General features: G+C 46.1%; 1 protein-coding gene across 2 annotated transcripts; it reads left to right on the top strand.

The window, feature by feature from the left end:
• Window positions 1–124,558: 124,558 nt before the first annotated feature.
• Window positions 124,559–403,116, top strand: LATS1 (large tumor suppressor kinase 1). 2 transcript variants are annotated; one of them, XM_078648633.1, is made up of 8 exons: window positions 124,559–124,693; window positions 128,468–128,965; window positions 191,030–191,171; window positions 212,259–213,784; window positions 265,470–266,052; window positions 267,126–267,308; window positions 355,678–355,784; window positions 401,446–403,116. In XM_078648633.1, exons 2-8 carry the CDS (start codon window positions 128,615–128,617, stop codon window positions 401,959–401,961), a joined length of 3,408 nt encoding a protein of 1,135 aa, XP_078504759.1. In that variant the 5' UTR covers window positions 124,559–124,693; window positions 128,468–128,614; the 3' UTR covers window positions 401,962–403,116. The 2 variants fall into 2 exon arrangements, with proteins under 2 accessions (XP_078504759.1, XP_078504760.1); XM_078648634.1 differs by lacking the exon at window positions 124,559–124,693 and adding an exon at window positions 125,595–125,734.
• Window positions 403,117–460,773: the final 57,657 nt, after the last annotated feature.

Below are 460,773 nucleotides of genomic sequence, written 5' to 3'. Positions count from 1 at the left end.
TCACGGTAGAGGAGGGCACTGCATCACGCACAGGAGGACCAGCATCACACCCGCTGTATCTGTAGGGCACCTCTGTCCGGAACAGCCCTCCTGTCGCTGAGCTTACACTGCCATCGACGGGCTCTACGGGGACCCCAGCCCGTCAGAAACAGCCTGGCAGGGTTCCCTGTACAGGCTTTTCAGGGAACCCCCGGCCGGGACAGGTTGCGCAGAGGGACTTCCGCAACCCTACCCCTGTCTAAAAGACAGCGGCAGTCACCATGAAGGCAGCTGTGGACATTAAACCAACGTTAACCATCATCAAGACAGAAAGACTTGATCTCGAGCCATGCCCATGCTCCCCCGGTAAGTACGTTGGACTCGACCACTTTAACGGTATCATGCCAGAGGCAGGATTTGACAGACGGTCCCAGGGTCTGTGGGCAATGGCAGGCTCCGATTGGCATTGTTTAGCTCGGAGTCCAACGCGGGTTCTGAATGGCATTGCCAAGCTCAAGACTAAGCGGCAATCTGGAGTGTAAGGCTCTGTTAATACAAGACTCTAACCAATTGGCATCTTTATGTTCTGTAGCCAGTAGGAGATCTGATGTGCACAGTAAGGTAGTCTCTGATTGCCATTGTCGACGAGCTTTAAGGTCAACATCAATATGTAATGTGCTGCGTCGGGCCCTTTGGTCACTGGTAGGGCCTGATTGGCTCTGTAATGTGCTGGGGGGGAGCCAGTGTCAGGGCACAGAATATAATAGACATTGCCAGAGTTTTAAGTCACAGACAGGCTCAGATCAGATTGGGGGGGTTACCAGCAATCTATAATGGGCACTGTCAGGCTCTAGGGCTAACAACAGCCCCCTATGGGCAGGGGCAGGCTCAGAGGCCAAAACCACTTTTAGTGGGCAGGGTCGCTCCGAGGCCAGTGCTGGTCGCAGATGAGTAGTCTCATGCTCTGGGCGCTGCCAGGATCTGTGGTTATTGGCTGCCACTAATGGTCAGTACCAGATTCTGAGGCCAGTGGCAGTGTTTATTGGCACATTTCCGCTATGATGACCGGATCTGGTTGTAATGTTCAGCATATGAGCTAGAGGCATGTTTTGCTGGTCAGTTTCGAGCATTAATGGCCAGTGGGGAGAACTGCACATCACTTGAAAGCAAGACCAGCGACGGGTGTGACGGGTGCTGTCATGTTCACATGACTGTGACGGACACTGGTGTCCTCTTCCTGGCTATTATGTCAATAACTGGCCCTGTTGATCAGTTTCAGATTCTGCAACAAGTGGCAGTACCTGGCACATGTTTCCGCGTGGTTAGTTGCAATCTGTATGTTTCCTAGGCTGCACAACTACTTTCGAACTTAGTTGGACACTTTTAGGTTCTGATGGGTGTAGTTGCATTCAGACTCTTATATTCCTTCCCAGCTTTGAGTCTCTCGTCATTTAACACACTTTGTTGCCCTTGGTCTGGTAGGCTGGCTCCAAAGGTCTCTTGCAGCCTCTGGGGCCAGTAACAACAGCTGCCACTTCTAGGTTCTAACGATCACTTCCAGATCTGCACCCTTTCAGGCTGCTCAGCTAGTTGCAGACTCCGATGGCCTCTCTCAGGTCCCTGGACCAGCTTCTGGCTCAGCCTATCAAGAGCTGTTCGTCATTTGCATGTCATGGTGAATTCCTGACCCAATGGTAATTTTTCACTTTAAGTTTCACAGGCTCCCGCTGCTGATCTGACGCTGGCCGGGGAGGGGTGAGGTGGGGGTGGGGGTGGGGTTGGAGCTGGGAGCCGTTACTGGGTTTCATCACACCCCCTCCGCCTCCAGCAGTCCTTTTATTTTCCCTCTTCCTTGCATTTTTCACTGTTGCCTCATATTTTTGCAGCTGCAGGTTGTGCAGAGCTCGCTCTTGTGGTTTAGGGAAAAAGCATTCTGGTGAGGCCTTAAGATTTCACAAACATCGGACTATCTGATGTGGCAACGCTGAATCACATCACTCAGCTACGAGACTCAGATCCACTTTGTTTTCTAAAGAAGGCTCAAGTCCAGCTGAGAAAAGCCTGGCGAGAGATGGCAATTATTGGTTTCTTTCTTAGTTTTTTCCATGTCATTATTTCTTTGCTCTAACCGCTCTCTTCTGACATCTAGTTTGCTTCGAGAGAGGGTTTTCTGCTGTTTGAGCTCCAGATATTTATTGTGCTTGCATTATTGTCCCCTTTCGGAAACAACACTTGCATTTTAAAGTATTTTTCTCCACACAAAAGGCAAGACGATAGCTGGGAGAACTGGCCTTGGGCAACAGTGTTAGTCTAGTGTGGTCCCATACAGTGCCATGAGAGTATGCTTTTTAATTTCTTGGCCTCAGATGGGATTTTTAATTGTGCGATATCCTCCTTTTTGGAGTTGTGTGGGTGTGTTTTTTTTAATCTATTGTGTCCTCCAAGATACGTCTTTAGGCGTGTAAGGTTTATGGAGTGCTTCTTCAAATTTCTGATGTCATCCCAACTGTTTCTTCAGGTGTGTTATGTTCTCTCAAGTGTTTTATGGGTATTATGTCTACTGGAGTACTGAGTCAGATGCAACATCTCATTTAAGATGGCACTTCCGTTTTGTGATGTTGTATTGAAGTTTTTGGGTTTCACCTGCCGAAGGCTGCGCTCTGCGCAGCTTTTCGGCGCAGGTGAAATCCTTTGTTGACAATAAGGACTTCGGGAACGTCCCCCGGCTCTTAAATGGAGGCTAGCCATTGAGTGCCGGATCTGTCCGTCAAGGCCGGACCAGATTCGGGGGCGTTCCCGAGATTTTTTCCCAGGGCGGAGTTACGTTTTTTCCCGTTCCCTCCCCTTTCACTGAAAGTCTGTCCATTCCCGCCCCATCCGTGTGCCTTTCCGCCCCCCCCTCGCTGTCCTGTGCACGTTTCCCGCCGTCTGTCCTCTCCCGCCCCCTCCCGCCGTCCGTGTCCTCTCCCGCCCCCTCCCGCCGTCCGTGTCCTCTCCCGCCCCCTCCCGCCGTCCGTGTCCTCTCCCGCCCCCTCCCGCAGTCCGTGTCCTGCACCGGCTCTGAGTCACTGTGTTGTGCACCGAAATATGGATGCCGGCATGGAGAAGGAGTGCAGCGCCCTCGGGGGGCTCTTCCCGACCATCATCAGCGACATGAAGGTAGGAGAGGCTCCTGCGCGCATCGAGAGGGGTCGGTGGGGGGAAGGGCGCCTCTCCAGGGACGGGATGCAGGGAAGTTCTCTTTGGAAGTGGCCCGCTCCGTGTCTGCACTTCCCCACACACACTGCGGCATAGGGCCTCTTAGCAAAGGTCCCTTCTTGATGCGGGGCCCGTGGGCGGTGTGGTTTAGAGGGAGTCTGCCCTCGGTGGGTGGTAGTTAGTCCCTCCTCCTGACTCCTGCTCGGGCAGTGCGTGCCTGTGTTTTCCTCCCGGCCTCGTTCGCTCAGGTCTGTATTTTCTACTGTTGCTACTGCAGCGTTTGCTGTGTAACAACAACATAGCGACTAGACTTCTCCTCCGCCGCTGCGCTTCCTCGTGCCGGGAAGACGCGCTGCAGAGCCTAGAACAGCTTTTATGGCATAGACCCCTCCTCCGGTGCCTGCCTGGACCAGAGGTCCTAATCCTTTCTCCCCCTCACCCCTCTGACCCCCAGTGTTGTCTCGGCTATAACTGGGCCCCGGAAACAGACCGGGTGGCCAGAGAGCAGAACAGTCTCTCCCGAGCTCTCTGCGAGACAACGGGGTAGCATGTGTGTAGTCTGTGTCCCCTTCACAGACTGCTTGACAGCAGACATAATCATTTATTGAGTGGGGAGATATGACGCCCGAATGACAGCCCAGCCTTCACCTCTGTCGAAACACTCCAGTCAGACACACAAACAGGCAGCCACATAATTACGTCTTAGAGGTATGCACACCGACAACACACAGACTGGCACACCGACAATGAGACACTCAGTCTAGTGTGCATACACTCACAGACTCAGGCAGACACACATCAAGAGTCGCTGACTAGCAGACCGTAAACAAACACACACAGCCATGATGCCACACAGACACAAACAAGCAGCCTCAGCCAGTCAAACTCACAAAGAATGGCACACACATTCAAGCACGCAGGCATATAACCACAGACACACTAACACACCATTAGACAGTTATGGAGATATGCGCATTCATACAGGAACGCAAATCAAGCATACTTACAGACACACACCAGCACTCACAGGCACACATAAATGCACTGTCAGTAAGACACTTCACAGACACACACATAAACACGGTCAGACACTAAGAGGAAACCACAGGCACATGTGCGCAGTGGTAGTCAAACAGAAGCGCATACCCGCGTGCACAGCAGCAAGCAAACATGCACACATCCAGCAGGACCTCCACAGTCACACTTACACCTCTCACCCTGCTCACACACATACTTGCGCGCACACAATGTAGACCTCAAAGTGGTGGGAACAATAATCTTTCTTGGGCACAAAATATGAACTGCACCTCTTGCAATTTGGTGGCACATTTTTTAAACAAAAATCACAGTTGCTACTTGCATCTGCCAGGGTGCTATAAACGTCCCTGCACTGCTTTCAGTTCTGCCCCAAACACATCACTGCGAACGTGCGGTGCAGGCTACAGCCAAAGTCCATACAGACCATCGCACAGTCAAAGACAAAGAATCAGTGCGAAGTCAGCGCCTCATCTCCGGTTACAGGGGCACAGGCATTGTAATAGAGGCGAGGCTGTACTTAATAACTTTAGAGCTGGGTCGATAGACGGGTAAATGGCTCAGTAGATAAGCAAACAAATGGGCTAAGGAGAAGGATGGACAGATAGATGGTGTAAGTCAAACAAGAAGGCTGGGTAGACAGATTGACTGACGAATGGGACATACAGGTATAGAGACCGTGTAAACAGAGAAACTGTTTTGTGAAAGGCAGCCATTAAATCGTTCAGCCCACTCTCCTGTACCACTCCAGATATATACTGCATTAAGACATGTGATTCACGGTGTATATATAGTGTGGCATAACTAGAGATCGATAATGTGATAAGAATTTCTTCTCAGGGACATTGAGACGATAGGAAGTCATTCGAAAGAAACTAAGTGAACATTACAGTTTAGGGTGCTAGTGATTATCAATACGACTTAATATACTGAGCTCCAACTTTAGGGTTTTCTGGGTTTTCCCAACCCTGACAGCGCCTAGTTTGCACTCTCAGCCCAGGCAGACGTTGTGTGTTGCTTATTCTATCCTGTAGTTCCCACACGTTCGATTGTTCCTTAGTTCCTTTACCAGGTGCACAGACATTGGTCCATAGAAATTGTCTTCAAATCTTATATTTTAAGTAATATGACCACAGAAAGCATTGATTCTATATTAAAAACACAGCTTTGAACCATACCATTTCCCGCTAAAAGGCAATATGTCTCTCCATGTGTTCCCATACCTGGCGTGTCACGTAGTTTGATGCTTACTTCCCTCCATATTGAAAAACGGTAGATGTTTCAGCACCCAGGCTAATATGCTGCATTCCTAAATACATATAACGTCCCAAAGGTGAAACCGATGCATTGCAAATGCTGGTTAATGTTTGGGGCTTTCCACAATTAAGCCTTCAAAGCTTTTTTCTTCCTTAAACTATCCAGGTCAAATTTGCAGCTTTTTCCTCTTGCTTTTTGGGGATTCAAAATGTACCCAGGGTTTGTGGACTACCCTGGAGGGGAACCAAGCACAGAGGCAAGGTATTGGAAAATTTTGTCTTTTGTACTTTTATTTTTGTGCTGTGCAAGAAAGCATAATTTTTTTCTGAAAATGACATCAGCAAAAGGTTTACTGTGCTGAGATCACCATCTTCCCAGTTTTTAGAAATCGGCAGTAAACAATTTTTTTTAAACCACAATTTTTACATTTTTGTGAGAAGCAGTGGAGTTGTCCTGGCATTTGTAGTGCCTGCTTACTTGATGTATGTCGTGGTAACAGGTGTGAGTCAGAAAATCTATACATTTCTGAAAAGTAGACACAATTCTGAACTCAGCCAGGGGTAATTTGTGCACATGGTTTGCGGGATTTCACAGAGGAACAAATCATTGAAAAACAAAAACTAACGAAAATAAGAAGGAAACATTAGAAATGGGTGGTGACGTTTTCATATATAATTGTTTGCCTCCCAGGCCGATTTACAAACTTAATACACACTTATGTCAGACAGACCTTTCTGAATGCAGCGGTATATAGTGTTTGTTGGTTGTGGAACACCACAGCAGACAACAGAGTTGGAGAGGTATATGATGTTTGTTGGTTCTGGAACATCAGAGCAAACAACTGAGCAGCAACTTCTAATGATATTTCATTGTGCACCAGCCACTCATGTGGTAAAATGTAATTAATGAAAAATGGGTATGTAGGAAAGCTCTGCATTTTGTAAATGTGCCCAAGATACTGAGTTTTGGAATAGTGGTTATTTGTACAACTCTAAATGTGGGGGTTCCCATACTGTTGTGTGATTCAGTGGGGATATTGGCTAAATGTGTTAATTCTTGCACACTGGCTTACAATTAGAAGCCAGAAATGGAGAGCAGTTCAACTAATCTGCTATTCTGTATACCCATACTTCTCGTAATAAAGACAGAACTGCACTTATATGGGGGGGGGGGGGGGGTGGCTAATGTCCGCAGCATGATAAGTCCCATCAACGCAACATGGAAATGTAATTATTTCGGCATAAGTATTGGCCATGTGGTTTGTTACAGTATTTGGACCACAACTTGGAACCCTTCCAAGGAAACCCACCACACCAAGATATTTCTGAAAACTTGAAACCCGGGAAACTCCAGGGGTGTGATGGAGCAGGATTTCTTAAAAAGAAACCTGCTGGGGGAGGAGCTTGGCGGGCATCCGTGATGGCCGCGTGAGCACAGCGCTCTCCGGACCCCCGCCACTCCCGGCATGATATCCTGAACATATCCTGATTTCTTCCAAGGGTTAATGAAGAGGAACCTGGGCTGATCCTAATATTGTTTTTGGATTTCGAATTGGACCAGGGGCACCGAAGCTACGTCGACTCAAACTTTCGGGGCCCGCCTTGGTGGCGCGCCCGGGTCTTGGTGAGGCTCTGTTGCCGTGTCTGAGTTGAACAACAGCGGCAGGGGGACTCGACCCATGGGCCCCCCTCTTAACTTTCGGTTTCGATTCTGACTCAGACTGCGTCTTCCAACGGAGGTGTCTGGCCGGTGCTGAGTCCAGCGGCGCGAGGCTACAGTTGCACCTTTTGCCTGCTTCGTATCCTTCTGGGCCGGTTCACACCTCGACTTGCCCTCGCTGCTGACTTTTTTGGCTCCGGCGCCCTGTCTTCCTGCGGCCATTTTCACCAGGTCGCGTGGGTCCTTTGGGGACGCGGTCTCCACTATGACTGGCAGAGGGGACCAAGAGAGGCGAAAGACCAAGACGCCCCTTCGCGGGGGCCCGGTCCAGTCTAATATCATGGACCGGTACACACAATCGAAGGTGTCCCCCGGTGCCACCTTGCCTGGCCCGAGTGCAGTGGGGCACCCTTTGGAGGCTTCGGCGGAGCCGTCCCTGCAGGACATCATGGGCGCCATCTCTGGCATGAGAGAAACCATCGGCCAACAATATGAAGCTCTGGCCCACAAAATCGAATCTGTGGCTATCGATGTGAACCTGATTCGGGCCGACTTATCTAAAACCAATGAGAAGGTGAAGTCATTGGACCTCAAGTCATCTAGCCTCACGGCCGACGTCTCGGAGATGCAGACGGAGATCGGCAACCTCAGAAAGGTGAACGATTTCATGACTCAGCGCCTGGAGGATTTTGAAAACAGGGCACGGCGTTGTAACGTGCGTGTGATCGGTGTTCCGGAAAATCCTGATCCGCATTCTGTTGATCTCCTGGTTGAGGACTTGATACAAAACTACCTTTCTCCATCCGGATTGAGCAAATTCTTTGCGGTGGAACGTGCCCATCGTGTTCCGGGTGGCCAGGGCAAGCCGGGCGCCCCGCCGAGGCCCATTGTCGCAAAACTTTTTCATTATAGGGACCGAGACGCTATCCTGCAGGCCTCGAGAGTTAAGGGCCCGGTGGCCTTCGAAAATGCCACGGTGAACTTTTACCCGGACTTCTCACAGCTTGTGCAGAGACAGCGAATGGGCTTCCGTGGAGTTAAGAAGCGTCTTCGGGACCTGGGTCTGAGATACGCCATGCTTTTTCCTACCAGGCTACGAGTGGAGTACAATGAACGGACCCTTTTCTTTGATCGACCTGATTCGGTGAATGACTGGCTGGACTCTCTGCCGGACCGGCCTAATTTGACTGATCCCACCGAGCACCCGGGTGGTGCCGAGGGTGGCGTGGAGAGCTGAACTCGTTATCTGGGCCCCTGTTTCCGTATCATGTTATCTCTTCCTGGGTCTGTACTTGAGCGCATCCTTTTTCTATGTATTCTCTTCTCCCTTTCTTCTGTCGGGGTGGCGGGTGGGACAGAGCCTTTTCCTCCTCCGGGGTCTTTTTGTAGAACAGGGTTTTTTGGGCGACAGGCACACTGCATGTTGGGGTGGCTTCTTTGTCTACTGCAGGGGTGCAGGGTGGGGGGTATTTCCTTGGGTGTTGGGGGGTGGGTTGTTGGGGAGTTTGTAGTTTGTGTTTTGTTCTTTCAAGGCGATTCTATTTTGATAATTGTACTTTCAGTGTCATGCTCATTGGGGGAGGGTTCCTGCATTACTTCGTGGGATGGGGGGTAGCGGGTTGCGGTTTATTTCCTGGAACGTCAATGGTCTAGGGGATCGTATAAAGCGGGGGGTGGTGTTGCGATGCCTGCGACGTTTGTCTCCCGATATTGTCTTTCTGCAGGAGACGCACCTAGTGGGCAATACTTGTCACGCGATGAATAGGTGGGGCTATCGTCTTGTTGCGCACTCAGGGTTTACAACGGGTTCCAGGGGGGTGGGCATCCTGGTCCGGGCTTCCCTTCCCCTTGCGATAGATGATGTGATCCTTGATGATCGGGGGCGCTATGCCATCCTCGTGGGACGATATGAGGGCAAAACCCTTTCCCTGTTTACCATCTATGTGCCCCCCGGCTTGCAGACCTCTATCTACTCTGATTTGGGCCGAGTTCTGTTGGGCCTCCCTGATGGTGCTCTCTTTATGGCTGGTGACTTTAATTCTGTCCTCTCTGGTCTAAGTGATCGTTACCCCCCTAGGGATACTCCTTCGACCCAATTATGACTGGGTGGCTTTTTGGGTACTTTTGGTTTGGTGGACTGCTGGAGACTTATGCACCCCACTCAACTTCAATACACTTTCCACTCTGGGGCCCATGGGAGTTTGTCTAGAATAGATTACTTCCTCATGCCAGCTGAACAGTCATCGGCTGTCCGTGAGATTGGGCACCTCCCCCGGGGCATCTCGGACCATTCTCCGCTCTGGCTCGGTTTTGATGTGGGGGTGGAGGCGGCGGGCCGGGTGGCTCCTATCAACCCTTGGTACCTGACCTCCCCTGAGACCCGTGGTCAATTGGTTACGTCCTTGGACAACTACTTTCTGGAGAACGAGGGGTCTGTCTCTTCTGCGGTGTCCCTATGGGAGGCTTTTAAGACTGTGATTCGTGGGCAGGCCCTGTCTCTTATTGCTGAAACCAAAAAAGCAAGTAATCGGGAGGTGGTGGAGCTTGAAATGGAAATACTTGAGATGGAGGCTGACCTGGAATCGAGTGTCACTCGTGACAAACTCCATGCCCTGGGTCTGAAGCAATTGGCCTATAAGTCTCTGGTCACAGATGCGGCCAAAATGATGTTTAGAGAGCAACAGGGTCGTCTGTATGATGTTGGAGACAAAGCGGGGAAATTGCTTGCCTGGTTGGACAAGAGGGAGAGGGCGGATCGAGTGGTGCCTGTGATTCAGACTTTGAATGGTGTGAGAGTGACATACCCGGTTAAAATAGTGGAAGGTTTTGCGGACTATTTTCGTGCGGTTTACTCCCCAGTGTCGGAAAGGGATGAAGACGACTCTCGCCTCTTGCTGCGCGACATAGCTTTGCCATGCCTCCCCGATTTGGAGCGGTCCTTTATGGAGGCCCCGTTCTCTACGGACGAAATCGCGACTGCAATTCGCTCTCTCCGTTCGGGCAAGGCTTTGGGCCCGAACGGTTTGCCAATCGAGTTATACAAACTGCGTCCTGATAAGATTGCGCCCTATCTTCGAACAATGTTTTCGGAGTCCCGGGAGCGGGGTGTTCTCCCTTATGACCAGCGCCTGGCTACGATTGTGGTAATTCCTAAAGATGGTAAGCCCCGGGATCTTTGTTCGTCTTATAGACCCATCTCCCTGTTAAATATTGAGCCTAAGGTTCTTGCCAAACTCTTGGCTACTCGCCTCCTCACGGTCGTTAGTGACTTGATTCATCCGGACCAATCCGGATTTATCCCGCACCGTAACACAGCCCTTAATCTACGTCGCCTTCATGGAGCCATCGTGAGGGCGGGGCTTCTGACGGAGCCGGCCATTTTGGCCTCGTTGGACGCCTCGATGGCCTTCGACACGATAGAGTGGCCCTACCTTTGGGCGGCTCTTGAGAAGTTTGGTTTTGGCCCGGGGTTCATCGGATGGGTGAAGCTACTGTATACCGACCCCCTGGCACAGGTCGTGGTTAATGGTCGAGTGTCGGCTCCCTTTCCCCTTGGTAGGGGGACCAGACAGGGGTGCCCCTTGTCTCCACTACTTTTTGCTCTCGCATTAGAGCCGCTAGCTGCGTGGATTCGCTGGGAGCCTTCCCTCAAGGGTATACGTTGGTCCCCAGATTTTGAGGACCGTGTTTCGCTTTACGCGGACGACATTCTTCTTTATCTTACTTCCCCGCGTAAATCTTTGAATGTCTTATTTGACGTTCTCGCCTCGTTTGGTAAGAATTCTGGTTTGATTATAAACTGGGCTAAATCCTGTGTCTATGTTATTTCGGGTGACCTGCCCCCATTGCCGAATAGATTTCCCATCCAGGTTGTTCAGTCCGGTTTCAAATATTTGGTTTTTTTTATTACATTGGATTCGTCGCTCCGGTTTAAACGTAATCTCCTTCCTTCGCTTCATAGATTGCGGCTGGACGTGGCTCGCTGGCGTAAATTACCCTTGTCGCCGCTGGGCAGGGCTGCCCTTTCCAAGATGATGTCCTTACCGCGATTCCTTTACGCACTCCAGAATTCCTATGATGATATCCCCGCTACTTAGTTCCGAGAGGTCGAGAGTCTACAAAGGCAACTGATTTGGGACGGGCGCCCACGTATCGCACTTGCGAAGCTCACCATCCCTTGGTATGACGGGGGCATAGCACTTCCTGATATCAAGAGATATTATTGGGCTACTCAACTGTCTGCCATTAACCACTCGATGTACTCCCCGGGTCCGGATCCGGCCTTTGAAATGGACAGACTCCAACTGCCGGGTGGTAACTTTAATAGAGCGCTTTACTCTAGGTCGGCTGGGCTCCACCTTACGGGACCAACTAGGATTGCGGTTAGTGTGTGGCGCGCTGCGAATGTGAGCTTGGGGTGGGATGAACGAGTGACGCTGGCAACTCCGCTTTTTGCATCTGAGCGTCTGGGATGTCTTTGGACAACGAAAGGGTTTGACCGTTGGGACATGATTGGAATCTGTAGAGTGGGTGACGTGTGTGCGAATGGGGCGGTGAAGTCCTTCGAGGCCCTTCGAAATGATTATGACCTGAGTGATAGGGAATTTTTTAGATATTTGCAGGTCCGTCATGCCCTCACTTCTGTTCTGACTTCCGGTGCCGCCATCCCTGAGTCCTCCCCCCTCGAGGATCGTATCCTGGATGGCTATCTCCCTGATAGCACTATCTCCTTGATTTATAAGAAGCTGATTCACAATCGCGCTGACTTGCTCGTTCGACTTAGAGAAGCGTGGGTCGGCGACGGGCTGGAATTAGATGATGAGGATTGGCAATCGGCGTTATCCTCTCCGAAAGAGGTTGCCATTCCTGCCCGTCTCCGTCTGGTTCAACTCCAGATCCTCCACCGGGTGTATGTTACTGGTCCTCGTTTGGTTGCGATGGGTTTTTCCCCGGATGGCCTATGCAAGCGTGGATGTGGGATGAGTGCTACGTTCCTTCACATTATTTGGGAGTGTCCGAGGGTGGCTGCCTATTGGACTGCGGTGCTTGCGGTGATGGCTGACGTGACTGGAATTGCACTGGTGCCGGAGGCCCGGAGATGCTTGTTGAACGTGTGGGAACCTACCGACTGTTCGGTGGCCCAAACCAGATGGGCGACCCTGGGGTATATGGTTGCGAAGCGGGACATAGCGCAACTTTGGGGCTCCCACAGGCCCCCCACTGTCTCTGTGTGGGAAGAAAACATGGACTGGTCTATGTTCCGCGAAAAGACCGTCTACACAGCTAGGGGCAGACCTAGGGCATGGACGAAGATCTGGTGTCAGTGGAACGCCTATCGCGGAGATATTTGTGCTCCTCCCCTGGTGGAGGCCCCTGATGTTCCCTCATCACCCTAGTTTGATGTTCCTGAAATTTCATGTACTGTCCTTTGGCTTGATTGACTCCCCGCTGTCCCCCCGCCTTAACTTGTCCTACTGATTATGACTTCGTATTCCTGATTAGTGGGTTTCCCTCCCCTCCAGGGCTGACTCTCTGTGTATTACTCCTCCGCCTTGTTTTTTATGTTTGTCGTTTTGGTGTGTTTTAAAACAAGAAAATTGTCTTATCCTGTTCCATACTGTGGGCGACATTTTGTGTCCAGTTTGTGCCTGACCGCCGGAGTGGCGACCACTGTTTTATACCACATTATGCTTCGATCTTAGCGGCCAGCCCGTGCGGTTGTGGGCCCATCTCTGTACACATGATTTTGTTGCTCAATAAAAGTTTTTAACCAAAAAAAAAAAGAAACCTGCTCGAATGAGTACTCCCATAATACGTACTAACAGTAAGTAGTAATAGAAAACTAATATGCACCTTACTTAAACACAAGGGAAAGATGCTTTGTGCATGCGTGTACTAACGAGAAATAGTATATGAAAGAACTAAAACCGCATTAACATCGTGCCTTGAAAGAAACGAGAAAGAATGCATGACTAGGCCGCATGTGCATTTCGTAGTTTGCATCTTGCATTTTGCTTTGAAATAATAAATAATGCTGCTTTTCACTTGGCTATGCTAGGAAAAAACGCTAACCGGGATAGTGCAAGGGTGGGTGGTACACAGTGAAAAATACATTTTCATATAATTAATGAATGTTCAATTTCCATTTGCTATAGTGAGCTGGAAGAGACGCCAATTTTCTTAACTTATCCAAATAAGGGAGGGGCAGAATAGACTAGTGGAATCGATCTGTAAAAAGCACAATGAAGCGCTAAGCACAGTAGAAGTGTAGAAGGTGAAGGCCAATGCGATGATTGCCTGCCAAGTGATGTGCCTGACCGTGGGACAAAATGACTCCTTCCGCAGGCATTGCTTTAAACTATGTACAATTGTAATATGGCCAAAACAAACATGTGAACTGAACCAATATGAAATCATGGGAATGGGTGTAGAACAATGAATATGCCCAAACCTTGAATGAAGTCACCATGTTGTGACAGAACCACCTCCTAAACTCTTCAATCAACTGTCTAGTTTTGAGAATTGTTGCAACTGATGTGGGACGGACATGTAGGTTCTAGGATATAACTGGCGTGCCTTTAGGGGTGTGGTTAAGTTAGGCTGGCCACAGAGAGAGAGGGGGGAGATGCGTTGCTGTCTGTCGGTTTGCAGAGAGGCCTGGCTGTTCCTGTCTTGTCCCGTTCTTGTCCCTGTAGTCTTTGTTCCCTGACTCTATTTGGGAACCCCCTCCATCACCTTGGCCAGGGTAGTGGCTTTCTACAGACCTTTAGGTTTGTATTATTCTGACTCTCACTCGAACAATTACCTGCAATGTATATTATTCTCTGAACTTTTGTCTCTTCACCTATCCACTCCATCAAAGGTGCATTGAAATGTATTATTTAGATGAAACTATTGCCTCCATCTATCCCCTCTGTTAGGTGTATTTTGTTTCGCAATTTGATTTGCTAAAACTGTCTCTTAATCTATCCACGCCTTCATGTATAATGCCATTATTGTTCGAGCTTGTCTCTATCTGATATTGCTGATGTATTTCTCTCCCGTTGTGAGTTCATTGTTTGCACTTGTGACTGTAAGCATTTGAGCATTTTACCATTTAATTGAGGTAAAACTTTATTAACTATACCGAGAGTCTGTGATTATTTAGCTGACTGAATAATTAGATAGTATTATCATTACCATCAACTATTCAACTAATTGGTCCATCGACCAAATAGAAGAAAGTTGATGTATTAGCTAGATGAATATTTGAGGATATGTCCCATGAATAATAGAAGGAAAGAATTGAACGTATATAAATTGACCCAAGCGCATCAGGGATTTGGGTGTATGTGTATGGGCCATAGATCTGTGATATTATTGAGTATTGATCCCTGATTGGGTATTGGCCTTGCGCTGGATCAGTTTCTTGGTAGCAGAGAACCATTTAGCTATTGATTCGTTTGGTAATAATTGATTATTGAATATATGTTCTTAACATGAAAAGGTTAGTGTCCTGTTCTATGTTGTCTAGAAGTACAGGTACGTAGCTACCTGAGGAATCCCGGGAATTAAATTATCCTGAAATAGGCAGAAGAGTGTGGATATAGAAGTCCCACTGCAGAAGTTCTTTGTCTGTTTTAATAATACCGAAGCTACTGAGGGCTGTAGGTGTTATTTTTAGGGAAATTCGTATGCAAGTAGATGGTTTTAAATAGCGAAGGGTCAACTTCCGAAACTCTAGCCTTATCCCCAGGAGAGTAATAAGACCTCTATTCAAGCTAAAAGGTCCTCTTGTGAAATCTTGACCTTCTCCCTGGACGAGTAATGGGTCTTCCCGGAGCTTGTTTGAAGAGTAAAAGAGCGCTGGTCGTTATTAGGACTCGTAGTGAAGAAAACCTCTCGGAAAAGTGAAAACTACTCTTTATTTAGTTGAACAGACAAGGTAGCATTGTTTTTGTGTTACTAACAGAAATTTTGATTAAGAAAACATTGAAAAATATTGCCGTGATATTTTGTGAAGGGAGGGTCAGTAGAAGGAGTAATGCGTCAGAAAAAGCCACGCTGGCATTGGTCAGATAGCGGACGTGTACTGAGCTTTGGTTGGTTGGTTGGTGTGAGCCGTGCTAGTATTGGTTTAGACCGTGCTTACGTAGCAGTGCTCTGATTGGCTAGTATAGAATGAGTGCTGACAAACTTAGAATTACGGAAGGATTTCTTTGTTGGTTTGGTGAGGTACGTTAGCGTAAAAGATAAGAAAAATAAAGCTGCTAAAGAAAATAAAAGATTTTTTTCAATAAGGACAAAGCAATTGTGACTAGAGAGGGAATTCTGATTCCACCTCCAAAAACGCCTGCTGCTTATGATGTTGGAGCGAGGATGCCATACGAGTATGTAGTTTGAGAATTGGGTGAAGTATACCAAGGATGATGGTGTCGTAGCTTTTCCACAGCATGGTACGTTTAATGTAAGGATATTGCAGGATATGAGAAATCGAATGAATGTACTGGAACTAAATCCTAGACTGAAACAGTATGAAGCTTTAGAAGAATGAGAAGTTGAGGCATTTGAAAGAAATATAGAGGTAATAAAAGATACAGAAATTGGATGTTTGGATATCCTTTTGAAAGCAGAGAAGAAAAGATGGAGGAGAGCTGTGGTAACTGAAGGTTTGTACCCAGTTTTAGTTGCTGATGATTAGACAGGAGGAAAGTGTAAAGAGAAAAAAATATATAGAGGCTTCAAGTTTTAGAGATGACCTGAATAACTCAGAGGATGATGAGTTGGTAGAGGATATAATGACTAAAAGACCACCGCCAAATGAAGAAAATTCAGGGGTGGTAAGCCCAGTGCTCCACAAATGGGAAACTCATTGACTCCTCAAGTCCCCGAAATAGCTAGGGTAGTGCGAAAAAATGAAGCAAATATGTTGAATAAGGCAAGACTACAGCAGGTTCAGAAAATGAATGAGTTAAGTGTGAATGCTGAAGCATTAACAGTACCAGTGACAATTGGTCCCTGTAGGAGGGTGGATACTTGACTATGGTTACCCCAGATTTTTTGCCTTGTGTTTAGCTGGTTTTCGACTTAGTTGGCCTGGGACCCTGCTAATCAGGGCCCCAGGCTGTCTGCTCACTCTTTAAAATGGACTCTATGTACCCTAGGTGCATAACTAATTGGATATTGGGGTCTCCTTATCAGCCCCTGTACAGTGTACTATAGGTACCCAGGTCATAGGTGCATCCAAGGCCTACCAGGGGCTGCAGCATATCTTTTGCCACCCATAGCTGGCCATCCAAACTGACACAACTGGCTGATCACTCAGCTGGGGCAAGGTTGTGTAATCACACCTTGCGTAGATATAGTATACCTATATCTAAACCTATATCTGGACACATATACACCTATAAGTCACTCCTATGGCAGGCCATAACAATCCTGGAGGCAGAGTGCTTGGTTTTATGTGAGATGGTGCTCTAGCATGAGCTGAGCCTGTCTGCAGCTTTCGGAACCATGTCCTTATAGCTGTTCTGGGATATTGCCATACCATATACTCTTGAGTGCATTATAATCCTCGCGGTTATTGCTAACTTTGGTTTGGCTTTATCAAAACATGTCGTGTAAGGTGTCATACACTTTGGAATACTACCCCCTCGCCAGTTCTGGTGACGGGGGTAGCATTCCACCCTTCTAGATGGCTAAGACATGTGGGTAACAGTAAATGCGGTTAAAACTAACCAGAGCCTCAGCATAACAAAATGAATGCTGCTGCCACAGACACAAGTCTGGCCTCCTGCTGCTGACTGAAACTCTGGCAGCAGAGGCCTGGACAAAAGGTTTCCTGTCACAGGGAGGTGTTACACCACCCCAGACAGGAGATAGTGGATTGAGGCAGGCAGGGCGAGTGATACTAGACACTGCCTGGGGGGGTACATACTCCTTGTGCATAGCCCAGTTCAATCCGGTGCTGGGGCACTCCAGCCCCAGCTCTGGCGCGAAACTGGACAAAGGGAAAGAGTTGTAACCACCCCTTTCCTGGGTCCCACCCATAGGAGGGACCTAGCAGGTTATCCAGCCCCTTGATTTGGAATAAAGGTAGGAGCTGTGCCCATAGACTTTAAATAATCCTGACTGAAACTTGGATACAGAACTCTGGACCCTTCGACATCCCACTCGACGTGGAAGACTGAAGAATCTCACTTGTGGTCAAGGAGTGACCACACTGTGCAAACAGGCACCATCCAGCGCCCAACGGTTTGCTTTGTTGCAGCTCCAGCCGGAGCTCGAGCGACAGATCGACAAGAACCAGATTCCCAGACATCCAACAGCCCGATCCACAGCCACAGCAAAGCTGAGACCCGTGGAGGCGACATGAGACGTGGGACCGGCCATCTTGAAAAGACTGCGAAGTGCTGACCGAGCAGCTCCTGAGGCATCCTCGAAGCTGTGCATTGGGGTTTGAGAAGCCCCAGCTCGTGCACCGAAGATCACCCCTCCAGACTCACTGAGTGCTGCGTGGGGCCCTTTTGCATTTTCCCGCTCGACGCGTCTGTCCGGTCACTTGCCCGTTGGCTAGTGGCCTCTACGACGACGATTCTTTGAAACTACTCTGCTAGTCTGGTTGCTCCAGACTGGCCCTTGCTCCCCTGATAAGGAGCAACCTCACTGATCTTGCTGGTCCGAGTAAGAAGCGATCTTCAATTCCTGCGTGGGTTGCATTTGCCAAGGCCTGTTGACTCCGATCCGGAAGCCGACACCGCCGACAGCGAGAGCCTTCGTGGGACAGCTCGTGATCCACTCCTGGTCATCCTCGATGCCCCAGAGTCCACGTGGCAGCGGAGACAAGCTTCTCGACAACCACCTGATTGCGCCTGACATCGCCTGGTCTCTTCCTGGTTCCATCCTGGTCACTGGCTAGTGACCCAGACTCTGTCCCCTCTGCTTTCAGGTACTCTACATCTTCGATCCAACCGGACTCTTCTCTCCTGGCCGCCTGCAGCATCTTCATCTCCAAGCTCCATAGATCTCCACGACGAAACCCGACACACTTTGGCACCTATGCACCCGCTTCCTGTGGGTGAGGTAACGATACAACACTGGTGCTCCTGTAGTGGTTTACACCTCTAGTGTCCTAGTTTTAAGTGGCTAAGTTCTAGTCTAGTCGGAAGACTTCCAAAGCAGTAACTTTATAACTTTTACGCACCATTGACTTTGCATTGGTGCATGCGTGTGCTTTTAGCGCTGCACCCGAATCCCGCGGGCTACTCCCGTCCTAACTACAGTTAGTCCAGTGTAGTCCCAGCGATGCCCTAGGCCTTACCATTGTTCGTAAAGCGGTTCTTATACCACTTATTTAATATATTGTTTGAGTGGCCACCGGGCCTATTCATAATTGTGCAACTTTTGTATGTTTAACTGTGCTTTTGTTTAAACGCTTATGCCTCTGCACTCATAAAGAGTACAGAGGATTATTCTAGTAATAAATAAATATATTTTTATAATATATAACTTGTGTGGTGTCCTTTCATTTGATATTACAGGATTGCATATGGAAAATCAGCTGGCTTCACATGCCCTCTCGAGTTAAGCCTAAGACTGCTTAGTCCATGCTACCCTTAGGATAGCTTGTCTATAAGGTTGACTTTACAACCACCACAATAAGGGATTGTTTGGACTGATACAAGGTGCTCACTAGAATAGTGAACATCATATATCAGGCCAACTTCTCACAGTCCCATAGTGCCATTGTATGGGGAAAGACTGAATTTGTTGAAAGTGCATTCGTCGGCAGTTCCGAGAAGTAGTAGCTGGAGTGGAGTGGTGATGGTAATGAATGAGAATGGTCAAGATGAACAAAATACCACAATGTTAGATCTTCCGGTTTGTGAACTAATAAAGGAAACCCCTAAGAGCGGTGTACAATTAGACCGAAGGAAAATAGGGCCAAATGTCACTCCAATAGCAGGGAGGTCAGCCGGTCCATCACCAGAAGAATGGAATAATTGGATAAAGGAAATGACAAAGCCGAAACCACAACCACAGAGTATTGATGTAAGTCAATTGAAAGTAGATTTGGTAGCAATGATTATTGGCACAATAAGTCCAGACAGATTTGGGACTTAGCGAGATGATTAACTGTTTTTGTGTAAAAGCATTACTTGGAGAGCGAAGAATTTACATGAGAAGATATCAGAAGCTGCTAGTGAGTATGGAATAGACACAGAAGTCGAAGGTATTGTAAAAGTCATACATGTTGGCTTTTACTGATAAGGATTTAGAAAGTATGAATGCGCCTGGAAAGAGATTACAGATAAGAGTTGATGAACACCGTGAAGAAATGGGGAGATCTAGATCGATTGAAAAATAGATGGACGAGAAAGAAGGAAGAAGCAGCTAGTAAAGGATTATCCATGTTTCCGTTAAAGGAGACCGAGCAGGTTGAAAGGGCGTGTCCGATGAGAGAAGTACCAGGTGGCTGATATGTCCATGTCCCATGGTCAAGACTAGATATATTGTCTTTTACAAACAATTTCCCCAGATTAAGAGAGAAACCAGTTGAATGTTACAAACCGGTCGAGAGGTTTGTGAAAGTCTCGAAGGTTTTGCTGAAGGATTTAGATGGGTTGTTTGAGATTGTTGTTCCAGCAGATTTGTGGACAGAGTGTAAGATCACTGTTGACTGGCCAAAAGAGGAATATCCTAGGGACCTTAAAACAGGTGCACCGTCTGACGAGGTGATGAAAAAGTATAATCAGGTAATCACGTTTTTGAAGGGAAAAATGTCCCCATAGGAAACAGATTGGGTTAAAATTGACAGAACAACCCAAGAACCAAGAGAGTCAGTACATGCCTACTATGAAAGGTTGTTGCAGGTATTTAAACCGTATAGTAGATTTGAGAATATTGGAGACCAGGATATGGGACATTTTGTGTAATGTTTTGTGTTTGGGTTGAAACCAGAAATTAGTAATATGATTCAGCTGCATTTAATTTGCTGGCAAAGTAAGACAATCAATGAAATTACGAGGTATGCAAAGTATTGTAGTGATGACATTGAATCAAGACATAGACGGACTAGTGACAGCATAGACTATAGTGAGACAGGAAACATGATACAAAATTATTTTATTGAATTTTCATTGTAATAAAAAGCACAGTTATCATTTGGATATACATAGTTATTGTGTGCATGCCTTCATTATATATGTGACTTGTTGTCTACATATACAGACTACTGTTGTCAGATCCTATACAGTTTTTATAATGGTGTAACTAGAATTGGGATCTATACAAGGCTGATTTTAGAGATATTTATACATTAAAACATGGCTGAATATGTCAACTACGCGCGTTTCGGCTGGAGGCCTTCACCAGGGAGCCATGTAGATATCCAAGTGGACCTGTACATATTTAAAAGATATAAACAATAGTAGTGCTTGTCAATGTCCGTGAGAAATCCTAGATATATACATTTTCGAAAAAGTACAATACACATTTTATAGTGATACATTTATACAGTGTTAAGGCCTAAAGATAATAAATGCCTTAAAGAGAGCAAACAGCAAGAACCTGGCCTAATATTTACAATTATATACAGTAGGTTTTGTAACCAATTTTGGATTAATACATTTACTAGATAACAGAAACAGACACAGATATGCTGTTTATCTAACAAAGTAGGTTTGGCATATTTGACAGAGAGAGAAGTTGGGAAAAGAACTTAAATGGTAACGGAGAGAACTCTCAAAGTTAGCATAACTTGTAAGGGGTAGGGATAAAGACTAAGAGGGGATGGGCCCGTGAGATATGACAGAAAATATAACGGTGGGGGGAGGATACAAGACAGAAATAGCAAGGGAATGGATGAAATTAGTACCTGAACATGTGATTGGTGTTGGTTCTCACATAGATGGAGTAGAATTAGTTGGTACGGATGGAGGATGGTCTATCTTGACGATTTAAGCTATGGGTCAATGATAAATTAAATTAGTAAGGGGGCATATTTGTGAATGACACAAAGGGCGAGAGTGCAGACATTTTCAGTGGCAATGAAGACTATATACAGATCGCCAAAATAAATAAAGTACCTGTGCAGTGTATCGTTGGCCTGTGTTCTGCACTTCAGATTTCACATTTGGGAGTGGCCTCTGTTATTTAAACTATGAAGTAGAGAATAACCACTTTAGAGATTTTGATAAATTCTGCTAATGATGTCAGAGCTTGTAGGCAAGAGACTGAATTGAAATAATAATGATACCTGTGTGGGTGCTCTTGGTAGACCAGAGACTACACGCTGTGGGTGTTAAGTAGATGACAAATGAATGACCTATGTATCAGAATATACATATATATTAGGTGTGACAAGTTAAATTCAAAACAGGGAGAAACAGACACGATATTGTGAAACCACATAAGTACCTGATGCTTTGGTCTCGTATTTCTATGAGGAGGGGTCTGTTGGCGGCTCTGGTTGCATAAGCAATCTACATATTAGGACAGAGCATGAGGAAATTAGAGTATTTCCTGAAGGTTATTATGATCAGAACATCATTCACTTATACGGGGTCAGTTGTCTGTTTCTTCATTATTACCTGCGAAATGCGCCAACGAAGTATATTGGAGGGGGTCTAGGAGCTGCAGAACGAAACGCCGACGGTTGCCGTCCCGTTGTAGATAAAGCGTCGTCGCACTCGCAACGTTACTGCAGGAAGGCGCAAGGAAGGGAAAATATTTAATGGAGACTATTCTTATTGTAATATTATTCCCTACTCTAGGCTTGTTCGTTGTATTGTGCGTATTTACCTTCATTGCGTGTCAACGCGGTATTATGAGTGGGGTCTGTCGGCTTCACGGTGTCGGCCGATGATTGCCGTCCTCTTATCCGCAGTACGTGGATGCGAGGTATAACTGGAAGGGAGGAAAGGGACAACGGGGCCAAAGGTTGGTAATTGGCTGTGTCAGACAGGGCATGTCAAGCCACCCGTTCGTGAAACGTGCGTATATGCATTTCAGTTCTTACCTGGTAGTTTGTTTCCAGCGTGTTTCAATAGTGGGGTCCGGTCAGCGTTCGTCTGCAGGCGATCACGGGAGGGATAGATGCAATGGCGCCAACTGGATTTAAGCAGGGCAGGTCACTGTGAGTGGTCAATCCATGTGATTGTTTGGGGTGACATAACGGTAGAGAAAGGACTATGTTTGTGGAAGTCCTTATTCCTAGCGGTAAACTCGCCGCCATGTTGGAACGGTGGAGTGTATATTCAAAGGTATTAGAAGGTCGATGAATAAATATACCTATAGCTTTCAAATGCATGACTCCAAACGTGTTAACGTCAGAGAAATCACTGTCTGGATGTCTGCTTGGGTACGCGAGGTCCAACATGGCGGCGAGTTTACCGCTAGGAATAAGGACTTCCACAAACATAGTCCTTTCTCTACCGTTATGTCACCCCAAACAATCACATGGATTGACCACTCACAGTGACCTGCCCTGCTTAAATCCAGTTGGCGCCATTGCATCTATCCCTCCCGTGATCGCCTGCAGACGAACGCTGACCGGACCCCACTATTGAAACACGCTGGAAACAAACTACCAGGTAAGAACTGAAATGCATATACGCACGTTTCACGAACGGGTGGCTTGACATGCCCTGTCTGACACAGCCAATTACCAACCTTTGGCCCCGTTGTCCCTTTCCTCCCTTCCAGTTATACCTCGCATCCACGTACTGCGGATAAGAGGACGGCAATCATCGGCCGACACCGTGAAGCCGACAGACCCCACTCATAATACCGCGTTGACACGCAATGAAGGTAAATACGCACAATACAACGAACAAGCCTAGAGTAGGGAATAATATTACAATAAGAATAGTCTCCATTAAATATTTTCCCTTCCTTGCGCCTTCCTGCAGTAACGTTGCGAGTGCGACGACGCTTTATCTACAACGGGACGGCAACCGTCGGCGTTTCGTTCTGCAGCTCCTAGACCCCCTCCAATATACTTCGTTGGCGCATTTCGCAGGTAATAATGAAGAAACAGACAACTGACCCCGTATAAGTGAATGATGTTCTGATCATAATAACCTTCAGGAAATACTCTAATTTCCTCATGCTCTGTCCTAATATGTAGATTGCTTATGCAACCAGAGCCGCCAACAGACCCCTCCTCATAGAAATACGAGACCAAAGCATCAGGTACTTATGTGGTTTCACAATATCGTGTCTGTTTCTCCCTGTTTTGAATTTAACTTGTCACACCTAATATATATGTATATTCTGATACATAGGTCATTCATTTGTCATCTACTTAACACCCACAGCGTGTAGTCTCTGGTCTACCAAGAGCACCCACACAGGTATCATTATCATTTCAATTCAGTCTCTTGCCTACAAGCTCTGACATCATTAGCAGAATTTATCAAAATCTCTAAAGTGGTTATTCTCTACTTCATAGTTTAAATAACAGAGGCCACTCCCAAATGTGAAATCTGAAGTGCAGAACACAGGCCAACGATACACTGCACAGGTACTTTATTTATTTTGGCGATCTGTATATAGTCTTCATTGCCACTGAAAATGTCTGCACTCTCGCCCTTTGTGTCATTCACAAATATGCCCCCTTACTAATTTAATTTATCATTGACCCATAGCTTAAATCGTCAAGATAGACCATCCTCCATCCGTACCAACTAATTCTACTCCATCTATGTGAGAACCAACACCAATCACATGTTCAGGTACTAATTTCATCCATTCCCTTGCTATTTCTGTCTTGTATCCTCCCCCCACCGTTATATTTTCTGTCATATCTCACGGGCCCATCCCCTCTTAGTCTTTATCCCTACCCCTTACAAGTTATGCTAACTTTGAGAGTTCTCTCCGTTACCATTTAAGTTCTTTTCCCAACTTCTCTCTCTGTCAAATATGCCAAACCTACTTTGTTAGATAAACAGCATATCTGTGTCTGTTTCTGTTATCTAGTAAATGTATTAATCCAAAATTGGTTACAAAACCTACTGTATATAATTGTAAATATTAGGCCAGGTTCTTGCTGTTTGCTCTCTTTAAGGCATTTATTATCTTTAGGCCTTAACACTGTATAAATGTATCACTATAAAATGTGTATTGTACTTTTTCGAAAATGTATATATCTAGGATTTCTCACGGACATTGACAAGCACTACTATTGTTTATATCTTTTAAATATGTACAGGTCCACTTGGATATCTACATGGCTCCCTGATGAAGGCCTCCAGCCGAAACGCGCGTAGTTGACATATTCAGCCATGTTTTAATGTATAAATATCTCTAAAATCAGCCTTGTATAGATCCCAATTCTAGTTACACCATTATAAAAACTGTATAGGATCTGACAACAGTAGTCTGTATATGTAGACAACAAGTCACATATATAATGAAGGCATGCACACAATAACTATGTATATCCAAATGATAACTGTGCTTTTTATTACAATGAAAATTCAATAAAATAATTTTGTATCATGTTTCCTGTCTCACTATAGTCTATGCTGTCACTAGTCCGTCTATGTCCATGGTTTTCAAACACTAGTTCCTAATTTCTTTCTTTCAAACATTGTATTTATCCCGTATTAGGAACTCTAGTCGGGGATACCCCCTCTTCCTTACATACATTGAATCAAGACATAACAAGTTAAAGGAAATTATGTGGGTACAGGTGAAAGTGGCAGAGCAGCAAGAGGCAAATAATATTCCTCAAACTGGTATCCAGATGAAGGGACACAATCAAAATGGGTAGAATTCCAGTGGAGGTGGAGGTAGAGGTAAAATTAGCAGAGAGGAAGCCATGAAGAAATTTCCCTGTCATGTGTGCGGAAAGCATGAACATTGGACGAAGGAGTGTAGATCTGCTAAAAAGAATAATGGGGCAAATCCCATTTTAATTCCACAGATACTGAATGAGGTTGCTGTAAATCAAGAACAGCAGCAGCAGATAGTTACTTTAATGTAATGTAAGAGACATTTCTATCGCGCAACTTTCACTCCAAGGAGTATCTTGGCGCTCACACAACTCAGATGGAAGAGTTGGAGGGGAAAAGGATGTCCTGCATTCTACACCACAATTACACCAAGGTCCTACACATAGCATCGGGCAAAGAAAAGATCCAAGTTTTTAGTGCCTTCCTAAAAGAGGTTTCTTGGGAAAATTAGCGTAGAGAGGGGGGAAGCTTATTCCAAGCCTTGGCGCCCAATACAAAGCGGGATTTCCCACCTTTTGTAGCCAGCTTGAAACGAGGAAGAGTAAGTAGGTTCTGACTGGCAGACCTCAGGCAACGCGTCGGGTGATATCTTTTGAACCCGTTGCATATGTATTTTGGTCCTCGTTGGTGGAATGCCCTAAAGGTGATCAAAAGAATTTTAAACAAAATTCTTTTACCCATTGGCAGCCAATGAAGGGTGTTAAGTGCTGCTGAGGCTGAAGACCTACGAGGCCAACGCAGTACAAGGCGGGCCGCCGCATTTTGGACCATTTGTAGCTTGTGGAGAACGGTTTTATTAACTCCAGCATATAGTCCGTTACAATAGTCCAGCCTAGAACTTATTAAGGCTACTGCGGCTGTTTTCCTTGCCGATAACGGAAGCAGATCAAAAAACTTCCTCGGTGCTTTTATGATCTGGAAGCACATACCTGCTACTGCCACAGCTTGGGGTTTAAAAGATAATTGATCATCAAATTTGATGCCCAAGTTCCGGGCAGATTTAATTGTATTAGGAGGAGCTTCTGCCTCCGCTGGCCAACACATTTTTGGGGAAAACAAATTATGATTCCCTACTGGTAAAATTTCTGTTTTTACGGCGTTACACTTTAAATGGTTGTTGGTCATCCATTTAAAAATAGCTGCAAGACATTCCTTTAGATCTTCCTCGGCACCTAACTGCTCCCTGTTACTCAACAGTTACAGGTGCCGCAAGCTCCCATGCCAAATAATGTGAATGCTCAGGTGCAGAGGTACAGTGCCAACACTGGATTTCACAGAGGTGACCAATTTGGTTAGAATCAAGTGTGCAAATGGTTCAGCAATACTGGTTTCAATGCAATGGGAGTGATTCAGACTCATCTCAATGACGGTGCCTGAGGGCGGAGGAAGAGTGCATACTTGGTGCATCCTTGGCGGTCGATCAATCAAGTCCATTTGTTGATGGAAAGGTGGAAGGGAATATTACATTCTTAGTGGACACTAGTGCTACCTGTTCTACTGTGAGACCAGCAGAAATTCCAAACCTACCCCTCTTGGGAGAAACTATCCAAGTTGTATGAGTCTCGAATAAGCATATTGAACACCAGTCACAAATCCAATAGAAGTTCATATTGGAAACTTTAAAGACATGCATCGGTTTGTGGTATATGACTCGAGTCCAGTAAATCTTAGGTAGAGATGTTTTATGCAAAATGAACTGCACCATCTATTGTACGCCGGATGGTATTGCATTTCAGACACCTGACGAGGATGTCAAATTCAAGATGATGTTAGTGAAGCAAGGGACAGAAGTGGATGAGTTGTTTTCACTTCTCACAGAAAAGAACTTGCCTGAAGAGTTAAAAAGTGCAGTGAGATCGGATGCGTGGGATTTTTCTGGAAAGGAAATTGGCCAAATGACATATGTAGATCCAATTCAGGTAACAGTGAAGAGAGGGTGCTGTATATCCAAATACAACTCCATACAAAAGGAGTCCGGAAGTAATTGCAGGAGTTATTCCTGTTATTGACCAAATGATTGAACAGGGAATCCTAAAGGAAATAATGAGCAGTCCTTGTAATTCGCCTATTATAAGTATCAAAAAGCCCAATGGGAAATACAGAGTAGTGCAGGATTTGTGAAAGATTAATAAAATTATAGTACCCTGTTGTGCAGTAGTACCAAATCCAGCAGTGATACTTTACCAAATCCCCTGTGATGCTGAATGGTACAAAGTGATTGATTTGTGCCAAGCATTTTTCTCAATTCCTCTTGTTAGAAAGGCGACCCGGGGGAGGCAGAAGATGTCTGACTGACCACCCCTAGGTCCACCCCTCCGTCGAGAAGTAGCCGAGCGTTACCGAGAGGCCTCCTGAATGAGGGCCCTCTCCTAAGATCGTACAGCAGAGTAATCACAACACTACAAACGGACACCACACAGGAGGTCAAGCTCGCAAGCTTTTATAAGTAATAACGGTTGCGGGTTCTTGGCAGCATATACAGCTGGATCGAGGGATCCGTAAAGTCTCGGACAAGGAGGGTAAGGTAGCGGGACAGTCTTACTCTGGGCGGAGGAAGGGATACCCTCCGCACAGCTCTCAATCCTCGAGCTGGGGGGTTCCGAGAGGTTCGAGCCGCGGCGGCGCCAGCAGGCTAACAAGATGGTTCAGCAAGGTAGGCCACGGCAGCGCCAGCAGGCTCTCAGATGGTTCAGCAAGGTAGGCCGCGGCAGCGCCAGCAGGCTCTCAGATGGTTCAGCAAGGTAGGCCGCGGCAGCGCCAGCAGGCTCTCAGATGGTTCAGCAAGGTGGGCCGCGGCAGCGCCAGCAGGCTCTCAGATGGTTCAGCAAGGTGGGCCGCGGCAGCGCCAGCAGGCTCTCAGATGGTTTCACAAGGTAGGCCGCGGCAGCGCCAGCAGGCTCTCAGATGGTTCAGCAAGGTAGGCCGCGGCAGGCTTCGGGTTACAGGAAGGATGAGTTCGTCTGGTGTCGGCCGTGACCGCGTCAGCAGGGCTTCCAGTCCAGGATACAACTGGCGTCCTACTCCGGGGCTGGCCCAGATATAGGACGGAGGTCCTTTGATGTCCGGACCCTCGCGGCTGGGGGCCAGAGGGGCCGGGATGATGGTGTCCAGACACCCAGCAGGGGGGTGGAGCCAGCGCCCAGGGAGGCCGGAGGGCGATCGATACCAGGCGTCCGGGGATGGCTGGAGGGCCATCGAAACTCCTCTCCCTCCGGGATCTGTCGAGTGGCCACTCGACCACCTGGGTGGATCTTGGTGCCTCGATGTCTGGGCTTCGCTGGGGCCGAGGCCACGTGGCCGTGACGTGGTGGGCCCAAGATGGAGTTGGGCACGGCCTCGTGCTTAGGTCGTGATGGGCCTACGCTGGGGCCAGGCCGATGATTGGGATCCGGTGTTGGGGCGTGCAGGGTCGGGCAGAAGGGGCCGCCCGAGGTCCGGAGGAGGGCTGATGTCGTCCTGGGCCCGCCATGCGGGAGGGGTAGGACCACGCCATGAGGCCGGGTCCAACACCTCTTCATCCGGAAAGCCAGTATTTGTTTGTGTCCCGGTTCGGAAACAGTGTTTTGGTATGGTGCCAAATTCCTCAAGGATGCACAGCGAGTCCCTCAATCATTAACCAGATCTTGAAAAAATGTCTGGAGACTTTAGTCATGCCAGGAAATACAGTTTTGGTTCAGGATATTGAGGACCTGTTAGTGGCATCATAGACTCGAGAGGCATGTGTGACAGACACTGTTGCCCTATTGAACCATTTGGCAGAAGGACATAAGGCGTCCACAGCAAAATTACAATTCTGTAAACAAGAGGTCCAGTACCTGGGACACAAAATAGAGAAGGGGGTCAGAAAGGTGACCCCAGAAAGAAATAATGCGATCAAACAGATGCGTCCACCCAAAACTCTGAAAGAAGTGCGAATGTTCTTGGGAATGGTTGGATACTGTAGGCAGTGGGTCGGTTGTTTTTCACTGACAGCAAAACCTCTACAGAGGTTGACATGGAAAGATGTGAAAGTTCCGATTGATCTGGATGATGAAAGCATGGAAGCTTTTGCTAAATTGAGAAGCAGTCTATGTCGAGCACCTGCATTTAGAATACCGGATTATACAAAAGAGTCTGTGTTGTACTGCTACGAAAGAGATGGGTGTGCTCTTTCAGTCCTAACTCAGAAACATGGAATGGCACGACGTCCAGTGGCATATTTTTCTGCTACTTTGGATTCAGTGGCTGCAGCGTTACCAGGCTGTTTGAAAGCAGTAGCGGCCACTGTGCGAGTCTGAAACAAAGTGAAGTGATTGTGATGGGATATCCAAAGTGTATGTGCCACATTCTGTCGAGATCCTAAGTATGAGTGAGATTCTGGGTGCTGAAAATGTGACTGTGGTGAGGTGCACAACCGTGAACCCAGCAACCTTGTTGCGGAATTCTCGGTGTGAAGAAATGAGAGAGGATGCATATCATGATTGCTTGGATGTGACTGAACTGTGCACCAAGCCCAGGCCTTTAGAGGATATTCTTTCGGAAAACCAGACTGAGATATCAGTGGATGGGTCATGTCTAAGAAATGAGAAAGGTGAATAATACACTGCCTATGCTGTGTGCACCATAGCGGGAGTTCTTGAAGAATCCTGTTTGGAAGGGGTAAACTCCACTCAAATTGCTGAATTGATAGCTCTGATTATAGCATGCTAAATTGCCAAAAGCCTAAGGGTAACCATATTTATTAATAGCCAATTTGGGTTCGGGGTTGTCTATGATTTTGGACAGCTATGGATGCAAAGGCGATTTCGCACTTCAGGTTCCCCCATCTGTAACAGCAAAACTGTAAAATAATTATTGGATGCTTTACAATTTCCGAAAAAGAATTGCAGGGGTCAAATGTGTCGCACATAAATCAGGAGATGATTATGTGACAAAGGGCAACAGATACGACGACCAAATAGCGCGTTTCTGTGCACAGCGTTTAATGGCTTTAAACAGATCAATTGAAAGAGGAAATATCAAATGCCATCTTATGTTTACAACCACATTTGAAACTTGTGATGAAGTGAGGCAGATGCAGGAAGAAGCAAGTGATGAGGAAAAACAAATTTGGAGTAATAGTTTGTAGAGAGAGATCAGAGTACAAAGTGTGGATATATTTTGATGAAAGACCAGACTTACTAGATTCTCTACTTTCCCTTATGGCCAGGGTATAGCATGGAATTGCGCATATTGGAAGAGATGCAATGATCAGACTCTTCAAGCAGACATGGTATAACCCAATGTTCAGGGTCATTGCAGAGTGTCTGCCAGAGGTGCGTCATTTGTCAGAAACAATCCCGGTAGAGACAGTTGTTAGTTGGGGACGAATTGGAAGAGCAGGGGGACCATCTTGACTCCAATTGGACTTTATTGAACTTCCCCCATGTAATGGGCAGAAGTATGTGATAGTTGTCTGTTCTCTTGCTGGGTGGAAGCCTATCCGACGAGGAGAAACGTCAGCCTTACTGTCGCAAAGCTGCTTTTGAGAGAACTGATTCCTAGGTTTGGATTTCCAGTCACTTTAGAGACAGATAGGGGAAGACACTTCAACAATGAGATAATTCGGATAATTTGCGCAGCCTTACAAATTGAGCAGAAGCTGCATTGTGCCTATCAACCTGAACCATCTGGAGTAGTTGAGCAAATCAATGGCACTATAAAATCTAGGCTAGGAAAATTGTGTGCATCCACAACACTGAAATGGCCTGACTCTTTACTCCTTGTGTTGATGAGTCTTCGAAGCATTCCTGACAAAATGACGGATTGAGTCCACACAAGATTCTAATGGTAAGAGCAATGAGAAAAGTATTCATACCAGCAAACGAACTGATGAGTAGATCTGATGATCTAGTGCTTGATTATTGCAGAGGATTGGCTGATCTGGTGCGTTCTGTGTCTCATCAGGTTGGAGAAAACACCACTACAACACAGCCGAATAAAGTCCTGGTGAGTGGGTTCTCATCCAGAAACATGTGAGGAAATAGTGTTTAGAACTCAGGAGAAGCAGCCCTTACCAGGTGATACTGGTGACTAATACTGCTGTGAAGTGTGGTGGTTTGCCAAACTGGATTCATGCAAGCCATACCAGACGAGTCCACTTAAAAGGCAAGAAGAGCCGCGATGTATAAATCAAAGTCAAAGACCAGTGAAGCGCTCAGCCTAAGTCCCTAAGGTTTCATGTGTATTCAATTCAATTATGTGTCTGACTGATACCCAATGTGAAATCAGAACTCTAGCAACATTTTATCATTGTACTTCAATCAAATTATATTATGAAAAAGTTTTCAGTACATGATTAAAGAAAATTAAGTGGATTAACAAACAGTTACAAATCCAGTGTAATTACATTTCCTTTGTGTTTACACATAGTCTATAACATTTCCAACACAAACAAAAGCCCAATGCATTTCGGGTTCTTTAAAAACCCTTCTTCAGGGGTTAACTTTTGAAAGACGTGTGTTTCACATAATTGTAAATTTCAGTTCCTTCCGGTGGGCGCTACAACATAGAAGAGAAGGTACCAAATGATTATCATGGAGGTTACCAATTAGGTTGAAATGTTAGATACAATGAAGTTTTAGTAGGATTTGCACATGAACAGCGTAAAAAAAGTAAAAGAAAGTTGCCAATGTTTAAAGGAGATCATAAGAAAAGAAACGTAATCTTGATGCTGCACAACAACTGAAGCTCCTTGTGCCCTCAGACCACTTGAGTAAATAAGTGCTATACCTGTGCCAACTTTAAAAGGGTGCTAAGGGGGCTCTTATGCCCATAATTAACAGCGACGTGTGACTCAAACAATGTGTTTCCGCAGTCCTAGAGAGATTGAAAAACATGCTCACAGGGCTGAAATCAAACTGAGGAATCCTGATAAAATAGGAAAACCAATACATAAACCAATTTTTACCAAACTGCTTTGTGAAACATTACACACAAGTGTAAATCACCAGATCTCATTGGGCCACTTACCCGCTTACTTAAACGAGAACTCTTATCAAATTTGTCACATCAACAGACATGAGCGTGGGCACGGAAACCTGTGAGAAACATAAAGTCTTCAATGTTTGCCAGTTCCTCAATAAACAGCGATGTGTTAATAACACTGTTAGCCAGAGCTCACCTCGACCGCGTTCTCAGACCTTTATGCCCTGTAATATATAAAATATGAAAAAGTCCTCCGTAACTATTTATGCCAAATGCTCCTTAAAGCGTTCTGCATTAAAGCACCGCACCCCCTCGAGGTAAACACGCTTCACTGGGGTGCGATGCAGTCATCGCATCCCAGCTGCGGAAGATCAACATCTCATTTGAGACAGAGACATTTCCGGATAGCTAGAAACATGCCGAAATCAACGCCCTCCTCAAGAAGCCCAAGGCAGATCCCAAGGACCTCAAGAACTTCCGGCCCATCTCCCTGCTCCCGTTCCCGGCGAAGGTCGTCGAGAAATTCATCAACATGCAACTGGCCCACCACCTTGAAGACAACAACATCCTAGACCCTTCCCAGTCCGGATTCAGACGAACCCACAGCACCGAGACAGCCCTCATCGCCGCCACAGACTACATCGGATGCCAACTGGACAACGGCGAAACAGCCCTGATCCTCCTGGACCCGTCAGCCGCCTTCGACACGGTCTGCCACCGCACCCTAAAAACACGCCTCCAGGAAGCCGGAATCCAAGAGAAGGCCCTCGACTGGAACACGTCCTTCCTCTCCGGCAGAACCCAGAGAGTCCGCCTCCCACCCTCCCGATCTGAACCCACCAACATTATCTGCGGCGTCCCCCAAGGGTCATCCCTCAGCCCGACGCTGTTCAACATCTACATGGCCCCCCTTGCACAAGTGGCCCTCCAAAACGACCTCAACATCATCTCCTACGCCGACGACACCCAGCTCATCCTCTCCCTCACCAAGGACCTGCACACCGCCAAAAACAACCTCCACGAGGGATTGAAGGCCGTAGTCGACTGGATGAGAAGCAGCCGTCTGAAGCTGAACTCCGACAAAACCGAGGTCCTCATCCTCGGACCCACCCCCTCAGCTGGGACGACTCCTGGTGGCCGACCTCACTGGAAGCAGCACTGACACCCACCGACCACGCACGCAACCTAGGATTCATCCTCGACTCTTCCCGCTCCATGTCGAAGCAGGTCAGCGCCGTCTCCTCCTGCTACAACACCCTCCACATGCTTCGCAGGATCTACACGTGGATCCCAACCCAAACAGGAAGAACGGTGACACAGGCCCTCGTCAGCAGCAGACTGGACTACGGCAACGCACTCTATGCAGGAATCCCAGCAAAGCACCTGCGCCAGCTACAACGCATTCGAAACGCCTCCGCCCGACTGATCCTCAACATCCTCCGCCACAGCCACATCTCCCCCACCTGAGAGACCTACACTGTCTCCCAGTCGAGAAGAGGATCACCTTCAAGCTCCTCACCCACGCACACAAAGCTCTCCACAACGCTGGACCAGCCTACCTGAAAAACAGACTCAACTTCTACACACCAACCCGCCAGCTCCGTTCCGCCACCCTCTCCCTCGCCACCGTCCACCGCATCCAACGAACAACCTCCGGCGGCAGATCCTTCTCTTACCTCGCCGCCAAGACCTGGAACGCCCTTCCTACCCACCTTCGGCAAACCCAGGACCTACTTGCCTTCAGAAGACTCCTCAAGACCTGGCTCTTCAAGCAGTAGCGGCCCCCCAGCGTCTTGAGACCCTCGCGGGTGAGTAGTGCGCTCTATAAATTTTCTGATTGATTGATTGAAAGCGCCGCACCCCCTCGAGGTAAACACGCTATTTCCAGGACTCAACTAGGGTTTTCAAAACATGACCTCTAACTTCCATGTAACGCCACTCAAGCCCAAAGGCGCCATTAGCTGTACGTCGTCGCGTGAATGATTTAAACCTCGCGAAATGGTCTACATCGTTATGTGATCTAATTTAAACCAGCTTTATTGTTGGAAACAACAAATAAACCACTGAAGTCTACACGCGTGCCTATGATAATGCGAAAAGACCAAGTGTTCCACGAAAATCACTCATGTTTAAAGTAACCAATCTTTAATCCGAAGCCAAAACATAAAAAAGCTGTAGTAATATTAAACAACCCGGCAAAAAAACCTGTGTGAAAGAGCATGTAAGAAGTTAAAAAAAGCTAAACAAGCATTTATAGTGCAACGGTCTCGGCTTTGCCAAAGTTAGAGCTATTGGCATTGTAAATGACAACATTTTTATTTATGTGTTGGTTTTGAAAACAGATAAATAAATGGCATTATCATTTACAATGTCAATAGCTTAATCTCTCGCAAATCCGAGACCTATTGCATTTGCACACACCCACAGAGAGCCACACACACACAGAGCCCCCCCCACACACACACACAGAGCCCCCCCACACACACAGAGCCCCCCCACACACACAGAGCCCACCACACACACACACAGAGCCCACCACACACACACACAGAGCCCACCACACACACACACAGAGCCCACCACACACACACAGAGCCCACAACACACACACAGAGCCCACCACACACACAGAGCCCACCACACACAGAGCCCACCACACACACACACAGAGCCCACCACACACACACACACACAGAGCCCCCCCCACACACACAGCCATTTGTCAGTTACATAAAGGAGGAAATGATATCAAGTATGCGATTATGAATGTTAAACCTTGTCTCACCTATTTATATTCTAGTTTAGATGAGTTTATAAGTCGTTTCCGGAAAATAACTTTTTAGAAAATGGGATTCTTAGGTCACCCGATGTCAAATTCTGTGACCACGTAAAAACCAACGGATATGCGTGATGCAAAGGTTAAACCGACCTGAACCCAGTTTAGCTGGTCTGGGGTCGCCCGATTATCCCCTGCTGCCCCGTTGGCTGAGAAGGCGCTTTGATGGCCCCTTCAAACCTCTTCAGCACCTGAGACGTGCCCGCCCAGGTGCGCCCGGCGCCTCGAGGCTGAGTGACGGCTTCTGGCAGCTGACAGTCCTAGCAGGGAGTGCGGGGACCGCGGTGTGACCCCCGCAGTGGGCGCCAGTCTGGCTCAACCTGAGCCCTTTACAGCTGGCACCTTCACGTTGGCACACTCGGTGATATTAAAGAGCTCCTGGCGCTGCCGCGGCATCTTACTTTATTTGATGATGTGCCATAAAAATGTATGGGCAGATTAGTAAACGTATATTCTCTGGTGTTACAGAGACGCCTCCTTTAATGTCCCTGCTGCACTCGACATCCCCAAAGAAAGAATTGAATATCCCTCGTCTCCAGGAGCGTGGCTAGTATTTGGTGCAGCGGGTGCAGTGGCACCGGCACCCAATGAACCTGGGCAATGCTTTAGTTACTGCCCCAACTACAGTCAAAGGGAGCATTTTCCTTGCTTATTCCTTGGACCCCTGAGCAGACATCCCTGCTCCCCTAATGCTCGCCCCTCTCTGTCCATTTTATGTATAGCTCTGCAACCTCCGGCTAGTGTTACCCAAGTACTAAGTAAAGGCAGGAGTGAGTGGGTTAATGGGGAGGGAGACGCAGTCTAAGGACTGGTGACAACCATTGGCCATAGTTTCTTAACTTGGATGAGAAGATACACTTGTGGTTGTAGAGAAGCACCACATAAACAGGCAGCTGATCACCCATAGTGAGGGTGACGGTCAGCAAGCCCTGGTTTTTCAGGCCGCATTGCTAAGCATGCTGGGACTTGTAGTGTAGAAAACCGTGAGAAAATGCCTAAAAATGTAGAATCCAGCATCTGAGGCTTGGGGTGGCGAGAGGGACCCGGAGTGATACAAGCAATACTCCAAGCCCTTTGTTTGTCTCCTTGCTCGCCGGGACATCATGTTTCCAGTTTCTTACTCTTGCTTGACAGCCCAGTGGTTTATGGGGATTGTAGTCCGAGTTTGCTTGTATTGGCACTGTTGGTCAACAAGGGCTTTCTAAGCTCCACGCGCGAGAGTATTTTTTGTTTCTTTGCATTCTGGTCTTTATAGTTGTGGTTTTGTCATTTTAGAGAAACCATCGCCTGACCGAGGCACTCCGACAAGTTTGCGAGCTCTGTGCTGTCGACGAGGAGAGGGAGCTATTATATCATTTATACAGCGCTTTATACCACTTTTTTAGAGGTCGAAGTGCAAGACAAGGAGACCTATTTCAAGACAAATGTTGATGCTTTGTATTTGCCAGTTGACTTAGAGGCGGAGGGACGAATTCTTTCAGAGGCAGAAGTATAGAAAAGGAAAAAAAAAACTTTTTTGTTTTTAGCCCAACCCAGTTGTCTTCCGTGTGTCTTCAGCGGTGACGCTGCACGGCCTGGTGCTGCCTTTAATACTGTACCGCCGTCCCGTTAATGTACGCATTGCCGTCCATCTCACTAATACGTAGTTGGCCTTACGGGGGGTGGGGGTGGAGGCAACGTTAACAACCGGAAATTACCATTTTAGATTTCTAGATTAATGCACGCGTGATCTGCATAGTTTAGGCTCTACTCTTGTGATAATAACACGTGGCCTATTTTGGGGAGGAATAATTAGAGAGAACAAGGGTACCCCATTAGTAGAACCTGGGGTGAACGTATTTGTAAGAGTTACAATGGTTTTTAGTGGCCCCAAAGGGGTCCTGGGAAGGATACTTTGAATTATGAAATTAATTCATGAAATTAATTCAGGGAGAAGGTCTTGGCAAGGTACCATATAGGTAAATTTTATTAACATATTATGCAAAAATAATAATAGTTACTTCCTTTTACAGGTGCTCACATATGTGACAAAAAAGTGCTCAAAGTGACTTTAGTGAACAAATATTAAAAAACAGTTATATACAATTATATACAAAGATGTCACCACAAGGTTATTCCCACAAAAAATATATCCAATGAAAATAGGGAAGTTTTCCTTGAGTTTGTCGACGGCGTTTCGATCTAGAGTATTTTAGATCATCATCAGGACGTGAGCTTCCCTGAAATTATTAATAAAATTAATTTTAATCCTATGGTATTGCACAAGATTGAAAACCAAATTAATACTCCCAACGCTCTGAAGTTCAAGCAATTTTTCGGCATTATTTAACTAGGGTGAGCAGCCCTGAACTACACAAATTCATTTTAAAGGTGTAGTTGCCATTGAAAAACAAAGTTATTTGCGCGTTTTAAAATCAAACGAGTTTTCAAGCTATACAAAATCAATTTGCAATGGTGGGACTTGAATTAATCAAGTGCAGACTTGTTTACGCGCTTTTTAAGGCTCAAGCATGCTAGTGAACTCACTTAAGGAAGTTTCTCAACAGAAATTCAAAAGCGGAGGAGAAATTAATTCTGCCGGTATGATGAACCACACTATCTAAAATTTAAAGAAAGATAGTTTTAATAAAGGAATTCAAAATTGAAATTCATACAGTGGTATAGCCCAAGTGTAATCAGGATGGAGACTTACACGGTATCTGTACAATAGACGTCGGGGAATTGGTGAGATTAATACTATTTACACGTAAATTCTCCGTCTCCAGAGGGTCATCTATTTTGGGGAGGGGCCCATCGTCACCCTAACCGTCACGGAGCAAAATACTATTGTCTGCTAACAGCCTGTGGATCGACGATGCCTGCCTGTAACTGCAGAGACGAAAACGGCCTCTTGCAACAGGCCCATCACCAAACCACATCTCCAGAATGTATGCTAGTAGGAAAAGCTCCCTCACGGTAAAGGCCTCTTATCTTGGAGCCAACACTCGCCGCAGGCGGCGCGGGGAATCGGTGCACGGGATGGCAGCACTCCTCGTTAAACGTTCAAATAGGTCAGTATCAATACGATAATAATCGTGTCTTCGGGTGCCAGGGAAAGAGTCCCTTCCGGCCAGTGGGGGCTCAAAGTTTCAACTCAAGAATAAGGGGAGTGCAGGGGTCACCCGCACTACTTCCCAAGGCACACCTGGGGAGACGGAAGCTCCTTCAGCAAAATTCAAATGATTGTAATCAAGGTAGAGAAAACAAAGGAATGTCTCTTTTCATTTGTGCTCCATTTGAAGATATATTTATTAAATATGTCACATATTACATCATAGTGACTATGTTGAAGAATGGTATTCACGAATTATTTGTCAACAACGTCCAACTGTAATGATGGTGTCCCTATGCATTTCGGGACAAAGCCCTTCATCGGGGGACAATGAACAATCTGCAAGTGAAAGATATCATATCAGGAAGGGGAGCTATCGACCACCATGTTAAGTACATCAGTCAAAAAATGAATAGGTGGTCAAGACCAGTGAAGTAGTACTGAAAAGAAGTGTGAATGAAGATAACAAAACAGATAACAAAACAGCCAATTCAGTAATTAATCGTGTTTAACTGAAAAATGACTAAGGAGTCTAGAGCCGATGGTGTACCAAAGTTTGTGCAGGTTAAAGGAAAAAAATGTGATAAAGGGGGAGATAGTCAGGAAAACATTAACATGATGACGGAGGTCTGTAGTGAAACGACAAAAACATAAATCGTAGAGGTGGTGAAATAGGGATCACGTGACATTAAATAGGGGTGCAGGACGCGAGAGTAGTGTGAGCATCACCCGTGCCGAAAAATAAATCAAATGATGCTAACCTTTACATGAAGCGAACGCATGATCCAACTGAATCCTTCTCCAATATACTTAAAATCATATTGGATAAAGCTGTCTCGATGGGAACTATCACCGATAAAGATCACAAATATTTGACACAATCTCACCCCAAATGTCCCAGCATACATATGCTTCCTAAGATTCATAAAAATCTTAATCCGCCACCTTTCCGTCCCATCGTCTCGACAAACAATTCCATTCATGAACCGACAGGGAAGTTCATTGACCTATACCTTCAAAACATCGTTAAGACTATGTCCACTTATCTACGTGATACTACAGATTTTTTGAATCGACTTCAACAAGTGATCCTGGAGCCTGACACTTTATACACTCTAGTCACCATTGACGTATGTGCTCTATACACATCGATCCCACACAACAGGGGTATTGAAGCTATTGAATCTTTTCTGTTGAACCACCCGATCGATGATGATCTGAAAGTTCTGATACTTGAACTCATTCAATTCACACTGTACCACAGTTATTTTTCATGGAACAATGACTACTATCTACAACTCGTTGGTACTTCAATGGGCAATTACGCAGCTCCCAGCTACGCCAACCTTTTTATGCATCGCATGGAACTGGACCATATTTTGAGTAACAACAAATGGGCTAACAACATTTTGACCATGTGGCGATACATTGATGACATTTATTTAATTTGGATTGGTCAACCGAAGGAAATTTCTGACTTTCTAAAGTACATCAACAACCTTGACGATCATATCCAATTTACCCATACCATCAGTTCGAACAGTCTACCATTCCTGGATGTTCAGGTTACTCTACAGGATAATACACTTACGACAGACTTGTTCGTTAAAGCCACTGACAGAAACCATGCTCTTTGTTTCACCAGCTGTCACCCAACCTCATTGAAAACTTGTTGGACAGGCCCCATGAAGGGCTCGCTCCCTCCCCGCATGACAGGGCCCTGGTACCGGCCTTCCAGGTACTACCCGCAGAAGCAACCCCCAACCCGTCCCCCATGGGACGTCTGCTCCTGGGAATCCCTACGTCCCTGGCCTGGGCCACCGTCAGCACCCTTGCCCGGGCCAGCCGCCATCTTAGACACTGCGCCACGAGGCCGCGTGGCCTCAGCTCGACCCCAACCCCGGGCCTGGCCAGGCCCCGACATCCCGGCACCACCATCCACCCAGGAGGTGAATGGACCACTTGGCCGGTCAATGGGAGTAAGAAGTGTCGATGGCTCTCTCCCGCCAGGTGCCGATCACCCCAGCCTCCCCGGGCGCTGGCTCCACCCCCCTGCTGGTTGTCTGGACTCCCTCATCCCAGACCTCCCGACCTCCAAGAGCGAGGGTCCGGACATCAAAGAGTGCCAGACCTATAACTGAGGCAGCCCCAGAACAGGAAGGCAGTTGTATCCTGGAGTCGAGAGACACCGCGACGAACTCATCCTTGACGGACTGCTGGCGCTGCCGCAGCCCTGCCTTGTGAACTATTGTCCTGCCTGCTGGCGCTGCCGCGGCCTTCTGCAACCTTCATCTTCGTGGGACCGGCTGGCGCTGCCGCGGCCCGTTGTAACTTTCATCTTCGTGGGACCTGCTGGCGCTGCCGCGGCCCGTTGTAACATTCATCCTCGTTGGGACCTGCTGGCGCTGCCGCGGCCCGTTGCCACCTACGACCTCTTCGGGACCTGCTGCCGCGGTCTGACCCGTCCGAACACCGAGCTCGAGGATTGTGAGCTATCACCGTTCCACCGCCGTACCTACGGGTACCAAGACTGTCCCGCTACCCCCTTTTCCCTACTAGAGACTAGAGCTGAGAGGACCACCGGGTCCTGATCTCCTTGTATCATACTGCCTCATTTCAAGAACTGCCTATAAAAGGTATTAATCTGATCTTCGTGTGGTGTCCATCTGTGGGGGGGGAAGTTACCTGTCTGTGCGATCGCTGGAGACGGTCCTCACTGGAGGCCTCTCCCCTTGTGCTCGGCCGACCCTCCAGGTCCCCGTCTAACAAAACTCATTTACCCTACTCTCAGCTGTTAAGAGCCAAAAGAATTTGTTCTGAACCTGAGGCATACGATCTGTCTGAACAAAAGATACTACAAAGAAACAGAGATCGCAAATATCCCGAAACCTCGTTACAGACAGCCAAAACACGTGTCGCCGCCATGAAACGCCAAGACTTTCTGATCTCACACAGCAAATCTACCGGTGACCAAAGATCTGTCTTCGTGTCTAAATACTCCACTAGAAGCGGTATCATTAAGAACATTATTTTGAAAAATTGGGACATGATCCGTTATGAACCAGACTTCCAGGGTATTTTCAACCACAGACCACTGTTCGCTTACCAGAGAGCCAAAAACATCAAAAACATCTTGGAGACAGAAATTACAGACTCTTCTATGAGCTATTCTGGTACAAAACCTTGCTTGAACTGTAGCCACTGTCATAACATCATCAAAGGAAATACTATCAACCACCCATCATCTGGAAAAGTCATTAAACTTTTAACCAGTGCTACCTGCGATTCTAAGAATGTTGTTTACCTACTTAAATGTCCCTGCGGATTACCCTATGTAGGGAAAACCGAAAGAAAAATCAAAGTCCGTTTGACAGAACACAAGAGTACCATCAGAAACAAGACAACCAAAGCACCACTCGCGGCTCACTTTATTTCACATCACCACAACGTGAGCCAATTGAGGTTCCTGGTTTTGGAGATTGTACTGCTGAGATCAGGCATTGACAACAAAAAAAGACTCTTACAAAGAGAAACGGTTTGGATAAAGAGACTTGATGCCTGCCAACCGAGAGGTCTCAATGACAGGATTGAATATAGTTGTTTCCTTTAATTAATATGAAGTCTTACTTGCTGTAAATTCAATTTGTTTAACCTTTCTGACTCATTGTTTTCACCATCCTTTTCCAACTTTCCTTTTCCCAATCTTTCCCTTAGTGTGGTACCTTATATGTCCTTTCGTCTAGTCTAGAATCTTTTACACGTTGTCCTGATATTTCATACAATGTGTCATTGTTGATACCTAAGTTGTGAATATTTTGATTTACCTTACCCATTCTCTTAGCATTATTTTCGGTGTAACCTTTGTATTTCCCACTTTTTCTGCACTTTCCTTCTTCTTTCTTTTTTTCCCTTTGCCATTATGAACCACTTTATGCACTTGTCGCTTCATTGATTTTGTGGATTGCCATAAGTTTTTTCTTTTCTACCCACGTGCATCTTCTCTTTGTTTACTCACCTTCTTCTTCTCATAAGGTTTCTCACCCTGTTTAGTACTTCCTTTCACTTTTTCCTCTATGATCCCTATTATTGGGCATTCTATGTATTGATGACTGAACATTTGTGATGTTATATTCTCCCAAGATGGCCGCCGTTAGTTCGTCCCTCTGTTATGTTTATCTGTATATTTGCCTTTTGTGACCGTGTTTCTTAATGTGCTAATTTCACTTATTTTATTTGTACTGATGCTGGGTTTACACCTCAGTCCCCATTTTTTAAACTTTTACCATTAGTTTGTTTGTTTTACCATTCCAAAGCGCGATCTTTCCACACTATGGTCCATCTTCAGTTTTGGTTAGTTTTATTTACTTCCGTGTTCCCGCACGGAGTACTAACCCACCAGTTAGATCTGCTATGAGCTTTCTATGCACGGTATCCGGTAAGCTCTGTTTATCACATTTAGTTCTTTACTGTTTGACTGCATGGGTTTATTATGTGTAACGCGATCTGCCCACGGCATAGATTCTTTGTGCCTCGATCCTATTTGATTCATTTTTCGGCACGGGTGATGCTCACGCTACTCTCACGTCCTGCACCCCTATTTAATGTCACAGGATCCCTATTTCACCGCCTCTACGATTTATGTTTTTGTCGTTTCACACTACAGACCTCCATCATCATGTTAATGTTTTCCTGACTATCTCCCCCTTTATCACGTTTTTTTCCTTTAACCTGCACAAACTTTGGTACACCATCGGCTCTAGACTCCTTAGTCGTTTTTCAGTCAAACACGATTAATTACTGAATTGGCTGTTTTGTTCTCTTCATTCACACTTCTTTTCAGTACTACTTCACTGGTCTTGACCACCTATTCATTTTTTGACTGATGTACTTAACCTTGTGGTCGATAGCTCCCCTTCCTGATATGATATCTTTCACTTGCAGATTGTTAATTGGCCCCTGATGAAGGGCCTTGTCCCGAAATGCATAGGGACACCATCATTACAGTTGGACGTTGTTGACAAATAATTCTTGAATACCATTCTTCAACATAGTCACTATGATGTAATATGTGACATATTTAATAAATATATCTTCAAATGGATCACGAATGAAAAGAGACATTCCTTTGTTTTCTCTACCTTGATTACAATCATTTGAATTTTGCTGAAGGAGCTTCCGTCTCCCCAGGTGTGCCTTGGGAAGTAGTGCGGGTGACCCCTGCACTCCCCTTATTCTTGAGAACAAAAGCGCCGCCATTTTCGCGATTCGGGGGCGTGTTTTTAGCAGTGGAGTGACGGATGACGTCACGGCTTAAAAACTACAAAAAACACGCCCGAATCGCAAAACGTGCGTGGCTTGAACTGAGTGATGCCCCTCTCCTCCAATGGCTGGCCTCCGTTTAGGAAGCCAGCCAATGAAGAAGAGGGGCAGTTCAAGCCCCCATACAGCCAAAACAAAAAATCTCGAACTCCGCCCACTGCTTACGCAGTGCGACGCTAGTCCGAGACCTAAAAAACGTTATGTTGAAGCCTACAGTGGGTAGGCTCAAAAGAGTCAGAAGGGCATGTGCAAATCCTGTACACGATACAGACTAGTAAACATTTTATAAAAAGCACAACATTTCATATTGATCAGTTAGACCCGCAGGAATGGTTGTTCAGAGATATTTAATCCAAAAAGTCTCATCTCAAACAGACAACACTACAGGGGAAGTGGCATCAACATGAGTTCTGGAAATAGCGTCTTTACCGCGAGGGGGTGCGGCACTTTGAGGCATAACGCTTTAGGGAGCTTTTGGCATAAATAGTTATGGAGGACTTTTTCATATTTTATATATTACAGGGCATAAAGGTCTGAGAACGCGGTCGAGGTGAGCTCTGGCTAACAGTGTTATTAACACATCGCTGTTTATTGAGGAACCGGCAAACAGTGAAGGCTTTGTTTCTCACAGGTTTCCGTGGGCACGCTCATGTCTGTTGATGTGATGAATTTGATAAGAGTTATCGTTTAAGGAAGCGAGTAAGTGGCCCAACGAGATCTGGTGAGTTACACTCTTGTGTGAAATGTTTTACAAAGCAGTTTGGTAACGATTGGTTTATGTATTGGTTTTCCTATTTTATCAGGATTCCTCTGTTTGATTTCAGCCTTGTGAGTATGTTTTTCAGTCTCTCTAGGACTGCGGAAACACGTTGCTTGAGTCACACGTCACTGTTAATTATGGGCATAAGAGCCCCCTTAGCACCCTTTTAAAATTGGCACGGGTATAGCACTTATTTACTCAAGTGGTCTGAGGGGCACAAGGAGCTTCAGTTGTTGCGTAGCATCAAGATTACGCTCTTCTTTTTCCTTTATTGGGGTCACGTGCACTGTTTCTTTTCTTTGGATCTCCTTTAAACATTGGCAACTTTCTTTTACTTTTTTACGCTGTTCATGTGCAAATCCTACTAAAACTTCATTGTATCTTAAGATTTCAACCTAATTGGTAACCTCCATGATAATCATTTGGTACTTTCTTATGTGGTACCGCCCACCGGAAAGAACTGAAATTTACAATTATGTGAAACACACGTCTTTCAAAAATTAACCCCTGAAGAAGGTTTTTTTAAAGAACCCAAAATGCATTGGGCTTTTGTTTGTGTTGAAAATGTTATATATAGACTGTGTAAACACCAAAGGAAATGTAATTACAGTGGATTTGTAACTGTTTGTTATTCCACTTAATTTTCTTTAATCATGTACTGAAAACTTTTTCATAATATAATTTGATTGAAGCACAATGATAAAATGTTTCTAGAGTTCTGATTTCACATTGGGTATCAGTCAGACACATAATTGAATTGAATACACATGAAACCTTAGGGACTTAGGCTGAGCGCTTCGCAGACCTGAATGAACCCAGGCCTTGACAGTGTGTTATATTTTAAAGGGGTTCAGGCAGTATCCCCTAGCATGGCAGCTCGCCAATTTAGTTTACAATCATTCAACATCAAAAAAGTAGGTTGATTAGGTGTGAGGTGGAGAAGTGTGGCTCACTGGTTAGAGCAGGCAGACCCAGAAGCAGAGAACGGCCTGGGACCAGGGTTCAATTCCCGACGCGGCAGGGTCGTGGACCAGGGTCAGCGGACTCGATAATTCTCACTTCGGTGCCTTCTCGAATCACGGGTTCACACTCTGCAACTCTGGGCATTAAGCTTGCTTAATCTCCACAACGGCCCCCCCCCGCAGCAGGATGCCCGGCTTTCACCTGGGGGATACCTAGTACGGATTATCTCACTGGGAAAAGCCTGGATGGGTTCCCAAGGCAAGCGCTGAGATGCCTCTCGGTGATTCGAGCGCTATATAAGTAGCCTAAAAAAAAGTCTACCCCACTACAGAGCTATAAAAATAATCTAACATGTAATTTGCAGGTTGAAGAAAAGATTTTTATAGAAATGGTGGAAGATAGAAGAGAAAATTTCCAAAGAAAGGCTGCTGAACATCAGTCACGGGTACCACCGTGGGCTTTTAGAGAAGGAAATTATTAGAAGGGCGAAACATATACGCTGCAATGTCTCTGGGCTGGCAGAAAGGAAACATATGTTTGCTTAGAACAAAAACTAACTTTAACAATTATTTCATTGGTAGTAGTGAATGTGAGCATACTTTCCAAACTACAGGAGGTTGGGGATTGAAGGACGGAACTGATCCTGTCCTTCCAGGAGTCTATTATGTGTGTGGTAAAAAGGCCTACTACAGGTTGCCTGCACATTGGTATGGTAGTTGTTATTTTGCATTGGTTTTCCCTAAAGTCTACCACGTAGACCGAAGCAAAAACCAAATAAGTGAAATAAAACAAGGACTAACACGTAGCAAGAGAGCAAGTTTCGCAGAAATAGTAGGTGATATTTTTGGTGCACTGATACCCTCAGTTGGAGTCCTTCTGTATTCGCACAAAATTCGGAAGTAGTCCACAGTGGTTGATCGTTTATCGAACGATACTGCTGGTGGTTTCCTGATGATTGACACAGAAATGGTTGCAATCAGATCAATAGTTCTGCAAAATCGACTTGTCCTTGATATTTTATTGGCAAAAAAAGGTGGAGTCTGTGGAATGTTGAAATTTCAACATTACTGTACATATATACCTGATAAAAGTAAACGTATTGAGGGATATATAAAGAATAATACAAAATTACATGAAAATTTGACCCAACTGGAGGTTGCCGGTGTTTGGGAGAAACTTGGTAAGGATTTCTCCTCTGTAGGCAAGTGGTTTTCTACCTTTGGAAGTAGTATATCAGGAAAAATAATAATGCCAATTGTTTCAGTAGCCACAGTAGCCTTAGTGATGATAACATACCAATGTTGTAAGTGTAAAGGTGAAAGCGGAGTAGTAACAGAATAAAAGGATCAATGAAAAGCAAGAAAGAGAAAAAGAGATGAGAGAATTAGAAGACATGAAAGGAGGGTACTATTTTATGATGAAGGATTTAGACGAAAGTGCCATAAAAAGAGAGAAGAGTACTGAGTTTTAGATAAAGCAAGGTGGCACTCTGTATTGTAGGTATTTTATGATGGCTCCAGGAAGCCATCATAGGGGGGATTGATGGAGCAGGATTTCATAAAAAGAAACCTGCTCGAATTAATACCCCCATAATACATAGTAACAGTAAGTAGTAATAGAAAACTAACGTGCACCTTACATAAACACGAGGAAAAGATGTTTTGCGCATGCATGCGCCAACGAGAAATAATATATGAAAGACCTAAATCTGCATTTACATCGTGCCTTGAAAGAAACGAGAATTAATACAGGACTAGGCCGCATGTGCATTTCGTAGTTTACATGTTGCATTTTGCGTTGAAATAAATAATAATGCTTTTCGTTTAAAGCTATGCTAGGAAAAATGCTAACCAGGAATAGTGCAAGGGTGGGTGATGCACAGTGAAAAATACATTTTCATATAAATAATGAATGTTCATTTTCCATTTGCTATAGTTAGTTGGATGAGACTCCATTTTTCTTAACTTATCCGAATAAGGGAGTGGCAGAATAAATCAGTGGAATCGATCTGTCAAAAGCACACTGAAGTGCTGAGCACAGCAGAAGTGTAGGTGTTGAAGGTCAATGCGATGATTGCCTGCCAAATGATGCACCTGACTGTAAGACAAAAGGACTCTTTCCGCAGACATTGATTTAAACTATGTACAATTGGAACATGACCAAAAAAAGTGTGAACGGAACCAATATGAAATCATGGGAATGGGTGTAGAACAATGAATATGCTCAAACCTTGTATGAAGTCACCATGGTGTAACAGAACCATCTCCTAAACTCTCCAATCATCTGTCTAATTTTGAGAATTGTTGCAACTGATTTGGGATGGACATGTAGGTTTTAGGGTATAACTAGGGTGCCTTTAGAGGTGTGGTTAAGTTAGGCTGACTACAGAGAGAGGAGAGATGCGTCTCTGTCCGTCGGTTTGCAGAGAGGCCTGGTTGTTCCTGTCCTATCTCGTTCCTGGCCCTGTAGTCTTGTAGAAGTGAGATTCCTATCAGTCTCACTGGTGCAGGGATACCATTTAGTCTACGGGTTCCCAAAATGAGGATCAACACTGGAGTGGAAACAAAATACACGTTTATTTCACTCATGAGAGGAGTCCCATCACTCAGACACAGCAAGTGCCAGAGGGAGGGAAGTAACAAGTACAAGTTCAAACATGGCATTTATACTTTTCGGTGCCTTTTGAAACACATTGAAACCACTTCGTCATTGTTGCTTAATGCTTACACAACCCTTTTTGGCATTTTTACATAATGCGTACATGCTGAACTGTTGAATCCTGATAAACCGCTACCCACGTCATCTTTGTAGATAGGCAAAGGAGGTTACAGGCATTGGTGGGCTAACAGATTAGACATCTGTACACTTTGGCCTTTCAGCAGGGCAGGACTCCTTACTGTGGCACGCAAGTATTATCAGTACAACCAGCTTTCCAGTGAACATGTAACTTCCGACTTTATGAAAGTCCCCGCAGAAAGACAAAAATGGGGGCTGGTAGACAAAATGGAAGAGGAGTAGAGGCTATCTTAACAATACATGTTTTACCCTTCACAAGTCCCTGCTGTTAGACTCTACTAAATACATTTTGTAGAGAAGTGTGGCTCAATGGTTAGAGTGGCAGACCCTGATGCAGAGGTCTGGCCAGGGACCAGGGTTCAATTCCCGCCTCGGCGGGTCTCGGGCTCAATTTCCTCGGAACTGATAATTCTCGCCTTGGTGCCTATTCTAACCATGGGTCCAACGCTGCGACTCTGGGCAATAGCTTGCTTAATCTCCACAACGGCCCCAACAGCGCTGGGATGCCTGGCTTCACCTTGGGGGTGCCCAGGAGTGGGCATTTCACAGGGAAAAGCCAGGAAGGGTTCCACAGCGGTATGCGTAGAGCGCCAAGACACTCATGAGTATAAGTGCGCTTTACAAGTACGGATCATTTCATTTAATTTTGTCTAATTAAATAATAAAAAAATTATATTCCAGATACATAAAACTTCATGAGTGCATAAAAAAGAACCAATTAACAGACTTAGTGATATAATCACCAGGACCACCATATTCCTCCACTTCTAAATCTGATCCTTTTGCCTGTGGGTTACCATCATCTGGATAACATGCTATGTTTAGCTATTTATTAGGACCCCCTATATCAAAGGTAAAAATCTTACTAACGTGCTACCCATAAAACTCTAAACCAAGCGGTGCAAGAGCCATTGTGGAAGAATGGGAGTGGTATGAGAGGCCTTCTCCCTTTTTCCTGATGTGCAGGCAACAATCCACAAACCCGACAATCACAAATATTAGCAGTACTGTGTGTGTAATGCAACATTTGAATGTTCAGGTGTAGATGTTGGGCATACAAGTGTATGCATAGGAAAGTTCACATGTAGGAACCAAGCAATTACACAAATACTCATAACGCTAGATAAACTTGCTGCCAAATAAATGAATGTCCATTTATGTTTACTCTCTCGACGTGGGGAGTTGAATATCCGGGCGTTCTTCCTCCATGTTTAGCATCCAAATATCAACAATGTCTTTAACTGTATTGTCTCTTAAAAACGCTGCACAAAAATGTTCTTTTTTCAAAAATGTCTATAGTTTATGTCCAATGCATATATCAGCCAATTGAGGAATTTCAGAAAGAAAGCAAACATTTGAAACAATCAAACAGCATTTTCACCTCAATCAAAGTCCAAGCTAAAAAAACAAAATCGTTTAAGACCTGCAGTTCAATAAAACCGTAGTAATAAAAAAGAAAGTCAATATAGCAAGTATTCAAGAAAGATCGTCCACAAGTTCATCCCCTACAGCCTGAAGGATCGTTAAATAGATTGCTTTATTTTTCCGAGAAATATTTCTAGGCCAACTGGTGGAAAGTTCAGATTCTATTTCCAACCCTGGGCAGAACAAAGTAATGTACGCATGGATAGTATCAACAGTTTTTTGCACCACAAATCTTCTTTCCATTCAAAGATTATTTTCAGCTCTTGACAGTTCTCAGTTATTTATTTCAGCATTTCTTGACTTTTTGTTATCAGCTTGCCATCAGGTGGCTCATACAGTTCAAACTTTGCATTACACAGTTCATTCAATGTGGCATTCTGTATTTTGCTTCAATGCATTTTGACCACTCAGGTGCTGAGAAACTCTGACAGAGCCCCATCAATCCTTTGCACGTTTTCAATTCAAGCTTTTCACTTTTATTTTCACTTTGATCGGTTTCAGACGTTTCAGCTATGGGTGCAAATGATTTTTCAAGGGACCACTGCAGACATTTTGGATACACTTTCAACCAGCTTTTTTCTTCTTCCACTGGTAGGCCCACAGCACTCATTTTTCATTCAGAGGCTTCACCAGACTCATTCACCTCTTTGACACCGCTTTCATCTGTCACGTTTTGCTTTTACAGTGCAGTTTGCTTTAGTGCTGCTTCAAACTGTGTGTGTTCTCTTAAAGCTAGACTGACCTTCTGTTGGCTTTTGACCGCTGCTGGCATCTTTTCTTGAAGAGGAGCTGTTTTATCAGGGGGACACAGGACCATAGTGTGTGAGGCATACACGCAATTTATAAGACCACCACATTTCATAACAGTCTTTGCCAGGGTCATTTAAAACAGGCCTTACCATTTCACAGCATCTCTCAGATCATAGTTTTAGCCCCAACCATTATGCAGATCTTGTGTAGTCACTGCAATCTGGTGAGAAACTGCTGGCATCTTTTCTTGAAGAGGAGCTGTTTTATCAGGGGTACACAGGACCATAGTGTGTGAGGCATACACGCAATTTAGAAGGCCACCACATTTCATAACAGTCTTTGCCAGGGTCATTTAGAACAGGCCTTTCCATTTCACAGCATCTCTCAGATCATAGTTTTAGCCCCAACCATTATGCAGATCTTGTGTAGTCACTGCAATCTGGTGAGAAACTGCACGCTCCACATCAGCCAGACCTTCACAGCAATGGCTAGTCTTTTCATCTGTGATTTTCACAAGTGCATTTGCATGTACATATTCAAGCCACTTCAGTGATGCTCAAACACAGTCTTTTGCAAAGTGTAACTCTGTGCTGTCTTTGAGTTGCTTTACTGTGCTTGAAACTTCAGGCAGAGAGCTACAATCCAATCTTTGTCCAATCTGTGGTTCTGCACACATCATCATTGAGACCTCTTTATGATCTTATTTCAGACAAACTGGCAATCTATACCTGAGCATCAGTTTTTGCAATAACACATTTGCTACTATACAGTTGTCATTTTTCGCATAGTCTGTTCTGATACAACCTTATTGTTCTGCCTATAGAACATTTTCTGGTAACTCTTTTAGTTTTTTACAAGTGTCAGCATTAAATTAACAGTATCCTTTTCAAATGTACCTGTAAAAATGCAATTGAATGTATATGCTAACAGAACACAATATTGTATAACTGAATTAGCTTTTGTTTCTCCCAAGACAATAATGATACCAATTTTAGCAGGTATACTGCATGTTATGCTAAGGGCAATCAATTTTGAATTTTCGGCAGATGTAGCTACTGAAAGCCATGAAGCTTTGACAACATAATATCTAGGGACCACAGGGTGTGCTGCTTGTTATCTTTCAAACCTGGGCAATCTACAAAATCGACATTGTTGGGCTCAATCAGACGTTCATCCTTAAAGTCTAACCTTGGATAACCAACGCATAGATTCATGACACCTAGACATTCAGATTCAGTTTCATCACGAACAATTCCATTTGTTGGCTGTAAGCTCAATACATTTGAATTCAGACATTTCTTAGTCACAGTATTATCCCAAAACAACTTTACAAAGGAATGCATTATTTTCTCACTCTTTTTGTGACGGACCTTTACTTTAGCTACTAAATTAAGGCAGCTGGGCATTTCTGTGACAGGGTCAAGGGTCATTGGGAAATACGTCGCAGACCTTTGAACACATTCATGTTTATGAACAGGCACTGAGAGAGCGCAGCCCTCCCTCTCACTGCAAATTGGTGTATTTTCTTTTAAGTAAACTTGCACTCCTAGTGCCGGGCGGAACACTTTTTCTCTTTCAACTCTAGGAATGCTTTTGTGCAATTGTTGTCCAATGGAAGCGGATAAGACATATCCTTGTGTGTCAGCCTCAGTGAAGGCTTAGTGTTGGACCCGGCCTCGTGGCGTGGTCCTACCCCTCCCGCATGGCGGGCCCCGGACGACATCGGCCCTCCATCCAGCCCGGGTCGGCCTCGGGCACACCTCTGCACGACCTACAAACCACCAGATCCCCCACCCGGCGGCCCACAACCCCTGACACGGCACACTCGGGCCACCCCAGCATTACCGGTCCGGTGCCCCCCCCGGACCCTCATTCCAGGCCCGACGCCATCTTGGGCCCATCACGTCACAGACACGTGGTCCCGGCCCAGCCGCGGCCACGGCCCCAGCGAGCCGCCATCGAGGCACCAAGAGCCCTCCGGGTGGTAGAGTGGCCACTCAACCAGAGACAAGGAGAGGGGAGTTTCGATGGCTCTCCAACCGTCCCCGGATGTCTGGTTTCGATCGGCCTCCGGCCTCCCTGAGCGCTGGCTCCACCCCCTGCTGGGTGTCTGGACACCATCATCCCGGCCCCTCAGACCCCCAGGCGAGAGGGTCCGGACATCAAAGGACTCCAGACCTATATCTGGGCCAGCCCCGGAGTAGGACGGCAGTTGTATCCCGGAGTCGAGAAGCCCTGCTGACGCTGTCGCGGCTGACCCCGAGACAAACTCACCTTGCTGTTCTACTTGGAGCCTGCTGGCGCTGCCGCGGTCCACACTCGCTGAACCATCTTGGAACCTGCTGGCGCTGCCGCGGTCCACACTCGCTGAACCATCTTGGAACCTGCTGGCGCTGCCGCGGTCCACACTCGCTGAACCATCTTGGAACCTGCTGGCGCTGCCGCGGTCCACACTCGCTGAACCATCTTGGAACCTGCTGGCGCTGCCGCGGTCCACCCTCGCTGAACCATCTTGGAACCTGCTGGCGCTGCCGCGGTCCACCCTCGCTGAACCATCTTGGAACCTGCTGGCGCTGCCGCGGTCCACACTCGCTGAACCATCTTGGAGCCTGCTGGCGCTACCGCGGCCCAACCTTCCGGAACCCCCCAGCTCGAGGATTGAGAGCTGTGCGTAGGGTCTCCTTGCAACGGACCATCTATAAGACTGTCCCGCTACCTTGCCCCTTGTCACGAGACTTTCCAGATCTCGGGATCTGCTGTATATATTGAAACGATACTTATTGCCAGATAAAGATTGAAAACTCTATCTACGTGTGGTGTACATTTGTAGTGGTGTGGTTACTCTGCTGTACGATTCTAGGAGAGGGCCCTCACGTCGGAGGCCTCTCGACATCGCTCGGTCCCTTCTCTGAAGGAGGGGTAGACCTAGGGGTGGTCAGTCAGACACCTTCTGCCTCCCCCGGGTTCGTCTTCCTAACATTGGTGGCAGGCGCTGCGATCCGAGCCAACGCAAAATCGTACAGAGAGTGATCTACCCGCTACGACTGAAAAACACACAGAGACCATGACGACCCAAGGAACCAACCTACCTGCCGAATTCCAGAAAGAGAAGATAGAAGAATACAGCCACAAAGAACTAAAACAATTCTGTAAAGACATGGGTATCGCTACCACTGGCCTGAGCACAAAAGAGGACTTCAAATCGGCCCTACAAGCCTGGGTGGAAACCCAAGACAGACCACCCCAAGAGGAGAATAGCCCGAACGGGCAACAAGAAGCCAGCGCACCCCCGACGGGGGAAAGAACCGCAACACTAAACGCGGACCTCATCTATGAAGACGCTCGAGAACGAGAGCGCAACCGGCTACACGAATTGGAGCTTGCACGACTCCGGCTAGACGGAGAACTCCAGCTAGCGGAGAAAAAGATAGCCCTCGAGCAACTACGGCTGGAGGGGGATCTAGAAGAGAAACGGAGACAACGTGACCTCGAAGAAAAACGGCTAGCATATGAACACGAACGAGGCCTGAGAGAACTATAAATCAAAGCCAAGATCAACGAAGATAGCGCGGCCGGGGCCAAGACCTCGGCCCCTCCCGTGGACACCAAGGTTCACCTACCGAAAGATGTAGTCAAAGAATACTACAAGAACGATGATATCCAGCAATGGTTCAAAGCCTACGAGGTGGCCATGACCGCCCATCGGGTGCCCCTGAAGGATTGGGGCGCCGGACTGTGGGGAAAGTTTGTCAACGAAGGGAGGGACGCCCTGCTGGAACTCCCTGACAACGAAATGACCTCCTATGAACACATGAAAACGGCCCTACTCATGCGCTACGGACTCACCCCCGAAATGTACCGGCAGAGGTTCCGAGACTGTAAAAAAATCCCCGCTACCACTTGGGTGGAATATGTGAACTTTTTTAGCAGAGCCTTCGAGGGGCGGGTCAAAGGCAGTCAGGTCACTACCTACCAGTAGTTGGTCGACCTTATGTTATGGGAGCACCTCTCCAACAACTGCTTCATTGAACTACGACAGCACCTCCTCGACAGCAAGTTGACCGAGCCGCGAAAGCTAGCGGTCGAGGCAGATCGGTGGGCGAGCAACCGCGTCCACCGGAACACCACAGGAGAATACGGACGAGGGTCCCCGGGGAACCACCGGCCGCGAGGCGGCGGGTCTGGCATCAGCCGAGGCCGAGACCTCCCGCCGGGGTCTTCGGCCGCCTCCTCTACACCAGCCTCCAGCCCGAGGGGGGCCCATCCAGCCCGACCGGGGCCACGCCCCAACGTTACGTGCCACAGATGCCAGCGGCTGGGTCACTATGCCAATGATCCTCTCTGCCCCATGACCCAGCGGCCCGGCACCACCGCCCCCCCCGGTCGACAAATCCCTGCAGCCGCTCTGAGCGAAGAAAAGGATGAAGAAGAAGAGGTCCCTATGGAACCAGAAGAATGGGAGGCCGTGGCCATGTGCCTCGCCTCCCTGGGCGACAAAGACATGATCCCCCGAGACCAGATTCTGATCAACACCCAGAAGTACCGCCAGTGGGTCACCATCAACGGACGCCGGGCCGAGGCTCTCCGGGACACGGGGGCCAGCATAACCGCCGTCCGCTGCCATCTGGTGACCCCAGAACAAATCTTGCCCCACGTTCTGTGTGCGACCGGTCAGCGGACAATTCCGAGAGCCTGTGCCAGATGGCTTGCATCCCCTTCGAGTGGGGAGGAGTGTCCGGCATGCTGAAAGTCACCGTCCGAGACGATGCCCCGGTGGACTGCCTCCTAGGGAACGACCTGGAAAGTTCCCCCTGGGCGCAGATCGAGCGAAGAGAGCATCTGGGGATGCTAGGCCTTCCTGAATGGGTTTGCGTAACGACCCGATCCATGTCCACCCGGGACGCCGTCCCAACCGAAGACAATCTGCCCGAAGAACCAGAATGGCCGGCACCTCCGCCACCCGCCACTGCCACAGCCGAACCCGAACTGGGGCCGCAGGGCCCCAGCCATGAAGAACTTCCCGAGCTCGGGCCCCTTCCCGAACTAGCCCAGTGGCGCCAAGACGGGGGCCCCACCCGCGAACAGTTCCGTCAGGAACAAAAGACATGTCCTTCCCTTGAGGGACTCCAACAACAAGCCGCCACGCAAGCCACAGGAGACTCCTCGGGGTCCCACTGGATCTATTAGGACCAGGACATCCTGTACAGTGAACAAAAGATCGCCGAGCTGGGGGCCGGCCGAGTGCTAGTCGTCCCCCTCCCCTTCAGAGACTTTCTCTTAAAACTGGCACATGATGTGCCCCTCGCCGGGCACCTGGGGCAGGACAAAACCTACAGCCGCCTGGTGACCCACTTTTATTGGCCGAAGATGCGCAGCGATGTGTACAAGCACTGCCGAACCTGTCCGACCTGCCAAGCCAGCGGAAAGAGTGGGGGGAAAATCAAGGCCCCACTCCAACCATTTCCCGTGGTGACCACTCCCTTCGAGCGAGTAGGGATCGACATCGTGGGGCCCCTGGATCCTCCAACCTCTCAGGGGCACCGCTTCATCCTCGTCCTGGTGGACCATGCCACCCGCTACCCAGAAGCTATCCCCCTCCGGACTATCACAGCCCCCGTAGTGGGTCGGGCGGTAATGGGGATCTTCTCTAGAGTCGGCTTCCCCCGAGAGGTCGTAAGTGATCGGGGCACAAACTTTATATCGAAATATATGCGGTCCCTGTGGCAACAGTGCGGGTCGCGTATAAGTTCACCACCCCGTATCACCCTCAAGGGAATGGACTAGTGGAGCGATTTAATAGGACCCTGAAAGGAATGATCAAGGGCCTAGAAGAGCCCCTCCGGCGCAAATGGGACGTTCTGCTGCCATGCCTCCTGTTCGCCTACCGGGAGGTACCCCAGAAGTCCCTGGGGTTCAGCCCCTTTGAACTAATATATGGACACCCTGTGCGAGGCCCCCTCAGCCTGGTCAAGGAAGGCTGGGAGCTGGCCGCCTCCGATACTCCGCCCGATGTTTTCCGATACCTCTTGACTCTCCGCAACCAGACTCGGAAGTTCCGGGAACTGGCCGAAACCAACCTGAAGGCCAGTCAAGAGGAGATGAAGCGCTGGTATGATGAAAATGCCTCGTCCATTGAATTCGAGCCGGGCCAGCATGTCTGGGTCATGTCCCCGGTCGACCCCGGCGCCCTCCAGGACAAATGGACGGGGCCCTTCAAAGTGGTGGAGCGCAAGAGCCCCGTCACCTACCTAGTGGACATGGAGTCCCCCCGGAACCCCCTCCGGGTCCTACACGCCAACCGGCTCAAGCCCCACTTTGTCCGCACCGAACTGAGCCTGTTGCTGGCTACCGATGACGGAGCAGAGGACGACTCCGAGCCTCTACCAGACCTCCTGAGCACCTCCCAGAAAGATGGCTCCGTCGAGGGGGTCTCCCTCTCTCCCGCGCTGACACCCAAACAGCGCCAGGACTGCCAGAAACTGCTGGGTAAATTTGCGAACTTATTTTCCCTCACCCCCGGAGTCACCCAGTGGTGTGTTCACGACGTCGACACCGGGGACAGTCCGCCCGTGCGGCACCGAGCCTACCGAGTCCCCGACCGAGTCCGGGCCTGCATCCAAGCCGAAGTTTCCAAGATGCTAGCCCTAGGGGTAGTCGAACCCTCAGACAGTCCATGGGCCAGTCCCGTCGTCCTGGTCCCTAAAGCCGCCGCCCCCGGGGTGCCCCCGGAGCTGCGGTTCTGTGTCGACTACCGGGGACTGAATGCCGTCACCAGGACCGACGCCCATCCCATTCCCCGAGCGGATGAACTGATCGATCGCCTGGGAGCCGCCAGGTACCTCAGCACCTTCGACCTCACGGCCGGATACTGGCAAATCGGCCTCAAGCCAGGGGCACAAGAACGATCCGCTTTCTCGACCCCCGATGGCCACTTCCACTTCAACGTGATGCCCTTCGGCATGAAGAATGCTCCGGCCACCTTCCAGAGACTAGTGAATCGGGTGCTGGCAGGGCTGGAAGAGTTCAGTGCCGCCTATCTGGACGATATCGCGGTGTACAGCCTCTGTTGGAACGAGCATCTGACCCACCTCTGGGAGGTCCTGACGGCCCTCCAACGGGCCGGACTAACAATAAAAGCCAGCAAGTGCCAGATCGGTCAAGGGTCCGTGACCTATCTGGGACACCAAGTGGGGAGCGGCCAAGTGGCTCCCCTTCAACCCAAGATCGACGCCATCCAGGCCTGGGAGCCCCCCGTCACCCAGACCGCCGTCCGAGCCTTCCTGGGGCTCACTGGATACTATCGGCGGTTCATAAAGGACTATGGGAGCATTGTGGGGCCCCTCACAGAACTAACCTCCAAGAGACTACCCCCGAAGGTGCACTGGACCCCCGAGTGCCAAGTAGCCTTTGAGACACTAAAGACTGCCATGTGCACCGCCCCGGTGCTCCAGGCCCCCGACTACAGCCGAGAGTTCATCGTCCAAACGGACGCCTTGGAACACGGCATTGGGGCCGTACTCTCCCAAATGAACTCTGACGGAGTCGACCTTCCTGTGGCCTTCATCAGCCGGCGCCTGCTGGCCCGAGAACAACGATGGAGCACCATCGAGAGGGAAGCATTCGCCGTCGTATGGGCCCTAAAGAAGCTCCAGCCCTACCTCTTCGGCACCCACTTCCGAGTACAGACCGACCACCGGCCCCTGCGGTGGTTAATGCAGATGCGGGGCGAGAACCCGAAGTTGCTACGTTGGTCCATCTCCCTCCAAGGGATGAACTTCACCGTGGAGCATCGCCCTGGCAACGACCACGCCAACGCTGACGGCCTCTCCAGATTCTTCCGCCTTGGCGAGGAGAATCCCCAAGAAGATGGGTGACTCTCCCCTGCCTTCAGCTGGAAGGGACGTGTGTTGGACCCGGCCTCGTGGCGTGGTCCTACCCCTCCCGCATGGCGGGCCCCGGACGACATCGGCCCTCCATCCAGCCCGGGTCGGCCTTTGGCACACCTCTGCACGACCTACAAACCACCAGATCCGCCACCCGGCGGCCCACAACCACTGACACGGCACACTCGGGCCACCCCAGCATTACCGGTCCGGTGCCCCCCCCCGGACCCTCATTCCAGGCCCGACGCCATCTTGGGCCCATCACGTCACAGACACGTGGTCCCGGCCCAGCCGCGGCCACGGCCCCAGCGAGCCGCCATCGAGGCACCAAGAGCCCTCCGGGTGGTAGAGTGGCCACTCAACCAGAGACAAGGAGAGGGGAGTTTCGATGGCTCTCCAACCGTCCCCGGATGTCTGGTTTCGATCGGCCTCCGGCCTCCCTGAGCGCTGGCTCCACCCCCTGCTGGGTGTCTGGACACCATCATCCCGGCCCCTCGGACCCCCAGGCGAGAGGGTCCGGACATCAAAGGACTCCAGACCTATATCTGGGCCAGCCCCGGAGTAGGACGGCAGTTGTATCCCGGAGTCGAGAACCCCGAGACGAACTCACCTTGCTGTTCTACTTGGAGCCTGCTGGCGCTGCCGCGGTCCACACTCGCTGAACCATCTTGGAACCTGCTGGCGCTGCCGCGGTCCACACTCGCTGAACCATCTTGGAACCTGCTGGCGCTGCCGCGGTCCACACTCGCTGAACCATCTTGGAACCTGCTGGCGCTGCCGCGGTCCACACTCGCTGAACCATCTTGGAACCTGCTGGCGCTGCCGCGGTCCACCCTCGCTGAACCATCTTGGAACCTGCTGGCGCTGCCGCGGTCCACCCTCGCTGAACCATCTTGGAACCTGCTGGCGCTGCCGCGGTCCACACTCGCTGAACCATCTTGGAGCCTGCTGGCGCTACCGCGGCCCAACCTTCCGGAACCCCCCAGCTCGAGGATTGAGAGCTGTGCGTAGCGTCTCCTTGCAACCGACCATCTATAAGACTGTCCCGCTACCTTGCCCCTTGTCACGAGACTTTCCAGATCTCGGGATCTGCTGTATATATTGAAACGATACTTATTGCCAGATAAAGATTGAAAACTCTATCTACGTGTGGTGTACATTTGTAGTGGTGTGGTTACTCTACTGTACGATTCTAGGAGAGGGCCCTCACGTCGGAGGCCTCTCGACATCGCTCGGTCCCTTCTCTGAAGGAGGGGTAGACCTAGGGGTGGTCAGTCAGACACCTTCTGCCTCCCCCGGGTTCGCCTTCCTAACACTTAGCCACTAGGGAAAGGTTTGGAAACCACTCGCTAAAGCAGCCAACCATTTCCAAAAACATCCTGACTTCTTTCTGAATTTGAGGTTGATACATCTAGTGAATTATTTCCACTCTCTCTGGTGACATCTTTCTAGCTACTTTTCTAATTGTGTCCCAGACACTCATCTTCTTTTTGACAGTATTTCCGACTATTCTCATGCAATACCACTGTGACAAGAACTTGACAAAAATCAATAACAGTAAGCTATTCTTCAGCAAATGGAATGTGAACAAATATATTGGCTGGATTCAGTACCATAGGACAACCTAGAAGAGTTATACTTATACTCTCCTGCATCATTCTGTTGTTTTTATTTAGTTTCTGTGAACCTGTGATCAGAATGTTACATAGAATTCCGATCAATTCCATCAAAAATCCTCTAAGTTTATCTCCAATTATTAGTAAAATTTCTGCAACTGATGGTATTCTTGAAAACGTCATCTAGTTCTAATTTGAATAAGACATGTTCTGCATGTTTTATTAATCTGACATATTTCTCTGTGAACTCCCTTACTTCTGTGTTTATTATTTCTTTCAAATCATAATGTAATTTTTCAACTGTCATTTCTGCTATAGCTGTCTTATGTTGGGCCATTTTAAAATGTACATCCTCATCAGGAATCTGATAATTAACATCATCTACTTTCTGGTGCACACTACACTTCACAATAGCCACTCACTTTGGTGGTGTTAATACAGTCAGCACATTTTGAACTAACTCCATCCTGTCTCCACAATTGTATGCAGTGTGTGTTGCATGGGTAAGCGACCAGAACAGACACCAAGTCGGGGCAAAGAGGGTTTTATTGGTCTTAACTGAGTTTTTTGTCTTGTTGTCAGACTTTCAGGGAAATGTCCGCTTTGTAAAAAGGGCTCTGTTCTCTCCCGGTTTCTCTTCTTAATTGTTCCCTTCTAGACTGGCGGCAGCCTCACAAAGACTCCGGGTCCATGTGGCAGGAGACATAAAGAGAAGGAGAAAGAGAAGGAGACTGGTGTAAGTTTTCTTGTCCCACAAACTTAAAGTGCAAGGGAGGGTAGTGAGGGGACACCCGAACACACGTGATACACTCCTATTTGGATTCTGTTAGGTGCAGTGCTCAAATGGACGTGCCCCATAAAACAAGCAAAATAAAAAAAAATAACAAAAGAAGAAACGAGGACGCAGCTTCTAGAGCTACGGGGGCACACTGTCCCGCCTCCCCATCCAGTCCGCGAATCGCTTGCGTACCTGCACAAGCCAGCGTGGCTGGGCGGCGTGTGGGGTTGTTGGCCTCCTGGCTCCACCAGACTTCCTCGGGTCCCAGTTTCCGTGTCTTCTTTCCTGAAGGGTCCGACCTCTCCGAACAGCACCGGCTTTTCTCCTTCCGTCACGTCTCCCTCTGCGGTGTTGGGCACACCCCCTTCCGGGATTCCCTCTGACTTAAGGACGCATAGGAGGTGGCATCAAGGGGCGGAGTCACGTCCTTCAGGATTCCCCATTCGCAGACACTTCCCTCCAGCGAGTCGTCTAGGCAGGACAGACTTCTGGTATCAGTAGTCCAGGGGTCCTGTCGGGAATAAACGAGAGCTACAGAGGCGGATGTAGCGAGCCACCATTCCTCGTTGTCTGCGCATTTCTTCTTAGGTAAGCCTGTCATGTCACACAGTGGTAATAGCATAAGCTGCAGTTGTGGAGCCATTAGGTAGCTTAAAACAAGATCCATCTACATACAATTAAACCTGAGCATCAGGCAGGGGCATGTGAGTCAGGTCCACTCGACCCTTTGTTTGTTCTTCAGTGGTAAAATACAGCCATGTATATCACTAGGCTGTTCATAGGGCAATTGCAACAAAGTAGCTGGATTCAAGGTCAGGCAGTGTTTAAGTGTAATGTGTGGTGCTAACAAAGTGTTTAGTCTGATTCAATAATACATCAACTGAATGGGGAAAAATAAATGTAAAACTTACCGCCCGCTTTTAGTGAAGTCCCGAGACTCCCGCCGTTGCTGCGTTTGAATTCTTCTGGGCTCGTCAGGAAGGCTGCAGGGAGCCTCCCTCCCCTCCACTGCACCCTTGTGATTGGTTAGAGAACAGGGAGAGTGGGTGGTGTTTCTCGAGGGCAGGGGGGAGTGGCTTGCCCACTGTAGTTCATACTGACTGCTTGGGCGGCCTCAGGCTGCCCAAACATTCAGTATTAACAACAGTGGGCAAGCCACTCCCCCCTGCCCTCGAGAAACACCGCCCACTCCCAAACAGGAACTTCAGCTTTCTCGCCGTGCGAGAAGGCAGAAGCAAATGGTAGTTATTACGGTAATAACTCCCATTTGTTTCTGCCTTCTCGCACGGCGAGAATGCAGGGTGGCGGCACCCAAACGCCCCTATAGAGGAGCCGCCACTGTTCGCATTTTGATTTGCTGAAACTGATGTCTCTTAATCTATCCACTCCTTCATGCATAATGTTATTATTGTTTGAGTTTGTCTCTATCTGATATTGCTGATGTATTTCTCTCCCTTTGTAAGTTCATTGTTTGCACTTGTGACCATATGCATTTGAGCATTTTATCATTTAATTTGAGATAAAAGTTTATTAACTATATTGTGAGTATGTGATTATTTAGCTGACTGAATAATTGGATAGATAGTATTATCATTACCATCAACTAATTGGTCCATCAACCAAATAGAAGGAAAGTTGATGTATTAGCTAGATGAGTATTTGAGGATATATCACAAGAATAATAGAAGGAAAGAATTGAATTTATATAAATTGATCCCAGCGCATCAGGGATTTGGGTGAATGTGTATGGGTCATTGATCTGTGATATTGAGTATTGATTCCTGATTTGGTATTGGCCTTGCGCTGGATCAGTTGTGTGGATTGAGTGGATCCAACAATGTTTTATAAACCCCAGTATTTCCCTGCAAACCTCAAACTTTGACTAAAATCATGCAGGTTCATCATTTTTTTGTGAGGGAAAGTTCAATAATCTGTGGGGATCCACAAAACTCCTACCACCCAGTTTCCCACACTTCACCAGACAAAAACAGTACCCCACTTGTTTGGCTGAGCCTGTCACCCGCAAAATGAATGGATGAAAACTGTGACCCTATGGAGTCATATTGGTTTACACATAGTCCCTGGTTTAGTCCAATCTTGTCTCCGGTAATCGGCCCAGGCGGCATATCATCCACAGAGTACAGCAATCTTTCCAGTATGTATCTGGTAGTCCCATGTTACATTAACCCCCTATAGATGACCTCATGGGCATTATGATCTTAGGTTTGTCTTTAAGCATATATAATATTATATTCTCTCCATATATTTTGGTTCTTAGAGGCAATTAATACCATTTCATAGTATTATTCCTTAACGTTACACAATGCTTTTTCCTTCAACCAGTGGTCTTTGAAAGGTCTCTAGGATCTTTATGCCAGGTGATTGCCATCCGTTTTTATTTTTTACCAACAGCAATAAATGGTTTAATAATTTTCTTTTGGTTTGAGATTTTACCGTGCATCATTCTACAGTACCAACATTGGGTCATAAAACAATGGATTCCTATTATAGATGGAGTTTCAAAAATCTCACCCCAGAATCCTTGTACCTGCTGGCAAATCCACGCTAAGTACCTCAAGTCTGCAGATTAGGTCATGTTCCACACCTAGGGCTGGCCTTGGATATCTTTGAATTAATTTTGTGTAGGTGAGATGGGGTTAGATGTGATGGATTCATTTAAAATGAATCAGTTTACATGTGTAACAGTGATCTCTCTTGTGTGTGCTTATGTAGTGCTATTGCACATCATTGATCTCGGTGTTAAGGGCATCTTCCTGTTGTCTTTTCGGTTCTGTGGCATATGTATTACTTTCTGATAGTTATGTAGGGTGTACATTTTGGAAATAAATGTGAGTTTTATGTAGTGCAGCAGGGGAACCTGGTTTTTTTTTGTGTTGAAATTTTTTATTAAGAAAATTATAAATAAATTGCAAAGATAGATACAAATGCAGAGGAAAAAATGAAACATAATATAAATGAGGAAACCATACATTAATTAAGTATAATAAAGAAGGCATAAAACAATACATCCTCTGGAAGTCATAAGGCAGAAAATGGAAGTGAAAAAAGAGAAGAAAAGAGAGAAAGGGAAAAAGGAGAAAAAAAAAAAGAAAAAAAAAAAAAAAAAAAGAAGGGGGTGTGCCCCAGAGTGACAAACTGGTTATGAAGAGAAAAATGGGAGTAAGCAGAATGGTAAGAAACGGAAAAAAGATTTGTGGAAGAGAAATTAAGAAGGAGGAGGAGCCGTAGAAGAAGAAGTAGGGACAGGGTCATTATCCACTGTGGTCTCTAGGAATGGGGACCAAACTTGAAGAAAGATGGAAGCTTGGTCCTGTAGATTATAAATTATACGTTCATAAGAAGCTGTTTGTATCATTGCCACCAACCACTCCTCCTGGGAAGGAGGCAATGAAGACTTCCAATGACGCAGTATACAAATTTTCGCCGTGGCTAAAGCAGTATGGAGGAGACGGGTCTGTGGTTTAGTAAACTTTGAAAGGCCACGAAAGTCATGTAAAATTATATTCGCAGAGGTAAAGGGTAGGGATAGTGGCATAGAATGAGCCAAGGTATTTCGTACAAAGATCCAAAATGATCTGGTACAAGGGCACTCACATATGATGTGCGTTATATCACAACCGGAAGCAGAGCATCTCCAACACAAGGAATGGGAAAGTAGCTTGGCATGATGTAATTTGACCGGGGACCAATGCCATTCATGTAGAATTTTAAAAATACAAAATTTAAGACGAGCTTCTCGAACACCCTTATGCAAACCTTCCAAAATGAGATCCCATTGAGTATCTGAGCATGTTACAGAGAGGCGTGTTTGCCATTTTAATTGAAGGGTTTTTGAAAGGGGTTGTGAGAATAAAGGGTGTAGGAAAGTCTTATAAAGACCAGAGGTGACTCCCTTAAAAGTGCCCCATAAATTCAGATAAGATAAAATAGGAGAAGAGGATAATAGATCAGGTGGGGAACCTAGATGTTTTATGATAGCTTGTTGAAGATGAGAATATTTACAGGATTGCGTGGGTGGGAGGTGAAATTCCTCACTCAATTGGGGAAAAGATTTAAAATTATCACCATGAAACAGTTGTTCCAGGGAATGAATACCAGCTTCCTGCCACAAAGGCCAGGAGACAACGCGACCACGAATCCGAATAGCCGAGTTAGACCATATAGGAGCAGTAAAATGAAGCCGCGAGTTAGATTTGAGGAGACGGTGACTTCTTTGCCAAGACTTAAACATGGCAGATAAAATAGGATTTTTAGGGTCAAGAGAACTGGATCCCTTGCCATATAGAAGGGACAAACCAGTGCCAGAAGCCAATAAATGACGTTCAAGTGGAACCCATTGGGGGATGTCCTTAGATTTAGGTAAAAAGAAAGAGAGATGAGAAAGATGAAGAGCAAGGGAATAGTGCTCAATAGAGGGAAGACCTAAACCTCCATGCAATTGATGGGACTTTAACTTGGCAAAGGCGAGACGCGGTTTAGCTGCACCCCATATAAAAAATTTAATTTTTGAATCAATAGACCGAAGAGTAGCCAGAGGAATAGTCAAAGGGAGCATACCCAGAACATAAAGAAAACGCGGTAAGGTGACCATCTTAATCGCCTGAACCCGCCCCCAAAGGGATAAACCAAGGGCCTTCCATTTATCGAAGTCTCTTTGCATTTGCGCAATCAAGGGAGTGAGATTGTCAATGACAACGTTATCTAATCCTCTATTGAGAAGTATCCCCAAGTATTTAAGCCGAGAAGGTTGCCAGTGAAATGGAAAACCAGAGATAGCATCCTTTGTAGTGCCAAGGGACATAGGTAAGGCTTCGCTCTTGTCCCAGTTTATTTTATAACCGGAAAAAGAAGAAAATTCGTCAATGATATGGAGGAGAGCAGGGAGAGAGCGGGGAAGATTAGTAAGTGTAAGAAGAATATCGTCCGCATACAAATAAATCTTTGAGTGACCAATTGGAAGAGGAACGCCCACCACAGCAGCCGATTGACGAATTGTAGCAGCTAGAGGTTCCATAGCCAAAAGGAAAAGAAGAGGAGAAAGTGGACAACCTTGACGAGTACCCCGCCGAATGGGAAATGGAGTAGATAGAAAACCTCCACAATTAACTTGGGCAGATGGGCTATCATAGAGTAGTCGTACTTTAGCTATGAACTGGTCACCTAGTCCAAATTTCTGCATTATGGTAAAAAGGTATTCCCACTCAATACGGTCAAACGCTTTTTCAGCATCCAAAGAAAGAAGGAGGGCATCACTGGAAAGATGTTTAGCGGACCATAGGGCATGGGAGAGAGTACGTAAATGATTGCGGGAGGAACGACCAGGAACAAAACCTACTTGGGAGTTATGGATTAAAGAGGGCAAAACCTTGCGGAGTCTTGATGCTAGAATGCTGGCAAGAATTTTAACATCAGAATTTAAAAGAGATATAGGACGATAACTACTACACAACAGAGGATCCTTACCCGGTTTTGGTAAAACTGCAATGATGGCTTTATTAGAGATAGAACCAAGAGAGGACTCCTCCACGGCTTCCCCAAAGGCAGCATGAAGAGTATCAAGCATACTCTGACCAGTCCATTTAAAAAATTCAGGAGGAAAACCATCCTCTCCCGGAGCCTTATGGTACGGTAAGGCAGATATAGCTGAAGAAATTTCGTCCTTCGTAATAGGTCCCTCAAGTAGAGCCCTGCCATCATCGGAAAGCCGCGGAAGATGAACTTCATCCAAAAATGTTGACATCGCCATCATATCCACCTGAGTGCCTGGGGAATATAAAGAGCTATAAAAAGAAGCGAACTCCTCAACAATCTCTTGTGGCCGAGTAAGGATATCACCACCGCTTGATCTTATTGCTGGGATCGCCATAGCGGCCTCCCTTTGACGCAATTGTGCAGCCAATAAGCGACCAGCTTTTTCTCCTTGTTCATAGTGGCGGCCTTTCATTTTTTGTAAGGCGTATTCCGCCTTAGAAGTGAAAAGAGTATTAAGGGACATACGCGCCTGTTCCAGTAACTTCCGGTTTTGGAGAGATGGTTGCGAAATATATAATTGAGAGAGTCGGCGAATATCTTTTTCCAAATCAATTTGTGTGGCAGCGTTCTTTTTATTATAAAGGGCAGCGTCTCGCATAATTTGGCCTCTAATAGTTGCTTTAGCAGCTGCCCAAACCGTCCGTTTAGAAGAAACCGAATCGGCATTATCGAGAAGATAATCATGGAAGTGGGACTGCAAAAGAAGTTTACCCGCAGGCGTTTTATATTTGTTGATATTCAAACGCCACGATTTGCGCCCCGGACTCATAAGACCCAAATCCAGAGACAAAAGGACAGGTGAATGATCAGATATAGCCACTTCTAATATCCTGGAATCAGTAACTAGTCGGACTGAATTTTGCGAAAGAAGAAAGTAGTCAAGACGAGAGAACGTACCGTGGGTAGAAGAAAAAAACGTATATTCTTTGTCCTGTGGATGACTGAGTCTCCAGTGGTCAACAAGACCAGCGTCAGCAAGAATGTCACAGAAGACGGCTCTGTCTGAAGCGTTAATAGTGTCAATGCAACCTGTTCTGTCAAGAGCAGGATCCAGTGCCAGATTCCAATCACCACCAATGAGAAATTGAGAAGCATTTATTTCCGTAAGAAGGCGATTTAAACGAAGAAAAAATTGCTTTTTGGAACCAAGCGGGGCGTATACGGAACCAAGACAGAGAAAGGAATTGCCAATCTTCAATTTAACAAAAACATACCGACCTTCAGGATCCGACCATGACTTTAAGATTGTGAGAGGAAGTGACTTTCGAAAAAGGATGGCGACTCCGCATTTACGAACAGGGTTAGGGTTGGCAGGATCAGGTTTAGAGACTGAACTGTGAATGACTTTACCAACCCAGTCTCTGTTGAGCTTAGTAGACTCAATGTCATCCAAATGAGTCTCCTGCAATAGAGCAACATCCACATGTTTAGAATGTAAATAGGAAAGAACTTTTTTGCGTTTTATGTAATGAGTAAGGCCATGAACATTCCAAGAAACCACAGACAACGGATGGATAGAAGGCATGATGGTAGGATTGAGTTAACAAGAAGTGAGGAAGAACAGAGAGAAAAGAAGAGAAGAGATGTCACTCTGGGAGGAAAAAGGAGAAGAAAAGAAGGAAAAAGAAAAGGAAAGTAAATAAGAACAGTAGAAGAAAAGAGCAACCTAGACTGTAAACTGCGGGTCTGGGCGCACTTAGAGCAACACCAGAGGGAGCTGGACCCCCTTCGAGAAAGAAAGAATAGGGTTCTAAAGGATAAATGATAACATGAAATACATAAAGCATAAGAGAATAAGATATCATCATCCAAATCGGGATCAATCTTTGTATTTCCCTACAGGAGGCTGTCACGAAATATGATAAGAAGAGTAACCAACACATCAAAACCTCCCGTATTCTTAAGATGACATGAGAAGGACATGAGAAGAATGAATAAAAGTAAGAATAAAGCAAAAGGAAGATGTGAGACCAGAAGAGGAAAGTAGAACCTATTGAAGAAATATGTGAAATCGTACTTATCAGAGTAACGAAAATAAATAATACCCCATTTAACAACCAGTAAAACAACATTGGGAGGGAGATGCATTGAAAAAGGGAAATTGACATAAGTGGTACCAACTTCAAGGAGATGCTGCGATCAAATAAATACTCTGAGGAGTTCAATCATCTAATTCAAAAAGAAAACGTAAAAGAACAAGGAGGCATAAGCTACAATATAAAACAGAGAATGGGAATGATTACATCAGAAAGAGGAACACATCAGTAAAAGAGAACCTAGACGAGAATAGTATGACAAGAACAAAAAGAAAAGACATAGCTAATAAGAAGAAAACAGTAAAGGGAAACATACCAACATTGTCATTGAAAGGGAGGGAAAGAGAAAATAGATATAAGAAGAGATACCCTAAAGCCAGACAGCCGAGAAGAAACAGAAGAAAGATGGTCAAACACCGTTTGAATCAAGAAAACAGAAAAACAAAGAGACATCATAGAAAATTGGAGGAAGTAAGACATGAAAGACATGAAATGATTAGTAATAAGCATACCAACATGAACAACATTATTCTTATATTATATGATAAGCAGACCTGAAAGTAGTGAAATAAATGCCAACTGTATAGAACGAATTCTATTGCAGCATGCCGTAAGACCTCGGTGAGGTAAATAAGCAGTGAAAGCATCACGAACAAGAAACACTTAAAACAGAGAAAATAAAATTTCAATCAGTATCAGAGGGTGTTGTAAGAGGCGTTTGAATCAAGAAAACAGGAAAACAAAGAGACATCATAGAAAACCGGAGTCAGTAAGACATGAAACAATTGGTAATAAGTGTAACAACAGGAACAGCATCATATCTAGGAAAATGGACAGGAATAGAGGAAAATCCCTTGAGGGATGAGGGACATTCTTATATTATATGATAAGCAAACCTGAAAATAGTTAAATAACTGCCAACAGTAAATCACATAGTAATAGTAAATATAGAAGGGCAATAGAGCACTGAACCCTATATAAAACGCTAAAAAGAATGAATCCTATTGTAGCATACCATAAGACCTCGGTCAGGTAGATAAACAGTAAAAGCATCATGAACAATAAACACTAAAACATTGAAAAAATTCAATCAGCATCAGAAGGTGTTTTAAGAGGTGATCTAGACTTGTCCCTTTGCTGTGTGTTAGTGTGAGAGGAGACAGAGCGTAGAGCCGAATCTTTGCCATCCTGAGAACGAGGTAGACGAGTGGGATCTCTGCCACGTTGCTTAGATACAGGAGAGGAATATAATGAAGATGTTGGAAGATTCGTAGATGAGGACTTGGACTGAGCAGAGTGAGCAGAGGAAGGAGACTGTGTTTCCATATCGTCGGACCTGATATCATTCAGAAACTGTTGTAGTAGTGCAGGATCATAGAAGTCTTTGGACTCTCCATTCCTAGTGATACGAAAACGAGCAGGCTCAAATAAACCGTATTTGATGTCCATTTGACGTAGTTGGGGTCGCATGGAAAGAAACGCCTTCCGTCGTTCATTTGTTTCTCTAGAGAAGTCTGCAGCCATGTAGATGGTATGACCCTGGAACAGAAAGGAACCATGAGTGCGAGCCAATGATAGAACTTGTCTGGTTTGCTCATGGCGAAGGAAACAAGCAATGATTGGTCTAGGTCTTGCAGAAGGTCCAGGACGCGGTGGGCCCAATCTGTGAGCACGTTGGAGCTCAAGAGGAGGAGTAAAAGAAATTCCAGTTAGAGTGGGAAGAGCATCACAAAGAAAGGACTTCATATCTTGCTTTTCAATATTTTCTGGAAAGCCAAAAAAACGGATATTGTCCCTACGACTGCGATCTTCCAAATCGATGATCTTACTGTGTAGGAAAAGTAAGTCTTGATCGGAACCTTGAACCGAATCCAGACGACCCTCTATGTCCATTATTTTGGAGTCCATTACATTAATCCTGGAGTGAAAGGTAGTGAGCTCTGCCCTGATGGACTTAGTTTCTGTAGTCAAGGAAGTCATAGTAATGTCCAGACCTTCTAACCGCCGGTTGACCCCAGATAGTTCTTGTAAAATGCGTTGCATAGTGTCAGATAAGGATTTATCACTCTGAGGCAACGCAACTTGCGATGAAGGAGGTGACGTAGATCCATTACCTTTAGCTGCCACAGGACCGGATTGCTTTACCACTTCATTGAAAAGTGGTTGCTTAGGCCCACGGCCCCCATTTCTGTTGTTAGACATGTTCGCGCACCACTTCAATGATGGTCTACAGTAGCGAATGGAGGAAATATTGGGATATGAGGCAATGGTGAAGCCAGGAATGCACCAAATAGCAATGAGGCAACAGGGTGTACACAGCAAGAATAATAGCTAATACGAACAGCAGATAAGTAGCTCCTGCAATTGGAAAATTATAACCAAACCTGCGTACGTAAATTACCTCTTTAGCAAAGCATGTGAAAACAGTAAATGACTGCAGAGAAAAACAAAGCACATGAGCCCACAATAGAAAATAGTGACTGCAATTGAGAAATTAGCCGTCAACCTATTCCAACTGCGTTTCCCTGTAGTAATAGAACTGGTAAGGTACCATATTAGGGGAATAAGGCAGAGAACACAAATAGGAATAGCTGAGAAGGTCAAGTCAATCTGACACAAATAGCAGCTAAGCAAAAATGCAGAGATCAGGTGGTGAAAATGAGAGGGAAAAATAAACCAGTACTCTTGCACGTGAATCTGCCAGTTCCAGTATATCTGCCCTTGCAAATGATATTCACTTGTTACTGCCACATGAAACAATGTAATTATAGAAGTGATAATGCAGGCAATATTAATTTCCCCCCCCAATGCTGAGAAATTAGCTGGGCACAAGTGGGTATTAAATTATTAGCCATGGTGCCTCGAAAAAGAAGTATGCCAGTCAATTAGGTTGCATTTCAGTCTTTATGGTGATGCCTTTCACAGTTGCCCCTAATAAAGGGTAAAAAGCCAGAGCAGTGCTTATAATCCTATAGATAATCATTAAGTACTGTTAAGGCAGCAAGAACGTGCTGAAAGAAATTCCCTCGAAGAATATTACCAGGAATGCTGAGGGTAAACTTTTCCTAAATTATCCTGGAGAGGGCAGCATACATCACAAATACAGTACTATGGCAGGCAAAATGTATTTTCCCCCAGCTCAGAGCCCAATGTGAATCTGCCAGTACTGTTAATTTTTGTCCCTTCAAATGACAGTCACAGTTTACTTCCACTCAGCAAATAAATAGTAAAAGGAAAAATTCAGGTAATTTTCAGCTCTGCCAATACTGATATTACTGCTGTGCACAGTTACGGGGATAAACACACTTCCGTGTAAGAATAATTATGGCAGTCTTTCATTGTATCCTTCATTTCTGTCAGCAGGCATTCTCCAAATAACCTGCATTAAAACTATCCTGAAAGGAGCCTGAGGTGGGCGCTGCTCATTGGAAACCTGGGCATTGAAAAAGTCATCCTGCAACAGTACCGTCAGAGGAGGCGCGGCCCTGATGTGAAGGAGGTGCGGCCTTGTGGTAGCTGGAGCGCCGCCTCAGCTGAGGAGAGGCGCGGCCACGAAAGCGCGCGAATGCCGGGGCGTGCGCTGCTGAAGTAGGCCGCCTCACCGTCACTCCGCTGCCGCGAAAACGAGAGCTGCCATCTGGGAAAGAAGGACACCTTTGCAGTCCTCACAAGCTCTGGAGCCCTGCCAGCGCCAGAGAGACGACCCACTCGAGCAGGTGAGGCGGAGAAGCTCGTCAGGGGTCCGTCCCTCGGCGGAGCTCTATTAGCAGGCGGCCATCTCCCTGCGTGGCCAGACCACGCCCCCGGGGACCTGGTTTTAATGTATATGTCTATAAATATGAATTTATTATGTGCATCACACAAACAACCATATGCAGTGCATTGCACAGTCCACAGTCCTGGAAGGCACTTAGGGCCAGATGTAGGCAATCTCGATTTACCTACTCTTAAATACCGACGTAAAGGGCATGTAGGTAATTTCTCTTTTTAAATTACCGAATCGGTAAGATTCGGTAATTACCGAATCGGTATTTACCGATTCGGTAATTGACATTCATTCCTATGGGCCTGGAGGCCCATAGGAATGAATGTCAATTACCGAATCGGTAAATACCGATTCGGTAATTGGGGGAAACATTGAAGGGTGGCAGGGTGTCACTTTGACACCCTGTTGCACCCCTCAATCGTGTATGGGTGCACATGTTGCAGACATACATGCCCTAAGGGCATGTATGTCTGCAACATGGCAGCGTTTGAAAAGCAAAAAAAATGTTTTTTAAGGCTTTTCATTATTTACCACCAACTTCTAGTTGGTGGTAAATAACGAATTCTTAAAGCCCTGTAGCACTGATTACAGTGCTACCTACATCTCATAATACAGATGCGGTAATTTTACAGAATCGGTAATTTTACCGAATCTGTAAAATTACTGAATCTGTATTTTAGGTGGCACTACTTCTCAGTATCCAAATACCGGTCGGTAACGGCCGAAAATCGGTATTTTCAGCCGTTACCGACCGGTATTTGGATACCTACATCTGGCCCTTAGACTTATAAACTCAAATTCCAGAAACCAGTCTCCAAGTATGTAAGTTTCATTTATCTCCGTTTTTTGAGTGGATGACTTGGAGGAGAGTGTTAAGCCTGCCTCGCTGCCCCAGCTATGTTCCACATATTTATAGCTAACTCTATTGTAACCTTCCCCTTGATGCTGCCCACAGTCTAGTTAATGCTTCCTCCAAGTGTACATGCAGTGGCTTCTTGGGTGTCCTGTTTGAATGGGAAGACTCTTGCGCCTGGGCTACGAGATGGTAACACCCAGATCAGGTTCTTCACCACCTTCTTCGTGTGGTAATGCTAATATACAACTGATCCGAGCATACTGTGCAGCCCATACAGGTGATGCCGTTGGATGTAGTCTTTTGTTTTTTTTAAACAAAATTGCTTTAAGAGAGTTGTATGCTCCCAAAAGGTAAACTAGTCTTATAAGTACAACCGTCTTGATGATATCCTCAGCGTTTTTATTGGAGGCAACCCATCATATACCTGATGCTGTAGTCTTGTAAGTGCTATGCAGAGCTGCTTGTGGATTTGAAATCTACCCACCAAGTAAGCTGTAATTCTCACAACCCTCGTGCGTATTTCTTAATCTTCAGATACCCAACCTCAATCTTACCTGTACTTAGGGTGACCAACTGGCATAGGCGCAAATTCAGGACGGTGAGTGTAAAAATTCAGGACAAAGGGACAACATTCAGGACAAAAATTCAGAACAAAAGGTCAAAATTCAGGACAAAACTTCGGGACAAAAGGTACATTTTATAGACACGTCAGAGGAGGTCACACAATAGTATATAAGTAAGTAAATAGACAACCACCTAAGTACAAGTCAAAATAAGTTTATATTAGGTTGAGACAATTGTGCACTTCACGGTTTTTCAGTATGGCCACAGCTTGCTACTTTAGACGGTTCAAAATTTGCATCTCGCTACCAGCAGATACATTAGTCACCATACAATGGGCGCTTTTATTGTTGATCGAAAACTACTGGATACACAAGGAACTTTGCAGTGCCAGCCCCCAGTAACAGAACCGCTCCCTCCCACCCTTTCCAGCCTCCCAGGGAAACACCCGATGCCCGATCCGGCCAGTCCAGCCTTACTACCACCCTCCAATGGCCACCCTCCAATGGTGCTCCTCATCTTCACATAGACCGTCTCTCATCCTACAAATGTAATAGAAGCATTAATTGGAATTGTAGACTAAGCGAAAAAATGTGGGGTTATCTCAGGCTACAAATTAAACTTTGACAAAACTCAAACCTAAATGAACTATCAAATCAACCAACCAGTCACTGGGCAATGCAATTCAGCTGTGTACTTAGGGGTGAAAATCTCTTCTAAAACTAGTGAAATCAACAAATTAAACTATGACCCTCTACTTAAACACACTTCAACGGTTTTTAAAAAATGGCACAAAATTCCACTGAATATCTTGGGCCGAATTAATTTGATTAAAATGAATATTTTGCCCAAATTTTTATATCTTTTTCGTTCTATTCCCCTTCTAGTTAATAATATATTTTTTAGGAAACTGGAGGGAATCTGCAGCAGTTTTGTTTGGAGTTACAAAAATCCTAGGAGATCAATGTCGATACTAAAATTATCCCTAGAAAAAGGCAGATTGGAATTTCCGGACTTTAAGTCTTACTTTTATGCATCCTTTCTAGGACGGCTTAGGAGCTTACTAAATAAAAACGAAACTTATTTTTTTTTTTTATCAATTTATGTTAGGCACTAATTCATCTCAATTTCTAGCAAGAGTACAAGATCCTAATTTTTTCAAACGAGTCACATTTAAGATAGCAAGGGACGCGGTAGCGATTTTTAACCAGATCATGAAATTCTGTGATACTTCTTTCTTTCATGCAGATCTACCATTATGGGACAATCCAGGACTACCAGGTATTTTTAATGACAAAGCTGGGAGGGATTGGGCCATCTATCGGATTAAGACACTGGGAGACCTTTATGGCTCTGATGGTTTGCTTCAGTTCTCGACTTTACAATTGCTTTACAAGTTGCCAGGGGAAATGCTACTTAAATACATGCAAGTTAGGGACTACTTAATACTAAAAATGAAGCTGAATAAAATCACAAGCTCGGATATGTGGGGTTTCTTGTATAGTACAAAAAAGAAATCCTTAATTAGCTCTGGATACAAACTCTTAAGCCAACATAACGTGGATGATTGCCTGAGACTATCACAAAAATGGACTATAGAATTGGGAATAAATGTGACACCACAGAACATATCTAGTGCTTTTGTTAATATTAATAAAATAGTCCATTCTTCGAGCTTAAAGCTTCAACTATATAGGACAGTCAGCCAACTCTATCATACTCCGCTGAAAATTTCTAAATGGTCACAAAATAGCGATCGCACCAAATGCCCTAAATGCGATCTGGTGGCAGCAGATCTCATTCATATGATTTATTCGTGCCCTATGTTGGCTCCGTTCTGGCAAGAAATAGAAAATACCCTACTTCAAAAGCAACTGATTTGTTTCCCACTTACTGCACCTATGGTCTTACTTGCTTTAAATACGAGAAGTAATAACAATACTGGTTGGCTAAATATAGCGCTATCTTGTGCTAGACTGGTGGTAGCAAGAGCATGGATCTCACCGAACCCACCTTATAGGGCAGAATGGTTAACCTTAATCCATGAAATATACTCTATGGAAAAGGCTCTTGCTAAGAATAGTAGCCGAAAAGCAGTAGAAAAAATGGAAAGGATATGGGCTAATTTTGTATAAGTCCTATATGTTACAAGATGAATTGTTAGGGATTTTTGAACTTTGAAGATTGAATGCTGTTTGTCTACTTTGATTTCTTATATTTAGTCTTTTTGTCAGGCTGATGCGGTATTATGTGTAAGAATATTGTGGTACTTTGTATATTTGATCTTTCCCTGAAATCACTCTAAAATTTGTTTTTGATATGTTTTTTGTTTGACATGCTTACCAAATTAAAAGATTTAAAAAAAAAAAAAGACCGTCTCTCATGTGTACTTAATTTCTTTTATAGTGTTACTCATCCCAAGTATGTGAAGGACTGGACTATTTAAGGCCCAGCGGTGCCAGGGGACAACACCTAAAAACCTTTGTGGGATACCTGTTCTGGCGCACTAAAGACAGAGACACGGGAGACTTCCTTCGGCGTCAAAGATCAGAGTTTATTACTGCAGGGAAGCAAAAGTCACAGGAAGTACAACGGAGTGTAGGTTCTGAGAGTCTGCTTCAAATTGCATTTGTGGGTCGCTCTCTTTTATACAAGATTTTGTCATTGCACAATATGTAAGCAAAAGGTTACAGCTCAGTTCCCACAGTAAAATTCAAAAGGGTCGCTTTCATGTATTCAGAACCCCGGAACATAATTACATTAACATCACCAGTTCTAACTGTAAAAGCACATCTTCCCACCATTAGGTACATTCCACTTGAGTTGTAAATAGGCAAGAGAAAGAGACGAGAACAGCTGCAAGGAAGTCAGACAACAGGGAAGAGAGAGTGTGAGGATAATATTGGATGCGTAATCGTAGCTTAAAAGGGTTTGGTCCCAGCACGTGCGAGGCTGAAACAATAGACCGGCACGGCAGAATCACCTTCGAGCGGAGGCAACTGCCTTAGCAGTGTCCTCCCCCTAGTCATAAAAGACGCATGAAAGGAATATGCTTCTACCGTAAAGCTTGGGAACTAGAGGGTCACGATGCGGGCAGTTGCCTGTTCGCTGACTACGTGAGGGCAAGGAACAAAATGGATGCCGTATCTAAAATGGAACCCGAGGGTTCATTGGAGAAACCTGTAAATGAGACGAACTCTTCTGAGTAGCATGGCGAAACCGCGTACACTTACTAAACTCGTCATTTACGGTTCATAGATACCACACTCGTCCATATTCGGCGATGCCCAAAACGTCGTAACGATTTTCACGGAACCTCAGACGCTCCTTTTGCCCTCATGTAGGCAAGAACTAGTCGAAGTCGGAGTCAATCTCGATTCTCATCAGATCATTCAGATGTTGTTGGAACATAATTCTATCCATCAATGCCTCTTTGGTAACAGATGGCCTTCTTATACACGTTGTAGCACAAAGGCCACATAAGGCAGGACCACACTGTACACAAAGACAACATGTGAACAGAAACGTCACAACAACCCCTATAACCATCAGAATCTTCCAACCCCAAGTCGACATTAGACCCCAAAACCATCCTAGAAGCGTCCAATCTCCCTCGTCCACGTGTATGAACTCCGAGATTTTGTGCAACTTGGAGATGGCTTGATAAACCGTTGGAGCATTATCAGGTATGAATATGCAGCAGCTCGAATGGATGACCTTGCACACACCACCTCTATCTGCTAGAACAATGTCTAGAACCATACGGTTCTGTAACGTCATAAGCCTATCCGCTTGAACCTCTGCTGTCAGATTACCAAGGGCGCTTGCAGTTATGTTAGCAGTTGACTCTACTACACGAGTAAACTGTCTCAGATTTCTGCTATTGACCATAGGGCCCCAAAACGGTAGAAAACCCTTGAAGAAGTCTCCTGCTTCTTGACCGGAAGTATCCTCTTTACTAATGACACCTCTCACAACTCTGGTTTTGTGATAGTCGGCAGCAACAGTGAAAGTCGGGGGCAAGAGATTTGCAATATAGCAGGTACCTGAGAAGTCATGAGGTAACCACGTATATGCTCGGTCATAACATACAAAATAGGTACCCTTGGCAGTCAGAAAGACAGGGGAAGAGAGCATCGGTAGAACGTAAGTATCCACACAAGCACTCTTCCCAAGCTGGGCTCTTGGATTTCGGCCACGACCTTGCAGACAAAAGTGGCCTAGGTGAGGTACAATCCAGATTGGAGATGAGCTTTTAAGCTGCCTATCACCCGCTGATATACTATACTCAGCCTCACTAAGGTACTTATAGGCCTGCACTTCCTCCTCTGGGATAAGCGAAGCATCAAAAATGTCTCTATCTAGATCAGCAATCGCTGTCGCCAGAGACTTATGGTACGGGCCAGGACCAAAGCTTGCTGAGCGTGGCTCTCGATGGGGGTAGGAATCTAGTGCACTACGGAACATGATTTGGAATGCCCGAGCTGACCCTTGGGGGCTGTACGGAAGAACCAAATATGGGATACCCCTGTCCATGGTATGCGGCATTAGCCCACACACCCAACAGTTTGTAGTATTTACCACCAACTGATGCTGATGCAAAAGTTGCACAAAGGAATTGTTTCTAAATTCCGCACGTCTGACTTGTTCATGTTGAGGCAGTAGGTGAAAAGAATGTGGAGAAACAGTGGAGACGAAATTTAGATCATGAGAAGGAGAGGTAGGTAAGGCAGAAGGCAGTAATGATTGAAAACCAAAATATACTCCACCCACCAGCAGCATAGAAACAGTTAGGAACAACATGAAAACCTGTAATAAAAAACATTTTGTTCGAAATGTGCTGTACAATTTAGATCTTTGCGCCGTCTTTTCCTCTAGCTTCGACAGCTTGGAGAACTCCATCCTCTAACAACCGTCCGCAACGTTCTTGACGCACTTCGTTCTGAGTAGCGATTATCAATTCCCAGGAGTTCCCAGAAATCGACAAAAGAAATTGACCTAATGTCAATAACTGCTAAACAGAAAGAAGTACCCGCGCGGCCCTACGGCCAACCCAGATGGCGGGTTTTAATCAGTTAAATAATCAATTTTATATACGTCTCCTAGCTGTTCTGGAAAATAAATACATACATAATAAAATGTCCACAATGGTCAAGGCAAACTGTGAGGGGGTATTTTGAAATCAAAAATAATAAAAATGTATTCATCTTTATTGCGTGTACGAAGAAAGTATCGGTTTCTTCCGGGTCGAGTCTGGTCTTCAAACAGTGGATTGGATGGCGAAAAAGTGTTCGATTGTCCAGGCAATTGTTTAGTACTTGTATTCCCCAATGTTGAAGGAAGGGAAATTGTTTGAGAGGAATCAACAGGGGTGTCAGATAAAACTGAAGTGTTCCCTATGGGCTGAGCTTCGCTAAATGGGACAAAGCGCTGGGGAACGTCAGTTTCAGACGAGGAAAAACCTTTACGTATCCATGTGTCTGCCGGCAGAGGAAGCGGAACCTTCTTGGTGTGGGTGGCATGCACCCAGTGTTTTCGTCCCTCCAGCCGAACCGCCGTCCTCGTGGCTAGTAGCACCTGGAAGGGTCCCACAAATCTCGGCTCAAGGTGACGTTTTCGTCCGAAATTACGGGTGAGGACCCAGTCCCCTGGTTGGAGCCGATGACCAGGACCCTCTGTTTGTCACGGCAGAGCCTCAAAGACCTGTTGATGAATCAAACTCAATTTAGCAGTCAGATCATATAGATAATCAATCATCATTGGATATTCAAGTCTGTTAAACTCTTTAGGCCTCGGAACCCCCCAAATGTTCGCAGGGCGGCCGAACACAATCTCATAGGGGCTAAGCCCTACTCGAGAGTGTACAGTAGCCCTGGTCGATAAGAGAGCTAGAGGCAAAGCGTCGGGCCATGATAAACCAGTCGTTGCCTGGATTTTAGCAAGCTTCAATTTCAGGGTGCCAATATATCCTTCCACCAAACCTGCTGACTGAGGATGATTAGCACTATGAAATTTCTGGGATATTCCTAAACCACGACACACACTCTTCATCACACTTCCCACAAACTCACTTCCGTTGTCCGACCATACAATCCGAGGCATGCCGTACCTGGGGAAATACTCCTTGAGCAGAATTTTAGCTGTGGATAGGGCAGTATTATCCTTAAGAGGGTAAGCCTCAATCCATCTGGAGAATGCGCATACTACGACCAAAACATACTTCAAATTGTTGCATCTCTCCATATGGATGAAGTCCAATTGGATAACTTCGAAAGGACATGTAGGAGGGGCAAAATGACCAGGTAGAGTGGGGGTGCCCTTACCGGGATTATGCATCAAACATACCATGCAATTCTTAACCACTCTCTCTGCACATTTAGTAATCCCATCATTCTTCCATACAGGAGACAACAACTTGCATATGCCCTTCGAGTTAATATGTGCTGTGCCATGGGCCATTGTAACCACAGCAAGCACATATGCATCCGGTAACATCCATCTCTGTTTCTCTGACAAGTCAACCCAACATCCATTCTCGTTTAACTTTCTTATGCTTTCTTTCCACTGCGTCTTTTCCATTTCAGTAGCTTCACTCTGTATTTCCTTCACACTTTCAACCGTGTCCTCACACATGCTAGTCTCTGCTGGCCATCTTACTGAATTCGCAACGTACATTCGATTTGTCAGATCTCTAGCTGTCTCTTTAGCAGTTTCGTCTGCAAACGCATTACCATGACCAACATCATCTGTCACTTTTCGATGCGCACTACATTTAATTATGGCCACCTGCTTAGGCAATGTAAGTGCATCTAAAAGGTCATTCACAAGCTGTCCATGCTGAATCTTTGTACCACGCGACGTAAAAAATCCTCTCTCTCTCCACAATCGCCCAAAACTATGCGCCACACCAAAAGCATACTGACTGTCTGTAAACACATTCACCCGCTTTCCTCTAGACAACACACACGCTCTTGTCAAGGCAATCAATTCAGCTGCCTGAGCCGAATTCTGACTCAATCTCGCAGTTTCCACAATCGTACTCAACGTCACTACAGCATACGCAGTCGTCACATCACCATTCGGTAACTTAAAACAGGAACCGTCAACATACAAAGTACCATCGGGATCTATCAATGGAGTATCTTTTAGGTCAATACGACCCTTCGTTTCTTCTTCAGTTCTCAGATAACAGTCATGTGGTGCTACATCACTTGACTCCGTGTTGATCGGCAATAATGTTGCTGGATTCAACACATTACACCTTTTTATCCGTATGTGACTAGCCAGTAACGTCAGCTCATACCCAGACAACCTTGCGCTCGTCAAATGTTGAGTTTTCGTTCGGTTCAAGAGAGTGTCAACTGCATGCGGAACCATCACCGTGAGCATATTATCCATGACCAGACCCGCGGACTGTCGAATAGACGCCGCAGCTGCCGCTGTTGCTCTTAAACAACTCGGCAAAGCTCTAGCTACTGGGTCTAAGGTCGAAGAAAAATATGCGCAGGGACGCTGTTTGTCACCAAATTGTTGCGCCAGAACACTCAACGCACAACCATCCCTCTCGTGAACGTACAGTGTAAACGGCTTACTGTAATCAGGAGTGCCTAACACAGGAGCCGAACACAACGCATCACGTAATTCAGAAAAACCTTTTTGACACTCTTCAGTCCATGGCAAAGGAGTCGGAACATTCTTGCACGTGAGAGCTAACAATGGTTTCGCCAATAGTGAAAAATTTGGGATCCATTGTCTGCAGTATGACGTAATACCTAGAAAGGCACGTACATCTCTCTGAGTTTTTGGCACAGTCATTCGGGTAATCGCTGCAATTCTCTCTGGGGTCAACCTTCTCCCTTCTTTTGACAATAAGTGACCTAAGTAGGTTACTTCTTGGCAACAATATTGCAGCTTGGAAGGTGACACCTTGTGATGTAAGTCACATAAATGCCGCAACAACGATACTGTAGCAGTTCTACAAATATTTCACCTGCAAGACTTCTGATCGCTTCCATGGGAGGTGTATCCAAACTCTTTGGAAATGTGGAGGAACCACAGGATTAGCATTAGGATCACCTGGCATGTATACTGGCGGAACTTCTCTCATAGGATACTGACCGGGAGCCGCTTTCCAAGCTTCTAAGTCGTCATCATTAAATGACACACGAGAAGGCACTGTGGATCTAAAGGATAACAATCGCTCTAAGGCACGTCGTACATCGCCACCTACAATCCTACCGTTCGAAAATTGACTCTGAAGTTCAATCATATCGGGCGGTACGTTATCTAAATTGTCATTATACCATTGTTCCCTCAAAAAGTTACACATTTCTTCGAACACAAATCTCTGTGTAGGCTCATTAAACTGAGAAAACGTCTCGAAAACCATGCGTGGAGGGTAGTTAGCAGGATGTCTTATCCACCTATGTGCCATTGTCACTAACGTCTCTTTTTCCCTTCCACTAGGGATCTGACTCCGTCTTTGGGGAGTTTCAGAAGTATCGGATGGAAATAACTGACCAGAAAGCGGTGAATAAAGGGTAGCAACAGTGTTAGGGATACGATTACGAACAGAAGGAGAAAGAAGAGCAGGAGCCACAACGTTAGAAGTGAAGGCAGACACAGCAGAAGCAGGCACGATAGTCGGGGTGGCAGGGACAAGAGGCTGAGAAGGTACAGGCAAAGGAGCAGTAGGAATAGAGACAGGTGGTGGGACAAACGTAGGATTAACAACGGCCTGACCAGCAGCCGCCGGAACAACAGGAGGGACAACAGGAGGAACTACAGGAGGCACTACAGGGGCTGTAGCACCCTGTGCATAAGGAGGTGGCGATTTCATCAAATACGCTCACAGGGGATCCTCCTTTGAATCCTCTTTTTTCTTATCATGACTGGCTGGTAAAACCGGATAACATTTGTCTATCCTCATGTGATGCAGTCTAGTGGAAACTTCTATTTCTTTTTCTTCTTTATCTCGCTGACATTGTTGTACAACTTGCATTATCGGAACGATACCTTCTCTTCGATTCTTTTTAAGCTGTTTGATTTCTTTCTGTTTGGCCTCTTTACGCCATAACCGAAGGGAATCAAACATAGCTGGCCTAGCCTTCTTCTTAAATAATTTAGTTTCTAGATTATCTAAAATCTCCATTCCAAAACTTCCATGTGGTGGCCAACTAAGGACACCATCCTTTCTCGTATAACGGACCCAACAGTCATTATATATAATAGGGCCCACACCATGTCGGCTATAGAGCTCATATATCGGAGTTCCAACTGGAGGTATCGGACACGAGTCCTCCAACCGGGAATCCTTGTTGCAACATTTAAAGAAACCAAGAAAACCACTATGGCTAGGCATCGTGCACACTAACCTAGTATCAAACTTCAAGGGTTACCGAAGTACTGAATCTTCGTGAAAGACAAAACCCTCGGTTTTTGGCAATTGCAACTGTCAAATAACAACTAAGAACCAACAACTAAGAACCACAAATGCAATGGAACCATGCAAACAACAAAGCTTCAACAAGCTGAAACAACAACTAAGGACTGGGAGCGACCCACAAATACTTAACTGAGAGCTTCAATGGCGTCACCAGGAAGGCCCGTCTATCGTCTCGCTGTACGAAAGGTCTACGCCAGGCGTCGAAAACAGGTCGACAGTCAGGGCATCGGTCCGTCGCAGCCGTCAGGAGGCGGGAATCTTCGGGGGAAAAATCTTCGGACCACTTATTTCGACAACAGGATCGATGAAGCGGGGTGCACCTTTTCCTCGGAGATTTCACACGAAGTTCCTCACAATCGTCAGGCTTTGGACCGGTACCGCCGATGTCGCCCCGCGTTGGGCGCCAACTGAAGGACTGGACTATTTAAGGCCCAGCGGTGCCAGGGGACAACACCTAAAAACCTTCGTGGGATACCTGTTCTGGCGCACTAAAGACAGAGACACGGGAGACTTCCTTCGGCGTCAAAGATCAGAGTTTATTACTGCAGGGAAGCAAAAGTCACACGAAGTACAACGGAGTGTAGGTTCTGAGAGTCTGCTTCAAATTGCATTTGTGGGTCGCTCTCTTTTATACAAGATTTTGTCATTGCACAATATGTAAGCAAAAGGTTACAGCTCAGTTCCCACAGTAAAATTCAAAAGGGTCGCTTTCATGTATTCAGAACCCCGGAACATAATTACATTAACATCACCAGTTCCAACTGTAAAAGCACATCTTCCCACCATTAGGTACATTCCACTTGAGTTGTAAATAGGCAAGAGAAAGACGAGAACAGCTGCAAGGAAGTCAGACAACAGGGAAGAGAGAGTGTGAGGATAATATTGGATGCGTAATCGTAGCTTAAAAGGGTTTGGTCCCAGCATGTGCGAGGCTGAAACAATAGACCGGCACGGCAGAATCACCTTCGAGCGGAGGCAACTGCCTTAGCAGTGTCCTCCCCCTAGTCATAAAAGACGCATGAAAGGAATATGCTTCTACCGTAAAGCTTGGGAACTAGAGGGTCACGATGCAGGCAGTTGCCTGTTCGCTGACTACGTGAGGGCAAGGAACAAAATGGATGCCTTATCTAAAATGGAACCCGAGGGTTCATTGGAGAAACCTGTAAATGAGACGAACTCTTCTGAGTAGCATGGCGAAACCGCGTACACTTACTAAACTCGTCATTTACGGTTCATAGATACCACACTCGTTCATATTCGGCGATGCCCAAAACGTCGTAACGATTTTCACGGAACCTCATATGTAGGGCAGGTTGTCGGAGTTCGTTACATCTCACACACATTATATAGAGAAAATGACTCGTATTAACGTGAAAGTCGATGTATAGGAAATGTTATTAAGATAATGGGTGCTACAAGGTGTAATCATTCTTTTATCTATCATTCAGTCTTTCACCATTCATTCGGGCCTTCCATCTATGTGCCCATCCATATCCAAACCTTTTCAATCATTTGCAAACCTATCCATCATCTATCCTTCCATCCATCATTTCATTCATCCATCCCTCCATCCACCCTTTTACTCATCCATCCATTATTCATCTACACACCCTTTCACCCTGTCCATCCGTACAGTCATCCATCTACTCTTCCACCCATCCATCTATTCTCTCATCCATCCGGCCATTTACTCGTTCACCCATCCTTTCACTTACTCATCCATCCACCCAGTCACTTATTCTTCCACCCATTCACCCTTTGTCATTCATCCTCCCTTTCTCTCTCCATCCCCCTTTCACATGTCCATAGACCCACCCACTCATCCATCTATTCATCCATTCTTGAATCCATCTATTGATCCTATTACTCATCCATCCGCCCTTTCACTTCTTCACTCATCTATACATTCTTTTGTCCATCTACCCCCCTTTCACTCACTCATCAATCCTTACAATCCACCCTTTCACTCATCCGTCCATTCACCCATCAATTCATCAATCCATCCATCCTTTCACTCATCCATCCAACCATTCACTTGCCCATCATCTACCCTTTCACTCACCCATCCATCCTTTCACACACCCATCCACCCTTTTAACCATCCTTCCACCCATCTATTTACATTTTCTCTCATCCATACTTCCACTCATTTACTCATCCATCCTTTCTTTCATTATATATCCATTCACCCTTTCATTCATCCTTTCAGTAATGCATCCAGCCATTCACACATTGCTTCACTTATTTACTCACCCACCTTTTCACATTATGAGCAGAGTTGCAGACAGAAGAGGCCCATCAAGAACTTCACCTTGCTGTCGTTCCAAAAGCAAGAGGTGGGGTGGAGTGGGGGAGAGTTCACTATGCCCCTGCACATAGGCAGTCTGAAAACGTCGAAGTCATGAGTCATGCATGATGCTCAGTGCCAGGATATGACATGGTGTCGTTTCCAGGGCTTTAAGTGGTGGATAATAACTGGGGGGTCTTTCAAAGGGGGTGTTTGATGTAATTAAGGTTGTGGTTTAAAAACACCTAAGCTAAAAATCTATGCTTAGTATAGTATGCTGCCGGACTGGTATTATGTTGTTTCTGTCATTGCATCCCAAGCCAGGACTATTGGCTTTGTCAATGGTTGTTAGTTGTTTAAAATAAAATAAGCAGCAACCATGGCTTTCTTGAATATCATTTCGAAAATACTTCAGTTCTAAAATGAAGAGACAGCGAAAGAACGATAACCCGTTCTTTTTAGTTGCAGCATTGGTGTTTTAACTTTTATCTAACAGAATGCGCTGCTGTACACAGAGGCAGAAGGCCGCCGCCACATGCTGTCACACCCCAGACTGCCCCATTGACATTCTATATGTGGCAATTACCCGGCATACAGAATGACAATGGGCGGGTGGGGCTTGTGCCCCGGGAGGAGTGCGAGGCGCGAGGGGGTGAGGCCTCTCACAGGGGAGCAGTGCTGTTCCCTGTGATGGCCAAAATTACGGACAAAAGGCGTCCGTAAGAGGGATCCTCACGGACAACGGACGTGAGGTCCCAATTACGGACGGTCCGTGAAATTTACGGATGGTTGGTCACCCTACCTGTACTCAGGCGGGCAACTAGATCCAAATTTCGGGGGGGGAGGGGGGGGTGAAAATATTTCGGGGGGGCTAATTCTTCCAACCACGGACAAAGTGGCTGTGAGATGGGGTGACCACACAACAAAAGCCTCATTTGCAAGTAAATGGTCTTTTAAAGACCTGTTAAGTACTCGGGTGAGGCTGCAATTACATGCTCTCCAGCCCGCGAAACTGTGTCAGCCTGGGCTGACAGGCACGAGGGGGGGGGGGAGCTGAAGCCCCGTGAGCCCAATGGGTGTTGCGCGCCTGCCTGTACTCCACTCTTGGCCTCTGATAATAGCCAATCCGATACATTGCAGAAAATGGAATGTTTTTCGGTACCTTGCATTCTCTGTCGCCGGGCAGAAAAAAAATTGTTATTCAAGTTGAAAGGCAACTTCAAAGAAACTTTAGCTCCGCACTCAATAGCAGAAAAAAAATTCAAAGGTGTAGTATGTATGCTGCTGAAGCATTGTGGGTTTTTGCAACGTGGTTATAGGTTACAAGTCATTCTCAAAACAGAAAACTAATTATTGGCTTAAAAAATATATTAACCCAACACGAGGTGGCAGTATAGTGCAAATAATGTGATCCACAACACATAATGCAAACAAATATGTTTTGTTGTAAGTATGCCGCAACAAACCGTTAACAGAAGTAAGCGACAGGAAACGCCTCCGTGCCGGCATTCCTAAAATATATTAATCTGCTTAATTGTATCCATTTCCAACATCCACAATAATATTATAACAAACCCGTGATTGTGTCTCCTTAATAATAACTGAAGTGATTAGAAAACTAAGGGGCTTATTTACAAGCCCCTTGCACCGCTGGTGCGACTCTTTTTCCCACATTAAAAGTGCCACACCGGCAGCGCAAGGGGCTTATAAATAAGCCCCAACGGTCTTGTCTAATGAGTAGTCAATGCTTCCCTTACCTGCCACACCCACCACCTTGGACACCCTGCCTGGGTACAGGGTAGGCTCACAACCTGGTACCTATGTACTAAGGGCCTCATTTATGAGGATTTGGTGTAGGGCAGCATAGCAAGTCACCTTGCTGTGCTGTCCTGCGTCAGAGTGAAAGGGCGGGAATGCACTGTATTTATCCAATACAGTGCATTCCTGTCCATTCCCCTTGCACAGTGCAATTTCGGCAGCTTAGCGCCAATGCAGGCACCCTTGCAGCATGTTGCAAGGGTGCCTGTATTGTCGGCAGGGTTGTTTGTGTGCAGGAAGGACCCTCTTCCTGCACAGAAACAATCCATTGAGGCATGTTCCTCTTTTTATGTGTGCTGCAGAATGCAGCACATATAGGAAGTGGAATAAACGAGGAGAAATAAAGTTATTTTTCCCCGTTACACCTCACCTCGGGAGGCCAAACATTTTGGCTCCTTTATCAGTTTACATGATCTTGTAAATCTGGGGAAGCTTTAACCCCTCCCCTGCTGGTGACGGAACCGCTCCGTCATCAGACACGGCCGCGCTGTGCTGATGACGGAGCGGTTCCGTCACGGCCCGCTCGAAGCGCCTGCGCGGCAGCGATTCCGCGCCTGCGCTGAACGTTCTTAAGAGCGGGCGGGGACGTGGCGGGAACGCTCCGTCATAAGCACAGCGCAACCGCGTCTCGTGACGGAGCGGTTCCCTCACGAGTACGCGAGCGCCGTGCGGCCGCCCCACCCCCTTAGCGCTGCGGCGGATTTGCCGCCGCAGCGAAGGGGTTAAAATGTATGGGTGTGGTGTGGGAACCCCCACTGCAATGCCCATGGAATACCTCCCTAGCGCAGAGTAAGGCAACGCATCAATTTGCGCTGCCTTGCCTTACTCCACATCTGAGGCCACGCAAAGTGGGTTTGGGTGGACTCATAGATATAATTTCAAGGTATGCCCCGCCGGAGTGTCACAAAAAGTGACGCTACGACGGCGCTTGGGGGGGGGTCATAAACATGCCCCCAAGTGTGAAGAGGATGTGGCGCAACAGCCAGAGTTGCCGACATTGGATCTAGGGAACTAGTCTGTCAGCTCAACATCCTGTGATTCTGGGCAAATCACTTCATCTCCACATGCTTACTACAATATGAATGTGTCCTTCTGTAATGTAACTGGTGCTCATGTAAAGCACTCCAATACCTTCAAGTTAAGTTAACGCTATAAAAAACAGCAACAAAAGAAAAGGTATATGTGTGCTACTAGCATTCCCAAGCGTCATAACTAGTACTAAAGACTTTTCTCGGTTACTGGAGTCCATTAACTCTATTTATGTGTACCATATGAAGTGCCAATAACAATTCATACCTGATTGGGAGCCATGCTTTCGGTTTAATTACAGTAGATCAGTAGCCCCTGTGACAGCAGGATATAATTAACTGTGCTGGAGCACAGGGTTCGTCTCCTGACTTAAATAAAATCAGGTCGTGGATCTTTGTCAGCTGAGATGTAAAAGTAGAATCTCAACAAATTATCGATTTATCATTACTTTAGTTCAGCCACTAATTAAATTTAAATTGATTTAAAAGGTTTTATTTTTAAATCTGTTATTCATTCTTTTGCTCAAGTATTATTCTCCAAGTTATCAGTAAAAGGTTATCAATCAATATTTAGTAATAAAAGATATCAATCCAGTAATTCAGAATAAAGCAATTATACAATAAATGTAACAAGTCTGTTGCATTAAGAAACGTCCCTATTCTAAGCTAGGTCAGGATAAATGTGAAAGGAATTTAAGGTGGTGGTTCAGAAACTCATGAAGAGTTCTGATGAAAGATTCAAGCATAAAGCTTTAGCACAATAAGCTGGAATGTAAAAAACAAACAGACTGGAAAGCATTCACAGCTCAAACAATAGCAGATCAAAGAATAATCTAAGGGGCATATTTACTAGGGGATTGCGTCACCGGAATATCACTTTTTCGACGTTCCAGTGGCGCAATGCCCTCCACCATATTGCAAAAGCAGACGTTAGATTGGTGTTATGAGGAGAAATAGAAGAGCAAAACGCCTTAAATAATTAAGTGCAGGAAGGTGTCCCTTCCTGCAAATAAACCATCATTAAATAATGGCAATTAGCTACTTCTATGTCTACTGCAGCAGACATTGAAGTAGCAGATCGCCATTTTTGTTTGTTTATGTGCAGGTAAGGACACATTCCTGCACATATAAACAGTCATTCCCTGCAACGTAGGCACCCTTGCACTGTGGTGCAAGGGTGTCTGTGTTGGTACTAGGCAGCTATTTCTAGCACCTGCTCAAGGGAAAACACAGGGGTGTGTATTGTAAATGCGGTGCTTTCCATCGTTTTTTAAATGTTGCAGCGCTATAAACTTTGCCGCTGCACCACTTCCTTGTTGATGCCCCTAAGACTTTTCATAAAAAGATGTCCAGGAAACTCAGGACAGAGCCTCGCTCAGATGGTCAGGAAAAGGGAACAGAATGAGATGCTACTCTAGTCTAAAGAAAGGGTGAGTGAAAACTCAGTCTGCTCTGCATGGAAAGAGAGGACGAATCTGCCTGACCGAAATCTGAAGCTAGCCTAGGAGCAAACACAAATATAAACACCTGTTTTCTATGTTGCAACATTAATATTCTTTTTTCTTCATCTTGACCAATAAGATTTCATCATGCTTCTGGGAACAGGTCTACTCCGCATCTTCTCACCAGAGTAAAATAGTCTCTCAACGATATGTCCTTGAATGTTGCAGGCACATCTTTTCTTGTTTGCAATATTGTCTTCCCATTAATAATCCTCCCTGTTATCTACATATTCTTGTGCTATGAACCTCAATATCAGTCGTCTAATACAAAAAATGGCTATTCATTAACTAATAAACAGTAGTTATGAAAATGTAACATCTGCAGCAAAGAGAAGACCAGCATTTGCAATGCAATAGGTCTCGCATTTACGAGGGTTTGAGCTATTGGCATTGTAATTGACAATAGCTTAAATTCTTTCAAATGCAAGACCTATTGCATTGCAAATATTCTTTGTTTAGAAGTGCACTATGTCGTGCTTTTCATGTTAATAGAGGTTGAGCCCCCTTCTTCAGATGAGCCGCGTCTAAAGAAAGTTCTGCGGTTGCTATTAAAGTAAAACCGCGGTGTGGGGCGCTTTTACAAAAAAAAAATCTTTGACAAACTGGCTAATCATAACACAGACAAAGAAGACACGTTGGACTCCTACTTAAAACAAAGACAAAGCACCAGCACTGACCTTTTTCTATGTCTATTTATTGGATTTATAGAGCGCATGGCTGCCCAAGTGCTTCCCAGCGCTAAAAGAGTTCCGGCAGTGAACAAGCTAATCCAACGCCTAATTATTGTGGGAAAAGCCTTCTTCCTGAAAGCTAGTTTGTTTGGGGCAGCTCAAATTGCCAGTGGGAGAGTATTCCATAACTTGGGTATCAGATGAGTGAAAGATCTCCCTCCCCATCTGGCTCTTTTAACTCTGGTAGTTTTGAGGAGTTGTTGCTGGGCGGATCTGAGATGTCTAGACAGGATGTACCTGGATATCCGATTCCTCAGTTTTTCAGGCCCAGGATTGTTAATAGGTTTACGAGCTATGGAAAGAGTTTTAAACTTAACTCTAGCCTCAATGGGTAGCCAGTGGAGCTGCTAAGTGCTTACCTGCCAGAGATGCGGTTGGGGATCTTTAACAAAAGTCTAGCGGCCACATTCTGTACCACTTGCAGCTTCTTAGTGACATACTTAGGTGATCCCAGTTAGAGGGTGTTTCCATAGTCCAAAACAGCAATCCAAGAATACTCTAACCCAGCCTCTCTGTTCCTTCCAACATATTTCACACAATTAATTTTTTGGCCTGGTCAAAGCAAGCAGGCCTGCTGGCAGCCCTCTGACCCGTGTCCACCGCATACCTTTAAGACAATTCTTCTAATAGCCTCTGCTGCAACTCCAGTAAGAAGAAACATCAACTTCTGGAATATTTTAATGAAAGTATGGCATTACCTTCAATGAATTGTGACAACTGGGTGAAGCATTCGGAACCAGCGCCTCACACTCTGAACAGACGTATCGCCACGGTTGCGTGGACAAAATTGACGCATCTTGTCCACTGCCTGGCTCAGAACCAATGGATCCATTCAACTGCCTCTCGCATCTTCATTAATGACCACGCATCCTGGATCAAGATACTTTGGTTCAGCGGGCCCAAGTGGATCCCTGTATCTGGCCCACGCTCCTTCGTGATCAGCCTGAACTTTTGAATTGGCCCCGGTCCAGCACAACTAGTTATCCCCTTTAAGCGCTTATTGCTTTTACGTGCTATTGTACATTTATTCTTTGAAAATTCATATCTCGACTTCTGCTTGTTGGTTGTTTGTCATTTTGGTCTGGTTTTACTTATAAAATTAAGCTCTAGTTTGTTGTGGTGTTCTCACTGTGTTACTGTTTGGCCTGTTGCATAAATACTTTACACATTGCTTCTTAAGTTAGCCTGTCTGCTCCATACCAAGCAACCCGAGGGTGAGCACAGATAATTTAGGGTGTGTTTGTCTCACCTAGACTAGGATTGTGGTTCCAATTCGGACAGGATGCATACCTCCACCAAACAGAAACCCAATTTCTAATAGTGGGATTGGGTGTTTGTAGAGAGTGATCTCCTTGAGATCAAGGAGAAACAATTTTAGGGATGCTGAGGAAGTTGCTACTACCCTCTCTTTGGTGCTCACAGGTCGGCTAAGTCTGCCCTGGTTTGTATTCAACCAAGGGTACTTTCTCTACCAGTAAAAAAGTACGTTCTCCGGTCAGCCGGTCCAAACTCTTCCATGGTTTAAGGTGGCAACATGGTCCTAACATGCAAAGACTCTGTGCATGCAGCAAAACTACTTTTAAAAGTGGTAAAATAGAGGGTTCTGGGTAGAAAAGGTGACATCCCCCCGCCTCAGGTATGGTCACCTCAGGCGGATTAGCTGCTGAGGCTAGTAGCCCATTGGCCACTTGCACCCACACCCCCTAAATCTAGGATTTAAGGGCTACCACAGACACCAGAACCTCAGTTCTGATATTACTTGCAACAAAGGACACAAGGAGAGACCGGAGTCTGCGACAACAGGAGCTACACAAACCAAAGGGGTGATACTCCTGCACCCGTGGCAACTTTCCTGGAACTGCACTACTGTGACTGGTCCTGGACCAAAGCTCTGTTCCCCCAGACACATATGGGAGCCAAAGGCAACTCCAGATTCCCCAGAACTAGTCCTCTGCACACCGCAGGTAAAAACAATGTACCGGAACCAAAGAATCGCTAGCCATGTGGTCCTGACCTCTACCAAGTTTCAGGCGGCTATTTTCTTCCCTCTGGGTGTTGAAATAACTTTCTGCTGAGCTTACTGCTGCTAAGGCTTGTTGGTTGCCAGTTCAACAACCACCCCTTTTATCGACGCTGCACTTCGAAAGAACTCTGCAAAACTTCCATCCGACATCAGCATGGGGTTTGTTGTTGACTTTTTCCGTTCCAGGACTGTGTAAGTGGTCAAATCAGCTCCCATTTCAGCATTAAGGACAGCCAGGACAACTCTGCAACCTGACTTTTGTGGCTTGGTCCTGGTACCTGCATCACCTTTACCCTCCTGGGGTTTCATGCAACTCGACCTGTAATTGACCGATTCTCACAGGTGCTTTTTCCCCGTTGACTGCAATGATAATGTTTTGCAGTACTGTTTTAATTTTGCTTCTAAAATCCATAACTCTGGTTATATTTATCCGATTTAGTGTGTTTTGGTGTCTAAATTCATATAAAATCTGCCTTAGTTTTATAAATTGGTGTCTGATTTCTTTTGAGTTGTGTCATTTACTTATCTCACCTGGAAGTTGTGGAGGCTGTCATCCGACCCTGTGCTCTCGGGTCCAACTCTGCTGGGCTGCCTCCTGTTGCCGCTGCCTCTCGCCGCACCCGCTCCGCGGGTGCCGCTTCGCGGCTTGAAGGAGGGAGAGGTGAAAACCAAGCGCTGTCACTGGGAGGCGCCTGGACTGACCATCTTGTCGGCGCTAAGCAGGGACTCGGAAGACCAGGAGTCCCTGCTTCCCCAGCTGCACAGGCGGACGCGCCCACAACCAGACACGCCCCCGCCTGACCAGAGAAAAGGCGCGTGCTGCTCTGCTCCCAGCGGGACTCACCTGGAAGTTGTGGAGGCTGTCATCCGACCCTGTGCTCTCGGGTCCAACTCTGCTGGGCTGCCCCCTGTTGCCGCTGCCTCTCGCCGCACCCGCTCCGCGGGTGCCGCTTCGCGGCTTGAAGGAGGGAGAGGTGAAAACCAAGCGCTGTCACTGGGAGGCGCCTGGACTGACCATCTTGTCGGCGCTAAGCAGGGACTCGGAAGACCAGGAGTCCCTGCTTCCCCAGCTGCACAGGCGGACGCGCCCACAACCAGACACGCCCCCGCCTGACCAGAGAAAAGGCGCGTGCTGCTCTGCTCCCAGCGGGACTCACCTGGAAGTTGTGGAGGCTGTCATCCGACCCTGTGCTCTCGGGTCCAACTCTGCTGGGCTGCCCCCTGTTGCCGCTGCCTCTCGCCGCACCCGCTCCGCGGGTGCCGCTTCGCGGCTTGAAGGAGGGAGAGGTGAAAACCAAGCGCTGTCACTGGGAGGCGCCTGGACTGACCATCTTGTCGGCGCTAAGCAGGGACTCGGAAGACCAGGAGTCCCTGCTTCCCCAGCTGCACAGGCGGACGCGCCCACAACCAGACACGCCCCCGCCTGACCAGAGAAAAGGCGCGTGCTGCTCTGCTCCCAGCGGGGCTCACCTGGAAGTTGTGGAGGCTGTCATCCGACCCTGTGCTCTCGGGTCCAACTCTGCTGGGCTGCCCCCTGTTGCCGCTGCCTCTCGCCGCACCCGCTCCGCGGGTGCCGCTTCGCGGCTTGAAGGAGGGAGAGGTGAAAACCAAGCGCTGTCACTGGGAGGCGCCTGGACTGACCATCTTGTCGGCGCTAAGCAGGGACTCGGAAGACCAGGAGTCCCTGCTTCCCCAGCTGCACAGGCGGACGCGCCCACAACCAGACACGCCCCCGCCTGCAACGCCCCTTATTTTAAGATCAGCTCGACGCTCAGCGGGACGCAAGCGGGACGCCGAGCGAAGCCCGGGCAAAGGGCGGGCCGTCTGTGGCCGTCCGGGGCAGGAGGAGGCAGGGCAGGGCCACCCCCCTTACACCCACCGTACAGGTCTTAGGCCGTGGTGCTTCACTGTGGGGCCGGAACCCAGCATGTCAACACGTTCCGGTAAGTCCTTGAGGGGTGGCGGTGAAAGTGCCCCTGGGGGCACTATGTTCGGCTCTATGGACAAATTCCTCACTAGGGTGGCGGCTGTCATCGACAATGAACTCGCGATATCAGAACGGCGCCTCTCTTTTGACTTTCCTCCTTCCAAAAGCCCATCTCCAGCAATAGTGTTGTCCGCACAAAACTCCATTTCCCCTGCACTCTTGTCTGGGGACCTTCCTGGGGATTCTTATATTGTGCCATTAGAGGGTGGTACAGATGGGGCGGAAAGCTCGCAGACTTGTAATCACTCCACCAGCCCTTGTGCCGTGCTTACAGAGCTCTGCACCGAGTCTTCCATAGCATGTCCACCTGGCATCCAGTCCCAACATTGCTCTGATGCTCCTGTTCTTGATCCACAACCTCCGCCTAAGATTCGAACTACCCAGGGGCTTAACAAAAGGAAGGGGAAAAGGGCAATTAACATTCGAAAGGGTTGTCAATCCTCGCTCACTAAGCACGCCAGGCACCCGCCCCAGAGGGGTCTTTCCCCCCCGGGCGCCGTAGGACCTGTATCCTCAGGGATTCCCATTACCGCTCCAATTGTAGCTGACACAATGTTAGCTTCCCTGCTGGTCCCATCAGCGCCTGACCTAGCCAATGTGGGTCCCTCTCTGGAGTCGATCGAGAAGCTGGTCAGGTCTCTTTTGGTACCACTTACTGACCAAGTCAAGAGGTTGGGGGATAGGCTTGACTGCTTTGAACAGGCAACCAGGGATAATTTTTTTCCCTGAAAACCCTGTTCAAACTTCAGCCAAAGCTCAGTGAGGATAAGACAGACAGGATAGATAAGAACACTAGGATAGAGGTCCCAGTGAGACCCCCTTCAGGAGAACAGTTGCCGCAGCCGCCCAAGCGACCAGTCTCTGGGAATACTACCTCGGTTGCCCCTCAGGATGGCCCTAGGCAGACAAGGCCGAATGTCTCCACCCATGCTGCCCAAGTGCATGCTATCCCTTCCCCAGTAGTAACAACCTCGGCGCCTATTCAAGGCCTAAGGCAACATCAGAAGGGAGGGACGGCCCAACTTCGCAACCTGGGGCCGCTTCACCTGTTACAACTGGCGGCATAGCATCAATTCCTAAGGCCATATCCATTCCTGTCCCACCTATAAACCCTCCTCCTTCAGGTTTTCCTCAGAATATCAGACGAAAGTGTCCCCCAGTTAACCTCCCCCCTGAGTGCCACCCGTATGTTGCTATCCTCACCAAAGTCCCCCCTATCAGGAGTACCCAGCAGGAAAACCATCAGGCACTTAAGAATAAGGTCATCCACTGGCTGAAAGCCAACAGGCCCTTGCCTCCGGGAGTGGATGGTATAATTCTTGGTGTACGCAGGGTGGGATGGATTGGAAGCAGGAAAAAATCTCTTGAAGGGGATTGTGTGGTGGTAAATTTCCAAGATGCCAGGGTTGCCCACCTGATATGCTCCCAAGGACAACCCACGGTTGGAACGGGTATCGACGTAGTCGACTTATCATTCTTTTACCCCCGGTCCATTACGACCACTTCCTCCTCTCACCTTGGACAACCCACCTACATTAGCAGTCCTGGGGGCCAATTTCCTGTGGAGAATATCATCCACAGCCACTCTGCCCCGGGAGTTTTTCCACAGCGGCCTCTCCTAGCTCCAGTGATATCGAACTGGGGATCTTGGGGTTGCTGACTCTGTGATATTCCCGGGGAGGTCCCTGTGGCTTCGAGCCATGCTGCTGAGCCAACACCTTACCTTAAAACCAATAGCTCCTCGTCCTCATCGCAAATTCAGGCTACAGCCGAGCTTGTAGAAGAGCAAGGGGAGACCGGGGCATCTTTTAACCTTCTGGCTAGCCTCCCTGGTGTGGGTGTTGTGGACTTACCGCTCCCTGTCGAGGATTGTAGCATTGCGGCTGTGACGGACCCCCCGATTAGGGTTTTCAGCTGGAATGTGGCGGGCCTCGAGAGGAAGCTAGCGCTGCCGGACTGGAACGAGCTTGTGGAGCAATACTCCATATGCCTGTTTCAAGAAACCTGGAGTCGGGTGCCCCTACACAAGGCGGGATATTCCACCCACTTTTTGCCGGCAGTACATAGTGCAACTGGTAGGGGCCGCCCTTCGGGTGGCCTACTAATCTGGGTGGCCTCAGAACTTAACTGCAGGGTGGTGGAGCGGGACACCAATTGCCCGGATCTCCTTAATATATTGCTGAGAAATTCCCAGGGCCGAGTCATCTTAAACATTTTTAACATCTACGCCCGAGGCACAAAGGGGGGCAGAGAATCCCCAGTAATAGCCTGTCTGGAAGCCCAGCTCCGCTCATCTCCACATAGGTCTTGTACCTTGTTGGCGGGTGACCTGAACTGTACTTTTGAGCCCCTGGACCTTGAAATCCTAACAGAGCAAGAGGAATATGATAGTGGGTGGGGGATTCCGCCCCTCGAGCTTAGTCCTATTAAAAAATGGACAGAAGTGGCCCTTCAGATCAACTCACTAGCTATGGAGTTTGGTCTCAGGGCTGCCAATGGCAGGACAAGGTCCGACAAAGCAGGGGCCCACACCTACAACAGGCCAGGGCACATGTCACGGATTGACTATTTTCTCCTTGACATACACCTGTGGAGCATGGTGGAGGACATGGTGATTGTACCATCGGTTGAGAGTGATCACAACCTCCTGTCCCTCACCTTGTCCTACAGGTGTCTTAATAGCACCGCGAGTAGATTTTCTAGTAACCCCGCCCCGGACCTGTCAGTGGTTACAAACTGTGGACGACGGCTAAAGTGGGCGAAGCTGGCACTTTCAGAGGAGAAAACTTCTGCCATTAGGCAGCTCCTTGCCTCGGCCCTAGTCAATCTCGACCCCCAAGAGGAAGGGCTGATGGAGGTGGCACCCAGGTACTGTGTCATAACTCAGGCTATTAGTGACCTCTTTGTAGTTCCAGCTAATTCGAGTAGAAGGAAACCAGGCTCACGATCGGGACAGGGCTGGTACAATCAGAAGTGTAGGGAGGCGAAGTCACTTCTCATTGAGGCAGTCAAGTCCAAATTACCGTCCATGGCTAGGGAGGCAAGAAGATACTATGCACTCTGCCAAAAAAATGCTAGGATGGAGTGGGAGGATAATTTCTGGCAGGACCTCCTGGCTGCCAGCCGTGGGAAAGATGCCAAAGGTTTTTGGGACATGGTGGGCAAAAGGAACCGTCCTGACGATACCCGGAGGACCTGTACCATCAATGCCCAGACTTGGTTCTCCCACTTCCAAAAACTTTATTCTGCTGTTGAAGGCCCACTTAACGATTCTTTTAACCTCCCACCCTTTACCCTAGTTCGTGACCTGGAACTTTTTTCTGTTTTGGATGTAACAAAGCAGATTAAAACCCTGGTTCCACTGAAAGCAGCTGGTCCTGATGGCCTACCAGGTGATATCCTCCGCGCTTATCCGGAAGAATGGGGGGTACTAATCTCTGCACTCCTCAACGCAATTATTGGGGGAGGCCCTGTGCCTGACTCCTGGAGAGGTGCGGAGGTGGTCCCCATCTACAAAAAGGGCAGTCGGGACCTACCCGGGAATTATAGGCCTATAAGCCTAATAGATTCAAGCCAGAAATTGGCGGGGAAAGCCATCTTGGGGAGGATCTCCCAATGGGTGGACGATAATCACATCCTGTCCGATATGCAAGCTGGGTTCCGTTCAGGTACAGGAACTATCGAACAGGTTTTCAGGCTCTTGTTATTATACTGGAAGGTGGTGGTGCTGGGCAAAGGCAGTCTTTATTTGGCCTTTATTGACCTTAAGACTGCCTTTGACCTGGTACCTAGGGAGGAACTCTGGAGGGTGCTTTACGGTTTAGGGATGCCCCCGTATATACTAAACCTCCTTATCAACCTGCACACCAACACCTATGCCCAGGTTAGATGGGGGTTGAACGGGGAAAAGACCGATAAGATCAGGGTCGAGAGGGGAGTAAGGCAGGGCTGCGTTCTTGCCCCTACCCTATTCTCCCTCTACATTAACGGGGTGGTAGATCACCTACTGGGCGAACCAGCTGACGCTCCCACCCTGGGAGGAGTAAAAATTCCAACTTTGTTGTTTGCCGACGACACCCTCCTCATCTCTAAAACCCCCCAAGGTCTCCAGACACTGCTGAACCGCTTTCAGGACTTCTGTACCACTAAGGGCCTTGTCATCAACGTAGATAAGACTAAGTACCTGGTTATGCATCCACCTCGCAAACTTGGCCGCCCTCCCATTCTGAACTCCATACCTCTAGAAAGAGTGGCAGAATTTGATTACCTGGGGATTCGACTGAACGACGCGATGAGCTGGACTGCCCACATTGACAAAATGACATTGGCCCACAAAAGGGTGGGGGGCGCTCTTCTTAAGGAGTTCAACAACTCTTCAAAACATTGTGTTGCCCCTCTACTTGAGATATACAAAGCACGTGCGGTCCCTGCGTCACTTTATGGAGCGGAACTGTGGGGCTTGGGCAAAGTTGACTCACTGAGCAAGGCTGAAAATAAATTCATCAAGGATCTCCTTGCCATTCCATCGAGTAGCCCGACCATCCCAGTGCTCATGGACACCGGCTGCAAAGCCATAAGGGACCAGGCTCGGCTTCGACCCCTTTTGCTTTGGGCACGTTTGTGGAGGGTCCCGGAGTTAAAATCCTATGCCAATGGTCTGGCAGAGGTGATGCACTCTGACGGTTGGCGTAGAATCAAATGGCTGAAGGACATAAAATACCTTTTAGGGGACCTAGGCCTGGACTCTTGCTGGCATAGCCACTCCGCTCCTCCGAAGGAGACTTTAAAAAAACTTTTTTGGGAGTGGGTTTGTGTGAAGCGTTTGAGAAGCCAGCAGCACTGCAAAACTACCGCAGCTTTTCTGCTGTTAAAAGACGCTGTCATGTATGAGCCGTACATGGACATAATATCAGTTGCTATGGATAGGTCCTTGTACATTAAATTTCGGTTAGGAACCCTACCCTTGGCCGACTTTTGCTCGAGGTGGAAAAAATCCCAGCCTATATCATGCTTCTGTGCTCTTTGTCGTGACAAGCCTGAGACGGTGCCTCATTTTCTTTTTGAATGCCCGGACTATGGTCGCCCCAGATCACGGTGGCTTGGTCCCATCTGCAGAGAATTGGGTACTCGTCAGCACTCCGTTGCACTCCGGATTCTCTTAACCAACACAGCCCCTCCCATTGTTTGTGCTGTTGCTAAGTTTTTAAAATGGGCTTGGTTGATTAGAATTAGAAGACTGTCCATATCAATTTAATTCTTTTTTTATCTAATTTATGCTGACCTAATGTGTTTTATTCTTATATCAAATGTACAGTCTTACTTTTTTCGACATGCTGTTTTTATCTTTTGTACTGCTTTTATGATATGTGCATATCGAAATAAAGCATCAATCAATCAATCATTTACTTATCATCCATGTTTGCATAGCTGCCAAGGTTTCAGAATATTGTGAGTGACATACCAACGACTATGAGTGACGACACTTTCTCTCGATCAAAATTAAGTAATGGAGAGGAGGGAAACCTTTAAATATCAGACATTACAACCATTTGAGTATGAAGAGGGTCTTTAGAACCATGTGTTCAAACACATGTAGTTAAGCTAAATGGGTGCGGTCCAGTAGGTTTGCCACCTGGCTGGAGAAATCGCGGTTCACGGTGCTTCAGGGCGAGTTTCACAGTGGCTTTAACTAACAGACACCCCTGACCCAAAACAAGTTGTGTGCTAATGCAGCAGCTGAAAAAACTGAACAGAGCAGACCGTGACTGCAGTGCACAGTTCTAGTCAGTACCGGGGCAGGCAGCTTGATTAGAACACGCACGCCGCAAATTTTATTTATTATGAACACAGCCATTAGCAACTATTATTATACCAGACTTGGGCACTCTTCATTCTTTCGAGGGCAGCGAGCCAGCGCTGCAGCAATTGGTGGGTCGCCCCATGTCCGCAACAACTTCTCATGCTACATGTTTCTGGCTCTGCCCTGAACACATACACACTGTCTCAGCCACCGGTGCAGCCGGTGGGGTCAGTTTGTGGGAGAACGCGAGCGAGCACAACAGCAGCGAGTTCTCTGCCATACTGCCGGCGGCAGCAGTGTGTACCGGCAGGTATACAAAGAGCTGCCAGTGGGATTGGTCCGTAGTGGGATGCTGCTAGCCGGCGCAAGCTGCTCTGCCATTCCCCCAGCAGCAATAAATGCAGCCCATGAAAACTTTGAGACCTGCCCCCTCTCGCTCTGCAGGAGGTGCACTTCCTGTAAATTCATGTGCCTTAACTCACAATGTCTCGGTATCCATCCTGATGTCAGTGAATGCTAATGCCGCACAGTGTTTGGTCCCTGAGTGTTACATTGTACCACAGTGCAGCTCTAGCAACTGAGCCAGAGCCCCCATGCCTGCCGGAAGCAGAGTGAACAGCGCGCTGCCACTGCAGCATGTATGGTGGATTATTATGTAGCAGCACGCTAGTTTGACAGCTGAGGAGGCTCTATAATGCGTGACTGCATTTCAATGTGGTGATGCGGACCACCACACTGAAATGCGTCGGTCTAACACCTGTTGCGTGGTACTTGGCAGGGCTGAGTTGTTACTCTGAAATGCGTAACACATGTCCTCAAGTAAAGCCTGACTACTTTTTGCCACTCTACCAACACTGAGCTAAAGATTTGGTACTGTGAATCCAAGGAACATCTTTGGGAAAATGTGAGAGTATTGCATGGTGAGGCCTAATCAGCGTTACCACATAAAACTCAATCTTCCTCACCTGTTTACAAAAAACGCGGACTCTTGGAAGAATACACGAAGCGATGGTGAACAAAGTTTCCTTCACGGTTTGGAAGACATGCTGGAAAGCCTCAAACAAATAAAGCTTGCAAATAGAAAGACAGAAAATGTGAGTTACAAACCACAAAGCCAATGGTAAATAATTCCCAGGAACTTGGAAGAATTATAGACAAGAATCATATAAAACAAATTCTGAAACAAATGCCTTTCAAGGAAGAAGGATGTGATGAGCCCGAAACTGGGCTCTTTGAATTATTGGAGGGGGGACCTTCAGAAAAAATAACTGAAGTAACCGAAGATCTAAAAGGATCCCGGGCTGATGGTCCTGACTGCCAACCCGCTACACTTTTAATAGTCAATTCCATCTAGTGGTTCTCTATTTTAAGCACTTGTTAGGGCGAAGCCTACCAGACAGCAGTTTTCTGGTTGCGAAAGATATCTTGGGGACATTCTGAAAGCTTACCTAGGCGATGCAGTCTGCCCATTGCTTATCATCGGCTTTGCCATTTGTCATTCACATTTGCTTGCATTCTATCCGCTACCTATAGCGGCATGACCTTATGTATTTGGAAATTTTTGAGTCCTACGATATAATTCAAGCAAGGTTTTCTGAAAGTCCTTGTTCAATGCATGATGCAAGTCTGGGAAACTACCTAGCGACTGAAAGTCTCTTCTGCTTGAACAGTAGATTCCCACAAGACTGCCCGGCAAAGAAAACTTTCAAACAAGGGACACAAAACTGCCCCATAGATTATGTTTTAATGCCAGCATGGAACTTCAACTTAATAAAGGGCTTCAGGGTCAACCATATAGAAGACAGTGACCACAATATTCTAGAATTGGAGTTGGTATATTCCCATCAGATTGTTGCTGAGAAAGCAATCATACAACAGATGGATTATCCCAGGCGCATTTCAACACGGTTAACCGAACAATATATAGAAAGGTTAACCAGGCTCCAACAAAATATCCAAAAACACAAAAGAGCAGAACAGGTCCACAGACTATGTGTGACTAACACAACTCCTATGAGGCAGTAAAGGAGGATGGGCGAAATCAGTTGTTGAAAACAGTAACTGTTAACTGACAGAAGACTGAAGGACAATTTCCATCAGACCCCCCTAGAGGTGGAGTTAACATCATGTGGAAATTGCTGGTAATATTATACCAGATCCGACCAAAAAATGTGTCGGTTATGGACAGATGTAAAAAGTATGCTTTATGATCTACATCTTGGAATATAAAAAGTGCAGTGCTCAAATGATAAAAGTGAAGAAAGACTACCTAGATCCTGAACATTTTTTCACAGAGATCTAAGTGTCAATGAATTAAAAACGCGCCAGGTCTTGATAAGTGTTTAGAACCCTATGGCGCTGTACAGTGTGGTCGACATGTTTCAGCCTGATGGACATTTCGCCCGGCTTTCTTCAGGACCTAAGATTGGAATGACTACTGCAACCTCATATGACAATTAACAAAAGATGTACTGCTAAAGTTACATCCATATCATAAACAAATTTTTGATACTTAAGTGTCCACTGGAGGGGAAGATTATGCGTCTTCTTCCTATCAAAAACATAAACAGATGGACCATATGTAAAACAACACTGAAATACACACATACATCCTTATAAGCCCACAGAAACCGTGTAGTCACACCTGCACGGATAATATTATATCCTGCATACTGACAAGCATACTAGCTAAATCACCCCGAGGCATTTCCTCAAAGTGATACTCACCCAGCATTGTGTGGGTGAAGACCTCACCTCTCCCGGCAACCGCTCGGGACTGTGAGGCCCCGCTCTGTAGTGTAGAAAGAGAAGGACACGGTAAGCACACAACTTTACAGTGACCAAGCCAATGGCTCTACACATAGAACTCAACACATGTGTGATAGCCCCCTCCCAACACACCCTTCACCCAGCACTAAAGGACAACAAAAGACGAATAATAGCGCCTAAATCTGACACGAGTTGTAATCTGCGTCATTAAGTAGAGCTGCTTATGATTAAAAACTTTATGTCTCTACATGTCCTCCTAAATAACTGTCTTCACTGCGGCAGCTATATAGGGGAAAACTTCATTACAGAACATAGCTCTAAGGCAGTAATTTAAAGGTACTGAGAGCGGGCTATAGAAGGCTATATTGGCCACTCACAAACCCTAAGCTGTTAGGGAGTATCTAGATAAAGAAAAAGGGGAGAGAAGCCTCCCATGCACGATGTTTCAATGGAGATCATGCATAATCCTAACTCCTGTATATATAGAAAGAACTAGCTATAGTACAGGCGGTGACACGAGGTGACTCACCTATCCGTCAATGCTGGGTGAGTATCACTTTGAGGAAATGCCTCGGGGTGATTTAGCTAGTATGCTTGTCAGTATGCAGGATATAATATTATCCGTGCAGGTGTGACTACACGGTTTCTGTGGGCTTATAAGGATGTATGTGTGTATTTCAGTGTTGTTTTACATATGGTCCATCTGTTTATGTTTTTGATAGGAAGAAGACGCATAATCTTCCCCTCCAGTGGACACTTAAGTATCAAAAATTTGTTTATGATATGGATGTAACTTTAGCAGTACATCTTTTGTTAATTGTCATATGAGGTTGCAGTAGTCATTCCAATCTTAGGTCCTGAAGAAAGCCGGGCGAAATGTCCATCAGGCTGAAACATGTCGACCACACTGTACAGCGCCATAGGGTTCTAAACACTTATCAAGACCTGGCGCGTTTTTAATTCATTGACACTTAGATCTCTGTGAAAAAATGTTCAGGATCTAGGTAGTCTTTCTTCACTTTTATCATTTGAGCACTGCACTTTTTATATTCCAAGATGTAGATCATAAAGCATACTTTTTACATCTGTCCATAACCGACACATTTTTTGGTCGGATCTGGTATAATATTACCAGCAATTTCCACATGATGTTAACTCCACCTCTAGGGGGGTCTGATGGAAATTGTCCTTCAGTCTTCTGTCAGTTAACAGTTACTTTTTTCAACAACTGATTTCGCCCATCCTCCTTTACTGCCTCATAGGAGTTGTGTTAGTCACACATAGTCTGTGGACCTGTTCTGCTCTTTTGTGTTTTTGTATATTGATACTGGGGTATGAGCAGACAGGTCAGTAAATATTCCCCTAGACCCTCCACACACCAGTCTGTCTTTTCATTATTATGTGCAACTTTTTAGTTGCGGGTCTGATTTGTATGCAAACGCAGTTTTGTTTGCACTCTTTAGCTCACTCAACTCATGTGTGTGTGTCAACCCTTCTGTCTACCTTCATGTACACTACTGGACTACATCCTCTATCTTCATTACTAGGGTACTGAACAATTCTCCTTAGGGCTCAGTCACTTCTCTATGATAGAGTGATCAGAGATCATTTGTGCAGGTCTATTTTCTCTGCATAAGATACCCCCTTCTTCCTTTCTAGCTTTAAAGACACTGAACAGTCACTCTAACAATTAGATCCCTCTATATAGCACATGGTGGGACCTAGGTTGACGGTATTCTCCATTTAGTATAGATGTGCCTATACCTCACGATGTCATTATCCTTCTTTAACTCCATGTAGTTTATTGAAGTATATCACTTAAATCTCATTGACATCATTGTTCTCTACAATGGGAAACATTTGCCAGGGTATACCGATTGGATCCCTCCCTATCGCCTGTATAATAGTTTTTTGCTGTGAGTCATGGTTTCAAACTTTATTGTGCCCGCTTTCGCAAGCTCCACATAGAGCATGCGCAAGAGAATAGTGTTTCCAATGAGGGCGTATGAACAACTGGGGCTGTATTATTATATATATTAAATCTTTAATTTCGATCTCCGTGCGAGTTAGAATGAGTAGACAGAAGTGTTCTAAATGCCAAATGCAATATTACGGAATCTTTCGTGTCAAATACAGGTCTGCACATGCGCAAGAGAACAGTGTTTTCTCATTGCCGCGCATGTGCAGAAGAAGGAGCGTCGCCTTCCGCGTTGTATCTATCCCTCAATTCAGGGAGGTCCCGTTACGCCATCACTAGGGACTATTTAAAGAGGAAGGGGTTGTTTTCGGTCCACCTCCACTTCCGCTCGGTTGAAATTCCGGGGGTACCGACGGATAGGTGAGTCACCTCGTGTCACCGCCTGTACTATAGCTAGTTCTTTCTATATATACAGGAGTTAGGATTATGCATGATCTCCATTGAAACATCGTGCATGGGAGGCTTCTCTCCCCTTTTTCTTTATCTAGATACTCCCTAACAGCTTAGGGTTTGTGAGTGGCCAATATAGCCTTCTATAGCCCGCTCTCAGTACCTTTAAATTACTGCCTTAGAGCTATGTTCTGTAATGAAGTTTTCCCCTATATAGCTGCCGCAGTGAAGACAGTTATTTAGGAGGACATGTAGAGACATAAAGTTTTTAATCATAAGCAGCTCTACTTAATGACGCAGATTACAACTCGTGTCAGATTTAGGCGCTATTATTCGTCTTTTGTTGTCCTTTAGTGCTGGGTGAAGGGTGTGTTGGGAGGGGGCTATCACACATGTGTTGAGTTCTATGTGTAGAGCCATTGGCTTGGTCACTGTAAAGTTGTGTGCTTACCGTGTCCTTCTCTTTCTACACTACAGAGCGGGGCCTCACAGTTCCGAGCGGTTGCCGGGAGAGGTGAGGTCTTCACCCACACAATGCTGGGTGAGTATCACTTTGAGGAAATGCCTCGGGGTGATTTAGCTAGTATGCTTGTCAGTATGCAGGATATAATATTATCCGTGCAGGTGTGACTACACGGTTTCTGTGGGCTTATAAGGATGTATGTGTGTATTTCAGTGTTGTTTTACATATGGTCCATCTGTTTATGTTTTTGATAGGAAGAAGACGCATAATCTTCCCCTCCAGTGGACACTTAAGTATCAAAAATTTGTTTATGATATGGATGTAACTTTAGCAGTACATTTTTTGTTAATTGTCATATGAGGTTGCAGTAGTCATTCCAATCTTAGGTCCTGAAGAAAGCCGGGCGAAATGTCCATCAGGCTGAAACATGTCGACCACACTGTACAGCGCCATAGGGTTCTAAACACTTATCAAGACCTGGCGCGTTTTTAATTCATTGACACTTAGATCTCTGTGAAAAAATGTTCAGGATCTAGGTAGTCTTTCTTCACTTTTATCATTTGAGCACTGCACTTTTTATATTCCAAGATGTAGATCATAAAGCATACTTTTTACATCTGTCCATAACCGACACATTTTTTGGTCGGATCTGGTATAATATTACCAGCAATTTCCACATGATGTTAACTCCACCTCTAGGGGGGTCTGATGGAAATTGTCCTTCAGTCTTCTGTCAGTTAACAGTTACTGTTTTCAACAACTGATTTCGCCCATCCTCCTTTACTGCCTCATAGGAGTTGTGTTAGTCACACATAGTCTGTGGACCTGTTCTGCTCTTTTGTGTTTTTGTATATTGATACTGGGGTATGAGCAGACAGGTCAGTAAATATTCCCCTAGACCCTCCACACACCAGTCTGTCTTTTCATCCAACAAAATATCACCATAGGAAGTATAGCTGGATTAAATCTGGCCAGGTACATTGAAAAAATAAATCAAGTGGTACAAAGTATCAAGGTCGAACTTAAAATAGATGTAAATGCCTCCAAGAGTAAACAAAATATACAGGTTAGGCAAGGTAACTGGTTTAATATAGACTGTTTAAATAAGAAAAGAGAACTAAGGAGAGAACAGCGTAGTTTGCATTAAAAAATGGATACTTCTAGGGCAGTAGTTTGTCCCTCTCATTCATTGGTGACAAATCTGTTTTCCCTCCAAATTTCTCCTTTGCTCTGTGCTTAGGCCTGTGTGCTCAAACAGTGCACCCCCAGCCACCATTTTGTGTTCACAGGCCAAAGAGGCCAGACCCCCCCCCTCCGTTTTTTGGCCAGCAGGGGGAGTAAAGCTTTATTCAAACAGTATTGTTAGATTTCTAGTTAGTGAAGCCGTTGCCTGCTGAAGTCCAAAGATGTGGATTGAGCCTGTCTGTAGTCTCCTAGGAGATTCTGAACAGGAGCAAGCAGCTGCCCAGACCCCACTCCCAGGCCAGCAGACCATTGGCTATTCAGCTACAAGGCAAGTCTGAGCCCTCCTCTCACACCTGCCCAGGCCCCTTAAGGCCTTGCTGGGTGCACCCCAAATCATTCTCCTCCATCTTGTAAGTTGCAGCCCCCATTTGTCCCAGATTGCAGTGAGCAGAGTCCAGGAAGTGGTAAGGAGACCGACTAGTGCTGTCTCTTCCCAAGACAAAAAGTTGTTTAAAAAAAGATTTTCACTTTCTGTGTTTACTGTCTATGCCTGTGGTTGTTACAGTTAAAAATTGTAGTTTTAGCCTGCCTGTAATTGCATATTTTATCACCTGTGTTGTGTTTTAATTGTGTGGTTTTCCCTGCCCATGATTGCCTTCATTTAGTGTGTTGAATTATGGGATTTGCAGTCCAACCTCTGTAGTTTGTCCCTTTCATTCCTAGGTGACAAATCTGTTTTCACTCCAAATTTCTCCTTTGCTCTGTGCTTAGGCCTGTGCCTCTCAAGGCACAAATCTTAAACACCACACCGCTCCTATGTGGCACCTGTGAAATCACTTCACTGAGTTAGACCATAACTCATAACTTCATCAGCCACAGTTCCTTTGCGCAGTGGATACATCCATACTGCAGATACTAAAGGAAGTGGTAGGGTGAATCTTAAATCATTCATACCCTAACATACAGACCATACCTGTGGTCAAGTCCATGGAGTAAGATCAGGCAGGACACAGGTTAGGGCCATCCGATGACAGGACACTTGTGGGGCTGGCTTGCCTTTTACTCCATTCTGCTACTTTTATTTTCCTTTCTTTTTTGTTTGTAGTTGCGCTGGTTTCCATGTAGTCTCTGGGTTTCTGTTCAATCCATAAGTACGCTTGGGTCCAGGTCCGCTCGTCGCCAAAAAGATGTTGTACTTTGTATAGGAACACACTGGTAGCCAGGTTGTAAGTTCTTAAAGTCTTCTTTATTAATCCATGTCAAGTGGTATCAAACAAGGATCAGCCATGCAACAGCTCTTAACCCAGCCCCCAAATCTCCTACGCCAGCCCCACCAGGAGCAGCCTGCCTAGCTGCTCAGCCCATCTCCAACTGTCACCACTCATCCACACAGGCACCCAGGCAATCCATTCATCAAAGTCACACCAACATTCTGTCACCATCTCTCACTCTGGCTTAGCAGCTAGGAGGACCTAGGCTGATTCACATATACATGTAAACCTTAAGATATGACAGTATCCCTCCAAGTTACATTCAGCTAAAATAAGTCCTGACTCTCTTTGTTGGCGATGTGGGATTTTAAGTTGTGATATTGTTCATATATAGTGGAAATGTCCCAACATTCGTACATTTTGGCTTCAGATTGAAAATTATTTGAAAACACATTCTTTTAATAATGTCTCTCTTTCAAATCGTTTGTCACTTTTAAATGATATTTCGGAACTGGCACCCATGTCCACTCATGCTTTTAAGTGGCTCTCCACCACTCTTAGTTTAGCAAAAATTAACATTCTACGTTTTTGGAGGTCCAATGTTATTCTGATTCTTTGTTCTTGGCTTGAAGATATGTTTGACGTGGCTAATTTTGAGAAAATTATTTATATATTGAATGATAATTTGGTCCATTTCAACCATGCATGGGGTCCTTTTATAGATTCATGCTGATTTTGATTAGGTTTTATACGTTTTAGGTCGAGCCTGAGTCAGCGCGTATGCTCTGCTCAGCGTGACGCCTGTAGTGGAGTATGGAAGAGAAGCCCTGCCCACTCTCCGCCCATGTTTGTCATTGGCTTTGTCAGTGTCCTTCCTAAATGCTGGCGTCTGATTTGTAAAGAGGCTTGTTAGTCCCACCTTACTACCGCCTTCTCTTCATCTGTAACCTCCCATGGCGACTGGCCCCTTTACTTCGGTTTTTACACGGTAAGTGTGTAATCACTATTTTCTTTATTGAGTTTCTCTTTCTGCAGGCACGACGTGCTTTACCTACGTTCAGCACGCCATGACCGCTTTCTCGTTTGAAGCAGCCGGGACAATGGCAGGCGCTTCTTTGAAATGCAGTAAGTCATGCCTTTAAATGCTAAACCTATTTAATTGCAAATATTTTTTTACTTACTGTTACCTGTCCATCACTTGCAGTGCTGAAAACAAATGACGTAAATGGGATGTAAATGTGTTATGGGCGTATTGCTCAAAGTGCGGTCTTCCTAAAATCGAAATGTGCTTCGAATGAATTTTAATCTGGAATGTGTCTTTATGTTGTTAGTTAGGAACGCCCGTTCACACCAGACAATACAAATCTAGTTAGTTCTTCTCTGAACTCCACTTTTGGGTTCATGTTTTTAAAGCACTCCAAATCTTACAGATTCCTTCTAGGACCTGGCCTGTAATTTTCCCCAAACACTGGTTTAGCACAGACAAGTCCCACCAGCTTCTTAACCTTTTCCACAGCCTCCTGTGGTACCTCCAGCCATTCCTCTGGGCTATCCTTACATACTGACCACAGAGGCCAGCATTCAGAGACAATCCACAGATCTGGCCGTCTCTGCCCAGCTCTTGTACCAAGAGGCATCTGGTTTTGCATTTTTAGGGCAAACAGACTTATTTCTCTTGTTTGAAGACCTGTGCAAGTGCCCTAGCAACAAACACTGCTGTCCCTCTTCCGGTTCCGAACCAATGGTGACCTCTCTTCACCCGAACCAATGGCTGTCTCTCTTCCGGTTCCAAACCAATGGCTGCCCACCTCATTCATTTCTGAAGGGGGTGAGGACATATTCTGATGTCTTTATCCACTACCTTGTGCAAAAAAGTGTTTCCTTTCAACTCTCCCACTGGTCAGCGCTGTTAATTGGGTCTTCCCTCAGTCCACACTAATTGTATGTCCTGGGCTGTCTTTCTTGTGTTTAGCTGTCATTAAGGAGACCCCACAGCAATGATTTAAAGCACAGTTTAATTACTGAACACAAAAACCATTGTACTCATGGTATTGACTTAATATTACCATCACCTAAGAAGAGATTTAAATACCAATGCCGCCACCCTTGGCCCACTCTCTTTAAAGAGGAATTAGTACTCTGGCACAAACTGTCTTAAAGAGGAAGTTATTAATTTAATAATAGCAATAACCAGTAGTTCTGAAGAGTGGAAAAGGGTATTATTCCACAGTGCCCAAGGAAATGGCAAAAGTGGAAACGTTCCTGTCCTGGAGATAATGACATGGACAGTGGTGCATGGAATAGAAGGAAAAACAGTTTTTTTTAAAAAGCACGGGGAAGAAAGTAGTAGTACCTAGATAATTCACAATTAATTTTACAGAAATAAGAAATTGTCATATTCCTTTAGAGTGTTTGATTGGAATTACAATTGAATAGTCCTACTTTTTTAACCTGTTGTTTGAAAGCTTGGTTTTGCTGGTAACAGCAAAAGGCAGACAAAAAAGCAAAACTAGGCAATGGACAACGAACAACTCCAATCCAAAAAGTAATTTTATGGAGCTGTACCACCTAGACTACAATTTGTAATTGGGCACAGAAGGTTTGCCCTATTGTTCGGGAAAATAAAAAAAAAATTCAAAAGCTCTTGCGTCATTTTGTAAACGCGTGCATGCTTGTTCTGCGCCCTGACAAAATGACACTGCTAGCCATGTCTTAAGCTTTTTTTTCTTTATTTTTGTCATGTTGCACAGCATTAAAGGCCTGAAAGGTGAGACCCGTTGGCTTTGCCAATGCTTGTGATGTTCATGGGTTTACACTAGGAATTTTAGTTTAGAATGTAAATATTTATTTTTTGTGAATATACATTATTTATTCTAGTATTTATTCTAGTATTCACTTTATCAATGTTTGAAAACAGTAATTATGGGACTACATTTTTTTTGCTCTTTGATGTCTTTTTTTTTTTCCTTTCTCCCTTTTCTCCATCTTTTATTTTATTGCATATCTTATTCATTAACATATGGTTTTTCTGTTTTTGGATTGATTAATTAAATGTATTTAATGTTTATGTGCTTTTGAAAATTTTCAATAAAGAATTGATAAAAATAATAATAAGATACTTGTTTAATATTATGGCACCACAGTTGTTTCCAGTATGATCATGTTAGGGGACGTAGATGAGTGACTGTCCAAAAGCACTTCAGATGTTTTGCAGTAGTTTCAATGTCATTTCCTCAAAGCTTCACACAGCGCAACGTGTATAGTTTCTGATATTTATCCCATTACATGAATTTCACTGCTTGTTAGGTTGAGCATACGCAGAGCACATGCGCTGTCTGCAAGACCTATGTTCAACTAAACCACTTAACCCCGCCTGCTACTTACAATTGGTTCACTGCTGCGTTGCTCTTTTTTGCTGCCCCCTAAGTTGGTTACTCAGCCGATACGTCACTTACTGTCAAGACTAAGGAGCACAGGCCAAGCACATTCCCCTTACTCTTACTTTTTTTTCTGTGTTTTAGCTTACTTTTTTTTCTTCAAGTTCCTTTACGCCCATTGCTGCTTCGGCTCTCCCATATCTCTCCAACACAAATGCAGTGTATAAACATTGCATGGTGATTCCTGTTGTATCTCATAACCCTGCCATAGCTGCTTAATACTGTAGTTTAGATGTGGGTGGACATGCTCAGTTCAATATGTTTTTTCCAGTACTGAATGTTACACACATGAAAAACGTCATTGGTCAGGGTCACACAGTGTGTGACCACATGTAACGGCTGGTTTAAAAGGTGAAAGAAGTGCACTTGCAATGTACAGCTCCTTCTAAGCTGCCGCCGATGTCCCTGTTTCAGCTACTCTGTTTCTGCCGTCGCAGAGTTGAGACACTTTTCAGCCAGCTGAGGGATGTATGACGTTACAACGCATGCTTTTACCACGCATGCCGTTACAACGTAGTTTTTACAACGCATACCATTACAACGCATAGCGCTTTGGGGTGCTGGATAGTAAATAGTTTAATTTACTATTCCAACTACAGTCCCCGTGGATAGTAGGGAAGGTGTTGGATAATAAATTAAATCTATTCCCTATCCTAGAGCGCCCCCCAGCGCAATGTGTTGTAATAGTTTGCGTTGTAATGGTTGCGTCGTAATGGTAGTGCGTTGTAAAAGTTTTGTTGTAAAGGCTGTTCAACATGCTGAGAGAGCGCTGAGAAAGAACCCAGAGTAGTCACATTTTCTCAGCTAATGGCATTCGAAAGTGGCCAAGGTCCAGAGATGCCCGAAGGGTAGGGGATACGACTGGGAATTTCTATTCGGAGGCGCTGTAGTGTGGCTATGTTCATTACCATGTGGGGAATATCCGCTCTGCCCCCTGCTGTGTTTAAACATGTTGGTTTCCTCCTTGTGACGTGAATTGTGAGAATAACAGTGATGCCATAGTGGCTCGAGGTCAGTATGAATTACCTACCTTCTCAATATCCTGTGTCTGTTTTGTGACTACTGACTTTTCGGCAACACCACATGACCATGATTGATTTTCTGTAAACAGGGCTGAATATGGGCAGCAAAAACTTGTGCTGTACTGCTCATGCGAGACAATTGTGAAGGGAATACCTAGAAACATTAAACGGCTGAGGAATTTGATAAACTGCAAACAGTTGGTTGGTGCAAGATAGATGTCTTAAATACTTGTGGTTTGTAGCAATGAGGGTGTCTCTTTATTTTTTGCCCTCCATAACTTTGTAATATTCAGAGCTAAAGAAGTAAGCAAATACTTGCATTAATTCAAAATAAAAATGTAAAGAGGAAATGAAGAGCACAGGACGCGAGGATAACGTTTCCCGAGGGGCCTCGCGTGAGAGCAGAGCTGCTTTTTCATTTTCACTCGGTCGGATCAGCTGATTTCCAGGAGTCTGCAGGCAGGTTCAGTTTACTTCCAGTGGAATGCAACGCTCACAAAGGGCTAGGGGGATAGGAATAGTGGGACCAAGACCCAGCAGGCAGGCGCATAGCACACAAACCTCTGCACAACAGCCGTGATGGCAAACTCTGCAGGTATGTCCACAGCAGTACCACTCAGCTTACAGTGACTATAAAACGTGCTGTTGTGTAGAAGGAAATTAACTGCCACGTTTTCCTGTTCTAATTAGTTGCATTTTTAAGTTCTGTTAGATTCTGTTTTCAGTGGGATGGTTGAATTTTTAAAATTATTTGTTTGCTTGGCACCAGTGACACAGGGAACGTATATCAGTCTATCTTGCAGACAGCATCTCCTTAGTTTGTTGTCACTCTTGGTGCTTGTTTAAGAGTTAGGGGAGGGGAGCTGTACATGTGTTTCTGATTATGGTGATGGAGCAAGGATTCAAAAAAACGTAACTTGCTCGAGAAATCCCTCATGAAATTTTACTAAACGTTAAAAGCTGTAGAATGAGACTAAACTAATATACACCAGACACTGACACACGGGAGAAAAGCTTAACGCATGCTTAATTAACTTACAATAAATGCAACGCGACTAAAACTCGCTTTAACTTAGAAAAATGCTTTGCGCATGTGCAAAGCTGAATTACGTAGAAGCAATGTGACAAACTCGCTTTTAGAGGGAAAAACTCTCACGCATGCCCAAGAAGGACTAACATGCGGTCTTGAGGCACCGCATGCCTGGCATCTGCTTGCTTGATCTTAGAAGAATGCTGCTATTGTTAATGCTTTTGCTCAAGAGAATAATAATAACATGGGATAGAGCAGAAGTGGGTGGTGAACAGTGAGAACTATATATTTGAGAAATTAATATCGGTTTATGATTCCTTTATTAATAGTGTGCATTTGGGCCTGCTATCGCACATGAGCGAAAGAAAATGGTGACGGATGAAAAAGAGCTGCGCATGTTCAGTGGATTCGCGATGTGACCTAATGACCGCCAAGTTGAATAGCTGCCAAAGAGCAAGGACAGAAGTCATAAGAAAAAGGAGATGTGTAACCCTCGTCCATGGAGCCTGTATTAAATGTTAATAAATATTGCAACAATACATATATGAGAATTAGAGTTGTGAATGAGCTAAAGGGGAAGGGTTTGCAGGACAAACAGAAGTTTAATAAATATAAATATGTCAGCGTGGTGTTATGAAAACTCCCATGGCCCCGTCTAATCATATTCAGTATTTCATCAATATTTGCAACTTTGAGGGTGGGACATGTAGACTATATCTAGAGTGACTTAAGTTAGTAAGACACACATTGATGCTGAGAGAGGGGCGAGAGCTGCTAGAAGAAAAGAAGAAAGAGCAGACTGGGAATATTCAGATCCAAATGACAGCCTGATTAGATTAGAAGATTACAGAAGAACATTGAGGAGGGAGACAGTGTAAGAGAGGGAAGCACCCTGGTGCGTCGGGTTTATAGAGAAGTCTAGTAACTATCTGTCCTGTCCTGATCCTGTCCTATAGTTTTCGTCTCCTGATCCTAATTCAGGGCACCCCCACCAGTCCTTTTGCCAGAGGGGTGGTTTTCAGTATTTCATTAGGTAATTATCATTCTGTCTCAAATTAGCATATTTCTTTGCAAATTTATTTTATTATATGTCCTTTTGTCTACATCAATCCACTCTTTTTGCATTTAGTTTTGTTGAATGAATTCCGTTTATGAATGTTCTTGCTAAATTAATTTTTCTCTCCCATGTTAAGAATGATGAGTTTGCACTGTGAATCTGTAATATGAGCGTTCAATTTATGCCTGAAATCTCAGATAAAGCTTATGAATCTTACCCGGAGTCTGTGGTTATTTCACTGAGATCTGTGGATTAGTTAAACAACTAATGGTCCAACGACCAGAGAAAAGAGTGTTGATTTGTGAAGATTAGTTATGCATTAAATAGTTAATTTAAACCGATTTGTGGTTACAGGGAATTAACTAATCAGAACTTAAGTGAATTATAAAACTTGATCCCCCAGCCGTTTGGCCAGGGAGTGTGAATGAACACATGGGTAAATGTGTAAGGGCCCCTTTGAAATACTTGATTTAGTGAATTGTTCAACCTTGGCCTTCTGCTGGATCAGTTTTTCTGATAGCAGAGTTATGGTTATTATTGATTAGTTTAGTGATTATAGATTATTGATTATAAATTATATGTTTAACACTAAGAGTTGGTGTCGCGTTCTATGTTGTCTGGAAGTACAGGTACAAAGATACCTGGGAATCCCGGGAACAGAATTTAGAAGAGTGGTAAGGAAATCACACTGCAGAAGGTTACTCATCTGTTGTCATAATACCTAAAAGCTGTGAAACTTTAGCCTTACTCAAAAGAGGAGTATCCCTAGAGGAGTAATAGGTCCTCCCTGAGCTTAAGTGATGGGTAAACAGTGTTTTTACTCGTAGTGACAGGAAGTACTTTCTCTTTGAAACAAGTGAAGAAAACCATATTTGGGTTAGCAGAGAAGAGTAGCGTTGGAAGGATGAAGCTAATTATTAACATTTTAAATTTCTTTAAGAAGGACAAGAGTGTAGTAACAAGAGAGGGAATTCTTATGTCACTTCCTAATACGCCTGCTTCTTTTATGATGATAGAGCGAGGATATCATACTTGTGTGGTTGGAAAATTGGGTAGAATATAAGAAAGGTGATGGTGTTCTAGCTTTTCCAGAGCATGGTATGTTCAATGTAAGGATTTTTCAGAATTTGAGAAATAGGATTAATTCATTAGAACCAAATCCTAGGTTAACACAGTATGAGGCGTTGGATGAATGGGAAGTTGAGGCATTTGAACAAGAGAAATACAGAGGAGGTAGAAGAATTAATAGAGGATTTTTACCCAAATACCCATTTGACACTCGAGGAGATCAGATGAAAAGATGGGGAAGAGCTGTAGAAACGGAGGGCTTGTATCCAGTATCGATGGCTGAAGATCAAGAAGGGAGTAAATGTAAAGAAAAAACAAAACATATAGGTATGACAGGAGTAGGGTGTGATGAATCTGATGACGAGTTATTAGAAGACATTTTAGTTAAAAGACCTCCGCCCTATCAAGAGAATGTTAGAGATACAACTCTGTAACAGGGCGAGGCTGAGTGACAACGAGGGGTGGTGGACTCCCGGAAATGACCCCGTAATGCCTCCTTCCTTACAGACGGACTCCTGGGACTCAGGTCAGGACGGGCTCGAAGAAGAGGAACACGGCGCCTTTAATTGGGAGTTCACGGGGGAGGAGGACACACCTTCGGCATACGTCAGCGATGCCGGATTGGATAAACACCAGGAAGTGATGTTCGCGGCGTGTGACATCACCCCGGAGGAGAAGGCGAGGAGTGCGGTTGGCGAGCGGAGGACCGAAGAGTGCAGCAACGAAGAAATACGAGGACGAGACGAAGAACCACACCGAGGAGGCGGAGAAGAGTCCCACGGAGAGCCAGGAGGCCAACGACCCCGTGAGCCGCCGTGCCACTCTCCCGGGGGAGGAGCGTGGCTATCCCAGGTACGGGAGCGTATGGCGGCTTGGTTGGGAAAGCGTGTGTAAATAGTGTAAAAAGCCCTGTGATTGTTCTTCCTCGTCTCCCCACCCTCTCGTTTCCTTTACCCCGCGTTTAACCCTCACTGTCTGTAAGACCCGCCTCACATCACTGACCTGTATAGAAAAACTTGGTCACCGGTGATTCCCTCCAACCTCACAACACACGGTCCCTAGGGAAAACCCCCACCCCAGTAGACAGTGGAACTAACGGCTCCCTCTCTGTTGGTCTTCTTTTGCATGGGAAACCGGAGCCAAGGGAGTCGCTACATTGACCAGACCTTGCTGTGACGACAACAACAACCGGAAAGACGAAAGGTCCCATACCCGAACGCCACAACGGATCCCAGTCAGTTTGCTAAGGAAAGACTTACCTTTAGAACCAGAAGAACTTTGATGTTACCATCGAAACGCTTGATACCAATAAAACCATCTTTACCCACACGACCCGGTGTTACTCTCGTTCCTGACCCGCAGCCTGGTACATCAGTCACCCCTGAACCACAAGCCCAGTTCACAAACTCCAAGTGCGCCAATGATGGGAACTCTTTTAGTTCCACAGGTTCTATATGATTCAACAGTTACCCGAGTATTACAAGAAAAAGAAAGAGATGCACTGAATAAGACAAAAGAAAGAAATAATTCAGAAAATAAATCAGTTAGGTTTGAATGCTGAAGCATAGACAGTACCAGTAAAGATTGGTCCTGTTATTCCCTTGTATGATGATAAACGAGACACCCTGAAATTACAAACAGGGATAATCCCACAGAAGAGTGCTAGAAAAGAGGTGGTGGTGTTAGAAGATCAGAATAGTGAGAGTGATTTGAATGTCTCGTTATTAGATCTCACAAATCTTGAGAGAGTGACTGAAACCCCGAAGAGAATTTCACCCGTAAATACAAGGAGGAAATAACCAACTGTCACTCCAGTAGCAGGGAATGCTATAGGGTTTTCACTAGAAAACCTAGAGAAGTGGGAAAAAAGGAATAGAAAAGAAAAAACCTCAAACACAGAAAATAGATGTAAGTAAGTTGCGAGTGGATTTGGAAGCAATGATTATTGGCACCATAAATTCAGACAGATTAGGATCATATGGAGATGAGGAATTGTTGTTTTTGTGCAGGAGTATACCATGGAGAACAAAGAATCAACACAAGAAAATAGTGGAGGTAGCTTCAGAATTTGGAATAGATGTAGAGAAGTCAAAAATATTGCAAAAGCTGTGTAGATCAGAATTTACTGAGAAGGATTTGGAAAGTTTGAATGCATCAGGAAGGAGATTACAGATAAAAGAATGTATGTATATTTTGAAGAAATGGGGAGATGTAGACCGATGGAGAAGTAGATAGGACAAAAAAAGAGGGAAGAAGCAGCTATAAAGGAAACATCTACATTCCCATTAAGGGAGACAGAAAAGATTGAAAGAATGTGCCCAATGAGAAAAGTTCCTGGTGTTGGATATGTTCATGTTCCTTGGACTAGACAGGATATTGTGTCTTTTACAAATGATTTCCCTAGATTAAGAGAGAAACCAATTGAATGGTAATAGCAGGTAGAGAGGTTTGTGAATGTTTCAAAGGTTTTGTTGAAAGATTTGGATGGCCTGTTTGATATTGTGGTACCAACGGATTTGTGGACAGAATGTAAAATTACTGTTGATTGGCCAACTGAAGAGAATCCCAGAGACGCAAAGACAGGTGCGCCTTCAGAGGCTGTAATGAAAAAGTATCAACAGGTGATTACTTTCTTGAAAAGTAAAATTCCCCCAAAAGAAACAGATTGAGTTAAAATAGATAGAACTCCAGGCCACATGCGCAGCCGGGTCTGAATCCTGGTGCCCCTGGAGGTTCGACGCAGGATCGACAGGGTAAGCCGGCCCGACATGGCCGTCAGCGGAGGTCCCGGTCGAGGAAGAGGTCCGCCTCTGCCGGCGCGACCCAGGATAAGGGGACTGTTGCATCCGACCAATCTGACGATAATATTTGAGTCCATGGGTGAGATTGCACTGCTGCGGCTGCCTCGAGTGACTGGGAGGCCCACGGTTGGGCTTCATCCCTAGAAGTGTGGGCACTGTTTTTGATGCTAACTCTCGGGAGGTTTTGTTGTAATTTGGGTGGTGGTGAAGGGTTTGGAAGGGACTTGTTAGGGCCTTCGGCTACCACGCGCAGTGGTTGTTGGCTGAGGGAGGGGTGGGTATTGCTGTTCTTAAGGGGTGTTGGGATCCATTGGTATGGTTAGTCTTGGGCCCTCTGTTTTGGACCCGGGGCGGCCCATGCCGCGACAGGTACTTCAATGTTCTATGGAGTATGGGGATGGGGGGTGTTGGCAGCAGGGTTTGGGGACAGGACATGTGGGCGCAGTGATGACTGGGAAAAGTGAACCTATTGGGGTAGTTTCTGTTGATGTTGGGAGGGTCTGGGAAGGGTGGGGGGGGGGTAATGCACGTGCCGATTGTTATTGACCTGAAGACAATGCGAGGTGGGTGGAAGTGGCACAGGAGGCATACTTATTGGACCTCGATTGACTATGGCTGATTTGACTCATGGACTCCCCGGCGAGTCCCTACGGATCATCACTTGGAATGTCAGGGGAATGTTGGATGCCGTTAAAAGGGGGCTGTTTTGCGTTGGGGGAAGAGGGAGGCAGCGGATGTACTATTGCTCCAAGAAACTCACATGTTGGGCACTAAAGTACTTAGTTTACAGAGGTTTGGATACCATCAAGTCTTTCATGCTGGGTTCGCCAGGGGCTCTAGAGGTGTTGCTATTCTGGTGCACCGCAGGGTGGCCTACGTTCATGAGAAGTAGTGGGTGGATCCTCAAGGCCGTTATGTCTTTATTAGAGGGATGTTGGGCACAGAGCCGATAGTTTTAGAAAGTGTGTATGCTCCCCCCCCCCTGCAGTGGGCCCTATCCGAGAAATTGTTTAAGGTGTGGGAGGATATCCCGGAGTCCTTGGCGGTGATTGGAGGGGACTGGAATGAGGTGATGGATGTGTGTGTGGACCGTCAGAGGCGACAGGGGGTGCTTGCTGGCCCTTCCCCTAATTCCCCTACCCGGCTACAGGCCACGACTGAGGGACTGGGATGGGTGGATGTGTGGCGACATTTGCATCCAACGGTGCGCGAATACACATATGTCTCTGCGGTGCACGGCTCGTTCTCGAGACTGGACTATATGTTTGTGCCTGGAATATATCTGCACAGGGTGCGCGAGGCTGCGATACGTCCGAGGGGGCTCTCAGACCACTCCCCAGTGTCAGTCACGATAGACCTGCTAACGAAGCGACAACCCTTCAGGTGGAGGATGTCGTCGTGGCACCTACAGCAGCCCACCTATGTCCAACATCTACGAGAAGCCGTTGCACACTAATGGCGGGAAAATCTAGTGGGTGATATGGATGTTGAGGTGGTTTGGGAGGCCATGAAACCTACTATACGGGGGGTGGATATTGCATGGTGTGCCGAGGCCCGCCGTAGACGACGAGAATCGACCGCTGCAGCTGCCAGACTCGTAGAGGACCTAGAACACCGTAGTAAGGGAGGGGGAGATGAGGTGGCGCTACGGTTGCTCCTCCAAGCACAACAGTCGTACGCCTCTATCTTGATGGACGAGGCCAAACTGGCGTGGCTGGCCACGCGGAGCAGAATATACCAATGGGGAGATAAATCCAGTACCATGCTCCATAGGCTATGTCAACGCCGTCTCCAACCGGTTACGTTGCCGGGCCTCACTGATGACAGCGGAGTGACGATTACTGACCCAGCTGCGCTTGCAGCGAGTTTTGCTGATTATTTCCAGTCACAATATGCCCCACAAGATAATCTCCACGCAGACGATATAGCTAAATTTATTAATGACTTGCTGCCCCGAGCGGTGTCTGACGAGGCCAGGAAGGAACTTGAAGCTCCCCTCACGGCCGAGGAACTTGGGGAGGCGCTGGGTCAACTTAATGCGGGGAAGGCACCGGGTCCAAATGGCTACCCCTGTGAGTTTTTTAAGAAATTCCAGCTCCTCCTGGGGTCCCATTATCGAAGTACACTGGAGGTTGCACGAGAGCGGGGCAGATTGCCTCCGGACTGGCGGCACGCCGAGATCGTGGTCTTCCAGAAACCTGGTAAACCCCCAGACAGGCACGACTCGTATCGCCCCATCTCATTGCTTAATGTGGAAGCCAAAATACTGGCAAAGGCACTAGCGAACCGCTTACTCCCATATATGGTGGAGCTGGTTCATCCGGACCAGGCAGGTTTCATGCCACACCGTGCGACACGACACAACATCCGATGTGCACAGGCGGCGGTTGACGCGATGGGGACACTGGGGGACAGAGCGGCTTTGCTCTTAGCAGACATCCATAAGGCGTTTGACTCTGTTAGCTGGGCGTACCTTTTTGCACTCCTGTCCCGCCTCAACCTAGGCCCAGTGTATCTGTCCTATATATCATTGCTCTATACTGATATCACGGCGGCTGTCAGGGTTGCTGGGGCCACTTCGGAGGCGTTCTCCATTGGACGGGGGACCCGTCAGGGGTGCCCCTTGTCCCCGTACCTGTTTGCTCTGGCCATGGAGCCTCTGGCTTCCTGGGTGCGCATAGATGCCCAGCTTCGGGGTTTTGTCTGGTCCGAAACCCTTTTTGACAGGATTGCCTTATACGCGGACGACGTCCTCTTCTTTCTCACGGATTTGCGTCGCTCGGGGCCCCGAGTGCTAGAAATCATGCGCATATTTGGAGAGGTCTCGGGTCTTTGCTTGAATTTAGGCAAGTCCACCCTTTGGGTACTGGGAGGCGCGGCGGAAATAGACCCCTGGGCGATGGACTTGCAGCATGCCACTGAAGGTCTGAAATATTTAGGGGTTTTCCTTTCCGAATCCACCCATGTTACGTGGGAGCGCAATATTGTACCCGTGTGGGAAAAAGTTCAAGAGGATGTCAAGACCTGGTCCCGAATGCCCCTCACCATCTTTGGTAGGTCAGCGATATTTAAGATGGTGGCTCTTCCGCGTCTCTTGTACCAACTACAGAATTACCCTCATCCTATTCCTCCCCAGTGGTTTCGGCAGGCTAATTCTGCCTTGAGTCGCTTTCTGTGGGTTGGAGGCGCGGCTCGAGTGGCACTAAAGACATGTTTCCTTTCCACATATTGTGGTGGATTGGCCACCCCGGATCTGTTATCTTATTATCAGGCCTCGCAGCTGCTCGTACTCAATGAGTGGTGGTATGGCGACAGAGGGGACCCAACATACGCCCTGGAGCGCTCCTTGATGGGTGATCATACATTACACACGATCCTCTACTCGGCCCGGCTGCGGCGGGGGTTGCCGTGCGTTACGAAAGTGGTCTTTGCGGTGTGGCGACAGGGACTACGTCGTATGGGTTGGTGGGGTAGGCTAACAGCTGAGACACCGCTATGGCACAATGGACGCCTACCCGAACTGATGACGCTCTCCGGGTTTGATGGCTGGGAAGCCATAGGTATATCAATGTTGGGACATGTCATGTCCGGTACTACTCTTAAGTCCTTTCAGGAACTCAGCACGGAGTTCGATATGCCCCAAACTCAGTTCTTTCGTTACTTACAATTTCGGCATGCACTTACACCAAGCATTGCAGACCTGGACTCACGCCCGGAGTTTAGCCCCATTGAAGCGAAGGTGTTCATGGGAGACCTTGGTACTAAGAAGATCTCTCGCATCTACCAGTCGATGGTGACCCACTGCTCATCCACCCTGCTCCCTCTGAAAGCGGCCTGGGAGGTTGACGTTGGTCCTCTAGATGAGGATGACTGGAGGGAAGCCCTAGAGTCCCCGCGCGGAACTGCAATAGCGATGCGGCTTCGCCTGATCCAATTCAAATATCTCCATAGATCTTATTATACCCGAGAGCGACTCTGGAGGGCGGGACTGATTAGCTCCCCGGAATGTCTGCGGTGCGGCGCGGCTGTGGGTACGCTGATACATACTGTGTGGTCATGCCCTCGACTGATTGGATTCTGGAGGGGCGTATGGAATTGCTTGTCTGAGGTTTTGGGTTGGGACCTCCCACGCACTCACCGTCTGGGCTTACTCCACGTACTCGAAGGAGTTGGTGGGAACATATACAAGCGCCACCTGTTGCTACTGGGACTGGTGGTGGCCAAGAGAGACCTGGCCAGAGCATGGAAAGGAGTCCGAGCCCCCCCCTGTGTGCATGGAAGGCTGCCCTGGATTATTATATGGGACTGGAGCGGCCGATTTTTGAAGCGAGAGGCTGCCCCCGTAAACATTTTAAGATCTGGAAGAGGTGGGCGGAATATAGGGGGTTGCCGCTTGATCCCCCTGCGGCGAATGAGGAGGAGTTCTAGGCAGAGGTTCTGAGAGGGCCTCATTACTGTGTCATACCTCACGACCGTTAACAACCGAGTTTCATTCTACACGTGCATGGGGTTAGGGTGGGATACGGGGTGGGTAGTGGGGTAGTTGGGCCTTTTGGGATGTTGGGAGGGATAGGGGTAAAGGGAAGGGTAGCCTACTTTGCTCTATGCTCAATTTACTTAGCTTTACAATGACAAACGTACAATGTGTTACAATGTTTGGTGGTACTCTCCTGATTGTGGGGAACCACGGCTTTTGCTCTGCCTCCCTTCAATTGAATAATAAAAATTTTGTTGTGAAAAAAAAAAAAAATAGATAGAACTCAAGAACCAAAGGAGTCAGGGCATGCATATTACGAAAGGTTATTGCAGGTATTTAAACAGTATAGTGGATTCAAAAATATTGGTGATAAGGATATGGGACATTTTGTATATAGATTTGCGAATGGATTGAGATCAGAAATTAGTCAGATGATTCAACAGCATATGCTTTACTGGCAAAGCAAGCCCATAGACGACATCTTGAAGTATGCAATGTATTGTGGTGATGATATTGATGCAAAACACAAAAAGTTAAAAGAGAAAATGATGTGGGCACAATTGAAGTTGGCAGAACACCAAGAAGCAAACCGTGGTTCTCAAAACAATAACCAGATGAATGCTAAGAATCAGAATAGTCAAATATCAAATGGAAATAAAGGAAGAGGGCGAATGAGTGGAGAAGAGCGAGAAAGAAGTATCCTTGCTTTAGGTATTTAAGCACAGTTTCTGTCCCATGCCTTTTCAAGATTTCCATCCCGCAAACCCACACACTTCTCCTCTTCTTAGTGTGTCTTCTGCGTACACAGAACCTCCCTCTTTGTGCGTCTATAGCCTGCTCTTCCCTTATTTCTCACATACTCTTTCTGCTCCTCTGCTGGAGTTTATTCCTGGCTCCGTGCACCAACTACCTATCCTTCTCTATCTTCCTTTCTATCCATTCCGTGTAGCTCTCACCCCTATGTATTCACCATGCCACATAATTCCACTACACAAATACACCACACATTTCCACAACTAAGAATTCCAATTCAACCCAGGGGCGTAACACAGGTCCCCGCAGTGCGGTGGACCCCACAACCTTCAGGGGGCCCCCTCAGCACTGCACTTCAGCTGGCGAGCTCAAGATTGAGCCCAGAGGGGCCCCTCCACATACTCTGCAGGCCCCCCTCAGTTTCGTTATGCCACTGATTCAACCCACATAATTCCTCTCCACACCACATACATGAACTCCACTCAAAACAAAAATACATACATAAAAGACATTGTCATTTACTGAGTCAGTAGTTCTAACTCTCGCAGATGCGAGACCTATTGCATTGCAAATGCTTGTTTTTACTTGACTATCACACAACGTGCTACACAGTGTTGTGGAATTGCTCACACAAACGCACACAAATAATGGGAAAGTCATATTTAAGCAATATGGAAACGTTGCAGGTATAACATAAGCAATGCCTCTCAAAAAACTTTTGGGGTGGTTGTAATAATCGACACGATTTACAAGGATAACAAGGCCCCCAAGCTACAACTGTCCCTTAACCTGTAACTCACCATAATCTAGGTAGGTACAGGTTGGCCTCTATCTGCACACTTGTCAAAGTTATTTATTCCGACATATGTTAAAGTCCGCTACAATCAAAAGCGGGGGTAAATGAGATGTTTAAGTTGTTCTATTAGACCAGTTCACTGACAGCAAACTACCGCCGCACTCGCAGGAAATGGCAGATAAGGCGCTGCTTGTTTTCCCCCAGCACCCTTCCCACTTCTCTCTTGTGTGACGGTTTCTTTATTTACATTGACGTGTTCTAAAAAGCGAAAACTAAAGAAGGACTGCCGGAGCCACAATGTATACGGAAATAAGGACTCCATGGCGAAGTTATAGATTGTCGGTGCTATAGAATTGCAAAGACTTCCAGATCTTCATCGAACAATTTCGCATTCGACATGCAAATAGCACAGAAACAATGCTTGCCACGTGGGGGTGTTACTTTTTTTAATTTCAGAACAAACACACATATAATGAGTTTTTAATACATTGAGCGTAATAATACTACTGCTAGTACGCCACTCTTTCACCAGTCAATTATATGCTGCTAGCTAAGTAGATGTGCACTCTTTATCGGTTGGACTGTTGTGCTGTATGCTGAACACTTCGCCAGCACACCGACTTGAGAACTGTAAGCACTAGAAAAAGTGCTGAGGCAGACCGAAAAGTCTGTCTTCTGTTTCCATGGTTTTAGCCTCTGTCCTCTTTTCATGTTTACGCCACAACAATGCAGTCCCGCGGTCGGTGATTGGCTGTTTCTGGCGACGGAAGACTAGTGGTACCGGAAAGGGCGGAACGACCGAGCAACACCCCCCTACCTGCGGAGAGAATGGAGGAGCCCGACCCGGCCAATCGAGGTATACGGGAGTTGGAGGGTGTGCCGTTGGGCCGCAGAGGCCTAGAGAGATGGGCACGCTGGTGCTCAGGGAAGGACCAGGGCACATGCGAATAGGCGTTTTGCTTTTCTGCGCGAGGAAGTGAAAGGAATTCACGGGCTGTCTTTTCCTATTAGTGCGGCATAGTCCGCAACCAGACACAAAGCATTATGTGTTCGAACCCACTTTCACGGTACCTCCCCTTGTTAACACCAAGAATTCAGCCCCCAACCCCCACAACTCATCCAGTTAACGGCGAAAACTGCGTCCTTGGGTTTACTGTCATCACAGTGCAAAGTCAGGAGAAATTGAGCCTGCCATTGTCTAGTCTTTTACTGCTCGCAGATGGGGGTCCTATACTCGGGAATTGGTGAGGTGTGAGTTGCTCACCAACATATATATATATATATATATATATATATATATACACACACATACATATACATACTCCAGGGTCTGGTGTTTTTTACTTTAGTGTAAGATTACAAGTGCCAGAATGTGACACTAAGGGTTGGAGTGCTTCCCATAATTTTAATGTACAGCAGAGGTTGCTGCAACCTGCTTAGCACAAAGGGACTGGTGTTGCGATACGAGAGAATAATGAGACGGCAGCCTCCAGGTGAGGGATAGGCTTTCCCTCACTTGAAGTCTGCCGTCTATTAATTAATCCAATCTCCAGTCGGCCTCAACGAACAGTAACTGAGGCGCTCTCATGGAATCCTCAGAGCGCAGTGTTCGCCGAGGAACCAAGAACAGAAAGGGGAAAAGGGAGGCAATAAAAGACGCTTGTTGGAGAACACATTTTATCACATTGCTTTGTAACAACTGGCAGAACTACGGAAATGCTGGGCTACTTACCCGTAATTTTCATTACTCCAAGCAGAACATGATCACCAAACTACGTTGAGATTGGCAAGTCCCTCGCACGGTGATGGACGTGTACCCCAGCCCTGAGTGTCCCCAACTGCAATGATACCTGGTTCCACCTGCTGCTGTTTGTTGTCATGGGCGACCACAGATCATGTGAGTGCCCCACCATGACATAGGCTTGTCTCCTGAATTGTGGTCTTTTTGGACCAGAAGGGGTGCTCAAACCACTAACCTCATAATGTTGAAAGACTACCATCTTTGCCATGAGTAAAGACGAACGAGGACATCATGCCACATCTTAGGGCTGTCTCCTCCGTTCTATTCTTTTGTGTCAGCAGTGTTTCCCTCCAGGTATACCATACCCTTTTACTGCCTGGCGTACCAGTCTTCTAGGGAATCCTCTTTCTGTGTGATTAATGAAATGTGGTTGACAAAATTTATATTTGTTCCGCAGACCTGTTGTAGCTTTCCCATGTGTCTGGTAATTATATGTGTGAATAAACTGATTCCTGCATCTATTGAGCCTGTTTTTGAGAATGCTTATTATTCTATTTTGGTGACAACCTTGACTTTGTCGGCGTGCTCCACTGGTGCATGCACCATCTCCCTAGGGATTTTTGGTTTCGGAAGATGCACTTTTTGGTGTGTGTGTGTGTGTGTATATATATATATATATATATATATATATATATATATATATATATATATGTATATGTTTATTATTTCTATACAAACCAAACTTAAACGACTAACATTAGAAATTCTATAGTTATACCTTAAATTTCTCATGTACGTATCACATTTAAATTACTATATTTTTACTTTCTATATTAACCAAACTTAAAGTGCATAGAAAATAAAATATTAAAAGTTAGTTATACCATAAATGTATCATTTATGCATCACGTTCACATTATACTAATTAGTGCTCCTCCATAACACTGTTTTCATCTTGCTAAGCACACAACAATAACCATAACTCGCCACTCTACCAAGCACTGTGTTCTCAGAAATGATCGGATTTGATATGTCATTTCTGTTATTATGAATGCTTTGATTTCAGATGGTATAAGTGATATATTATGTAATGGTATAAGCTGTGCCTGGTAGTGTTAAAAGAGAGCACCCGGATTTCAGAAGCAGAGGAAGAAGCAGGGAAGAGTGCAAAGAACATAGGCACTCCCATGGAGTGCTAAATGTTCAGTAAAACAAAAAATCTGTTCAAGCCACTACTGAAAGGGTCCATCTCATTCAGTGAGAACACCGTGAGCTCTAATGCTTCTGGGAGAGAGAAACAAAATAACTAAGTACACCATCAAACTCAAAGGAAACAACCTGAAATAGACAACAAAGCTATCCAGTCAAAAGCAAGGGGGACTAACCCAAAGCTCACTCCAAGTTCAAGTTGTGTATTGGGAATAATAGGTCTGCCAGTAAATAATTGATGTCTGTCTTTAGCGAAGACCCAAAAGTGAGGTTTTAAAGGTTCTTCCTTATTCAGTCCAGAGCTCAAGCCCAGCTGTCCATTGTTCTGCTGTTTACGAGCCTTGTTTGTTAAAGACTGCCAGGACCGCAAACCTCTGGCTTCTGCTCAGCCTGGCTACATAGTCTGTACCTTCGTTAAAATAAATGATAGAATCCTTTTTTTAGAGAACTGGCATAACAGAAACTTCATTTAGTGGATACATAATTTATCAGAAATACAGTTTCTTTTATTAATGGAAATACCTCACATGGCGAATAGTGGTCAGCGTGGGTAGCTGCTGGTCACCCCCTTGTGTCATCGTTACATTCTATATTATGTATTTTAAGGTACAGAAGGGATGTGAGCTCTCTGCTTTTGATTGGCTAACACTACAATAACTGTACTCTGTTGGTTCATAGTTCTGCAGTCTTCGTGAGATATTGTATGTGATTTTTCTATTACCAGTCCATCCCAATGTCTACAGAGCCATTCTTTCTGGTATGGTGGTCTGTACCGACACCAGAATATAGAGATGGACATTTTCACCGCACAGAGTGCAATGACAGATGGCTACTATTGGAGAAGAACAAGGTATAGGCTGATTGTGTCAGGCCAAGTATGACATGTCTGGATTATTGGGTTGGGACATGTCACCAATTGTGTCAAATAAATTTTTCCTAAATTATTATAAGTTTCAGACACAGCCATAATAGGTGTGTGATTACAACTGTTCCTTCCTCCTCTCCGGAATTTCTCATATGTTCATTTCTTATTCCCAATGTTTCACTGGTATTTGGTACCACTATGTAGTTATTTTTGCTAAAGCTTTCCTTGATGCAGCCAATCTCACAGTTTTATGCATCTTGATGTAAACACCCCTCCACTCTAGATCCCCCAAAATACTTCCTATTTTCATTCCCACTTTTTTTTGACTCTGGGATCTCTGGGCGTCTCTCGTACGAAACCTGTGTATCTGAGAAAAGTTTCTTCTCATTCTCCTTTGCCTGGAGCCATTGCTTATGTTGAGTTAATGGTCGATTAGCCCCAGGTGTTAAGCATGGTATGCAGCGCCCAGTAAATAACGAAATCTTCCAATAAAACTGTTAGGTTTCTTTTATGATGGAGGAATGTGTTTTGATGTGCCGATATGAATGCCAAAGAAGTTATGGTGAAGTTTATGTGGGCATGGCTTATGAAAAACTCTTACACTTTTCCATTCTATTTGTGTAATGTGTTTGGGAGATAATGCTGAGTCCCACTTGTTTTGTTGCTCTATCTTATCTGGAGATGTACGAAACCTTTTTGAATATATCCAGCACAAATCCAGTATCTTTTAAGGATGAACACGTTGTAGGGAGTCACGAAGCATTAGTTTCTGTCTCATTTATCAACTCCTTGATAACCACCCTGTTTCCTTCCAGGATGAACTCTTTGCTGTGCAACATTACGAGAACAGACGAGAGACAGTTTGAATCCATGCATGTTGCCGAATCTTGAAGCCAAGCACCTTTCATTGAGGATTTGTGTGCTGAAGTCCCAGGTAGAGGCTGCATATATTACATGTTTTCATGAAGAGGGGCGAGAAATCGGAAGGCCATCGGCAAATGAGGCCTAAAACATTTCCTGCCAGTAACTTCACTGGTAGTAGTCGCCAGATGTTGCTGGAAATTAGGGAAAGCCTTCGGCATCTGCCAAAGCCATCAGAGGCTGTCAAGGCTGATCAGAAAATAGCAAAAGTGTCTGCTGAAGACTCTCGACAAGGACGCAATCCTCCAAAATTTGTGACACATCATAAAGCCCTACAACAGATTCGGAACTCCCTGCTTCCCTTTGCAAATGAATCAAGCTCTTCAACTCGTGGGGGCTCTGAAATCAACCAGCAAATGTATCAAGACCTGCTTGAAGCTGGGTTTGAGGAGGTGAGCATTGGTTGCTTTGTGACAGTTGTTGTAACTGAGTTGCTTAATTACTTTAATTAATTAAAAAAAATATTTGAAACCTTTGTTTCAATATGTTGCATTTTAGTGAAACATTACATTCTTATGGCTTGCCTACTTGATAATGCAATTGCTATCTGTTGGAAGACATATTGTTAGCTTACACTGTGCTTAGAGCCTGCCTCTTGCTTACCATTGGTTGATTTAATTGTCGGTCTTGTTTTCTTGCTTCTTATCCAAAAGCGTGTGTGTATGCTCTCTTTTTCCTCTTCTTGTGTTTGCCCCTCTACTGTAGCATTGATGTATTATTGTATACTTGCATAGCTCGTTTTTTCAGACACTACATTTTTCTTTTTGTTTAAGCACTCTGTGAAAGTGCAAGTGTTTTCCAGCTGTTTCCCTAGTGTGCGCCTTTCTCAGTCCCCGCTTCCATCTGTTTGGTTCCCCCACTCTCTCACTTATGCACTTGCTCCTGGTGGTTCCCCCGCATGCTTTGCTTTCTCCCCTGTGTGCTTATACCCCCTATCAGATCCAAATGCACTCTTAGTCTCCCATTTGTGTTCTCTCCTGCCCTCATGTTGTTGTTTTTTCTCCCAGTCTGCTGCCCCCACTTCCTCCACATTCCTTACCTACCCACTCCCTCCGTCTTCCTTCTTCCCCTACCTGCACCCTAAGTGTGGCGTCCTGCCCCTCTGTTCCTTCATCTCCCACTAGTCCCCCATGTTTCTGAAACCCCTGCCTATGTTGCTTCCCCTCACCTGCTTTGCCTATGTGTTCCTTTCGCACATGTTGCTCCCTCCACACTTTTTTTTAAATTTGCTGATCTAAGGTGGATCTGCAAAGAATATAGCAGTTGTTATTTTGTAGGCACATGTTTCGTGCGCACAGCTACAAATTGAATGAAAATAAATGTGTGTCCGTTCTCATGTAACGTAACTGGTGCTATGTAAAGCGCTCTGATACCGGATTCGGTTCGGGTCTAGTTTGCGCTATATAAAACTCTGCATAAAATAATTTGAAACAGTAGGCTTTTTTTGTCTTATTTTGGCATGTTTCAAATTATCAGGAATGCTGTACAGCATGACAAAATATTGGTAAAACCAGTAGGTCCCAAAGGTGAGACCTATTTGCTTTCCAAAGCTTGTTGTGGAAAGGGATTTCTAAAGTTGTTGTGAGCAATGTTACCCAAATTGTATTGCTTTAATTTCTCAATTAACTGATTCCATTGCATGACAGAAGAAAAAAATATAGACATCGAAAGATTTGAGCCTGCTTCTTCCAAGGTTATTATACAAATGGAAAGTTTGCAAGCAAAATGTGAAGAAGTACAGGAGTCCCATAAATGTGAACGGTATATCTTTTTTTTTATTGGTAGATTCCTGTATAAAGAAACGTCCTATTCACAGGGCACCCCAACAGCCAGTGACCATTGGAGTTCTAAACAAAAGGTTCTAATGAATAAATACTCCAAAACACCTCTAAGAGTTCTAGCTTACATGGAAATAAGCTGGAGACAGCAGAGAGCAGGTTAGGTTATACTTACTACACACCTTCCCCCTTTACATTTAAAGAGATGGAAGAACATAAGAAACACAGGAACACAACTTAATGGCAGACAAAATCACGCCGTGCCTCCAGAGCTTTACTTGTACGAGAGCTTCGGCGCAAAGTTGAAGCAATATCAGATGGCACCAAACAGGCGTCCAGTTCTGCACGACCACTAGAATGCATGAGGGCAATCCTGCCCAAGTTCCATATGCGTCTGTTGTCCAGTTTTATAGCATTACGAAACAACTTGGTCACCTTAGAAGGTGAAGAGAATTTAGCACCAGCAGATTTAGAGGATAATGTACTCTCACTCTGTCACCCACACAAACTACCGTGTGAGAAACAGCAAGTCTAGCATCAACGTTTTCTTTTCTCTTGACGGACTTGAGATCCTGAATTGCTTGCCAATGAGCCACCTTACCCACACCCTTTCCCCTCATCCAAGACTGAAACATGTAGGTGTTGAGAATCCAGCCCCTAAACAATTCAAAGAACATTTTCCCCATAGTAGAGTGAGGAGTTAGGCGATAAACCATCACCCTCTCAACCATTTCAGACTTCCACTCCCTGCCTTGGTCCTTAGCCAGCTGAATGGACTCTTTTAGCACACGGTTGAACCGCTCCACCATACTGTTAGTTTCGGGATGATAGATGTAACAACACTGGTGCTTAATACCTCTTTTTGCCAAGAACGCCTCAAGTTCCTTTCAGACTAGATGTACTCCATTGTCTGTTAAGAGTGAATCAGGGAGACCGTCTCTGCAGAAGATGTCCTCTAAAAATCTAACATCTTTAGTCTTGATACTTTGTTACCTTAACTCTGACCATCTTGAGTACATGTCCATCAACACAAGAGATTACTATTGACCAGTCTTGCTTAGCAAAGGCCCCAAAAGATCCAAGGCTACCTCTTGCTAACAACGTGTGGGAGCATCACGTATGACCATCGGTTGTACCCTTGTCTTGTATATCTCATCACATGCGTTCGTGCTTCAAAGGGCAGCCAATTGCGGGATTTTAGGACTGGGGATGTAAGATCTTTTTGCTTGGTATCAGTAACCAGTCTGGCAGTCGAGTTAAGTACAGCCCTTAGTGGAGCCAGAGTGTATTTGGGCAGGCCACATAGGGTAGCACTGCCGCAGTCTAACCTCGGCAAGACAAGCGCTTGGACCACTTGCTTGAAATCATTTGGAGGAAGGAAGGGTTTGATATTTCTGAGAGATCTCAGCAAGTGGTTAGCTCCTTTGCATACATTACTGATATGACCTTTCATGTTCAGGTGCTTGTCCATAGTGATACTGAGAGACTTGGCTGCATCTACGATGAGAGGCGTACAGTTCAAAGCAGTGAGGCGACTCAGCCAGAGGTCTATTTTGGGGATGAGATTCAGAGGGGAGATGAGCAGGAATTCTGTTTTTGAGGTGTTGAGCAGTGGATGATTCTCCGTTAACCAGCTTTGAGTAAACATTAGGGTAGTATTGAGTGAGATGATGTTTTCCGAGGATGAGATTTTCAGATATAATTGCGTGTCGTCTGCATACACGTGGATTAGAATCTTCATGGAATTTAGAGAATGAGCAAGAGGTTCCAGGAAAAGATTGAAGAGGATAGGCGATAGAGCGGATCCTTGAGGGACCCCCATGAGTACAGGCGAGGGCTCTGAGATAGACTGGTTTACCTTGACACTGAGTTCTGTGGTGCAGGAAGGATGAGAACCATAGTAACACCTGATCAGAAAAACCTATTCTATTTTGCAAGATGGATAGGAGGTTGTCATGATTAAACGTATCAAAAGCGGAGGAAAGGTTGAGGAGTGTCAGTAGGCAGGATTCCTTTTGGTCGAGCATAATTAAAATGTCATCAAAAACGTGAATGAGAGTCGATTCGGTGCTGTGCCACTTCCTAAAGCCCGATTGATGCTGGTCTAGAAGTTTGAAGTTCTCTATGTGGGCACAGAGTTGGGATTGAACACATTTTTCTAGTAGTTTTGCTATAGTGGGGATGTTGGAGATGGGGCGGAAATTATTGAGATCAGATTTGTCAGCGTTAGTTTTTTTTAGTATTGGTGTAATCTGAGCTGCTTTTAGGCATTCATGGATCATGCCTTGTTCTAGGGAAGCATTAACAATCCTAGTCCACGTGGGGATCAGTGCATTTTTGATTTCTTTGAAGATAGAAGGGGGTAGAGGGTCGCTGTAGCAGTTGGAGGGGTTGATATTCTGAAGAATCTTGAAAAAATCATATTCACTAAAACTGGTAAAAGTGCCCCATGATGCATTGTTCTTGGGTTTCGTGGGGGTTGATTTGCACCTAACAGAGGGGTCAATGGATGAGGCAGCAATGGGAGAAGGTAGTAGAGCCTTCTTAGAAGCGAGGTCCATGGAGATGATTCATGCTTTCTCTGCGAAGAAGGCGGCAAGTTCATCGCAGGAGGGGGGGTTGTCACCAGGATCAGATTGGTTAGACCCAACGACTGATTGTTGTTTGACCAATTCGAAGAGTTTCTTGGGGCGGTTTGTCGCTTCATCCAGTTGGTGTCTGAAGTAAGTTGCCTTAGCACTCTTGATTTGTTAGTTGTATCGGCTCCTGGCATCTCTAAGGAGTTTTAGTTGGTCCGAGGAGGGATTGGCTCGCCATGACCGTTCAAATACCCTAAGGTTGCGGAGTTTAAATTTTCATTATACCAGGGTTTGGAAATTTTTGTCGAGGCATTTTTTAGTTGGAGTGGAGCAATATTCCCCATGATGTCGGAGATGGTTGAATTGTAGGCGTTGGTTAGTGATTGTGCCGCAATTATATCAGCTTGGAAGGAGAGGGTAGGTTTGCAGTGGGCAGCTAGTTCGTCAGAGTTTATGGCTCTTATGTCCCTTTTCCATATTTTAGATTTTAGTGGTTGAGACTTTCTCAACAATACCTCCCTGTTGATATAAAAAAGGATGCAATGGTGGTCAGACCAGTCACAGGGGGTGATGGAATCTATGGAGATAGACTGCTCTTTAGAGATAATGAGGTCAACGTTTCTCCTTTGTTATGCATTGGTTGGACACAGTGCTGCATCAGATCATGATCAAATAAGGACTTCATGCAAGATGCAGGGGGGTCGTTGGGGTTAAACCAATGAAGGTTGAAATCGCCAAGGAAGATTTGTGCCATCGCTGAATTAACATTACTCAAGATGATTTCCATTAGTTGCTCAGTGAAAGGGAGATTGTCACCCGAGGGGGTGTTAAAAGGTGTGGAGTTTGCACACCGGTAGGTTCTTACTTGATATAGTGAGACAGAGGTATTCACAGGAGGAATGCGTCAAAGAGTCTGATTGAGAAACCAAGAGTGTGTTTCTGTGAATACATGCTAGTCCCCCACCCAATTTCAGAACTCTGTCAAGCCTAATTATGTCATGAGTAGGGGGCACTAGGAGGTCTAAGATGGGAGTGGAAGCTGGATTTAGCCAGGTTTCAGTTTTCTTTTATTTACCTTTGTTTTCTTTTAACTTTCACTCTCCTCAGTGCGACGGAAGTTGCATGTCTTTCTTTCAACCATTTATCTTTGTCAAGCATGCGGCAAGCAACCGCATCATCCATGAAATAATTAAATTCACAGCTGATTCTGTTGCTTATTCATTTTAGTGTTACCTGTCAGTTCCTGCACTTTTTAAACAGACCGTACAATCACATAAAGGTAGTCCTAGGGCATGCAGAGTAGGCTGCAGACCTGTGTACCTAAGTTCATCTCATACCATGCAAGTGTATAAGCAGAAGTTGATTCATTACTTTGGTATAAGTTAGTTAGACAACGGCAGGGCACCAGAGGATATCAGTTTAAAGGAGTCGAGACTGGTACTAACTAAGGAAGAAACTCGTCTTGAAAGGTTATTTATGCTAATAATGGAAATCTAGGTAACAAAATAAAAAATCATCTCAACTTATTGGCTGCTGGCAAACAGTCAAACCCATTCACTAGATATTCATTAAGGAGAGCTTCTGCTAATTAAGCACTTAAGTGTGCTGGATGTTGGTTGAAGCATCTCTGTTACTATGCTAAGGGGCAGAGATAGCCAGAATATCTCAGGAGATTGTGTGTCCCTCTTTTGTGGAGACCAGTCCCCAAGTGAACTTCCTCTGCCACCAACCAGGGTTACTTTTGTTTAACAAAGGTCCTAGGTTTTTGAGTAATACTTAGAGAAATAATTTACACAGGCTCGAGATAAAGGCTGTGTTTTTCTTCTTCAATGTCCAGCCGGACCGAGAAGCATTTATTTTGAAAGCAATTTTTAGTATAGGCAGAATAAGGCGAGACAAGTCGCACATTGGTAACTGGGCACAAGCCTGTACCTAGTCAGAAGAAAACAATACAAGGGAAAAAGAAAAGGAGTTTACAGGCAAACAAGGAGAGCAGGGTGGCTTATAATACAATGCAAACAAATTTTTAAATAAGCACAGACCCACAGTAACTGCCGTGAAAAATATGAATCATAAAACAAGCAGTACTGCAAAACAGTCGACGAACGTTTCGATCCCTATCTCCTAAAGTATAGTGGGATCATCTTCAGGACTATAATTGACTTTGCCTGATTGGTCGAGTGAGCCACAAACGAGGCAAGGTTGGCCGGGAGTGGCTGGAGACACTTCAAATGAGCAATAGGCTTCCGATATAGCTGATGCCGTGTCCGCTTCGTAGTTGAGCGGCGTCAGAGAATGTGCGGATATAAACCCAGTTGGGTCGGTTCAATTCAGACCCTTGAAGCCTAGCATCTAGCGTGGGCTCGACGGGGAACTTCAAATGGAAGTTTAACCGTAATATGCGGTTTGTAATCTCTGCATGGCGCTCAATAGCGTGGGCCTTATCCGTGCGAGCCGTGATGTGCTCGTAGTGGGGCCGCAATGGGTTCCCGTCTGGAGGCTCGATGGCCTGGTGCTCCAAAAACAGACCGTACAATCACCTAAAGGTAGTCCTAGGGCATGCAGAGCAGGCTGCAGACCTGTGTACCTAAGTTCATCTCATACCATGCAAGTGTATAAGCAGAAGTTGATTCATTACTTTGGTATAAGTTAGTTAGACAACGGCAGGGCACCAGAGGATATCAGTTTAAAGGAGTCTAGACTGGTACTAACTAAGGAAGAAACTCGTCTTGAAAGGTTATTTATGCTAATAATGGAAATCTAGGTAACAAAATAAAAAATCATCTCAACTTATTGGCTGCTGGCAAACAGTCAAACCCATTCACTAGATATTCATTAAGGAGAGCTTCTGCTAATTAAGCACTTAAGTGTGCTGGATGTTGGTTGAAGCATCTCTGTTACTATGCTAAGGGGCAGAGATAGCCAGAATATCTCAGGAGATTGTGTGTCCCTCTTTTGTGGAGACCAGTCCCCAAGTGAACTTCCTCTGCCACCAACCAGGGTTACTGCCTTCCAAGCCTCCTCACATCCAAGGACCCTGAACCCCACTTGATGGCAGAGCTGCACTGCATACTCCAAAGATGGTGGATGGTCTATTGCATGGCTAGCTCTTCCCCTTTTATTTCTTTTTTTCAGAACAATATTGTATTGTTTTCTTGAGTAAGATTGCAAGACAACCACAGTACTCCGAACCCCGGAGGGGCTGTGAGTATAAGATCAAAATGCAAAGAGTAGCGATCAATACAGCAGTCAAAATAAAACATCATAATTGGAATTCTCCCACCCCCCCTGCCCTGTAAGAACTACCCCCTCCCGGATCCCACCCTAGCCCCTTTCACGATGTCCGCACAGGTCCAAGCAAAACAGTCATTATGAAACTGATGATGCACACCCTGGTACTCAAAGCAGTTGTTCAGCAGCGACATCCCGCTGTACTGGCGGCTCCAGCCACAATCCCCTGTACTCCGCCCATCTCTTCCATATTTTGTAGTGCTTCTTGGGGCAGCCTCGGGCCTCAAACACTGGACGCTCTAATCCCATACAGTAATCTAATCCCTGTTTCCACACTCCTACCGGTGGGGCCCTAGGGTCCTTCCAGGCGCGGGCCACATCCCTCTTGGCCACCGTAAGGCCTAGGAGCAGTAAGTGTCGTTTGTAGATGTTACCACCCACTTGTTCCATTACATGGAGAAGGCCCAGCCGCGATGTACGGGGGAGCTTCCAGCCCAACACTTCATCTAAGCAGTCCTAAACACACGTCCAGTATCTCTACAGGGCCCCACAAGACCATACCGTATGCAGGAAAGTGCCCACCTCCCGGCCACATCTCAGACAGTCGGGGGAAGCAATCAAACCGGCCCGCCACAGTCTCTCTCTAGTGTAGTAAGCTCTATGTAGATATTTAAATTGGATGAAGCGCAATCTTACGGCGATGGCCGCCTCCCTCCAATCCTCTTCTTCCAGCTCTCCCACATCTCCCTCCCAGGTGGTCCGCAATTTGTCTAGAGAGGAGGAGCAATGGGTAACCAATGACTGATAAATGCGTGATATTTTCTTTTCCTCTAATTCCCCCATAAATAACTTAGCTTCCAGAGGGCTGAATTCAGGTAAGGAGTCTAGTCCCTCCAGGGCAGGGAGATGGCATGTCGGAACTGCAAGTATTTGAAGAATTGGGTTTGGGGCATGTCATATTCGTCCCTCAGGTCCTGGAATGATTTAAGGGTCGTGCCTTTCATGACATGGCCCAACGCCGAGATCCCTATCACGTCCCAGCCACGGAACCCCTGCAAGGCCGCCAAAGCCGGCAAGCGGCCATTCTGCCACAACGGGCTCTCCTCAGTCAGCCAGTTCCACCATCCCATGCGGCAAAGCGCCCGGCGCCAGATCTGAAAGACCACCTGCGTAACCACCGGGAGCCGCTTCCTCTTCCCCGCCGAGTATAGTAACGTATGTAGAGTGTCCGGCTCCATCAAAAACCTCTCCATGGTGTAAGCCGGGTCACCCCGATCTCCATACCATCACTTATTCAATTCTAACAAGTGAGATGCCTGATAATATGATAGGACATCCGATGATGCTAAGCCGCAGCAATATGTGGAGAGGAAACCGGTGCGGAGCGCCACTCTTACGGCACCCCCTGCCCAGAGGAATTGGCCTAGTGCCGAATTAACCTGGCGAAACCACTGCGGCGAGATAGGGTAGGGGTGGTTCTGCAGTTGATATAGCAAACGAGGGAGGGCCACCATCTTGAAAATGGCCGAGCGTCCATATATATTCAAGGGCATACGGGACCATGTTTTCATGTCCGACCGGACCCGGTCCCAGACAGGAACGAAATTGCGTTCCCACGAGACTCCAGGTATGTCTGTTAGGAACACCCCGAGGTACTTTATACCCCCGGTCGCCCCCTGCAGAGCCGATGCCCAGTTACCCAGGGTCCATAGAGTGGATTTCCGCTCATTAAGATGGAGCCCCGAAACCTCCCCAAACACCCTCATAATTTCAAGGACTCTCGGTCCCGACCTATTGAGGTCCGTGAGAAAGAAAAGCACGTCGTCAGCATAGAGCGCGATCCTGTCAGACGGCCCGGCCTCCCATTCAAAGACCTTCATCTGCGCGTCTATGCGCACCCACGCCGCCAAAGGTTCCATGGCAAGGGCGCACAGGTACGGCGAAAGGGGACACCCCTGTCGGGTGCCCCGTCCGGCAGGAAAGGTGCCAGAGACAACCCCAGCCACTTCCACAGACGCCGCAAATCTGTATACAGCAGCCGTATATATGATAGGAACTGGGGTCCAAGATTCAGGCGAGGCAGGAGTGCGTGTAAATAGCCCCAACTCAACGAGTCAAAGGCTCTATCTATATCAGCCAGCAGAAACGCCGCCTGACTTCCCGTGGCTCGCATCATTTCTAATGCCACCTGAGCCCGCCTAATGTTGTATCTTGTTGCTCTATGCGGCATAAAACCCGCCTGATCCGAATGGACCAAGGTAGTGATTAATGGAAGGAGGCGATTGGCGAGGGCCTTGGCCAGTATCTTCGCCTCAACATTCAGAAGCGAGATAGGTCTATATGATTCATGACGTTCGGGGGGGTCTCCCTGGCTTGCAAAAGACCACTATTTCGGCATGCCTCCAATCCACCGGTAGGCGGCCAGACTCCCTAGCCGCATCTAACGCTTTCTTGTAATGTGCCCCTAACTGGAGATGGTATTTCCGAAAGAACTCGCACGGGAACCCGTTGGGTCCTGGGGCTTTCCCTGCGTTCAATTCTCCGAGGGCCTTCCCTAATTCTTCTGCGTACAGCGGAAGCTCGAGTCGACTGCGCTCCTCTTCTGATATTCCCTGTGGCGGGAGATCCGCAAGAAATTTATCAACCGCGTCCGCCGGTAGAGATTCCCTAGGGGCATATTGTACCGCATAATAGCGCGCAAAGCTGTCAGCAATCTCCCTGGGATCTCACAAAGAATCCCCGGCCTCATTTCGAAGAGCCGGCAGCAACTGTGCCTGAAACGCGCCCTGGCAGAGTCTGTACAGCATCGTGCTGGACTTATCTCCCCATTGGTAGATTATGCTCTGCGTAGCGAGCCACACCTGACGTGACTCCTCAAGGTGCAGGGATGCAGAGTCCCGCTGCGCCTGCAGCAGCCTTCGTACGTCCCCATCCTCCCCTGCCGCCGTGCACTGTTCCTCCAGGGTGCGGACCCGATCCGCCGCCCTCTCCAGACCCTCCCTACGCGTCCTACGGGCCTTCGCGCACCAGGCTATATCCACTCCTTGGAGTGTGGGCTTCAGAGCCTCCCAGAGGGTCACATCGTCCATCCCGGATCCCTCATCGTCCCAGTAGTGGGCTATGGCCTCTCGCACATGGGACTGGTAATCGTCCTGTTGCAGGTGCCAGGTAGAGAGGCGCCATCGAAATGGTTGCCACCTCTTATCTAGAAGTATATTAATCGTAATGGGGGAATGGGCAGAGAGCCCGCGCGGCAGTATATCCGTCAATTCCACCCTCCCAATCCTAGTGCAGGGGACAAACAGGTAATCTAATCTTGAGAAGGATTTATGGACTGCCGAAACATATGTGTATTCCCGACTATGCATATGTTGATAGCGCCATGCATCCATCCAGCACATGCCCCTCACCATGTCATTCAATCTAGTTGGGGCACTCACCGTCTGCCCACCACCTGGTCTGCAGCGATCTATTTGACCATCCATAACAAGGTTCCAGTCACCCCCGATGACAGCCATCACGTCTGGAATCTCGGCCCAGACGGTGAACAGTTTCTCAACAAGTGACCATTGCAGCGGAGGAGGAGCATACACACTTCCAAAGACCACTGGTTCACCACCAATCACTCCCTTGACAAATACGTATCTGCCCTGGGCATCCACCCACTGTGTGGAGTGGACGTAAGACACCCTGCGGTGAATCATTACCGCCACTTCCCGGGATCCCCTGACAAAACCGGCGTGGAACACCTGTTGATATCCATAGCGCTGCAAACTAAGGGTCTTGGTACCTAGGAGGTGAGTCTCTTGCAACAGTAGGACATCTTCCTTCTCTCTTTTCCCCTGTAGCAGCACAGCGCCCCTCTTAATTTTATCCAGCATGCCCCTTACATTCCAGCTCACTATTCGCAGCGCTGCCCTGGGGAGCTCCGAAGCAGGATCTCTAGCCGCCATCTATCAGGTGAATCTCTAGTCGGCCGGGTGTAGGGAATTGTGACTGCATATATAACTTTAATAGAACCTGGTGGACCATCGTGCTGTACATAGCTGCCCCTACGCTCCCCAAATTCTTGCGCCTTTCGCCCCCACCGACCCCCAACCCAACAACGCCCCAATTTCCAGCCTCCCCTATACCTCAGCAACGTTGAAGTACCTGTCGCGGTGTAGGTGCGCTCCGACCCCCAACGGGAGGCCGGATGCCACCCACTTCAATGGATCCCCATGAACCACACACTCAACCCCCAACTAGCCCCTTAGGGGGGCAATAAATGTCCCTAGAAAACCGAACTGCTTTTAACCTGAGGCAAATGTCCGCCTTGCAGTCCGCCCCCCCCCCCCCACCATCCCGCATCCCATATCCGCCAGTCCAAATCTGTTACACAGTATTACGGTGCTTCCATAAAGCGTTCGTCATCTCCGGCAAGGCCGCTTGTATCCGCTCGCGGTTCCTACACTGCAGTACAGCTCAAAAGGATAGTCCATGGTCCATCACCTTTTACGGATCTACTGTCTGAGTGTCTGGAGGGTCGGTCTCCTCTGTATTACCCCTCTTGGCAGGGGATCGTTTTGAGGAGTGGGACCTCCAGTTGCTCCTACTGCGAGAGCGTCTGGGGGTCCGCCGCGGCGCCGCCGAGGAGGACCAATCTGAGTCCCGAGCCGGCGGGGTATTCGGCCTAGCTCGTACTGTCTCATCAGTCCATGTGAATACTTCCTCCGGAGAATTAAAGAACAGAGTACTTGACTGATGCACCACTCGCAGACGAGCCGGATAGAGTAAGGCATACTGGATTTTGAGGCTTCTCAGACGAGCCTTGGCCGCTGTGAAGGATTGCCGCTGTCGCTGCACCAGCCTTGTATAATCCGGAAATATCAGAATCCGCTGATTGTCAGACATGAGGGGTTCCTTTAAACGGGCTTGTCTTAGGATAGTATCCCGATCATGGTAATTAAGTAGCTTGGCTATCACCGGTTGTGGGCGCTCCCCAACCGGCGGTTTCGGAGCAAGCGCTCTGTGCGCCCGTTCTATTACAAAGCAACGAGAGAGGGATTCTGGTGGGAGCCAGCCCTCCAGCCACCGAGTGAGAAAGGCCTCCATGTTTCCCTGTTCGCAGTCCTCCGGAAATCCAACAAACCGTAGGTTATTGCGCCGAGCCCGCCCTTCGGCGTCTTCTGCCCGGAGCGCCAGGCCCTTCTGTATCCCTTTCAGACTGGCAACTTTTTTCTTCAGTATCGCCACATCGTCCTCTACTCCGGTGATCCTAGTTTCGGCCTCAGTGATGCGGGCTACTGCGTTTCGTAGGTCTTGGCGCAATAGAGTAACATCAGCCCCAACGGCCCCTATCTTGGAGTCTAAAGTGTCTCTAGACTGGGTGATCGCCGCCAGGAGAGCTGCATTATCCAGCCCCTGGACCGGAGGACTCCCGGAGGCCCCGGCATTCCCACATGGGCCGGTGAATTTGTCCAGGGTGCCCTGTTTCGAGCTCCTCTGCCACTCCCGTCTCTGGTCATGATCTGTGGCCGGTGGGGTCGGTCTTTTGGGGGAGGTTCCGCTTTGTGTTCCTCGGGGCTCCAATGCCTCGACCCCGGGGGGCCTCCTCCGTCAGTTGTCGTCTTTCGGGGCTCACCAACTACGCCCCCTGCGGAACACCGGGGTCAAACAGCCAGGTGGCCGACAGCACGGGCCGCACCCAGTGACTCGCCAGACTAAGCAGCCGCCCTTAGTGTCTGCTCTGTGAGCCCCTAACACTTCCTTGTCTTGCGCCAGGCTATCCTGAAGCTCCACCTTCCCCAGGCCAGGATGTGTTCTTGCAGTCCCCGGGCCCCCGGGTCTCCCCCAGCCGCCCGGCTTAGTCCGTCTATGGCCGATGGGACGGTTGAAATGATCCCACTTCGTATATCGTGACTATCGCGGCGCTCCTAATGCCCAGAGGATCTCTGCACCATAGCTAGGGGGACTCCCCAGGAGCTCGCCGCGGCCCGACCCGACCGCCGAGTCCTAGGCGTCCCCGATTCAAAATGGGCGCCGACCGTTACACTCTGCCTCTAAGAGCCGCCCACTCGCTCACAAAGACCCCTTTTATTTTTTAATTTTTGTTGCTTTTGTTTTGTTGTTTCCTTTACTTTCTTTCTTTTAATCTCATAGTTGACATTTCTCCATAAAGTCCGGGACAAACATTCCCCGCTGGGGACAAGTTCCCATATGACCCCTATTGGGTTGCCATAATGAATTTGTGCAGAATGGGGCTAGCGCCTTGGGTGAGCAGGAGGCATCCACAGTCACCATCCACAGTTTGACTAAATTCCTCTCTTGAATGTGGCTGGTGTTGGGCCTAAGCTGGGTTACTCTGAGTGGGTGTGGTTCATAGATGGCCATGACACCTGTCTCTTACAAGAGACCGTGAGCACAACTGTGGTCACTAGTAATGGGTATTCCTCCTTCTGCATTGACACCACTCCGTCACCTAGGGGAAGACTATTGGGAGGTTTAGCGATATGGGTGAGGGCAAACCTCCAGTGCATAGTAAGGAAACTACCACTTAAGTCCCAGGATGTGCTAGCAGTTAGGGTGGACTTTCATAGTGGCATCTCACTGTTGTTGTTTAATGTTTACAATCGAGTGGTTGACAGGAATGAAGAAACCAAAACCATAAGCACACTGGGGGATTTCCTTTTGAAGTATAAGGGGAAAGGTATGGTCATGGTAGCGGGTGATTTTAATTCGACCTTTGAGCCAACTTGTGCCAGCTGATCTAAATCTGACACATGAACTGGATACTAGATGGAAAATTCCTCCCTATAGATCTTCGTATAGTGTAATGGACCCCTAGGGCTGCACAGTTGTTGACACTTTCCATTTAAATGGCAGACCTAGGTCAGATGGCCTGGGCAGCCATATGTTCAATCAACCTGTCCACTGTAGCCGGATCGACTATTCTTTAATAAGCTTGACTGGATGGCCACTCATGCATGGTATGGTAGTAGTTGAAATGATCAATAGCGATCATATAGCCCTGAGTTTGTCATGCCTTGGAGAAGGTGGTAAACCAGGCCAAAGACCTGCTGGTGATGTTGGATGGACTTCTCACATACCTGGAAAAGGCCCCTGAAACACCATTCACAATATAAGAGAGACATTGATGCAGGGCAAAAAAAGTACTCTCAAATTGTAGAAGGAAGTTACATAGTATTCCAAATCCTGTAGGGTGGCCGGACAGAGCTTCTGCTAAAAAATAACTTCCAAACCCACTGTAGGGTGATTTATAAAAGAGAAGTGGCTAAGGCCAAGAGGGATTGGGAAGATGTACTATGGGATGAGCTAACCTTTGCCAGGTGTTCTAAAGCTAATAGAAGGTTTTGGAATACCTTGGCATTGAGGAAATGATGGGAGAATGCCAGTGGAATGCTTAATACAACCCCGGGCCTGGGTTTTGCACTTCAGTTAATTGTACTCTTGTAGTGCATAACCTGCATGTGTAGGCATTGATCCCGCATTGGAAGCAAAACTTGAGAATCACAATTCTATGGAATTAGAGGTTAGGGAAACAATAGATGCCTTCAGGTCCACTCTTCAAGAAAAAACGCCAGGCCCTGACTGGATCTCAATGAGCTTTTCAAGGCCAACTTGGACACTTGAGGTCCTTACATGAATTATCCATCAAATTCAATATTAAAGGGCATGAAGATTCCACCCACTTGTCTCACAGCTGAAATGATCCAGATTTTAAGAAAGTCCAACATAGCTTCTCAATTAACTACTGTCCGATTAGTTTAATACACACCTCACAGAAGATTTTTTGCAGAAAAGTGCTAGTGCATCTTTTGGACTGGACCAAGGAGAAAGACATATTTTCTGAGTTTGAGGCAGGGTTTAGATGCGGCATTAGCACAGTTGATCAAATCTTCCATTTTAATTGTATTTTCTGGAAGGCCGTAACAATCAACTGGGGTCGAGTTTTTGTTGCCTTTGTCGATTTCTGTGCCGCCTTTAATCTAGTCCCACAACCACTGATTTGGGGAGCCTTAGATAAGATGGGCATCCCCTCCAATCTATTGCCATTTTTCGCACAGTTTCACAAAGAAAATTATGCAAGGATTAGGTGGCGGGAGCAGGGCCAACTCACCCACGACGACATAGTGGCTGTGAAGGAACAGTTATGACTCCCCTAAAATCTTATGCCAACGTGAAATCGCTTTACTTTTTGTGGATGATGCGCTGCTGATTTCAAAATCACTTAAAGGCCTGCCTGGACGATTTCCACAAGTTTTGTAATGTGTTGTTTGGAGCTTAATAGCACAAAAATCAAATGTATGGTATTTAATTCTGTAAGAAGTAAGACCATAAAGTGTAAGCTATTTGTTAACACAGATCCCATAGAACAGGTTTACAAGTTGACTATTTGAGTCTAAGATTAATCCCAACCATGGACTGGACCATGCAGTTTCAAAAATCACATTGATCTCTACTGCATTATACCTCGGGAGTATTGAAGATCTTTAATGAAACCCACTCAAACAAGCATTTACAATGTTATCGTTCTCGCATTTACTCGAGTTTAAGCCATTGGCATTGTAAATGACAATGCCAATAGCTTAAACGTGTGTAAATGCGAGACCCATTGCATTGCAAATGCCTGTTTAATTTTAAAAATATGTGCAGCCCCACTTCAAGGATACCGCTGTGGGAGTGAGCCTTTTCAGGGGCCCACTGGTGCAGGGGTTCGCCCTTCTCTGTCCTTAAGTCCTTAGACTAACAAAATAGAGATTGGCACGGAAGCTGTAATATCAAAGAAATAGTTTATTATCACTCATGAGTGGGACTACATCGACACAGGGCTCTCAGGCAATGTATGAGGTAGTACCTGGAGTACAGAAACCATGGGCCTTTTATGGCCAGTTTGTAGCTGAGTAAGCATGAAGACTCAAAAACAGGCGGTACAAGTATATACAAGAATAGCTATTCACATATATGGGCAACTGGAAACTAGTCAACAGAGTGTGAGGAGTAACAAAAACCCTTACATCAGTTGGAATAGCCTGACAGTTCTATTCTAAAACGGGTGATTTCTAGCAGCTTCAGACCTTTCTGATCATACATTGCTCTGGCTCAGTGCTGAAGGAGTTAACTGTAACTGATGACTCAAGCAGAATAGAAAAGCAGGCGACAGTAAAGAGACAAGAAGCACATGGCTAACTAAAATGGCTGCCACAGTCGAAATGGCTTCAGCTCATGCTAACAGCGATTTCTGCTAGTTCCCACACTGCTCTCGGTTTCTTTTTTAAACTTATTTTTTAACTTTAACACTGAGCGTGGTGTCCTTGAAGTGTGTGCCGAGGTCAGTGGTAAAGTAAAAAATAATAATAATAAAGAAACAGAGTGCGGTGTCCTTGAAGCGGCCGCGCCACGCTCATTTTTAAAGTAAAAAAAAATGTAAACACAGCGCGGTGTCCGAGAAGTGGACACCACGCTCAAAATGAAAGATAAATAAAACTAAAAACTATGCAAATTCCCAAAACTGCAGCCGCCATTGTCGCCATCAGCGCCAATAACAAAAATTGTGCTCACCCTCTAGATAAAGCAGGCCGCGTAACGAGCCAAGTAAAAGGTCCAGTTGTTATGGGTCGTAACAAATGGAGACAAGGCTTTACCAAGATTGAACTAACAAGCCCCTTTACGAATCAAAAGCCACCATTTAAGAAGGACAGTGACACAAAGTCAATGACAAATATAGGTGGAGAGTGGGCGGGGCTGCCAGTGCATACCCTAATAAAGCAGGCCTCACAGAGCAAGCAGCGCATGCACGCTGCCCCTAGGCTCAACTTAAAAAGGGTCGCTCCCGCCAAAGACATTTATATTGTTGAGGCCCTAGGAGCTGTCTTATACGGCTACAAGTTCTGGGGGTATGCCAAATGTAATATATTAACTGTGATGGAAAACCGGTTCATTAGGTTCCTTTTCACACTTTCACGAGTGCTCCTTTGATCCCACTGTATCTTGACATGTGTCTTTAGGCAGAAAGCTGAGCTCAGGCCATTGCAATATTGGCACAGGCTTTGGACCACTTCTGCTCCTATATGTGGGTACTCTAAACCTAAAAAGGACTTTGTGTTCTCCGAAGTTGTTCATAAAATCCCTTGGACTAATGAAATTGGGGCTTGGGGGTTGAAAGGTTCTGGGCCTGTCTGGTGGAACTTAGCTGTTTGTCAAAAATGAATCTTAAAACAATGTATTGTGAGTTCTTCTCAATTGATATTATTCGGCGAGACCGAGTCATTTTAACTTCAGCATTTTTAATTTTCAAACCATTCCCTGCATATAAGAAGACAATTTATGAACGTTGGCCACCCCTTAGCTGGCAAACTGTATCTGCAGCTTAGGCATCTGACACTTCCTTCTCGAGTATTTTGTGCAAAAATGGGCACCAGCTTAATCTGGAGGGTAAAAATGGCCCGCCTGCAAAGGCCCCTAGAAGACATCCCTCGTCTCCTTTTATTCTGCCCAGCTTATGGCCTCCAGAGGAAGAAATGGCTTTTCCACTGTGCAGAGAATTGGGTTTTAGAAGGTACTTGGACGTAGCCAGTATTTGAAGAACAGATTGTTCCAGGCTGGTAACTTTTTCAGTTCCGCCTGGTTATGGTGAGCAAAGTGTATCCTTGCGGAAATGCAGGAGCCGCAATAATTCAATAATGCTACACTTTGATGATGGGTGGGCTATGGAATGGTTGTTTTTATATTGCTTGATCCTTTTATGTGTTGCTTTAGTTTTTATTCTCCGGTTATGTGATTATATTTTAAAATCTAGGGTATTTATGCTTGATAGAAGAAATTTGCACTTTATTGCTAAAATTTGCACTGACTTGCCTGTTATAAAAATGTTGGCATTGCTGGGGTAGTCAGAAGGGAATGAATAGCCCTAATACTCTTGTTTAAATGGAGCCGGAGTGTTGTTGTATGTACCAGCACTGTCCAAACTACCTAAGTCTTTAACCCTGCTGCTTTTATGCTATATGGTTTTTTGACATCACGTTTCTTGCTATTTTGTTGTTTCAATGTACTTTTATGATCTTGATGGTTGAATAAAGTTATATGGTGATGGTTTCCAGCATGGCTGTGGTGTTTGACAATTGTTTTAATTCTTTTGGTTTCTCCAGTTCTTTCTTTAAGTTTTGTATTCCTTCTGAACAAGAATGCCATTGGCATTGTACCGTGCCTCTATTTTCATTTATTTGTTTCTATTGTGTGCATGGTGTGTTTATGCTACACAAGAATGTTTTTGTGTAACTTGGATGTTTTTCTAGTTGGAAGTTAATCCGTACACCCTAGTGTGGGCTTGAACTGGCCCCTAGAAACCTATTCAGTGACCAGCAAAGTTTGAGAAATGCACATAGGACATTGCTCACAGTTATCAAGGCACAGAACCCTGGCCAGAGTAAACTTGCTGAATATAGATCCCTGTGTCTTTCCTTCAAGAGAGAACCCCCTCATAACTTTATATGGTACAACATTCGTATATGGCTTAAAAAGTTGGCATAGTGGGAAGTTGTCCGTATTAAGTGGGATTGATATTTTCTTCAACTCTGTATTACACCATTTCTCTCGAAGCTAGCACCTGTAGTTTGGTTGTTTTCATCTTCTGCTTTGGTAGTGGAGATAGAATAATTAAAAGTAGGGTAGGACATGATATATCTTTTGGTCTTCATCATAGTTAAGAGTGCAGTAGATTCAGAATCCTGCTCCATTGTTATATAATTTGATGTGTGATTTGATTGCTTTAGGGGGCCTCACTCCCCAGGTATTTTCTTTCTGAATACTGTTTAAAGGTTTAAAGGGAATACATTTTCTGGCATCTATCGTTGAAAATTGCTCTATGTTCTCCCAAGGATGATTTTTAAAGAGGTTCACCGTAAATCCTTAACTTTACTGACATTTTTATTTGGGATCAGGCTTTGGCGGTATGCCTTTTTAGGTGGAGCCCTGGCAAGCACTGCTCTGCGAGGAATGCTGTATTAGAGTATGGACTTTAAGCTCTGCCCATATTTTTCATTGTCCTTTTGTAAATGCTGGCTTTGGATTCGTTAACGGGCTTGTTAGTCCCTCCTTAGTACCGCCGTGTCTTAATTTGTATCCTCCCATGACGACTTGCCCATTTACTTCTGTTACACGGTATGTCCTATTTAGTCTGTAAGCACTATTTTCTTTAATGAGTTTTCCTACTGCAGGCCTGATATGCTTACCTGCAACATTCATCGCACCATTCGTGCTTTCACTTTCCAAGCAGCTCGGGACACTGGCGGCCACTTCTTTGAAATGAAATAGGTCTTGTATTTACAAGAGTTTGAGCTATTGGCATTGTAAATGACAATGCCTTTTTATTTATTATCAAGCACAGGCTAATAAACTCACCCCAAGACTCTTATTTCAGATCCATACCTCTGCATCAGGAAAGGCATAATTTCCAATGACCTCATCTTCCACACAAAAAACGTGCTCTGTGGAGAAATATTGTCTACTCTATGCTCCAAATCTCCAATGTAAAAAAAATCAAAAACCTGTAGGCCCACAAATTGTCGGTAACTGCCTTGGACTTATGCTCTGCGAATGCTACCATTTCCATCTACAACAATGCCTCTTATACAAGCCTCTAATTCCAATCTCGATACCATACACAAGATCTTCCCTACTCTTAAGAAATCCGTGAACAGCAAGAAAAACACACACTCCGCAACTATTTGTCCCGATTATCCAGATGCCACACCAACTCTACTACAAAATCCCATAACAAACTCAACTGAACTGAAATCTCCACACGCCCCAAATGAACCCTACCCCCCCCACCCCGTCACATCGATCTCAACCACAACCGGGTTCCCTGGCCCAGGGTTACTCATAGCTACCGATCACCTCATTGCAGACACACCACTGATATCGCTGATGCCCAAGAGAGAATCCACCAACCCAAACTCCACCCACAACCTCCTTCTCTCCCCACTTACATCTGAGTTAGCTTGCAAAGTTCCCCATGACCTACCGCCTACCACGATATCTGATCGGATCCTAACTCCCTTGATACTCGCTCCCCTCATCCAAACACAGCATGCAACAACCATGGCCCGATCACATGCAGTAGCACCTATCATGCTGTCGCACCTCAATGCCATCCCACACACTGATTTGGACCCTCCAACAAACCTCCATGATCAACTTACCCCATCAATCCCTAATGAGAATATCCCCCGGCAACCTGAGAAGGAGATCATGCAACTAGACCTTACCTGCGGATCTCCCCCTATAATAGAACACACACAACTAACTTTCCCAATTCCAATTGGAATGCGTTAGCTACTGGCCTATCCGATCTCAAGGCCGAGTTGCAAAACCTATCAACCATCACCAAAGAACTTCTAAACGCACACAGAGACACCAACGCCACAGTGAACCAAATCAGTTACCAAACTAGTAGATACATCCCCAAGAATTCACACCCTAAGGACACTAGGCAGAGTAAGATGCCTTCCCCCAACGTCCCATCTCTGCCTAGTAGGGCAACTGCTGAACTATCCGATAATGACAGACAACCTCCTATCTTATGCCAGGCCCACTGACAACAGTAAGTCTTGATGTGATACTATCCAACCCATTAAAACCTACCCCTTTCAGAGAACCGACTCGCAACAAAAGATCCATAAATAGAGAAAACCTCACAAATCTCAACATAGTGCAGACTACTCTCTCCCACTCAAGCAAAATGCAGATCCGCTAGCAAACATGCCCCTGACATTTTCGACCTCATCCTCGAGAATCCTCAATAATGATTTAGACATTATCGTCCTTACCGAAAGATGGATAAATAGTTCCTCCTCTCCCATCCTAGACCTACTGGTCCCTCCTAGTCACAACTTTATCCGCCTTGACCGAAATGTGAAACCCGGTAGCCGGTTAGCTTGCATTTATCGAAGCACAATCTCAGTCAATCAATCAGACTCCAACTCTCTATCCTTCTGCGAATTTCTCTGCCTTGCCAGCAAATTTCAAATTATTTACCACCTCCTGGGTGATAATCTGGCTTTCATCGATGAGTTAATGGAAGTCATTTCATCCAACGACAACTCACTAGTGCCACAGATTTTCCTGGGTGACTTTAATCTCCACTGAAACAACTCAAATGATCATGGTGTAAGCGGTCATAAATCCTTTCTGTCAGATCAGGATCTGTCCCAATTCTGTGACAGTCCAACCCAAAACAAGGGAGAGACACTAGACTTCATCAAAGCGAAAACTGTTTCATTAGAATACTTCACTCCATGTGACTGGACTGACCATCACAGCATTTTCTTCTCTATTAATATCGAGGTAATTCCAAAAAGGGGCCAACCCTAAAAAACAAAACAATGGTAAAGGAATATACATAATATTAACCCCGTCCCCCTGGTAAACTGATGCAACTCAACCATGACCCCCACAATAGACATGGTTGACGTCCGCGACCTCAGTCTTTTACAATTCTACTATGCTTGAAATACTTGATTCTACAGCGCCCCCTCCAAGAAAAAAACATTTCCTCCAAAATCTCCAAACCATGGTTCAATGAGACCCTGAACTCTGATTGAAGCAAGTTAAGATCTGCTGAGCGACTATGGAAATCGGCACCCTCAGCTGATCACCAATATCACCTTGGAGTGCTGAGGAATTCATACAACAGGAAGATTCTAAAGGCCAAGGCAGACTTTTTCAAAACCCAGCTGAACCAAACCATCAACCGCCCCAAAAAACTATTTGAAATAGTCAAGCAACAAGCGCGCAACCCACCTAACTCTAAGGAACTAAACTATTCAGCTACACCTAACTGCGATGAGCTTGCCAATTTATTTCTAGAAAAGACAGTCAATTGAACTCGACATCCAATCTAAGAAGGCCCTCCCACAAACTATTGCTCAGGATACTAAATTTTACTCTCAGATCAAGGTCCATTTTAGTACTTGGATGGAAACCATAAAACTTCTTTGCACACCTTGCCAATCCCTGAATAAGCAACCTACCTCCTTCTTTATTCAAAATGATAAAAACATCTATTCTACCCCTATGGGCAAAAATTGTAAATGCTTCTCTGAGACAAGGCTCCATACCGGACTGTCTTAAAGTAGGGCAGGTCACACTATTACTAAAGAAATCTGACTCACTCCCATCAGATCTCAACAACTACCGCCCTATATCCAACATTCCCACTTTGGCAAAATTGATGGAAAAATGTGTACAAATACAATTATGTAACCACATTGAGAACTACAACCTCCTAGACAATCACCAATCTGGCTTCCATCGTGGTCACAGCATGGAATATGCACTCACCCACATAATGGATGACATACTAAAAATGCTAGATCCACAATGAATCATGCCGATTGATATTTCTTGACTTATCCTCTGCTTTCGATACGGTTAAGCATGCCAACCTATTGTCCCTACTGGAACGAAGGATGGGCCTTACGGGCCCAGTGTTACAATGGTTCACCTCCTTCCTAAATAGCAGAACACAAAGAATAAAGATGAAACATTCACTCTCTCAACCCTCCATGGTCACCCTAGGTGTTCCACAGGGCTCAGCACTTCACCCATTCTTTTTAATCTACTAATGGAGCCCCTGGCAAACGCATTGAACTCCGCGAACATTCTATATCACCTGTATGCGGATGACCCCCAAGTGTATATGAAAATCTCCACACCAGAAGACTTCATTACCCTCAACGCTATTCTACAGAATACTCAAAGTTGGCTCACTGGCAACCACCTCATGCTTAACAAAAAGAAAACTGGATTCCTTCTCGTCTCTCCACCCAATCACACACCAAATATAGACTCATGGTTGAAACACTTAACCTCCATTGACTGTGCTCCCCACACCATTGACTGTGAAATCCTTAGGAGTCACCATAGACAAAAACATGAACCTGCAGGCTCAAATCACTAATGCCATCAAGGGAGCTAATCACCAGATGAGCATACTAAGGAAACTCAAACCCTTCCTTCCACAGACTGGCTTAAAAATGGCGGGACAAGCCCTAGTGCTACCAAGATTAAACTATGGAAGCACCACTCTATGCGGTCTTCCCAAATACAAGCTGGCCCCTCTGAGGGCATCGCTTAACGCTGCAGCCAGATTGGTATCAGGAACTAAAAGAAATAACCAAATTCCTCCGACCTTGAAAGCTCTGAACTGGCTGCCCTGTGAGGCTAGAATACACCTAAAGATCGCTTGCATGACCCATAAAGCACTGCATAACCATACCCCCCAGTTACTTCGCTCTAAAGCTAGAGCGATCGGGAGGATGCAGACAATTGCGAAGTGTGAGTTCACTACTACTGAAACCACAATCCTTCCATAAAAAGAGAATTGGTTGCAGAGCATTCTCAGGGATTGCACCAAAGATTTGGAACTCCGTACCTCCAGTGGTACATGAATCTCCTCCTTTAGCTCCTTCTAAAAATAAGTAAAAATGCTGCTAATGAACAAATTCACATCCTAAGACTTTAATTCTATGCTGACCTCTAGTCACTTATGCAATCCACATATTACTGCCTACCTCTTTTGTATTGAAGTCGAATACCGAATGTATGTTTACTACCTCAACCACCTAATGTTTAATAACTTTTTTAAATTGAATTATAGTGCAATACAAAAGACAATCAACAAAAACAAAGAAAAAATTATACACAATATGTCCTCAGTGAAGTTGCACATATCATATGGCAAAAACGCATGTACAATCCGCCAGTTTGTAAAGTACAGTTCACTATATTCTGTTGAGTGATATTCCACATTTAACCAAAACAGACCATCCAAAGACAAAATATAAAAAAACAAATATAAAATCAAAAGATACACATCATTTACACTCTACAATCCTGGGTTGTGCAAACATGACTGAGCAGTCCTTCAAGCAGTTCTCACTATATAATCCACCCCTCTGAGCTTCCCTCTTAAACTGAACATTAGTCACTCTTATTAAGCAAATATGTCCGTAGTGGTTCCCAGATGTCCCTCGGCCTTGAAATTGTTGGCAGTTCCTCTGCATATGTATTCAAATTATCTCTACAATATACTAAATCTTTGATCCACACGTCAATCATAGGCCTGCGTCTGCTCCCCCATGTAATCGCCACTCTCCGCGCCGCCAATAACAAAGCTAGACGAACAAACTTACCATTTACTCCCTTAATATGCGGCACGTAATAAAGCACACATACAACTGGAGTACATTGAATGTCCGCAGTCGCCATATCTTTCAGACAGCCCACTACCGCTTCCCAGAATTCAAACACCTTACGACAGCCCCAAGCCAAATGCATAAAGTCTGCTTTGTCTTGTCCACATCGCTCGCAACATTCAGTCACACTCAGTCCATATCTGTGTAGTCTCACTGGAGTATAGTACACCTGATGTATGTATTTAAAATGTATTGTCCGGAGATTTCCATTCATGCTGAGCTTTCCCGTCAAGCCACACACATATTTCCAATTCTCCTCCGAGATAGAATCAGGCAAGCATTCATTCCATCTATCCCAGCTCCTGTCTGAGACAGCCACAGTTTCATCTTTAATCAGCTTATAGAGTTTCGATATTATCGTTTTATTAGTAGGGGTAGTGAGCGCAAATTGCAAGGACAGCAGTGTGGGAGGTTCTTGTGGATAAGTGGTGTAATGTAACCTGGCCGCTTGTCTCAATCTATGTACAGCAAATCTGAAAAGAAGTGATTGGTTACTTACATATTGCAAGTCCATCTGCGTGACGAACGTGCCATTTGGATAAATATCCTTCATGCGCAGAAGACCTGCCTCACGCAACAGTCTCATGGAGGGTGCCTCATCTGTCAGACATGGCGGCAGGATGTTCCAGATACATATATGGTTCGTACACCGGTAGCTTCTGTGCTAGCAGCCCTATTTTCCGCCAAGCAGCAACCGTGGTATCAACTGCATTAATTTCCGTCTTCGGAGTGTCGCGCGAATAATGAGTAATCACACTGCGAAGTGGAATCGGAGCCGTATCTCCTTCCTCCACCACCACTTGTGGGGTGAATGCATGTGGCCTGTACCAATAAAACACATACTGAGCCTGTGCGCTCAAATAATGCACAGAAGTCTGGGGCTCCGAACCCTCCTTTCTCATACCCTCTAATAAGGACCGACCATTGTACTCGCGTGGTTTTGCTCCCCCCCACACTAACCGAATCAGCTGGCTGCGTAGATTTTTAAAAAACTCCATCGTTGGCACTATTGGGATATTTATAAAAAGATAAAGGAACCTCGGTAGCACCAACATTTTGACAAGAGCGATACGGTCCGCCAATGAAAGCAGCAACGAAATCCAGATGTCCACCAAGCTCTCTAATTTTGAGTATGCCCTACCGTAGTTCTCCCGGACTACCACAGTTGGGTCTCGATGCACCCTAATTCCCAGGTACTTAACCGGTTCGGACGACCACACCAGAGGAAACTCCAACTCGGGTCGCGCGGTAGTCGTCGTTAATGGGATTATTAACGACTTATCCCAGTTTATGTGGAGGCCCGACAGATAGCCAAATCGAACGTACTCCCGGAGCAACTGCGTTAAATACTTAAATGGCTCACGAACGAGGAGGACCATGCCATCTGCATAAAGCGAGATTGTCACTGGCCGATGATTGAAGTTGAGCGCAGTCTCCCTGTGCCGTTGCCGAATTACACCAGCCAGTGGCTCCAACACAATCGCAAATAAAAGCGGTGACAGGGGACATCCCTGCCGGGTACCCCTCTCAACTTGAAATGGTTCAGACGTTAGTCCCCCTACACGTACTCTCGTCATTGGTGCCGTATAAAGTACAGTAATCCACTGCAGAAACAGAGGTGGAAAACCCATACGTCGCAATACCCGATACATATAATACCATTCCACCGAATCAAACGCTTTTGCAGCGTCTAATAACACTGCCGCCACCTCCAGACTCGGCTCAAGTACATGAAACATGGAGAAAATCGGGCGAAGGTTGTGCGAAGTGGATCTTTCAGGTATGAAACCAGATTGATCCAGCAGTATCAGGCCCTGCAACAGGGGTTGCAACCTGGTCGCCAAAATTTTAGCTAGAATCTTGGCGTCTATATTGATTAGTGACAGCGGGCGGTAAGAGTCGCATCTTTCCGGGGGTTTGTCTTTCTTAAGTAAGGTAATGATCAAGGCCTCTCTTAAAGATGGTGGTAGCTCCCCTGAGTCGTACGCTTCCGCGTACATTTCCAATAGATGTGGCGCGAAGAGATCTGCATATTTCTTATAAAATTCTACTGTAAGCCCATCTGGGCCTGGTGCCTTGCCATTAGACATTGCAACAATCGCTGTCTTGACATCCTGCTCATCTATAGGCAAGCACAGATACTCCCTTTGCGCATCCGAGAGCCAGGCACATGCAATGTCTTCTAAATACTTCTCAAATTCTACCTCCGACGCTGCACCTCACAATTTATATAAATCAGTGTAGAAACTGCGGAACTGTTCTGTGATGCCTTCCGAATTATGATGTTCACCTCCCTGTTCATCTACTATTCTATCTATGCGAGGTTGCTCGAGCAGCTCCTTAATTTTGAACGCCAATATGTGTCCCGGCCTACCAGCCTCCCCAAATCGTCTCGCCGTATGTCTACGTGATAGATATTTAACCTCCGTGTCAGCAAGTTCATCGTACTCCTTAATCAATTGTTGTATACGAGCCAATGTTCCCTCCTCCGGCTTAGCCGCGTACTCTTGTTCCAAGTCTCGGAGTGCTCTCTCGGTATTTTGAAGTTGAGTCCTTACGTCTCTCTGTATACCCGCTGCAGTACCAATACAAACCCCTCTAATCGTAACTTTAACAGCCTCCCACAACGTTGAAGCTTCGTCTACAGTGCCCTTATTTGGTGTGAAGTATTGTACAATGGCCTCCCGCACTGTCGTCTCATATATTGGGTCAAGTAGCGCTTCAGACCGCAGTCGCCACGTAAAGGGGTGTCTCACAGCTGTCGGGAATATCACATCCAGCCTCACCGGGTTATGATCTGACAACGTTCTAGCAAGAGGTGTTACCTCTTCCACCCATTCCATCATCTCCGCTCCTACCAGCCAATAATCCAAACGAGACCAACTCCCATGCATCGGCGTCGCATAATTACCTTCCCACACTTGCGGGTTACGCACTCGCCAAACATCATATAAACCAAAGTCCTCCATCGCCCGTACAACACTCTTGGCAACCTTAGGGGTGCGGTGAGATATAGGGTTAGATTTATCCAGTGTCACGTTCAAATACGTATTCAGATCCACCCCCACCCCCCCCCAAACTACAGGAGCGTCAGGCCAATCCCTTAATACGCCACATACACGATCAACACAGACCGGATCGTCCATAATTGGCCCGTACATATTGACAATGGTGTTCCGCTTGCCACTCATTTTCCCACACACCATCGCACATCTGTCGTCATCATCCGTGTATGTGTGCAGTGGTTGGAACTCCCCCCCCTTTTTTAACCAGAATCAGCACGCCTCTCGCATAGGAAGAATAGGAAGCGGCCAGCCAAAAACCTGTTCATCTGCCTGCAATACCCCGCTCAGTGTACTTAGTTAATTGTGTTTCCTGTAATAAAGCAACATGTATCATGTGACGATTTAAATACGCCAACACCTGTCTCACTTTTTTGGGTGAATTGAGGCCGCCGACATTCCAAGTTAACATCCTACATCTATCGCCCATCAGTTATCTCACGTCTACAATCAGTTGCTCTATCACATTTCTACCGAATGGACCATTTGATATGTATCTGTGTACAGTGTGATAGATATGATACGAAACAAACCAAAAAAAAACACAACTCTCCCAACTCCCTCCCACTCCAACCTCCCAGTCAGGTCGAGACCACACCTCCCTACCCTCCCTCAATGCATCACCCCCAACTACCCATTGCATCATATGGGGAACACTCACTCGGGGAAGAGGTTCAGCAACGAGTGCGGACGCTGGAATATTTCTATTTAGCCCCCCTGGGTACCCCATGAAACTTGTGCCTAATAGCATGAAATAACTATCCCGCTCAGGACAAACAATGTAAAGTTTTAGTGAGTCTTTGTCTCCCACCCATCGCCCTCTCAAACAGTAAACCTGCCATCCACCACCAACAGTTCAGATCTAGCATCAGACAAGGCCTCCATATCACCATACGATAGCAACTGAGCAGATGTCCCGCCACTAGCCTACGTCCTCCAGTCCCGACTCCATAGCCGTATCTTTACCCATGTTCTGCCGGGGTTTGGCCTTACAAATATGCTTAGTGAACTTCAGCGCTGATTTTGCATCTGTAAAAAATGTGATTGTTCCTCATGGGTGATTTTCAACTTGGCCGGGTATAACATGGCGTACGGTACTGACGCCGCTCGCAGCAGTTTCTTCACTGGTACAAATTCCTTTCTCGCCGCCTGAACCATAGGAGTATAATCCGGAGAAAATGAGTTTGTCTCCTTTATAGATAACCGGATCCTTGGCCCTAGCCTCTTTCAACACAGTGTCCCTGTCAGCATAGTTTAGGAGACGCGCAATAATCGGACGTGGCGGCGCACCCAGTTGAGGCCTCGGTCCCAATGAACGGTGCGCTCGCTCTACTATCATCACGGTGGATAGGACTGGCCTAAAGAGTTCACGCAGCAGTCCACCTATGAAATATGAGCGTGGTTTCCGATAATCCAATAATGCGAAGACTATTGCGCCTCGAGCGCGCTTCCAAATCTTCATTCTTCATTCTTCGCAGTTATCACCTCCAGTATCTTTTCCATCTGAAGAATCTCCGTGCGTGATTCAGCTTGTGCATCATGCGTGTCAGACATACGGTTGTCCAGTACATCCAGTCCGTGCTCGTGCTTGTCCACTTTCTTTTTGACCATGTCGAGACCAGTAGCCAAAGCATCAATCTTACTATCTATCGTCTTCATTCCAGCTCGCAATTCCAACAATATGGTCCTGGTATCATCCTGCACACCCTCTGCGAGCCCTGCGGTGCCTCTAAATTCACTCTGCTCCCCATTCCGTCAGTAGCACGAGTGGACCGTTTGTTTTCAAATTGTAATTTGGACTGCTTAGGTTCCGATTTACCCATGCTTGAAGACACTAGTATCAGATGACCCGACCGGTCAGCTTAGCACCCACACCAGTGATCTGTATTACAATTCTTTCCACGGTGGGACAGTCACACACCTCCTATGTCTTCAATTGCATCGGTGTCCATCGCCCCCGAGGCACCCCTGCTCCCCACGTGCAGTTGTTCTCTTTCAGCAGCCAGTCAGGGCAGCAGGCCCCCTCCAGTAAACAGGCCTCATCACTAGACCTCCAGTACTATTTTACCAGCCAGCAGGACTCCTGCACCAGTCCACCACACAATACGTTTCAGGGGTCCTCAAGGGCTATTTGGTCTGTCCCAGCCCATCGATACAACGCCCCGTGGTAGCAGTCTCTCTTCTAGGTCAGCACTCCTACTACCCCCCGCAACCGAGAGGCCCTCCGTGGTCCCCCAAGCTCGCCCGCCCGTTATCCGGACTAGCTAAAGGCCGACGAGACCCATGGATAGCGCCCCCCAGTCACCGAGAGGCAGCCCATCACTCGACCAGAGCACTTGAGGAGCACCACGCAGGCTTTTGCCTCCCGTGATCCTGCAGCACAGCCCCCACCAGACGCCACCACACACTCGATTGTAGCACCCTGTAAAGGCCGCGCCGTCTGAACCAACCAGGCCCAGCCTGCTCCGGTACGTCACTCACCCTGCCAGGCCGACTCCACTCCTTCCCTCAGCGTCGCCAATATCAGCGATGTCCCGCAGGTCGGCTTCACTTCGGGTTCCAACGTATGCCACTCCTCGGGTCTTTCACTGCACCAGATCACCGCCGGTCCACCGGTTCAGGAGAGGGGTCGCACTGCACTGCGCCCCAGGTCCCTCTGCCACACACAGGTTCCTCGCCCCAGGCGTGCGCCCCTTGCCAGCGCCTGTCTATTTCTTGCTTCCGGCCATACATTCCAAGTAGTGGTCCGCCGTCCGGCAGCAGGCTTGCTCCATCCGACGCTGACCGGAGTCCACGACTTTCGTTCACCCGGCTGGCGCCATTTTCATGCACGGCCCGCAGCGGCACCTCAGTCTGGTATAAGAGCAGTGCGATGGGTACAAGTCCTCCGACCCCACCACAATGCGCTGCAACCTCCGTCAACTGCCCCGAGGGGTTCTCATAGTACGCAGAAGGCTTTGGAAGGATGGTATTAATCCAGTGAACGTTCTGGCGCGCAGAGCTCCCTTAGCAGGCAGCCATTCCGCTTCTCGCCCAAGCCACGCCCCCACCTAATGTTTAATAACTGTGGATAGTGAAGCGTTCTGATTCCCTCTGGGATCATTCTTTGTTGACTACTAGTCACCTATTTTATCCATATACTACTATATACCTCTTTTGTACGGAAGGGCAAATACCAAATGTTTGTATACTACCTCAACCTTCTAATGTTTAATAACTATATTGTAAAGTGCTCCGATACCCTTGTGGGTCACGTTTGCGCTATATAATACTTTATAAATAAAATAAACATACATTTGTGTTAATTGTCAACGCAGATAAGTAAAAGGCATTGTCATTTACAATGTCAGTAGCTGAAACTCTCGCAAACGCGTGACCTATTGCATTGCAAATGATTGTTTTCTGATGAAAGCAAGTCATCCGTAATATGTTCTTCCCAAATGCCTCTAAATGAATGGAATCACTGTATGTCAGTGTTTTTAAGCAGTTTGTGTTGCTCATGGCCTTCAAATGTTCCTATGTTTAGGGAGTGGATGTCATCTAACGGGCAGGGCCGTTTACCTCGGAGCTGGGGAACCTGGTTCGAGTCTCGGCAGGGATGTTTAACATCCTGTGATTCTGGGCAAATCACTTAATCTCCCCTTGCCTAACAAAAATGAAAGTGTCCATCTGTAACGTAACTGGTGCTCATGTTAGGCGCTCTGATACTTTTGGGTCGAGTTTGCGCTATATATAACTCCAAAAAATGAAAAACGTTTGCCTATTGACTTTTGCAGTGCTAGATTATTAGAGGTCACATGTACTTTGTTAGATTGAACATGGGACATTTCCAGTGATAAGTTCCTAGTTTTTACCTCAATATCAATGGGTCTTGCCTGGATTGTTTGGAGTCTTTCAGAGGCCTTAGTCTTAGGTTTTTGTCGGGGTTGGGTAGGTTGTTGTATCCCATCATGATTCATTGAGTCATGTATCTTGATTCTCTGATGAACGGTGATGCATGTTGGTTGTACTTGAAACATGGAAATGATCTGTTTTATCTGTACATGTTAAAATTGGGGCCTTTTGCCTGTGCACTCCTCTTAAGTTGCCAAAGGGAACCGTATCCACAGAGTTATAATTTTAGACAGCTTGTTGTGAAGCAGTGAAAATGTAGCGTGGGCCACTCAACAATGGATGGTGTGGTTCTGCTGTTTCATCAGTCTGCACCCTTTCCAAAGCAAGCACTCTCTTTTTGATTTCCAAGTTTTTGCCTGGACTTGATTTAATTAAGTCTTCTATCTTGAGAGCTTGATCATAGGTTCTGTATGCTGTATTCCTTACGTTGTATTCCTTGATGTGTCCTGTTTGGATGGAGAAGTTAACACTGTATCTTGATACTCCCAAGGACCTCAGCGCTGAGTCGGGACTCACTTCACCTATAAGACGAAAGGAGATTCCCCATCCTTCATACTCTACATGTTTATGGCCTCAAAAAATTTCTCCATTGTCCGTTTTAGAAATTGATTTTCTTAATCTTTCTTGTCCTACTTTTTTCCCCTCAAATTCTAACGGTGTGTTCCTTGAGGGTGCCTTTGCTATTGCTCTTATTGGTCCGTGCCGGGAATGATTATTCTTTTATTTAGTATTCGATCCCCATTGGTTTTCCTGATGCATAGCTTTTTTAGGGAACTGAAAATTTTGTTGGTCTCTCACATAGAACTACTAGATGTCTCTGAGATAGTCAACTATATATGTTTTTACGATCCTTTCTTTTATCCGAGCATTTGTATCTTGGTATAACTGACTATGAAGAAGAATAATGGCATGCGTCCTATTTGTTTCCCATTTGAGTTTGTTGCTGATATTAGTCTCAAAGTTTTGCATTCTACTGATGGTGTGTGGATCATTCATGGAAATAATGGTTTGTGTGCCACTGCTTTTCAAACTGTAGGGCACACAGAACTTTAAGTCGTCCAGGTCCTGCTGGGTCTCAGACCTGACAGCAATAAAAACTGATTTTGTAACAGTTTCAATGTGGGCTCTACATTCATGTCTTTAACTTTACTGGCAAAAAGACTGACTGATTTCTCTTCAATGACTCTAAAAACGTTGAGGTATTCCTTTTCATCGATGCAATCCCTGTTTACGTTTCACATGTTTTACTTAAATATTTCATTTCCTAAGTTTTTTTTTTTTCCAGACGTTTTGTGTTTCTGTAATTTGTTTTCATGAAACATTACTATTGTAATAGTAGTTAGAACGGAGTAACCTCCAGGTGTCTTGGTGAGCTCAGATTTTGGGTGGGTGCTTTTGCAAATAGTGCATTTGAGGATTAGGCGGTGCAGCTTATTCACACTGCCGGTCAGTGTGTCATAGAGATGTGCAGGCTGTGTGAATATTCCATCCTTGTTACTGCAGAGCGCTCAAAGAGACAGTAACTTATGTGTCAGTGGTAATAGTGGAAAAGTGTGAGACATGCACATTGAAGCGTTCAGAAAGATGTGGGGATTAAAAGAGCATACTTGTCTAACAGTGAGAAGCTGCAGACGAAAGTGGTGTGAATGAGAGAGTGGGAGTGAATGAGACACTCCGAAGGCCACTACCCATTCCACAGACCTTGCTAATGTCTAATTCATAGTTTCATGTTTTTAAAATAGAAACATTTTCAATTGTAATAATCACAACAATATTATTGTCACTTATTTATCTGATACAACTAAAGAGCACTTTCAACTCCAATACGACTAGCTAGTTTTAGGTATGACATGTCTGGATGCAATAACCACAAACACAGAGAGGCACCCAAATACTTAGCAAGTCGTACACTGTATGAAACATTTGATTTAGGTTGCCTGTTTTAAGCCATGCCCTTGATTACAGATCTTAGTTCTGCTTCTTTGGCAGCAGCCCTTTAAGAACTCCTGGACCCCTACACCTTTTTCATCCTGTTTACAGCACTGGGGACACTGAGGCAGTGTGTGAAGGGTTGCACAATGTACACAGGGGCATTTAAGTCGGACATCGAAGAAACAATCGGCTTGTTTGCCTTTTATTCCTCTTCGTACCAGAATGGGAGCAAAAACTACCACCTTTGAAAAAATAAAGGCCCATAGAAGCTTAACCCACACAATAAGGGTGAAATGTTTACCACTGTCATTTTTTGGGTCCTCTAGAGAAGAGTAAAGGTAAGGAGTTGATGAGCGGTCAGCAGCTGAAATAAAGATGTATTGGGTTTATTATTTGGAAAAGGATAAACCTAAGGGGTTAATTGCTCCTTTGGAAGCGGATAATACTAAGGTAGAGCGAGGCCCATGCTAGACCACCTTTGCCTCCGCACTCTCAACCTTTCAGAAGTACCAGATGGTTGGCAGTTATGGGGCCGTTACAGGGAAGAGGCTGTGATAATGTGATGGTTAGCAATGAGAGCAGGGCATTGACAAATGAGAAGGTCAGTAGTGGGAGATGGGCACTCACAAGGGCCAGTAAAGAAGCAGAGGGGTGACGTATAGATAGTGATAGGAGAGGGAAACGGAAAAGATAGCAGAAGGTTTGTTAGCAAAAGTGAGCTCTGAAAAAAATCGAGCAATGACCGGGTGACATTGGCAGAAGAGGTGGATGCTTACAGGCAATAGAATTGTGAGAGAGGAGGTAGACTGTGTTGGAGGAGGTGGGAAGTGATGCGACAGGTTGGCTGACTGAGGAGGTAGGCATTAATTAATGGGGTGGTAGGTGTCTGAAACGGGGGATACTAAATAGGAGCGCTGGACAATGTGGGGTATAGTGGATGTTTTCACCTAAGGGAGCAAGGGTTGGCAGAGAGGGGTAGGAAAAGTGGTCCGTAACAGAAGGGATGAATACAAAGGAACTGGTGGAGCATTGCGAGACGGGAGGTGAACACTGACTAGGGGAGTGAACACTGAAAGGGGAAGGGAAGAGTGACGAGAGAACTGGTCAGTAATGAGAGAGATGCACACTGATAGAAAAGGTGTACACTGCTGAACAAGTTGGATACAGGTGGAAAAAGTTAAAACTGGCTGTGCATATGAAATAGTATAGGGAGAGAGAGAATCAGTCTGGTAGGTCTGTGTGGTGATTTAAGCAGTGACTGAGATATGCTATGCTAGACTCATGATGGGCCTGTAACTGGAGAGGGTGTTATGAATAAAAGAGTGAGGAGGCGATGAATAGAGATGAGGGGGATAAGGGCTCAGTCTTAAATCCTTTGTAACCCGTTCCTTTCCCAAGTGCCCCATTAAAATCTCGAATGTACCAGCAATTTGTATAAGCTTTTGTCATGTCATAGACTGTTTAGGCCCGATTTAATTTAAAAAACAAAACAAAAACATAGTCATCAGGGGTGTCATTTGAGATATTATAGGATCATATAGGCGTCAATCACAACAGCTTGGTCTTTGCATATTGCTATATTCTTAACTATTTATATAAGAAATAAAACTTCAACGCAAATGTGCCTGGCTTGAGTTTACAGCTGGGATGATTCTCAGTCTTGTCATTTTCTCCACCAGCCACCAGGAATTCCGATGTTTGCTTTGAATCATAAATGCTCAAGTGGCACCGCATAAGTATACTTACTCCGTCCATGCCGTATTAACACTAGTTCCTATGTAATTGATGGGCAGTGTTTGTGTCCCCTTAACCGTTGCCCTTGGCTCAGGCATGTGTGTCCTCCTCGTGGACCTGTGTTAACAGTGGAAAGTCCACAAGTATTACATCCCAGCTTTGTGTCACTGGGTACTGGTGCAGCCCTAAATTTTCCTCCCGGTGTAATGTTGTGCGTTCCGCTTGGGCCCACACGAGGAATGACTATGTCCAGGCCTTAATTGAAGGAGGGTTTAGGCTCTCCTACCTGCGGGTAACCAGTCGTTGCCAGTTCTAAAACTTAGGTTGAGGAATTGGGAGATCCTGGATAACTGTCCCAACACGCACACCTCCCATGTGTGCAGCTCTGGGCATTTCATGCAGGTGGATAAGCAAGATGTGATATTCTGCCAATAAGTGTGTATAGCAGAGCAGTGCTATCAAACTGAGGGCAAGCTGCATCTGTCTGATGAAAATATCAATTTATTTTAGCAGCTGTTAGAATTGCTCTGTGTACGATCTAAAACTATATGAATCTGAATTGTGTGGGTCCTGCTAATATTGATGTCCATTTCCTATCTGTCCAAGGACAACTGCGGTCTTCCTCCCATTTGGCACGCAATTGTAAAAGTGGGGGTATCGTGTGTGTCCGTAATGCTGTTAACCAGTGTATTATATGGCTACCCATCCCCATGACGTGTAGATATTGTACAACTAAATGGGATTGCGGTTCAGTTGTTGGGTCTCCCCAAGTTCGCATCAGCGTGGCCAACAGCGAGTTGTGCAGTAGGATATGTCCCGGGGGTAGGTTAGCGCCCCTTGTTAATTCTTCATATGTTAACAAGACACCATCTCCTTACAAGTCGCCCAGTGTGTGAATCCCAGCCGCATGCCAGGAAGTGATTTCCGTCCCTGTTGTGATGGCGGTGTGCCGCAGTGTGCCTAGAAGGGGTAAGGTAGGTGCATACAGGATCGCCGGCTGCGTGAGATATAGGCTTTGTCTATAGCAGCGATACTCAAGAGCTAATAGCATGGATCTTGGCGCAGTAGTTTTAGTGATCGTATGGAGTAGATTGTGAATGTTAGTCATTGTCTAGGACGGTAGCGTAGTGGCTTTATCGGGTAGTTGTAGGCCCGACAGCCATTTGGCCACCCATTGCAGTTGAGCTGCCAGATTGTATAATTCCATATTTGGTGCTGCCTTGCTCCATAGGTTCTTGTAAGTTTTTCAAGGCTACACTGCAACGTCCAGTGTTACAAATAAAGTTGCACATTGTTTGTTCAAAGACACAAAGTTTTGGCTTGGAAATAAGTGGGACGATTCAAAAAATATTACAAAAGCCTAGTTAACACCACTATCTTTAGTAAGGCCATCTGATCCTTTACCAATATCGGTAATGTCTTCCATAACCCCATTTGAGACCGGATGGAGGACGTAGCCCGCGTGAGGTTGCCTTCAATTATATTGTTTGTTGAGTGATATATTGCGAATGCCCGTATAGCAGAATGAGGTAGGTGGCAAAGGTACCACTACTCCATTGAAGACTAGGCCTGGACCCGGGATGCCTGGGTTAAAAAAACTAAAGGACTTCCTCCAATTCACCCTGAGTCCTGACAACCTAGCGAAGTGTTGCTGTATTTCTGCGAATTTGCACAGCAAAATGTAGACGTCCCTTAGGTATAGTAGGTAAATCACCTGCATACAGAGATACTACATGTAGGCCGTCTCCCAGCCGTATACACCAATTTGTGCCTCTTCTGTGAAGTTCTGCAGCTGGCAGTTCAAACGCCAGAGAGAATAGCAGGGGCAAGAAAGGGCATCCCTGCTGGGTGCCAAGGCCAATCAGTATCGATTCGGATATTAGCTGCCCAGTTCTTACCCTAATGAGGGGCTGCATGTATAGCAGTATTACTAGTTGCATGAAGCGCGATCCGAAACCATATTGGTGTAGTTTTGTGAATAAGAATGACCATTCCAACGAATCAAAAGCATTCTAAAGATCTAACAGCATGCATCCGGCTCGAGCCCTGGAGTGTGGTGCGTATGTCTGGATTTGTAATTAATGCCAGAGATTTAAAGAGGTGCTGCGTGCAGGCACAAATCTGTTTTGATCCAGATGTACCAGAGTCGACACTAATGGGGCTAGACGGGCCGCCAAGATCTTCACCAGGATTTTGTATCTGTGTTGAGTAGCTCAAGCGGTCTGTAACACCCTAGCTCTGTCCGGTTTAGGGAGGGAGACAAGAAGGGCCTCGCGTTGTTAATCCAAAAGAGAGGAAGACGATATTGCTTCTTCATGCAAAAGTTTAAACTGTGGTGCAAGCATGGTAGCATAAGCTTCATCAACTTAGGTTGGCAGCCTGTGGTCCCCGAGTCTTCCCAGTAGCCAGGACCTGGATACTGGACAGTATTTCTTCGAGTGATCGTCTCATCTCGTTCCAACTGCTGCTCAGGGGTGAGGTGTGGTAGTTCTAGTTCGGAGAGGAACAAACTCATCACTTCTCGTGTGGCCTCGGCTGATCACCAATATAGTTCTGAATAGTGTTGCGTGAAGTCTGGACGGATCTCCTTTTGCATGTAGAGCAATGGGCCGAAGGAGGAGCAGAGTGCCACAGTGGGTTCCCAGGACGACTCCTGACGTATGATCCAGGCCAGTAGTCTCCCGGGCCAGTCCGCTGCAGCGTGCGTGCAGGCAGAATGTGATGTTTAATTTAAGCACTGTAGTCTCTCCGATAGAGAGTTAAGTTCTGCCCATTGTTTCGGCAGCTGGCTTATAGCTCCTGGAGTATCTACAGCCCAGGCTTCTTTGTGGAGAAGCCTATTTTCTACTCTCTTAAGGTCGTCCTCAATTGATCTTCGCAGACCATGCTTTGTACTTAAGCAGTGCCCCCCAATTACTAATTTAAAAGCATCCCATTCCGTAAGACACGAGGACACAGTGAGGCCGTTGTCTCTAAAATAGGTAATTCTAGCAGTACTCTGCTTCTCTGAACGGAGGGTCTTCTACTGTCTCTGTTTGCAGGTGCCACGTGCAAAATGCAGGTATATCTGCATCCCATGTTAGTTGCAGAAATGTCGAGTTGTGATCAGAAGGGTCCTACCCATATATTAAGTTCTAGTCACCGATGAGGCGATCGAAGATGGGCATACTAATCTGTCGAGCCTCACATGGAGTTGGGGTGAACCAGAGTAGTAGGAGTATATTCTATCTGTGGGGTGGCGATGCCGCCAAATGGCTACCAGTTTCCAGTGCTCTAGCCATGCACGCAGCGCTATTGCTGCCAGTACCGTGGGTGTCCTTGGAAGCAGAGGAAAAGTGCGATCAAGGGCTGGGTCAACAACACCGTTAAAATCTCCACCCAGTAACCACTGTAGCCCAAGCCAACAGTATAGTTTGTTAGATAAGGTGTCAAAAAATATAGCTTGGTCAGTGATCGGTGCATATATGGAGCCCAGAAGTATATGTCAGCCATCCAGGTGGCCTTTCAGTAGGACGTATCGCCCCTCTGTGTCTATGACTGTTTCGTCCGCTGCAAAAGGTTTCCCTTGTTTAATCCAGATTAGCCCCCCTCGAGCATATGCAGAGTAACCGGTGGCGAATAGCTGTCCACGCCGTCGTCTTTGGAGCTTTGCTACTTCAGAGAGTGTCAAGTGTGTTTGTTTCCGGAAGGCAATAGGGGCAGAATGGTGCTTAAGGTAGGAATAAATAGAGTACCTGAGTGCAGGTGTATGTATGCACCAGACATTCAAATGCATATATTAGTAGAGGTCATTCGGATACCGGGAGTCAATCTTGGGGTGCACGGCACCTAGTGGTGAGTGGATAGTGTTCTTGCCGGCCTGTTTCTGGTGTAGGTAGGGGAACCTTTTCATTTGTAGACTCATGCACATAACCTTGCAAAAGAACATGGTTAAACAATCAAAGAAGAAATCATGGTCAACAGACTGCACTAATTACATAATGGCAGGTGTGCAACATAGAGTACGACACTTAAGGGGAGGGGGGCCAAAGCAAGAGAATTGTGGGATACTCATTGTTAAACATAACCATTAAATGTTCGCTGTAATACACTCATTGAGCTACTCGTGTGTCCTCGGATTCCTGCCAGAGGTAAACAACAGTCTGTCCAGTCTCTTTCCACTCAAATGATGCCGTCTGCTGTTTGTGGGATTACATCAGGTGGCACAGGGTAACCCAGGAAGTAAGAGGTAGCTTCAACAGATTCCATTCTATGGCATCACTCATGACATCTCAAATGACATCATCCAATAAGTGTGCTTGTTTGTTTTATAGTTTAGATTGTGACACATTACTACATATTACTTTTCCACTTAAGTTTGTACAGTTTGGGTCCAGCTAATGGGTATAAGTATTTAGAAAATGCATGTCCTCCTAATGCACAATGGCTGTGTAGAGGTATTGAACACATTATAAATGTTTGTATTCAAGAGTAACCTGTGTATAGGTGACAATAGACTTGTATTCTTTATGTTCCATATAAGTATTTTGGTACTGCAGAAAAAGGTTTTAGCAGGGCAGAGTTTCAACATACTACATACTAAGTATTGTAAGCAGTCATTAAAGAGAATTGTCTCAACATGACAATTTCTACTTCACATAGAAGACTATGTGCTCCAGGTACTAACCTAAGTACGTGTGCTCGTTTTGCTTCAGAAGATGGGCTATCTATAAAGTTTTCACCATAGTGTGAAAGGTATAGGCAGTAGTATGTTTAGAACCTCCAGATTTTGGTTATTTTTAGCGAATGGTGACTTTTTTTTTTACATCTGTCGCATAGTTTCTACTGTTCTTAGTAGGTGTTGTTTAATAGTCTGTGGTGTGTTTCTTGTTAACCACTTCCGCGCTGATGATGAGCTGAGCTCGTCATGAGCAACGACGCTCGCACGCTGATGGCGAGCTGAGCTCGTCATGTAACGCGGCTTTTTTTAAAACGCAGCGCGCAGCGGGAAAACCGCTAGCGCGCATGCGGTTAAAGTGCCTGTGTTTGCAGATAGTGTGCTATAAAGTTAATTCTCTATAGAGTTAGCACTGTTTACAGTGCTCCGTTTTCTCCTACTAATTAGTTCATTTAGTAATTTAGGTTTGGTGTGTCAGGGGTTTGATACAAATAAACGCTGTCCCTAATAGAGCATTTATTTTGGAATCGGCATTCACTATTTTGGCTTTCTCTGAACTGTTGTATACAGATTTTACACCATACTCAATGAGGGTTTCCCATATATATGTGGTTGGTTGTTAGTGTGAACCATGCTATGAGTTAAACCATAGCAATTTATACAGCAGTATGCGGGAAAACATATCTTGAATGATGTTATCAGTGATGTCATCAATGTTGTCATTTGAGGTTTCATCAGTGATTTAATCAGTCATATCATAGAACATGTCAGGAGTTATGTCATGTGAGGTCAAAAGTAGAGCGTGGCAGGTGCAAGTTTTAGTTAGCGCTGCTAACTATAACAGTTTTTTTTAGTGCAGAATGTTAATTTTGCCACTTAGAAATTCACCTAACCATAACTTTACTTAAGGTTTTGGATTTATACACGTAACTATGTTAATTTAACCTGTTTTTTTCAGTGAATTTCTAGTTTTTTTTTAATGTAAATTCATTGTATGTATAGTTGAATGACTTTACAATATATATTGTGTTCTGACATTATTTTAGTAAAACAGTTTTTAGGTCGAGCTGACCTAGCATTCAATGCGAAAGCATTGAATGCTGTCAGCAAGACAACTAATGTTACCCGTATTTGGGAATGTGGACACGAGAGGGTGCACGAGCGCAGATTTGCTCAGATTTTACCCCGTGAGCGCGCACGGCGCCGTGCCCCTCTCGTGCCTCATTCCCGTGCGCAAACACACTCCACACTCACGCATGCGCGCATACACAGGCACACACACACTGCATACACACACGCAGACCCACGCGCACACACACAGACACACGCACAGACACACGCACAGACACATTCGAACACACACAGACACGCGCCCCCCCCCCCCCACTCACCGGGCTCTTTCGGTGCATCGCTGGTCGGGCACTCACTGGGCTGTTGCTGGGGATCAGGCTCCTCTCTGCGGCAGTCTCGTCGCGGCACCGGGGGGCAGGACTTCATTTCCGGGGCTCCCTCCAGCACCTGGGAGCCCTGCAACACTCTGGCTGTTTTGCTGTTGGCAGCCCCGGGACTCTCCTCAACTCATGGGAGCCCCGGGCTGCAGAGAGGCCATCAGTCGGCCGGCTTCATTCTTCCTCGGCGGCGGCGGACGGGACTTCCTGCCGGATTGCAGGCCCCGCCCCCGTCTCGGCCAAAAGTGCCTGACTTCCGGTTTTCACGGAGCAGGGCTGCGGCGGTGATTTCTTTTTTCTATTTCCAGTACTGCATGGACAGCGGCCAGTACATTATATATATTATACAGTATATTTAAGGGGAGAGTTCCAGCTTTTCTCAGGAGCAAACAGGAAGTGCGGATAGTGAGTACCAGCATTTCGATATTCCCATTTCAGACACAGAATATACCTAACTAAGTCAACAGCTGTTTATAACTGATGACCGTTTGTGGATTTATGCGGTGTGGCGGAAAGGAAGGTGAAACACAAGTCCAACACTAGTAACACTACCTCCAGACACCAACATCTGCACTTATTGCTGTCCAGGACACATCCTGTAGTTGTGAAATGTAGCTGGCCACGTCGCACGACGGGCGACATAGAGGGGTTAGCCTCCTACTGTTGCTCCCCTGCTAGGGTGTAGGCTGAACAAATGGGGGCACCCTAAGGGGAGAGGGTTAGTCACCACGCTATTTTATTGCCCAGGATATCAGGCGGGTAGGAGTAAGACCAGGTGGTCTTATAAGGGGACAGCTCTAGCTTTTCCAAGAAGGGTGTCTGCCGTTCAAGGAACTCACAGTGGGCACCTGGATCACCCGTTAGCTAACCCAACATGTGTAATCAATAAACGTGTGACATATTTTATCCACAAAGAGTGTCAATGTCTTTATCGTGTCACTGGCATTGCATTGTTGTAATTTTAAGGGTCCTCACATCCTCAAAGGGCTCGGGTTAGCTATGCTATGTGCAGGCGCTTCGCTTCAGTGGGAGCCAGTCCTCTAGGCGGATGCTTATAACTTGGTGCAATGTAAGCTGAACTCTCCTGAGTATAATAAACATTTCATTTACATTTCAACAGCAGCTGCTTAAATCAGTGGGCCATCAGGAATCGGCCTCCAGAGCTGAGTGGGGCAGGGGGACACGTCACTCACCCACACTACACTGAACTTACCTCTCACTTCCCTCTGTGTGCTGTAGAACTAACTGCTCATCATGGATACCAATCGGAGAAGCCACGGGTAGAAGAAGCTGCTACATGTTGCCTCCTCTTTTGTACGAGTTAGCCATCTCCCTCTGTGAAAAACAGAAAGCTTGAACCATGTGCCTGGTCCTGAATCCGCCCGCGGTCCTTGTTGACCCTCGTGCCCAAAACAAGCCAAACTTTCTTGTGCCACCTGCCTGCCAACCTCCCTCTCACCTCAGGCTCAAAAAGGCTCAAAAAAATAAAAACAAAACATAATCTTAGATGTAAAAAATGAGAGAGAAATATATACCCACCTAGTGGCTGAATTCCATGGTGCAAAACCAAAACACCGAGCCTCAATCTTGGCTACCCCGCTTGACCAAATTCTCTGATCCTAGGCAAATATTTTATTTTGCTGATCCTCCTTTGTTTTTATTATAACATATAAGAGCACCTTCAAATAGTGAGTGTGGGATGTGTTCTGTACAAAAACCTCTTCTTTATTATATTTTCGTTGATGTTAATGTTCCCTCATGCATATTGGGAATCTAGGCCACATATGGGGTACACATGACAACTGGCGTGACTCTTAGTTTACGAGTGACATAGTTAGGATGGGGGCATGACTGTTTCAATATTTAAGTGTAAAAGCTGCCTCTGTTACTAAATACGTCGCAATGCAGTGATAACATCTAATATACCACGGCGAACTGCTTTTGCGTGTTAAATAAATACACTTTTATTCATTTTGAAGAGACTTTATCATATTTTTGCATGATGTTGTTGATTTACATGGCGAATATTTTCAGGGCTTGGCCCGTGCACAGGCTCTCAGAGCCAAGCCAGGCCCGTGGCTGTCAGTTGCTCGACTCTCCCTGTTAGTTTTCCGGCTTGCCCACCCCTAGTGAATAATGTTGGTCATATGCTTCTGTTTTAGACCCCGGCGAGGGCCAGGAGCTAATATTTGAATACGCGTTTCTGTAAAATTTCCTTAATTCAATCTCACCGTGACATTTAAATATCTGTTTGCTTTAATAATCATCTCTTAATATTCTCGGCAGCTGTAAAATAGTTTTGGAGTTAACAGTTTTTCTATTTGTTTTTTTTACTGACTTTTGCAGATTTCCCAATATTGGTAAATGTCATGGCTTAAAAATACCAACGGAGATAGTAACGTAGTGGCCAACCTGTTGGTAAGCCCTGGCGCAGCCCTGGCTACCTGTGGTCTTTGGGACTAGATAGGCAACAACAGGAATATAAAGTAAATCGGAGAACTGTGCCGTTTCTCTTTCTCCGCAGCCCCTCGGCAGAAATATTGAGGTTGTACAGGGACTCCGGTGGGCCATGTCATCACCCCTGTGATACCCTTGTGAATCAAATGATGTTGGTAATTATACTGCAAAGTTGAGCAGGAAGGTTGACTAAATTGGTTTATGGAATATCGACATTTAAATTCCCACCTGCCAAGCCCTCATGTGTTCCAGGGTTCTGACTTTTGCTTCGTGAATGGCACTGCCACTGTGAAATGTATTACATGGCCATTGTAGGCAGTAGACCCAATAATCCGAGTTACATGTTAGATTTTGGACTTCAAATTTCTGGTGGTCAAAGTTCAGGCAACGATCTTAGAATTTTATCTGTACTTGCACACCTTACATTTACTGCATCTATAAAAGCCTTGAACTGGACTTCTATTACTTTTCCTGGTGATAATGTTACGGCAGAATGTCCTTTAAAAATTAGCTTTTTCGAAAAGCTATTCTCGGGTAGTTTTCTAAGTGTTTATCACAAACGTATGTTTGAGATCCTGTATTGTACGTCGTGGTGTATTTGATGGAGGAGGGCTTAGTATCTTGTTTTTGGTTTACTGACCAAAAGGTCTTTTCTTTTGATTGCCTTAACTTTTTCCAGAACTCTTTACATCTTTTGTTTAGAGTATTGTCTCTCTTGAAACCTACCTGTCATTCATGCAGATTCTTGTAAGAATTTCTCATCAGAGCTGCAATTTCTTCTCACCATGAGCAATTAACCTCAGGTTATGCTTGGAATTAAATTCCAAGGGTGACTGCTGGTGGCGTGCAATACATTTGAATGCACACAAATACTGTCTGAGCAAAAGTTTCACCTCGTACCAGTTTACAGCAATACAGCAATTTGTACCTAATAGGCCACCAATTAATCCTTTAACATGCATTGAAAATGCAATAGGTCTCGCCTTTGATTAAGTTAAAGCCATTTGCTTTGCTAATGGTATTGTATAGCAAAGCAAATGGCTTTAACTTAATCAAAGGTTAGGCCTATTGCATTTGTAATGCTTGTGTTTTTGTTCTAATTTTATTTAGCGTGATGCGAACTCGATCTGACGGTCTGTTGTGCTTTAAATAAGCACCAGTTACACTACACAAGGACACATTCCTTTTTAGGTCGAGCCTAGAACAGCGCTTGCGCTGTTGTTGTTGCTTGACTTATTGTAAAGGGGATCTCCAAAGTGCTACCCAGCCTTTGCTTGCTTGCTACAAGCATGAGTGCACGTGTGCGTGCACGCGCTGCCATCTGCTTTTCCTGCCTATCTGCTTTTCCTGACTTTCCTTTCCTCATGACGCCTCTCAAAACTGCCCTCCCTCCCCCACCACAGAGCGCTTGGCGCGGCCGTGTCACCATCGATCACTTTCACGGCGCACAGCCATGTTTTCCTATGTTTGTTGACATCGCGTTTGTTTGTTTTTTTCCTTTCCATCCGTCATACATCTCTCCCCTAATTGCGCTCTATATTTCTCCCACTTGTGTGCTTCTGTGATGTTCACTCTGCCCTGTGCTCTCCTCCTCAACCTCCACTGCCCGCCGTGTGCTGTTTTTCCTTTTCCCACCCCGCTCCTACATTACGACCGCTCTGCCTCACACTAGCTTTTTTATTTTAATTGGAGCTTTTGTGCTAAAAAATATTTATTTTTCTATTTGCCGTCTTCCAAACTGAATTGGTAAATAAAAAAAAAGAAAACTGGAGCAAAACGCACCTATGTAATCTCAGTGAAGTGCACATACATTCTGATGCATGCGTTCGACAGTGGAATAACTGCACAGCCATTGTGTGGGCATTTTTTATTTTTTGCTATACATTTTTATTTTGATGATTGTGGGCAGCGTCTCAATGCTTTGCAGCCCCACCAAAGGCAATTGTCAAAGCTAATACGTTCCAACGATCTGACCTATTTGCTCTACCAATGCTTTTTTCCAGTTTACCTTTCTAGGGATTTTTGTTAGACGGATGCATAGACCCAGTTTGATTGTAGTGATCGGCTAGAAAATGTCTTAAAGACATTGTTTCTAGAAGTGTATATGTTCTTAATCTATTTATGTCACGGATTAGGTTCTATGCCCTCACACCCCCTCACCCTCACTCCCCCTCACCCACCCTCACACCCCCTCACCCTCACACACACCCTCACACCCCCTCACACCCCCTCACACCCCCTCACACCCCTCACCCTCACACACCCCCTCACTCCCCCTCACACTCCCTCACCCTCACACCCTCACAACTCCTCACCCCCTCTCACCCTCACTCACCCTCTCACCCTCACCCTCACACACACACCCTCACCCACCCTCACCCTCACACACCCTCACCCTCACACACCCTCACACCCTCACACCCCCTTACCCTCACACCCCCTCACCCTCACACCCCCTCACCCTCACACACCCTCACCCTCACACACCCTCACACACCCTCACACCCCCTCACCCTCACACACCCCCTCACTCCCCCTCACACCCCTCACCCTCACACCCTCACCCCACAAATCCTCACACCCTCACTCACCCTCACTCACCCTCACTCACCCTCACTCACCCTCTCACACCCTCTCACACCCTCTCACACCCTCTCACACCCTCTCACACCCTCACTCACCCTCACTCACCCTCACTCACCCTCACACACCCTCACACACACTCTCCAGCATAGCATAAAACCTAGCATAACAAATCACAGCATAGCATAGCATAACAAAAAAGCATAGGATACACACACCCTCACCCTCACACCCCCTCACCCTCACACACCCTCACACAACCTCACTAGCATAGCATAACAAAACATAGCATAGCATAACAAAACACAGCATAGCATAACATAACAAAAAAAGCATAGGATAGCAAAACATAGCATAGCATAACAAAACAAAGCATAGGATAGCAAAACAAAACACAGCATAGCAAAACAAAACACAGCATAGCAAAACAAAACACAGCTTAGCAAAACAAAACACGGCATAGCAAAACAAAACATGGCATAGCAAAACAAAACATGGCATAGCAAAACAAAACATGGCATAGCAAAACAAAACATGGCATAGCAAAACAAAACATGGCATAGCAAAACAAAACATGGCATAGCAAAACAAAACATGGCATAGCAAAACAAAACATGGCATAGCAAAACACAACAAAGCATAGCATAGCATAACAAAGCACAACAAAACATAGCAGAACAAAACATAGCATAGCAAAGCATAGCAAAACCTAGCATAGCATAACAAAACATAGCATAGCATAACAAAACACAACATAGCATAGCAAAATAAAGCTTAGCATACCATAGCATAACAAAACATAGCATAACAAAGCATAGCATAGCATAACTAAACATAGCATAACTAAACATTGCCTAGCAAAACAAAACATAGCATAACAAAACATAGCATAGCATATCAAAGCATAGCATAGCAAAACGCAACAAAACATAGCATAACAAAACACAACAAAGCATAGCATAATAAAATACAACAAAACATAGCATAACATAACAAAACACAACAACACAGCATAATAAAACATAGCAAAACACAACAAAACATAGCATAGCTTAACAAAACACAACAAAACATAGCATAGCTTAACAAAACATAGCATAGCAAAACAAAACATATAATAGCATAGCATACCAAACACAACAAAACATAGCATAACAGAACATAGCAAAACAAAGCATAGCATAATAAAATACAACAAAACATAGCATAGCATAACAAAACATAGCATAGCATAACAAAGCATTGCATAGCAAAACATAGCATAGCACAACAAAGCATAGCATAGAAAAACATAGCATAGCATAACAAAACAAAACACAGCATAGCATAACAAATCAAAGCATAGGATAGCAAAACATAGGATAGCAAAACAAAACATAGCATAGCATACAGCATCACTCAGCACCACCACAGCATCACTCAGGGGCACCACAACATCACTATGCGCTACCACAGCATCACTAAACGCAACAGCATCACTTGTTAGCCACCACAACATCACTCAGCGCCACCACTGCATCAATCTGTGCAACCATTCATCAACAACTGGTTCAAATATGTTCTCTCAATGTTTCAAGCTTTATCACAAATGTAACAAAAAATGTTAATATTTCACTTCTGTTCTTGGATTTTCGTCACAATAAAATACACTGAACATAATTTTCACAAAAGTTATTTACACAAGTTTAAGCTATTGCCATTATAAATTACAATAACTTTTATTTAAGTATTAATTATTTAAAAAAATGGAAAGCCATTGTTATTTGTAATATCAATACATGCAAGTCACGTAAATACAACACATAGTGCATTACAAATGCTAAAGGTGTCACATTTGCGAAAGTTATAACTATTGGCATTGTAAATGACAAAGCTATTAATTTCGCTATTTTCAAAACCAAAACATAAATAAAAAATGTCATTTACAATACCAATAGCTCAAACTTTCCTAATGCGAGACCTATTACATTGCAAATGCTTGTTTTCATTGTTAACAAAACAGGATATGGTTCACAGTTTGCAAAATCTTTGTAAAATATGAGTATTAGACAGATGCATATTAGATAGAAATTGTTTATTTGCTCAGTTATTGTAACTCTGACATGTCACCAGCAATCTTATTTTGAGGTGTCATCACTCTCGCAATGAATGGGTGTGCGTAGAAAGGTGTGTAGAGAGACAACTCTCTGTAATGATGAGTGTGCATAGTAGGGTCTGGAGAGGGACTGCTCTATCCTTTCAGACCTCTCTCTCAGATTGCAGGTGAGCGTAGTAGGGTGTGGAGTGCAACTGCCCTCTCTGCTGAGACCCCTCTCCATAATGAGTGCGCGTAGTGGTATACAGTCAAAATATCGAGTTTTTAATATCGATTAGCATTAATATCGATATATAGAATGGACACAATCGACTGGACAGAATATAGACTACAAAAATATCGAATAGGATAGCATTAATATCGAATAAAAAAAATAGAATGGACATAATATCGAATGGACAGAATATAGACTACAAAAATATCGAAATTGAGGTAAGTACGTTAATATCGATTTTTAAAGTGTTTTTATGTTAGTATATGTTTGAAAAGTGTATATTTATTTTATTTATATTAATTAATTATTTTTATGGTATTTAATTTTTGCGTAATATAATTCTGTAGCGGGTTGTGGGTTTATAGGGGAATAGGGTGGGAAGTAATTTAATTATAATTAATTAAATATGTTTTATTTATTGGTATGCATTTTGAATTGTTAATTAATAATTGTTAATTAATTAAAATATAATTGGTATATAATTTTAATTAATAGATTAATTGATAAATGTTAATTTTATTTATTTCTGTAGTGGGTTGTGGGTGTATAGGGGAATAGGGTGGGGAGTAATTTAATGTAAGCAATTCTATTTTTAAATTCTTTTTTTTAAATTCTTTTTTAATTGTTAATTTATTGTTAATTGGTAAATAATTTGTATTAGTAGATTAATTTTTATTTGTATTTTTAATTGATTAATATTTTATATAGTGTTAATTCTTTTAATTAATTTGTAATTGGTATTAATATTTAGTTTATTTTTATTTATATATGAAGTATTTACTTTCCCTACTGTTGCTCTCACTGGAGTGCGAATAGTAATTTTTACCCTCCTGCTATCCAACGCTTTCCCTACTGTTGCACTCACTGGAGTGGGAATAGTAATTTGTACACCTACGCTATCCAACGCTTTCCCTACTGTTGCACTCACTGGAGTGGGAATAGTTATTTTTACCCCTACGCTATCCAATACTTTCCCTACTGTTGCACTCTCTGGAGTGGGAATTGTAATTTTTACCCCTACGCTATCCCACGCTTTCCCTACTGTTGCACTCTCTGGAGTGGGAATAGTAATTTTTACCCCTACGCTATCCAGTGCTTTCCCTACTGTTGCACTCTCTGGAGTTGGAATAGTAATTTTTATCCCTACGCTATCCAACGCTTTCCCTACTGTTGCACTCTCTGGAGTGGGAATAGTAATTTTTACCTCTACGCTATCCAGTGCTTTCCCTACTGTTGCACTCTCTGGAGTGGTAATAGTAAATGTTACCCTTTCCGCTATCCTACGGTAAAAATATTGTAAAATTTGTATTAATATTACGTGTGTGTGTGTATATATATATATATATATATATATATATATATATCAATTTGTATGTTTTTTTACGTACATTAATTATTTATTAATTTTAAGGTTATTCCAGTATTTTAAGTATGTTTAAGTTAATTATATTTATTATTTCATAAATTTTTAATTAATTTAAAGCATTTTAAAAAATGCGATATTTTGACTATTTTTTACATCGATATTTTTGATTCAATATGTTTGTACTTACCTGTTTGGAGATAGGAGGTCGATATTTTGGTATTCTATAGTTGTACCTCGATATTTTGGTAGGTCGATATTTTGGCATTCTGGCATTCTATATTATGTCAGTGATCCGCGCGTAGTACTGTGTGAGGAGGGACTACCCTATTCTTTCAGACCTCTCTCTCAGATGACGGGTGTGCGTCTTAGAGTGTGTGGAGGGACTGACCTCTCTTCTGAGACCTTTATCTGTTATGATAGGTGTGCGTAGTAGGGTGTGGAGAAGAGACTGGGCTTTCCTTTCAGACCTCCATCTCAGATGATAGGTGTGTGTAGAATGTTGTTTGGATGAGCCTTACTCTACTCAAACCAATGTCCATACACAGGAGAGTCTGATAAACACCATCTCCAGTAAGACTTCTTCATACAGTTACAAGTCTGCATAGCAGAGTGTATTCAAACATCACCTTCTCTTTCCTGCTTTTCACGATCCTGTGAGTCTCACAAGAGCGCAGCATTTAGAGAAAAAAAAGATTCGACCTTCTAATCATCACAGTACTTATCTCTTACACACCTCCTCTCAAAACAAGGACCACAATATCTATTCCTACTAATGGAGTGCATTGACAACTTATCGACTCTCTTTTTTTTTCTATTCAGGATTCGGGAGAATCCAGGGAGATCGTTAAAAACAATATACATTTATTATTTTTATAAGTTATCCCTTAGTCCTTAGACACCTACTCTCAAAATCTAGGGGGACATCATTCCTTTCTGCTGCATCCTTAAATATATTTTTTTACTTAATTCTACAGAATCATCAAATATTTCACAGTAAACAGTAATGTTGCCGTTTAATTTCTAACATTCCAGCAGTCAGCCAATCTGAGTGCCCGTGAATCCCGTGGGAGCTTCTTGCTTCGCAAGAGAATGAAGGCTCACAGAAAAATGGACCTCTCGACCAATCTCAGGGCTCTATTTTTAGGTCGAGGACCGTCGCACTGCGAAGCAGTGGGCGGAGTCCGAAGATTTTATGTTTTTAGGTTAGGGGGGCTTGAACCCGCCCTTCTCCTCCATTGGCTGGCTTCCTAAACGGAGGCCAGCCATTGGAGGAGAGGGGCGTCATTCCATTCAAGCCCCGTCTCTTTCGGATTCGGGGGCGTGTTTTTTCGCCCTGTGACGTCATCCGTCACTCAGAACGCAAAAAACACACCCCTGATTCCAAAAATATCGGACGTTTGCGGCCGCCATTTTTTTGTTGTTGTTGTTGTTGCCCGGAACAGCCTCGCTGCCACTCCAGGTAAGTTTTCTTCTGCCCCCGATTGTGCCGTTTTTCTTGTTTTTAATTGTCCTTACATTGTTGTGCTTGGCACAAAATAGATAAGTGAGCGTAGAGGCGCCTGCAGGGGCCTCGATAGGCGCTGTGTGCAGCCGCCTCGCATATGCACAGAGGTGGCATCACGCTCTTTGGATGAGCGCCACGCAGCAGTATCATGCACCAGCCAGGGGCACACCGTCCTGTATGGAAATGGACCTTATTGAACTGGAGAGAGTCAGGTGCGTGCCAGTCTGTGTCGCCAGCTACCTCCAAACTTTAACTTGTAAGTGAGCTGGTAGCAAGTAGCCCCCACTCATGCCAGCCACTCCCAGCTTCCAAACCAGTCACCATCGGTGAAAGGGGTGAACTTCTCCCCTTCGGTCCCAAAGCGCTCCAGCACTTATGTTCGTCGGACCAGGGAAGGGACCAGCAGCGAGGAGTTAAAACTGCAGCGTGCAGGGCTGGGCATCTGTCTGGGGAGGTGGACAGACAAACTTAGCTGGGGGAGAGGTCCCATGGACTATTAATAGCATCTTGCCCACACACAAGGGACGGCCAGTGCGAGTCTGGTGGACGAGAGGCCAGAGACCGCAGGGTCAGCGTGACGCAGCATACTGAAGGCGCTATACCAGCCGCAAAGGCATGCTGCTGACGGAAGATCGGCTCCCGGGCAGAGCAAACTAATCCGCTGCATAAAACGCCAGCCACGCCGTCCTCGCCCCCTCTCTCAGCAGAAAATGATGCCCTTGCACAGGGGGCTGAGATGGAATTCCCACCTGGTGACAACGGGCTGCATCCTTGCAAACTCGGAAACTCTGCATGTGGTCCTGGGGCTGCGTAACTAGAGCGGTTTAACATGAGACAACACACCTCTCCTGCCCGAGCTGCGCAGACACATCACACTTGGGCCGGTACTGAGGAGCCCAGTGCAGCATACCATGTATTACAGCTTCCTGCCAAGAACGCAGCCAGACCCGATGTTTCCCTTTAAGGCACAGCGGGACCACGATATGAAACTTGGCAGCGACGCATTAGGTCTCACCCTGACCCGCTCCCATGACCCGCTCTCATGACCCTGCGGGGAGTTGGCATTTCTCGGGGCAGCCCTGCATGGCATATAACTTCCCTGGAGCGGTGTCCGGGGCGCCTCTGCAGCCCTGCCTAGGGAGACCGCGCCTCTTCCCCCTCAGCGTCCTTACCTTGGTGACAGTCATGCAGAAGCTCCACAGGAGAAGGGTGGCAGCGTGCCAAGATGCAGACGGAGGCTGGCGAGGGAGGGCACCTGTGCGTCAAGCAGGCTGAGCAGGACTGCCCGTGGGCTAGGATGCAAGAGCAGCCTGCGCGAGGAGGGATGCCAGGATGCAGCAGGAGGCTGGGCGCCGAGGGCGTGCCATGGCGCTGCTGGCAGGAAGGGAGAACAGCGTGCCAGGAAGCGGGAGGATGCTGGCAGGGAGGAGTGCACGTGAACCGGCGTGGGGAGCAAAGCTGGGTACCCGCGTGTGAGGGTGCAGGGGCAGAGAGGGCAGAAGGGCGTCTGCAGCGGGACTCCCTCTCTTCCTCCTGCAGAGAGGACTGATAGTCAGTGGTTACTGTCAGAAGAGGGAACCGCCTCCCACTGGCTGTGCTTGCTCCCCTGCCCCCCTGGCTGTGCTTGCTCCCCTGCCCCCTGGCTGTGCTTGCTCCCCTGCCCCCTGGCTGTGCTTGCTCCCCTGCCCCCTGGCTGTGCTTGCTCCCCTGCCCCCTGGCTGTGCTTGCTCCCCTGCCCCCTGGCTGTGCTTGCTCCCCTGCCCCCTGGCTGTGCTTGCTCCCCTGCCCCCTGGCTGTGCTTGCTCCCCTGCCCCCTGGCTGTGCTTGCTCCCCTGCCCCCTGGCTGTGCTTGCTCCCCTGCCCCCTGGCTGTGCTTGCTCCCCTGCCCCCTGGCTGTGCTTGCTCCCCTGCCCCCTGGCTGTGCTTGCTCCCCTGCCCCCTGGCTGTGCTTGTTCCCCTGCCCCCTGGCTGTGCTTGTTCCCCTGCCCCCTGGCTGTGCTTGCTCCCCTGCCCCCTGGCTGTGCTTGCTCCCCTGCCCCCTGGCTGTGCTTGCTCCCCTGCCCCCTGGCTGTGCTTGCTCCCCTGCCCCCTGGCTGTGCTTGCTCCCCTGCCCCTGGCTGTGCTTGCTCCCCTGCCTGTGCTTGCTCCCCTGCCCCCTGCCTGTGCTTGCTCCCCTGCCCCCTGCCTGTGCTTGCTCCCCTGCCCCCTGCCTGTGCTTGCTCCCCTGGCTGTGCTTGCTCCCCTGGCTGTGCTTGCTCCCCTGCCCCCTGGCTGTGCTTGCTCCCCTGCCCCCTGGCTGTGCTTGCTCCCCTGCCCCCTGGCTGTGCTTGCTCCCCTGCCCCCTGGCTGTGCTTGCTCCCCTGCCCCCTGGCTGTGCTTGCTCCCCTGCCCCCTGGCTGTGCTTGCTCCCCTGCCCCCTGGCTGTGCTTGCTCCCCTGCCCCCTGGCTGTGCTTGCTCCCCTGCCCCCTGGCTGTGCTTGCTCCCCTGCCCCCTGGCTGTGCTTGCTCCCCTGCCCCCTGGCTGTGCTTGCTCCCCTGCCCCCTGGCTGTGCTTGCTCCCCTGCCCCCTGGCTGTGCTTGCTCCCCTGCCCCCTGGCTGTGCTTGCCCCCCTGCCCCCTGGCTGTGCTTGCCCCCCTGCCCCCTGGCTGTGCTTGCCCCCCTGCCCCCTGGCTGTGCTTGCCCCCCTGCCCCCTGGCTGTGCTTGCCCCCCTGCCCCCTGGCTGTGCTTGCCCCCCTGCCCCCTGGCTGTGCTTGCCCCCCTGCCCCCTGGCTGTGCTTGCCCCCCTGCCCCCTGGCTGTGCTTGCGTGCTTGCCCCCTGGCTGTGCTTGCCCCCTGGCTGTGCTTGCCCCCTGGCTGTGCTTGCCCCCCTGCCTGGGCTTGCCCCCCTGCCCCCTGGCTGTGCTTGCCCCCCTGCCCCCTGGCTGTGCTTGCCCCCCTGCCCCCTGGCTGTGCTTGCCCCCCTGCCCCCTGGCTGTGCTTGCCCCCCTGCCCCCTGGCTGTGCTTGCCCCCCTGCCCCCTGGCTGTGCTTGCCCCCCTGCCCCCTGGCTGTGCTTGCCCCCCTGCCCCCTGGCTGTGCTTGCGTGCTTGCCCCCTGGCTGTGCTTGCCCCCTGGCTGTGCTTGCCCCCTGGCTGTGCTTGCCCCCCTGCCTGGGCTTGCCCCCCTGCCCCCTGGCTGTGCTTGCCCCCCTGCCCCCTGGCTGTGCTTGCCCCCCTGCCCCCTGGCTGTGCTTGCCCCCCTGCCCCCTGGCTGTGCTTGCCCCCCTGCCCCCTGGCTGTGCTTGCCCCCCTGCCCCCTGGCTGTGCTTGCCCCCCCGGTGTGTGGGTGGCTCTGGGTGCGTGGGTGGCTCTGGGTGCGTGGGTGGCTCTGGGTGCGTGGGTGGCTCTGGGTGCGTGGGTGGCTCGGGGTGTGTGGGTGGCTCTATGTGAATGACTGTGTGTGTGGCTCTGTGTGGGTGTAAATGCAATAGGTGATGCATATGCGAGCAATTAAGCTATTGGCATTGTAAATGACAATGCCATTTATTTAACGATTAATCTGTTGGCAATGTAAATGACAATGCTATTTATTTATGATTTTTAAAAAAAAGTCATAAGCAATGCCAATAGCTCTACCTTTAATAATGCCGAGACCTTTGCATTGTAAATGCTTGTTAATGTCTTCCTCTTGTGGGAAGCTTTCGAGCCCAACTTCCAAAATAGTTATTTTTGACCCTTAATATCTCACAAAAACTACTGAACGCATTTACACCATATCACAAAAAACACAACTGGCGAACAAAAATCTAGTTTCCTGCCAAATTTGGTGTAATTCAGTTCAGCAGTTTTATAAAACTTGTCTTAAAGAAGCCTAACTCACGGAAATATTTGATGCTATGTTTTCCGCTAACATCTTTCCCTCCATCTGGAAGAAAGCGACTATTAAACCTCTCATTAAGAAGAGTTCCTTAGATCCCTCTATAGTTGCCAACTATAGACCTATAGCCTGCCTCCCTCTCCCCGCCAAAATTGTTGAAAAGATCATGAATATCCAAATTTCTGATTACATAGATCACAATAATTGTTTGGATAACTCGCAATTTGGATTTCGGAAGGGACATGGGACGGAAACCGCGCTTATCAAAGCTACGGATGAAATCAGGATGACACTCGATGGGGGAGGATCGGCAGTGCTTATCTTGTTGGATCTATCCGCCGCGTTTGACACGGTCGATCATTCCATCTTGATCGACCGTGTCTCAGCGGTGGGGATCACACATGGTGCTAGGGATCTTATTTCCTCTTTTCTTGCCGATAGAGTACAATCCGTCACCTTTGGCAATTTCACTTCACCACCTTTTACTCTCCCATGCGGTGTCCCCAGGGATCCTCGCTAAGTCCGACACTATTTAACATCTATATGTCGGACTTGGCGAGGGTCATTAAATCCCATCACCTGGCGGTGACATCCTATGCTGATGACACCCAGATTGTCTTGGCTATTAATGACAAGCATTTACAATTCACTGGTTTCGCCTTTGGAAAAGTTAGAGCTATTGGCATTGTAAATGACAAAATTTGTATTTATGTGTTGGTTTTGAAAACAGATAAATAAATGGCATTGTCATTTACATTGCCATTAGCTTAATCTATGCAGTCACTCTGCAGTCCCATAGCACTCCATAGCACTCCCTAGTCACTCTGCACTCCCTAGTCACTCTGCACTCCCTAGCACTCCCTAGCCCTCACTAGTCACTCTGCACTCCCTAGCCCTCACTAGTCACTCTGCACTCCCTAGCCCTCACTAGTCACTTTGCACTCCCTAGTCACTCTGCACTCCCTAGTCACTCTGCACTCCCTAGCACTCTGCACTCCCTAGCACTCTGCACTCCCTAGCACTCTGCACTCCCTAGCACTCTGCACTCCCTAGCACTCTGCACTCCCTAGCACTCTGCACTCCCTAGCACTCTGCACTCCCTAGCACTCTGCACTCCCTAGCACTCTGCACTCCCTAGCACTCTGCACTCCCTAGCACTCTGCACTCCCTAGCACTCTGCACTCCCTAGCACTCTGCACTCCCTAGCACTCTGCACTCCCTAGCACTCTGCACTCCCTAGCACTCTGCACTCCCTAGCACTCTGCACTCCCTAGCACTCTGCACTCCCTAGCACTCTGCACTCCCTAGCACTCTGCACTCCCTAGCACTCTGCACTCCCTAGCACTCTGCACTCCCTAGCACTCTGCACTCCCTAGCACTCTGCACTCCCTAGCACTCTGCACTCCCTAGCACTCTGCACTCCCTAGCACTCTGCACTCCCTAGCACTCTGCACTCCCTAGCACTCTGCACTCCCTAGCACTCTGCACTCCCTAGCACTCTGCACTCCCTAGCACTCTGCACTCCCTAGCACTCTGCACTCCCTAGCACTCTGCACTCCCTAGCACTCTGCACTCCCTAGCACTCTGCACTCCCTAGCACTCTGCACTCCCTAGCACTCTGCACTCCCTAGCACTCTGCACTCCCTAGCACTCTGCACTCCCTAGCACTCTGCACTCCCTAGCACTCTGCACTCCCTAGCACTCTGCACTCCCTAGCACTCTGCACTCCCTAGCACTCTGCACTCCCTAGCACTCTGCACTCCCTAGCACTCTGCACTCCCTAGCACTCTGCACTCCCTAGCACTCTGCACTCCCTAGCACTCTGCACTCCCTACTCTGCACTCCCTACTCTGCACTCTCTACTCTGCACTCTCTACTCTGCACTCTCTACTCTGCACTCTCTACTCTGCACTCTCTACTCTGCACTCTCTACTCTGCACTCTCTACTCTGCACTCTCTACTCTGCACTCTCTACTCTGCACTCTCTACTCTGCACTCTCTACTCTCTACTCTGCACTCTGCACTCTGCACTCTGCACTCTCCACTCTCCACTCTCCACTCTGCACTCTCCACTCTCCACTCTGCACTCTGCACTCTCCACTCTCCACTCTCCACTCTCCACTCTCCACTCTCCACTCTGCACTCTGCACTCTCCACTCTGCACTCTGCACTCTGCACTCTGCACTCTGCACTCTCCACTCTGCACTCTCCACTCTGCACTCTCCACTCTGCACTCTGCACTCTGCACTCTGCACTCTGCACTCTCCACTCTGCACTCTGCACTCTGCACTCTCCACTCTGCACTCTGCACTCTCCACTCTGCACTCTCCACTCTCCACTCTCCACTCTCCACTCTCCACTCTCCACTCTCCACTCTGCACTCTGCACTCTGCACTCTGCACTCTGCACTCTGCACTCTGCACTCTGCACTCTGCACTCTGCACTCTGCACTCTCCACTCTGCACTCTGCACTCTGCACTCTGCACTCTGCACTCTCCACTCTGCACTCTGCACTCTCCACTCACTAGTCTGCACACTCACTACTGTGCACTCACTACTGTGCACACTCACTACTCTGCACATTCACTACTCTGCACACTCACTACTCTGCACACTCACTACTCTGCACACTCACTACTCTGCACACTCACTACTCTGCACACTCACTCTACACACTCACTCTGCCTTGCATCGCCTTGTGCAACCTACAGACAACGCAACACCTTTTATAAATCTGGGCCTCGGTATTCAATTTTACACAGAAATCAACGCAGCAAACACATTCTGCAAAGTCTGCCTTCCATCCAACATAAACAGCTCCACGCCGACTGCAGCCCCACCGCATGCAAATTAAAAGGTCCACTGGATTGTGGGATAAGTGAAAGTTACTTGCTCTTACAGAACTAGAGACCAAATATACATACTGAAGCTGAGGGTCTCCCTCTCCCAACTTGGCCACAAATCAGCAAAAGCACCTTTGACTGGGGGCTTACTGTTTTAGTCCAGACAAGTAAACACTCTCCCTTTTACTCAAAATGTGCTCTATACTTTCTCTTCCGTTTAAAACAATTTAACCACTTCACCGTTTTTGCAGTCTACTACGGATCGACTGATAAGAATCCATTTCGATCATATTAGCTGTTGTGAGTGAGCACTTGCCTGGCCCGACCTTGCTTTTGTTTTGCAGTTTCCATCTTGAGAGGCCATGCACGCGGGAGAAGGGTGGGGGAGGGGAGGTGGCCTGGCTCTTTAAGGGACTCCTTTCAGAGCTGGTCCAGCGAGTTATTGATTCACGCTCTCGTAACGAATATTAGATTGTGTAGAGCTGTAAATGGTTGCAGAGCGGGCCGACTGCTTGGGAAGCCCGGCTCCTTTTTGTAAAGCAGCTCCCCGAAGGGGGCTTGTGTTAGACATGCTTTTGTCGGCGTCAGTTAAATGCGCCTGGCTGGGAGTGGGGCGATGGGTAGATCCAGGCTATGGTCTGGGTGGGCGCAGGGGCTGTCTTGAAGGGGTATAGTCGTTGGTGTAAGCATAGGGCATCAGACCAGAGATGGGCGGGCCTTCAGAAAAACGGAGCGAGTTCCCGGAACGCCGGCGTCTTTGAAAGGCTAAACAGGATGGGGAGCATTGCATGTCAGCGACATGAAGAGATTGGCGTGACATGCCATTGATTCAGCCCCAGACACGAGCGTCTTCCACGGGCACTGGCTTGCTATAAAATCTTAATATGTGTCCACAGTCCCACTGCTGGCCATTCAGGCCCAAATAACATTTCCGATCGTATTGTCATACAAGGAACGAGAGACGCTGGCAAACAGCACCTTTAAACAGATGCAAGATTCTCGAGACGTCACATTCACAGATGAGCATGCGTGCCTAGAGGCGATTACTGAATAACAGCAAGTACACATTGCTCCTTTTCTGCTCCAAAGAGCACTGTCATTTGCTAGTTTCATCCAATTGTTTTACGTCAAGAGCAGGATGTTAACAAGGATCTTCCACGGAGGAGAGCAGAGCACACGGACAGCGGGAGGGGGGGGCTGGAAAGGCACGGACAGCGGGAGGGGGGCGGGAACGGACAGCGGGAGGGGGGGGCGGAAACGGGCACACGAACAGCGGGAGGGGGGGCAGGAACGGGCACACTGACAGCGGGAGGGGGGGCGGGAACGGAGAGCGGGACATCGCGCAACCCACCCTTGCAAAGGACACTTCCGAAATGGTGGAAAACAAAGCTGTAAAAAAAATAAAAATAAACACCGCCCACCGCCGCATGACGTTGTCAAAGGGGCAGGATGAGTAAAAATGGCCGGAATGCCCCCGAATCTGCTCCGCAATTGACGGACAGATCTCTCTTCCAATGGCTAGCCTCCATTTATGGAGCTAGCCAATGGAACAGAGGGGCGGGACATGAGTACACATCTCTAGACATAAGCTTTCGCCTTGCGCAGAAAGTCTGCTGCTCAGCCTTTCGGCGAGGCGAAACCTAAAAACGGAGATAAAGTGGCTTCTAATTTTAATTCAGGAATGCTAGCCATAAGTGACTGGATGTCCACAAACTGCCTGAAGCTTAACTCCGATAAAACGGAGGTGATGGTGTTTGGTAATCTCTCCCCGGTTTGGTCACCCACTTGGTGGCCTGCTGCTCTTGGACCACCTCCGTCCCCAGTGGCCAAGGCAAGAAATCTGGGGGTCATACTGGACACTAAACTTACACTTATGCACCATGTAAATGCTGTGGTGTCATCCTCATTCTATAATATGAGAATGATCAAAAAACTCCTCCCTTACCTTCCCATGAGTATGGCCAGGACTTTGGTCAGTGCATTAGTGATATCTCGCATTGATTACTGTAACGCGATCTTGGTCAATGCTCAGGAAGGAGTCATAAGAAAACTACAGCTGGTGCAGAACGCTGCGGCCAGATTGATCACTGCGACCCCCAAGTTTACCCCTATTTCCAGTACTAATAAACAGCTTCACTGGTTGCCAGTAAAGAAGAGAACTAAATTTAAGGCACTTTGCATTGCCTATAAAGCAATTCACTCTCTAGGACCTGCTTTCTTAAAAGATGCCTTTTGCCCTTACACCCCTGTCAGATCCCTCCGCTCTTCGACTGCCGGTCTTGTGCAGGTCCTAAGGACCAAGAAAGTCTCCTGGGGCGACAGGTCCTTTATAGTGACCGCCACCAAACTTTGGAACAGTCTTCCTAGCCAAATCAAAACCTGCACGTCTCTTCTTTCCTTTCGCAAACAGATAAAAACTTGGCTTTTTAAACAGTAATCTTCTCATGGACAGAATAGTGGACACTCCGCGCCGAGACACCCTCGGGTATTTGTGCGCTTAACAAATTCTCTAAAATAAAAAATAAATATGAAAAATGCATGGAGATGTTGGTTTTGGGACCCCCTTTTTTCTTGACACCCGCTTGACGGATCACCCCCAAACTTTCCAGGAAGTGGATACACTTTAAAAAAAAAAAAAAACGTTTTGTGGAGATTTGTCAAACAGTGTGACCTTTTTTTTTTAAAGTATAGGTTTTTATTGCCATTTTCATACTTACAGTACCAATACTGACAAAGTTGATCTCAACACACTATGTAAACATCTCCTGTGATTCCCCCCAGCCCCTTAAGCTCTAACATAGTCTCAGTGCAATGTATTCATACAGTGCAAGGTTGATAATTTCCCTTGCTAGAACGGAAAGCAACAGTTCAAGTATAACATTTGCAAAGCATAAGCTAAAAGTAATCTTATAACCCTGATTATAACCATGTCACCTCCTTGTCTGTAACCACTCACATTCCCAAGACGGCAACTCATCTAGGGGAGATAACCGATCGGTGAGCATCGCTGCCCGGGCCCATAGGTCATCTGCCAGTTTATTGTCCCTGCGCATGTGGCTCTCCTCAGCGTGCGCCCATTCCGCCATATCTTTCAGCAAGTCATTAATTTTTGGCGTACTTGATGGAAGCCACCCCATAGCAGTTCTACCATGCTTTGCCAAAACCAGCCCCAAGATAAAAAATGTCCTACTTAACGTCTTCTTTTTCTTAATGGGGCTAAGTCCCAACAGACAAAGACCCAACTCCCTGGGGATTGTCAACCCTAAGGCTGTGCCCATGATGCGAGAACTGACTTCTAGTATTCATCTATATTCTGACCCCGTCCCCTCAGATTATATTTACGAAATCCGCACCCCGTCCTCTGCACCAGAGGCACCTAGTAGAATGCTCCAGGTATAATCATATAACCTACTAGGGGAAAAGTAAACCTGATGTATCACTTTGTACTGCAGCAGTTTAAACCACGTGTAGCAACGGGGCCAAAGTTATTAGTAAGCTAAAAATGCTCCTTCTATGAAAAAGCAGACATAACCATAACTACATACTGGTGACAGCCAGTAGGTAATATATATTTCATTCAAGGGTGGTCATCATTACAAATGTTAAACTTTTATATGTGAAGCATAAAAAGAGTACTTGGTTGATTACAAGTTCTTTTGTGTCAGATTGCAGGTTTCTGATTGATTCCCAGACTATCAGTGGTATTATAGCTCTAATTATGCTACATTTCTTTAACTGAGGATATATGAGTACCCAGCATGGGTAGATGTGCAAGAAATAGTGCACATCCTTGGGAGCGAGGGAGACCCAGCACTCAGAAGAGCTGAAAGTTGTACTGCTGCTTTTCAAGAATTTTTCTGTACACATTTCTAGAAAACTGAGTACCAGTGTCACATGAAATTTAAGGCAAATCCTGAAAAGAATGTGAGGCAGTGCTGAAGTAACATTTTTTTGTTTTCTTTTAGGAAATGGTTATAAGAGCCCTCAGGCAAACCAACAGCAGTAGTATAGAGGCAGTAATTGAATATATAAGTTTCCAAGAATCATGGAGGGATCAAATGATTGCTTCAGAAACTCGGCCGACCAACGGAGGGATAAAACCAGCAGGTATTGTACTCTGGGTTTTTGTATTTTTCCCAGAGTTTGTGTGCTTAATTGTATTGTTCCACAAACGTGTTTTGTTTCTTTCTAGTTGTTAAATCAGGAATTTATATATTCCATCTAACCTTACATGCTGGGCCACATTTTATAAAGTTTCACGATTATTTCTAGTTCATTGGTTACAGGTCAAAACTGTACTAGCTGTGTTCATATTTTTCCTAGCCCTGCTTAAATTGATTTTGCCTGGCCTTTTTTTTTATCCTTTATTTCTTCAGTAATACATAGCAGAAACAAGCGTTTTGCGCCATGAATCCTTTCCTGGAATCACATGTACATTATTTCACCGTTTAGTGGTTGGGCCTGGAATCATCATGTTAGTCCTCTAACAAGCAGACTGCGTAAGTCGTCAATCATGCTGTCAGAGAATGCATGATAGGGGCGAGAGAACCACCTCAGGAAATGGAAAATACTCCCTCTAGGTTCTGCCATGAGTGCCACTAAACGTTTGCCCAGAAGGACTACCACAAAGTCTGCAACTTCTGTCCGATGAATTCACACCAAAGACCGTTCGAGCAAGGGAGAAGTGGAGGGGAGAACACCGTACTATCATGCAGACACAAAAGAAATGGAGCTCTTTACTGAGGGACTACTGTCTGTTGAGTGAGAAATGGGACAACATAGAGGACACAAAGGTCGATCAAGTGGAAGGCTCCGACACCAAAGTAGAAGTAGTCTGCAAAATCAAAATAGCAGCCAAAAAAGAAGCCCAAGTAGGGTAGAACCTCAAACATATGCAGGTATAACCGAAAAACGAACTTGAAATGACACAAGACTCTACCTCTGTGACAAAACACTGATGGTCTCGAGAAACCTTGAAAAGCAGAGGACAGAGCCAAGGAAGATTCGAAGGACATGAAGAAAGGGGTGTTGAGGGCTCTGGTCCCCCAACAACATGCCCTCGAAGTCGAGAGAAAGAGACTGCTCGAAGTAGAAATGCCATTGATCCTACAAACAAAGTAGGATTGCGATGCCTCAATGAAAGAATTCAGAATGTCTTCGAAGCCTCCAGGGGAGAAGAGTGAGGAGATTCACAAGCAACCCCAGAGCCTCAGAAGAGGAACAAGGGATGTTCCTGTATGAGAAGGACACAGAAGACCAGTGTATCATCCAAGACGCTGAAAGGGGTGACAAGCAGTGGTAGGACCTCAAAACTGATTCACTGGAGGAGGCTGTTGACACATACCCCTCGAGTCCATTGACAGTCGACATTGCAATGTATATTGCTGTTGTAAAAAGAGCAGCAGATAGGTGTAGGGTACTTTTGAAAGTGACAATGCAGGCCTGTATCCTCCTAGAAATACTTCTACCATCCCAGATCAAACAGCCCTACGCCCCATGCTGTGAAGCGCCCTGGATCAGAGAAGAGAAGCTCTCGGGGAACCAGCATCTTGCAACGCTGCAACACAGAGAGAATGGATAAACAGTTTAATCACCCCTCCAAATACTCTGTTTACATTAAGGGCAATGTGTGGCAGAGTCCATCATTATGGCCACAACAAGGAAGAAAGCCATTGTCCTAGCTTCTATGGGACCACCTGTAGAGAAACGGAGTGGAAGACGGTAGGTTATAAAGTAGAGAGAGGAGCTGCGATACCTTGGAGTATCACAACTAAAAATGCACTCCTCAACTTTTATGCCCACTGCTGCAGGGAAGAGGCTGGTAAAATCTTGAATCACCTACCAGAGCAATAACAAACACTGGCAGAGAGCAAAAAAATCGCCATCACATGCTTAAAATAGGTATTGGATGTGGCAGACACGGCCAGCAGGCAGCTGGTAATGGGAACATCCATATGGAGACCTGCCTAGTTGCTGGTGTCTGGTTTCCGGAATGAGGTTCAGGCGAACATCATAAATATACTTTTTTCAGGAGAGAACCTGTTAGCAAACTGCTGTAGATTAAATGCTGCAGCAGATCAAAAAAGACAGTGATACTGCAAAGGCGGGCACTGGGGGCATTACAGTTCCTGGGTCAACCTAGAAGAGGAGCAGCCCCCATTAGAAGACCCGCGAACCAAGGACGTTTTCGAAGCCCAGCACCGCAGCCAGCTCCATATCAAGGGGTACAGCAATAGTGGCCATTTCCAACACCGCAGAGTCCACCCGTTCAGGGCAGAGGAAGAGGACAGTAACTCTGCTTACCAACCGCTCCACCACATAACACCAGTTGGGGGCGGAATAGAGCCCATTCTTCTGGAGTGGAAGAAGGTCATTTCAGACAAATGGATCCTCAACATCGTCCAACATGGTTATTGCATAGAACTTACAAAGAAGCCACTGGGAGTCCAGCCAAATAAAAGATCTCGCCCTTCAAAAGGAGAGGCACTGCCTGCTACGACTGGGGCAGAAACTCCTAGAAAAGAGAAGTAGAGGGAGTGCTTATGACTAAAGTCAATCTGGTAAACTACTCTGCATACTTCCTTGGTGGAAAACTGGACAATTCTCTCAAGACAAATTTTGAACCTCCGCTTCTTAAAGTTCATGAAGACCCATACATTCAAAATAACTACACTACAGGAGGTCATCCTGTGGCTACAGGAAAAGGACTATATGGCAATCATAGACCTAAAGGATGCTTACTTACACATTCCCATGTCCTGCTAAAACAAAAGTTACTTGTGGTTCGTAGTCCACAAGAACCACTACCAATTCAGGGAGCTCCTCTTCGGAATCAAATTAGCACCCAGGATGTTTACAAAATGTCTAGCCTTGGTGGTGGCCCTCCTAAGAAAGAAAGGGATACATGTCTACCTGTACCTAGACAACTAGATAATCAAAGCAAGCTTGTGCTCTGGATGCGAAAAGGACACCAGGACACTTATGGCCATGCTTCACAGACTAGGGTTCATGATCAGCTTAGAAATGTTTTCAGTGGAGCTGGCGGCGAGAGACTATTTTCCTTGGAACTAGAATCAACACCGGAGGCGAGAGAGCCTTCCCTGCCCTCAAGAGGAATGAATCCATCACCGAACAGGCCTTCTGCTACCACAAGGGTCAGTCTCTGACAGCGAGAACTGTGGGGAAGCTGATGGGCATGATGGCCTCATGCATCCTCCTGATCTCACACACAAGAATACACAAGACCATTACAAAAGTTGACCTTAAACCAATGGTAACAGGCAAAGGGGTAGTTGGAAAGATCTAGTTAGTAGTTGTAATATAAAGAGTGAAGGAGAGATGACATGGTAAAACCCTGGACAACATAACTGGGCAGATCTTTCACTCCATCAACTTTGACGGTGATGATCACCACGGATGCATCCTACACTGGATCAGGTGTACACACTGGGAACTAAAAATCAGAGGGCTATTGAAAGTGAAAGAAGCGATGCAACAACACACAAATTGCCTGGAACTACAGACAGTCTTCTTGGCCCTAAAGGCTTTTCAGACACAAGTGAGTGGAAGGATAGTGTAAATTTAGACTAGCAACACAACCACAATGTTCTATTTGAACAAGCAAGGAGGGACACGTTTGCATGTGCTTCTGAAGTTAGCCCAAGAGATCTGGTGATGGGCCATTCAGAGAGGAACAACTTTAATAACAATTCATCTGACAGACGTAGAGATCAAAGAACCAGACAGACTAAACAAACAGGCATCCATAGAACACAAATGGAAACTAAACGACCTAGTGCTCAAAAGTCTGCCAGCAGTTGGGCACACCAGAGAGCGCTCTGTTCGCAACCTCAAAATGCCAAGCCTTTGCATTCTTACACCCACATTGCCACTCCTAAGGGAATGCGCTTGTTTAGGAAATTCGTGTACGCTTTTTCACCAATTTCCCCTATACCTTTAGTGATGAGTAGAAATAGTCACAAATGACTCTGATTTTAATCTCTCCTCAGTAGGCAAAACAAACGTGGTTCTCAGACCTGGTGGAGATGGCTCAAGGAAATGTAAAACTGGCAAAACATTTCCTCAGCTCCATGCAGGGAGGGAAGATCCACTACCCAGAGGCAGACAGCCTGAGCCTTGCTGCCTGGCTTTATTAGGACAAAGTTTGGACTCTTAAAACTTCTAAAATGGTACATGGATATCCTAAAGGAAGCTAGAAGTCCAAGCACAAGAATATGCTTTGCAGTGAACTTTCAGCTAGAAGTCCTGTGATGTAGAGACGAGGACCTATTCCACAACAAAACAGAGGCCCCCACAGTGATCACATACCTTTTATGTACCTGCTTGAAAACAATATAAGTATAACAAATGCTTCTCTAAAAGTGCACTTGGGAGCCATAGTAGCCTCCACAAAAGGACACATGGGAAGGAGCCTTTTCACAGCACTAATTAGTAAAAGGTTTCTAAAAGGAGCAAATAAAATGAGCACCCATATCTGCGTCAATGCCAATGTGGAACCTTAACCTGATATTAACACAATTAATGAAGGCCCCTTTTGAACTGCTACTCAAAGCAAAACTACAGTCCCTGACCTTGAAGACCACCTGCCTAATCATGATCACATCACTGTGCAGAGTGAGCGAATTGTAAGCACCAAACATCCAAGAGCCCGAGCTGCAAATAGACAAAGACATAGTAGTCATGTGGACCTACCCATGTTTCATCTCAAAGGTTGTGAAACAGTTCCACTTAAACCAACCAATCCAGCTTCCGGGCTTCTTCCAGCAACCAAAAACAGGAGCCGAAAGAACCTTGCATATGCTGGATGTGCACTGGGCTGTGATGTACTACCTAGAAAGAACAAGGGAGATCAGAATGGTAAAACAGTTCTTCACATCATTTGTGAATTCAAACAGAGGCTCACCAGTGACAAACTGCACCATCGCAAGGAGGATAATGCAAGCAATCCAACTAGCTACCAAAAAGGTGTACGCTTAGAAGCAATACGCAGAGTGCATTCCACAAGGAAACAAGTGTTTGCAATAAAATCGGTCTCGCCTTTGGGACCTTATAAGTATTTAGCGATGCAGCACATTATTGCACATAACTACAACGAGGCTGGTTTTATTCGTGCTTGCCAACTGCTAGTAAGGACTATTAATGACCGCATCACCAGCTGTGACAACGCTACATGTTGGCCTGGTGATTACATATTAATAATCTATAAAGTCAGGTCTGTTCATGTGATTTCAATTTCAGGGATGCCATAATTAATTTGCTAGCCTGCATAAACAAGCCTCTTTTGGGGCACACATGTTGCCCCTGTGCGTATTTAAGCAACAAACCATTAGAAGTACTACCAATATAATAGAAATTGCATTTTAACCCTGATGGTCGTTTTGACTTTCGGAATAATTATTTTTGCTCCATGCTTGAGAAAACACCACGTGTCCGGGTTCTCATTACTCTTTGTACCCTACGTAAAAAGTATTGCTGTTAACCAAGCAAACCACTAACATTCAGGTTACCTGACCAAATATGAAGGGATTCCAAAAGTATGCCAGAATCTTAAATGTCCGCACATCAAGCGTCCAATTTTTGGTCTGTAGACCTATTAGGGAGATGGCGGTTCATGAGCGAGTATGTTTGTTTGTTATAGCTAAACATGACCCTTCTATGTGAAACCAGCCCGTAGCCCAAGGATCCAAGCAAGTGGAAGGGAACAAGAGATAGTGTAATAAACCATCTTGAAAGTCAGCCTTGGAGAGCCCTGTCTCTTAAAGAGAGTGCCCAAAAGCCAGCGGACTATCCATTGCAGTTGCACAGGCATATAATAGCGTTCAAAGTCCTGGAGGGCAAACTCTCCGGCCTCCACCAGAACTTTCAGTGTAGTAAGGGCCACTCGACTTTGCCCAGAGACCTAAATAAAAGCAACCAGGCATGAATCCGGTTCTTTAAAGAAAGAACGGGGTGTGGAGGGGAAGATTGGTCGAATAATAAAGTATACGAGGGAGGACCACCATTTTTACCAAATCCACACGCCCAGTCAGCTGAACGAGCTAAAGATTACCAGAAAGTTAAATGTTGACCGGAGCACTTGCATAGCTTTGCCCGGGTTGCCATCACACAAATCTGCGGAGAGTGATGAACGTTGACCCCTAGCTGTCTAAATGTAACCATTTTTACCTGCAGCCTTGGGTTTAGCTGCATTTTAAAGGGAAGACTGAAGATTTTTGGGAGAGAAAATATGCAAGATTTAGGCTAGTTCACCTTAAGGCCCAAAAGAGCCGTAAAGTCCATAAACACCTGTGCTATGACGGACGAGTCCATATTTGCCTCACAGACATAAAGTAAGGAAGTCACCAGCATATCATATCACGTGGGTCAGGCCCCAGATCAGTAACCCCCAGTCAGCTTGACCTTCAAACACATTTCTTGGACACTGCCTGCTACTTGTGCCACAGATAGGGGTGAGAAGCTTTTAACCTAGAACTGTGTATGTAATGTAATCATAAAAGACCTCATGATGAAAGTGGAAGATCACGAAAACAGGTCAAGAAGAAACAAACTGAGGTTCCTTGGAATACCTGAAGGCTTTGAAGAGAACGACCCAAGGGGCTCTATGATCAATCTGCTGAAATCAGCCTTCCCGGAACTTAGCACCTGGGATATGGCCGGAGAAATTCAGCGTGCCCATCGATTCCCTCTGACGCCACCAAAACACTCACAAAAACCACGTCAATATCCCCGGGCAATGTTGGTCTATTTTGGGAATTTCCTTTTAAGAGAAGCCCTCTATGATCTGGCAAGGCCAACAAAGCAGAGGAAATATAAAGATTTTATGTTCTTCACCAGACCAGACTTCGCCCACGCAACTGTTGAGAGAAGGTGGAGAATGAGACAATTAATCGCACCTTTTGAAAAAATCGGAGCAACAGTCTACCTGCAAAATCCTGCACGGCTAAAAATAATATATAAGGGATCAACAAGAAACTTCTCAAGTGAAATTCAAGCCGAAACTTACCTAAGAGAAATCTCAGCAACTGAGAAAGGGAATTCAGGAATATAAACGCAAATCAGCAACTTGTCTATGAACACAAAAACATGGGGATCAATCAAAAGGGGTTGTGGAGGGGGGGTGGGGGTAATGAATTTGACCCCACCGACCCGAAACGACCAAAGTATAAGGGACCTACCCACGGGACGCACTCTGATCACACTGACGCCCACACCTGGGTACTCGGGGACCCAGCAAGCCTCATAGGATGGTAAGGGGGGAAGGGAGGGGGACAGAGGGAGGGGAACAGGTAGAGTGGGACGGGTCAGGGGAGGATAAGAGAGGGCCGGGGAGGGAAGAATGGGGGGAAAAAAATGTCATCACATCAGTATATAGAAGAAACTAAAGACGCCAGGTTAACAAAAACTAACTGGGGGAGCGTGAAAAGAAAACAGAAATTACTGTGCGGATAGCTTCGCTGAATGTTTGCGGACTAAATGATGACAGGAAACGAAGAGCTATGAGGGAATATTTAAGAACACTTCATGCTGAGCTCATTTGCCTACAAGAAACACATATAGAGGCCTCCCAAAAGGGACTTTTAGAACAGCTGGGATACCAATTAATATCATTTACGACGCAAGGAACTAGAACAAGAGGGGTAGCGATCTTAGCAAAGCATGGATGCGTGGTTGTTAATAGACAAAAATCAGACCGATATGGTAGATGGGTATTGGTGGAATGTCGGATACAGAGTTATAATTTCAAATTATGCTCATTGTATGCTCCCACTGTAGACGACCCAGAAGCTATGGTCTCCGTTAATTTAGAAATAGCCAACTGGCCCCTACCATTAATAGTCTGTGGAGACTTAAATGTTAATGGACTGAATGGCTTGTGGAAGAACGACCCGGGGAAATTCTCCGGTCGGAAGAAGAGAAGCCACAGAGCACTGATTCAACTGATGTGTGATAATGGTCTAGTAGATATATGGGAGCTGCAAAATAACTTAGGGAGCGGTAGTACATATTATTCTGCCCCTCATAAGGTCTTAGCAAGGCTAGACTATTTTTTGGTATCACCTGTTGTAGCATCCACCGCAAAGATTAGCATATTACCCAGGGTAATGTCTGACCATAACCCTCTCATCTTAGATATTACAACCGCTGCCCAACAAAAGAAGGTGACAAATTGAACATTTGAGAGATCCTTGTTACAGGACTCAGAGTACACCGCTCTAATGAAAGAATGGATAAGAAATATTTTTGTATTAAACAAAAGCTCTGCTTCACCAGCAGTAGTATGGGATACCTTGAAAGCAGGTATAAGGGGGGAGACAATCCGGTATTCAATTCGGCGGAATTAGGCAGAGAGGGAGGAAGTAGAAATGAGAATAAAGGCAGCTGCTAGACTAGAACATGAACTTAGCAGAGCGATCAGGGCGAATCAGGATATTGTTAGTATAACATATGAGCTAGCTATGGCTAAGGCAGCGGTTGGGGAGCTATTTCCTTCTAAAGCAGCAGGGAAGTATTTGGCATGGAGAAAGGACCAATATGAGTATAGTGAGCAGATAGGCCACATGCTAGCTGTCCGAACAAGGCAGGCTGCTACTAAAGGAGATATTTCTGAGATTAGATCTGAGAACGGTAGTGTCGCAACAACACCCGAGAGTATATGTGCTAGCTTTCGGGACTATTATCAGAAACTATATGAAGAAGACAATACGGCATCTATCGAGGATATAGAGGGGTATCTTGAGAGTGTTAGACTAGAGAAACTAACGATAGAGGACAGGGGGGCATTGGAGATGACATTTAATAAAATAGAAATACAGAGGGCAGTCTGACTTACCATCCGGCAAAGCAGTAGGCCCAGACTCTATACCCTTGGAGTTCTACAAAACATTTTTAGCCGAGATAGAAGAAGAACTATATGAGTTGGCTGTAAATGTACAAGAGGGTGCGATACCGGAGTCATGGGGAGAGGCAACCATGATAGTCTTTCTGAAAAAAGACAAGCCAGCAACCAATCCTGGATCTTATAGGCCGATAAGCCTAATGAATAGCGACGTGAAAATCTACTCAAAGATGCTGGCAAATAGGCTGGGAGCAGTAATTGGCAAGATCGTCTCCCCAAGGCAGCACGGGTTTATACCTGGGAGAGGAACAGCGGAACATGTCAGAGTGCTTACGTTATTTGATGGCACGGCATCCTCACGAGACCCTATGGCGCTGATCCTTTTAGATGCTGAGAAGGCATTCGATAGGGTCTCGTGGGGATTTCTCTGGGCAGTGTTGGAGAAGCTGAACCTGGGGGAGTGCTTTATGGGAGCCATGAAAGCCTTATACAACAATCCAAGAATAAGAGTTAGAACCATGGGGGAGCTGAGTGGTATAATAGATATTGGACGAGGAACCAGGCAAGGGTGTCCTTGTTCCCCGCTACTCTTCGCTCTATATATAGATACATTTATTAGGAGGATAGAGCAGAATAGAAACATTCTGCCCATAGTACTGAATAGGCATGAAACTAAAATACTAGGATATGCGGATGACTTGGCTATAACATCAAGCGAACCAATGTCAGCCCTAAGTGAAATAGAACTGGAAGCGGCTGCATTTGGAAGACTGTCAGGGTACAAATTAAATGTAAACAAAACCCAAGTAGTAATAAACCAGGAAATATCTTTAGTCGATCCAAGAGTGGTAGAGACAGCAGTATATCTGGGGGTTCGCATAACCTCAGACCTTTCTAAAGTGGTATCTAAGAACCTAAGCCCCATTATAGATAAGGCCAAAATTGATTTTGACAAACTGAATAACCTACACTTAACAACAATTGGACGCTGTAACGTTATTAAAATGGTGTTTTTGCCAAAGGTACTTTACTTATTCAGGACCATACCGCTGATCTTTAACAATAGCTGGTTCAGGGAGCTAGAAAAGGTGACAAATAGATGTATCTGGGCAAAGGGTAAAACACGCCGCAGCCAAAAATTTCTGTCACTCCCAAGAGAAAGAGGTGGGCTGGTGCTACCAGACTTTAAAGCCTATTATTGGGCAACGGTCCTACAATACATCAGAGGTATGCTGGGGGGGAGAGTTTTAGACAGATGGAGAGGTAGAGATGGTGTCCCAGACGTATATGAATTAGTAGTGAAAAACTCTAATCAATGGCTACTCACATATGAGGAGAAGAGCTATTACAAAAAAGTAAGGTTTAAGACCTTGGTGGCCGCAAGGTCAGTCTGGTCTGGGATAAGGAGAAAATTAAAACTAGGGAGAATGAATTATTATACCCCTCTGTATGGGAACCCATCACTGCCGGGGGTATTTCACGACACAGTTATGAAGGGCTGGGATGTATTAGGGGTTAAAACTATCGGGGACCTTATAGGGGCAACCGGTCTGATCTCTTTTGAGCAGGCACAACGTTTATATAACCTGGGGCGCAGAGACTTCTTTAAGTACCTACAAGTGAGGTCAGTTTTGATAAAGAAACATGGAGGAGACCTGAATTTTCAAAGAATCGAATTGCTGGAATGTGTAAGGGAAGAAGGAGGAACCTCCATCTCGCAATTATACAAAGAAATTTGTAAACATAAAAAGGGTGATTGTGAAAGAATGTATGAGAAGTGGAGAGACAAATTAGGTCTAACAGGAAATGAGGCAGAAAAGTCATTAAAACTATCAAAATCGATCTTAAGTGTGTCAAATTTACAATCCCAACACTACAAGACTATGTTCGAACTCTACTATACTCCTCATAAAATAGCGCAATGGGGGGGAAATAGCGGGGGAATCTGCCCGAGATGCCAATCCACGCAAGCAGATACAATACACATGTTTGCATCATGCCCCTCTTTGGATATATACAAAAAATCTTTGGAACAATTTTTTGCCGACTCTCTGGGGATACATTTAACTTTGACAGATGAAGTTATGACTTTGGGTGTAGCGAGGGCGGGTGTAGATGTTCTTCACCACGAGTTTCTGTATTTAGCTATGACCCTTAGCAGATTATGTATAGCCACACTCTGGAAGGATCCTAACCCCCCAACATTACAGCAATGGATCCCACGTGTACTGGCGATATATATCCTAGAAATGGCCTTATATGAAAAAAGAGGGAGGGGAAAAAAAGAGGCCGGTCGGAGGATATGGGCCCCAATAATTGAATGGAAAAGGAGACTGGGAGAGATTTAAGATGAATTAAGGGGTAGGCCAGACGCAATTAAGACTACAAGATATTTTTTTTTTTTTTTTTTTTTTTATTGAAAACCTTTATTGAGAAAAAATAGGAGATACATGCGCAAGCCCACAACCATCATGGCCGGCCGCAAAGACAGTCAATAGAAACAGGAGAACCGTAGGTCAATCTATAATCAGGATATTACAAAGTACACCAGACGTGACTGCGGGGCGCGCAACACAGGATATGAGGTTTTCATTTTTAAATTTAGAAGAAGAGAGGGGGCTGCAACAACCAGGACTGCACACCTTACATAAAGGGACACAAAAGAAACAAGGGGGACGCACCCCATGTACAATCGGAGATAGGCTATGAATACAGCAACTATACAATAAGCAGCCGCAACAATAAGACTGGATAATAAGCAGCATCACAGAAAGCAACAATTCCAAATATGATCCCAGAGAGCCCACCCCCAAAAACAGGAAACAAAGGTTAGTTGAGACGCAGGAAAAGAAAAGAAAAAAAGGTGCGAGACCCAGAGACAGCCAACCCTATTAAAGAGGAAGAACCCTCCCAAAGCCGGAAAAGAGCGATAGGGACCATAGAACAAAACAAACTAAAATAACAAACCCCCCCCGCGCCCCCCACCCTGCACCCCTGTAATGGCTACGGCCTAACCCACTAACAGTGTGCCTGTCGCCCCGGAACTGCCCCAAAGTAGGGAAAAATATAGGAAAAGGGAGATAGAATGGTCATAGAAAATAACAAAGGAAAAAAAAAAAAACACAACCCCCCACCCTACACCCCTGCCAATGGCTACGACCTAACCCCACTAGCAGCGTGCCTGTCGCCCCCTAAACTACACCCCAAGGAAGGGAAAAGGTTGGAGGAGGAGAATATAACAAATCAATTCGAGCTCCCGGAGTCCCATCCCCCCGCCAAGAGCAGACATTCCCTGCCATAATGTTAAGCAAATTATAGCAAATCAAGAGGCATTTCGCAGGGGAGCCGCAGGCAGAAGAAGGACTAACCCGCCCGATCCCCGGCACTATAGAGGCAGCAAATCCCGTCCCGAACACATCAGACACTTAAATATCAAATACTTAGAACCACGTCTGGCCTGCACTCCCACAGATATAATCCAGCAAAAACAAAAGAAACATTGCATCAAAGTCTATTCAGGTTTAGCCCCAACCCTCACGTTCCTACAACAGCAAGAGCCAATACAATAGAACAATTTACAAGGGACAGACTCAGCCCAAGACAGTGTATCGCATATCCCCCACAGCCCTAAAATCAGAAAATGTCAACACGGAGGAAGCATCCTTTATCCTTGTCCAGTCTTGCTTATACCGCCAAAGCCCACCAAATTACCATCCTCCAAGTCCATAGCTGTAGGGAATCGGAATGCCAAGGCAAGCCCAAGCAGCAACACATTTGCAACACTTTGATGCAACCGGACCTCATCCAATCCCGTTTCCTGCAGGTACGGTGGACCCAATCTGGCACAGAAACATATCTTCCACACTTCCTTCGGCGGGGTAGCGCAGGGGGAGAATGTCTCAATGTCCAAACACAGCTGGAGTAGCACCAAAGTCACTAGCAACATGACGTGGAGAGAGGTTCCATCACTCAGGTCCAATCTAGAGCCTACAGGTTGTCCAAGGCATCCGACATCGCAGGCTTGAAATGGCACGAAGACCAGCGTCTCTGGCCCTCCAGTATCAAGGACGGACGCCATCTTGTTGCATCTGGGTATTGAGTAAGGCATCTCGCTGTGTATCAACGGTCCAGCCGATCTCATTCACCCAGCCGCGAGAATAACATCATCCATCTTACTCCCCAATGATCGGGCATCCTGCTCCAAGGTGTCGTGAAGGGCAGTTAGGGCAGCCATAAGATCGCCAAGGTGTAGTTCTGCCCCGTGCCCCCCCTTTGTCATGCTCCCCCTCTTCATATGTCCCGCATTAGGTCGAGACTCAGTCTCCCAGAAGCTGCACTCTTCCCTGCCCACTATACTCCGGGGCAGCACTACTCTGGAATGGGGCCGAGGCACACACAATGGGGCACCGGGCGTCATGTAACCACCGTCCGGGTCACCAAGACCGATTCAATGTGACCAGATCGCGGCCACCGATGGAGTCAGCCCTGCTCTAGCGCGGCTCGGCGCAAATTCGGGATCCTCCCGCCGAAAGCGGGACGAGTTTCAAAGCACTTCCCGGCGGCGAACGATCAAAATATTAGTAATCACTCGATCCACACAGGGGCACAACGACAGGCTTGTACTCGATTCGTGCCTCCAATCGGTCAGTGCGAGCGCTGAGAAAATCGGTCATTCCCTGCCACATCGGAGCCGACCGGTCCCTCCCAGCCTCCGGTGGCCGCTGTTGTGCACTTGGTGACCGGCCTTACAGTCCAATCGAGGCCCCTGTCATAACGCTGCTGCGGGCCGCAGACGTCGTTGGCTGTTTCTCCCTTTATAAAGCAGGCAAAATTCTCGGGATTGCGCCATCGATGATCGGTCGTGTTCATGTATCCGTTTGTGCCATTTTGCGTCAGGATAATAAGCAGGATGAAAGCACCGGAGGAGATGGTACTCGGAGCCGAGGGACTAGGCGGCCATCGCGGTCGCCGGCTTGGCTCCTCCCCGGCCATCGCGGTCGCCGGCTTGGCTCCTCCCCAAGATATTTCTTAATGATGGCCTTCTATCATTTCTGAGACAATTTTTTTCCCATCTGTTAACCTATATCACCCAGTCCAAAGCTCTGTGTGTTTTTGGGAAAAAAATACTTTATTTGTTTTAAATCTGACGATAACGCTTTCTAATTGTAAGATAAAAATTCTTTTTATAATTTTTTTTGTTTTAAAAAAAAAAAATGTATTCTATTTGTTGCTGTTTATCTGGCAATGTATGATGAATCTGTAAATCTGATGTTGATGGAAAATAAAAAAAATATTTAAATGGAAAAATAGAACTGTGTAGGTAAGAGTCCCTCCTGCACCAAATTATTTACCCACTTCCTGACTATTATCAATAGTAACACCTGTGACGGCGCTTGGAAACTGCAGAGGTGCGGTGTACAATGCTTTATATGAACTACTTCATTATTGTTTACTAGAAATAAAGGAACCATTTTTTCAACATCAGCAAATTATATTTTCCAACAACTAAAATGCACACTGCATGTGCAGATTGTTTTTCTTAATAACATGCAATTACCCCGATGATGAACACAGGCAGCCCACCACAATTTACTCTCTCATAGGTGTATCTTCATACAGTTGAAATTGTGAAAACCGAGGCGCAGAAAGTCCCTGACGAGCCATCCATTGCCCCCGCTGAACTCTAAAGGCATCGCGCTGCACCACAACCCTGAAAACTAAGTCACCCGCAGGACTTGGGTAGAAAAGGAAATTAAGCACAAGATTACCTATCGTTTCTGAGCAATTCCTTCCACTCAACAGGATCATTATATGAAGAAATTGCAGCACAAAGCAACTCAGCAGAAATATTTTGACAAAAGCTATGGAGCACTGAAACTACCGCAGAATCCCAATAGCCTGGGGGCAATGAAAGCAAATGGGCTGAAAGGAACAACTTCTCGTGTTTGCCCAAAGAATAATGGCGTGCTCTTTTGTTAAAACTGAAACCACTGCTTATGACAATTAGGGAAATCTATATGAATATCGGCAAGCAAAATCGCGCCTTAAGCGATTCCTATAACAAAGGGGGGCAGCCTGCTTGGTTTTCCGTTTGTTGCGGCGGCATGGAGGTCAGCGCCATATTCATGAGCTCCAAGTCCTATCTCCGGTTGTCTGAGGGGCAGGGTCAGCATGGCTGGTGTGCGTATGTATGGGGGGAACTGCTCGTGTTTCCTCTTGTGGCGGCGGACCAGTAGGAAAAAAGAAAATAGTGCCTGCCGACTAATAGAAACGTACTGTGAACAACGGAAGTAAAGGGACCAGTAGTTATGGGAGGTTGCAAATGAAGAAAAGGCGGTACGAATGAGGGACTAACAAGCCAGTTACTGAATCAGAAGCCTGCATTTACGAAGGACAAAGACCGAAGCCAATGACAAATATGGGCGGAGCGTCTCTTCCATAGTCTAGTACAGCAGATCGCCAGAGTAGCGCAAATGTGCCAAAAAAACGACAGAAATATAGCTGCCACATAGTCATCAGTCCAAACCTTCACAAATACTATTGCATGGACATCCAGGTGGACAAAGAGTATTGAAACACCTGTTCACAAAATCAACCTCCTTTTAATCCAACCTCCAAGAATAACCAAAGATACCGCTATAAAATCAATGTACAGCTTGTGAATCCAGAAAAGGATTCATGCTGCAAAATGAAATGGTTACTTGCCAGTCCTAGTTTTGCAGCTTGACGCATTTTCTGGATTCACATGCGACCCTCCGCCACACTGAAAAATTAGGTGAAACAAAGAGGGGGAGCTATTGAGATGCCTTAAACAACTAAGCACAGGGGCTTCTGGGGCACACGTCTGATGTCATGGGAGGCCTGACATGGCACTAAGTGACTACAGACGACACCCAACACACAAAAAGAGAGGACTACCAAGAAGATTCCAGACCCAACCACTAGATGTTGGAATAATGCACAGCATGTGAATCCGGAAAATCTTTCAAGCTGCAAACCTACTCCGATAGGTAAGTATCCATTTTGTTATATTATATAAGTAGTACCCTTATTAGACTCTCATCATGATCATTACAAACGGTAAAGTTGGTGTTGCAAGTGTAAACACAGTGGATGGTTTGCAATGTAGCCTGAAATACCAGGTGCACAGAAGGACAGTCAGTTTTGTATACCAGTGGTTCTCAAAGTACGGGCCACTGACAGCCAGGCCCAACTTCCCTTTCGGCCAGCAGATATTCCTCTGGGATCTCCCATGATAAAAGGAGAGTGCAGCAGAGAAAGCTGCTAAGAGCTGTTTTTTTGTGTTAGCCAAGCGACATCGTTTAGTGATTCTTGGCTTGCTTTTTGTAGTCTGTGTAGCTACTGCTAGAGCAAGCTGAAATGACTGTAGAAACAAAGTCCAGAAATAAAAAAAAACAGTGTTGTTAGGATATGTTTGTGTGCTATTTTGCTAATGGGGTTTGTTTCTACAGCCAGTCTAGCTTGTACTTTCTTCAAGGCAGCTGCTCATACCTGAAAAGTGCATACAAGTGTATGGGAACCTTGATTGATAGTATGATGGGGCAGGGTTAATGGGTGTTGGGAGGGGCCAGTCAGATAGCTAAAAAGAGCAAAATATTCTGTAACTAAAAAGTGGACTTTAACTTGCATGTAATTGTATTTATAATGTAATACAAGAAGCTTAACTGAACAAGCATTGACAAAGCCAATAAGTCTCATGTATGACCATGATTTATAGCCATGGTGTATAGCAGCCCAACTGCTATGTAGCATGGCTGAAAATGATATAAAAAATATATATAGGTACTATGATGTGGCAGTTGCGTCATTTTGTAGGCACACACTAGCATGGATGCTTGCGCCTGCAAAATTAGATGGTTATTTTTTTCTTTTTATTAACCAATCTCAGATAGAATAGTTAATAAAAGTTGTGTGATACAGCCCTTATCTGCCATTAAAAAAAAAAAAAAAAGAATAAAACCAACAAGAGATTGAGTTGGGACTTGTCACTGCAATGATGCTGCCCTCGGGCACAACCCAGAGTGTATTTTTCGAGTACCCATGTTGTAAAGTCACATTGCTGGGACCAGTAGCATGCGGTCGGAACAAAAAGGCTGTAAAGAAGCAACATAAAGAGGAGTTTCAGCTCTGATTGCATATATCAAATTCAAGATTGTGTTCAAAAGAGATTGTTTATTACTATGAGAAGCAAAGATTTTTATATTGTACCTATTCTACGACGGCATCGCTTACTTGCTCAGATTCTCATGCCTGTTATCAATGAGTTATTGTCTCCAAAGAGAATAGTTTCCATATTCTATTAATTGAAAGCTTCAAGACTCGGGGCTTGTGTACATACACAAGTGGGTTACTGTTAGTTTTCAGGCAGCTAAAATGTGAATTATAAAACTCCCAATTTTGATTTCAGATGAAAAACAAGGTCTTCATCCGCATCTACTAGCATATACGTCACAGAGACTGCTGGGGCTAATAGACAAGCAACACCTCTGATCCTGGATATATTTTTCTGGAATGTCCAAACTGTGGCAAAGCTCCACCATATGTGTAAATTAGTTCCCAACAGGCCACAGTCTATCCAGCACAATAAACGTAGCCAGTGTATGCAGTCTGTGAGAAGTGTAAATCCGACTGAAACAAACTTGATGTCTAGCTCCTTAATTTGGTTTAAATAAAACAAGTAAGGTCCCTGTATAGTTTTTGTCTCGCTTAGTGCTTTTTTCCCCTAGTGGTTTACGTGTTTTAAGTAGGCAGATGTTTCTTCGCAAACGCTTGCTGTCATGCCATGATGTCCTTTTCCCCACTTCTCTGTCTCCTTGGACCAAGTCTTTCTCTTAGGTATATATAGGGATCTTTTAAGCTATTTGTGTCCTCCTGGGTGGCCTTGTGATTTCCCTTCCAAACTGGTCTACTGGACGCATACCCTGGCAACTGCTAACCGGGCTCCTCCTGATAGCCAGTGGACTGTGAACCATGGTTGGTCATGATTTTACCTCTTTTTGATTGTACACCTGAACATTATTTGGCTGCTAGAACTGAACACTATTTAGCGGTTTATCCTTGGGTTAGTTCAGTGCAGATGTTTTTGTGAGCTTTTCAAGCCTGTGTGGTTCTGGGTGGTAGCCTTCTCCAGTTCCAGTGGACATACGTTATTCTCAGACATAGCTTACTCCCTTCACCCAGTTTTTTTTTGTTTTGAAAATAATTACATGTGGTCAAAAACAAGAAATATGGCCTACCAAAATAAGATAACTATCAAACTCACCATAAGTTACTAAGCTTAAACCATCCTAACCAAACACTGGTAAACTACTTAAACCTAGAACTTAGCTGTGTGTTCGATATCATTGTGTACTATTAAATTTAATATATTTCTAATGTATTCCTAAAGCATCTGCTGGCATCTATTGCTACTCAGATTTATCGTGCATGCTGTGTCTTGCTAAACAAACTTTCCAGTTTCAATTAAATTTCTCCATTTCCACGTGTTTCTTTTTTGTTAATTATATTGTATTTATCTGTTTATCTGCATCTATTTTTCATATTGTGTGAAAAATGAAGTTGCATTTGCTTAGTTTCCACAACTTTAACTTGTGTGTATATGTGTGTATATATATATATATATATATATATATGTGTTTGTGTATATGTATATACGTGTATATATTACACACACACACACACGCCTATTTGCTGCAAGTAGCACTGTACAATATACCATCTATTAGAATGGGGGTAGAAGCATATTCTGCAGCTGCAAGCTTTACTAAGATATCCCATCAATTAGAATGGGGGTAGAAGCATATTCTGCAGCTACACAGGCTTTACTAAGATATCCCTTTACATTGTTTAACTCTCCTTCCTGTAAAGATTAACTTGAATTGGCCAGAACAGCATGGTGCAAAGCATGGTGAGTAACTCGGAGATCCTTTTTAGGTCGAGACTATCGGGCAGCATAGCGGTCTGGTTGTAAAAGACATTGTTGGCTTACCAAGAACATAGAGGGGCTTGAGGTCCGCCTATTACTTACCGTTTGTTGGCTTTACTGTCACTCACATTTATCTGCTTCTTATTTGATGTCTTACCTTGACGAGTGTGTCTGTCCCCCCCATTGAAGCATTTCCAATTTGTATCCTTCCACTGGTCATTTTTAGGGAACCACTTTATTTTGTCTTTAGCACTCAACCAGAGTGCATTTGTTTTTCATCTGTTTCCCTAGTTAGCTTTTTTTCGCCTCGCACTCTGTTGCTCTCGCTCATCCTTGTGCTTCTCCCCACCTTCCTTCTGTGATGGGCTCACCCTTGTATGCTTTCCCACTGCATTGCTTTCTCGCCCTTGTGCTTCTCCCCAGAGCTCCATAGTGCTCGCACACCTGTTTGCTTTTCTTCACCTGCCTGCCCCTCCACTCGCCCTTTGTATTTTATTCCCTCTACACATGCCCCCTGTTTTGTTTCTGGCCCCTGAGGTCTTCCCTCCGCTGCCCTGTGTTGTTCCTCCCCAGCACTTAAGAAAACTCTTTTGCATATTTTTTTTCTTTTTATTTACTGATCCAACTCGGAACGGTGAATATTATTGTTTTTTTTAAGTACCAGCTTCATTTTGTAGGCACATGCTTCAATGACAATTTGAAAAAAAAATAGTTTCGCTGTTCTGCAGTGCATCGAGAATTTTATACATCATCACTAAAAACTATTGGCAAAACCAGTAGATCCCTAGAGCAAGACCTGTAGACTTTGCCAATAAATTGTGCATGCAAAAAAGCATTTTAAATTGTAAACTGGCACCTTATTAATAAATGCACCCACTTTTTATACAATACGCAACTAGTTAAATTAGCTTGTCATTGCTGATCGTTGGGTATTGATTCTCCCTTCTAGTATTTTAAAAGTAAGTTCCTACATAAAAAATGCTCCTCTTTGGGCTGTTAATTTGTTTTCCCCACTTATTACTCAATGTTTATTAGACTGTATGTAGGCACCGCCTGAGATATCTATTTGAATGCCTCTTCCCGGATTTATTCTAAAATACAGCAGTCTTTAAACATATGTTTGATCGTGCTGGTCCCTTGAAGAAGAAAACGTTTACAATCAACATCTTGCATACATTTCTGTTGTGGTTTTAGAGTCTTATGGAAATGATACAATATAAATGAATTAAAAATATGTTGGCATTGTAGTACAATTCATCATATCTAATTAATATGTATTTGGGTGGTAGGTCATTTCCTGAGGGACCAATTCATCAGTCGACTTGAGGTGAAAATAAATATATTATTCCTGTAGATTTATTTAGTTTCTTCCAGTGCCTGTGGTTACTGTGGTACTAGAAAGTACTGCCATAGCGGTGACCTGTGTGGCAGGAAACTAAGGGTGGGAGCTTTGCCTTTTCCCCTAAATGCAGGGTACCTTACATTCTACAATACACGTAGGACTGGAGCACAAAGAATTGCCTTGGGCAGACCTTTCCTTCTCCTTGCTTTGGTTGGGAAGGCATGTGGCTGCTGCTAAGGCCCCCCTTTAGCTGCGCCAGTAAATAGTTTTTCATCTCATTCTCTGGTTCCTCTCCCTTGTGTATTGAAGGCCGAGGCTTCACTTGGTATAAAGCTGTGCCCTTTTCTGCCTCTGCATCATTTGTAGATGCTTAAAAACTTCCCTGTGGACCTGTAAGTCCAAATTATTCATGGTGACATTTGTACTGGTAGTTGCATGTCCGTCTACCTTCAGTTAACCAACTTACGTATAACTTTGGTCTAGAGGACAGTGGCTTTTTTATGTTTAGAGTTAAGAAATAAAGGATCTGAAAGCCAGTTGGAATGGTAGGAAGCTGGCCTTGGTGAGGTTTGTCTGCGTCATGAACGCATGTTTGTTTTAATGGATTTTCTTTTGAAACAAATTAACACACACCTTTTGTATTTTGACAATATTTTCCATTATTTTATCTGACATCTTGTATTATTAGTCATTTTGCATTAACTTGACATCTTACAAAGTCAGTTGCAACTAACCAAAACCACTTTCAGGTTGTTTAATGCCTGATGAGATAAATTTTGTTGTACCTAATCTATTTAATGGTCATTGAACATACACCAACAGGACACTGCTGTTATTTTTTAATTAGTTATAGCTGTGTGTGGAAGTTCTCCCCTTACTAAAACATTTGTACTATTTTACTGCTGTTTTTATTTTCTAAAATTAATATTATATGAATGTGTTTGTTATGTAGCTAGAAGCGATGTGCTTGCATGCAGTCTTGCTTAGCTCCAGTAGTAAGGTAACTGGTATCAGTAAACTAATCCCTTTTTGCTCTATTTTACATTGTAGGGAATGTACAGCAATCAGTTAATCGGAGACAGAGTTGGAAAGGTTCTAAAGAATCCTTAGTCCCTCAGCGGCATGGTCCTCCACTTTCTGATGGTGTATATCTTCAAGAAAACCCCAATTCTCAACAGGAAATGGGAAGACCCATGTCAGGCTCCGGAATAGCTGCATTTGCACAGGCTTATCCTGGGAATGGACAGAGAGTGAACCCACCACCTCCGCCCCAAGTAAGAAGTGTTACACCACCTCCCCCACCTCCAAGAGGGCAAACTCCACCACCCAAGGGGACCACTCCACCACCATCTTCTTGGGACTCAAGTTCTCAAACGAAACGTTATTCTGGAAATATGGAGTACATGATCTCTCGAATTTCTCCTGTTCCACCTGGAGTATGGCCAGATGGGTACACGCAATCACAGGCCCAGCCGATGAATCATCCTTCACAGGCCCCAAGAGCCATGAATCCTGTTCCAGTAGGCAGGCAGCCCATCATAATGCAGAGCTCTTCAAACAAATTCAGTTATTCTTCTGGGAGACCTGTAGTTCAAAATGGCAGTGGCAATGGTCAGTCAGATTTTATGTCACATCAAGGAACAAGTAATTTGGTGAATCGTCAAGCATCTCACCAAATTGCCTCTGCAAATGGACCGAGCCCTACAGTCTTACAAATGCAAGCTGGAGGACCAGCTGCAACCTCTGGTTACACCAATGGCAATCTTCCTCTTTCTCTGATGGTGCCAACCCGAAACAGTCACAACATGGAGCTTTACAATATTACTGTGCCTGGCCTTCCAACATCTTGGCCACAGCCTTCCTCTGCCCAACCTCAGTCAGCCCCAGTAAGTGGGCTTGAGATGCCTTCCTGGCAACAGAATATTCCAGTTAGATCAAACTCCTTTAATAACCCCCTTGGCAATCGCCAAGGCCTTAATAACAACAATCAGTCCTCTGCTACTACGGTAACAGCAATTACACCAGCTCCCATTCAGCAACCTGTGAAAAGCATGCGGGTGCAAAAGCCAGAGCTACAGACTGCTCTAGCGCCTACCCATCCTTCTTGGATGCCCCAACCAATGCAGGCTGTCCAGCCTGCACCCTTCCCTGAGTGGACAGCTGCAAACGTGACTCCTATGACATCTGTTGTGGAGGCTCCAAATTACCAAGGCCCTCCCCCACCTTATCCAAAGCACTTATTACTTCAGAACCCCTCGGTTCCTTCATATGATACCTCATTAACAAAACCTAACAATGAAGAACAACCTGGTGTATCCTTGCCTTTGAATAAAGAGGATGAAAGTGAAAAGAGTTCTGAGTGTGTCGATAGTGTAGACAAAGAAAAGAAGCAAATTACTACTTCTCCTGTTCCAGTGAGGAGAAACAAGCGAGATGAAGAACGTAGGGAGTCTCGCATCCAGAGCTACTCACCTCAGGCCTTCAAATTTTTCATGGAGCAGCATGTGGAAAACATCCTGAAGTCTCACCACCAGAGAGTGCATCGTAAGAAACAGCTGGAGAATGAAATGATGCGGGTAATTTTCCTGCTGTTTAAAGATTGATATATTGTTATGCTTTTTCGTTTTTCTATTCGTGTACTCCAACTGGTTTTGCAATAATTTAATTTGCCTTTAAAATTAAGTTGCAAATCATGATACCTTGTCAATTAAGGATATTCGATTTCTTGAGGAATTTTAGAAAACCAATGAGATACATGTGAACTTGGTTCAATGTGCTAATGCTGAATGTGAAAGACAGGATATTGTAGCCCAGCAGACCCTTACACAAAACATGTTGAAGTAGTTGTTGGTTTTGGGGTACTAACAATCCCTGTAAAGAGACATGGGGCACATTAGTAACAGAAACAAGCCTATTTCGCTATTTACAATACCACATACCTAATGCACTAAGAAGAATAGACAAACTTTTCTTATGACCGGAATAACCTGTTTCTCAGTACATCTAAAACAACTTCAAAGGATATCATGAAAACAGCAAAAAGGATAAAATGAAGATTTATCACATGGTTAAAATGTTATCTAAAACCTAACCCCTACTTCTTTGCACCACGCTGAGACAGCCTGGGCAGGGGAGCAAGTTGCAGTCTAGTTTTTCTTAGAGAAAAGGGGTGCACTGCATACAGTGGTGACAGCAAAAGCTGTTGTCAGTGTAGACGTAAAGGCAGTGTTCCCTGCGAGGAGCAAACACGCACCATAGTAGTGACCTTCCTCCGCTTTTTCAGCACTGGGAGCGGAGATGTACTGTCTTTGAAGTGCACTGGCAGTAGGTGAGTCAGTATTCTGGCAGAATCTTGTGAGATAATCTGGGGTAAGGACCTCTCCTTACAAGTGATTAAATGGCAGTCCTTGTATACTAAATCTAAGTAGAAATTGTAATTTCTGACATAAGATTGGGAATGTTTGACATAGATTATGTGCATCTAGGTATGCATTCCATACGCTTCTTTCTGAACATATAAGGTGGGAGGGTATCAATTCATACTACACTATTTTGGCAATATATTTATGTACTTTTTTCTTATTTGACTGTGACATGGTTTATAAATAGACACTTGTCTCAGACTGCCACATCAGGTGTTCTGTCTGTGTCATTAGATGAATATCCTGATACTTTCACAGTTCTTAGAAATAAGGTCAAACAACATCTGCGTCAAACGGCAGACAGGGCAATGATTCTGCATACATTGTGAACGATGACGACCCCCATTGTCTAAAATGGCCACCCCCACTGTCTAACTTGGCCATCCCCACTGTCTAACGTGGCAGTGGCCACCCCCACTGTCTAACGTGGACACCCCCACTGTCTAACGTGGACACCCCCACTGTCTAAAAATGGAGATGTAGCCTACCTAAAAGGCATTCTGACGAGTTGGATCTTAGGGTCTATACATCAGGGCCTTTATTAAATGGGGAAAATGTAGATCTTTGAATAGTGAAGACACGGTAGGCCTAGATGTATGTTAAGCCTGCTCACACACATCTGTCTTTTCACCTTCCTCATACCCTTTTGTTCTAAATGGTTAGCGTCTTGGTTGTGCATGTCCTTCTAGAGTATCCAGGAGTGCATACATTTACTTTTCATGTGGTTCCTGATGAGATCTTCTTCTCCTGCCTCCCTCCTTTTCCCTTTATAAATGCCCTTCATTTTGCAGAGGTCTGCATGCAAAGTATGACGCTTCTGCAAGGTGCAGTGTGACCCATGTACGTACAGACTTGTATGCACTGGCCTCAGTCACCTGATCACGCTCTACAACATTTCAGATTTGCTTTAGGTTAGGATTTTAAAAAGCAATATGTAAAACGTGTTTGATTCTCACACTCAGACCTTCCAGGTTGATTTAGTCCCTTTTTTATTTCCTCCTCTAGACTTTACTGGCATTTACATTGGTTCCAGTGCTGTTATCAATAAGTGTCCTCTGTGGTGTGAGTCTACTCGTGGAAGTACACTTTTTTTTGAGTCTTCCAAACCCACTACTTCATGGGTATTGTTAGAAATCACTGGTCTTTACTAAAGTGTTGGATTGTTTTTCCACTAATATGGGTCCACCACACTTCACTGGTTGCCACATGTCTTTCTGACTCCGTCTGTGGTTCCTACACCAACTTGGATATGTTGTGATCAAAAGAAGAGTAGTATAAGACTCTTTTGTCCTAAATTTATTTTTTTATCTAGCTCTAATTTGCCATGAAACAAATGAACTTTTTAAGGAACTTCTAGGATCAGTTGTGGTGCATGAGTCCACCATCTAGTGATTGGACTCTATATATGAGTCCTATTTGTCACAAAATCAAAAAGCGTACAGCTGTTCTATACACATCAACTTGAGGCCCCAGCATTTCACACCTTGTCATCATCAGCATGTTTTTTGTTGTGCTCAAGTTCAGAAGCATGTCGTATCCTTAGGTAAGGAAAGCTGAATGCCGTGGATTCCAAGGTCTGATAACATCCAAGGATGACTAACTGATCGACAAGGCACTAGGCTGTATAAGTAATGACTCTGAAGATTGTTTTATTTCAGGATCTTTTTTTATCCATGGAAATGGAAAATATGACTTTTACATTTAGTCCCATACCCGTTGCTGTAGATTGAAATACTGCATACTGTTTCTTTCCGCAGGACTATAACAACAGTAGGTGTCTGTTTTCTTCCTGAGGGTTTGGAAATTTGTGGGAAAGACTTTGGGATTGCTTTTGCAGTGGTTATGGAATGCAGAGCAACTGGGTATACATCTGCCAAGTTTACCTAGTCTGAATAAGGAGCACGCTCCAAACTGAGGCAGATCAAACAGTCTGTTGGGACTTCAGACAATTTCCAGGATTATTGAGAAGAAAAGGCATATGCTTGAATCTTCAAACACATGTTCCTCTATTTTGTTTAGCTGCTAAAGTTCTAAAAGCCTTTTTTGTTCAGATCAAAAACAAAGTACTGCACACATGCTGGTGTCATATTAATGCAGTTGACCTCGAGGCATGTAGGAAGAAAGCTGCAACATGAACCAGACCTCTTTATTTGCTCCTATAAGAAGTGCAAGCTGTTTTTTTTTTAGTTCAATAATTTTATTAAGATTTTAAAAAGATAAAAACAGTTAGGTACAATTCATAATGATACCAAAATGAAAGATAAGGAAAGATCCACAAGTTTGTCATAATATGTCATCAATAGCAGATAAGAAGTTCAAGCTGCTTTGACGGCTGAAGTTCTGACAGTTGAATTTGCACCACATATTTCTAGAGGAAAGATAGGACTTTGAGGCCTACAGTGGTCTGACGTTCACTAAATAAATATGATGGTACAGGAGTTTAGGATGGCCACCTGGAAAGATGTCCGCTCCATATACATATGCGCAATAAATGATTGTCCTTTTTGTTAGATGAAAAAAAGATCCATTCACTCATCTGTCATTTGGCATGATGTGCTTACCGGAGTCAGAACCCCTTTTAAATGGCCATGGGACAAACAGGGGCTATTAAGCCCAACCATGGTGTTTGAGGGCTTTACTCCTGACATACCCAGACAAGATTTACAAGCTCTGAGTAACTGTGCCAAGTACACTACAGCACAAATAATACACAGTCTTGTCAAAGCGAACCCACTAACTCTCCCCAGGTCAGTTTCACAAGCCCCACCTCCTCGTCTAAGATTTGTTCTTCCCAAGTTACCTGAGGTGACACCCATGCTAACGAGAATGACCGACAAAATCATGTAAGTCCATTGATGCCAACAGAACAAGATAAAAAACCTTTGCTTGGCATCCTTAGGAATTGTAACCAAAAAGACGATTTGGTGGCAAGGAACGAAACAGGGATTAAGAGTACAAATAAAAATCTTGGAATGAAAAAGAATCAACAGATGATTTGATATATTCAAAAATCCAAAATAACCTAGTAATCGAAAGGAGAGGTCAGAACAGGCAGATCATTTATACGGAATACAGAAGAAATGGAGATACCAATGGTGATAAGTCACCTAAAAAATAGGTCCACACAACTTGTCCTTAAACCACTTTACGAATCAAAAGGACCACATGATGTCCTAAATAGAGGAAATATCCTCCGATTGTTGAAATCAATAACAACGCTTGAAATGATAACTTCAAAAGACATTTTATGTGTGGGCTTTCAGCCTAACCCCGAAGGATACTACCGTCAACGTTACTAACAGTGGCCACGGGACCACTAGCGGACTTAATCCTGAAAGAGCATGGTACCTTTCTTGAATGGGGTATACTGATCAGCCAGCCACTTCCAAAGGTCTATCCAACTCCACTTCTACACACAGAAATTCAAACAAAAAAATCACATCCTGAAAGAATCGAGAGTGTTTTTTCTATCCTAAAAAACCCTCTTGACAAAACAATCATTGAAGATAAAAAAAAGTCCCAATAACCTAAAAAAAGAAGACAGGAATGAGGTAAACGAAAAATGGATTACGGCAGCATTGCATGGTAATAAGAAACATTGACAACACTCCTCACAAATACTACTACAAGAGCAGAGTACTGCCACCTTTATAACAAAGATATGCTCATGGAACATTAAGGGGATTTGTAGCAAGTTAAGTGATGCCAAAATAGAAGGCCTCCCTGATCAAAACCAACTAATATTCCTGCAGGAAACATGGGCAATTGACCCACCTATGTTAAAAAACTACAAGGGATATTTTGTACCAGCAATCAAATACAACAAATTTGGCCTTCCTGCGGAGGTCTAGCAATATATGTTCCTTTGGTATTAGACGCGAAACATGAGCAAATACAGACGAACAATCCAAATCTACTCGTAGTAAAATTACGATATAAAATGCTCAGAAGTGGGTCATATAAAATTTTAATTTTAGTCAATATATACATACCTCCGAAACAGAAATCAAATAGAGATGACCACTGCCATAAATAATTTGCTTCTGGAGCTAATTTTGGAAGAGCCGTTAGCGGACTACATCGTAACAGGTGACTTCAATTCAAACTTGTTGACATCCTTTGTGTGGGATGACTTTGTCCAATCTCAAAATCAACAATGGGAAATTCCTAATGCAATAATGGAACCTAGAAAACCTAACAAACAAGATAGAATAGGGAGAAACTTGGTAAAGGACATGGAAGCACTAGGTCTCAGGATATTAAATGGTATATTCACAACGGACTGTCCACCGGCTTGTTCTTTTTATTCAACCAATGGTAACTCATGTATTGATTACACACTTACATCATTGTGTACTTTCAACAGAGTGACATCCTACTATCTGGAAAAAGTTTTGAACAGTGATCACAGTCAGCAAATTATTGAGATAAAGCTATTCTGCCCAAAATCTGAAAAGTACTTGACCGTTCAAGGTGAGACCGGAACCATCAAATATAAGAAACTTACATGGAAGCCGGAAAATATGGAAGAGATTACAGCAATGGCAAAAAATCTAGTTAAAGAATGCTTTGATAAACAATTAAAGTCTACTGCCCTCGACCAGTGGGTTGAATTTACACAGAAAGTAGTGACCTACAATACAAAAATAATAGGTGAACAAAAGAAAAAGAAGAAATACAAGGAAACCAGAGAAACCAACATCTTTCTTTCATATGGTATAAGGAAAACTAGAAGCACGAGAAACAGGCTTAGGAAACAGCTAACCAAGTCCCCACTCAACGAGGAAATATTGGGATCATTAAAAAATACAAATTGCGCTTTAAGGAAATTAATTTGGAATGAAAAAAGTAAAGCCAACGAGCTCTCGACAAAAATCTTCCATGCAAGCACTTCAACAAACTCTCGGGAGTTCTGAAGACTAATTAATGGCCTAGCTAGACCAAATAAAGCTGCTATAGGATCTAGCTTATCGGAAGAAGAATGGGTGAAGTTCCTTAAAAATCATCTAAATTCCGAACCCAAAGTACACAAACAATCGGCTAACAATCCGATGTATACAAAAGCTGACCAAGAAGGCGATTGTGAAATCTTAATGACCAAAACTCAAGTGGCCGGACTAATTAAGAGACAAAAGGTTGTGGCCCCTGGCCCAAATGGCATCCCATTTGCATTATACAAGGAAGCACCTGATTTCTGGTCTACTTATCTTACAGTTGTTTTTAGAGAAGTAGTTGAAAGTGGCCAAATCCCTAAATCATGGAAAGGATCGCTGATAACATCTATCCTGAAGAAAGGAAATTGGCAACTACTGGAAAACTATCGCCTAATTACATTGCAGGATACGGACGCAAAGTTGTTTGCTGGCATCCTACTGAAGAATTTAACGGACTGGGCAAAGGAGAAACAGGTACAGCCCTCGAACAAAACAGGCTTTATCAAAGGCCTTGGTACATCCACAAACATCCTAATACTATCAATACTAACAGACAAAGCTATTACAATTAAAAAACCACTATACTTGTGTTTCGTAGACTTTGTCTGCGTTTGACTGTGTCGACAGAGAACTTTTATGGGAAAAACTTAACAACGAAGGAATTCCGCATTACCTGTTAAAGATGATCCGGCTCCTGGACTCGGAAACTTGGGTAAGGGTGAGGTTAGGTGAGGGAAAAACACTAACCAATATAATCTCAACATCAAGTGGTTTGAAACAAGGGTGTGTTCTGTCCCCCTTACTTTTTATTTTATTTTTAGCTGATCTTTCTACAGAGCTAAACGAAATTAATGCACACCCTCCAAGGTTAGCTCACAAACTGGTATCTAACCTATTATATGCAGACAACGTTGTACTTTTAAGTCAAACCAAAGTTGGCATGCAACGATTAATTGATGGAGTTTTTAGGTATTCACAGGAAAATGGCATGTGAATAAATGAATCTAAGACCAAGGAAATGTCATTAAAAAAAATGTGCATCTTGACTTCAAACAAATGTTTTTTGGACGGCAAAACATTGGAGCAAGTAACTGAATATAAGTACTTGGGAGTTACTTTTAATGACAACGGCAACTTTCAGTCACAAAAAACAAATCTTACAAGGCAAGCAAACTCCCTTGTAGGTGCATTTAAAATCATTCAGAAATCGACAGGAGATTTGTCTTATCAGCCTTTATTAAAAATAATTGCTGCAAAATTATTGTCTACCTTAACTTACGGTAGTGAGGCACTCCATGGTAAAGATGCTGAGATTATTAATATCGCCGTGGCCAAAACGTATAGATCTTTATTCTCTCTCCCGAAGAATGCCTCACAAGCCCAGGTGAGATTGGAGTTTGGGCTAAACAATCAATACTACGCAAGGAAAGGGCACATACTAAAAGTATGGAACAGAATAAAAAACGATCAGGATAATGAAATGTCCTGTTTATTGTGGCAAGAAGTAAACAATAAAACAAATACAACTGTCAGCGCCTACCTAAATAGCGCAATTGCAGAATTTGGTTAAACACCCATTTGGAAACACACAATTACGTCGGAGAGCTTTAAAAAAACAATAAACAAACTCACTAACTACCTCTCACTGATTAAGGATAAAGATATTTTGGTTAAACGCAGCCATGCATGGTCAATTGTCTCTGGATTTAAGAATAAAAAGGTTCAAACTTACCTGTAAACACCATGGTCTAAGAAAAATAAACACGTTTATTAATGCTAGATTTGGCTCTTTTCCAGGCACATGTCACTTAGCTCCATGGAAAAGATTACAAGAAAATAACTTATGCAGGCTTTATAAACTAGGAGAAGAAAACATCTTGCATCTATTGTGTCTCTGTCCGGAACGGGAAATCGAAAGAAAAACTCTGCTTAAAAGAATGTTTAACATGCGTGGTGTAAGGACATGTAGACAGGCATTGATTGCAAGTCTAAATCCAGAAGATCTGCCAATGAGTTCTGCACTTGTCAAATTCCTTTGTGCTGTACAGAAAAAACTAGAGGCTTCCGTTTGACCAAACAACAGTCTATGTGAATATGGATTTTATAAAACGGTTTTTAGAAACAATCCTAAAGGACAGACTTATTAGATAATTAAACGTGTATGATATATATTTAATTCCTTGGAAATTAATTGAAAAAACTGATTGTTTTATAATTTAAAAAATTGGTGAAGTTTTAGCTACTTTTTTGTAAGATTTTAAATAATCAAACAAATAAAAATAAACTTGGACACCCATGTTAGGCCCACCCAAGTGAGTTCAAGTCTTAGACGTTCCACAATGGCTTGGCAAAAGTCATTGTCCTGCGCCGTAGTGCGTAAGTCAGAGCAAGTTCCCCTGAGACCTGGTAGGCCAGTATTCACTCTTTCTCACTCTTGCTGGAGTCGCTGTTCAATGGCCAAGCGTTCATTTGCAGACTGGCAATGTGTAGAGATCTGGATCCTGCTGTTGGGTGGCTAGCTTCCCCAGTGCTTCTCCGATCACATGGTAAGTCTTCCTGAATCCAGCGACCGGTCTTAGGTGCTCCGGGATTCAGGTATTTGAATTGTTTCTCTTCCGCGGGTCACGGACTTCTTGACTGCACGATACCTCAGTTTGATGGCCCTTTCACTAAACCAGGGCCCACCCTGATGGGGTCTTGAACAGCGGCACCCAGGGCGACATCCACTTCAAGTAACAACACTTCACCATGCGATAACCCTCAATCTTATCATATGGTATATAAGGAGCGCAAGTAGCACCAATAGAGCGACTGCCCTCCTCTGGTCACCACACTGCACAGGGTGACAGCCCTTATGTCATCCTGACGCTGCTCCAAGGACGAAGACTCTTACCCGTCACTGCGGCCCCCACTTAGCATATGGGGATCGCTATCAGTAAGGTGACGGGCCTCCAAAGTTCCACCCAGATCTCTGGAAAGCGGCATTCCTCAACATGTTCCTCCAGCCACTTCTGGGGTTCCTAATCTGGAAATACAGGCCAGTGCAATGTAACACTCGCGCATGTGTAGCATTGCACGCAGACCCGCATGTAGCTTTCATGTACTGCTGCCATGGGCTCAACACATACAATAGTGCACTCTGTAAAGACATGCACACAAGCCTCCTTGCACTGCTGTCTTAGGCATACATACATAAAAGCACTCCCTGTAAAAACATGCACCCAAGACACCATGCGCTACCACCATGGGCATACATACATAACAGCGTGCTGTCTTTAGATGGCTGCTTTTCTGTCCCTTCTTCCATTCTGAGAGAGGCCAACGGCATACTAAGCACACAGTCAACTGGCCTGACCATGCTATTGATAGCTCATTAAAAATGGTATGCTAGGTGCTCCGGCTACTTAGCTCTTGTTAAAGGCTGCAGCCCTTCACCATTATGAGGGTAGTGCATAGGGCACCCCTCCTTGTCTATAACTAGACCCAAATCCGTGAGACAGGCCTAGGTCATGGTCAATCCATGTTCGCCTAAGACTACAATTTGTTACCCAGATGTCACTGCAGCCAGATGTCACTGCAGCTGGGGCACTCTGTGCAGGGCTACCTGACTCTTCCCTTGTGAGGGACATTTCTATCGCAACAACCAGAAAGTTTCATCTTGTATTTGCGTGGGTAATACCTTTCAGGTTTACCATTATTGGTTGAGGAAAGGGAATTCCTTCTGGCATAAAATCAGAAATACAAACATGGAATATTATAACTTTTATTCCACGTTGGAATCCCAGTGAATAGAGACAAACTGATTCAGACACTTCAATCACAGTGTGTCGAACATATGTCAAGCACATGTTGGGGTCCCCAGATGTCCAGCAAAACTGAGCTCAAGACACTCTGACCTTTCCACATTTCTGTGGAGTGGCATTATAATCCTAATTGACGGGAGGAGATTAATGCGGTGGGTTATTCGAAGGTTTTGGCTTGTCCCTATGGAGGTGTAATGTTTTTGAATGTTGAGGGTGCTTTGTTTCTCTGTTGGTTTTCAGTGGGAGTCTGGTCTTGAGGCTATCTAGCAATCCAATGTTAGCTGCTGTTTACCTCATACAGGTGCCGTTTTCATTAACGTCTTGTTGGTAGGGTGTGAAAAATAAACCAATTTTTGATCTTTCAAGAGTGGAAAACATCTCTCAAATTGCTATCCCCTTATAATATGCTTTTACTCTATCTGCTCTGATCCCACAAGTTGTTCAGAAAGTGAATCAGTCTTCAGTGACCAGTTTACATCACTGCGGGCCAGGCAAACCTGGCTCTCACATTTGATGGAAATGCCCCAGACTTTGCTTGCCCACCAGTCCATCAGAACTCATTATGTAATCCTCGGGACTCATATTCTGAACCCAGGTTGCTGAACTTGATCACCTGGCTCTTAGAATTTGCTCCTCTACTATTTGCACAGATAATTATGGTGATTCTGAGGGACATTATAATTCTTACTATGAGAGTATTACACAGATGGTGGAAGAGGTGTGCCAAATGGCACATTCTTCACTAACAAGACACTTTCCAGTTGACTGTTAACATTTTAAATGAATGCTTTCTGCAGTGTTTCACTCTACACTACTCCGTGACCTGGAAGACAACATTTTATATTTTTGTTCCTTTTGTTTTCCAAGTGATCAACAGTAAACCTGATTATTCTTGGCACCTTTTGTGTGTTTGATCTACAGCGCTGAGTGGCATGGACATGCCCAAATGTCGGTCTGAAGCTCACTGTCCTATTAGAACCAAGCTACCTCTATTGAAGAGCCCCAGTCGGGATGAAACCGGTCTTGTGCCGCTTGTGTTTCTGTTCAGCATACTGGCCTGGCATTTCGTGCTGGACTGTTCCTATTGGGGCAGGGTCAGGACTGATTTGCATATGGTGAGGACTAAACTGAGGTGGCTTGGTGGGTAAAGAAATGATGGGTTGGAATACTACTCGCGGTAATTGCAGTTGATTAGACAAATTGCAAGGATCCCTCCCATCAACTTTTCTGTGTTTGATATTTTTTGGTACTAGTCTTCCATTCTTTCCAAGGTCTTCACATAGCTAGGAAATTTTCATCCAGCGTACTTTTACGTGTTCAAATGCTAAAAGGATTCTCCATAATTAAGATGTTGGGAACACCCCCATGTTCAATTTCTTCTGTACGAAATCCTTTGATTCCATTAACAGACTGTTACTTATTGTTAGGTGGATTTCATAAAGAGCAAGGTCTGCCATTTGCTTGGCGCCTTCCATTTCCTGGATCTTTTAATATAACTCTGATATTGACTCTTGCCCAGTGGCTTGCATACATTTACCCTTGTCTAGTGAAAGGCCAGGCAGCATCTGTAGCTTTTCAGATGGAAACTCGTATTGCTCTTGGGATGATCTGCAAGCACCCACTTTGGGTGTTAGCTTTTAGACTGGCCATGTTGAGGCATAGTGTTAGCAGAATCCTAAGGCGCAGTAAAAGCTGCCAGTTCCACTGCATTACATGCTCGGTAAGCTTTCCGGTTGTTGAAAAAACAGAAAAAACCCAAAGTAGGGCTGGGTTGAGGCATGGGTGAACATACTAGTTGCTCGCCTCAAAGTTTTACTCTAGAAGTACATGAACCTACTTTTTATATAAGCCGCCCACCTTCCCACCCAGGTTATGAGTCCACGGTAGAACAAGAGAAAAATATTTGCTATTGTCTCAGAGACTGCTTAAACTATGCAGTGAATGTGCTCAGACTGCATAGAACCTGACCCACTACAAATACACTTCATGTTTTCCAGCAATCTTGAACTCTACATCAGTACCCTGTGCACTACATATCATGGTGTTAGCCGACTGGTCCTGGATTTTAACATAAAGCTTCAGGTTGCTATAGCCTTCTATTTAATTTTAAATAGTATTGAAGATATGTTTGCTGTATTTTGAACCTTTTAGGGTATGATCACAGAGGAACAGAATTGTTACCTCCTCATGAGGGCTACATGCCAGAAATGCACTGAAGATCTTTTAAATATAGAACAGCTTCCAGCTAATACAATATAGATTAATTTAGTAATACATGTTAACCTTTTAACCGCATGCGCGCCAGCAGTTTTCCCGCTGTGCGCTGCGTTTTTTCAAAAGCCGCGTTACATGACGAGCTCAGCTCGTCATCAGCGTACGAGCGCCGTAACTGAGCTCGTCATGAGCGCCGAAGTGGTTAAAGAGTGGCGTACTGGACACTAAAAGTGCAAAGAAACACAATTGAATAGTCCAAATGCTATGGAAGATAGACTGATTAGGTTTTTGCACACAACAAACTGAAAAGACAAACCGTATTTAATCAATTAATGAAATATGTGCCCTGGTAGATGCTGCACAGTGTTGGACAGGACATAATGTACATGCGTTTAGACTTCCATTGTTTTGCTGTGCAAAGTGCTCTGGTTCCCTTTCAGGGAAGCACTTTACAAGCAATTGATGATCAAAGACTGCATGAATATTTATTATGAACAACTTGTAATTTCGCCCACTGTCCGGTTGAAGTATGGCTTGGAGTAGAGGTCCATATAGAGCAGTGTCATGTACCGATGACGCTTTTGCTTCTGTAACTAGTTACCGATAATGGAAATAACTGCAGTCTGTTTTCCTTCTTTCTTCCTAGTATCATTTAAACTGTCAGCTATACCATTCAAATTAATGTGAACTACTCCTCCTAAACAAAGGAATCCTGACCAACATATAGTTTTTTAAAATTTTTAATTTTATTTTATTTATGGCATATCAAATATAGCAATACAAAAAGGAAAAAACATATTGTCTTACAGTCGATTCGGCATTAACATCGGCAGACACATCGGATTAAGGCAGTTATACATTGTAATCTTTGTGTTATACTCAGCGATAACCTCTATCTCACTTTCAATATGTGCATCAGTCCCCAATGTAACATTCCTACATGCAAGGTGCGAAAAAATATACAGTGTCTGTACACAAACTTCTCGCCCTACCGCCTCCGGTCAGCTACACAGCATTCCATCCATAACGCGAGAGTAACCCATCACAGTTAGTGTGACTCCATTACCTACGGTAGGGGTAACAAAAGGTAGTCTCGGTCTATTCATTCCTCCAATGGATGCATCAGTGTGTTCGGTGCACGTCCTGTGTTGCCCTCTCATGATCCCAACCCCAGGGCAGACCGTGTTTCGTCAGCGTCAGCAGTGTCCGTCACTGGCCTCCTCTCTAGATACAGCGCCCAGTAATTTTTTGTTCGATTTCGTGGGGATAATAATTCGTTGTACAGGCCTGTTTGTGTGCAACAATATATCATATCATTAGTCCATTTATTTAATGTTGGAACAGGCCCTTTCATCCAAGTGAGCGCCACACACCGTCTGGCTACTAGGAAGGCTATATCTACTAGTCGGCGAAATTCCGGCGTTATATCTTTGGAATAGCCCAGTAGAGCGAACAGCGGGGTAGGGGTTAATGATAGTTCAGTGACTCTATTTACTTCTTTATAAACCTCTTGCCAAAAGGCAGCCACCTTCGGGCACATCCATGCCAAATGAAAGAAATCAGCAGAGGGTGCCCTGCATCGTACACAGCTGGGATCGTCTTGCAAGCCATATCTATGCAGACACTCAGGTGAGTAATATACCCTGTTTAGAAATTTAAAATGTAGTAATCGGTGTCTACCATTTAAAGAGACCTTCCTGACATTGGCGCAGCAATATTTCCATTTGCCCTCCGGGAGATCAATCCCTAAGTCGGACTGCCATGCTAGCCTAGGTTTCGCATATGGTGATATCCCCTCCGTCAGTGTGTCGTTAGAAAGACTCGATATGAGGCGCGCTGGGGATTTAGCCGTGACCACATAATCATATGTGTGCACAGTAGGTGGTTCCTCCATGTCATCTCCAAGCAGCATTCTTAGGACGCTTCGCACTCTATGAAATTGAAACCTAGCCAAAGGTTTTGCCTCTCGGTCCTTCCTCCGCGATTACCTCCTCCCACGTACGGACCCTGCCGTTAAGGAAAAGATCCCCCATAGTGATTAGCTTTAATTTTGCCAGCGCCGATAAAACTCCTCTATCCTTGCATGGGCCAAGCCATGAACACCATTCTAGTTTTGCCCCTGGTGCATATAGTAGTGAGCAGGCCTGAGCGTCTATTAAATGGGGAGAGTCACCGCATTAAGAGAGTCTAATATGCACGTACGTCTGTCTCTTGGATGAGCCATATGCGCGGTAACGGAGTTGGATCAGCAACTATACCTTCAATGAGGACATGAGGGGCGTTGGCAGGACCGTGCATCCAAAAGTACGCGTGCGCACCCTGAGCAGCTCGATAATATAGCTCCAAATCAGGAGCCTGTAAACCTCCTTCCTCGTAAGGTTGAATGAGGATATCCCAAGCTACCCTGGGCTGTTTGCCGGCCCAGACTAACCGTAATATTAATGTATGCAGCTGTTTAAAAAAATTGCTAGACAGCACCATGGGGATATTACTGAACAGGAACAGGAAGCGGGGAAGCACAATCATTTTAAGCAACAAAATCCTGCCCACCAAGGAGAGGGGGAGGCCGATCCACTTCTCTATATCATCCTCAAGCTTGGAGATCGCAACGCCATAATTTTCCCTTAGGACGACTTCCGCGTCTGTATGGAGCTTTATGCCTAGATATCTGACCGAGTCCGTGGACCATTGTATGGGGTAGTCCGAATCTATTCTGCCGGCGGCCGGTGTGAGGGGGAACATCACCGTTTTGTTCCAATGCACCATAATCCCGGATAATGATCCGAACAAAACTACCTCTCTCAAAACCCTCGATAGGTTTGTATCTGGGTCGCGTACATAGAGGAGAGTGTCATCCGCGTATGTAGATACTATCAGGTTATAGCCAGGGAAACGGATACCTCGGTATTCCCTTAGGGCGCACGCGAGGGGCTCCGCTACTAGGGCGTACAGGAGAGGGGAGAGGGGGCAACCCTGTCTGGTGCCGTGTTCAATGCAAAAGGGTTCCGACGTGGACGATCCTATCCGAACATGCGCTTTTGGTGATGTATATAGTGTGATGATTAGTTGTATGAACAGCTCTCCGACCCCCATGCGTTGCAACACTGCCTGTAGAAAAGGCCATTCAACGGAGTCGAATGCCTTCTCCATATCCAGGAACACCGCAACTGCAGGCACCTCTTGTCTCGTGTGTTGGAATGCCACAAATACTGTACGTAAATTGTAGGTTAAAGTACGGCTAGGGACAAATCCCGCTTGTTCGGGGGCCACCAGAGTCGGAATCAGCGGACTGATGGGATTCGCGACTACTTTTGCAAAGATCGTAGCATCTACATTTATAAGAGATAGCGGCCGATAGTAAGCACAGTCCTCCGGAGGCTTACCCGGTTTAAGAAGAGCTATAATGACCGCCTCGCACATTGTTGGGGGCATCCGCCCTTCTTCTGCGATCTGTTCCACTAGTTTCAGCAGCTTAGGAATCAACAGCTCTTAGTAAGTCTTATAAAATTAAGCAGGGAAGCCGGCATTCCCCGGTCACTACACGCCCTCATTGACGACAATGCATAGACAATCTCTTCCCTTTCGAATGCACGCGCTAGGAATTCACGGTGAGTATTTGTGAGCCAAGGTAATTGAATATGTGTCCGATACTCCATGATGCGCTCCTCCGAAATCGGGCCCCTCGAATCGTACAGTGCAGCGTACTATTCACGGAAACGAACCACTGCTTCCGCATCATCTATCACCTCACCAGTGAGAGGAGAGCTAATGGTTGCCTTCCTGTCATTTTGTCTGCGTTGCTTCGCCATCTGGGCCAATACCGCTCCCGGGCGTTTTCCCTCTCCGTAAGACTTGGCAATAGCATATTTACCAAGATACTTTACCTCAGCATCCGCTTCATCGTTATATTCTCTAATCGTTTGCGCTAATTCTTGTGTCAGGTCTGCACTATGGTCAAGAAGCCAACGTGTTTCGATGTCTTTAAGCCTGCGCTCTAAAAGCGCCAGACGATCACGGATAGACTGGAGGACTCCAGCATGTTTAGAAATTAGGATACCACGTATATACGCCTTAAAGGCCTCCCAGATTGTGGTGAATGAGTCAACCGACCCCTCATTTCTATCAAAGAAGTCTTCTATCGCGGAGGCTACTTCCTCTCGAAAAGCATCGTCAAGCAGTGCATATGGGGGTAGTCGCCAGGAGAAGGGAGGCGGTCTGCGCGTCGGGACGCAAACGGGGACCAGTACCGGGGAATGATCTGAATAAGTACGTGGCAGTATCTTACACGCTCGCACACTAGAGAGGAGGCACGCAGAGAACAGCCAGTAATCAATGCGGGTATGTATGTCGTGTTGTGACGAGTAGTGAGTGTACCCCCCTTCTGTCGGGTATTTTGTCCTCCAGACGTCCTGAAGTCCCAATCTAGTCATCTCCGCATCTAGAACAGGTGAGGAGGCCGAAGGGCGTCTGCTAGGCCCATCTGACCGGTCCATGGCCGGGTCTCTAGTCAAGTTTAAGTCACCGCCCCACAGCAGTAGTCCCTGCCCTAATTTTCTGATGTTCAGCGCTAGGGTGCTATAAAAAAAAAAGGGACAGTCGAAGTTGGGGCCGTATGTGTTAGTCACGTAGAACTTTATTCCCTTACCAGTACATTCCGTGATCACATATCTCCCCTCGGGGTCAGTGACAGTCGGATGAAATGTAATAGAGGACTTTGGATTCACCCAGGTCAGTACACCCCTGGCGCTAAACGTAAAGCCCGCAGAGTGAATATGGTTGTACAGTCCTCTGTAGCGTAGGGTCGGACTATCTGTTCGCAGGTGGGTCTCTTGCAACAGCGCAATGTCCACCGCCTGTCTCGTAAGGTACTGTAGGACCTTACGCACCTTCCTGTGATCGTTTAGTCCCCTAACCTTCCAAGTCAGAAAAGTGATAGTGTCACCGTCACGTGATCTGTGCGTCGTTCCAGGAGGCTGTGGGCCAGTAGTGGTCATGTCATCACCTTGCACAAGATTGGTCATTATATGGGTGGTGTAGGTGTATGTTAGCAAGCATCTCACAGTTTTCCGTAAAGCATCGCTCGTGTCGGCCAACATCTCTGCCAAAAAGAATTACTAGTGTACCTTTAACAGAAATGCATTCAAACAATTGCATCAACAACAACAAGAACTGATCCTGCGATCGCACCCTTCCCCACCCACGCATGCCCAATCCAAACCTGGCCACGCCCCGTGTCCCCGCTTCCCCCATCCCTCAACCCCCTGCCCAGCCCACCCAAAAAACTCCCCGCCACCCACCTTCCACCTACCCGCAACCCAATGCAAATACAAAAACAAAAAGAAAGACAATTAGCCATTCCAGTGGTAGAAAAAGAAAAATGCCCTCAATATAGAGGACGGGCAAGAGGGGAGGGTGTGTTCGACACTCAGGGGCGTAGGTAGCTAGCTCACTCTCTGCAAGTCTGTGTCAATAAATGAGCAGGAATACAACAAGATATATATATTCCCCCCGCTTCACACTGCCCCTCCGCCCAAACAATACCAATATTATGTGAAATTTTGTGCCCGTATTATTGCACACGTTGTGTCCAGCATCAGTTATGAGTGCTATCCACTCATTGTATCTATCCTGGGTAACTGCATCGCCCCTTCTCTACATAACATATACAATAAAAGTGTCCCTGCCCAGACGATCGATTGTCCACTTAAGTCCCAATGGTAACTTGATCGCAGTTAGGCTACATGCAACACAATAATGAGCGTACGTTCCCCACTGTAGTAAGACTCAACCAATAACCCACGTAGTGGAATGGAAAAGTACTTCCCTCACACATCACCTTCAGTTCACTGTTGCCCCTTCGGGCCCTCAGCATGTCAAATAATAACCACCTCGCTGCCATGATGCCGCACCATCAACAACATGTAACATCAAAGGCCACAAGAAGGCGCATATGCCGCAGCGCAGCCGCTGCAGTGGACCTGCATAATTATAAATGAGTCCTAGGGTCAATCTTGTTCGTCCAGAGGACCTCCCGAAGCTTCCTCTAGTGGTTCATCGTTCGCCATACGTCATCGGTCCTTCTTCCATCTCTTCATAGCTTTCTTGAGTTCTTTCGGGTCAGTGAAAATGGTAACTTCCCTTGTCTGTTGATCCGCAATTTCGCTGGGTAGAGCATTGCGTAGTCGACCCCGAGCACCCTCAGTTGACGCTTCATGGGGACAAATTGATGTCGTGCCTCCTGCACCCTTGCAGTGAAGTCTGGAAACAGGGAGAGAACACTCCCTTAGTACTGGAGAGGTGCCTTTTCTCTAGCCAGCTTTAGAGCCACGTCTCGGTCTCTGTAATTCAATAGTTTCGCTACTATCGGTCGAGTTTGGGCTCCCGGCTTTGGTCTTGGGCCCAGCGTGCGGTGCGCTCTCTCCACCACGAACATCCCGGAGAATGCAGTGTCACCCAATAGTTTCTTTAGGAGGGTCTCCACAAAGAGTTCCATGTTACCGGTGGGAATATTTTCCGGCAGGCCAGAAATGTGTATATTACTTCTTCGCGACCTCGCTTCCAGGTCCTCTGCTTTTTCCTGCAACAGTTGAATCACTTTCCCCAGCTGCTTGTGTTCTGTATCCAAGGTTGTTTGGGCCTCTTCCACTACGCCGATGCGTCTCTCCAACATGTCAATGCGTTCCGCATGTTTATCTAGCCTCTCCGCCATTCAATCCATGCGGTACGTCAATGCATCCATCTTCGTGCCCAGAGACGCAATGCCGCCCTGAAGATTTTTTTCCATGGCGAGCAATATGTGGCGCAGATCTGTCTCGGCCTCATCGTTCCTGATGTTTTTTCTGGGCCAGTATCTTCCTCCTGGGGCGGATTGTCCGAAGTTTTGAGTTTTCTACTGGTGTCAAATGATATCTTAGGTTCTGTCTGGGCGACCCATCTCTGTTTTCTAGGAACTCACCGTAACTTCTGTTTATGCCTTCTCGGGGCTCTCAATGTCCGCAGCGGACCTCAGGTGTTAAACGTCAGCCCAGACAACAGCATTGCAGCTCCTCTCAGCTCTGAAGACACACGGTATCGAAGAAACGCACTCTCCGTGATCGCCACCTCTGATTCCTCAAGTCTTAGAAATGGTTGTTATTACACTTTCGGCTAGGCGAGCACAACTGCAGGCGGAGTAGAGGCAAAACCTGCACCTCCGCCACTCTTCACTCAGTCCAACAAAGACATGGTTTTGCAGGGAGTGCAGCTCCTCACACCCGCACGCTGATGTACAAATCGCTCATCCAGCAACAGTATCACGGGGCGCCACCCCGGTATCTGAGAGTGAGGGATAGTCAAAGTGGAAGATCCAGTTCACGCACCACGTGCGGGCACTCTGTGGGTACACCGCTAGGCAGCTGTGCACTATTGGGGTTTAATGAGGGCGAGTGTTGCGGGACTCTGGTGTGTGCGGCTTGGGGGATGGTTCTTCACGGGTCGGGGCGCCCTCTCCACACATCAAAATGGCGTCGTTAGGTTGTTGTCTCTACAGGTCTGGCCACACAGCACACATGCGGTCAGGCAGTACTGCCAGGGCGGTATTCCCGCGCACCGTTGGAAGTGTGGGGCAGCGGCAGGGTGGGGGTGGGTGGGGGGGTCCAGATTTCAATTGACTCACCCCCTTTCACGGTGTGCGCCTCGTGGTCAACTCCGGTCTGCCGCCGTGCCCGCGCCGGTCACATTGCGGGCAGTAGCTCAGCCCCCCCAGCATGTGTCGGCCCCTCCACGCCACTAGGCACGTGTGTGGCTCGTTGTCCCCCGAGGAGTCCGCCGGTGTCCCCCGCAGGCCACAGCAGACAGTAGTCGGGGTTGAGGGCCTAGCGGCCCCTCTGAAGCCGGGCGCTCTCGTAGGTCTCTATCGCCGCAGCAGAGCACCAGGGCCCGGCGCCACCCAGCCGAGCAGCCGCCCTGCGCTCCCCACGCTCCCCGCCTCAGCCGCCCACCACTCGGTATTCTGTGGCGTCTCGGGGGGGTGCTTAAGACCACTGCAGCGGCCCCTCGAAGCGGTCTCCACGCCGCACGGTCTCCGACGCGGCAGCTCCGCCGCACAGCCCCAAGGCCGGCTCGAGCCCCGCCGCAGGGGACGTGTATGGGGGCGGTGCAGGAACGGCACTTCCCGGACTTAGAGCCGTCCGGTTCCGCGCCGATGTCCTCTCCTCACCTCCTTAATTGCGTGTTGAGGACTTTTAGCACTCTTGGGCACCGTATCACGCAGGATAATTGAATGAATATTATGTCGAGCGGAGGAGCAAGTGACTCAGGCAGCCATCTTCGGCGCCGGCTAGCTCCGCCCCCTGACCAACATATAGTTATGATTTTTAGCGACTGGTTTGAGGTGCACATAACCACTTACAAGAAGGAATGGTCTACTCCATCACTGTTCATGTTGATTCCTAAATGATGAATCAATATAAACAATGCTTCTTTCCTTATCTGTATGCACACAAGAACCATGTTAGATCTTCCTTTTCTGACATGGAGGTGTTAACCATTCCTATATTTATTACACATTGTATATTCTGTGTGTACTCATATGTTTCCCTTACTTGGTATGGTGGTGGTGGGATCAAGTAGCAACACAAGAAAGCAATACTACCAGAATATTGCCCATTATTTTGGTATGGTGGTAGTGGGATCAAGTAGCAACACAAGAAAGCAATACTACTAGAATATTGCCCATTATTTTGACATCACTGATGTTGTAATCAAAGCAAGTGAATTGTACACAGTGCATTCAAAAGCCTCACCACAGTGGTTCTTTGGCTGGTTTCTGTAGATGAGCCACCCAATCCAAGTATATACCAAATAAGGCCCTTTCAATATCATCTATGCCCATGGCCCAAGATTATGAGAGTTTTTCAATCATTGATTTTGTTTCAAGAATTGAGAGAAATGGGCACATCTGTTTAAGGTGTGCTGTAGACATTGCACCTTTAATGTATTCCCATTAAAGTGCCAGATGATTGAATAATGAAAAGCATTTGTTTTCATGTGGATGAAGGAGAAAGAAGTGCTGATACATACCTGTCTGGATGCCTATTCTCTTAGCCTTTTTCTTTTTCTCTTTCCTTTTCTACGTTTGCTACCAGATGATTTAAAGTGTTATCGTGTTGGAAGCTTTGCCGAACCTACTGTATGTAGCCTTCTTTTCTGTGTAAGCAAGTAAGAATCTGAGACACTGCTGTATGAAGCATAGCATGAAACCCTTCGGCAGTACTGCATGCATTGCCAAATCACAACTTAAAGCATGGGACAACTTGTCTTTCGCCAGTCAAGCGACTGATTTTGGTCACAAAACTCACTTACCCTTTTTTTGTCTCTAGCATTTAATAACAGCTATCCTTAATTCACCACGTTTTCTTGTGTATGTTGTATTAACCCATTTGTCTTTTATGTTTGATTCTGTTATACAGTGTTACATTTTAAAACCTACATTATTAATGTTTTTGTTTTCAATAGCAAGTGAGTGTGTGTGAAGCTCTGGATACTTTTTAATGACATTTAATGATATTGGGTTTGGTTCTACAGATTAACCTGAGTATCTGGGTTTGGTATGAATCGCTGCATGTAGTTTGAAATTCTTTATTGTGAACTTCTACATGCATACGTGGTCATCTTAACATTACAGTTGATAGCTACAAAGAGAGGCACCTTTCATGTGGCCATAAGAATTCTTAAGATCATCTCTCTGCTTACCTCACCTGTGTGTCCACATAAAGATTGGACCTGCGTGCTGGCTGGGGGAATCAGCCTGCACCTTTTTCAATCTGATACAGGCGCCTAGTTCTGTTTTTCCTGTGTTTACTGCCCAAAGCAAATCTTTTTTTGAAAAGAGAAGCCCAAGCCTTGCCATTCTGAATTGTGGAACCACCTTCTTATTTGAAAAGACTAGGATCTCAGTCAATAGGTCAGATCCGAGAACACAGTTTGAGCATTTCCAAATTTGCAGGAACCTCACTACTGTCTCCGCCAACAAGCATGTAAAATTGGTGTCTAGAAGGCTAAAGAATGGAGTTGTCAATAGTTTCTTCCAACCCGTAACTCCTCTTGCATTATTTTGCTTTTGAAGGAGGTGGAATAGTATTGAGCCAGTTAGACCCATTTTGAAATGCAGTAATGATTGCAGTGGGCATTGGATCATTCCGGTGCTTATTATTGATTGACTTACTTGTCTGGCTTAATTGCTTGCTCCTTATTCAATGGATTTTCTTCTCCGCCATGCTCTGTGTTGTTCTCCCAGCCCCAAGCTCGTCCATTCTTCCCTGACACACCACACCCTGCTTTATTTTTTCTTTGCACCACTTTTTTCTCTACTGCTCCTCTTTGCTGTGCTTGACGGTGCTTTTAGTTGCTGCACGTTCATTCCTGCCTTGCTGGCATTTGATTTACTATCTCAATATTCCCCCAGTACCTCCATTGCTCCACCACCCCTCCCCACTTGTAGCCCTTTGCCATGCTTCCCTTCTCTCCCTCCACCCCACATGTAGTGACAGTTGTGGTTGAATTTGCCACCACTGCAATTGCATTTATAATGTGGCTTTTGCAGACCCAATAGCAGCTACTGGCAGGCTACAAATGTGGAAACCAGTGTGTTTGTGGCATGTGTAGCTGTAGATACACATGCTCTGCATACTCCTGCCACCTTGAGTTTGCCTTACGTGTGCAACTCGTTTTAATCAATAGAAGTTTTTAGAGTCATGAGGTATAGTAACTCCTGCTATAACTGGTATTGTCTCTCCCGTTAGACTCTTTTCTTTCTGCCGTTACGTTCGGAGGTGTTAAGGATCAAACTTCAGGTCGACACCAGACTTCTACAGGCTTTTCTCTCCCATTGGCACGGACAATCTTGATCGGTTTCACCCTGTCGCGATTTCCGCCATTCTCGGCAACCAGGTTTTCATTCGTCACCCCTCAGCAGGGCTCTTCCCTTCACTGATCGATGTTACTCATTTTCCCTTTGTTCTCTTTAATAATGAATTCTCAGCAAAGAAAAGAACTCCTTTTCAATATTTCCCTAAGTGTCACTCAAAGTACCCACCAGGTCTGCAATTTATTCCTATCACCGGAGCACGATGTTTGGCATGCCTCTTGTTCTGCTCGAAGAAGAGTTTAAGGTAGCAACGCAATCGAGGCTTCACTTACAGCAAAATGGAGCGCTAACAGGAATATGACACTCCTGACCTCTTCAAGGAATGAGATATAAAGCAGGAGCCAGAGGCCAGCCCCTTGGTAGCCCAGCCTCTCCAATTCAGCCTGGGACCGCGCTCACACTGAGAGTCGGTGGTAGAGAAGCAGCAAATCCTGGAAGCACATCAAGGTGGTAAGTCTTCAAATTTGAGTACACCTTCACTCCCGCCAGTTGGACACTGACAAAGTGCACAGGCTCAATAACGGCCTCAACGGGGAATGGGTGTCAAAACTTGAAGTACAACTTCGGGCTTGCTAGCCATGGTCGGCACAGATAAAAGGCCTCTGAGTTGATACCAAGCTAACCCCGGTGCCAAAACCAACTGTGCAAGTTTCCGCACCGACAACAGCCCTATACAATCCTGAACCTAGAGGTGACTCGTGGGATGACTACAATGTCAGAAGAGGCTTGAACAATGTTGATCCCTCTGACACGACCCAGATCTCTATCCAACAATGTTGATCCCTCTGACATGGATCCAGAACTCTATCCAACCGAGCCATCACCTCCTGATGATACCACATCTTATTATAAGGTCATCCACAGGGCCACCACATTCCACAAAGTAGACTTGCAAGGCGTTCAAGAAGATTAAGACTTCGGAGACACTTTCCTCCTTCTGCCACTCAACGTATTGTGCAGTTCCTGCTCATGCTCAAGGGCATACTGAAGACTGTACCTAAAACCTTCAAGGAACCCAATGTGGTTACACTAGGAGTAGACACAAAAAAAATACAAACCCTCACCCACTGACCTGCTCTACATCCGCGGTCAACTTCCACCAGACACTTCGATGGTCCATACTGTGCGCACGCGCACAAATGCTCAAGGCCCCTCCACCAAAGAAAGTAAGAAAATGTATATGACGGGCAAGAGGGTCACGGCGCAAACAGCCACTCACTGGCGGATTTCGAATTGAATTGGCTTACTTTCTTGTTATGTCAGGGCCCATTAGGACGAGATGAAGCACCTTCACCAGCACATCCCACAGTAGTATAGGCAACGTGGCCAGGAGCTTGTCTCGAAGGGCAAAATGATTTCCAATACAACCATCCGGTGCACCCCTGACACAGTTAATACTGCTGCCAGGGTCATCAATTCCAGTATCCTCATTAGGTGTTTGTCTGTGTGTCTTAGGCTTCAAGTCAGAGGTCCAACAGCATCTGCTAAACTAGCTGGTCGGGGGAACACATCTTTGGACCGCAGGTGAATCGGATGCTGGAAAAGATCAAGAAGGACCCCCAAAACAGCCAGGACTGGCGCTTTCTAATAGGGGGGCCTTTGTGGGCCCCAGTTCAGAAGGGGTACCAAGACCCCCCTCCCCCCCACCTCTCCCCCGATTGGCCCGCTTCTTACCAGAGGGAGCAACAGCAACTTTCAGAAGGTTACTCCAGGGGGGCATAGAGAGGGAACAGTTCCAAGGACAGAGACAGGTGGGTATGACTGAGGGAGCTGCCCCCACAAAACTGTGACTTTCTTTTCCCCTCTGATCACACTACACCTATCGGGGGAAGAGTGCATGGAATTCTCCCACAATAGGAAGAAATCATCTCTGACCAGTGGGTCTTCTCCATCATAAGGCATGGTTGAGAGGTGTGGCTCACTGGTTAGAGGCAGCAGACCTGTAAGCAGAGAACGGCCCGGGACCAGGGTTCAATTCCCAACGCGGCAGGATCTTGGACCAGGGTCAACGGACTTGATAATTCTCGCCTCAGTGCCTACTCTAACCAGGGAACACACTCTGTAACTCTGGGCATTAAGCTTGCCTCATCTCTACAACGGTCCCCCACAGACGCTGGGGATGCCTGGTTTCACCCTGGAGATAGCCGGAAAAGGGACAATCTCACAGGGAAAACCAGGACGGGTTCCCCAGCGGTCTACAGCGCCAGGACACTCGGGTAGAGTAACAGTGCGCTTTACAAGTATTCCACATTTACATTTACATTTACTGTTTATTACTCACTACATTCCTACCCAACATCTTCCCGCAGCCACAATCTCTCCCCAGAAAATCAGGGACTCCTTCAAGAGGTACAGGTGCTCATCCTCAAGGGGGTGATTGAGCCCAAGCTGCAAAATCAGTGGAGCAAAGAGGTGTACTCCCCATACTTCCTTGTTCCCAAGAAAGACTGGACCCTCAGGCCTCTACTTGGCTTTAGGCCACTCAATGAGTACATCCTGTCAGAACATTTTGATATGGTCACACTACAGGACGTCATTCCTCTGCGGTATCAAGGTGACTTTATGACCGCCCATTAATCTGAAGGACGCCTATTTCCACATTCCAGACCACTCTGCTTACCCCACTACCTGCGGTTCATAGTAAGTGAGCAGCTTTTTCAATTCAAAGTTATGCCCTTTGGGGGTCACTACGGGCAATGTTGTTTACAAAATGCATTGTGGTGGCCACTCATCTATGAGGAAGCGCTGTACACATGTTTTTTTAATTGGAAAACTGTCTGATCGAGAGTGCAAACAGACACTGCCTTGCACACATATTCAAGCCACCATAGATCTCTTACACAATCTAGGGTTTACTATCAATACAGTCAAGTCCCATCTTCAACCTCTTCAGATCCAGCCATTCCTGGGGCGATTCTCAACACGGTCACTGGGAAAGCTGATCATAGCCAGGCAAGGATCCAGCATTCCAGCAGTTACTGCCTCTTTTTCAACCAGAACACCATTTAACATCAGAATGGCATGGTTACATGTGCGTCCTCTACAAGAGTGCCTGGCAGCACAATGGTCACAACGTAGGCTCGCTGTGAAGATCTAGTGTTGGTGTAGGCCAGCATCCATTGCTATCTCCAGTGGTTGAGCAACAAAAATCTATTGCAGGGCTGGCCCTTTCTTAACCCAGATCCACAATTGACCAACACAAGGGACGCATACCTCACCGGCTGGGAGGGCACATCTTCGAGATTTGAACAGGGATCCCACATAAACTACTTGAAGTTGCTGGCCATTCAGCTAGTATTTAAGGCCTTTTTCTGCGAAGTCCAATGCAAGGTTGTTCTCATCAGGACAGATACCGTGATAGCCATGTTTTGCCTCTAGAACAAGGGTGCACATGTTCTCTACTACTGTCAGCGCTAGCACAGAGTGAACAACGGCTTTGCAAATCCACGAGTGGGAAGTCCACCCATAAGTGTCTCCCCCCCCCCCCGCCCCCCCCCCCCCCTTAGACCTTTTTGCGACCACCGAAAATGTCAAAGCTTTGTCTCCGGGTTCCCACACCTACAGTCCATTAGCAATGCACTATGAATGAACTGGTCTGGGACATTTGCCTGCGCGTTTCCGCCTCTGCCACTTTTTCCATACATGTTTTGGCAAACCTCCCTCACCTTCATCTTGGTGGCTCTCACCTGAGTCAGACAACCCTGGTTCACCACCCTTCTCGACCTATTTATAGTTCATGAGAAACTGCCCAGCCGGCAAGACCTGCTAATAGAGAACCAAGGCATGGTCCGGTATCCAAACGCCAGACAGCTCCATCTTGCGATCTGGCTCCTGAAGTTCTGGAGTTTGATTACCTCAAACTGCTCACAGAATGCATGTCCATCCTAAAAGAGACCCGTAGGTCCATCACGCTGGCCAGTTATGCAGCTAAGTGGAAAAAGTTTGTCCACTGCTGCCTCCCAAAACACATTGATCCACTGACCCTTAGAAGTCCAAGGCATAGTGTGTTATCTACAAGCCTTGCTTAAATGTTTATCAGGCTCCACTTGGCTGCATTGGCATTTATGGCATTGCATTTAAATAAAAAAACTAAAAAAAAACATGGAACACGCTTTGCTTTTCAGAGTCCCGGTCATTAAAGAGTTCGTAGAAAAACTCAAACTGGATATTCCACCCAGGGAATCCCCTGCTTCTGTGTGGAACCTCATCACAGGCCTCACTCGACTCATGGGCCTTCCTTTTGAGCTCCTTCACTCCTGCCCCCTCCAGTTCCTCTTGTGTAAGGTTGCTTTCCTTGTTGCAAGAACCTTTCTTCCAAGTACATAATAACCAAGTAGTCCTTGGGACTAATCAAAAGTTCCTGCCTAAGGTGGTATTTCCTGTGAACCTAAACCAAATTATTGAACCTCCAGGGATCTTCCCAAAGCCAGAATCCATAGAGAGGGCCCTCCAACCACTAGATGTCAAGTGGGTCCTGATGTATTACATTGACAGGAAAAAGCAATTTCCCAAAGCTCAATAACTCTTTGTTATCTGAATTGAGCATAGCCTGATTGCTTGTCAAGTGCATTCAAAATTGCTACGCTAAAGCCAAATGCCAATTTTCTGCACCGCCAGGCCACATTCTACACACAAAAAGGGAGCCTCTATGGTCTTCCTTGTCAGCATCCCCATAGATTACATATGCAATGCAGCTTCTTGGCCAGGCTGTCTTACGTACACTTTTTCAACCTTCTGCAATATCCTCAGGCTAGCCATTGCTTACAGATGACCTGCTTTGCGGTCTGTGTAGAGCATGTGCACTTACAGCAACACATACTACGCACAGAATATGTAACTTACCCTGTAAGCTTCTGTTTGTGGCATGTAGTGCTGTAGATTAACATGCACCTCCCCTCATCCCCTGAAGCCTCTGGTTGTTGCAGATTTCTTTTTTCTCCGTCATCTTTATCCTCATTTGCTGTGCAGAAAACAATCTAACAATGGAGCCAATGCCCATGCGCATTGCCAGTCCTAGGAGGAGTTGCTATACCTTGCGACTCAAGACATATTCTAAGAAAAACAAGTTGCGCACATCCGAGTCCCAACACTAGTTAGCCAACGAATGCAGAGGATGTGAATCTACAGCACTACAAGCCATGTACAGATCCTTAGAGGGTAAGTAACATAGTCTTTTCTATACTTTTGCAGGTGGCCGTTTGTAGCATGGCTGGTCATCTCGATTGGCTTTGCCAATGCCGGAGCATTATAAAAGCATACAGCTTTGGCAAAGCCAGTAACGTTTTTCATAATGCATAGGCAAATCAAGACCTATTGGCATTGCCAATACTTGTTTTTTGGTCTTGTTTACCAGACCGAGCAAGGTATTAATGGCATGCTTACAGCTTGCTCATTGTTTACCATTGGCTGGCTTATTGTCACTCTCATATGCTTGCTTCTTATTTGATGGCTTGCCTTCCTCTTCTTGTTTGTCCTGCCCCTGGAGCATAGCCACTTTACTGTTCTTTTGATTGACTGACTTGTATACTTCCACTGCTTTCTCTTGGGAAACTACTTTTTTTCTTTTTGGTTAAGCACTCCATGAAATTGCATGGGTTCACCAGCTTTCTCCTTTGGGTGCTTCTACCCCTCCAAATACCAACCCCCACGATTCACTCTTCTTCACTTGCTGCTCTTTTTTGTGTGTTTCGCCTCCAAAAGTCCCCCTGCACTCTGTGTTGCTCTGTTCCTTGCAGGCTCTTCCTTGCACCCCTGTGTTGCTTTCTCCCTTGTGTGCTGCTTGCTCTCGCTCTCTCGTTTACTCCTCTCGCTGTACTCCTTGGTGTACTCTCCATTGTGTGCTTTTTCCCTGGATTGTTTTCTACCTCGTGCTGCTATTCCCCTCTTCCCCCCAGCTGCTCCGCTGTTGACCCCCCCCCCCCCCCCCCCACTTCTGCAAACTTGTTTTCTGGCTGCTTGGTTGCAAAAGATATATGGTATACTTGCCAAGAAAAAACTGGCTTGGAGCCCGCCAGTTTCTTTTTTTGTTTAAATCTTTTTATTGACATTTATTATTTTTAACTGTACAGTACAATAGTCAAATGGCCACAAATGCCAGGCAAGGACACCACAGCAAGACATATGGCACGGTATTAGCATTGATGGCGAGAGTATACTGTGTCAGACATGGTGTAGTAAGGTTATCCACAATGTCAGAACACTGGAGAGGAAGTATAAGAGATAGTATAATCAGGCACTGCGGATTGTGATGCTATACTATGCGTGATGTTGAGTAGCATTGAACAATGGATTGAGGATACAACATAATGAGGACAAAATAACTTGATTAAGGGAAAGGGATAACCGCCCGTGACCCAAGGCCCAAGGCTTGTGAAACGCATGATGATACCGTGTTATGACAGAGCGTGTGAGAATTGTGTGACGGAGCCCTTATTATGGCGACGCATTAACAGGAGTGGAGAGCCCTCTTGGCACTGAGGCGATCTCTGCCTCCTCCTGCGAGCCTGCTGTGGGCGCAGCTGGCTTCTGCAACTCAAACACCATAGCTCCCCAATGTGTAGCAAGCGGGAATTTGCGAAATCCCAGTAAGTCCTCCTCCTGCAGAGTCATGCCCTCTGCCTTAGCCCAATTGAGCGGTGCCAGGCCAATGCATGAGGTGCCGCCAGGGGCTTTCCATCTTTTAGTGATCAGGCGCTTCGCCATAATGAAACCCAGGACTAAGACTCATTCGGTAGCCCTGTGTTTCTTGCTCCTCTTAGAGATGTAATATATACGCCTCCAGTGGAAGGGAACCACATGTTTAGTACAGAGGGACAAGGTGGACGCCACGCTAATCCAATATTCCCCTAGGGCAGGGAAATGCCAGAGCATAGGCAGGAGTTCTGCGTTGGGCAGGCGACACCTGGGGCATTCAGAATAATCAGAAAAACGCTGGGTCAAGGAGTCTTGGTTGTATGTAGAGTGAAATGATTTTGAAGCAGGTACTTTCCCATTGTCCCACAGAGAAAAAATACAAACACTCCTCCCTACATCCAGGGTCCGTCAGAGCTGACGCCCATCATTGCAGCGACAGCCAGAAAAAGGGCCAACGTTCCCACAAACTCAGGCCCACCACCTGACAAGGAGAGTAAGAGGATAGACCTCACTGGAAGAAAGGCAGTACACTGGCGCATTGCCAACTCTAATGCCCTACTCAACAGGCATACGTACCAGCATTGGGACGAGGTCGGACAGCTGCTCAAACACCTCCCTGAGCAATACCAAAAGAGGGCAACACACCTGGTGGAGGAAAGCAAGAATATAGCCAACTCATGCCTAAAATCAGCTCTGGATGCGGCAGGAGCGTCCAGCAGGCTCATGATGATCGGGGTAACAGAGAGAAGGCATGCCTGGCTGAGAATATCAGGCTTCAAGCCGGAAGTACAGAATAACATCCTGAACACCCCCTTCAATGGTGAAACCCTGTTCGGAGCACCAGTGGATGAGAAACTCACCTAACTCTAAAAGGAAAATGCAATTCAGAGGACTGAGGAAAGGCACACCGACACGGAGGCCAAACGGAAGAGGGGGAAACCAGCCGGGAACGTCACATCAGGCATCCCAGCAGGGCTACCAGGGCGACAACCAAGCACAGCAGGGCCAGCAAAAATAAACCTGGCAATACCAGCCTCGGGCCAGTCCTTTCGCGGGAGGGCGAATGAACGAGTGCAAACAAGAAGAGGGGGCCAGCAACCCACTTCAAAGTGACTCCGCACCACCAACCGTGCCCACCCAAACGACACCTCTAGGGGAGGGGCACAACAAAGTCCGCAAAAAAGGGTCACACGGACAAAAGATCAACTAACATCTAACACCAATAGGAGGCAGACTAAAACCTTCTTTCAGGAATGGGAGAAAATAACAGACAAATGGATACTGAACATCATACAGTTTGGATACTGCATAGAACTGGAAGAAAAAAACACCAAACAGGAAACCAAAAAGAAAAATGCACTCAGCAAAAGAACTAGCGCTACTCACAGATGAAGCTCAAGAACTCCTCCACAAAGAAGCCATAGAAACAGTACCATTCAAAGAAAGAAACAAGGGAGTGTACTCTAACTACTTCCTCGTACCAAAGGTGGACGAAACACTAAGACCCATCCTGGACCTACTGTTCCTAAACCAATGCATAACACACAAATTCAACATGACTTCTCTTCAAGAAGTCATTCCTCAGATAAGGGACGGAGACTTTGTGTCCACCATAGACCTGAAGGACGCCTACCTACACATTCCCATGAACAGACAGCACAAACATCTACTGAGATTTACCATCCTCAAAGCACACTACCAGTTCACCGCCCTGGCCTTTGGACTAAATTCCGCACCAAGGGTCTTCACCAAGTGCCTCGCTGCCGTGGCAGCGCACCTGAGGAGGGAAGGGATCCATGTATACCCCTACCTCGATCATTGGCTCATAAAAGCAAGTTCCTACACACAATGCAAGGAACATGCACAATGGGTCACAAAAACGCTAACGGAACTGGGGTTCTCAATACACTGGGGGAAATCCTCAATGGAACCAGAGCAAGTGAAGATCTTCCTAGGCGCACAGATCAACACCATACAGAGCAAAGTGTTCCCCAGCGACAAAAGAACACTTGCCCTGGTGAAGGAGACAGGTCAGTACCAGAAGGGGCGAGCTCTGACAGTGAGGACAGCGAGCAAGATCATGGGGATGATGGCATCGTTCATACACCTAGTCCCCATGATACTGCTACACATGAGACCATTCCAGGAATGGCTGCAACAACAATGGTGACAGGCTACAGGGAGTTGGGAAGATCTAGTGGTTGTAACGCACGCAGTGCAAGAGGAGATAGCGTGGTGGAACAAGGAGAACATAACAGAGGGGATGCCTTTGACACCCCGAAACCCAACAGTGCCCATCACCGCAGACGCATTCCAGAAGGGATGGGAAGCACACATGAACCAACTCAAGGTGCGGGGCCTGTGGACTCCAACAGCTGCGATCAGGCACATCAACTACCTGGAACTAAAGACCGTGTTCCTCACCCTAAAAGCCTTTCAGAAACAACTGTACGGGCAAAGAGTGTTGATACAGACCGACAACACCACATCGATGTTCTACATCAACAAACAGGGGGGAACACAATCAGTCGCACTATCCAGCCTAGCGCAGGACATATGGAGATGGGCCATCCCACTCAAAATAGACCACCTAGCTATACACCTACTAGGGAAAGACAACGTGGAGGCAGACAGGCTCAGCAGACATCAATCAATCAATCAATCATATCATTTGTAAAGCGCACTACTCGCACGTGAGGGTCTCAAGGCGCTGGGATGGGGAATGCTGCTACTCCTCGAAAAGCCAGGTCTTGAGGAGTTTTCTGAAGGTCAGCAGGTCTTGGGTCTGCCGTAGGTGGATGGGGAGGGTGTTCTAGGTCTTGGCGGCGAGGTGGGAGAACGATCTGCTGCCTGAGGTCACTCTTGTGAAGCGGGGGACTGTAGCGAGGGCGAGGTCGGCGGAGCGGAGCTGGCGGGTGGGGGTGTAGAAGCTGAGTCGTCTGTTGAGGTACGTTGGTCTGGTGTTGTGGAGTCAAAAACACAATAGGAGCTCAGAGGGAAAGAGGAAAGGGTCGCCCTCCACTCAGAAAATGTCATACAACACAAGACCCAGTCCTCGGGCGTCAAAACATATCAGTGACTACAACAAGGGGCAGTTAGTATATCCTGCTACCTCTCACACTCTCATCCACTTTATGAAGAGAATATTGCACTGCACTCCCGCCCACGTTAAAAAATGAATTCCGCCTGTTCGCCCTGACAGCAACCACGAACACCAACACTCGTGACCTAAATGTTGTTGTTGTATTGCTTTATTTCGATATAAAAACATATCATAAAAGCATTGCATTACAGTATAACAATTTGGTAAAAACATTTAACATTTGGTATTAAAAAAGAAGCTTCGGAAGCAAATTGGCAATACAAAAAATTAAGAAGCTACAGATAGGCATAGCTTTGCAAGGATAGGTTATTAGCCAGATCATAAAACTCATGCAAGTAAAAGGGACTCTACTGAATTAATAGCATCTTTGCAGACCTTATTCGCCAAACCCAACCCAAGAATTTTGCCGTACAACAGGCAAAAAAGGGTCTGGCATCAGAACATAGAATGCGTAGGGCTACCAAGTGTGATCTGGTACCCAAGCTCTTACATAGTGGCTTGAGCCATCTCGACCTGGGGGCCGCATACGCATAGCACTCGAACAGCAAATGGGCAATAGACTCTGCCTTTGAGACACAAAAGGGGCAGTATGGTATGGTTTGCAATGGTGGTTTCCAGGTGGAAGTAAACAGCCCCACAGGGAGAACTCCCACCCTGAATTTAAAATACAATAATCTATCTCCAGGGTTGTGGATCAGGTCCAGGTAAGGTTCTCTAAGTGGGAGCTCCTTAATTAAAAGAAACTGAGCAGCAGATTTGCAGAGGTTAGGGTTGCACCTTCTCACATTAGCCGCCCACAACCAATAGACCTTCTTTAACGTTTGCTTAGGAGGAGCTGTTTTATTAACCCAAGCATCGCCTAGACCCAATTCATAAAGGAGCCGCTTAACCTCCTTGAGCCAAGTTACTTTATGCCAGCTCGGAGAAGATAGGAGTTCTCGTAGGGCGTCGGCATAGCTACACAATTCTGGAACATTCCATATCCTTGCCCACAATAGAAGGGGACGAAGCCTAGCTTGCTCACCTATAGGGTATGTGCCTGCATCAAGCAGGAGGGGGGAGTGTAGGGGTACTGTGGGGTAACTTCATGAGATCTTTATGGAAGTTGTTTTCGAGGCAAGTTAAACAGTCAACTCTCTGTACACCCCACAGTTCCGCGCCATACAAAGCTGCACTCACCACCCTTACCCTATAGATGTTCAGAAGTGCCCCAATAGGTTTAATAGATGAGGCACGTTGTTCTTTGAGCAGAGCCCCTGCAACCCTTTTATGGGTCAGAAACACCTTTTGATGGTGTGCCTTCCAACTCATAGTGCCGCAGAGTCTTATACCCAAGTAGTCAAACTCTTTGACTCTTTCGAGTGGAACAAGGTCCAGAGCAGGGGGGAAGACAGATTTCCTAGGGGGGTTAATGACAAGGAATTTGGTCTTGCTTATATTTATAGAAAGGCCCCTGTTATCGCAGAAGCCCTTGAATCTAGAAAGCAACTTTTGGATGCCCGATGGAGATTTAGAGATCAGAAGGGTGTCATCAGCAAATAGGAGCGTTGGTATCTTCCTACCCGCCAGGGAAGGTGCGTCAGATGGTTCCTGAAGAAGATGCTCCACCACTCCGTTCACATAAAGCGAGAACAGAGTGGGGGCCAGCACACAACCCTGGCGAACACCCCTATCTACAGGGATACGAGATGTTTTTTCCCCCTGGAGACCCCATCTGATCTGGGCAAAATTGTTTTCATGGAACTTAATAAGCAGGGCCAATAAATAAGGGGGTATGCCCAACCCATCCAGGACTTTCCACAACTGGGCCCGCGGGACCAGATCGAAAGCAGTTCGCAAGTCTATAAAGACTAGATACAAGTTGCCTCCTCCCAGTACCACCACTTTCCAATATAACATTAAAAAGCGGAATGTCTGCTCAATTGTGCCTGTCCCTGATCTAAAACCGGCCTGGAAATCTGACAGAACCTGATTGTCCTCCACCCACTGCAAGATCCTACCCAATACCACTTTGCCCGCAACTTTTTGGGTTGAGTCAAGCAGGCTAATTGGGCGATAATTTGCTGGGTCGTCCCGACTGCCCTTCTTAAAAATAGGGACGACCTCTGCGCCCCGCCAGGAGTCAGGGAGAGGGGCTCCCAGGACAGCTACATTCAGGAGTGAAGCAATTAATCTACTCCACAGTAGTGGGTATAACTTCAACAAGTCACCCGGAATTCCATCTGGGCCTGCAGCCTTATTGGTTACAATGCACTTAATCGCCCATTCAACTTCCTTAACACTAAAGGGACAGTCATTAGTTGTGGTAATGGCTATGGCTGGGGGACTGACCAAGGGACCCATGCTTGATTGGGGTTCACCCAATGGGATAGAGTAAAGCTTGGAAAAGTGAACAAACCAAACGTCACCAGGAATGTTACAGGTAAGTTGTAGATCGATGGGCTTGTTCCTAGCTCTCAATAAGTCCCAAAACCCCTTGGAGTCTTTCATAGAGCTCGCCTCCGATAGTTCCCTCCAAAATTTATAATCATGTGCCTCCTTGGCCTTTGCCACAGTTTTCTTGTAAGATTGCCTCGCAGATCTAATGTTGGCTGTGTCCTTGGTCTTCACTGCGGAAATGAGCGCCCCCTTAGCAGCCCGACATTCAGTAGAATACCACTTGTCTCTTGACTTAGAAGGGCCTTTCACTGTGACCCTCACACTGGTATGAGGAATAAAAAACAAATCACTAACAGCAGCAGTAGTTTCTGTAAATATCGTTATAACAGCTGCAGTGTTGGTTCCCGGTTCATCTAGGCGTAAACCCACCGCTGTCATTATGGACCCTGCTTGTGCCATCCTTTCCTCATCCATTGCTGCTTTGGCCCATTTCAAACGCCTGCCACAGTTGGAGGGAACAACGTCATGAGATGTTTTCCACAGGTGGGCAGACTTAACTGGCTTCCTGACATGCCAAGGCGGGATGAGGGTTAAGGATAGAGGGTTGTGGTCACTATCACAGGATGCTATGACTTCCATGTCTTGCAGGAATGGCCACAGGTTGTAGTTCAACATGGTGTAGTCTATTCTGGAGGTGTATTCGATTCTGTTATAGGTGTGGACACCCATAGGGTCGGATTTAGATCGACCATTGGTTGGTCTCAGATCGTGTTCCATACAGAGTGCGTTGATATCTATCGCACTCTGGGACCATTTGCGAATTGGATCAAGAGTCAGAATAGGGATGCCTCTCCTTGTATCCTCATCCCATGAGTCAAGAATGTCCTCCCTCGCGAGTGGCTCAAAACAACAATTAAAATCCCCTGCAAGGAGGACATAGGAGTCAGTGCTACAGGCACTTAATCCACCATTTAGCCCTGTGGCAGGAAGCGATGATGCCCCACCCCTAGCCCCCCTTAGATAGAGATTAAAAACCTCTAGCTTCCTTCCCCCTTGGCAGCGTATGGATATCCTCTGCAGGTCTGGGGAATGAGTGAACTTTTGGCTTACGCTTAGACCAAGTGCGATGCTGACCCATATTAAAAGGCCGCCGGACGGGCGACCCTTGCAACCTAGAGGTTGGGATGCTGGGACAAAGTAGGATGTGAATCCCACTCTGTGCCTGGGTTCAAGGCACCAGGTTTCTTGCAAAAGACAGATGTTATAGGAGTCCAAAAAAACATTCCACTCAGGGATGTCGAAGTTACGGGCAAGTCCTGCCACATTCCAACTTAAAATTTTTATCAGAGGGTCACCTGGGGTAGGAAGCCTTGGCGAATTATCAACACCAGCCGGGGTGCGTGCAGGGGTGACCGGTCCTACAGCCGCTATGGGTAACCTTTGGGGAAACTTGGCCTGCTGTTGGTTAGGAGCCCTTATAGGACCAGTTGAATTCTCATCTGTGAAAGAGATCTGCATGGGTAGCAAGGGGGTCATAGGCGGTGGGACTAACAAGTGTACTGCAACATAGGATTCTAGGGAAATCGGAGTGGGCAATCCATCCTCTATAGATGGGGCGTCTAGAATTTCTTCCAGAACTGGGTATGTGGTAAGACTCTGTTCAGACAATGAAGAGAGATTATCAATGGGCCCTCGGGCCTGGCGTAAGGAGGCCTTTGCCAATACATCAGTGTTAGGTTGCCTTGCAAGTCAATCTACCTCCTCAAGGCCACCAAACCTGTTCGAGGTAGAAAGGCCACTCCAGCACGCAAAAGGATCTTGATAGGTAGTGGGGTGGCTCCTCCATGCGTGGCGCTGCACTAAGGACCAATCATTTTTCCGTGTGTTTTTGGGAAGTGGCGGATAGAAGAAAGACAAAGGCCTGGGTATAACACGAGAACCTTCAGCGGTGGGGCAAGAGCAAATGTGGTGTGCTGTGAGTGGGTCCTCGAAGGTCACCACTATGCAGTCCCCAACCACGGTTTTCTTTGTGGGGCCCACCCAGGGGACACAATGCACCATCAGGACTCTGCTCTTCCGACCATTAGGAATTGGGCGGTTCGCATTAAGCCAGTGCATTGTCTTATTCTTCAGGGACCAGTGGTTCTCGTAGTGACCGTTTTCGATCTGGGAAACGCCCGTCAAAACAACCACATAATCATTGGCCTCTGGGGGAAGATCGATGTAGCCCCCTCTAAAATTATTCTTGACAGGAGGGGCCCGAGTGTGTTGGGGGCGAGCTTCACTAGGGAGAGGTCTAAGAAGAGGGCCTATAATAGGCTTTAAGGATGGTTGGGGGGAGGGACGGGCGGGAACCTTAGATTTAGGAACAGCAGTAACTTGGTTCACACCCAGGGTTCGTGGCTTAGGAACCGGGCGTGCAGGCGCTGGTATGGGGGGAGGGAGATGTGATGCTTGTGGTATTGGGTCCTCTACACTGAAGCCCTGGTTTTCAAGACTTCTCAAGCCAAGAGTAGCCAGAGCGATAATGCTTTTTTCCATCTCCAGCAAGCTGTTTTCGATGCATGAGAGTCTGAGAGCAAGGGGGGAAAGAAGTTTCTTCAGTGTTTCCCAAACTATACCTATAAATTCCCCATCCTGCCCTTCCCGACCCTCACCATGTGTGCCCCCATCCTGAGCAGTATTAGTAGTAGAAGCAGGATCTGACCCCTCAATGGCCCCCTCTCGATGTGGCTGTTCCCTGAGAATGGTCCCTTCTGTTGCATTAGGTAGTAGTACGCTGGGCAATTTCGATTTCTGAACCACCGCAACTCTTGCCTTCTTACGATAGTAAGTATACCGGGAAATCCTTTTCCTTTTGGGTAGGTTGCCCTTGCTAGTATTGATCTTAGATGAGCCAAAAATTACCGGGGCGGGGAAGTTAGGGCTGGCATCATGTTTGCCTTTGTGTGAGTTTAAGAATGCCGGGTTAGAAAAATTAAAACTGACATTCTGCATGGAAGATATCACAGGTGAATTCGGATCACCCGCGTCATCAGCTGGCCCTGGGGCTGGAAAAGGGGGTTGTGAAATCGGAACCTGATGGACTTCTGCCTGCAAGACTAGAGAACTAGAAGGGGCAGGTCGCTCCGGGGTAACAGCAGAAGCTATGTGGCCCAATGAAGATTTTTTTGAGACTGCAATCACCTCCGATAGTCTTCTTGCGGTAGCCAATTCTAGAGAGACACGAGTCTGCAATTTGGAAATTTCTTGGTCAATCACAAGATTAGTACGAGTGATGAAATCATCCATAGGACCACTAATTGATGGGCCTCCCTTAACAGCCTTACTACGAGTTAACCTGGTACACATAGTGAGACAGGAACAGGGACCGGGGTAAACCTCCAAATACAATGCAAAAGATGACGAATTAAAACCCAGTTAGTCAGTGATGAGAGATGGGCGAAAGAGGGTGGGCCAGTCCAGTCCTCTTCAGACCTCGAACGGCCTCAACCGGCCCGCTCTTAGCCCGGTCTTCGCCCGAGCTGCGTCCCGCGCTGCGGGAGTTTGAGATTGTGATATAGGGGGCGGGTTAGGCGGGGGGGCGGGCCGGCAGGGAGAGCGGACCGGATGCTGGTACACGGTCTGGCAGGGACTCCTGGTTCTTGGAGTTCCCTGCGCGCTCGCAGCCCCGCCGAGCCTCTCACCTACTTCGCCTCGCAGGACCTCCCCTTTAGATGCTCCACACACACACCAGGACGCTGCGGCACCCGCGGAGCGGGTGCGGCGAGGTAAGGTCTTGGTCCGCTGGTGTCTCGCTGTTGGCTCGCTGTTAAATCCCATATGCCTCCGTGTAATGAAAAAGAACTGTGTCCTAAATGTGTTAGTCACACGTGTCCACACATTCGTGTTGGGCTAAATTCTCCTTAGAAAAAATGTGGAAGAGACAAGTGACACCTCACGGAAACACCACCAACGGGGTAACTGGTATGAGATTTCCAGACAGGCCCCTGTCTCATCATCGGTCGTCACTTGTCTCTCAAAGAAAAAAAAAGAAAGCAAAGGAGTGTCCACAACGACAACAGAAATTGTGACAAACAGTGGATAGCAGTGATATCTGCTGGTGACAAACACAAAACATAAAGAAGTGCTTAAAAACCAAGCATAAAGTCCCCTTAACCAACTTTATTAATAGGGAATTACTTATGCAATGGTGTCTAAAAAGGCTGGTAGCTATTCATGCCTACCATTACCTATTGCCAGTGCCGACATGTTTCACTGCAATAGCTCGTTAAGCAGTTTCATCAGGGCTGCACTCTTGTGCCACCACTCCACTTTTGGACACTAGTTCAGTTTATGCCAGAGACAGCCAAGTTGCGCATACCAGCCGCTCAGGGCTTGAAAAGGATGTCGGGGTGCTCCAATCGTGAGCTATCACCTCAGCTTATCCTTAAGCGTAATATCAAAACGTAGGTGCTTTTCCTCAACCTTTTAAGCACTTCTTTATGTTTTGTGTTTGTCACCAGCAGATATCACTGCTATCCACTGTTTGTCACAATTTCTGTTGTCGTTGTGGACACTCCTTTGCTTTCTTCTTTTTTCTTTGAGAGACAAGTGACGACCGATGATGAGACAGGGGCCTGTCTGGAAATCTCATACCAGTTACCCCGTTGGTGGTGTTTCCGTGAGGTGTCACTTGTCTCTTCCACATTTTTTCTAAGGAGAATTTAGCCCAACACGAATGTGTGGACACGTGTGACTAACACATTTAGGTCACGAGTGTTGGTGTTCGTGGTTGCTGTCAGGGCGAACAGGCGGAATTCATTTTTTAACGTGGGCGGGAGTGCAGTGCAATATTCTCTTCATAAAGTGTATGAGAGTGTGAGAGGTAGCAGGATATACTAACTGCCCCTTGTTGTAGTCACTGATATGTTTTGACGCCCGAGGACTGGGTCTTGTGTTGTATGACACTGGTGTTGTGGAGTACCTTGTGTGCGTGGGTGAGGAGCTTGAAGGTTATCCTCTTGTTGACCGGGAACCAGTGCAGGTCCCTCAGGTGGGGTGTGATGTGGCTGCGGCGAGGGATGTCGAGAATCAGGCGTGCAGAGGCGTTCTGGATGCGCTGGAGCCGTCTCAGGAGTTTGGCCGAGGCTCCTGCGTAGAGGGTGTTTCCATAGTCCAACTTGCTGCTGACAAGGGTTTGAGTGGGGATCCACTTGTAGATCCTACGGATCATGTGGAGGGTGTTGAAGCAGCAGGAGGAGGAGACGGCGTTGACCTGTTTAGTCATGGAGAGGGTGGAGTCTAGGATGACCCCTAGGTTGCGTGCGTGGTCGGTGGGTGTTGGAGCGGTTCCCAGTGCGGTCGGCCACCAGGAGTCGTCCCAGGCCGAAGGGTTGGATCCGAGGATGAGGACCTCCGTCTTGTCTGAGTTCAGCTTCAGTCGGCTGTTCCTCATCCATTCAGCAACGACCTTCATTCCTTCGTGAAGGTTGGTTTTGGTGGTGTGAGGGTCCTTGGTGAGGGAGAGTGTCAGCTGGGTGTCATCGGCATATGAGAGGATGTTGAGGTCGTGCTGACGGGCGACGTGGGCGAGCGGTGCCATGTAGATGTTAAACAGGGTTGGGCTGAGGGATGAGCCCTGGGGTACGCCGCAGATGATCTCTGTGGCTTCGGAGCGGAAGGGGGAAGGCGGACGCTCTGTGTTGTGCCGGAGAGGAAGGAGGTGGTCCAGTCCAGGGCCTTCTCTTGGATCCCAGCGTTGTGGAGGCGTGTTTGTAGTGTGTGGTGACTGACCGTGTCGAAGGCGGCTGACAGGTCCAGGAGGATGAGGGCCGCCGTTTCTCCGTTGTCCAGCAGAGACTTGATGTCATCGGTGGCGGCGATGAGGGCAGTCTCGGTGCTGTGGTTGCTGCGGAACCCGGACTGGGAAGGGTCCAGGATGTTGTTCTCCTCGAGGTAGCGGGTCAGTTGTTTGTTGACGGTCTTCTCGATGACCTTTGCCGGGAGCGGGATCAGAGAGATGGCCGGAAGTTCTTGAGGTCCTTGGGGTCCGCCTTGGGTTTCTTGAGTAAGGTGTTGATCTCGGCGTGCTTCCAGCTCTCCAGGAAGGTTGCTGTCTCGAAGGAGGTGTTGATGACTTTCCGGAGATGGGGTGCGATGGATGTGCTGACTTTGTTGAAGATGTGCTGTGGGCATGGATCTGACGGAGATCCGGAGTGAATGGTGTTCATGATCTTGATGGTGTCATCTTCGTTGATGTTGGTCCAGTAGAGCAAGCGGTTGGTGCGGATGGTGGTCGTGGGGGCGGTGGCCTCGGTGGTTGTCGGGGCGGTCGTGGCGTTGAAACTGTTGTGAATTTCTGTGATCTTGCGGTGGAAGAAGGTGGCCAGCGAGTCGCACAGGTCTTGCGAGGGTGTGACGTCGTTGGTGTTGGAGCTGGGGTTGGAGTGTTCCTTCACGATATTGAAGAGCTCTTTGCTGTTGTGCGCGTTGTTGTCTAGGCGATCTTTGAAGGAGGCCCTTTTGGCGGATCTGATGAGGTGATGTGTCTGCGGGTGGCATCTTGTGGCTTGTGTGCGTGGCTGTCCGGTGTTCGTTCATGGAGCCAGATCTTCTCCAGCTTTCGGCAGGTTTGCGTGGATGCCCGGAGGTCTTCAGTGAACCAGCTGGCTTTCTTGTTGGTGTGATTGTTGGGGGGTTTCATGATCGGGCGAGGGTGTTGGCGCAGTCGTTGATCCACTGTCTGGGGTTGCGGGCGGCGGTGTCGGGGTCGGTATGGTCGGCGGGTGGGCTCTGGGCGAGGGTGGTGGTGGTGGTTAGCTGGTCTTCGGTGACTTTGCTCCAGCAGCGTTGAGGCATCTTTTGGGTGCGGTGGTGCGTGGTGGGTTTCTTGAAGGTGAAGTGGATGCAGTGGTGGTCGGTCCAGTGGAGTTCGGTGGTATGGTTGAAGGAGACGTGGGGGCTTGCGGAGAAGATGGGGTCAAGCGTGTGACCGGCGGAGTGGGTGGGTGTTGTGACGAGTTGTCCGAGTCCCGAGGTTGGCTAGGTTGTCGATCAGGGTGGTGGAGTTGGTGTCGTCCTTGTTCTCGGGGTGGAAGTTCAGGTCCCAGAGGAGGATGTAGTCCATGGAAGCGAGGGCGTGTGTGTTGACTAAGTCGGCGATGGAGTCGCTGAACTGTGGTCTGGGTCCAGGCGGTCTGTAGATGAGGGCTCCTCTGAGGGTGGTGTTGGGGTCGGTGTGGATCTGGAAGTGCAGGTGTTAGGCGGTACTGAGGGTGTCGTCGGTGTTGGTTGAGACTCTGAGAGTGTTCCTGTGGACGATGGCGATTCCTCCTCCCGCTCTGTTGGTGTGGTCCTTGCGGTTGATCTTGAAGCCTTCCGGGACGGCTATGGCTGTCGGGTGCCGAGGCGGGGTTCAGCCAGGTCTCAGTCAGGAAGGCGACGTCTGGGAGGTTGAGTAGAGTAGGTCCCAGAGTTCAACGGCATGTTTTCGGGCGGAGCGGGTGTTGAGAAGGATACATCTGAGATGGTTGGGTTCTTTCCTGTTCGGCAGCATGGTGGGGCGGATGCTTGTGAAGCTGCAGTTCCGGCAGGTGAAAGCTCCGTGGGTGTGCTTCGGGATGGCCAGGAAGCAGGTGTGTGATCGTCTGGTGTTGAGTGCGTGGAGGGTTCTGGCATCGTAGCGTTGTCGTGCGTCGTGGCGTTCATGGTGTCTAGGGGTCCTGGCGCTGGACGCGGTCCAGGCACGGACGGGCACAAACGGGCTTGCCTTAGCTGCGCCAGCGGCGCGCCCGCTGAGCGGGCCGCCATATGAGGGGATGTGGGAGGGAGGAGCAGCTTGGAGGCAGGAGCGGGGCGGCGAATGGGATTGCAGGTGGGTTGGTATAGCCATGTTTGCGTGCGGGACGAGCGACGGGTGGCAACTGACACAGCCAGCTGGGCCAGGCGGCGGTGTTGGGGGATGGTAGAGTGCGTAAAACTGTACAGATGTCAAAGTCTGACAAATAAACACGTAATTATTGTTGTTATTAGCACATGAGAACCATATAGAACTATTGTTTTGTGTGTCTTGGGGGCGCATGGGTTGTTGTATGCATCTGTAAGAGTGGGGAAGGGAGGGTACACTAGCCAGTGGTTTCATAAAATGTCACTTGCATAGTGTTTCGATGCCGCGGCTGAGACCTCGCAGAGCTATCGCCATGTCCCGAGGCACTACAAGTATGCGATGAGGTCATCAGTGTAGCGCACAGCTGTCATGTCTATGGATTCGTAGTGCTCCTTACTCCTATGTTTGGCCTTTCAATGTGGATAGAATTGGCTAATAAAGGTTGCGGGTCATAAAAAACAGAGTTTTGTACATTCACACACCACTGAAACAATGATTGAAGTCTCTTTATTTAAATTAAGCCAGTTTCTACTGTTCCTTTTTCTTAGAGGAGACATTGTCATAAGTGCTTAAGGCACTCTGTCAGGCGTATGAAGCTCTGTGTAAATCCGTGTTGAAGACATCGCGAGTCCTAGTGAGAACAATGTGGATAGAATTAGCTAATAAAGGCTGCAGGTCAATAACAAGCATTGGCGGCCCCTTTGAAGTGAAGCTCGCGGCCGTGAAAGTGAAAGCGGGATGTAATTAGGGGGGGAGAGGTGAGGCCGAGCGCGCACTGCGCACGCTGGGGAAGCAACAGATGCCTGTGGGAGGGAGGCTAATGGCTTTGATGTGGACGCGCTTTCTGCACGAGTGCACCACACGAACTGTCCGAAATCCGCGATGGTTTAAGACCTTGGTTTGCCCACTATACTCTCGTCTATTTATCCCTTGCGGGATATAATAGTCTCGACCTAAAAAGAAAGAAAAGATTCCGGACCCAACCACTAGACCGCGGAATAATGCACAGCATAGTGAATCCAGAAAGATCTTCAAGCTGCAAAACTACATCGACAGGTAAGAAACTATTAGTTTTCCTGGTGGTGCGTCTTCTGTAGGAGAGCAACATTGAGTGAGTTGCGCTTAAGGTATTAAAGCACTCCTCTTTTAATTTTTCTCACAACCCGTTGACGATCCAAGAAAGGACTCTGAAACTAGGAGCGTTAAGGTGGTAACCATAGACCGTCATTTGCAAAGGTGTAGGGCTAAGACTCCCGGGTGGTTGACTGGGGCTGAGCGAGGTGTAACAGGGGTAGCAATGACACTACCCTGGATGCCATTGGGGATTGTTTTCGACTGTGCCAGGTCCCCCAAAAGAATAGACAAGGACAGAGATTGGGAACGCGAATTGTAGAAGATCACATTGATGTCTATCGAATAAAACTACATAAACCCCATTATTGCCCCCTCACCCAGGCTCCCTGCATAACGGACCTGAAATTACCAGCTCCAAAACTGTGCAGATTGCCTGTTGCCCCAAAACATAATAACTTAAGTAAGCCGTGGATCCCGCCAAGAAGTCACCTCGCTACCCTCTCCAGATAGAAAGAAGAAATGTTACCACATAAAGATTCAACTTTGTAAGAATTTTCAGTTCCAAGCATTGTCGGACCCAGTCCGCTCTAGAAAGGGGTCAGCACACCCGCAGTCACAGTATCATAAACATGAAACAGAGTCTTGGCTGCTCTTGTCGCCAGGTGTTGGCCCGTGGTACAGAGAAAGTCACCAGCGGGACCTCGCCTTGCAGCAGGTTGCAGCATGACCACTAGCCGGTCTCATCATGTTCCCTGCCCGGTGTTGCAGCTCCAGAGTGTCATTGTTCGCAGCAGGTGTGATGTCCAGCCCCTTAACCCCACCACCACTCTCCAGTCATACAGCCAGTTCTAGACCTCCTCTGGGGCAGTGAAGTACCAGGTTTTATTGTCTGCCATGACTGGCTGATTTGCTGGGAAAATCATGGAGTATTTCTGGTCACATTGTCTCAACTCCTTCTTAACTTTGAGAAAGGATCGACGCAGTTTCTACACTCAGAGTAAAGTCCGGGAAGAAGGCAAAAGTGGCATTTTCACAGCTTACTGATGGTGCACTGCGAGCTGAATGCAAGATGAAGTTTTGATCATGGTAATTTAAGATGGGTGAAATTATGGGTCGTTGTCGCGTGCTAGGAACTCGGTGGCCACACTCAACTGAGAAATACTTTGAGAGAACACATGGCTTCAATTGTTTCAGTATGAGATCATCCACTAACAGGTCAACCGCCGGGTCTTCTTAACCTCCAGGGACTCCTATTATGCGGACATTGTTTCTTCAGGAATGTCCCTTGAAATCTTCCAACTTCGCCTCCAGCGTGTTAGTGGTGGCATTCAACATCTTGAATTGCGACTTTAGGGCCTTAGTGTCTGTCTGTGGGGTGAAAATAGAGTCTTCTGCCTCCTTGACACGGGCCCTTAGATTTCGTAGGTCGGCATCCATCAGGGTAACCTCAGTGGAGACAGTAGTATCGATTTTGCCTTTAAAGGCTACATGGATTCCTTGCAACGCCGCAACGATGCCTGTAGGAGTGGATGCATCTTCCTTTGGGGAGCCTGGATCACTTGAGTGTTTTGGCCCTCCGCCTTGGGCAAAGTGGTGGAGTCACTTGGCTGGGTATATTTGTACAATTTAGTCTGATGGAGAGTACGAGGTCCCTTGCCGCCAGTCATTGCCTGCGGGTCACTCTGTGCTCCTCCTTGCCAAACGTATCAGGGTAGCGGGGATGGGGTACTCCAGCACTCACCGCTGCCTGCCAGACTCTTCCTCTGCGGCCTGTCTGGTTTCCTTTTTCCCATCCCCTGAATGAGTGGAGAGCTTTCGCAATGCAAACAGATTAGTCGAGGAAGCACCTCTCGCTACCTGTGACGGGGTCAAGTACAAAACTGCTATCCCAACAGAAGTGCATCCAACAAAGTAGAGTCGCTGGATGTGCATGTATTTTGTGTAAAACTATAACATTTTGTATAATTTGAGAAAAAAAATGTTTAATTACATTCTTGTGCATAATGAATGAACAAATTACTTTCAATTGTATGCTTCTTTTCAGAACCTGTACACTAATTTAACACAGCCAACCGGCTGCACAGCTAATTTGATGAAGTGTGGCTTACCCCATTAGGATCTGTGGGGAAGGCACCGCCTTTCACTTCATGTCAGAAGGTCTCACTACCAATGGAAGAGAAAGGAAGGGGGCACCCCAGGTGCCAAAACTGCCACTTCTCTGTAGTCGCATCTGTGCAGGGTGCGCTTGCCTTGGAATGCGTGCCCCAGTTGCCCAGTACTGTGTAAGGTCCGGTGGGTAGGCGCAGGCAGTTCCACACCTGAAGTAGGGTCCCAGAGGTGGCCTCTTACACAGCTTTGACTCAGTGGATGTCTAGGCCGGGGTCCGTCACTGGAAAAGTGACGCTGCAGCATCGGGCACTATTAGTCCCACAGGTGTTTTGGCAGCCAAGCTGGCACTGTATTTCTTTGGGACTTGTCACAGAGGTGGCGTTGTGGGGACACTGGTACACCCGCAGGCAGGATAGCAGCCGCGCACCTCCAGGCCAAAGGCTGCGTTCGGAACCCTACCGGACCTCAAAGTGCATATTTTAGATGCGGGGTCGACTCCACCACTTTCGCAGTTAGCAAAGGTTGGTTCCTGGTCTCGTGCTGTACAGCTGTCCACACCGGGGGCGCCCGAAGTTGGGAACAATCAGGATCTGTGCGCGAGCACCCCAGCCTTGTTCGCACTCCCTCGTCGTCAGTTCACTCGAGGCCATGGCTCTGCCTCGGTGACAAGGCTGCACTCTTCTTCTTTTATGCTGCTCCTTTTTACCCCAAGTGTCCAGCGCTGGGTGACTACAAACACTCTGGCAGCCGTCACATGAATAGTAAGGCTCGGGCATTAAGCTATTCTGCTGTAGGCGGATACAGGGACGGATGCTAGGGGATTAGTGTGGCAGGTGACAGGAGCTGCTTCAGAATGTGGCCATCTTCTGTTGTGGTTGGCCACGGTGCCCCTTACAATGCATGGTTCTAATGTGCAACAAGTGTAGCTGTCACATGTAAAATAGTCCTTCATGCATTCCATTAAAGGTGAAAGGAGACATCCAATAGCGAGAAGTTTAGCCTAAAATGCTCCTCTGGGCTGATTCGATCGGTGAATGACCGCATTTCAAGCCAGTAACAGAATGTTCGTGAAGCAAAGAAGCCAGTGGCTGCAGGAGACTAAGCCAGAGCTCCTTATATGTATGTAATACAGTGTGGGTAAGAATAATTTCACATCAAACATAAAAAACACGAATCATCCATTGAAGACTGCTTCGGGGCTTAGTGCAAGGGATCCCCATTAAAAAAAATATTTTAGCATTTCTCTTTAAGCCAGAGCCTGTACTTTTGTTTAAATAACAGTTGTTGTAGAACATTAGCAATTGCAATTTCTGTTTCTGCTCAGCTATAGATGTAATGTAAACTTGGTTTGCCCTCCAAAGGAAACTTGTCAGTATAATGTACCTGAACGTTTTAGTTTTGAAGGTCCGTATCCACTGTCCGCCCACAGCTCTAAAATGTTATGCAAAAAAGTACATCTCCTATACAACCCAGAGGAAACCTCAAAAGAAATTCTAATGTCCGTTTAGCCTTAATATTTCCCTGAAAATATATCAAAAGTCTTGTGGACAGATCATGATTTCTTTTTTTCCCAATATTTTATCCAACTGACCACTGCAGGTCATTTGGTGCAAATGTCACTATAAAATTGTACTACTCAAGGGACCTATAGTAATTGTTTAAGGTACTACAGCCTGCAGCAGGGAAGCCACAGTAGCACCTTTTCAAGGGAATGCACATGTGAAACGCTGTGATTCATTGAGGGGGGAAAAAGACATACTGGTTTTGCCAGTGCTTGTTAAGTCTACCCACAGATAAATTTCAGAAGTAATGCCTCAACTTCATTCGAGTCTCAATTTGTAGTTTCATATCATGGATAATTATAGAATTACAAAATTATTGTACTAATTGATTTGAAGACATCTGTTACTTTTAGTTATGTGCAGAATAGCTTATCAGACACATGAATTGCAGATCTCTTCAACTCAAACATGTTCACCTTACACCCAGCAGTTTGAAAATTCACTTGTAATTTTTGCATCTTGATAAAGTAAACGGCCAAAAAGGTTTTTGCATTCCATAACATTCATTTTTTTTCACTTGAAAAAATGATTTTTTTAGAACGAAGCATAATTACACCAAAGGAATGCCCAAAGGGGACAGAGCAGAGCAAGTGTGTGGTAAACAAATGCAGGGTTAATAATCTTTGGAAAACTGGGAACTATGTAGGAGTTTGTAGAATTTGGGCTGATCTTGGTGCCAATTTATGCTACATTCCTTCCAGTATAATAGTGAAGGGTATAGACATCCTCAGTCTTACTCCTCTAAAACTATTCATGTTCATAATCTTGCTCACTGTGTTCAACGAAGACTCCAATCTGTAGGAATTGTTGATGGTAGAGTGGATAATTATAATTCCGATTTTTAGGTCTCGCTAGAGTCAGCGCATGCGCTGCTCTTGCGAGAAATTTAGTAGGTGGTCTAAAAGTGCTACCCAGGCCGGCCACCAGCTTGCTATTACGTGCACAAGCGCGTGCGACGTGCACAGCACTTTGTCCCATCGCGCGCGTGCGTACAAAACTCGCATCACCACTCGCGTTTTTTTATTTCATTGCGCGGCGTTACTTTTACAGCCGCGCGGCTAAGGCTTGTTCTGAGAGGTTGCAACTCTGGACATTCTTTTCACGTGCCTTGCGCATGGCCCCATGTCATGCATGTCCCTTTCTCACTTGTGGATGTTTACCCAGCAGCACTTGGCAAGCTTGGGTTTTTAGAGCAGATTATGTTGATGGTTCCCGTCAGAGGAGGGACGTGACAAGCCCCACGAGCAGTTGTTGTCCTGGGCAGTGCCCCCCCCCTCAGGCTCCTCGCTCCATCACGAAACGCCCGGGCAGAGTTTCACGCCCATTGTATTTACCGAATATTTGCAGCCGAATTAACATGGCTCTGAAGGGAATTCGGCGTTTCTATTCTTAATAACACTGAATGTCACGCGCCATCTCCATAATTCTTTCTCTAGTTATTGCGGTCCCACATGTTTTGCCATCAGTACAGTGCAACCAGCCTGGGCGGTGACGTAATTTTTAACGTTTGCATACCCATAATGCACCTGCGCAGCAATTGATGTAATGCAGGTTTTTTTTTCCACGTACAAATGTCTTTTTTAAATCTTCATTTATTTTGACAGGACGGGTACCCCAAGCGTAGTACTTACCTTTTTTTTTAATTGAGAAAAGCACTCTTAGTATGAAATTATTTGAAACTGAGACTTTATATACCGCTGTGTATACTTGTTGATATGTAGTTTCATAACTCCCATCTTTTCCATATACAGTGTGTGCGCGCCCATGGGGCCGTAAGAGGTTCTGCGTGTGATTCCTTCTCTTAGCTGTACTTTCCAAGTCAGGGGATCACTTTGCAACCTGAGGTTTTTAGGCCCCTTCTTATAATACAAGTCACTTTCAGCCAGCACTGGCTGAAAGTGCGACGACAAAAGGCAAGGTATATTCGACATTTATGAATATAAAATGAATGATACTAAATAAACTACGTTATACTCATGCACAGCTGAGCTACACTTTGTTTCCACACTAAGCACTTCTTAAACAGGCCCCAAAGAAGTCAAAACTAATCCAGGCTAAAGAAAGCTGCAAATTGCTCCCGAAAGTTGGTTAGTCCTTCCATTTTTCGGGGTTCTTTAGTACTTTATTAGCAGTGCGGCATCATGTAAATAGGTATTTTCTTAGGCTGCTCTTGTGTGCTTCTCTCCCGCCCGTGTCGCTCTCTCCCTGTCTCGCTCGTTTGTTTCTCCTCCTGGCCCGTGCTCCATGTTGGTCTCTGCCACATGTGCTGCTTTAAGCCCCTTCTTCTCCCACCCAGCTTTTATTTTCTCCCCACGCCCCCTCCTCCATTGCTCCCCCATTCCTCATGGGCATCTCAATTATTTTGTACACTTTTTTGGAGGGCCAAGCAACAGCAAATGACTCACCAAAAAAGGAGCTCCAAAAAGTGCCACCTCAAAAGCATTTTTGCGCACATTATTTTTTACTGACTTACGTAGTATGCATTATCAATAAAAAAATTTAAATAAAGGAAAATAGCACACGCGTCATTTCCTGGGTGCACGCAATTGTTGACACGTGTGCCCGCCTACAGAATGACATGACTGGCAACAGCTGCCCATTTAGATTTTTGCTGATGTTGCACAGCATGGGTAAACACGATTGGCAAAGCCAAAATGTGGAAAAGGCTTCGCCAATGCTTGTTTTTATATATCTACTTCACCGGACATTGAATTTCTTGCATGTGAATAATGGGGCACACTGAATCCATAATGTTTTTTACACATTGCCACCTAAGTACATATACATACCACCAGGAGAAATGGGATGAAAGGAATGGTGCGAGAGACTCGTACAAATGTTTTTCAACTCCTAGAAATAAGTGAGACTCAAAAACATTTTTAAGCTGTTTCTAAACACCGTGTTTACAAGGTGGGAATGTGGAATGGATAACCCAAATTTTGTTGGGATGTAAGGAAAGGGGATTCACCATGGGGATAATCATTTTCCATATGGTTTCATAACATGCAAAATAAACTGAACAACTTTTAATTTACTCCAATGCCAAGTGGTCTGTGTGGCAGTTTTAGATTAGACAACGGATAAACTACATGAATATGTTTAGAGGAACTAAGTTATATCTGCTAAACTATGGCTTTTTTAGTTACACAATCGTAATTTGTTTCTAACTTTGTGACTTCCCAAAAAGTAAACAAGCATTGGATTATATAATAGGTCTCGCCTTTGGGACCTTATAAGTGTTTAGTTATCCAGCACAATATCCTTGGTGCAACAGCATTAACTGTTGCATGGCTAAACACTTATAAGGTACCCAAAGGCGAGACCTATTGTCTATGCCAATGCTTGTCCATTTAGTACCTTTGTCCCATATAATGGATTGATTATCAAAACGTGGTTTGTAGCATGATTTATTGTTTATTTAGTCTTAATTTAATGGGAAGCCATTGTTGGGATTTGGAGACCCGGCCAAATGTGCATGTTTAATCATGTCTTTGATCATCCTGATTTGTTAGTAACCAATATGCTATAATTTCTTAAGCCTTTCCAATCTATGTCTGTGTTTATTTTCTATCTGAACTTGAATGCCTAGACCTAATACAATGGATCCCAGGCAAATCACACTTTAAAATCATGAGTCTCTCTCTCTCTCTGTAGGAACTGATTTTTGCCAACCATGCTCTCATAAGCAAGCCAAATTCATTCTTTGCTTCTGTAGCACCAAGCACAATGCTAGTCTGGAAATAGAATTATTCCGGATTGTAGCAAGTCCTTGAGTTTTGTTACTGCGCCTAATTTAGCATATCATCAGTTACTTTTGCATAATGGTTTAAACTCACAGCACAGATATAACCCAGTGTGCTCAGTGTTTGCTAGTTGACGACCATCCCACAGCGTAGTAAGTGGCACCAATGTACAAGGCAAAGGTTTTTCTTAAATGTTGCCTGGATGTTGATTAAACCTAACCTTGATGACTACAACTGCTTGCTGTCTGCATGTCGTCTTCAGGATGTGAGGTACACAGACTTTCTGTGATGGTAGAGCAGTTTTGCCTAATGATGCAAAAAAAAAAGCTGGACATATTTTTTATTAGTGTGAAGGTTGTTATAGATGTAGTAGAGATGTTAATTTTCGATATACTTTGTGCGCTACTACTGTTTTAGTGTAGTGCATCTAAACAACATCCTTCAGTTTTCTTTACCTTGAGACTGTTTTACTGGTTTTTTTTGAAGAGCTAACAATTTATTTGTAATCATAGGTGGGTTTATCACAAGATGCGCAGGATCAGATGAGAAAGATGCTGTGCCAGAAAGAGTCAAACTATATCCGCCTCAGGCGAGCAAAGATGGACAAAACCATGTTTGTAAAAATCAAAACTCTGGGCATTGGGGCATTTGGTGAAGTCTGCCTGGCAAGAAAAACTGATACAAATGCTTTGTATGCAACAAAAACGCTCAGGAAGAAAGATGTGCTTCTGCGAAATCAAGTTGCCCATGTTAAAGCAGAGCGCGACATCCTTGCTGAGGCTGATAATGAGTGGGTAGTCCGTCTGTACTATTCATTCCAAGACAAGGACAATTTGTACTTTGTGATGGACTACATTCCTGGAGGAGACATGATGAGCTTGCTAATAAGAATGGGCATCTTTCCTGAGAATCTGGCACGGTTCTACATTGCTGAGCTCACATGTGCTGTTGAGAGCGTTCATAAAATGGGCTTCATTCACCGGGACATCAAACCCGATAACATTCTGATTGATCGCGATGGCCACATTAAACTGACTGACTTTGGGCTTTGCACAGGATTTCGATGGACTCATGATTCCAAATATTACCAAAGTGGTAAGAAAGCCCAAACTATTATGAAGCTACAATATTCTCCCCCATGGCTTTTTTGGGATGTGAGGGCGGCGGGAGGCATGCATGCATAAAGTAAATGTTGCTGATATATTTGGGAAGGGTATAAATAATCTAGATGCTGCATGCAGGATTGGATAATGAAGTGCAAGTAAGTATGGGTTTCCTGAAACATACATACATCATATTGGTCCGCAAAGGCCCCTCAGTCAGGGCAGTTCAGTTTACTTTTGAGGCTGGCGATATTCCAGGATAATATCCTCCGCTTTGTTGGTTCATTATATTATGCTATGTTGACAGCCTGGATGTCAATATTGGGGGGCAATTCTTTACTCAAGAGGTAATTAAAGCACTTCCCCCATAACCTTGTTTGAACACCTTCCTGTTGTACAGTGTTAACTTAGGGACTTGAAGCTTCTAATATTCCTAATACACCGGCTTGAGCAAGGGAATTGGGGGAACTTGTATGCAAGCCTGTTAAATTATCACTTTGGTTCAGACTCTTGACCATATGCCCATCCAATCTACCTTCCTTGTCCTTACCTCTTGGTTTTATTTTGGGATGCGTCTCCGCTACTTCCACCCCTGCCCCATGTGTGGTACTCGGACAACGCCTCCTACTGATTGATATACCCAACTCCATGGGAGCCCCTTGGTAGGTGATCACCTGGTCAGGGTTATGTTTTAGTGTATACATTTTCCAGTGAGGGCCAATTCCTATGATTGGACTGGACTCATACAAAGAGCATAACCCCGATTAGAGCTAGCCATGATAATTTAGTTGTTCCTGTGTTCTGTTTTATTTCAATAGTTAAAATGTAAGTCCAACATACTTTTACACCACGTTTTAGCAAACTGCTAAAGAGTAATGTTCTTAGAGATCACATTTACTCTGGTATGGGGAGTTCAGCATGTAAATCTAATCTGACGTAGCTGTTCAGAGTCTACTTATTCATGGTTCAAAAACACAAAGGAAATGAAAGATTTAATTGGGTATGTTTGAGGTTGGAAATATATATATATATTGAGTATTTAGGAGGTTCTTTCTTCTTCTCCAGGTGACCATCCTCGACAAGACAGCATGGATTTCAGTAACGAATGGGGAGACCCTTCTAGCTGTCGCTGTGGAGACCGGCTTAAGCCACTTGAGCGGAGGGCCGCACGCCAGCATCAACGCTGCCTGGCTCATTCATTGGTTGGGACACCAAACTATATTGCACCAGAAGTATTATTACGGACAGGTAAGTGTTTTGTGTAAATCAACATTACGCCACTATACTGTTTAATTGAGCATGTCTCACATCTTGCAGTTGAAGATGGCGGATGGAAGCAGTTGAGGTCATTCACTAATCGGAAATCTGGAAGTAGGATACTGCCTTGAGACATTGTCAGTTAACATTTACATTTTTAGGTCGAGCCTAGCGCAGCTCGCATGCGCCGATCTGCGAGGCTTCTTGTAACTACTCTAAACTACTCTGTGTGGGTCTGGATGACCCCACGCATTGGGTTGGCTTTATCGTTTGTTATTTTGTAATCGTAGCCTGCAAATGGCTAAAGGTGGGTGCATATCCCACCTCTTTTCAAAAGGTTCACTCCCACCTGCTGGCGGGAGCGAGCAGCAGGGCCGCAGCTGCAGTACCTCCTTGTCTCCCTGCACCACTCCCCTTTGTCTCCCTGTGCCCGCCCCCACCACTCCTCTTCAGCTGCTTGTTTATCTGGTGCTTCGCAGCCCTGGAAGGACACCGACTCGTTCATTATCTTTCAGGGCACCCTTTTTTCACTACATTTTTGTCCGTAATGGATTTAAACAGCTGCCCATCTAAACTGTGGAGTTTACCAACCTCAATTCATATGTTAAACTGGCAATTCAGTCCTGGTAACGTAAGTAGAGTACTTGGTGAATACAGATCAGGGTGGCACAAAAAAATTAATTTGGGACAAGTAATTCATGCAATCCAAACATTTATCTCGTGTTGCAGAATTGTTATACTTAAATATGGGGAAAATGCGAAACCTGTTAAATAGCTCAAGCCATTACAAAATGCTTCCCCTCCTCCAGCGCATGGTGTGTGTGTTGAAACCTAAGCCAGCTGCTGCAGGGCGAAAGGCGGGAAACCATTGGCTTCATAAGGAAAGAATGCGGTGTTCCTTGGGCGATCGTAAAGCGTGCAATTCAGACTGGAAACAATCCTAAACGGCCTTCGTACCTGCCACATCTGAAACGTTTGCTACATAAAATGGATAACTTTGCCATGTTTCTTTTCTAGTTATTTATTTAATGTTTTATATAGCGCAAAGCAGACCCAGAAAGTAGGTGTCAGAGTGCTTTACATTTCAAAACACCTTCGATATCCGCAGATATCCAATTCTTTCACATCACAAACATGTCTATGTATTCAGTAACGTTGGCATATATTTAGCCCTACACAATACATATATAGTGCAGAATAATAGAGTTCAATAGATTACAATCAAGATTGTCCTGCCATACTTAAATTTAAAATAGTATCATTTGAGTTCTTCTATATCCAAGCTGGTTATAGTATTGTTATGTTAAGAACACATTGTTCGTTATGGGAGAAATTTACCCATCAGAAAGGACTTCGTCTCCTTTTTGAATTGTGGCGTATATGTGATTCTGCTGATATACGGTCGGAACAAATTCCAAATCCTTGGTGCAGTTCCTGTGAACGCTCTATCGTAAGTTTTTTACTTATGTAATAATGCTGGTTTCAGTAGAAAATCTTCCGTTCCTCTTGATAGTCTAGTTCCTCCAGAGAGCGTAATTTTATGGGCCAAGTAGAGTGGAGATTTGTGGTGAATTGCCATGTGTGTCATGCATGCAATTTTTAATTCTATTCTTCCTCGTATGGTAGCCAGTTGATTGCTTTCAGATGTGGAGTGATGTGGTCATAATTTGTTGTTCCAGTTATAAGTCTGAATGCTGCATTGAGACAGGCTTTTAGGGGAGCTGTTGCGATCTTAGGGAGACCTGATAGAGTTCCGTAACAATATTACATCATTACTCCCTTACTCCTGAAATTCTTGCCAAGACCCCTGCATGTGGCTGTATGAACAAACACATTATGTCTACCCTGCCGGATGAGGTTATCCATCGCCCTTTCCCTGCTAAGCCATCCCCTTCTCTCACTGTCTACACGGGTCTTCTTCTGAACACCCGTTCGTTGGTCAAAAATAACATCTCCTTCAGAGACCTTATTTCACAGGAAAAGCCCACCTGGGCCTTCATTACTGAAACTTGGGCTTCAGATTCTACTCAGCCCGACCTGATAAATGCTATTCCTGAAGGATACTCGCTGGCTAGGATGGACAGAGTAGGCCGTGTGGGAGGTGGCCTGGGGATACTTTACCTCAGCTCTGTAAAATGCCGGACTGTCCATCTGTCCTCTCCATCCGAGCACCTACAGGCAATGCATTTTACCCTTACCCCCTCCCCCACTATCTCCTTTACCGGGATACTGGTCTATAGACCTCCTGGCCCTAGGTCGGCGTTCTGCTCTGAACTCCTTAATATTCTAGAGCCCTATATTGATGGGTCCTCCCTAACCATTTTGGGAGATTTTAATTTCCATTTGGAAAAGCATACTTCCCCGGACACGTCCCATTTGCTGGATGCTTTATCCTCCTATGACATACCTCTGCTGGGGACTGGGCCCACTCATTTAGCTAGCCACACTCTTGATGGAATTTTTAGTAACGATTCCCGACTCTCTATTGGTACCCCCTTCCCTTTGTCATGGTCAGACCTTTTTGCAGTTCCTTTTCGTTTTTCCCCTCCTTCTCTCAGTGGCCTCCAGTCCCATCACACCAAGTGGGTCTTGAGAAGGAATTTTGGGGAGATTACTAATAACTCCCTTGCCCCTTTCCTGGTCACGCACAAGCTTTCTTCCACCGGTGACGTACACTCGATGGCTCTTGACCTTTCCAATTCCCTGACGGAGGCTGTCAACTCACTCGCCCCGGCTAGCCCCCACTATTCTGCCAGAAAACGGCCCTCTGCTCCCTGGTACTCCGAATCCCTTAGGAGTCTTAGACAAGGCTGTAGAAGGCAGGAAAGGCTTTGGAGGACACATTTTGACCCTACAGAGAGGGAAAAACATAGAGCCCTCCTCAAAGACTATAAAGCGGCTGTACTTAGAGATAAACAGGCTCACTATTCCAAACTCACGTCCTCCCTCAAATCATCCAGTGATCTATTTAAGATTGTGGATAACCTTTCCCTCATTCAGATGCCTGACCCTATAACACCTTCACAGGCTCTATGTGACCAGATCTCTATTTTCTTCCATGAGAAGATCATGAATATTTACATAGACTTGGAATCACGTAACTCCAGTCCCCTCTCTGCTTCCTTTTCGACCCCACCGGATACCTCTGTTCCTACCCCCTCTTATTCTTTCTCCCAGTTCCCTGCTATCACCCTTACCCATTTGAACTCTCTGCTGGACAAGCTAAAGTCCGGATCACCTCTGGACCCATGCCCCCTAAAGGTCCTCAAAGATTGTAGACACACTATCCTTCCCCCTTTGATGGATGTGATGAACATGGCCATTTCAGAGGGGATTTATCCCCTTTCTTGGAAACTGGCCACCGTCAAGCCCCTACTTAAAAAACCTACACTGGACCCCGGGACATTAAAGAACTTTCGTCCCATCTCCCTTCTCCCTGCCCCTGCTAAACTTCTGGAGTCTCATCTCAACCTCCATCTAAGTGCGTTCCTTGACAGCACCAACTCTCTTGATCCCTCTCAGCATGGCTTCCGGAGGACCCACAGCACTGAGTCGGCACTTACAGTGGTGGTCGATAGTATTCGCTCTAAGGTCGACACCGGTCATACCACCTTACTGGTGTTACTTGACCGTACGGCGGCTTTCGACACCCTGTCCCCCTCCATTCTTGTTAGCCGACTCAGTGAGCTGGGAGTTAAGGGTTCTGCTCTTAATCTTCTTGCCTCCTTTCTTGATCAACGGAAGCAAAGGGTCAAGCTAGGCGAGTACATGTCATCTGTTAAGGCCGTGAAGTGTGGTGTCCCCCAGGGCTCCTCACTGAGCCCGACGCTTTTTAACATTTACGTCGCTCCTCTCGCCAGGCTTATAAGATCCTTTGGGCTGGAAGTTCTCTCCTATGCCGACGACACGCAGATTATGGCTTCCATCTCCCAATCTGTGAGCTCCACTGCGTATAATTTTAAAAACTGCATGGAGGCGGTCGCCGGATGGATGGTTAAGAACTTCCTTAAATTGAATGGCGAGAAAACGGAGGTCCTTGTTTTTGGGGGCAAAAGTGAGATCTGGTCTTTGGATTGGTGGCCGTCTGTTCTTGGGGCTTGTCCTGTGCCGACGTTTTCTGCCCGCAACCTTGGGATCATTTTGGACACCTCCCTTTCTCTGGACAAGCAGGTTAGTAGGACTGTGTCCACCTGTTGCAATGCCCTGAGGATTCTGAGAAAGATCACTCATCTCTCCCCTGAGGCACGCAAACAGGTGGCAATAGCAGTCATTGCCTCCAGACTTGACTACTGCAATGCCCTTTATCTTGGCATTGGCAGTGGTCTTATCCAGCGCCTCCAGACCGTTCAGAATGCGGCTGCCCGGTTTGTTGTAGGTGCTCCTAAACGTTCCTCGGGCACTTCTATCAGGAAAGACCTGCATTGGCTTCCCATGCAGGCAAGGATCAATTTTAAGGCTCTATGCCTTACTCATCGTGCCCTGAATCAATCTGGACCGGAGGCTATTCGTGCCCTGGTGGCCCATTATGTCCCCGGGAGAACACTCCGTTCATCCAGTAAATACCTGCTCACTGTCCCCCGTATCGCCAAGGTCAGATGGTGTGGAAGGTCTTTTCGCTTCCTTGCGCCCAGACTCTGGAATACGCTCCCTAATGACCTCAAGGTGATCTCTTCCCACATACATTTCCGCAAGGCACTCAAGACTTGGCTATTCCAAGAAGCCTATCTCTAATTCCCCCTCTGGCTGATATTTGAGCTCTCTGGTTTCCATCTTCAGCGCCTTGATGCCTCCGGGTTTAGTTGCGCTCTCTGCATATACATTTCCATTAATAATAATAATAATAATAATAATATTCAATTCTCGATATGACCATTGCCAGTACAGCCATTTTCAGATCCCCGGGCACGATGAGTGGCTTCAGTTTTCTGAGGTAATTTAGATGAAAACTAAGGTTTTTTGCCATTGTGTTGATGTGTGCTCGCATGTTTGGATCTTTGTCCAGTGTAATACCAAGGGATTTGGTTGAGTCAACTATCAACGGGGTACAGTTTAGAGCTGTGTTCAACTTGGTCCATTCTTTAATCTTACTTGAGCTTGTAGGAGGGGGGATCAAAAGGAATTCAGTGTTGTGTGAGTTGAGCTTAAGATGATTGTCAGCTAGCCATTCCACAGTTTTCTTGAGTGCTTAGTTCATAGTTTTGGTCTCCTCCAAAGAAGCTAGCTTCATATACAGCTGGGTGTCGTCCGCGTACATGTGAAAGGAAATGTTAACCTCATGCAATACCTCAGTTAATGGTTTGACGTATAGGTTAAATAGTGAAAGTGATAGCGTTGATCCTTGTGGAACCCCAATTTGAATTGGAGATGGTGGGGATAGCTTGGAGACGGTGGGGATAGCTTGTTGTTTACTAGGAATCTCTGCGATCTGTTCTCTAGGAAGGAGTAGAACCACTTCAGTACTGTTCCTGAGAAGCCCATCCTATTTTCTAGGCGTTCTAATAGTTAGGGATGGTTTACTGTGTCAAATTGATGAAAGATCCAGGAAGATCAGGAGGCAGGTTTCATTCCGGTCTAGGGCTAGTAGAGCATCATCTACTATGTGTAGGATTGCTGTTTCTGTATTGTTGTTTGGTCTGAACCCTGATTGACAGTCATTTAGTATTTCAAATTCAGTAATGTGTTGACTTAGTTGATTGTGCGCACATTTTTCGAGTACTTTGGCTAGTAGGGGAATGCTTGTTACTGGACGAAAGTTGTTTGGGTCATATTGGTTCTCAGTAGATTTCTTTAGGAGAGGGATGACCTGACCTGTTTTTAGGCATTCCAGAATTGAACCTTGGGCAAGCGATCCATTAATTATCTTAGACCAGTAGGGAATGACCATGTGGTTGCAGTAGGGCCAGCATTTTGATGGTAGAGGGTCATTGTAATGATTATTTGGTTTCAGAGGTAGTATTATTTTGGTGATCATATAGTTTGAAGGTAGACCACTGGGCATTATTTGTGTCGGTAGGGTATTGTTCCTACCTTGATCATTTCTTAGGGTTGATGCTTTTTCGGTGTTATTCCCGAGCTCTCTCTCCACTGAGCTGGCTTTATCAGTAAAGAATGTTGAAAAATCTTCACAGTTCAGATCTGATTTAGATTTTAATATCGAGGTTTTGGCTAATTTGTTTCATTGTTCTTTTAGTAGATCAAAGAGTTTCCTTGGTCTGTTCTTTGCGTTTTCAAGTTCATTTAAAAAAAAATCTTTTTTTGATTTAAGTACGCTTTTATTGTAGGTTTTCCTGGTCATTCTTAGTTGTTTTAAGTGGGGGGACGACGGAGTTTGTCTCCATCTAAGCTCTGTTATTCTGAGTTCACATCTTTCTTTGTTAAGTGATCTGTTGAACCATAAGTTTTTATCTTTGAGCTGTATTCTTTTAAGTTTTAGGAGGGCAACATCGTCAATTATTTTAGATATTGTACGATTGTAGTGGTCTGTAAGCTCGCTAACGTCCGATAGATCAGAAGGGGGTTGAAGTTTATTCTCTCCCTGCATTGTTAGTATCCAAATTCAGGTTTCTCGTCGCTCTCATCCACTGTTTGGGTTTAATTGGTTGCGAGATTGTTTTCTTTTTTTTTGGCTGGTATTTGAAAAGTAATGATGTGGTGATCAGACCAGTCGCACTGAACGATTGAAATTGCTTGGATCGTATATTCTTTGGAGATGATCCAGTCTAATGTAGCTCCTTTGGAGTGTGTTGGTAGTACACATGCTTGTACTAGTGATTGGTCTGGTAGAAATTCTTTAAGAATGTTGATCTGATTATCTTGGATGTCATTCCAGTGAAGATTGAAGTCTCCTAGGAAAATATCTTTGGAGTGAGGTTCTGAGTTAGTTGTAATCATTTCCAGTAGATGGTCTATGAAAGATAGGTTTTTACCTGGGGGGTGATAGAATGCGTGTAGTTTGTACACTTGGTTGTCTGTGAATCGTGCTGCGAGTCCCAGGTTTTCACATGAATCTATAGGGTCTGAGAGAACTTTAGAGATGGTGATATTAGATCGGTAGATACAGGCCACTCCTGCTGGTCCGTTTCGTTTTGCCTGCCTGCCTCTACCCAGTGCTTGCACGCACACCCGCTGCAGCCTGTACCTACATTCAGAATGGCAACACATATGCTGGCGGCTGTGCATACCGGCGCAGCAACAGATTGGCAGAAATATCTAAAGGCACACAGATGAAGGTGCGTGTCTTCCACCACTCTTTAACAGGTGTAGGAGTTAAGGAGCTGTGATGGGATGATGAAGGGCGCAGAGCGCAGGCTTTTAAATGATCACTCTCATGACTTCACTTTCAGAACACAGCTGATCTATCGGTCACAGTGACGGGGTGTGTCTCGGCGTGCTACGTGTGCGCCCTGGTGTTTGTTGGCAGCCACAACATCTGCAGTCCAGCCGAGCTGCCACGGCTGCCTTACTGTTAGGTAGCAGTGCTTTCTTTTTTTAGTGCTGCTACCCAGTGCAACTTACGTTTTCGAGCTCTCTTTTTATTTTTTCTGGGTATTTTTTTATCTTCTGCTCATAGAAATGCCTGAACAACAAGCGGAAGCCCGTGCCTCTCTCCGCCTGGTCCGCACTCTGTAAAGCTGCAGAAAGCCTTCTCTGGTGGAATAGGACCACTGTTTCAACATTGCGGTTTGCCCAGGCACGTGACCCAACCCCTGCCATCTGTAAAGCGTGAAAGGGAGTAACTTCATAGCTGCACTCGGTCTGCCGGCTGCCAGTCTCGACAGTCCAAATCACACTGCGGTCTCTGTTGCAACCCTCAGCACTGCTCCAAAGGTCATGCAGCTGGTATGTTGCCTTGCCCTAGAACTGTTAATGGTCGGGCATGCAGAGCACACAGGCTCAGGACAAGGCTACTCTAATCAAACCCGTTTACATAGTTTTGTAAGGCAGGCTTCGGACCTGTGCAGCTACACTTGAAGACTCATTTGACGGTGACAATTTGTGGTGATCCGAAATTGAACAAAAACTAACGCAAGCAGCACTAAAGTCCTATTTTTAATTGCCATTTGCTCCATATTGAAACGCATAACGTGGGTTTTGTGTACAGAATAGCGAGATAGATCAGTAGCGAATGGTGCTTGCATGTGGCAAAATTTCATTTATATATTGTATATTTTTGATTAAAACGGAGCACCCAGAGCGAAAAAGAGGCTGTGTTTCATCCAGCATGCCATAAAAAATCAGGATTTCTTGCAAACAGGAAAGCAGCCCCATAAACCCGTGAGTGGTACATGTGTGATGACACAATTTTGAGTTTGTCTGTTTTTTTTGGTGCAGCCGATGTTTACACTTTCAGTGCCTGATGGTTGGTCTTCTTTGTGTGTCTTAGGCGTCACGTCTATGCAACTGCTTTCTAAGTGCTGGTCATTGAATGCCTACCACATCTCAGCGCCGCTCTAAGTACAAAGCTTCTGTGTTCAAGAACAATAGATGTTGTAGCACCCAGTATAATATGCGGCATTGCTAAATACTTATAAGGTCTCAAAGGCGAGACCTGTTGGCTATTCCAATGCTTGTTCTCATATGGGGGTTGCTCCCTTATTGAAAACTTCAGGAGCCAGACACATTTTCAAATAAAAATCATAAACACAAGTAATTGTCTCCTCCTTTTGGAATGCCAATAAATAGTCAATGCAACCTCAATGCTAATCACTGTAAAATGGTGCAGTAGCATGCAGCTATAAATATCGCTGTTTAGAATAATAAATGCTTAATGGAAGAGTATGAATTCTTTCGATTTCTCTATACACTTAATGAGTGATTATCAATTATGCCCAGTTACAACTGTTATTCTAATTTGAGGTGGGTGGAGAACAGTTCAAAGTTTAATAAACAAAAAAACAAACCTAATACGTTGTTGCCTCACTTGTGGCCCAAGTGGCATGCTTTCTAGCTCTTATGGCATGTACCGACCGTTAACCCAGTTGTTTTCTTGTGAAGACAATATCTGGTAATATGTAACCTCTTTTTCCTCCCCTTGTTAGTAAAAGGTTAGTTTTCCCTTCTAAGATCATCATAATTATTAGATGCTACAATATTTCTGTTGGATCCAACTGGATCCGAGGGTACTCTTCTGAATTTCCAAATATATCATAAAAGAAAAAATTATGTTCACCTCTATTTTTTTGTGAAAGTGTTCATGTAGAGGCTGCTCAGCAGATTAGATGCTCTTTTAAGGCCACCGTTAATCCAGCACCTCAGAATCACCTGCACACCCCAGTCCCTCATTCTATGTTCCACTGTTCAATTTGGTATTCCGTTTTTCTAAAACCTAAACACAATCCTTGTACTCATTTTTTCAGTAGCTTTTTTAATCACATTACAAAGGAGATTTCTTTTCTACAAATGTGATTCTCAATCTTTCGCTGAAAATTTGTCACTATTAGGATGGGAACATTTGGAGGGAAGGTGAATGTCCCACATGTCTTTTTTACTTGTAAATTATTCATTTCATGGACAGTTGTCCGCGGCAAAGCATGATGACCTTCAAGCTTTTGATTGTAAGACAGCTTAGACTGTTTCTGGCCACAAAATATGTTTGCTTCTCCCGGAGGTCCACCTTCTTACATAGGCTTAGCTGCATTCTCCCTACTAAGAGTTACACAGGCTGCTTCTCTAAAGCTATGGCAGTAGGCGATTAAGGCATGGCTGATCAATGTTCGTTCCCTTCAGAAGCATGCAGTATTCATCCATGATCTTCTCCGGGATGAGAGGCCTGACATATTATTCGTTACTGAGACCTGGATGAATGCCTCGTCTAAACATGTGGTTGATCCGGCAATTGCACTGGGTATAAAATACAGAACTTAGGCCGGGCCGCTGAGAGGGGTGAAGGCATAGCTCATATATTTAAAGAGGCATAACAGTCGGTAGGGATTCTGTTTGTCTACACGCCACTGGGACCGACAGGACCCTTTCTGAATCCACTTAATGAATTTGTCTCACATGTCTTATTACTCTACACCCATTGTATTATTCTCTGAGATTGTAATATTCACTGGAACCTTCTGTCTGACAGACACCACCATTCTAAAGGACATGATGTCCTCATTAGGACTCTGTCAATGGTTTGTGAAGACCACTCTTGGAGGGGACATATAATTGATCAAGTGTTCTCCAATCTTGGTTTGTCCCTGCCAGACTCTACTCCCTTAGTCTGGAAAGATCATTATTGGGGCCAGTCTAACTAGACTATTTCTGTTGGGGAGCCAGGGTAATTGTGTAACTCCCCACTTATCTTTTCTCCAAAATTACATATGATCTGCAGTCTGCTTTGGAAAACAATATGCCGTCTCTTCTGGGTCCCATTGATTCTGGTATGCAGGAGTTTGACTGCTGGTTGCGTACCTCAGTGTAGAAACTTGCCCCTCTCCCTAATTGGTCGTCCAGCAGGAAAGAAATCTCTAATCACTGGTTTTGCGAGGCCCTTAAACAAGAGATACATTTATTTTAAAAAGTTGAAGGGACATGGAGAAAAACCTACAGTTCTGAATATAAAGCAGCCTTGACAACCCCCACAAAGAGACAGTATTATGAAGGACTGATAGAAAAAGCAGTGAACAATCAGAGATAAATCTTTAAGATTGTAAAGGACTTTGCCAATTCAGTGGCTTACCATAGAAGTAAGGCCCCATCGGTAAAGTGGTGCAAACAACTTGCAGTTTTTTTTAACAATAACATTCAGGAAATCCAGAATAGTCCCTCTGCTGTCTTGAACATAGAAGTAGATGATGATAGTTTGATTCAGGATGCTACTCTTACTACATGTGGCCTGTAAATTTAGCACAATCTCATTGGAAAACTCTAGAATGTGCAATTCTAAATCCTAAATCTGGTTCTACTGATGATCCGTGTCCCTCTATCCTGACTCTGGAAGTTGATGTTATCAAGCCTATCCTGAATACGGTACTCAATAAGTACTTAATCACTGCTATGGTGACTTTATGTTGGACAAGGGCCAAAATTGTCCCTCATAAAAAAATCCAAGTGTGGACCCTGATGTCCTGGTCATTTATAAGCCTATTTCCCTTCTTTCTGCACCTGCTAAGGTAGTAGAAAAACTTGGGAGCCGTCAGCTCTCCAATTTCTTGGAGGACAGCAGTCTATTTCATCCTAGCCAATCCGGATTCAGACCTAGGCACAGTAGTGAGACTTCCTTGTTGGAGGTCTCTGAATGTATTAAAAGTACCATTGATGCAGGTGCTAGGGCAGTCCTGGTATTGTTGGACCTGTCGGCAACATTCAACACGGTCCCACATGCCAGGCTGCTCGCACGCGTTCAGGAAATTGGCATCCGGGGCAGTACCTGGAAATGGTTGAAATATTTTCTTGAGGATAGGAGTGCAGAAGTAAGCCTAAGGGTCTGAGTAGGAGTCAGGGTGCAGCACTTAGCCCCACGCTGTTTAATATCTTCATGTCCCTCCTGGCTAAAGGGGTGGAATAATTTTGGGCTAATATTATGTTTGAGGCATGCGTGGCTGTAGATGCACATGCTTTGCAAACTCCTGCCATCTAGTGTTGGGTCGGATGTGTGCAAGTTGTTTTTCTTTAAAGAAAGAAGTCTTTTGACTCACGAGGTAAGGTGACTCCTCCCCTTGGTAATAGTGCACATTGGCATCACCTCCATTGTTAAATTGTTTTCTTTCCGCCATCGGGTTTGGACCTGTATTATGACTCTCTGGTTCGAACCCTTTTTTGGGATCCTTTCAGTGCGTTATCCACCCTACCCTCGTCAGTGTTTCGAATGCGCACCCTCCCCCAGGTAGCGAAATTGGGAAGACTATCATTCATACCATGGTCAGAACGTTCTGATCGCCTTCTGGCCTTGCCTGTTCGGCCTACATTACTCTCATTCGACTCCATCAATGATACTCTGCTGAGGAAACAGACTTCATTTTGATTCTGCCCCCAGTGCCATTTCAAATACCCACAAGCAGACTTTAGGAGGTCTGTAATCTGTGCTTATTCCCGAAGCACAGAGAAGAAAATTATGAGGACTGTTTTTCGACTGCTGGACCATTGGGCACGATGCAGAGAAATACAGAGGCTTGAAACGAACACACGCCTGATATCTTCGAATAGGAGATATTGAACCAGAAGAGGATCTTGAGGCCTCTGCGGCTGAAGAAGGGGCCTTTTTGGTTTGGAGATGTGGACTCTGACTTGTAGATCGATTTGGATTTGCACAATCTGCCACCAGGGTCATGGTTCTGAGATTACTCTAACCCCTCACCTGCCAACACTAAAAAAACCTTCATCTTCCACAAAGCAAAAGGCTTCTGGGCTGCCTCTGCCATCTGCCCTTGATTAGCACAGAGATACAGCTACATTCCCAGAGCCTATTTGGGAGACCAAGCAGGAGAGACTCGATCTGAAACAAAAAAGGATCCATATCTATCTAGAGACTGGCTGCATTATTACTAAGACTGCATCAATGCCTTCTACAAACTGTCAAACCACTTGATTTGCAAAACCTATGAAAAAAAGGATAAGGCTACAGTCCTCTGCACCCTATTCCTCCTTCTCCATCGCATATATCACCACCACCAACACCTGTATCTTCTGTACCTCACTCACCAAAGAATCCCTTAAATATTACAGATGCAGATGGGGGGATGATTGACATTGACCACCTTCCCCCACGGGATACAGATACAGACCTATACCCTGCAAAAAACCCATCTCCTCATGATAGTACATCATATCAAGAGCTCATTGCTAGGGCTGCAGCATACCATGAGGTTACACTACATAAAGAATCCATAGAAGATTTTTTATTTGAGACACTGTGCACCACACATATGGTGTCTCAATCTCTTCCAATGCTGAAAGGCATGATGAAACATGCAGATGATATTTTTAAAGACACTGCAAGGCTCGCATTATCACCCCTAGGGTAGATACAAAAAATATACAGCTGCACGTTTCTGACCTTGCTTTTATAGGAGGCTAGCATCCACCAGACTCCTTAGTTGTTTCAAATGCCTGTAAACGTGCAAACTTAGAAACTACAGCAGATGCACCACCTTCTGATAAGGAGTCCAAACTTATTGATGCACCAGTTAAACAGGTTGCACAATCCGCCAATCATTGGCGAATTGCAAACACACTGGAGCTGTTTGCTAAATATGACAAAGCTCATTGGGATGAGCTGGAGTAACTCCTCCAATATCTCCCAAGGAACAGAAAAAGAAAGGACAAGAACTGGTTCAGGAAGGAAAGTTAATTTCCATCTCCATTAGTTCCTCACTGGACTCTGTGGACACTTCCACCAGAAGCATCAATACAAGTATCCTACTACTGAGGCATACCTGGATGTGTATCTCTGGATTTAAGTCAGAAGTCTAGCAAAATTTACTAAATGTCCTATTTGATAAAGCATCTCTTCGGCCCATAAGTAGATGAGGCCTTGGTAAAAAGATACTGAGTTGCTAAATCTATGGGGGCACTTCAGAGACCCACTACTCGGGCCTCCTTTTGTTGTTCCTCTTATTGACAGACCCCCCATGATATAGCGGCATGAATTGGCAAATTTAGCGGCACAAAAATGCAAATTTAGTGGCACAAACATGGAAATTTAGCAGCATTTTATCTGGCCATTTTTCCTACAACCAACACAAATATCTTTGTTTTTTGAGTTAATTAACAATATGAAGCTATGCATATATGCACACACATTCCGAAGTATACATATATCCAAGTACATTCAACACCCACAGTGCACACATTCTTAAGTATGCTTAGATGCCAGTACAGTGATTACCCGCTGTGCACACACATTTCAAAGTGTGCACGGACACTCTAATACATTGAGCACCACCTGTGTCACACATTACGTAGAATGCACATACACCAGTATAGTAAGCAGCATCGGTGTACATATATTCCAAAGTATGCACAAATGCCAATAAAGTGAACCCTATGCACACACATTCTGACGTGCACACATGCAACACGCATACATCTGTAACCATCCAAGTGTAGCAGCATTCTTTGCATGCCCATTCTTTTCATGTTTCACTTTTGTATTCTCATGTAGATGTTTAAGACATGACAGCATTATGACACATTAATACAGTATAATCGAACAGTACAACCTACCGTACCACCCAGTAACCACCGCGCCATACCTGGATGGCACAGCACACCATACTGTCTACTTCTACGAAGTCACAATGGCAATGTAATAAAACAAGCAGTTTATAAAATTACTTTCCTTTGAGAATCTACTGCTTGGAAGCAAGATGGTGATCGAGTAACACGCTTTGCATGTCGCTCCCTCCTAGCTCTAGCTGTTCTCCAGCCATGACAGACGTGAGGTAGTCAGAAAGGCAGCTAGGAATGCGATGCTACTCCGGGTGGAGACCTCGCACCTGTCTAAAACCGCAAGTTACCCTACATTGCACACAGGAGGAATACTGAGATAGTTCGCACTATTCTGGACAGTTCAAGAATTAAAACGACATACATCATAACATCAGTGCATGAATTGAAACACATAAATCACCATATGTCACCTTAAGTACATGGATCACAAAATAACATCATAAATATAGGGTGCAGCACACCTTTGGTCCTAATATATTTTAGCTGGTCAGTAGGCAACCCCCGTAAGGTATACGAGCACTTGCCTTCCTACTAGATGTATTACAGTGAGTTACAGTTTACCAAAGGCAACAAGTTCCGAATCTGGGGCCTCAGCCGATGACTCACCCCGTCATGCACAATCAAGGAACCGGTACCCCCAGGTACGGCCCCCACCGGTGATGCACTCTGGAAGGGACACACAACACTGATAATTTCAATTTACCTTTAAAGTATTCTGCACACTGGAACTCCCGCATTCCGGGTGATACCTAAGCTACTTGATTAGAACACACCGGAACTGGTTTCTTGCCAGATGCCAAGAAAAGGACTTTGGGAGTTAAAAATTCATTTTGGATATTTGGCGGAAACTGGAGATCAATGAAGGGAACCGGGCCCTTTTAGCAAGCCGAGCCAAGGCTGATGCATACATGTTCTGCTAATGATAAAAGATCGGTCTTGCCATCTTTTTATTCATACTTCTCTTTAACTAAAATCACGCTCTTACAAATGAAGCGTTCGATAAAAATGGAGCTTCCCAAGGAAGAGGTAATCAGTCACTGTAATCAGACCGCCCAGCAGTGAAATTCATTCACACCATATTTACACTAGATCGCTTTACACCGAGTTTTGCAGAGTTTGGCAGCCAGGAAGCAACTCTTTTATCCAGTATTGGGGTATCTTTCATAGATTCACATGCCTGAATCATTCCCCGTCGTCGAGGCGGGAGTCCCACGGTAAAAATATATACAATAGCAGTGCCTAAAAATTTCTTGTAGTAGGCTGGAAAAGCCTAAAGGCCTAACTAGGCCTCAAAACTTAGCAGCCTATCTACATCCTTATGTAAAAAGACCTGACATAGTAGCCTCAGCCAATCAGCTGTCCTCACCCTCTAGAACCTTCCCAGCCCAGGCAGTTCTCCTCAGATTTTCACCGCACTACGTGTGTAAGGGAGTCTCCCTGAGTGCCTACTCAGTTCTTTAGCTTTTTTGGCTTTTTCCTCAGAAAAATGTCTGAAAAGAAAGCTCTTTTCAAGGCTTGTGGTACCTGCTTTAAGAAGAGAGTCCATGTGGATGACCAGCACTCTGACTGCATTTATTGTCTACACCCCTCACATATTGTGAAGGACTGTAGAATTTGCCGTACCTTCCCTCAGAAAACAATCAGGGATAGAGAGGCAAGGGTTCTTTTGTGGTTGAAGTCTTCTTCCACTGATGATGAGGACAAGGCCTCTACCTCCAGCAAGAGAGCCAGATCCAGGGAAAGCTCTTCTCCTGAGAGAAAGAAGTAACTAAAATCCTCTCAGAGAGCCTCAGAACCCTCAAAGAGTGCATCTTCTCCTCGTACGACAACTGTGAGTACAGCCCAGACAAAAACTGTTTCTCTGGTGTCTGCTCATACTACTACTTTGACTTCTACTTCTACAACTACTTCTACGGTCACCACTTCATCTATTACCTCACCTCTGATGTCTGTTAAAATATTGTCATCACCTGTGAAGACTTTGATGACGAAAACTGTCCCGTCGTCGTCTCCGTCGACGACGGCCCCATCTACCAAGCCTTCCGGTCCGTCGATGACAATCCCGTCGACGAAACCACCATCATCGTCGTCGACGAAGGTCTCGTCGACGAAGACACCGACGACGCTCTCGTCGACGAAAGACGCGTCGACCAAGAAACCGTCGACGGCCTCGTCGACGAAGGACTCGTCGACGAAGACTCCATCGACGGCCTCGTCGAAGAAGGACTCGACGTCGAAGACACCATCGACGGCCCCGTCGACGAAGGACTCGTCGGCGAAGGACTCGTCGACGAAGACACCATCATCAGCCTCGTCGACGAAGGACTCGTCGACGAAGACCCCATCGACGTCGAAATCATTAGTTCTGTCAGCGTCGACGGTTCCGTCGACGGAAATTCCGATTACAATGGCTTCATCGTCATCGACGACAGCAGTGGCAGCTGCTCATCAGTTGCCCAGTTCTGCCCCTACCAAAATTCAGTATACACATTTTCAAATGAAAACATATCAGCAAGATTATTCACATCTATTGGAGACATATATGGAGGAGGAGTCAGATGACGGTGAAGAGGATGAGGGTCCTTTTGGGGTTGCCCGTCACAATTGAATATCAAATTTCAGGAGGATGATGAGGATGATGAACATGACCATTATGAGCATGAGGATTTCTCGACGCCATATAACTCACCCCATGCCAGACCTCAACAATCGGAGAATACTACTCAATTGCCATCTACTTTAATTCAGGATTTACAAGCAATGTTGGCCGACTATCGCCAGAGGTTTCCTCCGACACCGATTGCACCTGAAGTGCCGGTAACTCCAGTTAACTTGCCAAGGCCTCCGTCACCGCGGGCATCATTGTCTCCAAGACAATATACTGGTCCTGCACCTCAGCATGACACGGATACTTCTTCTCATGAGGACGATGATGGCAGAGAAGAGGGCGAATTGCCAGATACTACACCTGTAGATCCATGGGAGGATTGTCATTCCCATGCCTTCACCGCCTGCACCCCGCCCTTCAGATTCTCCACCTGAGGATATCGGCGGATTTCATAACATTATGCAACGTGCAGCAAATAGATTTGAATTGACCGTCACAGTGGAGCAAACTGACTGCTTTTTGCATGACTTTAAAGAGGGATATCGCAGAGTTACCAGAGCTATCCCCATTATTGAATACATATGGAAAGAAGGCCTCAGCATTATGAAAACGCCTGCTTCCATTCCTGCAGTCCTTCCACGAATAGAGAAAAAGTATCGAGCACCATCGGATACTCCATCTTGTTTAATAGGTCACCCTCGACCAGACTCTGTCATATCCCAGGCTGCACAACAGAAATCCAAGAATCCTTCTGTTCCCATTTCTACACCACCTGACAAAGAAGGCAGGAGACTGGATGCCATTGGCAAGAAGTTCTCTGCAAATGCAGCGGCCTCCATTAAAGCTGCTAATTAATTAGCTATCCTGGCCCGTTATGATAGGCAGATGTGGTCCGAGGGAGAAAGGGCGGCATCGGAGATCATTGATTGCGCCCTGGATATTTCGAACACCAACTTTAGACAGTTGGCAGGAGCAGCAGTACTTAGGCGTCAAGGTTGGCTCTGGGCTACCACCTTCAGGCCTGAGGTCCAAACAAAAATCTTGGACATGGCGTATGATGGAGATTCACTTTTTGGAAAACACATCGATGACGCTTTGCTGGCAATAAAGACAGACACAGAAACAGCTAAAATCCCTTGGTACCCTACAATACAAGAGGGGATCCTTTAGGGGAGCAAGAGGCCGTGGTTATTCCTCCAGGGGGAACTATTCCAATCAGCAAAACCGCCAATACCAATCTCAATACAAACAACCATACTATCAAAGCTCTTACAGACAGCCTGCCTCTGGATCTTTCTCTCGTCAGGGAGGGAAACGACGCTCAAACAATCAAGGGCGTGATTCCAACAAGCGCCAATGAGCTTTGCCGGACGTCAGCCGTTCATTCTCCCCTTCCCGTGGGCGCCAAAATTTCCGCCTTTTACCAACAATGGCGGACAATAACCTTGGATCAGTGGGTCCTAGATCTTGTCAAGGTCGGACATACTCTGGAGTTTATACAGAAGCCACCAACAACGCCGCCCAGGGGTCCCCCTCCCCCTCGTCTTCACTTACTCTTCAAAGAAGCCTTAAAGATACTCCACAAGAATGCGATAGAACACGTTCCTCCCTCTCAGAAAGGGAAAGGATTTTATTCTCGCTTCTTCCTCGTAGAGAAAACTTCAGAAGAGTGGCGTCCAATACTAGATCTGCGCAAACTAAACAAATATCTAAAGAAACAGAGTTTTCGCATGGTAACGTTGACAGACATTCTGAATTGTCTCAACAAAGGGGACTTTATGGCTTCTCTGGATCTTCAAGAAGCCTACTTCCACATCCCTATTCACCCAAAACACCGCAAATACCTAAGGTTTCAAGTGGCTGGCGTCCACTTTCAGTACAAGGTTCTTCCATTTGGCCTCAAATCGGCCCCCAGAATCTTCACCAAATGTCTAGCCCCAGTGGCAGCAATTTTGAGGTCTCGGGGAATACAAGTTTTCCCATACTTGGACGACTGGCTGTTCAAAGGACCATCGAGAAGCTCCGCAATGGAAGCGGTCAGGAGTTCCCTATCCCTCTTTTCGAATCTGGGTCTGACTCTCAATTCAAACAAATCTCAGCTTCAACCTCGTCAGGAGTTGACCTTTCTGGGAGCGGTTTTGAACACTTGCCAGTGCAAGGCGTTCTTGACTCAGGAACGGCAGAACAAACTGTTGAAACTGGCAAAACAAATATTTGCAAGAAGGTCACTTTCGGTTCGGACATTTGCTTCCCTTCTAGGGATGTGCTCCTCTGCAATCAGCCTCATCCCTATGGCGAGACTCAGAATGAGACCATTACAGGAGGAGTTACTTCGTCAGTGGAGGCAAGTCGACGGATCGTTCGACGACCGCATCAAAGTAACTGCCAAAATGAAACAAGCCCTTCTTTGGTGGTCAAAGGCGCCAAATTTGTCGCCAGGCCTCACCTTTCTGCAAGACATTCCAGAGTTCACCCTGACTACAGACGCCTCCATGGAAGGTTGGGGAGGTCACCTCCAGGACCTTCAGATCCAGGGACGATGGCCTCGTCGGTACCGACAGAAACACATCAACAGCCTAGAGCTGAGGGCCATTTTTCTTTCCCTGCAAGCCTTCCTTCCCAGGATTGCAAATTCGTCAGTGCTGGTGCGTACGGACAATACCACCAGCATGTACTATATCAACAAACAGGGAGGAACAAAATCGCTCACCCTGTTGCTGGAGGCTCAGGAGATGTGGGAATGGGCCCTACGCCACGGCATATCCCTCAGAGCAGAACATGTGCAAGGAGTCCAGAACTCTCTAGCCGACAACCTCAGCAGAGCTTTCACGGGCTGTCACGAATGGGAGCTCGAACAACATCAAGTAGAAAAGATCTTTCGGACTTGGGGGACACCGGCGCTGGATTTGTTCGCCACGCAGCAGAACAGCAAATGCCGGTTTTACGCCAGCAGGTTTCCTCAACAGCGGTCAAGGGGAAATGCCCTTTTGATGAGATGGTCCGGAATATTTGCGTACGCTTATCCTCCGATTCCGCTCATTCCAAAGGTACTGCAGAAGATGAAGAGGGAGCATTGCACACTCATCCTCATTGCTCCCCATTGGCCGAGACAGTTTTGGTTTCAGGAACTCGTACTGCTCTCTCAGCAGCCTCCACTTAGTCTCAAACCGACAGTGTCAATGTTGACGAGAGAGGAAGGCCAGGTCCAACATCCGGATCCTCAATCGCTGCACTTGCACTCTTGGCTCCTGACTCCCTAGAGTTCAAGGATCTTAACATCTCTTCAGACTGCAGGGCGATCTTATCACAGGCCCGTGCGCAAAGTACCATCAAGACATATCGTCTTTGTGGAAACGATTCTGTTCATGGTGTGGAGAACATAATATCCATCCACTTCAAGCTCCTCCAGAGGACATCCTTCCATATCTGCTGTCTTTAGCCAGGGCTGGACTCGTTTTTTCGTCCATTAACGTGCACCTGGCGGCGATCTCCAGGTTCAGGAAGAGTTCCAACAAACCATCCTTATGCTCGTCATCTTTGGTCAAACAATTCCTTAAGGGGCTCTTTCGAGATTTTCTACCAGTTCGTCCTCCTCCCCCAGAGTGGGATCTTAATGTTGTTCTGTCTCAACTTCTAAAAAGGCCTTTTGAACCTATTCACAAAGCGGAGCTAAAGTTTTTAACTTGGAAAGTGGCTATCTTACTGGCTCTCAGTTCAGCCCGCAGAGTCAGTGAGATACAGGCCTTCACTATTGCACAGCCTTTCTTACAATTCTCAAAAGACTTTGTGACGCTTAGAACTAACCCAAGATTCATTCCAAAAGTACCAACTCCGTTCCATATCAATCAACCGGTCAAACTCAAAACTTTTTGCCCGGATCCTAAAACTTCAGCGGAGAAGGTTTAACATTCTCTGGATGTGAAACGGTGCCTGAAATTTTATCTTCAAAAAACAAAGGACATCCGCAAATCCAATCAACTTTTTGTTGCTTATGGCCAAGCCACATTGGGTCAAGCTGTAACGAAAGCCACTATAGCTAGATGGTTGTCTTCTACGATTATTTTCTGTCATGACAAAGCCAACAAACCTTTAACAAGAAAGGTCAAAGCGCATTCCACCAGGACAATGTCAGCGTCAACGGCCCTGTTCGCTGGAGTGACGCTGGAGAACATTTGCCGAGCTGCTACGAGGAAAAGTGTGCACACTTTTACCAAGCATTACTGTCTGCAGTCGGCAGTTCATGATGATACGGCAGTTGGAGAAGCGGTACTGCAGCATCTTCTACACTAAGGTTAGACTTTTTACAGTCTTTTATTCTTCATTTGCCTGTTTGAAGCATATCTTTTAATTATGATGTTTTCGCATTCTCAAATACTGTCATATATCTAATGTACTTATGAAGGTTTGGATGCATATGTTATATTAATAAGTTTGCGCTCTATTACCTTCCTGGTTGTGTGGGGATGTATATGGTTTATTTTGTCTCCCACCTTCCTCCAACGACAGACATGATGTCACTGCTTGCTATTCTGATTCAAGCATGTGAATCTATGAAAGATACCCCAATACTGGATAAGAAAACAAGTTACTTACCTGTGACTACGGTTATCCAGTATTGGTATCTTTCATAGATTCGCATGCACCCACCCTCCTCCCCGGCAGGGCAGTTCTGTTTTATGGATACTCATTCTCACTTGTGCTGGGAAAATCTGAGGAGAACTGCCTGGGCTTAGAAGGTTCTAGAGGGTGAGGACAGCTGATTGGCTGAGGCTACTATTTCAGGTCTTTTTACATAATGATGTAGATAGGCTGCTAAGTTTTGAGGCCTAGTTAGGCCTTTAGGCTTTTCCAGCCTACTACAAGAAATTTTTAGGCGCTGCTATTGTATATATTTTTACCGTGGGACTCCCGCCTCGACGACGGGGAATGATTCAGGCATGTGAATCTATGAAAGATACCAATACTGGATAACCGTAGTTACAGGTAAGTAACTTGTTTTCTTATGGCTGCACGGCGACACCTAGTGGCGTATGTGCCACGTGCAACCAATAAGAAGCCTTCATTATTTCCTTTCTTCGGGAAGACCCTTTTTAGCGGCCAAATCAGTAAATATCGCGGCCATCGCGCTAATCTGCCGATTTCGCGATTTTTTTTCGGGAATCGCGAAATGCTGGAGGGTCTGTATAGAGTAGGTTCTAAAACCACTTCTACAGATGCCTTCACATCCTCCTACAGGTCACAGGCTCAATCCTCATCATCTAGAAGATATTTCAGATGCTGCTGCACAAGGGTAACCACTTCTAAGGTCAGGGCAAAGGTACACCAACCAGTAATGCCCCATCTGGCAACAAGCAGTGGCTTACTTCTCCTTCTTCTAAAGATTCTACACCTGTCTGGGTGGATTATAGCAGTTTCTTCCCATCTGGCAGTCCATAACATGGGACCTGTGGGTGTTGGATATTATCTAACATAGGTATTGCCTGGAGCTCATCAGCATTCCTCCCAATATTCAACCTTGCACCCACAGACCCTCTCTGAAACATGAACAACTGCTCAAACAGTAAGTGCAAGCTCTCTTACTCAAAGGAGCTATAGGGCCAGTTCCCCTGCAACATCAAGGGTTTACTTTCTATATGTCCTTATTCCCATAAAGGATGGGTCCCTACAGTCAATTTTAGATCTACGGCCTCTGAATCACTACATTCTTACAGAGCACTTCCATACGGTCATACTTTCACTTCTACAGCAATGCGACTTCATGTCCGCACTAGACTTTAAGGACACATACTCTCACATTCCCATTCACCCAGCACATCGCAAATACCTCCAGTTTGTGATAGCAGGAAAACATCACCAATTCAAGGTCCTTCCATTTAGAGTTACCAGTTCACCAAATTCTTAGCAGTGGTAGCAGCGCATTTATGCAGGCAGAACATTCATGCCTTCCCGTATGTAGACGACTGGCTTATTACAGCTCATACAACACCTTCTGTGTCATCAGCACACTCAGATTACCATAAACCTCCTACATCAACTGGGGTTCAAAAGTCCCATCTTCAAACTTCCCATCATACACCTTCACAGCTGCAACCCTATCTAGTGGCTATGCTCAACACCCAATTAGGCTTAGTCTACCCAAATGCAGCCAGAGTTCAACATTTTCTAACACTGCTACCACAATTTCAAGCCAATGAATTCTTGACAGTCAAAACTTTGGGAATGATAGCATCATGCATCGCCATAGTGTCTCATGCAAAAATAAACATGTGTCCTCTACAAGAATGTTTGGCACGACAGTGGACTCAGTCACAGGGTCAACTGGACGATCTAGTGTTGGTAGACAGCCGCATTTAACACTCTCTGCAGTGCTGGAACGTGCAAAACTTGTTAATAGGGCGGCTGATCATCGTCCCTGTTCCACAGGTCATGCTAACAGCAGATGCATCCCTCACAGGGTGAAGTGCTCATCTACTCGATCTAACAGTTCAGGTTCTCTGGGACACCACAAAGTAGCAACAGGAGAAAGAGGAATAGACTGTAGTACTTGGCCTTTTCCCCAACCAATATATTAAAACAACTTGGACAAGACCTCAAGCAGGTATAGGTTAGGGATATTACCCTGGCACCTGGTCATTAGATGATAACAGGTTATTGTTGTTAAGAAACCCCTCACCCACCTACCTGGTAGGTGGCATGCTTCATCATCGGGGCCCAGATGGATCACCGAGTGCGATCCAGCTGTGCTGCAACGCCAGTCTACAGCGGAGCGGGATTTCGTGTGAAAGTGAACGTGCTATGTGCAGTGAATTATGAGCTAAAAATGCCTGTAGGAAATGCACTTTTAAAATTTTTAATTTAAGGGTCCTATGGCATGGGTAAAAACATAGGCAGGATATAGTTGAGGAAAAAATGTCCCTCTATATCTCAATCAAGAGGTGTAGGTCTACTAGTTTTAGCCTTCTACGTTAGTCGTGAGGCTTTCTTCAGGACCAAAGGTGTGCGTGGCCAAAAAATGGGGATGGGTGTCCACTGCAGACACTGCATAACCTGTTATCATCAAATGACCAGGTCTCTGGGACACCAAACACAACAGAATCTCGATATCAGCTACCTGGACCTTCAAGCTGTTCACCTAAGGTTAAAAGCATTTCTGCCTCACCTTGTAGGCAAGGTTGTCTTAGTCTGGATGGACAATACGTCAGCCATGTACTATGTACAAAAACGGGGAGGAGAGACACTCTACAGTTGTCACGCTTCTCTCTAACCATTCGTCATTGGGCAATGCATCACAAAACAACCTGTTAGCAGAAGATCTTCCGGGTATGGACAACAATTTTGCTGACCTCCTCAGCAGGATGCAGCAACAAGTCTTGAGTGGGAACTCCACCCCCAAGTCCTCCTCCCATTCTTCCATAAGTGGGGATTTCCACAAATGCAATGTACTATGGATGAGTTGGTCAGGGATATTTGCCTATGTTTTTCCGCCTCTCCCTCTTCTTCCATTTCTGGTTCGGAGGCTCAGGCAAGTGTCTGTCACCCTCATTCTGGTGGCTCCCACATGGGCTCGTCAACTGTGGTTCACCACACTATTCGAACTTTCAGTAGGTCCTCACAAGAAGCTACACTTAAGCCCAGAACTGTTCACTCCAAACCTGGCTCCTGAAATCATGGAATTTGGGTACCTAGATTTGCCACCAGAATATATGACCATACTTAAGGAAGCACGTAATCCTACCATTTGAGCTTGTTGCGCAGCCAAGTGGAAATGATTTGTTTTTTACTGATGTAACCAAAAATGGATCCACTCAGTGCATCTGTACAAAACATTATTTGGTACCTTTTGAATTTACGGCGCTCTGACCTTGCTTATACTTCCATATGTCAACATCTCGCAACAGTGGCTGCCTAGCTACAAAACAGGCAACACTTAACCTTATTCAAATGCCAGTTTTAAGGTTTTCATGGAAGGCCTTAAAAGAGTGATACCACCCAGGGTCCCCCTGCACCTTCATGGAATCTCAGTGTTGTTCTCACAAGGCTTATGGTTCCACCCTTTGAGCCATTATACCATTGCCCCCTGCAATTCCTATCTTGGCAAGTTGCTTTCTTAATTGGTATCACTTCACTAAGGCATGTCACTTGGCTCCAGGCACTAACTTTAAAGAACCTTTCTTCCAATTACAAAAGGATAGGGTGGTTTTGTGTACCAAACCAAAATTCCTTCCAGAGGTAGCATCCCTTTTCCACTTCACCCAATCGGTTGAACTACCTGTTTTCTTCACTCAACCAGATTCTGTTGCAGAAAGAGCTCTACATGCACCAGATGTAAAAAGAGCATTAATGTATTAGGCTGATAGAACAAAAAAAATTAACAATACAACTTTGTTGCGTTTGCACCCCCTCATAAAGGTAAGCCCATTTCAAAATTAGGCATTTCCAGATGGATCATTAAATGTATTCAAACATGCTATATCAAAGCCAAAATAACTTTTTCTATACCTCCCCCAGAGCACACTCTACTCGTAAAATATGGGCATCCAGGTTTTTATTTGGGCAACAACCCCATAGTTGACATTTGTATAACAGCTACTTGGTCTACACCACACACTTTCACTAAGCACTATTGTGTGGATGTTCTAGCACGCTAACAAGCTAATGTAGGTAGGACAGGCGGTGCTACGTACTATTTTGCAAACAACTGCAATGTCCACTGGTTAGCCACCGCTTTTAGAGGATATTACTGTCTGTCATGTGTATCCACAGCCACTGATGCCTCAAACGTATTGTTACTTACCCCATAAGCATCTGTTCTTAGCTTGTAGTGCTGTAGATTCACATGCATCCACCCTCCTCCCTGGACACCTATGGTTGTTTCTCTATACTTTCATATGCATGGACATCTCTGATACTTATTCTTCATTCTCACCCTCTTGCAGGAAAACAATCTAACAATTGAGTCGATGTCCCATGTGCACTATTACCACGAGGAGGCGTCACCTTACCTTGTGACTCGAAAGATTTCTTCAAAGAAAAACAACTTGCACACATACGGACCCAACATTGGATGGCAGGAGTATGCAAAGCATGTGAATCTACAGCACTACATGCCAATAACAGCTGCTTAAAGGGTAACATAATCCTTCTTACACCAATGACACCCAGATTGATTTTGCCTTCGGTAGAGGGGTGCCAATTGAACAGGATGCAATTCAACCCTGTCAGCAGTTTTTCGGGGGATGACCTATAACCAATTGTAGTGTAACACCGAGAAGACGGAGGTGCTTAGTTTTGTACACAATTTTGCTCTTAATTTGGATGTTCATGGGCCTGTAGGAATATTTCCACTAGCTATCCAAGTAGACTCTAAAACAAAATCTGGGGATCAAATTAGATAATAAAATGACCTTCCATAACCAAAGTATTTCGATATTAGGCTTGTGTAATGGCCTCTTATGCAAGGCAAAATAAGTCTTGCATTTCCTTTCAGTTTCAACGAGGATCACAGTTGTACTGCCCTTGGTTATGTCCAGATTGGACTATGCCAATGCACGAACTATACATGGGCCTGCCAAAGTACCTTCTGAGAGAACTCCAGACTTTTCAGAATTCACTAGTTCTTGGTTTTCCTAGATGAGAACACATTAATATGCGCTTGGATAATTTGCACTGGCTTCCTTTCAAGTCAGTTTTGTTAATGCATAGAGCACTCCATCAGTCAGGACCCAGTTATCTATCTGTCAGGATTGCCTACGACAGCCCAACGAGAATGTTACGCTCCTCCGATAATCATGTGGCCGGAATTTCAAGAGTTCGTCTGGCTAAAGCGGGTTGGTGTTCTTTCTCTTTTCTTGGCCCGGTTGGTTAGAATAATCTCCTGAATGTACGATAGATAAATGATGAAGCATTATTTAAGAAAAAACTCAAGATGTGGCTCTTCTCACAGTAACTGTCATCTCCTTCTGTTTTGTCTGACTATACCATGTAGCGCTGGGACACTGTTTGAGTAGCCCTGGGCTCTAGAAATCCCTTCATCATCACTAGATGTGATAAATGGAAATGGTTGAAGCAGAGAGCTAGGACTTATGCTAAGAAACCAAGTGATTCTTCAGCGACTCTCTCTGATAGCCAGCAGAATTCTGTTCAGATGGTGGTTCAGTTAACTGCAATTTACATCTGTTAGCCACCATCCATGTAGACCTCCCTCTGTGTCCCCATCCCCGTTCTAGAGTCATTTCTGTTGGTGAGTAGGGTCAGTCAAATCTCGTCCCAATTTCTGTACCTGGCGGATCATATCAGGGGCTCTGTATTAGGCAAAGGAAATACGACGTTGAAGAAAGTTCTTTATGCCTCAGAGTAGTTTGTTTATTCTGTGGTGTGGGTGGAAGTGTCGCCAATGTCATAGAAGCCCAAGGTGTCTAGGAATCTAGCTATGTAGGTAGGCTCTTGTTAGTCAGGCACACGTGTCCGCGTTTGGTCTCTGGCTCAGTCTTAGATGCCCCCCACTCCCAGAACCAAGCCACCTGGTGGGTTTTGGAATATGAGTGTACCATTACATTTAAGGAAAGAAGAGCTCAGGAGGGGGAGTAGATAATTTATAGTTATTAGTGATAAGGGCTTCCCTCTCAAGGTTCCTGTCATTGCAACATATCCCTGCTGGTCTCTCCATATTTGTGTAGATGGGAAGGGCCAGCATCTAATATGATAATTACTACTACCCCAAACGCCTGATGAATCCAGAATGGATTACCATGGAGAAGGCATATCGTTCCAAGGTAGGGCAATTGGTGCCCATTAGATCTATCTCCTTCAGTTGTAGTAGTAATGAACTTTATTCGGTAACCGAGAACCATCAAAGTGCACATGTGCAAAAACATTACAAGAGATATATCATAAAACTGTTTTATGAGTAGTAGTATGTCAGTTGTATGTTTGGCTGCTTTGAGGCGTGCACCTCGTTTAATTTTGTTGAATAGGCCATTAAAATTTCATGTTGGAACATGGATAGAGTTGGGAGGGCCTGTTTCTTGAATGGGGATGTTTCTATGTGGGCTGATCTCTACTCCCTGTTTCTCAATCTTCACATGACTCAGTTTGTCATAAGCATATCCTGCCTAGTGAAAAAAAAATCCCTTCTTTTTCCCTAACTTCCTCCGTCCCTCCCCACCCCCATCCTACGCTTGAGAACCTGAAGTATCTTTCAAACTGTGTGGTTTTAGTGGTTGTCAACGTGGCAGCTTGACACATGTTGCCATTGTATCTGTTCTAATCCTTTACCACAAAAAACAATCATGAGAGTCAGGACAGTGTGTGGGCAATCCTTGTCCCAATATAGTATTCAAATATTCACCAGAGTCTGGCCACTAGAGAGGGACTGGTTAACCAGAGTAGTGTCTAACACCATAGGAGATGATTAAAAGAACCCTCACACACCAACCTAGTTGATGTCATGCTTCATCATTGGGTTCCCAGTTGGGTAGCCGAGTGCTACCCAACTGTGCTACGCCACCTGATTACAGTGGAGCTGGTTTAAGTTTTTTGTGTGATGTAGTGCATGTGCTGATGTTAAAAATACCTCTGGGAAACTCAGTATACAATACTTTATTCCCAGTGGCCCAGGGTATGTTTGAAATAATGTAAGGTAGATAATTTTTCAGAACTGTAGGTAAGTGTCTGGATTATCCTTAGGTCAGGTCGCCATGTTTCAGATCAGCAGAAAAAACTTTTGAGAGCTTTATCAGGACCTTGTAATGTAGTGATAAACGTACAAGAGTGGAAAAAGTGAGTGGTAAAAATTAAACCACATGTGTAACGTGGTTTAACTCGCCAAGGCGTGCTTACCATGCGGCAATGGACTAACCATGATCATTGGTCCATCGATAGTAAAAATTCCCTGTGGAGAGAAAACAAGACAAGACATAATGACATGCAATATATAATAACACTCGGTGGTAGATTAGTCATATCCATATTCGTCTTCCCCCCTCCCCCGCACCCCCCCCCCCCCCAAGTGGTGAAGTACACTTTTGGTGTCACTCATACCTGTGAAATCAATCATATGAGCAGTAATACAATTCACGCAATTAAAAACAGCGCATGGTCGCGATGTTTGTGAGCATGCTTGCGGTGTGGGCAGATCAAGGGTTCATGCTGCACTGATTAACCATTGCTGCAGTGAAAAAAGCGACATGTCTTCGCTAAATATACTTGCAGTCCTAATTGGTGAGCATGCCAAAGTGAGGGGCTCTGAATGAGCATTGCGCTAAATTCGTAGCGTGCTATAAAACTTTCCCCTAATTCACGTGAGACTGAGTGGGCCGTGATGTTAAATAATTAAGCAGACGGCCTGTGCGTTATGCGTAATCATAAGACTACTTAGTATTTACGTAAGTCACGGAATTTCCATGGTTGTACGTTTCCAGGGCGGGAAGAGCTCCTGATAGATACTCTAAGAGAAAAAGGGTTAAAAATGGATGAAGTGCAGATGAGAAAAATGTCTGGGCGCTGGAGTAAAGAGGTGGCTAAATAGACCACTTTTCCACTCTTAAAGGAAAGCTCTTACTTTTTCTCGGTGCTCTTCCGCGTCTAAACCTACTTCGGCGTCCTCTGGAACGAGATGGTCTCCATAGGACAGAGGGTGCCAGTATAAGAGTGCTAGCTGGGCGAGAGCGTTGAAAGTTAATTGGTGGCACCTATGTGCATTGAGCTGAAACGCTAACCTATGCTTAGTGCGCCGTACGTCGTGAGCTCGGGCCGGCAGAAACGACTGACCCGTGACGTGTACGGCGTCAGTGCGTAGGTCCCTGTATATTGTGTAGAAAGCTGACTTGTGCCGTGCAGTACTGTGGATGGGCACCTAAGGCGTATGTTGCCTATGGATACAAATACATATACTGTGCCTTTTGTGTACGAGGACCAGGGGCGTTTAAAAAGGAAATTTACATGATTTAAACGTGATATTTCAAGAAATGTAAAGAAAGCGGACCTGGGTCGACTGGTGATGGGCTAGACATTTCAGAACTCTGTTACCTATAACTACGATTATAAGTTAACGCCCATGGCGCGATAAGGCGGGGTATGTTTAGAAAAAGAAATAGGAATGATTTAGAAATTCAACTCAATTTAAGCTGCTAGTCACTGGTCCCTGCTTAGTGCTACATAGTGTACTGGCGAACTAGAATACCTAAGTTATTGCTATTCAAGGAGAAACAGCATGTGGTCTTGGGGTGTCTGTTACCTGTAGATATGGATGCTAGGCGTAAGGAGACAGAATGCGTTAAAAAAAGTCTAAGAAACGCGGTAAGCGCTGTTTATGTAAAGAAAAGTACTGAGTTTTTGTCTCTAGTGTTCCATTGATGGACATCACCCATGTCAGTGGAAGACTAGAGACAAAAACTCATTTTAAGGAAACAGCAAAAAACTTGCTGCTCCATTTCACTAGCTTCCACCCGCGATGAATGAGGGAGAACTAACCCTACGGGCAATATTTGAGACTACGCAGAAACTGCAGTAACGTACCGTAGCGGAGTTTAAACAAGCTCAAGGCCTGATCACAAAACTACATCAATGTGGGTACCCTGACAGGATCACGAACAAAGCGAGGAAAAGGGCCCGGAATTAAAACGGAGTGAACCTACTGGAAAACACACCCAAAGAAGAAACCACAATACCACTCACTTGTGTGACCACATACAACCCTGTTTCTCCAGTATTGGGGTATCTTTCATAGATTCACATGTCTGAATCATTCCCCGTCGTCGGAGTGGGAGTCCCACGGTACATAAAAATAGCAATAAATATGCATAAAAAATGTATATCCTAGGTATATTAGAACCAGGAAGTGAAACAGCTAGGAGTAATAGGAAAAATGTTTCCATTTGCATGACTCGTCCAAGTCATTATATATAGTCCAAACTACAGCCAATCAGGCGACGGCACCCTCCAGAATGTTCTCTTCAGAGGCTCAGGCTCTTCTCAGATTTTCTACCGCACGTCGTGTGAAGGGAGTCTCCCTGAGCTCTGCTCAGTACTTCTCAATTTTTCCTTGGAAATGTCTTTATTTATAATGTTTTCTTCAAAGAAAACTCTCTTTAGACTTTGGGAGAAGCTCCAGCTGTTTTCAGAAGATCCTCACAAGAAGTGCATTTACTGGTTATACCCTGACCACCAGGTGAGAGACTGCAAGATCTGTAGAACTTTCTCTCAAAAGACTGAGGGACAGAGAGGGGCTTTTATTTCTGTAGTTACAGAAGATTAAAGATCAGGACAATCCCTTATCTAAAGCTGGGAGTATTGCTTCTGTTCAGACTATCTCCTCTAGGAAGAGGACTGCTGACACAGACTTATCTTCTACTGGGGCTAAGGTGGCGAAAAACAGCACACCTGCAAGAGTGCTGAGATGCTTTCTACTTCAAAAAAGGCTCTTCCACCTTCTAAAAGTAAGACTGTCTTCTACGCTCCAGAGAAAGACTACGAAGTCTCAAGCTTCAAAACAGATGTCTAACAAGAATTTACCTCAGAAACGGGGTCCCTAGTCGACGAGCTCGACGACGACTCCTTCGTCGACTAAGCCTACCGTCGCTGCTGCGACTATATCGACTGCTACTTTCTCGTCGTTGAAGCCACAGATGATGTCGTCGGCATCTTCGCCGTTGACGCTGGTCTCCGTCAGATCAGTCCCGTCGACGAAGGAGGTCAAATCTACCGTTGACGTTCCTTCGACGACTAAGATTAAGAGTGTCGTTGACGATTTTCATCGACGGCCACCTCGTCGACGAAGGTCGTCTCGTCGACGATGACTCCATTGACGCCCGTCTCGTCGACGACTACTTAGTCAACGACTGTCTCGTCGACGCTACAACTGTCTTCATGTACGGCTCTTCAGGTCTGGTCTTCATCTACTCCTGCAGCATTTGCTACGTTGTCTACGACACAGTCTATACAGTTACCTCCGTCGACAAAAGCTTATTCTTTGCTACACAGACGTGGTTCTTCTTATGAGGTCCTTTCTCCAATTACCATATCCCCTGCTAAAGTTCCTCTCAGGTTGCCGGAACAATTGTTGGATTCTGGAGAAGATGATGATGAGTCAGGTGAGGGTGACAGGTTTCGTACTGCCAGGAGCCCTTCTGAGCTACTCGTTAAGTATCAAGATGTGGATCAAGATGATGACTTTTGCCCAGAGACTGTTACTTCAGCTCCAGATCAATCCCTACGGCCCAAATGCCTTTGGCTCTTCTAAATAATTTACATGTTGACGATTATTATCGCAGTTTCCCTCCATCTGAATCAGCTTTTTCTATACTGCCCACATCAGTTCCTCAATCCTCATCAGCTTTGAGGTCACCCAGGCCACATTCTCCGGTACCTTCGCATCACTCTCAGGACACCTACACCTCTAACGACGATAGGGAGGAAGGAGAATTGGATGACCGATCACTCCTTACGGAATGGGATGACTACCAGATACAAACTCCGTCTCCATCCACTCCTGCACCTGCCGACTCTCTTCCTGTTGATATTGGAGGTTTTCATCTTCTCATGGAAAGGGCTACACAACGATTTCTTCTTCCTATGGAAACAAAGCAGGATGATTGTTTCCTTTATGATTTTAAAGATCAACCGAGGAAACAGATAAGGTCTATCCCAATTATTGACTTCATTTGGCAGGAAGGACTAAAAGTTATGAAAGCTCCTGCTTCTATTCCTGCGGTCCTGACCCGCCTTGAGAAAAAATACAGAGCGCCAGACAATTCACCTGCATGTCTGATAGGCCAGCCAAAGGCATGTTCTTTTATCGCTCTAGCAGCTCACGGACGAGCGCGGAATCCCTCCTCTCCTCTGTCAGCTCCTCCTGAACGGGATGCCACACATCTGGACGCAATTGGAAAGAAGGTTTCAACCATGGCAGCAACAACCGTCCGTGCAGCTAACTCACTGGCTATCTTAGGAAGATATGATAGACCAATGTGGTCGGACATCTCTCCCTACATCGACATGTTGCCTTGGCCCTCTAAGTCAGAGGCGTTAAAGATCCCTCAGGAAGGGGAAAGCATCTCGGCTGAGATTATTGATTCGTCTGTGGATGTTGCATCTACAGGTTTTCAACTACTGGCAGGTGCAGCTGTCCTGCGGCAACAGGACTGGTTAAAATCAGCATCAATTCGCCAGGAGGTTCAGGCTTAAATAATGGATATGCCTCTTGACGGTGAGTCTCTTTTTGGTCACCATGTTGACGAGGCCTTACAGGCCATTAAGAAGGATACCGAGACCGGAAGATCTCGGAACTCTTCAGTTTCAAAAAAGGCCTTTTCGTGGTGCTAGAGGCCGCAGATCCTTCTCTACCCGAGGAGGTTATAATCGGAAAAGACAATATCAATCCTATCAGAGTAACCAATGTTACTCTTCCCAACGCCAACAATCCTTCAGGCAGCAACCATCTGCCTCCTACTCACAAAACAGAAGGAAGTCTAATTACCGTGGACGTGATACCTCCAAGAAGCAGTGACACATGCTCTACCGCTTACCCCTTTAAAGGTTGGAGGAAGAATCTCCCGTTTCTACTCCAAATGGTCGAATATAACAGTCAAATGGGTCTTGGACAGTGTAGCCAGAGGCCATGTTCTAGAGTTTGTAAAACTTCCTCCATATTCTTCTCCCATGGGACCACCTCCAGCTCACCTCTCAGAGCTTTTTTCCCAAATAGATTTGATGTTACGAAAAGGAGCGATCTAAGTATTTCCTCGATTGCAAAGAGGAACCGGTTTTTATTCCAGATTTTTTCTGATAAAAAAGAAATCAGGAGAATGGTGTCCCATCCTAGTTCTTCGCTCCCTCATCATATATCTTAAAAAACTATCCTTCTGGATGCTAACTCTTCAAGAAATCCTTCGCCTCCTCACGGCGGGGGATCACATGACCACCCTCGACCTCCTAGACGCTTATTTTCATGTACCAATTCTACCCAGACACAGAAAGTTCTTGAGGTTCAGAGTGGCTGGCAGGGACTTCAAGTTCAAAGTCCTTCCATTCGGACTACGTTCCGCACCCCAAGTCTTTACCAAGGTCTTGGCACCGGTGAATGCCCACCTTCGACTGGGAGGAATTCTAATTTTTCCTTATTTTCACAACTGCAAACGCCCATACTCCGAGAAGTCTGTCTCTTTTTCAATCTCTGGGCCTCACCATCAATTTCGACAAGTCTCACCTCGTTTCTTCACAAAGAAGAACGTTCTTGGGAGCCACCATAGACACTCTGCGGACGCAAGCCTTTGTCTCTAACGAAAGGCAACGGAAACTTTGCAAACTCGCCCAGTTACTGCGATCAAAAAGGTGCGTTTCAGTCCGGCAGTTCAAGTCGCTTCTGGGGATGCTTTCATCCTGCATTCCCCTGGTCCCCAACTGCCGTCTCAAGATGAGACCTCTGCAAGAGGAGCTCAACAAACAATGGTTGTAGGTTTCTGGATCCTTCGACAATCTCATCCACATCAATCCTCGGATATAAGAAGCTCTACGCTGGTGGCAGCAGGCTGCTCATTTCTAGTGGAAGTTCCAACCTTCGTCATCACCACGGACACCTCCCTCAAGGGATGGGGAACACACCTACAAGGACTTGCAGTCAGCTTCAAATGGGATGCTCAACAACGAACTTGGCATATCAACTGCTTAGAGTTGCTAGCGATCTTCCTCGCTCCTAGTCTTTTTGCACCATCATTCTCGGAGCATCAGTGTTGATCCGAACGGACAACACGAAAGTATGCATTAATTGAACAAACAAGGAGGGACACGGTCTGCTTTACTGTCTCAGTAAGCTCAACAGATTTGGGATTGGGCGATCAGACATCGGATAAGTCTGACAGCAGTCCATGTCTCATGAGTTTCCAACGTTCTTGCAGATGCCCTCAGCAGATGGACAATTTCCAGTCATGAGTGGACGCTCCATCAAACAACCTTGGATCATATTTTTCAGAAGTGGGGTCGACCTGATCTGGATTTGTTCGCGACCAGTCTGAACCGCAAATGCCCATTCTTCGCAAGTTGTCTTCCCCACAAGGGTTCGTGCAGGAATGCGTTTTCGATTAACTGGTTGCAGATTTATGCTTACGCTTTTCCACCGATACCGTTGGTTCCCAGGGTTATCCGGAAAATGAAGAAAGAGCCTTTGCGCCCGATACTCATAGCTCCCAGGTGGCCTTGCCAGTTTTGGTTCACCGAATTCCTCCTTCACTCCGAATACAATTCCATTCATTTGCGACCAATACCGAACCTTCTATCCATTCGAACTGACAGATCTGCCATCCGGATCCTGCATCTCTGCACTTAGTGGCGTGGCGCCTGAGCACTTTGAATTCCCTCACTTAGACATTCCTTCTGACTGTAGAGAAGTCGTAGCCAATGCTAGAGCACCTTCCACAATAAAGACATATAGGCTCAAATGGAAACGATTTTGCCTATGTTGTCGAGCCGCCAACATTCATCCAATCCATGCGAAACCGGAACAAATTCTGCCTTTCTTTTTGCATTTGGCAAGATCAGGCCTTTCGCATTCTACCCTTAAGGTATTCTTAGCGGCTATCTCCAGATTCTTACAGGATGGTTCCAAGTTGCTGTACTCCTTTAGGAGCATTCAGCAGTTCTTCAAAGGATTCTTTTGCATGTTTCCTCCCATCCGCCGTCCACCTCCACCCTGGCATCTTAACGTTGTGCTCTCACAACTCATGTGTTATCCCTCTGAACCTATTCATAAGACAGATTTGAAGTTTCTTTCATGGAAGGTGTCTATGTTGTTAGCTCTCACATCTGCTAGACGGGTCAGCGACATTTAAGCCTTCACTATTAAACCGCCTTTCCTGCAATTCACCAGGCATTTGGTAGTGCTGCACATTAACCCCACTTTTATGCTTAAAGTACCTTCGGACTTTCATCTCAACGAACCAATCATTTTAAAGACTTTCTTTCCTAATCCTCAATCCCCTGCGGAAAGGGCTTTGCACACTCTTAATGTTAAGAGGTGTCTCAAATTCTATTTACAGTGGACATCCTCAATTCGAAAATCTGATCAGCTATTTGTAGCTTATGGAAAGGATGCGTACAGGACACCCGATATCTAAACAATCTATTGCTCGTTGGATTACTGCTACAATTTGTTTGTCATCAGCATGCAGGCAGACCATTACTAGCAACCCCAAAAGCACGCACTACTAGAACAGTCTCTTCCTCTATTGCTCTTTTTGCAGGTGTGCCTATTCATCAAGTCTGCAGAGCTGCTACGTGGTCCAGCAGGCACACTTTTACTAAGCACTACTGTCTGGAAGCTGCCAGCAATGCAGACACGTGTGTGGGACAAGCGTTTCTCCGTAATCTTTTTAAATAAGGTGAGCCTCTGTTCTTCCCTTCTTTGGTATTTTCTTACATTTCTCTTATGATTGTTTATGGATAATTATCTGTAATATATTTATAAATATTTTATATATGGATATATTATATATATATATATATATATATATATATATATCGAGAGAGAGAGAGCGAGAGAGAGATATCTCTGTGTTTACATATTGCCTCTGTTATGCATAGGTTTTGTCGTGATCAGAATCTCACGAGTATTATTATGGATTGACTGCTCTCTGCTCTGATTCAGGCATGTGAATCTATATAAGATACCCCAATACTGGAGAAGAACAATAGGCCCACTCCGACGATGGGGAATGATTCAGGCATGTGAATCTATGAAAGACACCAATACTGGAGTACCACAGATTACAGGTAAGTAGTTATTGTTCTTCTTGCCTAGTGGCTAAAATTGTCCAGAAACACTGGCAAATACTCAACACCGACAACCACCAATGGGAAAACCCCTATGTTTTCCTACAAAGGAGGTAGAAGTCTAAAAGACAGTTTAGTTTACACAAGACCACTCCAAGTAGAAGTGCTGACAAACACCATACACAATGCATAGGGCCATTGGCCACTACCCCTGCACTGACTGCAGCATTTGCCACTTGACAAAACCAGCAAAAACCCTTCAACTGGAACCAGGGAAAGTGTGGGAAATTCGCACACATACCAATTGTAACACAGACAACGCAATCTACATGATCACATGTCCATGCGGTCTCGGGTATGTGGGCATGACAAGCCGCAAAATATAGACCAGAATATATGAGCATAGAAGTACGATTCTTTGCAAGCGAAACACAACTCTGATGACAAACCATTTTCTGGAACAAGGTCACACCACGAATGACATGGAATGGGTAATAATTGAACACATGAAAATAAAAAGTGAGAATATCCAGCAACAGTTGTTAAAAAAGAACAACGCTGGATCTACCGTTTATTTACCCACCACAGGGGTTTGAATGACAATATTCCTTGGAACACCCTGAGAAGATAGATACCGTAGACATTGTAACCACAGGAATAGTTTGGGCTTAACACCGACTTTTAATTAACATCTTGAATTCACCAATCTGTAAATCCTGATATAAGAACTATAGATTGGTCACAGTACATTTTCTCAGACAGCGAGACTCCAGCTCACCAGTACTTTTCTTTACATAAACAGCGCTTACCGCGTTTTAGTCTTTTTTTTTAAATGCATTATTTCTCCTTATGCTTAGCATCCATATCTTCAGGTAACGGACACCCCAAAACCACATGCTGTTTCTCCTCTGATATCAAGAATTTAGGTATTCTAGTTCGCCAGTATACTATGTAGCACTAAGCAAGGGCCCGTGACTCGCAGCTTAGATTGTGTTGAATTTCTAATCATTCCTATTTCTTATTCTAAACGTACCCCACCTTATCGCGCCATGCTTGTTAAAAACTTGTAATCGTAGTTATAGGTAACAGAGTCCTGAAATGTGTAGCCCATCACCACACGACCCGGGTCCGCTTTCTTTACATTTCTTGAAATGCTGCGTTTAAATCATGGAAATTTCCTTTTTAAACGCCCCCTGTCGTTGTGCACAACAGGCGCAGTATGTGTATTCGTATCCATAGGCAACATGTGCCTTAGGTGCCCATCCACTGTACTGCACGGCACAAGTCCGCTTTCTAGTCAATATACAGGTTAGCGTTTCAACTCAATGCGCATAGGTGTTATCAATTAACTTTCAGCGCTCCCTTTCCCAGCTAGCACTGTTATACTTGCGCCCTCTGTCCTATGGAGACCGTCTCATTCCAGAGGACGCTGAAGTAGGTTTAGACGCGGAAGAGCACCAAGACAAAGTAAGAGCTTTCCTTTAAGAGTGGAAAAGTGGTCTATTTAGCCACCTCTTTACTCCAGCGCCCTGACATTTTTCTCATCTGCACTTCATCCATTTTTAACCCTTTTTCTCTTAGAGTATCTATTAGGAGCTCCTCCCGCCCTGGAAACGTACAACCATGGAAATTCCGTGACTTACGTAAATACTAAACAGTCTTATGATTACGCATAACGCACAGGCCGTTTGCTTAATTATTTAACATCACAGCCCCCTCAGTCTCACGTGAATTAGGGGAAAGTTTTATAGCACGCTACAAATTTAGCGCAATGCTCATTCAGAGCCCCTCACTTTGGCATGCTCACCAATTAGGACTGCAAGTATATTTAGCGAAGACATGTCGCTTTTTTCACTGCAGCAATAGTTAATCAGTGCAGCATGAACCCTTGACGTGCCCACACCGCAAGCATGCTCACAAACATCACGAGCATGCACTGTTTTTAATTGTGTTAATTGTTTTACTGCTCATATGATTGATCTCACAGGTATGAGTGACACCGAAAGTGTACTTCAACACTGGGGTGAGACGAATATGGATATGACTGTAATCCACCAACGAGTTTTTTTATATGTTACATGTCGTTCTGTCTCGTTTTGTCTCCACAGGGAATTTTTACTATCGATGGACCAATGATCATGGTTAGTGCATGGCCGCATGGTAAGCACGCCTTAGCGAGTGTGTAAAAATGCGTTACATGTGGTTTAATTTTTACCACTCACTTTTTCACTCTTGCACATTAATCACTACATTACAAGGTCCTGAAGAAAGCTCCCACATTTTTTTTCTGCTGAGCTGACCTAAGGATAATCCAGATACTTATTTACAGTTCTGAAATATTATCCACCTTACCTTATTTTAAACATACCCTGGGCCACTGGAAATATAAAGTATTGTATACTGAGTTTCCCAGAGGTATTTTTAACATCACCACATGCACTACATCATCATTATTATTATTATTTATAGATTTCTAAAGCGCGTAGTCACCCCCAGGGGTATCCCAGCGCTGAACCTATTACCACCAGTGGAAGATAGTCGGGAGTGGGAAGGATGGCTCAGGGAAAGAGTAGGGTTTTGAGGGCCTTCCTAAACCTTAGAAGGTTTGGTTCTGTTCTGAGGCTCAGGGGCAGTGTGTTCCATTTTTTTCCCGTATTGACCGAGAAGCGGCGGCCACCGAGCCGGGCCTTCCTCACCTTGGGGACCGTGATGAAGTTCCCATGTTCGGAGCGGAGTGCTCTTGTGGGTCGGTAAGGAGTGATCCAGTTCCGAAAGATAGGAGGGCCAGCATTGTGCAGTACCTTGTGGGCCAGACATAGGGCCTTGAAGGTTACTCTTTCCCTAATAGGGAGCCAATGCAGTGTCCTCAGGGCGGGCTTGGCAGATGTTCTTGCCGGGGTGTTTGTGAGGAGTCGGGCTGCGGCATTTTGGGCTTTTTGAAGAGTTTGGAGCGAGGCCTCTGGGGATCCTAGGTATATGGCGTTACAGTAATCCAGCCTCGATAAAATTAGGCCCTGGATCAGCAGGAGGCGCGATTGGAAAGGTAGTAGGGGGAGTACCTTCCTGCATGATCTCAGTAGTCCGTAGCAGATGCCGGCCGTCTTTCTTGCCTGAGTCCTAAAGGAGAGATCAGTCTCTAGCCATACTCCGAGACTCTTGACCTCAGTCTTGGGGGTGGGGGGTTCACCCATGCAGGCGGGCCAGATGTTCGGGGGGAGGCTCGTGGTGTTATGCCCTAGGAGCAGGATCTCTGTCTTGGAGCCGTTTAGTTTCAAGGCAGAGTTGCTCATCCACTGATGTACACTGGCTAGACAGTCGTGGAGATTGGAGTGCTCTAGCCTGGGGTGGGAGAGCGTTACCACCAACTGAGTGTCGTCGGCGTAGCTGACTATAGATACTCCAAAAGGTGACACTAGTTCCTCCAGTGGGGCCATATACACGTTAAACAGCGTGGGGCTCAGGGATGAGCCCTGAGGCACGCCACACTGGAGGGGAATGGAGGGGGAGCGGCTTTCACCTTCCCATACTTGGAAGGAGCGTCGGGAGAGAAAGGATGAGAGCCATTTTAGTGCCCTGTCTTTCACCCCGATATTATCGAGACGGTGAGTCAGGACCTGGTGACTGACCGTGTCGAAGGCCGCACTCAGGTCCAGGAGGACCACTGCCACTGATCCTCCTGTATCGATAATTTCCCTGGTCTTTTCTACTGCTGCCAGGAGGGCGGTGTCCGTGCCCTGACCTGGTCTGAAGCCCGTCTGGGAGTCATTGAGGAGATGGTTTGACTCCAGAAAGTGTGATAATTTTTTATTTGCTAATTTTTCTGCCACCTTGCCTATCCAAGGGAGGAGTGAGATGGGTCTATAATTGGATAGGTCGGCAGGATCTAGCGATGGTTTTTTAAGGAGTCCTTTGACGATAGCCTCTTTCCAGTTCGAGGGGACTTCTCCCAGTGCCAGTGAGGTGTTAATAAGGGCTGTCAATTGAGGAACTATGGCCTGAGAGATGGTTTTGACGAACCGTACAGGCACTGGGTCACTGGGGGCTCCGCTCTTGATTGAAATGAGTGCGGCCATCACTTCCTCTTCTGTGACTGGGCCGAGAGCCGCTAGATGTGGCTTATTGGGTGTCGGCAATGGCTCCTTGGATTTTATTATGATGTCGGGTTTAGTGACAGGAAGGGAGGTGATGATTCTTTTGATTTTTTCGTCAAAGAAGACGGCCAGCTTTTCGCATTTTTCCTCCGCTGCTTTGGGGTCCATGGGTGTCTGAGGGGGGTCAGGGACTTGGAGGAGCTCTTTAAGGATGGAGAATGTCTCCTTAGCTGAGCAAGAGGAACCCTTTATTTTTTCCTCATAAAAGGCACTTTTTGCGTCGCGGAGGGCTCGTTTGTATGCTTTCATGGATGACTGGTACGCACTTTTCTCCGGTGTCGATTTGTTTCTCCTCCAAGAACGTTCGGACTTTTTGCACTCTTTCTTGAGGGTGTTGAGAGCGGGTGTGTACCAGGGAGCGGGAGTGGTCCGTTTGACGTGTCTTAGGGTACTGTTAAGGGGAACGAGACTGTCTAGGGGAAGAACTAGCCAGTCGTTAAATTCTCTGTCAGCGGAGTTGGGGTCCGTGGGCAGGGGACTCATGGTTTCCCGCAGCATGGATTCCCATTCCTCTGGTACTAGCTTATACCATCGTCTGGTGCGTATCCTCGTTTTCTGTTTAGTGACAGTGGTGGGATTGATTGACCAGTGCATAGGGATCAGCATATGGTCTGTCCAAGGCAAAGGGGTTGGGTCCAGGGTCTTTATGTTCTTAATGTTGGTGAGAATAGGATCCAGGAGATGGCCTTTCTCGTGGGTGGCTTTAGTATTTTGGAGGTGGAGATCGGCAGTGTTCAGGTCAGCCAGTAGGTTGGATGCGGCATTGTCCGCGGGATCCAGAAAGTGTAGGTTAAAATCCCCTAGGAGGAGGAAGTTCGAGACTGAAATCGTTTTAAGTGAGATGTAATCCATCAGGGTACTGGAAAATTCTCCCAGTGCGCCCGGCGGCCGGTATACTAAAACTCCCGAGAGGGAGATAGATGGCGAGATCTGAATAGTGAAGTTGCAATTTTCACAATCTTTGATGGTTCCATCTTCTATTCTGCATTTAAGATGGTTTTTGTGGATTATGGCTAGGCCACCACCTCTCCCGATTGGTCTGTTAAGACCGCAGATTTGGTAACCGGGGGGTGTTGCATTGACCATGTCGGAGTCAGTGTGTGGGGTCAGCCATGTTTCAGTCAAGAACAAAATGTCTAACATCCGGTCCTGGATGAGCAGGTATGTTTCGTGAGCGTGTTTTGCTAAGGATCTGCAGTTCAGAAGGCCAAGGCGGAGTCCTTGGGAACCTTCTGTGTGCTCGGGTATGTTACAAAGGTTGCAGCCTTCGAAGGGGGTGTCTTCCTTGAGAATATATTTGCATTGAGGATGTTTTATAGGGTTCCGGGCGAGCAGTGCATCTCGGGTGTAAGTGATACGTTCCCGTGAGTTGGGCAGAGTGACTAGGCCTGAGGCCGTCTGGGCCCAGACGGGCTTGCCTTTGGCGCGCCTTCGGCGCGCTGACGGCACGCCCGCTGCGCCCGTCCGCTGCGCGTACGGGATTGACACATACTCTTGTAGGGAGGAAGGAGGGGGGCGTGGCCTCCAGGGGGCGTGGCCTATCAGCACGCCGGTAATGGCGCCGTGCTCGTTTTTGTGAGCCCGCTATCAGCGCGAGGGTAGCTGTGCTGTATGTTTTGGACAGAGTCCAGTGAAGCCTGAGTGCAAAGTGCTTTTTAAGATCAGCAGGAAAACACAGGTAAAATATACAATTTTAAAACAAAGTGGTAGCGATCTCCCGGCTATTTTGCCTCAGGAGGTGAAAGGGTTCTGGCAAGCGACGCTCTCAGTCAGCGTTTAAATACCTTTTCAGGAGGGGGGCGTGGCCTCCAGGGGGCGTGGCCTATCAGCACGCCGGTAATGGCGCCGTGCTCGTTTTTGTGAGCCCGCTATCAGCGCGAGGGTAGCTGTGCTGTATGTTTTGGACAGAGTCCAGTGAAGCCTGAGTGCAAAGTGCTTTTTAAGATCAGCAGGAAAACACAGGTAAAATATACAATTTTAAAACAAAGTGGTAGCGATCTCCCGGCTATTTTGCCTCAGGAGGTGAAAGGGTTCTGGCAAGCGACGCTCTCAGTCAGCGTTTAAATACCTTTTCAGGAGGGGGGCGTGGCCTCCAGGGGGCGTGGCCTATCAGCACGCCGGTAATGGCGCCGTGCTCGTTTTTGTGAGCCCGCTATCAGCGCGAGGGTAGCTGTGCTATATGTTTTGGACAGAGTCCAGTGAAGCCTGAGTGCAAAGTGCTTTTTAAGATCAGCAGGAAAACACAGGTAAAATATACAATTTTAAAACAAAGTGGTAGCGATCTCCCGGCTATTTTGCCTCAGGAGGTGAAAGGGTTCTGGCAAGCGACGCTCTCAGTCAGCGTTTAAATACCTTTTCAGGAGGGGGGCGTGGCCTCCAGGGGGTGTGGCCTATCAGCACGCCGGTAATGGCGCCGTGCTCGTTTTTGTGAGCCCGCTATCAGCGCGAGGGTAGCTGTGCTGTATGTTTTGGACAGAGTCCAGTGAAGCCTGAGTGCAAAGTGCTTTTTAAGATCAGCAGGAAAACACAGGTAAAATATACAATTTTAAAACAAAGGGGTAGCGATCTCCCGGCTATTTTGCCTCAGGAGGTGAAAGGGTTCTGGCAAGCGACGCTCTCAGTCAGCGTTTAAATACCTTTTCAGGAGGGGGGCGTGGCCTATCAGCACGCCGGTAATGGCGCCGTGCTCGTTTTTGTGAGCCCGCTATCAGCGCGAGGGTAGCTGTGCTGTATGTTTTGGACAGAGTCCAGTGAAGCCTGAGTGCAAAGTGCTTTTTAAGATCAGCAGGAAAACACAGGTAAAAAATACAATTTTAAAACAAAGTGGTAGCGATCTCCCGGCTATTTTGCCTCAGGAGGTGAAAGGGTTCTGGCAAGCGACGCTCTCAGTCAGCGTTTAAATACCTTTTCAGGAGGGGGGCGTGGCCTCCAGGGGGCGTGGCCTATCAGCACGCCGGTAATGGCGCCGTGCTCGTTTTTGTGAGCCCGCAATCAGCGCGAGGGTAGCTGTGCTGTATGTTTTGGACAGAGTCCAGTGAAGCCTGAGTGCAAAGTGCTTTTTAAGATCAGCAGGAAAACACAGGTAAAATATAGAATTTTAAAACAAAGTGGTAGCGATCTCCCGGCTATTTTGCCTCAGGAGGTGAAAGGGTTCTGGCAAGCGACGCTCTCAGTCAGCGTTTAAATACCTTTTCAGGAGGGGGGCGTGGCCTCCAGGGGGCGTGGCCTATCAGCACGCCGGTAATGGCGCCGTGCTCGTTTTTGTGAGCCCGCTATCAGCGCGAGGGTAGCTGTGCTGTATGTTTTGAACAGAGTCCAGTGAAGCCTGAGTGCAAAGTGCTTTTTAAGATCAGCAGGAAGACACAGGTAAAATATACAATTTTAAAACAAAGTGGTAGCGATCTCCCGGCTATTTTGCCTCAGGAGGTGAAAGGGTTCTGGCAAGCGACGCTCTCAGTCAGCGTTTAAATACCTTTTCAGGAGGGGGGCGTGGCCTCCAGGGGGCGTGGCCTATCAGCACGCCGGTAATGGCGCCGTGCTCGTTTTTGTGAGCCCGCTATCAGCGCGAGGGTAGCTGTGCTGTATGTTTTGGACAGAGTCCAGTGAAGCCTGAGTGCAAAGTGCTTTTTAAGATCAGCAGGAAAACACAGGTAAAATATACAATTTTAAAACAAAGTGGTAGCGATCTCCCGGCTATTTTGCCTCAGAAACCACAAAAACCAGCTCCACTGTAATCCGGTGTCATAGCACAGTTGGGTAGCACTCTGCTACCCAACTGGGAACCCAATGATGAAGCATGACACCAACTAGGTTGGTGTGTGAGGGTTCTTTTAATCATCTCCTGTTGTGTTAGACACTACTCTGGTTAACCAGTCACTCTAGTGGCCCGTCTTTTGTGATTATTCAAATCCTTTACCAGAACAAAATCAAGAAGTGTTCTGCGGGGGTACATTGTGTATGTTGACGGTAGATGAACTAAGTATGGAGGACAGGGTAGAGGAAAGAAATATATTGGCAATACACTAAACCATTCATGGCATCATACTAATGACCTGGGTTTCCTAATATTAGTCACCTATTGTGTGATGGTTCTTGAAAATAATCCAGTTACTTCTTTTAGTTTTATCTTCTGGTGTGGGGCAGTTTTCTGCTCTGGCAAGTCTGAGGTTGAATCAGACAGTGATCCTACGGTGCTGCTATGTCCTATGCCTGCCCTCTCTCCCTTCCCCACATCTGGAATGGCCTTGCCTTTTGTTATTTCATAGTTATTATCCAGGGGTTCATAACGGCTAAAGCTCTCGGACATGTTGGTACCTAACCAGGATAAGAATATTTTCAAGGAGAACTTTGACCATGGAAGGTTTCAATAGTCTTCAATCAAGCTTCAAAACTTTGCAGCTTTTGCCAAACTCCATCGAATGATTTTCTTTGTTGCTGCATCAGTCTTGCACAATCAGGAAATATCATTATCGAAGTATAGCTGTGAGGGATAGTGCAGGTTTTTACGTGCTGCGTGTGGGATGGAAAAATTAAACACGGGCACCCTATATTCCATTGGAATGGGGGTAAGGCCATGTATACAAAACAATGTTCCAGTAAGCATCACTGAGAAATAATATACAAAATACTTAAGCAGTTGCTAACTTACTCAGTGGCCTTGCTGTCACAATCGGTGAGCTACAAAATCATAAGATTATTAGTTTAATCAACTTTTATTCATTTTACACATACCCACTTACACATAGGTTCTACAGTTGACCGCGCAGTGCTAGTGCAGAATAAGTGCATAAACCAGAAACATAACAGTGCACATAACGTATACATGCATTAACTATGCAGGCATGATTACAAAAGTAGAATCCATTCAAAAATATATTTTGGGGGGGCGTGGCTAGCAGCCAAGCATGGCGGCGGTGTAAAGCTGGAGCTCCCCACGGCATAACGGCCTTGTACGAAATCCGACGCACTAATCCGTCCCATTGCCCGCCTGAAGTAGCGGTGCCGACTCAGGAACCCAAGCGGCACCACCCGGTCCGGTTCCGGTGAAAATCGTGAGCCGAGAACTGCTCCCTCCGCCACTGACGCACGAGGGCCTGCGGCTCCCGGCAGACACCGGACTTGCGTGCCTGCCGGGCCCGGCGGAAGTGCGACCTGACCGGCCAAGGTCCGGTGACAGTGTCCGCCCCCCTGTCGGGGACGGAACGGAAGACGCGGAGGCGGCGAAAGTGAGAGCCCCCTGCGACACTGGACACAACTGTCGGAGACGGCGAGATTCCGCGGAGGACCTGCAGCGGCGGCTGCGTGGTAGAGGTCTCCGAGCGCTGGGTGCTGCTTCAGTAATAGCGGACCGCCATATTGGAGACTGCGCCTGATCGCGGTAAGAGACACGGGGGAAGCCCTGGCAGAGGCCCCCTTCAATGCAATATCGGCCCTTGGGACACTGCGCAAAGCGGCAGGAGATGAGGGAAAGTGCCCCTGGAGCCCTGCAGAGACCCACATAAACACAGGAGAGGGACAGTGTACTTAACAGAGAGCACCCCAGCGCTTATTGATCCGGTGAACTCCTGGGCAGCCTCCAAGCACTGCTGCCGTGTAGAACCTGCCTGCCTGTGGGACTGGCGGTGGCGCAAGACCAGCGCTGAGACACTCCGGTCAGCGCCACGAGCCATACGGTGGGGTTAGGACCACGTGTGCCAACTGGCAACGGAACGCGACGCTACGTGCGAGACACGGGAGGGCTGCTTGTCGGATTGATGCACCGCCGCCACGGTCCAGTATCTACTGACCAAGGTCACACTGCGGAGCTATTCCGAGACCGGAGAAAAGAGAGGGTGCACGAGTGGCTGATCTGCGTCACGCGCGTTAGGGGTCTGTGAAGGCCGGAAGGACGGGACACCTCTACCGACGGACACTGAACCTGCCGGCAAAGAGCGCACTCCGGGACCTGAGAACAGACGACACCCCAACCGGACCGCGTGCCCCTGACCCTCGGCGCAGACACACAGATCCCTGCCGCGAGCGGCCCGCGGTGCTGTCAGAGACGGGATACAAGCGCCGCACGTCTCGAGAAATGGCAGATAAAGGGACCAGGAGTGGTTCGACGCAAGCTAGGCTGGAAAAATTTGCATATAGCCAGCAAGGACAGTCCCAGATCAATGGACGTAATTCCACGGGCACTGCTCCAGAAGCGGAGGGGACCAAGAAAGTATCCTTGGAGGACATTATGAAGACTCTCTCGGAAGTGCAGGTAACAGTGGGCTCCATCTCCTCCGAGGTTACTCTGCACCGAGCGGACTTTCAGAAAATGACTGAAAGGGTGTCTCATGTTGAGGTGTTTACGAAGTCACTTATTGAGGACACCTCGGAACTGCAAGTGGCAATGGAACGCATGGAGAAAGTCACCAAGATGCTGCAAGACAAGCTGGATGACCAGGAAGGGCGTTCACGAAGAAATAACATACGCATCCTTGGTCTTCCGGAAACAGAGGGAAAGGAGGCGATGGACTTGTATGTGGGGGACCTCATCAAAAATAAGCTTCAACCTAAGGGCCTGTCGCACTTCTTTTCAATAGAACGGGTGCACAGGGTCCCTGATGGAACACCGAAACCAGGAGCTGCGCCGCGACCTGTCCTGGCTAGACTTTTTAATTTTAGAGACAGGGACGCGGTTCTGCAGGCAGCCAGGGTCTCACCGCCTGTCAGGCTCCAGAACGCGACCCTCGCCTTCTTTCCGGACTATACAGCGGAAGTGGCCAGGCGCCGGAAATCGTTTACTGAGGTGAAAAAGGCGCTGAGAGACAAAGGCCTGCCATACGCTATGTTGTTCCCTGCGAAGTTACGGATTGTGGCCGATGGAAAAGCGTGGTTTTTCGACAAGCCTGAAGTTGCACGGGACTGGCTGGATGGATGGAGACAGGTGGGCCAACACCAACGTCCGCATAGGGATCGACCGCACAATCGTGACAGCAGGCATTCAACTACGCCGCCCAGTCATCCTGCAAGCCAGGAAGATGCAGCGAGAGGGGACTCTGATCTGGAACGGGACCCACTGGACTCCGGACAGCCGAACCTGGGGTAGTGGTGGCTCATTCTGCTCCAGGACGAATGCGACATGAGGGAACCTGATGCTGGTACAGCTGAGTAGGGTGGGCATTAGCCGGTGCCTGTAGGGGACTCACCAACCCCACGAGCAAGTAAGATGGTTCAAATTGGGGGGGAAAAGCACTCTGCCAAGTTGGGGAAGCGGGCGGGGAACAGTCCGTGGAGCAGGGGAGCAGGGAGGGGAGTTGGGGGAGGGGTTGCTATGTTAATGTTATTGTTGACTGTCATCATTTCTGTACCGAACTTCACAAACACGCCACTTGTCACATGGTTCCGAAGCACCAACTCACAGGGCAGCATACGCATTGAGATAGGCTGCCGATCACCCACACCGCTATTCACACGACCCAATGGCCCAGCAACTACACGCAGCACCCGCTGTAGGCCCCCGTACGACCACGGAAGTGCCCCCCCTGCGCCTGCTCACTTGGAACGTTAGAGGCTTGGGGGATAAAATTAAGAGAGGGCTGGTTCTGCAGGCCATTAAACGCCACGGTCCTGACCTAGTGATGATTCAAGAGACACACCTCACAGGGACGACGTGTAAAGCGCTGGATAGACGTGGGTATATGATGGCAGTGCATGCAGAATTCACAACGGGGTCCAGGGGGACTGGGATACTCATGAAAAAAAGTCACCTTTCTTGGTGGAACATCGTAGGGCGGACGACCAGGGTCGATTCGCTGCGCTCCATGGCCAATGGGAAGGGAGGCCTCTCAATATAGCCTCTGTGTACGCTCCCCCGGCGCTCCACTCTACGACACTGCCGGCACTGGGCAAATTCCTCCTAGAACTTCCAGAGGGTGACACGATCATAGGGGGGGATCTTAATGCCATAGCGGACCCCATGCTAGACACCTTTCCCATAAGAAACCGCCCAGGAAGTGCTACTGCACTCCCTGGCTTCCTAGAGGCCATGGGACTTACAGATGTGTGGCGACAGCTGAACCCGACAGCGCACCAATACACATACTACTCCGCTACACACAACAGCCTTTCACGAATAGACTACTTTTTGTTTCTGGGAGTAGGCCTCGGATCAGTAGACAAGTTAGAAATCCTGCCCAGAGGCGTGTCAGACCACTCTCCGATATCCCTGTCGATCACCACCAAAGAAAGGAAATGCGCTAGAATATTCCCATTATACCCAAACTATTTAAAAGTCCCCAAGGTCAGGAGGAAACTTAAATTAGTGACAGCACAGTACTTTCAGGAAAATAGTGGGACAGAGTCCTCGCCAGCGGTCCTATGGGAGGCTTACAAAGCGGTCCTCCGAGGGGAGGCAATCGCAGTAATAGCAGGTCATAAATGGGACTCGAGGCGCGAACTCACGGAACTAGAGCTGGCACTCCACAACGCAAACACTACTCACATGTCGGACCCCACCCCAGAAACGACGCACCTTCTACAACTCCGCCAACAGCAATACCAGGCCCACCTCAAAACGACCGTTAAAGGCTATATCGCAAACACAGCACATAGAATATATGACGTGGGTGATAAGGCCGGGAAAATGTTGGCATGGTTAGACAGGAGAGGGGGCAGTAGCAGAGGTATACAGAGACTTTACACTCACGACGGTCAGCTGCAGACACACCCTGAACAAATAGTATGCACCCTGGCGCGTCACTTCCAGGAGATCTATACCCCGGACCGGGATGTCACTGCGCAAACAGCGGCAACCTCACTTGAGCACATTTCCATCCTCAGACTCCCGCAGGAAGCACAGCAGGAACTAGAGACAGATCTGTCAGAGGAAGAGATTCAACTGGCGATACATGCACTGCAATCCGGCAAGGCGTTGGGTCCCAATGGGCTGCCTGTGGAATGGTACAAAGCAATGGCCTCAACATTAAGTAGACCACTGCTGGATATGTATACCGAAAGCCTCGAGAAAGCGGAATTACCGCTTGATCAGCGTACAGCCACGATTGTGGCCATTCCGAAGCCAAATAAACCACCGACGGCCAGCACCTCGTATCGCCCTATCTCCCTGCTAAACGTAGAAGCTAAAATCCTGGCAAAGCTCCTGGCTAGCCGCCTGACGCAACACCTACACACACTGATACACCCTGATCAGTCGGGCTTTATGCCTCACAGAAGCACAGCATTGAATCTCAGAAGGGTCCATGGGGTTATGGCACGGGCACACCTACTCTCTGAACAGGCAGTGATCCTCTCCCTTGACGCCAAAATGGCATTCGATCTCGTAGAATGGGAATATTTATTTGAAGTGCTTGCGCGTATGGGCTTTGGTCCAAAATATATTGTATGGGTGAGACTTTTGTACACATCACCAGTGGCACAAGTAGTGGCTAACGGCCGCATTTCACCGCCATTCCCACTGAGGCGTGGGACCAGACAAGGATGCCCGTTATCGCCCCTGCTCTTTGCCCTAGTACTGGAGCCACTAGCGATCCTGCTGAGAGAGACACCGCTGTTTCGGGGTATCAAATGGGAGGGGGGTTGGGAAGATAAGATCTCCCTGTACGCAGATGATATGCTCGTCTATATGGTTGACCCTGATGCCGGGATCCCTGCCTTATTGCGTCTCTGTAACTCACACGGGAAGGCGTCAGGTTACACCCTGAACTGGTCCAAGTTGGTGGTATACGTGCTCAAAGGCCCGGTACCGTTGTTGCAGGAGAATTGCCCTCTGACACTGACGACAACCTGCTTTAAATACTTAGGTGTCGTAATCACGTGCGACGCCACAGAATTTTTTGAAAAAAATTTGAAGCCACCACTAGATCGCCTACGTGCGGACGTCAAACACTGGGCGACCTTACCCTTGACCCTCCTTGGGCGAGCGGCCCTATATAAAATGATGGCGCTCCCTAGATTCCTTTATGTACTTGAGAATACCCCGTATATGGTTCCGCCACACTACTTCAAACACATAACGGCCCTAGTCACCAGTCTGCTCTGGAGCAATGGCCAAGCGCGTATCACACATGATAAACTGGTGAAAAGTTGGTACGAGGGGGGGATTGCACTACCAAATGTACAGTTATACTACTGGGCGGCCCAACTCAAAATTATCAACCAATGGATCCACACCCCACGAACGGACCCAGCTTACGGGGCGGACTGGTCTCAACTGGGGACGGACTGCATGCTCTCCGTTTTGTATAACAAGTCGCAAGTTAAAAAACTGGTGGGCCCGACACACCACACGGTGGCCCTGTGGCACATAGCGCAGACACGTATGGGATGGAAAGGGAAGATCACCAAAATGACACCACTGTGGGATGTGAAAGCACTAGGTAACCTTAGGTCATGCAAGGGGTTCGCGCAGTGGGACTACATAGGGATCTCCACGGTAGGGGACCTGTGGGACAATGGCACGGTGGTGGCGCTTTCCCACCTTCAACAGCAATACGGTCTAGGCCCCACCGAGACGTTCAGATATGTACAGATACGTCATGCACTACTCCTAGCGATCCCAGCTGACACCGTACTGCCAGAATCCTCGCCACTAGAGGACAGACTATTAACAGACTTTATGCAGCAAAGTGCGACCTCCCTCACGTATAAAAAACTGGTAAATAATCTGGATGACCCTACACTTAAACTTAGAGAGGTGGGTGGAAGAGATAGGCGAGTTAGATGAATCAGAATGGAATGCAGCACTTGCCTCCCCAAAGGAAGTAGGTATTTCGGCAAAATTCAGACTAGTGCAACTCAAAATTCTGCACCGCACTTACTACACTAGAACACTACTTCACAAGATACAAAGGGCAACACATCCCTTCTGCCTGAGGGGTTGCGGGGAAGAGGGAACGCTATTCCACACACTGTGGGATTGTCCACTGATTCAGGAATTCTGGAAGCAGGTTATGCGCACGATCTCACAGGCCCTCAAGATCTCCATCCTACCTGAACCCCGTAAGTGCCTATTGAATATCTGGGACCCCAATGACCTGGATAGGTACGGATTGATATGGGCCACACTAGCAATAACAGTGGCGAAGCGAGACATTGCGCAAAAATGGGGGGCTCCGGAACTGCCTACTGCAGCTAGATGGACTAGAAATATGGACCTGCTGATGGTGGTGGAAAGAGCGGTGTATGTGCTCAGGGCTTGCCCCCGTAAATGGAACAAGGTATGGACCCATTGGAATGTTTACAGGGGGGATATCTGTGAACCCTTGCCAGAAGAAGAAGACCTAGAATCCGAAGAGGAGGATGAGTGAAGGGATGGGCGGTGGGATGGTGGGTGCCTGTTTACGACACAATGATGCGCAATTCTGGCTTTATCATGGACCCAAAAAACAGAACCAAAAACAGTAGCCATAGAGGGTGATGTTGGTTAACTATGGATGTATGTGGCAAAATGGACAATGATGACACGGGTTAAGTTTACTCTTCTTTGTTTTTTGAATTGTACTCTTCACATATCTCGGTTTGTGTTATGAAGGGACGGGGGCTACACCTTTTATAATGTGAGACAGTATGCTGAGTTTCATCACTTGTACGAAGACAACTGATAGCTACCAACCAAGTCATGGTTGGGATACCATTCGCATGCATGGGACTCTACACTGAATAAGCTGCCCTACAGCAACGTATTTACATGGAAATTGTTATAGTCTCCGGGCTACCATAATGTACATGTACCTTATGCCTTCATATTCATAATAAAAACTTTCTTTAAAAAAAATATATATATATATATTTTGGATTTCTCAGTGTCTGGCATCAAATGCAAACATAATTAAGACCAATAAGTCGATGTTTCAACCCCAAAAGGTTATTTAAACAGCCTCTTCCTAAGTACAGAATGGTAGCAACCTTACCTTGATCATACAACACTGGAATTTCTTTTTAATTTTTTTTTTTTATTGAGATTTCATATGGCACAGAATCATACAAAACGCAGATAAAATCGCATATTATCTAACAATATTTCTACTGATAGTATAAGAGGAGGCCAATACAATAAAAGCATATTCGTATTTCACAAATTCATCCATATTCATAGTATAATAAATACACATTAAATACATTCTTAAAAAGGAGGGCTAAAATATAATTTGTTTTATTGCTGCATCCTTGCACTCCTCCAGTTTTTAACTGGTGCCCAAATCTTTAGCCCCATCTCCCCTTTATTCCTACCCTTGAGCTCGTATAGGGCAGCCTCCAGATTATGTATACCCAGAAGTCTGGACAGCCACATCTGGAAGGACGGGGCCTCCGTAACCTTCCAAGCGGCTGAGATGAGGATGCGGAGAACTGCAACGGATATAAACACCAGGGCTTCTATCATCTTTTAGGGCTAGCTTGCTCTCACTTCCTAAAATCATTAAGGTTGGGGATAGGCGGATCTTAATGCCTAGCAGCCCCTCCCAGAATAACTCTATCTCCCTTTTGATTACGCCCAACTCGTCGCATGTATAAAACATATGTAGGAGATCAGCCTGCCCTTTCGAGCATCTAGGACAGCTGTTATCTTCTCTTTTAGCCGGTGTATAATATAGATTAAAAAGTGTTTTAAAATTTGGGCTTTTAGGTTGGATGAGCGTAATATCTTTTTATCCAGATACAGAGCTTTATCTAAATCCACATCTGGATCTTCTAGTTTTGTGGCCCAAGAGACTTCATTTTTTTCCAATTCATCTTGGATCTCATCCAATAAAGCTCTGTAAATAAATTTGATCCTACAGCCTCCCTTTTTCAAATAATCCAATATGCTACTTTTACCTGAATCAACACGTGGTCTTTTTGCTTTAATTGTCTGGGCGACTTGGGCATATTTAAAATCTTGTTTGCTATCCATGTTAAACCTCTTTTGCATATCCTCCAGGCTTCTTACTTCTTTTCCTTCCATAATATCTCCAACAGTTAAGATTCCTTGCCGCTCCCAGTATTTCCTCATACCATCCATACATAGATTTGGGAATAGTCCTAAATTCCACAGAGGAGTATACAAATTGATCTTAGGAATTCCTGAAAGCTTTTGAATTAATTTCCAGAGCCCCCAAACACTATCCATTGTCTTATACCTCATTTTCTTATAGTATCGCCTCTCTGTCCTTCTTAGTAATACCCCGGTCGCCTCATGTCCTAAAATTAATTCATTAATTGAGGGAAGGTTTCTATTCCTAAACACGGCATTAGTTTTATTCCCATCCAGGTCAAATAGGACTGACATTTGGGTTAGCAGACGGGCCCAGTGATAGCATCTTATATTAGGGACCCCCAGGCCTCCCCTTTCCTGTGGGAGGGACATGAATTTTATCGAACGCCTGACTTTCTCATACTGCCATAAGAAATTCATGAATGTTGTTTCTCTAGATTTAATGATTTTTTTCCTCAATTAGAAAGGGAATGGAACAAAACAAGTATAACATTTTGGAAAACATTGTCATCTTCAGGACATTGGACCTCCCTACTACTGATAGATGCAATGAATCCATTCTTTTAAGCTCAGCCTCCATCGAGTTCAGCACTGGAGTAAAGTTATCCCTGATGATACACTCGGGTGAGGCATTAATCGTTATTCCTAAATATACTGCCGAGCTAACGTATCTAGAGTCAGATTCAACCAGATTATTCTGGGAGCATATCACTTGGGTTTTCCCCTCATTTAGCCTATATCCTGAATACCCCCCATATGCCTTAGTGATTCCGACCAATGCCTGTAGAGCGGAGTGTGGTTCCATTGTGATTACTGCCAAGTCATTGGCATATGCCAGGATTTTAGTTTCAAATTCCATTTGTAATGACTGGCTTTATCACTGTATCGCCCAATATCCGCTGTATCAGTGGGTCAATATAGAGTGCGTACAGGATGGGAGAGCAGGGACAGCCCTGTCGTGTCCCCCTCATTATAGATATTTTCTCTGAACTTTCACCCATCAGTTGGATTTTGGCGGCTGGTTCCGAATACATTGCTTTAATAGCAGTCTGGAATCTTACTCCGAACCCTCTTGCCTCCAGCACCGCCCACAGATATTCCCACCTGACACGATCGAATGCCTTCTCTGCGTCGAGGAGGATCATTGCCATCCCCCCTCCCCGGCAGCATGGACATCAAATAGAGATATTGCTAGTCTGATGTGGTCAGTTGTGCCCCAACCTGGATCAAAGCCATGCTGCCAGGGAGATACCAGATCACCAATGATCCTCCCCAGACGTTTTGCCAGGGTTTTTGCGTAGATCTTATCCACGTTAATGAGGGAGATAGGTCTGTAGGAACCAGGATTTTCTTCAGGTTTTCCCTTCTTATGAAAGACCACTATATTTGTCTCTTTCCATGTTTCCGGTATTTTACCCATATTCATTATCCCATTGAATAAATCTAAAAGCATTGGGGCTATCTCACCCCATATACACTTGTATACTTCTAAGGGGATACAATCAGGCCCTCATGCTTTCCCAGGAGTCAGTTCATATAACTCTTCCAATACTTCCCCCAGCGACCGGTCTTTTTCCAAGATTTCCCTCTCCTCTGGCCCCAATTTAAAACCTTCCTTCCCCAGCACTTCCTGTGGTATTTCTAGGGTTGAATCTTCCTGATACAAGTTTTGAAAACCTTCAGGATATCCTGGGGTTCGTCATAATCCTGACCCTGTTCTTGAATACTGGTTATTAAATTTCTAGCGGTGGCCTGTCTGATACGTAATGCGAGTGCTCTTCCAGCCTGCTCTCCTGTCTCAAATAATCGACCTCTGTGTACTTGATATTCAGAGCCAGCCTTTTTAGCCATTTGATTGTTAATTTCTGCTTTTCTGGAGCTTATTTTTGACAGGCTTTCTTTCCCTTCTCTACCCTGCGTAATATCCTTCCCATGTTGCTCCTCCGCTTCTATTAGTTGACCTAGAAGCAACTGCCTCTCTTCGGAGCTACTTTTCCTAGATTGAGCAACGAAACTGATGACCTCTCCCCGAAATGCTGCCTTGTACGCATCCCACACACTATTTCTTGATGTACTAAATCGATTCGCGTCAAAGTATCTCTGCGTCCATTTTTTAATATGTTCCACAAAAATACTATCCGCTATTAACTTCCTCTCGAAAGTCCAGGGCCTTTATTTCCTAACTGGCATTATACACTCATTGGTAAGAATCAGTGGGTTGTGGTCCGACAATATTTTTGACAATTTCCGTATCTTCACCTTACTTATCTTCGTGCTTGAAATCATAAAATAGTCCAATTTAGTGTACTTCTGGAATGGACAAGAGTAATAGGTGAATCCTGGATTGCAGGGCTCCTTATATCCCCAGACATCTATTAGCCCCTGTGATTGTATCAGCGAAGAGAGCGCACAAAATACCCTAGGCTTCCTACCTGTATATACATTTCTATTTACAAAATCTACTGAGATATTCAGATCCCCACATAACACCATTGGGGTGGGCCAGCCAACCAGCTCTTTTTCTAGAAATTCAAAGACCTCAGGATCGTCCTGATTAGATCCATATACCCCACAGATGGTAACACCTATGCCCATTTCTATCAATACCCATCTTCCTAATGTATCAGCACTGCACCGCTTAACCCCGCCTAATCCTACCTTTCCTAAGATAGCCACACCCCTTACTGTTGAGGTCTGCGATGTACATGACAAAATCTCATACCCCCTAATATTCAACAGGTGCTTTTTTCCCCATGGCAAGTGCGTCTCCTGCAGACACAGGACATCTATCTGCTCTGTTTTGACAAATACAGCCAGCCTACCCCTCTTTTTCCAATCATTTAACCCCCCTATATTCAGAGAGCATATACTAAGTTTTGTCATTTTCCTGTGTGTATATTTCCTTCTTTTCTAACCGACAAGTATGGATATCGCATCTGAATTTCATTTTACTCAACATTACACAACCAGACATAGTTATTTTGTGCCAGAGAATCTTTTTTTTTTGCCTTTTCTTCCCCCACACCATGACCCCTTCCCCTGACCCTTGAGACCTCCCTCCCTGCCCCTCTTCCCACCCCCCATTGCACCCTTCCCTGACCCCCTGCACCCTCCCTCGTGAGGCGCTCGGACCTTGGTCTGTGCATATGACGTATGCAGCAATCGCAGTGAGGACTTACATTATCTCCTACTAATAACCACCAGACCCCCCTTAACACCTTTACATCTGCTTGATGCCCTGAACCAGCAACTGTGCACAAAAAGAGCCAGAATTAATTGTGAGCCGAAAGAGAAGCGGAAAGCGGAGAAAGAGAGGAGAAACAGAGAAAGAATCTGTGCATGTATCCAGTCTGATTCCTTTCACCTTCCTAGGATAAGGGAAAAGGGGAATAAAAATACTTTTAACTATCCAGATATTCTTGCGCTTTTACTTTTGAGGAAAAGTATAGTGTTCGCCCTTCATTTATTATCTTGAGTTGCGCTGGGTTTATGAGGTACACTTGGGCTTTTTTAGCCTGAAAAGGTTGGATCAGCTGGCTCAATCTCCAGCGCCTCTCCACCGTAGTGTGGCAGTAAACAGGGCGGACAAAGAACGTAATACCGTCCACCGACCTTTTTGCATCTGGTCGTGCTTTTTCCGCTATGGCTTGCCGCAGGGTAAAATTCCCCAGAAACATTAAGATTGCCCTGGGTTTGTCACCTTCCCTTGTGTTGCGTGCTTTGAACGGAGTTCTGTGCACCCTCTGGACTTCTCCCGCCCAGTTCCAACCTGTGAGTTCAGGGAAGGCGGATTCAAGTAATAAAAACATAAAAGCTCTTGCATCTCCCCCCTCCGCTCCCTCTGGGACTCCCAGGACCCTTAAATTGTTCCTTCTGAGCCTGTTCTCCATGTCCTCCAGTTTCCACTGGATGTCGATGACCTGGGCACTTTGAGACTCCACTTTACTGGTAGCTGCCGCCGCCTCTGATGCAACAATTCTTTCCTCAAGATTTGAGACCCTGTCCCCCACATTAACGCAGGCTTTAGATAATTTTCGCACTACACCCTGCATTTTTCTGTGATTTGTGGCTGTCCTGGCGGGCCTCCTCCTTGTGGGCTAGGATCGCCTGATTGATTACTTCCAGAAGCGGGGGTTGAGTTACTGAGGTTTCCACATTAGGGCTGCCCTGGAGTGACATTGCGGCGAAATGATCCCAACTAAGTTCTTGTTGAGGCTTCCGTTTTTTTCTGGATGATATATTATGTCTTATGGCTGTCCCCGGGGGTGCTTGTTCAATATCACTCTCCGTCTCTGAATTACTATCCCCTGAAAGTGAGCTCCTCTCCTCATCTTTCGACCAATCTGCTCCATCTGAGATGGAGAAAAAGCATTCACTGGGGTCCTTATCCAGAGTCTCCCTGCCACTCAGGCCATCCAAGGGATGTGGGTTCCCAGTTTCCACTCTTCCCAGACTGTCTCCATTATCTGGCTGTATGGTTCCCAGGTTTCCCTTATCAGTCATGAGGACCACAGCTAACCCTTCCTTACCAAGTGGGAATCCATCTCCTAGGCCTGTTGCATTAGTCCCGGATTCCTCTAACTCCGCTATCTCAGGAGCTATGAGGGTGGTGTTCACCTGGGCATGGAACTGGGTAAGGGCATGGGTATGGGTTGTAGCCTGATCAGTTCTCCTTTCTTTCCCTGATATAGGGCCCAGCACCCCTTCTAAACTTGGCTCCGACTCCAGCTCCGAGATCTCACACCCGTCTGGTGTTCCCCCTGTATCAGTCTCAGCCTCAGCCCTTATCCTGCCTCCCTTTTCCTTAGCGGTACAGGTTAGCAGATCTGCGATTGACGTAGTTGCCTGGCGTGTCTTTACTGCAATTTGTTTTGCTTTCTTTGCCGGCTCCGATGGAGGTGTCCGTACCTTTCGTGGTGTTACCACCTTGGCTGCCTCCACGTCCTCCTTTTCTGCTTTCCTCCGGGCTGCTGCTGCTTTCGCCCCAGCCAGTATTTTCGGCGCCATAGCCTTCCTGCTCCGCTCTGCCGGCGTACTCCGCCTGAGGCCGGAACTCAGCCTCCAGCCTTGAACTGCACTCGCCACTCCCGAGAGAGCAGCTCCGGCCGCCTGTCTCCAACCGAGCCCGGACCGCGGAGTCTTCACCCAGATCTGCACGCAGGTAAACAAAATCGGCATTTAACGCTGATTATAATCCCCCTTCAACTCGCATGAAAGTCCTGGTTTTCGGGCACCGCATCAGCTAGGAGGGGTAACAAAGATCCCTGCCCTCACTGCTAGTGCTGCACTCGACCGCCACTACGCGGTCGCCATCTTCGCCCACACACTTCCTACATCACTGGAATTTCTTAAGGGCAATAAAGGCCTAGTGATATAGTGACAAAGGTCCGGTCATCAAGGTGTTGAATTCAAAAAGTAGCATACAGGCAGTAATGTATATTCATCACAATGCTTCCTGAGCCCAATCTGCACATAACTACCGACTACCACCAAGACGCCTTGTTTCTAAACTGAGATCATATGTTTGTGTTTTGCCCAAGCACTTTAACTGTACAGTCCCTTTCATTTTAAAATAATCATTTTGAAGAGAAAACAATCTTGATATATTTAAACCTAAGAATGTACATTTTTAAGGGTAATAATAATGTACCTTTTTTGGACCATTGAAGTCCAGTTCTGTAATCCATAAAGTGACATTTCAGGGAAGGCAGTTCTAGGTGGTCACAGACAATATCCCTGGGGTGTTCTACAAGAATAAGACTGGAGGATGTAGGCTTTTGCCTACTTTGCAAAGCGTCAGTGGTACTTTGGTGTGGTCCTTCAACTGAGGCATTGATCGATTAGCAGTTTATTATGCTGGGCATCTGAATAAGAATGACTCCCTCAGCAGACAATGATTGGTCTATAGAAGCTCCTGTCGGAGAATCTTTGATTATTTCCTGCACATAGTGTTTCTGGAAGTTGGTCTTTTTGCTTCTCAGGACAACAGCACATTTGTGATTGCCTGGTCAAATGACTTCTGGTTTGGGAATGAATCCCTTAACAAATTGCACTTTTCATGCCATTTGATACACCTGTCCTGGCACTCCTGAAGGCACATCAGTGAAGAGTTCTTATGATGTTGGTGATCTTGGATTGGGCTAGGAGATCATGTATCCCAGATCTCCTGGAGCTCAGTTGCATTGATCTTTGTTTGCTTTCAGTATAGGAGTAGCAGAAGGGAGATGTTCTTCATTCATATCGAACGTTAGTAAAGCTGCATGTTTGGAATAAGAGAAGTTAATCCTTTCTAATTTTTTTCTTTTGCTGATGAGGTTTTGGATGTTTATTTAGATTCTAGGAGGCCTTTTGCTAAGACATCCCATTCCAGTTGGTATGTTTTTCTTAAGTGGTGGTGTCAGATGGGGCACGGTTATTTACATATGGAGGATGTACATATTTTACAGTTTGCACTGAGAAGGATGTCAATTGAGGTATGATCTAGGGATATTTTTCCGCTATCTCTGCCTGCCTATTTCTGCCTGACTAGGAGCCCTTCTTGAAGGTGCTTGTGATTTTGATTTTTGTTAAACGTTTACCGCATACGTTTTCACAAGTGCCTTTTGTAATACCGGCTTGGGATTTAAATGTGTACTTCACCTTTCTAAGGAGAACATCTGCATTTTGGTCATCTGTAGTTTTTGACTTACAAAACTGTTTTATTTGCTGTTACTTCTGATAGATGTCTGAGAGAGCTTCAAACATTGTCTGCCTCACCACCTCTAACTCAAAGGATAATCTACTCTTAGCCTTCTTTATTTCTCGGCTTGTAATGGAGTAACATTTACAACAGTTTTTCTTTTTCTTTTTATATCCATCCATCTCCTCATCTTTTAGAGGAGGCGATGTTGCATAGGCTCCATCCATACAGTTCTTTCTCTCTTCTGGACTAAGAGATTCAAAGTTGATGGTAACCTGCTTATTGGTTTTGAAGGTGCAAAGCATGGTAGGTCTGCTTTGCCTTTTCCGATCTTTATTTGTCTGTTAGGATGTGGAAATAAATTATATAACTACTGTTTCCAATTACTTTTAATCATTATTACATAGTGCTGATGACATCCGAAGCCATACCTGGTGCTGGTGGGGTGGTAAAAGTTTTGAAATATATTCAGAAATATTCTGGCTCCTGAGCATTGTAACATAACAAATCTAGACAGATGCTTACACTTAGAAAGAATGATACAGAAGTAAGTAAATTGTTCTTCGAACAGCAGGGTGGTAGACATTGCAGGAAACTGGCTCTTTCTGTGATATATCAATAATCTGATCTACTGTGTAAAGAGTCCAGTTGTTCCCTTACTCGTTGACAGGACTTGCTATGCAATCCCAAAACTTTCTATTACAGGGTAAGAGATTTGCACATACAATGATTAAATGACAACACGACTCAAGAAGGAGATCCACACCAATTTATAAAAATAGCAAGTATATTTGCAAAAGTTTAGGATCCCAAAAAATCGTTCCGGTAAGTACGTTTTCAGATATAAATTCTTTTCACTTTAAAAAGTGGACAGAGTACAGTTTCTGAGTTCTGCAATGTTATCCTATGGAAGGAAGAACAAGTTCCGCAAATTGTTGCAGTATATTGGCTTACAGGACCAATCTCCAGGAATTAAGGTGAGTGGTCGGCAAGGTCCAAGGCAGCACCAACAGTACACCACCAGCGGCACAAGGGCAGCCGAATGCAGGGTGCAAATCAGCGTTGAGAGCCAAATGCGTTTTAATGGGGATCGGTCTCTGTAAAAAGAGGCTGCAGGCTCTGGCTAGGAATTCAGTCTGGCTGAATCAGCTAGTCGGCTCAGGCCTTGCGATGCTCTTGGAAGAGGGGACAGCCTTGGTCCTCTTCTCCAAGGCCCAGTGGCGACCGTCTTTAGTCGTCAGGTTTTTCCTTACCGGAGCAGTCGCGATAGAGGGGGCCTGCGTGCAGAGGCTACAGGCAATGTCGGGGAATCCAGGCAGGGTAAAACCATGATAGACTCTAGGGCTGGGGAACTTTGATGGCATTGTTTGCCTGGGCCTGAGGCGAAGGGTGCAGTGGCTGCTTCAGGTGTCCGGTTTAGGCTATTCCGGAGGCCTCCTTTGGAGTTGTTTAGAACTGTTCCGCTCTTCACAGGAGATCTTGAGTCTTTTCTGAAGGCAGGCAGTCCCCCCAAGTTTCTGGAGTGAAAAGCTGCAGGATGAGTCGACTTTGGTTCACTTTATGACGTGGGCTGCAGACAGGCCTGCGGGGCTGGGGCCAATGCAGGTGCTGTCCTCAGTCTTCTATGTTTTTGCGGATCTGCTTCTCTGGTGCCACAACTTCCCTAAATACTGAGTTTAGGGAGGTGTAGAGTAGTAGCCAATGAACCACTGACTCTAGGGGTCACTATGCGCCCTATATGTCTACTTCATGTGGGAGGTGGGTATAACCCTGTCTTAGAATTCCTAGGTAAGCCATCACAAAGATGGCTACCTCTGAAAATGTTTGTCCACCTTGCAGTTTGCCCACCTTAAGGGTGGTCCTAGCCTGGGGTGGCATACCTACCTGACTAGCTAATTATCCCGCCTGTCCAGGTGCCAAGTGAGCTTTGGACAGGGGAGCTTCATCTCCTGTGAGGGGAGCCAGATTCACATTCCTTTGAAGTTCACTAGCCCCTGGAGACTAATCAGCCGGAGGGGGTGTTACACCTTTTACCTGGGCCGGCTTTTGTTCCTGACCTCCTGAAAACAAAAGAAACTCACCCTAGGAGGTCAGAAACATGTCTCGAGTGGGAGAAGACAGTCCACAAGCACACCAGAGGCTGGTAGGTTTTTAGCGGGCATCTCTAAGGTGCCCTCTGAGTGCATGTTATGATAAATCCAACACTGACATCTGTATGGGTTCATCAAGGTGAGATATTTGGTACCAAACATCCCTATTTCCAGTGAAGCCATCCTGTGTTAAGGGAACTCGTTTATACCAGTGTCCAGTATATGGTTTAAGATGACTTCCCTGGTCACTTGCACTGGCAGCAATAGGACTGACCAGCACAGGGACATTATCTGCTCATTCAGAAATGTCCTCACATATAATATTAAGCAGTAGAGGTGTCTTACAAATATCATATGCACTGGAAGGGAACATGCTCACAGGGATGTGTGACATGTTGTGTTTTCACTTTTGTCTGCACCAAGACATGCAGTCTTCAATGACAGTCGTGCATGTGCTTGTTGAGGGGTCCGTTAGGGTGGCACAATTCATGCTCCATCCCTTTGGGACCCTCGTTAGTACCTCAGGCCCTCTGTATCAGAATACCATTTACTAGGGACTTAAAGAGGGTGCTAAAGGTTTTGCCAATTGGGGGGAACATTTGCACAGTTGTGGGAAAACAACACTGGCACTGGGGACCTTGTTGGCAGGAACCCTGTGCCCTTTTATTCGAAATTACGTCATGTAGCAGGCAAAACGTGGGGGCAGCTGTGTCAAAAAGGGGCACTTTCCTACAGCCATTGTCTGAGAAATGTGTATATTGTAGTAAAACAAAATCATTTCAAACCAGGGCCATATGGAAAGAAAATGTACCGCTGTTTTCAGAAGTTGTAGACATATTGTGGGCAAATTAGATTTCTGCACTTGCTCATGTCTACAAATGTGAAGAACACAATAGTCTACTAAACAAATGCTAAGAAGTTTGAATCAACTACTTTGCAAGACATATGACATATTATGAAAGGTAAGTGCATGCTAATTGTAGACTTGGAATGACACCTATCTTCATATATAGATATATATTATAAGTCTCATTAATACTTAAAACTGTTAGGTGGTCAAAAGCATTGTCAGTACATGGTTCAGTTCTTTAGGCTTGCATTCTTCTCTTGGGGATCACAAAACGCTCCTTAGTGTCAGCTCATCAACTCAGAATAGTACATACTTGTGTACCTCTATCTAGACAATTGGCCAGTCTGAGAAAACTCTTTCAGAATTGCCATATTTAAACAGGCAAGATGGTGCATTTACTGTCTTTTTGGATTTTACATTAATGATCCTAAATACTTCAGATGTAACACCAGTAAACCTAAAAAGCTTAATCGGATCAATTAAAGACATCACTGAAGCTGTGATATTTATCACCAGGAAAGGATAACAGCAAGACAAATCTTCTCTACTAGATTTCCCAGTCTCTTTCAGTGAGGTAGGTGACAAAATAACTGGAGATGCTTTCCTTGTTCTTACACCTAGTTTGAATTCCAGATATGCGATAACTGCCCAATTGAGTACTCCACAAATGGTCATGGGAAGTTGGAATATCTAGTGTTTTTCCACAGAAGTTGGTAAATCTCCTAAAATGATACGGCGTAGTACTCTTTGCAGTAAAGGCCATACAAAGCTTCCTATTGCCATCACAACCGGGGCATCCAAGACAGATTGAGAGCTACACATTCAGACATTAATAGCTCACAGAGATGAACTGTGACAGACTTTTTTTTACATGTTATTGTGTGGGAAATAACAATAGTGGATCCAACTCGGACCTGTTTTCAGATACTCCTTCATAATTAGGGGGTGCAAATTAAAATCGGCTATACAATGACAGAAAATAGAAGGGCTTTCACTTCAACTAATATGATAAGCTTGTAGATATGAAGTGGGATGGAGTCATTACCGATGGGAATCCATTAGTCTACATACATTTTTTCCAGAGTAGATCACAGTGTACCACACTCATTAAACCACACCAGTTTACATACATGTGAGTGGTATATGCCATTTTTTTTTCACAGTGGAGCAGGACCCTGATTTCTTGGCAACAGGGGAAAACGCAGAATGCTAAAGCTGGATTTTCATGGAACGTGTAGTTGTAGATACACATGCTGTTTATACTCCTGACATCTATTGTTGGGCTCATACATGTGCAAGTTGTTTTACTTCGAAGAAGTAATTCAATTCACAAGGTATTGTGAATCCACCTATTGTTGGTAATGCACATGGGCATCAGCACCATTGTTAGATGTGTTTTATCTATGCCGTTGGGTTCACACGTGTCCTATCAAGCTTCAGGTCTATGCAGCATAGTGTTGTCTCCTGGCCCGTTTGGATCCTCTAGAGTCATCAGTGCTTATAATAGTCATGTCTATTCTTCAGTTCGGAGCGTTGTGCACCCTTTACTTGACTTCGCGACCAAATGCTTCCGAAGCCCGCACAGCGCTTCTTCCCTTCGGGGTTCCATTGACTCCTCGATGCCTGACAATGGCTCATCTGTAATGAAAAGGACTCCATTGTGTTACCGCCTAAAGTGTCAAGCCAAATACCAGAGGAGAGACCTCCATCACATGGGTAACCGGTCTGTCTCTCCCCAGACCATCAGGCGGCCTCTGTTTGGCGTGCCTCACCTTCAAGAATAAAAAGACCATCGCATTGCCTCAGCTTCAATTGCGCAACAGATGGCAGATGATACTCCGGATCTTTTCAGAAACCAAGCACTGAAGGCGACCTCCAGCCAGGGGCTTCTGTTGCCAAGGCCCACATCTATTCATTGAGTAGAGTTCCAGCTCCGATGCCGAAGCAGATGAGCCCAGCCTACCCAGTGTCCTGCTTCGAAGTCCGCCGCATTAAGTAAAGACTTGCCACCTGGCACCCCTCAACTCCATTCAGAAGCTAAGCATCGCCCTCGAGCTTCGAGTTCACAAGCCTGTTATGAGGCTTCCGGTCCACCACAATGCCATGGTCGGCACCAAACTTCATCTTCGGACCTGGTGCCCTCCCAGCACTGAAGTCCTCAACAAACCCACTCCCTTAGACTTCAACCACCCCTTCGGCTCCATTGCCAAAACCACCCTTGTGGCTAGCAATAAACTTTGTAAACACAATAGGCACAGGGGTTGTAGTAGGCAACACAATTCTACACACAATTTAGCATTGAGCTCAATGGGTTTTTCTATATAAATACAGCTGATTACTTTGTAGATTACTCTGGTAGTTCCAGGATTGGATCCTAGATTCAGTCCTGGGATCTAAGCTGAAAACAGTTAGTAAAAACGTTTTAGTTATTGCAGTGATTTTTAAGGAATATAAAGCTATTTTAAAAGTTCACACTTAGAAACTTTTCAATGAAAATATGGCAATGTTATCCAATGGGAGAAAATTCAGGTTGCAGTTAAAGTACGATCTCGTTACTTTTCTTTTTTTTTTGTTGTTGTTGTAATTCTTTTTATTATTAAATAAAAACCATGAAAAAACAGACAAGGCAATAAAATAATACACTCGGGTGTGTGCTCTAGGAGGAGGGAAAACATTTCAATACAATGCAGGAAATAATTTACATAGATGGGGGGGTCCGAGGCAGAAGACTCAAAGTCAAAGGACATAAAAGCTAAACAATACCAGGAATGCTGGGTCAGGGGGACTGGGGAGGATCCGGTATCTCTGGGAGGGGAGGCGTTCATATATCTCCTCGGTAGGAGTTCCATTGGCTCCACATTTTGCCCCATTTCTTGGGTCTACCCCGTGCTACATACACAGTCTTCTCTCTAAACATGCACCAATGCATGTTCTCCTTCCAAGTCGCAACCGAGGGGGGCATCTGGGAACCCCACAGCTGTGCAATGTCTCTCTTTGCAATCATATTTCCAAGGGTAGCCCATCACGTCTGTGACACGTCATAATCATTCGGCTCCCACACATTCAATAAACACCGTCGAGCTTCAGGCAACATCTCGACACCCGTTACCTCAGTCATCACATCACGCACACGATTCCAGAACTTCACCATCTCCGGACATTCCCAAATTATGTGAAGAAAAGTACCGAGCAGACCACAGCCACGCTTACATAAACCATCTGTCGAATAACCCATACGAATCAAGCGAGGGCCGGTAACGTAAATCCGATGTAAGATTTTAAGCTGGACAAGACGGAGACGGGCTGGAATCGCGACCTCCTTAGGTGAGGATATCGCCGATTGCCAGTCCTCGTCATCCAATTCTATACCATCTTCAACCCAGATTGTCCTTAGGTGTTCGAGCAAGTTCGAGCGATCGTTGATCATTTTCTTGTATATCAAAGAAATAGTGCTATCTGGCACTGACCATCTAGCACACGATCTTCGAGGGGGGAGGAGTCCGGAATGTTGCCACCCCTGGGAAAAACCGAACTCAGCGCGTGGTGAATTTGTGCATAGCGGAAGAATTCCCTATCACTAAGTTTATATTCTATCTGTAATTCTGAAAAAGTCTTTATCCTGTCCTTAACCCAGAGATCACCCACTCTACAAATACCAATCATATCCCATTTCTCAAATCCTTTCGTCATCCACAGGCAACCCAATTTCGCAGATGCATAAAGCGGTGTGGCACGGGTCAGTCGATCCCTCGATCCCATGGCCGCGGTCGCACAATGCCACACTCGTACTGCTATCTTAGTGGGTCCCGAAAGCTGTGTTTGAGAAGATCCCGAATAGAGCACCCTGTTATAATCACCACCCGGTAGCAGCCACTTATCCATTTTGAACGCTGGATTCAAAGCCGGACCATACATCCCATGGTTAATTGCTGCAAGCTGAGAAGCCCAATAATATCGCCTGATATCCGGAAGTGCGATATCGCCGTCATACCAGGGAAGCGTTAGCTTTGGAAGAGCGATACATGAACACCCATCCCATATCAACTACCTCTGTAAAGTCTCCACCTCCCGTAAATAACTCGCCGTAATTACGTAGAGAGTATTCCGAAGTGCGTATAAAAACCGCGGCAAGGACATCATTTTAAAAAGAGCTGCTCGCCCAAGAGGAGACAACGGTAACTTACGCCAACCCACTACGTCAGATCATAAACGTTGAAGCGGAGAAAGCAGATTACGATCGTAGCGAACTGCAGGATCTAATGTTATAAAGACTCCCAGATACTTGAAACCCGTTTGTGTCACCTCTATAGGACTTCCACGCGGCAGAAGGGGGACATCGCCAGTGAGCACATATATGCAAGACTTGGTCCAGTTAATTACCAGGCCGGAGTTTCTTCCAAACGAATTAAGCACATCAAATAATACATTCAGCGATTTTTGAGGCGATGTGAGATACTACAAAATATCGTCCGCATAGAGCGATATGCGATCCTCAAATTCCGGAGTCCATTGTATGCCCCTCATCGAAGGTTCCCATCGTATCCAGGCAGCAAGAGGTTCCAAGGCAAGGGCAAAGAGAAGCGGAGACAGCGGACAACCCTGCCGCGTACCTCTCCCAAGAACAAAAGGCCCAGAGACCCGACCATTAACCACGACCTGTCCCAATGGTTCCTCGTACAAAAGTTTCACCCAACCAATGAAACCAGGGCCGAAACCAAACTTCGCAAGAGCAGCCCAGAGATATGGCCATTCAATTGTATCAAAGGCCATCGTAGCGTCCAAGGAAGCCAAGATGGCCGATTCACGCACTGACGCCCCCCTCGCGAGAACTCCGTGTAAGCGCCGCAAACTCAATGCCGTGTTGCGACGTGGGATGAAACCAGACTGATCCGGATGGATTAGGTCACTGATCACCTTTATCAAGCGGTTCGCGAGCAACTTTGCAAGAATCTTAGGCTCAGCATTGAGGAGCGAGATCGGCCTGTAGGATTCACAGCGATCTCGTGGTTTCCCCTCCTTATGAATCACCACGATGGTCGCAAGACGCTGAACACAAGGAAGGGAACCAATTTCTTGTGATGCTAAGAACATATCACGAAGATACAGCGCCAGCGCGTCAGGGCGCAACTTGTAAAGTTCGATGGGAAGGCCATTAGGGCCCATAGCTTTCCCGGAGCGAATAGAGCGGATAGCGAGAGCCACCTCGTCAACCGAGAGCGCAGCATCCATTAATTCCCTGTCTGAATCCGATAGACGAGGCAACGCAATAAATATCTCGTAGCAGCAAATGAGTCTTCCTCAGGTCTGTCAGACACTGGGGAATACACATCCCGAAAGTATTCAGCAAAGCACTCAACAATGCCAACAGGGTCAGTCACTCGCATGCCATCAAGTCTCTCAATCACCGGAACCACACGACTCGCCCTCTCCTTTCTGTCTAACCACGCAATCAGTTTCCCAGCCTAGTCACCCACATCATACAGTCGTCCCTGTTGCTCTCTGCACATCGTTTTCGCTGCGTCTGTCACCAAGGCCCTATAATCAAGTAGCTTGAGACTGAGCACATGAATCGTTTCTCGAGTAACATCCCGCTCCAAAGCACTTTCCAGCTCTACAATTTCATTCTCAAGGCGGACTACCGCCTCATTCTTACTTTTTTTGGCGCACCCAATTAACGACAGTGCCTGTCCCCGGATGACCGTCTTAAATGCGTCCCACAGTGAAACAGAGGAGTACACAGACCCCACATTCTCAACAAAGTACAGATCCAAAGACTTAATCAGTTCGGGTCGGGTTTTAGGGTTATGGAGGTACCAAGGATTAATCGGGGCCACCCGTCCCTCAGCACCCACATTCACATTTATCTGAAGCCACAGAGGGGAGTGGTCCGATATACCTCGAGCCAGATGTCTGACCTCTCTAACTGATGAGGACTGGGCAGCTGGCATCAAAACATAGTCCAATCTGGAAAGACTACCATGTGCACCCGAGTGGAAAGTGTACTGTGTCTGTCCTGGATGCATCAATCTCCAACAGTCTACAAGTCCCAGTGTTTCCAAGAAACCACCCAACCAAGACTGTGCTCTAGTAAGATCTCTGGGGGGTAACGATCCTCCGTCCCGGAGACAACCGAGTTGAAATCTCCCCCCAGTATCAGGATACCATTCGGGAGCCCCAAAATTACTCGTCCCAAATCTGCGAAAGTATGGTCTATAAGCCAGGCGGGACGTATACAGAGAGCAACAAGACAGTTTTCCCCTCCCACCTACCAGTGAGGGCGACATAACGCCCCCTATCATCCAGAACTGTCATCTATTTCCAGGGGGAGAGAGTTCCTGACTAGAATACCCACCCCTCTAGAACTAGTGGTAAACCCAGTGTGTACAGCGAGACGATATCCCCGCCTGTTCATAGCATAACAAGTATTTCCAATCAAGTGAGTCTCTTGCAATAACACTACATCAGGGGAGAGGCGTCGTAACGTTTGTAACACTACCCCTCTCTTTATCCGATCTCCCAACCCATTAACATTCCAACACAGTAGTCTCAGACCCCTACCCCCCATCCCAGCCATCGATGAAGTCCCACCCCATGTCGAACACAACACCCAGATCCAGAAGTAAAACAATACGTTGCCTTGAAAAAGAATGGAACACACCCAATACATACCTACCCTCCCCCCAACAGAACCCCAGTACAACTCCCCCCACCCTGCACCCCTGCGTTAGACTCAAAAGCCACCCCAACTTGCAGTGTGCCTGTCGCCCTAACAAAAAACTAATCTACACAAAGAAACCCAGAGGAGAGGAAAGGGTCCCATTCTCCCCCGCCACCTCTGGGTGTTTACTTCAAAGCATAATATCAGAAAAGTCAGCAAACCACAGTTGTCCATTGTACACATTGTCCGGAGTTCGGGATCCACCGCTCATTCTTGTTCCAACAGACCACCTTCAGCTCCGCCAGAATGTTCCGTGTGATCGCGCCGAGCAGGCAGCGTATCCAGCCAGTCCCCCACCCCCTCGGGTGGTCAAAAAAGAACGTCCGATCATCATACTCAACACGCAAACGGGCCGGGAAAAGCATCGCATACTTCAAATCCATATCTCTTAGTCGTCGCTTCACCCCCTGAAATCCCATCCTTTGCTTCTGGACGGATTGGGAAAAGTCCGGGTAGAAGTTCACCGTGGTGTTTTCAAACTTTGTAGGGTCGTCCACCCATGAAGCCTGCAAAATGGCGTCTCTGTCCCTGAAATAAAAAATTCTGGCGATGATCGGCAGCGGGGGGAAACCCGGCTTCGCCTTCCCACCCGGCACTCTGTGTGCACGTTCCACCGCAAAGAATTTACTCAGTCCCTTGGGGGAGAGGCAGTTGAGGATGAGGTCTTCGACAAGGAGATCAGTGGTCAGTGTTCCTGAATTTTCAGGGACCCCAATAGTACGTACATTATTGCGCCGCGCTCGACCCTCAAATTCCTCCAGTCGACGAGCAAAAAGATCGTTAGAGGATCTCAAATTGCGAACCTCTGTCTGCAAGTCGGACATATCCGTCGTGAGGCTGGAGGTCTTTAAGTCCAAGGACTTGACTTTCTCATTAGTCTTCAATAAATCTGGCTGAAGATGGCTATTGCCAGAAACCGGTCCTGGGAAGCTTGATTCTGGTCCAGGGAAGACATGGCTTGGCAGTTCGGGCTGGACTGTTCCCATGAGGCATAGGGTCCGACTGTTTTGCAAATGGCCATGTCTGAACTGGGGTGGCGGAGTGAGCTAAAGAACGGTGATGGATTAAACCCAGATCAGTTGACTGGGGGTGAGTGTTTGTATTGTCAACGCTCCGTCCATCACCACCTTTGGTTTTTCTTTGTTCGCCCTAAGTTGGCAGGGTATGCTCAGACGTGAGTCCCTTGCTCACTTTGACACTGGAGTCAAGCAAGCCCGGCTGAAGGCGGCTGTAATGCCAGAAACCGGTCCTGGGAAGCTTGGTTCCGGTCCAGGGAAGACATGGCTTGGCAGTTCGGGCTGGACTGTTCCCATGAGGCACAGGGTCAGACTGATTCGCATATGGCCATGTCTGAACTGGGGTGGCGGAGTGAGCTAAAGAACGGTGATGGATTAAACCCAGATCAGTTGACTGCGGGCGAGTGTTTATATTGTCAACGCTCCGTCCATCACCACCTTTGGTTTTTCTTTGTTCGCCCAAAGTTGGCAGGGTATGCTCAGACGTGAGTCCCTTGCTCACTTTGCCACTGGAGTCAAGCAAGCCCGGCTGAAGACGGCTGTAATGCCAGGAACCGGTCCTGGGAAGCTTGATTCCGGTCCAGGGAAGACATGGCTTGGCAGTTCGGGCTGGACTGTTCCCATGAGGCACAGAGTCAGACTGATTTGCATATGGCCATGTCTGAACTGGGGTGGCGGAGTGAGGTAAAGAACGGTGATGGATTAAACCTAGATCAGTTGACTGGAGGCGAGTGTTTGTACTGTCAACGCTCCGTCCATCACCACCTTTGGTTTTTCTTTGTTCGCCCTAAGTTGGCAGGGTATGCTCCGACGTGAGTCCTTTGCTCACTTTGCCACTGGAGTCAAGCAAGCCCGCTGAAGACGGCTGTAATGCCAGAAACCGGTCCTGGGAAGCTTGATTCCGGTCCAGGGAAGACATGGCTTGGCAGTTCGGACTGGACTGTTCCCATGAGGCACAGGGTCAGACTGATTTGCATATGGCCATGTCTGAACTGGGGTGGCGGAGTGAGCTAAAGAACGGTGATGGATTAAACCCAGATCAGTTGACTGGGGGTGAGTGTTTGTATTGTCAACGCTCCGTCCATCACCACCTTTGGTTTTTCTTCAATAAATCTGTTCTGATGAGATTAACGTCAATGGCCACGGTGTCAAGCTTCAGGGCAAGAGCCTCGTATTGCTGGTCGATGGATGTCTTAATACTGGCAATGGCGTCCATGACGTCTTGTAGTGTTAAATCCGCCAACACAGCAGGATCCTCAATCGCCTCTTCCCGGGCCCTAGTTGTACCACCGGGGGACCCCCTGGGTTGGGTACAACGATCCATGACAATTGTTTGAGTTGCGCCCCCCCCCGGAAAGCGGTCTTGACTTTTCGTTTCTCACTTTCGGGCTTGCCTGTCATGGTGGGCTGCGTGCCCCGAAGGGGCGCCTGAGATCTGGTCAAAATGGCTCCTCCGAAGTCACCTACTGGGTCACCAAAGGCAGATTAAAGCCAGTGTATTTCTGCAGCCACACACTCGTTGTTCCCAGGCCCAAGTGGAAGTCACGGGGTCCAGTTGCGCACAACGTCGGTCCCGGGGAAGAACAATGCCAATGAGCAAAAACGAAACCGAAAGCCAATTTTAGGCCACGGTCTGGATCCCACCAGCCGATGTTGTTGAATTACTGCCTGGGCACAGTAACAACTCAATCCCCGGGTGTCTGCACGGGGTAGGCCGCAAGGTTCGAAGTGTCGTAGCTTAGGAACCCGAAGTCCAAATCAATTTTTTAAAGCAGCTATTATATCAGCTGGGCTGCGTCATCAATAACCCATCTTCGTAATCAGGCTATATTTCAGGATAGATGCGGGAGGCGGCGAGGGTTTCGGGAGCCCTGTGCTCACGCGGCCATCTCAGATGCGCGCGAAGCTCCTCCACCCTCGTTACTTTTCTAATCCAGTACTGGGCTCCTAGGTCCAGCACTGGGGTCTCAAATTAAAACCGGTAAGTAATCACGTTTCAGTATTTGGTATGATTTTTAAAGAATATTTCAAGTTTTCAAAAGTAGACAGAAGAAATTTCACAGAAAAGCACACAATGGATTCCTATGGAGAAAATTCAAGTTACTAGTAAACCTGGCTAGGATTACTTTTGCAGTTCAGTACTGCGCTTCAAGATGCAGCACTGGCTTCTCTCCTGATCACAGGTGAGTACTTCGGAATTCGGTTGATTTTATGGGAATATTTTAAGTTTTCAAAACTTCACACTTAGAAGATTTTTCTAATCAAACCAGTCAATGTTATCCAATGGCAGGTAAGTGAGTTACCGGTTTCCAGGTGAGTACTCAACTGGTGAAGTTAGGGTTCTGGGCATAGACTCAGGGGTATCCCAGGGTCAGGTAGGTTCACTCTCAGCGACACAGGGGCAGCCGGGTGCAGAGGTAGTTAGGCCCAATGTTATCCAATGAGGGACAGGGGGCCTCCGGTTGGTGGCTGCTGGCTAGCAGGCTACGCGGCTGTGGGAGCTGGGCTCCTGGTCACTTGCTCAGTGCAAAGGGGGAAATAGGATAGGACAAAGGTTGCACAGCCAGAGGCACTCGGGCAGCTGGGTGCTAGGTGCTTTTGAGCCGTCGGGCGCTCAATGTTATTCAATGCGAAGAGTAAAAAGGAAACTAAGGCTGCAGACTCAGGGACGGTGATTCTTCAGGTGCGACCACCACTTCGAGAGTTAAGTTGGGATCTTGGAGAAGAGGTAGGTACCCCAAAGGCAGGCACAGGGGGCTGCAGGGAGCCGGGTGCAGGAGTGTCTTTTGGTGTCGGGAATCTTACCCTCGGCTTGTCGCGGTTGTGGGGGTCTCTGGTACTTGAGGCTGCAGGCATCGTCTGGTTCGTCGAGGATGGTCTTTGGGCACTGGACTTCGGGTCCCAGCCGCCAGGGGGACGTCCTCATGGTCTTGGGTCACTCGGGCACGGGCCGGGCTCGGCGGGTGCAGAGTGGGCAGGTCTTGAGCTTCCTGGCTGGCACCGTGGGGCCTCTGCTTATGGGAGTCCCAGCCCTCACAGCCCAGGTTTAGTGTGGCCAAAGACTTCAGCCATCTCTGGCGACCCTGAAAATGACCAATGTGTGTAGGGCTAGCCCTTGAAACCTTTACCCTACTGGGTAGGGCATCCCCAGGAGTCCTCCCCAAACACTAACCCATACCCGGCATAAATGTGACATTTCCAGATACACATTGCAGAACACTCATGGACCTCAGGATGATCAGAAGAGGACTGAACCTGCTCTCTGAGACCCGAGAAGAGCCCCAAAAGGACTGTAACTGCTCTACCTCTAGTATCCAAAGAATTGAACTCCAAAAGTCATAAGCCTGACCTCCTGTTCAAGCTACAGGGATACAACAATATGCAAGAGACCTTTCCTGCAACTGCCTAGCTGATCAGTTGCAATTCGGCTTGGACTGGACTCTACCTGCCTCTCTGCGAATCTCGAAGTGCTTTTACTGAGGCCCTGTGGGGATTTAAAAGTGTACTCCTGTGTGGGACTGGGACTTGAAGGACTAAAGTCATAAGATAAAATCGTTGACCAGGACGAACCTAGTTGGTGTTTCCGACCCGTGCTCCATCACAGTTGGCATCAAATTGCGCCCAGGTCCTGGTCTGCTGTGATGATTGACCAGTGTGGCACTTAGTGCTTATTTGTGCTATATCTACCTAAAGTTTAAACCAATCCTATCTCAGGTTCCCCTTAATGGATTTTGTCATTTTGGTGTCATTTTGTATATTAAGTTTTTTAGTCTATTTTTCTAATTTGTTTTGGGATTTTTTTTATGGTTTGTATTTTAAATTTAAAGTATTTTATTGTCGCATACATTCTTTACACATCACCTCAAAGTTAAGCCTGCCTGCTTTGTGCCATATCTTACTAGAGGGTTGAGTTCAGGTTTATTTAGTGATTTTTATGGTTCACCCTGTCAGGGATTGTGAGGTGCAATAACACCACTTACTCAAATGTATAGTTGCCTCTCTTGAAATAATTGAATGAAAGTACTAAATTCATATACAGTAAATTCAATTCTTTTTTCTCTGTATAATCCATTGTATTCTAGGACTTAAGCTCAGTGCAGTCGAACCAGAAGTATTGTGTTAAATGAAGGCTCAGATTTGCAACATGGTGTTCTAGATGACATGGAGTCATCGGCCATCTTTGTTCGGCAGAGTGTTTCAGAACAGTGTAGCAGATTGCAATTCTGCAAATAACTCTGACACTTTTTGCAGTGCTTTCTCTCCCAACAAGTCTCTTCCTAGCTGTAAACAGAGCCTAAAGCAATGGCCCTTTCCACTTTTTGAAGTCATTGAGGGAAGGAGCCACAGAGCAGCCTGGTCAGTGCATATGAAAGTAATTGGCTAGTATGGCAGCTGAGATGTGCTGTGCAGTTTAAAACCAGTGAAAGTGCACAATGTTCCATTTTTACCATGTGCATTGTCTGTATTTATGTGTGTAAAGCGCTCTGATATCCGCAAGGATCTTATTCGCGCTCTATAAAACTTTCAAAATAAATATGTGAGCCTCATTTTCTGATTTGTTATCTTTGCCTCAAATTGTAAAGCGCTCTGATATCCTTCGGGATCAAGTTCACGCTATATAAAACTTTATAAATAAATAAAGGCTACAGACTCTGGGACGGTGATTCTTCAGGTGCGACCACCACTTCGAGAGGTAAGTTGGGATCTTGGAGAAGAGGCAGGCACAGGGGGCTGCAGGGAGCCGGGTGCAGGGGTGTCTTTTGGTGTAGGGAATCTCACCCTCGGCTGGTCGCGGTTGTAAAGGTCTCCGGTTCTTGAGCCTGCAGGCGTCGTCTGGTTCGTCGAGGAGGGTCTTTGGGCACTGGACTTTGGGTCCCAGTCACCAGGGGGACGTCCTGGTGGTCTTGGATCACTCGGGCATTGGCCGGGCTCGGCGGGTGCCGAGTGGGCAGGTCTTGAGCTTCCTAGCTGGCACCAGGGGGTGGTTGTTGAAGCAGAGCCTCTGCTTATGGGAGTCCCAGTTTTTAAGAGGGTCAAGGCAGGCAGGTCCTCCGGGTGTCCCAAGGTTGCTGTCCGCAGGAGTCGCCGGGATTAAGCAGGAGCAGGTTCCAGGATCGACAGGCCGGTAGGGCTGGGGCTAAGTCAGTGGGTGTGGTCCTGTTAGCAGCTGCACGGCGGGTCTTCTTCTTGATCTTCTTTCTTCTTTTCTTATCGGGATCTGAGGAAGGAAGGTTCAGGGAGCCCCTAAATACTGAATTTAGGGGTGTTACAGGAAGGGTAAGGGCAGGGAACAATAGGTCCCTGTCCTGGGGTAGGGACACCCCCTAGCCTGCTCCTCTCCAGTGGGAGGGGGGCAGGAACCTAGCTGGGATTGTGCAGGGCTCCCCATCTTCAAGATGGCCGGAGCCTGGGGTCATGCTTCACCTCGCCTCCCCCGCCTGAGGGGTGGGGTTGGCACAGGCTGGCACCCCCCTCTTCGTGACGTAGGGTTTTCTGCCAGTCTTCCCGCCAGAGTGGGGGTCCGAACTGGTGGGGGCCAGTTTCTGGGAACAGCAAATGGTCTGGAGAAGCTCACAGAGGCCTTTGAAGCTTCCCACTGCCCATCCTAGGGGAGGAGACCTAGCACCTCGCCCAGGATGTGCATTGTTGCAGGCCCAGGAGAGCGGGGGGCTCTCCACCCAGAGGTCCAGCTACATGTCTGCTGTGTGGCAGCCGAGGCAGCCTCTCGGTCCAGACGTGGATTGTAGGTTTAGGTTTCAGGTGGCATCTCTAAGATGCCCTCTGGTGCATTTTACATTAAACCTCACACTAGCATCAGTGCGGGTTTAATGTGCTGAGTAGTTTGATACCAACCTTCTCAGTTTTCAGTGAAGCCATCATGGTGCTGTGGAGTTCGTAATGACGACCTCCCAGCACCATATACTCTTAATGGCATCACTGCACTTACAGTGCCCAGGAATGGCCCTGGGTACTGTAGGGGCACAGGGCTTCTGCACCTGTGCCCACACCACTGGCATAGGGCACCCAGATAGAGGGGTGACTGATGTATGCCAGGGCAGTGGGGTTTGTGGGCATGGCACACAGGGATGTGGGCCATGTCGACTCTCTGTTAAGTTCTGTACTTAGACACTCAGCCAGCAAAGGCAGTGTTTGGGTGTCAGGGTACAGGGCCCCTAAGGGTGGCACAATAAGTGCTGCACTCCTTAGGGGTCTTCTCTGGTCACCATGCCCTGAGTACCTAGGGTACCATTTACTAGGGGCTGATAGGTGGCCAGAGATGCCAATTGGGTTTTGTTTCAATACAGCTTTAGGGAAGGAACACAGGCCCTGGGTACCTGGTTGGCAGGAGCCCGGGGCACACTCAGTCAAAGCACATCAGCAGTTCAGCAAAAGGTGGGGGCATACCAATGCAAGAAAGATGGCACTTTCTCACAGTGCTTGTTCACGCAGACAACACAACTGCCATGTTCTATCTACGCAAACAGGGCGGCAGTCTCTCTCTGGCAGTCTCTCTCTCTGCAGTTGTGCAGTGCATTTGGCGGTGGGTGATCCATCACAGGGATCATCTATTGAGTACAAACCGGGAGTGGACAACGATTTTGCAGACTGCCTCAGCAGAATGCAGCAACAAGTCCATAATTGGAAACTCCACCCCAAATCCTAATCCCATACTTCAGCCTTTGGGGGTTTCCTCGCATAGAACTCTTCACCGGCGAAAATGCTAAATTCCCAAACTTCGCCTCCGGGTTCCCACACCTGTGGAAGAACTGGTCAGGGATATTTGCCTGCATGCACTCTCGCTTGTGAGATATTTTGTTTACAACAAGGAGCTACTTCAAACATTAACCTTTCCCTGGAGCTTGGGACGTTTGAGAAAACCACCATCTATATATACCAAAATCCTAAACATATTATTCATACTTTCTGCTTTGGAAACTGTCTTTTTGCGGTACTTCAACATGATTTTCAAAGCGTTTACTTATGTCCGTTCAAATTGGATCTCGAGTAGAGAGATATATATATATTTTTTAAATAAAAATTGTTTGTGAAACAAATAGTCATCCCCACTTTAAATCTGCACTTATGCCCTTCGATGGGCATGCAATATGTGACTGTAACTCCTCCAAGCACTATAGTCTTTACCCCTGGCCTGCCAGACCACCTCTTTCCTAAAAGCGATTTTGCAAAACAAAGGAAAAACTATTATTTTACATTTAGCCTAACATTCAGTTCCACAATCTGAGGACAAAGCAGTCACTCGGCTTTGGAAGCTGTTTTTCTAATCTGAGAGACAGGTCGGTTTGCTCAAAGGCTTATAAAATCAGTTCTTAAAGGACATTCCTCAGTCCTCGCCCACCACTACCCAACAAAAGCTTGGATCTGATCACGTGTTCCCTTTCCCAAATAGCCTGAAAGGAAGCAGTGACTAAAGGCTTCAAACAGGCTTCTTGTTGCAATACAATAAGTAACATTCACGATACAGTCTTCGTTTTGGTGGTCTGTTCGACTTTGCCAGTAGGTCTCGCCTATGTGGGAGCTATTGGCTTTGCCAGTTCTTTTAGCCATGTTGTAGAGCAGCATGGCTACTGCTTTTTAGGTTTCGCCCTGGCCGTAGCAACTGCGTAGCAGTTGCTCCGCCCAGGGCGAAATCTAATGTTATGTCAATAGTGGGGACTTGAAACCGCCCCTTCTTCCATTGGCTAGCTCCATAAATGGAGGCTAGACATTGGAAGACACGGTTGTCCATCACTCTTTCCCGGTCAGAACGCGAATCGTGGGCGTTTCTGACTCTTTTTTAAGTCCCGCCCCTTGTTGCCGTGTGTCCCGGGCCGCGCTGTGATTGGCTGCCGGCCCGGGACACCCCGTGACGTAATTCCCCGGGCCGCGCTGTGATTGGCTGCCGGCCCGGGACCGGACTTGTTTTTCCTGTGGGCTCCTCCAGCGCTGTGCCACTATGGGACGGTAAAAACAGCACTGCGTAAATACAAAATAGAATTTCTAAAAGGTTTTTTACTCGGGTCTCTGAAGCCTTCGCTCCTCCTCTTTCACTGGCTCCTGCTTCCAGCAGTTACAACACTCTTAATTGTTTCCAGAGCGTGCCACCACTAGGAATTACAATAACAAAGTCACGTGAAGCTCTCCATGCCAAAGAGGTGTTTGGGGAGGGGAGAGGTTTCTGGAAGTGAGGCGAGCCGTACCCGGGTATCATATCCCAAAACAAGAGAGGCAGGCAGCACCGCCGCCCTCCAGGCCCCTGCGCCATCGCTCAGCTGCAAAGTGCATTATTGGAACCGCCAGACAGGAACGGTGCAGACGTGGAAAGCTCCTAACTTGGGTGGCAGGCCAGGCCACGCTCGCATGACGGCGCCCTCCGATCGTCACACTGACAATGAGTGTGATCTTGGCAGAGTCGATGCCTCCCTCAGCGTGCAGAGGTTTCAACCAAATGGAATGTTTAACACCAGAAAGCTGCCTCGCCACCACCGACACGTCATGCAATTTATGAGTCACGGAATGATAATCTTATTGACAACACATGGTGGTAGGGTAGCAGCTGCCACATACTTAAGTGAAAGAAAAAACACAACCAATAAGAAGAGAGCTCTCAGTCTATAGGGTCACGGGTTCAAACCCCTGGTGGACTCACGATGTGTTCCAGCGCTGTGGATCGACGACTTATTGCAACAAAAAGATGCGTGGGGTCGTACGTGACGTCATGAATGATGTCATCAGCACCAATATCCGAGATGAACGAATTAAATTTTTTGGGGTGACTTTACTCGTTGTTTAGGTGCCATTTTCTCAGTGTGGTTGGGGCGACAGAAGGGTGGTTAGGAGAGTGCACAGCTGTGGTTGCTGCAGCACACCTCTGTGAGGAGAGATGCTGGTATGTAGAAAAGATTCTATATTACGAAATAACTATTTCCACCCCGTGCATTGCACGGCCTACTCTCTGGTATCCGTAGTGACGTCATAAGAAAAGACGAAGGAGACTTTTGAAGGGAGCCGTGGTGCACAATTATGTGCTATCCGCATTCTGCTCCACTGGGCTGCGGCGAATAGAGGACCCGGCATTAGTAGTGACCAAGATGTAGGTGCTATGTCAAAAACGCTAATGAGGTGAGAAATACAACCATTGCCATGTGTGATATCACTCCTTGCTGCCCACTGCGTCATGCCCTCTGTTCTGGTACGGAAGCAACCTCGTGTGTGGTGTCAGTTGTGATGCCATCAGAAGGCACGAAAGTGGAGTGTGCGTGTGACGTCATGTGACCGTGTCATCTGTGACATCAACAGTGTGAATAAGCCAAGTGTCTAAAAGTTTCACGCTCCTGTCCAGGCTGATTCTATTGCCACATGAGTTGCTGCCTCTGCTGTCCCTTTTCAGACCGTGCGTGATGACAGGTGGTGATGTCACTTGTGATGTCATACGCACGATTGAAGGTAAAACCTTAAACTTCCCTGCTGCTGCATTTATCTCACGTATGATGCCATGGGTATGAAAAATGGTAATATTTTAAAAATGTCTAGTGCTGCTGTTTCAGAATGTGGCGGTTACACAATGGTCCGTATTGCTATCTCCTCTGTCCACTTCGGTGCATGTGTGATGCCATGTGATTATGTATTTTGTGACGTCAATCGTGATACTATCTCTAAAACTAGACCTGCTTTGTAAAGTTGCCTGCTGCCAAGGCAGGTTGTGGTGGCATTCGAGTTGTTGCTTTTTTGCTGCCTGTACGATGAGGGAAGTGTGTAATGATGTCATCAGTACAGTGAACAAGGCTGATTAGAAGTGTTAAACATGCACGAAAGAGCCATCCATTAAAACCACAACAGCCACTTTGCAAATATTCAGCGGACATCTTTATCTGGCTCTATTGTTTGCGCTGTGGACGCTCTGTGGGGCTTTTGTCTCTTCCACTGATGAAGATATATGGGCGGCCGCGGCAGCCATCATTTCAAGGAGGCAGACAGAAGTTCGACCTCCACAAAAGCACTGATTCAAAAATACAAATAGCACAAAAGCCATCAAGCAGGCCAAGAGGGGGGTTGAGTACGGGAGGGGGGTGGTAGGTCGCTTTGGAACATGCACGTAAAGCATATGGATAGTTAAAGTCACATAACGGGTGTGGGTGTTGCTGCTAGCCGTCAACTTTAAATCCGAAGCAAACTTGTGTCTCTCCAGCCAGACACATTCCAGGGAGCTCAGGAAAAAGGCTGGGGCGGGGCCTTTTAGACCGCGCCCGCCTTCTCCAACATCTGCTGGGGGTCCCCACACATGGAAATTCTGCCCCAAACTTCTGTTTTTATCAAAAACAAACTAGGTTTTAAGTACGCCCGCCTTAACATTGCGCCGTCGATCTGAGATGTTGTGCAGGAGACAGTAGAGCAAAGCAGTGGGCGTGTCGGTGCGAAATATTTGCATAGCCCTAATACTCTGCCTCTGCCTTCGTTTTGGGGTGAAAACCACAAGGCGTGTGTTGCCGACCAAAACAAGTACTTCTCGCGCGCTGCACTGCCCAGGTAGTTGAGTTTAAAGCCCCATGCTTGACATGTCATAACACAGAAAGGGTCCGTGCTGCGTTAGATGGGACCAGTTCTCTGTGAAGGAGGTAGCGGTGCGGTGCTTAGAAGCGGGAACTGGGACACAAGAGGGAGGGACGAGTTCCCCAGGTGTAGCGAGGGTCTCCCCTGGTGGGATGCTCACCCATACTAATCCCGCTCGAGTCCCCCGACAGAGAGTGACAGCCCCTCCCATGTGCATCATAGCATACTCTTTACTTTTCTAGCGTACTGTGATGGGGCGTGGGTGCTGTGCTGTGTAGAACTTGTGAGGGCGAGGGCAGTGGGTGCTGCTGTGTAGAGCTTGAAACAAAAGCTGGCGTCTGTGGGATAATGAAAGGTGTCCTACCGTCAGGGGTCTCTCCTGCTCCCCGCTGCCTGGCTCCTCCGGCTCGCAAAGCCCCTCTTGTCTATTTAAATGTCTCAGCTTCGGCTGGAAAGTGCTCTCAAACCTCCCCGTGGGCGGACGGTCTTGCAAAGCTGCCCATCTGACGGAAAGAGTGGGGAGCCCCCCACCCGCGGCTCAAGGGTGGGTGCACTGGGGAAGACAGCCCATTGGCTCTTGGCTGGGGGGGCGAAGCGTTGCCCTTCAGACGCCAATGGAACGGGCGTCTTAAACTTTATATAAGTTTCCGATTATTTCTATTATTGCGTTAAGCGTTATCCTCTTTGGTGAGGCGGGCTCTCGTTGATTTGGGGGCGTGGGTTGGTTATTTTAAGGTTTTGAGCAGCCCATCTGCACTCAGAAGTTCAATCAGGATTTTTTTCTTAAAAACCGAAGAGAAAAGCAGCAAAGCCCTCTCAGATCCGGCAGACCCCCCGGCGAAACCAGGAGGGCATGTTCACAACTCGCCTTCTCCTTCCAGCCCTCCCTCTGTTTGGGAACCTTAAGCGCTGCCTAGCCCTAGTCCAGGAGGAGTGGGGTCCCCGACAGCGTGACGTCATAAGCTACACCAAAGGACACTTGACGTCTGAGATCAGAGAGCCTTTCACCCGCTGACAGCTCATAGGCTGCGCGCCTCTGATGCTGTTCCTTTGGCAGTCTCGGTGAACCCTCTCTTCGTCATGCATGTCTGACCCGGTATCTCACGGAGTCAATCTGTCCGTATCCCTCCATCTCACTCCACCAAAGGGTGGCCTTTGTCAACAATTTTAGACATCCATTCATCCCATGTCCGTCCATCCATATGCCCCTCCCCATCCAACAATTCATCCATCTGTAGACCCCCTCATCCATCCACCCACAAACCCATCAACCCACAAACCCATCAACCCACAAACCCATCCACCCACACACCCATCCAGGCACCCCTCTCCATCCATCCGACAATCCATCCATCGGTGGACCCCCACCCAGCCATCCACCCACCCGTCTCCGCCCATCCAACATTCCATCGATCCGTAGACCCCCTCATCCATCCATCCACCCACACATCCATCCATGCACCCCTCTCCGTCCATCCGACAATTCATCCATTTGTGGACCCCCACCCATCCATCTATCCACCCACCTGTCTCCTTCCATCCGATAATCCATCCATCCGTAGACCCCGTCATCCATCCACCCACACACCCATTCATACACCCCTCTCCGTCTATCCAACAATCGATCCATCCGTGGACCCCCAAACCCACAAATCCATCCATCCATCCACCCACCCCTCTCCGTACATCCAACAATACATCCCTCCATAAACCTCCAATCCCACCCATTCATCCATCAATCCAGCCACCCCCTCCGTCCATCCACCCACACATCCATCATCCTGTCTGTCCATCCATCCATCCACCCCTCTCCATCCATCTAACAATCTAGCCATCCGTAGACCCACACACACATCGGTCCACCCGTCATCCTTCCATCAATCTCTTTTATACAGTCACCCTTCCTCCATCCTTTCTTCCATCCCTGGTAGCCCCTCTCTCCTTCCTTCCAGGCCTTATTTTCGTTCGTGATAGCTTGTTTCTTTTGTTCCCTCTGCCCACCTCCTCATAACATTTCCCTAGCAGTGGTACTGCGTACCTACGTTGTAGAGTCCAGTGTCTCAATCAAAAGAGAGACAAGGGGCACTTTAAAAGTTGTATTTTTCACCCCATCACGCTGTTAGCGTGTGGGGTTCACGACGCCCCTGCTTGAGGGGTTCATCCCGGCTCCTAAGGCTCTCTTTTACTACGAATCCGTGCATTCGCCGAAGATACCTTTTCTACTGCGCTGTCTCATTTCGCTGTGCTCTCGCACTGTCTCTCCGTGCACCCCTCGGGCCTCCCCCTCACTTCTCTTCCCACCTTCCTCTCGCTCCCGATGTCTCCCTCCTTGTCTCTGGCTCCTGCCATGTCTGCTTTTGACCCTCTGTGTCTGTCCCAGAAGTATTTCCATTGAGTCTGTGGCCAAGAATGTGGATTGTTCCCAAGCACCCCCCCCTTCCCCCCCTCTCCTCTCGCTCTCTGCACCGGCGCTACCCCAACTCTCTCTTTCATCCACTCTGCTCTCTTCCTCACCAACTCTATACCGCCCTCCGTTCCCACTCGTCTCCTCACATGTTCCTTCTTCCCTTTCCCATCCTTCTCTAACCATTCATTTCTTCCTGCCTCTCATACACACTTCTCTCTAAACCCTCGTCGGCCCTGTGTCTCACGCACATACACTGCTCCTGTATCACACTCTCTCCCGCCATGCATTATCCCCGGCCCTTTACAGCAATTCCTTCTCTATTTTTTTGTATTCTCTTTTCCATTAGCGTCATATATTTTTCTTCCTTCTCACCCCTCTCTTTCTTACCTTCTGCATATCCTCCACCTCCCCACCCTCATAACCTTTTTCCCATTGTATGCTTCTCCAGCGCCGCAAGGTCATACGAATGGCAAGAGTGCTATGCAAATATATGCCTGCAGGCATAGCTGCATCCACGTCTCTTTCTCCTGACTTCTTTTCCCCTTTCCACACCTCTTCTTTTCTTACCTTCCTTTCTTCGCCTCTCTCTCTGTTCTTTATTTCCCCTCCACACTCATTTGCCCTCCCTCTTATCTTTTCTGCCCCTCTTCCATTTCTTCTCTTTTCTGAGCGTCTGTGCCCATCGCCTCTCTCCCACCCCAGACCACATTTCACAGAACCAGAGCGGAGCCTGCTTTCAATCCGTCTGTTTTCCCTACACTTTAAGACCTTTTTTTCCTCGCTTTTGTCAGGATATGAGGAAATGTTTAGAAAATTCCGCCTGCTCGCCAGGAGCTGACTCATGTTTAGGTTTCGCCTGGCGAAAAGCTGCGCCGCGCAGCTTTTCGGCGCAGGCGAAAACCTAATGTCTTACACTGTGTGCTTTAGTTCAGCCTCTCTTTCATTGGCTAGCTCCATAAATGGAGGCTAGCCATTGGAAGAGAGAACTGTCCGTCATTTCCCGAGGCGATTGGTGGGCGTTCCCGCCGATTCTTTCCCTCTCCACAACGTCATGAAGACGTGGCCACTGTGGGCGTGTATTTTTTTTTTTTTTATACCGATGTTTGCGTTAATTTTTTGCCTTGTCCCTGTCCCGCTGGCTGTTTCCTGACCACCCTCCCGCTGTCCGTGTGCCTGCCCGCCCCCCTCCCGCTGTCCATGAGCCCGTTCACCCGCCCCCCTCCCGCTGTCCGTGAGCCCGTTACCCCGCCCCCCGTCCCGGTGCTGTTGGCTTTCATCACGTCCTGCTCCTCAGCTCGGGTCATACAGCAGCTGATGGGGAAGAAATAAACATGACGGCTTCAACAAGGAAACTTCAGCCGTCACGCGCCGCCCTCACTCTGGTGAGTCTGAATATCGTGAGTTTGAGTTCCGGGTAGTCAGAACATCCCCTAATGTCTTCTGTGTACGAAAGAGACCTAAGGTGCAGTCGGTAATAGTAATGTGTGTCAGTGCTTAGAAATGGCAGGCGTGTGGTACGAACTGCTATACAATACAAGTTATTATGTTAGGAAGGCTGTACTCCCTCCCCTGAATGCCGACCAACCGTTGGACCCACCGAACTTTCAGTCCGCTTTGGTTGTGGGAAAGAGGAGTGGTTCAGTGACTGAGATGTGGGACCGTGGCTCCAGGAGGCTGGGATTCCAATCCCTGTTTGGCTACTTGACCAACTGGTGTCACCCTGGGCATGTAACTTTATCCCGGGCGCCTCAATTCCCTTCTATTCTTAAATCTCTGAGCACACAGAGGTGATTGAGTGGGCACATTCGTAGGGAGCTATATCCAGTTGTGGGGACACGTGCCATTAGGATGGTAAAGGTTTGTGCCTTTGTAGCCACACACCCTGTGTCGGCCAAAAGCAGCACGCTGAGTAAACTCTCACAGCTACCTATCTATTTCGAAGGACGAGCCTTTGTCTCCAGTCGTCCCTCCTCCTTGTATATCTATCTCCCCAGCCTGGGTGTGACTTTGACTCAGCCTCTGTAACTTATTTCCATAAATCACAATGGCCCGCCGCGTGCTGACCCTCACTTTCGGATTGTGCCTGCTGGCGTTGTGCGAGGCTCACACAAGTAAGTTGTGGAACTTTTGGCTGGGTCCTTGCGCTCCAAGTTTGCGGTCTCCTTGGGATGCACGATTCAACCACGCTTTGTGGCGTGGTTTGCATGCGTGTGTGTCTGTGCACAGGAGCTTTAACAGGATGCTATGTTGCGGATCCGCACAGAAAGTTGAAAAGCGTGGCGTTTTGACAGACAGTTGGAGGCACTTGGCACTAACAACAAGCATTTTCAATGCAATGGTTTCGCCTTTGGAAAAGTTAGAGCTAATGGCAATGTAAATGACAATGCCATCTATTTTGCTATTCTCAAAAAAACACATAAATTCAAATTTTGACATTTACAATGCCAATAGCTCTAAATTTTCCAAAGGCGAAACCATTGCATTGAAAATGCTTTTTAAAAAATGTCATTAAAAGTTATTTAAATTTTTTTTTAAAAACACGGTGACACAGGGAGAGGGAAAAAAAGGGCATGCAGCACTTTAATGTTTTTTTTTCAAAATAACCTTTAACCTTGCTTCACAGCAGCTAAACTACTCTACAACATTGCTAATAAACGTTTGAAAAGTCAATAGCTCTCACATCCCAGATCTATTTGCCTTGCCAATGATTATTGAGTTACTATGCTGAAAATATTGTGGGTGCTGTTTACTTTGTCTTTGTTTATTATTTAGATTATCTTGGGTTCTGTCTATGATGTAGTCATTCATCATTTGGAGTATCTCAGTCTGCAAACCTTGCATAATTTTCCACCTCATTTAGAATGCAATTAATGAAAGGTTTGTTCATCTCTTTCCTTTCATCGCTGACATTTGCGAAACGTCACTAACTATATGTGAGAAAAAACTGGAGCTTGCCCAGCAGTCACAACAAATTAGCCTAGGTGCGCCTGGTCTAGAGAACATGTTCTTGTGCCCCAAACTTCCTTTCCCTCTCACCCACTTTCTTTTAGTTTATCCAGTCTCAGAGCAACAGAATGTCAGATGGCAGTGCTGCTAGTATTGTAAATTCAGAGCTCCCTATGCCGCATGCGTTGGGCCTGGCCCAATAGCATGAGACAACTTAAGACCATGCCACAAATGGCAGAGTGAAGTAGTGGTTGGACAACAATCTGTTAGAGATCACTGTGTGGTGAGGGGAGGAAAAGCTAGGACAGTGGCACCAGAGAGGAGGTGTCTCTGTGGGGGTGACAAAAGGGCAGAGGCGAAACCGAATTTGCCAGATGATCTGGGTCCAAGTGGAAGTTGTGAGGTAAGCAGGGGAATTCTGGATTGTGTGTCATGCCCTGGCACACCTGTGGGTCCTGAGGAGGATGAGGCTGGGAAATGCTGTCCTTACCGCCTAACATTCAAAGCAGCTTTGAGGGCGGTGCAAGGCTTGCAGGAGACCTGAATACTGAGAGTAGTGAGCAATTGCTGCTAATGGGGCCATGGAGACTGGAGCGAATGTGAGCTAGTGCAGTCACACTGGATTTGGGGAACAGATCCCAGAGAGACTGTTAGAATCTGAAAACTAAAGAAAGCTTATGATGGCGACAACTGACTGCATATCACAGTGCATTTCAGATCTCCCTTCAATGGTTCTTGAGGATGAACCACGTTTTATGTTAGTGATTTAGTATAGACTGGAAAAGCATCAAACAAAAAACATATAAGGATTTTCTTGCCAAGATGCCATTTTCCCATTCAGTGATGGGTAACAGGAGGAACGATAGTGGTAAGGTTGCACAGACCATCTAGACAGTTATGTTACAAAATGACTTGTTGGCTACCACGCGGCTGAAGGGGAATCAGTTACATGACACTGTTGTCAAATGGACTATATATACAGATGCATTTTCCCGTCTGGCATGCAGTTTCCAAAAGCTAGAAGAGAAATCTTAGAAGTGTCAGCAAAGGTAGGCAGTGGGATATTGGGATACATGAGCGACAATGGTAATGACACTTCAGCAGCATGTGCCTGCTGTTCTTATGGGTAAAGGGAGATACATGGGTGCCAGAGGTGATTGGTGATGGAAGACACACATTTACTGATTTCTCGGGGTGGTTGTTCCCTCCTACTTCACCTGGGTTTATTGTGTATTACATACATATTGATGATTATGCTTCCTAAAATATTATTTGCATAGTTTTAACATCACATTGCTGAAAATGTAAACTTCATCGTTGAATGGCTACTCTATGGTAAGCAAACTTTGAAAATGTGGTCTCTGCACCACAAAGGTTGCAGTCCAATAAGTAAGTTGTATATTAATTTTTTTAATGACCATGTAGAAGCATTTCTTGCAATTCATGGTACGTGTTTTCTTTGCAGGTTATACACAACTTTGTGACTGGTGGAGTGTAGGTGTTATCCTTTATGAAATGCTGGTTGGACATCCTCCTTTTATTGCTCAGACACCCCAAGAAACACAAATGAAGGTAAATCCTTTTCTAATTCAAAAAGGGACAAATAGTCAGTGTGTTTGTTGTGTTTTCATTTTTATTTATTTATAATGTGGGCATTTGTAACCCTTTGTTTATTCTAAAACAAACACACACCTAAGTATGCTGTATATTATTTGAATTGCTAATCCTCAGTTTATTCAAACTTTGGAGGGCATTTTAGAATACGCAATGGAAAAGACCTTTTAAAATGGCAGTACATTTAATGAGATGGAGATACATTATTGCAAAACTCAAACATTGAAACAAGAAATACCTTAAAGAACTTTGTGGACTTAAAAACTCTGAAACTGCACAGTTATGGTTTTCATCATAGCGAGAAAAGACCCACAGTCTAAGTACAACACAGAGAAACATCTGTTCTGATGGAGACTTCTAATTGCATATTTGTCACCTTTTGGATCTCCCTAGGCGCCAGACTATACCTGGAAACCTCTGCAATAGCTCCTATACACCGACAGGTGGTGCCAATGACCTAAACCACAAATTGTCTGGATGTGACATTCCAGATGCATACAAGTGCCATGTGCTGGTGTGAGTTCCTCTTTCTGCTGACCCTTCAACATGTGTCTATGTTTCCAATTTGTTTAGGGTTTTACAAAATTCTTTCACCATTTACAGTGACAGTGGGCAGGGATGTCTGTCTTCCCCCCCCCCCCTCCCCCCCCTCCTCCTCCCAGCCATGCCGCACTTGCAGAAAACAGATGTTGGTCACGGACCCGTATGATGTCTGCCTTTGTCCCAGCACCAAGCAGGACTCCAAAATGCTGCAACAAATGGTATGTGGGACATCCGAATGCCATCAGGGAGCGGCAAGTCAAGCGGTCAGTCGTCGCTGTTACTCCAGGTTCGGAGGTTGTTCCGGGTCCTTTTTGTAAACCTTGGGTAGGTCTAGGAAGAAGATGAAGGACACGTTTAAATACAAACATAAGAACCCAAAGTGAAGTTCAACACCTCTGTGCTGCTCCTGTTTTTGGGAGAACTTCCGTCATCAGCAATCTAAGAGCCCAACTTAAACTTCCATGTCCGAATCTGAGCTGCTCCTGGATCAGAAGCCAATGTGCACCAACTTTCCTGGGCCATTACAGCTTGCGGCCAGTGCCTGCCACACCTTGACATGGATGTCTTAGGCCTCGCTAGTTCTTGCTAGTAAGGGTCCAAAACCCATCTCGCCAGCAGTTCCAGAGCTGACTTTGTCAACAGCTCGCTCGATGTCACGCTAAGAATTCACTAACGCTCCACCTCGAATTGATGATGACTTCCCCCTGCTCCTTTTCCCCGGCACCTGTATTAAAGGAAGTTGGAGGTCATTTTCAGTACTGGCCGCTGTGAGGTGCATGGGCTTGAGCAGTTCATGACAATGAGGATGTTGAGGTGGAGAATGAGCTCACCCCTCATCATTCTGGTGCTGGCCTGTATCTCAACCTTCAAAATGCCGGTGGGTTGGACACTCTCTGTGGCTGAATTTACCTACCGGGCACCGAAGAAAGGCCCTCCTTTGGGGTGGTTGTAGGCAAGGCCACTGAAGTCTTGCACATACAGTTGCCTACAGTGGTCACTAAGGCAAACCTAATAACTTTTATTATGCAGCCTGGGACTGGTTTAAGGACAGTGAGCCTAAGGCTTGCTCTTTGTGCCTGCTTTTTCTCACCAGCCAGTTTCTACAGCACTGTATTGCAAGGTTTGAGACTATTCCCTTAAAATGCCCTTGCTGCATCATGAATTTATCTCCATTTACGTGGGATATGCAGTCTCTTCCACCACTCAAGAGAGTTCCCTTTGTGCCATAATGTAGAGGAGGACCATGTAGGCTTGCCCAATTATAAGGCTAAGAGAATGATTGAAAAATGTAAAACTTGATTCTGAGTCAGTCAGCAGGGAAATTGCTAAGGAAGAGTCCTCCTTAACCTACGACCATGTTATCAAACGGGGTTTTCAAGGAGGGAATCAAAGAAATTGGCTTTGAAGTTGATCCCCATTTCTGTCCTGAACACCCTTGACACCTATGAAGAGTTCCAGTGTTTATAGATAACTCGGGCGCTATCTCGGAAAGCTCTGGGTCAATGAAAAGATTTGCAGAGAACCTGCTTAGAGAGAAAAGGCGTGGCATAAATGATTTTCTCAACGAGAACTTCGCTTCCTGTCAAGTAGTGTCTGCATTTTTTGATTTCGGATATTGCACTGCATGGTTTCTAAGTTGGCATTTTAAGATGATGCTCCTGGCAACAGACCTGAAGTTGAACATAAAAAGCCAAACCCCCCCTTTGTGCCTTCTACAATGCCAGATGCTTGTAAGATTCCTAGAGCAGTATCCAGAGGACTAGTGCATTTTGTGAATGGCTTTTGACTCACAGACTAAATCCGACATCAGCTTCCTTACAGTCTGTCCAGCTGTAATGTTCATCAAGGAATATGGTAGCAGGACACTCATTCCTCTAACGATTTCCATTGCAGTCTTTAGTTACAGATGCCTTCATAATGGGATGTGGAGCCACACTTTGATCCTCATTATATTCAGAGCAGAGGTCTAATGAAGGAATCCAGATACATTAACCAGTCTTCTGGAATGACAAGTGTTGCATAAAGCCCTGTAGTTCTCCTACCCCTTTTTCGAGACCAGTTTCATTCATGTACAGATTGACAACACTAAAATGATGTACTTCTGAAAAAAGCAGTAATTTATGGTAGAAAATGTTGAAGCTGAAACATTGAGCAGACTGTCTGGAACATCGCAATTTTTTAAAAGAATGGTATGCAAAAAAAAAAAGAAAGGTGGATCGGGTGGCGTTGGCAAGATGGTGTAGCAGTGGAACGCTTTCCACTATTGCTCCCACATGTTGTGCAGAAATAAGCTTCCAGGGCCCACTTGTCACCTCAGGGAGGCACATCGATATGGGAAGCCATCCGGGAGCCAGGAACATGTGCTGAAGCGCCCCATGAGAATCAGCGGAAATGTCAGAGAGCACGGCGGAGACAGGATTGTTTGCTGTATGGTGCCAAGGAGCAGCCCACACGATCAGATCAGCCATAGCGACTGTGGCCGGAAGCACTGTTGATGTGGAGGCATTTCTGTGTAGGAGACATCTCGGCCCGGAGACCCCTTAGTGGCCGAAGGAGGAGCTGGGGGGATCCCCTGTCCTAGGGTGAGTGTCTCTAGCCAAAATGGCCTCTGATTGGAGTTGGCGTCCACTCCTTGGTTGTTGGGACTCTGTACAGTTCCATGCTGCTACGCAGCGGCCCACAACAGGGTAGGCTAGCAACGTGAGTGGGGACAGGAGGGTCCATAGGAGCACCCCACAGAGATTAGCTGGCACCGGAACACTGAAAGGCCTACAAAACAAGCGTCTGTAATTATTTGGGTCCTCAGTTTGCCCAATAAATGGGGTGCGGTCTAGATAAGCCTCCGGGATGCCAATCCCAACATTTGCCTTCAGGGTATTCCTTCCTGCACAAGAACCGGGGAAACTCAAATACGCCAGCCATCCCAAGTCGTCTCATTCTTCATCTAGCACTAACCAAAGGGGAGTCCCAATTGTCTTACAGCCTCCTCCCATCCCATATGATGGTCAATGGCAGATACGTCATACTGGTTTGGGAATAAATGGTCAGCCCATCACTGTAGCTTCAGTGTATGCCCCTAATGCAGCCCAAGACAGATATCTTCTAGGCTTCCTGCACGAGCTAGCCGAGATGACTAAGGGAGACCTTATTCTCACCAGTGACTTTAATCTGGTCTTGAACCCTAGCAGGGATAGAGTGTGGGGGGTGAAAGAAAGCTGTAGTAAACAGAGTTCTAAGAAACGCAGGATACATAAACCTTTATTTATTTGGTTCAGCACAGTACATCAAACTCATCAGGGCAAATACTTACGAGCGGTCTACAGCCTGGAATCTAGAATCACCACACCATGACAACAGGAGATAAGTCATTTTAAATACAGATAACTCTGACCAATGCATTTAAAGAAACAAGGTTCTAATAACATAGAATACATCCCTCCCCTTAACACAGCTAACACAAAGTATTAATTATAATTCCTCATTTTAACATGGGGATTAGAAAGTCTCCCACTAACTTTAACTCTGGAAGCTAAATACTCAACAGCGCCTCTAGAACTTTCATGACCAAGACCACCATCATGAATTTCATTGTCCACACAGTCACGGATTTCACACCAGCTTAACACTTTACCACACGTTTCACATTCCACACTTTGCCATCCTGAGTCACAACGCTGTTCCTGTTGACCTTCACAACTTTAAGGGCAGGACCATATTTAGAAGTTCCTTTTAGAATAGTGGGTATATCCTTACTTTCCATTTGGCATCATAACTTTCTTTCATTTTCTACTGGTTCTCTTTCACATTGAAAGCTGTACACTGCACATCATCAATCACAACATCAGTCATCTTATTAATCCACCCTAGACACAGTTTGGAAGCAGGCTGTCTTCCCCTAAACAGACGAAAGGGGATCAGAGGACTCTGGTCTCCGGCGGATTCCCAGCTCCATATCAACCTTCGGGAGCTTTGGGCGATCCGACTTGCACTAAAGGCATTCCTTCTCTCTATTATGGGGAGAGTAGTGCAGGTGTTCACAGACAACACCACCGCCATGTGGTACTGCAACAAACAGGGCGGGGTGGGGTAGTGGACCCTATGTCAGGAGGCTCTACGCCTCTGGACATGGCTGGAACATCAGGGCATTTCCCTAGTGGTTTAACACCTGGCAGGTTCTTTGAACGCCAGGGCGGACAAACTCAGCCGCAGGTGCATGATGGATCACAAATAGAGTCTGAACACGGACGTGGCGCAAGGTCTCAGCAGTGGGGAGAGCCTTGGTTAGATCTATTTGCCAACTAAGAGAACGTGCAATGTCATCAGTTCTGTGCGTTGGAATTTTCAAGGTGGCACTCGCTAGGCGACGCTTTTCGTTGTGAGTGGAGTTGCGGTCTGCTATACACCTTTCCGCCTATACCACTTCTACCCAGAATGCTGTAGAAGATCAAGAGCGACCAGGCCCAAGTCATTCTTGTGGCTCCCGACTGGGCTCAAAGTATGGTATCCCGAGCTACTCCGTATGGCTATCGATCCCCGATCCGACTGCCTCTTCGGGAGGATGTTCTGTCACAGCAGCAATGAACGGTCCTCCACCCGAACCTGTCCAGTCTACACCTACTTGCGTGGAGATTGAGCGGTGGCAGTTGTCGTCTTTTGACCTGCCTCCAGAAGTTTGTGATGTAATCTTGGCAGCCAGGCGTCCCTCCACTAAGACGGTATACGCCTGCAGGTGGAATACATTTGTGGCATGGAGGTCCTTCTATGTTCGAGGCATATGAGCTGCAGATTACACACTGCATAGATCGCCACCTAGTGTTGGGCCCGGATCTTTGCAGTTGTTTTTGTCCTGAAAAGTCTTTGGAAGTCACAAGATAGGTGACTCCTCCTTTGGATTACACTGCGCATGGGCATCAGCTCCATCCTTAGATTGTTTTTTTCCGCCATCGGCTCGGATGTGTTTCCTGCGCTCCGGTCTGGAACTGATTCTCCTTCGGCACGCAATCCATTTTCGACGGTATTGTCTCGAACGCGTTTCCAATTGACTCGACTCTCCACAACTTCGAAGGCTTCGATTCCGGTCGTCGGCGAAGGCCTTCTGGCCTACCTGGGCCTTATCTTCAGGCTCATGGAAAGGACGCCATTTAAGTAGTGTCCTCAATGTGGGCCGAAGTTTCCCCACACCGATCTCCATGAGGTGTGAACCTTTGCCTCTCACCAGAGCACGAGGCCAGAGACTGTTCCGCTTGTGCCTCCTTCCGCTCCAAGAAATCGATTCGGGACCGAAGAGCTCAAAGAACAATGGCTTGCTCGTCATCTTCGATCCCAGACGACATCTTCCAAGAGGGCGTCGACGTGCTGCAACAGGAGCAAGAACATGGCGTCGACAGCAACTCCGAGGCAGACTACTCAGACGTCTAGGACATCACTCCGGCACAGCGGGTCGTAAGTACACACGTCGACCCGACCCTTCCTCGACACCCTCCAAAAAGGCTTCGGTCACACCCTCAACTTCGGGCCCGGGTGCACGCCGAGAGACTGCTTCCCATGCCCCGTCTTCGGGCTCGGCAAAGAAGCCTTATAAGCCTTTAGGCGACTCTGGCTCGAGTAAGCCTACCCCCGGTACCGGCACACACCTACCGGCACCGAAAAAGAAGCCATCTTCTTCCTTCTCCTCGCCAGCTGCTTCCACATCTAAGCACTCAGCACCGAAGACTGACACCGGCTCCTCCGCACCAAAACCACACTCTGAGCTGAGCAAAAAATTGCCACTGAAAGGACCAGACTCCCATACCTCTGAGCTGAAAAAAGCCTCAGAACCGTTCCTCTGGCCAAAGACACTGCAAAAGAACAGATTTCAAAGCCGAAAGATGCTACCGGTTCGGTGCCGAAAAAGCCTACACAACCAAAGACCTCTGCACCGAATGATCTGCCTCCCACAGAGGAACTATTTCATCCAGATCCTACACAAAAGACTCTTGTTAAAGATCCCAAAACTGGTCGATTGACTTTGAGTTCTAAAAAACGACCAGTGGACACGCCGGCACCGGCCCCTCATCCTAAGAAGGATACTGCAACCTCTCCTCTAAGAATACCTTCCCCTCCCCTCCCCCTCCTCCTCCTCCTCCTTCTACTACTACTACTACTACTACTACTACTACTCCTCCTCCACCACCTCCTCCCCTGCCACATCACTCCCCTACACCATCTCCTACGCCATTAAAAGATAACGGGGATGACACCTCTGAGGACACAGGTGGTGGTGCAGATAACGAGCCACTAGACAATCCAAGTCCTCCTGGCTCACCTGACCCTTGGGATGATTTTAACACCCCAGACGTCCCTAACATGCCACAAGATGACATATACCCCTCCAGGCCTTCCCCACCAGAGGACACTATGGGATTTAACCAACTTGTCCATAGGGCTGCCCAATACCATGGGGTTGACCTACATACTGACACAATAGAGGAAGATTTCCTTATGGATGCCTTTGACACCACACAAGGGTCCACCTCAATTTTACCCATGCTTAAAGGGGTCATTAAGCATGTGCCCGAGATCTTTAAAGATCCAGTTAAAGGTTGAAACATCAACCCCCGAATTGAGAAGAAGTATATGGCTGCCCCCTCAGATCCAGCCTACATTAAAGGGCCTGCACCACTAGACTCCCTTGTAGTCTCCAACGCACGCAAAAGAGCCAACTCCAAAACATCACACAAAGCTACCACACCAGATAAAGAGTCTAAGCTCCTTGGCGCCTCAGGCGAAAGAACAGCATCACAGGCAGCAAACATATGGCATATTGCCAACACTCAGGCACTACTAGCACAATATGACAGGGCACATTATGAGGAATTAGAATCTATAATGCAGCACCTTCCAGTTAAGTACAAAAATAGGGCCAATGAACTCATAGAAGAGGGTAAAACCATCACCAATACCTCCATTCGTTGTGCCCTAGATGCAGCAGATACTGCTTCAAGGGTGGTTCATACCAGTTTCCTTTTGCGTAGGCATGCCTGGCTACGCATTTCAGGTTTCAAACCTGAGGTACAAAGTGCCACACTCAATCAACCCTTTGATGAGCAACACTTATTTGGGCCTAATGTGTACGTATCCCTTGAAATAATGAAAAAGGAGACAGACACAGCTAAATCTGTGGGAGCTTTGCAGTCGCAAGCTCCCAGACACTCCTTTCGTCGCTCATCCTACAGAAGCACCACCAGAGGCTACTCCTCAGATAGTCCCTCTACTTCCTACAAAGACCCTACCCAATAGTAGGGGCTACCAAAGAGGGGGATACAGGGGTAACAGCAAAGGCAGAGGCAAAACTAACAACTCACGCTCTGCCTCCACCCCTGCCCAATGACTTCCCTCCACCACATTTCACTCCAGTTGGGGGAAGACTATTACAATTCCTTCCGGTCTGGACCGACATAACATCAGACAGGTGGGTGCGGCAAATAATTCAATCAGGTTACTGTCTCGAACTAACATCTACCCCCCCACCCCCCAAACATACCACCCAAACAACATCCAATGTCACAAGAACATTTGCTTCTGCTAAGGCAGGAGGTAATATCCCTCCTACAAAAAAACGCAATAGAACTGGTTCCACCACATCAACAAAACAAGGGAGTTTACTCCCTGTACTTTCTTATCCCAAAAAAGGATGGCTCTCTAAGGCCTATTCTAGACCTCAGACCACTAAACCTGTACATAAAATCAGACCACTTCCATATGGTGTCAATCCAGCAGGTCCTTCCCCTCCTTTTACAAAACTACTTCCTTGCCACTATAGATCTCAAGTACACCTATTTCCACATTCCCATTTACACAGCTCACAGAAAGTATCTAAGATTTGTTTTAGACGGTCAGCGCTATCAATTCAAGGTACTGCCATTCGGAGTCACAACAGCACCAAGAGTGTTTACCAAGTGCCTAGCAGTAGTAGCAGTACACTTAAGAAGACAGCACATTCACGTCTTCCCATATGTCGACGACTGGCGAATTAAAAGCAGGCTCATACAGTCAGTGTGTGCAACACACTCACACCACCATCCAATTACTCCACGACTTGGGGTCACAGTAAACCACACCAAGTCCCATCTACAACCGTCCCACGTACAACAATATCTAGGTGCCACAATAAACACCTCAACAGTGCTAGCTTATCCCTCTCCTGCCAGGATAACAAATATGCAAGCTCTTCTAACAAAATTCCACCCGCAACACTCTCTTCCAGCTCGAGTGGGCATGTGTCTCCTAGGAATGATGGCCTCTTGCATATTCCTAGAGCCTCATGCAAGACTACAGATACGTCCTCTTCAAGAGTTCTTAGCACGACAATGGACCCAGGCTCAAGGTCAATTAACAGACCTAGTGTTGGTAGACGGTCGGATGCACCGCTCTCTGCAATGGTGGAGCACCAAAAACCTTTCCAAGGGACACCCGTTCCTAGAGCCAGTTCCTCAAACATTCATGACGGCGGACGCTTCGCTCTCCGCCTGGGGACCTCACCTATTGCATCACACCATGCAAGGCAGTTGGACACTGCAACAAAAGTTACTCCACATCAACCACATGGAGTTACTAGCCATATTTCTAGCCCTAAAAGCATTCCAAAAGCAGATATTTGCCAAAGCGGTCTTAGTCCGCACAGACAACATGACAGCCATGTACTACATCAAAAAACAAGGAGGGACACACTCTGCAGCTCTCTCAGTTAGCGCAGCAGATATGGAGATGGGCTATACCTCTAAACATCTTCCTCTTAGCCCAACATGTTCCAGGGGTACAAAACACCATAGCAGATCTGTTAAGCCGTCAGACGCAACAGATCCATGAGTGGGAACTTCATCCACAAATTCTTCAACCGTTCTTTCAGATGTGGGGACAACCTCAGATAGACCTCTTCACCACCCACGAAAACGCCAAATGCCCACGCTTCGCCGCCAGAAATCCACACCTGCTGTCCAAAGGCAATGCGATATGGATGAACTGGTCCGGCAAATTTGCGTACGCTCTTCCACCTCTTCCACTGGTAGTGCGCAAACTACAGCAACAGTCCCTGACTCTCATTCTAGTTGCTCCAACTTGGGTCAGACAACCGTGGTACACCACACTACTGCAACTTTCTGCGGTACCGCACCAAAAGCTATGCCTGTCTCCACGCTTCCTAACCCAGAACCATGGAGAGATCAGACACCCGGAACCAGCTCAGCTCAACCGAACGATCTGGCTCCTGAGGTCATGGAGTTCGGTTACCTTTCCCTTCCCCCTGACTGTATGAACGTTATTAAAGAAGCTAGACGTCCCACCACTAGAACATGTTATGCTGCCAAGTGGAAACGTTTTGTAATATACTGTTATAACAATGACATCAATCCTCTAGATGTGTCTATTCAACACATCATAGGATACTTACTACACCTCCAAATATGCAACTTAGCGTACACATCTATTAGACTGCATCTTGCTGCCATTGCAGCATACCTACAAAATAGACAACATCTATCAATTTTTAGAGTACCTGCCATAAAAGCTTTTATGGAGGGCCTCAAAAGAATAATTCCTCCCAGAGCACCACCTTCACCTGTGTGGAATTTAAACATTGTTCTCACACGGTTAATGGAGCCTCCCTTTAAACCTTTACATAAATGTGAACTGCAATTCTTAACTTGGAAAGTCGCTTTCCTAGTAGCTATTACTTCTCTAAGAAGAGTTAGTGAGCTACAAGCATTCACCATTCAAGAACCTTTTCTGCAAATGCATCATAATAAGGTTGTTCTCCGAACCAATCCTAAATTCCTTTCAAAAGTAATTTCGCCCTTCCACCTCAATCAATATGTAGAGCTCCCCGTATTCTTCTCGCAGCCACAAACAGTTGCAGAAAGAGCTCTTCATACCTTAGATGTCAAAAGAGCATTGCTTTACTACATTGAAAGAACACAACCTTTTCGTAAAACGGAACAACTTTTTGTGTCTTTTTAACCACCAAACAAAGGCAACCCCATATCAAAATCTGGGATAGCTAGGTGGATTGTCAAATGCATACAGATTTGCTACCACAAAGCTAAACGTACGTTATCTATCCCTCCTAAAGCCCATTCTACAAGAAAGATAGGGGGTTCAATAGCATTTTTGGGGAACATTCTCGGAATGGGGAGACAGGAAGAAAATGGCACAAAGTCACTTGCGACACTGTTGATCCTTGCTTTTCCTATCAGTTTGATCCCTTTTTTAAGGACCTTAACGAGGAAGTGTCGAAATACAACTCCGCTCTTCTAGCTGCGATTGACGTAATTTCCCCATTAAACCCTATCACCTCCACTAGATCTAGACCCTCTGCCCCTTGTTTTTCCCCCGCTTTGAGAGAGGAAAGGAGCCGCTGTAAACAGCTAGAACGTAAATGGTGGCAGAGTTATGATTCTGAGTCTAAAGCTATCTACAAGACTGCTCTGAACAAATTCCAAAAATTGAAACGGTCCACGATGAGAGATTTTTACACTCAGCAAATTAAGAATGCTGAGAATTCTACTAAAATCCTTTTTAAGATAGTGAAGGACTTTGTTAACCCTCCCGCCATGACAGCTCAGAGCTCTCCTAGCCAGGCTCTTTGCAATGGCCTATCGGATTTTTTCCAGGATAAAATTATCAACTTAACCTCCTCGTTTGAGCCAGTCCTTCCCTCCCTCTTGACCAATGATATTGACTCTCAGAAAGGTTCGCTGAATTCTTTTAAAGAGCTTACTCCAGAGATGGCCACAAAGTTATTTATCCGAGGCAAATCTGGATCCCCCGCTTGATCCAGCTCCTGCCAAGGTGATGGGCAATTTGGCCCCGAATCTGCTCAGCCCTCTCCTTTCCATTTGGAATTCCTCGCTACGCTCGGGTCAATTTCCCATGGCTTGGAAACAGGCAATGCTAGTCCCTATCCTAAAAAAAAACTGACGCTGACCCCTCACAATTCTGCAACTTCCCTTCTGCCAAAGCCAGCTAAAATCCTGGAGAAGGCAGCTCAGAAGCAACTGGCAGACTATTTAAAAGCCAACCAGTTGCTACATGACTCGCAGTCGGGATTTAGAACCGGCTACAGTACTGAGACTGCGCTCCTAGAGGTATCAGAGACTATTCGTGAGTGTGTGGACAGGGGCGAGGAGGCCATGTTGGTCCTCCTCGACCTGTCCGCCGCTTTCGACACAGTGTCCCACGAAATACTACTGAACCGGTTAGGACAGTTGGGAATCGGAGGTACTGTGCTGACTTGGATCAGATCGTTTCTCACAGGGCGGACTCAGAAGGTATTTCTTCGGCCCTTTGTATCTGAGGGAAAGCCTCTTTTTTGCGGAGTGCCTCAGGGCTCTGCTCTCAGCCCTCTATTTTTTAATGTCTATTTAGGCCCGCTGGCTACAGTGGTTGAATCCTGCGGGGTCAGAGTGATCTCTTACGCTGATGATACTCAGCTTGTGTTCTCATTTAGAGAACACTCTAACTCCAACTTCACCAATTTCCGCCACTGCCTCAGTAATATCAGCTCCTGGATGGCTTCGAACCACCTAGTATTGAATACAGACAAAACTGAAGTTTTATTTTTTAACCAAAAAGCTCCACTGCCCGCTATTCAGTGGTGGCCAACGGTACTGAATCCCCCTCCGGTTCCAGTTCAAACAGCCCGTAACCTGGGCTTCCAATTTGACAACGCTTTGTCCTGTCAATCTCAGATTAACAAGGTTACATCTGCCTGCTTCGGCAAATTACGCATGATCAGGAAGATCTTCCCTTATCTCCCTCTGGATTCCCGCAAGACCATTGTTCATGCCCTGATCACGTCGCATTTAGATTATGCCAACAGTCTTTATGCAGGCGCTCCCCTTTACCAAATTGAACGTTTGCAAATTGTGCAAAATGCTGCTGCGAGGCTGATTGGCAATATTCCTTTCCGTCACTCGGTTGCCGCGTACCGGAAAAAACTTCACTGGCTTCCCATTGCCCGCCGCATTCAGTTCAAAGCTCTGATCCTGGCCTTCCGCGCTCTCAATGGGTTAGGCCCGGGATATTTGAGAAAGAGACTTAAACTATTTCAGTCCGTTAGATCTTTGAGATCAAACAGCCTACGCCTCAGGGTGGTTCCCAGATTTCGTCGTGCCAGGAGTGGGGGCAGAGCATTCGGAGTAGTCACAGCTAAACTCTGGAACAGCCTCCCTCTGGATCTTAGGTTCATTGATTCGGAGTCTGTGTTCCGAAGCAAACTCAAAACTTGGTTGTTTACCATCTCCTAGTAGACCTTCTCTTTTTAGCTTGCAATCTGCAGCGCCGGGACACCCCCGACGGGGGTAGCTGTGCGCTTTATAAGCTTCTTAAATAAATAAATAAATAAAACATTCCCTTAGGTGACATCTGCAAATCAGCTGCATGGTCTGCACCGCACACATTCACAAAACACTATTGTGTAGATGTGCAAACTAAACAACAAGCTACTGTGGGCCAGGCTGTACTCAAAATACTGTCTCAAACTACTGCAACAGATACGGGGGGGGGGTCGCCGCTAAAGGTGGGTACTGCTATACAATCAACCGAACGGAAAATGCTACTTAACAGTATGCATCTGTTCTTGGCATGTAAAGCTGCAGAGTTACACACGCCTCCCCGGCTACCTTTATCTGTTCCAGCATTATCTGAATTAGATACAGCTTACATGAGCATCCTTCCCGTTTCTTACAAAAACTCCATCATTTCCCTGCTGGCGAAAAACAATCTAAGGATGGAGCCGATGCCCATGCGCAGTGTAATCCAAAGGAGGAGTCCCTTATCTCGTGATTTCCAGAGACTTTTCAGGATAAAAAAAACTGCAAACATCCGGGCCCAACACTAGGTGGCGATCTATGCACAGTGTGTAACTCTGCGGCTCTACATGCCAAGAACAGATGCATACTGGTAAGTAGCATTTTCCTTTTCCTTTCTTTGGCCCAGCAGGGCTCTGGGCACTATTAAGGGATATCTCTCTGCCATTTCAGCCTTTTTACGGCTTCCAGATCAGCCTTCCTTTTTCAAGTCCCCGGCTGTAAATAGATTCTTGAAAGGCATTACTCATCTTTTCCCTTCAGTTCCTTTCATAATGCCTCAGTGGGACTTGAACCTGGTTCTGACATATCTGATGGGTGCTCCCTTTGAGCCACTCCACAACTATCCTCTCTGTCTTCTTACTTTAAAGACAGCTTTCCTGGTGGCTATTACCTCTGCCAGACGAGTGAGTGAGCTCCAGGCTCTTTCTTCTAAGCCTCCTTTTCTCTCTGTCCATCCGGACAGAGTTTTTCTAAGGACTTGTCCATCTTTTCTGCTAAAGGTTGTTACTGCCTTTCACATTGGGCAGACCATCACTTTGCCCACCTTCTTTCCGCCTCCCTCAAAAGAGGAAGAAAGGCTCCACCATCCTGACCCAAAACGTGCGCTCTCTTTCTACCTCAACCGCGCACATCAGTTCTGGGTGGATGACCACCTTGTTAGCTATGTGGGTACCAAGAAAGGTCGGGCAGTGTACAAGCAGGCCATCTCTCAGTGGGTAGTTCTGTGCATTAAGGCTTGTTATTCTTTGGCTAAAAAGGAGCCTCCAGTGGGGCTATGCTCCCATTCTACCCGGGCGATGGCAGCCACTACTGCTTTGGAACGGGGAGTTCCCTTGCATGACATCTGTCAGGCGGCTACGTGGGCCTCGTTGCACATGTTTACCAAGCATTACTGCCTGGACAGCCATGTCCGGAGAGACGGCTTCTTTGGCCGTCTGTTCTCCTGGATTTTCTGGTGTGATCTTAGTTCGCAGACCCACCACCGGGGTTGGTATTGCTGGAATATCTATTCTAAGGTAAGGAATTTATCACTACGTGTTTCTTTCAGATGCACAAGTTACTTAACGTCGGTAACGATATATCTGTAAGAAACATTAGTAGTGATAGATTCCTTACCGCCCCACCCATCCTCCCCGTTCTGCGAACTGATTTCTAGGGTTAAGATCATCCCTTGCAGGGCTCTAGTTTCATGGCACCAGTGGTCAGTTTCTTGCATGGCTCTGCGTTTGTGGTGCGGAAAGTCGTGTACAGAGCTGACGTCAGCGTGCGTGGCCGCGTTCAAGTAGCTCCAGCAGCGTCAACTCGACAACGACGATGCCAACAACGCACGCGGTGCCGCATGACGACGCCTACCGGCGCGCAGGAGTACTGCTGACGAAAACTTTCTGGATCCAGTCTGACGCCTGGGGGTAATTCTAAGGTAAGGATTCTATCACTACAAATGTTTCTTACAGATAAATCGTTTCCGACGGTAAGTAACTTGTGCATCAGTAATAGACCACACTATTCCTATGCTCCCTCCATTCACACTATCATTACCGCCTTCCTCATTTACGTTTGAAACTTTTACTATAACTTTCACCACCAGTACCCTTGAGATCCCTGCATACAACAGCAACATCCCCACAACGTCCACACTTAGTACATTCTTTACCTAGGGCAGGACATCTAGGAAAGGATGCCCCATGACTCCCACACCTAATGCAATAATACTCTTTGTCTAATGTTTTGAAAACTTTTTGACCACTGCGTTGATTACCACCCTTAACAATGCACACATCATCTGCAACTCCTTTGTTGTCTCTATGTGAAGTGGTTCATCCACTTATCAGATGGTTCCATGGCTTTGGCAGTGCTGATGACATCTCTTAAATTCGGATCACCCATGATCCACAGTTGGTCCTTAACCTTCCTGCTCTTGGCATGAACAATATTCTGGTCTCTGATCATTTCATCAGTGATGGGTCCAAAATTGCAGTTCACTTATAAGGCACGCAAAGCTGTAAGGAAGTCCTCAAACGCCGAGCCATTCTGTAAAATGTAAACCTGTTCAGGCAACACTAGATGTAGGTTTGAAGTTGGCTTCTATACTGGCCAGCACATTCCTGTCACCACTATCATCAGATTGTGGAAGTGTCCTAAAAATAACTTGACCCTCTGATCCTAGGCAATGTAAAAAAAAAAAGTTTCCTCTCAGCATAAAGACTCTTGCCGTCAATAGCTTTGAGGTACGTAAAAAAAATCCTCCTTCCACCTAGTCCATGGAACGGAGGGTTCCCCTTTTCTTTGAAGAAATTTGGTTGCATGATCAAATTGCTTTGTGCATAAATAAGTAGCAAGAAAAAAATCACAAGAAATGCTAATTTAAGTGCCCACAAGTATATTATACATTTTTTCCCACAACCGTTTTCTCCTTTGAAAGCTGCAAAAGCAAAAAACTGCACATCAAAATAAAAGAAAACCGCTTACTTGTGAATTAGTTAAGAGCGTGGTACCACCAACTTTGAAACATGCTCCTGAGAATAAATTTATTTCAAGCTCTGTAATCCGAAAATGCCAGCTTTGATAAACACTGCTCCGGAAAGAAACATTGCACGCAGCTAACGTCAAGCATGTAATACACGCTGCTGGGTTACGTAGCTGTTCGTGCCAGGGCACGTGCAGCCTCAAGAACATGCAACTTCTCTCTATCAGGCGGTAAGTTTTCTTTTGAATAAATACAAAGGGGGTATCCAGAAGCGCGTGTAGTGTTGCACGCGGCTAACGTCTTGAGTGTAGAGGCGGAGAAGTAAAAAATAAATACAATTAGTAGTCCAGATTTCCAAAACTAAAAAACTTGTAGCTCAAAGAGCGAAACCAGAGAGTATGAAGTATATGTTAATAAATCCAGGCACAGATAATCCAGTAGAAGCGTGTGCAGCGAATGAGCAGAAATCGGAAAATATACTTATTGGATGCAAAATGATCACAGTTTCGAAAATACAAAACTTGCATCCAAGAGAGATATCCCAGTGAGTTTTGTGGCACAGAAATCCTGGCACAGATAAATCCAGTAAATCGATCCAAAATGGATCCACTTTCTTTGAAGACAGATCGCCCCTGTGCTGATGTGCATGTAGCAGAAGAGTTTTCAGTCGTCGCCATAATTGTAGTAAAGAGAGTTCCTAGAAACACAGGATATATAAAAGATTATTTATTTAGTTCAGCACAGTACATCCAACTGATCAGGGCAAATACTCCAGAGCTGTCTGCAGACTGGAATCTAGAATCTACACACCACGACAACAGGAGACTAAAGAAATTTTAAATCCAAATAACTCTGACCAATGCATTTAAAGAAATGAAGTATAATAAAATAGAACAAAAGCCTTCTCTACGTGAGTGAAGAAAATGTTGAGGGACCTTGGACTATGAGATGCCTGCCGTGAACTCCAAGAGACAGGCATAGGTTATATCTACTACTGCCATGTTCCCGGCTTTGACTATATTAGTGAGCAACCCCCTGTTAGGCCTGGCGGCTCCATCCCTCCCTGCTAGGTTGACCCTGTTATCCAACAGGAAGCTGGGCAAGGGATTGATGATTGTTTTTTAATTAAATTGTTTTATTGACAAAAGTGCAATGACAACCCAATTCCCGGCATTTGGAACGCTGTTAAGTCTGTTATTAAAGGTCCTCTTATTGCAGCTGAGTGAGCTAGGGTCTGTAAACTGGAGATTTATCGACTAGAAAGCGAAATACAGAGAATGGAATCAAAACGTACAACGCACCCCTCATGACGCACCACAAATGCTCTTTGTCTATGGGCAGTCAACTGCGTATGTGTTATGCAGATAATGCTGAGCTCTCAAACCTCTACTTGAGCAAACAAGTGTGTGTGTGTTTGGAGACAAAGTGGGCACTCTGCTGGTTTGGACCTTATGGGGAAAACGGGAAAAAGATTACATTAAGATCCGGTCGAGGCATCGCCAAAAGGCCTTAGCAAAAATCATAAAAGACTTTCGCCAGCCCCGCCTTCCGGCTCGGCTCCGAAATCGAAACCTTCAGAAAGCCCAGGGCCCAGTACCATCGCCTCGAAGAAGGTCCCAGAGCCAAAGAAGGTCAACGACCCGAAGGGCGTCGATCCAAAAAAGGCCGCACAGCCAAAGAGCGTCGAGCCACAGAAGACTGTCGACCCCACAAAGGCCGTTCAGCCAAGAACCGTGACCCCAAAAAACTGGTCGACCCGAACAAAGGCACACAGCCAAAGGGCGCCGAACCGAAGAAGGTCGTCGACCTGAACAAGCCTGCTGTTCCGAAAACCGTTGAGCCGGCAACCGGTGCCGTACGGAAACCAGTATCGAAGCCGGAAAAGCCTACGGCTGCAAAGACACCAGTCGATCCAAGAAAGAACATCGACTCGGCGAAAGACACTCCTAAAAAGCCGACGGAGCACAAAAAACGTGTCAACCCGAAAGTTCCGGTCGACCCGAAACCACTCGTTGAGCCTACATCGGGGCCCAAGCCGAAAAAGTCCAACAAAACTCCGAAAGTCGTCCAAAAAACAAGTGTTACCGACTCCAAAAAGTCTAACACTAAACCCAGGACTGTAGAGGAAGAACTATTCCACCCAGATCCATCAGACGACCAAGCTAAAATATACCTTAACCCAGACACTGGTAAAGTTACCATCCTACACAGGAAAAAGAGACCTTTGGACTTTGAACCCAAGTCACCTATCCCACTGAAGAAAAAGGACTTTGGGACTTCCCCCTCAAGACCCTTCATCCCCTTTCAACCTATCATGCCTACTACACCTTTTGCCCCTACCTCACCTTCTCACCACGGGGACAATGAGGGGGACGCAGGGTATGAGCCACAGCCTCAATATGATTTCCCACAAGATCCTGACCAAGATGAACCTTGGGAAGAACCAACAGACCCTTATGACACCCATCCCATCCCTGAAGCCGTCACCTACAGATGACACAGTAGTCTTCAACCAACTCCTAGACAGGGCAGCACAATTCCACAATGTGGACATGCATAGTGACCCTGTAGAAGAAGACTTCCTGTTTGACACATTCACTACTGCAGAAAAAAGTGTCAAAACGCTTCCAATGTTGAAGGGAGTTCTAAAATACGCACCTGACATATTTAAGGAAACAGCCAGGGCACGGGTAATCAATCCCAGAATAGAAAAAAGTATAGGCCAGCTCCCTCAGACCCTACCTACATCAAGGGCCAGTTGCCACTAGACTCACTGGTGGTCGCTAACGCACGAAAAAGAGCCAACTCTCAGACAACAGGGGAAGCACCTCCCCCTGACAAAGAGTCAAAAATTCTAGAGGCATCAGGCAAACGAGTAGCTGCACAAGCCTCCAACTCATGGAGGATTGCTAATACACAAGCCCTACTGGCTCGTTATGACAGAGCGCACTATGATCAGCTCGATAGCCTTACGCAACACCTACCAGAGCCTTTTAAAGCACAAGCCAATGATCTTATCCAGGAAGGAAAATTCATATCGAACGCCTCCATCAAATGTGCGCTTGACGCTGCAGACACCGCAGCTAGGTCAATTAATACTAGCGTCCTGCTACGCAGACATGCATGGCTGTGTATTTCCGGTTTTAAAAATGAGGTGCAGTCCACCATTCTTAACCAACCTGTCAATCAGGATTTTCTATTTGGCCCTACTGTCGACACCATTCTGGACAAAATGAAAAAGGACACAGAAACTGCAAAATCTATGGGTGCATTGCAGTTTCTGCAGCATAGGGGCTTTCGACGCTCCTCATACAGAGCAAATACACGAGGGAATGCTTCACAAACATCAGCCTCATACAAAAGTAACACACAGGGTTCCTTCAACAAGAACACAACCAGGGGAGGTTACAGAGGTAACAGTAATAAGGGAAGAGGGCGTGGAGGCAATAACACCAGGGCCTCCACCGCCTCTAAACAGTGACTTCATTACGCTGCCTCCAGACCACTTAACACCGGTCGGAAGCAGACTACAACAGTTCCTACCTGTCTGGCACGCAATTACCACGGACAGGTGGGTGAAAGAAATTATCCAGTCTGGTTATTGCCTAGAACTGACTTCTACGCCACCAAACATACCACCCACACATCGTCCTATGTCCAAAGAACACATCACCCTACTACAACAAGAGGTGAAATGCATGCTGGAAAAGGGGGCCATAGAGCAAGTCCCTTTCCACCAACAAGGGACAGGAGTATACTCCCTATACTTCCTTATTCCAAAAAAGGACGGTTCCCTCAGACCAATATTGGACCTCAGACCCCTGAATCAATATATACTATCGGAGCACTTCCACATGATCACACTACAACAAGTGCTCCCGTTGCTACAGCAAGGAGACTTCCTAGCAGCACTAGACCTCAAAGATGCGTACATTCACATACCCATCCATCCAGCCCACAGAAAATACCTCAGGTTCACAATAGAAGGGCAACACTACCAATTCAAGGTTTTGCCCTTCGTGGTTACCACGGCTCCAAGAGTGTTTACAAAATGCTTAGCGACAGTAGCGGCACATCTCAGGAGGCAACACGTCCATGTGTACCCTTACCTGGACGATTGGCTAATACAAGCAAAATCGTACCAAGAGTGTGCAGCACACACGTCCCAAACAATCCAGTTGCTACACAGCCTAGGCTTTTCAATCAACTACACAAAATTGCATCTGCAACCTTCCCACGTACAGCAATACCTGGGAGCCACTATAAATACCTCAGTGGCAAAGGCATATCCAAACTCAGCAAGGATAGCCAGCATGCAGATACTCATTCGCAAATTCCTGCCACAACACTCCCTGCCAGCTCAAGTCTTCATGCAGCTCATAGGCATGATGGCCTCATGCATATTCATTGTCACCCATGCCAGACTCCAAATGCGCCCATTACAGGAATGCCTAGCACAGCAATGGATCCAGGCTCGTGGACAACTAAGAGACCTAGTGTTGATAGACAGTCGCACTCGCAACTCTCTGCAGTGGTGGAACCCACAAAACCTTTCCAAGGGGCGACTGTTCCAAGAGCCGGTTCCACAACTAATACTAACAGTGGACGCATCACTGACAGGCTGGGGAGCCCATCTCCTTCAATACACAGTACAAGGGCTCTGGACAAACAAACAAAAACAGCTGCATATCAACCAACTAGAGTTGCTAGTGATATTCCTAGCCCTGAAAGCATTTCAGAAATACTTGTACAGCAAGATGGTGTTGATCCGGACGGACAACATGACCGCAATGTACTATATCCAGAAACAGGGAGGAACGCACTCTCCACAGCTGTCCCATCTGGCACAGAGCATATGGAATGGGCGATTCCAAAAAACATCTTTCTCCTCGCAGAACACCTTCCAGGGAAGGACAATCAGATTGCCGACCTGCTCAGCAGGCACAACCAACAAATACACGAATGGGAGATTCACCCCCAAGTTCTCCAGCCATTCTTCGAACAGTGGGGCCACCCAGAGGTAGACCTGTTTGCCACAAAAGAAAACTCCAAATGCCAGTACGTTGCCGCCAGGTTCCCACATCCGTTGTCACTGGGCAATGCGATATGGATGAACTGGTCAGGCAGATTTGCGTACGCTTTCCCCCCAGCACCGCGGATCCCGCTGGTGGCACACAAACTGTGGCAACACTCGCACTAATCCTAGTTGCTCCCACATGGGCGAGACAACCATGGTACACGACGTTCCTAGAACTGTGAGTAGTTCCTCATCAAAGACTATGCCTTGCACCCCATCTTCTAACTAAGACACCCAGATCCCAATCCGATGAACCTAGCGATCTGGCTCCTGAGGTCTTAGAGTTCGGATACCTTAACTTGCCCCCGGACTTCATGAACATCATTAGGGAGGCAAGATGACCAACCACACGAGCGTGCTATGCAGCAAAATGGAAGAGATTTGTTATTTAGTGCAACAATAATCAAATCAACCCATTAGACGCTTCCATACAAAACATCATATGTTACCTGCTGCATTTACAAAGAAGTAACGTAGCATACTCTTCTATACGACTACACCTTGCTGCTATAGCAGCATACCTTCAAAACAGGCAACACCTTTCACTGTTTACAGTACCAGCAATCAAAGCCTTCATGGAGGGTTTAAAAAGGGTGATCCCTCCAAGACACCCCCTTCCCCAGTCTGGAATGTAAATACAGTGCTTACCAGACTCATGGGACCTCCTTTCGAACCTTTACACTCTTGCGAACTACAATTCTTAACGTGGAATGTTGCATTCTTAATTGCCATTACCTCACTCAGAAGAGTGAGCGAATTACAAGCACTAACAATTCAAGAACCTTTCATGCAGGTACATGCTAACAAGGTGGTTCTTAGAACCAACCCCAAATTCATGCCTAAAGTTGTATCCAATTTCCATATCAATCAAGCTATTGAACTGCCAATATTCTTTCAAAATCCACAGTCAGTAGCTGAGAGAGCCCTACACACACTAGATGTAAAAAGAGCTCTACTTTATTATGTGGACAGAACTAAATCATTTAGAAAGACAAAACAACTATATGTTGCTTTTGCACCACAACACAAAGGAAATCCTATTTCAAAATCAGGAATAGCCAGATGGATAGTTAAATGCATTCAAATATGTTATCTAAAAGCTAAACGCACTTTAACTGTCCCCCCTAGAGCACACTCTACACGGAAAATGGGGGCATCCATGGCTTTCCTAGGTAATATTCCTCTTGAAGACATCTGTAAGGCAGCCACATAGTCCACAATACACAGTTTCACTAAACACTACTGTGTAGACGTGCAAGCAAAACAGCAAGCTGCTGTAGGCCAGGCTGTCCTCAAAACTCTTTTCCAAACTGCTGCAGCTGGCACAGGTAGCCACCGCTAGAGGAGATACTGCTATTCAGTCTATGCACAGATATGAATCCAGCAGCCCACATGCCTCGAAGGGAATGTGCTACTTACCAGTATGCATCTGTTCTTGGCATGTAGGGCTGCTGACATTCATATCCCCCGCCCTCCTCCCCGGTGCCTGTCGCAGCTGCAGCATTATCTCTGCATGGCCATCTCTTACTTTCCTATCTCCATCTCTGCCACAATGGCGATAAACAATCGGAGGATGGAGAAGATGCCCATGCGCACTGTAGTCCAGGGGAGGAGTCACCTATCTCGTGATACTTCGAAGACTCTTCCAAGACAACAAAGTGCAATCATCCGGACCCAACACTAGGCGGCGATCTATGCACAGATGTGAATGTCAGCAGCCCTACATGCCAAGAACAGATGCATACTGGTAAGTAGCATATTCCTTTATGTATCACAGTGTATCTCCCACATGCTGGAAGGACTGTGGAGCCCTTTGTGAGGCACTACACTTATGGTAGGAATGTCCAGGCATACGACCATTCTGGAAGGTAGTGTCGAGGCTTCTACTCAGTGTATTTACCTACACATTGCGTCATACACTAGAGGTGAAGCTCCTGGGCTTTAGAACCACAGACCGCAGAGCAATGACGACCCATGAATGGCATATGCGGGCAGCAAAATTAACACTAGCGCTTAATTGGAGAAAGGCAGTGTGCCCAGCACTTACTCACTGGTACCATAGATTACGGACTCTACTTGCAATGGAATAATTAAATAGTAATATGAATGGGGCACATCTATTGTTCAACCTCCGGATTGAAGCAGTGGCTTCTCAAATTCCGCTCTGGCTTCTTGCTGGAGAGCATTGAGACTCTTTCCCCGAAGGCTGAAGCAGGAGCGCTTTTTGACGTATAAATATCAAAAGCTTCTATGTAGAAAGAAGTATGACACATCGTTGGTGGAGCTGTCTTTGAACCTGGCATTAATGTGCTGGAGGGTGGATACTGGGCAGTGGTTGCATTTTGCAATTGGAGTGGCTACAAGGCCTGGGGAGGGGAGTGTCTAAGGGGGGAAAAGGGTCAGGGGATTGCATTAGAGGGACCTCAAAGTATTTTTCTTCTCTGCGTGTTTTTTTTTTTTACTTGATGTGACAAACGGTGGTGTCTTTCCTATGCTGGAACCTGCCCTCAATAGGGGTTGGGCCAGTTAATGCCGCCTATGTACCCAGAAACAGTTAATAACAAGCATTAAAAATGCAATAGGTCTTGCAATAACACGAGTCTGAACTATTAGCATTGTAAATGATTATGCCCTTTATTTTTGCGTTCTGGTTTTTGGAACATAAATAAAAGGCTTTGCCATTTACAAGGCCTATAGCTTAAATTTGCGTTAAAACGAGACCTATTGCAATGGTGGTGGTGCTGCTGAGTTTTCTCTGAATCTGCACCCACAATCTGCACCCACAATGTGTGAGTGGCGTTGCCTGTGTGAGTGGCGTTGCCTGTGTGAGTGGCGTTGCCTGTGTGAGTGGCGTTGCCTGTGCGAGTGGCGTTGCCTGTGCGAGTGGCGTTGCCTGTGCGAGTGGCGTTGCCTGTGCGAGTGGCGTTGCCTGTGCGAGTGGCGTTGCCTGTGCGAGTGGCGTCGCCTGTGCGAGTGGCGTCGCCTGTGCGAGTGGCGTCGCCTGTGCGAGTGGCGTCGCCTGTGCGAGTGGCGTCGCCTGTGCGAGTGGCGTCGCCTGTGCGAGTGGCGTTGCGCGTGCGAGTGGCGTTGAACGTGCGAGTGGTGTTGCGAGTGGTGTTGCGAGTGGCGTTGCGCGTGTCAGTGGCGTTGCGCGTGTCAGTGGCGTTGCGCGTGTCAGTGGCGTTGCGCGTGTCAGTGGCGTTGCGCGTGTCAGTGGCGTTGCGCGTTTCAGTGGCGTTGCGCGTGTCAGTGGCGTTGCGCGTGTCAGTGGCGTTGCGCGGGTGAGTGGCGTTGCGCGGGTGAGTGGCGTTGCGCGGGTGAGTGGCGTTGCGTGGGTGAGTGGGGTGTTGCGTGGATGATAGTGGGCTTGCGTGGGTGTGAGTGGCGTTGCGTGTCTGTAAGTGTTGATGTGTGGGTGAAAGTGGCACAGAGCCTTTGATGTGGCCTGGCGCAGTAGAAATGCTGCTGCTGCTAATTAAATACAAGAGCGGCCGGGAAGCGGCCAGGAAACACAAGTACGGCCGGCCACATAATTAGGGGAGGAGAAGCGGCACAGCACACGCTGGGAGAAGCCCTTTGATGTGCTGTGCGGCCGCGATGCGCGCTCTGTGCTGGGGGAGGGCCATTAGCCTGAACTCGCGGCAAGATCAAACGAAGGGTGGGAGGGACATTGAGGAACAGGAACAGATGGCCATGAAAGTGTATGGGCCAAAAGCGCGTGCCTGTACGTGCACTCGAAGAAAACGCCACAAAAAAAAGCGGTGGTTTGACAATCAGTTCGAGCACTTGAATTCTCGCCATTTCCCATTCCTTCGGAATGGTAAAGGACGAGACCTAAAAAGCTTTAAGTATTAAAAAAAAAACATTTTTCCAGAATGAGACCATACACAAATTGGCATACATGTAAACACAGGAAATCCACAGCAAGTCATCCTACCATACTTCCGGCATTAGAGTCAACCACAAATAGACCTCTTCACCACATCAGAAAACACAAAATGCCCAAACTTTGCCTCCCGGTTCCAATACCCACAATCCAGGGTCAATGCACTATGGATGAGTTAGTCCTAGTTATTTGCTCTTACTTTTCCACCTCTCCCACTGCTTCTGTTGGGGTTTGCAAACTTTGCCAGACATTGCTCACACTCATCCTAGTGGCGCCCACATGGACACGACAACCATTGTTAACCACGCTACTAGAACTCTCAGTAGTTCCTCTCTAGATACTGCCGAACAGGAAGGACCTTCTCATGCGGAGGAGTGTGGCTCACTGATTGTCAATGGATAGGTTGCACTCCGATTTTTAAACTGTTCATCATATGTTTATGTTTAGCTTTAAATCAACCAAGCGTGCTCAATGGTGACGTGCCCTGCCCCTGTGGCACGTGAAAACAATTAAACTAAGCACTAGGGCACTGGGTAGTGCCCCAAACCACGACACTGTGACTGCTGCTTTTGCAGAAATCTATTGTTCCAATTTTTGGTTTTTAATCCTGAAATATACTTATTTTCATCACTTTTTCTCCAACGTTCGTTTTTTCATTTTCTGACACATTGCATCCACTTGTAAGGAAATGCTAATTTTCTGTGTTTCTCATACTCTCAATGGGCCATCCGTGCCTCTTCAATCAAGAATACGTATTGGTGCAATTTTCATAAAAAGCAGTTTTATTAAACATCCCAATGCATTTCAGACCTCAATGGGCCTTTCGTCAGGGGTAACTAGAAAAATGAATGAAACAACAATAAATATATGTACGATCTGACACTTTTTAAATGAACTTAACGTCCTCTTTAACAATTGTCTGTCATCTATAACATTAATGCCGCACTGACAAACCTCTACCTGATTAGACTGAGAGCATAAATTATTATTAAAGTCTTTTCCCAATGCCTGCGCGTTTAACCGCATTCCCTTTCCCTCATCAGTGTACCCTGTTCGTATACATACATCTCCTCCCGAACTACGTTCCCCTTCATTCCTTTTACTTCGACATGCTTCCTCTATCCACCCACTATCAATCCCCACTATTAATCACAACGAGATTCCTTCCGTTACGGTAGTCTATCTTGCACCCTATTCGTGTAAAAAATGCTTCGTTTCTTTTTAACTCCATACCCACTTTATTAAGCTTACTCGTCCCTGCTGCAAATGACATCCACAGTAAAATTCCAGAAACCCGTTCACTTTTTGTTTAGAATCCTACATGAAACCCTCGCATACCTGCTGAAACTAGTTCCGGCCTTCTCCCTTTCTTTAGACAGAGCGATCTTAGTTCACAACACTCCCCATGCTACTTAAACAGCACAAGCCCCTCCCCCTATACCTGGGCTATCCCTCCCATTAACTACACGACTCACACCTGGCATCGTTTGTATATTGTAGTCAATGACACGCACTACTACTCCCAGAATACTCGAGTTCTATAACAGATCTCTTCAGTTTGAGAACCCATTATCTTTAAACAGAATCATGGCATTTCAAAAATGACAAAAACGAGTCCATAGTCCTATATAAATGCTTCATATCTAGTTCGCTGCCGACGCTTCCCAATATCAACATGCTTTATGAAATCTGGTGTTCCGCCTTATTCGTGGATGTTGAAGGTGCCATTTCTGGGTAAATCTTTTGTTCCATATTTTTGTGGGTGCAAACCTAGTTGAGGCAGTTCGTAATAATCATTGTCAATGGATAGGTTGCACTCCGATTTTTAAACTGTTCATCATATGTTTATGTTTAGCTTTAAATCAACCAAGCGTGCTCAATGGTGACGTGCCCTGACCCTGTGGCACGTGAAAACAATTAAACTAAGCACTAGGGCACTGGGTAGTGCCCCAAACCACGACACTGTGACTGCTGCTTTTGCAGAAATCTATCGTTCCAATTTTTCGTTTTTAATCATGAAACATACTTATTTTCATCACTTTTTTTCTCCAACGTTCGTTTTTTCATTTTCTGACACATTGCATCCACTTGTAAGGAAATGCAAATTTTCTGTGTTTCTCATACTCTCAATGGGCCATCCGTGCCTCTTCAATCAAGAATACGTATTGATGCAATTAGAGCCTGATGCAGAGGTCTGGCCCGGGACCAAGGTTCAATTCCCGTCGCGGTAGGGTCTTGAGCTCAAATGTCGGCGGACCCGATAATTCTCGGCACGGTGCCTACTCTAATCATGGGGTCCCACGCTGCAACTCTGGGCAATAGCTTGCTTAGTCTCCACACCGGCCCTAATCGCTAAGGATGCCTGGCTTCACCAGGGGGATGCCCAGGAGTTGGGCGCCTCACAGGAACAGGCCAGGACGGGTTCCTCAGCGGTTTATTCAGAGAGGGGGCACACTGGTAAGTGTGACCATGCGCTTTATAAGCTTCACAATTACAATTACAATTATGCACAGCTAGGGAGACGTCAGACACCCAGACCGTAAGCCCCTCAACCTTGCGGTTTGGCTCCTTGGCAATTTAAAGTTACCACAACCTTGTATGGACATTCTAAAAAATAGCACTCAGGCTCACTGCCTTGGCCTGTTATGCTGCTAAGTGCAAAAGATGTGTCCACTACTGTCATTTTAAACACATCGATCATTTATCAGTTAAAGGTCAAGAGATTGTCAGTTATTTATTTCACACATATACTTCTGGTCCAGCCATCACTTCTATAAGACTACATCTAGCAGCAAAAGCTGCATATTTACAAAATAGACACACTTCCATATTCAAAACTCCTGTCATCAAGGCCTTCCTAGAAAGTCTTAAGAGTCATTACTCTGATTTAAAACTATACGCATGGGCTTTCCAGCTCTCCCATACCCGAATGCTGTTGAAAATCCTCACTGATCACGGGTTGGGCTTAATGTTTTCCGCTATGTTGGATGGTGAAGGTGTCAGTCACTCTGGTTTTCTTTTTAAATTCGGTAATCCGAAGTTCTTTAAAAAAAATTAAATTGAAGGTCCTGCAAGGGCTTGCAAAAATGTGGGCAGATGTAACAAAATCCATAAAACGGGTATTTTTGTGATAAAGCACCATTATGGGGGTTACCTGAAAGTCCGGCTTGGCTAGGAGATAGCTTAGCGGCACCCTTGAGAGATGCAGGTTTGGAAGTTTGGGGAGACCTATTTTTTGATGGGGACCTACTCTCATGGGAACACCTTCGAACCAAGATCGGCCCCAATCTTTCAAGGTTTAAATACCTGCAAATGGCCAGCTGGACTCAAGCACATAAACCTTTACCCCATAGAGGGAACAAACTTGTTCTTGGTGGCTATAGCCTCCTAATTACCAACCTAGTGAATAGAGAGCCAGCAAAAAAAGAGGTCTCTCAATGGTATAAACTTATACTTGAGGAAACGGATGGGGACTTTAGCTTACCTGACTTGTTGTGGGGCTCTTTAATCATCGTCCACAACTTGCAAGAACTGTGGGCTGCCTCTTTTGAGCTCTTATGGAATATTGTGAAGCCGTCTTGGCTGCATAGAAATCATCTTTATACCCTGCACAGGGCTTATTATTCTACGCTTAAGTTCTCTAAATTCACAGAGGGAAACTCAGTTTCATGCGCTAAGTGTGGGCTTATCGCCGCATCAGACGCCCATATGTTTTTCGAGTGTCCCCGATTAGACACTTTTTGGGAAGCGATTGGTGACACTCTACCAACATCGTTGGGGTTTAAGGTTACTATAAATTTGCCATTGGTGATATTTGGGTTTCTAGATGGACTTCAGAGTTCAGCTAAGAGCTTGGTGTTCTACGCAGTACTGCTTGCAAGAAGTGAGATATGCAGAAAATGGAAAGACCCTTTATCTCCCTCCTTCAGTGACTGGCAACCCTCTCTCTTGCAGACCTCTCGTATGGACCTGGCAAGGTCTGGTAACCAGAGTAAAAGGGCCTTTTGGTATATGCTCTCACGGATGTAATGAATTACCCGGGTTTCCCCCCCCCCCCCCCCCCCCCCCCCGGGTCCGATGATTACACTACTATGGTGTCCTTTGGCATACACCATCTACACAGCCGTTGCCCGGTCCTAGCCCGGCCCGTGTTGGTTGTCATTCCGACTTAGACTTGGTCTTTGCGTTTCGGTGGAGTCTGTGTCAGCTGAGGGATGTTTGGCCCCCACTTTGTCCGCTTTTATCCCTGCCAGTTTTGATAAACTGAGACAGCTGTTGGATGGCTAATCCGTCTTGGCATATATTGATTCATGGTGGTTATGAGGACAAAAAAAAAAGTCATTACTCTTTGGGTGCCTCCAGCTCCCACTTGGAACATCACTATTGAATTAACAACATTGCTGGGCCCTTCATTTGAACCCCTCCACTCTGGCTCCCTCCAGTTTCTATCCTGGAAAGTAACATTCCTGGTTGCTATCGCTTCTCTCAGATGTGTCAGTGAGCTTCAGGCATTAACCTTGGAAGAATTGTTCTTCCAACTACATAGAGATTGTGTGGTACTCCGTACCAATCCTAAATTCCTTTCATAGGTCATGTCTAACTTCCACCTTAATCAATCTATTGAATTGCCAGTATTTTTTCCTCAATCTGCCAAAGTTGCGGAAAGGACTTTACACACCTTATATGTAAAATGAGCCTTCTGTAGGCTATTGACAGAGCCAAATTGTTTAGGAAAACACAAAAGCTCTTTGTTGCCTTTTCAAAGCCTTACCAAGGAAGGGCCATTTCTAAATCAGGCATAGCATGTTTGATTGTCAAATCCATCCAAACATGGTATGCTAAAGCTAAATATACCTATCCCTCCTTAGAGCTCACTCCACTCGTAAAAAAGGAGCTTCAATAGCTTTCCTAGGAAATATGCGTATAGCTGATATATGTAAAGCAGCTATATGGTTGACACTACACACATTTACTAAGGATTACTGCGTAGATATACTGGTCCGCAAACAAGCCAGTGTTGGCCAAGTAGTTCGGCTTGCATTATTCCAAACATCTGTTACCCCCCACTGGTTAGCCACCACTTATGGAGGAGGACTGCTTTACAGTCTATGCTAAGCTTGTATATCTGCAGTCACTCATACCTCGATCGGAAAATTTTACTTACCCTGTAAGTATCTGTTTGTGGCATGTAGTGCTGTAGATTCATATGCACCCATCCTTTTCCCCGGACTCCTGTGTTTGTTAGTTACATTTATAGGTTTTCACACATTTCCTTAGCATGGACATTGTACTATACTAAGCTATACTTGTCCCAGTATTGGAACTTTCATAGATTCCCATGCTTTGAATCATTCCCCGTCGTCGGAATGGGAGTCTCCGTAACCAAAAATAACATAGCAGTAGGTACAAAAGAGAAAGGAAAGGCCTAGACCTCATTCCCTTTTGTAGCATATCCGCCTCTTTTTGTAAAAGAGACCAAACTAATCATCAGCCAATCGGAAGAGCCTCACCCCTTAGAACCCTCCTGAAGGAACCTCAGAGCCTCAGATTTTCTACCGCACGTTGTGCTTAGGAAGTCTCCTTTGAGCTCTGCTCAATCTCAACTCTTTTTCAGTGTTTCTTCAGGATTCTTTCTTCAAAATTGTTGGCTGTCTCTTCCAGGATGTCTGATAAAGAGAAGAAGGTCCTTTTCAAGCCATGCTCCACCTGTGGCAAGAAAAGATGGTTTGTGGAGGATAGGCATAAAGATTGTATTTATTGCCTCTATCCTGACCATAAGGCTGCGGACTGCAAGATCTGCCGCACTTTTTCCACCAAAACCCTCCGGGACCGTGAGGGTAGACTTCTTACCTGGCTCCAGAAGTTGAAGTCTAGAAAGGACACAGTTTCCAGTGAAAGTGAGGACTCTTCTTCAGCTACATCTTCAAGAAGGTCAGTCAAAAGGGGTAGGGGTTCCCCTTCAGTGGAATATCCTGCTAAGGCCTCAAAGACCCCCAGAGAGTCTGAGAGCCTAGGTACGGTCGAATCTCCTCACCACGGTGTAAAGGAGAGGGAGGGACCATCTACACCATCTTCTGTGACGAAGACGGTTCCAGCCTTCAAGAAGCCATCTTCTTAGTCCTCTGAGGAGTCTGACAGGAGTTCCAAGTCGTCGACGCAGCTGAAGACTTCCTCGACGAAGGCGTTGAAGCCTAAACCTAAAGTGGAACCGTCGACGGTACGGTCGACGGGATCGTCGGCGTCGAAGGGGTCGTCGACGATAGTGACAGCAACGTCAACGAGTATGTCGACGACGGTGACAACTGTCTCGTCGTCGAGTACTTCGACGACAACAACATTGACACGACGGCCGCAGGTGCGTCGACGGTGTCATCGTCGACTGTGTCGTCGACGCCCATCTCGTCGACGGTTGTTCGCTCGTCGACGAAGGCTATTCCGTCGACGACAGCAGCATTGCCAGGAACAACTCCATCGTCGACGATATTGTCGTTGACTGAAAAAATCTCCATTTCCATGCGACTCATTACACCGGATATGACTTCCCCGAGAAGGGTTACCCCCTTACCCCCAGCTCAGCTGTTGGATGAGGATGAGGACGACTCGGATGAGGAAGATCAGAGCTCATATGGATATGCACGCAGTCCCTCTGAGCTTCTGGTAAAATGTCAAAAAACTGATTCTGAAGGGGAATACCTGCAGGAATGTGGGTACCAACATTCTGCTCAGCCTCAGGAGTATTCGGGTCAACAGATGGTGTCTGGGCCTTCTTCGCTCTTGCAGGATTTACACAACATGCTGCAGGATTACAAATCCAGGTGACAGCCTATGCCTGTTCCGTCTACGCAAGCCCTGCCGGTTCCTACGACACCTATACTGGTTTCTCCAGCGTTGCCGGCTCAGGTGATATCTCAGCCCCAAACACCGATTCCACAGGTACCTTCAATACCATTGGACAATCAAGATGATTCCTCGGATGAGGATCAAAACTTTGACGGCAGACCAAATCAAGGCATAGAATGGGGCAAGTACGTTATCCCAGACCCGGCTTCACCATGTCCGGATCCGGTGCACTTCCCTCCGGCGGATATCGGAGGGTTCCATAAGTTAATGGAAAGAGCCTGTGGCCGATTCAAACTAGCAATGCCTTCTGTTACCACCGAGTGTTTTTTGTATGACTTTAAGGAGCCATATAGGAAGGTTACTAGGTCTGTCCCCATTGTTCAACATGTTTGGGAGGAAGGCCTGAAGGCTATGAAAAATCCAGCGACAGTGGTCCCTGTGCTACTGTGCCTTGAAAAGAAATATAAAGCACCTGAGGATGGTCCGACGTCTTTGACAGGACACCCAAAACCGGACTCGGTGATTTCTCAAGCGGCACAGAGGAAATCACGCAACCCATCAACTCCTTTAACACCTCCAGATAAGGAAGGCAGGAGATTGGACAACGCTGGTAAACGATTCTCATCTATGGCCAGTCTTCTGGTGCGGGCAGCAAATGCCTTAGCAATATTAGGCAGGTATGACCGCCAACTATGGTGCGACGTTGCGCCCTATCTGGATCAACTACCTCAAGAGGCGAAGCAAAGAATATTTTGCAAGAGGGAGAGGCAACATCAATGGAGATTATTGATTGTGCCATGGATATCGCCACAACTGCCCTTCGATCATTGGCTGGTGCTGCAGTTCTTCGTGGCGAGGGATGGCTCAGGGCGACTTGGTTCAGGCCTGAAATCCAGAATAAAATCTTGGATTTACCGTTTGATGGAGAGGCGTTGTTCGGGAAACATATAGACGACACTCTCCAGGATATCAAGAAGGATACAGAGACGGCGAGGTCTCTGGGTACACTTCAGTACTGAAAAGCTCCTTTCAAAGGGGCCAGAGGTAAGAGTACCTCCTATAAAGGATCCTACCAACAGCAACGGTACTCATCGTACGGATCAGGCTCTCAACAATACAGTCAGCCTTACCAACAAAGACAAAGCCAGTCCTCAAATTTCTCTAGTCCGAACAATAGAGGAAGACCAAATCGCCAAGGACGGGATAGGCCCAAGAAGCAATAGCGGCATCCTGGCTCTTCTTACTGTGCCCTCCTCTGCAAGACCATCGGTAGGGGGCAGGGTATCTCAATACCTTCAGAATTGGTCCAGCATAACATCAGACCGTTGGGTGCTAAACATCATTCGAAAGGGCCATACTTTGGAATTCACACAAATCCCACCATACAAGCCCCCGGCCGCCATCCCCTCAAAACATCTGCGTCTCCTGCGGCTCAAAGTTCATCAGATGCTCCTCAAAGGTGCTATAGAGCCGGTCCCCTCCTCCCAAAGAGGGGAAGGTTTTTATTCCAGGTTCTTCCTGGTGATGAAGACGCTAGAGAAATGGCGCCCCATTTTAGATCTCAGGGAGCTCAACACCTATCTTATTTCCCTATCCTTTCGGATGGTTTCACTTCAAGACATACTTTGTCTTATCAATCCAGGGGATTTCATGGCCACGCTCGATCTCGAAGATGCGTATTTTCACATACCGATTCACCCAGCACACAGAAGGTTTCTACGGTTTACAGTAGCCAAGAGCCACTTTCAATTCAGGGTTTTACCCTTTGGTCTTTGCTCAGCTCCAAGAATCTTCACCAAGGTGCTGGCACCGGTGGCGGCATTTCTGCGGAGGAATCAATTTCAGGTCTTCCCTTACCTGGATGACTGGTTGCTGAAGGCCCCGTCCAGGGAGGCTGCGAGGGAAGCAGTCTAGGCATGTACAAATCTTTTTCAGAATCTAGGCCTTACTCTCAACAAGGAGAAGTCATCTCTGGTTCCGTCCAGGACTGCACGCTTTCTGGGAGCCATCTTAGACTCAGATCTCAGCAAAGCTTTCCAGACTTTAGAAAGGCAAGAAAAACTGCAGTCGATGGCGCTGACCTTCAGAAAAAGAAGGTATCTTTCAGTACGCCGTTACAAATCCCTTCTGGGAGTCATCTCCTCATGCATTCCTCTGATTCCTCACTGCAGATTGAGGATGCGTCCTCTCCAGGAGCAGCTCGACATTCAATGGCAGCAAATTCATGGTTCGTTCGACGACAAGGTGGCCATCACCTCAACGATGAAAACAGCTGCCTTATGGTGGACGAAGCAGGAAAACTTATCCCAAGGTCTATCCTTCGTAAGCGATCCGTCTCCTCAGGTGGTGACGACGGATGCGTCATTGGACGGCTGGGGGGCAGTACTGCAGGACCTTCATGTCAGTGGACATTGATATGAAGAAGACGGTGCTGAGGAGACCAATCTACTAGAACTCCGAGCGATCATGCTGGCTCTTCAAGTGTTTCTCCCTCGCCTGGAGGGTTCAAAGGTTCTCATCCGCACGGACAACACCACGGCCATGCATTACATCAACAAGGAGGGAGGAACAAGGTCGCTCCCGTTCTCAAGAAGCTCAGGAAATCTCGGAATGGGCTATCCTAAACAACATTTTGCTGCAAGCGGAACATCTGCCAGGAGTCTTAAATGAACATGCCGACGGACTAAGCAGACTGTCCTCAGTCAGTCACGAGTGGGAGCTGAACCAGGTGGTTCTGAACAAGGTGTTCGAGGCATGTGGGCTGCTGAATTCATATCTATAGCATAGATCGCCGCCTAGTGTTGGGTCCGGATAATTGCACATTGTCCTGGAAGAGTCTTCGAAGTATCACGAGATAGGTGGCTCCTCCCCTGGACTACAGTGCGCATGGGCATCGACTCCATCCCCAGATTGTTTTTTTCCGCCATTGGGTTCGGATGCATATTTGATCACTCCAGTTCGGATTCGATAGAAACTTTCTTTTCCGCCCACGGGCCTTTCCTATATCATCGGTATTGTCTTGCGTTTGGTGCCCAGCTCTGTTCCGGCTCAGTTCCCAAGTCGGACATCCTGAGGAGTCGCGTGGCTCTTCGGTGCTCGAGGCCCAGTCGACGCAACAAGCCTTATTCGACGGCGCATCATGGAACGGAGCCCGTTCAAAAGGTGCCCCGTGTGCAACTCGAAGTATCCCCACATCGATGTCCACCCGGTGTGCAACAAGTGCCTGTCACCGGATCACGATGAAGCCAACTGTATGGCTTGTTCTCGTTTTCGCTCCAAGAAGACGATTCGACTTCGGCGCGCCAGGAGGCCCAGCAGACGGCACCTGACCCGGTGAACATTTTCGATACCGAGGGAGAAGAGGCAGACGAGCAGGAAGTTCGAGAGCCGATTTCAACTCCAGCGGCAGAGATCGACTCCAGCTACGACGCAGACGCCGAAATGCTCGATACAGAAGACATCGTCGATGAGGTAAGAAACGACAATGAGGCCTATGGGGCCACGGAAGATAGCTCAAGCGAAGAGCTATGCCCCGTCGGACAATAGCTAAGGCTCAGGTCGAGGGATCGCCACATGGCCTTACCCAAGATCTTGCACCTAGAACCACGGTCTTGCCTCCGGGCCCGGCTACGGACACTTCTACAGAGCCGCCATTGGTCAACTCGAAACCGAAAGAGAAAGCTTCGGTCTCGACAAAACCAAAAGTGATAGAGGCGCCGTCGAAACAGAAAGCACCTGTCGCCTTGGTCGGCTCCACGTCTTCAGACCTGTCGGTGCATACGAAGCCAAAGAAGGTTGTCGAACCGGTGAAGTCGCTCAAGGGTGTCGAGCCGAAGACTGGGGCACCGAAAGTGCTTGTCAAGGCTGCCGACCCGAAGCAGTCGGCGCCGAAGGCCGTCGACACAGACAAGGGACTCGGAGCTACAAAAGCTGTCGATCCTGCACGTCGGCCGGACAAGGCCAAAAGTACTACGACCCTCGAGTCCGCACATGGTAGTGGCTCGAGAGCACCTGTTGAGTCGGCGAAACCATCCGCATCCTTCACGAAGCAGGTGTCGGACTCGTTGCAGCGCATTAAGGACAAGGCTTCCGCGGTCGATCCGAAGGATACTTCCACGCCGAAGCCTGCCGCCAAACCGCAAAAGTCGACGGCGCCGATTCAGTTCACGCTGCCTCCGAAAGTGGCGCCGAAGGCGTTCGCGTCCGTGAAGGTGTCCACGGGGCCGAAGCCTACCCCTGCAGTTGTAGGCACAAAGCATCGACAACCCCTACTTGAGGAGCAGTCGGAACAATTTATCGACGCCGACACCGGTAAACTTTCCATTTACAAGCAAAAAATCATGCCAGAACAGCCTATGGAGTCCTACACAATTCCTTTGAAGAAGAAAAAGGATTCCACAGAATCCCCAGTTCTTGTGGAACTGATTAATCCACGTGCTCGGGACACTGCTCCAATCTCGCCCAATTATTCGGATGTGGAGGCTGGAGAAGGTGACTATGATGAATACAACTACCCTGCCGATACTGATCCTGAAGATCAGCATGACACATGGGCAGATGCTGCGGACACAGGGGATCCACAAACTGCCCCAGACACTCAAGTGTATACTATCAAAACCTCCCCTACTGAGGATTCTGCGGCATTTAATGCACTTATTGAGAGGGCAGCAAAGAATCATGACGTCCAGCTCCACGCTGACCCTATTGAAGTGGACTTTCTGTTTGACACATTTTCCACCTCTGAAAAGACCGTAAATACTCTGCCAATGCTGAAGGGTGTCTTAAAACACGCTGCAGACATTTTTAAAGAACCCACACGTGCCAGGGTTGTAAACCCCAGAATTGAAAAAAAGTACAAGCCGGCACCTGGGGACCCTACCTACATCAAGGGCCAGTTGCCGTTGGACTCTCTAGCTGTCTCTAATGCCCGGAAGAGGGCAAATTCACAAACTACTGGTGATGCTCCTCCCCCTGACAAGGAATCTAAGGTGCTAGAAGCATCAGGGAAGAGGGTGGCGGCTCAAGCGGACAATATCTGGCGCATTTCTAACACGCAGGCACTCTTGGCCAGATATGACAGGGCACATTATGATACACTTGAAACCCTGTTACAACACTTACCAGATGAATATAAGGAGGCAGCGGAGATGCTCATTCAAGAAGGGAAGCTCATCTCAAATGCTTCTATTAAATGTGCACTGGACGCAGCGGACACCGCGGCCAGGGCCATTAACACAAGTGTAATGTTGCGGCGTCAGGCCTGGCTCAGAATCTCCGGGTTCAAGCCGGAGATACAAACCACCATCCTAAATCAGCCTGTAAACCCTGATCACTTATTTGGGCCTGAGGTGGACACCACCCTGGAAAAAATCAAAAACGACACCGAGACTGCAAAGTCTATGGGGGCTCTCCAGTCCCAGCAGTTCAGGGGTAGTACTTTTCGTCGCTCAAGCAATAGAGGTGTTTCCAGAGGCCAGCTGTCCCAGCAAACACAGTACACTAAAGGTGGTGCGCAAACCTCATACAACAAACAAAGTAGAGGTGGCTATCGCGGAAACAGCGCCAAGGGCAGAGGTCGTGGAAACAACAACTCCCGATCCTCCGCCGCCAACAAACAGTGACGCCTTGTCACTGCCCCCCGACCATACAACACCTGTCGGGGGGAGACTCCAACAGTTCCTGCCAGTCTGGAAATCCATCACCACAGACAGGTGGGTCAGAAAGCTTATCCAGTACGGTTATTGTCTGGAGTTAACATCCACTCCACCCAACATTCCCCCAAAACACCGTCCTATGTCCACGGAGCATTTGTACTTATTGCAGCAAGAGGTACTCGTCATGCTGCAAAAAGGGGCAATCGAGCTTGTACCAGTGGAACAAAGAGGCTCGGGAGTGTACTCCCTGTACTTTCTTGATCCCAAAGAAAGACGGGTCCCTCCGACCCATACTGGACCTCAGGCCTCTAAACCAGTACATTCTCTCAGAACACTTTCATATGCTCACGCTGCAGCAGGTTCTTCCGTTGCTCAATCAGGGGGATTTCCTCACAACATTAGATCTAAAAGATGCATATTTTCACATTCCACTACATCCGTCACACAGAAAATACCTCAGATTCACCATTCAGAATCAGCATTACCAATTCAAAGTCCTCCCTTTCGGAGTGACCACAGCGCCCAGGGTGTTCACGAAGTGCCTGGCAACAGTGGCTGCGCACCTCAGGAGACAAAACGTTCACGTCTACCCTTATCTAGACGACTGGCTTGTCCAAGCAAAGTCGGCCCAGCAGTGCGCTGCCAACATGTCCCACACCATTCACCTTCTTCACGATCTGGGATTCTCACTGAATTATCCAAAGTCACACCTTCAGCCAGCCCATGTGCGGCAGTATCTGGGCGCGACAATAGATACTCTGGCGACCACAGCGCAGCCAAATTCTGTGAGGATCAACAGGATTCAATTGCTGATACAGAAATTCAGACCGCAACATTAGCTTCCAGCACGAGTGTTCATGCAGTTGATAGGCATGATGGCCTCCTGCATCTTCATAGTCCCGCACGCGAGACTACATATGCGTCCGCTTCAAGAGTGCTTGGCACGTCAGTGGAATCAGGCTCACGGACAGTTAAAAGACCTAGTGTTGGTGACCGGTCGTGCATACAACTCTCTGCATTGGTGGAATCCACACAACCTTTGCAAGGGCCGACCGTTCCAGGAGCCTGTTCCACAGATCATCATAACGACGGACGCTTCTCTCCAGGGTTGGGGAGCTCATGTACTCCACTACACAGTGCAGGGACTATGGACAACGCAGCAAAAGAAGATGCACATCAACCTCCTAGAGCTGATGGCAATCTTCATGGCAATGAAGGCATTCAAGGTACATCTGTGCAACAAAGTCGTGTTGATCCGGATGGACAACATGACAGCCATGTACTACATTCAGAAGCAAGGAGGTACACACTCTCCACAGTTGTCTCATCTGGCTCAGAGCATGTGGAAGTGGGCCATTCAAAGGAACATCTTCCTCATGGCGAAACACCTCCCAGGCAAGGACAATCAGATGGCGGATCTGCTCAGCAGGTACAGCCACCAAATGCACGAGTGGGAGATACATCCATCGGTGCTCCACCCGTACTTCCAGCAGTGGGGTCATCCAGAGATGGACCTGTTCGCCACACGGGAAAACGCCAAATGCCAAAGCTTTGCCGCCAGGTTCCCGCACCCACAGTCGCAGGGCAATGCGATATGGATGAACTGGTCAGGCAAATTTGCGTACGCTTTTCCCCCAGCACCTCTAATACCGCTGGTGGCACGAAAGCTAAAGCAACACTCGATGACGCTCATCCTGGTTGCTCCAACATGGGCACGCCAACCATGGTACACCACATTTCTAGAACTTTCCGTGGTACCGCATCAAAGGCTGCACCCACACCCAGACGTTTGACGCAGAGCCATGGCGACATTCAGCACCCAGATCCGCAACAGCTCAACCTGGCGATCTGGCTCCTGAGGTCTTCGAGTTTGGTTACCTCAACTTGCCTCCTGAATGCATGGATATCATACGGGAGGCACGAAAGCCCACCACCAGAGCAGGCTACGCAGCAAAATGGAAGCGGTTTGTCATTTATTGCGTAGACCACGAGATTGACCCGCTTGACGCGTCCACGCACAACATCATTTATTATGTGTTACATCTTTACAAATGCAATCTGGCATATGCTTCCATTCGGATACATTTATCCGCCATAGCGGCTTATCTCCAAAACAGGCAGCATCTCTCCCTTTTCAGAGTGCCTGCCATTAAAGCTTTTCTAGAAGGGCTCAAACGAGTCATTCCTCCCAGGACCCCACCTGCTCCTGAATGGAATCTTAATGTGGTGCTCACCCGTCTGATGGGTCCACCTTTTGAGCCTCTACATTCATGCGAGATTCAGTTCTTAACATGGAAAGTGGCTTTCTTGATAGCCATTACGTCACTGCGACGTGTTAGTGAGCTCCAGGCGCTCACTGTACAAGAGCCATTCATACAAATTCACTCCAACCGGGTGGTGCTGCGCACTAACCCTAAATTTCTTCCAAAGGTGGTTTCACAGTTCCATGTCAATCAGACTATTGAACTGCCTGTGTTCTTCCAAAATCCTGAGACAGTGGCAGAAAGAATGCTCCACACTCTTGACGTCAAACGGGCTTTGATGTACTACATTGATAGGACCAAAGATTTTAGGAAGACGAAACAACTCTCGCACAACACAAGGGCAACCCCATTTCCAAAGCAGGTATAGCCAGGTGGATCGTTAAGTGTACTCAAATTTGCTATCAAAAGGCTAAGCGCACTTTAACGATCCCCCCAAGAGCCCACTCCACCCACAAGTTGGGGGCCTCCATGGCTTTCCTTGGAAATATCTCTTTAGAAGACATTTGTAGAGCAACCACATGGTCTACCCCACACACATTTACGAAACACTACTGTGTAGATGTGCACTCCAAGCAGCTGTAGGGCAGGCTGTTCTAAAAACACTTTTTCAAACGTCTGCAGCTGGCACAGGCGGCCGCCGCTAATGGAGGGACTGCTATATATTCTATGCTATAGATATGAATTCAGCAGCCCACATGCCTCGAACTGAATATGCTACTTACCAGTATGCATCTGTTCTTGGCATGTAGGGCTGCTGACATTCATATCGCCCACCCTCCTCCCCGGCGCCTGTAGCGGCTGCAGAATTTACACTTACTCTTAGCATGGTCATCGCTCACACTGTTACACTCCATCTTCGCCACAATGCCTAAAAACAATCTGGGGATGGAGTCGTTGCCCATGCGCACTGTAGTACAGGGGAGGAGCCACGTATCTCGTGATACTTCGAAGACTCTTCCAGGACAACAATGTGCAATCATCCGGACCCAACACTAGGCGGCGATCTATGCTATAGATATGAATGTCAGCAGCCCTACATGCCAAGAACAGATGCATACTGGTAAGTAGCATATTCATTTTCAACATTGGGGAAAGCCCTCCATAGATCTGTTTGCCACTCCGACCAACAAGAAATGCCGGTCTTATGCAAGCAGGCTTCACCATCGAGATTCATTGGGGAATGCGCTTTCGATAGCCTGGTCAGGGACATTTGTTTACGCCTTTCCCCCCATTCCAATGATACCGAGGCTGATCAGGAAGATCAAGGTGGAGCCATATTTTTTTTCTTATTCCTCTTTTTTAGGTCGAGGACTCCGTCGCACTGCTGTAAGCTGTGTGGGCGGAGCCCGAAGATTTTATGTTTCTTAGAAGGGGCTTGGAACCCGCCCCTCTTCTCCATTGGCTGGCCTAGTAAATGCTGGCCAGCCATTGGAGGAGAACGGCATCACTCCCTTTAAGCCCCGTCTTTTTCGGATTAGGGTGCGTGTTTTTCAGGTTCTTTCTATCTGTAACGTCATCCGTCACTCAAACCTAAAAACACGTCCCCGAATGTGAAAATGACCGTGCTCTCTCCGAGGCCTTTCTGCTTCGCCTCGGAGAAACATGGTGGTGGTTTCCGGAGCTGCTCGGCTCCTCTGGCGTCCCCCCCTTCCCTCCGCCCGCAGCTCTCCTTAGTCTCGCCTCGCCTTCCCTCTGCCCGCAGCTCTCCTCCGTCCCGCTCTCGCCCCCCCTACCATCCGCCCACAGCTCTCCTTCGTCCTACTCTCGCCCCTCCGCCTGCAGCTCTCCTTCGTCCCGCTCTCGCCGCCCCTTCCCTCCACCCGCAGTTCTCCTAAGTCCTGCTCTCGCCCCCCTTCCCACCGCCCACAGCCCTCCTCCGTCCCGCTCTCGTTTAGGACTTGTTCCTTAATGTTTCTCAGGAGCCTGCCACAGCCCCGCTGCTCTGCTTAATTGTTTAGCTTTCATGATTGACACATACTGGGCTCCCTTAAGGTCTGGGGACATATGGGGGTGAAGGCAGCAGGGACTGAGGCCGCTGCTGTCATACACTAAAGAACTGCATGGGTGTACCGTGACTCTCCCGCTGTAACAAGAGACCGCAGGCTCCCATCACAAGGTACTTAGGAGTCAAACAGCCATATAAAACCGATTCTGAAAAGGATTTTGCTTTCCCCCTGAAAAATGTGCATACAATTAGTATATTTGTTAGTCGTAATTTATTGTATTTTATTCCTGCTGCTAGGCCTCCTAACTGGCAGTTCTATAGAAAAATACATGAGACGAAAAGTCCACAGAGAAATATTACCTTCTAACATTGGGTAAAAGAAATAATTCTGTTTATTCATGTGGCATTCATGTGTGTGTAGATGATTACATGTGATAGAATACGGTCTCCTCCAGGCGTCTATGTGCAACAAACAGGGCAACGATTTAATGCCAAGTAGAGACGTCTCAGTGTCTCACTATACTGAGATTGATACCAGGGGAAGCATTTGTTTGAGTTAGTGAAATGAAATGAAATGCCGGCATTTGTAAAGCGCACAGCTACCTCCACCGGAGGTGTCCCAGCGCTGTCCGTATACCGCTTAGGAACCCTTCCTGGCTTTTTCCCTGTGAAATGTCCACTCCTGGGTGAAGCCAGGCATCCCAGCGCTGTTGGGGTTGTTGTGGAGATTAAGCAAGCTATTGCCCAGAGTTGCAGAGTGGGACCCATGATTAGAATAGGCACCGAGGCGAGAATTATCAGGTCCGAGGAAATTGAGCCCAAGACCCGCCGAGGCAGGTATTGAACCCTGGTCCTGGACCAGACCTCTGCATCAGGGTCTGCCGCTCTAACAATTTGAGCCACACTTCTCCACTTCTTACTTAAAGTGCTACAAAATAGCAAAATGCACCATACCAAGCGTCGCATGATTTGTTTAATGCTGCAAAAAAGACAGGTTTATAAGAAAGGTAAAGTTTCATCTGTTGTGTACAACTGCAAACCAAAAGGAACAAATCAAAGAAGCACTGATACACACCGGTTGAGGTGCTTTCTAAAATGAAAATGCCTCATAGTGCTATACAGATATCTTCTTTATTAGAGAGTCACGCATTAGTCATAGTGTGGGATGTTGGTAACCAGGCAGGGGCCGTTACAGATAAGAGTGGTGGGGTGGTGGGGGAGAAGGAGGGGGCTGTCGACATACAACAGGATAGGAAAAATAAAATAAATAAGTAAAACCACTTACCTTGAGCTTGCTGCATCACTGAGTCGGAGATGCGGCGAGCGCAAGTTAAGTGTTTTTTATTTATTTATCAGATTTAAATAAGCATGTGGTATAGCACTATTATGTGTTTTTTCAGAAGTGCCTTTTACTAGTATATTTCAGTGCGGTTCAGATATGTAGTTTGTTTTGTGGTCTTCACCCATTGTACCCTTAACTCCTATTGAAATAGTTGCATTAAATGAAGAAGCAAAGTATAAAGCTCATTGTGAGGTGGCTATCGTTACACAAATGACAAACGTGGTCAGAAGTCTGCTTATAAAATATCAGATCTCCTAAAAGACTTTGTTGTCTGCTCCCAAGGCCAGACTGGCAAAAATGCGAAATTCAGCTCGCTCTGTGTGTGTGTGCGCGGCTCTGTGTCCGCGAATACTCTCTACTGCTCACCTATTGCCATTGTAAATGATAATACCATTTATTTGTTGTTTTTTTTAAATGTCATGAGCAATGCCAATAGCTCTACCTTTAATAATGCCGAGACTATTGAATTGTAAATGCTTGTTTCTCAGTTTTTTCGGGAGGGGGGAGAGGGAATTTGTTCAGGGGAACCTTCCTCGTTGGAAGGGTTTAACCTAAAACTTGTCGCAAAAGAAAGACAGGTTGTGGTTGCAAAGTTTCTCGATTAAAGATCACCTAGGGCCCTTACACTTTTCTAAACTGTGTCTTTTTAGGTAATGCATATTGAACAGCCTTGGTTATTGTTATACCTTGGCACTCAACCTCAATGTAACTTCGTATGTTCTACTCTGTACGATTGCTTTTATGTTCATCTTGATATAGCGTTCCGAAGTCTTTACCAAATGCTAATATCAAATACGTTTGACAAAAAAAATTGACTACAGAGATTACTTTCCTAATTCTAGTAACATCACAAATTAATCTTAATGAATTAAAAGTGCTGACAGTAATCATACATGAAGACAAGGTGGTTATGAGCACCAACCCACAATTCATGCCTACGTTTGTTTCAGTTTCATGTTAAGGTATTCAGCTGCCAACCTTTTTCCAAAATCCTTCTAATATGAGAGCGCTTTACACACACTAGGTGTAATGAGAACAGTCGTATTAATTTCAGTAAATAAAAGAATATAAGGAAATCAAGAAACGTTTTGCAGCCCATGTCCCAAAAGTTTTAGGCTCACCAGTTACAAAAGTTACTGTATTAATGTGAATGGAAGAAACGATGTTCTTCATAATCCAACTATACATCGTCATATCAGCCCAAGGCACATTTCACCCCCAAAAAATGAGCAACATTTGTAGTCATGAGCAGTGTTTAATTTAAATTACAAATAAACTGAAGCCAAGTGGTCTTCCACACATACTTTTGCATAATATTTTGATATGTGTGCGAGGAGAGAGGCGCATGTGCGCTTGGGAGAGCAGTCTGCTCATTTTCAAGCACTGCACTCGTGCTTGTGGCGCGCCCCTGCTCACTCCAGCAAGGTGGATGCCGCCACAAGCACGAGTGTGTGCTTGAAAATAAGCAGAGCGACAGCTAAAGGCGAGACTTAAAAATTTGGGGGGTGGAGAAGGGGGAGTGGGGGGGTAGTGAGGTACAATTCTGCACTCGAGCACTAGATGGTGGAATAATACAAATCATGTGAATCTAGATAAACCTCAAGCTACAAGTAACCAGTTTGTATCTTAGGAGATGGATTTTAAGTATCTTCTACACTCTACACATATCCTGACCAAAGCTAAGTTTATGAAGTTGGTCAAGGTCTCCAAGCAGTGTGGAAGCTAGTGCTGTCTTCATCTGTAGAGGGAAATATAATTGCCAATTTGGCCATTGAATAACCTTTAAACTACTCATTATATTTATAAGTACAGTTAATTAAATGATCCTGCATGTGTGACTTGCAAGTACACAGAAGGCAGTCTGAAGTTATTTTGATATGATTTTCCATGTTGTCGCCCTCATGTTGCAAGCACTCTCTCAGCTTCTCCCCATCAAACTCCTTCCTTTCCCAAGCCACTTATGGCTGTCTTGCATGGTGCTTTTCCCCGTGCTATTTTAATCACCATCATGTGTTGCTTCTCCTTCACCCACTCACCACCCTATATTGCTCCCCCTCTCCTGCTTCTCTGTTGATCGATGCCTACCATCATTTCTTGTTTCAATTCTTTTTTCTTGGGGTGGGCCAGGTTGAAAATCAGTATCAGCCTCTTGCTAAATGAATTTTAGCAACAGACAAATGTAGGATCTTTGAATCACCAATATACGTGGCCCGTGTTGTCCTCATTAACATAAGATATGAAGACCATAGATTAATTATTCATACCTACTGTGACCTGCTTAAATCCTATTGTAACTGTTGTATCTGCAAAGAGATATACATCGCTAGGACTAGTGGAGGTCACGGGTCATAATAATTTTAAGTGCTATTCGTTAGTGTTGTATTTTTAAATTGTGTACTACAAATGCCAGTAAATGATTTAAAAAAACCAAAAACTGATAAAAAAAGCCCATTGGGAGATGCAGTAGTTACGTTTGCTGCAATAATCCAACTCAGTCCTTCAGTATAACCATAACAATATAAATTGGCACATTATAAGTATTTATTTTCTGTGGAGGAATTGGTTTTGTTCCACCAGTGTCAGGTTCTAGGTATACTGCCTGATCGAGGATAATGTTCTATGATGACTGTGGCTACCCTTATTACATTTGTATAAGGCATATCAAATAACACAATTGTTTGTTCTTTCCACATTTCACTTTCACTGTCTCTTTTGGAATGTTCTTGATTAACAACACGGTTTTCTTCTTTTTAAAGGTGATAAATTGGCACACGACTCTTCACATAAATCCTCATGCCAAGCTGAGCCCAGAAGCTTCTGATCTTATTATCAAACTCTGTCGTGGGCCAGAAGATCGACTTGGAAAAAATGGTGCAGATGAAATAAAAGTGCATCCATTTTTTAAAAGTATTGACTTTTCTAGTGACTTGCGACAACAGCCTGCTTTATACATTCCGAAAATATCCTATCCAACGGACACCTCCAATTTTGACCCAGTGGATCCAGAAAAGTTGCGGAGTGATGAGGACAAGGAGGGGAATGTGAATGATACCCTTAATGGGTGGTATAAAAATGGCAAACATCCAGAGCATGCCTTTTACGAATTTACATTTAGACGTTTCTTTGATGACAACGGTTACCCTTACAACTATCCAAAGCCAATTGAATATGATTACAGTGAATCCCAAGAATTGGAGAATCAACAGACTGATGAGGAAGAAAGCAGACAGGCTAACAAAAATGTGCAGAATCGCGATCTGGTATACGTTTAGTTTTCGACGCACTCTTATATTGGACACATTTATACTGATTGTTGACAGGTGTATTAGGAACAGATGCGATTGACATTAGAATAATGCAACATTCCTACAAAGTAAAACTCAATTGTCTATAGCTGTTATATATTTTTGCTTCCTGTGCATTATTTTTCTGCTTCCCAAAAGTGTGGGACATCATTCCAAACATTAATTTATTCTGTGTTTGTTAATCAGAAATTTTGAAATGTTGTATACCCTTTGAAAGACAAATCAGGCCGAATTGTATATTACAATTTTTGTTTGTTTCGAAGACTTAATATAGGAAGTACTGTAGTAATATTGTTAAAAGGCTGTCTATTTTTTGCTTTTTGTACATATGCAAAGTAATTTAAAGCTATTTTTTCTGAATGAAACTTCTTTCCTGCTTTGACCAAATATGAATCAATCCAACCTGTTTTAAAGGTTTTTTGCTAATTGTATGAAGCAAGTATTTTCTTCCTTGAATTCTCTCTGATTTATGCAAATATATTTATAATTGTGCCTATAGTAATCTACTGTTCCTGTAAATAGTCCTTCCAGATTTGTGACAGAATGACATTACCCTAGGGCAGGCCCTCTCACTGTATTAGCCATTCCTATTTTAGTCTTTTGTGTTAGACACTACTGTAGAGCGTATGACTTAAAAGTAGTTTGAGATGGATTTGCATGAAAAAATGTTCTGCTACAGCAGAGTTCAGATTGAGTGGTTTTATCTGGAGTACATTAATATTTTATTACTGGTGTATGCTGTGGGTGAGTTCTTATATAATGCTGCTGAGACCCAAAACACCATTTACAACTTCTCTGTATGTGCCTTTGGTATTTAAAGTGAGAAGATTTATCCTCTTTACTTTAATTACACCAAAGTTAAATTATGGTTTTGATGGGTCAACATTCTTAGAAGTATATATTTTGTATTTTAAATACTATGCCGACCATTAATTGCATTAAAAAAAAATCACACCAGTTTCAGAGATTGCTTTTAGACTCGAAAGTGATATTGTTGCTTCTGAAACAACTCTACATGATCATTTACTTTCTGACAACATTTTCAATGTTTTTTCCTAAGTTCTAAGAATCACATTCACTAGTGTAAATTTTCTGATAAAATATTAAAACACAAAAACTAAACATTTTGTATTGGAATCCTTTATTGCTGCCTGAGTGAAATATAGAATATGCTTTAAAAAACTTGATTAAATCATTATGCATTGGAAATTCAATGTGACTATCTTGAATTTGTATACTGTATTACACACTTGTTCTCTTATCAAAATATACGATGGAACACAGTGGAAATGTGAAGTATGGTATAGCTTTTGGTACCCATTTAAAAAATTTCATAATCTGATTCACTACCTTTTTCGTTAATATTTCAAAGTCTTTAGATGAACTTGGTAATATTCAATAACATCAAGGTGCTGTTGGATGGACACCTAAAAACAAAATCCTCAGTTATGCCTTTTAACATTTATTTTGTGATGATTTCTGGTAGTCTCACATTGTACCATATGAAATGTTTTACTGTAACTTTGTAGCCAAAAATCTTTCTTCATGTTTAATGGAAGTTTTCTGCTGGTGCAACTTGCCCTTGGACTACAAAGTCTGCTATGCTTTACATGAATAGTGGTTTAATCATCGGACACAGACCTGTAAAAGGCTTTTTGAGTTGTTTACTGTTGGAATGAATCGAGAAATGGTCTTCATCTCAACTGTAGAATTCAATTCGATCTGTACCAAATCCTTTAAACTTGGGTATTATTGTAATATTTTTTAAGATGATGTCCTGAATACACCAAAAGTCTACCATAGTGCATTTCTGGAAGGGTTTGAAGATTTGTAATATACTATTGTTGTTTCCAGTGCTTTAATCCATGGCTACACTATAAAGGTAGTGTCTGAAACCCGTACCTTTGGCATCGAGACCCCATCAGCAAAAACTTTCCTTCCATACCATGAGTAATCTGTAATTGTCCAACAAAAACATCAAGGTGGAATGGTTGCTAACCTTGATTATTCTTGCAAGAATTTGCAAACTTGTCATACTCAAGTGATTTACTTATTTCTTTGGTACACTCGGTAAATATTTGTTTGCCTTTTCCTCCATACCTTTGAATTTATTTTCCTTCTATTTGGAACCCTCAAACTACTTCAGTGTGGAAGATAAAATGTTCATGTCTTCTGCACTACCTACCCAGTGCATAGAAGCTAAATGTCTTATCCTGGCACTTGAAGCCAAAATATTTTTCTGCAGGAGGAGCATCCCTCGCAGCACAATCTCTATTTTAGGGGTGGGGAGGTGGAAGGGAGGGTGTGGCAGTATCTGTAAAACAGGGTACTTACCATTACTAACTCTCTTTGTGGTGGATATTCTACCCACCGATTCCTCACTTTTAAAATACAGAAAAATCAGATATGTGAGTGGGCTGCTATCTGACAACAACAACCCTCTACTGCAGAATCCAGCCCATTCCTTTTGGGGCGGCTGCACCAGTAGATATCATTTGAATCAGCATGGGCAGCAATCCTCACTCATCCCAAGCCACCAGACTGGCTTGGGAAAATGCTACCTCCATAACTACTTCTGCATGTCGATTGGTGGTGCTATACTGCTCTATGGTGACACAATAATGTCCCGGAAGTAACTGAGTGGAGGCACATGTGAGCAACACCTCTGAACGCTGACGTCCATTTCTTGGGCCTTTCTCTGACCTCATACGCAGAACATGTAACAAAGTGTGCTGATTCCTAATGTGGGACCTTTTTAAATGATAAAGAGACCACTGCAAAGAACAAGACTGCGGGAGGATACTGAGGAATCTGCTGTTACAGAGAGTATCCATCAGCGGTAGCATGGCTGAAGCTTACTTTTGGGTGGGGGGGGGAGACTTCTAAATTCAGATTCCTAACTTTTAGAATAGGTTCCATAGTAGTACCTCACATAGGTGTTGGGTCTGGGACTTGGACTCAAACCAAAATGTTGTGTAGGACCGACTGGTCAAAGGGCCCCTCCCACCAAGACTGAGTTTAAAGGCACTCGTTTTTCATGAACATATGCACCAACACCCACATCAGTACCTGGCAGATGCCAAGGCATACATAGCTTTGGCTGTGGTTGGCTGAGCCCATGGGAGGCTGTTTTTTTGCTAGTGCGTAGCAGATTGTAAGACCGAGGAGCATCCACCTTAACAGGGTCCTCTGTTGCACCACCTACCTTTCCTTTGCCCCGAGAAGCCCAGAGCTGATCGTCATTTATGTGGTCAATGTATAAACGCCCAGCTCTCTGACCGATGAGACAGGAGAAAAAACACTGGCAGAGTAATGGATTGGCAAACATGGAAATAAGTCATGAACTTTGGCAGGAAGGCCTTCCACATCCTCAATACTAGGTTGTCCAGAAAGGAAGTGGTGTAAGGCAGTTGTACAGAACACCAGTAGCTCACTCGTGAAGTTTTGTCACAATGAGAAAGATAGCTTTCACTGTCAAGAGGCGTCGGCTCAAAAGGCATGCACATGAGAACTGTCAAGTTAATGTCCCACTCGGGTATAACAGAGTTTGGGGGGGGGGGGGGGTAATGTTTGTGTGTCGAACCTTTAAGGAAACCCATCAGAACTAGTGACTTAGGCAGTTGGTCAGGTAAACAGAGAAAGCACTGATTATCTTTTTCTGTGCTGACTGCAAGGCTTTGCCAGGCTATGGAAAGAACGTCAGAAAGATTGGCTTGTAAGGGGTTGGCATTGTAGGCACCACACCAAGCTACAAATCTTTACCAACACCCAGCATAGATCGACTTAGTGAAGGCGCATCGGACCGCAAAGATGACAACCACCTAAGTTTGCAAGTGATTAACTTAGTTGATGACTCTCAATCTCCTTACATGGAGACGGTGGCAGACGGTGGCAGTGTCTCCCGGACCCGCTGCTGCCTGTGAGTACTATCACCTTCAGAGTGTTCTTATCAGCGATATTATCTGGGCTGCGAGAAGCTTTTTATTAGAAAGGAAACATTTTTACATTTGCGCTTTTAATCTCACCTGACAGACTATTCAGGTCTTTCATTTAAATCTAGCTTTCTCTCCCACTCTCATCGCTCGCCTGGGCTCAATATTACAGTCTGCCCGCCCCGGTCCGACTCGGCAAGTAGTGCCGTTGTGCGGAGGGCGGACAGGCAAGAGCCAGGCTGCACTTCCGGTTAGCCGGAGCTGAGGTTAGCGCTCTAGTGGCTACCTCACTCCGGGCTATTTAGGCCGCCCTGACTCACGAGCACGCGCGGTAGGGAGACGGTGGCAGTGTCTCCCGGACCCGCTGCTGCCTGTGAGTACTATCACCTTCAGAGTGTTCTTATCAGCGATATTATCTGGGCTGCGAGAAGCTTTTTATTAGAAAGGAAACATTTTTACATTTGCGCTTTTAATCTCACCTGACAGACTATTCAGGTCTTTCATTTAAATCTAGCTTTCTCTCCCACTCTCATCGCTCGCCTGGGCTCAATATTACAGTCTGCCCGCCCCGGTCCGACTCGGCAAGTAGTGCCGTTGTGCGGAGGGCGGACAGGCAAGAGCCAGGCTGCACTTCCGGTTAGCCGGAGCTGAGGTTAGCGCTCTAGTGGCTACCTCACTCCGGGCTATTTAGGCCGCCCTGACTCACGAGCACGCGCGGTAGGGAGACGGTGGCAGTGTCTCCCGGACCCGCTGCTGCCTGTGAGTACTATCACCTTCAGAGTGTTCTTATCAGCGATATTATCTGGGCTGCGAGAAGCTTTTTATTAGAAAGGAAACATTTTTACATTTGCGCTTTTAATCTCACCTGACAGACTATTCAGGTCTTTCATTTAAATCTAGCTTTCTCTCCCACTCTCATCGCTCGCCGGGGCTCAATATTACAGTCTGCCCGCCCCGGTCCGACTCGGCAAGTAGTGCCGTTGTGCGGAGGGCGGACAGGCAAGAGCCAGGCTGCACTTCCGGTTAGCCGGAGCTGAGGTTAGCGCTCTAGTGGCTACCTCACTCCGGGCTATTTAGCCACGCCCTTCCTACAAGCGCGCAGCGGTTGCGCGCAGGGGGCGCCTTCGAGCGCGCCTAAGAAGCGCCGAAGAAAAGCCCGTCTGCGCCCGTCCGCGACAGGACGGGGCGAGGGGCGATGGACTCTGGTCTTTTCCCCCAAACAGTTACTGGTAAGGATTCCCAACCTCTTTATTACTCAGCCCACACTTTACGTAGTCTTAGACCACCTACATGCTGTAGTACAGTCATACCCTGGCATCGCATTGAGGAGGTTTACTCTTGTCCTCTGTGTCGACACCTACTGAACAACAACTTGCCCCCCCCAGATTCCAATGCTTCTGTCAAAGGTTTGAAAAGCTTTCTCCTGAACGTACGTTCCCTACCTAAACATCAACATCAGGTTTGGGACCTAATACATTCTATCCAACCAGATATATGTTTCCTTGTGGAAACCTGGCTGAAACCCCATACAGTTACAGCCATTGCAATGGGGATTCCCTCTGGGTACAAAATCAAACATCTAGACAGAGATATCAAAATTGGAGGTGGTGTGGCAATTATATATAAGGATAATATACAATGTACAATCATTGAACAACACTCTAACTCACAATTAGAAATTTTGCTTTTTAAAATTCACCTAACTAATCATTTCACCTGGAAGGGTGCTCTGGTTTACCGTCCCCCGGGAGCAGATCCTAATTTTGCACTCACCCTTCAGGAAATTTTAGCCCCACATATAAAATCCAAAGAAGACTTCCTACTTCTAGGTGATTTTAACACACACGTAGATCAGCCAATGCTAACTGAATCCACGGCTCTACTTACAGATCTATCGAATCTGGGCTTGGAATTAAAAAATCAAGGACCTACTCACATAGGAGGACACATGCTTGATCTTATCTTCTCCAATTCCGCCAAAATAAACTGTTCCCTGGCCGCAAGTATATCATGGACCGATCACTCTTTATTGGAATTTATGCTACTAACTCCTGTGAGACCTATTAAGAACGCTCCTCCCCCCCCCTCATGGAGACGTCAATGGCATAAAGTTAATGCTAACACAGCTCAAGAAGCATGGACAGATCCAAACTTTTTAGAATCTGATACAGCGGATCTAGCCCTAGCTAAGCTGAATGAATCCATTAAAAAAGCAATTGAAATTATAGCTCCCCTAAAAAAACACAAACAACATCCAGTGTCAAAACAAGAAAAATGGTATACAAAGGAACTGAGGGCAGAAAAACAAAAATGTAGACGTATGGAGAAAGCTTGGAGAAAAACTAAAAATGTAGACTGCCGTTTGATCTTTATAAAAGCTCAATCAGAATACTATAAAAATATAAAGCTGGCAAGAAAACAACAATTAACACAGCAAATAGCAGAGGCAGGCAATAGCCCTAAGGAGCTTTTTAACATTCTCCAAAACTTTATTAAGCCCACGGCCTGTGAAAGCTCAGACGACTTTTCGCAGGACCTGTGCGACAAAGTCTCATTGTTTTTTGAGAATAAAATCAACATCATATATGAAAAAATAGTAGCTGCCAACAATATCAATAAAAATAACACTAATCTATGTCCCACTACGATTACCACTATAGACAATAAACCCTCTCTGACGTCCTTCCCTCCCGTTACGTATACAGAGCTTCTTACTCTCTGTAACCATATTAAAACGGGATCCCCCAATGACCTTGTCCCAGCCAAAATGGTAGGACCTCTGATTCCTCTTTTAGGTCCCCACATACTTGAAATGGTCAACATCTCCCTTAGGACAGGCCAGGTCCCGGCAGATTGGAAAAAGGCAGTGGTGAACCCGATAAGAAAAAAGGCATCATCTCCCTGGACAGACCTATCCAACCTACGTCCCATCTCTCTCCTACCCTACCTGGGCAAGATCACGGAGAAGCACGTGAATACCTATCTTTCCCAACATCTGGAAGCGACGGAAGGCCTGGACCACTCTCAATCGGGGTTCAGGCCGAACCACAGCACAGAATCAGCACTTCAAACAGTGACCAACAACATCAAAATGGCACTGGATGATGGCTGCTCTATGATTCTGGTGCTGTTGGACCTTTCCGCCGCTTTCGATACGGTGTCACACAAGGTGCTTCTCCATCGCCTAAAGGAGGTGGGAATAGGGGGAGGGGCTTTGACATGGTTGGAGAGCTTTCTGTCCGGGCGTTCTCAAGAGGTTAGGCTGGGCGCCCACACATCCACCCATAGGGAGCTCAATAAGGGGGTGCCACAGGGCTCATGTCTGAGCCCCACACTTTTCAACATATATGTGGCCCCCCTTGCCAACCTAGCGAGATCTTTCGGGTTCACCCCTGTGTCGTACGCTGACGACACCCAACTCCTTTTTCCCTTTAAAAATCTTACGCCTGCAGTTAAAAGATCATTTGCAGATGGCATGAGAGCCATTGCAGACTGGATGTCATCAAACTGTCTGCAGTGTAACGTCGGGAAAACCGAAGTGATGTTGTTCGGTCAGGCGATGACACACTGGTCATCAGACTGGTGGCCTCAAGAACTGGGCCCTGTCCCTACCCCCAAGAGTAAGATCAGAAACTTGGGAGTATTATTTGACCAACAACTTACCTTCAAGGACCACGTTAATCAAGTAGCCGGCACCTGTTTCCGGGCTATAGGGATGCTAAGACGTGTCTTTCCCTATCTTCCTGATCACCACAGAAAAACTCTGGTGCAGGCGCTGGTTATTAGTAGGGTTGACTACTGCAATGGATTGCTCCAAGGAGCCAACGAGGAGCAACTCAAGAAATTGCAGGTCATTCAAAACACTGCCGCAAGGATTGTCGTGAATGCTCCTCCCAGGACACCATCTTGCCCCCTACTGTCTCAGCTTCACTGGCTCCCAGTGAAGAAACGAGTTCAGTTCAAGACTCTTTGTACTATACACAAGAGCCTAATGGGGATAGGCCCTAAGTATTTCACTGACATCTTTCAGCCTTACATTCCAGGACGCTCTTTGCGTTCCAGTAACCAGCAACTTCTTAAAACACCCAGAATCAAGAAAACCAGACAAGGTGGCCGTGCCCTGGCCCACACTGGACCCATATTATGGAACTCACTACCGCTTGAACTAAGGTCAATCACTAACCACTTAATGTTCAGAAAAAATCTAAACACCTATCTGTTTCCCAGCTACTAACGCTACTTCATTTCTGATTATATTGTTACTCTTACCTCCATCTGCAGTTATAGCGCGGAGATACCCCTTCGGGGGTCTAGTCAGGCGCTCTATAAGCAAATAAAATAAAAATAAATAAAATGGAGTTGTTGATTGTCGAGACCCGGATGCAGGACCCTGATTTGTTGCTGAAGCCTGATCTGAGGAGAAATACCCAGGCTCAGGTGTTCTTGGTACCATACTCTCCTGGTCTAGTCCGGGGCAACGAGAATGACCAGGTCCCAGTGTGTGTTGAGCTTCCTCAGAACACAAAGCAAGAGATGGTGGAAGTCATATAATAGTCTATCATTACATTCTAGCCAGAATGCATTTCCTAACAAACGACATGGACGAAACTAACACGCAGAATTGTTGAAATTGTGTGTTCTCAACTGTGGTGAACAGATCTAGCCCCGGCATGCCCCATTAACTGAAAAAGCTCTGTGCCACATCTGGATGGAGATGTGGCTCGTGGTCTGCCAGACCATGCCTGCTCAGTTCACCCCCTCTGGCATTGTCGAATCTCACTAGATGATTGGTGTCCCAGTGGGCAGCAATCTTATGGCTCTCCCTTTCAGATAAAGGAAGAGACAAGCTCCTGACAGTAAATGAACAGGATGCTGACAACCACTATGTCCTAAAGAGTGCTCTGATAGATGGGTTTGGCTTAACCACTGAGCAGTATAGGTTGCTGTTCAGAGACACCCAAAAGACACAGACTCAGGACTGGACTGACTTTGTAGATTGTGCTACTAAGGCTCGTTACTGGGCAGTAAGGTCAATGACTATACAGGATTGTATAATTTGATTATGAGAGAACAGATTCTTAATAATTGTCAGAACCAGTTATTGCATCAACACCTGATTGACTCTGATCTGACCTCTCCCCAAGAATTGGGAAAGAAGGCAGACAAATGGGTCAGAACCAGGTTGAAGCAGAAGGTAGAACCAAGGTGGTGATCAGAAGAAGCAAGACCAAAAGGCTAGGGAGAAAGCAAAAGACCAGAAGTCTTCGCCAGGTCCCCAAAAAGCTTCTAATGAGGGGGGTTCTAAGAAATCCAAAAAGAAAGAAGGTCCAAAGAAACCATGGTGCAACTTTTGTAAGGTTAATACTCACTGGTCCAGTGATTGCACCAAAAAAGAGGCAGCTCCAGTCACCATTGCCCCTAAGGCAACTGTTCCCCCTAGTGCAGCTAATAGTGGCGGTTCTGGTTCTCAACCAAAGGTTTTAGTAGGGTTAACCCTGGGAACTGAGGTGGATTCTGGCCTAGTCAGAATACCAACTCAAGCTGTTCTTGTCTGTGATGTGGACATGGCTATGTCCTCTACTGTGAGCCCCAGTAACTTGGGCAAGTACAGACAGACTCCTTTAATTAATAACAAAGTGGCTCAGCGACGAGATGGGAAGCTACTTGAGGTCCTACAGGCTTGGGGTGTGATGTTTCAGGAATTGGTAGGACTAGATGCCCCATTGACACCAAACAGCCCTGACTCCACGAGCACGGGACGGAGGGAGGCCCAGACCCAGAGAGGCGTGACACATGGTGACCTACCATAGAGTAGGGGTGGCGTAGGCCCCATCTTTCGTTCATACCTTTTTCTTTTCTTTTTCCTAGACCCGGCGGGGAAGGGGGGTGAGGGGGGATTGGAGAGTTGGGCGTTGAGGGAGTGGGGGGGAGAATGACGAGTTCCTATGTGGTCCAATATTGTTTCTGAGGACAAGGTAACTTGACAAGTGGTGGATACTGCGCACTTCATTGTCGTCGCCACTGTTAAGAGACTGCCCAACTACTAGACTTGATATGTGGATTTCCACGCTAAAGGCGAATATGGTGTATGTTGCCGGATTCATTTGTATGCATGTCCATGCTGTCTGAATTGGTGTAAGTATGTAACCTTGCCATGCAATTTTGTTTAATAAAGGTTTTTGAAAATCAAAAAAAACAAAGTGGCTCAGGCCTACAGGGACACGTGCTAGTGTCACAATGGTGACACCCAACTTTGTGGACCCTGCACAAATCATACTAGGTGACAATTACCTAGTGACCAATGCAAGCAATGTCACTACCACCCATAGTATGGCAATTGTTAATTTCACCTTGGGAGTGGTAACTGGCCTCAAAAGAGTATTTGTTAGTTTAGACCTCCCTGAAGAATGTTTGCTTGGCAACGACCTAGATTCTTCAGTCTGGTCTGAAGTGGAGTATAGGACTCCTGCAGAGATGTTAGGTATATCGGCACATGCACTTTTTGGCCTGTGACCTGGTCACAGCAAGGACAACACTGAACAGGCCCTGGATCCTGAAATAATGGACCAGTTGCCTACCAGGAGGAGAAGCAGTAGGGTTAAGGCAGTGCCTTCCCCCTTGCCTCAGAATGAGGATCAGCCTTCCAAGGAAGCGGATTGTGAGACCCAAGAAGGAACTGTCCTAGAAGAGCTTGAGCCTGATCAGGTTGAGTTTCTTGGGACAGGGGGGCCTTCAAGAGCAGATCTGAGGAAGGCGCATTTGAACTGCCCTTCTCTTGAACCCCTCAGTCAGCAAGCTGCTGCTGGGAATGCTAATGGAACCCATAGAGTGTATTGGGATGAAGGACTCCTGTATTCAGAGGCTAGAGACCCCCAAGCCTGGTGCTTCCAGGAGGTTGGTCATACCTTTAGCATTCAGGGGCTTCATTCTTACATTAGCCCATGATATTCCCCTTGCAGGACATCATGGCCAGAACAAGACTTGGGACAGGCTTGTCCCTCACTTTCATTGACCCCACATGTCAGAAGACACCAAGGAGTATTGTCGCTTCTGTGTCACCTGCCAAGCCAGTTGCAAATCAGGTGGCACCACAAAGGCCCCCCTAATACCACTACCTGTGGTGGGGGTTCCCTTTGAAAGAGTAGGGATTGACATTGTTGGACCAATGGATCCCCAAACAGCCTCTGGGCACAGGTTTATTCTGGTGGTTGTGGATCATGCCACCAGATAGCCAGAAGCTATTCCCCTAAGGACCACAACAGCACCTGTTGTGGCAAGAGCCCTCCTGGGAGTTTTCCGAAGGAGGATGTCTCAGACAGAGGTGCAAACTTTATGTCTGGATATTTGACTGCTATCTGGAAGGAGTGTGGAGTGAACTACAAGTTCACCACACCCTATCATCCACAGTGCACTGGTCTGGTGGAGAGATTCAACAAGACCTTAAAGGGCATGATTAAGGGTTTACCTGAAAAGCTTAGGCGAAGATGGGACATCCTACTGCCCTGCCTTTTGTTTGCTTACAGAGAGGTCCCACAGAAGGGGGTTGGCTACAGCCCTTTTGAACTTCTGTTAGGGCACCCTGTAAGAGGACCCCTTTGTCTGGTGAAGGAAGGATGGAAGTTACCTCTCAAAGCTCCAAAGCAAGACGTTGTGGATGATGTACTTGGTCTCCGCTCCAGGATGGCTGAGTTATGAAAAAGGCATCCAAAAACCTTGAGGCTAGCCAGGATCTCCAAAAAGCCTGGCATGACCAAAAGGCTGTGCTGACTTTACCAGCCAGGGGAGAAAGTGTGGGTGTTGGAGCCAGTGCCCCCAGCAGCACTCCAAGACAAATGGTCTGGACCCTACACTATTGTTGAACAGAAGGGATAGGTAACCTATTTGGTTGATCTTGGAACTCCCAGGAGCCCCCACAGGGTGCTTCATGTCAACAGATTGAAAAAATATGTTGACAGGGCAGACATGGGCTTGCTCATGGCTACAGATGAGGGACAGGAGGAGGAGAGTGACCCTCTTCCAGACCTGCTTTCTCAGAACCCTGATGATAGTTCAGTTGATGGTGTAGCCTTGGCAGGCAGCCTCACTGACCAACAGGACTGCAGAAAAGTTCTACAGTCCTACAGACATATGTTTTTTCTGACTCCAAGTCAGACTACCTGGCGCACTCATGAAGTGGACACTGGGGACAGTCTGCCTGTTAAAAGTAAGATTTACAGGCAACCTGATCATGTCAGGGACTGTATCAGGACAGATGTCCAAAAGATGTTGGAGTTGGGAGCCCTTGGGCCAGTCCTTTAGTCCTAGTGCCTAAACCTCACACCCAAGATGGTAAGAGACAGATGAGGTTTTGCGTGGATTACAGAGGCCTCAATGCTGTCACTAGGACAGATGCCCACCCAATACCAAGAGCAAATGAGCTCATTGACAGATTGGCTTCTGCCAAGTTTCTGAGTACATTTGACTTGAAAGCAGGCTACTGACAGATCAGACTAGCTGATGATGCAAAAGCCAAAACAGCATTTCCAACCCCAGGAGGTCATTATCAATTTGTGGTAATGCCCTTTGTTCGGAAAAATACACCTGCCCAATTCCAAAGGTTGGTGAACCAAGTCCTCTCAGGTCTGGATGACTACTGTGCAGCTTATCTTGATGATATTGCTGTTGTTAGCTCCGCTTGGGAAGCTCACCTGATCCACCTGAAGAATGTTTTGGAGGCCCTGCAAAAGGCAGGCCTAACTATCAAGGATACCAAGTGCCAGATAGGGCAGAGTAAGGTTGTATACCTGGGCCACCTTGGGTTCAACCATTGGAGAACAAGATCCAGACCATAAAGGACTGGACTGCTCCCACCACCCAGACACAGGTCAGAGTTTTCTTTGGCCTGACGGGTACTACAGGAAGTTTGTCCAAAGTTATGGGTCCATTGTGACTCCTCTCAATGACTTAACTTCAAAGAAAATGCCAAAGAAAGTTCAGTGGACAGTAAGCTGTCAAAAGGCATTTGATGACCTGAAGCAGGCCATGTGCACTGCACCTATTCTGCAAAGTCCAGACTACTCCTAGGAATTCATTGTTCAAACAGATGCTTCTGAATTGGGTGTGGGTGCTGTTCTTTCACAACTGACTAAAGATGGTCAAGACCAGCCAGTAGCTTTTATTAGCAGAAGGCTGACCCCTAGATAAAAACGTTGGTAAGCTATTGAGAGGGAGGCCTTTGCTGTGGTTTGGGCCCTGAAGAAGCTGAGGCCATACTTCTTTGGTACTCACTTCAAGATTCAGACAGACCATAAGCTCCTCTTGTGCCTAAATCAGATGAAGGGTGGAAATCCCAAACTGCTTAGGTGGTCCATTTCCCTACTGGGGATGGTGGATTACCTGCTAGGTTCCTCCAATGGGTGGACCTGGGAAGGGGGTGGTTACACCCCTTTCCCTTTGTCCAGTTTCGTGCCAGAGCGGGTCTTGAGTACCCCAGCAACTGGTTTGAACTGGGCTATGCATGGAGCACCTTGTGTGCCCCAGGCACTGCCTCAAAAAGCATCTGCTGATGCAGCCCTACCTGTCCCAATACACATCTGTCTGTCTGGGGAGGTGCTGGCACCTCCCTGGACAGGAAACCTATTGTCCAGGCCTCCCCTGCCGGAGTTTCGTCCAGCAGCAGGAGGTCAGACTTGTGTCTGTGGCAGCAGCATCCATTTTGTGATGCTGGGGGTCTTTTTAACTTTAACCGTGTAAAGCAGTACCTACATGCCTTCTCCCTCTAGAAGGGTGGAATGCTACCCCCGCCGCCAGAACTGGTTTTTGGGGGTGGGGGGGGGGGGTAGTATTCCAAAGTGTTTGACACCTTACACAACATGTTTTGATAAAGCCAAACCAAAGTTAGCATTAACCACAAGGATTATAATGCACTTAAGAGTATATGGTATGGCTATATCATAGAACAGCTATAAGGAGATGGTTCCGAAAGCTGCAGAGGGGCTCAGCTCATGCTAGGGCACCCTCTCACATAAAACCAAGCACTCTGCCTCCAGGATTGTCGAGGCCTACCAAAGGAGTGACTTATAGGTGCATATGTGTCTATATATAAGGTAGATATAGATATACTATATCTAAGTAAGGGGTGATTACACCACCTTACCCAAGCTGAGTGATCAGCCTGTGGTGTCAGTTTGGATGTCAAAACAAAAACTCATCACAAACAACTATCGACGTGACACAAATGAGAGGGTGTGAGCTAAATTAATCAGTGACTAAACATGATACTATACCAACATATTCACGTGAGACACATACACAGGGTGAGAATTTTCCCATCAGTTGTCTATCTGTACCGCCACTGTTACATCATGTGGGTTCTCCTTACCCAGGAGTTTTGGTGCGAACGCAGTCACACAAGTAGTAAGAGTAAGAAGACCCTTGCTTTTTTATCAGTGAACGGTGTTGGTGTAATATGACAACTAAAAAAAGCAGTGCAAGTGAGTGAGTGGTGAGAAGATAAAATTAGGTGAGACTGAGTAGAAATGAAGACTTTAATGTTTTCTCTCGGCTCCCCAATACTAAAAACAGAAGTGAAATAACAGATGTAACAAAATATCTGTTTAGCAAGTGGTCGACATGTTTCTGCATATAAGGAAGATTACCTATGCATTCATCGGGACCTAGTTGTTGCTACTGCTGTTAAATTAGTGAGAAAATGAAAAGGAATAATATCACCTGATTGTCAGGTACAGATGCTCCACCAAAATCTACAAAATATAATCACATCAACAGAAGATGAAGGTGACAAGAGACAAACACTTTTATAAAAATACACTCATCAGTAGTGTTACTTTTGTGATCATGTCAATTCTTATTTCTAGACACGTATTCACTCACCCAATTCGTGTGGGGATCGCGCCTCACCTCACCTGGCTGCAGCTCAGGTAAATGAGGAGCACCGCTCTGTTTATAGAAAAACACATATAGACATAAGCATTACACCGTTTCTCCCATCAAGGGATTGAATCTAATCTTCTGACCAAAATCATAGAAGTGTCTGATTGTACCTCACGATCCTTCACGCAATCAGAGATACTGTGTTTATTGCCCAGGTACATTATTAGTGTCTTATCTTAAGATGGTACTACGATGTTAAATGTCTTATATGCAATCTCAGTATCTTATCTCAAGATGGTACTACGATGTTAAATATCTTATACCGATGGCATATCACTAGGGAATTTTTGCTAAACACAACCTGTCAATACGGGAGGTAGCCGTATATTGACAATTATTCTGCACGATAAGTCAGAAAAAGCCACGTCCATACCTTGGCTCCCCAAACATGCCGGATCGCATAGCTCCGTTTAGAAGTGCTAACATCCTCGAGCGTACAGACGCTTGTCACGTACTGTACTTTACACTAAACTGCAAGGAAAAGCACTTTCGGACGGGACATTGCTGCGCTTACCTTTCCGTCGGTGTCTCCGGGCGTTCCTCTGCGCTAGACTTGTGGAGGCACCGACCGGAAGGGGCTAAGTCTATTTGTTTAACCCAGATGCATCACGTGATTACGACACATGTCACGTGTCGCGCCCCTTGATTACATCACGTAATTACACACGGAATCCTGGTTGATGTAGTTGCGATTCCGTTTCCTATTCAAATTATTACAACCTATTGCGACGGTCTGATACGGATCATGCACAAAAGGGGTCTCATTACGCAATCACTATAATCCAATTTTTATTTTTAAGAAGTCTAAAAAACTTTAATAGCTGAAGATTACTGTGAAAAATAAACTAACCGCTGTTTAAGGAAAGGGCGTAGTCTATTTGTTTATCTTAGATGCGTCGCATGATTGCGACACATATCACGTGTCGCGCCCCTTGATTACATCATGTACATACACACGGAATCATGGTTGATGTAGTTGAAATTCCGTTTCCGATCTATATCAAAACCATCCCAACTATGCAAATTATTACAACATATTACGAAGGTCTGATACAGATCATGTACCAAAGGGGTCTCATTACGCAATCACTATAGTGTGATTTTGATTTTTAAGCAGTCTAAAGAGACTTCAATAGCTGAAAATGACTGTTAAAAATTATTATCCAGCCGCTGTTTATGGAACAAACCTTCCTCGGATAAGGCCTCAATACAAATATGTGCAGCCAGAACTTTATCACTGTTGGTGGTTGGTTGGTATCAGTAGCAACAGTGCATAAAGCTCCAGAAAGTAATACCTTGTTGTTGAAAAATTGCTGTCAAATCAATATGTCGCTGCATCATAACGACATCCAAGGTATGGGTTCATTTAAGCCCTCCTTATCGCTATTAAGCTTATAGACCCATTTCTGTTACTTTTTGAACAGGAATTTGCTTACATCAGGGCAATGAACTGGGATAGTTGGCTGTTCCAATATGGTCCAAGTGAAATCATTAGGACCATGTCCTACTTCTAGGAAGTGGGCAGTTAGGCGTGTCGCTTGTTTGCGGCATCGGACTGTACTTTTGTGTTCACAAATGCGTGTTCTTGTTTTCCTTGTCATGCCCACATATCTTTTCGGGCATGGACAGGTGATCAGATAAATCGTATTCTCACTGTTGCAATTTGTGAATTTCAACTGTTGCCACAGTTGACCTGTCCCTATATCCACCACAGTAGACTTAATTGTCTGTGGGCAGACAGAGCAGTTTCCACAGGGATGGTGTCCATGTACGGGTGGGAGATCCCATAAGGTACCCACTTGTCTCGTCATTCTGTTTCTAGGTCTAGTATGTACCAGCTGATCTTTTATATTTTGACCTCTCTTAAATGCAAAGAGGGGTGGGGGTAATGTATCCCCACTGGTATTGAGAATAGACCAACTTTTTTTATGATCTTCTGGACCTGATTGGATTTTGTGTGGAAAGTGTTCACAAAAGTCATCCTACTTGATTTCTCTTTAGGAACAGATATATCCAAGAGGGCTTCACGGTTGTTATTAGAAGCCCTTTTCTTGGATTGACGTATGATTTTATTTGGGTAATTCTTCTCCCTCAGTTGTTCTGACAGTTTGGCTGAATGGACTTCAAATGCCTCTTTAGTGGTACAATTCCTTTTTAGCCTAAGAAACTGTCCAAAGGGCAAATTATTTCTAAGTGCCCTTGGATGACCGCTCTCATAATTAAGGAGCGCATTCCTTGCCATAGGCTTCCTGTACAGTTCAGAATTTATGTAGTGTGTTTTTTTGTGCTTAGTGCAGCCTATGGCTGCGGGTCCTGCTTTCACTGCTAGCCCAAAGAATTCCTTTTGGCTTATCCCTCTGTTAGAATTCGCTTATTTTACGTTTGCATTCTACATCTTGAGTCTCCCTTGAGGGTAGTCTTTCCATCCGATATCTCCAAGACCTTCATTCTTTGCATCTCATATTTGTGGTGTAATCCATCTCTCTGTTACAAGAACGATGGCCATGAATTGTGGTCTAGCTTTTGAAGACGCCGAAGTACAGAACATCCTGGAAGAAAATCCTAGTCTTTTGGAATGTATTCCGATTGCAGTGAGCAATACGGATGATGGGTGGAATAAGATCTTAGTCCCAAAAAAATCTCATTCAAGGACGATAGTCCATGGTATAATCATGGCAGAATATTTACGCGGTAACTGTGCTCCGTCGGGATTAATCGTGACCAATGCACCAAGACTTTTCTTGGATGATAAAGAGTTCCTCAAAGATTGGTCAATGATTGCCTGGCGGTGCACAAGGGACTGGCTAGTCCTGATCATAAAAACTGCAAAACGCGTTGCTGATCAAATACTTGTTGAAATTCAACTATTGGAAGGGAAAATAAAAGCGACTATAAAATCAACATTGTTCAAAACCGGACAAGAGGAGAATAATAAAAAGAACAATGAATTTAAAGAATCTATCCTTTTCTCCAAACTAGAGAAATTTAAAAAAGATCTGGCGAAATTCTCGACTGAAAAAGTGTACCCCTACACTAGTGACACGTATGTGGCTCCGTCATTTAATCAAAATGGACGCCGAGGGGGCTCTACATATGCCACCTCGAGCTCCGATGGAAATTCTAGTGATTCTGACACGTCACAATATAATAATGGTTCGGTCACACAAAGAGGACGTGGCAACAGAAGATGACGGAGAGGAAACTCTTTTAATCCTAATCCTTTCCAACCATTTTGGCAGCCAAACCCATGGATGTATGGCTCGAACTTCCCTCCCCAAATGGGTCCTTTCTTCCCTAATCAGATGCAACAAGCCCAAGGAGTGCCGCCTTTTTTAGGGTTTGGCCCCAGGACGAACAGAGGCAGGAGAAGACAAGGGCAGGGCCCTCAGGTCCGCTGGACCACACCGGTACAGCAACCTACAATGGACCTGAGGAACGGCAAAAGCATACCACGGGACAATGCAGGAATGAGCAGCATGACAAATCAGCCAGCCTCGTGATCAACCTTAGTTCCTACTCCTTATCGGGTGATGAAGAGACCCTTCTAAACCGAGGGTTAGGCTTTGTAGCCACAAATCAGGGTGATCATTTCACTGCACAAGTGGAATTAGCTAAGCTTTTTAGAAAAGTCAGGCTTCATTATTTTTTCGCCAAACAAGACTCTTAACAATTTGGCACAACCAGATGTGAACACTGGTTTAAAAAACCCATCAATGTTTAATCCTCCAATCGTGGGGTTACCAGCAAGAGTCCAGGCGTTCGAGGAGGCTGTAGAAAATGATATCAATACACTTTTCAAGACCAAAACACCCAGTCCCTATGTGAATTTACCAAACAAAGAAAAACTAGCCTTACGTTCTTTAACATCTAATGACTTGATTACAATAAAGCCCGCAGATAAAGGCGATGCTATTGTAGTCATGGACACAGAATCCTATAGAACAGAATGTTTAAGGCAACTTAAGGATCGAAAATCATACCTTTCTCTAAGAGAAGACCCTACAGATAAATTGAAAACCAAGATCTGTCAACTAGTAGAAGAGGCGACATCAGAAGGATGGATTACTGTTCAGGAAGGCCATTATCTATGCACTTCCCATCCATCTATTCCTTACTTCTATTGTCTCCCAAAGGTCCACAAACAACAGAGACCACCTCCGGGGAGACTCATGATTTCTGGTATTGGTTCAGTCCTGGAACCTTTGTCCACATTCGTGGACCATTTCTTGAACCCAATAGTGAGAGAGATGCCCACGTACTTGAAGGACACTAAAGACATTCTGCGGCTTCTTCCAGACATTGACTTCGACATCACAACGGACCTCCTTGTCTCATTTGATGTAGAATCCCTTTATACATCTATTCCCCAAACAGAGACTCTAGAGGTCATTGATACAATTCTACGAGCTAGGGACCTCCAATCTCGAACACCTGTCCCTTTCATCATGGACTTAGCTGAACTAGCAATGAAAGAAAATTATTTCAGATTCGAGGACACTACCTACCTACAAACATCTGGCACGAGCATGGGTAGTGTCTTCGCTCCTAGTTTAGCGAATCTTTATGTTCATGTATTCGAACAGACCCATGTGCTCAACCACACCAACCCCTACTATGTATCGCTCCGAATTTGGAAGCAATACATAGATTACATCTTTGTGGTGTGGAGAGGTTCGGAATCTGATCTTATCGATTTTCACCAATGGCTAAATTCCCGTAACATCTATTTGAAATTCACAATCGAATTTAGCAAAACCAACTTATCTTTCCTAGACCTCATGATACTGGCCACTGCAGAAGGCCTAAATTCTGAACTGTACAGGAAGCCTATGGCAAGGAATGCGCACCTTAATTATGAGAGCTGTCATCCAAGAGCACTTATAAATAATTTGCCCTTTGGACAGTTTCTTAGGCTAAAAAGGAATTGTACCACTAAAGAGGCATTTGAAGTCCATTCAGCCAAACTGTCAGAACAACTGAGGGAGAAGAATTACCCAAATAAAATCATACGTCAATCGAAGAAAAGGGCTTCTAATAACAACCGTGAAGCCCTCTTGGATATAACTGTTCCTAAAGAGAAATCAAGTAGGATGACTTTTGTGAACACTTTCCACACAAAATCCAATCAGGTCCAGAAGATCATAAAAAAACGTTGGTCTATTCTCAATACCAGCGGGGATACATTACCCCCACCCCTCTTTGCATTTAAGAGAGGTCAAAATATAAAAGATCAGCTGGTACATACTAGACCTAGAAGCAGAATGACGAGACAAGTGGGTACCTTATGGGATCTCCCACCCGTACATGGACACCATCCCTGTGGAAACTGCTCTGTCTGCCCACAGACAATTAAGTCTACTGTGGTGGATATAGGGACAGGTCAACTGTGGCAACAGTTGAAATTCACAAATTGCAACAGTGAGAATACGATTTATCTGATCACTTGTCCATGCCCGAAAAGATATGTGGGCATGACGACAAGGAAAACAAGAACACGCATTTGTGAACACAAAAGTACAGTCCGATGCCGCAAACAAGCGACGCGCCTAACTGCCCACTTACTAGAAGTAGGACATGGTCCTAATGATTTTACTTGGACCATATTGGAACAGCCAACTATCCCAGATCATTGCCCTGATGTCAGCAAATTCCTGTTAAAAAAGGAACAGAAATGCGTCTATAAGCTTAATAGCGATAAGGAGGGCTTAAATGAACCCATACCTTGGATGTCGTTATGATGCAGCGACATATTGATTTGACGGCAATTTTTCAACAACAAGTTATTACTTTCTGGAGCTTTATGCACTGTTGCTACTGATACCAACCAACCACCAACAGTGATAAAGTTCTGGCTGCACATATTTGTATTGAGGCCTTATCCGAGGAAGGTTTGTTCCATAAACAGCGGCTGGATAATAATTTTTAACAGTAATTTTCAGCTATTGAAGTCTCTTTAGACTGCTTAAAAATCAAAATCGCACTATAGTGATTGCGTAATGAGACCCCTTTGGTACACGATCTGTATCAGACCTTCGTAGTATGTTGTTAATAATTTGCATAGTTGGGATGGTTTTGATATAGATCGGAAACGGAATTTCAACTACATCAACCATGATTCCGTGTGTATGTACATGATGCAATCAAGGGGCGCGACACGTGATATGTGTCGCAATCATGCGACGTATCTAAGATAAACAAATAGACTACGCCCTTTCCTTAAATAGCGGTTAGATATTTATTCACAGTAATCTTCAGCTATTAAAGTTTTTTAGACTTCTTAAAAATAAAAATTGGATTATAGTGATTGCGTAATGAGACCCCTTTTGTGCATGATCCGTATCAGACCGTCGCAATAGGTTGTAATAATTTGCATAGGAAATGGAATCGCAACTACATCAACCAGGATTCCGTGTGTAATTACGTGATGTAATCAAGGGGCGCGACGCGCGACACGTGACATGGGTCGTAATCACGTGATACATCTGGGTTAAACAAATAGACTTCGCCCCTTCCGGTCGGTGCCTCCCCAAGTCTAGCGCAGAGGAACGCCCGGAGACACCGACGGAAAGGTAAGCGCAGCAATGTCCCGTCCGAAAGTGCTTTTCCTTGCAGTTTAGTGTAAAGTACAGTACGTGACAAGCGTCTGTACGCTCGAGGATGTTAGCACTTCGAAACGGAGCTATGCGATCCGGCATGTTTGGGGAGCCAAGGTATGGACGTGGCTTTTTCTGACTTATCGTGCAGAATAATTGTCAACATACGGCTACCTTCCGTGTTGACAGGTTGTGTTTAGCAAAAATTCCCCAGTGATATGCCATCGGTATAAGATATTTAACATCGTAGTACCATCTTGAGATAAGATACTGAGATTGCATATAAGATATTTAACATCGTAGTACCATCTTAAGATAAGACACTAATAATGTACCTGGGCAATAAACACAGTATCTCTGATTGCGTGAAGGATCGTGAGGTATAATCAGACACTTCTATGAATTTGGTCAGAAGATTAGATTCAATCCCTTGATGGGAGAAACGGTGTAATGCTTATGTCTATATGTGTTTTTTCTATAAACAGAGCTGTGCTCCTCATTTACCTGAGCTGCAGCCAGGTGAGGTGAGGCGCGATCCCCACACGAATTGGGTGAATGAATACGTGTCTAGAAATAAGAATTGACATGATCACAAAAGTAACACTACTGATGAGTGTATTTTTATAAAAGTGTTTGTCTCTTGTCACCTTCATGTTCTGTTGATGTGATTATATTTTGTAGATTTTGGTGGAGCATCTGTACCTGACAATCAGGTGATATTATTCCTTTTCATTTTCTCACTAATTTAACAGCAGTAGCAACAACTAGGTCCCGATGAATGCATAGGTAATCTTCCTTATATGCAGAAACATGTCGACCACTTGCTGAACAGATATTTTGTTAAATCTGTTATTTCACTTCTGTTTTTAGTATTGGGGAGCTGAGAGAAAACATTAAAGTCTTCATTTCTACTCAGTCTCACCTAATTTTATCTTCTCACCACTCACTCGCTTGCACTGGTTTTTTTTAGTTGTCATATTACACCAACACCGTTCACTGATCAAAAAGCAAGGGTCTTCTTACTCTTACTACTTGTGTGATTGCGTTCGCACCAAAACTCCTGGGTAAGGAGAACCCACATGATGTAACAGTGGCAGTACAGATAGACAACTGATGGGAAAATTCTCACCCTGTGTATGTGTCTCACGTGAATATGTTGGTATAGTATCATGTTTATGTGAGTAAAAAAGTCCTAGACCATCCACTAGATTAGTGAACAATATAAAACTTAGATGGGGCTACTTATTATCATTAGTTATATTTTATGATCTACAGTATCAGGGTATGGAGTATTGCCCTCCTCGCTAAATCAACTTAATGCATTACGTGTGAATATATACGAGCCATCTTGGAACGGTTTCAGATATACAACTAGCGGCCGATTAATCCATTGCCGTTGTTTAATACTTGCCCCTCCTCGTCACTAAGCCTATATGCGCCCCGACTCAATATATACGAGCCATCTTTGAATGGTCTCATAATTTCAACTTGCGGCCGATTAGTCCCTTGCCGCTGTTTACTACCTAGCATTATCAATTAGTCGATTCCCGCGCTCCTGCAGGGATACAAATAGGGCGGTTTTCGCTTCCGGTAACCACCCTTCTTGCTGCAGAGGACGGGACGCCACGTCAATATCGCCGAGGGAGCACTATCCTGCTACCCAGTTTTTTATCCGGTAAGGTAAGAGCTACTGAACGACTGTAGACCGAGTTATGAGGGTCAGCCTTGTAACTGTTGCCACCCAGTATTAGCGATGCTGCATCTCTTTTTTTTTTAATACCATTTTGCTCGACTAACCGAGAGCATATTATATTATCCATTCTTGCAGCAATGAGATCGCCGTCGGTATAAGCCGTTGTCACTTGCTGAGCTTTATCGTTCATCACATATCCTGGACTACATATGTCAAATTATCGAAGGTATTATATTTTCCAGAACACTAAATGTTCTTTATCTGTCGCCCCATGTATAACCAATATATAATCTTCATAATTACCTGGTTAATACAATTTAACCTAGTTCATGTCATGTCATCTTTTTTATAGCTATATCCGTACTTACTGATACATGTGACGACGCGATTAAAATATATATCTATCTGCCACACATATATGCTGCACGCATTATTGACGTCATCTCTGCTAATTACGCAGCAAGAGAAGTGTATATTTTATCAGGTAAATATACACTCATATATACATATATATAATACCGCATTTTAAGAGTCTATGAGAGAGTCTCCACCATGATCTTCTTAGGTCTCCTATCTAGGAACCTTTCTCTTTAGATTTAATCTTTCCTCTCAGATTCAGTTATATACCTCAGTGATGTAGGAGTGTATATACATATTGCTCCTATTCTAAACACCGTCCATTTAGATTGATGTAGTACCCACACTATTGGCCATATGTTACTAGATGGAATGACCAGTTCTGGATATCTCTAGATACTGTGCTCATGTCATACTAGGTTAGGTGTTATGTGCTCCTTTTTATTAATAAGACGATTCTATCTAACATAGACCCGCTCTTAAAGATTATGTATATATTTCTATATTTTTATCTAATACCTTATCAACCGGTCTCTATAGATAGCAACACTCACTTGGTCTTACTCACTTGCCGTTTATGTGAAGCTTTACCAACATGTCATGTTATTTGTGTGGCCCATTATGTGCAAAGAGAAAATAGTATATACATAACATCATAACACACAATTGTGTTTTCTTTTATCGATCAGGAAATAAGCCTTTTTCGAACGACAACTTGTCTAGCCTTACATGAAGCTATTATCGATATTGATGTACTGCAATGAAAATACAGTTCTGAATGTAAGTTTTATCTGTATATCAATATATATCTATGTCGGATGCAGTATTCACCATTATGCATCTTTCCAGTGTGTTGCTGGATTTGACTCACATCCAGATAGTCAGGATAGGACATTGAATAGACCTAAAATATATTGTATATCATTAGCGGAGTACTGGACAATCGCTACTAAAGAATTGTCCATTATTGGACATTAAGTGAACAAATCAGTAGATTAATCCAGTCTTAGTGTTGAGGACCTTCGAGTCTGACCTATGTTATGTTAACCTCTGTCTATATTAATTATAATGTGAATAATACACTGTTATTAATTCTTTTTAGAATTTTGCTTATTTATAATGTAGTTACCCGGATGTTTGATACCTGTTTTGTTTTTGTAAACAGATTTACAGAGTATCATCTGGGACTCCTGAGGAATGCGTTTTCTGCCGAAACGCCGTCGAGTTTTTATATTCTCCAGCACTTTAAGCACTTATTGTAACCCTGAATGTATTTTTTATTGAACCTTATATAATTATATGTAACATCTATATGGTTTTTTTAACACCTGTATATGTTGATGTATGTTTTTATGATTAGTGTTTATTGTCATCATATAGATTAACTTCTGGTCAGTTTCTATATGATTTTTATTATGTCTATTAAAAACATGTTTTTTATATAAATTTTATTCGATTGTTCCTTTCACTACTGGGTTTTGTTTAAATTGTTCACTTATCTAGTGGATGGCCTAGGACTTTTTTACTCACATGTTTGTTACCTGCCCTAGGAATCTGTATATTATTACTACCCAGGGGGTCCTTGTTTATTTAATCTATAGTATCATGCCAGTCACTGATTAATTTAGCTCACACCCTCTCATTTGTGTCACGTCGATAGTTGTTTGTGATGAGAGTTTTTGTTTTGACTCCTAGATATTTCTTCTGTATTAATTAGGTTATTGTTGGGGGCATGTATCTAGTATGGAGTCATTAAACTAGCCCTCAGACCCTATCCTATGTAGTGTGTTTTTTTGTCAGTTTGGATGGCCAGCCAGGGATGGCATAATACATGCTGCAGCCCCTGGTAGGCCTTGGATGCACCTATGGTACACTATACAGGGCCTCACAAAGGTTACCCAATCCGGTATGTACCTAAAGTACATGATAGCAATTTAGAGAGAGAACAGCTGGGCTGTGGGTCTGATTAGCAGGCCCACAGCCACACTAAAGTCGAAAAACCAGAAAATCACAGCAAAAATTGGGGGTGCTCATAGGAAGCAGACCCTACTCTCCTGCACCCCCCCCCCCCAAACGTAGGGACATTAAACTAACCTTTACCAGTTGAGTCTTCATGTTCGAAGTGGAAATATCTGGAGAGTCCATTTGCATTGGCATGGTTACTCCCATGTCTATGTTCCACTGTAAAGCCTTTTCTTAGTATAAGTATAGGAGCTGTGTCCCCAGGACTTTAGATTATCCTGGAACGAAACTTTGATACAGAACTCTTGGACCTTCGATGTTCTATTTCGACTAGAAGACTGAAGACATCTCCCTTGTGGTCAAGGACTGACCACCCTGTGCAAACAGCACCACCAGTAACTTGCCGGTCTGCTTTGTCGACGCTCCTGCCGGAACCCGAAGACTCAGCGACACAGGAACTGGACTTCCAGACTTCTCTGACTCCGACCCACATCCACAGCAAAGCTGAGACCCGTGGCGGAGATGAGAGACGTGGGACCAGACACCCTGGACATCCTACATTTTGTTAACAGCTCGACTACCGAGGTACCCTTGCAGTTGTGCATTGAGGTATGAGAAGCCCCAGACCCGAACGACAATTGCACCAAAGCTCAGCCCTCCACACTCCACGAGTGCTGCGTGAGGCTCGCTCTTGTATTTCAGCTCAATGCGTCTTCCCAGTTGCTAGCCTGCTGGCTAGTGAGCCCCCTGAAGACAAACCTTTGAAACCAAACTACTTTTCTGGTTGCTCGAGGCTTGCTCCAGCTTCCCTGCAAAGGAGAAGCTCCTCAGACCTTGCTGATCTGACCCAAAGCCCATCTTCACTTCCTGTGTGGATTGCGTTTGCCAAGGCTTGTTGGGTCAGGTCTGGATACCGACACCGCAGTCAACTAGATCCTTTGTGGGACAGCTTGAATCCAGCTCCTAGTCATTGTCGACACCTCCTGGTCCTCGTGGCTGCAGAGACAAGCTTCACCTGAGATCATCGCGACATCGCCTGGATCTTTCCTGGTTCCTTCCTGGTCACTGGTAGTGACCCAGACTCTGTCCCCTCTGCTTTCAGGTTCCTCTCATCTTCGATCCACCAGACACTCTTCCTCTGGCCGCCTGCAGCACTTCTTTGCAGATCTCCATTGAAAGCATCGACGCAACCAGACACCAAAAGGCACCTATGCACCTGGCTTCCCTGGGTGAGGTAACACGAGTACTCCGGTACTCCGGTGCTCCCGTGGGTCTTGACTCTCGAAGTGTCCTAGTCTAAAGGGGTTTTGTCGTAGTCCATCCGGAAGTTCCCTTAAACAGTATCTTTGTAACTTCTTCGTTCTCCATTATAAGTCAATGGTAACTCGCGACTGTGTTTAGACACTGCACGCGTCTCCCGTGGGCCTCCTACTTCCTAAACTTTGGTTGTTTAGTGTTTCCCCAGCGATTCCCTAGGCCTACTCACTGTTTCTGTCGTGGTTCTTATACCACTTACTTAGTATATGGTTTGTGAGGCCCCTAGGGCATAACTGTATTTGTGCAATTTATCGTATGCTAATTGAGTAACTTGTGATGTACTTCGATCTCTGACCTCATAAAGAGTGCAGAGGGGTTGTCTTAGAAATAAATACATATATATTTGATATATACCTTGTGTGGTGTCCTTTTCATTTGGTACTCAAGGGATTATAATTGGTAAAACAGCTTGCTTCACATGCTCTCTGAAGTCTTAGCCTATGACTGCTGGTCCATGCTACCACTAGGATAGCTTGTCTATAAGGTTGACTTTACAACCACCATCAATAAGGGTCGTTTAGACTGGTGCAAGGTGCCCACTAGAATAGTGGACATCATATGCCAGGATAACTTCTCACAATAATACCCCAGTATGGCTCGGGACTCGGTGTTGTGTCGATTTTGATCCTGTATATAGGTTTCCCGATTTACGCCCTTATATAGGCACAATTCGCATTGCCCTTATTCAGGCATAGAAATCCTACCCTTATTTAGGCATTATCTATGCTAACCAAATACAGGCATAGCCACCTACATCCGTCCATCCACGTCCCATCCACGTCACGAGTTCTTGAAAAATCAGACTCTTATGCCTTTAGGATTTCCCCTTGCTTTCAATATTTATTTCTCCAAGAACTCATTTATTATGCTTGAACATCTATTCCTTAGGGGTTCATTCATGACGTTCCTCTGCCCGACTTTTACGTCAATACTGGCATTCCTAAACACCTTCAAGGTATAAATATACCCTCACTTGCCATGGCAAGTCACAGCTGCATACTTGCACGGCTTCCCACGGTAAGTTCGTAAGGAAGTCAAGTGCCAGACGCTGTCATCCTCCTCACAGAGAATCCAGCTCCAGTGTTTCTGACTCCCCTGGCAGGGTGTTGGAGATCAAGACCCGGAAAGAGATTCCAACCTCTCTCATTCTAAGGTATGGAGCAGACTAGAACCTAGAGGGACTTTTGACTAATCTTGGCAACACCAATCTAAACTATAGCCCAACTATACTATAGAAAAACTGCACCTACTTCTTACCTCGTACTACACTTAGGTTAGGTACACTGGGGTAAAAATAGCTAGAAGCACCAGATGAGTATTCTCATTTTAGCCTGTTATTTATGTATGTATGTTTATGAATATATGTCATACCTACAAACCATGCTATTGCAGTATTATTTTATCTTACTGCTAACGCTGTACATATTATACTTCGCATTCTGTCTTACGATTGTAGCACTTCCTATCTCTTGCACGAGAAATAAGACTGTTCAATAAACCCGGTTTATTGAAACGCCCGTCTACCTATTTCTGTGTAAATTCTGTAGAAACGAAGCATGCACGATTGACTGAGTGAAACTGTTATCTATTGTTTCCACGATTCTGAGACTGTTCCGATTCTAAAGGGAAACAAAGTTGTCATGTTTATGCGGTTGTCAGAAACTAATCCCTTCTTGTTTATTCAAGAAGTTTCTAGTGACCTCTGAGTTAGCTGGCACACACAAGTAATTAAGTTTTATGTACTCGATAGAGGCCTACTGACCTTAGTCCTATGCCCCAACTATTGTGTATATTATTCCAATGCGCAGAGCCCATCAGGGATATAGGAACTACACTACACCGGGCAAGGTTTAATCTGCAGAAAGTACCCCGAGAGGGATGTCGGGTCATAGCGCCTAAACTCATCTTGTGCAACCATTTCCCAATAAGTTTCTTTAAGGCTGCTTTATGTCAAGAACACTTCAATGGAAGGGGAGTCCCATAAATGAGAGAGTACCAATTTATTGAACAAAATTCTTAGAACACGCAGCCAACTAATTTTATGAACGCGATCCAAGTTTGACATCCTTTAAGCCCTCTGAGTACACTGCCAGTTCCTGCGTACACCATATTCTACGCCAGAATAGAATTGGCCGTAACCTGGCTAGGTCTGTCAGTGCTTTCCTTCCAAGATCATTCCTTAGAGGGAGAGTGGGTGTACTCTATGGCACACGAGTGATTTTGCGCAGAAATGCATTCTCAGCTGTTGATAGCTGGGCCTAGTTTTCTAGGCCCCACAGCTCGGCTGCATAAAGGACTGAGCTTAGCACTTTGGTGTTGTAAATTTAAAGTACTGGGCTTAAGGGCTTAATCAAAGAGGTTTTAAATTATTTTCTATGAATTTCAGCTAACTGCCGATGCTTTAGTGCTATGACTTTGATATGTGTCCTCCACCCCTTGTTCCTTTGCAGTTTGATACCCCGATAGACAAAAGCGTCAACCTGCTCCAAAGGTAACCCATCTACCATACTTTTCCCTCTAAACGATCTGTACTGATTAAATGCCATGAACTTTGTCTTAGCTGTATTAATTTTGAGACCCCTCGGTGTGGTGGTGAGCCTCAGCAAGGCCTACCAGTGCAAGGCATTCGCCCTTCTCTGCACAGAGTCCTCAGACCAATAGGAAGAAGTTGTCACAGAAACTGGATTAGAAAAGGCAGAGTTTATTAAACCTCATGAGGTGGAACTACATTCACACAACACCCTTCGGTAGTGTATGAGGTAGCACATTGACTGGAAGGAGCTTGGTCCTTTTATACCCACACGGGGCTCAAATGAGGGCGGTACAAGGCACAGAATGCTGGTTTCAAATACATACAAGGTCATACAGAGAGTGTGCTGGCAGCAAGTGGGAGGGGCTGACAGTTAGCTAATTCGGGTGGACACATCCTGACAGTTACGAGTTGGGGTCGGCTGTAAGCTCAACTGAGCATGTGTAAAGCAGAAGAGGCTAAATATATCTCGTCTCTAGGCAGATTTCAAGAGCAATTGACAGGAAGGTAGGACAGAGCACATGGCAAACAAAATGGCTGCCAGAAATACAAAATGGATTCCACACAATGGACAAGATAGTCTCTAAATACAAGATGTCTTCTGCTAATGCTTAACCTAATCGCTGCTAAATTACAACAGACGACCCTTTCAGCATTAGCTGAAGACATTCGTTTATCTTTGGTAATCTAGATATGCATCCTGTACACTGATGTTCATCATCTCAGTAATTTCATTCTTTAACATTTGTTGTGCTTTTATCTCTGCAATATTATTTTGGGCAGGTGTTCAAGCAGTGATGCACATGGAGCAAAGCATAGGACCACATTGTATACAAGTACAGCATGTAAATAGTATCACCAGCAGTATACATACAATAGTCAGTAGATCCAGCCCCAAATAGCAAAGAGTGTCCATATCCAGTTTGAAAATGTCCATGTACCAGTCTCTGTGTGAATTTCTGCAGCAATCTTATGCGGTTTTGAGATTGCATCATATAGTGAAGGTGAGTGATCCGGTATAAATACGCAGCAACTGCTACCGATGATGCGACATGCACCACCTCGATCCGCTAAAATCACATCAAGCACCATCCTATTTTGGAGTGCTACAATCCTTGCATTTGTAGTTCCTCTGTAATGTTCCCAAGTGCCATAGCTGTTTGATTGGTAACAGCTTCCACAACACAAGTTAATCGCCTTATCTTTCTGCTATTCAATGCAGCACTCACAAAGAAGAACAAACCCAAATTGAAATCGACATATTGTTGGAAAGTGGTATCTGTCTGGTCAACTTCATCTGCATTTATTGTTCGTTTATATATATATTTTTTTTTTAACGATTTATAGAGCGCGCAAATACCCATGGGTGTCTCGGTGCTGAAGGATTGTGGACTAGTTCAAATATCAGGAAGCCGCTGGCTGAGTAACTGGGTTCTTGTCTTCCTTCTATTGGTTGAATAACCAGGTTTTTGTCTTTTTTCTGAAAACCAATAGAGATTGGCTAGATCTAATCTCTGCTGGTAAGGTGTTCCAGAGTTTTGCAGTGGCCACGGTGAAACGTCTGTCTCCCCAAGAAACAGTTCTTGTGCGGGGGATCAAGAGGAGATTAGCCGTGGAGGACCGGAGGTCTCTAGAAGGAACATATGTTTCTAAGGCATTGTTGAGGAAGAGGGGGCCAGCTTTGCAGGATGCCTTATAGGCGATACACAGAGCTTTGAACTTTATGCGGTTTCTTACTGGAAGCCAATGATAGTGTCGGATAATGTGCGAGATGGATTATCGTTTCGGGGTTCCAGATAGCATTCTGGCCGCGGCGTTTTGCACAAGTTGAAGTCTGCTAATGACTTTAGATTGGGCCTTCATAAAAAGGGCATTACAATAGTCGATAGTAGACATTACTAAAGTGCTGACCAGTGTTTTCCCTGCGTTTAGTAGTAAGAATGGGAGTAGTTTTTTTTATCATTCGTAGCTTGAAGAATGAGGATGATACCACAGTATTTGCGTGAGGTGCAAAGGACAACCTGTCATCAAATATGACACCCAGGTTTCTGACTTTGGTGACAGGCACGGGGGCTGGGCCCTGTGACGTAGGCCACCATCTGGGTGATCAGGTAGGCAGCAAATTACCAAATATCATGACCTCTGTTTTCTCAGAGTTCAATTTGAGACAGTTTATGGTCATCTAACTGCTGATGGCGAGCATGCCCTTCTGAAACTTGGCTGCTACTAAGTCACCATCATTATGTACCTTGAGCACCAACTGGGTGTCGTCGGCGTAGGATGAGAGTCCGATCCCGCCAAGTCCGACACATAGATATTAAAAAGCGTCGGACTTAGGGATGATCCCTGAGGGACACCACACGGGAGGGCTAGTTGAGAGGAGTTAAAGGAGCCGATGTTTACCGATTGAGTACGGTCGGTAAGAAAGGAAGATAGTAAAGCTTTGGCTTTCTGCTAAATACCCATATGAGAGACACAGTCGATCAAGATGGTATGATCGACCGTATCAAAAGCTGCTGATAAATCTAGCAATATGAGGGCAGCCGTTCCTCCTTGATCAAGAGTGATTCTTAAATCCTCTGATGCCTTAATTAACGCAGTCTCTGTACCATGGCCTTTACAAAAGCCAAACTGAGTATCATCCAGGAGTTGGTGATCTTCAATATATTTAGAGAGCTGTGTATTGATCACTTTCTCAAAGATTTTGGCAGGGAAAGGAAGATTTGCTATTGGCCTAAAGTTCTTGAGTTCGTTCGTATCTAGATTCGATTTTTTTAGCAGTGGCTTGATGATGGTCTTTTTCCAGATATTTGGGTATGTGCCAGATGCAAACATAGCATTGCAGATGTTAGATAGTGTAGGTGCGACTAGGTCCGCTAGTGGCTTAAGTATTGAAGGGGGACAAGGGTCAATAGCAGATCCAGATTTAATGGTAGCTATTAAGTTTGCGATCTGTTCCGGAGTGGTATTTTCAAATTTTACTAAGGAGTGTTCGCAATCATGGGTTTCGCGTTTCAATGACTGGTTATCTTTATGAGTTTGTGATGAAAAATTGATGTAGATATTGTTAACCTTTTCAAAGAAGTAATCAGCAAGGGAGTTGCATAATGCCTGAGAAGGGGCTGGATTGCAATTTGGAACTTGTCCAGATAAATTAGCGACTACCTTATTCTTGGAAATGTCATTATACAAATCATGGTGATATGATGGAGGGGCCAAGAACACAGTTGGTAACAAAAATGATATGTAACATACCCCGGACCACCCAACAGGTAATTGATAGTATCCTTTATTACCACATACAAAATATGAATTGTGTGAAGACGTAAAACTACTGTTGTTAGCTCCTTCAATAATCATTGTCAAAATACATTCACTCCGTCCTACGGGAATTCTCCCAACACTACTTATACATAAATCTGCTTTAGCTCTAGGTACAGAAATCACAAAGGGTCCAGTGTTTTTAATAGTTCTCACATTTGTGAAAACATATGGGGCCTCATTTATGAGAAATGACGCATCACTGCGTGAAAGCAGCAATGCGTCACTTCTCAGTGCGCACTCCTTGCGACATTCCTGATGCGTCATATTTAATGTATGACGCATCATGTCGCAAGGAGTTACAGATACGTCAGTATTTCAGACGTATCTGTAAGCTCAAAAGTAACGCATTGCTGGAGTGTGCCACAAAAGTGACGCAACTCCAGCAATGCGTCCTTTCACATGGGGCAAGCCCCATGTGAAAGGGCCTGCGTCAGTCTTACGCCTGCTGTGAGGCAGGCGCAAGATTTTGATGCAACAGCATCCTAAAAGTGACAGTGAAATCTCATAGATTTCACTGCGTCACTTCTACGACCCTTCCTTGTGTCAATACGCCCCCCTTGCATACATTATACATGGCGCAGTTATAATGTGGCGCAGGGGTTTACAAAGTGACGCATATACCTAGATGCGTCACTTTGTAAATATGGCGCAACAAGGCGCATTTTTTACGCCACTGGTGCGTCACAAAAAGTGACGCACCGGCGGCGTAAAAGTGACACACAGCCTCATAAATGAGGCCCATGGTGTTGAAATATTGTCCGGTTGGTACTCTTCCCATTCCCATTTAGTCCCTTTAGCTTGAGGATAACCATCTTCATCTTGAGAGCATTCTTTATTTAACCGAAAAATGATTCCACCTACTGAGGGCTTTCCAGAAGCAAACAAAAGAGCACACCAAGCTTGACAAGAACCATTATGGAAAAACGGTAGAGGAATAAAAGGTGTTCCTCCTTTCTTTTGGTGTGCAGGTATCATTCCACACACCCAACAGTCGGTAGCATTCGTAGCATTGTGTGTATGATGCAATATCTGGAAGAATGTGTTATTTAGGTAGGATTGTCGATGTTTCTGCTCATGGTAGGGAAGTATGAAATAGTTATGTTCCACTGAAGCTGGAGTAGTTGCAACAAGAAGCTGTCGAGCAGGAACCACTTTCTCAACAAACCAGGTGATTATCGCCATAACCACCAGAGCAACAACCAACCCTACAGCACAAATAATTCTTTTGTTATTCATTTTCGCAACAGTGATGATTGATCTTTTTTTTTTAAATGTGTTGAAAACAATCGTTGGAGATCTTCTCCCTGGGCAGCTGTTAATTTCTTCACCACGGGCCAAGACGGGTGTCACTACACTAATGCAGGGCTGATCCCCCCCGCCCCCCTTGCCACATTGGCTCTCCGTTTCACAAACCCAGGGCGGTAGCTCAACCAGTCTCGTTCAACTCTGCAGATTCTTTCCTCGGTCTCAAGTGGTATCCCGATGCTCCAGGAATCGTGTGGCCCAGGAAGACTTCCGCAGATTCGTCAGGTGAGATAGCTTGACCTTTCTCTGTCTCCAGAATCTCTCGATGGTCGGTCAGCGCAGCAGGTTCCATAAAGGCAGGCGACACACGCTTACAGTGTGTGCTGTGGACCCAGTTCTTCTTGTTCGTCACTCAAACTGCTGTCCCTGTGGTCAGGAGCACCTGCTCCGGACCTCGCCACCTCGGTTCCAAGCTGTTCGATCTGTCGAAGACCTTGACCATCACATAGTCGTCAGGACGGAGTTCGTGGGCCTCACCTGTAGATCTGTCAGGAAGCGCTTCTCGAACCTGTTGATGAATAGAGATCAAACTGTCGGTTAACTGTGCCAAATAATCATTCATCAGAACACAAGGAACATCATGTATGGGGCGTGGCTTAGGAACTCCCCAAATATTCATCGGTCTCCCAAAGACCACTTCATACGGAGTAAGACCTAATCGTGAATGTGGCACCGATCTTATGGATAATAATGCCAAAGGTAGTGCATCTGGCCACTTTAGGGACGTGGAAGCTAGTATTTTTGCCAGCTTCAATTTTAAAGTAGCGTCATACCTTTCCACCAATCCTGCTGATTGTGGGTGGAAGACTGTATTGAATTTCTGTTTGATCCATAACCCTTTCAGGACATGCTCAACAACTTGCCCAATAAAATGAGGTCCGTTGTCACTCCACAAAAGCTTACAAACACCATAACTAGGAAAAAAAACTCCTTTAGAAGCACCTTTGCTGTGGTGAGAGCTGTTTTATCCTTTGTAGGGTATGCCTCTATCCATTTACTGAAGGCACATACCACCACTAGGACATATTTTAGATTATTGTAGCATTCAAGTTGGATGTAATCCATCTGCAAAACTTCAAAAGGTGCGGTTGGTGTAGCAAACCCTCCTGTAGGAGTCCGTGTCCCTTTTCCAGGATTATACTGCCAACAGATCAAACCGGACTGTGCCACTCTTTTAGCTGTGCTGGCAATTTCAGGTTGCTCCCAAACTTGTGTAAGCAATTTAGTTATTGCTAGAGCTCCAACATGTGCTAGCCCATGTGCCATTTGAACCATAAGTTGTAAACAGGCTGCAGGCAATTTCCACTTATTCATTTCTTTGTTACGCCAACAACCCTCATCGTCTAACATTCCTTCTTTAGACCATTGCTCAAGTTCTTCCACAGAGGCAGATCTCTGTATATCCAATACTTCCTCTCTAGCATCATGCCAACGCTCAGCTTGAGACTTCATTACGTAAATGGAAGTAGTGTTTCGCTGCATCGCAGTTTCACGAGCTACGCGATCTGCAAAGGCATTGGCTTGTCCTATTTTGTCAAGGATTTTCTTGTGTGCGCTACACTTCATAATAGCAACTTTCTTCAGGTATGTAAGTGCAGTCAAGTGATTATGCACAAAGTCTCCGTGCATTTTCTGCATCCCGTGGGATGTAAGAAAGCCTCTTTCCTTCCAGAGTAGGCCAAAATCATGAACCGCTCCAAAAGCATAGCGGCTATCCATGTAAATGTTCACACACAAGTCAGTGCTAAGTTCACACAATCGTGTCAAAGCTATTATTTCAGCTGCTTGAGCCGACTTCTGAGGTATGCGAGCTGTTTCCACTACTGTCTCAGCGTGGTGATTGCATAAGCAGCTGAAGTCGTGATATCTGGTAACTTCAGACAGGACCCATCAACCCACAGTTCCCCATCTACATCTGGAAGGGGCATATCTTGCAAATCGATGCAACCCTTTGTCTGTTCCTCAGTAAGGAATATACAATCTCGAGGTTCCTTTGACTGGGACTGAGTCGCAGGATATGGCAACAAAGAGGCTGGGTTCAGTGTCGCGCACCTCTTCAAGGTAATATGAGGTGCTAACAGTGGCAATTCGTATCCTGTCAAACGAGCTCTAGTTAAGAGCTGTGTCTTAGTCTGATTCAAAAGGGCATCTACTGCATGGGGTACTAGCACCAACAGTTTGTGTGACAAAACTATCCCTTCACTCTGACGTATGGACACATCTGTCACTGCAACTGAACGGAAACATCCAGGCAACGCACCTGCAACAGGATCAAGAACTGCAGAAAAATATGCACAGGGGCGCTGCTTATCACCATGTGTCTGTACTAAAACTGACAATGCACACCAATCTTTCTAGTGTACAGAGAGTGTAAAATCCTTTGTGTACTCTGGTATGCCTAACACTGGTGCAGAGCAGAGAGCTTGTCTTAACTGACGAAAAGCATTTTGGCATTCATCTGTCCATGGAAGGGGAATCGGAGTATTTTTAGTTAAAAGCGCTAGCAGGGGTTTAACAATGTGTGAAAAACCCAATATTCATTGCCTACAAAACAAGTCAAACAAATGAATGCACGGACATCTTTCTGTGTGGAAGGTACTGGGGTGTCTAAAATTGCTTGAATCTGATCTGGTGTCAATGCACGGCCCTCCTTAGACAGAAGGTGACCTAAGTAGGTTACCTTCGGGCCACAATATTGCAATTTCTTTCGTGATACCTTATGATGGTGTGTAGCAAGAAAAGAAAGCAAAGACAAAGTACACTCTTCACAGAGTTCAGGCGTATCGGCTGCCAACAAGATGTCATCAACATATTGTATGAGAGCCACTCCTTCAGGCAAAGTAAAGGAATCAAGCTGTCTCTTCAATGCTTGACTGTAAATACTAGGGGGCAGATTTATGAGGCCCTTGCGCCTCTTTGCGCCGCAATTGCGTCACTTTATTTGACGCAACGGCGGCGCAAACAATGCGCCCTATTTACAACGTGACGCATCCAGGAGATGCGTCACGTTGTAAAGCCCTGCGCCATAAGGAGGCGTTCCTGCGCAGGAGGGGGCGTTCCTGCGCAGGAACGCCTCCTAAAAGTGGCTGAGTGAAATCTATGAGATTTCACTCAGTCACTTTCAGGCCAATGCTGCGTCAAAACCCTGCGCCTGCTTGAAGCAGGCGTAGGTCTTGACGCAGCATTGTGAAGATGGGGCACCCGAGCCTTGCTGGAGCTGTGTCGCGCTTGTGACACAACTCCAGCAATGCGCCACCTTTACGGCACAGATGTTGCACGCATCTGTGCCGTTTTTGCCCCATGGTGCGCCGCATTGTAAATGCGGCGCACCTTGGGTGGCGGAGCTGTGGTGCACTGTGGCGCACATTAACTGGAGCATCCCTGGGGATGCGCCAGTTAACATAAATCTGCCCCTAGGACTCTCAGTATAGCCTTGAGGAACTCTACAAAATCTATATGATCGATAATTCAAAGTGAAACCGAACAAATATCAACTTTCAGGATGAATAGGGATCGAAAAGAAAGCATTCTTCAAGTCTATAACAGAGAATGTAGTTGCTGTCGGAGGAACCAAAGTAAGTAGTGTCGTTATGTCAGAAACCACAGGGTACTGTGGTACTACAATCTTGTTTACTTCTCTCAAGTCGATGATAAATCTGTAAATCTTAGTGTCAGTATCTTTTTTCAAAATGGGAAGAATTGGACAATTGCAAACATTGTAAGGAACTTCTTCCACAACCCCCACTTTAATCATATCATGAACAATGCGTATAAGTGCTTCTTCTCCTTCTTTAGAAATGTTATACTGAGGCAGTCTTGGCAAAGAAGCACCCTCCTTGACACTAATATGCACTGGCTGAATAACCATTGGCCCTACATCGGTGTCTGAAGTAGCCCACAAAGTACTAGGGAGTGAGGCTAGTGCAATGACTTCTTTAACAATACAAGATCTCTCAATCTCAGGGTAGTTGTCATTCAAAATACCCTGTACTCCTTCTGGAGAACATCGTATCGTAGCTCTGAAATATTTAAGCATATCAAGACCCACAATGTTGTCTGGTGTGTTTGGAGAAAGCAAAAACGGACATGGAGCAGTAAACTAATCAACATGAAATGCGAGTGGCTGTGACAATGGGCTAAGGGAAGGTGTTCCATCGAAACCTATCGATGTAATGGTTAAGCCAGACAGGGGAGCCCTTGGAATCAATTGTTTAGACAAGGCACAACGAGTAACCAGAAACTGATCAGTAGAACCCAAAACATGTGCTGTAACATAGGGACCCCTCTGATCTACTGGAACTTCAACTGACTCTTTACCCCATCCTAGGCAATCCTATGCATAAGCAGAATCTTGTAAATCAGACGGTACATAGTCAGACATTTGATATTGGTTCCTTCTATCAAAAGTGTGAAACCCATCCTGTCCACGTGTATTAGCATCAAACCTAGCACGATCATTTGTGCTTCGTCTAGGCCCTGAATATCCTGAACGATATCTCATTTGTCCCCGACCACGTGAACCCTGCAGAGCACGCAGTACTGGACAGTCAGAAAGCCAATGTCCAAATTTCTTGCAGTACGCACACTAATCAACAGATAAATTCGAACGAGTACAAGAAGGAAAAGACGAACCATAAGATCCACGTCCGCCTCTATCATTACCTCTAAGAGGCGGTCCATATGCTTGAGCTATCATAACCTTTATTTTCAACCCTTTAGACTTTTTATCCTCATTATTTTGAGCTTCTAATTCTTGTCGCTCATAATAGTGAGCCATAGTTAAGAGATAAACCGGAGAAGAGGTAGTCCATGAACTCTCACTGACCTTTAGGCGACTAGCTATTCCTGGCAAAAGGTTTGAGACATTTGTCACAACACCAATTGTAACCTAGGTCACTGGCACTTTTCTCTTAAACTATTTGGAGATATCTCCCACGTTGCAGTCAATTACAACTACCTCCCCTCTTTTAATAATTATGGGGTAGGGGGTATATCACTCTCGTGCCCAACTTAAAAAGGCCCGTCCCTTTTAAAACAGACAATTGTGAAACCATAAACCACTGTGAAAAAGTGTGTGGAAGCGAGATGGCACCTCACGGGCGCACCACCAATGGGGAACCTGGCAGGTACTCACCAGGATAGCCCTGTTCTCATCATTGGTGCCATCAAGCTCAAAGAGAAGTGTCCAAGTGAAAGCAAATATGTGTTTGCAACAGGAAGTGCAGTGGAAAAACAGACAAAACACACAAGATAGTGTCAAACAACATAAAATAAATGCACTCAGCACAAATACACAAACTTTATTCCTATTTATTGTGCTGATTGCATAGATTAAAAAAGTGAATATGACTGCTGTTTATACATGGTGTTAATCCCACACCTTAAGTGTTTAACTCATTCACAATTGTTTAAAAACAGTTGTTCATCAGTTATTTATTTTCATAATCTGATATCTAAATTTTGTCAACATGAAATTCAACATATGATCACTTTACATTTTCAGACTTCATATAATCACAATACATTATTCAATAGTGTTGATATTATTAACAGCATGACTATAAAACATGATTCAAATGTTTTCATTCCTTGCCCAATGCATTTCGGTACCATCTGGTACCTTCATCAGGGGCTGATCTGGAAAGTAAATAGACATAAACTGTGTAAGTGTTATTTATTTAATCTGTGCCATGGGAGTTATCGTTTATGAGTGGTGACATCGCATACCTGTTGGTGTTATGTCTGTAGTTTATCAGCTGAAAGAAGACCACGAAACCCAGTGTTATTTCAGAGACATATAATAAAAATATTTAACCTACGAGCGGCATCGGTAGAAAATACAGGTATGTTCCAATAAATAGAGCTCCCCTCACTAGTGATAGAAAAACAGGAACGACATAACATTAATTTTGTTATGCGTTTTTTCGCAGGTCGACAGATTATAACTTAGCAGGTATGTTTTTATAACATCACAACAGGGACACATGTACCATGTGATCCGAAGTTAATATTAAAAGCGTTCCTTATGACTTCGCAGGTCTCTATAAACCGAGAAGATCAGGTAGGATTTCATCGCGTTAATTTCTCATACAATGATATTCCACTGCATTAAGACGTGAGTCAAATTAACCCTAGGCATTTTATGCATGTCTCCCGACAGACCCATAAGCCTCAGGCAATACTAAACAATAGGTAAGTTCTGAGTAATGAACAGAACTCCTCCGATTAAATATTTTTATTATAAGTCTCTGAAATAACACTGGGTTTCGTGGTCTTCTTTAACACCAAGTGCACAGTGCGCAACTGGATGAGTTCGATACCCATCATAATTTAGCATTTTCAACAGGCGTGACAAACCTTAGCAGTTGCAGCACCATTAGAATAGATTGATAAACTGCCACATTAGGAGTGCTCCTCACACCCTTATTGTTGTTTATACAGCCATACTCTACTTGCCGACATGTTTCATTGCCATAGTATTCGTCTGGCAATTTCTTCAGAGCATATATTTTATTTGCCACTGCTTTGGATACCTGGGCTTCACAACCTCTAACGGCTGTTTCCTAAATCGTTCAATAACCTCTGCAGCAAATAACTCAGTAAAATATATATGCTCCCTTTCCTGCCAACTTTTTATACTATCAAAAGTTCAGAAGCAGTAGTAGTACTACGAACGGCTTTACGCACAGCAGATCTAATCTGAGACGCACGTTCAGCAGATAACATTGAACAGGTTTCTCTAGCTTTGTCCTGGTCTGTAGAAGAGTCATCATCTGACTCATAAGGAGCAGAAGGAAGAGTATACGGAGGTGGACAACGATCTAATAAGAGAGAATCATCTTGGGGTTTATTAAGAATAGGATAAAGAGGTCTACGAACAGTGTATTGGCCATTTACCTGTAACTGACGCTCCCTATCTTCCCTCTCTTTAATTTCTTTAATTTCCCTATTTTTCATTTCCAATGCTTTCGCATGGATGTTCTTTCGCTGTTCTTTTTCAATCAAGACTTGCTCACGCTTCATTCGTTCACGCACTTCTTTCTCCCACATTCGTACACAGTCAAACATATCTTGCCTAGCCTTTCGCTTAAACATCAGTTGCTCCACATACTGAATCTTTCGTAAATCAAATGACCCATGCATAGGCCAACGCAACTCAGGATCTTTACAAGTGTATTTATTCCATAACGTGCTGTACATTGTGGAAGAAATACCATACTTAACATACATGTCCCTATTAGGCATCCCCTCCGGGGGGGCTGGCTGTGCTTCTTCGAGTTTCAAACTGGTACCACTACAAAAGCAACACATCCTACGAAGTGTGCTGGAAACAGGCATGCCAAAAATAGTGCAAAATATGCAGTATTATAATCAAAAGTAGCGCATAAGGTACTCTTCGTACGTTGCGCTGTTCAAACAATTTTAAATAGAGAAAAATCTCCTCATTACCTGCCTATATGTATCGCAACATATATATTTGTCAAACAAAATTCAATATTGGCCAATCATACGAACAAAGCCGCAGTAAGTGTTACTAAACTACCTTACCAATCAAAGGCGTCAAACCATCAAACCAACAGCAAGTGCCGCAGAACGGCTCTTACCAATCAAATGGTGTCCAGGATCCAACTGCCAAGTTCTCAAATCAACCAAATGGTCACTGCACGGCAAATCAACAGAAGAGATCTCAGTCGAGGACCGGTGCCACCTGGATGGTCAGATCAGAAAGAAAGGAAAAACGCCGTGGGTGCCAACTGCCAAGACTCGGGTCTCCTCAGGCAGCGATCGCGTCCAAAGCGAGATTCCAATCCTTCGTTGTGACCAGTCCTTTGGGCATCCGAGTCGCCAATGAGCCCCGCGCTAGAAGCACCAATTTGTGGTGGTGAGCCTCAGCAAGGCCTACCAGTGCAAGGGATTCGCTCTTCTCTGCACAGAGTCCTCAGACCAATAGGAAGAAGTTGGCACAGAAACTGGAATAGAAAAGACAGAGTTTATTAAACCTCATGAGGTGGAACTACATTCACACAACACCCTTCGGTAGTCTATGAGGTAGCACCATGACTGGAATGAGCTTGGTCCTTTTATACCCACACAGGGCTCAAAGGAGGGCGGTACAAGGTACAGAATGCTGGTTTCAAATACATACAAGGTCATACAGAGAGTGTGCTGGCAACAAGTGGGAGGGGCTGACAGTTAGCTAATTCTGGTGGGCGCATCCTGACAGTTACAAGTTGGGGACAGCTGTAAACTCAACTGAGCATGTGTAAAGCAGAAGAGGCTACATATATCTCGTCTCTAGGCAGATTTCAAGAGCAGTTGACAGGAAGGTAGGACAGAGCAAATGGCAAACAAAATGGCTGCCAGAAATACAAAATGGATTCCACACAACGGACAAGATAGTGTCTAAATACAAGATGTCTTCTGCTAATGCTTAACCTAATTGCTGCTAAATTACAACATCAGGACACAGAACTCTTCAAAACGCTGGAGGGCACACTGCAATCCACCCGGTGTTTTGAAGATTATCTGCATGTCGTCCGTGAACATTAAAATGGGAATTTTTCTTCCAGATAATACAGGTGATTCAGTGTGAGTAGCATCAAGGAAGCTTGCGACTCCATTTATGAAAAGGGAAAACAATGTGGGAGCCAACCCACATTCATGCCAGACACCCTTTTGCACATGAAAAGGATCTGTCTTATTTCTAGCCTCCCCCAACGTATTTGTGCATAATTATCCTCATGGAGACAGACAAACAGGGAGAGTAAATCAGGTGGAATCCCCATCTCCTTCAAGACCTCCCACAATTTATTTCTTGAGACCAACTCAAAGGTGGATTTTAAGTCGACAAAGGCAGCATACATGCTGCCTCTGCCGAGCACAATTGCTTGCCAGTATATTAGGACAAAATGAAGAACCTGGTCGATGATGCTGATGTGGGCCCTAAAGCCTGCCTGGAAAGGCGTAAGGATAGAATTAGCTTCGATCCAGGCCTGTACTTTGGCCAAAACAAGCCTAGCCATCACTTTCTGAATGGAATCTTTAAGGCTTATCGGCCTGTAGTTACCAGGAATGGCGTAGTTGCCAAGTTTTATGATTCCATAAGTGTGACATTTCTGTGTTTTCAATTTTGTCTGACATTTGATTGCCATACATGTGACACTTTAAGTGATATTTTTATGGTGAGCGTAGTTAAGTAGGTTAGTCCATTTAGTGAGTGCATATCCCTAGCACCACCCTGTACACACAATAAACATAAGTGCAGCTAAGTTGTGTTGCTATGCCTATAATGGCCCAAAATGCATTAACTGTTGTGAGGGATATACCAGCTCCTGCACATTAATACAATTCACAAGGCTGTTTTAAAGCATGTTTATATTCATTGACATTAATAAAGCATTTGATCTCACGCAGTAACATTGTTCTAAACCAGCATTTAATGTAGTCAGCTGATTCAGTTAATCGGTAATCTATCAGACTGCAAAGTCAGAACTGGCAGAAAGTGTAACTCACATAAGAAAAGACTACTTGGCAACCACTGCCTCAGCTGCAAGGCACAAACGCTGCAAAAAATATAAAGTGTTTCTCTTTCAATGGCATTTCCTACCTGCAGGCGGAGGAATTACAGATATTTAAAATTTTCATTTACTGAAATTGGACATGCAAATATCAATGCATTGGATTTATTTTGCACTACACACTCTACAGACAGCAAGTGTTTAGCCACCCTATCTATTTGGCCCCAATACTCTTACCAGCAGCGAAGAGTAGCGCCATCCACAACAAGGAAGGGAATTAGAGCTATCCCGCTTAGCCGCTGTTTGCGTGACAATTTATTGCTCATGCGAAAACTTAACTTGAATTGCGTTACCATAACCCAACAGGCGTAGCACTTGGCAAGACTGGTCTGGGTCACCTGGCAACCTGGAAACCGTACCAGCCCTGGGCATTCTCTAAAACTGGAGACCCAAAGGAGTCCAAGATGGTGTTACTTGCGTAATTCCCAGCAAGTTTTTTTTACCCGGAATAATGCGTGAACATTACCTCGAGCACGTCCACCCTCCATCCCCACACATCTGAAATGGTTCTTCTCATTAGTGGGTGACCTAACACACATCCTAGAAACAAACCTAGGCCCATATTTCTAATCTTTTCATGCAACGCATCAAGCCACGCTTCGCCGTATTTAATATTATATGGCGGCATTCCTGTCCTTTCCTAGTGCTGGCACACTTTTGGCTGCCTAGCACCAATGCAGGCAAATCTTGCATCATGGTGCAAAGGTGCCTGCATTGTAGGCCAGATTGTTTTTATGCGGAAAGGACACCTTCCTGCACAATAACAATTCTCCGAGTCTTAAAGAGGAATAAACGAGGAAAAGTAAATATATTTCTCCTCGTTCCGCCTCACGTGGGGAAGGCTAGCATTTTGACACATTCCTAGTTCTACCCCCAATAGTGAATATGGAAGTGCGCCAAAATCTAACCTGCATATTGTAGGAAAGTAGGATCTGCTTCTTATGTTTACCCCCGTTTTTTGACTAGTCTGACTGGGATCCTGCTAATCAGGACCCCAGTCTATCAGCTTTCTCCCTAAACTGTTGGTTTCAGTACCTAGGTACATCCCAGATTGGATACTGTTGTCAGTCCCTAGTATATGGTATGGAGTAGCGCATTACAAGACCTACTTCATTTCATTTCATTTCATTACCCATGTACCCAGGGCAATGGTGCCCCAGAGGTTTCCAATGGGCTGAAGCATGCATTATGCCACCCACGAGAGAACATTCAAATTGGAACTACTGGCCTGCCATTGCAGCCTGTGTAAGTCGGTGCATGCATCACTTCCTAAAGATATAGGTTTACTATATCTGAGGGTCACTGCGCTTATAACCTATAAGTCACCCCTTTTGGCACATCTTGGCAACACCAATCTAAACTATAGCCCAACTAGACTAGAGAAAAACGGCACCTACTTCTTACCTCGTACTTTACTTAGGGTAGGTACACTGGGGTAGAAATAGCTAGAAGCACCAGATGAGTATTCACATTTTAGCCTGTGTTATGTATATATTTTTATGAATATATGTCATAGCTGCAAACCATGCTATTGCAGTATTATTTTATCTTACTGCTAACACTGTACGTACTATAATTCGCATTCTGTCTTATGATTGTAGCAGTTCATATCTCTTGCACGAGAAATAAGACTGTTCAATAAACCCTTTTTATTGAAACGCCCTTCTACCTATTTCTGTGTAAACTCTGTAGAAACAAAGTATGCACGATTGACTGAGTGAAACTGTTATCTATTGTTTCCATGATTCTTAAAGGGAAAAAAAGTTGTCATGTTTATGCAGTTGTCAGAAACTAATCCCTTCTTGTTTATTCGAGAAGTTTCTAGTGACCTCTGAGTTAGCTGGCACACACTTGTAATTAAGTTTAATGTACTCGATAGAGGCATACTGACCTCAGTCCTATGCCACAACTATAATGTATATTATTCCAATGCACAGAGCCTATCAGGGATATAGGAACTACACTACATGGCACCCAACGGTTTGGTAAGGCACTAATTTAACGCTAGATACTGAAGTAACTCAATCATGCTTTTATCAGAGACCCCTACTCATAAAACTCCATAAGACGTCTGGAGTGGGTAGGGATAATATCAGCCATAGCTGAGTAGGACGAAAATCCTATGTATTAGCTGTTTGGTTTGTTCAACGTTGAAGGATAGTGTTCCAAAATATTGTGCAACTTATCTTTGTTCCCTTGAAAACTTGCTCTGCAACTTTCATTAAACAAATGTCAAATAACAAGACTAACACCGAAACCGGTGGAGCTGTACCCGACCATGTCACAACAGGTTTTAATCAAACAGATGACAATGCGATAATCATCACTCCAAATTTAAGGAGAGCATCACTCTAAAACTTATAAAAAAACATGGCCTAACACCAAGAGGTGGTAGAGCAGTTTTTGTGATAGAGGCACACAAATCTCACCAGACAGAGATATTCTACTCATGGATAGTATTCCCTGAATCACATCCAGTAACTAAAACGTTTCACTTCTACAAAGAAGATGAACCACTTAGAGATATTATAGCGCCAGGACACCGGACGGTAACAGTGCGCTCTACAAATGTCACAAATAAATAAATAAATAAATAAATATTGAAATTCCACTCACATACCAGGAGCATGATCTCTGGTTTAAAGGCGCCTTAACCACTTCGCTGCTCAGCATATTCCCCTCCTGTGCTGAGAATTTGTAAATCCCATTATTCATGACGAGCTGGGCTCGTCATGAGCGTGCGAGGAGGCTACTTCATGACGAGCCCAGCTCGTCATGAGTGTGGAAGGGGTTAAAACATTACAATCAAATTACCAGGTTCGGTCCACTAGGTAGATATGGCATATTTTAGCTGGTTATACACCTCATCCTGACATCGAACACATGTCAGATGTAGAATTACGTGCTCGACTCAAAGAGTTAATCAAAATATATAGACAATTGGTTCAATATGTCATGTGGACTTTCACAGTCCAACCAACAATAGCTATTCCAAGACAAACCTCTCACCAGGGGAATACGCTAAAAATCACTCCACAGACGTTACACGTAATCTTGGGTAAAATGCGCACAAAACGTGAAAAAATTTCATTCTGGATAGCTCAAAAATTTACTCAAATCGAAGCGGTATTTCTTAATACTAGCCCTTATTAGAAACACAGAATTCTAACAATCTGTTTACCAATGGGGATAACACCACATCTGGAAGACAGCACCACTTGTGGTACAGTCTTTGCTGCTATCTACACTAAAACACATGGGGCCTCATTTATGAGGCCTTGCGTCACTTTTACGCCGCCGGAGCGTCACTTTTTGTGACGCACCAGTGGCGTAAAAAATGCACCTTGTTGCGCCATATTTACAAAGTGACGCACCTAGGTAGATGCATCACTTTGTACACCCCTGCGCCACATTATACTTGCGCCAGGTATAATATATGCAAGGGGGGCGTATTGACGCAAGGAGGGTCGTAGAAGTGACGCCCTGAAATCTATGAGATTTCACTGCGTCACTTTTAGGACGCCGTTGCGTCAAAATCTTGCGCCTGCCTCACAGCAGGTGTAAGACTGACGCAGGCCCTTTCACATGGGGCTTGCCCCATGTGAAATGACGCATTGCTGGAGTTGCGTCACTTTTGTGACACACTCCAGCAATGCGTCACTTTTGCGCTTACAGATACGTCTGAAATACTGACTGTAACTCCTTGCGACATGATGCGTCATACATTAAATATGACGCATCTGGAATATCGCAAGGGGTGCGCAATGAGAAGTGACGCATCGCTGCTTTCACGCAGCGATGCATCATTTCTCATAAATGAGGCCCCTGGTGTTCCGTCTATGGCGGTAATACCTGATGTCCTGAAACAAATTCAAAACGAATACGGGGCAGAGCCTGCTCTGAATTTAGGTATGAAGTTACTGAAAAATTTCGGCCAGGTCTCAACAATAATATTATCTAATATTAAAGGAGAAGCAGCATCAGTGGCAATCCACCAGAAATTAAGGGTATTTGATGTAACAGAACAAACACAAGAATTAGCCAGAATAATTGAAAAATCCTATGAAGAAATAGGCAGAGACAGTTTGGTTGGGAAACCAGTTAAACCACAACTGTCTGAAGGTCCTGAGAAGGACTCAATTAAACACAATCCTACCTCTTCTAAAAAGAAGTGGGAAAATAACAAACAACATTCAAAAGAGAAACGTTCTCAATGCCGAGGTAGGTCTCCTCAAAAGGAGCCCTCTGAAAGGAGGTACAACCTCAGGAATAGAAAACCTGACAGTTATCAAGATACTGATACACATTCCTCTCATACATTTCCGATATCGTCACAGACATCCGCAAGAAAAGGACGGTCAGAACTAAAAGAACGCGTGAAGTACAAAGACAATCAACACGTTCAGAAAAACAAACCAAAACCTCAATTGTCCAAAAAGAAGGTAGCAGGTTGAAGATCAGACATGCCGAGAATTCTGAGAACACAGCTCAAGTTCGGAGAATGGGCTCAGACAATGCTGGACAGTGCAGCAGAAGTAATAATAGTGCAGCAGAAGTAATAATAGTGCAGCAACAGTAATAATAGCTCACCAGAACCTGAAGGGACTTCTGGAGACAGTGAACTTGAATGAAGACATTCAGTTTGAGACTGCAGACACCAGAGTTAGCTCTCCACATAGGTTATATGAAATAACACTCCGGATGGAGGGAGACATACCAAGAAAAGTGAAATCACTCTTTTGGGAGCATCTTTCAAAGGGTTATGATATACTTCTATCAGAACAGGACTGGCCACCAGAATTTGTCAGGGAGTGCCCACATGGCGAAGACATCATTATGCCAGCCTTCTCCAACCATGTTCCAGTACATTTAAAATATATTTATGCCAGGAAATGGGCAGTGGCCCTAGCCCCAGCATTATACAAAAATCATGTAGGATGGGATGAGGACTCACCTCCCCACAAGATCCAGTTAACAAATCAACCAACTGCACAAAGGCAGTACCCAATTAAGCAAGAAGATAAAAAACAGGTCAGGGAGATCTTAGATCAACTTGAATACCAAGGGGTGATTGAAACATGCACCTCATCAATGAACAATCCTTTCCAAACCGGACAATACATATCGTCTAGTTTTGGATTACAGACACCTAAACTCTTGAGCGTAAAACATTTGCAGTGAGAAATGCACATGGTACAGCATTAATGAATAACATTGTGCGTAAAAAATATAAAACCACATTAGATTATTCTAACGGTTTCTTTTGTCAAAACATTGCACCTGAAAGCAGGTATTTGACAGCTTTCTCAATAATGGGGAGCCAACATCACTTTTGTTGACTCCCACATGGGGTTCAAGAACAGCCCGGGGTTATTCTCAGCAAGGTTAACAGAGTTACTACAAAGTTATGATGATGAGGCATTGTCATATGTCGATGATATCTATCTGACAGACGATGACTCAACAGGCACTTGAACAGGGTGAACACCATTATACTAGGCTTCGCCCCTGAGGCTTATAAATTCAACTTTAAAAAAATCAAGAATTGGAGGAGGAGCTATGAGAGCGACCACAATGGCCGCCTGAGTCCCAGGGCTCCCGAGACCCCAGCCACCACGGGGTGCATCCTGGAACTTATCCTGTCACCGGACCGCAATTACCGGTTGCGGAATAGAAGCGGAGCTGTCCGCTGTAAACGGCACCCGAAACGGCCCCTGAAAGTCGGAGAAAACGGGCCTTTAAAGATCAGGACCCGTAGGCCCAGAAGCAGGGGCCTAAATTTGTCAGCCTACCCCAGCCACAGTTACACAACACCGGGGCCGAAACCAGAAGTCTCTGGCTCGGCCCCGCAAACATTTTGACCTCGATCCTGGTGCCTACTGGAAGGTGCCTCCCCCCTCGCTGCTCCCGCAGAGCTGCATGGACGCGCAGATGGGGGTGTACGGGTCGTGGGGATGTGGAGACTGACGAGGCACACATCGAGGGTCCTTTCGGTGATGCTGAGCAGTGCAGGCGCCATGATTCACACTGCGGTGTTGGATTTAGCCCTGATCTCTTGACTGGGTGAGAGTACTCTGCTTAATTCAGAGACTCTGTCCATCACCACCCCTTGTTGTAAATAATTTTGTCCACCCTAAGCGTGGAAGGGTATACTCAGATGTGAGTCCCTTGCTCATTGCACCATCAGGATTCAAGCAAGCCGGGCCGAAGACGGCTGAAATGCCAGAAACCGGTCCCCGGAAGCTTGTTTCCTTCCCAGTGTAAGAATTGGCTTTTGTAGTCTGGTCTGCCCTGTTCCCATGATGCACTGGGCCAGGGACAGACTAATTTGCATACAGCCAGGTTCTGAAACTGGGATGGTGCAATGAGCTAAAAAACGGTGTTGGATTTAGCCCTGATCTCTTGACTGGGTGAGAGTACTCTGCTTAATTCAGAGACTCTGTCCATCACCACCCCTTGTTGTAAATAATTTTGTCCACCCTAAGCGTGGAAGGGTATACTCAGATGTGAGTCCCTTGCTCATTGCACCATCAGGATTCAAGCAAGCCGGGCCGAAGACGGCTGAAATGCCAGAAACCGGTCCCCGGAAGCTTGTTTCCTTCCCAGTGTAAGGATTGGCTTTTGTAGTCTGGTCTGCCCTGTTCCCATGATGCACTGGGCCAGGGACAGACTAATTTGCATACAGCCAGGTTCTGAAACTGGGATGGTGCAATGAGCTAAAAAACGGTGTTGGATTTAGCCCTGATCTCTTGACTGGGTGAGAGTACTCTGCTTAATTCAGAGACTCTGTCCATCACCACCCCTTGTTGTAAATAATTTTGTCCACCCTAAGCGTGGAAGGGTATACTCAGATGTGAGTCCCTTGCTCATTGCACCATCAGGATTCAAGCAAGCCGGGCCGAAGACGGCTGAAATGCCAGAAACCGGTCCCCGGAAGCTTGTTTCCTTCCCAGTGTAAGAATTGGCTTTTGTAGTCTGGTCTGCCCTGTTCCCATGATGCACTGGGCCAGGGACAGACTAATTTGCATACAGCCAGGTTCTGAAACTGGGATGGTGCAATGAGCTAAAAAACGGTGTTGGATTTAGCCCTGATCTCTTGACTCGGTGAGAGTACTCTGCTTAATTCAGAGACTCTGTCCATCACCACCCCTTGTTGTAAATAATTTTGTCCACCCTAAGCGTGGAAGGGTATACTCAGATGTGAGTCCCTTGCTCATTGCACCATCAGGATTCAAGCAAGCCGGGCCGAAGACGGCTGAAATGCCAGAAACCGGTCCCCGGAAGCTTGTTTCCTTCCCAGTGTAAGAATTGGCTTTTGTAGTCTGGTCTGCCCTGTTCCCATGATGCACTGGGCCAGGGACAGACTAATTTGCATACAGCCAGGTTCTGAAACTGGGATGGTGCAATGAGCTAAAAAACGGTGTTGGATTTAGCCCTGATCTCTTGACTCGGTGAGAGTACTCTGCTTAATTCAGAGACTCTGTCCATCACCACCCCTTGTTGTAAATAATTTTGTCCACCCTAAGCGTGGAAGGGTATACTCAGATGTGAGTCCCTTGCTCATTGCACCATCAGGATTCAAGCAAGCCGGGCCGAAGACGGCTGAAATGCCAGAAACCGGTCCCCGGAAGCTTGTTTCCTTCCCAGTGTAAGAATTGGCTTTTGTAGTCTGGTCTGCCCTGTTCCCATGATGCACTGGGCCAGGGACAGACTAATTTGCATACAGCCAGGTTCTGAAACTGGGATGGTGCAATGAGCTAAAAAACGGTGTTGGATTTAGCCCTGATCTCTTGACTGGGTGAGAGTACTCTGCTTAATTCAGAGACTCTGTCCATCACCACCCCTTGTTGTAAATAATTTTGTCCACCCTAAGCGTGGAAGGGTATACTCAGATGTGAGTCCCTTGCTCATTGCACCATCAGGATTTAAGCAAGCCGGGCCGAAGACGGCTGAAATGCCAGAAACCGGTCCCCGGAAGCTTGTTTCCTTCCCAGTGTAAGAATTGGCTTTTGTAGTCTGGTCTGCCCTGTTCCCATGATGCACTGGGCCAGGGACAGACTAATTTGCATACAGCCAGGTTCTGAAACTGGGATGGTGCAATGAGCTAAAAAACGGTGTTGGATTTAGCCCTGATCTCTTGACTGGGTGAGAGTACTCTGCTTAATTCAGAGACTCTGTCCATCACCACCCCTTGTTGTAAATAATTTTGTCCACCCTAAGCGTGGAAGGGTATACTCAGATGTGAGTCCCCTGCTCATTGCACCATCAGGATTCAAGCAAGCCGGGCCGAAGACGGCTGAAATGCCAGAAACCGGTCCCCGGAAGCTTGTTTCCTTCCCAGTGTAAGAATTGGCTTTTGTAGTCTGGTCTGCCCTGTTCCCATGATGCACTGGGCCAGGGACAGACTAATTTGCATACAGCCAGGTTCTGAAACTGGGATGGTGCAATGAGCTAAAAAACGGTGTTGGATTTAGCCCTGATCTCTTGACTGGGTGAGAGTACTCTGCTTAATTCAGAGACTCTGTCCATCACCACCCCTTGTTGTAAATGATTCACACTGCAGCGGGCCATTAGTTGAATGGTCAGACCGGTGGCCTAATACCACGCACTGTGGATCCGGTGGTGAGATACAGAATCCCAGCATTGACTGTGGGTGCTATCTGCAGTACATATTGTGCAGACAGCGGAGTGCGTGTGATGGCTATTATGGTGCCGGGGGGGGGACGTATACCCCCCCCTGAGGAACATTAGTACTCAGTGCAAAACCGTTGGAACGTGAGGACACCCTGTGGCTTGGTAGTCACTTTGGTCAATACAGATCGCTACGGTGTACTGGTGCTGGAGAATGGTGCGGCTGGGCGGATCACCGGACTCCCCCCCCCTCGCCCTCCCTTGAGAGCGGGTCTGAGCTACCGGCGAAGAGCTGCGTGGGCGAGAGTACATGCTGGGGACCCGGCGTGGCTGGGCAAAGTATCTGGAGTATCGTCGTGGGATCTCTGCCTCTCCTTGTTTTGCCCCCCCACTGTCCACATAATGGCGGCAAAAACTGAAGTCGAGAAACAGCAGTCCAGGTCGGTTAGAGGCGCTAAGTTCACCCAATCTAACAAATTGGACCGTTACACGCAACCCCGAGGGTCGCCGACTGGGTTCGGTAAATCGCAAGATGGATCTGCTAGAGACTCGGCCGCTGCAGTGGAACCTACACTGCAAGATGTGATGGCTGCGATCGACGGGGTGAAAACCTCCCTTGGCAAGAAGATGGAATCCCTAGATCATAAGCTTGATGCGGTCACAATAGAAGTCAATTTAATCTGAACGGACCTCACCAAGACCAGTGAAAAAGTGAAATCACTCGACATCAAAAATTCCAGTCTCACGGATGATGTGGCTCTGCTGCAACGGGAAGTTCAGGAACTCAAACTCTCCAGTAAAGTCGCGAGTCGCAAGTTGGATGAGTATGAAGGGAGGGCCCGTAGAAACAACGTGCGTATTATTGGAGTGCCTGAAAGGCCGAGGGACAGGCCGCCGACCTCTTTGTCGAGGACATAATTCTCAACCACTTAAAACACAGAGGCCTGGGGAATTTTTTCACAGTGGAAAGAGCGCACAGGATATCGGGAGGGAGACCGAGACCCGGGGCACCTCCCCGGCCGATGATTGCGAGGGTGCTCAATTTCAGGGACAGTGACGCTATCCTGCAAGCCTCCAGGACCGGGAGCCCTCTGAAGTATGAGAACTCCACCCTAAGTTTCTTTCCAGACTTCACGCAGGCGGTGCATAAACAACGGCAAACCTTCATGGTTGTCAAAAAGAACCTCCGTGATAAAGGGCTGAAATATGCCATGATGTACCCCGCCAAGCTGAGAGTCGAACATACGGGCAGGGTGCTATTCTTTGACAGTCCTGAAATTGCTTAGGACTGATTGGAAACTATCTCCTCTCAGAGTTATCAGCAGCGAAGAAGAGGAGATGAAGAGGATGGCGCGCAGGAGCAGGAATAAGAACTAACATTGTTGCAGGTGGTGTTTGATCTAATAAAGGGGTGGAGACTGACTGAAAAGGATATTTGGACAAGCCGGTTGTAGGAATTTTGTCTTACCAGGTCTGATGAAACGTATGAGGTTTGGCCGGGAATCAGGAATAACACTCCTCCTCAGAGTTACTTTTTGATAGTTTAGTGGGTAGAGTATGGGGCGACAGGCACACTGCAAGTTGGGGGCGGGGAAACACTGTGAGCAGGGGTGCTGGGAGGGGGGTGGTGTTCGGGATCTGTGTGGGGTGGAATTTATTGTTATTTTTTTTTGTATTTGTTATAGGCAGTGTATTTCAAGGCTTCGAACAGAACAGTAGCATTCTTACGGTGCAGGAATTGGAGGGGAGGCTGATCCACTTTATGTTTTATGATGGGGGTAGGGGGCTGAAGGTACTAAGTTGGAATGTAAATGGATTGGGGGACAAGATTAAACGTAGTGTGGTTCTTCGGTTTCTTAAACGCCACGCCCCGGATGTAGTCCTTCTTCAGGAGACACATTTAGTGGGTAATTCATGCAATGCGATGCACAGAATGGGGTATCGATTGGTGGCGCATGCGGGATTTACCTCGGGATCCAGGGGAGTGGGAGTTCTGATAAGGAAGACGCTCCCGATAGCGATTGACTCTGTTATTGAAGACGAGAGGGGCAGATATGTAGGGGCGTTGGGTCGTTGGGAAGGGTTCACCCTCTCTTTGTTGTCGGTATACGTCCCCCCAGGTATGCAAGCAACCACTTTTGTAGATTTAGGGAAAGTTCTACTGGACCTCCTAAGGGGTCTTCTGATCATGGGAGGTGATTTTAATGCAGTGGTTTCCGGCACTATGGATAGGCATCCCCCTAGAGACACGGGGCGGGCGCAGAGATGGCTTTCTGATTTTGTGGATGCATTGGGTTTGGTCGATGGTTGGAAATTGCTTCATCCGGACCAGCGACAATATACCTTTCTCTCTGGTGCCCATGGTAGTCTCTCACGTGTAGATTATTGTTTAGTGCCGGCGGCCCAGGCATCGTACATTACAGAGGCTATGCACCTGGCTAGAGGCGTATCGGATCATTCGCCACTTTGGCTCAGATTCGAGGTCACTGCGGGATCGGGTGGTAGGGTAGCCCCAGTTAACCCCTGGTACTTGCGCAATCCCAAGATCCGTGGAGACCTGCTGAAGTCGTTAGAGCACTATTTCCTGGAAAATGAGGGATCGGTGTCGTCTCCTCTGTCGTTATGGGAGGCTTTTAAAGCAGTCATTAGGGGCCAGGCGTTGTCGCTGATTTCAGGAGCAAAGAAGGAACGGAATGCAGAAATTGTAAAACTTGAGTCGGAGATTTCGCGTATTGAGGCGGAATTGGAGCAGGAGGTAACCCGTGCTGGACTGCATATCCTTAGTCTCAAGCAGCTTGAGTATAGAGAGTTAGTCACTGATAGTGCTAAAGCGCTGAGTAGACAGCAGCAGGGTCGGTTGCATGATGTCGGAGATAAAGCCGGGAAGCTTATTGCCTGGTTAGATAAGAAAGATAGGGCAGATCGTGTTGTTCCGGAACTTGTGACAGCAGAGGGGTCGCAAGTGACAGACCCCCAGGATATAGTGGATAGTTTTGCAGAATATTCTCCAACAGTGTACACCTCGGTCGCGGGACGGCCGGAGGAGGATTCCCACTTGTTACTACGAGATATCCAACTTCCATGTCTGACTAAGGAGGACCGTGACTTTATGGATGGTGCCCCTACTGCTGACGAAGTGGCCCTGGCAGTGCGCGCCTTGAACTCTGGTAGGGCACTAGGCCCTAACGGTCTTCCGATTGAATTGTATAAGCTTAGGCCCGATAGGATTGCCCCTTATCTTAGAGGTATGTTTGTTTCAGCGCGAGAACAGGGAATTTTACCATATGATCAGAGAGTGGCATCTATCGTAGTTATCCATAAGGAAGGGAAGCCGAAAACCAGCTGTGCCTCGTATAGGCCGATCTCGTTACTGAATGCGGACCTAAGATTCTCGCTAAACTATTGTCCAATAGGCTCATCAAGGTTATTAGTGGTTTGATACATGCTGACCAATCGGGTTTTATTCCCTATAGAAACACGGCTTTAAATCTTCGCAGATTACACGGAGCATTGGCTAGGGCTCATACCCTGAGGGAACAGGTTGTAATAGCGTCGCTTGACGTGACGATGGCCTTTGACATGGTAGAATGGCCGTATTTGTGGGCAGTCTTGGCTAAGTTTGGATTTGGACCGGAATTTATTGGATGGTTGCGTCTGTTGTATACTGAACCTCTTGCACAGGTGGTGGTGAACAACCGAGTGCCGGCGACATTTTGTTTGGGGCGGGGCACCCGACAGGGATGTCCACTCTCTCCCTTGTTGTTTTCATTGGCACTTGAACCTTTGGCGGCCTGGATCCGCTGGGAACCTTCAATCCGGGGTATTCGATGGACACATCAGTTGGAGGACCGGATTTCCTTATACGTAGACGACATTCTGCTCTATTTGACCTCACCCAGAAAGTCCCTAAATGTTGTCTGTGATGTTTTGGCCTCCTATGGTAGGAATTCAGGGCTTATTATAAATTGGGGGAAGTCCTGTCTGTTTGTCCTGAGCGGTGACACCCCGATTCCCCCAAGGAATTGTCCGATTCAAATCGCCACTGATGGGTTTAAGTATTTGGGGATTTTTATTTCACTTGATCCCGTATTTCGATACGAGAGAAACCTCCTTCCCCCTTTGGTTAAGTTAAGAAGCGACGTGAATAGCTGGAGGAAGCTGCCTCTTTCCCTGTTGGGAAGGGCGGCCCTCTTTAAGATGATGTCCTTACCTCGTTTTCTTTACGCCCTCCAGAATACGTTGGATATAGTCCCGGGCAGTTACTTCCGAGAGGTGGAGGGGATGCAACGTAGCCTATTATGGGATGGAAGGCCTCGTATTGCTTCGGCTAAATTGACGTTACAGTGGTACGACGGGGGTATCGCCCTCCCTGACATCAGGAGATATTATTGGGCCTCTCAATTAGCGGCAATATACCAGGGTACTTATGGGCCTGACCCGAACCCTGGTTATGCAATGGATAGGTGGCTGCTCCCCGGTGGAAATTATAATAGAGCTCTATTTACTAAGTCGGCAGGAAAATGCTTAACAGGTCCGACGATGGTAGCGGTTAGGATATGGCATGATGCAACTAGCTCTTTAGGGTGGGGAGGCCGTCTTACGCTGGCCACTCCACTGTTTGGCTCAGACAGACTGGGCAAGCTTTGGAACATGAAAGGTTTCGATAAATGGGACTTGATAGGGATTGCCACTATTGGAGATATTTGGAGCAAGGGTAGAATTAAGACGTTTGCGGAATTGCAAACCGAATTTGAGTTGAATGGAGCGGAATATTTCCGCTATGCGCAGGCTCGACATGCGCTGCTAGCGGCGTTACCGGCAGAGAAGGAGATACCTGAAGCCTCGCCATTGGAAGACAGGATATTGGATGGGCATTTGCCAGATAGAACTATTTCACTGATTTATAGGAAATTGATTAACCATAGAGCAGACCTCCTTACAGAATTGAGGGATAAATGGACGAGAGACGGTATTGAACTAGATGACGAAGACTGGCAGTCGGCCGTGTCCTCCCCAAAGGAGGTTGCGATTCCGGCCCGACTGAGGATAGTTCAGTTGAAAATATTACATAGGGTTTACATAACAGGTCCACGCTTGGTCCGGATGGAACTATCTGAAGAGGGGTTGTGCAGGCGAGGATGTGGATAAGTGGGCACGTTCCTCCATATCCTCTGGGAATGTCACTATACGGTGGAGTATTGGAGATCGATACATGATGTTATGAGAGAGGTATTGGGGGTGACGGTGCAGCCGGAGGCAAGATGTCTCCTTAATATATGGGAACCTACGCATCTGGGCACAGCACAGACCAGGTGGGCCACTTTGGGAGCAATGATAACGAAACGAAATATAACGCAACCGTGGGGATCCAAAAGATAGCCAACGCTTGAGGAATGGAAAGAGAACATGGACTGGTGTATGTTCCGGGAGAAGACAGTCTATCTGGCCAGAGGTCGTCCTCGTAAATGGGCTTCTGTTTGGGGATCGTGGAATCGATACAGGGGGGAGATCTGTGTACCGCCTGCTGACTCTGGCCTGGATATACCAACATCCGCGTGACCCTTGTATGTTAAAATATTCTGCCCCCCCACCTCTTCTTTTCCCATCCCCCCAGGTATGATTCATATGTGAAATGAGATGTGGAATGTTTAACCTCTGTGCTATGCACTAGCTTGTAATGCCTTGTATTAAAAAAATCAAGAATTGCCCATCTCAATGTCCTATTCCCAGGATATGAACTATCAAGTGAAGGCAAAAGCCTGGCAGCCAACTTTTTAGAAAAGTGTGTGCTGCTCAAACCTCCAAAAACGCTGAAAAACGTAGTCGATTCTAGGTTTCCTGCATTTTGGAAGAACTTACATTCTAAACTACACAGAAAGGGTTAAAACCTCTCTACGAATTAACCAAACCTGATTTCAAAATCACAAACTGGACACAAGAACACACAGAAATTCTGCGTTCACTTCAAGCAGATATGTTAGCAACAAAACACTTATAAACATGCGTAAACGTTCGCAACTTAGTGATCCTAATCATTCCGGGTCAATGCGGAATAACCTACTTAACTTTTAACGAAGGTGATAAAGTACCAAATGTATACAAATCACACTTGTATATACAAGCAGAAATGAAATTTACATCAACAGAAAAAATTCTGCCAGCAGTTCAAACCGCTGTAGCAAAAGAAAGAGGCCTAGCACAGGGGAAACGCATTATGGTTGTGACTCTTGTACAAGCCTTAGAGGCCGTTACAAAGGCTAGCATTCCAAATACAAAATATTTACATCCAAGATGGATACAATGGGTTAATTCACTTGCTGTAACTGATGTTGAATATGTTTTTGATCCTTACTTGAAAACACAAGCATTCCTGCAATACAAACACAAATGTCCTGTGCCTACTGAGATTCTCCCTCTTGATCAGTACGAATTTATAATTTATACTGACGGATCTGCACAACCCGCTACGGCGGTAAGTAAGCTTATAGTGCAGCATGCGCGATCGTTAAATGTCATATGCGCGATGGCAAATTCAGATCAATGGCCACAAAAACACAATCTCTATGAGATTGCACAGCTCAGCAAGCTGAACTACAAGCATTCAAAATGGCACTTGAAAATACGG

This window comes from Lissotriton helveticus, chromosome 6, assembly GCF_964261635.1.
Source record: "Lissotriton helveticus chromosome 6, aLisHel1.1, whole genome shotgun sequence".
NCBI lineage: Eukaryota > Metazoa > Chordata > Amphibia > Caudata > Salamandridae > Lissotriton > Lissotriton helveticus.
The sequence above is the reverse complement of the archived record's forward strand: the minus strand, read 5'-3'. Positions and strand labels throughout refer to the sequence as shown.

What these genes read in the sequence shown, in the direction of transcription:
- LATS1 (XM_078648633.1), top strand. Translation starts at nt 128,615, where the DNA reads ATGAAGAGGGGCGAGAAATCGGAAGGCCATCGGCAAATGAGGCCTAAA. An exon ending in AGAAGTATTATTACGGACAG is followed by an intron (nt 267,309 to 355,677) that starts GTAAGTGTTTTG and finishes TTTTCTTTGCAG; the next exon opens with GTTATACACAACTTTGTGAC. An exon ending in CCCAAGAAACACAAATGAAG is followed by an intron (nt 355,785 to 401,445) that starts GTAAATCCTTTT and finishes TTCTTTTTAAAG; the next exon opens with GTGATAAATTGGCACACGAC.